The sequence below is a fragment of the Camelus bactrianus genome, chromosome 2 (genome assembly GCF_048773025.1).
Source record: "Camelus bactrianus isolate YW-2024 breed Bactrian camel chromosome 2, ASM4877302v1, whole genome shotgun sequence".
Lineage (NCBI taxonomy): Eukaryota > Metazoa > Chordata > Mammalia > Artiodactyla > Camelidae > Camelus > Camelus bactrianus.
In genome coordinates this window covers 119,357,431-119,934,146 of record NC_133540.1, presented here as the reverse complement: position 1 = coordinate 119,934,146, position 576,716 = coordinate 119,357,431, and the positions used below count along the sequence as shown (strand labels likewise).

General features: G+C 41.0%; 1 protein-coding gene and 1 long non-coding RNA gene across 7 annotated transcripts; one reads left to right on the top strand and one right to left on the bottom strand.

Annotated features, from left to right (window-relative positions):
• Positions 1-138,227: 138,227 nt before the first annotated feature.
• Positions 138,228-429,699, bottom strand: PPARGC1A (PPARG coactivator 1 alpha). Of its 6 annotated transcripts, none has more exons than XM_074349718.1 (13): positions 429,570-429,696; positions 231,837-232,016; positions 182,809-183,003; positions 180,709-180,831; positions 179,627-179,831; positions 175,669-175,714; positions 175,486-175,559; positions 163,202-164,117; positions 162,532-162,636; positions 162,269-162,389; positions 148,106-148,227; positions 147,623-147,774; positions 138,228-142,176 (listed from the first exon to the last, which is right to left on the bottom strand). In XM_074349718.1, exons 1-13 carry the CDS (start codon positions 429,636-429,638, stop codon positions 142,073-142,075), a joined length of 2,412 nt encoding a protein of 803 aa, XP_074205819.1. In that variant the 5' UTR covers positions 429,639-429,696; the 3' UTR covers positions 138,228-142,072. The 6 variants fall into 6 exon arrangements, with proteins under 6 accessions (XP_074205819.1, XP_074205832.1, XP_010961351.1 ...); XM_074349731.1 differs by lacking the exon at positions 429,570-429,696 and adding an exon at positions 250,005-250,120; XM_010963049.3 differs by lacking the exon at positions 429,570-429,696 and adding an exon at positions 236,969-237,229.
• On the top strand, positions 198,706-202,117 carry LOC123619167 (uncharacterized). The gene is made up of 3 exons (XR_006727710.2): positions 198,706-198,895; positions 200,375-200,536; positions 201,964-202,117. It is a non-coding gene; the product is annotated as an uncharacterized LOC123619167 (long non-coding RNA).
• Positions 429,700-576,716: the final 147,017 nt, after the last annotated feature.

Sequence of the window (576,716 nt, the reverse complement as noted above, 5' to 3'; positions counted from 1 at the left end):
CTCTTTGAAAACAGTCTTTTCATGCCTTAAGTGCAGTTTGAATCAGAAACACATATACTTGGTAGCTATTTGAATCACAAAAATGATTGAGTTTTTGTCAATTTAAGAGGGATTATCAACTCTGCATATCGTATCTTTGAAATGCCAATGGACTCCCATCTACAGGATTTTTACTGGAAGAAGCACACACTTTTTTGTCAGATACAACTTAGTTTGCCTCTCAGCTTTATCCTTGCATTACCTTTGCAAGTTTCCTATGTTCTCTTCAGTACATTTTACTTACCTGTAAAATGGGGATTACAGTGACTGGTTTGAAAGTATTGGATGGATTCAGATTTATAGAGCATCTATAACTGAATTTGGTTCATAACTGACATTTTTTTAAATGATTTCGTGTCTCTCTTTTTTTTTTGGTGGGGGGGGTAGATTCTATATGCCAGCTGGGAAAACTTAAAGATAACTGGCTTCGGTTGGGAAGTTAAATCTTTAAGAAGGAAGAGAGGAAGATTGAACTCTAGGTTTGGGGGCGATGGAGGAGGGTTGTCTTTTGTAGTGGCAGAGAATGTTAGACCTGCTTTAACTTTAAAACCAACTGTTATCCAAACTAGAACTCAAATTAGTCCACAGAACTGGCTGGAGATGAGGGAATTCGTAGTAATTAATAGGAGTCCCAGACAAATAGAACGGAGCAGAGACAATTTGAGATTCAGACCAACTGGGTGATCGAGTGTCATAATAAAGTCAGACAGAAAATGAGAACTTTAATTTGTCATTCACGTAGTCTGGAGTTGAAGACAAGGATTCTAGTCTTTCTCAAAGAAAGGTAGGGGCTCAAGACTGGTGATAAGTGATGTAATTTTAGGTGATACAACAATAATTTTTAATTAAGTTACTTTCTATGACTACAGAAAATGGTTTAATGAACAATGTAACATTTTCTTTCACAATAAATTGATATAATTTTTTTAAAATAAGTTGATCTTAGAAAAAAAGGTAAAAACAAATAACTGTACAGGAGCTACTCTGATATGACCGAAGTAGTGAAGGCACTGTCCCTAACTGTCTCAAGCTTGGGAACAACTATTCCAGACAAAGTCAAGAAAGAGGGCTTATCTTAGGCCATTTGGGTTGCTATGACAACATATCATAACTGGTTGGCTTCTAAACAACAAACATTTAATTCTCACAGTTCTGGAGCCTAGAAAGTCCAAGATTCAGGTGCCGACAGGCTCAGTGGCCAGGACCTCCTCCTTCGTGAACAGCTATCTTCTCCCCTGTGGTGGGAGGGGCAAGGATGCTTTCTCCAGTCACTGCTGTGAGGGCACAAACCCCATTCATGAGGGTGCCCTAATCACATTTCAAAGGCCACACCACCCAAAGACTATCATCCTCGGGGTTAAGTTTCAACAGATGAATTTCGAGGGGACACGAGCATTCAGAGCACAGCGGGTTTAAGAGGAAAGCTGTAGGATACTCCGAAGCCAGCGCTGTGTGCGAGCTGCCAGCCATGCGCTGCCCTGAGAACCACTTGGGTGCCCCCCGCCGAGCTCCCAGGGAAGGCCACGTACAGAATGCATACCTGGTGAATGTGAGTTCCTTCCTCAGCCTTTTGACCTTTGCCCTGCTCCTTGTCATTTTAAGCACTTCTCATTGGTGATTAGACCTTCTCTCTCACCAAGTCTGTCAAAAGGGCCGTGATGCAGAGGCTGATTTCCATGTCTCCCCCTGGTCCTGAGTGTCTGGGCCTTGACAATTCAGAGAAAAGTCAAGCTTGGTCAGAAACTTCCTCAAATTGCACACTTTACTGAACTTTCAGTAGGACAGGCAATTCTCTTCCTCAATCTCAGACTATCACTCTGCAAAATTTTAAAGCAAACCAGTGATAGCAAGACCTTTCCATGTGAAGAATGAGGAAGTCAAGCCAGCCTGAATATCTTCCATTTTAGTTGAGAGCACCATTAAGTCCTGGCCACCGAAATGATAACCGCCAAGAGAGACGCCGTTACAGGCTGGAGATCCGACAGTGGAAAGCAAATGCAGAGATGTAGTTTCTGCTAGCATTTGGAAAGCAAACATCCCAGATGTAATTGGACACATGAGCATATCCAGAACCCAAGAAATCAGCATGACTAATGACAGGGAAAGGGGCGTTTAAAAATGTTCTGTCCTCTTGTCAAGTGCAGGAGGGGCTGGGAGAGGAAAAAATAACACCCAGAACATGCGGTTCAGCAGAAGGAATCAGATTATTTAGGTCTTTATTGCCCAGAGGTCAGGGGTGTAGACAGTAGGGAAGGAACAAGGTATGTTTTACACATGTCTTCAGTGGTAACTATAACAATGAAAAAAACCACTTTGTAGAATAATTGAAAAAGGAAGGTGTTTTCCATCAAACAACTATTATGGGCTATTTTACACATGTTATGTCATTTTAGTTATTCATTCAACAAATATTTATTGAACATCTAATGCATTGTTCTAAGCCAGGGAATATCAAAGTGAAGAGGGCAACATCCTTCTCCTCAGGGAACTTGGATCTCAGTGAATGGGATAATGAGTAAAGTAATAAACATGCAATATAACTTCAGATGGAAATAAGTGCTATGGAGAAAAGTCAAGCAGGTAAAGTGACTGAGAAGGCAGGTTTTTGTACAAGAAAAGTGAAGCTTAAAACTTCAGGAAATCACAGAGCAAGTCAAATAAAAATGCAAGAACTCTTCCAGCCATGGGATGAGCAAATGCCCAGGCCTTAAGGCAGTACTGTGTTTGGTGCATCGAAGGGAGAGCAAAGACGCCAATATAGTTGGAGCTGAGTGAGCCAGGAAGGGAAGGTTAGACAGAAGCAAGGATGGGATGAGACCAGGGAGACAGCCAGACATCCCAGCGGGAACTTCTCATCCTCATGATCATCTCAGCCTCGCAAAAATCTGTTGAGGGGGGCCTTCTGATCCTGGATTCTATAATTCAGGAAGCTGGGAAGAGGGTCTCAAAGTTATTAACTGTCTTAGTATATGTGACTTTAATAAGACAGTATATATATTGTGTTACATATATAAGTATATGACATGTTTATATGTCATTATAATTATATAATAAAGTATACATAATTATATAATACACAATAGTATTATATAATCCATTTCTATATTATTGAATAAATATATTTATTATATAAGTGTCTTTTATAATATACTCATTATATATGTATATTGACATTTTTACTATACATATATTTATAAATACACATACTATACTATAAGAATGAATAAATATACATTATATACATATATAAATAATCTATAATTATATAAAATAGAGAGAGAATATTAGAACCCAGATTTTAAGTTTGCATATCCAATATTCACTTCACCGCACTCTATTACTTAAATTACATTCCAAGTGATTTGGAAGTCTAAATGACAGACCATTTAGCAAATCTTCTTTTACAGTTTTAAAATCGGTATTTAAGCAACTGGATTCCATTCAACACATAATTATTGAGGATATGTATGTATCCAGAAGAGTGCTGCTAAGGATGGGAAAAACTTCTCAGAGAGCCCTTGCAAATCCAAGAAATTTGCAGTCTTTGTGAAAAAATATTTCAACAGCAACTGGAAACCATTTCTGAAGTCTGGGCAACTGTAGAGATTAGAGGGGGATACTAGTATGGGATACAGGGTCTGGGGGCTAGTTGAAGAGCCTGGTTTGAGTGAACCCTAGAATAGAAAATGTTGTAACCCTGGTAACACCAACTCCTTTCTTCTGGAGTTAACAGTTTGTTAGTTTGCTCATTTGTCTGTTTGCTTATTTAAAAAAATTCCAAATGGAAAAATAAATAAGCAAGAGTATGGAGTAAACTGCAAGAAGAAAAAGAACAGAAGAGGGTGCCTCTACCAGATATGAAAATATTGTAGGCCATCAGTAATTAAAATATGGTGGCATTGAGATGTGAGTAGATAGATAATCCAAAAGGAGCAAAATGGAAAGTTCAGAAGTATACCCAAGTTGCAGGTGAATACAATATATGCTCAAGATGGCACCTCCAATCAGTGGGTGGTTTACATTCCCAGGTCTGCCATGAGAAGTTTCACAAATTAGGTGCTTTAGAACAATGGAAATGTGTTGTCTCACAGCTCTGGAGGCCAAAAGTTCAAAATCAAGGAGAAGGCAAAGTCACACTTTCTTTGACGGCTCCATGGAGGCACCCGTTCCCGGCCTCGCTGCCAGCTTCTGAGGCATCATGTGTTCCTTGGCTTTTAGATGCACTTCATCTCCTTGTGTCTCTTCATATAATCGTCCCTCTGTGAGTGTCCATCTCTGTGTCCGGATTTCCTTTTTATAAAAACACCAATCATATTGGGTTAGAGTCCACCTTAATGCCCTCATTTAAATATGATTATCTCTGTGGAGATTTTATTTCACATTCTGGAGTACTTAGGGTTAAGACTTCAACAGACCCTTTTAGGAGGACACAACTTAATGCATAAAAATAGGGAAAAAATATATTGTGGAAAATAGCCACTAAGAAATGATCAAATTATACCCATATTTCACATTGGATACCAGGATAAAATCTAACTAAACCAGAGACTCAAATCTAAAGACTAAACTCATAATGTTTTAGTAAGAAACATGAGTGAATACCTTTAGAGCAAGAAACACTTTCCTAACTGTATAGCAAAATCTTAAAGTAAAAGACATTGTTGATACATTCAACTATAGAAAATATTTTTTAAAAATTTGACTAGCAAAAAAAAAAAAAAAACCCACTAAAATTAAAAGCCAAATACAAAGGACAAAATGCAAGGATATTTTCAAATTCTACCATAAAAGAATATCTCTAAGAGAAAAGATGTCCTTAAAATTAGAGAGGAAAAAAGTCCAGAAAATATGCAGAATATAGAAAGCAGACCTTAAACATATGAAAAAAGATCAACCTCATATGTAATAATATAATGAAATACTGAAACTACCCTGAAATACTATTTCTTTCTTATCAGCCTAGCAAAATCCAGAAGTTAAACAGCACACTTTGTTGGCAGGACTGTGGGAAAAGGGGCTCTCTCCTGCACGGATGGCAGGAGTGGGAGGATTGTATCTCTATGAAAGTAAAATCCGGCAATAATTGGAACATTATTCTTGCATTTATACTTTGACTGAGATAAATGATTTCCAAAGTGTAACCCAAAATATACAAAAATACTTACTTGCCAAAAGACTGAGGCAGAAGATTATCCACTGTGATATTACTTACAATGGTGAAGGTTAATCGATAGGAAAAGGCCTGAATAAACCATGATACCTTCAAAGGAAGGAACACTAACAGCCATAAAAAAAAAATGACAGTAAAGATCTCTGTACATTGATATGGAGTGATCTCCAGGATATTTGTTCAGTGAAATAAATAAGGTCTAGATCATGATGTACATTGTGCTTCTTTAGTTTAATAAGTGGGAAGAAATAGGCATCTGCTGGTTTTTGCAAATAGTAAAGGGGGAGGGTGTAGCTCAGTGGTAGGGTGCATGCTTAGCATGCACAAGGTGCTGGGTTCAATCCTCAGCACCTCCATTAATAAGTAAGTAAGTAAATAAAATAAATAAACCTAATTCCTCCCACCCAAAAAATTAAAAAATAAAAATACTGTATTTAAAAAAAAGAAAAATAGTAAAGATAAACACAAAACCAATAGGATGGTTATCTCGAGGGAAAGATAAAAAAATAGGGAAGAGTCCAATTATTTCAGGAGAGAAGTTTGATTTTTTTTAAATACGGTCTCTATTTCTTATATACTTGTGTTTACATATTCAAAAATTAAATTATATTTTTTCATGAAAAAGTTAAGACACCAATTCCTTTCTCATTCCTTTATTTGACAACTAAAAGAAAAGAATTTAGTATGAATCCTGCCTTTTTTTGTAAACCATGTAATGCAATGTAACCAAATAGGAATAGATGAGGTGAAGAAATAGTTTAAACAGGAATTCCAGTTAATAAATGTGGGAAGAATGACAAAATTAGAAAATCAACATTTTGTAAAGTCCAGTGAAATCACTGATTCAGGCACTAATCATCAATGGATGAGACCATTAAATGAACATTTAATGGAAAATATATTATAGGGATCAACCTGCTATTACCGGAACCCACTGGTTAATCTTAGCATCCTAAAGGGAGGGGAAGCAGCCATTGTTAGCATCCGGGTGTGAAGTAATAGAAAGCAAAGCATGAAGTACCCTTGTCAAACCTGAATTTGACTAGAAACTACTCATGTTTCTATAGTTAACTTCCATATGTTAATACCCAGTACGAAAAGGGGACAAGTTAAATGACACAAAAAGAGGTAAAAAGACAAATAAAGAATATATTACACTCTGCCTGACAACTGGTGAAGTTGTTGCCTCGGGTCAACAGCATGAAAACTAAAGTGAGAAGCATACGCACTTGATGAAAAAAGTTAAGCGTTGCCGCAAACAAATGTTAATGGTACCTTGTTTGTCTCATAATTTAAATAAAACAATGATAAAAATATTTTATAGACAATTGGAGAAATCTGACTAGAGACTAACCATCAGATAATAGTAAGAAGTGATTAACTTTGTTGGAAATGATAGTAACTTGTTATCTGGCATTTCCTTCAAAATATATGTAAAAAAATTCAAAAGGAAATAGATCAATGAAGGAAATCTGAAGCAAAATTGGAGTAATCATCAAATCTCGATAATTGATACATGAGGGGTGATTGTATTTCTTTCCACTTACAAATATGTTAAAAGTATTTCATTAATTTAAAAACGAAAGCAAATAAAGAAAGGGAAACGTGCATCTAATGTTCAAGATTCCATTTCTAAAGGTCTTTCTCTTTTTTCCAGTTTCTATTGGAGGAGACACTTGCTCACAACACTGTCCTGCTACCTGCAACCAAGACCTCTGACAGTGGAGCTGGGGTGGCAGCAAAAGTGAAGGCAAAAGAATTTATATACGTAAAAGTTTTCAGACTGCATTTCTAGAAAGTCTGACTCTCTGGAAAATCACCAGAATGTATATCAAAGGTGTTTCTGCACATGATTGTATTTACTGATGAATCACTGAAGTACAAGTAAAAACCCACAGAAATAAAGCTCAAAACACTTTCTATCACAAAAGAGTAAATTTTAATGGATACAAGTTTTGTTTTTTTTTTAAATCTAGGATTCTGAAGAACCCAAAAATGGCATACAGATTGTGACAGAATAATTATCTAGTCATATTACTAAGTACAAAACAATCTCACTAAAGGAATGAGGGGGAAAGACATTAATCTGTTCTAAGTAACTTTGGAAATGCGTGGAGTCTGTAAGTCTTAAGGCAAAAAGAATTGTGCATAAGTGCTGTACTCTAGCTAACATTATTTCCCAAGGGGGAATGGGTTAACAGCTCTGATACCGCTATACATATACACTGTAATTGAACAATTAAATAAATGGATGGCAGATGGTGGGAGCCAGGTTTCTCACTGTTGGAGTGCGAGGTTATAGGTAAGAAAGCAGAAAAGACTAGAATGATCTATGTCATAAGGGATTCGAGTCAGAGACATCAGTACGAATGTGTGTTTACCTTAATATGGTTAGACATAGAAATATTTATAGATTGGTGTCTATACACAGGCTCATATACACAAACACACGTTTCCTCTTTCTGGCAGCTGAGCATGGCTAGAAGCAGCAGCATCCCAGCAGCGAGGGGAACATCCAGAGCCCGGACCTTGGATTCTACTACTGGTCTCCAATGAATGGAACCAGAATTCCTGGGGGAGAAGTGTTTGATTCTCCAAGGGCAAGAAATGTACAAGATAAGCCTGGAACAGAGGGTAGTGACAGCAATTAAATACACACAAAATGATCAGTGATGGGGGCGTGTGAAAGGGACCCGAGAGCCCACTGAAAGAACGCCTATTGGACAAAGATGGAATAATTTGAACAACAAAATAAAGTAATATTGGATTATAACTTAAAGTATAAAATAAATATCCAGGAGTCCAAACTGATATAAATAAATGATAAATAAATGGGGAAGAAGAGACAAATCTCCCTTACAGGGTTCCAAACAATTTATGTAGTTAGTCCATCTTCCAGGAGGTGGAGTCTAACTCCCAACTCCTTAAGGTGGGCTGTCCAGAGTGACTTCCTTTAAAAGAGCACAGAGAGTATGGGAAAGGGCAGGAAAGAGTGACTGTACAGGGGAGAAACTGACAAACATGACCTAAGGCAAGTGATCGAGGTCTATAGCTATAATGATAAGTCATGTTGGCAGTGTGCACCCTTGATATGATGTATTGGATAAGTCTCTTTGATCCTGTGATCTTCACTCAAAACTCATTAGCCCAGTCGAATCGTGAGAAAAAGATCAGACAAAACTGAGGAACATTTTACAAAATATCTGACTAGTCCACCTCTGAACTATCGAGATCATCAGAAACAAGGGCCATTTAAGAAAAGGTCACACACAAGAGAAGCCCAAGGAGATGTGATTCCTAAATGTAATACGTTACCTTGGGTGGGCTCCTGGAACAGAAAGAGAACATTAGGTCATAAATAAGGAAATCTGACTGAAGTATTGACTTCGGTTGATAACAGTTTACCGATACTTGTTCGTTAAGGATGACGCATGTACCATGCTCATGTAGTATGTTTATAATCTGTGAACTCTTTGTACTATCATCCCAATTTTTCTGTAAACCTAAAACTGTTATAAAAGAAAGTACATTTTTTTAAAAAAAGACCACAGGTGCATAAGTGTACATTGTTTTACATCTAGAAGCAATCTAGAGACCTCTCAGTGTAACTCTACCCTCTTACTATGCACTAAGGAACACCGATACCCAAAGACACTAAACCACTGACATGTGTGAGATCACATAGTGTCAAAACTTGCTCAGAGTTGTGACCGTTTCTCTTCATCCTGAATGATGACACAAGCTCAATGACTTGAACCCAGAAGGTTTCTTATGAAACTGTGTGAAATCATTTCTGGTCCAGCCATTCTTTTCAAAACATTAATCAAAATTAGTTGAATTCTAAAAAGAGTTGTCCAAAACTGTTACGTCTACTGAGACAACATTTAGCCCGCAAAATTAATAATAGTGTTTTCAATGAGCATCTCCAAACGAAAGCCAAAATTTCTCAGTCACATGGTGCGATGCTTCAGTTGGATTCTTGTGGTTTTTATCTGTCTACAGCCTTTAAACCCAAAGTTTTTACGGCCTCAGGACTGAGCAGTTTTTGGGAAATTAATTGTGCTAATCAATCTTAGAAGAGACTAAGAGCTCATTTAGGAAGCCGTTTTACTGATTCAGCTATAATGAAACATGCAAATGTCTCGTAAACCAAGACTGGTGTTAACATGATCAGCCCAAAATTCCTCAGTGGCACAACCAACACGAGAAGCCACGTTATATCCCAAAGTGTGCTCGGCACAGAACCAGAGCAAGGAAGCATGCCCCGTTCAGTTCCATTTGCCCCAGGAAACCACTTCCTTTGGCAATACCAGCAGTCCATCTCATCTCTGCCTCTTTGGTTCTGCTGTTGCAGGGTTTGTCAATCTGGCCGATGCGAGCATCATCTAGGGAACTCTGAAAAAACACAGATGCTGGGTTTCCCATCTCAGTGTGTCTCTGGAGGGAGGATTCAAACCTTGCCACATTAGCACTAGTAAATAGCTCCACAGGTTCATCTAAAAACCACAGCTGAAAAAATCACAGATCTATATTCTCTATTCCCTTTGATAACCCCCTCACATCACTTCTGAAAGCCAAATTATTTTGCTCTGGGACTTTTATTTCAAAGTACTATAAAAGCTAGAATGATAATGAGAACTTCTTATTTTAACAGACAAGTGCTACCAGCGTAACAACACACACACTGTATGCTGATGAATTGCAATGTTCAATTCCAATAAAATATATCTTTATTCATATACACTTTTATATCATCCTAGATAAGAAAAGGAATTATATTTCTGCCAGACATTTTCTTAACTTAGAAAAAACCCCGCCAGCTTCTCCCATTTCTACTGAAACTGCCACCTATGTCATGCCACTTATATGAGAGATGGGGGCAAGAGGTGGATTTCATATTTATTAGTTTGTAAAGTGTTACATTCTTATTTTGCAAAGTGTGATTCCTGGTTTTACATGGTTCTAAATGATCGATTTTCTATGTCGTTCCTTCCCTCCAAGTCCCAGCGCTAGGAGTGGGGTTTGGAGGCGACACAAGACATTGGCTATGACTCGTTCATGGGCTTGTTTATATAAATTACCTTCTTCTCTTCCTGCATTACTTACGGTGTCTGAAAAATTGATCAGATCTTCACTTCAGCAGAGAGAGGACAAGGACACAGACTAGGAGGGAAACTTGGTCCTAAGAAGTATTTTGCCTTGTTTTTTCTTGTTCTTAATGTTTTCTGTTTCAGTCTGAGAACAGATAGGTATTGTGTTTGAAAATCAAATGTTTAGTTTTGTAAATAGTTACAAAATGTTATTTCTTAAAATAATATAGTAAGTTAAACTAAACAAAGGAATTAAACATTTACAAACGTTTATCAGAGAGGCATACAAGAAGAATCTAAGACGTTAGAGTAAAAACATAAAAAGACAGTGGTCTGTGCTCCCAGTTTGCCTAATACTTACCAGTCTCTGTAAGCGGTTTTGTACAGTTCTCTTTTATCCACTATGTGTGGATTCTATGGTTTAATACAGAAAAGATAACTGAGTTTCCCCCGTGTCTAAATGCCTAAATGTTGGTGTCACCTTGGTCACCACCCACGTTTATATGTAGATTTAGTTTCACCTTTCTCTTCTTCCTTTCAAGTGAAAGGAAGATACACATGCATCTGACTGCTTTTATACATCTGGCTTCATCAAACCCATCTGCCATCCTTCAATACATCTGCCTGCACTAAATATATCTGCCTGAATCAAATGCACGTAGCGTTTTTCCACAAACACAGATTTCCGTGCAGCCCACACTTTACCAGGCCTCAGAAATAAGATGCAGAATCTGGTCTTGCTCTACCTTACGGCCTTGTTTTGCTTTCATCGTCGTCCCATGATTTACCTTTTATCCCAGGAATAGCGGCCTGGAAAGTGTGGCTGTCCATTTTCCAAAATTCATTGGGCGTGACTTTCAGTCCAGAACTGACTTCAGGAGCTCTGAAGTTCCCAGAGACGGAGCCTTAGCAGTATTTCAGGGCTGGCAAAAAAAAAAAAAAAAAAAAAAAAGCGAAGAAAGTGAGCCCGCAGTATTCTGGTGCTTGGCTCTCTTTGTTTGTGCAGCGTGTCTTCCACAAGCTAGAAAAACATCAAAGGAAAACAACCAAGAAACCCTCTAATTATCTGTAAACTCAATCTGCTTTAAAGATAAATGAAAAGGTCAAAGTTCAGCCCTGACTTGTTCCAGTCGACAACCATTAAGGGACCTTTTGCAATGCCTAGCCTAACCCCAATCACACCTGGCACCCCTCAATTTTCTTATAAATTTCATTCCGGTGTACAGTTCAGAGAGGCGATCTCAGAGCAAGCAGGTTGCGGATTCAGAGGAACGTTGCTACAGATTCATAATGTGTGACTGCATGTGTTGATCTTTATCTGATTTTCCTCCCCTTCAGTCTCCCTCCCGTTTACCTCTCCACCCACCACCTCCACCACTGCTCCATTTCCATTAGGTTGATTTATTTGTAAGAAGTAGCAAGACTTTCTGAAAACACAGCTAAAATAACTGAAGAAACTTGAACAATGTTAGGACTTGAATATGAAAGAATTTAAAAAGCAGTAATTAAGTGCTTTGACCAAACCCTCAGAGGCAATCTCCAGAAGTCTACACCCATAGTGGTTCCAGCAGAGTCATCCACTGGAGCAGCTAGGAGCAATTGAGCCACAGAATGCCCTGCCTCCTCATTTCCATCTCTTCTAATTCTCTGTGCAATATCCAAAATTTCAAGGGTTTTATAGGAGCTAAACATACCTGAAATATTACTATACTTACACCTGTTATCAGTCGGTTCAACCAAAGTTTGGTCCAGCTGAACACTTTCTATCCCCCAAGGCACACTTTCTGGCACTGGAAATGCAAAAGGGAAATTAGACACAGGTTCTGCCCTCAAAGTACCTATAGTCCAATAGATGAAGGCAGGCAGATATAAATACATGAATGATAGGTTAAGAACAAATGGAAGATGTATGTATATTATAGCACACTGTAGTCACACAAGAGGAACTCTTAGATACACCTACAAAGTCAGGCAAGGAGAAGAGATAAAATGCAGACGAGATGAGAGTTAGGGGAATAAACCTGGGAAGGCTTTTACAGAGGGGAAAATTGAATAAAGTAAGAAACAGAATGGTAAATGTGGTTAACTTCAAGAAGTTAAGGATTATCCACACACCAAACGTAAGAAGCTGAGGGCAGGAATTAAGGTAATAGGTTGGGGATGGTTCAGGGAAGCCTTGGGGAGACGAAGGAATACAGAATAATTCTGTAGATGATAAGGAGTCATTAAAAGGGTTTAAAGCTTGAAATAACCTCCCAGTTTTCTGACTTCAGTGTCTGAACGGAGAGGGCCACCATTCACTGGGCAAGAAAATACAGGGAGAGGGCAGGCTGATGAGTGAGGCTGGAATGGTGAGTGTAGTTCTCAATGTGCTGAGCTGGAGGAGGCTGCAAAACATTCAGACGCATATGTTCAGTAAGTTGTCTTCAGGTATGAATTCAAGATGAAGACAGAGACTTTGGCGTCATCAGCAAGTGGACGGTTGTAAAGCATCAGGGATAGATTACACTGGCCAATGAAGCATGTGGAAAGAAGTAAGGCAGTGAGGCCGGAATGGAACCTGGGAGAACCCTATCCTTGAGGAGAGCACAGGATCCCAGAAGGGACGGGGTTGGGCCAGCAGCACCTCCTCTGGAAGACTGCCCCGAGAACCACCTGTGTTACCTTCTCAAAATACATATGCTCACGATCCACTCTAGCCTCTCCGATCTGACTTAATTCCCCTTAGGAGGGCCTGGACGTGTGTATTTTGAGAGAGTTCCACATTAAGTCTGATGTGTGCTTTTAGTTCAACACTGAAGTAAAGAGTCTCAAAAGGTGTAGGTGGGAACGTCCCCGAGAGGGCCTGTGCTGTAAAGACCAAAAGGATCCGAATGATGCTGGTGATCCGGAGGGCGCTGGTGACTTCTGCTAGAATGAATCAGGAAGGCAAGGAGGAGAAGCCAGATTGCCCTCGAATGCTTTATTAGTTATCTATTGCTATGTAAAAATGGCTACAAACGTAGCAACTTAAAAGAACACACTCAATTATCTGCTAGTTTTTGTGGGAGCTTGAGGAATGGCCTACCTGGGTCTTCTGATGTACGGACTACATTCAAAGTGTGCCAAGTGGACTACTTTCTTAACTGGAGACTCGAATGAAAAGAATCCATTTCACTCTCAACTCAGGTTGTTCTCAGAATTTCTTTGAGGCTGTAAGCCTCAGGGCCCCAGCTTCTTGCTGGCTGAGGGCTGGAGGCCCCATCAACAACTAGAGGTTGCCCAGAGTTCTTTGCCTACACCAGGCCAGCCAATAAAGTCTCAGAAATGAGCATCCCAGCAGGATAGAATCTGTTATAAAGTAGCTTAATTATAAAAGTGACATCTCATCACCTTTGCCATATTCCACCGGCTGGAGAAAGTCACAGGTACACTTGCTCATGCCTAAGGGGAAGACCTTCTACGAGGCTATGCACCCCAGGAGATGGAGACCATGGGGGCACCTTAGAGTCTGTCTGCCACAAATATCTTACATTAAACATTATCTGTACCCAGATTGTAATTCTCAACGTGACTGCATGACAACACATAGAGGTCAAAGCATTGAAAGAAAGGTTTAATGTCACTCAAAGTCCCCCTAGTGAGGCGTGGCTCACCGCCGAGCTACAGAAGGGATATGAGGTTTCAGGAAACAGAAGCAGGAGCAAGGAATAGGTTCAGAGCCTTTACTGACAGGAAAGACAATTCAGGACAAGGTGAACAGTTTACGAAAGGATAGTTTGAATAGTTTTGACTGCCTTTGGGCAATAGGGGTCGCTTCTAGTTGCCTGGCCCCTGGCCCTGGGATTATTAAGTCAGGTGAATATTGCCTGCTGGGGCGAAGGAACCGGATAGAGGTGGTTTGGCTCTGGACTGGTGAGTTTGCATGTCCAAGTCAGCTCCACGCTGGGCCCCTTGCTATCTCCAAGAACCGGCCAGCCCTAGAAGGGCAGTCTCCCCTCCAGCCAGCTGGAAAAGTATTTTAAGATATCAAAACATCATAATATACAGAAACATGTTAAAATATGATTATTACAAGACATCTGTATGTTTTCTATCCTGTATTTGGTGTCAGGATAGAAGTGGGGGAAAGATGAACTAAAGAAGAGAAAGAGAAACATAAACAGAAATAAAAGTATGTGAATATAGTTCAAGAAATCCATTGGCAATCTGGCCATGTTATCACCAATCCAAGCTTAAAATACAGCAGCATGGACTTCTCTTTGACTCCAGAACTCAGTGAGGCTGGAGGAAAAACTATCAGGAAGACCTGTATTTAGGACAGAAAAGACAGCAACAAGTGTAAGAGTAATACTTGTAGGGAAATAGAAACCAGGACTGCAAATGAACATCATCTTCCTTTGCCATAAATGCCCTTGGGTTCTCAGTGCCAACATGAGCATTGGGCTTTCGCCTAACAGACTTTTTAAAGTAAGAAACAGAAAGTCTAGTGAGCGCTCTCAAATCTCCCTAAAGTGAAGATAGTTTCTATCTCTGCATCTCCCAATTTCCTTCTCTCTACCTTCTGACTCCACACAAACACACACACACACCCACACACCTTCTCTTATTCCTTCTTTCCTAAAATCACACACTCTGGAATCAGATAAATCTGGTTCAATCATTAACCCAGCCATTTATTTTTTTCTTAATTCTTGGAAGTAGGAATGCCAGTAACACTCACCTCAGGTGGTTATTTTGAAATTTCAATAATATAATACGAGTAACTCACTAAGCACAGTGACTGGCATACAGGGAGCAGACTATGAATGATGTCAACAATCATGATCATGTTGACTGTGGTGATAATCATAATGACAGGAGGGAATGCGGATATAATGATGGTGACTTCCGTGCATGGATTTCCAGAGCAGCTGCCAATGAACTCACTGTTTCAGCAAGGGAAGCCATCAATACCTGGCACCTGATGTCCTAAGCTCTTCCCTAACCTGGATTAAAGGGAAAGTTCCAGGACAAACGATGACTGGCAAAATCAATAACTCACAGTGTAAGGAACTGAGATGTTGCCCAATGAAAGGAGTCAGACAAGGTTCAGAGTAGATTTAGCCAAGGTGTGTTAGCTTGATTCGTGTTTATGTTCTAAAGGAATATCAATTGATAGATTCATCAGAAACACTTACTGACCACACGAGGAGGGGAGCCCCAGAGGCAGTGAAAGGTGATGCCTGGAATGCCCTGGGTTTAAGCACCTTTGATCTAACCATCTGGGGGCACCGGGTCTTTCTAAATTTCCGCAAACGATGGAGGTGACAAATGTGACCGATATGATCAATTCCAAGTGAGTGCTAAGAAGGCAAGTCTGATACAAGGGCATGAACAAGAGAGATGACTAGTGTGACCAGAGGAGTGAGAGAAACCAGGAGGGACTCATGTAGAAAAACCAAATGAGCCATTAAAATGGTGTTTTTGAAAGATTTAATGGAGTGAAACAAAGCTTATAGTACCATTTGAAGTGAAAAAAAAAGCAGCATTCAAAAATCGTATATACAGTAAATAATTTGATAAATACAAAACCGAGCTCATTTCTTCATTACTTCCTCATCCCCCAGCACACGCACACTCAGGATTAGAAGGCAAGGTGCCATGATGTTAATGGCTAATATTTGAATGATAAGGACTTAATTGTTTTTATTCTTCTTTATCATTTTCTATTTTCCCAAAATTTCATAATGTGTGTGAATTAACTACACAATTGACAAAAACAAGAAAAAAAAAACCAAAAACCTGTCTCCTTGGCTTGTTAAACTCACCTTACTGAATCCTACTTAATCTCCCTGCTCCTTTAGTTCTTACTTTATCGAGGAAGACAACTCTGATCACAGCTCTGGGGTTGGAGGACCCCTGCAGTTATCCCCAAAGCACTCAGTTTACCCCACCACTTACTGCATGCACTCTCATTAACTTTCTGTTTCTCTACTAGACGGTAAGCTCTGAAATCAGGGACCGTGTGTAATTTCAACCGTGGTTTATTCCAGTGCTTAAAATACCTGGTCCAGAGGAAGTGTAGAAAAAGCAAAGAAGTGATGTAAAATTGTACCTAAAAAAAAAAGGATAACATGAGAGAGGTATTACTTTAGTGGTGAGTAGAACCAGAAAGGGCATCTAAGCAAATGGGGTGTCTTGGAGGCAGAAGGCACGGGAACCAGGGCTAGGAAGAGAATTGTTTGCTGAAACAGTCATAAGAAGCTGAGAGCAAAGGGAGGTTGAGAAAGGCAGACTGAGCTCATATTATGGCCACTGAAGTTCAGTAATAAAGTCTTCAGCTGATTTAGGCGGATGAGAAAACGCTGCCCAGGGTTTGGGAGGAGAGAATCGGTATGGCGGGGAAGAAACAGGGCAGGCAGGTTTTATCTCTGGGACTAGACAGCGTGCAAAGTGGCAACACGCAGGGCATTACTTCGGCTCTAAAAAGAAAGCAGAGTCTCTGGGTTTTCTGGAGCCTAAAAATGCTGGCTCATCCTCCTGCTGTAACCTCTTCAAGAGACCTGCCAGCAGCTCCTGCCCATCTCACCCCAGGTGGGCTGGGAGCAAGGAGGAATGAGAGCAGGAGAGGAGTTAATAGTCAGTACAGGGGAGAACCAACGCCAGCTCCTTCCGTCCCCATCCCAACCTGGAGCCTCCAGCCCCACTGCTGTTTCTGAAGTTAGGGTAGCTTTCTTTGTATCCTTTTGAAGAAATTTATTTGCAAGTCAAACTTGTTATCCTGGTTAACCCACTTGCTAAGTAAATAGAACCAAAGCCAATTATGTCAGCGTCCTGTTTTAAAAGCTGCTTGGGTTTTTGGACCCTCTAAAAGAACGCTTGTCTCCTTGAGTTAAAACTGCTTTAAGAAGCTGAGTGTCTGTGGTGAGGAATGTTATTCTGTAAAAGACTACAGGAAAACAGGCTGATGACTTGGGTCCTCTGCTTGGCTTCGCTGTCATGAGAGAGTTATTACAAATCCAATGCACCACTCTGGGAAGATTTTAATTACAAAGGAATTGGAGCATTAGCAGGTTATCTTCAGAACACTGAAAGTAGCTTAAACTGGCCAAAGACTATGTCCTTCTCAACAAAGGTCTTGAAGAACAGCCAGAGTAACAACCAAAAAAAAAAAAAAAAAAAAAAAAAAAAAAATCCCGTGTCTAGGAGCACGACAATCAAGAACTCTGCAATGTACTGCAGTCTTCTGCTTCCAATGGGAAAATGGCATTTTAATCCCTGAGCATCCCCCCAGCTTCCTTCATGGCTACTATAAGAATTAGTTCTCAGATCATACTGAAGCCTAAAATGTGTTTATGACATTAAAACACTTTTAAAGCTTTGAATTGCCATATCATGACCTTTGGTGCTTTCACTAGGTCCTTCTGGATGAGGTGTTATGTTAACGGCAGTTAGCCTTTACTTTTAATTTTATTTGAATACTGACAGTGCTTCCTTGCTAATTTTTATGGACCTGAAGGAACGTATTTGCTGCTACTCACAATGGAGAATGGCCGTCAGGGGGTGTATTAGTCAGCGTTCTGGATTCAAAGCAATGGAACATGATTCTAGATTAATTCAATGGAAAGGAATCTCCTGGAAAGATAAGAGGTCACAGAACTGAAGGCAGGCTGGAGAAGCTAGGCTTACGAATGAACAGGCACTGGAAGAGCTCCAAACTGTTAGAAGGAAACATGGCAGTAGTTCCATAGCATAGAAATCAAATGATCTTCACCCAACACTATGTTCTAGAGCCACTAGGTCAAAATTCAAAGCCCGAGCTTACGGGTAGCCTAGAGGAGGAGAAAGAGTGGGAAGGCAGCCCTCCCTCACGCCCCGACTACACACAGTGAGGAGTTGCCTGGAAAGGACATCAGGGTGCTCTCAGGAAGGAAGAAGCCAAGAGATGGACACTGGTCATTCTGGTCCATAGTCATAGGAAACAGACGCAGAAAGATCCTTTAGAGACAAGTTAGCACCACCCACCAACTGAGCCCAGCCAGGCTCTCTGACTTCAGGGAAAAGCCCCAGCCAAAATGTCACACTAGTGCACCACACACTTTCATCTGATTTTTCAAAGTGCATTTTTTACCTTTTAAAATCATGTTTTTAAATTATAAAGAAAAAAAATTATCATTTTGGAAAACCATCCAAATGGATAGAAGCAGAAAAAAAGAATACATACATTATCACTCACAATCTTATCTTTACAATTACTGATGAGATTCCAGTTTTTTCCTTCTGTTTCTTTTGCATATATATTTCCTGAATATATACACTTGTATATTCTGCTTTCCTTTGTGTCTTCATAAAAAGAATTTTCCGTATTAACAAAAGCATCTCATAAACATTACTTTAATGGTTACATAATATTCCATCCCTTTTTCTACCATTAAATCAAAGTCTTTGGGAAATATTTACTTTATGTCATCGTTTAAAGCAAATACCAACAAACAACTTGGTACGTAAAACTTCTTTTTCCCACCTTAACTAAATGTGGGTTAATTGTAGTAGAAATATTAATTTAAAAAGATCTGAAACTTTTCAAACTCTGCTACATGCAAACATTGGATTTTCAACCCGCTAGGCAGATGTGAGAATAGCAAATCACATATCTTCCTTTGTATTTGAATATTATAATAAAAATACATATGATAATTTAATAGTCAGTCTGGACTCTCTATTGGTTTAAATCATGCTTCCATATTTGGTACTTCTTGAATGTTAGTGAGCTTTGGAGGGTTAATGGAAGGTACAGGAAAAGAAGTACCAGACCTAATTCTGAAGTCGAGCTCATCTGTTTATTACCTGTGTGACTTGGGCAAGTCATTAACCTTCTCTCAGCCTCATTCCTCATTCACAACAGAAAGAAATAATAGTAACCATCATAGAGTATGGTGAAGATTTAATGAAGTCTTCATACATAAAATTGCTTTGTAAAATAGAAAACTATCAATCAAAGGGTTTTCTTAGATGTCAATATATTTGGAGGCTTGGGTGAGGAGTGTCCAGAAAAAAAGCTGCTCTAAGTACATACGTCCTTTCCCATGAGTCCAGCACCACAACTTGAAGTCCAGAGCTCCCTGCTGTGTTTATAGATGCCCAATTTCATACTGCTGCCATCAGAGGGCGTCTGATCGAAATTAGGCCCGCTTTCCTCACCCGGCCATGGTGGGGCAAATTAGCTTTTTCTTACAGTTTAACAGAATGACGTTTACTTCTCAGATTTTACCAATATCAAAAATGGAGTGCAGTATAGTGAAAGAATAAAGAGAAATCTTAACATCAACCATTATCTCTCCCTCAGCTTGTTCTGCATCAAGAATGTTCTCTAGAAGATCCTCTCCCCCCAGATTTCTCCCACCGCCTATTTAGGAGCTCAGGATGAGTTCTGCCAGCTGTTACAGTGCCGTAGGATTACAAACGTCACAAAGCACGGATATCCAAAACGAGAAACCCCCTCAGAGCACCTTAGTTGCCCAGGACTAAGTACCAATTGAGTTAGGAAGTTTGTAACCATCCATAGCCCAGTGATGTTAATAAAGAATCAGGAAAATGCCAATGATGGGCATTTTTTGGAGATTCTAGTATGCTTTTATTCATTCAAGCCTGATCCTCAGAATTAAGGTGGTCCTGACTAGAGTGTGATCTAAAAGTGATCAGAGAACCTAGGAAGAATCCAAGTGTATTCTTGATTTTGTGTTGTAGTAAAGGTGTGTATAGCCCCCCCAAATTAATTTTCTTTTCCTTCCCCCCACCACGGAAATCAGAGTTTAATCAAAGAGTAAAGGAAACTCATGGGCAGTCTAGTCAGAGAATCACACATCTCAGTCCATCCTGACTCGTCCATTTGTTGGCTGTGTAACTTTAGAGAAGTCACTTCACCTTTCTCAGCCTTGGTGCCCTCACCTGCAACAGGCTACTTAGTGAAATTTCTTAGGAAATAAAAGGGAAAAAAAACAACTTTGGGCATAAGAAATGTTCCTCAAAATAAAAACAGAATATTTTAAGTGTGCTTCACTTAAGTTAGTAATGCTGCAGTGCAATCAAACATCTGAGTTTTACAGAAAACTACTTTGAGATTGTATTTGCACAATTGGCTTTGGTATTATGTTGTCCACATATGAATACACAGCTGGTTGCTTATATGTCTATATCCTTTCGTATATTAAATGGGGAAACTTTGAGAGTGCTGTTTATTCATTTCTGACATTTCATTTGTGAAAAGAGAGAATGTTGATAAAATAAGCAAAATTTTAGCTCATATTGATAAAAAAAAATGATGGCTTACTAGAATCTAGACGTCTTAGAAGGAACTCCCAATGTTCAATAAGACGTTCAAGAATGGCATTCTCATTAACCTTGAACATCCTCCAGATGCTTCTTTGATAACATTAACTATCTCAAAAACCATGTGGTTTCAGCCCACTGACCCATACAATACATGGCGTGAATGTACATGTGAAAGTTACAGTTGAAGTTTGAGAAAGGTGGTTTGTCTGATTCCGGATGAATCTCTCCAGGCTCAATATTTCTGTTAGCCCTTGTTGAATTCACTGTGTGTGTGTGTGTGTGTGTGTACGCACGTATGCATGTGCGTGTGCGCATGTGTGTGTGTATGTGCGTACGTGTGTCCACGTGTGCATGTGTGTGTTCAGTTACTTATCCAGATGATGAAATCATGTTTTCTATGTTGATTTTAATTTTAAAGGCAGCTGAAATGTCCACATAGCAGGAATCTAAAACCCCATATAGCTTCTGCAGCATTTTTCTGGCTTATGATGGTCTTAACTAAAATATTGTGAGGTTTTTAGCTCTAAAGTTAGAGTAATAATCTACTGTGAACTTTTACATTTCAAGATACAAAAAAGCAACAGGAGCTCCATGGAGACAGAAATCTTGTGTTTTGTTTCCTTCTATATAAAGATTCCTTTTTTTAAGAGAAGTTAATTACAGACCCATCCACCTCCCCCAGGTGAGGGACAACTGGAAAGCATAGCTAAGGTTCTCTATGATGTTGGTTTTTAAAAATAAATTGGTAAGTTTCCTTGTAGAAATATTGGTGGATTCAGCGAAAACATTACTCACTGTTGTGAATTCTATTAGACCAATGTAGGGATATCAGATGTTCTAAAACAGTATAACTCCAGGTGATAAAAGACCAATTCATATAGAAGGTGAGTATCGTTAAAGAGTTCTACATTCTTTGCCAGCTTTTCTTCATGCTAGAACTATGGGTGGCAATATCAGGTGGTTAACAGCAAAACTTCTGGAGTCAGACTGCTTTGGTTCAAATCAAGGCATCTCCATACACAAGCGTGAGTCTGGGGAAGTTGTTAAATACACAGATCCTTAGTTTTCCTCCCTGAAGGAGAGGAGTAATAGATTTTACATCTTTGACTTCTCGTGAGTGTTAAATAATTTGTGTAAACCAATTACTGTAGTTCCTGGCACATATTAAATGCTCAATTAGCATTAGTCACATTATTATAAGAATGAGTCCTTCAAGAATCTGGATAGAAAAATAAAAGATTCCTTTATTTAAGTGAACTTGGGGAAATCATGATTATAGTTCTGCTTCTTTACAGATTCATAACATAAATTAATGTATTAAAGGTTCTGCAAAGCCCTGGACGCATTTAGCAGAATTTTACTGACCATAATGAACCACACAGTCATTTGGGGCTTTTTCTGCATTATGTCTAACATCTCTCCTCATCGTCTCCTCAAAATTAGCATTTCATTTATTCATGGAGTAACAATTCAAAATCTCCCTTTACAAGCATAAACCTTAAGATAGCATTATAGATGGCAAGTCCCACTTCTTAAGAAGTATGAAGGTGGTCTGGCTATGACATCTGTCCCCTCTCCACTTTGTATTTGGGATAACCAAGCACATGTCCTCCTCACACACAGTCTGAGAAAATAGCCTTCTCAGAGAAATTTTCTCCAGATAAGGATTCTAAGAAGCTTGTGTTTCCTTCTAGAACTTCCACTTGTCCATCCAGACAACCTCAAAAGCCCCGGGAAAAAGAGTGCCCATCAGTAGGACTGTGCATGTGCCATGCCAGCTACTGTTGTTTGAATTACCAAAATTTCTGTGTCCTTTATGCCTTCTTTTGCTTTGATGCACTCTAGGATAGACCAATGCCTCTTTGGGCATTGTAAGTAAGTGAAGAAGGACAATTTTCTTTTTCTCTTTTTCTTTGAGTTCAGTGATGAAGTAGACTGAGCCAGTTTACAGGAAAATGCCAAGGCTTTTTGTATTGGTCATCCCAGCATGAAAAGTCTCCTCAAGGCTATTCCCAGGGATGTCGAGGTGCAGGTATGACCCACGGTATTCATACTTCCTGTCCCAGCGCCTGGGTCCAGAGATCCCCTGATATAGTCTTTGTTACTTACAAATATCAGATCTTTTCAACCCTCCTTTTGGCTAAACCATAAATATGCAGTGTGGTGTGAAGGTGAGTGGCATCTTTCCCCTGGACATTTTTGTCTACAATAAACACTAGTTGTTTCAGGCACATTCCAGACACAACAGCAAAGGTTCAGGAGATCCTGTATTGTTTTCTGCTCCAGTTGTTAGCAAAAAAAGTAAAATAGCACTTTGTGCAACTCATGGTGTGGGCTACCACACATCCTCTGGAATTGGAAATAAAGAAAAATGATCTAGGAACAAACTTACTGGAAAAAACACTTGACTCATATACTCTGGCCTGAAGCAAGGGGCACTCTGATTGGCCTAACTTGAAGCTGTGCGGATCCCTAAAACCAATCACCAGGAACCAGCATGTGTGATGAGGCTGGGAGCACCATGATAACCATGAGAACTGGGGAAGAGCAGTTCCTGAAAAATGAAGTAAATGGTAGAAAATTCCAGAGGTCCACTTAGGAGGAGAAACATAGTAAAGAAGAAACTTGGGAACTAGGTAGAGGCTAAATAACAGGATTGAAAGACCACGTTAGTAAATGTTTAGCATAATCGAAGACCTCAGTAAGAAATGATCATGGCCCAAGATGACCCTTGGTCTAAGTCTCTGCTTGAAACTTACCTTGTGCCAATCCCCTCTGTTCTGCTTGCTTCTGCAAAGCCCACCAAATCACTATGTCCAACCTTCTTTAAGAGATATTTTGAACATATTATTTCTACCACTTGGAGTGTTCATCTCATTTTTCCCAGATGATTCTTAAAATGTTTAAGCCTACTGGGGTGACTCTAGAATTCTCCTTCATAGCCCTTGTGACAATCTGTAATTATGTGTTGATTGAGCTGAGTGATTATTTGTCTCTTGTGTGTCTCCATCAGTAAACTTTAAGCCCTCTGAAGTCAGGACCCACATTCCTGCTGATCGCCCTTTTATTTCTGGGGCTCAGTGCAGCACCTAGCACTCTAGGTGTGCAATAAACACTTGTAGAATGGCTAGAGTAAGAAGCATGATTTATGTCTCAATCATTTTCTGAGTATATGATGTCCTCTCACGTTCCTGTGGTTGTGTATATGCTACATGTCCCTTCCCTGATGCTCAGCATGAAACACTTTTGCTCCTGTGTTAGGAAAACTCAATTTCTTCTCCTCTACTACACTGTTTCAGAGTTCCCATTCCCTCTCAGAAAAACAGATGCTTTCTGTAGGTGACCCTAATTACCCGCTGCATACTTCCATAATAGCAAGCCATTGCATTTCATTGTAAATTATGTTGCTATTACCTACTTTCACCGTACAGTGAGTTCCTTAAGAGCAAGTAACTTTGCATCAGCAACAACTAGCAAAATGCATGCAACGCTGTAGTCAGGTAGCAAATGTTTCTTAAGTTAATGAATGAGGTGAGAAAATAATATTTTACTACTGAAAGAGGCTATAGAGATTCCTTTATTTTATAAATGAGAAAGTAGCATTACATAATAATATTACATTTTCCAAATCAACCAGAAGATGAATTCTGTCTCTCTTGCCCATCATTATACCCTAAATGTCTAGTGTTTCACATAGTATATGTGTCCAATGAATAATGTTTAAATGTTAAAGTATAAAATCTTATAATTAATTAGTGATTATGCTAGTTTAAGAAGATATTCACAAGTCACTTTCTATTTTTCAATGTGTGCGCCACTAAAAAGTGCTGACTGCCCTCTTAGTGTTGTCAAAGGCGAAGAAAAGTACCCATGCATTTCCAACTTAATGAAATAATCCTCGTTTACTGTTTCCTACCTTTTTTTCCTCTATTTTAAGGTTGATCTTTCTCCTTTGTAAGACTGGCATAATCTAAACTCTCCAAAGATTCAGTTCAAATCCAAATCAAATAGTCAACCATGAGCACAGAGCAGTTACAGCTGTGGATCTTGGGAAGCAAACCAGGTCAGTGTGTATTGACACAGAGCTGGCATACAAGTTCTTGTGTTCCCTTGTCCATTTGTAAAATATCCCCACATCTTTCAAAATCCATTTCTATCATTCGCTGCTAAAACTGGTTAAATAAATGATAGTGGCTCTTTGCTACAAGATATTTTGCAGCCATTAGACATCTTTCAAAAACTCAAAGACTTTTCCAGGAATTGGTGGAATAGTCAGTATATAATACCAGCTGATGATTTGGGAGAGAAAATTGTGTCTATCATTTGATCTCAATTTTGAGATAAATGGATGAGAATAAAAAACACATCAAAATATTAAGAGTGGCTTTCAAGAACGGTCATTCTCTAGTAGATGTCTTCCTTCTATTTTTTATCTTTTTTCCAGATATTTTTTCAACAAGCATGTAAAAATTCTTATAACCAGCAAAAAATAATGTTGTAGTAATTCTCACGAAAGGATCTGCAATTAGTCATGTACAACATCAGTGTGGTTCTATTTTATTACTCTACCCCCTCCAGAGGCATTTTCCCCCAAGCTCCGTTCCTCCTTGTGAAATAAAAGGCTTTATCTCCAGTCCAAGGGCTTTCAAAAATAAGAGGAGCAGTAATAATACTGTGGAATACAGTGGTGTGGTTGGAAAGAGCATAGGTTTTGTGATCAGAAAAATCTGAGTTGAGCCTTTGGTCTGCCCTTTACTGAGAGTGTGAATGATCTTCTCTAAGTTGACTGAGCTCTCTGAAACCCAGTTTCTTCATTTGAAAACTGGAACTGTTAATAAGGAGAAAAAATGGACACAGTAAAGAGAGATTATATGGTATGTTGAAGATGAGATGGACTGGGTTAGTCAGATAAAGTGAGAGAGAAGAGGAGCAATGGCCTGAACACAAGGTAAGTGAGAAACTACGTACCTTTATTTAGCATCTATTATGTCCTAAAGTGGGCTTTGCTTTGACTCTACCCTTACTGGGTTAAATTACCCTAAGATGACAATTGTATAAGCGATGTGGTTCAAGTAGTTGACTTGGGGTAGGTAATCCAAAACTGAAATGCCAGGTGCCAGGTTATACAAACAGTGACTTAAATTAGGTCTCAGATGTATCAATAGTTTCTCTGCATTAGTTATCACTTGGATACTTTTAAAAACTACTGATGCCAGTGATCCTTCTCAAATCAATGAAGGTGAAGAGGTGAGATTCAGGCATTGATGATTTTTGAAAGACTTTTAAGGTGACTAATTCTAATGGGCAGAGAGGTTGGAGAGCCGTTGAGCCAGGCATATCTTCCTTACTATTTTCTAGTGTTTGTGGCTCCTTTCTAACTTTCCTTTCACTATGATTTAAAGAATGTTTACAACAAAAAGTTTCTCAATTGGAAGATAAACATCAGGGCTATTATTTCAACAACAACTGAGCCTACATCTTTACATCAAGGAGGCAATAGGGAGTGGTGGGGACTAGGGTAAAGTGGAGAGCAAATGCCCTGCCTTAAGGGGCAGCTACTACTCACTCAGCTCATGCTTGGCTGCCAAGTGGAACACCTACCCACTGTTGGAGATGGTCATCCTTTAACAAGAGAAACCAGAACTCAAGATTTTCTATAACATCTTTTGATTTTCAAATCTTGGCTCGATTTTTTATAACAATGTAGGAGGCAAACAAATTGTATCTGTGAGCCAATCCAACTTTTTGACCACTGATTTCTGACTTTAGAATTAATATATGGCATAAACATCTATCACAGGACTCTTGGAAGGACTGGAGGAGTGGACAATTTCAGTGAAAACTACCCCCCACGAAACTGAGTCTATCTTCAGGCTGTAGAGGAGGTGGATAATCTCTTTGCACAAGGGAAACAGCACCTGCACTGATGTTGGCAGTGTTGAGTCCTTAAGCCTGCTCACCTGGTTTGGGCCCATGCCCAGAGACAAGCCAATCCCTGCACGAGCCATAATGATAATTCCTAACACAGTGGAAGTAACATATGCAAAGTGCGTATCACAGCACCTGGACGTAGAAGACACAGAACAAATGTTTGCTTTTTCATCCCCTAATAATTTGCTGCCTTTCCTCCTCTCTCAGACTCCCCCTGCCTTGAAATCTAAACATCTGGCTTGCCATCTTCTTCTCCAGCATGGTCTTGGTCAATGCAATTGACTGCTGCTGTCATCATCTTTAGAGCTTTTGGATATCTGATTTAAACGTTTATTGAGCGTCCTCTTCCCCACCCAGAGATCAGCAAGTGATTCTGACAGAGTAGTTCTAAGGCAAAACGGGTATAAAAGAAGGGCAATTTGGCAATATCCATACAAACGTAAAATACGCATCCTCTTTGACATGCAAATTCATCTAGGAACTTATTCTAGAGATAGGCTTACACGTTTACTCAGAGACAGATTTGGAATGTTTGGTGCAGCATTTCAAAAGCTGGGAACAACCTAAATGTTTTTCAAAAGGGAGTACATATTTATACAATAGGATCCCTTAAAGCCACATTGCCCAACCAAGGGTGATTTTGCACACCAGGGAACATCTGGTAATTTCTGGAGATATTTTTGGTTTTCATAATAAGGGAGGTGCTACTGTCACTAGTGGGCCGAGGCCAGAGATGCTCTAAACACTCTATGATGCCCATGATCGCCCTCTGTGACAAAGAATTATCTGGCCCAAAACATCCATAGTGCCAGGATTGAGAAGCCCCTATACTGCAGGTACTAAAGAAAATAAGCTTGTCTGCATGGGCTGAGAGGAGTGTTCTTGAAGACACATTGTTGGGAGGAGTAAGGCACTTCCTACTTTCATCTGGGTAACTAAAGAGAATGAAGATGCACACACAACACCCATGACACACACATACGTATACACACATAGTGTATTATATATGCATATACGCTTGTATATCTGGGGAATATTTCAGGGGAAATGAACTTCAACATTTCCTGACAATAGTTCTTTCTGGAGAGAGGTCTAAGGACCTGGAGATCTTCAGTAGGGGTTAGCATGGCACTGTATACATTTTATACATTTTTGGGGTTGTTTGAATTTTCAGCAACTTATTTCACTTTCAGTCGAAATTTAAATTTTTGTGGTTGTTGTTGAGTACAATGGGTAAAGGTAAAATGAGATAGTGGTCGATATGTCTCCTTTTCTGTTCCTTTCCCTTGTCTGCAAAAAGGCATCCTCCCACTCAGGATAGTAGGGTAATTCTATCACAGTGGTCTCCCAGGAAAAGCTCAGCTATCAGTCATTTTAACTTTAATAAAAAATTTACATTGGAAATGCTAATTATCAGAGAAATGCAAATCAAAACTACAGTGAGGAATCACCCAACACTCATCAGAATGGCCGTCATTAAAAAGTCCACATATGATAAATGCTGAAGAGGGTGTGGAGAAAAGGGAACCCTCCTACACTGTTGGTGGGAATGCAGTTGGGTTCAGCCACTATGGAGAACAGTATGGAGATTCCTCAGAAAACTGAAAAGAGGCCTACCCCATGATCCAGCAGTCCCACTCCTGGGCATATATCTGGAGAAAACTGTAACTCAAAAAGATACATGCATCCTAATGTTCATAGCAGCACTATTTACAATAGCCAAGACATGGAAACAACCCAAATGTCTATCGACAAATGACTGGATAAAGAAGTTGTGGTTTTTATGTACAATGGAATACCACTCAGCCATTAAAAAGAATAAAATAATGCCATTTGCAGCAACATGGATGGACCTGGAGATCATCATACTAAGTGAGGTAAGCCAGAAAGAAAAAGAAAAATACCACATATCACTTATATGTGAAATCTAAAAAAAGGGGGGACACAACTAAACATATTTACAAAATAGAAACAGACTCACAGACATAGAAAACAAATTAATGATTACCTGGGGGCAGGAAAAGTGGGGAGGGATAAATTGGGAGCTTGGGATTTGTAGATACTAACTTCTATATATAAAATAGATAAACAACAAGGTCCCACTCTATAGCACAGTGGACTATATTCAATACCTTACAATGGCCGATAATGAAAAAGAATATGAAAAGAAAAAATATATATGTATAAATGAATCACTATGCTGTATACCAGAAATTAACTCAACATTGTAAATTTACTACAATTTTTAAAAATGTAAATTTGGTTAGGAAGATTTATGTATTCAACATTGTTTTTCCAAATTCTGTTGTGAAATAAAAGATTGTGTCACATGTAGTGGGATTTTGAGTATGGAGTATATTCTGGAGACAGGAAGATATTTTTGGAGCTGCTGAAATGATGCCAACTATGGAAGCATCTCCCGCTTAAATCTCTGAGCAATTTTCTTTGGGGACTGTATCTCTTTACTGGCATGCGCAGAGCACTCACAAAACTTTACAGCACATTAATTCAGTGATGTATACTACAAGCTCCAAGGTAGCATAAAACTTTCTGATTAGATTTTGGGGGTTCACTTCTGTTTCCAATAGTTTCCAATTAATCCAAAAATTAAAACCTCTGTCCCTAATTTCAAGAACCAATCATGGCATTTTCTAGTTAATGGGCAGTTATTCTATAGGACAAGAAACACTAAAATAGTTAAATCCTGTTGTAATTGAAAAATAAAAACCCCAGTATAGAAAGAAAGCTTCCCAGAGTATTCTATTTTTATCAGCAAACAAAGAAAACAACCTGAGACTGGTGTAGTTATGCAGTTTGTAAGAAAGAGAATCTGAAAAGGTGGTGGTGCAGGATGGGGGCTCATATTAGAGATATTAAATAAAGTTGACATATATAGGGCTGTATGATTCTATCAGCGTTTGTGTTGTGCATAGTTAGAGGCTTTCAAGGCAGTAAATACTTTTTTTTTAATATGCCACTTCTTTACTATGTAAAATAGTCTTTTATAGATTGGCCTCTTGGTTATATCAGCCCTTGCAATCAAGCATCCAATTGTAATCCTGGCTCCCTCCCTTGAATCAGTTTTCACTAGTTGTATATTAAATATACAGCCAACGCTATGTAGTTATGGTCTCCATCTGCAGACTCCGATATTTTCAATGGCCACAGGAAGATTTCCTTTGGGTACTTTGAACAGAGACAAAATAGGCAATCGACTATCCTGAAGCAATTATAAAGCTGGGTTGTTCAATTTTGTATGGCGAGAATTCATTTGCCTTACTCCTAACCTAACACCACTGCATATAAATGCAATAAAAACTATAGGCTCAGATCAATTCTGGCATCACACATCAGAACATTGTATCTTGTCAAAAACATTTCTCAGGTGAAATAAGCTGCATATAGTTACAGAAATGCTTCAGCCATCAATGCGATGGCCGTTAAAAAAAAAAAAAAGCACATTAGCGAAAGGTCTACCATTTCGAGAGTCAAAAGAGCCATCTAACATGTCCTCCAAAAAGATATTCTCAGCTTCTGCTGGTGAATCCCCAAATTAAAATACTTTTCAGTGAGCCAAATACTATGGGTAACATCAGTATAATTACTTTTCTCCGGTGACCACTACAATAGCCTCCTAATTGTTCTCCCTTAATGGAGCATAGCAAACTCCTCCAAACTCTCCTCCGGGCTTTTGCCAGAATAATCTTTCTGAATGACAATCTCATCTGGTCGCTCTCCAGTTTAAAACCATGACTCATCCCTGCCATCCTCAGGATACAGTCTTTGGAGATCTTCCTTAGAGAATAAGTAAGACTTTTCATCGTCTTTACCCCAGCCAGGTTTTCTAGCTTCCCTCCCTTCAGTTCTTCCACTCTGACCTTACACTTCAGCAATACCTTCAAAAATGGCAGTGCCCTGTATATTTCTGTTACCTGATGCTCAGGGCTAGGAGGAGGGTGAGGAGGGTAAGGCCTCTGCCTCAAATGTGAAATTTAAGAAGATGCTCTAAAAAATCAGGAATCAAGGTAAGTAATGTTTTAATGGATTACTTTTAAAAGTCAAAATAAATGTGAAAGTCTATCATGAATAAAACATCAAAATATTGTAAATATCTATATTATTATTATAGATGTCAAAGGTATTATCTATTGATAGTCATTACGCACTTTGTGTATCTGTTCTCTATTTATTAATCTCATTAATCTTATTCATCCTTTAAGAAATACCACTTCTAGGAAGTTCTCTCTGATTTTTCCCTTTCCAGAAAGAATTGGGGGCTCCTTCTGAACTACCATGGTACTTGACACATGCTTCTGCTTTTACACTTATCACCCCATATTTAACTGTAAGCATGTGTGTATGTTTGTTTGTTTATTTATTTATCTCTACACCAACTTGAAGTTACAACACTGTGGGTTCCTTTCACATGTTTCTTTCAAGTCTTTATGCTATTCTTCCCAACATCTCCTATAGACTATGATAAGCAGAGTTCAAAGGTGGCCCCATAATCATTGTCCCTGGTGTGGTGTTCATGATTAAGCTACATTATATGGCAAAGGTAATGGGTCTCACTCCCTTGAGTAGGTCACATTATAATGCAATTATAGAGGAGTTTTGTAATTGTAATTAAAACCCCAAATCAGTTGAATTTAATCAAAAGGGAGATTATCCTGGACAGCCCTGACTTAGTAAGTGGAAAGCCTTTTAAAAGAGGGCTCAGACCTTCCCGAAATCAGAGACTATCCAGCTGGCTTTCAGAAGCAAGTTGCCAGCTGTAAGATAAAAAGTTCAGCCCCCAAACTGGTTTTATTTATGTAAAAGCATGTGATTACAGTGTTCTCATTTATGCATATATGCACTGATCTGCATATATATTCATAGAAAGTTTCTAGAAGTATACTTAAGTAGTGGTCAATGGTAGTTATGCCCTGGAAAGCTGAATTAAAAGAAAAAAAATTTATTTTGTAAATTTTTACTATCATTAGAGAAATGCAAATCAAAACTACAATGAGATATCACCTCATGCCTGTTAGAATGGCTAGCATCAAAAAGAAAAATGATAAATACTGGTGAGGATGTGGAGAATAGAGGACCCTTGTTTACTGATGGTGGGATTGTAAACTGGTACAATCAGTATGGAAAACAGCATGGAGAGCCCTCAAAAAATTAAAAATAGAATCATCACATGATCTAGCAATTCTACTTCTGGGAATATATCCAGAGGAAACAAACACTATGTTGAAGAGAGAGATGTCTGCATCCCCAAGTTCAAAGCAGCATTATTTACAGTAGTCAGGACATGGAAACAACTTAAGTGTCCATCGATAGATGAATAGATAAAGAAATTATGGAATATTATTCAGTCATAAAAAAGGAAATCTTGTCATTTGCAACAAAATGGATGGAACTCGAGGGCAATATACTAAGTGAAATAAGCCAGAGAAAAATAAATACTGTATGATCTCATTTACTTGTGTAATCTCAACAAACAAACAAGCAAAGAGTCAAACTCAATCATAGAGAAAGAGATCAGAGTTAGGGAAGGAGGAATTGGATGAAGATGGTCAAAAGGTACTAATTTCCAGTTATTAGGTAAATAAGTACTAGGGGTGTAATGTCCAACATGATGACCACAGTTAACACTGCAGTATGACATATGTATGACAGTTGAAGAAAGTAAATTCCTAAAGTTCTTATCACAGGAAAAACAGTTTTTACTGTTTAGTTTCTTTTTTTGTACCTATAGGAGATGATGGATGTTAACTAACCTTCTTGCAGTAATTATTTCACAACATATGTAAGTCATTCATTATGTTGTACACCTTAAGCTTATACAATGAGGTAGATGAAATATATCTCTGTAAACCTGGACAAAAAATTTTTTAAATATCTTTATTTTGTAAGTTTTTAAATTTTTGATCTGTTTGACCATTTTACCATGTGCATTTATGACTTTAAAAAATTAATATACTATGTATACATTCATTATAAAATAAATTAATATAAGTTATATATAACTATATAAGATAATCTTTTATATCCATATATAATAATTATATGTATATGATATATGCACATCTTCAAAGAAGAAATATAATCACATGTTCAATATAATTACATTTCCTCTGTTTTGACAAAAAGGGAGAAAAAAATAAATGGACGTATAAATCTAAGATAATTACCTACATGTATTTTCCTTAAGTCTTTCCTCGTATGCATACTTTTCTCCTAGTTTTTATTGTATTTGACATAGAATTTTGCATAAACTAACCCATCTGTATAAATTAACATAACAAGCATCTATTGAGATTATTCCATAATAAAGCATAATTTCAGTGTCTGGAAAAAAATTCTTAAAGAATTGTGCCATATTTATTAAATCAATATATCATGAGTTAGCATTTAAGTTGATTTCAATTATTCACCATTGTAAACAATATTGCAATAATTATTTGTTTTGCAAAAAATATTACCCTTATTTAGCATATTTTATTAAGATAGATTCCCAGATGTGGAACTGTATCAAATATATCAGTTATCATAGACTTTCTTTACGCTATTCCCCACTGTCTAATATAATCCCTCTCTATGAAGACATTCAAGCATGCTAGTCTATTTTGACACGCTACTGTCTATGCTTTACAATGGACTGTATACATTTATAGCTCATAGGTAACTAATTTCCATCTCATACATGAATATATAAGTGGGTAGTAGTCAGTAGAAGATGTTCCAGCCAGGCTGTTATGACATGAGATTAATGGTAAGAAGCTACACTAAGGGCTCCTGTCTGCGGTATTTCTGCCTCATGTACCCACCGTGACATGAAGACTTTTCAAGAGTTTCTGAGTGCCCAAGCTCTTTCAGTGCTTTTTTATAAAATTAGTCTCCTTGAGAATGTTACAGACATCATGTGATTTTTTTTCCACCTCCTTTAACATCCTTAACATAAACCTCTTTTCTTCAACTTTAAGGTAGGAAGGCATAGCCCTCACCAACCTTGCAGTCTACCTCTGGTGAAGTGCCCTGGGGCGTATAAACCTCTACGACACCAAATGAAGGACACATATTGGTGGAGATGCCAAAAACCAGAATGACTCTAGTGACGAGGTGACAATTTTTTTTTCCTGAAAGTCAGGTGGTTTCTAATTCTCTATTTTCAGCAAAATTGAAGAGGACTTAATCAAGTTGTCAGCTAATAGATTAAAAATAATTTATGATGCTAGATGACCATATGAATTCTGTCATGTATCTCTGAAGGAGATCAAAGAATTGAGTGACATCACTGCTCCTTTCATTCCCATCCACTTATTTATGGGAATATGATTTCTCAGCACTTACATCTATAGAAGCCAAAAATAGGAGCAGAATTTGTGCAGTAACTATACGGTTCTAGCAATAAATAATATTCATTCATAGATACATGAGCCAATGAAAGAATAAAAAGACATCAATCTCATTAAGAGATGAATTTCCAAGAAAATGTTACTTTTATACCTAATGATTATCAATCAAATTCGAAATATAACATATTGTTTTGATCAATGGTGTACTTAAGACAATTGCCATAACTTAATGTGAAAGATAATTTTAACACGTAACAGTCTTCTGGTTACAGGGAACATTTTAAAAATTAAATCTCAATTTATACACATGGTTTATTGTGGAGAAGTATGTTCAGGTGATCAATAAATTCCTTCCAAGCATAAAATACATAAAATTAGGATAAAATTATTTGGAGAAAGTAGACTAAAAAACACTAGTTTGAAGAGCAAAAAAGAATTTTATTTTAAGTTGTTCACGTGTTTTAAATGAATGGTGATACGTATTTATTATTGTCTTTACATTTTGCTGGAAAAATTTAAAGTGTAATATGACAGTTTTATTTTAAAATTTCAATATTTCTACCAAATGGGAAAATGACATCTTTGAAAGTATTTAAATATATGATGACAAATGTCAGCTACCAAATGAAAAGTGAACAAGCGTGTGTATAGTTTCACTAAATTATTTTAGGAATACTCTGTAAGCTACAATTATTAAACTTTGTGCTTTATCATAATTATTATTGTCAAAGTTGACATATCAGTCAACCTCACCTCACCCTTGTCTTCACTCCATGCCTGTGATACAGCATATGACCAAGTCTTACCCCAAACCTTACCCCATAGTTGACACAAGTATTTGCTAAGTGAATAAGTTTAAAAATGAATATCTGATCGAATAAATGAATAAGGTATATTATTCAGGCTTCTAAACATTTGAGAAGTAGTCAAACAAAACTGTATCATTTTAGCTTACTTAAAAATAGAAATAAGAATAACTATCGTTCCTAAACTCCTAAAAATATAGTCAGTATCGTTAGAAAGAAGTGATGTGAAAGCCTGGAAAGTTAAAAGCATTAGATCATTGATTTTTTTATTATTCAACAATTATCATTTTATCACCTTATTATTGTCCTAGATGATATAAATTCTGATTACTAATAACTAGATGTCACCAAATGTTGAGGTTCCTTTTGAAGGTCATGCAACAATATTCTAGTACAAGTGCATATGTAGGAGTCGCTATGTTAACAAGAAAATTGACCCAGAAAGACTTCATGAACTAAAAAAATGAAAAACTGCCATGCCTACTTTCTGCTTACCTCTGACTTAATGTGGAGCTTCAGGGAAATTTCTCTGCCTCTGGGGCCCCAGTTTCCCCATCTGTAGAATGGAGACTGCCTCTTAGAAAAGGCTCTGAAAAATAACTAGTTAATGAGAGCAATCACTAATTGTTGAGAATGAGGGACTATCTGAATATTAAGGGCTAGTCATTCTAATAAATCACAAAGGTCACTCACTTATATCTGTCTCCACTGAGAGACTCAGTCAAATGGATTTGGAGCACTTTTGCAGAAGTTCCTATTAGGTCCTTGCATTGAGCTCACAATGTCCCTGGGGGTTGGGGAGGAAGAAATCAATGGTTCACAATAATAGGTGTCCTGCAAGGATAATAATATATTTCAATCTTCTTTTTATGTAGCCCTTTGATAATCCATAGAGGGTGCTTGGCATACAACAGTCAACCTAAAAAGTGCCCTAATTTGGTGATTTTCTTTTTTGATCACCAAAACTCAACATTATTGTGACACTGAGCTAGTGCTCCTGGTGTCCTGTGAATCAGCTGAACCGAGGCAGCCCTAGCGAGCTACCTTGTTTTCAGGTAGCTTCCTTCTCTCTGATCCCAGTTCATCCTCTGGAAATACTACTTTAAACAAATCACTCCCCATCAGTGCCAGTTACCCTTATGGATTTCCAGGCACATGAACAAAACAAGCAAACAAGCAAGCTCAGTGGGCATTCCAGGCTCTCCCTGACTTGATTTGGCTTCTTACCTGATTCCCTCCTTCAGATCCCCGACGCTGCAGCCAGACTGATCTGGAATTGTGTCCTCACGCCTCACTCCATGCTGTTGTTCATGCTGATGCTTCTGGTCATCCCATTTTCAGCTAAATAAAACCCTTCCTCTCAAACCCTCTCCACAGCCTCGCTGACTGCGCCTTTTGCCTGGAATCCTCTTCTGCCGTTCATTAATTCAATTCCTGTTTATTGAAAACCAACTATGTACAAGGTCTTGGGCACAGAGCAGTAGAGAAAACACATACATCTCTGAACTCAGGGAGCTTAAATAATGCCAAAACCAGACACTCAAAAAACAAACCAAAGAATAGTAGGTCCTGAGGTAATGAAGACTACGAAGATAAACGCTATAAAGTAAGGGGTGTAGCAGAGAGATGATTTGGGGGAAGTATGTGATGTATGGTGACCATGGAGGGCCTTTCTGTAAGAGCTGAGAACTAAGTAGAGACCGGAATAAAGTACGGAAAAAAATCCACATGCATATCCCTGCAGGGAGGTAGGGGCGTTTTGGGGAAGGGGTTCTAAGAAAAGGAAATGGGAAGGAAAAGAGCCTGGCTTGTTTGAGGAACAGCTTGAAGATGCAGGCACTCGAGGTACTTCAAGACTCATGAACCAAGAGGGAGTGAAACTTTTAGTGCCTAATAGGGTTTTTTTTGTTGTTCTTGTCTTTGGGTTTTTTGATTTTATTCCCCCCCTGAAATGGGAAGCCATTAGTGGCTGTTTGAAGAGAAGTCATATCTTTTGACCTAATATGCTAACAGGCCCTCTGATTTTTTTCCTCTCCACTCAGTGAGACCGCAGTGCTCTGCTGGCTGGGTGATAGGTGCCCGTTCCCTGCACTACAGTCTAGAAAGCACTTCCACATAGAAAACTCAGGCTATCGGGCAGCTCACAGCATTTCCTTCCCACCTCCATTCTACATTCCCTATTTTCCAATACTTCAAACATTTTGACCGGTATTCTTGTTATGTACAGCAGGAAGGCAGGTTTAGTACCAATTTAGAGGAAACTCCAAAATGATTTGCTTTACGATTTGAATGCTTGTAATTATTTTGTTGCCTGCTTTAAAAAGAACAGGAAGTGTTGGGAGGAAAATGTTTAAATTGCTCAAGTATCTGAAAAAACTATGCTCCCAAGAGAAGTCTGTAAAAAAAAATCCTACATTAAGGACTCATTTGTCCTTTCTCTCCAGAGTGGAGAGAGGTACAGCCGATCACTTATACATTTATACTTGATTTTATTGTGCGTGACATCTGTTCCAGGAAGAGTCTCCCTCAGCCTTCCTTACTTAGTGCTAACGCTAAAGTGACTTACAGATGGCACCCTCTCTGGGGGGCATGATGCCTTCTTCTTTTGCTGTTGTGGTCATCCTTGTCTTCCTTGTTGTCATTACTGGGTTTTGCCTTAGTCATAGATCTTGAATTAAATTTTGAGTGGAAAGGGATCACAATCTACTAGATGCTAAATCAAGTCATGTATCTAACGCTGCCAATAATCTCATTAGTGTCAGCATCAACTCATCTGCTAAAGGCACTAGCTCACAGATCTCACTCCTTCTACTCCCCACACACATGGATTCTGTCTTCAACCATTTGTTTTTAGATTGCCTCCCTCAAACTACACACTATTCTTCCTTTGAGGCTCAGCGCATGTCCCAAGTCAATCAAAAATACTGGCCAATTACTAGTATTTCCTGGCACATACACTTTCTGTCTACAATATGCACTTGGCCCTTAGTTGTATACGCTACCATGAATTGGGTTAAGTTATAAGATGACTCAACAGCTATCCACTAACCTTATGCGCCCCTTGAGATGTCATTTTTTTGGTGTCTATCACAAGTCTAAAAGTTAGAATCTCAGAAAATACTTAACAAGCTGCTTAGTAATTGTTATATGTAATTCCATGGATCAGTTGCTCATCATGAAAATACAGGAACATTCTTAAAAAGGAAGATCATTTTAAAAATCAAGGCATGAACCAACAGTTCACAGAAGATATATAAATGGCCAATAAACTCACAAAACTATTTAGCTTTAATAGTAATTAAAGAAATGCAAATTTAAGTGGTAATGAAATATGCATTTTCAGTTTTAAAAAGTGGAAAAGATATTTTTAAGTAATGTTCAATGCTGATAAAACTCTACTGCAAAAGGAACATTTTTTGACTACTAGAGGGAATGTAAATTAGCACAACCTTTCTGAAAGTCAATTAGCAATATGTATAAAGAGCTTGAAACAATCTATATCTTATTTTTTTTTCTATTCCTAGGAACCTACCCTATGGGAATAATCAGAGATTTGCCAAAGAGATGTGCGACAAAGGATGTTCTTCATAGAGTACTCATAACAGCTCATAAAAAAGCAAATATCAACCAATAAGGGAGAAGATAAATAATAGTACATATAATGAGATTTTTATGTAGCCATTAAAAATGATATTTCAAGGAATATTTAATGGCATACAATATAACATATAGTGAAAAGTCAGGCTGCGAATCAAATATATAGAAAAGTTAACACTTTTGTTAAGAATCTACCTATACACTCAGAGAAAATAAAAAGGAAAAAGGAATAAAATTAGATGGACTAAATTAAAAAAGTAATGAAGTGATTCTTTTAAGTCCAAATATGTCAGTGATGACATTAAACAGGAATGGATAAAATGCCTTTCTCTTTCTGGTCAGGAGTGTCAACTCTATTATGTTCTGTCATTCTATTAAGTTGTTATTTACTGTTCTTTAAGTGGCCACCTTAGAAATCACAACCTGCATTCTTGATCTTAAATTAATAACTTTTACTATCTCTCAGAAAATGCAAGCAATAAGACTTTAACTCTGTATTTTGGATAAATTTTGGGCCTCCTTCAGTACGTATCAGTAAATGTTTAGCAACTGGTTATCTGGGGGAAAAAATATATGCAGAGATACATATATGAATTGATTATACTTTTTCTTGGTGAAAAGCACATGTAGGACAAAGTTTACAAATAAAAATAATTAAATGTACAATTTTATCTATTATAAATTCCATGGAGCCAATTGATTCTCACAGAATGTGTACACTTAATTTTTTCAAACTCTTGGGTCCTTAGTCAAATTATGGTTGAATTTGATGAATACATAGAGTTACAGCACCAATGGGCTCAAATCTTGGTTAGATTAACATGAATGATGAAAATGAAACAAGGATTAAGTGTCAGAGCTTGACAAACTGATGTGATCAACTTCTTTGCTGAAGTGGTTGAATATTTTATTAACATTTTTGTCACTTTCTAGACAATCAACCAAAACAATAAATTAAGTCCTGATTTGTATTATTTGCCAATTTTCATGATAAGTATTCCCATGATAGCCAACTCCAAGTTATAGTGTGACAACTGAATGCATGTTAAAAACAGATGCATATACGCAATGTGGTATTTCCATCATACATATATAATAGACAAAAATAATCCCAGGAGCATAGATGAAATAAAATGTAGTAAGAGAAGAAATAGGAAGTTATGGAGTTTGGGGTATTTATTTTATTTGTTGTTACTATAAACTATTTTATTGTAATATTATACAATTTAATTTTTAATCATGGTGAAAATAGTGTGTTGAACAACCAACGTTCATAATTCCTGAAAATTTAGCAGCAAGTTTTACCTGCCAGTGCTAGCTGGTTTCAGCACATCACTGGACTCTCCATATGTCTCAGTTCCTCAAGATTTGAAACAGTTATGCTTATCCACATACTTAACCTTTTTGATGGTTTTTGTTCCTTCCTGAATTACCATGCTTATTATTATAATTATTTTCCCTCTTCTTGAATAACTCCCTTTAGTATTTACGTTAGTGAAGGGCCACTGGCAATAAATTTTTGAAGTTCTTGTTTTTCTGTATGGTAAGCAGAATAATGGCCCCCAAATGTGGTCACACCCTAATGCTCAGACCTGTGACTATGTTACAATATATTATCTTTCATGACAAAAGGGACTTTGCAAATGTGACTCAGTTATGCACCTTGAGATGAGATTATCCAGAGGTCTAATCTAATCACATACATCTTTAAGTGGATTCTCAAATTCAGGGAACCAAAAGGATGTCAGTGTAAAAAGACTTGGCCCACTGCTGCTGGTTTTAAAGACGGAGCAAGATTGCCACAGACAAAGAAGTATTAGTGGCCTTTAGAAGCTTGAAAAGGCAAGGAAATGTCTCCAGAGGGAACCCTGCCAATGGTTTGATTGTACTCAGTAAAGCTGGTATTCGACTTCTAATCTACAGAACTATAAGATGATCACAAATTTATATTGTTTATGGGACCAGATTTGTGGACCTTTGTGATGGCAGCAACAGAACACTAACACCATTAGAAACGCCTTTCCCTAACCGTCACTTTTGAGGGATGTTTTTGGTGGCAATTGTGTTCTAGGTTGGAGAGTATTTTCTTTCAGCAGTTGAAAAATCATTTCATTATCTTTTGGCTTCATCATTTCCATTTAAAAGTCAGCTTTATTGCTTATCTCTAGAGTTCCTCCTTTGAAAATCATGTGTCCTTTGTTCTCTTGCTCTTAGGTTTTCTGTTTGTCCCTGTTTTTTGACAATTTCACTATTATAGGCTTTCTTTATATTTATCCTGCTTTGGTTTCTCTAAGCTGTTTAAACCTGTGGCTTCCTATCCCATGTTGGTTTTGAGAACTGTTTTTCTTTTTTTTTAAACTCATTTTTGCATCTGTTAAAAATATTTTTCCCCATTCTCTCTCTTTCTCTTCTCTATTTTGGGACTTAAGTTACAAGTATATTATACACTATACATCTTTATTGTATTCTAGACGTTTGGTACGCTTCTTCTTGTATTTCACCTTTTTTTCTCCTGTGCCTAAAAATGGATATTTCCTACCCTTTTATCTTCCCATTTTCTAATCCTATGTTCTATTGTATTTAATCTTCTATTAAAATAAACAATTGACCTCTTAGTATCTGCTATTTTCTTTTTTATTGCTAGGATTTCCATTTGATTTTATTTATATACTTAAGTTTAATTTCAATATTATTCTTCTATGCATTTTAACACATTAATCTTAGTTATCTTAAATTTTCTGTTGGATGACTCTAATAATTGTTGCAACCAAGGTTTTGTTTGCTTGTTTGCTTTTCTATTTTCTGTGCTTTTTATCTTTCTCCTATTTTTGGTTATTTGATTGTTTTATGACATTTATTTAATTCAATCCTAGTAGTGTTTAATTAAATAAATGTCATAAAATAATTTTAAAGGTTCTGATGATGTTATACTACAGAGGATTTATTTTCCTTTAGGCCACTGGCTAGAATATGATCATATCATGTTGATCAGTCCAGGCTAGTATATTGTCATTTGCCCTTACTCCCAAGGCATAGACCTGTCCAGCTCCCAGGAAACTCTGGACTGTTTACCTAGACTTCTCTTCCTTCATTACCCTAAATTTCAATTTTGTCTCTCAATCATTATAAAACTGCTTAATATTTTACTTTGCTTTTCAGCCTCTTAGAAATATCTCCTTGAAATCTTGTCTCTCAAATTCTGATTGCCTTGGTTGTTCTCTATGTCTTCAAATAGCTGGGTTGGTTTTTTTTTTTTTCCTTTGTATTTTGTCCAGATTTTATAGTTGGTCTTGGTGAGACATTTAGCCTAATACCAACTATTCCATTAAATCCAGAAGTAGAATTGACTAAGAGACTATGCTTTATTTCCGTGTGTGACTAAGAAACTATGCTTTATAACCTAATGTTGGCAAATGCTAGATATTCATGTTAATTGTTAGAAACAGAATTAACAGAATACAGAATTTGTTATTTATAGTTCAAAAAAGAACTGGGTACTTTGGTCAATCTACACAATGTTCATTGGAACTGCATTTAATGAATTATGCTTTGATTTATGCCAACTGTTTACCCTGCTGAACATTAAAATAAATAGTCCTATAAAAGTATCATGATGTGTTTTATTTGACATGTTTGAGGAACGTGTTTATTATGATGATAATGTTCTCTCTAGCACAGCATTCAGAAAACATACTCCTTTGGCCACAGTACCAGCAATGGTTATTCTTTGCCATATTGGTTGGTCTTGTTTGTTTGTTTGTTTTTATTCTGAATTTAGAATACTGTGACATCTCAGGGTTTGGTTTTGGTTTTTTTTCCATTTGGTTAAGAGGAAACTTAGAGGAAAGTTTGTGGTCTATCCAAATTAAATCCACATGATACATGATTTAGCCTTCTCCCTCACTACATTTTGTGTTTCTGAATTTTTTTCCTACTGCACCTACTTTGAATATTTTAGTTTATTTTATATATTCTTGATTGCTGCCTCAGGTTGTTTTGGAACTAAATAGAGAGGACAAGTAAATTATTTTAATTCCTTACAAAGGGTTTTCTACAACATTTATTCCTTCTCAAAACTCCTTGGCTATATTTACATTGGTAAAAAACCTCTGATAAATATAACATATACATATATAATACATATTGTGTCATCTAAATGGATTGGCAAATCATTTTTAGTTATTTAATACATAATAAAAAAGGGTAAATATTACTTCTGCCACTTCTTTAGTAAATAAGGAAACCAAAGCACAGAATCAATTAGATAGCATGTGAGTAAGTTAGAATTCAGCCAAAATGTCTTGATTCCAAAAAAATACAAATAGAAAATAATAAATATGAGTGTTTTCCTTTAAAAAACACATCAAGATCTTAGATGCTTATTCCCATTGTCTTTCTACTTTGCATTTGTGAGTCTTCAATTAACAAGTACAAATATTTTCTTAAGTATGGTAATACAATTTTATTTTAGCTTAGTACTTACAAATCCTTTCTTTGCTTATCGCTACACTTTGTGTAAAATAAGAGCCCTTTAATTTGCCTTTCATACATTTCTGCTTGAAGGTACACCTTCAAATGGATCAAATTTAATTGCATTGTGGCCCTTAGCTAGCTCAAATTCCTCAATCAATTCACCTCAGACTCATCTTCTTTCAAGACTAAACAACCCCATTTTTCTTAATCTTTTCTCATATGTTCAGTAATCCCTTCCATTCCATTTATCATTTTTGTTGCCCTATGCTTTCTCCAATTTAGCTATAATGTTCTTCAAATAAGGTCCTCTATCAGATGGGCACATGCTTAAAACTTCCTCTCCTATGCTCACATTAGGCCAGCTAAAAAGCTGCCCCGGTAATTTCAGCTTGCACGGTTATTATGAGCCTCAAGTCTGTGGAATGTTAAATACAGTATTCTAAAGAGGTGGGAACAAATGACATTTCCTTGTGTTAATATTTTGAGGCAACATGGTAGTTTGCCTAAAAAATAAAAAGATGAGTCTTCAAATCCCAACAAAATAAATACTTTGCCTGTAATATAGGTTTTTGGATCTTCATATTAATGAGCTACTTTGCAATTTTAGGAGATTATGTCCTAATTGTAAATAATTAAATATGGTTCCCTTTCCCATAATACCCAGTGACTCTTTTCAAAAGGTTATCTATCATTATCAAGGCAATAAGTCTAATGTGAATTCAGGGTCTTTGTAATAATGGGCCAAATTCATCAAAAATGATATTTGCTTAAAAAATTTAAATAAGCCAAAAAAAAGCAAATGTTACCTACAAAAGGTAGTCTGCAGTTCTCTGAGGCATCTCTAAAAAAGAAAGAAACACGGTGTAAGAAACATCAATTACAAAAGCCCCTGAGTGATAAACAGCTACTTCCATGCAAGGAGTAATTACTGTCTCCCGGAGCTGACCCAGAGAATCTCTGTAGGGAGTGAATGTAATAGTGTAGTTGGAACCATATGCCATGGGCATCTCTATGCACTGATGGAAAGGACTCTTTTGGGAATGAGTTGGAAAAAGTCATGTGTGTTTATGCAAAACAATCTTGCCACTCTGTTATAAAGAGCTCAAATGCTAGATTCTTAAGGGAAAGGCAGAGTGGCAAGACCAGAAGTTGGGCAAAGCAGTTCACTAGTTAGATCTTGAGAGCAAGCACTCAACTGAAACAGGCATAGAGAGCATAGCTGAACAGTCTGAAAGGCTTGGAATATTTGTTACCAATAGTGCTGAGCATTTCAAGTGCATTTTGCAGTTCTAACCCTTGAAAGCCAAGACAGTAACTATCTTTATATAGTTTAGTGACAATGATATAGTACCAATGATATAGTACCAATTTTACTAGTTTAGGGGAGAAATGATTATCTGTTGGCTCTGGTAACTGAAAATTTTGGTCATATTCTGGCTTCAGATACAGATGGATCCACAGGAGATCGATGGTATCCTCAGGACTCAATCTTTATCCTTCTCTGTACTCTGCTTTCTTCTGTATTGTTTCCACTGTCAGGCAGGGTCTTCATTCTTGAAAGCCAGCAGCCCCAAGGTTAGATTCTTATCCTCTCCTCCCAGCCATGTCAGTAGAAAGAGTGTGTTTCTTTCCCAATAGTTTTCAAAGAAGTCCAGGATGAATCTTATTGACTCAGATTGGTCTGGTTTGGTTCATATGTTCATCTCTGGACCAATCGCCGTGTCCAGAGGAATGTGGTTCTTTGGTTGGTCAGACATAGGTCACCTCTAATGCCCCACTCAAATTGCTCCCCCATGGAGTTAAGAGCAAGTTTAGCCCACCTTCCCAATAACTGCATGTGCTGAGAGTGGCTGACTGGTGTTTCTCCAAAGGAAAATTATGTTCTTGGTATCAGAAGGAAAAATGGATTTTTTAAAAGCCTGGTGTTTAATTCACCATAGAATACAAAGGAACAGAGCTATTCTGGGAAACCTCATAGAACTATAAAAAGTAGACAGTGGAATTCCTCCCCACATTTAAATGCTTATGCATATTTCTGTCTACTACAACTGCCCCAGAGATGTTTAAAACATTACTGAGGACAGAAATTCCAACGGATGCCTTTGGTCAGGTAAGATTACTCTAACCCAGGAAATCACTCATTCTTCTCTCGTTGTTGCTGTTGTTGTTTGTTTGTTCCTTTGCTTGTTGGAAGGGATGAGTACATTCCGCATGGTGCTTTACAAATATTAACCCATTTAATCGTTAAAAATTCTCCTGAGAGCTCTTTGCACATGAGAAAACTTGGTCACATAAGGTTAAGTGATTTGCTTGTGGTTCCACAGCTATTGGTGGGAAGACTGGGATTGAAGTACCAATCTCTTAGACCTTTTTCCTACATAATGTTGATTCTACCACTCAAGGTTAGCAATATAATTTGAAAAGCAGAGAAAATAAACTCTAATTTTACTATCAAATAGAAAGCTCTTTTTGCAATCACCATATACACCACTTCAAATCCTGGTCTTCCAATAGTTTGTAACCCTTACATAACCCCTTGAAGAGAACTGAGAGTCACTCAGAGCTGCATGGATTTAGGTTGTGCCCGACTTGGCGGTCATTCCTGCACTACGGCATGTGATTGTGGGTATGTTCAAAGCAGCTCGATAGTGCGAGTTCAAAACACATTTCTACCATTTTCTAGTTGCAGCGATTTGAATAAAGTTTTTAAGCCCTGTGTTTTCAATTCTCCCCAATAATAAATAGGTGTGATATTTGTGTTTACTTTCAATATCTATTTTGAGGATTAAATAAATTATACATGAAAATTCCTTAGAACAGTCCCTTGTACACAAAATGCACTCTGCACATTTAGTTTTATTATTATTGTTGTTGCCCTTGTTACTGTTGTTCAGAGTAACCCCCTATAATGTAATTACCAAGAACCAAACAAATCAGGATTTTTTTTTATTCTGGTGAATACAAAGGTGACTATAAAGCAATTATTTTTCCGTGATTTTGAAAGCACTAGTGGAGCTTGAAATATACAAAGCCAAATTCATACGTGGGGAATTGATGACTACAATTTATTCTCCAGTCATCAAGGGTGAATTCTCAGCAGGAAAGGAAGATGAGCAACTAAATGAACAAAAGAGTCAGCCAGCCAAATGGTTTCAGCTCTGTGAATTCGTCTAGTCACCTCCTGAAACTTTGGATCCCACTTTTGTTCATTTGAGATCATCATATCTACGCCCAACCACTTAGAAGGTTTAAATAAAATCCTATGATAGTTAGTGGGTGCATAACACAACAGAGGTTAACTTGGATCCTCATGGCTGCAGGATTCTGTCTGACTTTAATGACCCTAAATCATATTCTTTCCACTAGCATTGTGGTTCAAAATTAATACTATTTTCCAAGTCTGTAAACTAAAATTCAGAAAGATTCTAATTTATTTTTTTAAGTTATCAAATGACTCTGAAGTACATCATCATTTATTTTCTCTACCACCTGATTCTAAATTTTTCTGTTTTGGCTAGGACCTTTAGCTGGTCTGGGCGGTTTACTGGGTGAAATGAGCCAATCCACATCCCTGAACTTTGCAATAAACTCCATCAGTATCTTTTACAAACATGAATAGAATACTCTTTAGTATTCAGAATCAGCCAAGTCATGCAATGCAAGCAGCAGGGCCACTTGCGTGGAGCCGGAACCTGCGCCAGAATTCTTTTTCCTTCTGGGCCCCATCGGTATGTTTGCCTTTTGGGTCATTCAGGGTCTGGGTTAAAGCAACAATCCCAAGTATGGTATTGGCTTTCTCCAGAACCTGAGAACATCTATGAGATATTGTGCTTCCTTCATCACTGAGTGAGGTAGAAAATACAAGCATCTGTCTTTTAGTTTGGGAGGTATGTCACAGCATGTCCCAGACCATCGGAATCCTACAATTTTTCACTGATATACCAATCTCCTGGATCTTCATCACGTCACCTGCTGTTTCCTCCAGGGCACCGTGTCTTACTGAGACTTCTAATCTACTTGCCATGTCTTGCTCATTTGTGTCAAATAGCATGATGTCATTATGGCGTGGACAAGTGGGATGCTCTGAGGTGTGTCAAGATCGTCCAGCTTTCTTCAACCTATATTTTGACAGAACATAGGAGAGTTTTCACATAGCTCTGGGGCACGACTGTAAATGCATACTGTTATGTCTTTTACTCGAACGTAAACTTCTTTTGATCCACTCTTTTGATAGCGATGGGAAAAACAAAAATTATTTACTAGATCAATGGCTGAATATCATGTACTTGAGGCTATTTTGATCTGTTCTAGCAAACATGCCACATCTGGGGCCATATTGGCAACCGGGATACTACTCAATTGTGTTGACAGTAACCTACTATTACCTTGCAGAATTCATCTGACTTTTATAAGGTAGGGACTGGTGAAATAAAGGGAGACATGATAAGATGCATACCCTATATTCTTTTCGTCTTCAGGTGGCACTAATTTCTGCCCTTTTCCTGATTTTTTTTGTGGGGGTAGCTGTCTGGGCAAGAGAGAGGTTCAGTTTCAGAGACTTTGCTTGGCCTTCTTTGCTACAATAGCTCCCATTCCACAACAAAGGAACTAAAATGAGTTTATCTGTTTTATTATTTATTCAGGGGCTGGGAGATAACCACTGGGTGTGTCTTTGGACACACTGGACACGCCGTGAGCCAGAACATTATTTATTACTTGGCCATATAGTTCCACTTTACCAGGGGAGTCATGAAACCTGGATAATAACTCACATGCTCTGTTCCTGAAACATTTGGGCAGTCCTCTTTCCCTGTTGTGGATGTCTGGCAGCCCCTTTGGGAAGCATTGGGGAAACGTTACTGTAGACTTGACCTAGTTTTCTAGGATCATTCCTCCTGATGATCTGGCCTCTCCTTCAGACAGTGGACTTCAGATGTGAAAATCGGCTTCTATTTAAAAGCTGAGGAAGAGCTCAGTACTTTCATCACCCAAACTTGATTTCTTCTGCTAGTAAAGACTGCGCAGTGCGCTTTGACTACTGTTCTTTTTACACTTTTCATAGCTCCCTATATGTCAGGCCTTCCTGGCTGCCTCTCCAACCCTGCTGTACATTATGATAATTCCACACCTTGGCTGAGAATTAAGCACTGCCACCTGGCATCTTTTATTCGAGACCCTATCAGTCCCAATGCTATAAAAGAGTCAATTTTGTATCACCTCCCAATGTCCAGGGATGATGTCATCTCAGAGGAAAACCATTACTGAGTTTCTTAGTGCTGCTGATACCCTTTTTACCAGTGAACTCCTCATTAATTTGGCAAACAAAGTGTCCTCTGGGCTTTCCTGTGAAGCATCGTCACCCAGTGAGGTTTTCAGTTTTACACCTGCTCTAACATGCCCACGTCTTGAAGCTCTCTGAGTTATGGCATTTCTACTTCACTTAATGTGCATCACAACTTTCTCCAAGCTCCAAGAGCCCTCCTAGCAGATGTGAGCTGAACCCTTATCAGGGTGTGAAATCCTGCCCCCCAGAAACATGCTCACATACAACACAGCGTTGACAGTCAGGTCAATCTGATTTCAGACTCAATGTTCTTCGATCCATCCCCTCTTTGTTAGAGAGATTTGCATTTTTCTATTTATATAGACTATAAGCAGCATATCATCCTTCTCTCAGAATTGACTCATGCTGTCTTTTAACAGAAAGTTCTAAAATACATGCCTATATTTTGCCCAATAACAATGAATATGAAAACTCACTTTCCTAACTGGTTTCTGTGAGCTTCCCTCATAGACAAACAGGAAAAGATAATTAAGAGAAATTTTAATTTTGTAAGATTCAAGAGATTCCTCCGAACAGAATATCTGAAACAGATTACGTGACCAGTTTATGGATTAATAAGAGATTAAATAATCATATTTATAAATAATAAATCAATCAATAAATTATTGCATTCAGAATCTATTTTGTTGGTTTTGCTCACTGGCTGATCTCAAGCGTCTAGAGTAGTGCCTGGCACGAACAACCTTCTCAACAAATATTTGGTAATAAATAACCATTAGGAAATAATACATTTGTGTGAACATATATAGTTTTAATGTTATTTTAATGCAATTAAATATATGTTTATTTAAAAATATATAAGCCACATAGATACCTATAGTAAAAAGTAAATGTTGTATTTCAATCCCAACTCAATTTATTTAATTCATCCGTTTAACAAATGGAGAACTTCCATGTGACAATGACTCTGCTATGGACAAGAGACAACACATTTAGCAAAAAATAGAACAACCCTCCTCAGAGTATCCCCTGTTATTATACTGAAGTTTATCTTTCCAGATATTTTCTTATCTGTTTTTAAACACACACACACCCCACACATACACACACATTCACATGGCAAACATATTATTTTAAGCATAAATAAAACTACCCTCTACGTATGATTACATAACAAGTTTTTCAGATGAAAGTAAGGTGTTTTAAACGTCTTTACATCCATGGCAAACACAGAAAATAATAGTATTTATACAGCATACTAGGATAAACTGTTTATAACTCAACATATGCTAGCCGTTTCCTTTGTTAAAATAACTCTGGTCACATAATGATAAATCATGACACATTCTTTTAATATGTTACTGAGTCTGGTTTGCAAAATTTCAATCAAAAGTTGTTTATGTATTTTATATATATTCAATCAAAAATTATTTACATATTATATATATATTCATATATATAAATGTGATTGCACAGTACTTTTATCTTCTTTAAAAATCTATATTTTTCCAGAGTTGCTAAAAGGACTATGGTAGGATTATAAAATAAGTTGAGAAGCTCTGCATTTTCTTCTAAGATTTGGGATAATTTTCACATAAATAAAGGATTTATTTGCTTATGTTGATGGTTCTCTCATGTAAAACTGTTTATCGCCTTTTGTTGAGGATGGAGGTTAGCATGAGACCCTGACTATTTTTCAATTTTTTCTATGATTTTTCAGTCATTAATATTTTTTCCAGAAAAATCAGCCATTTTATTTCAATTTGAAAATTCTATTTGCAAACTTTTTTCCTCTGGAGCTTATGTCAACTTTCCCATTTAAAGTGAGTTTATTTGTGACCTCCCTCTTTTATTCTCTCCCTTGAATGAGAGGACTGGCTGAGTGCAGCATTTAGCAGACCGGGTTTATGGACAAGCTGACTTCCCTTCCAGCTAGGGAACTTCTCAGAACAGGTGCAAAACCAGCCCCCTCCCTCCCTAATTGTCAGGGAAAAGATGCCTTTAATCTGGATGAGAAACTTATCAAAGCCTTTCACACTTTGAACACTGGGTAGGATAGTGCTGTCTTTCCTTTTTCCATTATTATTATTATTTTGAGTCTTTCAGGTCCACTATGAAAGTCTGAAATCACAACATGCTCTGATTGGCTTACCTTCATCAGGGAAATTCTCATCAAGAATACCTCTTGGTTTTAGCTAAGAGTCCTGTGCTGCAAGGGGCCACTGTTATACTCTGGGAGGAGCACAACTGGACCAACTCTTCCACAGTCACGCCTTAACACTTCCCTACATCATCACCCCACTGACTACTCATGCTCTCTCTGTACCTGAATTGTGAGCTAAGCTTTCTCTCGGTCCATATTGGCAAGAACTGCTCCTACTGCCATATTGATGATTATCTCTGTTCTAATTATCATGTCAGTCTGATTCTATGTGCTTTCTGGCTTCCAGAAATTTTCAAAATTTCTCTTTTGCTCCTGACATCACTTCCTCTGTTGCAGTCTGCTAGGAACGTGTACAAGTTTTATGGTATTTACCTCACCCTTGAAAACTGTAATTAATTGTCCTTTTGTCATTTTGATGGGTTGCAAAAAGCAAACCCTTTGGAAGCTAGAGAGCTGACATTTGTATCATATTTGTTTACTAAATATATCTATTCCTGTGGGAATTATAAGGAATTTTATAATTGTATTTACACAATGATATACCATAGAAATTAAGAATTACAAAATAATTATAAGTTGTCTATGAAGTGGTCCTTTCCCTTCTTTTTCGAAGAGTAATATTCAAAATCTTCTGTGTTCCAGCAAAATCTGCAACAGCCTGATGTGGACCTAGTTTTGAGACAGCGATTGAAAAGTGTTTCCACCAACATGCAAAGAATTTCCAGTATCTGTCAGCACCGTCTGATTTTAAAGTATATGCACCTTTCACCACTTAGATTCCTGCTCATGGTAAGTGACATGTGGACTTTCCATGCTTCCTGCACCAGGGACCATCTTTCCAGCTCAGATTGTAAAGTCCTTTCAGAATTCGGCAGCATTACTCATCTTGATTATGCCACCAGTCTCTTTGATGGGAGGTTCACCCACTTCCTTTAAGAATAAGGATGCAATTGAAGGTTTAACTTCAAACATTTAAGGCACTTAAGATGCCAGGTCCAATTTATTTACAGCTTCTGATCGATGTCTACTTTCTGTGTGAAGCGTGAATTTCGGATGGGGATTACCTCCATCAGTTCACTTGCCATCCCTAGGCACAGGTGAAGACAGCACCCTTTTCAAGAATCACCTGGCACCACAGTCATCTTTGGGCATCAGATCTAAGCAAGATTTTTGACTTTTGACTTTTTGGACTTCTAATAGTCTAACTGGAGAATTGTTTGGACAGCATATGCAGGAAAGATGTTAAAAATGGAGTCCCTTTAGAAAATTGAGTACATAATCACCAATATAAAATCCAGCTTTGACTAAGTTTTTAAAAAACTGTTACTTAATCTGCTTTGGAGCCAATGAAATACGTAAACTGAAGATGTTCGTTGGAGTGGAAGACTATCTCTCACTGAAGAATGTTGGTTGTATTTTTTTTATGATTCATGCTTGGTTTATATTTTAACATAATCTCCTTGGAGAGAAAGCATGGCCCTTTGTGGTGGGATGATGACTAGGCAGGGAGATATGAGACATGACTTTTAATCCTCAGTCTGTCACCAAGGATTGTCTGACCTTTGTCTTGTCGCCTATCTGGACATGTGCAGCCGTACCTCTGAAACAATCTTTCAGTTTCCTCTCATTTCTAAGAATCTGTTTTCTGTGCTACTGATTGTGTTTTTTGTTTTATGATTAGGCTCTGAGAAAGTTACGAAAATCCCCATACAAGTAAACAGACAATCATAATAATGACAAAAACAAAAATTAGAATCCACAACTTCATTTTTTTTCCCTCTAGCAAGTCTGTAGTTATTCCAGTATTGTCTACAGGTATCTGATTTTATGAGAGTGCCATATTTAAGCATTCATTATCAACTCATGCAATCAGACTTAAGTGCACCTAAGTACACCATCTGTCTTTTTCTTTCTTATATATTCCTCTGTAGTCACACACAGATATCTGCTATTCTAGTAGTGTCTGGAGCCTATTACAGCTGCACCAGTTACAGTGCAATCAGCAGAGGAGGCATCCCCTTTCCAAGTCCTGATTTTCAGAATTTAATAGCACCAACGTTTATAATGGCTTTACCCTTAATGTGATACATTCACGCTTTTCTACACAGGTGTGTGTGTGTGTGTGTGTGTGTGTTTCCCCAAATCTCCAAAGGCAAAGTCTGTCTTTGGGGGAACAGTTCAAAGCTTGCACCTATTATTAAAAAGGCAAAGCATGACATAAAATGTTTTGCAAATCCAGGAGTTTTCTGGTCAAGCTGTATAGTCATGCAAACCATTTCAAGACTACAATGCAGGCAGAGAATGGCTGGAAGGCAGCTGGCGGTTCCATCACTGTAGTCCCTGGGGCGAGAGCCTCGTCCTTTTGACTGGTTTCTACTGTCCTGTTACTCAAAGTGTGCCTGATCTTGGACCAAAGAGGCATCAGTTCATTCTCTGCAAAGCAAACTGGAACACACCTTTTCAACATATCAGTGATGCCTTGACGGCAATGGGACCAGCGGTACAGAGCAGGGGCGCTCAGGGGTAGGTCTTACATTTTGGCAACATAAGCATGTAAATGAATAGGACACAGGCTAAGGACTGAGGTCTCGTGGAAATCAAATAAGATCCTTAGGTTGCATTCTGGAAAAATCACCACACATTCCTGAAATAAAATTCCCCTAAGGATGCTGACTCTTGACTTTCATTCCTTGTACCATGTATGATCTGGTGAGATAGAAATAGCTGTAGTAAAACAGAAGAATTGGCTTTTGAAATCACTCAGCCTTCATTTTAGGTCCCACCCTTGCCACTGACTAATTGTGCAGTTTTAAGCTGGTTGTTTAACCCTCGTTAGCCTTGGCTGCTCTAGCTGGAATGAGAATAATAATACCATTGTCCATAGCTGTTGTGAAGATGGAGACAAAACAGAGTATGCCAAAAGTATGATGAGCACTGCGTAAACGAGAGAAGAAAAATAGTTCTATAAGGCATTACTATGTGCCAGACTCTACTCAAGTAACTCCCATTTCATTATCTCAGTGAAACTTCACAACAACCAAGAGGTAAATACTATTAGCAACTCCATGATAGATGGGAGATTTACAGAGAGGTTAAGTTACCTGAATACACATTCAGCTGGTTCTTGATAGAATCAATAACTGAACCCAAGAAGAACTGATTCCCTAGCCCACACTCTCACCTATTACTCTGTACTTCCTTGAAGAAAGCCAAGCAGCTAGCTAGCTGGCCACCCAGCTTGCCCAGTGCACAAGTATGCTGGAAAATATAGTTTACTACACCTACCTGTCTACAGCTCCACACTGCCTGTCTTGGTCACAACTGGTTGAGCTACTGAATGACCTGGCTTAAAAATTGTCCATCCAGAAATAGGCCAGCAAGGGATGACCTGGCCAAATGCAAAAAAATGGGACAAATAAGATTTTCTCGTTAAGGAATTTGAATGAAAAAAATGCAGAGAGAATTTATCCTTAAGTAATGAAAATAGGAGTTGAAACAAGAAAGAGGCCAGGGTAGCTGAAGTTTGTAATGGTAATATCAGTTTTAGTAGCCCACATTGGCTGCACCGTGATACTTTTAAGTACCAAAGCACTGGTGGTCTTTTTCTTCAAAGCTATCATTATGTCATGATTTTTTTTAAAAATCTGGAATCTGAATCATATAAAACTTTAGGAGGTGCACAAAGAGATTAATGGAACCAAGTGGACCCCTGAAAGTGTTCCAACAGTATTTCCCCCTTGTTTAAAATTCTTTACTGGTACTTTGTTGATGTTTTCAATTCTTCTTTCCAAGGTGATTATATCACAGGAGGACCAATTTGGGTTCATGGTTACTTTCAGAGCTCCTGATAGGATTGGCTGAAAGTGGTAGCAGGTACCTTAAGGAGAATAGTTGGAAGGTGAGTTAAGGGGATTGGGAGAGAAGAGGACAGTGAAAAGGTGGGGAGGGTCCCCCAGGCCCAGGTTCCAGCTGCCTACCCAGAGCCTGATTGTCTCCTCTTGCACGTAGGTCCCTCTTTTTCCTGTTCCTTTATCCTCATAAGACCAAATTCATTTCTTAAGATCTCATCACTGCCATCCCTCCAGCACCATGAATACTACTATTTCTCTTAACAGGGGCTGTATTTCCAAATCATCTGCCCTGGGCATGCTCTAGCCAAAAGGTCTGAATAACTCAGTCTTCTCTCAAGTGGAATGGAATCTGACATACAATATAGAGCCATATTCCTCAATACAATAGCTTCCAACTGCACATGGCTACTGAACACTTGAAATGTGGCTAGTCTAAATTGAGATCTACCATAAGTGTAGGTAGGACATGCTGGATTTCAAAAACTTATTACAAATGAAAGAATGCAAAATACCTCACTATCTTTGTATTGATTATCTGTTGAAAAAATATTTTGGAATATCTGTTTAAATAAAATACAATATTGATACTAATTTCATTAATTTCTTTTTATTTTTTATTGAAGTAGAGTTGATTTACAATGTTGTGTTAATTGCTGGTGTACAGCAAGGTGATTCTGTTATACACATATATATTCTTTTTCATTATAGGTTATTGCAAGCTATTGAATATAGATCTCTGTGCTATACGGTAGGACCCTGTTGTTTATCTATTTTGTATATAATAGCTTGTATCTGCTAATCGTAGACTTCTAATCTTTTTACTTTTTTAATGCAGCTCCTAGAAAATGTATAATTCTATATGTGGCTTGCATTATATTTATGTTGGGTTGGACTGGTGTAGAAGTTGACAGCAATCATATTTCACTTTAAAAAAATGGAAATAATACTGGTGTTAATACAGGTATTTTGAAATTACAGGGAATAAGTATCAAAATGCTATTGTGGCCATTTTGCTTTACAGCAATCTCTAACTGTGAGGTATTAGATGCCAATCAAAATTATGAGAAGTGAGTCAGCAGAAGCTCTGAAAAAGGGAAAATATATAGAACAAGCAGAGAGCCGGGAGCCCTACGCTGCATAAAGACTGGATGACAGAGTGGAAACGAACTGAGAAGAGGACCGTGACAGGTAATACTGCCTCCCAAGCAGAGGGAAGATGCCCCAACCCCAGTTCTTGAGGTCCTTACTGGCATCTGGACCATCCTTCAGTTTCCGTTCTTTCTGAGGCTATGTGTGGGTAGCTTCACTGAAAACCTCTGGGAAGCACACATTCCTTGCCTTTATTAAGTACCTTCAATATACAAAGTCCCTTTCTCTTGCTTGGGGACACAATAGAGAACAAACCAGGCATGTCTTTGCTTGCATTTTGAGGAAAAGAAACTCATATTATAGAAGTAGGCAGTATTTAATAACAGTGAAACAATAACTAAGCAAGAAACATTGAAGTAGTGAGAAGATAGCGAAAGACTAGAAAACAGGTTGATGCCACAGAAGGTTTGTGTCAGGAGATGGCTTCTCCTTATTCGGAAAGTGACAGTTGAGCTGAGACATGGAAAGTGAGAAAGAGCTAGTCATGCAAAAAGCTTAGAGAAGGGAGAGAAACGGGAGAACATTCCAGGCAGAAGGAGCAGCAGGTGCGATGTCCCAAAGGCAGAAAGATTTTTAGTTTGTTGGAGAAACTGTGGTTGTGATTGGAGGGAGAGTGGTATGAGATAAGACGAAAGAGTCAGACAAGGGACCAGTCCATGTGCACAATTTGGGTTTTATTCTGAATGCACTGGAAAGCCATGGAAGCGTTTCCAGCTGTGGAATGACATGGCCAACTAGGAACCCACTGCAGTGGTCCGAGACGCAATAGAAGCTTTGTTTTGAATCATCCCTGGTACTTGCGAATCAACAGAATGTAGGATTGTGTCATTTATATGAAACTTACTGAATTTGTCAAGAAATAATAATATTCAGCTAGTTTTTAAATGTTCAGTGCTATTTTCATCAATTGCAAAAGTTATATATGCTCTTTGAAATAAATTTTGAAAATATCAATAAGCACAAAAAAGTCATATTTCTGCCACCCTCTGGACATGATTGACATTTTACCATGTATTGTTCCATACATTTGTAACATTGAGGTGTTTATGTGTAGATACTTTTCAGAAACTTTTTTTTTTTACTTACACTGGAGATATATTTTTATACCATTAAATATTCTCCTACAGAATCATTGGCTGCATGGCAATTTATGTGTATGGATGTTAGAGAATTGATCTGATACACTACACTTAGGGATTTAATTAGCTTCAAATTTATTATTAGTGTTATTAGTATTTTAATTATATAATAAAATGTGATTATTGTCACCTTTATAAATAAATATTTGTGTTTACCCTTAATTATTTCCAAATGATGAATTCCAAATCACTTAATTACATCCTAATTTAAACTATTTCCCCATTTTCAATGTATAACATACCTGGTACTGTGTCCTTATACCAGTTTCCCAGAACTTTTAGGCATAATGGGTATGATAATTTTATAATTCTTTGACTATTTAAAAGACAGTTAATGATATATCACTGTTATTTAAAGTACATATTTTAAATTTATACTTCTGTCTAGTAAGGTTGAATTTTTTTTTTTTGAATTGGTCATTTACCTGTAGTCTCTTAAAATTATTTATTAATAATTTTGTTATGGAGGTCCTCATCCAGCATGGCCTTAAAATGAATAAAAGGATAGAGAAATTGTTGAGATGTTATTTCTGAAATGAAGTTAAATCAGGAAAAAGAGTCTATTGAGTAACAGCCCAGCTAATGCCAAGTAATCCCTGCCAAAGTGATAACACTAGACGCCGAAAAAATTCCAAGAGGCTCACCTACAAGAAAATCGCTCAACACAAATTTTCCTTCTATTCAATAATAGCTGCTGAGAATACGCTCAGAAGTTTCTGAGGATTCCGAAATACTATGTAGATCATGTTTTACATCTCTTTTTTTACAGGAGGATCCACTTATGGTCTACTCAACTTGTCCAAGGTTCTGATCTCCCTGGAAAACAGCTCAAAGTGAAATGTTGTTAAGTTGGAGAAAGAAAGTAACTAGTGAGAAGAAGATGTATACCCTACCAGCAGAAAAACCTGATCGGTGCTGTTTAGAGGTGAGAGTTTGATATTGATTATTTTCCTAACTAAACAAATGACCCCAAGAAACTTTCTAGAAATTTCTTTATGAGTCAGAGTTTGGAACCCTATCTTGTTTCTTGGCCACTTAGTATTTCTCACATAAAACGAATCATTTCATCTAAGAGGCCACATGTGGGAACTTTAAGCTCCAAAAAAAGGATGTTTCCTTCACCTGAGTGCACACATTACTCCACTGAAGAGTTTCACAACTGATCGCTGACAAGACTTCGCAGAGCTCAGCTGAAAGGTTAGGAGATCAAGGGTCTAAAGACCTGGATTCTTATCCTGGCTTCTTCAGATTCTGACTTGCCTCCTTGAGGGGAGACACTTAAACAAAGCCTCAGTTCATTTTTGCATAAATTATATTTATTATGTAAAGTAAGTTAAGATGCATTAATTTACTATCAAATGCTGAAGTTTTATACAAACACAGGAAGTTACTGGAGCTGGAGTCACAAATGCAAACACCTTCAAGGGGTGGGTTGTTGTCCGTGTGCAGTGGGTCCTTTGAGCCTGTGGGTTCTGTTCCAGTTCCTCAGGATTGCTGTCATCGTGCCAATAAGAACGTGGTGTTGTCTGATATTTCCTTTCTTCTTTTTTCAAAAGAAAAATTTTTAATCCCAATTTGTGTTGTGAAATGTCTCTAAGTATTGACAGCTGGTTAAAATATATTTCAAAAATAAATTTGTTGGCCAATCAAATCATACTGGCTACACATTCTACAGACTGTTTTATTGTCTCCAATTTTTGTGGTTGCTTACACCTCTCAAACTTCCATGTTAGCATCTTTAGTTAAGAGTATTTATTGTACTGAGTGTATCAAATGTAGTCCAATCTTGTAGTAACCAATTATTTGTAATTATTTCCACGATAAGGGTTTTTCTCTTCAGGTGGCCAATTACTTCCTATCAAATTATCACTGAAAACCATTATTTTCATTTCCATTTGTAGACATCTCAAGACTTTATTTTCCATTTGGTACAAGTAAATGAAAAGGAAATAATAACAGCCAATGCAATTATGACTGTGATCTTATCTGTCTGGATTGATTAGAAGTCCTTACTCTAATCATGCAAACTCTTTATTAATGTTAAGTTTATTAAAACCTAGGCTCAGATTTAGTTTTTTCTTGAAGGATTTCATTTATTTTATCTTCTTATTTTACAAGATGGCAGGGAGTGCAGGCTAGGGAAACCAAAGGAAAGCCTGGTTACCAGAGGGACCCAGTCTTTCCTGTCATTTGGCTTCACCACACTGATCTCCATTAAAACCCCTTCTCCATTTATCAAAACTCTGTCTCTGGTGAATTACAGTGAATTACAGTGGAGTGTTGCTAATTCATACTAATGACTGGAATACCCAGGGCAGATTATTGAATTCTGAATATTAGCAAGTGAGCAAAAAGGGGGGGGCGGGGGTGGATGACAATAATTTCAGGCTACTGCATCACAAAAGTGTCCTTTGTTCATTTGTTTTCTTAATTATAAACTAGTTTTTAATTAATTACCTTAATGTTTCAGTGATACTAGCACAAATTGTGCATAGAGCTTTCCAACATTAAATATTAGCTAAAAATTAGGTGCAAGTTTATTTGGCAGTGAGTTGAAATAAAGCATTGGCAGAAGAGTGAGGTGAAATTTAGATTGGTACTAAATTCACTAAATTTCCACTTAATGTAATATTCTTTTTTTTTTTCAGCCTTGGCATCAGTAGTTGGTATTAAATATGCTTTCTGACTCCACCAGTGCCCTAGGGAAGGGCTGTCCACTGTTGAACACGTACTTGCTGTAAAGAAATGGCAGCGGGACATTCACAAGGACTTGGCCTGGTTGCGGCTGCTCCTGCTTGGTATTCCCAGGAGCGGCCCAGGATGGAAGCCACTCCCTCCCTTCTCTGTTTTTCAAGAAGAAGAAAAATTGGGTAGAATGTAGCAAAAACTACAATTAATTTCTCTTTAAGGTTAAGCATCGGAGGGCTCCTTATGTTATAGGTGATGAAAATGCAGTTCAGAGAGAGACAGAGAACAAGGTCCCATTAGAGAGGATTCAGTTTTATGTTCTTTTCAATATACCTCCTTGGATGCTGGAAGATGCCTCACACTCCTTCTCACATTTTCTTATTTATTTGTTATGGATTCTTTTAATATATAGGCTGTAAGACAGCATAGACCAGGGCTTGAATTTGTTTTCTGCTCACACTGTGCCCACGCCACCTAGAAGAGCTCTCTAGCAAATTGTAATCACTCAGTACACATGCATTAAATGACTGAATGCCTACATTATACAGTATAGAGTCCTAGGATCTAAGGATACAGAGCTGGAGACCTTTCCTTTAGAGAGCTCACATTCTTGAGAGGGGAAAAAAAAAATATGCAAATCAATACAGTAGAATGTTAAACCCAGACGGCCATGAAAGCATAGAGTGGGTGAAACAAAGTAGGCTTAAGATAGTCAGGTCATGCAAGGCCTCCAGAGGGAAATGGCACTGGAGAATGAGGAAGAGTCAGTCAGATGGAGAAGGGTGGAAAACTGTTTAGGGTGCTTCACTCAGTTCATTGTTGAGAGGGGATAGAAAAGAAACAAGAAGGTAGACAGGAAAGAGTTTATAAAGAATGTTGTATGCCAGGTGAGCTGCCTAAATTCCTCTTGGTTGCCATCAGGAGCAGTTTCACAGACGGACCAACGGGGACAAGACTAGAAGCAAGAAGCCCAGTGCGGAGACTTGCAATAGCCCAGCTGAGAACCAAAAAATGCCGTATGGGATCAGTGGTTGCTACTCTGAACATATTTCTTCCCCTCCTCATATGTAGGATTTCTGGAAAACTACCCTTCCCCAAATCTGAGCCTGCGGTTTGCGTGAGATGACTTCATCCTCAGCTCCAAGGGTGACTTTTAATTAACTTCAGCTAAACAGCAAGACCCATTCACTTGGCCACAGCCATTGGACTGGGACGAGGCATGTGAGTCAAGTGAAGTAAATGGGGCCAGCAACTATCTGCACTGGGCTTTTGGAAGAGAATCACCTCTGCTTTTTGGGGAGAAATGGTTGAGAATATATTGTTCTGACTTACAATGGTTTGGCTTATAATTTTTTGACTTGAGATGGTGTGGAAGTGATATACATTCAATAGGAACCTGGAGAATTTTGAGTTTTGGGTTTTGATCTTTTCCCCACCTTGTGATGTGTGGTACAATCCTCTCTCATGATGCTGGGCAGTTGCAGCTCCCAGTTAGCCATGTGACCACGGGAACCACCAACCAATATACTTACAACCATTCTGTACCCAGACAACCATTCTATTTTCCACATCTAGTACAGCATTCAATAAATTACATGAGATATTGCACACTTTATTATGAAATGGGCTTTGTGCTACACAATTTTGCTCAACTGGAAGATAATGTAAGCACATTTAAGGTAGGTAGGCTAAGATACCATGCTTGCTAAGTTAGTTGTATTAAATGCATTTTCAATTTATGATATGGGGACATAACCCCACCGTAAGTCAAGGATGATCTGTGGTACTCTGTCTTCCAGAACTAGGAAATGCAGCCTGGACACCATTGGTCACCAAATTGTGAACAGAAAGAAAATTAACTTTTAGATTAAGCCAACACTACAGAAAACAAACATGGAGAAGCAAATGTACCAAACTTCACTTTAAGTCTACTCTAACTTGAGGTCATAGAGTTATAGAGAATTATGAATTTTTAAAATCATCTATAATCTTTAAATGGGTTTTCCTATAACTTGGACTTTCCTGTTCCTGGAAGTATCTTAACTGCTGAAAACCTGTCTGTGGCAGTGACAGTCTGGATAAAGGTAGATGACCTCTCCTAGTCTCTTGGTTTTTACAATTCCCTCTCACCCTTAGTTTATTAAGAAAATATCAAGCGTACAATCAGCCAGCTGACGACTGAAGAAAAATGACAAAAACATCACAAGAGTCAGTTGACTCCTCCACAGTGCCCTGACAGCTTTTCTCCCTTCCTCTCTGTTGCCTGCCTGTCTTTGGCTGCCAAGAATTTGCTGTTTGCTTCTCACTTCCCTCATCCAATCCACACTGAGAAGATAACGTGCCCAGCCAGCTCGAGAACGGAAAGCGACTGTCGGCACACATTTCTCCGTGAACGAAAATAACCTACGCGTGCGGAGTGGCCTCTGCTCTCCAGGGCTGAGACTGTGCTGGGTTGGGTGGGGAATTCTTCAGCCTTCTGGTCCTGGGATTTCAGCTAATGGCTTTGGGGTTTTGCACAAGCCACATGCTCCTGGCTTTAATGTTGCCACTGTGGATGAGAACTTGTCATGTTGTATAATATTACACAGTTACTCCAAAGCAGCTTTCTGGCTAAGTGACAGCCTTTGACATGTCTCTAATATTGACAGTAGTGGTGACTTTCAAGTTTTCTATTTATTTCAGGTAGAAATGGAGCAGAGAGTTTTAAACAAAATAAACACGTGCCAAGGAAACTTGTGGTTTAGTAAAAATACTGAGGGAGTCTGAATACTTGCTCTATTTCCTAGCCATGGACTGTTGCACAAGTTCAGAGACTGAGCATCTGCCTGAAGAATGGAAATGGTGATAATGTCCACCTTGAAGCATCAAAACCACGTTACCCAATGTGTCTAAGTGTCATGTGTGATGCCCAGTTCACCACAGACAGTAATGGTACAGCTTTTACTTGGGACTCCTGCTGTGCCCATAACCTTCTCTAAGTAAACAGCTACAGTCTAGCACTTAACTCTGAGAACCCCTAGGCAAGGTTGGTTTTGCCGTAAGGATGATTGGTTCTACCCGGACCACAGATGATTATACCATTTGTAGCCAAGCCCAACACAGGTGACCTATGAGGTGGCCAAGAAATTATAACCTGACAGATGCCTAAATATGAACCACATCTAAGAGTCTGATGGACTCTTGTTTGAATTATAAAAAAATCAGAGTGTTAGTAGCAAGGCTTGAAACTGAAAGGATTTACAGAGAGAAGCCATGATGTTAGGACAAAGGCATGAATCGTCACTGAGGTTATGACAAAGGAGAGAGTAAGCAAACTGGTGAAGTTCAGATAGGTACATAGACAGGCAGAATCAGTGAGTTTACTGTGAGGGAGACAACAGACCTAGAGAGAAGCAGACACATGAAGAGGAGCTAGGTTACATAAATGGCAAAGCATAAGTCAGATCAATGAACCTGTCTACTCGGGACCGGGCGACTTCCAGTAGATCATCTAGAGACAGGAAGGTCCCGGAGGAGACTGGATGGTGGAATTGTTAATGATACAGCTCTGGAGCCGGAAGAGCTAGGCTCAAGTCTTGTCTCTGTCACTTGCCAGCTGTGGGGATTTAAGCAAGTTACTCAACCTCTTTATTGTCTTGCTTCTTCATCTGTAAAATGGGGATACAGTGGGACCCACTATTAGAGCTATAATGCAAAATAAATAAGTGAAGGCATGTGAAGGCTTAGTACACTACTAGCATATAGTTATTTTCTGATAAGTAAATATTAGGCATTATTAGCTATTATCAACTATGTCTCAGCTGCTATAAAACTGACATATTTAGCAGCCCCTTAGTTCCAATATAACTCCTATTTCCCTATGTAAAAATGTGTCTTGTAATTAATAACACTGTCAATTAAAAGAGCCTACCTAAACATCTATTATCATTTTTATTTGAAGAATAAAGTTAAAAAAATAAGAGGCATAAAAAGGAGATAAAATGTTAAACACAACAGTAATGCTTGCCATTTTTTGTATCCTAACAATTTTTTGTGTGATTAATTCATTCATTTATACATTTGTTTATTCAATTTTCAAAGATGTGTAAAGCAAAGTGAGCCCATCTATCTGTGGAGATTTAAGATCTTGCAGCATTAAGCAAATATGGAAGAAGAATCATTTTTAAGCTGACATGTGAAGAGGAAAAATCTGTTTGCTCCCTCACATCATTCAGATAGTGACTCGAAGTCGTCTTTTGGGTGAGTTCTTGTCTGCCTAATGTTATTAGTCAGGATAAGGTAGGTAATATGCTGGTAAATCAAAAAATTAATACTCATGGCTTGACACAACAAATATATATTTCTTGCTCATATTATGTGTCCAAAGTGGGTTAGTCAGGCAACCTGTATTTCACACAATTGCTGAGGTGGATGAAGAACTCTGTCGTCTTTTATTGGCATTATCTGAAGCATGAGGCTTCACGGCCTCGGTGGCAGAGGAAGAATGGCCATAAAGAACATACAGCTCCTCTCTAGTTCCCTCCGTGGAAAAGACCACATCACTTTTACTACTAACCAATTGGCCCAAACTATGACATGACCCCATCCAACTGCAAGGGGCTCGAAAGTCTTCCCAGATACCAGGGAGCACAGAGAACTAGTAATCTGTACCTGAGACCATCTCATTTCAATTGTAGCTCTAACCTGAAGATAAAAAAAATTGGCCCAATGTTTATATGCTTGCAAGACCCTTCCAAGGTAAGAATTATTATATTCCTGGGAAACAAAAACTGAAGCTCAGGAAAGTAAGCTAACTTTCCTAAGGTCGCATAGTTAGCAAATTGAAGAGCTAAAAGTCAACCTGATATTAGACATTTCCCACTTTTCCAGAGAAGGGGTACTGGTCCAGATGATTCAAGCCAACTTACAGCTGTAGGGAAATAGACCCATGAGATCACTGTTACATGGCCAACTAAGAATAATATGGACATTGTCAGTTAGATGTCCATCAGTTTAGCCACCTCCCTATAGTAATGCCTGAGAGGTTCAACATGGCCAACATATGTTCCAAGTCTTACTGACTCATACATATATGCCTTGATACACCCTAAGTAGAGCTAAAAGCTTAAAATTGAAACTCAGAAGCCTGATACCATATTAGTTGTTTGAACTCAGTAAGATAAACCACTTTAAAAAATAGGGAAAAACTGAAAATCACCCACAATTGGCATGAATACTAAGGAGAGAAACACAAAGCTACAAAACAAAAGGGAGGCAATTTCACATTGGGACCATTCAACACTCAAAAGGAAATACTGGCATCCTTTTGTAAACTTTCCAGAAGTCATAATTCAGAGACAAAATCCAACATTGAGATCTGGAGACCACAGTGGGAATGACCTTTGATATTTTGGTCTGCCTCATATGTGAAACACTTCTCAATGTTTGAAGAGCTCCCTGTGAAACAGCTCTTGAAAGGAGACAACTTAACTGCAAAGAAATGATAAAAAGCAAAAGTCAAGTATCACTTTCCCAAGCCATTTTCATGGATGTGTGACCTATGCTCAGTCCATAGGTGGTACTTGCTAAGGACGTTTACCAGGAAGCAGTAAAACTAAAATACGCAACATAGGGGAGTTTATTCAAGTAGAGACTGTAAGGGGGAAGGAACATTCAGCTTCACGCATCCAGGGTCAGACATGGCATTCAGGGTTCAATGCTAGTGACAGCTATGTCCTTGTGAGTAATGCATGGTCTCAAAGTGAAATTTCCTGCTGCTATCCTGACCATTTCCTGAGTTTTATTTTGCAATATTTATTTTATTAAATGCCTCTTCTAATTCAATCCAACATTTCTGTTGCTTACAATTAGGAACATTGAGTATTATAACACTCAAACATTAATTACCAAGTGGGTCTAACAAGGAGGTGACACAGTAAAATCTATGAAAGATAATGATGGTAGACAGATGATAGATAGATAGATAGATAGATAGATAGATAGATAGATAGATAGATAGATAGATAGGGGCTAATATTTATTGAATGATTACTATGGACTATGAAATTTCCTAAACACTTTAAATATATTATACAATTTAATTATCATATCCACTTGTGCTGAGCACTTTTATTGCCCCGTCAGATGAGTAAAATAACAGAGTTTAAGCAAAATGCTGAAGGCCACAGAGCCAGTATGGTAGATTAGATTACTGTTCCTCAAAACTTCACTCCTCCGCAAACCATCTAGCCATCCCATTGGAGGATTGTGCATTTCTGCACCTCTGGTATTGAATCTGGCCATGTTACTTGATTTGGTCTCATGGAGGGTTGAATATATTGCCCACTGACCTAAGACCTAGTCTTGTGATTTGTTTCAGTTAGTCAATGGGGAAAGACTGGATATGACATAAACAAAATGTAAAATATGATTACATGAGATTGGAATTTCAGTTTGCACTTCTGTCTTCACTATTAACAGGAAAATTGCCCAAGTAGCCTGTCAGTTTCAGAAAAATTAAAAATAAATTGAGTATTGCTTGAACTAAACTAATGTTCTAATGCCAAGACCAGATGAGCCCAGACTAGATGCGCTAAGCCCTAGCTGTTTCACAGACACCTTAGTAAGTAGAAGATTCAAGTTTTTGTGTCCTTCAGAGTTTAGACATGATTTGTTACTCAGCATTATTGTGGCAAGAGCTGACTGATAAAGCTAATAAGCCATGCAGCCAGGATGCAGACCCAGACAATTTGATTCATAAGCCTATGTCTTAATTCCTTTGCTATACCATCTTCCCTGCTAGGTCTAGAAGTTTGCACTGAATGAGTACAAAATCAGGACAAAGCATTGGCCCACCTCCATTTCTAACACCTTCTAGGCATAAGAAAGTCCCTTAACTAGAAATGTGCATGGTGGTGTCTCTGCCTTTTTTTGACAACTGCCTCATTTTAGGCCACCCGCTTTGGACTCTATGTCTTACTTCTTTCTATGTGTGCTCTGTGTGTGTGTGTGTGTTCCATCCCAGTCTCTACAAGGTTTCAGTGCTAATGCATATAGTAGAAGATTCTCAACCTCTCAGACAGCAATCTCTTGCAGATCTATTCTTAACACGTGAGCTCAGCAACACAATCTGTGTTTCTTTTCCTGCTGCTTTTTCTGTTTCTGCCCTGAATTCTTAGTTCACAAAGCTAGGTAAACAAGAAGTACAGGAAGCGAGAGTATGTTGTGAATAACTTGAGGGGCTTTCTAAGTATCTTAGATGATTCCTTGCTCTACTAGTAATTGATAGTTTTGTCCTCTTTGGCTTAAGAATATTTTACCAAATAATTCCTAAAAAGGTTTTCCCATTTACTCATGCATACTTTTTTTTTTTAATTTCATCTGATTTTGTTCTTTCTTGTGTTTCCTGCTGGTTCCTTAGAGATTATTGCATGGTCAAAATGTTGCCTTTTCCTACCTGACCTTGGGTATAACTCTTTCATGCCAGTCAGCCACTGTCTAAAGATTCGTATTAGCACATTTGCTTCATGTCTCCTTATATTCCATTGACTTTGTGTAACCAAGGATGGGATGATTAGCTGAAGGCATCCAACCTTGCCTGATTGCCACCTGGAGTGGGAGAAGTAAGGCAGAGTAGATGATTTTTGAGCATCAGTGCTGATAATCACTGTCCATCCACTTAATAACTTGTCTTGGTTGCATGCATAGGAGAAGAGAGCCATAACTTATTTGTCTGCTATAAGAAAGAGCTTAGAAGCACAATATTAGCTATCCCTAAAGAAGAGACGGAGGTTCCATTTCCTGAGAATAGCACTTGAACGTGGTAAGAACTGATCCCTTCATGCTCCTATCTTTCAGGTAATGCATACAATTTATTGCTGCAGTGGTGAGCTGAGCCAGATGAGAGACACAAGCTGATCCTGGTCCTTTTAGCCTTAGAGAAACAAGCCAGAACTGAGTCCTTCCTGCTCTTGCTACTCAAAGAAAGTCCTTGCCAGAGAATTTCCTGTTCTGTGTCTTACTCTGTAGATGCTAAGGGTTGTAAGAATTAGGAAAAAACAACAACAACAACAACATACATATAGCCACCAGATAGTGGATCAGCAATATCAGGCCAGGCTGATCCTAAGCAAAAGAGAGAACTGGTCAACAAAATCCTGATCTTACTGAATATTAGAGGATGGATGCCTTGGGACCATGAATTGAAGATAAAAACTACTCAGTGGCCGGACACTGAGTCCTACTATGGGGACAATCTCTTTCAGACAGTGATTTGTAGAAACAAATGTCCTTTGTAGAGCACACACAAGGTTCTAAGTTTCTTGCATTACTACAACTCTCTTAAAGACTAGGCATGGTCTCTAGAAACAGAAGAAAGGAAGAGGTGCTATTATTTTTTAAAAACATCAGGTTCAGACATGCATAAAATGTTTGTAAACAATATCTTGTTTAATGGAGAAAAATAGATTGAAAGAATCCCTTATTCTTTCTACCCACAAATACCTTGGGACATCAGATATAAGATTCTACTAACTTCATATAACAGCAAAATCAAATGATTATATGAAGACCACTGAACTCGTCTGGTTGCTATTTGCAGTGTGGGAAGTGATCATTTGATGAGTAATTCTCAGAACTTAAGGATCTCAGTAGTTCCAGGTTTTATTTCTTCATCTAATCATGAGTCATACCATACCCTCCATCGTGTTGAGCAACATGAAAAGGAAGTATTGAGAAAGAAATTGAAACAAGGTGAAAATTCTGGGTTAGGCTAGGACCAGGACGTGAGTCTGCATACACTGTGGGTCTGCATTCCAAGGAAGGGACCATGTCCCACTTCTGATTCCCTATTTTTATAAGCAAGTTTGAGAAAGCAATCCTATCTATGGAAAATGCACAGGCTTCTTGGCACTAGAAGGTCTGGATGTAGGTCTCAACTATTTATAAGCATCTTCTGCCCTTGGAGTCTCTAGCACCATAAGAATTTGCAGTCCCCCTACTGGAAGGAAGGACGATGTAGCCATGAAATGTGAACTTGGGTGAAGTCACGCTCACCTGGAGAAAATCTTGGGGGAGGGGAAGCTAGGGTCACCAGCTCAGTGTCCAAGCATCCCACAGTGAGCACCGAGGGTCACTTTCCAACAGTTCAGCTCCTCTTGTGTCACCATGTCACTGGCCTGGGGTCCCCCAGTGTGTTGAAGAAAAAAGTTACTAAACAAAGAGAACCCTGCATGGCTGAGGCAACCTCATTAATATAGATCATTAATTACAATAAAACCTGACTCCGAGTTGTCTTCTTTTAAAAAATAAATTGAATGAGATGTAATTTATACTGATTTCGTTTTGTTTTGTTTCGTGGCTGCTTTTAAAAAATGATTCGAAGGCTGCATTCCGTAAGGGCATTTCATTAACTGGTTGAATTTAAGTGGCTTAACTGATGTAGTTAAAGCATTAAGTTTGCTGATAAAAAATAAAATGACTCAGGGCAAACACACTGTCATATTGTTATTATAGAACACAGACTGCAAAACGTTGGCACCGGAGATGCTGCAGAGCACACAGTTAGACACGGTCCGTGTCCCAGGGGCATGCAATCCCAGCAAGGTTGTTATATGGTATTCATTGCAATTTGATGAACTTCATTTATCTAGACAGCCACTTATTTAGGATGAATTGGAACCTACTGAATCATCTTAATTCAGAGGCTCCTACAGCACCATGGGTCTGCAGCAGCTATTAAACTGGGGAGGATTTGGCGGCCATGACACAATGAATGTATTAGTCTCACAAATTTGTCTGGGTCTGATGAATCATCAGCTTTATGGACAGGTGTTGGGCGATACCCACTATCGCCTTTCTTCTCCCTTAGGTTTTTAAGTATGATATCAGTGCTGCAGTCACCGTTACTCATCTTCCCCAATAAAGAAGTTATCTGTCACAGATATGCTATTTCCCCAATAGCACAATCATTCAATTCTTGGGGAAAAAAAATCACACAGTCTGAAACCCTGATACAAGACGAGGGTTCCCTTAGGCACTGAGTTCTCTGAAGCCATGAGTTAATGAGGAGAGAAGAGTTCTCTCTGTAGCAGACACAGCCACTTTATGGCATCCCATTACTAACTGAGAGTAGGAACTCCCATAAACTATACTTAGAGGATTTATTTGGATTATTTACAAGGCCAAGGGAGGAAACATGCAAATAGAGACTTGCGTTTAGAGTGAAGCCAATTGCTGAACAATTGTACATTCTATTTATAGACTAGAGGGCTTTTTCCAAGAGAGGTGCTATGTAAAATCTGGAAAAAAAATAATCCTAGGGTTGTCACTCTCAAAATTCTTGACTGCTTTCTAAATTCAGTCCTAAAGACTTTTACATCCTATGGACCAAGTCTATGTCGTTTTTTGATGATAAGGCTTAAAGCCTGGAAACTAAAAAGTGAATAGTAGAATCTTATTCCAAAAAGCCACTTTTAATCTTTTCAGGCTCAAAAAAACACCAAGGGCATTGTATCAGCCAGGGTTCTGCAAAGAAACAAATGGAATATATATATAAAATATATATGATTTATTATATATAATATGATTTATTCATATATGTGACTTATTTTAAGGAATTGGCTCACAATGGTGGGGACAGCAAATCTGAACTCTGAATCTGTAGGGCAAGCTGGCAAGCTGGAAACTCAGGCAGGATTTCTTAATGTCACCATCTTAAAGTAGAATTCCTTCTTGTCCAGGAAATTTGTTTTTTTCTCTATGGCCTTCAACTGATTGCATGCGACCCACCCACATTATTAGTCCCTCTGATTGCAGATGTTCATTATATCTGCAAAATACTACCAGAGCAACATCTGCATGAGTGATATATAAAATTTAACCATCACACATATCAACTCTATTTGTCAATATCTATGTTGTTAATTTCATCAAACAATATTTCTTAAACTGGTACATACAAAACCAGTAAGATCTGTGTTCAATTAAAAAAAAAAGATCAGCTAACTTTTTTCCATATTATAGCTTCAGTGAAAAGTTATTCGGATTCAGAATACATCATACTCTTTTGTGCTGGTATCAATTATTCTGCTAAAAAGAACATTTCTTTTGTTTTTATAAACTTGATGTTGGCAAATGAGGACCCACAGCTAACTCTGACCCACTGCTTGTTTTCATGTGGCCCATGAGCTAAGAATGCTTTACCTTTAAATGGTTACATTATAAATAGTTGTGTAAAGAATTATACACTCAAAAGTGGTTAAAATGGTAAACTTCATGTTATCTGTAATTACAACATATACACCCACACATACACCCACACATAAACACACACACACACACACACACGTATGTAAGAACCTACATAATACCCTGGATTTTGCCTCTTGGACATCAAACTCTAAAATATGTACCCTCTGACCCTTTAAAAAAAAGTTTGCCAGCCCTTGTTATAAACCAAATAGTTTCTCATTGAGGGAAGTTCTAAGTACCCCACCAAGTTACATGATGCATTATTGTAAAAATTTCCTTAGGTCTAATCATAATAACATAATTCCTCAAGAAGCATCAGAAATAATAGATTTTTGTTTGTTCTTTTACTTAAAATCCTATATTAAAAAAAATCAGGAACTCTGTTAATTAATGGATGAAACCTCATTTAAAGCTAATAAAAGCAATCAGGCAGCAGATTCCCAAGGTCCACCATGGTCTGGCCCTTTCCCATCCTCTCCAGCCTCACTTCCTATGGGATCCCATCCCTCATTCCACTCCAGCTACATGGACTTTGTCTTTGCTCCTTGAATACTTCCACCTTGTTCTCACCTCAGGCCTTTGCACTTGCTGTTCCCTCTGCCTGCAGTCCAGTCCCCGCAGGGCTTCACATGACTGTCCTCTTCTCATCAGGCTGGTGTCAACTCAACTGTGACCTCTTAAGGCAGGCTGTCCCTGACCACCCTCCTGACTCACACTCCCCATCCATCTCTCCATCTCACTATTCTAACTTAATTTTATATAGCGCTGTCTTGAATTATTTGTAAATGTGTTTCTCATCTTTCATCAGTAGAATGCTAGCTCTAAGACGGCAGGGATCTCATCTGTCTTGTTCATGGTTGTACGTAAGTATCTAGAACATTCCATGACTGTAGAAAGTGTTCAATTGATATTTACATAATAGGCAAGAGGGAAAACACAACACTGGCCAGACTGAGTCAGAAGGTAATTTTCCCTAGTGATTAGTCTCCCAAATAAGTCATCATTGGGTTAAGAATGGCCTGGAAACTATTTAATCTATTAGTTCATTTAACTAAAGGCATTGAGGACCCAGGTCAGGCAAAGTACTAGGTGCAGGTGGATCCAACAGTAAAGAAGAAAGACAAGGTCCCTGCATTCAGGGAAGTCACAAAATGATACATCAGGAAGAATAGAGAAGTTTGAGCTAATCCCATACTCCAGTTGCATTATAAAAGATATTTTGCATATGTCACTGCAAATGTTTCTTACCTCAAACAATTTCCAAACTACTTTGAATCAACATTTCCTAGCTTTAATATATCTTAGGATTCACAGTGGTTTCTTGAATCTTTAGGTCTTTGATGCCCTATCAATGTTAGCTATAAGGAATTATTATAAAGATTTAAGCTAAAAATTAAAAAGACAGAGAAATTATTTTGTGTGCTGCAAAACACAATATAGAGAGGAATTCATTTACAACACTCAAAAATATTGATCCTCTGACTTCACAACCACTGGATTGATGTCAGAGATGGAAATTTTTCACATAAAGATACCCATGATGCTTTTTCAGTTGCATGGATTTCTGACATTCAGACATAGCAGCTCATTTTTTAGCCAGAAAGGAGATATTTAACATGCCTGCCTTTACTTCCTCTTTTTTATGCTTTTTTTTTAATAAGACTTACTTTATAGTTTAAACATGGACAAGCCCAGTTTTGATTTTTAAAATTTCAGACGATATCTCAGGCACAGGGTCAATATTAAAACCTGGCAAAGACTCCAGTAACATCTCAGACCACGAATGAAAAGGAGGAGTAGGGACACTGGGTCCACATGTCGTGTTTCACATGTTGGTTTGCTTCATGGAGAATTTTGTTTTTTTAACTCGGTCAGCACAAGTTTATTAAATAGCAAAAAAAAAAAAAAAAAAAAAAAAATCAAGCAGTGCTACCTGATAAATCTTTCTTTATGCACCTGCCAATATCTGTGTGGGTGTCTCATGACCTTGCTTCTTGGAACATATCCTTCTAAACGCACACGCTCACACACACAGGCTGAAGAGGGATTTAAGGCTCCTCTTTTATTTACTTCTTAGTAAATTCAGTAAGAAAATTTGCTTTCCAATTACCCTTTAACATAAAATTGAGAAAATTTTTATATATAAATATTCCAAATATGGAATAGTCTATATATAGAAATAATATATTGTCATATACATAAACAAATATACATATATAAATATATATATATATATTTTTTCCCTACCCTCAAGTGTGAGAGTGACAGACAGGTATATATCACCGCCACAGAGTTAAAAACCAGAAGACCTGCCTGGGCTGTATCACAAATAATCTTTGACCTTGAATAAGAGGCTTTACTTCTTTGATTGTCAATTTCCTCATCTGTAAAATCAAAGTATCTTTTTACATCATCTCTAATCTGTTCGTTTCTAATTCTAGTTTCTATATAAAATTTAGTTTATATAAATAAATAGAGCCTTGTCTCACTGCAGTAGGCATAGTCAATTTTAAGTAAGGATAAACCAGAATTGTTTGCAATTTCAGGACTGACACAGAATACATATGTCAAAACATATAAAATTACACATTTTAAATGTACGTAGCTTAATGTATGTTAACTATACCTAGGGAAAGCTCCGATTTAAAAAAAAAGAATGACTGTAGCTCATTATGAAAGAAGAATTTAACAGCATTTTGGAGGGAAAGAAAACCAAAAATGACATATTTTTATATGGATATTATATTAAACCGCTGCTCAGACAAGTAAAAAAATAAATGCGCCCTTTAACAGCCACTCTTCTCACACAGCACTAAGTAGCCTTGTCTACACAAATAAATTCTTTGAGACAAAGGCACCAAAAGTTGAATTTACTTGGCCTGTTTGATTTTTTTTTAACAACCTTTTGAATTCAGCAGGCAAACAGTTATGCATCATTTTCAAAATAACCGGTTGTTTATTCCCCAGTTCCCACCCCCAGCCTGGGCGGGAGCTGGGGCGCAGAGAGTCTGCTCCCAGCTGGTGAGTGGAAGGCAGGTCAGTCAGTTTACCTGCCAAGAAAGGTCTGGAATGAGCTCACTCCTCACTCAGCTAAATCGCCACAAAGCAAAAACAACTCGTGAAAGAGAAAACAATTCAATCAAACTGAAACAAAACATACAGTTCTCTGAATTCAACTATATTTTGATAGACTAACTTCAAGGAAACCAATTAACAGAGGGTCAGGCAGCTTTAGGAATAATCAGGAGAAAAGAAAACCATGGGATGGAGAGAAAACACAGGGAGAAGAAGAGACAAACACAAAAGAGACACGGGAAATTGTAGTTCGCAGTTTCAGGATCAACATTTCATGTTTTCTTATGCTTAATTTTAAAAATCCCTTCTAGAATTCCTAGGCAGAAAACCGTGCCAACATGCCAACTCTGTGAACACAGAAGAGAAAGTGGAGAAATGAAGCAATGACAGAGACACTGTAAAACAGTCTTTACTGAACGTCAAGGAGATTAAAGCCAATTTTTTTTCTCTTTACCTTGTATTATTCAGAAAATCATCTCCACGCTTCACTTCTCATCATGTTGTAAACAGAGCTAAAGCCAAGTGGAAAATTGGTCCCCATTCTTTGTAATATTTTTCCCTGCCTGCGAAACTCAGGACCCCCCAAAAATCTAAATTAAACACGTATTTGCAAATATGTAGACCTTGTGTTAGAGAACTTCATGAAATAGAAGATGAAATAACAGAGCAGGTGTCTACCAAAAGCACAAAAATGTTTTGTGGCTTTTTCCTGTATCTGGCCTAAATGGCCAGGGATGTTTTCAATAAGGTTCTGTTTTCATGAGCACTTAGACACCGTCCCCCTCCTCAGCACTGAAATGACATTCTAAACGGCATGTCTGTGTGTTATAACCAGGTGCCAGTTTCTTCCTGTTTTTGCCTTCCACATCAACAGCAGGAAAGGCAAAAGATTGGCTTGGACATTGCCAAAGCAAGGGAGAAATGCCTTTAGTTATTATTACCAAAGTAAATGAAGAAACTGCAGACCAGATGGGTGTATATTATCTATCCAACTAAAAAAGTGTCTTGTTAACAGAGATAAATGGTCTGAAATGGCAGAACATTTTCTTGCAATCTTAAAAAATAATAGCAGCAATATTTCAGAGGATAATTCTGCAATTTTTTCAAGGTTTCCGCTCAAAACCACATTTGATATTGATAGATACATTCTTAAACTGCTCATTGACACATCCATAAATATGTGAAGTTGAAAGGAAATTAAAAAAAAAATCCCAACTGTAATACTCTCTCTTGGAAGCTTGAAGACAGGACAGCACCCAGTAGAGCTGAAGATGTTTCATTCATTCCTGAATCAAGTTTAGCAACACAAAATAGAAGTAGAGTGATGCAGAGAATATGCAGGTTAGAAGAATCAGACAGATCTGGGCCACTCTTATTACTATCTCCGTGACCTTGAGTGGGTCAAATAATGTTATGGAATCTCAGTTTTCGTATCTCTAGCATATAGATAAAATCTAGGATTTTAGGATTGCCATGAGAATTTTAAAAATGCCTTGTATATATCCTGTCTGGTGGATGCAAGGTGCCATCTAAATGTTAACTTCTCGACAAGCAAGATTGGTACAACACATTGGTTATTTTCATCTCCTAGAAAAGAGCTCCCGGTTTTATACGACTGGAATGTTTTGTTTTCTTTCCATGTTATGGGTCCATCGCTCCACTTTGGATAGAGAACAAAACAAGATCTTGGCAAAAATGTAAATATTATCCCCTTTTATAGTCCTTGGCCTGGTTACATTCATGTCACAGTTAAGTCTAAAATCCACTATGAATATGAAAACATTGCTTCATTTGCATTCAGCCATATCTGTAGGCAAAAAAAAAAAAAGGTTATTTACTAGAAGAAAAATACAATTAAGTTCTGAGGTGTTTTATTTTATTTGGAAAGCCTCCTTTCTCCAGGAACATAACAATGACTTACTGATTTATAAAGTGCTATACTTTAGAGGCAGTCAAAATACTTCCCTTATAACTATGATACCTTGTATTTCTAATCTTGGTAATACTCAGCTAGAATCTTACCCACTGCTTTTAAAGAGGCACTGGGACTTTTTTGTTTGTGTCATTTCAATTGCCCTTGTAGTCACCCAGGAGCCTCGGGTGGGTTTTAATATTTCCATTTTTAGCATTGAGTTAGTCGGTTTGTTTAATTACTAAGGGTACTGAAGACCACAGGTGACTTATTAGCTTGTCAAGCCCGGATGAAACTACAACTCTGCATGTGCCACCCCAGGAATGAAAAAAAGAAGATGAAGATGTCTTTCCTGGGACTTGCAGCCCAGCTTTGTAAAGCCTGTTGTGGTTGGCACAACCAGAGGAGTTCCATCTTTCTTGGAGATTCAAGTCCGAGCACTTGATGATGATCACGTCAAGACAAATGACCCTTGGGGGATAAAGAAGGCAGCACGTGTGAGACTCACGTGCCATCTTCATGATAGTGAGTCCAGAGCCAGCGACTCATGCTCCAGCCTCCCTCTGCTCTTCAGCAGAGCACCAGAGGAAGTATTCTGCTTGGATTAAGAAGACATAGCGTATAAAAATATATATACCTCAGCCCCGCATGGAAGCTGAGATGGATGGTGGCAACTTCAGAGTCATTGCTCTGAATTCATGATAGAAGAGAGAACTGTGTGGCTTTCAGTGGACCTGAGGCTGTACTGATGTGATTAGATATGGATTTTAAGTGACTCCATCACATCACCTTTCTTTCCAGAAAGCTCGTGTTCTGGAACCGGCTCCTTCCCTACTCCATCCATGTGCTCCTGACTGGAGCTGCCATGTTTATGTTAGCCTCTCCCTCTTCCCCAGTCTGGACCAATCCCTGCACTTCTTGAGATATTTGAAAATTCAGGACAACAGAAGGTGATACAGTCTCCCTCTTGTGGTCAAAGCTAAAAATGTGAATCTTGTTTTTCCATATGCCTCTTCAGAAACAGGACATACAATGAAAATAATAATAAAGTTGAAATACAGACAGTAGAGCAGTGAGACTTGGAGGGAGGGTCTAATCATTCACACCCCTGATTCTGATTGTTCCTGAGACTCACCTGGATCCGCAATTTGCTCTTGTTTGGTTGTTCAACTCCGCCACGGTTGTGTCAGTTGATAAATGACCCTCTTGCCAATAGCTTGCTAAGGTTAGGTTTCTGATTCTTGTAACCAAACTAATCCACTCATCAAAGTATTATTTACTTAGTGAAATTTTCTCCTAAGCAGGGACAGAACTAGCACCGTAATAAAACCCTCATTACTTGCTCACATGTACAGTGGTCTTACCTTGGTGGACAGAACACTTCCCTCTGGTTTCACCAGCTGTTTCAACTCTCTGTGCTTTAAGGTCACCCTCCATGGAATGACAGTGGTGACCTAGATCAGAGGAATTAAGGGCAGCACACACACCACCAACCAACCCCCTGTAGCAGTTATTAAGTGCCAACCTGGCATTCGTCCCCGGGACCGTCACTTCTGTTTCAGATTCTTTCCCAACACAGTATACAAGAGGAAATTTCTTTTTCTTTGTTGAACCTTAAATAATCTCACAATATCAGTATAAGCTTTCTGCTATCCCAGTGTATTGGAACATCAAGCATCTGATTCCCATTTCACAGGTAAGGAAACTGAAGCCCAGAGGGATCCATGGTTGACATAAAGCTGTTCAGCTTGCTTTTCACCCCTCTTTCCCATTCAGGACAGGGAGGAGGAAGGAGGATTAAAAACGGTGGCAGCCTTTACGTGCAGTGAGTTTATTCCCTTGGAAAGGGAGCCGAGCGAGGCGAATCACCCCAGGCCTTTGCGTGTTGCCTTGGAAATGATCTCCTTCTCTTCCCCGCCCCTTTCTCTCCCCTACCTTATCCCATCACATCAGTACCAGCTGGCTGTACCCCACATTAGAGGAAGAATGGGGCCCCGCCAATTATTGCTTCTCTGTACTAAGATGTACCCTGGTGAGCAGCGCTCCCAAAGGGGTTTAACTTCTGAGTAGGAAGTAACAGAGGAGCCAAGGGAAACTGGCTCAGGGACCCACTTTTGAACCCAAGCAGAGATGCAAATTTGGGGTCTAAGCATGCCATTTAGTCAACCATGCAAATTAGCACATGCTCACTTGCCCGGGGCCTGAAAGAAACCAGGAGGGGGGCCACCAGGAATTCCAAGCTGTTCTGTTTCTCCTTCAATTGACTTTTGGTCATGTTTTAGTTGGTATGTGCTTCTGTAGATTCCTGTGGCTGGAGGTGAATGCTTGTTTTTCTAACCCAGGCATCAGGAAGCAGATGTGAAGTTAAAGAAATGAGTTAAGATCGAAGGTTAGTAATGGTAAATTTTAGAAGTAAACCAGGAAGAAAAGGTTAAAAGAATAAGATATATAAAAATTATATCTATATCTATATAAAATTTTGCACACACACACACACATACATACATCTGAAAAACTGGTACAAAAATGCAATTCAACCTAGTCAACCCCACATCTAAGGATCTTTCTTTTTTTTTTTCTTTTAAAGGTTACCATTTACAATCATTGTTTATGGGTGCAGGGGTTAGGACGGCCGTGTTTAGTTGCAATTGTTCAAATATATGCTCTTCATAAAAGCGAGAGTCTCACTCTGACAAGGGTTGTAACCCTCATGCAATTCCTCGGGCTCTAGCTGAATGGGAACTATTAGGTCCCAGGCACTTAGACCTTTCAGCAAAGTTTCCATTTCCCAATTATTGGAAGAGTGAGTCAAATAAAAGCAAATGTTGCTAAAGAAAACAACATGAAAAGAGTCTTTCAATATCTAAAGAAAGCCAGGGATTGATTGAAAGTAAGTAGTTAGAAATGCATCTCCATCCACGTCTTCAACTACAAAGGTGGTGAAAATTGGGGGTGGGGTGAGGGCAAGAGAGGTGGGAGCTTGGCGCAGGGGCAAGGAGGGGAGAAAAATTCACTGAAGGAAAGAAAGAGCATTGGTATCTGGTGTTTCCTCTGCAATTGAATGCTGTCAGGCCAGCATCGCGCTCATCCACCCAGATTGAACACATTGCTATTATGGAAGCAGCGCTCTCTTCTAGGGTAGATTAAAGAGCTAATAGGTGAAGCCAGCTGCAAGGAGCATCTGTCTTTTCATTTCAGAGCAAGAGTCCTTGCAGAACTGGAAAAATACAGGTTCCAGAGTGTTCAGGAGGTTGTAGCTGAGGAGGGAGTTTCAGCAATTTTCCAATTTTTAAAGTGCCCTAGGCTTCATGAATCTCCATGAGTCCTTCCAGTGGGTGAATTGTCATAGCAGCTTCTCCGTCTAAATCATTACTGGCGTGCAGAGACCTGGAGAATCCCAGCTCCACTTTACCTAAGATATTTTCTATCAGCTGCCTTGTTCTTTGAGTAAAACCTGGGTGGGTCTATTTGCACATCCTGACTCCTGAATACCTGGGCTGCTTCCTCCACTACTTACTCCCTGAAAGAATTGATGACTTGCATCTTCTCAGTCATCATAAACTAAACAGATGATAGGGAATTAGAAGTCTGCCAAACACTTGGGGGTTCATACAGCCAACTCATGGAATCTGTAAGAATTTCTCTGAGCAGGGATTGAGAACTAGAGTAGAAATTATAAGGCTGTCAGAGAAAGAAAAGACACAGGATATTTGTTAAGAATCAGCAGTACGTCAAGCAATTGAAATGTGTTATCTCATGTAATCTTCACAATAATCCTGTGAATCAAATCTGATTATTCCTGTTTTCACTGGGGAAATGTAGGACTTGTCAAGACTTTCCAGCATCCTTGGCGCCAGTCTTGCGAGGTGAACTCAGCTGTCTTTGACTCCAAAAGCTCGTGGACCACAGAAAATGCATCCACTCTCCCCCTCAGCTTTATTGAGATATAATTGACAAATAAAATTGTGAGGTATTTAAAGAGAACAACATGATGATTTGATTTACGTACACATTGTGAAAGGATTCCTCCCATTGAGTTAATTAACACATCCATCACCTCATCTATTTACCCTCCTGTGTGTGTGTGAGAACATTTAAGTTCTTCTACTCTCTTAGCAAATTTCAATTATACAAGACAATGCTATCAACTACAGTCACTATGTTATGTATGAGATCCTCAGACCCTATTCATCTTACAGCTGAACATTTATACCCTTTTACAAACCTCTCCCTGCTTCCTCCACCTCCCAGCCCCAGCACAGCCACCTTTCAAGTTGTATTGCCCTCTCCTGAAATCCCATTTTAAGTCGTAGACACTTCTGGGGTGAAGAGTGGAGTCCTGTAGACCAATGTGCCCTGGGTTCCTACAGTTTAGTAGCAGTGCTTTTCAAGCTTTTTTGAGCACGGTGCACAAAAGAAATGAACATTACTTTGACTCTGCACTTATATAACTATTACATATGTGTATTATAACTAAAAACACTTCCCAAAATAATATTTTCTTTTATATATGCAATGGATTTTCATGTTTTAATGTATTTTAGACTAGTTGCTATGAACCCACTAACACAGTGGTTATGAATGGACACCATGGAGGAAGACCAGCTGGGATCAGATCTGAGTCTGGATACGTACCAGTTGTATGACCTTGGAAGCATTATTTAACCTATTATCATAGGTTAAATAATAATAATGGATTGTGATGGTTAAGTTTATGTGTCAATTTGATTGGGATCAAAGATGCCCAGACAGCTGGTAAAACATTATTTCTGGATATGTCTGTGAGGCTGTCTGCAGAAGAGATTATCATTTGAATCTAGAGACTGAGTGAAGCAGATCATTTGCACTGATGTGGGTGGGCATCAGTCAACTCACTGGGGGCTTGAATAGAACAGAAATGTGGGGAGAGTGTGAATTTGCTCTCTCTGCTTAAGCTGAGGCATCCATTTTTCTCCTGCCCTTGGACACTGGCACTCCTGGTTCTCTGGTCTTTGAACTTACAACATGACTTCAACCATCATCCCCTCAATTCTCAGGCCTTTGAACTTGGCCTGTATCACACCACTCACTTTCCTGGGTCTCCAGCTTGCAGATGGCAGATCAGGGGACTCCTCAGCCTCCATGATCATATAAACCAATTCCTATAATAAATCTCTCATGTATATCTTCATCTATATCATATGGGTTTTGTTTCTCTGCAGAACCCTGACCAACACAAGGACATTGTGAACATTAAATAAATAAATATTACGTGAAAATCACTGACACATTAGTAAATGTTGGCTCTTATTTTGTGAGGCCCTTAGCATAATGTGTCACATAGATGGGGCACATTAACAGTGACTGACATATAGAAAGTGCTCCACAAATATTAGCCACTGTGGTAGTAGATATTTATTATAATTACTAAGTATAGGACAATTGGCTAGGACTTTTGCATGACCCTGGAGTAAAGTAAAACAAAGTTCTGCAAGTAAAACAAAGGAATTTAGAAAATACTTAAATAAATGAGAAGAGATGAAATAGTAACTTAATATCAAAAAATGTCATGTAATTATTTGTTTATTCTCTTATTTTAGACTCTTTATCTCGCTAGACTGTCAAGTCTTTCAGGGCTGAGACCCTGTCCATTAATTCACCACTGTGTTTTCTTAGCCTGGAGTCATGACTTTTACATAGAAGTCCCTCTACAAATTACTACTTGTTGAATGAATAAAGAAATGAATGGACAAGCATTATTAGTTTATTTGTATCCATATGCTGCAGTAATTGTTCAATTTAGTAAAAGCTATAGTCTTGTGGATTAGTGGTTGTCAGTGAATAGAACTCTCCCCTAAAATTTACTCACTACCCACTTTTCAAAATCATGGAACCCATATGAAAGAGAGAGAGAGAGAAAACATACAATGTGCTTTTTTAAACCCTAAAAGAAAAGCTAGATTTGGAGAAATTTGACCTTTCTCTGTGAAGCACATCATTCCAGGCTTGGGACATCTCCTGAGAACTCTAAATGCTCTTGTGAGGTAGGACTCAAAGATGAAGTTGAGACTTGCAGTTACTTAAGGCTAGGAAGTTGGTAGCCCATGAATGCCCACTCCAACCACGAGCCCGGAGAAGGGAGAGAAGCTGAATGAAATGACATCACCTAAATCTTCTATCCGTATGTTTTTGCTTTTGACTTCCTCTATTGATCTGGGCAAAAGTACAGAAGAAACTGGCAGGAGAAGAAAAGTACCGAAATCCAAGAGGGAAAAGACCTATGAGATTATGACACATTGTTTCTTGCTTTTGTTTCCAGCTTCTTTTCATGCCCAGTTGGCATTCCATCCTCAACCACTCTCATTTTCATTTCTGTTAATAGAAGAGAATTCTGTTGATTCTGTTCATTGTGCTAATGTAAGGGAATTACAAAGTGGGAATTCTCCAAAGCATTGAGGGATCATGATTCAGGGTACAATGGCCCCGATTCACCTCTCTAAGTGGGAGATAATAGGATGAACAAGGTCTTGAGATAAATAAGCCAATTATATAGTTTTGTTGAATGCCTACTGCTTACCTAATATTGTACAGAGGAGGAAGAAGCAGACGATTCAGTCCTTTTCAAAGAGCTATGAAGCTTTCTCTCTAGGAGGAGAGGATTGACTAAAACATGAAAGACATAAGACACTGAGGGTCAGATTTGTTCCTTATTTATCCATGATTCCCCATACTTAGCACCGGCCTAGCACGCAATAGGTAAATGTTGGTGATTAACGGGTGAGTAGATTAAAGTGGTGCAAGCGTAACCCTTGGCATTGGGCAGACCTAGCCCTCAAATCTGGCGTTTGCTAGATACGTGATTCTACATAACTTGCTTGATCTAAGCGCTACCTTTCAAAACTTTCCTCATTTTATCCTAAACACAGAAATTATAACGATGAAGTGGATTAGAGCTTTATGTTTTATTACTGGACTATTTAATTACTTTATTTTGGTGCCAAGGAGGTAAGTACGTTCACTCATTTTTAGAGGAGGTACTGGGGGGTTGAACGCAGGACCTCATACATGCTAAGAATGCACTCTACCGCTTGAACTATACCCTCTCCCCTGAAGTGGGTTATAGATAAAACATCTAGTGCAGTGCCTGACAAGGACTGGCTGCTCAAACAGTTTTGCCTATGGTTGTGTTGAGATCATGCCTTTGTTCACACTCAGCATGGCTAGTTCCCAGTTCTAAACGTGAAGATGCCTGGACAAAGGGGGAGGCAGAGCATAATTCTTATGTTTATCTAGAAGTAGGGGTAAAGGCTGTCCCCAATTCAAATATGCTCCTCAAATATCTCCCCCACTCATGTTCTGCTCATCTCGGATCCAACCCTGAGCTTTTTCTTGGGTAATACTGATCCCTGGCAGAACACTAAAGGTTAGCCCAATTTGCACCCAGATAAAGACCAGACGGCCCAGTCCTATGAGGCTAACAGGTAGTGGGGTAATACCACAGGCTTGCAAGCCACAAGGCAGGCACCAAAATTTACATGGTTGAAAGAAAATACACTTTGCCGGCAAATCCTGAGTTCAAGTCCAAGTCATGCAGTATCCTAGATACATGCATTAAGACACGTTACTTAATCTTTCTGAACCACAGATGTTAAATGTAGATATTATCCCTAAGTTTGTTGTAAAAATTAAGTGACATGATGCATAACGCATTTAACACAGCTACTGGCATGGAATAACTACCCAATACCAGATTTCAGTATTTTTTTTCTCCTCTAGACTTGATATTAGAATCCTAACAGTGAGTGTGCCCATAACGCCCTCTTAGACTATCTCTAAAAATACTTTAATTTCACACTGCTTCATTGAGCACTAATATTTCTCAGCCTTCTAAATCAGAAGGCTTTTTAGTTTGTGAAAAATTGATCATTTCTGTCACTGGACCCCAGAAACTCTCAACTTGTGAAATAGTTAAACTTTCCTTCTTGAACTGAAGAAACTTCATCAACGGCCATTACCAGCTGTGGCAATGACTTCCTTCAAAGCCTCTAGAGGGCAATTTCCTCCTAAATTTCATCTGACTTGTGATTCCAATTTAGCCAGAATTATGAAATGTCCCTTCAAATTAAGTAAACCACAGCAGTCCCTGTGCTAGCTGCAGGATGACAATATATCCCATTAGCCTTGCTCTGCAGATTTCAGTGAAATCCAAACTCATCTGTGATCGTCCCATGACCGGCACAGTTGCCCTTGATCAGCACCTAAAGTCTATCAATAGAAAGGCGGCCCCAGCCAGCAATAGAGTGTTAACTTGCAAAAACAGAAACCTACAGTTCGGGATTATTTATTGAGATGTTGAAGTCTCTAGACACAAATCAAGATACAGAAAACAGAAAATTAGGGGACTCCACCATTGTTAGTGAACTATCTCAAGAGAGGGTAGAAATATTACATAAATATCATGTGATTCTGTGTTCATAAATGGAAAGAATTGTATTTGAGGACTGGAAAGTGAAACATTTGATATCGTTATCCAGGAAAAGAAGTTTTCAGACATGTTAGCTAAAGAAGTGGATAATGCCACATGGTATTACAGAGGAGAAGGTATCTCACACGTCTAATCTATGCCAATCTGCTGAGCGTTCTTTGTTTATGTCACATAATCCTTTCTACAACTCTATAAAAACTATTATCTCAATTTTAAAAATGAGTTGAATTGAGGTTAAGAAAAGTGGAATAGTCCATCCAAGGGCACAGAGGTAGAGGTGGAGGAATTAGGATGAGAATGTAGGTCCATTGTGCTGTAGAATCTACACCTCAGGTTGTCTATGATGCTAAAAGGCAGACACATAAAGCATCAGAAGCATTATTGCCTTGAGGACAAGAACTAAAGAAGGATAATTTTCAATTCAATGTCGAAGTTAATTCAACTCAATTCTTTAAGAATTTTTATTTTTTTTTATTGCAGTATAGTTGATTTACAATGCTGTGCTAGTTTCTGGTGCACAGCATAGTGATTTAGTTTTATACATATATATATCCTTTTTCATATCCTTTTCCATTATAGATTACTGCAAGATATTGAATATAGTTCCCTGCGCTATACAGTAGGACCTTGTTGTTTATCTATTTTATGTATAGTGGTTGTATCTGATAATCCCAAACTCCTAATTTATCCCTCCCCTATGCCACCAACCCCACCCCAGCTTATCCCCCTGATACCTATCAGTTTGTTTTCTCTGTCTGTGAGTCTGTTTTTGTTTTATAAAAAGTTTTAAGTAACTGCAATCACAGACTTCTATCAGTTGCCCCAGAGAAGCTATGTACCTTAAGGTTTATATCTGTGTGTTCTAGAGTCAGATTCTCTCTGTATTTGAATCTCTGATCTGTTTCCTACTAGCTGTGTAAACTCAAAGAAAGAAACTTAATTCCCAGTGTCTGTAAAATAAATATAAAAACAATTACCTTGCACATTTTCCATGCAGATTAAACAAGATGGTATGTAAAAGCAAAGAACATTGCCTGGCATAGTGTGCACTCAACACATGATGGCTGTTGTTATTCCATCTTTAATACAAAGCTACCTTACAAATTAACATAACGTAAATGAAATGGTTGAATTATTCAGTAGAAATATTATTTATTGTGAGAGGAGAACAGAGTAAGAGTGGACAAGCACTGCTTATTCAGGACAAGGAAAAAAGTTGAACCCAATCATCATTCCTCTTCCAGAGTTACAAGAGAACATTTTAGAACACAGGAGTATTAGGTGGACTCCCCCATGGTATGGCTGAGAGCCATAGAGCCAACATATGGGGAGGGGAAAGGCTCTTACCTGCCTGTGTTAAAATTTTCTATTATTATTTATTCAAAATATCAGAGGGCAAAGCTTTCACTAGAGCTTGTGGCAACGAACGTTGACTGGGGAAATCCAGTGGGCAGCAGCCATCCAAAGCTACTCTGAAGGTGTGGATCATCCCAAGAACTGTATTGCTCTCCTTCAGAATCTGATGCTCCTGTTCTTTAAGGACCCTGCTTAGCTGCCAGCTGAGGTGCAACACACGCTTTTTAAAGAAGTAGTTCATTCAGGACAGTTTCCTCAATTCTGATCAATAGTTTTGTTGGGAAATAGTTTGCCACTCATGGCCACAGAAATGCTTACAAGTGCCCCCAAACTCCTACAATCCATGCTGTCCCACATCCTCTGGGCCCCTAATCTGAATTAGCTGAATCTGGCCCTATTTAATCAGAGGCAAGAAACGGGATCCCAGTGGTAGAAACAAGGCCATGGAGAACCTCCAGAACACCGAGAAGGGGCCCCTGCCAGTCCTGCACAAATCCCAGCCTCATTTCATGTTAAAGATGATACATGCCCGGGACTCTTTTGGCCATTATCGCCCCGTGCCTTGCTGTCATTTCATTCCCTAAGCAGAAAGTAGCTATGTGGACCCCTACTAAGCCAATCTATCTCTGTATGAAGCAATCTCATGCAGGAAATGATCACCACCTTCAGCAGATTCCATATAAAGATGAGAGAGGTCATCTACTGTACAGCACAGGGAACTACATTCAATTTCTTGTAATAAGTGATAATGGAAAAGAATCTGAAAAAAAATCTGTATGTATATGTTTAACTGAATCACTTTGCTGTGCACCTGAACCCACTGTTGTAAATCAACTACACATCAATAAAAAAATTAAAAAAAATTTTAAAGGGGGTAAAAAGGGGAAAAAAAGATGAGCAAGGTCGACCTGAACTTGGATGCCAAAGAGCTTCTGTAGAAGGTCCCTGACACCCAAACCTGGAATCCCTGAGTACTCTTACTGCTCCCCAGGCTAAGAGATTACTCCCATAGCCAGTCCTTTCTCACCCTGTTTTGGGCTCTTTGCTTTTTTTCTCTCTCCTTTTCCTTCTCTCTCCCTCTTCTTTGCTGCAGGCTCCACATACCTCAGCAAATTATTAATACATTTCCCATTCTGTACTTTCTTTTTAATTTGCCTTCTTCCTACTGTGATCCTGAGCCCAATTGTAAATGTTTCATTCTCATTGGTGTCTTCTCCCCATGCAAACTTCTACTTGGCATCTCTTCCAAAGCTTATTTTCAGTTTTTTGAAATGCTCACAGGAAGCAAGGTAAGCTTGGAAGGCAAGCCCTGACATTCAAAGCATCCTGGAATATTTATCCCAACTGGGTTCTTATTCTCAAGATGTTTGCTTTGCTTTTGTTGTTAGCAGATGACTGGAGTGAAGAAAAGGAAGACTGTGATTGCTGAACTTGGTCTTCGGAGGCTGATACTTCCATGGGAACAGCTTATTTGTTTACAGACAGGGTCCTTGGGGTGGTTACCATTGGTGGTTGCTGTGGCAGCTTCAACACCATCAGCAGGGACTCATCTCCACCCTGTCTTTTCCCCACACTTCCCTCCTCTCTTTATCCAGACCCTAGTTACCAGGAAAAAAAATAGAAAACCAAAATGTTTAAGTAGACCTCTTTGTTAACAGAAGATCTCGTCTGCTGTGGTTAAGCCTGCACTTGTAGAATTAAACTCAGCTACTTGCCTCCATTTCTAAACACCCCACTCTATCAAAGCTGAGGACAAATGAATCTGCTTCAAGTTTAATCAGCCTTTATTCTGGCTGTGTACCTGACACCACACAGTCCCGTAGGAAATGCCAGCTTTCCTGATTGGCTATGGCTTAGACCTGCCTGTGGCTGATACCAAGGCAAGCTTAGCATCATAGGGCTTAGGATGAACAGAGCTGGCTGTCACTAGGTACTATGCCTAGTTTCTAGTGTTCCTGGGGATAAACTGAAGCCTGGATCCCCTGGTTTCATTACCTAACACCAAAGGCAGCACCAGCCCATCCGACTGGCTTTAGCCTTATTGTTTTCTTTCCTCAGTCCTAACAACCTAGCCCTTTTCAACCAGAGCGGACCCCTGTATCACGACAAACTGATCTCTTTCTTGCATTTAAAATGCTGGCACCAAAAATTGATCATGCCACACCTGAGTCTTTTTGTACTTGACTGCTGGAATATGGGCAGTAGTTGAATGAACCTGAAGATAGACCAAGTTGTATTAATATTAAAAGATAACCTGAATTAGATGCTTTGGATTCTGGATCTTCCTAGAATGGAAACTTTTCCAGAGGCATTTTTCCTAATATTTTTCAGTAGCTTAAGAAACTATAAGCAGAAATGTTTTAAAACAAGTCATCACTTTTGTAGGTCAAAGTCCTTGGAAGCTGTGCCTTTCACACTGTGTCCTGCTCACTGTTTCCCATGACACAGAGATTAGAAAAGGGGGGGATGGATACCATACCTTTACACCAGTGAAATATAATGACTAAACAATTTAAAGACAATCACAGATCCCAGGTGACCAGGCTTCTCGGTGTTAGATGACTATGGACTCATTTAAGTGTTTGCTCGGAGAAGGCCAGAAGTCTATAATGGATCATGCAAGTCAGAGTTAAGTAATGGTTCACCACAGCCTGGTTAATAGTTAGACAAGCTGTTCACATTTGATTAGAATTTTCTTTTCCATTGCTATAATTGTACGATAATTAACTCAACAGAATTACATCTCATTTGGGGAAAATATGTACATTTTGAAGTTTCAGGAGTAACAGATTCCACATGCCACAAAAAAGTCTGCAATTATACTATGGGTCTCCCACTCAGCCATAAAGTATGAACTGCTAGGTGTGCGCCTTGTGAGTTCTTGTCTCTAAAGGAGATGGTGAGTTTCGTCAGTTCTGACTTCTTCCGAAGGCTCTATGCACAAAAGTACCCTACCCAGACAGCTGTTGATAGATTAGAATTGTCAAGTGGCAAACAGCATGAACATCTAACATAATTTGACTTTGGAGTTCAACGTGAGATGGAGCACACGAGCACAAGGCTTCCCGAAAAGAAAAAGCATCTATTAAAAAAGGCACGAGGCCATGATCAGGTGTTTTACATAATGAAAGGAAATTCTTTTAAAACAGATGGCAAGGTATCGGAGTGGATGTCCAAATTAAGTTATTTGCAAATTGGCCATACTGATAGCCATGGAGATCTTGTCCCTCCACTGACTGTCTATAAACTTATGCCTATCACACGTCACAACTATAATCACTTACTGTCTCATGGTTATACCAATTTCTAGAGTTGCTTGTATCTTTAGAGAGTGACAAGACACTTTAAGAGCAGGAACTCATGTCTGTTTTCTCCCAAACTTGCTAGTTCAGTGCTAGTCCATGGTCTAGTGCCTAATACACATGTTGAGTCACCCTTCAGGTCTCCTGGTCGGTATCATTTTTTTTTCTAAGAAGCCATCCTTGACCACCACTGTTGGGTAAGTTGTCTGCTCTCTACTTCTAGAGCTTCCTGGACTTAAACTTAACAAAAATAGGACTCCTATATTAAAATTATTGTCTTGCTTGTCTACAGTTTGTTTTCAAAAAGGAGTTTTTAGTGAATAAATCATCAAAGCTTTCTCTTCTAGCCAACAGTAAGAATCCTAAGAGGATCCTTGATAAACAAAGTATATCTACCCATTGATCTCCTGGCTAAAACTTGGTATGCTTCTCCCACCAAGTTCCAGTAATCTTACCACATCAGGATTTAGAAAGCTAAACACACTCTTGTAGGATGTCAGTAATGAGCTGTTGAAATGGGAGGAAGGATGGACAGGGTGGGGAGAAGAGAAGTCTGAGATTTCTGAGAGGCCAGTGTAATCTTGCTTGATGAAGCAGATAGCAAACACTTACCACCCTTAACTGCTGTCGACTCTAACCGTGTCTCCTCTTCCAGGGACCTTTGGGTCCTAGACTCACTGATAGGCTTAATATACTTGTGTTGATATAGTACAGTCAAAACAGCATTGGTTTTCCTGTTCTTTGCCTATCAGAGAATTCTAGGGACTTTATAACCTCAACCAAAATCCTGAAGGTTTGAGTAGATGAATGCTCTGGAATCATTGATGGCATTCCCTGTTCTCCCTCCCACGCCATGAATTTGTACCTCTGTCATTGAAATTCTTCTCTCTCTCATCCATTTCTATCTCAGCACGGACTGGACTCTTCTCTTTGTCTCTCTGGTCCAAAGCTGGATACAAATCCCTTTCTTGATTTCTCTGTAGAATAATAGATTGGTATTTTGAACAAACACTTTATGGAAAAATGACCCAATCCAGTGCAGCTATAGAGTTCATTATATAGTTCATCCTACCAAGTGTATTTTTTCTGATTCTATACATCCTAGGAGATGCAGTGAAGAGTATTTACACCCCAAATTCCCTACTCCTAGCATAATTACATTCCTGAGAGTGTTTGGCACAGCTGTCACTGTGGTTCCTCCTTCCCAGCCTGGCTGTCAGCCATGGGGCCTGAGGACACCATCTTGCCTCTGCAGCACCCACATGTAGAACTACTTATTTATTATATCCTTCCAACAAAAAATGTCAATGCAGTAAATGACAACATTTGAGCGTTCAAACCTGGCAGACACCTAGGGCCTTCCCACCCAGCTGCTGTTTCCTGATGGAGGGTCCAGACTGGTGCATAAAAAATAATTTGCAAGGAGGTAGCCTACCTGTGATCCCCTTGAGCAAACCGATTCTTCCACTTCTGAATGATCATGCATCCTTCACACATCTAGAGAATTCTAAATAACTCACTGAAGGGGGCACCATCACCTACATACCTAGAGGCGTGATACTTCACTAAACCACCTAGCTGTGCTGTTACCAGGACATACTTATGATAAGCAGGTACACTACTATTTTTTAGGTATCTTAGGTTTAGGGACACTATGGCAGTGATACTTGCAATGTCCTACTGATCAGGCTATTAATTTAAAGAATTGTAACTATTAAACATACGAATGCCTATAATAGTAGCCATTATACTCTCTACACACTTGTTAATGTTTCTGTCTCCTTAAAACCAGGAGCCACTTGAAATTAGAAATTAGGTCTTTTTAAAAATTTTTCATTTCCCTCACCCAACATCGTGTCTGACACTCAGTTAGCTCTCAGTAAATGTTTGATTAATTAACAAATGAATACGTGAATTAATTAATTGTCGGATACAAAGCAACTTTGCTTTCTATAGTCAGTACTGTTTAAATTTAGATTAAGAAAAACATGAGCACACTCGGGCAAAGCTTAGTGATGGAATGTCCTAAACGCATGTGGGAAGGTGGTGTTGGTTTGGAAGCACAGGCAGAAGGATGAAAACCTGGGTTTGACCATTTTGGCAAGTTGATTTTTTTTTTTTTCTGTAAAATAGGGATAATAATTCTTATGTCATCAGGCTGTTAAATAAAATAATGCTTGTAAAGACCTTAACATGAGACTGGGCACACAGTCCGCATTCATAAAATGGAAGCCTCTGCTGTTGTCATCTGTGTGTCAGGGTAACAAGAGCAGGCAAGCGACAGATAAAGGGTCTCTTAGTTGAGAGATGCCTGTATCTAAGCAAAGCATCATCTGAGGCATCCATCTTTGGAGAGCTGGTCTCACCATTGACCAAAGTTAACCATTAAATATTTCATCTCTAGGGATATTGACAAGAGTCAAATGGAGTCCCTTAAGCAGAACTGAGGGTTTGGAATGGACAGAAGTGATCACATAAAAACTGGGCTCAGTACAAAGGCCTGTGATCCCATGGCCAGGAAGAGAGGTCTCACTCTCAGTAAGGAGCACCATGTCCCCACTTCCAGGGCAATGGGTTTATACTAAGCCCCAGTAGATAATAAGAAGTGTATGAAGTAGTAAGCACTCTCTGACTGAGGTGGTGAAAAATCCACTGGGGATGCATGAAAGGGGTCAGCCGTGGAATGAAATGGGAGGAGTTAAAGAGAACGGAGGCAAGTTGACAGATACCAAGACCGGCACAAAGCACTTCATGCCTCAGGGATGACCATAGCATCAGGGTGGTGGTTTGTGGCTGAAGCTGGACAGAGGAAAATCCTGCATGGCCAGGCCCTCTTCATATGACACTGGGCATCCATGACATTGAAATCAAGTTCAAGGTGAAATCACGTTTGCATGACCAACAACAGTGCACCAATCAAAATGTACATCCAAGCCCAGGATGTAGTGAGAAATCAGAAATACAAGACAACATCAAATGCCTATAGAAACATGGTGTAGAAGTTCCAAGAAAGAAGATTTGGAGAAAAATACCACAGAAAAAAAAAACTGTTAGGGGCACACATCATGCCTCAAGGTCAAGTTGTCCTAGAGACATGTCCCAAAATATGGTCTTCTTATAATTAAACTGTGAGAAGCTCCAGGAAAAAAAAAAAAAAAAAACACGTTTCTGTGTTCAAGTAACTGAGAAATGCTATACACTGCAGCCCTTTGAAGAGAGCTTTCATATAATGTTAGATATTAATGACATGAGAAATCCCACTCAAAAGTATGCTTATATTTGTTTAATCTAACATTTCCCAATCTTCTGAGGTCACCATTTTCTTTTCATAGTACTTAGTATTCTGTGAAATAACTTTGGGAAGTTCTGGCCCTGGACCACCCATACTCAAGCAACTACGTTTTTGATTTCCTCACTTAAATAACAGAGATACCAAAAATATGATAGCAAAGCACAAGGATCAAATAAGGTAATGTATGTTAAACATCAGGAAAAGCAACCAACCTGCTCCATGGTATTTGGAAACAATGGAAGTTAACAAGAAGAACAATTGAGAATCATGGTCGCTAAGAAGACTGTAATATTATGATAGCTAGTGTAGCATTGAAACATTAGAACTAGTACTCTTTAGATTATGTTAGCTGGTATATTTTGCATCTCTGTCCTCTATTCAAGAATGTGTTTAGCACGTCCTCCAGGGATCCCACACTGTAAAACAGTATGAACCATTCCTTGTTCCCTCCTCATATCAAACATGTCTGAGCACTGTCAACTCTCAGTTTAGAAGATCTCCCTCTCTGTGGTCATCCAAATCCCGTCTTGTTTTCAAAAGCAACACCACTTTGAGTGGAAAATGGAAAACAAAAACAAAATTAAACAAAAGGCTTATCCCTTTTCTTTCCTTCAGGTCCTCAATGGACGGGAAGAATCAGATCAAACAGAAAAATCTTGGAACAGAAACTTAGAGAAGAGTATGAAACAGGAAGGATTCTCTCCCATACACACCCCAACATACACATCTCAGTGACAGGGTCATTATAGACCTTGCACAAGGTTAAGTTCTAGGGATTCAAATGTTGAGTTTTCAATAGCCCCAGCCTTCTCCCTAGAACTTGAGACTCTTAGACCCATTGGCCTGTTTGACAGGTCCAACTGGATGTCCAAATCAAACTCTTGATTGACCCTCCTGCTGCCACCAGGCTACCAAACTGCTTCTCCCATGGTCATTGGGTAAGGACAGTAAGCAGCAACCCAAGTCTATCTCCGTTCAACCAGAAGCCTTGGTGTCGTCTTTGATGCCTCTTTCTCCCTCACACCACTTCCAATTCTTCAACCAAACCTGTCAGTCCTATTATCAAAATATAATAGGGAAGAACAAATCAGACTCCATAGTAGATCTGTTCCTTTGGCTCTATCCCTGTGCTCTGTTTCCTGGGCTGGTTCTGTACCTTTTATAAAAGAATGTTTCCTGTAGCCTGAAATATACAGGAGAGCCTATTCTCAAGGCTCTGACCTTTCAGAGTATTAACACTTCTCCATTCATATAAATATAAAAAGTTTCAGAATAGAGAATAATATTTGTTTTGTTGGAGGTTTACAGTGACACCATGGTCTGACCCATATGGACAGTTGCAAGAACAAAGGATTCTGACACCAAGAAGTTTGCAACAACCAACCACACCCCTTCCCCCATTTTATCAGTATAAAAGGAGCCTGAATTCTGACTTGAGGAAGGTGGTTCTCCAGGACATTAGTCTGCCATCTTCCTGGTCTGCCAGCTTTCCAGATAAAGTTGTTATTCCTTGCCCCAATACCTCGTCTCCCAACTTACTGGCCTGTCATGCAGCGAGCAGAATGAGTTTGGACTTGGTAACAAAACTATCTGCCCTCTACTCACATGTGAGCCACCACCATCTTTTACCCAGATTACAACACTGTGCTGTTAACTGACTTCCACCCCATGATCCTGCTAACATGTTAGTCTCCTAATGCTGGCCCACGGTAGCCTCTCAGATCACTCACCGTATGATCCAAAGTCCTCACCACGGCCCCCAAAGGCCTGCATTCTCTAACCTCTCACCCCATCTCATCACATCTCTGACTCTCCTCCCACTCCTATTCGTCTCCACTCACTTGTCTCTGGCCTTCCTGCTTTACCTGGAATGTTCAGGAATGTTCCCACTTCTAGAACTGTTTGAAGATTAAATGGTTGATGAATATAAAGCACTTGGAGTGCCATCATACTCATAGGAAGTCTGAGTTAATATTGTATCACCACTGTTTGAAGCCCCTATATCTTTTTGTTTTTAACTTTCTCTTTAGATTTTCACCACATCATGTGTCATGGGTAGTGTTTTATAGAGGCATTCAGAAATGTCACTGCCTCAGAGCATTTCCTCCAAATATTCCCTCTGCCTAAATATTCTTCCCTGAGAAAGCTACATGTCCTCAGAGTCACTGCCTTAAGAGCTCTACTAAAATCATCCTATCCATAAGTCCCTCCTGGTCACAATGTACAAAATAACACTCACAACACATGATGTGGTGAAACTATAAAGAGGAAAACCAGAAAGTCAAAGGGACTCCAAATAGTTATGACATAATGTTAATTGAGACATTATAAGACATGACCCTAAGAGCTTTACATGAACTGATCACTTAATCCTCAAAACAGTTTTGTGGGATAGACAACATCGTTAATCCCATTTTTAGAGAAGAAATTTAAGACACGTAAAATTCACTAACCTGCACGAGACCACACAGCTGAAAACTAGATGTTCAGGCTGGGATTTAAACCCAGGACTTCATTCTTGTAATAATCTTTAATGAAAAAGAAAATGAAAACAAATATATGTATGTATACAGATGACTGGGACATTAGGCTGTACACCAGAAATCGACACATTGTAACTGATTATACTTCAATTTAAAAAAAGTCATTAAGTGAATTTTGGAGAAAACCAAGAATAAATACATAAATTGACGGGCACTGTGTTTATCCACAGCATGGCCTTTGTGTCTTGCTGATCTTTCCATTTTAGTGCACATTGAGCCCATCTTTCACTGAGTCACAATGTTTTGTTGAGCACCTACTATGTGACATGGTATAGTCATGGGAAAAGATAAAGGCAAGAGATTAATTTGGAGAGGTAGCCAGGACTCAGATTGCATATGACTTAGTAGGTGCTATTCCAAGTGTGATGAGAAGACGTTGGAGTGATATGACCGCATTTGCATCTTACATGGATCACCCTGGTTGCCTAGTGGTTGATAAATAGTTCCTGGAACAAGGATGCCTATGGTGAAGTTGGTGAGAATTGGTCAGATTCACAGTATATTTTAGAGGAAAAACTAGGAGAATTTGCTGGTGGATTGAACATATGTCTCCCACGTTCTTTTCAGTTGCTCCATTATATTGCACAATATGAATCCTCCATTGTTATTTAACTCATATTTAATGCACTTCTCTGCCTTTTTTTTAAATTACAAAATGTGCTAGAATGTTTGTCCTTATTCGTGGTTCTTTACACACATGTGAGTATTTCTATAGGGCTGTGAAGTGAAATGGCTGGGTCATAGAGTACATGAAAGTTTAATCTTAACAGATCCTGACAAGAAAGTCTCTAAACCATGTGTACCGATCAGCCTGTGCCAATTGATATTCTTTCACTCCTCTCTTTAAAATGTGTTGACAATGTGATTTCAATGTGACATTGAAAACAGGCGCTCTCCCTGTTTTCCCAGTCTGTCTGCAGGTGATGCCGGGACCCAACCTCACCTACACACCAGTGATAAGATGGTCCTTATTGCATCACTGCCCCCACCTCGTTCAGTCATTTCAATGCCCAAGCAAACTCCCACTTTTATTTGCAACTGTCCTTTCTGGGCAAAGTTGAGAAATCAGAGAGAGAGAGAGGAGGTGTGATGACTTTCCAAGGAAATCGTAACTGCTGCGTTTAGCTACCCTTATAAATATCTGAACACACAAAGAGCCCTTGCAAGTCCAGTTATTTCCTTGTCAAGAAAGTGTCTTTTCACAGCATTGGTACAAGGTCAGGCACTGCCTTCAGGCGCAGTTAAGAGCAGGTTGTCCTGTAATTAACCGATTTTCTACAGAACACTAGTAAGGCACGTGTTTCCTCTAACCTTGAATATCACTCAGTACATAGGTGCTCATTGACCTGTAAGTTGAGGGCTTTCAAGGAAAAGAGATAACTGTGCCTAATAATCTTTCTTACCAAGATTTCATAACCCTCTACTATCTAGCACACTCACTCTAAGATTGCCTATCAACAACACACTGTAGACTTTCTGATAAATAGTGCTTTGGACACTTTCTAAACTTTCTCTCATTAACTCTTTCAAACTCACATGCCTGGGAGTCAGGCAGGCAGAGATATATTATTCTAAGTTTATTTAAGGTCAACCTGAGGAATGGAAAGGTTAATTGACTTGACCAAGGTCAGAAAATAAGCTTTAAAGAGAATCAAGAACAGAATTCACCTCTCTGGAAATGTTTCCAGTCTAGTGCGGAAAATGTTAAATAAGGTTTATTTCTCTAACTCTGCACTGATCTTTTCCAAAATCTTATCCCCCAGTAGCAATTTCGCCATTCTAATTATTCTCAACTATGTTTTCACATCATGACATACACAGAAAGTGGCAGCACTTGTGTGCGTCATGAGGGTAAATGAATGAAGATGTCTGTGGTCCCAGGCGACCAGCTTGGAACCCTAGTCATCCCACATCCTGCTAGACTGTCCTGAAGAGTGGAGGGATCAGAATTTCTGCCAACTATAATCCATTTGAGTCAAACCAATGAGGAAGCGTTCACTATTCCTATAAATTGAGCTTTATGCAAAGAACAACCTTCCTCTGCCTAGGGAAAGTTGTAAAAGTATGGCAGGGCCTGAAGAATCGAGATTGTGTGTGTGCTAGAGGATCTTGTAGGCCTGGGGGTCACAGTGGCTCCTTGTTGGAGCTGTAGGAGACTGGGGTTTGGCAGATGGAGCGGAGGACAAGGTCACCATCTCAGATACGGGAGAGGAGCTGTGGGACTACGGAAAGGAAATGCCAGTGGGACAGAAAGCAGACACCTAATATAAAAGAAATTCCTTAGGAATTGGTGACCATCCATGTGGAGTGTTGTAGGCAAGGAAGTCAAGGATGTCTTCAAGAAGGTTAGCCTTTAAAAGCTTCTCCCTAATGTTCCTTTCTCTATACTTCAACACATCATCCCAAATCTTACCTAGTTATCTTTCTAACATAAAAATGTGATCACACTTTCTGTGAAAGCTTTGATGGTTTATTGTTTGGCATAAGAAAACCTGGGCATACGAGATCCTTCAAAACTAGGGCCTGAGCTTTTCAATACCTTCTGGATGGTCTTTATTCTTCCTTTTAATTTGTTCTCTGCCTGATAAACTCCTCCTCAAGACTCTACTTGAATGTCACTTCCTCTGTAAAAATTTTCCCCTAGTCTACCAAGCACATGAATTTTCTCCCTTACTTTTCCTCCTACAGGACCTTGTACTTTTTGCATATTAACTAATAATTTGTGTAAGTTCTGTCTCTTCCACGGGACAATGGAATTTCCCCCCAAGGTCAATGCTAAGACTTAACACCCAGCATCTAACACAGTACCTGGAACATAATAGGTACTCCAGAGTGTTTATTGGAAGAATTAAGTAAATAGATCTTTCATGTTCAATAATGTTTGAGGACTAAGAAAAGTATGATTCCTTCCATTCTGTAACAACCTGCTAGAAGCTGACGTCAGTGGTGCTGTGGATTGGCTTCAAGTCATACATGATTTTGAATCTCATTTGTGACTAAGATTTTAGGTGAGTTTATATCTTGAAGCCTCCTTCCTCTCACCTGCAGAATGAACACAACGATACTAAGCTTACAAAGTTGAGGTGAGAACCAGTGTTTTCCTAATATTTGCCACATATCAGGATGTTCTGTAAATATTTCTTCTCTGCTTTTCTTCATTGAAGCCACTTTAAATGCAAATAAAAAATGCTTCTTTTACAATTCCAGTCTTTATTCACATCTCAATCTACTCTTTTATAAAGCTGACACATTTACTTTTGTAGTTATTTATCCATGAGAATATAGCATATTAAGGTACATATGTATAGTTGTACCTTTAAGTATATAAACCAATTTTTAAAAAATGGCATTCCCCAAGAAAGATATTATTGTTGCTAAATATTCATATAGGAATAATATATAAATGGTTAAAATGAGGTCTTATTATAGTAATAACCTGAGAGATAATAAAATATGGAATTTAAGAGCTTGGACTAGGAATAAAGAATAAACTTAGATTTGAATTCTGACACTATCCCTTTCAAGAAAAACTGACTTCCGATGCTTCAGTTTCCTCAACTGTATTCTGGACGTAATAAAATAGGTTTAACTCATAGACTCATTGTGGGGACTTAAAGAGCTACAGGATGTAATGCACGTGGCACAGAGCCCAGCACATGGTACACTCAATGGCTGTTATTTTTATGGTTCCAATTATTATTATTTCTCTGGCTTTCACCCACACTTATTACTGCAGACTTTCAGGCTCCTGATAATCCCACCCACATAGTCTGAGCATCCCACGGGACATCCCCAATGTGCCTAGGCACATGACAACCCATCTTCACCTTTCTGGGTGAAGAAAGGGTGTGACCACAGCAGATCATGCTGGAAGCCGTGTGACTTTTCCTTGTTAATTCCACCAGGGCCAGAAATACAGTCATCCTTCCTTGTGACCGTCTACCACCCTCCTACCCTCTGAGCACTGCCGCAGCGGACATAGCCATCGACAAGCACTGTCACCCCGTATCCCCCTGAGCCCTGGGTATTTCCAGTGCACAACCGCTCCAGATGTGTCAAAGTGGCACTGAGTTCTGTGCCAATGTGCAGAGAATACTTTGCCGCCATCTGTTGTGTTACTCTTGTGACATAGACATAAAGATGGTTTTGTCTCGTGGCTCAATATTTTGTAGGGCTTTTAGTGTGTGGGATGTCAAGGTTAAGGCTGTAGGTTGGGGGGAAAATCTGAATGACTGAAGGGCTCTTCTATTAGAATCACTCTTATTCCCTTTCCAATCACAGAGTCAGATTACTAGACAGAGCCAATTTGTTTATCTCTCTTTCCTCAGAAGAGACAGTCACTCTAGTTAGCATGCCTCAAACTTTCCCACCCAAGTTCTATACACAGTGAGCCTGAACCCCATGTGTCTGGGAACAGAGCCAAAAAATAGCCTGACATGAGAGCAAAATCTCTTTGATGTCTCATCTTTTATCTTAGGGAAAAAATTGTATGAAGTTGGCATCCTCTTCATGGTATTATGTTAATATAAAATAATGGCATTCTTCTCCAATTTTTTTAATCTATTTCACAGCTTTGGGTTCCCGCTGGAATACCACACCAACTTCAACAGGACTCATATCTCATGTTAGGATCCCTGATCAGCCTTGGAATAAGTGAGTTCTCTCCCGGGAGATGCCTCCTTTGTTAGCACTTGGTAGAAAATAGATTTCTGGCATGCTCTTTCCACTCATTTGTCAAAAATGCCCTGACATGGCTGAATCCCAGCCATAAACACAACTTAAGGTTAAACTTGACTCCCCCGTCCCCCAGCAGATTTAGGCCCTGCCTCAGAGACATCATGAGGAACCTCAATTTTTATCCTACCATCTGCCTGTGCATTTGCTGGGTAAGCGTGAGGCTCTGTTGGCTGCGGAGTCAAAAGCAGAAGGATTGCCGTGCATGATTACTGATGGAAACCACATTTCTTCAAAGCATGGGCATCCACAAGGGGAGCATTTGATAAATGTGTCTTAGAGATAATGACTTGCATGGAAGTCTAGCTTTTACAAAGAAAATTTGGGTTATCCAAAGACATTCAGGGCCTTCTAGAAAATAAAACCCATTCGATTAGTTCTCTCCATGGGCTTAAGCGTATAAAAGTAATGGATCCATATAAACTATTGCATTCCATATTCACACCAATTAAAAATTCCTCAGATGGTTCAGTCAATGGCCCATATGTATTATAGTTCTAGCGACTCCCATCGCTTTCATAGATGCAAGTCAACCATATGCAGAGACACAGGCTGTGCCAGAAGCACCAAAATAGTCCTTGGAAATGAATGCCTCTGCATCGTGGCTCATAAAAAATACCTGTTCATTATAAATGTAAGTCCACTCAGCCCAGGATTAGTTGAATGACATGAAGCTAATTTCTGAAATGCAGCTAGATTCCAGAGCTAAACGCACTGGGCGAAGACTTAATGGAAAACTAATAAGGTTACGTCCTGTTACCATTATCTGCAAATTCATGTGGTTTTCCACGAAATAAGTGGAGATTGCTGCAGTCCTCTGAGATGTTGAGGTTTATCGCTCTCTTGTTGGTTCTGCTTAGAAAGGCCAACCTCCACGAAAAGGAGTGAAACACTGATACAGGCTACAGCACACACATTGTGCCGAGTGAAAGAAGCCACTCACAAAAAGGCCACATAGGGTATGATTCCATTTATATGGAATCTCCAAAACAGGCAAATCCATGGAGACAGAAACTAGATTACTGGTTGCCAGGGGCCAGGAGAGAAGAAAGCAGGGAGTGGCTGCTAATGAGTGGGGCTTTCTCTTTGGAGTGATGAAAGGGTTACAAAATTATATAGTGGCAATCGTTGTGCAACTCTGTGAGTATCCTGGAAACCACTGGACTGCAGGTTTTAAAAGAGTGAATTTTATGGTAAGGGAATTATATCTCAATAAAGCTGTTATGAAGGAAAAGCAAAAGTCCAACCAGGGTGTGATATGAAGTGGAGCCTAGGAATGGGGAAGGATGAACCTTGGCCAAAAATAAAAACAAAAAACAAACAAACAAACAAAAAAACACCAAAAGGCCTGATCACAACCAAAATCCTCAGAAGAGCTACACCGGACCCATCCATTCTTGGACAAGCTTCCAGAATGAAGTTCATAATCATTCTGCAACTTCACAGATTTCATTCCTCATATCCAAAGGGTGACAGTCGTTAAGTTACTAAGATGTAAGATGTCATTTCCTTTCTTTCTTTGTTTCTTTTTTCCTCCCCCTTATTGAATTTTCTAGTAATTTTGAGTCAGGTGGAGAGGAGTCCGCTCTGCTTGCGCTGTTCATTATGGAAATTGATTTGACCCTCATTTGCATCTATTTGCACCGCCATCAAGCTGATTTAGAATCAGAGGGTGGTTGCAACCTCCTCGGAAGCTGGCAGATTTGCTCTAAAAACAGATTTGCCCTGGAACTTTCCAACCAGCTCTGAAGAACTTGTTCTCTTGCCCTTTTGATTTCTGCACAACATGGGCAGAGTTTCAGAGAAATACAACTCGTGGTAAAGGAAAGAAAGGAAACCTTTGTTGCCTTCTGCTATAAATAGCCTCCATTCCCTTGCCTTCCCTCCACGCTGTTAGTCAACCCTGCAATCCTGGGTTGCACATCAGAAATAAATACGTTGGTCTATGGAGCCATGGCCCCAGGCAAGCTTGCCAGCCCGCAACTGGCAGCAGAAGAGTTAAATCTGAAACAGTCTAATATGGCCAGAGCACAACAATGATCCCCGCTGGACCGATTCACACGTTCCCCACGAGCCGCAGGAAGGAACAAGGTGCAGCCCTGCAACCTGGACCAGTGTGCCAAGTGCAGTGATCAGAATCGAGGAGAATGCATACTCCACCTGCCTTTGCCATTCCTGCCTCTCCTCTTTCATCCCTGTTTCCTCCACAGCCCCAGGGCTGACTTCTTGTTTTCCACTCGACTCCTCCTCACCCCAGCCCTGTTTGGTTCCTTCATGCATCCCGTGACCGCCATCCTCACCTCCCCTGTGCAACCTGCACTCTCTTTTATTGTAAGGGAAGACCTTTATTACTGTGTATGATTGTAAAATACTGAATTCCCATTGGAAAAAAATTTGGTTTATATAAAAAGGGAAGTAAGCGGGTGTAAAAATTAACTGTATTCACCATGCAGAGAAACTCACTGGTACTTTGAATGCAGAGTCTTCAAATTCAAAGGGAATATATTTTCTTTAAATGAAACCTATGAGACATATCTATTTTTCACTTAGAAACCCATCTTGTGCATCTTTCCATTTCAATAAATATAGATCTACACTACCATTTTTAGCAATCTCTATAAATGTATCCATAATTTGCACACTTAGTCTGTTTCTTCTTGATTCATATATATATATATATATATATGTATTCATAGATAATGTACACATTCACAGTTTTTTTTTCCTTATCCCTAAATTTATCCATGAGGCCCTCGTTCTATCTGCAGTTATCCAAATTTCCCCAGTCACACCTGACATCTGGGCCTCCTGCTGCACCAAACAGTCTGCTCATCAGAAGTTACCCATCCTCGGCCTTATACTTCAAGACCCTATTCCATTTGATGCTAACTGGAAAACTGTGAGGAATAAAGTGAACTAATGGGTTAACTGGTACAGTGGCTTTTATTTGGTTTCAACAGATAATCGAAGCAGGATGGGCTTTAAAAATAACCTGATATAGCATTTCCCCAAGCTGTCAGTTCATAAGAAACTAAGGTGGGGTGCAGGGGTTTGGGTGAGTATTAAAAAATACAGAGAGTTCATTGTGATGAGTTCGGAATGGAGTCTGGAAAACTGTCAATTAACAAGCCCTCTATGTAATGATTTTGATCAGTCAAATTTTTGAAACCCTAATTTTATCCAATATCTTGACCTTTCATATGAGGTAACAGAGGATCAAAAAGATATAATTTGTCATGTCTACATGCACAATTAGGGTAGGAACTGGGGTATTGTCTCTATTTTCCTATCCCCAAACCTGTCATCTTTTCACTGTGCCAGAGCATCTTATTCCAAAAAAAAATATGTTAAACAAAGGACTTTTAAATAGAATATTATAACAGGAAGGATTTTTGCCTGGTACAGAGTGACAATTCTGGAACTCAAAGTGGGCTAAAGGGAGATTGACTTTGTGGCAAAAAGAGGTCTTTTATTGCCTTTGAAATCATATATAATGCAAATGGCTGTTCACATTTTGAGTGTGTATGTGTGTACGTAGGTATGTGTGTGCACATATGCTGGTCTTAGCAAAAAATATTTACAGTGAAACATGATTATAGAACCAACCGTATAAGAATAAAGGTTTTAAAGACCTATTCCTAGAATTACCTCCAATGAGGAAAAAAAATACCAGTGCTAATACAGAAAGGCGGAATCTAATCAAAAGCAAATTTTCCTTTCATTGGAGTCTATCTTCATCCACTCAGAGCTGTTTCAGCAGGATTTCCAGCTTTCACTAGAAACATGGAACACAGAACACGCACAGACAGAAAGAAGACTTCTTACAAGCCATGTATTCAATAGTGGGCTACTTATCTGCTCTGGTGGCCCGTTTGATTGTGGTGTTTATACATAAGTATCTGGCAGGATTCTTTAATTCAAGATTGTATAAAGGTAATGTAAGCAGTCATTTAAAATGTCCTAAGCTCACGGAGTTGGAGCTGTGATGGAAACCTTCCAGCTTCCCAAAAGACAGTGGTCCTGGCAGCAGGCACAACTTCAGGTGCTACACTCTGTTGTCTACCTGGTGTGGGAGGGAAAACAAACATATTAGTGTCCATGGTTCCTGTTATGGGTTGAATCCAGTCCCTCCAAAATTTATATGTTGAAATCTCAACCCTCAGTGCCTCAAAATTTGACCTTATTTGGAAATAGAGCCGTCACATATATAATTACTTAGGTCAAATGCGGTCATAGTAGAGTAAGCTGGGCCTTTAAGGCAATATGACCGGTGTCCTTATAAAAAGGGGAAATTTGAACACAGAGCTGGACACACACATGAAGAGTGCCATGTGGAGACTGGAGTTACACTGCCACAAGCCAGGAAACCCCCAGAAGCTAGAAGAGAGGCCCAGAATAGATCCTATCCTGGAGTTTTCACAGGGAATCTGGCCCTGCTGGCAACTCAGTCTTGAACTTCTAGCCTCCAAAACTGTGAGACAGTTAATCCCTGTTGTTTACTCAGTCTGTGCTTCTTTGTTACAGCATTGCTAAGAAGCTAATACCGCACCCTTCAGAACACAGCCTTCAACCAGACGACACTTTTTAAGCCAAGGACAATCCAACAAGAGTCTAAATTCACGGTGTTCACTGGTTTGACTGTACAAAAGCTTAATGGATTCGCGGATCCTAATGCCAAAAGAAAAACACTTGAAACAAGGTTTTGATCCTGATTCTCTTGAAATAAAAGCTGACTGTTCCCCTTCAGTCATTCCATGTTCCTTTTGCAGCTGCTCTAACAGGCAGAGGAGGGTCATTGTACCTGCAGGGATGGTTAATCCTGAGTCACTGGATTGTTGCGATCAAAGATTACAAGGAGGACCATGTGTGGAACATAGGATGTCACCTGGAATATTTCTTACTCCTCACTTTCCCAATAGTAATAATGAATGGAAAACTGAATCAACCCCTTCCTCACATTCTCCCTAAAAGGTAAGATCCCTAAGGATGCAAAACTACAGGATTGAAGGTCCAGGTCACCACCCATCCAGCCAAGGTGCTGCCCGAAGGCATGAGGATCCTGAAATATGAGGCAGGAGATGTGAGTGATGATTGCCAAACTGGACCTCAGGACCAGCTACTGAAGCAGGACTGAAGCAGCTGAACGTGATGATTACTTACTTTCTCTTTCTCTGCTACTTTATCTGATAACCAGTGGCTAATGTTTTCAGTTTCAAGTAGAAGAATGAACAAACCAACATCACCCCTACAATAATACAGTAGCAACTTTATCCATCTCCTGTGTTTGGGCCATACGTTTTTTAATGGATGAAGGACAAGAATAGTTGCCGGGAGGCCAGAGGCATTGACTGTGCAGCTGGTTATCTTTTTGTCTCTCCAGATGTGTTCACTGCTCTTCCCAGCCTGGCTCTGCACCCTGCTCTTTGCCTCGGGAGGCTGATCTGCAGGTGTTGCATTGATGGATTCTCATCTCTCTGGGTTCCTGTGGAGGTCACCCAACGGGGAGCACTGGCAAGAACCCAGATACAAAGAAGAGAAGGAATCACGCTATTTTCTTTACTCCTACATTCTCATCAGATGATCAGAGGGCCTATCCAGTGTCCCTCATTTCATGTTTCTTTCTTTTGAGTTCCAGCAACTATTCTATTTCCCTGCCTGTTTATGCCTAGAAATGGTCATGGTGCCCCTATAAGACCCACACTTTAATAGTCCCTGGTAAATGCTCCTTATTCTTTGTGGTTTCCCTGTATCTTTGAAAGCACTTTCTTTATTAAACAGTCTTCAAATCACTTGATTTGAATATGCTGTCACTTATTTGCCAGGACTCTGATGGAACAGAAACTCCAGCTTGTTTAACTACATGTATAATATCAACAAATTACATTTGGCAAACTCAAATTGCATCCAAAATGGAATTCTCATTTTAATTTCCAAATTTTCCTTCCCAAGAAATTGATGAAAACCTGTAGCTGGCTGTGGCTCAGTCCAGTAGAGGCTTGTGTTCTGCTGGGTGTGGCTGTGCTCCTCTGGCCCTCAGTGCTGAGACCTGGGCTGCCTCTGTTCGAATACTCAGACTATTTTTCTATTCAAGTTGATTTTTTGGAGTCAGTCTGCAGTCCTTTCAAGTTTTAGTCATTAGGTTTTATTTGGACTACTTATTTCTTTATCTATGGTGTTTCTAAAGTTTGTTCTGCCTCCAATGTATTTGAAAAAGTTCTGACCAGGTATTACTTTTACCCAGGTAATGGCTTTATTTCCACCTCTCTCCCTATGGTCTCCCTCCTCCTCCCTTTCCGTCCTCTTCCTCCTTCCCTTCTCCTCTCCTCTCGCCTCCACACTCTGGTTCTATAATTTCACAGAGCAGTGGTGGAAGAGCATCTCATTCTCTTTCTGTTAAGGAAAGAGTAACTTTTGCATCAAGAACTATGCTGGAAGGAGTCACACCCTCTTTAACAGTGGCTGTAGCTTCTGCGGGTGTTACTGTTAAATTATTATATGTATAGTTTCAGGGAAACTAACTACAACCTCCCTGCTGGTGAATTTATGTAAGAACCCTTCACAGAGTATATCAGCTGTTAAAGAGATATTGCTCTTGAAGCATTTGTCATAAATACGAGACATTTGAGGGTAAGAAGATGCATTTTGGTCTATGAGGCACTTCACCATCACCCTCATCAATGATACTTGAAGAGACAACATTTTTAGAAGATAATTGTTTGAATCACGTTTTGGGGCTAGAGACATGCTTGGGGTGGGTTCTTGAGTTTCCATGATAAGCAAAACATACTCTTCCAATGGCAATGACTCAGAACTTGTCCTCTCCTCTGGAAGCTGCTCAATTCAACTTCACTCTCATGCAACTCCTGGAGATACACGGAACACTTCGTACATGTACTTGGTATTGTGAAAGATTCAATAATGAGAGGTTTCTATCATTTTACTCTTAGCATGCTTCCATTCACAAATTCACCTCCTCTTGCTCATCATCCATATTCATTCCTCTCCCATGTGTCCAGGTCCTTCACAGTGTGACTCCACTGAGCAAAGCCTCATACAATGCTGTGTTTCATCTATGCTTGGACCTCAAGAAACAAAAGCTCTTCTCTCATTATTTTTAAGCAAACGCCCCTCCTTGGCATGCATTCCAAGAAAGACATGCACTGTTTGTTGTACAAAGATCTAATAAATTCATCTTCATTATTGTTCTCCAAGGTGAAATAGGAATGGTAATGATGAATTTGATTACACCTCCCTGGGGCAAAAGTTGCCTCTGAGTATAATGCTATAAGACAATGGAGTCCATTATTAATACCACGTAAAGTTTTACTAGAAAATAAGTTGGTAAAAACACTGGAAAGGGAGTGGCCCAGATGTTTTCCATTGATTTTCGTTTTGCCAGTAGGATGCTTTCTCCCACTCTTACCACCTGGAGGTCTCCTTCCAGACCTCTTTTTAGTAAAAACCTTGGAGGATTCTGTGCTTTGCATCCATAATTGAGGAAGTGGCTGGATCAAAGGGAATAAACGCTATGTGAAAAGTGATGCTGAGGAGCAGACAGTCCAAACCCATGTATACACCTGTGCCACTGAGCTTCTTCAAGAGCTTTATGCTCAATTTTTCCTACACGTATTGAGGTGTAATTTACATACAATAAAATTCTTTTAAGGTGACAGTTCTATGCATTTTGATAAACTTACATAGCCAAGTAACCACACAAAAATCCAGATGTAGAATATTTCTGTCACCCCAAAATGTTCCCTTGTGTCCCTTTGTAGAAAATCTTCTCTCCTTACTTCCAGCCCCTGGCAGCCTCTGATCTAATGTGTGTCCTTCTAGTTCTGCCTTTTCCAGAATGTTATATAAGGGGAAATATACAGAATTGTAGCCTTTTGAGTCTGGCTTCTTTTAATTAGCATAATGCTTTTGAGAGTTATCATTTCTGTTCAATGTTTTAGTACTTCATTCCTTTTTTTATTGCTGAATAAAATACTTATTACAGTGTTTCATTGTATGGTACATCACAATTTGTTTAACCGTTCACCAGCTGGTGGATATTTGAGTTGTTTCAAGTTTTGACATTTGTGAATAAAGCCACTGCATCTATTGGTATTTCTCTTTGGTAAATACCAAAGAATATATTCATGGGTTGTATGGTAATTATAGATTTAAATTCATAAGAAATTATCAAACTGTTTTATAAAAGGCTATACTATTTTGAACTTGCACCAGCAAAATACTGCAATTCTAGTTTCTCCACATCATCGCTGACATTTGGTATTGCCATTAAAAAAAAAATGAGCCATTCTAATAATTGTGCAGTAGTATTTCTTTGTAGTTCTGATTTGCATTTCCCTAATAATTGATGCTTTTAAATATCTTTTCATGTGTTTGTCATGTACATATCTTTTCAACTGAACTGTAGGATCAAATGTTTTGCCTCTTTTTTCATTGGGCTGTTTCCTTATTTTTGAGAGTCCTTTATTTATCCCAGATATTAGTAGTTTTTCAAATTATTCTTTTTTAAAAATGTAAGTAATTGCTTTACAAACATTGTAACCCAAAAGAATTATTACAGTCTCATTTTTCATTACCTTTTGAGGATCATTTATTCACAACTATTATACTTCTCCCTCAATCTTTCATTCTTAAAATTTTGATCACAAGTCACTTTGAAAGTTATATAAAAACTGTCCACTCTCTCTTTATAAAAATCTGTTTATCTACAAACTTTTGCATAGCCTTTTAGGAGTACACAAGATGCTGACTCCTGAAGTTGCATTTGGACCATGAATCATGGATCCCAGGTTAGAAACTCATGTGTGTACCCTGTTACTGCCAACTTGAATCACTAATAATTATCTTCCTTTATCTTAGATGGACACAAGCTATTGGATGATGTTGGCTAGATCACACAACTGTGCAAAGTATTACACTAAAGACATTCTTTCATCCATTTTAGCAAGGTCTGCTCAGCTACACAGTAATTTCTCGTCAGTCTCTGTAGTTGTGCGCTTAATTCCCGCAGAAACCAGTCCACAAATGTTCTTTATCACCTGTACATCCATCAGTCTCTGCAGATGGTCCTGTACCTCTTCCCAGAGAAACAGAAGAAATTAGGTGCGAACGAGTCCTCCTCACTTAATTTAAACTTACACATGTCACGTTCTTTCTTCCCTCTAGTCTCAGAGAGAGATGGGACTTTCTTCCAGCCAATGGAATCCTTTGTTTTGAGTTCTTGACCCCACTCTACCCTAGACCTTGTTCTTGCACACATCTCCTCCACCTATATTATGAATGCCTCCCTCTTAAATTTATTCTCAAGATTTCATTATGGTTTTTAACTCAAAAAAAGAAAGAAAGCTTCCTTGATTGTGTAGTTCATTTCTCACTCCTTCCCACACTCTACCCCAACCGTTGTTCTGTTTTCACAACCACACTTCTGAGAAGAATACGTTATGCTCACTGCCTCCAATGGTCCCACTTCTCAGATCACTGTAAACTCTGCAGCATCCCCATACGCCATTAAAATTGCTCTTCACAAGTAATGAAGAACTTTACATATGGCCTAATTACAATGAATTGGTTCTGAATATCCACAGTGCTCCTAGATGATGAAACTGTATGATATTTTCAACAACCAGCCACCTATAAATCAATGAATCACAACACTTGACCTCACACTAGATCGTACTAGTTCTCCTAAAAAAACCTTTCAGGCATTCCTTTCATAAGCCACTTGAATTCAACCCATCTCAAGCAAATGTAATTTCTGTCACTCTCCCCAGATTATTCCCCAGATTTATTTCTCCCTCTCTTAACCTATCTCCGTGATTATCCCCACCACGTCCCTGTTGCCCAAGAAGAAACCTGAGAGTCACACTAAGTTACTCTTTTTTTCTAAAGTTCCCATCTGGGCAATACTTACTGAGTGCATAGCGTGCTTCTCACACTCTGCTAGCCTTTTGCCAGGTTGAATTGGACACTGCCTTTGCTCCTTTGCTCTGTAACAGCTTACACTGTCATTTACACTTGCAGAGGCTGCACACTATATTCAGTGCGGCCTCAAAGATAGGGCTATCTTAATCAGAATGGAATGGGAGAGTCAGAGAAAATTTGCCAGAGGCCACCCTTGAATTGAATGGTAAAGGATAAATAGGAATTAGCTAAGAAAAGGAGAGAATAATCCGAGAAGGAACAGCTTCTTTCAAGGCACGGCAATACGGGTCTGCCTCCTAAGTCACTCATAACCTTTTCACTTCCTCTTCAGATATACGGCTAAAAACTAACATATGGCGGCCCATCATATTTTTCACTAGCACAACTTAGAAGTGTTCCAAACAGGTCTCCTTGGCCTCTAGTATTATCTTCCTCCAATCCATCTTCCACACTGCTGCTAGAGTGATCTTTCTAAAGTGTCACTCTGGGCATCTCTCTCTCATACTTAAAATCAGTTAATAGCCCCCAAGGTGTTAAACTGCATCAAAAGACATAATGACTCAGCTTCTCACTACCCTACAGGTTCACTATGCTCCCATCATTGGAGACTCCACTGACCAGTCAGCTCACTGAATATTCCAGCATTCTCCCCAACTTTTGATCCTTCGCAAGTGTTACTTCCTCCTCCAAAGATTTGCTTCTTTCCTCTTGTCTGCCATCTGCGAGTCAATGAGTCTACTCACAAATTTATTAAGACTCAGTGTAAGTGGTGTATGTTGAGATGCTCAGGTAGACCGAAATACTAGCTTTTCTACAGTCCAGGGCAATGTGTGCACAGGTTTGTTGGAGTATATATCACATCATGTCTACCTGTTCACTTGTCTATTTCCCTAATCAAACTTGGGATGCCTTGAGAAGCAGAAAAATATTTCAGCCGTCCTCATATCCTCAGCATTCAACATAGTCCCTGGCATATTCATAGATGCTAAAAATGCTTATTGAATGGCCTTCGAGTGAGCACAGATTAATTAATATTAGGCACTTCCATTGATTAATGAGAAAGATTTCTTTTGTGTAAATGGAAATATGACTTTCCTACAACCCTAAGCAATCAACAAACATTACCAAGCTCTTACTATAGAGTAGCCCCTATGGCAGGCACTGGGGATTTAAAGATGAAAAACACAGTCCTTACTTTCAAGGGGCGTGAAGTCTGTGCAGGAAGATAGAGATGATCTCAGGCAACTATCAAAGATAATCGTTAAGCAACATGACAAGGGAAATAAAGAGAACTAGGAGAAAGGGGGATAGAAGGGCATGCAGCCTGGATTCACAGAGCAAGTTTCCAGAGCCAACGAGGACTGAGCTGAGACCTGCAGGGTAAACAGGAGGATGAGATAACTATTCCAGGCAGTGATAATTTCATGTGAATGTCCTGGGAGAGAGGGAAAACACGGCCAACCTGCAGAATTTAAAGATCGGTCTGGGTGGACCATAGTAACCCAAGAGATGGAACGTAAGGTTGTGAAAGGCTCTAATAGTTCTCAGGGCTTAAAGACAGGACAGAAAAGATCACGTTATGTTTAAGAAAATTGCACTGGCTGCAGGAAAGTGATAGGCTTGGAGGAGAGCAAGAGTGAAGGCGGAGAGTCAGAAAACAGTCTATTCCAACCATCTGGGCAGGAGATGACGGTGGTATGGCCAGAACTCTGTCAGCTCCCCCAGGCTTTAAGACAGTGCTCTGTGACCACGGATTAAAAAAAGCAGCTGCTGTGCATCAAAGGACCTCGAACATCCTGCTTCCCTTCCCGGGAAGTGATGAGAAAACTACGGAGTGAGAGCAAGAAGGAGCTCCTGTAACTGAAGATCTCCTGCATTTTCATCTGGATGCCAGTTTAAACGTGTGAGGCAAAGCTTTACAAGACAAGGCGTGAAGGGCTGAAGCTCAGAAATGATGACAGATTGATGATTAGGCCTTGGCCAGCCACACCGCAGAAACAAGAGTAAGTTACAGAACACAGCCTGAAACAACAACAGTAAAGGTACATTCCACAGGCAAGAAAAAACTGCTCTCAGTGGGCTGCTGAATAGCTGCTGTGCTGGCTGGCAGGAAAATATGAGTCTATTCAATTGGACAAAAGTTAAATTCAATAAGGAAGCAAGAGAAAATCAAAAAGGGGCTTCTATTCATGTACTTCCCAGTTATGAAATGGATGAAAAATGAAGTTTCTCTAGCACGGGTATCCAGGCCGAGTCCAGATTCTTCCAAGTTGCTGCTGTCATTTTGTTTTCTTAGAATCTGGCTTCAAGTCCTTCTTCATTAAAAAAAAAAAAAAAAAAAAAAAGTAACTCGAAAGGGAGAGTCGGATCCCAGTGTGGTGAGACAGAATGTTTTCTACTCTTTCAAAATAAACAACTACTGTCAGGAAGAACGCCCCCAAATTTCCCCACTGAGCCCCATATTCCAATGCCTCACAGTAGAGCTTCTGCTTGGCTTCATAATTGCAGAAAGGAATCCAAGTGCACACCAAGCATCCTCATGTTCTAATACAACCCATCCTTTGCCATAAATACGGGGCTTATTTCATAAAAATGAGAGGTTCCCCTCTCCTATTTACTAACTATGTAAATATACATTTTGTTGGAGTAGGGCTCCCATAAGCTCTCAGTCACTCAATTAGATGTTAAAAATACGGCGTGAAATCTTATGTCATATTTACCCCAGAGGAAGAACAGTGTATCCATTGTATCACACATTCCATGTAGAAGACCCACGGCAAGTTCTGTCTAGCTCACCTTTTTAGATAGACATCTGTCCATCCCATTCACCTTCCTCTATCCCAGTGGCCACTGCCACAGTTCAGGTCACTGCTCTCTCACCCAGAGACCGTAGCTGACTTCATCCCAAATGACTCTGCCCACAGCCTTGCTCCATCCAGTCCATCCTCCACACTACAGCCAGAGTGATGCTTCTAGAATGCAAAATGAATGAATCATGTCACTCCCCTACTTAAAACACTCATCAAAGGTTTCCCAGGGTCATTAAGAAAAATCCAAGCCCTTTAAAATGCCCTTTGTAGCCTGGCATCCTGCCTTCCTTTTTTTTGCCTGTTCTCTCATCCTCTCGTCCTTCCCACTTTCTGTTCAAATTAGGAAATGAATCCTTTCCCTGTTCTTGAACATAATTTGATTCCTGCTTACTGAACTCTTAGCGTCCATTGGTTTTTCACTTTAAATATCTTTCAGCAAAGTTTTTCTGCCCCTTCCTAAACAACAGCAAGTGCCCCTTCTCTGCGTTCACACTGTATCTGGCATCTTATCGTTTTACCTGTCACACTTGATCACAGGTGACGTGTAACTAGCTGATTCTCCCGCAATATTGTAAACTTCCCAAGAAGTGAGCTTCTCAGTTTTGTTCATCATCGTATGCCCAACACCTAGCACAACTTGCATATCAGTTTGCGGAATGAATGAATGGTTGGTTGACTGGATAGATGGATGGGTGAATGAATGTGTGAGGATAAGCCTGGTGGAGAGCTTGGTAAAGAAAGTGAATTGAGTCTCTTTTATGCCCTCTATAAAGTGGAGATGATAAAAAGATCAACCTCATATCATTGTCATGAAGGGTAAATGACATATTTATTACATGTAATAAATGCACTGTGCCTGGCATCTTACAAGCACTCCTCCAAAGTGTACTAGTATTAATAGATGTAATGTTATGTTCTCAAGAAATATGACAAATAACTACATGGATACAAATTAAAAAGCTAAAAAAGACAATTCAGTAGTCGAGTCTAGATAAGTTCTCACCGACATTTCTGTCCTGCTCTTAATTACAAAAAGCCTTTGAGAGGTCTGTCAATGCCCAGCAGCTGTGGTCCCAACTCATCCACATTCAGCAGGTAGTCGCAGAGAACAACGGGGCACTTTGTGCCCTAGAACCCAAGTTCAACCCTTATTACTAGAGTTGTCTCTGCCAAATTCCTAACCTCTTAGACTCTGAACCCTGTCTGTGTTCTGAGATCTATGACATCTTCTTGTTCCCTCTTGTATTAGCTGACCTTTTGGTCTTTGGTCCCTTGACTGCCTACACCGGTGGTACCTGATTAATTGGGCTTCTGCTCCTGACCCTTTGTGTTTGGCTTGTATCCAGGATGGGTCAGTGGCTTTAAGGACATGCCCCTGGGCAGTGCACCATGCCAGGACACACAGCAACTGGGCTACATTAACAAAATTATCTCCTGAACCTACCTTCAACCAAGTCATTCTTTGTCTCAAACCAACCTATTTATGATCTTCTTTTTATTTTTATTACATCCTTCTCTGTTGCCCTTTCAACTTAGTATTGACCTTTTAAAGGTTTTGATTAGCATTCTCCTAATGTGTCATTTCCTTGGAAAATGTTTGGCATGGTCCCAGGACCCCCTACACCAGTGAATATATTTCCATCCTGCCCTAACTGGGTATAAGCCAGAGGTAATATACTAAAGATCTAACAGGGCAATAAGGAATCAAATTGAACGTTGGCAACAGGACTGGAGGAGGATCCTGGAAAGTCCTCATACCATGTCAAGCATTAATCTTTTGGTAGCTGGATCTGAGGCTTTAGACTCGGGATGTGGGAGACAGCGACTTACCAAGCTCTGAGAAAGCATCCCAATATTTAACAACCATAACAACTACGCCTCAGCAAAGATTTTATCTAGGATGGTGTTTTCCAACACAAATCGATTTTTTTCATATGCCCACAAAGCATTGCCCCTTAGACTAATCTCTAAACTGAGGCACTTGGACACGGGATTTCTCACAAAGATTATGTCTACACATATATTTGGCTTTAGTTTCTTCACATGGAAATTACTAGAAGCCAGGTCCCCCCCGAGGTTACCATGTTTTTGAGGAGATGATATTGCTCAGGAAACCTCAAACGTGTGGCTCTTTGATACTATAAGCCCCTGAAACTTCACGAGTGAGAAATGAACTAGGAAGTTTGTACATTTCTCAGGAAGCACATCTTCTCCAAGGTCTACTTCAGATACAGCCATGACGGATATCAGGGGTTCTCTTAGAAAAGGATCGGCAGATAGCCTAACAAAAACGTTTGCCCCACTGCCAGGCAAAGCCCTTGCCATCTGATGCGTGTTATGGACCAGCAATTTGTATGTAGCTCCCAGTCTTCATTTTCCCAAGATGGAGATTTCGTTGGCCTTCACCACCACTGTGTACTGGGTGAAGGGAACAGATTACTTGTCTTTGAGCTGATAGTCACTAGACCAGAAAATCCGCATCTGGATCTGATGGTGAGGACTGGTTGTCACTCAGAGATGAGGCACTTCAAGCTGGATTCTAAAATGCATGCTATTTGGGGTTATTACCTGAGGGAGAAGGATGAAATGTATCTATATGAAAAAGACTGTGTATGGAGACCAGAGTAAGGGGCAGACTGTGTTATAGAATATTGATTGGTTAATTAAATATTTAACCTCTAACCATCTTATCTTCTTCCTTGCCCCATCTACCTTAGAGGCCAGAAAACCTAAATATATGCTTTCCCAGCTTCCCTTACAACCAGGGTGAGCCACATGACACACTTCTAAACAAGAAGATATGTGAAGGTCAAAAGTAATGTGTAAAAGATTTTACTGATAAAATGAGCAGACGTTACTGATTGTTTATGTTACCTCATTTTTCCAAACTTTAGGGTAGACACGAGACTCAGCAATGTGGCATCTGTACGATAATCATGGGGGAAGAAACCCAAGAGAGTTAAAGTACAAACCCTGAAACTGTTATATTATTGAACAGGTCAGTGATAACCAACCTTCTGATTTTTGTTAAGTGGAAAACGATTATTCATATTAGTTTACATCCCTGTTGATTGGGTTTGTTGTTGTTTGCAGCTAAAAACCTCTTTCCTAACAGAGTCCTTTGTAATGTAATTGAAGTCTCTAACATCATTAAATCCAGTGAAAACAATGGTACATTTTGCACTGCACATCTTTATGCTTTCTTAAGTCGAAATCACTGTTTCTTCACAGTCCATGTGGGCTATCTGTTCTCTGCCATGAAATCTGTCAGGGTACCACTTTGTAATAATCCCAACTGGGCAAGCAATACAAGGGCCAGATGGCTATTAGGATCCATCAATCTTTCCAGAAGCAGATTTTATAATAGCACACGTAGAAACCTCCCACCAAAATTATCAGAAGGAAGCTAAACATAATTGAAGTAGTAATTAGGCATAAATCAACAATGAAAAATTCACATAACTCAAGCTAGCACTTTTGAGCATTATGCTCACTCTAGACATGGCTGATGATTACAGAACATTTTTTTCAGAGATACCCCTTCATATGAGAAGCCTTCATTCTTGAAAGTTCTAGACAACCCCTATCAAGTAATCATATAAGGGGAAACCCAACTATCATGTGAAAGCAAACAGTTTTAAAGCAATTTCATACACACTTATGTAGGTGTGGTTCAAGATACAAAAACACATCCATGCTCACTAGGAACTGATAAAAAAAAAATTTGATGGGCAGGGAGAGGGTACCAATTTAGTGCTTTAATTTTGTTTTCTACTCTTTTACTTCTCTTAAGTCCTAATTAAGCGCATCATCTTCCTGACTTCCAAGTCAGGAAGATACACATAATCTCATTGAATTTATTCAAAACTGCATTATAATGGCATTGAACTATCACTATAGCTACTAAACAATCCATACCCGTGGTGCTTTTATCTCTGTCCCTTTACTTTTGCATCTGAACAAATTAAAAACTTGATCAAAACTATTCTTACTGTTACGTATAAAAAGATGTTTCCACTACCTCTTTACAAATGATTATTTATCTGCCCTTTGGACAGACTACAGCTGTCAATGGAAGGAATTTGTTTCTTGATATGACTGTTTGAAGACAGTTTTTTCCCCACACAGGAAAATAGCTCCCTGCTTGAGTGACCTTCCATTTCCTACTTCAAATCTATCTGGCAACTTTACCTAAAAGATAGATGATAGATAGATAGATAGATAGATAGATAGATAGATAGATAGATAGAAGAAGTAGGGCTATTAGGAGTTAATACTTAACACTTCCTTGCCAAATGCATGGAATGTACTTCTTTGATCTGGGCTGTATTGAAAGAGCTAAAACCTACTGCAGAAGATACCAAAATAGAGATGTTATCAGGAAACTCAGGCAATTGTTCTTGGGTGACCTGAAAGAAAGAATTACATATGAGGAAAGCAAATGAGAAAGTGCAAAGAAAAGAAAATACAGTTTGGGGGAAACACAGTAGAACAGAAAATTTAAGTTTAATGACATTTTAGAAATAGGTATATGTGCATGACAAAATAATCTAAGAAAAATAGGCTTGTGCTAAAAGCAACTTCAGAAATACAGAGAGTGTGAAAAATATACAAAGGTTGACTTAAAATCAGCTGGTATCAGCAAGAAAGGATGAGTATGGAAATTCCAGGTCCCCATGATAAAATGGCATGATCTTGAAAACAACTGCAAGTTCTCTCCTAGTAGGTGACCCTGGGTGCCCTCACCAAGAGAGAAAACAAAAACCCACAAGAAGCGAAGACAGGGAACAAATGAAGGAAGGCATTTTGACTTTGAGTCAGTCATTTATTTCTTCAAATATTTAGTGAGTTTCTACTCGTGTGAGGCATCGTTCTATGAGACGAGTGTCCATCAGTTAACAGGAGCCTCAAAACCTTTGCCTTCATGGAGCTTACATTTCTAGTAAGGAAAACATACGTGATACAACAGTAGGAAACAGAGAATTTCATGTCATTCCTAGCTGCAAAATTATGTAAAATTAAACCGAACTATTTGACATCTCAGGTACCACAGACCCATTGTCTAATGAAATCACTTTAAGAGATAAATGATATATTTGTATATGGCTATTGCCTTGCCTTTTTCATGAGTCAGCATCCCTCCCCATAAGAAACCATGCTCACTTGGTGGAAGGTAGAAGCTCAATTTCCTGATCGGGAGATGTAAATTGGATGAGGAGGTCTGTTTTTTTACTTTGGCCTTAGGCCAAAGTGAGTTTAAATCCACAAAGAGAAGGGAGTAACACAAGGTGTAGCCACAGAAAAGTCTCAAAGAAATTGGTAACAATGATCAAAGTCAAAACATTCAGAGATAACAGCTTTCTTAAAGGTGAAGAAGAAAGTAAGTGTAATAACATGTTAAGGAGCTATATTTTCAGACAGGGGTTGCTATTCTAGGTCATCCATCCATCCATCCATCCATCCATGTATTCTACAGGGAATGAGGAACTATGTGAAGGCATCGGCAACTTTATGTTCCCAGGGAAAGAGATAAGTTGGCTTGCAAAATCACATTAAGTCCCATGGAGTTTATGCTGTAGGTTTTGTCATTAGAGCTGATAGTAGGGGGAAAATACTATGATATAAAGCACATCTTTTTTTAGCCCCGCCCCTTTTTCTCTTCCTGTGCATTGCCACATCTTCGCTTTTCCTGTTTAACATACAGGCTTGGGTGAGCAGTTACCCAAAGTTGTTAGATGTGTCTGTCTGTGAAAGGCAAAGTCAAACCAAAAATCCTAAAAAGAGAAATTTGCCTCCTGTCAGGGGTCTGGCAGACTTTTGCCATGAGTGATGTAGAGAGATTCCATAAAGCATTAAAGGAAGTCCTGGGAAATTTATGTTAAATGCAATCAGTCTTAGAATAGACATATATCTTGAAGTCCACTCTTGACATTTCCTCCTTAAGACAAAAATTAAATAATGACCCTCTGTAAAAACATTAACGGTCTCCTTTTACTGAAAAAAAGAAAAGAGCAAAATTACAGGGCACTTTTTAAGCTCAACTTCTGTTTAGCCCGCCTTGAATTCCTTTGACACACTTCCAGCTCTCCCTTACAGCAATAGGAAAGATTCCGTAAACTAGAGATTTATAACATATGACAACTCAACCCAGATCCTTATGAAACGAGAAGTGAGTCAGCAACATTAGGGCTGCTTGAAATTCAGGGCATTTCAGAGTGACGGGGAGAAATCTTCAAGAATTTCACAAAGAATGTTTTACTCTCTGAAAAATCGCTGAGAATTCTACAGAGGCAAAGCGATGCCTGAGATTTTATTTTCCATGGCTAGGTGGTCAATGACCCCAGGCTTTGTGAGCAGGGGGAACAGACAGCTGACAACAAGAGCCACATTCTCAGGATGTTTAGTTGCTACCATACACTTTTCCTAAAAAGCGATTAGCCTTCAAAGGCTCCCATTCCCTCAGGCAAATAATTTACACTACAGGGCCCTTAATGAATAGATTTCTGCCTGACTATCCATTGTGTCCCGACCCAGGCTTCCTACCCCTCTTTTCCACACCCATTGCCAATATCAGTCAAACTGACAGTCTTTCATTTCCTCAATAGACTGTGCCCCAGTTCTAATTATTATTGACTTAGGTGACCTGTGTAGTTTCCTAATATGAAACAAATAATTATCATACATAATAATAACAAAATAGAGTCTCCACATATTTAACTACTCAGTGTTGGACGTAAGACATGTTTATATTTCAGCAAACATGCTAATTTTCACCAAAATATCTCTTTTATAACTCAGGAACCTGCATTTTGAGAGGAAGGATAATTTGTCTAAGAGAACACTGAAAATGTGTGGCAGATGTGGAATTTTAGTCTAGGTCTGCTGGATGTCCAAGCACACTGTCTTCCTCTGCTCAGAACTCAGTACATTGCAACCATGCCTTGAAAGGCTTCCTTGGACGCCCTGTGCCCCTACTTGCCATTTGAAAGCAAGTAAGGACTCTTTGACTTCCTGGTTGGCTCATTTGTCTCCCACTCTTGGAGTGTGAGCAACAATCTGGTAGCTTTTCTTCTCAGTAACTACATTACCTTGCATGGGTTAGGGGCTCGAAAGATGTTTGTCACCCACAGCCCAGCATAAATGAATGGATGATTCAAAAGATGCTGCAGGATGATTCAGGGACCAGGTGAATCTCAGAAAGTAGCTCCTCTCAAGTCTTTACCAGTCAGCACTGTCTGGAGCTGAGACAGGAGGGAAGAGGGCAGGGCACAATCATTAAAAGAATGACACCACAACGAGCACCAAGATGGTGGAAGATCGGAAGATTCAACTCCCAGTAGATGTTGAGGCCCAAGATGGCAGGAGATTTGACTTCCAGAAGACCTTGAGCTTCATTATACACTCATTGTAATACATTAGCATGCTAAATAGCACTCCCACAGGTGCCATGACTATTCTGAGGCTGACCATAAAAGATCAAAAAGTGGGTGATGGCCCAATTCCTGGGATCCACCCCCCTTCCCCAAAGTAGTTGGAATAATCCCCATACTTGTTAGCATATGAAGTTACTGAGCCAATAAAAACCAACAACCCCGCACCTCCTAATCGCTCTCTCTTGCCTTCAGAGATGACCCTCATTCTGTCTATGGAGTGTGCAACTCCCTGAATAAATATATCTTCACTCGACTGTGGCTCATGCTTGAATTCTTTCCTACACAAAACCAAGGACCCTCGCTTGATGGGGCGCTTCCCAGGGACACGCCGGGGACATGGGACATGGCCATCTTCTCACGCCCCATTTTCCTGTATCAGAGCTACCCTTTCTTACTCTGGTAATTTCCCACAAGCACTAACTGGGATAACCAGATGTAGCTAAAAACCCAGGGCTTTGTTTTTTAAGCTCTCACCCTCACACTCACCCTTCCAGCCCAGTTCACCTCCACAAATGATCCAGGAAAATGAAAAGACAAAATTATCACCCTGCAAGGAGGTTCAAAAATGATCATGACAAGTGGCTGCTGTGGGGCCTGTGTGAAGGGAAGTCATGATAAAGAACTTTAGGGGGCTTTCTGGGATTGTAACCTGGGAGAAATGGGGCTAGATTCATCAGGTTTGGTTAGGGGACCTATGAGCACATTTTACTGGCTGACCTTCACAAGAGAAGTGATTTTTCTTTTCTCACAGATCCCATAATAAGAGTGGAACAGACAAAAGACCAGAGGCCAGCAGGATGGACAGAGAGACGGCAGAACTGACGAGATTCTCTCTTCCTTCTTCAAGATGAATGTGTTCTCTGCAGGCTGAGCCCTGCGATAGGAAGACCCAACCAGGACCCTGCCGAAGGTGATGGAACTATGTATCCCCTCACTGCTACAAGTCGGAAATTTCCAGACCAAAGTATAGAGCAAGTCACAGGATCAGGTCACAGGTGGGGACACAAATTTTCTGCTTCACTTGCAAGGGTACTGAATGATGCATATGGAATCTCTCTCCCTCTCTGTCTCTCCTTGTGTTTAACAAGGAGTCATTACAGCATATGAGCACGCCACACACTTGTCCACTGTGTAGGATATGCTTTCAGTCAACTAAATGTCTCACTGTCCTTCTGTCCTAAGGGGACTAAGTGGGAGTTGGAGGGAGCGCTCTTTACCTGAGTTCAGAGGCTCTTCCAAACTGTGCCATTTATTCAATGATGGAAACTCATCCTTGGCGGAGATGGTTATCACAGAAGTTGCACAGTCATTTAATTTTTAAAAAGATAACCATGATTTAAAAAAAAAAATGTTACCTGCAGTGATTTCTGAACTGTGCCCGTGACTTTTGATAATAATAGCTATTGATTGGTTTAAGCATATGTAACTCTTGGAGAATGAGCCTCCCATGAGGGGATGCATCTCCAGCTGTGTCTGGACAAAGAAATAATCATCTTATCAATGTTTGCCAGTATTATTAATCAAGATGAATATTATCCCCATTTTACAGACAAAGGAGCTGAGGCTTAGAGGGATTAAACCCTCATCCAGAGTCACAAAGCTAGTAACTGATGGAGCCAGGATTTGCTTCTTACTGGGCCATGTGAAGACTCTACCAAGGCTTCTGGACAAAGTAGACAGGAGAGAAGAATTCAAGGAGCAGAGAGAGTCTCTAGGGCTGTCTTTTTCTCTCCTATAACTCAGAGGAGAATGCCAAGAAGTGCTTTTCAGTAGCTTATGTAAGAGGAGGGTCCCACACTACGTGCAGAAGCAACCAGCAGCAGTTCCCTGGGCCAGTTTCACCAAAGACCTCCAACCTCATTGTCTCAGAACCAAGTCATCAAGCTGGGAAGTCTTGGCAACTTCTTGGAACTCAATTGCTTCCTGACATCCTATTCATCTTCCAGCTTACTTCCCATCACTGACCCTGATCTTATTAGAAAAACCTTGGAGAATGACAGTAATGGCATTTTTTTTTGACAAGTTTACTCCAGATTGGATTTAATATCTTAAAATTGTCATTGATTGAAACTGGTAATTCTAAATGAGCAGTTTAAAACTAATATTCCTCTGTTTTTTCTTAATCTTTTTTCTCCCTAGCCATTGGATGCTTGATCTTCTCGAAGGTATCTTCCTAAGCGTTCAACAGGCTATAAAAACGTTCACGGGAGAGGAAGATAGAAGTGTCCCATAGCATAGAACCTCTCCAGAGGCATGAGTTGCTCTCCCACTGAATTTCCTACCTAAACGGAGCTTAGCACATAGTAGTTGCTCACAAAGTACTTAACAAAATCAGGAAAGGTCTTTCTTAATGGATTCTTATCATTTAAAACATTGGAGGCTCAAATCTCAACACTCCGTGGTGGGTTCTCAGTGGGGTTTTCATAAGCAAGGACCTGCCAACATGTAGGTAGGATGGGCAGTGGTATTCAGTGAGACTGGAGAGGCAGTGAAGTTTTGTCTACTCCAGCCCTTTTTCTCTTCCAGTAATCTTTTACCAACTGAAATTTCCATCTTTGATTCTGCATTCAGTACCGAGGGAAGAGTAGTGACTTTGGGATTAAGAGCTATTAGCCCAGATAAGCTTATTTAATTAGCTAATTGAGACCTTGGGTCCCTCAAGGCCAAAGGAGTAGGGATGAGTGAGCCTCGGTTACAGGAGATAAACAAGAGTGTTTGACTGAAAGGGTGGCATGACTGGTTGGTGCTTCAGCCGAGGGAGGTGGGAGGGGCATGCCAAAGGGAGGGCTGCCCAGCCCAATTCACCAGCTTAACTAAGCCCTGGCCTGAGTGCTGACTGAGTGGACGTGGGTTTGCTGCAAGAAAGCCACGTTTGCATCATCCATGAGAGAGATGTAGCATTATTTCTTTAAAAAAATCATGAAGTCAGAGTCTGGAAAACTTAATGGGCATTCTAGCTGCATCACTGTAGCTCTTGAGGCAGTAACTCTGTGTTTGCTCAATTTCCGCATCTGTATAGTGGGCACAGTTGCCTCTCCCATTCTATGTTACAATGAGGCACAACTGAGATCATGAAAGTGCCTAATATATAGCCTGGGGGTAGAAGAGGTGTTCAGTAAATGGTAGCCTTTATCATTAACAATAATGATTCCCAGAGAATCTTTATCCTCTTTAACCAAACACAAATGAGGAGGGGCCAGGGAGAGAGGAAATGAAAAAGGGAGAGGGAGAAGCAAAGATAGGAGTATTTACTGAGCATCCATTATGTGCACACATTTCCTTAGTGACTTTGCTCTTACAAACACACCCTGAGAGAGAATAAAATCTGTAACATGAATTTTGCCTTCTCTAACGTCCTCCCCTAACTTAACTACATCCCCCAGACCCAGATTCTTCAGGCTCCTCCAAAACAGAAACAATCAGGAAAAGGGGGGAAAGAGAAATGGGAGAAAGCAGAAGGAAGTCCTCTAAAGCCTCAAAGCTTGACTGCCTGAGTACCACACCTTCCCTTTTATTTTAAAACTCTGAGCAGCCTGTAATCGGAGAGGGAGATTCCCAAGCTGCAAAAAAGAAGTGATTCCTTAAGAATAAAAACCCCCATTATCAAAGGAAACCGTGGTGTGCCCTGGTTCTAAACTTTCCATTCTAAAACCCCAGAGAAAGTGACCAAGGGGGCCAGATGAACAGCCACAGTCGCAGTCACAGAGGAAGGCAGTGTTACCTTGCAAGCTCAGGATATTCTGCAAGAGACAAGGTTCTGTCTCTCGTGCTAGTTTTTCATCACCTCTTCAGAAGTATTCAAATGAGCTGAGACAACTGCTTCACTTGGCATTTGGATCCGTCTATTAGCGACTCCAGGCCTCGAGTGCTTAGTCATTTCTTAGCTCATGTCACTGCCACTTTGTTCTCGCGTCTGATACTGACTCCAATAACCTTGTAGCATCTGCCCTCCCAATTCCCCCAAAACTCGGAACAACCTGCTCCGATGAATGCTCCTTTGAACGTCCTTCTCTCGCTCTCTTTCTCTCTCTTTGACAAGGAAAAGAGCTATCCGGTTTCTTGAACATTCTTGAATAGCTAATTCCTGGAGTCCTTGTCCTCACTTCTTCCCCTCTGTACCTCCCTGGCATTTGCTCCAAGATCTGCTGCTTTTCCAACAACGACCTGGCACAGAGCTGAGGTTTCCAAATGTTAACTCCCTGGCACCGGTCCTGTAGGTGCTGAAAGAATTCTTCCCTGATTTGCAGACAAACCTTTCATTTCGATGCATATCAGGGTCAGCTCGGCGTTTTGCCTGGCCTACAAGGTGGTTTGGAGGCCATGGCCCGGGGGGGAGTACAGAGGTCTGCTCTTCCTTTTCAGACCATCTCTCAGCCACTCTCACCTGAGCCTGTAGAAATGCATCACCCTTCCAGGCTCTTGTTTAAACCCCATGGGCAGAGTGGGAGGGTGGACTCTCACCTACACACCAGCCTTACAAACTTCCTTCGGGGAGGTCTGCACGGTCCCAGCTCGCCTGTGCTGTTCTCATGTCCTTGCTCAAGGGAAAGCTTTTTTTTTCTTTTTTTTTTTAATTGAATTATAGTTGGTTTGCAATGTTGTGTTAATTTCTGGTGTATAGCATAGTGTTTCAGTCATATATATACACACACATATCCCCTTTGATATTCTTTTTCATATAGGTTACTACAAGATATTGAATATAGTTCCCTGTGCTCTATCATAGGTCCTTGTTGTTTATCTATTTTGTATTTAGTAGTTAGTACCTGCAAATCTCGAACTCCCAATTTATCCCTTCTCATCCCCTTTCCTCCCTGGTAACTATAAGTTTGTTTTCTATGTCTGTGAGTCTGTTTCTGTTTTGTAAGTATGTTCATTTGTGTCATTATTTTTAGAGCCCACATATAAGTGATATCATATGGTATTTGTCTTTCTCTTTCTGGCTTACTTCACTTAGTATGATAATCATCAGGTCTATCCATGTTGCTGCAAATGTCACTATGTTATTTTTTTCTATGGCTGAGTAGAATTCTGTTATATATATGCCACAACTTCTTTATCCAATCATCTAGTGATGGACTTTTAGGCTGCTTCCATGTCTTGGCTATTGTAAATAGTGCTGCTATGAATATTGGGGTGCATGTGTCTTTTCAAGTTAGAGTTTCCTCTGGATATATGCCTAGGAGTGGGATTGCTGGATTATAATGGTAAGTCTATTTTAAGGTTTTTAAGGAATCTCATAATGTTTTCCATAATGGCTGCACCAAACTACATTCTCAAGGGAAAAGCTTTCCTAAAGCTCTTGTGATGGAAATGTGCCCACCCAGGTACCACTGTCACTATTTCATCAGAACGCAGGGGGCTGCCTGCGATGTCTGCTCCGGGAGAGGGAGTGGTCTCACCAACCCGACATCCATCAGTTCCCGTATTCTCTGCCTGATTCTTATAAACAGAATGTAAATGGAGCATGGTAAGGGGAAAACAAAGAAAGGAAGAGATAAATCATTCATCCATCCATTTATTCATTCAAAAAGCTTTTCTTGAGTGCTACTAGATTGATCTGGGAAAGGTGTTGGGGATTCAAATATATAAATGACACAGTCTTTGTCCTCCAGAAATTCAAGAATCTAGAGAAGAAAGGGAAACTGTGCCAACAACGTAAAAGCAGAGGTTATTACTTAAGAGAAGTACTTAACCGAAATTAAAGGTTTAACAAAAAATTCCTTGAAGAAACAGCATTTGAGTTGAATCTTGTCGGAACTGACTAATTTTATGGTGGGCTGGCCGTGGGTCAGATACAGTGATAATTACTAAATAAATGTGAACAAAACAGACTCTGTTCCTGACATTGTGGAGCTAAATCCTGAGCAGGGCGCAGAGAGGGGTCTGGCAGCACAGGAGGAGGAGCTCAGAATCAAGCTGTAAAGGACAAATATTAGTTAACAATTATTGAATGTTCTTATGTGCCAGATACCATACTAACCGCACCATCTTTAATCTTTACAACATCATTATATAGTGGATATTGTTACTTACATTTTAAAGGTGATCCAACTGAAATTTAGAGAGCATAAATAACCTGCCTACCTTTACAGAGCTTGTAAGTACGGGATCAGGGGTGTGATCTTAGGTGTGCCGTACCCCAAAGCATGGGCTCTCTACCACGCAGGAGAGGGCTAGGGCAGGAGAGGGAGGGCATTCTAAGCCGAGGGAAAAGATTTTGCCAAGTTCTGACAACATGATAGAGTTTATTCTAGAAGCTACAAAGGTGGAGGCAGAGTGGAGTTGAAGTATGGGGCAGGAATGGGGTTGAGAGCTTGGTAAAAAATAGTATTTAGGGAATGGTAGGTACCATTCGTAGATGAACTTACACTCAACCCAAATGCAGTTGTGTTTGGTTCCAGAGAGCCATGTGAAACTATCAGTGGGCTCTAAATCAAAACCGGTAGGATAAAATTCAAGTTTTAGAAGCACTGTTTTGCTAAATGGAAGGTACAGTGGAATTGGTTATAACTGGAATAAGGAAGATGAAAAAGTATCAAGTTGCGATCTTTAAAAGACGTAGAATAAACAAGACTTGGTGACCTTAGATTTGGTGAAATTAGACTCGGTGATGAAAGGGAGGGAGGATTTATGATAACTCCTGAGTTTTGCCGGAACAGTTTGAGTTGATGACCACCTCTGAAAAAGGGACTATCAGTCAGTTTTTAGGGAGCAAGATGATGTGTTCAGTTTGGGACATATTGTTCTTAAACTTCCAGGAGAAACTCAAAAGAATATGCCCAGTAGGTCTGTGAGTCTGAAGCTTGGGAGAGTGATTTGGGCGAGAGAAACTGATCTGGAAGTCGTCTTCCATGGTCTTCAGGAAGTCACTGACTGTAGTCAAGGATACATCTTAAGGAGAACATGCATCAAGAAGGGAAAGACGACCAAAGGAAAAAGCCAAGGGAATATCAACATGAAAGAGAAGGAGAAGGAAAACCCCACAGGGGTGGAAAGAGAAAGATGAGCGGCAACTGCACTATTTTTCTATGTCCATAGCGTGTTAGAACCGGAAGCCATCTGCCCCTTTCACTTTAGAGACATGAAAAGTGGTGCTTGGAGAGGTAAACCACACACTCAAAAAACATACAGTTGGTCGTGATTATAACCAGCTCTGCAGCCCTGAGCTGACCATAGGTTTTGTGTTGTTGTTTTCAGTTCCCTTAATCTGTCTAGAATAGTATATGGAATTGGAAAAAAAAAATATATATATATATATATATATATTTAAAAAGGTATCCTCTTGACATCAGATTTCATCACAGCTTTCCACTTTTTCGCAGGCATTTCAATTGCCCGTTTGGGCCACTAGGAAGAGAAGGGAGTGTGTTCATTGTTTCCCAGGTTCTTTTATATAGATTAGCCCAGGAAATGTCATAACCCTGCAAAACGGGCTTTATTTTCCCATTTTCTATGGAAGAAACTGAAGCTAAGAAATGTAAAGAAATAACTTTGCTAGGATCACACAGCTACAGTAGACGATTATTTCACTGTCAGGTGGTCCTAATCACCTCTTTTGGTCAACGTCTCAGGGGTCCAGTGCTGACTCCATATGCAAACTAGCCAGAAGGGACAATTTTAGGGGGTAATCTCAATAACAATACAAAGGAAGGTAGGTTCATTTAAAAGCTTTGTTCTCTGCATTGGGGGGTCTGAGGTGAATTCTGAAGTGGAGCCACAGCTTTGAGGAAATTAGCGATACCTTTCAAGAAATGCCAATAATTGAGAACTAGCTCCAGAGTTATGAATGGAGTCCGCACTTATTACTTTCAGAGCAAGTCTATCGTTGTGCAGGGGCCTCAGCCTCTCGTGTTGGAAAGGAGTTAATGTAGTCAAAATATGACATGCTATTTTTATTCCTCACCCAGATCAGCCGTAGTTTAACAATGCATTTCAAAGCGCTGCTGATGGAAGCTCCACCTGAAACCTGTTCTCCCAGATACATATCTCCATCCCATTCAGCGTTTCAAGAAAGGAAATCTTACTGCACGACAGCATTTTCATCTGCTTTGGTTTCAGCTAGAGATAAATTGCGCCGGCTGCAAACTAATTAATATCAGTCACCTGGAAAGTAGAACTTGGGAGACAACAGGCTTCTTTCTTGATAAACAGATTGCTGGGTAGGGGATGCACACGGATGTGACAATTCATTTGGCCGTAGACACAGCAGAATTGAGACTTTGGGGACAGGTATTTGGAAGGCATGAGCAAACCTTCCTGGCTTCAGCCATTTGAGCTCAGGTGGGGTTTTTGTGCTGAGTTACAAGCTTCCCCAAGTCCTTTGGATCAGCAGAAATCTCTGTGGCCCTGGAGAAGTTCCCCTAAAACTATAACCGGAATGTTAGATTAATGACCAGCTCCTGGGGAAGCTGGTTCTGCAGCTCAGTCATCAGCAACCGTCCCCCCCCCTTGCCTGACCCAACTCCCACTTGGTAAAAGAACCATAAACATTGGCCTGGGTGATGTGTACTTCAAGGAATCCAAAATCAAAACCATGCAGCTAGGAAAGAAAAGCAAAATATGTTTAGAAACCAGAAGCAGCAGACAGATTCCCCCAGAACTAGCCTGGGCGGGGCGAAGTCAGGAAGCTCTGAGGAAAGGCAGCCCGTGCTTCACGTGGACCAGGTGGAGGCAGCTTGTCTCGACCGCCCTCCAGTGAAGACATCACTGTCACAGCAAACTCTCGTTTCAGGGGGTGGTTCTTTGAATGAGCAGGAGAGGGAATGTGCCACCGTTTGAGTACCCCTTACACACAGTTTCTCAGAGAAGGCTTGAGCCATCATTTTCCCAGATCGAGAATCGTAAGTTGCCCTTCTTATAGGAGCTTGAGAAGAAGAATCTTCCAGAAATGATTCAAAGCCAGGGCATTTGGGGATTCATTTAGCAAAAACTGAAAATTCTGCCAATTTCTATTCACTTATCCAGTCAGTGGGACAACTCAAAGGGCCAAAGGTAAATTAATAAATTAGAATATGAAATTATGGTTGCTGTGATAGGTGTATATGAAGAAGACATAAAAATGAAGGAGCCAGACTCATAGACATAGAAAACAAACTTACAGTTATGGGGTGGGGGGAAGGGGTGGGGAGGGATTAATCGGGAGTCTGGGAATTGCAGATACTCCTACTATATACCAAATAGATAGACAGCAAGGTCCTACAGTCTAGCACAGGGAATATATGCAATACCTTGTAATGTCCTATAATGGAAAAGAACATATATATAACTAAATCACTATGCTGTGCACCAGAAATTTACACATTGTAAATCGACTACACTTCAATTAAAAAAAAATGGAGTCAGCTCTACAAATCTAGGGCAGAACATGGGGAGAGATAGGTCTGGGAAATTCTTCTGGAGAAGGTAACACTTAAACCAAGTCAATGAAAGATGGCAAGTGTTCATAAGCAGGCAGATTAGGGAGATCTTGAACACTCCCCGCTCAAGGAGAGATCTGGAGAAAGAGAAACTTACCACTTCTGAATTCTTCTGCTGCTTAGCTCCACACATCAAGGTGAGCTTTTGTAATAAAGGTCCATGAAGCTTTCACTGTCTCGTCTCCCTTATGAGTAACAGATTTGTTGCCATAGATCTTGGGACATTCCTGTATTATTTGCTCATTCTATTGTGTGCATTCATTCATTTGCAAATTGCCTGAGGACAGGGTCTCTCTTTCATTGATTTTGCTACTTTGGTGACTAAAACAGTGTCTGGGACATAGGCATTTTTCTAAAGCTTGTCAAGCACTGTGTAAACCTCCACACTTGCTTAGGAGTTTCTTAAATGGAAGAACTACACGATTCATCCCTTCCAGGTCCAGCTGAAGTGGGTATTAAATAAATATTTAATGAATGCCTATATAAGTGGGAAAGAAAGTCCCTTAAATATTGAGACTATAAAGGAACACTACATCTCCTTCCGGGAACCCACTCAAACTTCACCATGACTGTGAAGGCAGTGACACACTGACTATACATCCTTCTGACCGCCCAGTGTCATTGTCCCTTCAGCCTTCCTCCAGGTAGTGAGGGCCTTGGTATCCAGACTTCTCTCGCTTTTGATCAGACACAGCCACCTGTCATCTTGAAATGATCTGAGCAACAGTGAGCTGGAACTGGTAATGGCCAGAGTTTATCATCTTTCCCAAGAGAACTTTCAGTTTAATTCAAAAGTACAAGAATCACCAAGTGTTGAATTTCCATCTTCTATTGGTTAAGCCACAGAAGATATATTTTAGAGTAAGGAATCTGCCATGAACCTCTCAACTCTTACTATGGGTGCAGCTGCCTTATCTGTACTGAGGTGGAGTCTGCCTCCCTTCTTGGCCACACCTGACTGGTCAGTCAGTATCCCTGTTGTCCTTATGGACTCTGTTCTGCATGGGCTTGTTCTTGGCAGGGTGTTACTGGTTCATGGTCTGATATTTTACTGTGCCCAGCAACTTGTGGTGTCACTGAAACAACTATGACAGCCCATTTTCTAACACAAACTCTACCACTGTGTGACCTGAAGCCAGGGACTTACTCTCTGCGACCCTGAGCATCCTTGATTGTGTCCTCAAAGACCCTCATCGTGACATTCACTCTGTAATTCTTTCAGTTTTATTTATCTTCTCAAATAGAGTCCATGAAGTCAGTGGATATGATATTTCACTTCATCTTACTCTTAAGTTTCCTTTGGGAGGGGGAGGGGCAGCCTTGGAGAGGGTGTAAGAGTTGCCACAAATCTTGCGTAACTTGTTACTCATGATGATTCATTAACCTGCCAAGAGGTTCACAGCTCATCCAAGCTTCTTAAACAACCCATTCAGTCCCAGCCCTGGGCCTGATCTGTGTAGAGAGTTGGAAAACTCATAGCAACAGAGAGCTCTGGAAATGAAATAGCATCTCTATATTTGTTGGCTGATGGGGGAGACATGAAGGAGAAGGGACATACCCGATGGGGAAGTAGCATCTTCTGCCATCCAGACTGACCTTAGGGCCACCTCCTTCTTGAATTTAAATATTCACTGATTGTGTACAGTGGTTCTCAGTACAGAAAGGCCACCCCCCTCAAGGAGAACCATGCCTTCCAAACAGATCCACAAACCAAATTCTAACCAGATTCCCCCAGGAAAAAAAAAAATACTGCATTTCCTCTATGAAGCCCAACCTCCTTTCAACAATTCCTTTCTTACTTGGCCCATGAAATGAATCACAAAGAGATTATTTTCTGGGAAAATTGGTAGAAAAACCCTGATGCAGACAGTTCCCTTTCTGATTGCAGCCTGACTTCCACTTATTGAATATCGCATCAAGTAGTGGTTCAGGGATTTCAAAGGAGAGCTCAGCAAAAGACGAAAAAAAATTAGCCCGAAAAGTTTTTCAAGGTGCCTACTGCAGAGTTATCAGGTCAGAGATCTAAATGTCAGCGCTATATGCCTGATTTGCACATTTCAAACCAATTTGGTAATATTTTTTCATTTTTATCTGCACGCATGAAGTGCTTTGGAATACTGAAACAATTTAGAATCATATTTCGTTTGCAACAGTTCAATTAACTTAAGTGCTGAAACATGCTCCCCAGCTGGTAACTAGTTTAATCGGTTACTATTACAAGAAATAATTTCTTCAGTGCTGGGGCTCCCCAATGTCCTCTCTAGAGAGGGCATGACCACTCACAGGTATGTTGGGAATGGGAAGTTTAAGGATCTGGCAAATATCTCTGACTTAACAAAGAAGAAAAATCAGAATCCATTCTATCATTTAAAAAAAAAAACCAAAACCTACCTAGGTATGGGTTTCCAACTTCAGCTGTGATTTTATGACCTCCTATTCCCTTGGAACAACTTCATAACCACTCAGTAAGTAGGAGAAAGGTTTGGATCAAGGGTCAAAGACTTTTAAAGATATTGCATAAATGCACTTACCCATGAGCCAAAGTGATAAATAGGAAACCAAGATGAATGTCAGGAATGCTGTGAAGAATGATTAGCTGGGACAGTTGGAGCAGCTGCTATGGCAACTCCAAACACCTGGAAAGAAGGATTTCCTTCTGGCTTACAGCAAGGCTGAATTGTTCTAATTGCATTTGCATTAAAAGGCACCACTGGCAAATTGCTGAAAGGATACATACAGTAGAACATTATGTAAACTTTCAAAAGACACAAAATAATACCGCATCTTACTTTTGGATACACGGAAATGTAGTTAAGAGAAAAAGAAATGGATGGGAATAACAACACACTAACTGCAGGAGACAGGTCTACGGAGGAGGGAAGGGGAAGAAAAGAGATGGGGATGTGATTAGTTTTAAAAGCAATCTTAAGCATAGAGGGTAAAATGTTAAGATCTCATAAATCTAGGAAGTGAATATATAGGGTTTTACTCCATTATTTCATGCACTTACCTGTCTGTTTGAAATGTTTTCTAATTGAGGCTTAAAAACATTTTTAAAAGTCTGTGACAATGTCTATTTTGCAGCCATTGTTAAACCTTTGTTGGAATGTTTTCTCTCACCATGGAGACCGAAAGCCCTGGACTATTTTTTTAAGGTTCATAGAATTCCAAAGACCGAAGTCCGTGATCAACTACCCCTCTCTCCCTCTTTATAATTTTAGCTGATCTCGTGGAGCTCAGCTACTGGGTTGGAAATGAAGCCCAAATATTGCAGTGTTAGAAACCGGGCCCTCTTTTCTCTGCTACTGGTGCCAGACGCAACGTGAACACGACCCCACAAAGGCCACCCATGAACCCGACCTGTGAGTGTCTTGTGACTGATTACCTCAGCGATCTTACTGTAGAGGGGTTAGCGCTATAGAGAGAAAGCCAGACAAAGACCGCTGAGAAATGTTAAGAAGGTACTCTGTCATGACCAGCTGATATTCAAGGTAACAATGACTAAACAGGAAATAGGAGGTGTTCAGTCAAAAGATGGCCAGTCAAGATGCCTGTAGCTTGTCACAAATCCTAGCTTTAAACCAGAAACTTTTCAACAGAGCTTGGAAAACCATAAAGAGCTGTACAATATTGATGATTGTTGTCAGTGATGGAATACCTCAGTGGTAATGGTCAACCAGCTCTAAAGTCATTTGAATATAGAGAGGAGGTCTACTTTGCTGAAAGCTGATTGGCTTTTAAATCAAATTGTGTACCGCGGGATTACAGCACTTTGCCATTCCTGCCCATTAAGTATGAGAATCTCTGGCCTCAACCTCACAGACATTATACAGCAATATATTTCCCATAAAACACACACACACACACGTGCCCACACATAGACATATTTACATGTATATACACACACACACAAATACATATATACATGTATACATATACAGTTGACCCTTGGGCAACACAGATTTGAACTGCCAGTGTCCACCTGTACGTGGGTTTTTAAATATGGATTTTTAAATATGATGTGATGCAGAACCATGGATATGGAGGCTTGACTGCAAAGTTATTTTCAGATTTTTGACTGTGTATGTTGTAGGCACTCCTAACCCCCGTGTTATTCAAGGGTCAGGTGTATATATACACATATACACACATGTATATGTATACACACACACCCACATTCTCTCACCCCAGTGCCCTGCTGATGCTAACAGTGAATACACAGTTTATTTTTTCTTACTGTATTGCAACTAGCCCCTTCTGTTCCTAGTACCTGGTGAGGTTTCCAGCCCATATGAAGTGTTCAGTGAATGTGGATGGAATGAACGCGTTGTCTGCACAGTCTGGCTCTCACAAGGTGGTAACAGCAAAACCACACAAACTGTGCAATTGCTTCCAATGAAAAAATGCTTCCCTTTGGGCATCGGTATTTTATTGGTAGAGGCATTATCTATAGCACAATAGTCAATTAAGTAAATTTTGGGGTCAACGGGACTTCACCCAAATCTTGGCAGTTACTTCTCTGCACTTCCGCTTCCTCACCGACAGGATGAGAATAGCTGTACTCCTGCCCCATTCTTTAGTTAGGAGGGTTTGTTAAGAAAATTCACATAAAGGGTTAAGCAAAGTGACCCCAAGACTGCAAGCCCACAGTAAATATTAGTTGCTACCATCACGGTCATTAGCATCATCTTCATTGTTGTAGTCGCACCTTCAATTTGCTGGACTTTCAAATGGAGGCTAGAGTTTTCACATTAGCCTCCTTTTACTGCAACAAAAAAATTCATCTAACTTGAAAATTAAGATATTAGAAGAGAAGTGTCAGATCAAGTTGAAACTGCTGAGCAGCGAGAGAGCCAGGGGTGCCACTAAGACCTAATTCTAAGACAGGAAGCCTCCAAACTGATCAAGTTCCCAAATGGCGTTGGTTAAGGCTAAGTTTTTAAAAGTGTGGGAAAAAAGCAAAAAATGCCTTTAAATCACCCCAATGCCATGAATTCAAATGTCTGCATGGTATCTAACAGGTATGAATTTTGAAGGGGTTCAAGTTTAACCTTCAAAGTGCTGGAAGTCTGTGAAGCTGCCTTGCTGCAGATGGCTACTCTGGGGACAGAAAACCTGAAAGAATCAGAAGTAAGAAATGGGATCTTCTGCACCGCATCCTTGGGACGTGAAGAGCTCTGTTTATTGTACGCACACAGGGGAAGTTTTTTTTTTTTTTAATCGTTCCATGAAAATAAACTGAAAATTTCTATCCAAAAACATGGTTATGGACATCCCTAAAAGCCTCCCACCCATCTAGTAGCCCAGGCAATCAACAGAATTTTAATAACTCCTCCAAGCAAACGCCAGGTGGGTCAAGGCCAGCTGCTGTTGAGCTAACACTGAACCACACACACACACACCTATAGAACCAGCTTTGTAAGGGCAATCTCTCATTCACAGCTCCACAGGCTGAGCTGTACGATTGCCCCTTTTGTTTATATAATCCCATAGAATGAGTCGGCACAAAAGGCAAGTAAGAAACCATGGGGAATCTGTGTCCAAACCTTGCTTTGTACCTGAAGTTCAATTGTGTTTGGTTAACCTTCTATTTATTCCTTCTCTTTCCTTCAGCTGACCTTTCTAGTCTTGGTCTTTGCCATGGTGTGTCATGGCAGAACGTGGCTCAATGAGACTCCGGCCCCGTGTGACAAAGGAACTCTTATGAGCTCTCTGTGAATTATCTCATTCATCAGGCGTGTACGTGGACGCTCCCTTTGTACACCACCATTCCTGCCATGAAAAATGGGGAAATGTCAGCCCCGACACACAGGTACCTCCCCTCCTCAGACACAGAGGCCAGATGTGAGGCAGTGAGCTCCGATTCTTGCTTTCCCTCCAATCGTTCTCCTGCCGAATGGTCTGACCTGCAATTCAGATGTTGACCCTGGGAAAGACAGCTCACGGAATAGTACCAGGATGTTTTGTTCCACGTAGCCAGATAACTGGAGGAAAATCAGGCCATGCAATGCCCTTGATCATTAAGTCACCTCACATGAAAGTAACATGGCCGCATCACTCTGTGTGACCCGTTTACCAACTTTTCCTCCTCTAGGAAGTGGAGTAATTAATCATCATTCCGGGACAGTGCACACATAGTCCTACCAACAAACAGAGGGCGGTGCCTCTGAGCACTACGAAACGTGAGTCACTTGATTAGAGGGTAAAGCAATCAAGCTGCAGACTGCTAAATGGTTAAACTAGAAGCGAGCGCAGTCTCATTTTCTTTTAAGTCTTTTAAGTGCACTGTGAAGCTCTGGTTGGAATTAGCCAGAGACCTGGCTGGAAACGAAGTGTGAGAGCATTGATATGAATGATTTTCAACACCACCAAAGTCAATCAAAGGAAAGTACCTGCGAACTCCCTCAACGACTAGCTGGAGGGCGTTGTGCGTTAACTGTATTACTACAGCCCCTTCTTTCCCCATCACTTAGTATCGTTAGAGAGAAGCTCAACAATAGTCCTGAACAGCGGCAAAAATAAATTCTCTCCAATTAAGTAGTCTAATACGCTATTTAGGATTTTAGCACTTAACATTCTTTCCTTCCCATTTAATTTCGGCTTTCACTTGGATGTCATCTTGTTGGAAATCCATCACAGAAAACTATGTGGGGAAAAAAAAAAGATAATGTTGCCAAGTGCTCCCGATGTTCAAAACCGAGCAGAAGCATAATATTTTTTTCTAAATCACCCCAGGATTTTCCCTAATCGTTCAGCTTCTTCCTACTAAAGAAATTAATATATGAAAATATATGAAAATGGTCAATATGCAAATTCAAATATCACACTAGCTACTTGCCTTCAGTAAGGGCTATATGCATAAATTTGGAACAATATCATATTTTAAGGTGCTTGATTATAATAATGTCTTGGTGTGCATATGTGCATGTATAATGATGCTCATTTAATTTAATCATGAAAATATTATAGGGTCATTTGGCTTTCTCCTCCAAAAGTTCTCTCACTTTTGTCAATTAGTTCCACGTTGCCCCTTTTATAAGTCAGCCAATGGTAAGTAATGGTTTTAGGGTTAAAAGGAATATCACAATCTTATAGAATTATGGACAGGAAAGAGGCATATGGGAAGGCGGTGGCATCTGGTCCTCAGCATATATCCTAATCAAGAAACAGTGTTAGACTTTTCAGTAGAACCTGGTCCTAGAAATACCCGAATTTTAAAGTCATTTCTTCCTGCAAGTTTCCAGTGTCCCTGAATGCTGAGAATTTGCCCCCGGGGCAGTCACCTGATTACAATGGAAGCCTTGGAAACCAGTTCATGTGACCTGCACATTCCACATGCTTGACTGGAGTGGAGCTTTGGGGACTTTGCAGAATTACTGGAATCACAAGGGGGGCATGGAGGGGAGCAGGAGGGCGGAGGGCATTTAACTTCACCACACACTTAAAGAGTAGATAACATCATGGCAAGTGGCATAAAAAGGACCATCTTGAATGAGAGGGAAGAAACCTGACACAAAGGTCATTGCATATTATCCCTCCCCCACCCAGGAAATCTTATTTTCTTTCCCACAGAAAAACTTTGTTCCTCTTCCCCAACATGTTAACAGAGAGCAGTGAAAAGAAATAGGCTGCTTTGTGCCCATCAATAGAATCTATATAACATCTTTTCCCCCAGGGATTAATTCAGCGTTTGATTAAATCTTTCTGAGATTTAAATCATGATGTTACAAACCTCCAAGGAGCTCCTCTGTGAGCTGTGACCTTCTTTATTACTCTCTGCTGTTTGATAAAGCGCGAAGATTGATTTATAATAGTGTATCATGTGTTTGAAAACAAGGAATCGCAAGAAAGAATGGCAGAATGTAAGATTAATACAAGTAAATATTGCAAAAAGGGACGCCTTGGTTAAAATATTTTGTAATTAATACTGAGTTACAACTGTGTAGCTAGTAACACTAGTGTCAAATGAGTACACTAACGCTCTTAGAGCTGTAAAATACATCCAATGGTTAGCTAAATAATGCGACAGTGAAAACTGGCAACGCTGAAAAAGAATTTTGAATATCACATTGTATACTTTAAACAGATTTAGTGTGGAGGACTTCTGAATTGAAACAAGCTCCTTTTAAATAAACTGTTCATATCCAGTGTTCACTTATTTTGTCAGCCTAATTTTGGTTTCAATAATTATTTCACCATTAGTATCATCAAGGATGGAAGTGATTTAATGTTTGAGGACAACATCAAATGAATCCTTTGTCTCTAATCAGGATGTTCCTGTACAAGACTAGCGGCTACTACTTTTTTTTTTTTTCTTAAAAATCCCTCTTTACCCTCAAAAGACTTTTATTATTCTATTGCCCTTTCTAATTCCAGCCAGAAGACTAAAAATGTTCTATACGGTGGGGGATGGTATAGCTCAAATGGTAGAGTACAGGTTTAGCATGCATGAGGTCCTGGTTTCAATCCCCAGTACCTCCTCTAAGAATAAATAAATAAACCTGCTTACTTCCTCCCAAATTTAAATTAAATTAAATTAAATTAAAAAGTCCTATACAGTTTAAGCTCCAGTGGAAATAAGTTAGGATCTGAGGCTTATCCACTGAATCTCAGGAGTTCTTAGAACCCACAGCTGTAGATGAATGAAGTATTTGGGCAAGATAACGGTAGATTTTTTTTTTTTTTTTTGCTCTTAATCATTAATTTTTGTTTTGTTTTATTTTTTGTGCCTTTTTTATTGTAGTGTAGTCAGTTTACAATGTTGTCAATTTCTGATGTACAGCATAATGTTTCAGTCACACATATACATACATACATTTGTTTTCATATCCTTTTTCATTTTAGGTTACTGATAAATGGTAGGTTTTTCCTTTCTATTTTGATAAAGTTATTGGCAAGTCTCACAGCGGTATCAAATAGAAACGGAGTCATGGGAAGTGCCTCTTGCGTCCTTTAGCAGATTTCAGCGCACTATTCATTGCTCTTTCACGTTTCCAGTAATCACGAACATTTTTTTTTCTGTAGGAGAAAGGGGGCCAGGGGCTGGGATATATTTAGCCCCCTTTCCTATTGCTAGGTTTATGCTGAATCTTGCAGTGTAAGCGGTTGGGCATGGGGACTACTATCTGAAATCGGGGGAGGACAGAGCGCTAATAATGTATTCTCTGGCTTCTCGGTCACAAGGACCACCAGTCGCCTATGAGGCACAGGGGACATCCTGACAGTAAGTCATTATCAGCAGCTGTCTATCAGCTTCTCCCATATTTAACCTGATGACTTACATATGACGGAGGAGCGGGGAGGTGCATTCTGTTACAAGTCTTCAAAAAATATTCAGTCCATTATAGTCAAATTGCTTCCTAAGCTGAATATTTAGCAGGTTTCTCACTAGAGGCAATGGCTTGGACTTAAAATTCACACTTTCCAGGGTTAAGTACAAAAACAGAGCTCATCCATTTGATAAAGCCCCACGTCACTTCTTATTATAGAAATCACCACGTCCGCCTTTGCTGTTTGAAAGGAGACAAGCTAAAATACAGAAGGTGCACGTTACCTTAGAGCTGAAATCCATCCATGAATATGGAAAAGAGGGGGAGGGGGAGGGAGATCCAGAGAGGAAATAGAATAATAATAAGCCAGTAATGTGTACTGATCTGAGAAACATGCCAGGAGTTTGGTTACGATAAATAAGAAAAGCAGAAGTAGATTTGAAACATTCGTTTCCCTTTATTAGCTCAGTGAGGCTGATGTGTACTGCACATTTAAAAAAAAAAATCACAGGAATTTTCATACAATGAATAAAACCACAACAATACATGTAGAATTGGCAGGTGGAAAAAAAAAGCCCGGCAAGGGCTCAACTAATCGCTCACTTTCCCTCTTCAGCATAGTTCAACCAACAGTGTTACACTTTCACCTACAAATCTTAAATAGCTCCATCAAATCAGCAGTTCACATTATTGAAAATGTCTGTCACATAGGTACAAATTTAGAATCATCACATTATATTACATGGCTATTCTAGGTCATCTATAGATCAGGTCTTAGACTACAGTGATTGAAGTTCTCGTTACAGCCATCAAAAAAGGACACATAATCATTACCTACTGTAAGCTCACATCTAAAGGCATGAAAAGGTTTCCTTTTTTTTTTTTCCAACTGACCCAACCATCACACCCCAATAGTGCAAAGTTCCCTCTCTGCTGCTTTGAATGTTGACAGCCCAACCGTTGTTCTCGGAGTCGTTTAGCAAAAATTGGTTTTGCTACACTGGAAGAATTATTCTGCTACATCTCTTTAAAAAAAAAACAAAAAACCCACATTTCTAAAGCACCAGTTCAGTTACCAAAATTGAAGATGTGGTACTTACCACAGCATGAAGGCAATGGCCCGGGGTCATCTAAAAATCCTACAGATCTATGCTGAAATTTGCCTCCAGGGATGATGGGGTGCATGTATTCATTTGAAATATTCTCTCAGAAAAAAAAATTAAAAACAAAAATAAAAGAAACACAGTTTACATTTTGATGGGTTACCCACAGTGTCTGCATAAGATACAAAAGCTTTGTTCGGAGGGTTTATTGATTCTCCCTCTACACTGCTTTTAGATGTAATTTGAAGTCCATGGAGGAAAACTATCTTCATGGTAACAGTATTTGTCAGGCCAGAAGAGGGGATAAAGTCACCCCCATCATGAAATCTGTAGTGTTGTCTTTTGATAGGTAAGAAAAGAAACCAAATATTTCACTCATGTCAACAATCCAGGGCAAAAAGGAGAATGGATTTAAACTTGGATCACAAAAATTTAAAGGCAAAATAGAGAACACATCTGGTCCTTAAACACATAATATGATTTACTAAATATCAATTTCTTAAAAATAATTTATTGCTCTTAATAGTCTTTTTTTTATTCTTATTCTACAACAGAAGATACTCAAAATTCAGAAAGAAAGACTGTAAACTTTAGTTTGGCGTTCACACAGAGTTAAAATACCTGCATTTAACCTACAGAACGACAAGAATTAGGCGGGTTAAAGATGTGTTACTGTCGTAACGCAGAACCTGTGAACAAGTTCTTTTATTTCATAGTATCTTATTGCTTTCTATCTACTTAGAAAGAAGAAGCCAAAAAACCAAGCAAGCATCCGACAGGACAGACAGTGGATTCACTCAGAACACAATATGCTGGTGATAAATGAATGCAGCTGTCAAAATTAGCTGCATCGGCCGGGGTGGGGGGGTGGGTTAAATCCATTTGATAAGATCTTGTGGGTCGAGAGAAAGGAAAAGAAGGATTAAGGATTAAGAAGTAGGTATATCGTGTCTTCCAGAAAAGTCATGTTGGCCAAACTGTAATCGAATCTCAATTTAGAAACTTGAATACACACTCCAAACTTTAGCGACTTCCATTCCAGGGGCTCCACACTCAGAGGAAATCCTGATGCTCAAAAATGGAGGTTTTTCTGAAGTTTTTTATTGAATTTAGCAGAAGCAATGTCATCAAGAACAACATCATGGTCACGTCAGAGGCCATGCTAGTGCAAGTAGAAACACTGCTTCTGCAAAAGCTGAATTTCCCAAATGAAACACTTAAACCCCAACCTGACAATTGCCATGCATCCTAGGTAGAAAATTTCCACTGGCTTTATTATTTTCATCATCTCATAATTTATAATAAATAGGCTATCTGCAACTGATAAATATGTCTCTTTAGTAAACAAAGGAATGAAATATCAGTATTTATACAGGATGCATAACTATAAAAAATACAGATAAATACCATCATCATACTCTGCCAAGGGAAAGAGATACTGGCTTCAAAGATAGTCTTCAGACACACATTAATTATTGTAAAAATCATACTGTAATTATTACCTCAGCATTTTGTATCAAATTAAAATCACAAAAATTAAAACAAAACAGCATTTTAAAAAGATTTTTGACCTCTAGTTTCAAAACTACTGTTGATAGAGAAAATAAAAACATTTCTTAATGGTTACCCATTGAGAGACTTTACATAAAATCATGATATCTTCTAGAAAAATTTTAGATGAGAAAATTTCATTCCCCTAACAAATCCAGTGTATAAAACTTCAAAGAAAAACAAGCAACAAGAAAATGTGGAAAAATATCGCATAAGTGGTTAATACCTTTAGGGGACTAGGATATTTTTTGACAAGATGCTTAGATCAAAGCTCACCTAAGAAGGGATGGTTGTGCAAAAAGCATCAATTTGTTGTCGCTGCACTCAACGGACACACACACTGTCCTTTTTTTTTTAAACAATCAAATATATATAAGCGGTAAGTTCAGCTTCTAAATATGTTAGTGTACAGTAATTGTTTCACCTCATAAGTACATTTGAATACTCTTGATTAAGAAAAATTTAGCAGTTTGGAAAAGAAGGCTGCATTTACAGTGCATAGCTGTAACAAAAAAAGAACATCATTGTATAATAGTATGTACACAAAATAAAAATACTCCATTTAACATCTGCAAATACTTAACTACGTCAGAGAATGTAGCCATTACACTATCTGAACACATTCCAGAGAGTTCTACCCAACTCTCATTAGTAATGTAACACCGTGCTCGCTCCTCAGAAAGGACCGCTGAGCAAGCTGCAAGCTTGACCATTGACAAGGCTTTTGAAATTTGCAGTGGAAGATCAACATTTTGGACATTTACATGGGTGTCAGGATAAAGGACGAACTACAGGAACTTCAAAATGTTAGGAAAGTTTAGCATTCCGGTGCCTGCAGTATCCTCTCCCACCCAGATTCCATGGCAAAAGGAAAAAGGAAAAAAAGAAGAGGCAGAGAGAGAAAGAGAAAGAGAGAGAAAGAGAGAAAGGATATTAGTTCTACAGAACCTGCGGTTTCTTCGGGATTGTCATATAATTGTTATGTTACGAGAGAAAGCTTGCTTCAAGTTGATTCTGTACTTTCTTAAAAAAACAGAGTACGGAGGCTGATGCCCAGACGTCAGTGGCTGTCATTTTAGGGTGGCTTGTGGTTGGTTGGTTAGTTTTCTTTCCTTTTGAATTTACGCATTTTTTTTTCCTTTTGAATAGAATAGGAACATTTTGAAGTTCTAGGTTTTAAGTGTGTCTTCATGGAACTGCTGCCATTTGAAGTGGTTTGCCTTTGCAAGCTCTGGTCAGGTGCCCCCAGTCCCCACCTGTACATACAGACTTCCCCCAAACCAGGCAAACACACACACACACACACACACACACGCACACGCACACGCACAAACATACACTCCATCACCAAGAGACTCAGGGAAAGCGAAACTGACACCAGGAATAAACATGTGCTTACTGGACATCCATTCTGTCTCTTGCCTCTTCAGCAGCTGTGTTCATGTAAACCATTGTTGTTGTTCTTCTTGTATTGTTGTTGTTTTGTTTTGTTTTGTTTTGTTTTGTACAGAGAGTGTAAAGCAGGAGAAATTCCTAAGTCGGACTTGCAATAGTCTGTTAGGGAAAGACACGCTGTCCCGTGAGGTATTCACTGTCCCTCTGTCATCCTCAGCCAGGGAACATGTTACCTGCGCAAGCTTCTCTGAGCTTCCTTCAGTAAACTATCGAAATCCAGAGAGTCATACTTGCTCTTGGTGGAAGCAGGGTCAAAGTCATCTGAGTTTGAATCTGAAAGAAACCCAAGCCAGGTTAGATGTACCCTTGGCTGACGGTCATTAGCTCAGTCCTCTCCAACGGATACACTTTTAAAAATATGACCAACTTTTATTTGTATGTGGTATTGAAGTGCACATATATAATGCATATATATACAGATATACATTTGCAGAAAGTATTTATATGTATGCACATTAACATGTATAGACATTTGCGTAAGGTATTTATATGGCACTGGTATATATATCAATATTTTAAATAATTCGTTTATCAAATATTTATATTTATTTATTTATATATTTATACCAAATGTATATATTTGTAGAGGGTAAGGAGTGGTAAGCATTCAAAACACTCATCTATGGACTCATTTTAGACTTATATGCTCCTGGGAGGTAATCAGAACAGACTTTAATATTTCTTTTCTATAGTAACTTATGCAATCAATATGCTTTAAAAATAAGCCTCTTCCCCGTTCCTGGCCTGTTCAATGACCTACCCGAGGCCCCTCAGAAGCTTAGTTGGAGAGGCAAAAGTAGAAGCTAGGGCTGATTTTCCTATCCAATGGGACGGATTTCATTGAGCACAAAGGCCAGCTGAGTAGAAGAGAGAGAATCCTCAGAGCCTTAGCCACTCATCACACTGCTGCTCTCCTCTGAAGCAGGAGGGACAGCTGGTCCTGTCATGGACTCCAGTACCACGACAGACCCCAGCAACAGTGGCACAAGTTCTCCCCCAGTTACAAGGTTTAGGAAAATGCTTTATGTCGAGAGAGGGCAAATTCAGCCTCTTTACTCATTAATAGGAGAGGAAAAATATGCAAGTGTGATGAAACTAGTCCACGTAAGCTTTTGTGCAAAGCTCCACATGCTCCATCAAACAGCCTTTAACAAAGTTGGTGTATTGCAGCCATGTTGGAGGTAAAGTAAAATTCTGTTGAATATTTCTGATTTTTCTCCATTGACATCTTTGAAAAAAGTCAAATATTTCTGCCGGGCTTTTGGCTTGAGAAAGAGCATCTTAGAAATAGAATAGAAAGCCTCTTGCAGACACATTCATTCTTTTGAAAGCACGTACTTGAAGGGAAGACAAAACCTTTCCAAGAAACATTAACTCCTACTAAAATACGAATATTTCTATGTTTTACCCAGATTAAGTTACAAAATAGAAATGCTCAAAGTGACAGAAAAGTCTAATACTAGATAACATGGAGACTAGTCATTGACCTCACAAGTAGTTCTGCTGGAAAGGCTGCAAACCCCTCAAGCTCTCCAGAACCAGGCCGATTTCTCCCCCTCAGCTTCAATCTACTTTGGATTTAAAGACATCTTAGATTTAAAGACAAGGAAATTTCTTCACTTTTTTTTTTTTTTTTTATTTTCACCATCCCTTGTCTTTCCTGCCTTCCTTTTTTTAGGTAAGACAATTACAGTCTGCCTCAGACATTAAATAAAATAGGACAAAAATGGCCAATCTTTCCTCATTAAAATTTTAAATGGTCAATCTTAAATTACACTGACTTATCCCTTTCTCTTCATAGCCTAATGCATAGTTTCCTTATATAACTAAAGCTTCATGAACAGCTGTTGTTCAAATCAAATTTTTTTGTGTGTAGAGACAAAAAAAAAAAAAAACAACAAAAAAAAACAAACTCCTGCTCCTTGCTAGGGATTAGCCTGAAATCAGAATCCCACTTGCACTGTAGATGAAGACAGCAGAGTCTTCCACTGACAGGAGTCTGAGTCACATAAAGTCAGTACAGAACTTTCGAGAACATATATGTGTATCTTTGCTTGGAGGAAAATTTGAGAATATTTAAAATGTCTTAATTTTGGATTATTCTACATGAAAGCCAGAATTTTAGTGTTTTTGTATTCTCATTAGCAAATACGAAAAACCTTTTGATACAGTGGTTCTCCAGAGTTTGTTCACCATGAAGTAGTTTGGTTGATGCTTACAAATTTGCCAGCTCTCATGGGCATACTATGTCAGAAGGCACCCACAACATCTTTTTTGTTGCTTGAAGACAGAATGTGTTTATGTGCAACTCCTGAGGCAATAACCCCCTCCACTCCTTTCTCTCCACTAAAGGAACGATATTGCAAAACAACTAAGATATAATAAAAATGTTACAGGAATAATCTGAAAGGCACTCTAAGAATTGTTTAAAAATTATTATAAATAAGAATAATGCATTAAGAGAAACAAATCACATCATAACTGTCTTCCTAGCACCTAGAAAACCGTTGGCACAAAGTAGGTACTCAAATTAATATTTGTTGAATGAATGTATTTACCTTGAATGCCAGCATATTATAAAAACTGGGATTGAAAATATTTCTGTTGGGATCTGGGGTTGATTTACCAATGAATGGCAAGGGTTTACGTAAAGTTATGTATATATTCAACATGATGATAACGTAATACTTATCTTGGAGTTAATAAAGAATTTGTGACCAATATGTTATTTAATTTTTCTTATATGTTTAAGTTACACACCATAACTAGTTCGTGATCAAAATGATCATATTCAGAGTACTGACATATCCTTCTTTTCTGACCCCTATAGTCCTAATTTACTTTTACTCTTTCCTTTTTAAGATTTTTTGTCAAGCTCTTTCAAATGGAAAGATCCATCTGTTTATAAGACAGTGAATAAAAGACACACAGATTACAGATTCATAGAAGCCAGATTTAAATACTGGCTTCATCATGGTAAGCCTGGTCATCTCTTTGAATTCTGAGTCCCTTTTATAAATCTGGCTCATAAACAGTAACTGGAATCACTGCATTTTATATTAATAGTATTGTAGTAACTGCTAAGTGGCTGTACAAGCAGAGAAATGGGATGCATGAGCTCAATATGGGAAAGCAGATAAAAAGAAAAAAAATGGGTAAAATCTATCTAAGACAATAGGTCTCTTTACTTTTGGTAAAATTAATTGGTATCACATCATTTTCACTTTAGACATACATGTAAGCTCCCAGTCCCTCGAAGAGTCCAGTATATGCTCATGTGCACCTTATTCAATGTTCATAGCCCGAAGCACTAAAGTTGACCTCTTCAGGGAATAAAGACAAGACACATATGATGCTGTCCAGTTCCCAAGCTGGTCCCCTGGTATTGATTCTTCCATTTAAAATTAGCCTAACTTCTTCTCATTACCATCTTTTAAAAAAATTATTATTATTATAGCAACTATGTATTAAGAACCTATTTTATGTCAGACCCTGTGTAAGGGCTTCGCAAACATGCATTTAATCTTCACAACAACATAAGAAGGTATTTCACAAATGAAGAACCAGAAGCAGAGGGAGCTTAATTGCTCAAGGTCAGAAGCTAACTCAGGTTTCAAAACCAGGCCTGCAAGATTCCAAAGCCAAGGCACTTTCCAGTACACCATGCCTATGCTCAGATCGACTACCCTTCCTGCAACTGTAAGGCTGGAGGGAACTGGAAAAAAACCATGATAATACAATGCACATCAAACACACTTTTCAGAAAATACAGAGCTCGCCTGGCAATGGTAGAGTTTCCACTGCCACTGGTTAGGCAGAGAGATAATGAGGAAGGAAGCATTCTTCTTAGAAATGTTTCAGGAAGGCTCCAGTTCAATTTGGAAAGCCCATCCAGTCCTCCCTCTCCCGGTGATGAACTGTGATCTACAGGCCCCTCTAGGTAGCTCATTTTAAACTCTAGATGTTTTGAGAGACTAGGAAACACCCTGGCCTTCATCACTGAAGAAAATAAGTCAAATCAACTTAAGACTTCAATCTGTCTTGACTGTTTTTATCAGCCAACATTTGAACAAATGACTTGCCACCTTTTATATCTTCATCCCGAGGCCTCTGTCTCTCCAACAGTCAGCTGCCTCCCCCCTGCTCCACACTGTCTATTCAGCTTGTGAAGTGAATCACAGCATATTCCCCCTGAACAATGCACCACACTTGCATCAGTTACTCTAGGAAAAGACGTCACTTCGGTGGAAGGAAGAAAAATAAAAAAGTCCCTGTATTTGGTATTCATTTTATTTTCTTTAAACTAAGCCATAGCAAGTGTAGATAGACACATAATAGTACTTAGGAACAGATTCTTCTGTTAATTTCATGATTATTATTATAAATTGATCTAAAATAATTCTGTTATATGCACAAGACATTTGGCATTTTCCTTCCTTTCATTAAGAGATTTAAAGGTTTACAACACACACATTACATAGGGAATAACACACAGAGGAACAAAACTGAAATTGAAAAGGAAATCAAGATGTCCACTGTGGCCTTATTTATAACATCAAAAGTTGAAAACATGTTTAGCTGCAATGGAATGATTAAACATAGTGGTACTAACAGAATACCATACAGCCATTAAAATATATTGGTAAATTATCTTTAATCCTGTGAATCACAGTGGAAAATGAACTTATAGAATAATAATTGAGAAAAGTAAAGTTTTAAAGTATTCATGTATGTGTGTATGTGTGTGTGTATGTGTATATATATATATATAATATGACCCCAACTATAAGAAATTAGACATTCTGAGACAAAATACTGGACTGTAAATCACACATGAGGTAATTGAGGTTATCTCTAGGTGATAGGCTGACAGGTAACTTTACTATTTTTCTGGATATCTTTTTATATTTTCTAAATTTTACCTCTTGAGTCTATACAAATTTGATGACAGGAAAAAATGAATACTTATCTATGCTTTAGTTTCCTTATCTGTAAAATGGGATAATAATAATAATATCCACTTCTGAGGATAGTTCTGGTAATTAAATGAGAAAAATGCTGGCAAAGCTTTGGCACAGTGCCTAGCATATGGAAGCACTCAAAAAATAACAGGTTTTTTTTCTTTCCTTCTTTTGTTTTAAAGAAAGTATAATGTGATTTAGCATATGAAATTTTATTTTTTCCTCTCAGAGTGTAATTTGTAGAAAATGTTAATATTTCTAAGAGTTTGTGAGATAAGAAGGAAAAAAGGATTTTTGCATATTCTCTTCTGCAAAGCAGTGATGCCAATGCTGTAGTTTGTGCAAAAGGATTCAGGGCAGGCACAGAAAGCAACAGCAAATTACAAACAAACACAGAGATGTATACACATATACACACCATAAACATAGGCAGACACACCACACATACACACAGCATATGCACACACAAAACATAACACACCACACACACACACAAGCACACACACACACAAATAGTGCAGAAGTTCATCATTGGGCAGACAGTAGAAAGAATGTGCTTCTGCTCTTTGTTGCCAAAACTTAAGCATCCTGCTTCTGAAGCTGTCTTGTGGGTTAAAAAACAGGATAAAATCTGTGTTCAAATATTCTTGCTAGTAAAATTAAGTGATCATCCAACCCAGCGTGCCTCCGGTTTACACATGCTTCCATTTGAGCTCTGCATTATGGATTCCTCATCCCATGTACAGTGAAATCCATACCTAGGTCTGCATAGTTAGACTTGAAAAATTGCTTGCGTCCACAAAAGTACAGCTCGAAGTCAGTTTCATTCGACCTGCGCAAAGTGTATCCATTTTCAACAGCAGCAAAAGCATCACAGGTATAACGGTAGGTAATGAAACCATAGCTGTCTCTGCAATGGACAAAGAAGAGGAGTTCAGAGCTGGCGAGGCAGTATTAGCATAAACGACTGTAACCCCTTCTACTTTGAAGACTTCACCAGTGCCAGCGTCTGAACCACTGCATCCATTTATCAGTGTGATTGTCCTGTCAAGCAGTTAAATACTTATTTCTGGGACAGGAAATCTCAACTAGAAAGATTAATAAATAGGGATGAAAGAAAATAAATAAGGTTCTGAACTCAACATGTCATCTGTCAAAGCATTCCCATCCTAGTAATCTTATGGCCATAATTTTTTACATATGTCAGCTTCTAAACAAGAAATAATCTTGAAGATTCTCACCCATCATCCCGGAGATTTACTGTGCACTCCTCAATTTCACCAAAAACTTCAAAACGGTCCCTCAGTTCTGTCCGTGTTGTGTCAGGTCTGATTTTACCAACATAAATCACACGGCGTTCTTCCTAGGGGGGGGAAGTGAGGGGAGACTTGCTAGTTCTGGAGACAGGAAAGAAGTTGAATACTAGAAACGTTCACAAAGGTACAACGCATGCATAACAAGAACCCCCCAGAGCATGCCGATTAAAGCAAAACGCACACGCAAACTGAACGAAAGACTGCACTTGAGTCAAGTTTTACGTTCTATTTCTCTCTTTCTCACATGCACTCTCCTCTATTTTTCCTATCCATCCCTGTTCCCTTGTCACATGAAATTTAATGTATTATAGAAGAAATATGTGTAACACCATCTTTTTATCACTAAGTAGCTGAACCATACCTATTAAATATTTTTTAACACTTGTGACTTGATTATTCTTCAAAATTGGTAACAAACTGACCTGGCTTCCAAAACTGTTTACTTTCTCATTAACTCATAATTTTAATAATAAGATGTACAAATTTTTTCAGTTCCATTGACAAATAGTTGACATACATTGCTGTATAATTTTAAGGTGTACAGCATGATAGTTTGATGTACAAATTTTGACACCCCTCAAAACATTGATTCTTAAACTCTAGTATAAATACAGATTATTCAGGGTGCTTACTAAAAATGCAAATTATTGGGGTTTATTCCAGCTGTATTTAAAACATTTGGAAGATAGGGTTCAATGCTCTTTATTTTTAACAGGCACACCCCAGGGATTCTGATACAGGTGATCAAAAGACAACGTCTTTAAAAAGACTGTCTTAAAACGTAGGCCATTTTAAGCCATGGGTCTCTGAAGAATATGAACTATAAAAGAGGCTATAAATTTCACTTTGCCAAGGAATCTTTTAGGAACAGACTAATGGGTGGGGCCTAATTTTCACAAGTGGAGTCAAAATCATCACAATCTGAAAGTCAACAATAATTTATAACCTACAAAATATGGGAGGAATATTTTATAGCCTGAGGATGGATTCATTCTTTAAAGAATAAGAACACATTCTTAGTCTAAGAAGTAATCCTACATCCCTTGTTCCAAAAAGACAAGGCCAAAGGTGATGACGTCTCTCAAAACTGAGAAAAGGTTTTTCAAGAACATAAGAAGTTAATATAACAAATGTGCTTACCAACTAGTCTGTATGTCTTTCAAGGACAAACAGGAATAAAATGAACTTAAGGTTAGAGAGATTTAAATTAGATGGAAACAGAGACTAGGAAACACAGGACTAGGTATGCATTTAGTTTAGTTTGCCTAAGAGTTTTCTCTGACTGTGTCTTGGATGATATAAAAAGTAGGTTAGGCAAAGAGATATCCTATGTTATTTATTGAACGTATTTCCTTTTCCTTATGAGCTCAGTTTTTAGCAAAGGACCTGGCAAAGATTGGACACTCAGTGTTTCTGAAATGTAACTGAAGAATTCATAGGCTCTATAACACACAGAGAGATCCTCTCCTACGTGGACTATCCTCGTCTTCTTTTACCATATGCAACGCTCATCTTTCTATTTTCATCAGGGACATTCCCCTGAGCTTCAGATTCAAGTAGTCAATGGCCTATTTGACCTCTTGGGTTGGATGTCCCCTAGGTACTTCAAACTAAACCAACATTACCCAAACCAAACTCTCTAGTTGCACCCTTTCTCCAATGGGGCTTTCTGCACTGTATCAGTGAAACGGACACCATCCAGCGAGTTACTAAAGACAAAGACTTCAGTGCCTTCTTTGCTTCTTCCTTCTTAGTCCCCTCCGTATACCCTGTTATCACTCATTAAGTCCTGTTGCTTTTTACTTCCTAAATCTCTCTAATCTGTCTCCTTTACTACATCTCCCCTCAATCAAGCTGCCAGCATCTCTTTGTGGATGAGTGTAACGGCCTTGTAATTTGATCCTGTGTCTGGGTTCACCCTCTTCCAATCTATTCTTTCACTTGAGTCAGAATAGTCTTTGCTATGGAAACAGGAATCCGATCATGCCAATTACTAGCAAAACTATTTCAGTAGTTTCTCATAACATCTAAGGAAAGACCTAAATCATTAATGGGACCTACCGGGCCCTTCAGGGTCTGGACCTGTTGTCATCTCAGCTTCAGCTCCCACATCCTGTTCTTTCCTTTCCTCTATTTCCAGCCACATTGATTTTCTATCAGTCCCTAGTATACACTGCGATCCTTCCTTTCCTAAGGTTTTGGCACAAGCTGTTCCTCTGCTACTTGGAACATCCTTCCCACACTACCTCTCCTTCCCTCCACTGACATAGACAGGCTGTCTAGAATCACACTGGACACAACAGTCACTTCCTTTCTGAGACTTGAGATAAGGGCAGGATTCCTATTATAAGGTGCTCTTACAGAACACTCAACTTCTCTTTCGTAGTTCTGTGCCCAATTGTAATGAAGTAATTATTCATTGTTTTTCAATATTCTTTTTTATTGAAGTATAGTTGATTTACAATGTCGTGTCAGTTTCAGGTACATGGCAAAGTGATTCACCTATATGTGTATATATATATCTATATATATACACACACACACGTATATATTTCTTTTTTTTCAGATTCTTTTCCATTATAGGTTATTACAAGATATTGAATATAGTTCCCTGTGCTATACAGTAGGTCCTTGTTGGTTAGCTATTTTATATATAGTAGTGTGTATTTGTTAATCCCAAACTCCTAACTTATCCCTCCCCGCCTTTACCCTTTGGTAACCATAAATTTGTTTTCTATGTCTGTGAGTCTGTTTCTATTTTTAAATAATTTCATTTGTGTCATATTTTTAGATTCCACGTATAAGCAATATCATATATTTGTCTTTCTCTATCTGACTTAATTCACTTACTATGATAATCTCTATGTCCATCCATGTTGCTGCAATGGCATTATTTCATTCTTTTTGTATGGCTGAGTAACATTCTATTGTATATATATATATAACACATCTTCTTTATCCATTCATCTATTGATGGACATCTAGGCTACTTCCATGTCTTGGCTATTGTAAACAGTGCTGCCATGAACATTGGGGTGCATGTGTCTTTTTTGAATTATAGTTTTCTCAAGATATATGCCCAAGAGTGGGATTGCTGGATCATATGGTAACTATTTTTAGTTTTTAAGGAAACTCCATACTGTTCTCCATAGTGACTGCATCAATTTACATTCCCACTAACAGTGTATGAGGGTTCTCTTTTCTCCACACTCTCTCCAGCGTTTATTGTTTGTGAATTTTTTTAACAATGGCCATTCTGACTGGTGTAATGTGATAACTCATTGTGGTTTTGATTTGCATTTCTCGAATAATTTGTGATCTTACATTTAGGTCTTTAATCCATTTGAGTTTATTTTTGTATATGACATTAGAGAATGTTCTATCTTTTACATGTAGCTATCCAGTTTTCCCAGCCCCACTTATTAAAGAGACTCTTTTTCCTCTATTGTATATTCTTTCCCCCTTTGTCATAGATTAATTGACCACAAATGTGTAGATTTACTTCTGGGCTTTCTATCCTGTTCCATTGATCTGTATTTCTGTGTTTGTGCCAGTATCATACTGTTTTGATTACTGTAGCTTTGTAGTATAGTCTAAAGTCAGGGAGCATGATTCCTCCAGCTCCCTTCTTCTTTCTCAAGATTGTTTTGGTTATTTGGGGTGTTCTGTGTTTCCATACAAATTTTTAACATTTTTTGTTCTAGTTCTGTGAAAAATGCCTTTGGTAATTTGATAGAAATTGCACTGAATCTGTAGGATGCCTTAGGTAGTATGACCCTTTTAATAACATTGATTCTTCCAATCCAAGAACACAGTATATCTTTCTATCTGTTTGTGTCATCTCTAATTTCTTTCATCAGTGTCATCGTTTTCAGAATACAGGTCTGTTGTCTCTTTAGGTAGGTTTATTCCTAGGTATTTTATTCTTTTTGATGTGATGGTAAATGGGGTTGTTTACTTAACTTCTCTTTCTGATATTTCATTGTTAATGTATAGAAATGCAACAGATTTCTGTGTATTAATTTCGTGGCCTGCCACTTTACTGAGTTCACTGATGAGCTCTACCAGTTTTCTGGTAGTGTCTTTAGAATTTTCTATGTATAGTATCATGTCATCTGCAAACAGTGACAGTTTTACCATTTATTTTCCAATTTGGATTCCTTTTATTCCGTTTTCTTCTCTGATTTCTGTGGCTAGAACTCCCAAAACTATGTTGAATAAAAGTGGCAAGATTCCTTATCTTGTTCCTGATCTCAAAGGAAATACTTTCAGCTTTTTCCTATTGAGTATGATGTTAGCTGTGGATTTGTCATATATGGCCTTTATTATGGTGAGGTATGTTCCCTCTATGCTCACATTCTTGAGAGTTTTTTATCATAAATAGATGTTGAGTTTTATCAAAAGCATTCTCTGCATCTATTGAGATGATCATATAGTTTTTATTCCTCAGTTTGTTAATGTGGTGTGTCACCCTGACTGATTCATGGATATTGAAAAATCCTTGCATCCCTGGCAAAATAAATCCCACTTGATCGTGGTGTATGATCCCTTTAATGCACTGATGGAGTTGATTTGCTAGTATCTTGCTGAGGACTTTGCATCTGTGTCCATCAGTGATCCTGGTCTGTTCTTTTTTTGTGGTGTCCTTGGTTTTGGTATTGGGGTGATGGTGGCCTCATAAAATGAGTCAGAAGTGTTTCTTCCTCTGCACTGTTTTGGAACAGTTTCAGAAGGTTAAGTATTAACTCTTCTCTATATGTTTGGTAGGATTTGCCTGTGAAGCTATCTGATCCTGGGCTTTTGTTTGTTGGATGTTTTTTAATTACTGACTCAGTTTCAGTACTGGTAACTAGTCTGGTCATACTTTCTGTTTCTTCCTGGTTCAGTCTTGGGAGATTGTGCCTTTCTAAGAATTTGTCTCTCTCCTCTCGGTTGCGCGTTTTATTGGCATACAGTCGTTCATGGTAGTCTCCTACGGTCCTCTGCATTTCTGTAGTGTTGGTTGTAACTTCTACTTTTTTCATTTCTGATTTTCTTGATTTGGGGCCTCTCCCTTTTTTTCTTGGTGAGTCAGGCTAAAGGTTTATCAATTTGCTCATCTTTTCAAAAAAATCAGCTTTTAGTTTCATTGATTTTTTTCTATTATTTTTTGACTTTTTTGTTTGTTTTGGTCTCTTTTATTTGCTTCTGCTCTGATCTGTATGATTTATTTCCTTCTACTAACTTTGGGTTTCATTTGTTCTTCTTTCTCTAGTTGCTTTAGGTGTAAGGTGAGGTTGTTTATTTGAGGTTTTTTCTTGTTTCATCAGGTAAGCTTGTATCGCTATAAACTTCCCTCTTAGAACTGCTTTTCTGCATCCCATAGATTTTGGATCATCCTGTTCTTATTTTCATTTGTCTCTAAGTATTTTTTTATTTCCTCTTTGACTTCTTCAGTCATCCATTGGTTGTTTAATAGCATATTATTTAGCCTCATGTTTGTGCTTTTTGCAGTTTTTTTTCTTATTGATTTCTAATCTCATAGTGCTGTGATCAGAAAAGCTTGATATGATTTCAATTTTCTTAAATTTATCAGGGCTTGCTTTATGGTCCAGCACATGATCTATCCTGGATAATAATCCATGTGTACTTGAAAATAATGTCTATACTGCTGCTTTCAGATGGAATGCTTTTTTCCATCCTCTCATTTTCAATCTGTATGTGTCTCTAGATATGAAGTGGGTCTCTTGTAGACAGCATATATATGGGTCTTGTTTTTGTATCCATTTAGCCAGTCTATGTCTTTTGGTTGGAGCATTTAGTACATTTAAATTTAAGGTAATTGTCTATAGGTATGTTCTTATTGCCATTTTGTTAACTGTTTTGGATTTCTGTAGATCTTTTGCTCCCCATCCTTATTTTGGTCTCTTCTTTTGTGATTTGATGACTAGCTTTAGTGCTATGTTTGGATTCCTTTTTCTTTTCTGTGTGCATATCTATTATAGATTTTTGATTTGTGGTTCCCATGAGGTTTTGGTATAGCAACCTATATATATATATATATATATGTGATTGCTTTAAGTTGATGATCTCTTAATTTCAAATGCATTTTAAGTACCCTACATTTGTACTCTTCTCCCCTCACAATTATTGGTTTTGATATTATATTTTACATCTAATTGTATTATGTATCCCTTAACTGCTTATTGTGGATACAGATGATTTTACTACTTTTGTTTTTTAACCTCCTGATTAGTTTGTGTATGGATGATCCCCTACCTTTGCTGTATGTTTGCCTTTACTGATGAGCTTTTCCATTTCATAAGAGTCTTGTTTCTGGTTGTAGCCTTTTCTACCTAGACAAGTTCCTCTGGCATTTGTTATAAAGCTAGTTTGGTGGTGCTGAATTCTTTAAGCTTTTGCTTGTCTGAAAGCTCTTGATTTCTCCATCAAATCTGAATGACAGCCTTGTAGGGTAGAGAATTCTTGATTGTAGGTTTTTCCCTTCTATCACTTTAAATATATCATGCCACTCCCTTCTGGACTGCAGAGTTTCTGCTGAAAAAACAGCTGATATCCTTATGGGGGTTCCCTTGTATGTTACTTGTTGCTTTTCTCATGTTGCTTTTAATATTGTCTCTTTATCTTTAATTTTTGTCAGTTTGATTACTATGTGTCTTGGTGCATTCCTCTTTGGGTTAATCCTGTATAGGACTCTCTGTACTCACTGGACTTGGGAGACTGTTTCCTTTCCCAGGTTAGGAAAGTTTTCAGCTATTATCTCTTCAAATATTTCCTCAGGCCCTTTCTCTCTCTCTTCTCCTTCTGTGACACCTATAATGTGATTGTTAGTGCACTTGGTGTTGTCTCAGAAGTCTCTTAAACTGTCTTCATTTCTTTTCATTCTTTTTTCTTTATTCTGTTCTGCAACAGTGATTTCCACTACTCTGTCTTCCAGCTCACTGATCCATTCTTCTACCTCATTTATTCTACTGTCCTTCTAGTGTATTTTTCATTTCAGTTATTGTATTCTTCAACTCTGTTTGGTTGTTCTTTACATATTCTAACTCTTCATTAAAAACTTCTAACTTCTTACTCTGTGCATCTGTTCTCCTGAGTTCTTGGATCATCTTTACAATTACTCTGAACTCTTTCTCAGGTAGATTGCCTATCTGCACTTCACTCAGTTGTTCTTCTGGGGTTTCATCTTATCTCTCCATATTCATTACTTAATGTCTATCTCCCCCTACAATGAAAACTTCATGAAAGCAGAGACCATATAAGTCCTATTGGCTATTATATTTTAAGGGTCCCTGAAACACAGGAGTCTTCTTATTGAATATTTGTCAAAGTATCAATCAATTGCCAATCAAATACTTAATGTCACACCTTTCATCACATCAAAGATGCCTAAGTGTGGCCCTTACTCTCTGAGACTCTCTAAGACAATGGAGAATGAAAATCAGGTTTGGTCCTTTTTCACAGGAAAAATCTTGCCCCAGTAGCTCAGCTGACTGTACGAAAAAGTATCTATGATTTGGTTTTGCAGGTTTGGTTTTGTAAGAAGTGTGGGGTTACTACTTGTTTGCAGGACTCTCACTTTTCTTACTCTGCTGAAAGACTTGGTAAAACACAATACTTCTGAAAATGGCCACTGAGCCTAAATAACTGACCAGATGAAGTACAGTAAGCAGAGGAGGCTGCCTGATTCACTTCCATGTAGATTGTATATCTCAATTTAAGGTAGTAATTGTGCTGTTTCAGAGCACCCAGCACATCCTGGAGGTCAATAAATATAAATGGAGAGTGAGGCTTATCCTGGAGTACTGCTGTACACTTGAGCAAGGGAATCATAACACCGCATTCCATTCTATTTACGCAGTGTGCTCTAGCCAAACAGCCAAATGTGATGGGACTGTTATCTAAACTTCCTGGCGCCTGCTTGCATGACTGTTATGCATTTTCTTTTTTTAATGAGCATTTTTCAGAAGGTTACTACTGTATGAAGGCAAAGGAGGAGGAAATGCAGAAGGGAGAGAAAGAAACTGAACCATCACAAAGAAATCGTTCAACTACTGTTATGGGAACACACACAGCCTATGTTCGTATTCAAGGAAATTCAGAGTTAAAGCGAAATCGACCATATGCATGCCCATATGCAGACATATTGGGATAGTCTCTGAATTGCTTCTTTATACAAAATGGTATGCAACAATAATCCCACAAAGAAGATAAACCAGAGGACCTTTTATATCCAATACTGATACATTCTGCAGTAAAAAGAAGATACAACCTAGACAGGAAAGACAGAAATCCAAAGAGCTGGTCCATAATCACTTAAATTACCTATCTGACTATCATCTCCTTTTATGCAACATAGGACTGGGACCACGTCTTGCTACCTTACAAAGATCAGAGATTGAATACATGTAGAAATTCTCATTTAAGAAAATAATTATAGTGCCTGGTTTTCCTAGAGCTAAAAATGAAGCTAACAGGCATCTAAGGTCTAAAAAGCAAAGACAAAAATCTTTCCAAGACTGGCCAAAATGTCTAGCAAAGAACCGATTATTTTTAACATGTTGCAGTTTTATTAGGCAGATTAATAGATTCCATATCTTTAAAAAACCTTAACATTTGCAGCCAATTTTTCAAGACATTAATTTCTAAACAGGAGATGAAAGGAAAAGAAATCAAAATGCTTAATAACATTTCCAACTTCTTAAAGGCTTGGAGGAACTCTAAACCTTTGGAAAGGCTCCTTGAAAAATGATTTTCAGACCAGTTTTCACTATCGAGGAGGATGGAACATTTATCAAGTATCTTTTGGCTTTAATTTTCACAAAAGCTAGTTTGCTGATGGGGTGGATAATAAAATTGAAGATTTATGTTGCATTAACAGGTATGGTAACTCCTCATTATATCAAAACACAGGGGATTAAGAAAGGAAAAAAGAAAAAAAAAAAAAACCCTGACTGAATTAACTGAATTTGCATTATCAAAATCTTTATCAAAAGAGTACAGAGCCTTCCAGTTAGCTGGGGAAAACATACAATGGTTGTTTCTCATCAAGAAATAAGCTATGCCTGGTAAAAGGGGTTTGACTAAGAAGAAAAGGAAACTAGTAGGGAAATGAACATTTACTGAATTCTAATATACGCCAAGGACTGTGCTGGATGCTTTTTCGTGGGTTACCTCACTAAAACGCTCTGCAGTGCTAGGTAACAACAAGGAACAGCCTGAGATAATTTGGATTTTGGTTCTCAGAACTTTTAGTATACATTTCCCAAGTCAGGATAATGTAAAAATTTCTCTTCCTATGCTAAGGAAACTGCAATGAAAGATTTATGTTCATTTCCAGATTAATTGCAACCTAACTTCCTCAAAAATTCCAAGTATATGACATATAGTATAGATGAGATGAATGGATCAAAGCCAGGCTACTTCTAGAATGGGTGGTACAGCTAGGTTCTCTATCTAAAATGTAAAGTGAAAGGAGTGAATGGCCATGAAAAGGTGTGGATGGACAGAGAAACAAAGGCCAAAACACTGTCAAAATGCCAAAACAAAAGCTTTTTCTTTTTTCTCTTGTCTTTAATATTAAGGACACTCATCTGATGAAGGAGGTGTTCAATAAGTGCCTGCTACTAGGGGAGCACTCTCAGGGGAGAAACAAAACTACAGCATCCAGTTTACCAACATTACCTCCATCCAAGTTCTATCGAGAATACTCTTTACTGTCTAAAGTTGGATAAATGTGCATAAATCCAGGCTAGTCTACTTAAGAGCTAATACACAAATAAAAGCTAAGATGCAAGTAAACACAGTGATGTCAGAAAACATGAAAACTATAGGCTGAGTGTATGTGTAACCACTTTTCCTAAAACTGAAAAATTTCTAAGAAGTGAGTTTAGACTCCTAATATAACATATTCACCCATACGGAAGAGCTCTTGAAAAAGGCTTGAATAGAAAATTTTATTTTCTCTGAAAAGAATAACTGAGAAATTACACATTTATTTTTTTCATTTGGAAGAAGCTGATCATTATCAGTGACGATGCACTGTTTCTGGCTCCTGGGCTGCAGACTGACCCACGGAGAAGAGAAAAGAAATGGCGCAGTCATCGCCCAAGCACATCTGGTTTCGGTTTTAAGCACTGAGCCATTTCATAATGTCTAGATTTGCCCTTAAAATTAACATGCCATTATCATGTTTTCTGGCTGGAAACTGTAGAGATTGCAAATGAAGTTGGACTTAGAACTCCACGAGAAATTAGAACACTGACAGTTTAGACATTAAGCACTAAACTCTGGCTTGCAGAGTTCCAATATAACCTGAATTATTTCAGGCCTACAAGACTAAGATAAGCAGAGAGTGAACTGGTTTTTGAGAGTGTAGGGATGGAAATTGGAGGAAAGCAGCAACTTAAACAATGGCAAGATTCAACCACAACACATGAGTCTGTGTTAGTAATTACTAATGAGTATTCTCTTCTTAACTCTGATGTGACGCACTGAAGTTGGTCTGAATAAAGACTTTTAGAGGCATAAACAATAAAAAGTTTATAGATGGCCTAAACCATCTCCTTCTTATGGAATTAAAAAAATTATAATAAATAATAATACAATAATAAGAGCAAGGTGGCAAAGATGACAAATTTTGTAAAATATCATTACATGATTTTAACATTTTTTTTTCATTTCCTTTTGGAGACTTTCATTTCCTTTTGCTGGTCTTCTAATTATGGGATTGATTCGAATTAATGAATCATCCAGCCCCACACTCACAATATTCCATATGTAATTTGCTACCGATTCATGACTTTAAGGATGTCTCAGCAAACTGTATGGAAATCACCTTCCCGGCGACTTGGGCAAACTGTCCTAAGTTCTTCTAGCTGTTCCACGAATGACTTTTCAAGCCAATCTAGCCAAATAAGTCAAAAATCATTGCCTGACTCTCCTTGCCCAAGTCCATAAAAATATACTTCACAAACACATTATGGCACAAAAAAGCAGATCATTTTGAGGGAGATCAATCAGAAAAACTTCCCATGGGGAATCTCATTAAACAGTTCCACTATGCCTTTCAGATAGTCTTCAAAATATTATGACTTACAAGACCCTTCAAGGATCTGGAACCCTCCAGATTTATTTTCTGCCACTGCTGTAGCCCAGTGTTCTAATTAAATGACTAGCAGTTTCCCAACACACCTTGATCTTTTCCAGAGATTTAGTATGAGCTAAAGTCTCTGCCTAGAAGACTAATTCCCAATGAAAATATAAAACACCATATACAACTTTTAAATTTTCTGAGGCACATTTTAAAAAGTAAAAAGAAACAAATTTAATTTTAATAATATATTTTACTTGACTCAATATAGCCAAAATATTATTGTTTTAACTTGTCATTGATATAAAATATTAATGAAGTATTTTACATTCTTTTTTGGTACTGTCTTCAAAATCTAATCCTCTTAGAGTGCATCTAAATTTTGGACTGGCTGAACTAGCCTTGCAGCTAATGGCTACCGTACTGGATCGCACAGGTGTAGAAAACCTTTGTCCTTCCCTCCCTTTAGGTTTCAAATCGATCTCACCCTCTGCAGGGATGCCCTCCCTCATTCCCGGGGATGGGTTCCCACTCATATGCCACCTCAATACCTTAGATGGATCCATTACAATAGCAATTAACACATCCTATTGTTTCTTTGTGTATCTTTATTAGCCAGTAGACTTGAAGTTCCCTGGATGTGGGGACTAGGTCTTACCTAATTTTCTATCCCAAGCACCTAGCAAATGTTTGCACTTAAAGTCATGCGTTTTCATTTCTGTTAAGCAGAAATAGTATACAATTATCCAAGTGGAAGTTGGTTTAACAGGAAGTCCCAAATCTTTATATTATGCTCTTACTACCTATGAGTAAAGTAAACAATCTCTATGCCTAGTTTTCTTTTTTCAATCTGCTTTAAAAAAAAAAAAATAAAAATCTCAAAGCCAAAACTCTCACAAATATCTAGTTAATTTATAATAATTTAAAATAAAGCAAGTTGACATTTGCACTAAGCTATCTTTCAAAGGATAAAGACTGTCCTTGTCAAAGAATTAACTAAGGAACTGGTCAACATTTGTGACATAAAGGAAGGGCAAAGTGTATCTGCTTCTAAACCAGAGCAAGTGACCTCAAGAGTGCCTTTGGCTCAGGCATCAACTGTAGAATGTAGACCAATCTCACTATTTGATCTATTTGGAAAAAGCCTAACTAGCAAAAAGACCCCTCCTTTCTTCACTCTAGTAAGTATCTAGCACCAAATCATCTTTGGAAGGAATGGAATAAGGATATGTCATTTCTCTACATTTATCTACACAGCTTTGGTCATAGCTGTGTTATATTTTGTTCAAATGAGCAGATATGTGATAAATCAATTTCTCTCTTTAGTGTCACTCTTTTGAGAAGACACATGAAGATTTTTTTATCAAACATGAATTTGAAAACACTAAAATAACTGTCTTCTATATGCTTACTCAACACGATTCTCTTTTGTAAAGATTAATAGCAATGCGCCACATCACAAGGCTTTGTAAACTATGTGGCGTTCTATCAACGTGAGTTATTGTAATTACTGAATAGGCTATTAATTAAAAACAGCAACATTAGAAAAATTGAATTTTCAATTTTCATTAGTCTTTTTAAGTGTTAACTAATGATACTCTGGCAGACCTTAATATCACAGCTCATTTGAAAGTTGAGAAAAATGAGGAAAAGTGTTATAATTTGCACAAGGCCTTTGGTTCGGTCTTACATAGATTCAAAGTTAAACAGCAGCAAAACCTAGACCTTTAGCCTAAGTATTAAATTACTCCTCCCTTTCTTCTCCTTGAGTGCCTGAGTTACCAAGCCTCTCAGTTAACCTTTTTCCTCCAGCTGATAACTGTTGCCAATGCTTGATTTTGACTCCATTAGTCAGCTCTTCTATGTAGGTTTTTCAAGATTTTGTTGATGGTAATGGTTTGTCTTAAAGGTACCATGGAAATCTAAACTTTACAGTTAAAAATAATTTCCCTAAGCCCTGGTTAGCTTATAGGCAAGATGCATGAAAGGCTGATCTTCACTCAAATGACTCTGAGCAGCTAGCACAGACAGACAGCAGCTGCAATGTACAAAAACAGTGCCATTTCTGATGGATTGGTCATGGCTCCCTGGAGCACCATATTGGGAAAGTCCTTAAGGCTCTCTGGGGGCACAGTTGGAAAGAGTTCCCTAATTAATTAGGAATCTTTGCCTTGGACAAGTACTGGGCTAACATTTGGAGGGTCTCATTTTTATCTTCTAAGGTCTGACCAACAGAGAATAAACTAGATTCACCTAACCTGGAGCCTTACCCCAAAGGGTCAGTCCTCTTGAAATGTCAAGTTAATGCAATACCCTGCAGTAAGTGGTGCTGAAATCCATAATAGGTTACTTAAAAGTGATTCATAAGAAATGTGGGTGCTGGGTTGAACCAGCACAAGGAAGAAATGATGACATTCTTAGCAAATCTTTCTCTACCGCCTCCTTTAAATCTAACTTGAATCCAGTCTCCTCATGGACAATCCAATCTTTATGCCTGCCAGAAAGACAAAAACTGAAACCAAACAGAGATATCTACTCACAGAAAAAAATCAGCAGAGAATATTAAGAAAAACTCATCCTCTGGCCCCATGGGACCAGTTATCTGACTGAATAAATCTCCCCTCCCACCATTTTTAGAAACAAAAGTCAAAAAACAGTAATGAGCTTCAAGATGAATAAGAAATAGGTAGTATGAATGAGAAATACACTGACCTAACATTTTGTTTTCCAATAATCTGTATTAAGAGGGATTGAGGACTCACTGATGCTTTAAAGTCAAAAGGCCAAATATGGCATATTCTAATAGAGTCTTTATTTTAGTTTCTAATCTACCCCCCAAAAAAGACAGAAGGAAAAAGAAAAAGAAAAGAAAGAAGAAAAAAGAAAGAAAGAAAGAAAGAAAGAAAGAAAGAAAGAAAGAAAGAAAGAAAGAAAGAAAGAAAGAAAGAAAGAAAGAAACCCTCCCGTAAAATGAAAGTTAGCTCCAAGCTGCTTACAATTGCCTTCTGCCTCTGCCTCTCCCTTTGTTTGGCCCTTTCAGACTCCCGTTTCTCATACTCTTTGCGGTATTCTTCCCTCTTCAGCCTCTCGTGCTGATACTCCTCGTAGCTGTCATACCTGAGAAACATAACTTCATCATTAAGTCAACCACCTCCATTTGCACGAGCAAAACTTATCACAAACTGGGGAGGGGGTGGGGTTTTAGAAAACATCTGGTCATCCATGAGGAGGGGAGGGGCGGAGCAGGAGGCACCATTACCTGGGCCGCCGGCTGCAGGGTGATCTTGAACGTGATCTTGCGCACAGCGGAGAATTTCGGTGCGTTGGGTGTCTGCAGTGTCCTGCCTCATAGTAGTAGCCAGATCTGGGGGGGGGGGGGGGGGGGACAAAAAAAGGCATTTGCCACTGCCGGTTAACCCCAGTTTAAGGGCACGACGGAAAATCCCCTGGAACTTCTTGTTAAAGAAGCCGGCTTTGGCTTCCCAGCTACTAGGGAGATTTCCCAGTGACACTTAGCGATCACCTAGTCAGCTTAGAGGTCTGGGAGTGATGTGTTCTCTTCCAGCGTCTCTCGTTGACGTGAACGCCGAACGCCAGTCTGGTACACTGCCAGCTTTATCTTGCATGGACCTCAACTACCCTGGCCCGGGGCAGCTCTCCAGGTAATGGAAAAAGTTAGATGAGCAAGTTTCTTACAAATTGCTCTCTCTGATCTGACTGGCTCAAGGCACTGTGCTCAAGGATGACAGATTTAGGAGAAGATAGGGAGGAGTGAATGTGTAACAACAATCTTGTTAGATCCAGCTGCACCAAGAATGTGGTGGTCAGGGGCTGGGCTGCCTGTGGATTTTGAAAGCTTTTTTTTTTTTTTTTTTTTTTTGACTTCCTGGGGACTCCTTAGGCTTTGGGTGGGTTTTGACAAGGTTTACCTTGAAGAGGATCTACTGCCTGGGGACCTTGATCTTGACCTGGAATATGGTGATCGGGAACACGACCTGCGTCGAGAAAAGGACCTTGAAGGAGAGCGCATCCTTTGGGGTCTTTGAGAAAATAAGGATTTGGGTGGTGACACGGAATCTCTACACGGAGAGTTAAAAGAAGAGCAAGAAGGCGACACATCGAACAACGAATAGGGTTGCGCGCCATCCCATGGGGAGTTCAGTTTATCACTTTCATCTTCGCTGTCATCAAACAGGCCATCCATGGCTAGTCCTGAATTTATAAACATAGGTAGTTTGGAGAATTGTTCATTACTGAAATCACTGTCCCTCAGTTCACTGGTCTTGTCTGCTTCGTCGTCAAAAACAGCTCGACTGGGATGGCCGAAATGCTTGTTCAGCTCAGCTCGGATTTCCTGGTCTTGGAGCTGTTTTCTGGTGCTGCCGGGAGAGACCTGCCTGCTCGCCTCCGAAGTCTCTCTCAGGTAGCACTGGTCTGAATCTGTGGAAGGGCACATCTGCCCCTGCCAGTCGGAGGAAGCATCTTTGTATTCTAGTTGTCTAGAGTCTTGGAGCTCCTGTGATATATTAATAAGTATTTCCGTTTTGGAATTAATTGACTGACAATAGTCATGGTCACCAAACAGCCGCAGACTGGGCCGCCTGGCCTTCCTTTCCTCGTGTCCACTGGTGAGCACTGAGGTCTTGCTGAGCTGTGCGTACAACTCCGACTGCTCCGGCCCTTTCTTGGTGGGGTTATTGCCTTGGGTACCAGAAGACTCACTGTACCGGGGCTTCTTTGATGGCGGAGGTACCACAGTCTTGCAAGAGGGCTTCAGCTTTGGAGAAGCCCTAAAAGGGTTATCTTGGTTGGCTTTATGAGGAGGAGTTGTGGGTGGAGTTAGACCTGAGGTAAGAACAGGAAAAAAAAAAAAAAAAAAAAGGGAGAGAAAAAGAGAAAAGAGACAGGGATAATGCTGTTAAGCTCCAGAATCTGTTTTCCTAATTTTTCCAAGGTTTCAGACAATGATTAAAACTCAGGGAAAAGAGAAGGAAACTAAATTCACGACAATACCTGAAAAAGTGACTCTGTCCCCCAGAGCCTCTGGCACCAAGAAAAGATGGATCCACAATGCAAGGCAGCACTGGAAGCCGCGATATTTTGTATTTCAAGCGCCAATGCTAATAGACCCGGCTTCCCAGAGAACACGGATGTGTCACCACTGGCCTCCACAGCACCAAAGCTCAGATTTTCAAGGGCATTTTACAGTTTGTGTTATGGAAAATTAACGCGGCAGGACTCAGGGGAATCATAGAATAGCTTTGGTAGCATTTGTCTGCAAAGAACGCTGGGGAGGATGCATGTGGGTCAGGACTTTTTGTACCATCAAGGATATCTACCCACGCAGCCAAAGAATGAGGCGACTTTAAAAAAAAAAAAAAAAAAGGAAGGGATGACTGCAAATGCCAGCAGGGTGGGAATGACACGGGCAACTTCAAAGTAAGTTTGGTAAAATCCAGCAGGCGAGCGCAGGGCACCAGACAACTCTCCAACCTGACGGCAATGATTCTTTGTCTCCACAGTTCATTAACTTAGTAAACCGTGGCTAATGTAGGTATAATACATTCTTGTAAGCATAACTAATACATTCTGTCTAAAATATGATTCTGCAACAGAAACCTAAGAGAACAGTAACACTAAATACTGCAGTGCCAGCGGACCATTTTATTTGGAGCAGCACATCGGGATTAAAAGGAATCCAAGCTTTTCGCAAATAACTAATTAAAGAAATGAAAAACTAAAGGAAGAAGGGAAAAAACAAAACCAAGCAAAACCTGGCAGTTGTTGCCTTTCTACAGAAGGGCAGACAATTCCATCAGAAGTCACGATGGGGAAGCCTGTGAAGGCTGGTTGCCTCTGTTCAGTTTCATCCCCGAGTGAGTCCTTCTCATCCCTTTGTGCCGAGGAAGAAGAATTGTGGAATGACTCCAGAGTCAGGGAACTTTGAAGAAGGGCAGGCTGGAGTTCAAATAACTTTATGCTTACAAGGGAACATTTTAGTTTACAATACACTTTTTATTTAGGAGAATGGGTGAATGCTATTCAGCAAAAAAAAAGAACTTCAAGTCTGCTAACAAGCCTGGGGTTAGACTTAAGGCAACTGCATATTTCAAGGCGAGGCAGAGAAATCTTACCTTGCTGGGCGAAAAAAAAAAGTATATATATTTATCAAGAACCAAGTAGGTCACAGAAAGCCACAAGAAATTTTGGTATGAACACAAAGACACTGCCTCTCTCCCCCACTTTACAATAAAGAAATAGAAGAAATGAATATTTTCCTTAACTTGAAAGATTTTGCACCCGCATTTGGCAAAGTTTATTATGCACAGTTAATTCTCCCTAAATAAGGGAAGAAAATGTCCAAAAATGCAAAGCTTTTTTTGACTTTTAGAAATCTATCGCAGGAAAGTTTAGAATGACAGGGACATGCAAACACAAAGAGAAGAGGACACTGCTCTCCCTTAGTGCCACATCCGAGTCTCAGGAAAGCTTCCCTTTATTATCAGCCTACTGTTTGCCTACCCTCCACTCTTGGCTCGAAGATAACAGGGGCAGGGGGGTGGCTGGGAGGAGAGACATTACTGGATGAGTCATCGCTATCAACAAAGCCCACTCATCCTGTGCTCCATCGTTCACAGACAAGTGTAACTTCCACTCAACCTAAGAAATCCCTACATGGCCAATCTCCCCTCCCCCCTCCCCTTCCCCTCCGTCTGTCCCTCCTCCTCCTCCTCTCCCTCCTCCCCTCAACTCTGGCTCTTTCTCTTTCTTTCCCTTATTTCTCTCTCCTTGTTTCCTTCACTTTTTGCACTGCCCCGTGCATTCACACTGATTTCTACCACACGCTACCTTCAATGACCACTACACCAAATTCAAAGATACTAATTCTCAGCAAGCAAATGACAAGCTCTCAAACATTTCTCACAGGAAGCTAAGATGCTCGTAGAAACAATGATGAATAACCTCTCTTTAATGAGTAAATAAGTCAAATACTCCAAATGACATAGCCTCTGAGTTGGGGAAAATGACATTCAACCTCCTCAAATGCAACTCTGTGACTCTTTTCCTGATACTCTGAATTAGGGCAATTTTTACTTTTCCAATAATTTACTGCCAGGATCACTCACCTGATGCTCATCAGATATTGCTACGTTTTCCTGCTTATCTCTTTTTGAATGTGAATTATATCTTGTCTCTCCAAACAGATTAGAAACTCTTAGTGGAATGTTGCTTGGGCCACGCTTTTTGCAAAATTTTTCACTCCTTTTGATTTTTCTGGATCCTCCTTTACTTGTGAGTCTCCCATTTCGGTGGCCCAGGGGTCACTTGGGAAGGTGGTCAAATATTTTTAATGACAAAGTTCACAGACCACATACGGAGAGCCACTGTGCTGTCGTGTTATGAGGTCCCCTGCCTTGATCTCAGGTATATGTATTTTGACTGACATTCTAGACTTATAAAAAGAAACTCTAAACTTCAGAAACACCAAATTAGGCCACTATTAAAGAGAGACTAGTTCTAAAAATAGCTCAGCTATCTAGGGATTTTAAATATAGAAATTCTTTTTAGTCTTGAACATTCGAAACCCTTGTCCTTAGAACCTAAGCTCATTATCGCTTAAATAACTAGTTCTCAAGCTGCTCTTGGAAGCGCCGACACCCACTCTGATTGTAGTTTCTTGGAGTGAAAAACAAAGTCTTTCACTTCTTTCACTTATTAGATGGCCTGTGGCAATTAAACAGACATTTGCTGAGCAACTACTATGTGCTGAATATTCCACCGTACGCTGGCATTTCAGGGACTCAGCTCTCAGGACTCCCTCATTCTTTTCAATAAAGAGATAATTGTTTAAAATTTGCAGTAGGTACACTTTCTTGCCTATCTGCTTAAAATTTACAGGAACACTCTGAGATAACCAAGTACACCCGGTGAGTGAAACCATCAGGGCTGCACCTTTCTGTCGGCAAGGCTGGTGAAAACAACCAACAACACTCGCTTAGTAGAGGGAACTTATTCTAGGGTCCGAGAGTAGGTGGGTAGGGAAAACTGATTCAGATCTTTCCCTGAACTTTTTTACTGTTTACAGAAACTCCTTTTATCCAAGAATACCCTAGAGCAAGACTGAGAAATCTCAAGTATCCCAAAACTTCCTACCACCAGCGCCTAATTGAAAATCTATTTCCAGATTGAGTTGAGACTCAGAGCAAAATGAAGTACAAGAAGCACTTTTTTTTTTTTTCCTTTCAACACAATGTCCAACTTTCAGTTGCTGAGGCTGCAACAGGGAACCCCTGACTGCACAACTGAACTAAGTGGATTTCTCTCACCCCATCTCCCCGACCCAGAATCTCTTCCCCGGTGGGCAGAGGGCAGCCAGTACTCAACGCCTCAGCGCCACTACCCTGGCTCATCTTCCTACTAATCGCCAGACTCTCAATTTCATCCCACAAGCCTAAATCAACAGTGCTAATGCCTCCCATAACCTCCGGATTCTTTCCTGTGTGTTGATTTTCTGGGGAATGTGTACATTTTGGTGTTGACAGTACCAGGTATATTCCATGCTCTCTCTTGAACTTAGCAGGTTTTGACAGATTTATGTGAGGACAGATGGCCATTACAGGCTGAAGGCTGACAAGAGGCAGTTCAGAACATTGTTAACACACTTGCACAAACTCTCAGCAGTGCAGCACTGTGCAGAATGTAATTCAGACTATAGCTTTTTTATTGCTGCCTATTTTCTTTTGTCAAAAGAGCCTGCTGTGCAGAGCAACAAATGGCTGCTATTACCCAGAATGTAATGGGTGTCAGACAAATCACGTAACACAAACAATCAAGAGTATGTAGGTCATATTTCAACAGAGCACAACCTTAGCAATATTTATGATTACTGCATTGAAATGTGCTCTATAATAAACAAGTACCTCTACATCACTTACACTTACGCACTTCTGCACAGCAAATCTGGGGGAAGTGGGACACACTCCACAGTTATCTTTTTCAACAGCCCCTTTTTTTTTCCAAAAAAAAAAAAAAAAAAGTCAGAGACAAGTTTTGTTTTCTTTTGTTTTTCATTACGTGCTATAAAACGATTTCCTTTGAGGAGTTCTCTTGTTGGGTTTCTTTGCTTAATTGAATGACTCTGATAAATGGGGAGTCCTCTGCTCAGTGTTTTGTGTTCCGCTCTTCACCCAGTGATTTCAGCAAGGCTTTTTTCTTTTCAGTAGTTTACACAATTTTCCTGTTTACATTTGACAGAATCGACCGCTAAATCTGTGACTCGCTTTGGAGTTTGACAGTGGGATTCTTCTTGGTTCGCATGCCAATTCCAATATTTCTTAAGGAAAAATAATGAGAAGATGTGCTTCTGATTTGCTTTAAAAACCCACCAAAAAAGGAGGGACTGGGCAGACTTGGGAGACTGTGACTTGAGTTCCACGCACATATTTTAGTCCTCAAGAACTTGGAGTGGATGTCAAGAGAACACAGGAAGGGCTGATAGTCCATAGGAACTGTTACTGCTACATCAGTTGTTAAAATATTTTCTTGATAAAAGCTCCTCCAGGGCCCTCTCTTCACCCCTAACTTCCCCCAGACTCCCTGGATCTCCACAAGAGCTAGCAACCAAGGTGTTCACACCTGGTACAGAAGGGCCTCCCACCCCATTCTGGTACCCAAGCTGGCATGTCCAGTCTGACAGATGGAGACCCTGTCTTTACTCCCTTTTAAGTATGTCCTACATCACCCCGGATTACTGGGGAACACACTGGCCTTACAGAAAAGCTTCAGAACATTCCTATGACACATGTCTAATTCCCCAACTCTTGCTCATGGAAGCGGAAGATAATATAAACTGGCCCTCAGGCACTTTGCCACAGACCTGGGGCAGGAGAGGGGGTCCGGGTGGGAGAGGGAGGAGTCGGTCTTTGCAGGTGTCTCCCACCAAACCCCTGAGGCTGATGTGGGTAAGCGTATCACTTTACTATCTTTGGCTTAAAAGAAATTGGATAGTACCATTTCCAGAAAAGAAAACTGAAGAACTTTTCAGATGCTGGGGAGAGAAGAATGAGATTAAAAACTAAAAAAAAAATGAAGGAGATGCTTGAAATATGGAAGAAATTCCTGTCAGTATGAGTTGCCAAACATTGGAATGGGCTATAAAAGGAATTTGTCGGGCCTCCCTTTCTTGGCATCTTCAGGCACAGGAATGGATTATATGACCTGTCAAAATCACTTTCCAGTTCTCTGTCGCTGTGGTTTTCCTTTAAAACTACCAACTATTGCTTACATTTTGCTTTGGTCTATTTCTCTACAGATAAGTCACATCCAAAAGACGTCTATGGCAAAAGGGTACAGCAAATTTATGCTGTTTGTCAATATTCTAGCCAGCAAAATGAACTTTTAAATGGGAAGTCCAAAAAAGACAATCTAAAACTCCACATAAAAGAATAAGAAATTACTCATTGATTGGTTAATGAGTGGGTTTTTTTAAGTGCAAGTCTACTGAAGTGCACTTTGAGTGACTGCCAGTTTAAACCAAGGGAAGACATTGAGTGAAAGACAAATGACACCAAAAAATCAGAATTCTGCCATCATGATAATCAAGGGGAAACGTACATCTCAGTGGAGGAAAACACTGCTAAGGCAGGGTGTTAGGGTGAAGAGACTGCTGATTATTCCGTTTTTCTCATTTTCTTAACTAGCTGTAAAATAATTATATTGTTTCTTATTACCTTTATAGTAGTAACAATAAAACATTTATATAAAATACACATAAATATGTATACATATATACATACACACACATATGTAAATAAAATACGGCTGTCAGTCACTTTGGTCCCTAACTAAATCCCTCCATGTCCTGCAGTTAAAACCATCATGTTGTTGAGCTGACACTGCTTTGCCATTCCCATTTCAGTAACAAAAAGTCTAGCACTCTGCAACTCTCCATATGCAATAGATTTAAATGCCTTCTGCCAAAAGAGCATTCTCTTTCCTCTCATCTTGCTTTACTAACAGCTATTTTGAAATCAAATTAGTTTTTACACCTGTAAAAGAGAAGCGTTTTTTTTATCAGCCAAAATGAGCTAGTTTAGGACAATCACAAAGTCAGACCATCTGGTGATACCTAATAAAGCAAACTTCCTATCTCACCCCTCCTGTTTCCCAAAGACGCTGCAGATGGGGCAGAGGGCTGATTCTGGAGGTCTTAGAATTTTGTTGACTCTTTGCATTTTCACTTAAAGGTTTGGAAAAATCTCACTAAAATTTGTGAGAGTAAAGAAAAAGAAGACACCAGAAAGGCCTGGGAAATAGCTTGATCCATTTCCTCAGTCCCAACTAAACACATCAAGGGTGTACACCAAGGATCAACAAATCAACAACATGAATGCTGTCTCCACCCCATCTACCCTCCTGCTGCACCTGTGGCAGACATCACTAATCGATCATGACACTCCCACTGAGTACAGACTTGGCCTTAGAATCCTTCTCAACACAATGCTTCTGGCAGCCGATACCAATCAATGACACTTGGCAAGTGAAATCAAACCTAAAATTTAACATAACAGATGCCCACTACTATCTTTAAAATTCAGGCTTCAGGAAAAAGACATCATCTCTAGTCAGACAGACCAGCCTTGAACCCAGGGTCCACCACAGACCTAGAATCAACATATTGCTTTTTCCTCAACAATTAAATGGGCAGAGAGTCGAAAAAAATAATACATGTGAAGTGCCTACTAGGGAGTGTCTAACCTCCAGGATTTGCAGTGACAGCAGAAGTATCTGTTGTTAAGAGAATATCCAAGAGGAGATTTTCCTACTTTGATTTGGCAAATCCCACACCCACACCTAAAGCATGGGGTACCTGACCACAAAAAGAATACATAACTTCACATATGAGAGTGCCAAAGAGGAGAGAGCATGAAGGCCAATAAAAGGAAACAGGTAAAGGTAGTCAAAAATCAAACCGATGAGTAGCAAGGAACAATGACATCTGCAGGTGAATTTAACATAGGATTAGTAATCAACCAAATCGATTGAACACTTACATATGCTGGCACTGGACTCAGCTTTGTTCGTGTTTGAGCTCATTCAATTCTCACAGTGACTCAGTGAGATGTAGGTACTGTCATTAGCATCATTTGCTACATGGGCATCCTGAGTCTCACAGAATTTAATTAAATTGACCAAAGGTCATAAAGCTAAAGGAGAGTAGATCCAGACTTTGAACTTGGGTCTGTCCAACATCAGAGCCAAATTTTGTCCAGCTTCACTCAACTACGCTGTGTGATTTTTAGAAATCATAATTGACTGCTTTTATTTGGAGCTTTGCAGCTTACAAAATATACTGGTTCAGACTGAACCACATGAAATTGCCTTTTTTTTGGTATGTCAAAAATGTTGAATACTGGCAGTTTTATGTTTCCACATATACTTTAGTATCTTCTGTTCCACCGCTATCTTCTCCCCTTTCCACCTAAACGCTTGAAAATCTGATGCAAACACTTTTCTCCCTTAAGGCTCCCCAAGTCAGTGGAGAGCTCAATTTCCTCCAAACGCCTTTTCAGAAACCAGCTCTGTCATTCACTGCATAATGGTATCGCCTTAATGCTTCTCTCAGTCCTGAGCTGTCTTCACAATGCTTTTCAAACTTTTGCACACTCGAGGTATTTAATGTGAAGCTATGTTACAGTGTTCCCTTTGATAACTTCTTTTCTTCCCTTTGGTGATTTTCTTGAGGCACAGTGTTTGTCACATCCTCCAAACACGACTACATGAAAAATTTTACTAAAGATGTTTAGTGGAGATAGAGGTTGTGAACGTTACTCACTGTCTAGCATTTCAAACCCACAACACAGCTATCAAAGAAAACAAAACTAAACAAAACAAAACCCTGTCCTCCCCCCACCGCCCCCTGCAGGCAGGTTTCAAACTTGTCCCTCCAGCCCCCTTCTACAACCTCCAAGTCTTCTTCATCTCTTAAATCTCCTGCAGCTCTAAATTATTTTGTATGTAATGCAATTTGACCACACATCTGCTTGCCTAATTTGCATCTGCACTCTGAATACTACCGTGCTTAACAAATGAAAAAGCAACCTCTGGACCCACATTCCTTAGGAGGTAGCAAAACATGATAAATAATAAACAATATTTTCCTTTCATGTTACTTGTGTACAATACGTATGATTTTCCCAACTGACTATAAGCCCAAATCTTGAACACAAGAACATAAACAGCACCTACTGTGAGCCAAGTATGATACTCCATACTTTGCACACTTAGTCTCTATGTCTTACATTTGCTGTTACAATCCCAAGACCTATCACATTGCAAGCATAGAGCACGTATTAAAAATATGTTGGTAAACTGATTTCCACTGTACTCAACAATCTTTCAAAGCACTGAAAAAAAAGAGATTTGAATGAGTACGCTGAATTCTGGTTCACCGACAGAAAGAAATCCACTGCATATATTTTTAAGGATTTTAAGTGGTTTTTTAAAAAACTTCTTCATTAAACCTTTACTGGCCTTTCAAATTTATAACTAATTTATTTAAAATTAGGTGTCTATCAATAAAAGAAGTATTAAAACTTCTGACAAAAAGAAAATAAAAATAAGTGCTTTTTTGGTAACACAATAATTTCACCAATAGTAGAAATGCAAATTAAATGATATTTTAATAAATTAGCAGCACATTTTAAAAACAAAGATATTCAATGCTGGCAAGGATGTAATAAAGCAAATATATAGACATAGGGCTCACAGGGTGATAAATGGAAATGCCTCTTTTGGAAAGTAATGTGGCAATGTGTATCAGAAGCCCCCCAAGATATTTATATCCTTATAGTCAGTTTAAACAACTACTAGGAATTTATTTTGAGAAGTATAAAAATTCACCAACAAAGGTTCCCACTGCAGTGCTATTTCCAAATACTAACCCTTGAAAACAACCTAAATATATAACAGTAAAAGAATAATTCAATAAATGTTGATAAAGTTTGATGTACCTACTCAAACTACTGTTACACAGCAAGCTAAGAGCCTGATAATAAAAGGTCTGTGATGATGTAAAACTTCCTTATTAAAACATTAATTGAAAAATCAGGATGCAACGTTCCGTATATACAAAATGATCACAGATGTAAAAATATCCACAGAAAACAATGTAGAATGATGAACAATTTTTTCCTCTAGTTTGTATTTTTGATATTTTTAATAGTAAGTTTATATTATTTACAATCAGGGAAAAATTTAAAAAAATATATTTCTCTAATGGAAAGCTTGGTATTGGTATATACAGTGGAAGCTTTCTCAATCCTGTCTAAAATACAGTTACTCACACCCACCGGCATTCTGAATACTCGGAGTTAACAGATTCCTTTCAGCTGCGTTCTTATTGTGTGTCAAGGTAGTGTGTTTTCCCAAATCCATTAATGTCCATCATACTGGTGACTGAAATTATGTAAGATAATAAAATATGATGTGAATGAATGAGATATGAGTAAGAAAAGTTGTTTCTCTAAAAAGACCCAATAAAGGTATGTCATTAAAAGAAGGGCTATCAAATTACAGGGTGGTATCAGAAAATACTGGGAAAACATGGGGAATTATGATTATGATTTATGTAAAAAAAAATAAAAATCTAGAATGATTCTTCACTCAGCCTACCACACTAATATCCTTAATTCTTTTCCTTCAGAAAGCAAGAAAGGAGAAGTGGCTACCATCTCTGAAGCATTACTAGTGCAGGATGTGCCAGGAAGATGAACGGATTCCCAGTTAGCAAATTTAAGTTCACGGCAAAGGTCTCTGTCTTATGCCAAAAGTTTTATATTTGAAAGTATATTTATGTTTTAAGCAAAGGAAAAGGACAAAACTGTGTATACGTCAATCAACTTTTTAGATAAATCTAAGCACTCACTCACTGATCAGCTAAGAAAGCCTCTACTGCACCTAATAAATACACACAAAAGTTGCTTGTAATCACATATGCAATTGTAATTTATTTAAGAATGATACTATGTATATGCTTTATAAGTGAATACATGTGTGTCTATGTATAGAATAATATATTTATATATGTGCACACACACACAAAATATATATAAATACCATGAAATTAACTGCTCTGCTGCTTGACCAAATCATGCAATCAGGCAATAGACCTTTCATAAGGAGGTAATTTAGCAAACTCAAAGTGTGAAATTAAACTTAGTGACAATGACCACGGTGCGTGTAGGCACCACAGTTCTGGTTGAGAGCATCTTGTTTAACTTACTGTTCCTTTTCCCTTATCAGCAATGGCCAGAGCCAGGAAACTCCTTGTTCAGACATCCTCAGATTCACTTTCTGGTGGGGTTCAAGTACCGAAACCCGAGCACTTAGTGCAAAGGTGCCGTCTGCACTCAACTCAGAAGTCTACCCAGGAACTTTTTGGATTAGTAAGTTTCTTAGGGGTTAGTTCAAGTTTTAAAGCTTCTTCCTCTTCAGAACATGAAGGAAGACTGGCCAAATGAGTTCAGAGGTCCCAATGGTGAAGAAAATTGCTCTTGTTAAAAAAAAGTTAAGGACATTTTGTTTTGGTGAATGGGTACATTTTCATCTTTCTCCTTTTGCTGAAAAGGTATAAAAATAGTAACTTATATAGGAGGGCATTATACGGTTAAGTATAATGGAGAGAGAGGAAATACTTCATGTGAAGCATTGATCATTAGGAAACCTGGGTTCAAATCTTTGTTCCTTGCTTTCTAGCTCTGTGATCTTGGGCAAGTTAATTAATATCTCTGAACCTTATTTTCTCATCTTAAAAATTAAAAAAAAAACAAACTGCCACCATTCTCATGAAGTCGCTGTGAAATTAGCCAAAACCACTTATACACTTGGCCTGTTTATTGAATGGGAGACCAATAAATGTTCATTTCTTCTCCTTTTCAAGTTTTGGTGTCTTAATGTGAAATAGGTTTATTTGTGGATCGAAATCAGTAATATACATAAAGGGGCTGGCCCAGGCCTGACACACAATAAATGTCTCCTTTTTAAAAAAAATAAAAATAAACAACTGAAAATATTTATAGAAACTTCCTATCCAATGTTGTTTGCATTCTTTGTTAATTTCATTAATCACCTAGCGAATACACTCTATTGTTTAATATACAATTCACAGACATGCTCACCCACACAAAAGGTCCAGGTGAAATGTAAGGCTTACCTGCAGTTCCAGAGAGTTCCACACTTAAGGTTCGTTCAATAGTCTTGTTCTCAAATGGGGAACCCTTGGGGTCACTGGAAGATATGGCACATTTATAAAAACAAACTGAAATGGAGTTGCTGTAGCCAAATGTATTAGAACCCCCTTCCCTTTCTGAAAATGGTTACATTTCTTAATACTTACTTTGGTGACTCTGGGGTCAGAGGAAGAGATAAAGTTGTTGGTTTGGCTAAAGGGAAAAAAAGGAAACTAATTATGAGATATTGAGTGTTTCTCAGATTTGTTTTCTTTCTACAACAGTCATGGTGGAAACTGGAAACTGGAAAACTAAAATAAGGAAATCCCTGAATATTGGATCAAAGTCAGACAACAGTCCATTATGCTAAAACAAATTTCAAACAACATTTGCATTGGTAAACTATCATTTGAAAACACAGACGAAAACAGAATTTTCCCCCAAATGTAGCATCCCTGTTAAGGATACAAAATTTGCATCAGATCATCAGAGAGAAATAATGTTTTCTGTTTTAATTTGGAATAGAGTACACGGTTTGTTTAGACAAGAAAACAGCAGAGTAACTACAAGACGACAGAACGTTATGAATATTCAGTTGATTTTTCTCTTAAAATGTATAATTTGATGTCTAGCCCTGAGAATCAGTTATTTCTGTGAGGCCAAAGCTCACTCAGTAACCATTCTATTCACTGAAAATTAATTGAGAGATTATGGCAAATTGCGGACACTGACCCACACCGTTTAAAAGGGGTTCAGATTCCCAAGTCCAATAGACAGCTCGAGATGCTGTTTATCAGCTGAGAGACCTACAAACTTGCAGAGGGAGCACATCTACTTTCTTTTATGCTTCCTAAATCTTACCTCCAACAGGAGGCATTTCCCAATTATGAAGGGTGGAGTAAGAATCTTCTTCTCACTCCAAAATTTCAATTGCTTCTCCTTGGCAGTCTTGTATTTTGAACAGAAGGAGGGGAAAACATGATGAGAAACGTACTTGGGATATACATCCACATACTATGTGTATATATATATATATATATATACATATGCTTATCTACAAAGACATATTTATAATGTGTGTAGGTTTTGTCAATTTTTTTCTCATTAAAATAACTACTTTCAAAAAGTCAAGAGGTAGTCGTTTACGTAATGAAAATCACAGACTTGAAACCAAAAAGGTCTTTAGAATAAACTCTCTTATTTTATGGATGAAAAACCTGAGACCTAAGATGCTAACTGATATTTCCAAGGCCATAAAACTAGCTACCGGCAGAGTCGGGCCCAGAATATGTTTTCTTTCTCCTATTATCAAAAGGAATTGCATTCAGTAGATACTACAGCAAATTAATCAACCTGAGTAATTAAGGTCCTTTGAAATGTGAAAATATTATTTATGTCCAAATTAGGTTGGAATTAGGTACTTTACTCCGATAAATAGTATTTACATATTTAATTTGTAGATTTAGATTTAGTTTTTAAACAATTGAATGGTTTATCATCCAGAAATATGAAACTCATGCTGTCTTGTACAAATGAGGTACATTGATTGATTGGCTTTTTCATAAATACAGATAAATGAACTGGTTTGACATTAATTTTGTAGTATTTCTGGTATAATGAGCTTTTCAAAAAGAACACACTTCACACTTATGAAGGAACTTTACCAACTTTTATGGTACCCAACTAATAATTAAAATAGTGCATACAGGTGCAATAGAAAATATCACAGATATAAATTATGTGCTCTGTCATCCAATAACGTACACTGAAAATCAGTCACTGAAATTCCAGGTTGCAAGCAGAGGGTAGAACGCTTAAAGGAAGATTCCAGAAGTTCTGATAGTTGGGTACAAGGGAGGCCCATGGCAATAGAAGGAGAGGAACAGGCAGGGGTCAGATTTAATGGGACAAAATACCAACAGGAAAACAGAAAATGGGGGCCACAAGAAAGATACAGCTTCAAAAGCCCATGCTCACAAAAACTACCATTAGAGGAGCACTGATGTGGTTTACTCCATGCTATTCCAGCGACTAGTGGACCAGAGACGCTAAGATCCTTGCGGACAGAGATGTATCTTTTTCATGAAGATCGTGGTATTTTGATGAACGAATATATTAGCAAGCGAATGATAAATGAATAAATGGGACACCCACTATCACCAAAGTCCAGACCATTACCCTAGGGAGTTGAAAAGAACTTGTCCCCACAGTGTTACAGAGAGCACACATGAATTTTTCACAGTGTGAAAAAATTACAATACATTAAGTAAGACAACCTCAGTAAATCCTCACAGTTATGGTCTCTAATTGTTCACATATTTTTGGCATTAAAATTGAATAATCATTTAAATAATCCCTGAAACTCAGCATTTATTTCCTGTTAGTTATTGACAGTCAGCCATGTTTACATGTTTATTCTTTTTTAGACATTCAGGAACTACAAGAATTTTTTTTCTTGTCAACAAGGTTTGTTCTTTTCTGGGATAGCTTCTGATGCCTCACCACAGACAACATACCTTAAAAAAAAAAAAAAAACCTACATACAGCAGGGCTCATCTAAAGAATATGTCCTTCACAGGCTAACTTAATTCCTCACTGCCATGGTTTGTAACACTGTACAGTAATATTCAGTGACACGTGGATTTACAAAATTAAAAACCCCTCAAAATCCAAAAGGACCAACTAAAATTGGAAGAAAAAAAAAATCTTTAAAACGTGCTGCTGGGCTGGGTTCACTGACTACAGGGTTTCAACAAGTTTGGGGCTTTTAGCTCCAGAAAATGAGCTCATGACTAGGGCGAGGCGGAGGGCAGCCAGCGAGCTCTACAGTTCTCTGTCTCAGTCCTGCGGCTCCGCTGGGTCTGCGCTAAGAAAACTGCTCCAGCGCATGCGTCTGAGAGGCCAATCAGGGCGAAGCAAACGGAGAGAATCTGGCCCATTTCGATAAATACATTTCCTTGAACTGGCAGAAAAGGGTGGACGGTGATATCCACTGGGGAAAACCTAATCGAGACCTAATTAAAAATATTAAAAGAATATGAAAATCCCAGGCCTATGGTGAGGTAGGGATGAGAGAGGGAAAATCAAAACCCTGGGAAAGAAAAGACGTATTAAAAGCAGCGGCAACAGCATACCTGCACGAAATAATCATGGTTCAAAACAGGGATCAGGGGCTACCACTGCAGCTGGAAGGGGAATTGGGGAAACAAAAAAGGAAAAAAAAAAAAAAAAAAAAAAAGAGGTGGATGTTTACAATTGCTATTTTAGAATATGTTTATTTCCACTACAAAGTTAGAGGTAGAGATAAGGTGGAAGTTAAATATTTTAAAAGCAACAGCGACTTTCAACAAGCTCTCTTCGGGCCTCTATGACCGGAATATTTCAGATGCCAAAAGAAAAAAAAAAAAAAAAGAAATTTTCATTTTTGCCAGGAGAGGTTTTCCCCATATCACCCTGATCTGCCTCTGAAGCATCAACCTTCTAGTAATGTATGGGGGCAATAAAATCAACCCAGATGTTTAGTGTAATATAAGCAATACTTTTTTAAAAAATAGAAAGCAGTTTTTTTAAATAGCCAGCAATTTCCAAATCCTTACTTACAAAGTAAAACTTGTGAGTATACCATTTGGTCTAAAAAAAGAAGAATGCACATAATAATTGGGAAGGGTTGCATAAATACTATTTACTATTTCTTAAGGGATATACAGCAAATCTACTGTGCCTCGTTTTTTTTTCCTCATTAGTGGGAGGGAAAAAAATAAAGCTCTTTCATGAACTGGCTAGACCAGCTTGTTCAAAACTTCAGTTATATCAGCAATTCAAAGATTCGTTTCCATCACATCTGATGTGTCAGTTCCATCCTCCCCACCTCACTCCCGACCCGGCTAAAACAGTTCAGGTGCCTTTTGGTGATGGTGAATTAGGCTGCACATCAGCTGAATAGGATCTGTTCAAGTTGTGCCTCAGAAAGGATATTTTTTACCCCCAGCTAAATAAAGTGCTGAATTCTCTTTTAAGAGAGACACGGATGGAACAGAAGCCCAAAGTTCCCGTGCTCAGCCCCGCGCATGCTCACTTTGCCGTCAGCGCCCTCGCCGGCAGCGTGCGTTTTGGTCCCCAGCCTACCTTGTAAGTGGTGAGACTGAGCTTGTGTGTGGGCCTTCTTTCTGGAGGTGCATTTGTCTCTGCTGCTGTTCCTGGTCTCTGTGGGTTTGGTGTGAGGAGGGTCATCATTTGTGGTCAGATACTTGAGAAGCTCCGAGCAGGGACGTCTTTGTGGCTTTTGCTGTTGACAAATGCTCTTCGCTTTATTGCTCCATGAATTCTCGGTCTTAAAAACAAGGCATAAAGAAAAGCTAAAATTAGTGAACTGAACCTTATCAGAATGGATATAGGTTTTCTGAAGAGATGAGATTTTCAATGAAGTGTTCAGTCTAAGTGTACTAGATCTATGAGCTGTGAATAATTGTTTGCAGAACAAGGAAAGAAAATTACATTTAAAATTCCTAAATGACATTTATGCAGCTTTTTATTTCATTTCTCCTACATTTCAATGTTCCTACTCAGCAACATGTAACTAACAAGACCCTACAGCGCCTTTACTGTGAATAAAAAAAAGAAGAAGAAGAAGAAGCCGGTTTAAACCTTAATTTGCCACTGATTGCCAGAGCCCAGTATTCACAATTCTCTTAAGTACCCCTTAACGCTGCGTTTTCACTCACAGTGAATGGCAAGACAAACATTGTTTAATACAGCCCGCTAACCGAATTATGTCATTGCCAGCATTCCATCCAATTAATGGCAGAGATAGATCTTTTGCAGTGATTCCAGAGCAATCTTTCTCAGGTTAGACAGCTGGCAAAATGGCAATGCTGCATCTTAAAGTCACTCATAGATGATACCAGCCTATCAGCAAATTTTACTGTAGCCCACACTGCTGCATGTATTAATAAAGTAGGCAGAACGTAACAGACAGTGAAACTCGCATTTCAGTGGTCCAAAGACAAAGCCGAGACGAACTCTTCCTAGCTTTAAATAGCTGGAGTACCGCTTTGGAAACCCATTTCATAATCTGTTTCACTGTTAGGAAGCCCCTGCAGGATCCCAGCTGAATTAATATATAGAAACCTATTGTTTGTTTCATAGCTTTAAGCAAAAACTCCTTGTTACTTCCCCTCCTGTATGAAAAAGAAATGTTACATCTGTACCTTAACAACTGCAGGGTTTGTTCTGATCCTGTGATTATGGTTTGCATGGTTCTGGGTACTGAGACCACTGCACTCATTATAACTTAGCTGAGTGTTGGCTGGTGCCAGTAAGAGCTTCTTAAGCTAGAAACACATCAGGGAAGAAGAAAAGCAAAAGAAGTTATGCATCTTTTAAGCAACGGAATAAGGTATTGAAATTTTAAGCTTAAAATTAATTAATTCTCATTACAAAAATGAATTCAATCACTCTAATTATAGCACATCTTAACACAATAGCACTAAAGGAAATTTATTTTTTATTATTAGTTCTTTGGTTTTTTGATTTTTTTAAATGGACGTACTGGGGATTGAGCCCAGGACTTCTTGCGTGCTGGTCATGCGCTCTACCATTTGAGCTATACCCTCCCTCTCAGGAAACTTATTTTTTAAAAGTAAGAAAAAGTTTGGCATGACACTGCCAGCTGTGAAAGTGTTACCTTTTCCTACGCTGGAGACTTAGTAGTGTCTACTTAATTTTTTTTTTCTTTTAGATAAAATAAGGCAAAAGGATCTTTCTAAAAAGATTTCCAAATATCTACAAAGTAAGAAAAGGGGTTTTGCTAAATGAGGACTTGGGAGTGGGGAGGGAGTATGTGTACATTATCCTCTCAACAACCTAAATGAATCAAGTGACAATAAATGAAAAATTCTGTGATTCTTTGAATCGTATTTCACAATCAAGTGTTAAACACTACTGATTCAAAGAATATTTGGGATAAAAGAGTGACTGTCACTGAAAAGCATTTTTAAGTAGATAGAATCCTGGCCTGTGGATCAGGAGATGTGGGTTCTGACTCAGGCAAAGCATTTACTCTGTCTTGACCTCTGTCTCTTCTTTTGACCTGATGGCCTTCCCGGATCTCCCTGCTGGGACACGCAGTATGACTTTGAGTCAACAACCCCTCTGAGTTGAAACAACAGTGTGGATGAAAACCATTGGGTATCAATGTAAAGACATCAGAATACCTGCCAGCAAAGCCAATGACACTGACACATGGACAAATCGGGAAATACGGATGTTACAGCTGCTTATGAGATAGTCTCGTCTAGGCCAAGCAATCTCAAAATGCAAAGGAATACAAGTAAGCCTCCATAGGTTTACGTGAAATGCTTGTTAACATTTAAAGACTTAGAGATGAGAGAGAAATAACATCTAACTGGCAGGCCAGAGAGCATTATTAAAGTTCTCAGGATGGCATCTCATAATTTACATTGTGTGCTCTTACATCAGATTTATAGCAAATGACAAATAGCTACCATAGCTGAGAAGGTAAACTGTGTCTTAGAACTAATAAAATCCCGATCAAGCACTGCATTGAAAAGAAAATTCACTCTTCATTGCCAACGAATCCACTCTTCATTGCCTACCATAAATTTAGGTAACTTAGGTTGCAAATGTGCTATTATTTTTCAATCTTCCTAAGAATTATGGATCCAAAGCCTTAAAATATTGCATACTCTTTGATCTACCTTCTATTTCTAAAATAATATGCATGAGAATAAAACTATAAGTATGTCAATTATTATACAATTTATGATTGTGAAAAATAGAAAAAAAAAAGACTAAATACCCAACCATAAAAGATTGCTTAATAAATTAGCTCATCTCCAAACAATAAAATACCATGCGGCCATTAAAAATTATGCAAACATTTAAAATTCACAAACACATGTTCATGATCTATTTTAAAACAAGAGGGCATTTCCATCACTTTTGATATTAGAGGTTATTTGAAATTACAGGTGAATTTTTCATCTATTCTTTTTCATTGTATACATTTTCTAAGTTCCTAACCATGAAAATGAGTAATACTCAGATGTAAAAATACACATTAACAGCAGAAGATAGTTTTAAAAAACTGCAGTGAGACCACATGAAGACTGTATTATCAAGATTTTTAAACACAGAATCACAGAATTTGCAATGCTGGGTGTGCTTGGGGATTGTTTTGGCATCAGTCTAAACGAAAAATCTGAACCTTATTGTTACTACATCATACCCATGCAGCGGGTAGCCAGAGGCAACTCCAATTCCTGCTAAACAGTAGGAAGGGTTCTTACTAGGGACGGCTCTTCTGCCTCCTGAGGCGGAGGGGTGTCGTCAGGCATGGAGGAAGGACTAGCCTCATTCTCGGTGGTCACATCTCCATCTGTCAGTGCATCAAATGAGGGCAATCCGTCTTCATCCACAGGGAGACTGTCCAGTGTCTCTGTGAGGACTGCTAGCAAGTTTGCCTCATTCTCTTCATCTATCTTCTGCAAAAACAGAAAAACCGAAGAAGTTATGAGTGAGTTGACGTGGGCAGATGAGTAATACTATTAATCAGCAGCGACTGAACATGTTTAACCAAATGAGTAAGCTATACATGAAATTTGGAACGCCCCCACCAGAACACAGAAAAGCATGTCTTCTTCAAATTCCAAATTTACTTCTGGTCTGAATCACACAATTAATTAATACCTCATCTCTTCCAGTCTCTGATGGTTGAGCTGTCCCATTTAGCCATTTATCGTGTCAGTGTTAATAGTGCTAAATATGACCCTGTCTTGTTCATAGTCGTCTTCCACACATTTATGTCTTGTTTCCCTAACTCAAAGAGAAGATTTAAAGAATCTCAGGGCTTGAGAGAATTTTAACCATCATCTACTGCATCTTCAGATACAGTGTTTCAACCTCTCGTACCGCATGCCCACCGAAATGTTTAGATAACCCTCTGTTTTAACACCACCAGAAACTGAAACTAAACTGAGAGAAACTATACACTTTCATGGTTTCAATTATAATCTCATCACTGAACACTTTGCAGTCATTTATTTCTATCCTGACATCTCTCCCAACTTCAGTCATAAATCTCTAACTGCCTACTGTATGTTTCTACCTGCTAATAGCTCCTTATCTCAAAATCCAAACTTAGGAAATTTCATGAAAAAAAACCTGCTATTTCTCTTGATTTTCTGGGTTTGGATAACAATTCTTCATACCCTAAACTCTGGAACTACCTTGAGTCCTCTTTACCTGGTCGGTTACTAAGTGGAGTCTTACTTTGTAACACCTCTTACATGCATTCATTTATGGTGACCAGGGCTACTTTCTTGGGGTTGCCATTACTTCTAACGGGGGCTCTTGCAAACATGGTTGAACTCATTTTCCCCCCTCCCATGCTCATTCCCACCAACACATCCTCAGAAAGCTCATCTTCAGTTATTCATTCCACAAACGTTTTTGAACACCTGCTCTATGTCAGGGCCATGCTAGATGCTGGAGATACAAAGAGAAACAAGACAAAATTCTGCCCCTCTGAGAGCCCTCCAAGGGAAGGGAAGAACCTGTAAACAATTTATGATAGAAAAGAATATTTATCTGTACTCTGTAAAAAAAAAAAAAAAAAAATGCTTTCAGGATCTTCCAGACTGGAGCTTTTACATCTTGTCTGTAGGGCAGTGTGCTATATTCTTATGCACCTGAGCAACCAATGCCAATGTGGGCACACAGTGTAGACAGTCATTAATTACTTGCCAAAGAATCCATTGATCTGTATTTTTTTGCCTAAAATATACATTGTATAGATTACTCTCTTTTCCTTCTTTCAGCACTTCACATTGTTTGTCCAGTCTGACCTGTTTCATAAGTCTTTTTTTTTTACGTTCGGTATGCTATGACATGAAGAATATCAGCTAAATTATCCCACACAGATTCTATTACAAAATGCACGTAAGCTGCTGACATCTAATGAAGCCAGCAGTGCCCACACTTCCTTTCTCTCTAGCACTGAACTCCTGCTAATTGACCTGACAAAATTACAAGCATCAAAGTGTAAGACAGCTAATCAGAAAATCAAATTGTATTGCTAGAGAAATTAGGCAGGCCTTTATCACGTATACATTCTATTTTCACAAAAAAATTGTTTTCCCTCATTACTGATGAGTCTCCCTCCAGGAGTAAAACTAAGAACTTCTTTCTTGTTGGGATTCAAGAAGCCAGGAAGGGCCATTTGTACTCATGGTAGACTTCATTTTTATTTTATACCTATTTTTATAAATATATTTATATTTATTTTTAACATTTGTTTCCACCCTCCTAATGCCCCTGGACTTGACATTGTGAGTCAAGTGGTTTTGGGCACACATGGTGGAGAAACAGTTCTATGAGGTTTTAGACTCTAGGGAGGCCAACCCTAATTGGTAGGGGTGAAATGTTAACTTCAAAATGGCACCACTTCCTGCCATAACTGACCAGTTCTTTAAAATCCAAATTGCTCAATTCAATAATGAGGCTTTATTGAGCATCCCCTCTCCCCTTCAAGTGTTCTGGACCCTGTCCGTGTGACCTTGATAATAAGGAAACTGAAATTTACCCTTATTTGCTGCAGAGGATCATAATCTGGTATCCAAAGATTCCAATCTCTCCCTTTTTATTTTAACTTAGAATGCCCCACATACCAACAACCAAATTCAGGCTATTAAAGTGTTCTGAATAAAAGTTACATTTATGTGAAGTATATATTATTTCAAATCATCTCAAAATCATGAGATTTACATTAATATAAATATCTCCATATTATTACCAGATAAAAATAATCTGAAAATGTCTCAAGTGCACCACGCATGCACACATACAAGCACATGCTTTCAGTAAATTGGATGTTTCTCCAGGCATCGCAGTTTTCAAAAGCCTTATTTCACCGAAGTTCAAAAATAGCTCAAGAAGAAAATAGTTAAGAATGTTTACCAATAAATGAGTAATTTTGTTTACTCCGATTTAAATTTTGTGTTTGGCTTCCCAGCACTACTACAAGCTTCTGTTTGCTTTCAATCACATAATACAATAGCGCCTTAGTTCTATCCCTTGTGTAAACAAACTACCATAATTCCAATCAAGTCGAAGTGACAAAGAACACTTAAATGAACTAGTTTTCTCCAATTTCTTTAATAAGCCTGGGTGAATGTACACCAAATACAATGGCAGAAATATTGGAGCTTGATAATGTCATAATTAATTTACAAGACCCGATTAAACCACCAACCATTTAAATTCTCCTCTCAACTGGAACCACAATGGGAGGGGAGGGCTTGTGGGATGGAAGACGCATTGTGTGTATGGGGGTGGGGGGGTGGGAGGTATGTGGGGAGGGCAGGCTGGTATTAAATCAGTATGAAACAGTGGGACGCTAATCATTATTTTCAGTCAGTGTCCATCAGAAATAATTATTAAACCTTTTCATTATCATCTTTGTATGTATAAAGACATCTTTGTATACATACTCAGAGAGGTTCTCCAAGACCATTTGTTTTAATAAAGTTGTTCTTAAAGTGAGGAAGAAAAGAATGTCTCTCATTTCACCTTCTCTGTTTTCTTTAATCATAGAAGACTGGGGGAAAAGTTTGATATTTACTGATGACACTTTTGTCTTGTTGCTCAGCAGATATTCCCACATGTAAAGCTGAGTGGACATTGTCCCTCATTCTGGCCATTTCAACGAATTTGTCATGAGTTTCAACAATCCCACACCCCAGAGAAGGCAACACGTGTGACAAAAAGAACACTGTTAAACAATTAATGTCACTTCCCATTATTGCTTGGGTCCCAATTTACAGAGCAAATACATCAAAGTCGCTGCAAATGAAGCACACTGGCCTGCTAACACGTGTCTGTCCACAGGTGATGGGTAGGGAAACACATTAGTCAGGAGAGTGACACTGCAAGATACCCTTCCAAAGGCTGAGCTCTGATACCGCTTTCTGGTTGTTCAAAATGACTGCTTTTTATAAAAATATACTTAAGAGCTCCATGCAAGTTAAGAAGGGAAAAGCAGAGAGGTGAAAAAGAGAGGGCCGATCACCAACCGGGAAGGATCTACAGTTACACCAGCATCTCCTCCTGGCAGCCGGGGGCTGAGAGGCAGAGGAAAGGTAGGAGGCAGGCCCTCGGGCATTTCCACCCTGAGCTCTGCGGCTCTTAAGCAGCGTCTCCCAGGGTGGGTTTCAACCCTGGCCTCCCCTTACACAAAGGAGCTATTCTTCCCACCTAAACAAAGGTCTGGTGACTGTCACACTTCACTCCTAAGGGCTCTCCAGGAATAAAGAAGGCACATCTACAAAAACTCGCTCGAGGTGCAAAGAATTACCAGTGACAGATGATACACACACATGTATACTAACAACCCACAATTCAGAATGTGCAGCACATCCGAGGCATGTCATATCATTAACAAATGATCGTTCAGAACGATGGTAAAACCGGAAGATTCATTACTGCTCTCGGGGACTGTGGGGTGCCTGTGTGAACGGCACTAGGTGTGATGCAGCCCAAAAGGGACAGCTGGAGGGGCAGAATCTGCCCCTTCATGTGCCCCCAAGTCACACCAAGATTGAAATTCGGGATCCGGGATATAATATCTGGGCCTCGTTCCTTTGTGAGTGGTTGGCAAAAGATCCTCCAACCGGTTACACATGGTGGGTGGACAATGCATCGAACTCACCCAACTGCACAGAGTGAATAAATCCACTAAATTAAGGAAGAGATGAGGGACTCTGAGCTATTGACACCTGAAGGGAGAAACACAGAGTGAAAACTGCATGATGCTGCCCAAAGATTCTTCAGTGCAGGCTGTTATGGAAGGACCATGCCTTGCTTATGAGAGTAATTTTTTCCACATCTCGTAGAATTGCAATTAGACCTTGCATCCCCAGATTCTCACACTCGCTTGATCTCTGTTTGATAAAAATAGTTTAATAGCCATTTAATCACAGCTTCATTATCTTAGCTCTCTTAATGCGAATTAGGCCAGGAGAATTCTTACTTCCTCATTATTCAAATTGTCAATAAGAAGGAAACAGTGGGGTCTTCTTATCATTCATTAATCAGTTTCAGTACCTTAGGTACTGTTTACTCAGAGATCAGCCTGTGCGAGAGGTCACTTAGCCTCTCTCAGCCTGTATGTTTCACTATGTAAAGTTTTGGATTATTATCTGTGGAATTCCTGTGACAGAATTTTTCTACACTTGTAATAGGAAGAAAAGAAAGAGTTAATGACAGCCTGAGAATTCTTGAAGAAGGTGCTCAATAAACATCTCCGGTGTATATGCCCATCATCTTTTAAAACTTTTTTTAATTTTATTTATTTGGGCAGTGGGGGAGGAGATAATTAGGTTCATTTATTTATTTATTATTTTTGACCGAGGTACTGGGAACTGAACCAGGCCCGTGTGCATGCTAAGCACATGCTCCATCACCGAGCTATAGCTTCCTCCCCATGCCCGTCATCTTGATTACCCATATTTGAATTTCATTCCTGGAACACGACCTACCGCCGACTTTTAGCTCTGGGCCAGCTTCCTCCCAAATACCCAGCATGCCTTGGGCTTCCTTCTTGCCCCATCCTGCTGATTTGGAAGCAGCTAATGAAGACAAAATTAAGTCCTACTTTAAGTGAGGTCTAATTAAGAAGGGAAATCTGCTAGAGTAACATCTGGTAATGTATTCTGAAGCCAAATATAAATGACATTTTGGGATTATCCACTATTTTGGATTGTTTGTTCCACTAGACCCCACTGGGAGCTGACATAAATAAATGAGAAAGTGAATTTTATGATAGACTTAGGGGTTCAAATAAGGAAGACAACTGATCATAGAAGGCCGTTTCCTGAAGCACCATTAAAGGGCTATACCTTGGTTTCATGCACAAAAAGGCAAAAAATGTTTGCATGTATCAAGTTTGGTTTCGATGAAAAAGTTTCATCCAACTTTTCAAGAAGTTGAATTCAAAATAAAGACATTTTTTTCCTCACGTGAAATAGAAAATAACAATTCAGATTAGACCCCTGATATAGAATTTGAGGTTTTTAGTTTTGTTTTTTTTTTAACCACTTTAATGAGGACAGACCGCTTCACTAACTGTACATTGTACATGTCTGTTCTGAGTGGTCTCAGTCTTTGCTGAAAAGGTTGTTAAATATTTTGAGTACCCACTTTCAAACAACTCTTTCTTTCCCCCTTTCTTCTCTTTGTCTCCTTGTATGATCTACAATCCGCAGTGGGTTTTCCTTCTTGTCTTACACCCAGAAATGGGTACTAACAGCCTGTCTGCCCACCTTCTCACACTCCAAACTGGGCAGAACCCCGACATGGCACTTCTTACAGGTTGCTAACTCCTACATCATTCAATAGGAAGCATCTCTAAAATAATCCACGAGCTTTTTGTTTAGTGTATGGAACAAAGGGCTTTGAAAATGAGATGGTCACATGAAGGCAGGAAAAAAAAAAGACTCAAGAAATCTCAAGCCTATGTGGCCAACAGAAAAACAGTCAGGACAATAAGGATCACTTGACGTCACATCACGTATTTCTTATAAAAAATACTTCCGCATCTATTCATTTCTTACAAATGCCCTGAGAGTCAGCTTATTCCCGTTTTATTCCCAGGAGAGATAAACTCAGCACATCAGGCACCACTATATTTGCCCTGTCAGATGCCAAAGTTGCTGGCTGCACTGACACAGTGGCTAGTAAAAAGAGCACAAAATTTAATTTCACTATCTAGGCAGCTCCCCATGGCCATAGAGGCTACTTAAAATATCGTGTATGTACATGTGTCTAGACCCAGCACACACCCCCAACACACACAAGTTTGCATCTCAGGGACACATATTTAAAGCAGAATCTGTGTATAAGTGCACCGCAGTCTCTTGAGTGCTTTCTCCCATATTCAATTGTCATTGGCTATGAATGTGTATAATCAGTACAAGGAATCTTCCTCCAGTTAAGTACTCTAACTGAAGAAAGCAATGAACAAAAACTGAGGATGATTCTTGCAAAAATAAAATAAAATAAGAATCAAGCGGAAATAAATACAAGCAAAACTGAAGAATTCCCTCTGTAGATATATTTACACCTGTGGGAGTCCATTTAATTCCCGCTAATACTTACACTCCTATTTAAGCAGGCATAAAATGTAGGTTCCCATCTGTACTTAGGCTCCATTCTAACTTATTAGCTTATATCACACACTTATGAGTTAATAAGCATGTCCTGAACATATGGAGTTCATTATTCTGAAGAGGTCACATGAGCCAAAAGTGTAAATACAGAAGTTCAAGAGAAAGGCCTAAGAAACTCCTGGCTGATGCATTCAAAATGAGCTATTTCGGTTGGGGGGGGGGTTGGTGAGGGGAAGGGAGATGTTTCATGTCACAATACAAAGAGGAAGCAACTGGGTTGTGCAGTCAAAAAGGAGGCTTAACAGACCTGAAAAGAGCCTGTAAGGCATTCCATTTGTCCTCGAATTTAAACCAGGAGAGAACCTGGGCACGATTTAAAAGACCACCAGACTGGAAGTCTGGAGAAGTGCTCCTAGTGAGACAGGATGGGACCTGGGACCTGGGACTTGGGACCCTTTGCTGCAGTGCTTGCACTTGGCCAAATGTCTCGTCTCCCCATTTGAGCAACAAAATACAAAGAAACTATAAGGGATACAAAGGAATAAAAGGAGTACAAAGAAACTACATATATAAATACATATAAGTGTACATATATATATATATATATATATATATACATATATACACACACACACACACACACACACACACACATAGAATACAAAGAAACTATAAAATAACTGTGTACATGTGCAACAAGATACAAAAAGACCAGAATCCCAATTGCCACTTCTTTGGTGTCGGGAGAAAAAGCAGGGTACTTACTGTGCATGATCCCTGCACACAGAACCACCAAGGGGGTGGCCGACCACGTAAGCCACCCTCTGACCCAGCCCATGGATCCCCCCTACCTTCATGCCATTTAAGCGACCCCTACTCAGGGAGCGAGCGAGGGCACCTGTTACTTGCTTTCGCATCCTGGGGCTGCAGCATGAGACCCAACAAAGCCTTGCCTGAATTTCTCATCTGGCCTTTTACCAAATTCTGTTGATTAAGGAAACTAAGAACCCCGGTCGGTAACACTAGTCCCATTTGTACCACTAGCTACAACTATGTGGCTTCTGGTGAATCAACTCAATTCTGGCTGCCCTGCACATGCTAAAATGATAATTCTGTACACTCAAATGGCTTTCTTGTTTTCACACTTGCCACTTACCACCCCACCCCACCTCAATAGTCTACACAGAGGACAGTGATACTGATAAAACCTAAGTCTTATCCTGCCCCAATTTTGACCAAGCCCTCCATGATTTTCCATGTCTCCAAGAGTAAGAGTCAAAATTCTAAGAGTGACCTACTAGCTTAGGGTCACCACATAATTTATTATACAAGAACACTTTTGAGAATGAGAGTGAGTACTATAAATAATCAGCCACTGGGGGGTTAACCCAGACTATTGCAGGCTAACTGAGATGCATGGTCGGTTGTCCTATGTTAGACTACATCTTCTGATGCTCTTATTCATCAGGCTGAATCCTTTCCAAACACACTGACCTCCTTACTAGACCACAAAAATGCCAGGCATTCCGCTGCCCCAAGGCTTTGCACCTGCCATTTTCCCCTTACCAGAAGGCTCTTCTACCAGATGGACACATGGCTTGCCTCCTTTATCCCCTCGTTTACTCAAATGTCACCTTCTCAGTGAGACCCTCCCACTACTCCAGACCCAATCTATCCACCTTCCTGGTTTACTTTTCCATTTGACACTTACTTCTATAACTCAATATATTTTACTGACTATTCTTGTTCAATAAAACATTAGCACTGCAAGGTCTATCTGATCACGATTAAGACGTGGCATATAGTAGCTGCTTAGTAAAAATTAATGAGTAATAACTAAAAACATCTAACCAGTTCTAAGAATATAAGGTGACTCTTCACCTTCCTTTTGTTGTTGCTGTGGTTGTATCCTCTATAATTTCCATCTCTTCCCACCCCTAGCAGATTTGTCTTATTGATAATGTTTATCTTAGGCTATGATTTAAAATTAGTTTCCATTCATTTCTCACATAGCTTTTGTAAATCCATCTCTTGTAAAGGAAAGGGTTGAGATGGGTCTTGTAAATGTAGAAATTTAGTCTCACCAATTCTGGTGTTTGGAAGGATACTGGAATGCATTATTAAGCAGTTAATTTGCAAATATCTCAGAAAAGCCACGAGAAAATCATGCCAGACCAACTATATCTCCATGCAGGAACATCAGGCTCACTAACCAAGAGAAAACGATTGATATAATCTATCTGAACTAGAATGAGCTTTTTTATTCCATACCTTATACTCATCTACAAGCTGGGAATATGAGTTAGTCTTAGCCGGGGGGGTTTCAAACTGCATTCCATGGAACCCCAGACATCAGTACAGTTACTACAAGGACTGATTATAAATATTGTAGTATATATTTTATTTAATTGAATTCATATACAAATATAACTAACTTGCTTTTAGAAAGCAATTTGCACATTCAATTGTGTTATTTATCTTATCATAAACACAGCAGAGACCACCATGGCCTTAACCTGCCAAGCTGAATCATTTGGTGTTGGTCTCAAGATTTTAAAATATCTTTTGAGATGCGAATGTGAGCAGTTTACAACCTGGAGCCATTGACAAATACTCAGTTCTCTGAAGCAGGATTTTCTCAATCCTCTTCAATCAAAACAAAGTGCCATGTAATCAGTTGCTAAGATCCATATAAGATACCAAGCATTACCTTAAACCTCAAATTCACTTGTTTCTTCATTTAAATGATGTCAAAAATATTATAGCACACGAATGTTATTTTGATTTAAAAATAGTTAACAGCAGCTGACCTTTACTGAGTACTTCCCATGTGCTTGGTGCTGAGTTAATTTCTTTATGTATATTATTTCATTTAAACCACCATTAACCCTATTATAAGCCCCAAACTTATGGGGCTAATGAGAAGCAGAGTTATGTCCGATATATCAGAGTTTTATCAGATATATCTGATAAAAACTTGTCCTCACTCCCTTTCTTTATATATTGGAATTTTATGGAAGAGATTATTTGAACGAAAATGAGACTGGGCAGGGGCAAGTCTACCTGGATTCACACGAGGGGATACAAACTGAGCTGAAAAGACATCAGTTAATTATCAACAGGTAAAAACTAAGGTGGAGAAATGCAGTTACATCCCTTGAAGCAGAGCTGGGCTTCCATGTAGAAAGCGGTTTCTCTGAGATTGCTTCTGACTTTACTGCAGGCCCAGTGTCACGGGCTGTCTCTAGTGCTACTGGGTGTGATTTGCTCTTCTCTTAGAATGAGCTTCTCACCTCCCTTCATTTTTTCATAGCTCTGATTCCTCCTTCAAAGCCGACTGTTAGTGGTCCCTCTTTCATGAGTTTTTCAACAAATCCAGCTTATACTGGTATCTTCAAGCTTTTATAGGAATAACCTGGATCCCTGGATAGAAATATGGATCTCTGGGTCCCATCACATACCACTAAATCAAAACGTCTAAATCAGGATTTCTCACCTTCGGCACTGTTGACATATTGGGCCAGACAATTCTTTGCACTAGGAGGGCTGTCCTGTGCCTTGTAGGGTATTTCATAGCTTCCCTGACGGCTTCCCAGTAGATGCCAGTAGCACCTCTCCAATTATGGCAACCGAAATTATCTCCAAATATTGCCAAAATATTTGCCGGGAAGCCAAACTGCCCCCGGTCGAGAACAATTTCCCTGGAGGATCAGTTCAGGATTATGCAGTTTGGATAAGCACCCCGAGTGATTCTGATCATCATGCAAGTTTGGGTAAGTTGCTGTTTTGTGCCTGTTAAGAAGTGTATACATCAAGTTAGAACTGACGATTCCATGTTATCACCTCTAACACATGCAGTTCTAACCGAGCTTAATAGTTACTAACAAAATATTTTTAATTTATTCTATGTGAATTATTTCCAGTACCCTACATGAATGTGCCTAAACGTTTTACAGTGTGTGCTTCAATGCTGATTACAGCTTATCGGTTATTTACTCCCTGAATTTTTTTTTTTTTTTTTTGATTAGCCCTATGGCATTTTACTCTTTTAATTGCCAATCATTCTCCTCTTTCTTCAGCATTTTCTGACCATCATCATTATCATCAAGTTCATTTTCATTTTGTAGTGTATTTGATTACATAGGCTATATGCCAAAGGATTCTTGAGGATTTTGTTCTATATACTTTCATAGAGTTCTTAAACATTTCTAGACTTCTTAAGATTTTTTGAAAGATCAAAAGCGCATAAAAGCCTCATAAGATTTTCATGTTCTTAGGAAAGAGACAGTGAAGCAAAATATAGATTCTGAAGTTAGCTGCCTGAGTTTGGATCCTGAATTCATTCTTATAAGGCGTATGATGTTCAGTAAGTGACTTAACCTCTCCGGGTCTCAGATTTCGTGTGTAGTGTGTTATAATAATAAGACTTACCTTGTAGGGCTATTTTGAGACTTTGCGGTGCTAATCCCTGCATATCACATAGAACACTGCCTTGTACACAGTAAGGATCTAGGTTTGCTGTTATTAATGTTACCATTATTATTGCCCTCACTGAGTTCACAATAAGTGGGACAAAATCTAAATTTGTTGAAAAAATAATATAGAGGCAACATTTAAAGTAGACTTTGAGGTAGGGATAGGACATAAGCAAATGAAGAGGAAAGAGAAGAACATTCTACACAATAAACCAACACAGAATAGAGATTTTAAATGTGGTATCAAAACTATTAAATACATGAATGCTCAGAAATCCTTACAATTTACATAACGACCATGGTCTACCTGTCACTTGTTAAGACTGAATATGTCTGAATTAAAAGGCATGGTTTGACATAATCCCTGGATGCTTGTGTGTTTATTACGTGAAGTAATCACTTGAAGTCCAGAGCAAGCTAAGCTGATCTATACTGTACACAACCTCCACCCGTGCACACGTGCAGACCTACACCACATTCATGTGCTTGGTTATAAATATATGTACTTTATTACTTACACATATGTATTGAGTGACTACCACGTGCTCTACTCTGTTTTTTTCTAAAAACCTACATTTTAGCTTGGTGGAGAGAGGATGGCAGATAATAAACAAATGTAGCCCTTCCAAAGATATATATGTGTATATAGAGAGAGTATATACATATATCTATGTGTATATATGTATATGTATATATATATAAACATATAACGAACATATGATACAAATTCTATATAAAGAACATAGAGTATTATATTCATATATATACACAGAGAGATAATATATGTATGTATATATATAGAGAGAGAATACATTTGGTTTATTTATATATTTTATAAAATAGACATATACACAGAGAGAGACAATATATTTGGAATAGACAGATAAAGAATGGAGTATATACATATTTTTGATAGCGTAAATACATATATATTTGATAGTATGTATATTTTACTTGCATACTCATGTAAATATGTATGTATATGAGAGAGAAGTTGAGAGAGCATTTGAAACAGCAAGACATAATAGCTGAGAAAGAAATGTTCTAGGCAAAGAACAGAGTAAGTCCAAAGGTCCTGATGTGAGAGCACTTGCCATGAGTAAGACATTAATTTTCTTTCACAGTTTGCATATTGGTAGAAGAGGGAGGGAGGTAACATTGAAAATATTTAACAAACATTACACATGAGCATTGATCAATTAGAATTACAGCACCAGGACTTCAGAAAGGAGGCCTCCTGTAGATAACTCTAAGTTTCATTGTGGCGAATTAGCAGACTACATTAGCCCTGGGTATAAGCCATGTTCTTTAGACTGACTCTGTAAAACATCTAGAATCACTTTCCATTAAAGCTAATACATCCTCTGGAAGACAGCACGCTCTCTGCCCAAAAGAAGTGCTTAGAAGGCACCACTACAGCAGCCGATGCTCTTTGTTCCTCAGGACTTAGCACCACGAGCTGTGTGTGCAAACAGTGCAGCTGCAGAAGCCTGGCACCTGGACCTTTATGGTATATTAAGGTTGGGGACACCAAGTTGCGGGCGATGTCAAATGATCTGATTACTGCAATATTCTGGTAATAGCACTAAAGTGAGAGAAAATTGTCTCAGGGTGGTTAGAGGCTAATCAGAGGCAAGGCTGTCCTCTCTGTGGGGCCATCTAGGGTGAAGGAAATCCAAGTGTGCTTCTGACAATCCCCTGTGCCCACCCCCAAGAGAGTAGGAACCATTTCGAGCCTGGAACTGGGCCTTAGACTCCATAAGCATCTTTCCTTTTCCATTCAAGTGTTCCGTTGCAGAGTAGTGAGTTGTCGGTAAATACTTGCCGAATAAATACAGCCTGAGAAGTTCATCTTTTCAGTGACTTTGAAGCTAAGTAGTCCATGTGAGTTTGTGTTTCCAAAGCGTCTGAGGAATTCTGCAGTCTCCTAGGATTTAGAGACTGAGCTTCTTTTAATGCCAGACTGAGTACCATGCTCCTGAAAAATCTTTAAATACTTTATATTGAATTCTTTCTAGAAACAGAATCATTCACAACTGTCAGTGATTTATACACATACGTGGTGAGCGTGCACAGGAGGGCAGCCTGGTTCATCCTGTTAGACAAAGTGGCTAATGACACCAAAGGGAACATTTTCAAAAGTGAACTTGATAACTGGATTTTTAAAAGTGTATGTGCCTTTAACAACATGGGAAATGACAGGAGAAGTACAAACCAAAGGGATAAAAATGGTAGAGTTACAGAACAAAGAAAGAAGAAGACAAGTCATTTAATGATAGTCTCATATAACGGTAGAATGTAGTGACAGAAATACCAGACAGTAGGAGCTAAGAAGAGGCAACCCATCCAACTGCAGGATTGGAGGTGGGAAGACTGACCCCCTCAAAGGGTTAAACAGACTTCAGGGTCAGTCAGTGGCTGATCTAAATCTGTATTTGTCTGGGGCCTATGGTTTCCTTACTTTTTCTACCATGCTATGTTGCTAAAAGGAAGTAAAAGTGAAGAATTTTTTCATACCCTTGCTGTTTTATTCTTCAGCCCTCAATTGTTTACAGTGTTGCACATGGAAAGTTCCCAGTGCAGTCCGCTATGGAAACACTGGGCTGTAATTAAGTTCCATGTCTATGCTTTTCAATAGATCATAAGCTTCTTGGAAACAGGAATCATGAGGTGTGCATCAAACTGCGTGTCAAAAAAATGTTAATAAGTATCTGTTGAGTATCTACTATATGCCAGGCATTCTTGACACTGGGGATATGAACAAAATAATTCAAAATGAACAAAATAGTTAAATGTCCCTGCCCTCACAGAGCTTATTCTAGCAAAAGGACAGATGCTGAACAAAATAAATTGCTGTACATGAAATAAACCGTTGTGAGGAATAAATGAATAGATGAAGCAATAAGAATTCCACTTTTCTTAAAGGAAAGCCAAAATTTTTTTTAAAATCAGATTTATTTACAAAACAGGGCACGACTATTTCTCTTAGAACAGATTTCATTCTAGAATAATGTAGAAACACTTAAATCCCTAAAACTGTTGAAAATATACAATTCTTACTGTAAAGCTTTCTGTACTTGGGTTCCTATTCTCACTTTGATTTCCCACTCGGACTCGGGGCTGAAAGCTTTGACCGCTGAACCCCTGGGTTAGTTCCTGTTGGTATCTTTCCCCAGTGCTGGACCCTTCTGCAGTACTCGTAAGTCCACCGAATAGATCTCTTTGGCACATGGCAGGGACAGCCCCCAGCCAAGAGCCCCATCGCTATGACTGATGCCATCATATTGGACCCCTTCTTTAAAAACATCATGTTAGAGTGGCCTCTGACCACAGGTGGGCAGGCCATGAGAGCTTGGGCTTAAAGCAAAAAAATCTCCAGGAGAACCCACACAGTGACACGCTTCAACCAAGAAAATGATGATATTGACGTATATTGTTGAAATGGAACATACCCCTTAAATACTATTAAACCAACAAAGTTAGCAAATAGCACTTGTTCAGCACTGTACACTGGGAAACATCTAAAACACCAGACACCAAAAAACTGCAAGGAAGTATTAAATTACTTCAGATGACTTTCATTCAATTTGTCTTTTTTTCTAATCTTTCCGTAAGGAGTATTTTTTTGTATTTATAAAACAAAAATATAACAATACAAAGCATGTGTAGTAATGCAATAAAAGTGACAAGAGGAAAAGCTTAAGAGTGATTAAATAATTAATGAAGAACAGTCCAGCTCTGCTCAGCTTTGTGGCTCTGGCTTAGAATCTGCCTTCCTTGGACCTTAATTTTCTCCGCATTTTTGTAAAAGGGCAGCAGAAAAATATACCCTGGCTATCCCCTAACCCTGAGCATTATTGAAAGTGGAAACAGCATAATGCCTATGTGTTTTAAGGAAGAGTTAAGAAGCAATACGTAACAAGTGTAGTGCTAAAGGTACACACACGTCCAAAAAAATCATTCAAACCATACATACTGAATTTGCACCATACTTCCATAGTTGACTCCTTTACTTAAATTTAGTTTTTCATCACAGTATTAAGTGGACTGTAGCAACTTGTGTAAGAACAATGGCAGAACTGGCTGAACTAGGACAAAAATATCATTTAAAAAAATAAAGTACCTTAGAGTCATAGCGAATACAAACAGGGGACATACAGAAAAAGAGAAGCCCATTGTGTTGGGAGAGCCTATAGCAAAGCCATGGAAGAGGATGAGAAACCATGGGGGCGCCCGCCCCCTGGAGCCCTGGTTGCCCCAGCTGACATCAATGGTTGTAGACAAACTTTCCAGTTCTGTTTGTTGAGATGATGTCAGGCAGCTGTAATCTGTCCAGAGGTGAAAAATCTGGTGCTATCAGCTGCGGGTGGCCCTGGAGTAAATCCTTTCACCTCTGGGCACAAAATGAAAACATACGGCTTTAGCAATTGACAGCAGAATCGTTCTGTGCCATTACAGCACCAGTCGCTGTTCAATTTGTCCCTGGAAGCGCATTCAGTGGTTCAATATTCCTGAAACATTAACCCACGTTCCCTCATTTTGCTTCTGTTCCTATTGATATCATGTCCACTGTGAATATTTCCAAAGGAACAGTCAAAATCGTACGGGGATCAGAGGGATGGGGTGCGAGTTCTAATAACGTCACAGACTAGCCTATATCCTCAGAGAAGGCATTTGGGCCCAGTGACCTCAGTGATCTCAACTGTAAGTAAAGACAGCTGCTTCACCACCTGAAGGTAAGGATTAAATGAGATAGTGGCAAAAAGGGCACCAGGAAACACTGTGCAAGGATTTCCCACTATTTCTCTAACGATGTCCCTTTAAAAAAATCATTTCAAAATGTTACCCTGTCAAGAAAAGAGCAAAATTTTAGAGAATCTCCTAAGAAACCCTATATAATGAGAACTTAATTTATCACTAAGCCATTTCACAATCTGCCCCTGATTAAATAGCCTTTCTATGGACACGATAAATTGGGTTTAGTAACTGATAAAACCTTATAGGCATTGCCTTCAACTTGGAATAGCTGAACTAAGACAAAAAATATCATTTAAAAAATCAAGTCCCATTGAGTCATTGGAAATATAAACAGCAGATATCCAGGAAAAGAGAAGGCTATTGGGTTTGAAAATGATAAAAGGCAGAAATAATTGATTCATCTTATCTAAAAATAAGACTACGTAAAAAATCGTCTTCAGTAAATACGGCAGGTATTTTATTTTAATTTTTTAAAATATCTTTTAAAAAAGGAAAAAAGTTCTCAATACATAATTAAGTTTTTTTGAACTCCATGGCCATGTTTTATGTGGCTTTATTCATTCATTTCTCCTTTTATTCATTTGTATTGAGAAAATAGTTTTGGGACGGCAAGCGTCTCAGGCACACAGCAGTGGTTCTTACAGACACAGACCTGCCCTGGTGGTATTTCCAGCAACCCAGCTGCCCAGCAGTCATCGGTACAGAATCTAACATAATCATTTAAACAATAAATGAAGGGAAAAAAATGGACTAAAAAATGAACATATGGAGAAAAAGAAAATTGAAAATCAGAGAAAAGGGAATTAGAAGGAGAATGGGATAATCCGTAACTTCACCATCACTTTTAGTTAGAAATGAAACACTCCTTCTGTATGATACTCTTCGTCTGGGCTGTGGGCTTCAGAAAAATAATCAGTGTCTTTGAAATGTGAATTAAAGTCAGTCACCACACACGACTCTTCAATTGCTCCTTATTCTTAAATGTTGCCAAGATTTTCTTTGGGAGCAACAGCTATGATAAAACATTAGAGGAGAAACAAGATTTTTCTTTGGGTTTCTGTGACAGTGATCAAGGTATTATTGCCATAAAGGCCAAATAAAATCAAACCACAATCTACCAGGGAACTGAAAAGTAAACTCTTGTTTTGGCAGAAACTGTCCATTTCTGTAAAGTACAGCATGACAGCAAGATATGGCTTTCTTTCTAGTAGATAACACAATGGCTGCATGCTTTTTAATGATTACGATTTTAATCTTGAAAAAAAAAATAAGGTTGCTCTAAAATCAAACTGGTTTTAAGATAAAGGGCAAGTAAAGAGAAATATCTAGGTTGACAAATAAAAGAGAACAGTCTTCTTTGAGCTCTGGCTCTGTTCTAGGCGTGTTGTGTTGTACTGGCTGTTTCCTTTTATCTGCATAACAAGCCTTTGAAATCGCACGATTTCACCATTTTACAGATAAGGAGACTGAGGCTTGAGGAAGTTAAGAAACTTGCCTGATACATTGCAAACATGTGACCAAGTGGAAATTTGAACCCCTGTTCCCTCTCCCTTCAATGTCCCTAACTTTTCCAGAGCATTTTTCCAGTGGCAGAATTCACAACTCTCCTACCTTCATAGGTAAGAATTTAAACTTAATTGTTAATTTTATTTTCAAGATCTCTTTGGGGGAAAAAAAATACACAGCTCACTGAATATTCTTCTAGAAAAAAAAAAGTCACATGTTTCTTTGCTTCTAACGAGTTGCTGCAGCTCAGAAGTTTCCATTACATTCTGACAATTAAGTTGCCAATAAACTGAGGAACCACTAATTGACTTATCTATCTCACAAATTCAGGGTCCAGCTAGCACCCTAGCACACAGTTTCCATCACTGGACCAAAAATCACTCACATCTCGCAATCCACTGAGCGAGTAGATTTGATTTGGGTACATTGCGTATTGTTCCCGTACTTGACGTGAAGTTCTAATTGGGAACACACACACGCACGTTGTCACATATCAGTGACAACACGCTGCACCACTGTCGACTACATTATCAGAACTGATGATAAGATACTGTTATGCTGGGGTCAACGCCATGGCTATGGACCGAATATGAAAAAAAATGTATGGTAATTGAAACCACAAAATCTTAGGAAATGCAGTCAATTTCATACAGTATCAAAAGATCACCCAATTCAACTTCTACTTGAGGCTGAGCACAATATTGAAAAAACACGTGAAAGCCAATGATCTTATCAGTTGTCCAGAATTCAACATTTACTGACTATGTAAGGTAATTTACTGATTAATGAATAAATGTATTACCTGTGTGGCGCCTTGTATTTGGCTCCCCAAGTTCTTGTAAAGAACTTAGCACTGTGAACGCATTACTAAATATGTCAACGTTACCATATTAACTGCTTTGTTCAGGCTTCAGTAAGAGTGAACTTTTTTGGTTCCATGTTCCACTAGTAATATTAAAGGTTCTTGGAAATTTTGCTGTCTGCTCAAACTCTGGCTGTGGGATTTGCCTTACAGGGGCGATTTGAAAATGAGAACATTAGGTATACTAAATCAGGTGCTTCCCAAACAGCAACGTCCACACGCATCACTTGATGATGTGGGTAAGATGCAGACTCTGCTTCAGGCAGTCCGGGGTTCAGCCTGAGATTCTGAATCTCTAATAACTTCCTGGATGCTGTTGATGCTGCTGGCTTACGGACCACAGCTTGAGTAGCAAAACCTAAGTTTTCTTCATCAACTTAGCGAACTGTTTTTAGTACTTGCCTCCATCATGCAGGGCAGAAAAGTTGTATTTATTAAAACTAAATCCCCCCTAGAAAGGCATGCCAGAACACCTTGAGTAAAGACTTAGATTTTTATGTCACTTCACTCACTCTAGCTCAGGTTCCAAACTGCAGGTCTTCAGGCCAAAACTAGTCCAGACATAAGTTTTATTTGGATAACATAGTGTTTACCTACAAAGGGTGTTAAATGTTATTAGATTAGGTAACGATATTTACTAAACTTGGGATTTCATCTGAAATTTTTGTTTTTCTGAAGGAATCAGAAGATTTGAGGAGGAAGACCACTTAACACGAGGGATGTCCTCTCCAGTTCTCCGCTCTCTCCTCTCCCGCTTCTAGCTCTGACATGGCATTTCCCTGGCCTTTCTGATTGTATTTCCCATCGGCGTTAAAGTCACTCTCTCCTCTGAGCTTCCTTTTTTTTTTTTTTTCCGTTTTCCCACATCCTCATTATGGCATCTCTGATATAAAATGCTTTCCCCATTTTTTTTCCCTCATTGAAATCCTAAGTATGGCTTAAGATTCTGTTTGATTTTTTCTGTCCCATTGAGTATTACTTAAGCACACCAACATAACTCTTTTAAAGTGTTTTAGCACACCCTACTACACTTCAAGTGTATCGTGGAAAGCCCAGTTTTTATCTTTTCATAAGCACATTTTTATCAACCTTTATCTATGTAGTGAAACAGATAGATGGAAGATACATGACTCAGATAAGCATATGAGTGTGTGTGTGTGTGTGTGTGTGTGTGTGTATTGGCACACTTTTAACTTTTAACTAGACTGGAACTGTCCTCAAGGAATTAACAGTGTGCTGTGGTGTTGGCAGATTAACAGGATGATCCACAGGAAGTAATCACAAGCAAAATTATTTGTTAATTTTATTCTGGATCTATGATAGATCTCCATGTACAGGTTTTCCTTTTTGTATAAGGGATTCATAAAGATTATTTTTTTCATCGAAGTATTTATAACTTAGAGTATCAGTTTTCTATATTAAAAGAGGATTTTCATTATAGAAAGCAAAGACAAAGTCAAAACTTTTAACTACTTACAATGTCATCGCTTGATTAAAGGTAAGTACAGAAAGAGGGGATCAGTCATCTTTGGTGGAAGACATGCCCTAAAACATCTCTCAGGACGGGGAACATGAGAGGTGTGTAAGAAAGATGAGTGGCACAGAAAATTCAGCATAAAAGCAATATTTACATTAGGGTGGTGATGCCTTACAGGCTCTATTGCAATGGGCCAAAGAATTACTATTTATTAAACAGATGAAAAGAAAGAGCTCCCGTTAGATCTACAATGCCACCTCAGAAAAAAATGAGATAACATTTTGAGGAGGAAAAGTAACGAGATGAATCTCAAATCTGGGAGTCAGCCACGTGTCCCCAGCTGAACCTGATGAACACGCAGCCACCATGCATTTTCCATGGTGATCCTGAGGAGGGGTTTCTGCAGAAAATTATTGCGCTGTACCTGAAATGATCCCTGCTCCTTATTCAAACTCCCCAGGATATTAAGGTAAGACCTGCCTTATATCCTTTATCCAGAAGGATATATCAAACTTGATAAAATTATGAAAACATTTGGAAAACTATTTGATGAATCAATCATTTTGTTTTCTGGCCCCCCTTCTATGTATGAGCCATCATGCAGTAAAGCATGAGACAGCTAGAGATGTCATACAATGGAGTGGCTAAGGACGCAGGAGCTGGTGTCAGACAGCGCAGGCATGGACCCTAGCTCTGACACGTACCAGGGTCGGGGACCTGGGGCGAGCTGCTGAACTCCTCTGCAACTCAGTTCCCCATCTACGGTGGAGACAATTACAAAACAATCTGCCTCAAGGTTGTTGTAAAGCTGAAATGCATCAACACATGTAAAGTGCTTAGAATAATACCGCCTACCGCCGAGAGGCTTTCAGTAATTAAATGTTATCTTTGTTGTCCTCAGTGAGTGAGTTTATAATCTAGTCAAGGAACTCGGATGGGAACAATGAAAATACAACTAACTCCGCAAGGCCATGTATGCAGGACAAGTATCAGATAAGTCATTCGGATACTGAGGAGGGTTCGTTTTGAGAAGAGAGAATCAGTTTTAGTTTTACATAATGTTGCCAGGAATCCGGGCAAGGGATTGCTTATCAGAGTCATAGCATTTTTAGCATAGTTACATTCTTTTGGTCATGGAAAAGCCTTTGACAACTATTATAAAACAGACCCCTCCTAATGTCTGGGTGTATTAAGACAGCTAGGTTTTCCCTCTGACCTGTGAATGAAGGCTTCACAGTCAAATTGATTATGAACCTATCCAATTACCAGAAACACGAACACATTTCCAATGGCCTCACAACTTGTCTGGCCTGACAGACAGGACAGACAGAAAAATAACTCCCCAGGCTTAGCAAAGAAGCATAGTTTGAGGAAAAAAAAAAAAGGAAAAACTCTATGAATGAAGGTACTTTTGCTCTACAAAGTTGAGCTTTATTTTCATTTACTTTTTAAAAATCTATTTACCTTTCACTCAAATGTAGAAATATAGTTTTATTTTATTTACGTATTTTGCCATTATAAATCCAGTAAAGCCAGAAGAGCATGTATACAAGTTAGAATGATCTAGCATTAACACGGAGACCCACAATGGGGGGGGGGGGGAGTATGCGTCCTTTGATGTTAGTTATGTAACAGAAGCCTATCAACTCCATATAAAAGGTTTTGCAATCAATAAAAAAAGTTAAAAAAATAAATAAATAAAAGACTTCACATATTGGCATTTTCCATCAACAATAAAAAATAACCATACACATTTTTGCTGTCATTTACACCCTTTAGTTCATTATCTGAACGTCAGTCATAAAGTTGTGTTTTAATACCGATAATATTCATTGTACTAAAATGTTTAGCTCAAAAGCAGGGCTCGTCTTAGAAAATGTTTAAACGTGTGTATCTTCCGGGCAGGGGTGTGCCATTTATTTTTGTATTCGGAGTGTCTGATACAGCAGATATTGAATCAATCCCAGATGGATGAATGAGTGAAAGTGCGAAAAAGGGAAAGGAAGAGAAAAAGAAGGGCCTGATGTCAAGATAACATAGGTTTGAATATCTCACCGGTCTCTGTAAGTGATTCCCCCATGATGCCGGTCTTCAGTTCTCTTTGTCTTATTTGAACCTACTATTTAATACCCATCTTTACCTCCAAATAGTGACCTGGAACACAGTAGGCATTTAGAAAGCACTTGTCAAAAAACGAGAATGGATGAGTTAACTGTAAGCTCCTTTAGGACACGCAACTACCTACTCATGCTCGATGGTTCTCCAAAAACCTAGCATTTTACCTTTGCAGAATGTACTCCAAAAATAATTTCGGATTTTTTAATGCCTTCCTCATTTAACCTATGCGTAATAAGATCTCACTGCATTTCAGACACTGAGTTAGATAATGGCGCTGTGTTAGTTAAAATCACAGCTCAGACCCTGGAATAGCTTCCCATCTAGTGGGAGAGGCAGAATAGATTAGCAGCAGACAGACTGAGAAATCATGGGGGAAAGTGCAGCTGCTCTAAGGCACACAGCAGAGGTGCCTGGATGCCCTGGGTACCAGAGGGAGATGCTCTACGGAAGGTGATGTAGAAGGGAAAGTCTGGAGGATAATAAAAAATTGGGCAAGCAAAGAGATGGACAGAGAGATTTGCTAATCTAAACAAAACAGTACAACTTACACACAGAGAAACCCAAAGGGTCACCAGACCTGGCATCTAGTGTAACCACAATAAATAACCACTGAGCAAGTTATGTTATGTCATGAGCCTCATTCAACATCTAACTATGAACGGGTTCTCCCACCCTGAACCAAAATAAAGTGGTATCTGGAAATTTGTTAGGTAAGTATAATATAAGTGTCTTACATAGTTAGAATATAAAATAAAAAACATCTCTATCCGCCAACCCTCCCCAAATTGCTCAGACAACATATATTGGAGCTTTCTGCCCTTCCGGAATGTGCCACGAGAGACCTAAAGAAAATCGAACAGCTGTTGTTGAAAATGCCAAATATTGAACTTCTGCAACCGGTATTCTGAGAGAAGATTCTCTGTGTCGAAATTTGGGTGGCAGCAGAGGCCACTGCTTTTTGGTTTTCTCTCACCCTGGACTCATTAATCATCACCAACATCATTGACTAAACGTGGTTCACTTTAACATACAAAACGCCTTTGCTTGTTGGCTCTCCTCAGCCACATCAGAGAGCAGCCCAGGCCGTGCTCAAAGCTGAGAAGTCACACTGTGGTTGCCTGTCTTCCCTCCAAAGGTTACATTTCATAACTGAGATTAAACGTCTTGCCCGTTCTAGGACTGCTTTGGGAAATTATACACTAATGATGGCCACTCAAGCAAGGAGCTTAGTCATTTCCCTTTGGCCTCTGTGTAGAGCCTCCCAATTTGGTCATTTTTTTCAACAAATATTTCATAGGTGCCTACCGTGTACTATGATAGGTGCTAAGCACAGGGTCAGCGGTGAATAAAAGAGCGATGGCCCCTCCCTCGTGGAATTTACCTGGGATTAAAGATGCCCACTGGATGCACACGAGGAAGTCAGTAAGCAGAAATCTCACTTTGCCCCTCATCTCTCAGCAGCTGGCACAGAGCCCAGGGGCAGGCTGTTGGACACTCCCCCCCGAAATTTGAATCTTGCCCAGAATTCTCTTGCAGTTTTGTTCCCAAGGACACTCTGGGCTTTACAGCACTACCCAGGAGGTCTGGGGTATTGAGTGTTCCTACAAATGGCCACTGATTGACTACGAATTATGTACAAGCATGGAAATATGCACTTCCCTGACATTATTTCTACATGTATTATTTGAATTTTTTTTTTTTAATGAGAAGAGTAATGTTTCTTGGCAGAGACACATACATGATTCTCAGGGATAGCAAACATGTGTGAGTATGGAATGGAATATAACATCCCTCCGTGTGCCCAGAGCCAGCACCACTGGGTTCACAGAAGATGCTCATCACTGATGTTCTTTATGTGTTTATAGTTGGAACCACTATAAAAGGCAAAGAGCACAAACTGCCAAATGTCAATAAGATGTACAGACCACTAGACGGAGAGCTCACCTTTGGCAAATAATGTCAGAGCAAGGTTTCATAAAATACACATACACATAGTGCGTGTATATACGTATATATGAATATAGATTTATATTTTGAAGGCACAAATAGTTAAAATATTGGTATTATTTTTAATTCATTGGATTGCAGAGGAGAGCCATTGGGTGGGGGGATTCTTGCTGTGTTTTTTGGGAGCCAGCACCCCGTTCCTTTCCTTAACATCAAGCACTTCATGCTGACAAGATCCTCCAACCACCTTTGGGAGCCACAGCTAATCATGTGTTGTTTCTTGACTTCCCAGTACGTTTGTAGCAGCGCCACAATTTCCTTTACCAAAATGATCCCTTCTCCACCAGCTACCCCTTGAGAGCCAGAAGGCAAAAGCCCCACTTTCTGCTCGCCACCCAGGGGCTGGCACCAGAACCCAGGGGAAAACTATTAAAATGTGAATTGTGATCAGAATCCTCCTGTCGCTCTGTTCCAAGACTTGTAAGCTCAGTTCAACACCCTGTCATCAATTCCATCAGCCACTGACATCCTTAAGGTCTTCTGCTTGGCAGTTGACTCTTTCTGGTTTTTATTTTTTCTGTTGTTTACAACCAAAGAACCCAAATTATAAATCCCAACTTTACAGCTAAATTCTGAATGGTTTCCATGGAATAGATTGATTTCTTGGAAAAGTAAAGGTTCTATTCATATTATATTTATTATCTTCACAGTTGCCTTTACGGGTGAGACAAATATTATCACCTCCAGCCATGTATAAACTTTTTATATGTTAAAAATCATTTCTGGCATACCCTCTATGTTCTAGAAACTGTGCAAAGCACTTCCGTTGCATTATCCCATTTAATCCTAACCACAGCCCACTAGAACACAAGCTCCAGGAGGGCAGGACTTTTTATGCCCTCGTTCACTACTGACTCCCTAGCACCTGGCAGATTCTTCACATGTAAGAAGTTATCAGTAATTTTTGCCATCCATACGAGGCAGGCAGGATTACAGAAAAGGAGAAATTGAGACGTTATGCACACGTATCCATGGTCTCACTGCACGTAAGTGGTTAACTGGGATTTCAACCCAGGCCTGTCTGACTCCAGCCCCCAAAGCCCCCGATCATTCTGTTACGCCCGCAGGGTCTTGGGATACAGAGAAGAAGGAGGTTGCCGATATCAAGGAACGTAGGTGAGGCCTTCTCATTCCTGATTTCCTCTTGTGAAGAAGAGACAGGACCCTCATTCGTTTTTTTGTACGTTTTCCATAGTCCCTTTGTACATATGAAAAAATACCATTTTAGAGATAATATGTTAAAATCGAGAGAGAAGATTGAGAGTCCGATGTCACCGCTACTATTGCTAGCTTGTGGACTGGCAGCCTCTTCATCCTGAGACTGAGTCCCACACGACACAACACTTGCCTTCTAGTCCTTTCAGGAAGGAAGGAAGGCAGGAAGAATTAGTGAAAGTTGGATGGATGGACTGACTCTGTGAGTTGTAATATAAATATAAATTAAGGTATATAAATATGTAATTATAGAAGTATAAGTTATATAAATTTAAGGTACATATTTATATTTTTTAACATAACATAAATATAAATTAACATAGAAATATAAATTTATATAATATAAATTAATGTAGTTATAAATATAAATTAAGGTATTACTATAACTTTTAATACCAGCACACTCCAGTACACTCTTCAAACAAATTATCCCCTCTATGGTCTTCCCCGGAAACAAAGTCATACTAGGAGGCTGCTCAAGCATCATTTCATAAACCACTCTTCCTCCGGTTGCCTCTGTTAATTAGGGAAGAGTGACAGTGCTTGAAATGCCGGTCCCAATGTCAGAGCAGGCAAGGCTCAGCTCAGAGGTGATGCCAACACGATCAACAGAGCCACCTGTGAGCCAGTTCAGATGCGATCTTTGGCTTGAACAATTAGCTCTGGTCTGCCTGCATGTCAAAAGTGTAAGAGACAGGTGACTTCAGGATTTTCTAAGCAGAGGAAAGAGAAAAGATGTGTTTGGAGAAACAGGAAGATAATCAGGAGACTACAAATAGGAACAATAACAGCAACTAAGCCATTTAAAGTAAAATACCAAGGGAGCAAAGAGTTTTACTGCATCCCGGCCAATGGAGAATATTCAAACGCCACAGAAAATTCCAGAAGAGTGGGGATCTGATGAAGGACGTCCATGTTAGATAATTAAGAATTCCCTGATGATATCAGAGGAAGCGCCATTAAATTCAAGAGGGAGGAATTAGATGCAATGATATTGGCTCCTCATAAGCCTTCCAGAATGGATGAAAATACGAGTGTTAATACGAGAAGAAAAAAAGAAGTTGTGGGGAGCAACAGAAGAATTCTAAAAAGTCAAAGAATTCTAAATGAAGAATAACAAAGGTGCATGCAGGACAAAATGAGGGCCAGCATCCACATAGTGGTGCTGGGAGGGCGCTGCGCACCACTGGCTTGCACTCTGCCTGATGATGTTCACTGACTGACCACTCAGCCTTCCTGGGATGAGCAGGCTCCCAGGAATAACAGTGGCGCCTGGTAGTAATACCAGTTGCGTTCTTGGGTATTTATCTCCATCCAATCAGCAGTATAACTGTTACCATAATACCCTGATCAATAATTTGCTACCCAAACCAGAACACCATGACCTTTAAATACAACATATTTCAAATGAAGGGCAAGTCCACATGACAGTCCTTCCTCGGTGAGCTGCAGTCGGAGTGGCTGCGAGCACTCTCGTGTTTAGGCAGCAATAAAACACTGTTTTGTAAACGTAACCAGAAATGCAAAATGGGCACCACTTTATCCTAAACATCAGTGCACAAAAACCTGTATTATTCAAAACAAAGAATAAACTAGCTGAGAGGGAATCACTGGCCTAACCAAAGATTTTGATCCTGTCTCTAGACCCAGCTTGGCGGCTCCTCAAGAGATCCTGTTCCCCAGGTAATTCTACCAGTCCCCTAAAAATATTCCCAAGATGGTTCAGAAGAGCACAAGCAAAATGTCATTAATTCGTTCACTAGACAGTCCCGAGTACCTCTTGTGTACAGAATTTTGAACTAAGAGCTGAAGAACTTCTAAGAGAACACAGGAACCAAAAGAAATAAAAATCATCATCTCTACTTAAAAATTAAGCTGAGGGAATAACAGTCTTATGACATGTATTTACTGAGCTCCTATCATGTGTGAGGCATTATATATAAGAAAAAAGACGAATAAGGTACAGTTTTACTCCTTAACCCAGGAGCACAAAAAGCCAAACTATTAAGGAAAAAAGCGCACAGCCACAAATGCAAAATGATTTGATGCCCACGAAGGGAAGGAGAATGATCAGAGCTCACTGCAATTGTAAGAAATAGTTTATTTGGGGGAACACGCCAGTTTTCAATTGCATTTTAAAAGAGTTATATTCCCCACTAAACTTGTCTTTCAGGAGACTTATAGGCATATTCTACCAAATCTAGTTTACGAAGACATGCCCAAGAGTTCAATAAAGAACTTTAAAGTCAAGTTTAGGATGCATTATCAATACTTGGTAATTGCCTTCCTCTCAGCCAAATGCCAACAAAAATATTGGTCCATCAGTCAACAAGTATCAGGAATATACACAGTGGGGACAAGGACTATCACAGATAGTCCCTGGCCTCACAATTTTAATATATGCTTTCGAGTACAGTCCTCTGCGAATGAAAACATCTTCGGATCCACAGGCAGTAGGACAGAAACTCTAGTCTGCTGACCAGGCTGTGGCAGGATGGATTCCTGTTGATCTCTCCATAACTAACATGAAATCTACTCGAACAAGACTCGATCTGGGCTCTGGAAGCTGTTGAGGTAGAGGTGGAATTAATCAGGGAACACTTCCTGAAGTTGAGAGGTTCTTGCGATTTTAAAATTCAGGAGCATTGCAAACAAGGGGACAGAAATAATCCCAGGCATTTGGAAAATTTGAAAAAGGCTGGGAGTAGGAGGGGATGAGGAGCTTAGAGCCTAGCAGTAGAGGTATTAAGCAAGAGGCAGTAGAAGGGAGCGGTGAAAAATGCAAGTTTTGGAGTTAGGCAATCTTAGTTCTTTGGGCCACTTTTTGTAACTTGGTCCTCGGCAAGTTACTCATCTCAACCTCACTTTCTGAAAAGTAAAATGAAGTAATACTTCCAACCCATCAGGGAGATTAGGGGAATTAGACGAGCCCATTTATTTATATATAGTAAGTTAAATATATAGAATTAAACTCTTTTTTTTACATTAAAACATGTTTAGCGCCAATGTCTAGCACATAAAAATACCCATCATTACTATCGCTATTGGCAAGAGAAAGCCTGGCAAATTATTGACCTCTAAGCAAAAGCGAAAAGTCTTCAGTAAGTCGAAGGGGAATCTTGATACCCCTCCCCCACCGTGTCTGCTGAACAAATCTCTCCTTGAAGACACCCATCCTCATGAAGACTTCCACGACTGCTTCCAAGCTCAGCTATTAGGAGAGCTTTTTTGCAGACTTCCAAGAGCAGCCGCCCCACGTGCTTTGCCGTCTACACACATTACCTTCTAGATCCTTCCTCTTGGCTCCCTTCCCGAACCACACCCTCCCCTAAGTCTCTTATTTTCCAAAGTCCCCCAAATCACCCAGGCTTGAAACCACAGCCATTTTTACTCCTTTTTCTCTCACCACAGCATTGAACCTATCACCTGTTGTGATAAAGATCTTCATCGATTCTTTCTTCACAAAGTCTCCCACATCCACCCTTTCCTTTCATTGTCACCATCATTTCCTAATTCAAGCCCTCTTACCTCAAGCCTGAAAAACCACAGCAGCCTCCTCCCCGGGGTCCTGCCTGCAAGCTCTGTGCAAGATAACACTTCTTCCACGCTAACAAGCCCTGTCATTCGTCTCCCCGCTGCTTGTCCTGACCCACGGCTCTTACGCATTACACACGTCCGTTAACTACATCCACTACTGTGCTGGGGCCTCAGTTTCCCTACTGCTAGACTAAGGTCTCCTCATATTAATTTAGTACAATTCTAAGATTCTATTCACTTGTACCTGCTTTCTCATCTACCCAATTAGATTAGTTCTTATTTCCCAGTCGTTCCTTGGGCCCTCCTCGCATATGACTTTCCTCTTACCTTGGGTCTCTGTTCTATCCAGTTTGTTATGCCAACAGTTAGCATAAATCCTGGCACATAGTAGGTGGTAAAGAAACATGGGGTAAGTAAACAATGAGATGAAAACTGATGTCTGAAATACTTCCCTTTCCTCTCTGCCAAAGGAAATCTCTCACCATCTTGAAGATCTATTTCAGAAGGCTGCCTCCATGAGCCTGGCATCTCTCTACCCCCACAGGTCCTATGGATGTCTTCCCAATCCTAGAACTGTTAGAGCTTGCTAACCTCATGTCAATGGTCACATATTCCCTCGTGGGACAATTAGTTTCTGACGGAAACTGAACACAGGGGCTAGATCACTGATTCATATTTTTTACATGGTGCCTGGAATAGGGCTTTGTTGAATGACCGTCCACTTTGCACCCATTGTCAATTGTGTCCTACGCATAGGTCTTGTTTCCTCATAAATCTCTGTATTCCCAAAGCAAGATAATCCCTAAAGTCCATATACTTCTTTTATATGCATCGTAGTTTCTGGGAAAGTTCTAGGCATGCAGAAGAGTCTAAAACACAATTGTGGGTTTCATAATCAAATAGGGCATATGCAGCATACGATGCCTTCAGAAGTAGCTGGGAATGACCCTGCCAGAGGGGAGAGGGAGGTAGTAAAGGAGGCTCTGACCACTAAGGACAAGTTGATGAGAGTTAAAAAGAAATGATGGAGGAAGACATGAACATTCGCCTAAGAACAGTTTTTAGCCACAGACTGAACATGGACAGCAGAGGACAGGGAGACAGAGGCAGTGACCCCAAGGCTCGTGGTTTGGGGGAAAAACAGCAAACTGGTTTCTGATCCCTGGGAGCACACAAACAAGAAGTTAGGCAACCTGGTGTGCGCCGTGTTGCAGAGTCAGCCTGTGCTAAAGATTAACAGCCGGTCTTAAAGGGGACTAAAGATCAGGGGCGAGCTTGCCAAGCACAAAACAGCAGACCTCGTTGGCAGCAGACCGCAATTGCAGGGCAAAGAATACCCAGATCCCACCAGTGCTCTGCAGAAACAGGCACAGTGTGGTCATTTAACAGTCAATAGAGCATCTCAAGAAAGCAAGTATATCCTGGAGATGGTCACGCAACTGGCCAGTGTTTCTGACTCTTCCTGCTTGAAAATGGCAATTCCATCCTACTGACACTGAGGAGAAGTGATGGGAACCAGGGAGTTTGAGTTCTGGTTAAATACTAACTCCTAAATCCATAATCTGAAGGAAGACACAAACCATGCATAACCAAGAAGAGCGGCGGGGCACTTATCAGGGGCCTGATGAAATGTTTATGAGAAGACTGGTAATTGAGGTAGAATCCCTCTGGAAGAGAGGAAACCTAGACATGGTATCTGGGACATAGAAGGATCTCTATAAATGTCCTTAACATTTCCAACTGCCACTGCGTGGGCGTGGTTATCTATTTCTGCAACTCAGTGACAAGTCACCTTGAGAACTGAGGTCCTGCCTTAAACACCTTTCTACCTGCCACCACACTTGGCATAACACCTTCGTACACTATGAACTCCATAAGTATCCAGCTATCCATTGTCTGACGGTAACATCTGTGGCTAAAATCAACCACATACTGAATTGGCAAAATCAGTCTTCTGAATTTTCAGTAAACTGGTCCATCTGGGTACAAGCTTGAACTTTGATGGTTAGCAGCATTCTTTTGGATGAACTGGGTAAAAGATAATCCATTGTTAAGGGTTGGAATCCACACCTGTGGTCCTGTGGTTATATGATTTAAACAGATATCTTACACCCATGCCTCCAGACACACACACACACACACACACACACACACACACACACACAAACACACATACGATTGTGAACAATAGAAAGCTGATAAAGCTGTACGTACTTTATAGAGACAGACAGACAAGAATCGCCAGAGCAACAGTCTCACAAAGAGTTGTTAATATCTAAGAAACAAAGATACCAGAAACAGCCAGCCTCGTGTTTTAAAACTGCATTTTCTTTGCTTTCTGCTTTTAAATTACACACTGCAAAGTCACTGAGGAGAAAGCTTTAAGAAAACTTTCATTTGCTATGGTACAGCTCGCTGGTCTTTCTTTGCCTAAAAAAAAAATAAATAAAATAAATAAATAAACCCCCCTGGAAACGTTTCTTGCTTCTCATAGACATTAATAACGATAGCTTGAACTGTTAAGATTTGGTTTTACTGAAGGTAATGGAGTAATGTTTATTTCCATTAGACTGGCCTATAAAATCCTCTTTTTATAACCATGAGCCTACAATTTCAAAACAGCAAAGTTTGACATTTTGGTCTCTGACCAGCAACACTTAATATTGGGATATTTTAAAACTCTATATGAAAAAAGCTCTTAATACAAGATAGGCTGAACATTTTCCCCGAAAATGGTTTGTTTTAGCTATCTTTCTTCCTCCCGGACGGACGAGGAAAATCAGACAGCTTATTGGCTTAGTTTGTTAGGCCAGGTTAAAGGGATGCAATGCCAAAAGACTCTTAAAGGAGCTTACCCTTGGTCTAAAAATAGCAGGCACTAGAGAATTATCTTAAAGACGAACAAACTTGCTCTGTACTGGGAATGCAGATAACTGTAATATGTTTCCATTTTTGGTCTTTTCAAGGTTTTTTTTTTTTTAAGTTTGGCTTGTGGTCGCTATTTAAGTCATTTCTGATTCTATTTGTCACATTTGCTCTCAGAGATACCGCTGAGGGTGCTTGACTGAGGAATTCTTCCTTAATTCTGCTGCTTTTGTTAAAATCTCACGAGCTAGCGGACTGCCACGCGTGACGTAGCAAGGCCTGGTTAGAAGGCAGATTCATTTTTTAAATGTTATCAAGAGCCTACTGTGTGCATCCTTTTTCTTGATCATTCTGCTTTCCTCCTAAGAGATGAGCGATGCACTTTGATACATTTTATAAATAGATAAGGGCATGTTTACCGTCTGAAGTCTTGCAAGTAAGTAACCTACCAGCACTCGTAAACTTTCCTCCCTTTTCATCCTTTCAGCAGACATTTTTACTCTTCTGTTTGTGTCTTCATGGCACTTCATTTCCCACTTTGCCACAAAATCCACCCCATTACCTTATAATTTGTTGTTTAAGTGTCTTTTCACAAGACAACCAAGTCTTGTGTCTTATTAAGTACATAATGCACCCTTGTACTCTGAGCACCCAGCTTAGTGCCTTGCACATAGTTGATGCACTTTAAATGGTCAAGAAATGGGTCAACTTAAGAAAGAATACAATAAATTCCTGTATTAGGGCATTTTGCATAAGGGCAGACTGAATTTTAACACACGCGCCAGCCTAAACGGTTACCTACATGGGCTGGGTAAACCGTTGCCTTTTAAACCCTTTTAAACCAAGACAGCTCACTGAGGTCTTTGCTAAAATAGCAAAGATGACCATGAATTCAATAGCTGTACAGAAACTAGTAAGAAATTCAGGTTGAGGGGGTCCTTTTTTCTTTGCTATTTTTGTACCCAGGTTTCCGTGATCCCAGCCTCTAAACAAAAGCAAGGCCCAAACATTCACAACTTCCGGAAAGCCTGACTGCCTTGGGAAATTAGCCTTCCTTCACCACCCCACCACTTCCTTCTAGCCCCTGGGCTTGATTCTTCCAAGAAGTCAGGTAACTGCCATAGAACTATGGTACCGTAAACCTGTGCAACAGGGCAATCACTTTTCCACATCAGGTGAATTCTTTCATTGCAATTTTTGATAAAAATACTACAACAAAAACAAAATATCTGCAGGAGTTTGAAGGCTGGGGACCTGTGGCCATGCGTTTCTGTGCGCTCCCAGGTCCCTCGGACAGAGGCAGAGTTACACTGATGCTCTGGAACCTCCATAGAGGTACCAATTCTTTAGCTCTTCATCAAGTGTGAGAAATATTCCCTCTTCAGCCGGATGGAGGAAGACACCCATGGCAGATGTACAATGGGTTCTTTATGTGGCAACACTCACTGGCTTAACACAGCCACGTGGCTCCCGACTGCCACTATAACCCCCACATATCTTAGTTTGTGGAGCAAATCCCGGTGAAGTAGAAGGTGAGTTCACAGCCATTCTGGCAGGTGCACACATACTGCTGTCACGGTTGGCTCTGTTTACAAACCATCTCTTGCTCTCAGATCTTTGAGAAGTCTTATTTTTAGCATGATTGGTCTGAATGGCTGGGAAGGTCATTTTATTCTCTCTCCCTCTTCCCCTCTCCCAGGATATGACAGAACCACTGTAAATCTATTAACAGACATCAGAGATGGAATTCCTAATATGCATGGCTTTGCGCTGGGCACTGAGAAGGTGATGAGACAACGACTTAAGGTGTACACATCCATTCCCTTGTGCAGTTTGTAATCTAGCTTGAGAGACACTATGGCCACCCTGCAAAGACCTCCACAAGGAGGAAAAGATGCTCTTTTGTATACCTGAAAAAAATACTCATTTCTGTGCCTAAGAGGGGCCACTGATACCTTCTTAAATTTAGGGATTTAATAGTTTATCCTTTGCCCAGTAAAGGCTCCAAGTGAACACAGACCCAAACAGCCATCAGCCTTTAGTCTAGCACATTGTTATAACACAGTTTATGGAAATTGTGTCTATGGAAAATTTCCTTCTGACTCACTTCTTAAGACTTACTTCCACTAGCCCTCAAAGGAGGATAGATTTAATTTCTGAGAACCACCCCCAACTGCACACCTTTTCCTCTCAGTGCTTCGCACTTTATTTGCATTGATACTCTCCTGTCCCCTGCCTGGCCCCATGGAGGACATGGAGACGGCCGGGCAGCCAGCTTGCACACAGCCTGGAATCGGCTTTTATGCTACTGGATGAAAGGTCGTGTGGAAAGGCCCAACACAGGCACAATTAATCTGGTCACTCAGGGACCATCCACTGGTTCAAGAATAGTGTGCAGGTGAGTGATGGACAGGGTCACCGCTGCCTGACTGTATCGGGGGTTATTATGACAGCCATAAAGAGAAAGGGAAAAATTGAACAAGGGAAGAATTACTCCTGAAAGGGACATGAAGAGAGGCGCAAATGCCTTCATACAAAGGAGAAGTGTGGGAAGGTACCTGGGGAGCCAGGCTGCTTACGGCTGTCAGGATGGACAGCATTCTTTGAAATTGCCAAAGTTTGAATATGAAATGAGGGGTCACGGCCTAACCAAGGCGCAGGGTTCCACACAGAGAAACCCAAGCTCTCCATTCTCTCCCCTCCGGTGAAATGTGACAGAGCTGGGTGAGAGAGTTTGGATAAAGAAGACACCATTACAGCTTCCCTTGGGTTTTGAAGCAGAAATTAGATTTAGGGAACTCAGTCCTGCACACGATCCAAAATCCTTTTTCCAAAACCAAGCAGCACATTTTAGCGATTGTCTTGCAAGCCTTGCGGTTGGTGATTTATTTATAAGGATCTCCAAACAAAATGGGAAAAAAAGGGAGGGAAATTACTCATGGTGCTGGTCATACAATTGAGTGTGTTCTCAACGAATATATACACATGAATTATGCATTGCTGGGGTGGCGGTTTATTTGGGGACTGAGCAGGGAAGCAATGAAGGGGAAAAGTATAGGTAATTTCATTCTAAGTTAATGTGGGAAATACTTACTTAAGGATAACTCTGCTGAGCTGTATTTGTCTTGTCCAATGACTCTATAGCTAAAGAGCTTTACAATTGACAAGGGGGAAAAAATCAGTGGTCTTATTTTATCGGAGGAAAATTTAACAGTTGTAATTTTTAAGGGAGGACGTGATCTGATGGATTATATGACGAAGTTTAACATTTCTTGGAGTGTTCTCCTATCGGGTACCACTACATGGGAAAGACAGGATGATACCCAGACCCTGTGAAAATCTTTTAGCTGTAAAAATATGTATGTGTGTTTGTATATATGCCTCATTTTTCTCTGATCAGGAATTGATCCACACTGGCACTTGTGCAGATGGATCAAGGAGTTACATCACTTAAGCACAACATTTTTTATTAAAGCATTTAATGGGAAGATTTTGAAGTCATTTACATATTTCCCTCATCTTAAAAAATGATGAGAGTTGATTTTTGTAGCATTGTGGAATATTGTAAAATGACGATAGGAAGGAATTTAGAAATACAGCCCTAAGAAATATAGGACATTTGGCCCACAACTGAAACGGCCCCAGACAGTTATATTTTGAGTGACTGTCTACTTTGTGTAGTTTTCAGTCTCATCTCTTTTGGTTAGGTCCTGCTTCCCACTCCTAGCCCCTACAAGCTCATTCACTTTCTAAATCATTTCTTCTAATCTCTCATGTGCTCAGAACACAGATAACTAGATTGGTTTAAATTGCAGGTAAAACCAAAGGAAGCAAGTGGTAAGTGAGAGCTGGAGAAGCTTATCTGGGGAGAAAATGCATTGAGTTGGAGGGTCTGATTTTTTTTTTCCGCATCTAGTTTGGCTTCTCAGAGACATTTTTACAAATGGTGTATTTCTCAGCTGTGCTTCAGACAATTAATAATACGAAGTTAATAATGGCCAGAGAAATGAGGTCTCATAATATGAATTATAAAAATAACCACCGTGATCAAGGAGAAATGCATCCCCTCTATGGAACATACATCTTCTCTTTCAGCTATGAAGCGTGCCACTGGAAATAAAAATGAACCAGCAACTAACGGGAAAATGTGGGCCCACGTTTTGTTTTTCAGTGTCACAAAAGTGGCAGGGAGGTCACACAGTACTGTGGGAGGGTATCATGCCTTTTGCTGACTCAGGGAAGAAACACATTTGCCATTCAAAGACAAATTAAACAGGGCATGGGTCACGCTAGGTGGATCGTCAGATGCAGTTATCTGCCGAGACCAGACAACAGTCAGTTACCTCCAAATGCATCTAAACGCAGAATTCTTTGGCTCTGTGTGGACAGAACATCTTTGTCAGAATTTTCAGTTGGAACAAATATTGCAAAGCAGTCCAGATGAGATCTGTCCCAGGAGAAACTGACACAAATTCCTTCAGGACGGGGGCAGCCACCTTAGCCACATTGCTGGGATTGCCGGGTGATAGGACTAAAGGAGCTAGAAAGCGGCATCGTGACCTAATGTAACTCTCAAATCTACTGCACGCAGAGTCCTGGAAGTGGGGACGTGGGGCGGGGAGAAGTCACTTATCCCAGACAGCATGGCAGCGGCATGCGAACGCTCAGGTATTTGCTCAGACTCTTTTCTGGTGGGAACTGGAGACGAGCCTGCCCATTGGGCAGCACTGCCTACAAGAAAAAGGCAGGCTGATAGATGCAGCTTAGAGGAGAGCAGGGTGTCCCCACTAAGCATGAGCTGGCAAGACACAAGAGGATTCTGACATGAGAACATTTCTGGACAGGATCTGAGTTGGCGGGGATCCCTGGACACTGGGAGAACTACGTCTGGAATACAGAAGCTCCAACTCCACATCGAACGAAGGAGATGGCTAGTGTCCTGAGGCCAAAGATCTGTGGAATAACCAAGGGCATTCTGATAATAGAGGCACTTGTTTCCCTAAAAGCAGCATTCAAAAGCAAAAATAAACTTCTCAGAAAAGGACTGGGGAGAAGAGATTGAAGCCTGAGCTTTACCAGAAAGTGAGAGAGCTACCCGAATCAGGTGCAGGAGAGATGTAATGCCTGGCACCTCCAGAGAGGAGAGGAGGAGGGATGGGCAGGTAGCGATCTTCCTGTGCCCGCCTCATCCACGGACGCAGGGAGCAGGACGGTCCCTGGGTCGGACCATCCATGAGACGACGTAAAGACAGTTTGAAGGGATGGAAAAGCTGCCTGTTCAGGATGTCACCTCGAGGCAAAAAGTGTGTCAGCCCTTCTAGCTGGACTGAAATATCACTCTCACAGAGAAAGGTAAAGAGGCCTAAATTGGTACAAAATGGTTTTCATCCAAAAGAGCCCCACAGAACGCTGCCAGGGCTCAGCGTGCCACTCACGTCAACCTGGCATGCTGGCTGGAGAACTTTCTGCCGACAGGCTTGCTCTCTTCCCTGGGGTGGGCTACCTCTCATCTCCCCTCAGCAATTCTGATGAGCAAACTGCTGTGCTTCTCAATACACAGTGCATAGGACTCCATAAATCCTAGGGTCCCCCCTGCCCTTTTCAAATAGTCTGTCCCACTGCCCTGCACTTATTGGACCCTACGCCTGGGCTCTTGGTTTGGAACAGAAGTTCCCACTAGCTAGGAGAAATGCAATCTAGCCAAATTCCACTCCAAGGGGAAGGCATTTCTGCAGATGGTAAGTGCAGCAACCCAGAGGGGGGCAGAGCTGATCGGTTCACAATGACCAGGATACACAGACAGGTGGAGAAAGTCCTCGCTTTGCTTTCTTTATCAGAGGGCTTATCTCGCTTGATATCAAAGCCCTGTCCTCATCACTAACCCTGAACTTCACGGCACCATGGACTTCGTCCACACTTGACCACTGTATCCCTGGGAAGTAGCAAGGAGACAGGCATGCTAAGGATTGACAGTAGTTATTTTTTATGAGTAGGTAAATAAATCAGTCAGAGAATAGAGCCACTTAAAAAAATCCAGAAGCAGGGAGACTTGTGAAAATACGCAAACGGTGGAGACTGGAAGCTTTGGCCAGTAAGTGGTTTCTTCTATGAGATACGGTGATCACCCACACCACAAGTGATGTGGGACCAAAGGCCGGTGTTAGTCGTACTCCTCGGTACAATATGCATTTGAAAGCACTGCCCTGAGGTTTGAAAGTTAGCAACTTAACCGGGGAAATCCATACGATTGCAGAGACAGCCAGCTCCGTCTTCTGTCTCCGGGCCATTTGAAGGAAGATGGGGAGGACTGAACACATCTAAGAATTTCTCCAAAGTGAAAAAGGACTTGGCATCAGTTTGTCCTCAGGGCCAAAATATCAGTCGCTGTGGAAATCGGTCTCTGTGGTTCCTCCCCGGCGACTGATGAGTATGTTTCCTTTGTCCCTTTTTTCTCCTTTCAGTAAATTGCACATTTAGTACAGTCATTTCTTTGCTGCCCCTCTCTAAATTCTCTGTCGTGGGAAAATTTGATCAAAACATCCAGCCTTCGCTGGACTCTGATAATGAATTAAGAGTCAACTGGAGGGAAGAGAGAGCTTGCCAGAGGATAGTTAGAGAATTTCATGACAATTAGCACTGATGCGCGCACTACAAGAATAGAAAAAAAAATTGCTTTAAAGGAGAACAAAAAAAGCTACTCACACATACGCAACCCCAAAAAAGCCTGCAAGCACTGGCTGAAAATGATACCATTGGATGACAGAACAAACACACCAGATTAGCCAATTAGCATTCACCCAGGAAAAGCAAGCACTTTGGAGCGAGGGGAGAAAGGAATCCATCAACAGTAATACCAACTTTACAATAGCCCTGACTGTTTATCTGCCCAAAGGAAGTGCTACCACCCCACTTTCTTGTGACCCTCTCGACAATTCTGGGGGAAAAGAATGTTAGTTCAACGTTATCGCAAGCCGGAATATGACTCTATTTATGTGACAAGTTGACAACATACAATTTCATGCTTGTTGAACTGATCGGTGTTATATATTCACTGTGAATATTTTGAAGCCTCACCATTATAAATATGAAACAGTATACACTTATTCAAAATAACTCCAGCAGTGGCAATTTATAGCTGGGTGGTTTGTGCTCTTACGAAGTCCAATGCCGCCTTAAGGGGCCGCGGCGTCCAGAAACAGATGTGAAGTGTGACAACGACCAGAAGGGCCTGATGATGACCTGAGTGAGGCAGGCTATTCCATTCTGGTCTGCAGGGCAGCTGACACCGGTTTGTATTTAGATATGTGACTGGTGAGAACACTGTGTCCTTAAAGCGCTGTTTAAACACGGGCCAAGCCATTTGTCTCCCGGACTAATTATTTTACCACCCTGAGATGGCAAGTAGCACTTTTTTTTTTTCTCCTTTTAAAAGAAAAAAAGAATGTGAACGTGCATGCACACACACAGGAGCACATTTCCACTGTGCTGTGTAAAGTTACACACAGTGCTTTAAACCTTGGTCATGTCAGGTGAATGTTGGCAAGGGATCCGGAACGCGCACATAACAGGATTGTACCACTTTTTCGATCAGGTGCTTGGGGACAGGACGAGGCCACAGACCATCAAATCCTAAGCTGTTCCAGCCGCTGTTTTTGGTCAAGGTGTTTCCTCCTTTCTCTCCTCCCCTTCTTTCTTTCTCTGAGCAAGTTTCAACCAATTTGCAAGTGTTCGCTTCCGCAAGGACAAATTTGGAAGAGTGAAGAACAACACAATTTATCCAAATGTGGAAGAAAATGAGGGAACCGGGCGCCTTGCTAAGGCTAGATATCAAAAATTTGCATAAGTAGTTTCCCAACGACAGAGGTGCTATTTGGAACAAAATAAATTGCTTGTATTGTATGCAGGGCACAAACCTTGACCAAGTTTGTGGTTGCTTCCCAGCTCCTATGTTTGAGGACACACAGACAGTCCCGCTGAGAAGCCCGATCTGGTTGCCCTCTGTAGGTAGAGCTAAAAGGATAATAGTTTATTTATTATTTCATTTAATTATTTGTTTCTGGGTAGACCTAAAAGGGTTATTGTTTACATAGAAATCTGTATTTGACTAAGAGAAATAAATTAAAAATATTTGAAATATGAATTACGCTGCTCCAGGATTTTCTAGTAATTCTTGTTTCCTTTCCGTTTGTTTGTTTGCTTAAGATTAGGTAATGCCCTCAGCTCTTGTTTGGAGATCTAGCAAAGGATTCACTGACCAGAATCCTGGATCCCTTTTGAAAGATTTTAATCAGAGTGTTTTAGAACTTCCCCACGCCAGTGAAGTTTGCTCTTCAACGTCGACATCTCTTTCTACTCTTCCTGTTGGACTGAAGTGACGGTCTGTCTAGTAAATCCAACCCACAAGATAATATAATCACATACATTCATTTCTCAGAGACCTTGGCGGTTCTTATCTCCTTGCTTTTATGATCTCTCATGAACAGCCAGGAATAGCAATTTGCAGCCTGTGTGTACAGCCATCTTCGTCTGAACTTAGCCTTCTCCTCTTTTATCACATGGCAATATTCTGCAGCTCAGTCCCATTTGCCACAGCAAAATTCGCGCTGAGCTCCATTTTGGAATAATGTTAAGTGCTCTCCGTGCGTATGGCACGTATCAAACATGCAATGGAAGGCGATTATCATTTCAATGAGCTTTTTATTAATAGAAGGTGGTGTGTGTGCTTTGCTTAGATTGACTGATGTGCGGCCCACTGTACATTGTCGCCGGAAGCTATTTAGTTTGTGGCCGTCAGTGTCTCAGACAAGCAGCTCTGCGCCTCTCACCGTCCTGGTTTCTTCCAGGTGCTTCGCTCAACTTCACTTTAGCACAATATCACCCAGAACATTAAACACCAGGCTCGAGTTCCGCGTTAAATCACAATCATTTCCTATTAAGTGTTCTAAGCTACCCATTTTTATTAACAGTTACTTTATTAAATCCTTAATAACATAGATAGACTAGTTAGTTAATTTGTGTGTTGAGCCATGGATGTTAATTTGTAAACATAATAACATACTGCAATCATTTGCATAATAGCATTTTAATCTTTTTAGTAAAAGCTGTAATTCCCTACAAAGTACACTGCAGTAGAAACTAAGTGACTATTGGTAATAATACAAAAGGCCTTAAAATTCTGATCCTATTATAGTGTTGGAACAGACCCAAACTGCTTCCATAATCTTTGAAATGTTACTGTTCTCTGATTTAGGTGTCTGTGTCAGGAATAAAAATGAAGTAACCCTGGTAGCAGCAGACGATTTCCTACGTGTAATTTAGTATTCACTAAGCACCCGCACTTCGCAAATAGCTCTGAGGCTTTCCTTCAAAGTTCAGAGCTCCAATTCTGCACACTGTGCGAGAAACGCCAAGGAATTCACTCGGAACTTGGACGTGCTGCGGACCAGGCTCCGAGAACCCGCGCTGGTGCAGCACAGGGAGCGCCATCGGCCACCAAGGGTTTGGTTTCGGCGTTGCCTTGCTCCTCCCTAATCAGCCTGCAGTTACCTCCTTGAACTGACTGCTTCTGAGCAGAAGTTTGGAAGAGAATGAAAAAGGGGGGGAAATAGTTTAACAAAGCTACTTCTGAGAAAGAAAAAACAAATATGAACTCTAGAGGGGGCTTGATGTCTAGAGCCCATTGACACCAATCACAAGACTGGCCAAAAAGAAGAGAGAGAGAGAGAGAAAAAAAAAGGGGGGGGGGTAGTTGTTTAAAAGTCAGGCCAAGTCATTTTACGCAAGATCTGGTAATTCATTAATCTATCTGGCTGCAAACCATGAATGAATAACCTGCCCTAGTAATGGAGATGGGCAGGTCTACAAAGTATCAGTGTTTAGAATCTGAAACTATGCAAATGATTCTATCCTTTTGGAACAGAAAAGGCACAAAAGTACCTCCTATCATCACTTTAGGACAAATGGCATAATGGATAAGAAGTCATTTATCTTCGTAAAATTTTGCCTGAGCCAAGAGTAAGAGTGTGTATTTCCTTGTGTCTCTCTCTCCCCTTTTCTCTTGCTCTCACTTGAGCACTTCAGCATCTTCAACAGGCTACAGTAAAACCCAGAATCCTGCTTTGCCTTCAAACTCTACCTCAGGGTACACAGTCCTGAAAGTAACCTGAGAGGTTAGAGAAGGGAAAAAAATGGCCCTTACAGAATTGTTTTACATCACAGGTGATTCCTTTTATAAAACCCATGATAAAAGTTTTCATTGCGAAAAGAACAGGCACATAATTATAGGAACAGATTAATCTTGTTAAAGATGTGAAGTCTGGGCTGGAGAACAGGAGAAGAACAGTTTGGCTTCGGGTCTCTAATGTTCGTCTTTTTATCTGCTCTGTGTGTTGATCTCACTCAGAGGTGAGCCATCTGCTGGGCTGTGTTTCCACGACATTGCAATGCAGATGGGGACGTGGACAAACAGACACGGCGTAGGTATGAGGTTCCTACGCAAGCACACACAGTTGTTATACAAATAGACAGTTTGTCCCATGCAGCATCCTGAATCTTGATCACTTTAACCACGACTAATACCTCTGAAGTCAACCTAAGGGGCAATGAGCCACTGTTTTCGTGATTCCTCTCCAATTTTTCCTCCTTGTCAATGTGGGTCTCCACTTTTTGGCTCCAAAGATATCCAGGCAGAGCATTTTCTAGTTAAATGACCCACCTGTGGGTCCAGGAGGTGAGGCAAGCCTGTGATAGGCTCACAAAATGACGCACCTCCTTCTTGGAGTGGCCGGAGTATCAGACGTGAAAGAGCTGGTCCCCACGCCACAAAAACACAAACTAGCGCGTCCTGCAATGACAGCGCCTCACGAACTGCCTGGATTCTCACTTTCCAAACTGCACATGGCTGAGAACTAGACTGACTTCCACGAAACCCAGCAGCCGACCTCATCTTTTGTAACCACAGCTTATGCTAATAAAAGCCAATCATCAGGAAAGTTAGTAATGGTAAGTATCAGGTAACCGGCACACTGCGACTTACTCTTTATTAGGAGGGGTTAATGCCCAGAAACATGGCCCGGTGGGGTCAGAACTCCTGAGCCGTATTTTTCCAGTGGTCAGCATGATGGCAGGGCAGAAACAGGGTGATAAACCAGATGTTCCCAAGATAAGGCAGATGTTATCGGAGCCTAAAACGGTCTTTCAGTGAGGTGTGTGGATGAACACACACCCAAACAGAAAACACACGCAAGAACACTATTGAGTCTCCCTGCCAGATAAGCCAGCAGAAGTACAGCAGCACAGGCTGGGTCAGATTGTTGCTTCCTGATTTGTGACTCTCCAAGATGAACATCGAACTGATTTATACCCAGACTTTGGAATTTTGTGGTAGACTACAAATGCAAAGATAAGTACAACATAAATTTTTAAAATACACCATAAGTCTCCATGAGTTTCAACATTCTTCAATGTTCTCACGTTACAGCCAATTATCTCCCCACTTAAATGGCTATTATTTTCTTACTTGAAGTCTATGTTCTCCTTAAGTGTCATTACCGAGTGTGGCAAAAAATCTGGTGGTGGGCCGTAAATTTAATTTAAATGACAAACATTTATTGATTGCAAATCGGAAATTCCAGAAATCTTCAAGCAGTGATTATTGTAAATTAATTTGGTCTCCCCGCCTAACAAAGGAGAATTTATTCTCCTGATGATTAAATTAAGGTGAGGTTGTTTTGACACGCATTTTTTTCTCTGTTTGTTTTGTGAAAATTCCAAGAGGTTTGCCATTCATAGAAAAGTCTGCCTGACCACGGGCACAGTCCGAAGCAGGAATTCATGACCATGGAAGGCTACAGAATTTCCTCCAAGGAGACAAGTGAGCAAAAGCAGACACCATGTAAATCTGTGGATGGGGTTAAATATGTTCTGCCCCTGAGGCAGCAGGCAGATGGAGAGCCCCTCCGTAAAATGACTCACAAGTCCAAGAAAGTCCTCCTTAAGGTGGGCAGAAACGTCAGCGGGGGGAGAGAGCACCATGCGGCTCTGATTCTCTTTGGAGTATTTTTGACTTTGCATGCTTTGCCACCTCCCTCTCTAACCTAACTCATATTTATCAGGGCTCATGGAATTTTCCTCCAAGGCGCTTCGAGTTTTGTTCCCTGGATGCCATCCCCTCTGCTGTCACCTTGTCCCTTCCCTGCACCTGCATCGCATGGGGTTTGGAAGACAGCAGAGCCCGCTGTCAGATTTCCTCTACTTCCTGCTTGTCCTGAGCTCGTACGACTATCAGAAGGATCTCTCTTAAATACCAGCTCCATCAGATTGCCCTCCTGCTAAAAATCCCCAGTGCTACCCTAATTGCTGTTGTGGGAACTCTGAACACTTCCAACCGGGTTCTCGCGGTTTGCTGTAATTTTGGACCCACCCTAAATCCAAACATACTTCCCTTACTCCTACATCGCCATTAATATATATTGTACTTTGAGTAAGCCAAGTTCCTCCGCTTCATTCTCCCTCTGTGAAAGCACTTCTCTCTTATTCTCTTATCAGCCTTGGCGACATTTACATGTATATGTGCATACACACAGTCCTGCAATATTTGCCAATTGCTTATATATATATATAAAACCCTATGTTTATAAATATACCTGTGCACATATACATGAATATATAGTCTTCCATTGTTCTCCAGTCGCCGAAATATATGAACATATACATATATATGTATATTTGTATACGCAGTCTTCCATTATTTGCTAATTGTTTTTCATTTCACCATTTGCTCTCCTAAACGAGATTAAAAGTTCTTTAGGAAATAGGTCTTCTGCACTTTATATGTAATCTTCACATGACCTAACGCAGTTTGCACCATCAATAAATATGTGGTGGTCAACTCACCCGTTAGGTTGCAATTATTTATCGAGTAGGTATTTTCCCCTGTTTTCTAAGGAAACATCTAGAAAAATTTCAGTGAACAAGACAAGCTGGTTCCCTAATCCCAAAATGCTCACAGTCTTTTGAATAGCCAAGATTTGTTTTTTTAACTTTTTCATAAGTATATACTATATGCCCATTTTAGGAAAAAAAAATAGAATATAACTGAAAGTCAAAGGGAAAAATGTAAAATCATCTATATTCCCACCAGAATGATCAAATACTCTTGAGAGCTTCCACCCATCATTCCCTTGGTGGTATAGAACAGGACACCTTACAGACAGGTAACAGGAAACCACCCTTCTTCTTTTGCAAAAGTTTGCAATATCAGACCTTCCTGAGAGTTCCAGCAATTACCCGACGTGAAAGCTGGCCACAGTTGAGAGCCCTTCTCTCGCCATTAGCAAAGGCACGCTTCAGGACGTATTATGAATAATGACCTAGAGACAGCTACATTCTCACTCACCGTGTTCTAAAGAACCCCAAGTAGCTGCATGCAGAAGTAACAGACCAATGAATGAAAGATGCCCATTCAGTGGAATCAAGGAGGCACTAAAGCAGAGGTTAAAATAAAGCAGAGACAAGGTGGCCCACAGGGTCCCAGCAGAGCCAATGTGCTATTTAACAGAGCCCCCTGCCACCCAGCTTTACATGCTGCCGTGCTGTAAAAGTAGCTCTTTATTCTCCTCTTTCAAACAATGCACAAAGCAACAGAGAGAAGGAAGTTGTGTTGCAATATTCTGAAACATAAATCTTGCTACCAGCCGGTCCAGGGACAGCATCCTGTTTTCCTGACACATGGCTCGGATTCACTGGAAGCTGTACCTATAGGCCTCATGTCCTGTTTTGCTAAGTGGCTTCTGAATCATACCTGGTCACCTGCATTTACACATCCAAACACAGGTTGTGCAAGCAGAGATCGCTGTTTGCGTGCCCAGTTACACAACCAGCATGTACAACTGCTCCCACTCAGGGAGACACCGGTTCCCAAATTGTGACATTCAATCTCATCCTTTCTTCTTCTTAAGTTTAATAAAAATTAAACTTAGATTCCAATGTGTGGAAGAGGCCACAGGAAGAAATTCCTACTTATTCCCAGCATCTCAACATTCTGCAATCCTATCTGTAACTCTAAGTACCCCTTTCTTCCTGCTTTGATTAGAATTCAGAAATCCTGTGGCCAGTTTCCAGCGGTGTCATCAATGTGCTCCTTAACTCAGGGAAAAGGGTTTAACTCCTCGGTGCCTTATTTTATTCTGGGAACCGGAGGGAGATAATGCTTGTTATTGGCAGATCAGAGGTGGCAGAGACCGTGACTGTTGGGCTTGCTCAAGTACAAGGCCTTCGCAAATGCGATGAGGCAGGAAGAAAGTGAGGGAGCACAGGTGAAAGTCCACTGTGAGAGGTTTAAAGTCACAGGCACTGGGAAAAGCAAAAAAAAAAAAAAAAAAAAAAAGCCTTCCGGGAAAGGCAGCTTTGGTAGGAGCAAAAAGCCGTCGCCATTCAAGGGTTATGCTGGTGCATACGGAGCTTTCACAGGGGAAGAGGGGAAGATACAATTTTAGAATTCTACCTATGCTCAAAACACACTTTTTTTTTCCCCTGTTAGAGAAAAGATGTCTGAGTTTAACGCTGGAGGCCACAGGGCAGCGGCAGCCCTGCTGTATGCAAATGCTGAGAAAGCTCTCTGCTGCCGTGTGTACGACGAGAATTGCCACATATGGCCTCACCCTTTGCATAGACAAAGAGGAATAGGTTTGGTGACATCAGAGAAAACTGTCACGGGGATTTATCTACACAGTCACTTTTGCTCTCCGCCACTGAGAGAATTCCGGACGTATCAGTCCCGAGACCCTGGCCATCTCGATAATTTTACACAGCTTCTAATTCTTCATATCCTGTATCCTAACTCTATGCTCTCTCTCGGGAATCTGACCAATGCATCTTTAGTGTTTTCTAAAAAGGAATTTCAGTGACTTTTTTTTTTTTTAAAAAAAAAAAACAGGGTTTCTTCACTTCAGCCCTGTTATCATTTGGGGCCAAATAATTCGTTGTTGTGGGGAGTTATCCTGTGCGATGTAGGATTTTTAGCAGCATCTCTGGTCTCTACCCACTAAATGCCAGGAGCATCTCCCGGCCCCGAGTCCTAACAATCAAATATACCTCCAGACGGTGCTGAGCGTCCCCGGGCAGGCAAAACTGCCTTTGGTTGAGAATCTCTGGTTTAAAGACCTAGTGAAAGATTGAATGACATAAACCTTGCGTTTTAGAGTGTTGCAAACAATTCTGTCAGGGGTCGAAAGTTAAATTAGAAAACAAAAGGGGGTGTCTTTCTGTAGCCTGGGCACCTAGAGATACCTAACTAGTTGCTGGACTAAGTCTCCCAAAGGTGTAAATGAGAAGTACCTCAGGCAGGTGCCACAACACGAAATATGGGGACATAAAGACACGGAAAAAGTTGTATTTTTTGCAACCAGCCCACCAGGGAGGCACTGACTGCCATGCCACCCCTGCCCCCACCTTTTAGTTATTCCCTAACCATCTTCTACAAAATACATGGCACTCACCCAATACGAAATAGCCGATTTTGAGATTTTTAGATAAGAGGTCTATAGAGATGGACATTTTTTTCAAGTACTGTTTATTTAATGCAGCATGACTTAAAATGGGCCTGTAACCTGACAAGTGTACTGAATGAGGAATGTTCAATTTACCAGTTCGAACCAGCCAAGTCCTCGCATGAACTTTCCAGGACCCGGCTGAGAAGCCTGGGAAAGTATAACTAACCACAAACCCTCAGTGTTTCCTGCATCTGATTCCTCCTCCCCAGCCTTAACTCCATTGCCTTAAGCACTCTTCTAAGACCCACTTAATGCTCCAGACGTATTATAAATCTTGGCCGTCGACAGAACCTAGAGCCACCTCGGCTCACCAGCTATATACCTGCTCCCATGTCAAGCAACACTGAAAGAAAAGATTCTGTTCTATTTTTAAATATATTGAGCAAAGAAGCAGCTTGATATGTCTTTGTAAAGGATGGCTGTCACCCAAATTCAGCGTTATTCTATTTTTATCAATGATAATAGACTGTGAAGTCAGATAACTTTGGGGTTCAAAGCCCTCATCTTTATCAACTGTGTGATTTTGGGAAAATCACTTAGCCTCTCTGAGACTCGTTGTCTGCATATGTAAAATGGGAATAATAAGAATAGTACTTAAACTACAGGTTGCTTTGAGGGATGAGTGCAGCGGCATCCATAAAGCCAAGAGTGTCCCAAAATGTTGGCCATTCTCTTATTATTATTACTGTTACGAACACACTATATCCATCATTCACTCATTATTCAAGAAACACTTATTCCACACCTTCTGTGTGCTGGAAAAACTCAGTTAAATACTGTAAAATTGGTTTTCTTAATGACTCAATAAACATTTATTCAGTGCCTTTTATGTGCCGGGTGCTGGAAAAACTCAATAAATATTGTAAAATTGGCTTTCTTAATGACTCGAGATTTCAACCAAATAACACTGAAGTATAAGAAATGTCTCTGCTGGTGGATAAAAAACACATTTAAAGTGCTTTGTATGGACTCTGGCACATGGTAGGTAGAAAATGTTAGATGGTGATGGAGGGGCTGGTGGTTGTCGTATTGAAAACAAGTTGACTGGACAATCGTTATTCAGTTCACTTGCCAGAGGACCCACTTAATGTCTGTCCCATAGGAAACTATTTATCTCCAAGTAAATGAGAACTGATCTTGTGAGAAAGAACTTCTTTTCTCAAAGTAACCCTTTAGCAGGTGCAGATTAGCATTCTTTCTTATAGGGTAGGCTTATGATGAAGAGTCTAGAGTCTGGGAGGGAATTCTCACTGCCAAAAGGTAAATTAATTTTGACTCACTTGTAAGTAAATATTAGAGTAGCTGGGTTTCGAAGGTTCCATAGCATAGAGAAATCGGAGTTATAATCAAAAATGCGACCGTAATAATACGAGTTGCTCACCTACTTCACAAGATAGACCTTGGTTAAACAGAATGCATTCTTTTATATTTTGTATGAATTTACATGAGGTGCCATTTTCTGTGGGAAACAGACAGGAATAAAGAGGTTTAGACACGTGTTCTTCTTTGTCACTCATTCTTCCATAGTCCCTTTGTCTTTCAACAGAGTTTGGTGTACTCTACTGTGGGTCCTTAGGGCCTTGGTTCTCAAAAATAAATAAATAAAAGGTCCATTTGTTTTCCAAATATTATTTTTCCACAAAACAGGAAGTGCCTAAGTCTGGGAAAAAGTGTTTTGGTGACAGCAAAGTAAGAACTCGTTACGCTTCCAGGCCAAGGATGTTAGTGTGGCCCAAGTCAAGTTCAACGAGAACTGAATTTTCACCAAGGGCTATCCTTACCTCAAATATGTTCGAAGGCTCATTGTTGTACTGATTGGATATGATTTCTGATTGGTCACTGCACCACTTGAGTCCACCCAGAAAGCTGTCTGTATCCAAGTCGTTCACGTCTAGTTCAGAAAGGTCAAGTTCAGGAAGATCTGGGCAAAGAGGCTGGTCTTCACCAACCAGAGCAGCACACTGCAGGAGGTAGGAGGGGGGAAAAAGGCTTTCGTTAACTGCAGGAATTTATTAAACTGCAATAGCATGTGATAGGAATTAAGCCTGGTTAATTCAACGGCACCACCAAAGCTGGTTTCCAGGGTTTTAGTCACCAGAAAAACACCCTAAATTCTTTAACTTACTTTGCTCCCAAAGGGTACTTTGCCCGAACCACTCCATCCAAAATTCTACCTCTAAATCCCTGGTCAATGTTACGCTTCCATGAAGCCTTCTCGGATTCACCCGGTTAGAAATCAACTAGATTTGCTTGCACCTCTTTGATAGTTAACACTTTACCAAGTTTCAAATTATTTTTTGATTAACAAATGCAAAATTTCACTCTATCCTCAGAGTATAACTCCTTTGAGAGACGGATACAAATTTGATTTCACCTTGGAATTGTCATCACACATAATAAAGACAAAATAAATGATTACTAAATGAAAAATAGGATATAAGAACTATACTAGGAAAACTTTCTCCATTCATTCTCCCTTTAACCATTATAATCCGTGTAATTCATTTAGCAACTAATGATGCAAAGTCCTTTAACTTGTCTATGGTTCTGTTGAATTGTTATTTAAATCTTTTTTCATGAGCCTCTGAACTTCATTTCAAACAGGTCAAAAGCAAGATCCTTGAGAGGAAGAACAAAAATCTTTTTTTTATGCCCTTTGTATTTTTCACTATGTGTAACTTGCAAGTCTTGTGTGTTGGTGTGTGGGTGTGTGTATGTATGTAAATGATTGGCATCATCTGACGTCTGAAAAGAAAAACCAGTAGGGCACACCACAACTACGTTTTTTGTTCATCATTTATATATGCCTCAACTGTGCTCTAAGTGAATTCACAAAAACTATTTTTTTTCCCCTTTGGAGTTTTAAAAATGATTTCAATATATTTGAGAGGCTTAAAATATCCTTGATGGTGACTGGACTGCTTGTCACCTTCTTGCCTAGAGTAGGTGGTCTTTTAAGTGTTTCATACTGTGGCTTTTTTAAGGAAAGTGGACCCCCTTCCCAATGAGGTAGATTTCTAACCTCAGACCAGCTATCTGACTGCTGATTCATCACTGCAAACTGTGAAGAACCCTGCGGAAACTTCCGATTGCAGGGGTCTGATGATGCCAGAGCCCCAGGGACTTCGTCCACCTGCGAGCTGAGGGGTCTAAATCGGCAGGTGCACACTCTGAGGTGATGCCCTCTCGGCCCTCCCTTCCAAGGTCGGGATTGCTGCTGGGAACTTGTTCACATCCAGGCAGCAGTGGGGCCTGAAGCTGAAGACGCTGCTTGACATTTAGATTTTGAATAAAATAAGTTTTATGCGGATTTTTTTTTCCAGGCACCCCTGTCATCCCTGGCAGGCTACATTACACGGGTCATATGCAGCAGTGTGATCGTCAGCGCCACGCTGAGAAGTAGGTACTGGGTAATGGAGTCAGCAATTCGTAAGGGGAGGATGGGAGGAGCCTGAAAATTCCTGCAGTTCCTCCCTAAGACTACGGGCCCCAGTGGGATCCCAGGTTGCAGGCACAGAGGTACTGCAAAGACAGGGCCATCTCCTTCCTTATCATTGTATTGGACTTTCCTTTTCAATTATCGGAGTTAGCCTAAAGTTACAGATTGGTATACTTGACAAGGTTTCTAAGGAAGTGGCGGCTGGGCTGAAGGGACTTCGTCTGGTACAATGTTCGTGTTTTGTTGTGGGTGTAACACTTCCCAGCCTCCGCACTTGCCCACTGCTTGTCCTCCAATCACAAACGCGCAGCGTTAACTCCTCCACTGCAAAAGACGAGGTGACTCAGAGACCAGGCGCTAACTTTTTCAGTGGTGCCAAAACCACTAGGATTGGAGGGACAGTCCTTAAAATACAAAGCACAAGCAACAGGAACAGCAACAAAAATTAAAAATAAGTTAGAAAACGTAGGATCTCTATGTCTGGCTTAAATTCCTCGGGTGGAGAACCTCGTTTAGAGCCCATGTCCTGGAATGCTGAGAGCGCCCTACCGATTGGTGAGCGACTTCTGTCTCTGTAACAACCCTCTCGGGGCATGGCTTCTTCAAAACCCTTCAACCTTTCAGAAAGATGTATTTTTCAGTAACTTTTGAAAACTACTGAAAAGATCAGATCCATTTTGTGTATTCCACTCTGCTGTAATTCACAGATTTCTTTCCTTTCCTTTGCTCTCACTCTCTGTCTCTCTCATTTTTGCTTTTATGTTATAGTTGAAAAATGTGCCTTTGCTCCTGCCAATGTTGACGTGCTAATAAAATCAGGGCTTCTGAATGTGGCATTATCCTGATAATCTAAAACACATTAGTGGTAGCAAGTGTTCCTGTTATTAATTTATATTTGGCCTTTGGATGATGCCAGACTTAACCGTCCAAGCCCTGTAACTGTCCTCAGCTGACATCTTGATATTTACTGCTTCCCTATACATCTGTAACAGGTGTGCTTTATTGCAATTACAGAGACACATTCTACTGCTTCTTTGCAACTATGACAGCTTTTTCGCCACCATAGCCTTAATTTTATAATAAGATTTAAGAGGATAAAGCAGTCACTAAACACAAAAGGCTAATTATTGTACGTTATTTCACCCCAACAGATTTTTCTCTTAGTTAAGGAGCCGACAATAAATTAGCTTCACTGCACGGATGATAATGAATCATTATAATTAAGTATAATTCTCCATTAACCTTTTGGAGGTTTTTGTGCCATTGATGGTAAATTTTAAAGAGAGAGAGAAGAAAGAGTGGACTTGGCCACATTCATTACATTAATGAAGAAAAGAATCTTACTTCTTAAAAAAAAATTAGTCAAGACAGGGTTAGGGGGTAGGGCGGGGGTCAGTAAAGAGTGACAGTCTTAGTGGAGTTTGTGTCATGTGAACTGCCTATCAATCTTAGTAACCTTACTGGACACCACCTTCATTAAACTGAAGCACTGGAGACCCTGAGTAGCCATAGGGATACAGGCCTTTATTAACCAATGTGCTGTCCTGTCATTATGTGCAAAAGGGCAGAATACGTTTTAGGATGACAGCAAACATTAATGATTCAAAAAATGAAAGCGGCCTGCGCTACCTGCTGCTCGTAATATTTTAGCTGGCGGAGGTGATTCCCAGGGCTGCTGCCGGGAAGGCAGGGCTGCTAGCAGTTTGCTGCCTCCGGTGCAACAGAAAAGCGACTGGCCGGTCTCAGCCGGCCGGACAACTCAATCCACGGCTGGACAATTAGCCGGAGACCTCACCTCTTGAAGAGCAAAATTAAAGGGTCACTGTTCTCAATGCTTCTGACGCGTATTTGAAAATGACTGCAGGAACTCCGATGATTAAAATAAATCTGCCATATTTCCATAGGACCTAGTTCCTCAATCAACTCCTAGCGGCATCAGGAATAATACATGATGGAAAAATGAAACTACAGCAGCTGAGCCCCACAGCCCCAGCCAGGCAAGCGACCCACAGGACACTCCAGCTCCTCGAAGACAATGAGGACTTTGAAGCCACTTGGAACCCTGACTCATAATAGCTGCAGGCCATATGAATTATCCATATCTAGTCCCCCTTACCGAGAAATCACAAGAAGATAAGAACAATTACAATCCGCAAAGAGGCATCTGCCAAGGCGAGAGAGGGTAAACGGAGCCAGCGTTTGCAGACCCAGCGAAGAGTTAAGAATCCAGGGCATGCCTCGCTAGATAGGAAAAATGCACTCGCCGACGGCCTCGGCCAAATTATTTTCACTTTAGATGTGTATCGCCACACCACATGGACATCTTATTTAATCAAATCACGTGTAGCCCTTGATCCTCCCCTTACCCTACGTGCCCCCAGCTTCCCAGAGGACGCACTCCCAGCCCTGTGCCAGATTCATTGTTAGCCGCCCAGATCCTCCCTGCAATTCAATTCGGGTCCATCTCACCAGAGTCCACAGAAAGTTTCGCTTGTTTCCCAAGTTGGCCAAACTTTCCGAGAACATTCCATTGTGTTGAATGCAAACACGCCGCGGTCCTCCGTCCCCCCCGCTAGTCACTCTAGACTCCAGAGATTACGAGGAAACCAGCTCGCTTTTTTTCCCCCTGTATGAATTGTAGCCAGCAGAGGCTGGAATTGATGTATTGCCGTCTATTTTTACACAAGCAGCGAGCAGCTCCACACACCGTCCTGCATAAACTCTATTCTCTCTCCGGCTTCAGGCAGCTCTCCGTGGTACAGAGAGATTTAACCATTGGCTTCCCTGCCACCGAGGCGAATGGAAAACCTTGCACTGTAAGGCATACATATATATATATATATATATTTTTATCTGCCGGCCAAAGCTTTCAACCACATACAGGAGTTTTAAAGGAATCAGCTTTGTTGTTTTTTGTTCTGTGGGAAAAGCAATCTAAAATAGCCCAGCAGGATTATTTAGGATTTTGTGAGTTCTCTGTCTGATGAACAGAGAGAGAAGAAAAAAAAAAAAAATCCAGACTAGAGTCAAAACTGACTATATCTGAGCACATCCATTTTAATATTTTTATCTTTATCTTATTATAAATAGAAATGGCATTTTTCCAACCAGGCCACTAAACACCACTGGAAAGACTTTAGCCTCTGATTCATATCAATATCTTGGAGCATAAATATTGCATATGGGTAGAAACAGAGCCAAAGGCACATGGAAAGAGTTTCTAACTGCAACAGATACTGATGACAGCAGCTAAGCTTTGATTTGCTCAAGGTATCTCAGAGCCACCTTAAAATAGCAAACTTATTGGAGTTGAGATAAGATAGAGATTCCCTTCCAAAAGCTGCTGCCCGGGCTACTTTTCTGCCTCCTCTCCTCTCCTCGCCCAAGCCCAAGCCCTTCCCCCATTACAGGAATAATTGCATCGCGAGGGAAGCTTCGGTCCTGGCTGCAGTGCCGAGCCCAGCCCCAGCTCACCTCGATGTCACTCCATACAGAGTCCTGGTTGCACATGTCCCACGCCATCCAGCTCCTGAATGACGCCAGTCAAGCTGTTTCAACTCCAATCCACAGTGACACAGAGCACACACTCATGCAGGCAACCAGCCCCTTACTGAGAGTGAACTGAAGGCACCTGTCTTACTACAGTCCCCAGTCACATGACAAAGCTATTAAAAAGTAGGCTGGGCTGTCACTCACCCAGCCTCCCTTCTCCTGTGCTGCCTGCTGCTGAAGCTCGTGACGTCACTCAAAGGCAGCCCTCTGCCTCAGTGAAGTAACGCTTAAAAAAAAAAAGAAAAAAAAAAACAGAAAGAGGAAAGAAAGAAAGGAAACACTTGGACTTTTGGAGGCTTCGAGCATCATGCTGTGACTAAAGCCAGCTTTGAATGCCACTGACTCTAAACGGAGCCCTGGCCATATAATAACTAAAATCCCCTGCAATCTTTTTTTAATTTATTTTCCTTCCAAAACAAGCAAGTGGCAAAGCTCCCTGTTTCATGACAGAGTAACTCCAGTCTCAGCTAAAATGTGTACTCCCTAAGGACTCAAATTCTAAGACATCCAAATGGACTCGGTTTGGGACTAAAGCAGGATCTTATCACATGATGCATTTTTATGAGATATTTTCTAATTGGGGGAAGTGTTTGAAAGCAGAGAAGGGGGCATACTTTTTTCTTTCTTTTCTTTTTGCTTTGCTTATTTAATCAACAAAACAGCCCATATTTGTTACGGTCTAAACAAACTCCTCCACCCAGAAATCGGCTGTGCCCGTGGCAGTAGGGAATACCAGCTCCCGAAGTCTTACTGCAGTTTGCTGTGCTCCATATAAGGAGAACAAGCAAGAAAATCCCATCCTTTAAGATTCCTTCTGATTATTTCCATTTCTCTCATAGGCTCTCAGAGAACAAGTGTTAGCAAATACAGTCAGTGCTGCTCTGCCTAGATCAGCGTAGTTTCCCGGCTGCCTTTTTTTCCGCCCCCCCATACATGTAGCATTTCCTCTAACTGCCTTAGGGTGCCTTTTTGAATAAACACTGGATTCCAACCCTAGTGCCCTGGGTTGTACAGTTTGCGTTTGAGACCAAGAATGTCCGTGGAGTAAGGGAAAAATACCGACATGCCATTAGCAGAAATATTCATTTCTTGAGCTTTTTCATTTTTAAAATTTTTCAGCTTGTAGCCTGAGACAATGAGGGCTAATGCAGGCACAACTGTTTTATGATGACACTACGTATTGAATACATAACAAACTCAAGGTACTAGACAACGCCGAAAGACACTTCCCATTACACCACCGTGGTCTGATTTAACCCTTCCAAGATCCAGAGTGATGTACGCATGTATGTATATTTGTGAATATACATGTTTTTATAAAATTTTTACCCACTACACTTTGGATATCAGCTCTATTCTTTTACCTGATTATAAATTATCTGAAAAAAAAATTCCCCAGGTATCAAAAAGTAATTCTAAAGCACTATTAATTTAATCTCCTCTTCCACTAAAGTTAAGTTAATGAATTCTCTATTGTCCATCTCTTTAAAAGGAAAAAAATAGTGATTTGCTCTAACTATAAAGTTGCTCAAATATTAAAGTGAAAGAAAGAAAAACAAACAGAAAAACCAAAAAACACCAGACTGTTTCCTCTTTCAGACCACACATATCTTAGATTTGTCTACTCTGATATCTGCAACAAGTTGCTAGTATATTCCTGAATAATGTGATGAAATTGACAGTTTGTCATTACTGGACATAAAAAGGTGGCCAAAAGCTTTGACATTTTAAGTTAGCTGAATACATTTCACTGGTACATTTTCCCTCTTACAAATAGCGGAAAATTACCGTAGTTTAATTTTCTAAATCAAGAAAGAACAGGAAAATACAACCTCGGGAAGGCTTTTATACATGCAATTAGCGGCATTACTCTGCACTCCCCACAAAGAAACACTAATTTTCTTCCCAATTATATTCTGATTTAATGTAAAACTACAGTAAATTATTAAATTCAGGGCAAAGGTCATTGGCTCAACCCTCCACACAGTCAACTGTGAAATAATATTGGTCACTTGACCAAGGAGACTTGATGTTTATTATCAGGTGATCCCTGGGTCGTGTTATTCTCTGATACTTTTGTGTTCATTGAATGCTAGGTATCCATTATATACATATATACACACACACACACACACACACACACACACACACACACACACACACACACACACATCCTATTCACATCTTTTAGAGATGTTCTTTACACTGGAACATTTTGCATTATTGTTTTTGATACCTTAACCCACTCATCTTATGTTGTTGGGGTTTTCCTGTTTGTCTTTTTACCACCTCATTTCACTTTTTCTTGATCAAATCAGTACATCCATTGAAACCAGAGGTGTTTTTCTTATATATATATATATATATATATATATATATATATATATGCTTGCTTTTTTTTCCTTACCATTACAAAGAGGGTTAGTTAGGGGTCAAAACATTGAAATGATTTATAAACTACAGCATACTGCAAATTTCCCCTCAAGTTTCTATTACTGTTCAAATAAAAATATAAATAGATTATTGGGACAAATTAGAGTAGATTCCACTTTTTTTTTTAATCTCAAAATTACAACTCTAAAGAGAGGGATATTTTAGAGGTCTTATAACTTGGTTAGTTAGCTCTTCAGATTAAAATTTCTCTTCTGTCCAGTTTTCTTCTCTCAGGAGAACTTAAATTGTTTGTTGCTCACCAACCTCGGTCTTCTCTGGCTTCCCAGGAGGTTTCCACACTTAATACCCACTCTGCCTTGACTGTTCCTCTTCCTTCCTCCCTGCAGCCCTCTTTTGACCCCTTCGTCAACTCTGCTTCCAGGAGTTCCAAATGTTTTGTTTCAATTGACAAGGATCTATTGAAACCTTATTGTGTCCCCAGTAACGTACTGCAAGGACTGCCAAGGAGGCATATGTCATGGACACAAGGAGGCTTACAATTTGGGGAGATGACAGACCTTAAAAACGGAGAAAAATTTGATATAAAATAAACAAGGCTAATTTGCTCAATATCCAGATTCCTGTGCTCTTTAAAACACACCCTTTCTAGGTAAAAGGTCCTTTCACTAACCATTAAATTCACACCCAAGTCAACCCCATTTTGTCCTAACAATAGAAGAAGGTATTTATTAACATCTGTGGAGTGTCCATAATGTTCCATATCTACACAGGGCCTAGATTCCACCCCAGTGGAATTTCTTCCCTCAGTAGTTCTGTTAACGTTTCCCAAGACTCCAGCATTGGTGGAGACAAGAGAGTCTATCCTTAAAGCTGATAACAGGGGAGAAAATAAACCTTCAAGAGAATAATTCAATTCTATTAAAAAAAAATTGACAAAGTCCCTAACTTCTGGGTTTCCTTCCCTACTCCTGCCCCAGATCACAGGCTTTTCCCACTATCCATATTTCAGACAATGGCCACTTCTAAAAAATAAACACAATCAAACTCAAATACCCAAGTAGACAACAGCAGAGAGAATTGGTTTTGGCCTCATTCTTGTATATAGGTGAGAACTCAGAAGTAAAGAGCGACTAGTATAAATATCTTTGCTCATTTGTTTTCATAAGCTTTCAATAAGCTACATGCGAATATATTTAAGGCTGAAACTTCTCAAGAGAGAAAAATGGAGAAGAAAACAGACAGCAGACTTACACGGGCCAGACACTGAGATTAGCATTTTACATACTACATTTTAAATAATTTAGTCCTAAAAACTACCCAGTAAAGATTACCTGTGTCCCTACTTTATAACAGAGAAAAATAAGGCAGAGCAAGGATTTAGATAGCAGCTGAAAAGAGCATACAGGGAAGAGATGTCTGCAAACCCTTCTAGGGAGAACTGAAGTTTCATACATAAGAATAATATTCATTTCCAAATCAAAAGCACAGCAAAGTACCCCCAGGCAACTTTATAACCAAGAGACTTGTCTACTAAACTGGAAACCAACATTCCTGGGAATGCTGCCTGCCTAGAAAGGAAAAGGATCTGCCCAGAATGGCTAATATTTTTAAAGTTAATCATTGCTAACAGGCATTCAATTGCTTGCTTTTAATTCCTAGAGGGGCTAATTGATCCTGATACCCCATGTCAGGGTCTGAGCACATGCTCTGAGCCTCCAGGACATGTTTGAAGCTGTGACTGTGCAGGGCACAAAAGTTGGTAGCAGGGCAGGGTATAACAAAGGCCTCTGGCTTATAAACACTCTAAAATGAAGTCTTATTTTACAAAACAGCCATGGTCATGTCATTGTGCACAAAGCACCTTTGGGAAAAAAATTGAAGAAAATTAGTAGACAGCTTTAGTGCCTCCTAACATTCATTTATTTATTTTATTTTTACTTTTTAAAAATAAGCAAGCAGTGATGTCTTAAGCAACACATCTCTCATCTCCCATAAAACCTTCTGTAGACCAGCTCTATGCAACTGAGTCAGCCTTTATTTTACCACGGACCTCAAAAGCTGCTGTTGGCATTTTTCACATTAAAACAGAAAAAATAATATGAAAATTAATCCTAATTGCAGTCAATTGGACCCATCTAAACATAAAACAAGAAGAATGCTTATTAGGCCCACAGATAAAAGATAATAAAAGGATGGTTAAAACCTGATTTTGTCTGGTGCTTAACTCTGCTGTAGTTGTATATCTACAGACATTTTCATTTCCTTTATTATTTCAGGTTAATTCATCTATAATGCAGTGAGTTACTGATTATTTAAACAAGAAATGTACAATAGGATTATTTAGCAATTTTTTTTTTACTGAAACTGAAAATAAAGCACATCATATTTTATTAAATTTGGTAGTATATACAAATTTAATCTGCTATTGAACTTCAATAACATAATAATTCACTTAGAAGAAAGATATTTTTATCACCTAATGAAGTTGGTGAGGGTCAGAGAAAACTGGGTACACAAATTATTAAATTAAAAAAAAAATTGTTGATAAAATAGTTCTCCCTGGTACTTCTAGAACTTGGGTCCTAATAAGCTTAAGTTTTTTTGATTTTAGAGAACAAACTTGTATTTTCAAGAATTCTCAAAATGGAAGAGTTAAATAAGTGATGTTTTTTTCTTTTTCTCCTTCTTTCTTTCTTTTTTTTTTTTTTTTTAATCCCACCAGATAAGACTTGGAAGCATTTTGGTTATTTTGCTTTTGTTTCTGTAACAGATTTTTCCAGTGCTTAGGTATTTGAATTTTACTCTAGAAAAGTTAATATATATCTAAAAATGAGGGGATGTAGAAAGAAAATAAGTTCTCATCTTAGGAAGAAATTAGCTTAACGTCTAAGCTAAATTTTGTGATGTCTTATATAAAAGTTAACTTTATATTTGCTAGCCCAACTAGACACAGGCTTTTTGAGGAAATATTTTTAATCAAGAAGACCACTTCTAAGATTGACCTCCACATTTAGCAGCTCCAAAATAGATGTCAAATACTACTGGTAGGATTACAAGTGAGTAAAAATTTTTCTAGAGGACAAGCAGGCAGTATGTATCAAAAATTAAAACTGGGCATCCCTGTAGATCCAGAAATTCTACTTCCAGAAGTTCATCTTAAGGAAATAACAGGGGTGTGTGTGCAAAGATTTTTGGTATAAGGATAGTCGATACTACATAATTTACTTTATTAAAAACTTAAAGCTGTTGTAAATGCTCAACTATAATGGCCTAGTTAAATAAATTATAGAGCACTATATATATAAAACCTCATATATATTCATACACATATATTCATTATGTATGTATATTCAATGCTATCATTAAAAACCTGTTGTAAGACACATTTAATGGCATAATGAGAAAATGTTCAAAATATATTAAGGTTTAAAATTATGTTGAAAAAACTATAATCACAACAAATTTTCTTATAAATATATATATATACACTCAGAAGGAAAGACGAGGAAGAAGAACAAGGAGAAATTATAACCAGGTGTTAATAGTGGCCAGTGACATTGTGTTCCTTTTAATTTGGGTACGTATGTGAGTATATGTGTCTGTCTGTAATTTTTTAAAATTTTCTGTGATAAACATGTATAACTTTTGTATTCAGAAGAAGAAGAAAAACTATTCACTTTTTACAGAAATACAGAGATTCAGACTTGTGACTGAGCCTTCTTAACATACAAGGAACGTAGCAAATAGAAATAGCCCCTGACATCCCATATAAGTCTCAATATTCATCATATATTTAAAAGGAAGCCATTTCTGTCTATCACATCGAGTCTAACAGCCACTCCACTCAGGATACAAGGCTGGGAGAAGTTACTCCCTGGCACTGAGGAATCCTCTCAGCCCTGAATTATAGGGAGAGGAAAGCTATCAACTACGAGCTTGCCTCAGAGGTGGGCCCAAACCATGGACCCCCCCAGATGCCACTACTGTCTTCACTTTGTTTCTCAACTGGAAATTTCACCAATTAAGTTAAACCAACGTTCCATTCAAAGATGCAGTTATCCTTGGTAGGGTTAAGGGGGCTTCGTTTATTTATACCAAAAGCATCTACTTGTTCATCATATTTTTTTTCTTACCCTTCCAGCATCTAACAGAGTTCAGAAGCATACACCAAGAAAATTAAAAATGAGTAAATGCTTTCAGAATGGTATGATGAAACTATTAAGAAAGTTTCTCAAGAAGGGATTTTTACTGACTGGGGAATCGGAAGGGGCAGTTCTGGAAGGAAGAAGGGAAGGGCTGTTGGAGGTGTGTCTTTGACTGGAGACAATGAAACTGACTGGAAGAGGAAAATGCAGTCCAAGTTGCAAACCAGTGACTTGCAAGGTAACTTCTGGAATACAGTCTGTTCCTAAATGTGGAGCCACCCGGGTGAATGCTGTCACATTGCAGCCCTGTTCTTAGGCAGGAAGCTCATTCTGGGTTGTCCAAATATCACATCAGAGCCTGGACCACCCCCTCTCCCCAGGAAGGCTGACTATCTCCACAGGAATGAAAGCTGTGCTATTGGCCTCTTGGAGTTAAAATTTCTCGCAGTTTCATGAGTCTTTCCTGCAAATCACTCTTCATACACTTGAGTGAACATTATTTTGACCATCAAGAATTTTCGTAAGAAGAGGGTTCATGGGGCTGGAAGCAAGGCCAAGTCTGTGAGCTTTAAAGGGATTGCATGAGGCTCAAGTCTTCCCAATAAGTAGAGTGACTTTATGGATCTTGATTTAGTCCAAAATGGAAGAGGAAGGATGGGAAGAAAGACATGGGTCCTCACTCAGCTGTGTCATTGGCCTGCAGTTCAACTTTGGGCAATTCACTTAATGATTTTAAGCCTCAGTTTCCTTATCTGTCAACGGAGATGGCTGGATTCAATTAGATCTAAGATCCCTGCCACCTCTCAAATGAAATGAAGTGTCTTCCTTGACAGAGACAGGCAACCTGAGAAGACTTCTTTGCACAGGGTGAATCCAAATGTTTCATTGTACAAAGCCACTAGAAGCCAGGGAGGACATGCAAGAAAGGTGTTCGGTGCTCAGCTTTGCTGAAAGACCATAGCTTCATCACTTTCCTTGCAAGATGGATATTTAACTTCCTAACGATTTCAGAAAAAGAACACAAGAGAACTTGGGAAATGTAATCATTTGATGCACGTTGGCTGTAAGAAGACTGGCTTCTATAGACCTAGGGTTCTTACAAAGCTTAGCTCATTGCCCCAGAGAAATAGCAAGCTTTCATCTTGTTTATCGTTTATTCTATTAAGTAGTACAAGTCATGTAGAAGATCAAGTCCTTGCTTGCATAGTAAGGATGGAAAACACAAAGCTGGTCTGATAGTGACTATTCACTCATGCCTGCATATAGAAGCAACTGAACATACTAATATGTGATTTGGTTTTACAGCAGGTATGAAACGATGTTAACCCAGAGAGAGAAGATTTAGGAAAGAGGATGGATCCTAAAATTAAGGTTCTGTAAAAAGAAATAAGGCTTAGAGTATCTAGGGAAATAAGAGCTTAAAGGAACACTTTTGCCCCCTAATACCAGAGCATCTCCCCACCTCCCTTAAATAAAAAGTTCATTGTACTTGGTAAAAGGAGACCTTACCTCTTTTTAATTTGAGAAGAATCATCTGAGATATTACTGTAGGGTGTGGAGAGAGAAAAGAAAGTCAGATGCCTAAAATATTTCATCCTGGAATTATCAGCAACTGTATGAAACCAACGCTGAATCACAAGATGTATAGTTGATGTATTATTGGGAGTTAGCAAGTTTTCCTATTTGGCTGTTTCCTTTGTACATACAACCTGATTTAGAAGGAGGTAGATCTGTGCTTCAGAACCAAGTAATCTATGAACCAAGTCAACGTGGAGAGATTTTCCTTTAGGGCTGAATTAATAGCCATAGGCACATTAACTTCCCTAATAGAAATTTTGAAGAAGGATCCCTGGTGACCACGGAGTAAGCAAAGTAAGACCAGGTAAATGATAGACTCGGGCAGGACAAAGCCTGTGTAAACCTCCAGCCATCCTCAGACAACGCTGGCCATTCATGCAGTATCCTCTACCATGACAAATGTAACTTCCCATTGTCCTGCTCCCAGAGAGAAGCAACAATAAGGAAACGAACATAAGAAATCTTGATTTCTGGGCCTGTGAAACAATCTCCAAAAGGCAGTTTACAAGAGTCTCCCTTTTCAACAGTCCAAAAACTTTATTTTTCTCTAAAGAGTCCAGATTGTACTTTGCCCCAAGCGGATGGTCAGAAAGGATTCTTTTCCTCTCTCTTTTCAAAACAAAAATCTCTGACAACTCCTGCGCTGTAACTTTCTACCATCCATCTCAGGACGTCCATTTCCATGTAGGGTACCTAAAAATAGGCCACACCTAACCTTTTGCACAGCCATACAAAGCTACTTAGTGGGAACTCCAGCTCGGCGCTCTCCCGCGGGTATTTTCAGACTGTGCCCTCTTTGTCTTCCCTATTATATTACCCTATGTTGAATATTGCGTAAAAACACAGGATAAGACGGGTTGGCTGGGAGGTACCTTGCATTGCAACCGCTAAGCTCCATATTTGAGCTTTGTTATTTGCTGTACACTGAATCAAAGGAAACTATGATTATAACGTTCTAAAAAGAGCAACTTAAATCAAATTAATGTTCGATAAACTTATTAATTCCACTCATAATACGATAGTCATTGAGGCTCTCATACACTTCAAAAGTATAGCCAAAGGCGCCAATGGGAATGAATACACTTCTATTAGCTCAAAATTTGGATAAACCCCACAAACATAATGTGAAGCAAAAGAAGCCAGACACCAAAAAAGTGCACACCTGATTATTCTAGTCTTTATATAAACAATGACAGACACAGCTATGCCTAATTTATGCGCCTGGAACTCAGGATAGAGGTTGCCTTTGGTGGTGGTTGGAGGCTGGAAGCGTGGTGTGGGGGAGGGGCTCCAGAAAGCTAGTTACGGTTTATTTCCTGCTGTCAGTGCTGGTTACCTGGGCATGTTTAGTGAGTGAAAGTTCATGGAGCTAAACCCTTATGATACATGCACTTCTCAGCGTTCACAGTATACGTCAATAGAAAGTTTAAAGAGCACAAAGGACAAAGAGAAAAGAGTGTGCCTACATTACCAAGTTTTAAATTTTGCTTCCTTTCAGTTAAAAAAAAAAAATTCAGAACGTTCAATTCATCTGAAAGAAGCCAGTTAAACCACACAGACAGTCAGAAGAGGAGTAGGAATCAAGGGACCTGATGCGTAGATTTGTTTGTTGACCTTGGACAAAGCCATTTCAACTTTCTAGATCTACTTTCTATCAAAAGATGCGATAGGATTAGGCATCTCTGAATGTATTTCTTCAGTGAATGAAGCGAAGGAGACTTCCAACTCTAAAACATGGTATTTTGCCCTGGGTTTAAAATTCGTTATGAAAGGGAGTCTTTGACTTGGTTTGAAAACATTGTCTCGTTCTCTGAGAACATAAACTTTGGGATCAGATCTGCCACTTGGTATCTGTGTGATCCTGAGTGAGTTACCTAAACTATCTGACCTTTCATTCTCATCTGTGAAAACGACAATAAAAACACCTTTTTTGCAGGATTTGTGTTAGGGTTAAATGAGATATATATGAGCCTGGTGCTTGGTGTATAAGAAGTACTCCGTAAGGATACCTGTTATTCACATATGGATACTTAAAAGGCATTTAACATCAAGCACCATTAAAGTAGATGAATAAGTTTGCTCTTTACCTGGCTTCCTCATCTAAAAAAGTTCTAGAAACATAGCAGAGCTGACTTTCTTTTGAAGTCTTACATTAAGCTGACTTTCTGTGAGGGTGCACGCAGAATCATCACCAAGGCTGTCGGTCTGCCAAGTGTCTGTACCTGAAGGAAAGTAAAACCAGCCTCATACCAGTCCTGACCTGGCTCTGCCTCTACAGAGACCAGAAGCAGCAAGTGCAGAAAACAGTTTTTGTTTCCATGATGCTGGCCACAGAATTGATTTGAGCCAAAAGTCTTTCAAGAGTCTCTCTGTTAAGAAACAAGACATCCATATGGTGCCTGAAAACTGACAAGATCCCATGAGTTCGCAAATTCGAGAAGATTTGCAAAGTAGCAGATAGTGTTTTAAAATGATGAGATCTGTGAGGCAAGAATGGAAAAGAAAGCCACAGGAGCAAAACAATCCAACATCAAGTCAATTTTGCCACCACTGGCCCATCAACTAAATCGTCTCAGCATTTACGCTCTTCTCGAATTTGTGATCAATCAGACAATCACTTTTTAAATTGATAGCATGATATAAAGGATATGTGATATTTTGTCTAAGATATTTAAGGGTTTTTTTTCTTTCAAGTAATTTTTCTGTGTAAGGATGTCCTGCCAAGTTGGCATATAAGTTGACAACCGTGGCATCCAACGCAGCAGCCACTACTCACGTATGAGCATCTGAAATGTGTCCGGTCAAAACTGTGGTGTGCTGTCCATGCAAAATATACAGAGGATCTCAAAGTCTTAAGCATGAACAATTGAATGGAAGATACCTCATCAATAATTTACAGTGATGACATATGGATATAATATTTTGGACATACTAGAAAAAATATTTTATTAAAATTAAATTTACCTTGTCCAAATGCAGTGACTAGAAAATTCAAAATTACATATACAATGTGTATAATCTTCCTGTTTGACAATGGTGGCCTGAAGTTTTGCACTCAAGTAAGTAATATCATAGATGCCAATAAAATGAATGAATGACAAGATGAGGAAATTTCAGAATAAAAGGGGGTATTAGAGCAGGGCCCCCGCAGCACACAGCTCTGGGGAGCATCACTCCCATCCCAGCCAGTCAAGAGTGGTCCTTGGATTTTTAACCCTCTTCCCGCACAGCCCTGTGTTAAATGCTGTAAAACCATCCACCGTGTAGAATCAGGAATCCCTTACAGAACATCCCTGAGGCAATCCCATATATCTTTTCAACACCTTTCCACAACTTTTCAAAACATATACATAATAATGAGATGGAAATTTAGAAAGTGAGTCCCCCAAACCAGGACTCCAGATTGGGAGAGTAGAAAATAGCGCTGATCATATAAAACTCTACTAGGCTGTGGGAGAAGGCCAGGGCCGCACAAAGTATGCAAAGTCCGAGGGAAGCAATGTTCTCAAGAAGACTGTTTTCCTCCTGGAGACCAGAAGCATTTTTCAGAGGGTAACATTCACTTTAATTACAAAATGCACCCGCCTCTCTCTTCCAAGGGAGAAAAGTCTGTTGTTGCATCTATAATGTAGCTTTAGTTTCTGATGCCAAAAATGATTCAGTAAACACAGTTATGTTATGGTATACTATTTCTTATTCAGTACTCAGATTAATCTCAAGGCAGTGCTGGCATTAATTCAATTTGACGCCTGCTCTTAGGATTTCACATAGGTGCCTTCACCCAATTTTTCACAACTAATAAAATTTTTAATTCATGGTAATATATTTATTTCTAGTTCAGTTCATGTTAAGGAGTGCAATACTTTCCAGAAAACTAATTAATATCAATCATATATTATAACGCTTTTAATGGTTCAGAGGAAAATCTTACACGAGGGGAAAGATTAGATGAACCAGGGGGTCTTAACCCATCCTATTTACTCTATTTTTGGGATTTGAGAGAAAGATACCAAGCATGCTTTAAAATATCAGTTTAATGGGAGGTGTGCAGCATGGGAAGTCTGGGAATTAAGAACCCTGGTTCTGATCTCTAATAGGACATTGATTTGATGTGGCCCAAGAATGTAATTTGCACTCTTAGAAACTCTGTTTCCTACCTATTTTGTGTAACAACCATATAATTTGCAAGTTGGTAAAGATATTCAAATTCAGATACATGGCACTATTAAAGTAATGAACAACTTCACTAATAGCATGCCTTCTGCAATTGTCGGTAACAATTCTATTTTTATGTAATGTTTGAGCAATGCTAATAGCACCATATTTCCTGGGATTGGGCCTATAGTCAGCAAGACAGTACAAGTGTGAATCCTTCAGTACGACCAAAGCAGTGCCCCCTGGCGTTGTGCAATGCAGCGGCCCTCAGATTGCCTTAAGGAACTACCTTTAAAAGGCCTAATTCTCTCCTAGGTACAAAAGACAGTGTTTATACAATTCTTTGAACATCTTAAAAAATAATAATACTCATGCAATAGGTCCCTTGAAGTTGCAAGGTCATCCTATTCAGCCTTTCCAAATTAGGCATTAGGCATTCATCCATTCTATAACAACTTTCCCACACTGACATGCTACCAAGCAAAAAATAAAGTTTAATAAATAAATAAAAATAAAAGGAGAGGCACATCCTATTCCTTTTTTGCCTCTTTTAACAATCTGCAAATAAAACCTCTAAATCCGGTAGATAAAGTTTTTTCCCTTAAATCTTGATAATTAGAAAGAAAACTAAAAGCCAAAACACCAGCAGGATACTGGGTGCACAGAACATGCCTCTTCATACTCACTTGCAAAGCTGAATCCATAAATGATAACCCCCAAGACGCGTGCCATTCATTTCACTGCAGTGAAAATAGGTGCGTGGCAGGTTGAGGGAACACTCAGGACAGGGGCTCACACGGGCTACTTTTTAATTCACAAGGGCATGATGACGTGGGAGGGCACCTGGGAGTCACTGCTCAATGAACTCCACAATAGGGCACAAATCTGAAACCCAATCTTAGCCAGATATGGACATAAGAGCAAATATATACAGTATCATGTGCTTTCCAACAGCCCTGTGTCTCGAGGGAGCTCTCTGACATCAGCGGGTGAGACAGGTGGTTCCCCTTCCAACTGTGGAAAATAAAACCCCACTGCAGCAGCACTAAGTAAATATAGCTGTACTGTAATTTTTCCTTGGTGCACGCTCCCTGTGATTTCTGTCGTGTGATGATACTTTATCCAAGGAACTCATGCAGGGCATCCTTCCATGCTGATAACTGATTAAACATTTGCAAACTGGCTGAAACCGGCATTCAAGACACGGGTCGAGGACTCTGTTCTGCTGCTCCTGTTAGTAGAACCAGTATTTCTCCTCTCGTTGTCAAGTGTCTGCCCTAACCTCTGCTGGGATATGTCACCCTTTGTCCCGGGGACTAATACAACTCAACAAAATGACAGAGGAGAGTCAGACCACCTGAAAATCACATGCACAGAGCAGGTCAATACCAGTCACATCCAGTTCGAGTCTGAGAACTAAAATCAGCTGAGATGTATTAAGCCCTTTGTGGCCACAACTATTTGCTTTTGCATTTAAGAACTGTTAGCAGAAGAGCACCCTGTAACTTGGGTACAAAATTACTTAATTCAACTTCTATTTCCCTTTCTGAACATAGATACTTTTACACTCTGACAGCCGCTGGCTCTCGGAGCGTTCTCCTTTTTGTTGTATCTCCTTAGAAACACAAATCTTGTTCCCTGGCAGCGGCGGCTCTAAGTGCTGTACCACAAGCCCAAACGAGCTTCCCCTCGCAGCTTTAATTCACAGTAAGTGGCATGAAAGGAGGTCAACCCTTCTCAAAAAACACTCCGAGTTCTTCTCCACTTCGGAATCTATTTTGGAAGCCACACTCCCTGGGACGTAAAGAGCAGCCTCCCAGTTCGAAATTCAGGCTGTAACTCCTGACAACTTTAGGGAATGGCCCTCCAAGGGGCCAGAGCAGGGTGATGATCACAGTTTCAACTCCCGATCATAATTCTCTCAGGAAACTCCTCGAGATGAGAAAGTCAGTGACTGCCACCCCCTCCTTGCCCCCAAATAACCCTCTCATTTGAAAACTACTTACGGTATGCATACATGTCATAGCTTTTCTCTCCTGAGGTGTTTATTGAATGCTTAACCCAATAATACCGTCCTAATCCCGGAAGTTTCCATGGTAACCTACCGCGGTAATAAACAAGTCTGGAGAAAAGGAAAGAGCCTGGTACTCCTGGTCCCCCCTCCCCTTCAACTTTCAAAGAACAGGGTTTTCTCTACTTCCCTAATGTTCAGAGTTCAGAGTTTTATGAGCTAGAATAAAAATAATAGCAATGACAAAATGAGATCCAACATGCAGTGAATATTTGCTACGTGCCAAGCGCCGTGCTGAGTACTTGGGTGGATGATCCCACTTGCTTCTCGCGCTAATGCTGGGAGCAAGTACTATCATTAAGGCCATTCTAGGAATGTTTGCTGAATCTTAGGGAGGTTAAGGAACTTTACTAAAGACTAAAAGCTTAGGTACGTGGGAGACCCAGGACCTGAAGTCAGTGTTGTCTGATTCCAGACATTTTGCCGACTGTGTGGAAAAATGGCATTTTGGCTTGTGCCCCCAAGTCCCATAACTGAGACACCTGGGAGTCTCTCCATGAGTCAGAAGGGAACCGCAGCTTCACATCCAGAAGGAAAGTAAAAACACCGCACACATCTAGCTACAACTGTCAGGGATATTTAAGAAAAGGCAGAACTCACACAGGAACTCAGCCAACATGTGGCACCCTGCTCCGGTCAAAAGAAGTCATACCACGAATCTCTTTGAATGTGATCTTTTCAATCATTTAAAAGAAGGCCCTTTCTCTGTGGGTCAACCTTTAAAGCCGACTTGGGGCGTCTGACTCAGATCACTGAGAACACCCCCAGAGAAAAAGAAGCCCTTATTATAATGCCACTCTTCTCCCTAAATGAAATTATGACTCCTTTTGAAGATGACAGTTGCAAATAAAGGCCTGATTAGAACATGTTTTGATACCACACGGCAAATGATATTACAATACTCTTCCATGTTCCAATTCTGCTTCCATGCAAGTCTACACTACGAAGCACAATGTGTGTATCTCACTCCAGAACAGAACTCAGCAGGTAGACCTTACGCTTGACTCTTAATATCAATAACTGAACAAACTTACAATATATATTTTATAGCCTTTGCTTGGAAATGTGGTCAAATATGAAAAGGGGGCCATTTAAAACTCATTGTAGGGAGACCTCAAGCAGTAAAGCACATGCTTAGCAAGCACAAGATCCCAGGTTCAATCCTCAGTACCTCCTCTAAAATAAATGAATAAATAAATCTAATTACCTACCTCCCCCTCCCCGCAAAATGAAATAAAATAAATTAATTTAAAAACCATATTATAAAAAAAAAACTCACTGTGGTACAAGTCTTCAGAAAAGGAGGCTAAAATATGCGGTTTTCTAATCTCTGATTTATGAAATAAAGAAAGCAAACTCCACTGAATGTATTTCCTCCCCAAGAAATGTAGGCTTGGAGAACTTTGTGGCTCTGGTCTTGAAACAGTTACAACTGAGATCTGAAGTACCTGGGTCACCTGGCGGACTACAGGGCCATCATTCAATGGGGCAGGTTCCAAAGTCAATGGCCAAGAATTCAAAGCCAGAATAGGCTGTGTCCTCTGATACCCTCACACCTCCTGGAGCCTAGAAGAACAAAGGCAAACTGGATGGCCTATGGCCATGTGGGGAGATAGGCACGTGTTATTAATTCTGAATTCCTCATGGCCACTATCACTACCACGCCTTAAAAAAAAAAAAAATCAAAGCCACACTGATTGTAACTGAAAAGAAATTAAAGTTGGATACTTCGGTTTTGTAATATTTTGAGATCTGCTCTGAAGGTAATGATTTAAAAAAGAGAAACTGACTTTCTAAAAGAGCATGAAGCCAAGTTCACATTCATGGTCCCTTTCTAGGTATGCAAATTATGCTGCTAGGAACAAACACTTCGAAGCAGAATCTAGTTCAGATGGACGCGGAATACACTCGTCGTGAAGGCTGTGCCCTCAGCAAGGAGAACCGGATGCAAACATGAGGACGAAGCCACTTCAGTGCACTCCATCTCAGTCCCACCAGCTGAACTGCTTACTTTCTGTGTCTCCATTTTTCTAGATGTTTCTAAAAAAACATAATATCCACCTCGCAGGCTTGTTGTGGGGGTTCCACAGGATAAGCTGAGGGGATGAAGGTAAGGGGTGTGCAGAATTAACGCTTCACCTGCAGTGGGAGCTACACAAATGCTCGCTTCCTTCCTTTTCCTTTCCTTTTTCAAGTTTCTCAGATCCAACTATTTCTCTGTCCCTCCCAGTCTTTCTTCTCCCTCCTTTTCTAAGGTGTTTTTAAATGAAACATATGCAATAAAGTTTCTGTGCCGTTTACCCCGTGGAGTAGACACGGAGATTTATGAATACATACACGCACATGAGGAGAGGGCTCACGCTTCCCTCTCCGGGGGTGCCCTGCCCACTTACAGAGGGGAGAGAAGAAGTGACAGCTCTGCTTGGAGCATAAAGTGAGTCTTAGCTCAGTGTGTAAGAGAGGCATTTTTAAAGATCAGAGACTAGTGTGAAAGAAAAACCTGGAAAACTTTTAAGTGGAAAAAAAATACTGATATTTGGGTTTATTGCCCATGCTTTAGTCATTGCAAGTTTGGGCAAATGTATGAGGAAAGAGATAGTATAAACTGCCAGCAAATGTCACTTGCTTCAAAAGAATGAGTGACAGACAATGTCTACATTTTCCAAATGTAAGCATCTCTTTAGGTATTTACAGGCAAAATTATTAAGGACTAAATACAAAATAAGTCAAAATTTGGGAAATGCAGAAATAGGTGAGATGCAGTAATTTCCCACTCAGGAAAAAACAAAAAACAAACAAATAAATAAACAAGGAAAACCTGAAAGTTGGTTTACTCATACGCGCCAAAGCTCTCTTTGAATCGCTGCATCATAAAACTACTGTAGAAACACCCAGAGTTCAAAATAAGTAAAAGAAATTAAACTGGTGACCGGGGAGAGAAAAAGATGTATTCGCAGAATCCATTTCTTGTTTTTCTAATTATTATGAAGAGCCACCACCACTTGAAAGGGGAACAGGGAAGAGGAAAGAAAACACCTTACTGCTTGGAAAATTATCCACAAAGAATCCGTCTCTGCAATTCATGTCTACAGTCGTTATTTATAGCCTCAGACGGTAACTCGAGACTTGTCAAAGGGTGCGAAGTGGACTTCCTTCTCCTCTGCATGGGCTCTGCCTCCTAAATGCTAACTGTTCACGATCTTCCCACTTTGTAAAGGTAGATAAAGTCGCCCCCAAAGATTACAGTCGACAATGAAAGTCCTTGCTAAAAGACTTGGGCCAAAGAACCACTGCAGAACTACACATCACTTATCTGTCCACACCTAGCCATCTGGCTGGGAAAATACGTATCTGCCAATGTGTAGATAAAATGGAAAACAGCCAACTGGTGCGAGCTGAGAAATCAATAAGAATCCACTATGCTCCAAAAGACGGTCTAGCAACATGCCAGGTGCTTAACCTCTGTAAGGCTGTGTAACTTTCTGCCCAGAAAGTGCTTACAGTCTAAGAGTGAATAGGTTGGACTCACCGCCGATCAACACACTCACACGTGGACAGAACGACAGCAGGTGTGTTGAAGCAGAAGAGATGGGGCTCAGTCAAGGGCCTGAAAATAGATCTCATTTACCTTATAAACAGCCTAGAATAAGAATGCCAGCCAGACCCTGTGAAGACGTTAGCGGCCCTGCTCCACATGTCATTCAAACGAAAAGCCAGACTGACTCATTATTAAATTATGTGCATAAGGAGAAGCCCAGAAGAGTTCAGTCCTTCATCACAGTGGCTGTTTCCAATGATTGCTTTAAACAAATGTAACAGTCTTTCAAAGGAAAAACTCTGGTGCCCCTGCATGGGTGCCCTGCTTTGCTGAGTGCCCTCCTCACTAGTTTAGGGTAGTGTTGGGTAATTCCGTGTGGATGCCAACATGCAAATATAGGAAAACAGAGACGTCGTTTGCCAGGACATTGTCCATCCATTCATGGGCCCTCTGGTCGAAGTTCTGGGATCCAGAAGAAATGATTGTAAGAGACATATGTGGCTGGAAAAGAGCATGTGGATTCCTCTAGCTTTGGGGGAAGCCTGCTGGGACCCCAGAAGGATAAGGGACAGAAAGAGGAATTGAAGAGGAGACAGCATTTCCTTTAAAATAACACCTACTTGAAGGCAGAATGAGGCTCTGAAACTTCCTGACTCTTTGAAATGAATGAAGATACTTATCTCCCTGGGCCTCTACGAAATCGGGACGACACCACTGTCCTGGTGGAGAACATCAGGATCGGGTTCCCAGCTTGGCACCTGCAGGTATTTGGTTAAATGTTAGCTTTCCTCAATACTAAGGGGACTAGAAAATAAAAAGTCCTGGTGATAAATGATGAATCATACAAGGCCCAGTGTTAGCTGCGAAGGGAAATACAAAGAAACATGAAAAAGTAGTGAGAGCCAAGATCTGGCCCTCGACCAGGCTGTGGGATGCAGCTGCTAATGTGGTATCACTGAAAATCAGTCTTTAACCCACAGAATTCCAGGGCGTCACTGGAAGACCAGAGATAAAACATCAATAGTAGTTCAAAATGGAAATAGGCGGTTTTTAAAAAACACAATCCAATGTATGATATCCATCATGCATCCACGACTCTTCTAAGTGTTTGTACATATCATCCTACAGAACGGGAACTATTATTATCTTTCATTTTCAGATGGAGAAAGAAACACAGAGAGAAATTCATGTTCCTGAGGCTACACATCTCATAAGTGGTAAGGTTTGAACTTGAACCTGGGCAGCCTGGTTCCAGAGTGCATGCCCTTATAACCTTTGCCCTAAACTGTCTCCCCCTGCTGCCTGACAAAGTGTTTAATCTTTTCTAACTAAATCTGTGTGATGTGTGATGCTGCACAGTCAAATCGGATCAGGCTCCTGGCCTGGCAGAGCCCACAGTGTAACAGGGATAACAGGACCTGTGAGTCTGGAGCAGCTGTGCAAGAGGAATCTGCTGGACAAAGAGCAGAGAAATCCAGGCTGCCTGGAAGAGCACAGGGAAGGAGAACAGGCGTCAGCTGAACAGTGCCCTTCTCCCCTCGTCCCTCCTTTGAAACCATCCTCTGTGTGCCCAGCACAGTGTGGGGCTCACCCCATGGAAATAATTGCCTTTGCCACCTTTTCATTATCAAGATATTTCTTGATAATAGTATTTTCTACCAATTTAACACACAAATAGGAATAAAATACAATCTCTCCTTTCTCAAGGAGTTGACGATTTTGTGGGGACAGACATATGAACTTAAATAATTCTACTATGAGTTTACATGGTTTGGGGTGATGACCTGAGATGTTGAGGTGACAGACGTGATATGCAATTAGAGTCCTGATCTAATGACACCAACAAGTTCTGATAGTTACCTGACGAGCTTCTTAATGGGCCATCGGTCTGACAGTATCTGTTGTTCACTACTGATAAACCGGGGTAAATGACCATGAATTAACCAAGAAACACATGTTAAACTATAATTAGTTGATGCCTTTCCAATTCAACAAAAAATTGACAGTGCCAACCAATGGACTAGAGAAACTATGATATATGAATATGAATTATCTCATCAGGAAATACAAACTAAAACGCACATCAGGAGGTTCTGGAAAGCACCCATTCTTAAACAAATGCCATTCTCAAGGCTGTTCAGGATCTGAATGCCCCCAAATATTAACAATCACAAACTGATTCATCACAGAATGGAAAGACCAAACCACAAAGAAACCATCAGGATTATTTTAAAAAGATATACAGCATGCGAAACTACTTTTTAAGTAGAAAAAATGTCTTAGGAAAGGTTTAAAAAAAGAAAGAGAGAATTCCAGGTGAAGAGATGGCTTTTTCAAAAGCAGGTTCTCAGTTGCTAGGCCAGGCTGAGCTGAGCGGCAACATGGCACACACAGACAGAGCCTCGCGCCCGTGACTCTGATGGTGAGCTTGGCTCAGAGCCACATGACCTGAGGAAAGGTAGAAGGCTCCCTGTGCCTTATTTCCCTACCTGTAAAATAGGGCTCGCTGTGTCTACCACTTAGGGTCTCAGGAGGACTCTATAAGAATCATAAAAGATAGTAACCTGATTATTTATGGGTCAGTTCGGCTAGGCTATGGTGCCCAGTTGTCCAAACACTGATCTAGGTGTTGCCGTGAAGGTCTTTTGTAGGTGTAACTGACATCTACAATCAGTTGACCTTAAGTTAAGCAGATGACCTTCCATAATGTGGGTGGACCTCATCCAATCAATTTAAAGCTGTAAGACCAAAAATTGAGGTTGCCCTAAGAAGAGGGAATTGTACATCAAGGCTGTAACCTAGAAATCCTGCCTGAGTTTCCAGCCTGCTAGCCTGTCCAATAGATCGATAGATTTTAGGCTTGCCAGCCTTCCCAATCATGTGAAGCAATTTTTTCAAATTTCTCTCTCTCTCTCTCTCTCTCCCCGCCTCCTTTTCCCTCTCCCCTTCCCTTCCCCCATCTCCCTCTATCTCTCTCTCCCCACCATGTAATAAATAACCATATAGAACGCAGGCCCTTTATCAGCAGTAGATCAACTAGTGAAATGTCTAAAAGCCCAGGAATATAATTTTAATGTAATTTCAAAAGTAAATTAGGATTCTCAGAAGAGAGGAAATGCAAAAAAAAAAAAAAAAAAGAAAAGAAAGAAAAAGAAATTTAATATTTAAAGCTATTTAGGACATAATCTCCATGAAAACAAAGACATTGCCTTGTTCACAGTTATGTCCATAGGTCTAAAATGGTAACTGAACAAGTTAATAAACTTGTGGAAAATGAATGGATGCTAGAATTCTATAGCGCCATAGAGCAGATAGGAAATTTTTTCCTATTACTTGGTATCAGCCCAAACCATCTGACTTCTGAGCTAACAGAGCATCATGGAGGAGGCACGTATTGATTCATCTCTCTTTACATCCATCCATTCACAGAACATGGCACTGAGAACCTGGCACTTTCTATGGGCTGTGCTAGCCTTCAGACTATGAAGATGAAGAAGGCAAGTCTTCCCTTTGGAGCCCCACAGGCTGCTGAGCGAGCAGATGAGTAACCAAGTATAATTGCATTAATAGGTTATGTTGGAGTAAAGCAATGCAGGAGGTGCTGGGCAAGCTCAGAGAGTGGACACCTAACTTCCTCTGGAAGGGATTCGTTCATTCATCCACCCATTTCTCTGTTTTTACTGATATATAGTTGATTTACAATGTGTTAGTTTCTGGTGAATAGCATTGTGATTAAGTTATACATATATATTCTTTTTCATTATAGATTATTACAAGCTATTGAATATAGTTCCCTGTGTTATACAGTAGGACCTTGTTGTTTATCTATTTTATATATAGTAGTTTGTATATACTAATCCCAAACTCCTAATGTATCCCTCCCCCTCCTTCCCCTTTGGTAACCATAAGTTTTTCTATCTCTGAGTCCATTTCTGTTTCATAAATAAGTTCATGTGTGTCATTTTTTTAGATTCTACATATAAGTGATATCATATAATATTTGTCTTTGTCTAACTTACTTAGTATAATAATCTCTAGGTCCATCTATGTTGCCGCAAATGGCACCATTTCATTCCTTTTTTATGGCTGAGTAGTATTCCACTGTGTGTGTGGAATACTTCTTTATCCAATCAACTGTTGATGGACATTTAGGTTGCTTCTATGTACTGGCTATTGTAAATAGTGCTGCTATGAACACTGGAGTGCATGTACCTTTTCAAATTAGAGTTTTCTCCAAATATATACCCAGAGTGGGACTGCTAGATCATTTGGTAATTCTATTTTTAGCTTTTCAAGAAATCTCAATACCATTTTCCATAGTGGCTGACGCAAATTACACTCCCAACAAATGTGTAAGAGAGTTCCCATTTCTTCACACCCTCTCCAGCATTTATTTTTTGTAGACTTTTTAATGAGGGCCATTCTTAGCAGCATGAGATGGTACCTCATTGTAGTTTTGATTTGCATTTCTTTGATAATTACATGCATTCATTTCTTAAGTGAATCTTTAAGGTAAACTCTGTGTCAAATATTCTTCTATGCCCTAGGAGTACTCAAATAGCACAATAAATAATAGTTAAATTGTTAATAATAGTTAAATATTAAATTAGAGTGCTTACTATGTTTCAGACATGTTCTAAGGCTTTTACTTTACTTACAGATTCTCTTCATATCACTAGGGAATCAGGCATGTGTTTTCCATACTGTTTCCTATAAGACAATCATATTGGCACAAATTCTCATGTTTACTCTTCAAAGAGTTGTTGACCGCCAACTACTTAGAAGGCACACTGTTAGGCACCAACTTGATTAACACACAATCTCTGCCCTTAAATTTAGTGGAAGAAACTAACATATACACAAATGACTACAATATTGGATATATGATGCCAACAGCCTTGCAAAGGCCTTATCATAAGCATAGGGATGCCATCTCCAAAACTTCCCCCAAACTGGAGAATATGATTATGAACATAACCAACAGAAATGCATTGAGAGTGTTTTGTCCTACTCCATGCAAGAAGAATAAACAGAGAAATATTGTTAACAACATGCATTATGGATAGACCTTCCAAACAATATTTAAGAACAAAGCCCTCTCCTTTCTGTGACTAAGGACTAGACTGTATGTTAACTGCAGGTTAACATGGCCCAGACCTAACACAGTGGCTTGGGATGTCAGTCAACACCAGTGTTTGCACTTACCTTCCAGACACTAACACTAACATAAAATACTATTTCTCGAGATCTCAAAGTTAAATGTTTGAACATCGTAACAGAAGGTGTTGATATGAATATCTTGCATTATTGATAAGTAGCTTGAATTTGTCATCAATTAGCATCAACTATGTATTGCAACAGTTTCTAAATGCCTTATAAATAACTGTAGTTTTAATTACACGGGGAAACTACAACATCCATCAACATTCATGACTCCTGCTAGGTATCGCCATGGTCCCAGAAAGATTCACAGTCACTTAAAAGGTTACAGCAAGGAAAGAGTTAAAGTTTTTGTATCTTAAAAGAAAAACACCAATTTCCAGGAAACAGAAGTCTAAACTTTCTTGGAAAGAGAGGGGGAGACAGAGATAGAGACGGAGCCAGAAAGGAAGAAAAAGAAAGAGAGAGAGAGAGAATAGTGAGCACTGGGGAGACAGCAGTACAAGAAAAGGAAGAGTCCCCAGCCAAATCAGAGATGAGATTATTCAACAGTCAATATGGGTAAAAAGAAGGGGAGATTCCTTTGAACAAAAGGAAAATGGGCTATTTAATTTCTCTTGTACTTTTCACTGAACCCATTCATTTTTTCAAAGAATATTTAAGATGTATATCTTATCTATTTCCAAGTTAGACACATACAAGACAATAAAAATGAAAACCAGATCAAATCAGGTTAAAAGGAGCAAGGAAATAATCACTAGGTATGTACTTGGAATGCACTGCATTTTTTGTAGCTGAGTTCTGAGTTTCCTGGCTATTTGGACAAAAATCAAAATGTGTTGGGTTAAATAAATATTCAGTATTCAACAAAAGGAGACGGGACTTCCCTGACCTCTCTAAAACAATGATCACCCCATCCCTACTCCCAGTCATGACTATCTCTATTCCTTCTACTTTTTTCTTCAGTGTTTATCAATATTCTAAATTTTGTATCTTTTGCATATTTTCTGTCCCCTTCCACTAGAATGTAAGGTTCATGAGGACAAGAGTCTTGTTCTTTGTTCACTATTTTATCTTAGTTCCTAGAATAATGCCTAGCACCTGGTAGATTATAGGTATATAAATGTTGTCATGTAGTCAAGAGTGATTTTATTGTCAATACTAAATTCCAGAAGAAATGTATCATGGGGTCCCCTAAATAAATTATACCCATAGACTATGAGGTCATGTTGGGGTGGGGAAATAGCAGGCTGACAATCCATGACAAGCATCAAATAAGAGGCACATGCAACTGTGTAGTGACAAGGGAAGGGAATTTGGAGCCAGAGGAACTAAGTTTGGCTACCAAGGCCACCTCCTCCCACTCTGTGCCTTCTACCAGGCAGCATGGCATCCTTGTGAAGCATGTGGACTCTAGAGTCAAGCAAACTAGTTTTAAATCCTGGCTCCAGAAACTTAGAAGCTGTGTGACCTTTGGCAATTTACTCAACCTCTCTGTGCCTCAGTTTTTTCATCTATAAAATACAGATAATAATAGGACTCACCTCAAAGGATTACTGTGATAATTAAATGAGCTTATATGTGTAAATCAATCAGAACATTGCCTAGCACATAGTAAAACTAAGTACTGGAAATTAATTTGAACTTGTGCCCCTTATTTGTAAAGCATGGATAATAACTACCTTTGGAGTGGTCATAAGAGTCAAATGAACTTAATATATGTTAATGTGCTTAAGGTTTTGAGTGGATGACTTAGTTTTTATCTTCATGAGTGCAGCACATGTTCATCATTAAGTTTTTCAGAAAAGATGGAAAGGAGACAGTAAAAGTCTTCTACATTCCACTAAAGAGTAACAACCACTGTTAGCATTTTCTTGTATAAGTTTCCAGATTGCTTTCAATGCCATATCTATATACAGATACAGATGTGTTTGTGAAAATATAATTTTTAAATAGCATTAGACACATACAATATACTGCTCTGAAACCTGCTTTTTAAAAACTTATTAGGGGTGTTATCTCACATCAGCAAATAGAGATCTGCATCATTCTCTGTAATAGCTGCCTAGTATTCCACTGTATGAAAGTGCCTTGATTTATTTAGCCAATACTCCATTCACAGACAGTTATGGAGTTTCCAATTTGTGAAACTGTTTGGTAAACTATAAAGTAATATGCAAATATTAGCGATCATCACCATTATTTTTAAAATAAATATCTAAACATCACCATTAAATTTTTGAAAGGTCTTCTTTCACTATTTCTTCAAACCCCTGGAAATGATGCTTTGATCTAATTGTATTTATACCATCATTCAAAAAGCATGGCATTTTGAGGATCCTACTTCTGAACAGGAAAACAACTATCAACTACTAAATCAGAACTAGGGGAAGGCATTAAGGACTATTCCTAAGAGCCCATTTCTCAGTACAAAGACTCTGTCCTTTTCGGGCACGTGCTGCCTCACTCACTCGCCTCTGCTCATACACTGACCTCTCTCACTGATTGCCACCCTTTTCAGAATCTGACCATGGTTTCAGAATCTTCTTTGACAATGAATTCCAAGTAACCATTGTCAAACAACTGGAAGAGGCTAGAGAGATGAAATGTATTTGCTCATCCCAAGTTCAGGATAGAAAGAATGAAGAGGTGACATCCACAAGCACTTACTGAGTAGCTACCACGTAAGGTACACATGCTGGAAGTGGCAGATTTTGCAGCTATATTATTTACATCATTGCCCCTCCTATATTCTGAGTTTCTTGAGATTAGGAACCACATCCTGACCTCCTATGCAGACTCACCTTTGTCTAACAATGCCTCGTAAGAGTAGGTGCTTAATAAATGTTGCTCACTTGTGGATGAGCAGTTGAAATAATGTTTGAAGTCCTTGATATCATGTATTTTACAACCTCATTGATTAATAACTGAAATTATAATGAAAGTGCCAGCGTATTTTCTGAAAATAAACCCTGCCAAATTATTTCTGGTAGAATGGAGTTAGATGGAGCATCCAAATGCATGAAAACAAGTCACTGAGAATTGCTACCCTTTTTTTTTTAACAATAAATTTTCTCCCTTAATTAATGTTGTGACTTAAAGCAAATGTGCATGGCAGGAAACAGAGGGCCCTGCTGATACCAATTTTACAGAAGAAGGTGGCTGTGCATTGAGATATACTGTAGATATACTACTTCCTAACTCGGGTCCCAGCATGAGCTGGATGGAGTCAGCTTATAAAACTCTGGCCTTTCACCTCTTCAAGGCTACCATTAACTTCTCTTTGAGTTGCATTCATTCAACAAATATTTACTGCACACCCATTATCCTCTAGGCACAACAGTAAGCACTAGATGTGGGGAGGTCTGATGACAAAAAATTATTTAAATTCGAATATACATAAGCATCCCAGGTCTCTTAATAATGGGTCATCATGACGTATTGTTCGTGACTTTCAAAGATAGGGCTTATATATTTTTATCTCCTAATATTAAAATAGGAAATCATCACTCTAACCAGGAAGATATTCCTATCCTAACATGGAAGTTAACAAATAGATTTCATTGTCTCCAGCCTATTCCAACTATCTCATAATGGCTGCCAGAAATTCATTGTTTAAAAAAATTCAACCATGTCTAAACACTGGGGAAAGTTCTGCAATCGATAAGTGATGTCTGTCATGAATAAAGAATGTGGCAAGTGGCCTGTGTGTCAAGTATTTGCCATCCCTCTTCCATATATTTCATGCTGACCCTGCTTTTCTGTTCTGCACTGTTCTCTCTGGATAACCTTATTCTACTGGTTCTTTGTGAGTTATTTGAGAGCTTATCTACTTCATAATCCACGACCCAAGCTGGTTAATAACGAGTGTTGCCAACATCCACAGTGAATCATGTAGCATTTGACTATATCTAAGCTTCACCCTTCTCCAATTTTCTTCATTTGAATATATCTAATTTTTAGGAAATAAAATCACAAAGCTCCCTGAGGGCAGTAACCTTTTATCTTCATTCTTTTTAGCCCCTACAGCACTAAAAACCCTGCTAGCTATATCAAAAGTACTCAACAAACCTTTTGTTCGCATGAGTGCATGGGGGAGGGTCAGTCTCAGAGCCCGAAAACCTGGCTTCCCATTACTAGTTCTCTACCTCCCACATACATGACTTTGTACAAATTCCTGTAACTATTTTGGACCTCAGTTTTTCCATCTCCAAAATAGAGAGGGGGCAGTAGAAAATCTCTAAGTTTCCAAATCAACCTAGCATTCAATGATTCGACATACCTTAGAGGATATTTTAAGGAAAACTTTTGCTGTTTGAAATATCTCTTTTCATCTAATAAAAGGAGAGTTTTTTTTTTCTTTGAAAAAGAAGTGAATTGCAAATCCTCTTGAGAGGTGGCTCAGCCCTCACACCCTCTTCTCTTCTAAGTTCCCAATAAATGAACAGCGATTCGCTCCTCTTGCTTCAGTCCTGAAAAGAAGTCCACCCTCTTACTAATAGAAAACAGGATTTGAGTGATGGCTTTTACACTAATTGGTCAGGAGCCTTAGATAAAATATTGTTATTGACAGAATGTTCTCTTTTTTCATGCACTGATAAAGTAGCTTAGCAGAGCGAATAGAGAGTAAACGGAGGACAAAGAAAAAGTGCCTGAAACTTGAGTCAGATTGAAAGAATCAAGTCAGCAGTGTAAGGTTCTTGCTAATAAGAGACCCTGTTAAGGGAATATAACGGAAGCCAACATATCCAACAAGACAACGGGAACTGGAGAGCAGGATTCGCCAGTGAGGGGATGAGAAGTTAAGAGCAAAGATCCAAAAGTCTGATTCGTTCTGTTTGACCCTTGAGGTCCACAGAGGATCAAATGTAAATGGAATCATTTTAGAGACCATCATTTTTAACTCAGCCAGAAGAGCCGTATGCATAAAGAAATCCCCTCTCAGTCTGTCAAACACCATATATTGATTTTAAAAGATAAAACATAAAATGTTCAAAGGAGCATCGTAAATGTAATGGTATAGGTTACGATCAAGTGCAGGGAAGCTTCCACCGGGGGCACTGTACTCTTCTCTGGCAGGTGATGAACTAACTCAGTGATCTGCCAGGTCTTTTACCCAGAAAGGAGCTCTGGCTCCTCTGACTTGATCTATGTAAATTTTTAAAAGTTGGAAATGGAACCAAGGTTAATATTGATATGGGTCCTCATAATGGTAGTTGGTTTATACTGGGGTCAAGCCTTCAATTTGACATCCCTTAACTACAAAAATGCAGCAAACACTACTCGGCCATCAGCTTGGCAATGCATAGAGGGAAACATAACCCAAAACAGGGCAAGCGGTGCCTCCTGCCCCCAGGTAATTTGATTCAGGCATACACAGCATAATCCTTTTGTTTTCAGTAGTCCTTGGACAAACCAAAGCTTCATTTTCCCCAAAACCCTAAACTTGTCTATGAAGAACTCTGAAATTCTTATCTTTTCTTCTTATACCCAAGTTTCCTCTTCCCATCTCCGCGATCCCCACCCTCCCGCAACTTCAGAAAAGGGAACATCGGGGTCAATTTTGCTAGAATTCTTTTATGTGTATCCTACAACGCCATCACTCAGCTCTAGAATCCTCCCTCCTGCTCGCCCTGCGATTGAAATGACCAGAGTCAGACCAGACTCAGGTTGCTGTTTGGCAAAAAAAACAAAGAGCTCCCTCCTGTTCTTCAAACCGGTCCCAGCAATGGGGAGCCTGTCCCAGCCAGAGCACACTCTCTGCTGAGGACTTACCTGCCACACTGCCCAGCCTGGGCCTGCCCACCAAGCAAACAGCCAGGAGCCAGGAGGGCACAAAAAGGACAATTGAGCCCCCATGCCACCCACCACTTCCCTCCTACCACCCGTCTCAGCGGGAAAGGAGTGGGATCCTCCACTTTGAGCTTCGGGCAGAGGAACAATTCCTCTCTCCCACTCGCCACATTCTTCCCAGGAATGGGGTTGGCTTTGATTCTTCAGATTACATTCACAATTAAACTCTTCAAGACTTTGTACTCTGGGAAACCGATCAACAACCCAAGGTTTGTCCTCAGATAACCAACTCTGTGTGTGTGTGTGTGTGTGTGTGTGTGTGTGCGCGCGCTGGGGAGATGGGGGTAGGGAGTGTAAGGAATGGCACTGGATGAATGAGAAGGGGCTCTTCGACTCCTGAGAAAGTCTCCACGCAGAGAAGTGCATGGGAGTGAAACACCTTGTCATTTCAGACTACCTTTCTCTCGGCGTCTCCAGTTCTCAGCCCGAGCCAGGCCAGGCGTGGGATCTGACTTGGCTGCCCTTTCGTTAAATAAACCACCGCACTACATGGCAGGCTCCCGGATGCCAGGCAGCAACTCGTGCAAAGCCCCCCCGGGGCACACTGAACACCATTTTGTTTGACATTTCACTGACGACAATAGAACTGTCTGAAAGCGCTCAGATGCCATCAAGCAGGCAGGTGGGAGGGGAGGGGTTAAGCAGATAAGCACTCTGTGTGGAGGACTCCTCTGGAATTTATTGTAAAAGACACGCAGAGCCAAGTGAATGCAAGGACGGTTTTACAGGTGCACATTTTGTGCATTCGTGGCATGGGGTGGAGGGAATGTTACTTGGACTCAGCTTCCAAAAGGAACTTAAATCCCGAAAGGAATAATAACACTGATTCCGTGGTTTTGAGGAAAATACGCCATTCACCTAAATAGAATGCCTCTGCCGGTCCTAAAATTATAATGTGGTTCTAGAAATGTTAGAAGGCACTTTCTAAGTGTGTGAACCTTGCTTATTACCCATCGACTGGGAATAACATCATTCACTCATTCCACAAATATTTATTGAATATCCACAATGTTCATGCAAGGTCCCTATCATACTAGAAGGTAGGCAGAGCAGGGAAGGATGCCCAGATAATCAGATCTGGATTCTGACCTTATGGAATTTGCAGTCTGATCGGAGAAATAACACACAAACACTAAAGATCCTTCGGTGGAAGGGAGAAATGTTAGGCATGTGAGAAATTGGCCCCTGATGGACCGGGTGTTTGGCACTCGAAGAGAAATTGATTCCAGCTGGGGCACAGTATATTTCTCAGCTTTGGTATGCAGCGGAAGACAGGGAGCCCTCAACATCCCATCACAGCAAGAAAGGAGCATCTCTACGACGACTTCACTTTCTGGCCAAGATACGCAGGCACACATTCCTGTGTGGTCTGAGTGTCTGTAGCCATCCAGGGGTTTTCCTCCTTTCTCGCCCCCAGGAACAGCAGGGCGTAGATGTGTTCACACAATGGCTCAGCTCCTGTCATGTTTTAAGAGGATTAGCTTTATTAGTTCAGTTAGTCCACTTTCCTTTGATTTTTTTTTTTTTAATGTTAAAAGCAAACCGAGACTAGAAGGAGGAGTTGACTTCAGTGGTCCTCGGTAAGGCACTGACTCTCTGGGTCTGAGATGAAGGCTTCTGCCAGCATTTTTGCTCTCTGTGTGTTTGGTTTACTCCTGACAGATACAATGGAATGCTTCAATGAAAAACGCCCAACTCATTTTCCATCTATGAATGAACAGAAGGCACCCTGTGGCTCAGGAGGGATAAATATTCACCCCGACTGGGGGCCTGCTGGCTCGCCCGTGCTACGTACACCGTGGTTGCAGCCCCTCTGGCTTCCACATGTAATTTTCCAAAGTTTGTGCTGTTTCCTGGCAGGGCGATTTATCACCGACACCTCTTTGCCACTTCAACCGGAGGCCCCGGCAATGGGGCAAGGTTCAAGGAAGTTGGCCAAAACTGAAGCAGACATTTTATCAGCTAACTATTGCATTTTCTAGCTCTTGACTTTTCCCCAGGAGCTTTTGGTTTTCATTTTGTTGGCTGCCATTAACTCCTCTGGTGCTGTACAACTCCAGGTTACTTTTTCTGAAAATAACAGAGCTTCCAGTAGAGCGAGGTTTGTGGGGTTTTTTTTTTTTTTTTGGCAAAAGGATACTGAAGCTCCTTGCCCTTAACAAGTGAGTCTCCACCCTGATTTAGTGTGTTGGAGAAGTATTTTTGAAGACAATGGAGAGATGGGCAGACTGAGCTATGGAATTGAGTCGAAAGCCTTTGTTTTTTCTTTTGGATTTTTTTTTTAACTTATACATATGTTTTTATTGACATATAGTCAGTTTACAATGTTGTGTCAATTTCTGGTGTACAGCACAATATTTCAGTCATATGTGAACATACATGTATTTGCTTTCATATTCTTTTTCACCATAAGTTACAAGAGCCTTAAATTATACACAGATCAAAAGAGGCGGGTGAGGGACGTGGCCGTATGCCTGACTCACCCCCTTGAAAACAATTCTATTCTAATATCTGTTACTTTTATAACTTCTTCACTGGCTCCATCATTAATTTATTTACTCACTTATTCATTCATTCAACAAATGAGCTTAATGAACTTAATATGAGAACGATTACTGTGTAATGACTAAATGCTAGTGATGGAAACAAAAAAAGTGAGTAAGACATGGACTCTCCTCTCAAGGAATTCACAGTCCTGCAGGGAAAATGCATCATCAACAAACACTTTAGATGCAAAAAGAAGGATGAAGTGACTGCTTGAAAAGAAGTACATCAAAGAGCTGTCAGAATAAAGACAGAAATGAGTATAACCTGATCAGCATATATTGAGAAACAGATTCTAAACATGCTCCAATTATACTGAAGTAAAACTTTAACTTGACTGCCTCCTGAGATGAGAGAGAGAGAAGCATCTTATCCATGCCGACCTTTCCCCTGAAGTAAAGTGTTTCCAAAAAAGTTCACTTTCAAAATAATTTCTCCACTCTCATCCTCAGCTCCTTCTTCATATTTTCATTCATTTTGCCCTTGTTGAAGCCACACAGTTTTCTCTGAAAGGACCACAGCCCAGAACGCAAGGAGAAATCGTGAGCTCTCCTTCCAGGGCTGGTCTGCATTCCCGCTCTTGGCTAAGGGGGGTGCCGTTCCTGAGTCTGGGAAGCAAGGGTAACTCAGTTTCAGGCTTGGTCTTGCCTCTCCTGGGCACAGGTAGAAGTGCCACGATACTGTGATGAATCACACAGTGGTTTTACGATGAAGATGATCAGTCATAGAAGAGTGACTACACCATCAGCTTCATTTTGTATTGCAAAACAGTCTGGACACCAAATGGCCAGTCTTCAGCCTGTTGGCCTCCCTCTCTGTGTAGACAAGTGTGTTGCCCTCCCCCTCCTAGGAGGCTCCCTACTCCACTTTTAGGGACACTCAGTGCATCGGAAGGAAAGATTGCTCCATTAGTGTCCACAGGAGACATGTCCAAATTTCTAAGGCCAAAGGTAAGGGTTTTTTATTCCATTTGTTTTCTCAGGCAGGACCCCAATCACAAGGCTCTGGGACAATCTGCCTTTTGCAGATACAAACTTCCATGCAGCACCAAGCCCGGGTAGGACCAACTTCCTCACCACAGATGTTCACTGAATTCTGTCCCCATTCACATCATCAAAGGGCACAAGGGATGTGGTCACCTGTCCTAGCACTTCAGAGTTTTCATTTAAGCCTCTCCTGCTCCATCCTCCTTCAAACAGATGGACGGTTTTCTCCCTCTTCCCTCTCTTTTATAGAAACATGACAGGTTCGTGGTCATGAGATCAGACCACACTGGTGTCGAGCAAAACACATTTTGTTTTGAAAAGTATGAACTACTTGAACAATTAAATAGCTTAAAAGACAAACCTGCAAGTGTCCTCAGGAGAGATGTGTAAGCACAATTTTCTCCTAAAACGCAAACCCAGGGAACTAGATATGGTCCTGAAAGCATTTTGTTTTTAATTAACTTTTCTAAAAATCCCCTCAATAAAAGTGATCTTTCACCGACCCATTGTCAACTGGAAGAAACAATTATTTTGGTCATCAAAAGAGTCATTTTTACCAATGAACTGTCATTATCAATCAATCTAAGGCTCTCTGCATAGCCCTGCACTAAATACAAAAATGAACAGGAGAATAAATCTGTAAGCGAATAAATTTTCTGCACACCGATCCCCGCAGGCCATGTGTTTATAAGTCAACAGCTTAAAATGAAAGCATCTGATGAAGGTAATACACCTGTTAAAGGAGCATAAAATTCCAAACCCAAAGGTAAAATATAAAGATTATAAAGCCTCTTAAAGGAGCCATCAAAGCAAACTATTAAATGAGCGCATCTGCTCTGTGCTGGAGTCTCGTGTATAAGTGCCACTCAAAGTAAAAGATTTAGGACAAACATCTCATGAAAGAATGTGGAAAGCAGTGAAGGGACCCTCTTTTGAGGACGATGAGAGAAAATGGAATGGATTCAGTTAAAAAGAACGATTGACCTAAACTCAATCCCGGCCTCAAACATAAGATTTTACGAGTCTAGTTTTCACTGGGCGGGGTGAGACACAAGGGGACCTACGAAGATCGTTTTTATGTCCCACTTTATACTTCGATTTTAGTCTACAGGCAAAAAGAAAGAAAAATGCTTAAGGTTACCTGTCCTGAAATATGATATTTTTAAAAAATACTAAACAAACTATATATATATACACACATATAGTCAAAGAAGTTAAGGCAATTCCTATGAAACTTTGAACTTGACGCGTTACCAAAGAAGTATAATAGAGGAGTATGAATTGCACAAGACTGTCTGCCTACCTGACCCCCTGGAATTTGATTTTAGTCATGCTGTATTTTCTAGGGTTTCTGCCTTTCCAAACGCTATTTCTCAGTGTTCCATCCCCATAATGTTGGTGTTCCTTATAATTCTGTTCTCGGTTCACTCTGCTTGTTCTTTCCTTGCAGGATGGCATTGCCTCTCAAGGTTTTACCCACCATCACTACCATAACCATCCCCCTATCTGTGTCTCCAGCCCAGAAGGCCCCCTCTGCTCTGAGTCCGTGGGCTGCCGACCACCAGCATCCCTCAAGTCCAGGGAAACGCCGAGTATCCAAACTGTATCTTCACATCCTCCCCGAACCCAGCCGCTGCTCCGTCTGTGGTGTTGGTATCAGTTGGAAAGTAGCAGCAAGATCCACAAATATCCACAAACCAGAAATAGAATCATCACTTTTAGTTCCTCACCACTCCTAAATCAGTTCCTTCTTTTCCATTTCACTCCCACTGCCCTAGTTCAGGCCCATGTCAGCTTCACTCCAGGGATCTTTCTTTAAACACAACTCTGGCCACACCCACCTTGTTGTACATCATTTCAGGGTCTCTACATTGACCTAGAGGATGCCCTTGAACATGGCAGGGAGGCCCTGCCCATGCCTCCAGTCTGACTTCCGATCACCCCCGTCTCCCCCTCCACCACCGCCCACCACTTCCAGCTTCCAAAAGAAAGCTCTTTCTCACTCATCCTTTGCTCAAGCTCCACCTGACGTCTCTTTCTGGGCCTTTTCCCTTATCTAACATCTCTTCCTTTAAGAATCAGCTAAGATGTCAGCTTGTCCAGGAGGTCTCATTGACCCCTTGAGGTCCTGCTGCTCAAGGCTCCAGAAGGCATAGTGCACCCACCCTACTGTGGCACCCAGCACATTATAATCATTGGTCTATACACCTGTTAATGGTCTGGTTGATGGCAGGGCCACTCTGATCCATCTCTACATCTACCACACACAAAACAACAATTATTGAATGCAGGATCTCTCACCAAAAGGCATATACACATCTATCCTACACATAGATATTTTAAAGTTGCTACCATCTTATCATGCCAGAAAAACAAGAATTTCATATACATTTCTTTCTTCACATCCCTCAACAAAAGGTTTATGGTCTTTTTCTCGGTTTTGTTTGGCAGTGAGGGAAGAGAGTAATCGAAGCTGGTTCACGTTTTCTTGAAATTAATTAAATTGGAACATGAGTTTTGCCAAATGATCTAATAACAATAAGAATAAATAATAATCTCTGCTGTGCACTCGCCATGTTGCAGCGCTGTTCCAGGTGCTTTAGACCTGCATTTAGGCATCCTCGCCGTGGCCCTAGGCAGCCTGGGCTCTAGGTGTTCCTATCCTCCCCATGTCCAAAAAGGAAAACGAAAGAATTGAGAATAACTCATCCAAAGCCACACCAATCCGGAGGGATGGAATCTTGATGCAGCTCAGGATCTTCCACCGTGGACTCCACCGCCCTCGACCAAAATTCAGCTCATGATGATTGACTTCTACATCATGCAAATAAATTGGGCCATGAGTCAAAAATGTTCAGAGGCTTAATAGCCAAAATGGAAATGGACACCAACCAATCAGAACCTATTCTAGATGGCCCTGCTATAACAACGAATCCTTTGGCTCCCAGGTCATGAGGCGACCAAGGGATTCCAAGAACAAAAGCCAGGGTGACGGGGGGATGGCACTCCCAGGGCTCAGGCAACAGCTCCTTACCCACGAGCACTTCAGCATTTTGACAGCTGATACTGCCATGATATCAGCTGACTGTCAACCCTGATTGGATTCATCAGCATAGAGGTATCAGGGGAAAGAGTCTGGCCTAAGTCTCAGAATTTGATGGGTTACCCTCCCAAGGGTCATTGTCCTTATATGCAGCCATCATTGAGTAGAATGTCCTTAGAGGGAAAAATCCAGTTTTTGTTGGAAGAATAGAGGCAGCAGAATTATTCTGGGCTTTCAGGTTCCCTGTTTGGCATCTCCAGGCCCTAGAAGAGGGCCTGGCATCAAATAGGCACACAACCAGTATTGTGAAATAAATGAATAAGTAACTCACCAAAACTGGATTAAGTGTCAGGTCAAGGGGGAGACACAGAGAGCTAATCTATAAAGGATGTAAAGCCCTCCCTGCTGGGGAGAAAGTTAGACAGAGGGCGCTAGATGTGGAAGAAGGACAACTGTGCTAAGTTGCTCCAGGTGGAAGAATGAAACCCCCCAGCCTGCGCTCACATCGTAACAGATGCTCCGTAAACCACCATCTAAGGATGTGGGCCCAGCTAACCACAGGCCTGCTGTACGGCTGAGTGGCACATGTGAGCTTGGAGCTAGAGCTGACCTGTCTGGGGCAACAGGGGCGAGGCTGACGCTGCCTCCCCAGGGCCTCCCACTCACTCCATCATTTTGCTGGAAGTGGTCCTGGTGCCTCTGCAGTGACAAAGTGGAGACATTGATGGATGTCAGAGACAAAGGCAGTAGCAGGCACTTTACTGAGGGGAGGAAGTGTGGCACTGAGGATGTGGGGGGAGGATTTAGGAATGGCTTGACCCCCAGTAGGAAAAGAATGAAACGGCCCCAAGGTTGAAATCATCCTGGAAATGTCAACACTTCAAGCCTGTGTTCAGAGTTTTCCACCTTCTGCTGCCGAGCATGCAAACAGTGACAACCAGAAGAATAATGCCTGGACTAACACCTGCCACCTTTCGCTGAGCACTCATTCTGCCCTAGGCTAAGCCTGTCTAAGCCTTTCCTCATTAAATCTTTTTAACAACCCAATAAGGAAGGTACTATTATTATTCCATTTTATAGCTGAATGTTAACAAGGAAACTCACTAAGGAAATCCTCAGAGCATGGCTGTTTTCCAACACCTCCTAAGGGTTTGAGATCCCAGGGTACCCCACTGAGTGTGGTTAGCACCCAGGACATTTTTTTAGATGATGTCATCGGAATTTGGATCCAAACCCTCTGTTTTATTTAAGTCCCCAAATAAGGTTTGAAATTTCTTTTCAGAGGACCATAAAGATCATTTACACTGCTTCCCGTGGCCGCAAGCAGGACCAAATCCCTCTCGGCCACACGAGTGGCTGTGAATTTGCTGTTTGGCGTGGCAGCCCTCAGGCACCTGGCATCCATTGTGCCAGTCCATGTACACTCAGGGCAGCATATAAATAATAAATCATAGCATTTCTTATGTTTGCTCTGCACCATCCTAGACGCCAATCATATGGTGGGGAGGAATGCCTTCTCACTGTTGACATTTAGGTGCGGCGCTGGAAAGCACTGTTTCTCCAGCTCAGCCTTCAATGTGGTTCTTTAATATCTTAAAGATCACCCTTAGCAATGACATCAACAAAGGCATAGAATTTTATCAGTACAAGCTGTAAGAAAAGAGTTCTGAAATATGAACAACCATCATCATTGATTTTTTTTTTTAAGCCTAAAGAGCATATACCACTCAAGCTATGGGGACAAAAATAAATTGCTACAGAGGGGTCATCCAAAAGAGGACTGGGGGACTCTTCCAGGTCCAACGGACGTTTTGATTTCTTTCCCCCCTCCCTTGCCTACCCAGATTCTCCAGGGAACAAACTCATGTGGGAAAGTGATTCGGGCAAGAAGGGGTTAATACGAGCTGCCCAGTGCCCTCCATGATGCCTTAAATAATTGTCACATGGCCCCGATAATCTGTCCCATGCTGTCAGCACCGGGTTAGTCATAATAATATCAGATAAGAGCTGTTCAAAGTGACACACTAACCAACATGAGAGCCACATGACTTTCTGGCTTGGCTCCTGCCCTTCAGCTGAACTTTGGCTTAGAACGAAAGGCTCCCAGAGGCCGCCCCGCACATGCCGCCGCCCGGAGTGTCCGGTGGCATTTTCCGTTGCTAGGGCCTCTGTTGCTTCACAGCCCGGTGGGGGCAGCTGGGGCTCGGTGACAGGGAGGCACTGGCTCACCCCACCTCTGCTGGGGCGGCCGCTGCTGCCTTTCCCGGCCTGTGCTGGGACTCCCTGTCCCTGCCACACTTGATTAGTTTTGCAAATGCATGTGTCGCACGTTGCGCCAAGTGCCCCAGCGGGGCAACTCGGACCCCCAAAGGGAGTCTGTGCTGGAAGGGGCAGAGGAGGAATGTGATTCCTGGCTAAGAGGACGCAAAGGTAAGGGCAGGAAGGAGGGGGGAGATAAGAAGGAACGTGGTCACCTCTGGGTGGAAGGTTACTGTGGACTGGCTCCGGTTTCTCTGTGCTTTTCTGCCGCCCTCCCCCCTCTTTTTTTTTCCCTCTAGCATGTTTTAGATTTTTAATTTGAAAAGTTGTCATTTCTTTTTTTTTTTCTTTTCCCAAGGAAAATAAAGGAAGCAAAGAATAGTGGAAAAGAGGAAGAAAGGAAGGTGACGCATTCACTCCCTGATTCATTCACAAAGAGACAGCAGAAAGGAAGGGAGAGGGGAGGTCACCTGACACTGGACTTGAGAACAGTTATTGGCTGTGTGCCTCTGGCGTATGGACCTCTCTCTAAGCTATACTGTCCACAGTAGTAAAATGGAATAATAATGCCTAATATACAATATTTCTGCTGTGAGGGTAAAAAGAGGTGATACGTGCTAAGTGGCTGACATGTGGAGGGCGCTAGATGAATAGGAGCCACTGGAACGTCATCAGAAATACCCAGTCCACATTCCGGCTCCACCACTTAATCACGTGTGACCTCAGTCAAATTATTTCAACTCGAGGAGCTTCAGTCTTCTCATCTATAAAATGGGGATAATAACACCCAACTGTCAGGGTTGTTCACAGGAATTATGGGGGTCATGTTCAATGCTCAGCCAGGCACGTAGTAGGTATTCAGCAGATAGGAATGGTAGTGGTGGTGGTGGTGGTGGTGGTGGTGATAGGTAAGCAGGTAGAAAGCAAGCAAATCCATCCATTCATTCAGCAAATGGAAATCACAAGAAGTACAAGTAAAAGAAAAATTATACAAAAGTATAGGGACTGCATAACTCAAAATCAAAGGTGAGGGTCAATAAAGATGGAAAGGCTTCTAAAAAGACGCAAATCCATGAGAAGACAGAGAACATCAGAGAATGTTCTGAGTAGCACTAATCATACTTTCTTTAGTTGAAAATTACCTCGCCCACCTTCCTTCTGCCTTCAGGGAAGTCATATGTTATTCTTCCCATTTTACAGATTGAAGCTCAGAGATATGTAATGACTTTTCCAGGATCACACAGATAGTAAGTAGCATAAGGGGGCCTAACTTGGAGCAAGTGCCCGACTGTGCTCTTTTAGGAAAGACAACTGGGTAAGAAAAAGCGTAACAAACATCCCATGTAATTAAAGAAACATTAGCAACTAAATGAAAGGCAATAAATGGCAGTGGACAAAAATTCCTATTTACAGCAGGGAAAATGGAACAGAAAATAGTTTTTTTTTTTTAAATAAATACAAACAGTATTTTGACAAAGTGAACATTTTAACAATGAGAAATAAAAATTGTATTTAGTAGAAAGATATCTATTGGAGGTAAATCAAGGAAGCTAGAATTTCATGGAGAAACCTACGTAGGAAGGATTCCTATGTGAAAGGGGAAAGCTAGACTTCGCCTGCTGATGTGCCACATCTGACTACTCAGGGGCTGCACATGCTAAGATCTCCCTGACAAAGGCTATATAGTAACTTGTTCTGCAGAAGGGAAAGCGACCAGCATGTGAGGTCTAGGAATCCAAGTCTTGCTGGTTCTAGGCTAACATTAGGTGCTTCCACAAGAGAGAACACTTGTGTGGGCACACTCTTCCCTACCAGTGGTGGCTCTAAGGGAATAAAATCAGAAAACCCCAAAGCTAAAGCAAAGCTCAACAGGAAGGAATGGAGCCATTACCTGGAGTTTCTTCCCAATTATTCTGATGCCAAAATGTCTGAGAGCTCTGGGAGTTATTTTTTAAGTGGGGGCCATTCCCTTTCCAGAAGCCAGGGGGTGCACTAGAGCAGAAAACAATCAGATGAGGAAGTCGGCCTCTTGCTTTTGCCACTCAAGAGCCACGTGGACTTGGGCCTGTCCCTGCAGCTCACCACCTCCATCTTTCTTTCCCCAGAGGTGAAAAGGAAGTTTTCAGGGTTGTTTCAAGGATTAAATGAGATAGTATAGAAGCGCCTGGCACATTGTAAATTATCAATACTGTAATTTTCCCTCTGTTTCCAGGAGCATGTGTTTGCAGCTTCGCCGTCACACAAAAGTGCCATAGGGTGGGCTGACTCTCACCGGCCCATCCCACACTGGTTGGTAGCTTATGACGCTTAAGCAAGAGAAATTAATATGAAAATAGATGACAGAGCATGGGCAGAAAGGGAAGAAACATGATTCAGTATTAAGGAGAACAGCCTCCTGGCTGGCACACTCTGAGGCAGAAAGCATTTTATTACAGCTCCCTGGCTGTAGTTCACGAGTACTAGTCTTGCCTACACCATGCGTATAAATCATCCCTGCCCACTCCATAATAAGCATAAGGACTGACTTGCGTAGGGCTTTACTGAGAAGGCATTTTCATAGCCATTATTTAATCATTCATGTGACACTGGGTGCCAGCAGCTTGTGACCACTCATCCACCAGTGGTGGGCAAAGCAAGTCTTTCTTTAGTCATGTCGAGAGATGAGCACCAACTGTATTTGGAGAAGATGTGATGTGCCCTGTGTGGTCTGACAAAGATACCCCCCAACATCCCTAGCTATGTAGACCCCTCCTCTGGAGACAGGTGAACAAATTGTCATGGAGATAAGGCGACTCCTGGAAAAAGAAATGGGAAGGTCTCCCTTAATGTTCAGTGTTATTGGAATCTCGCTATTAGAATGATGCAATCTCAATTAAGTTCCCAGAGACGACCCATATGAAGGGGAGGGAGCCTAGCTGGGTGACACTGGGAAGGGTGGATTGGGTTGAGACTGGACATCCACCCAGAGTCTGCTCCCCTGTCCTGGTGTGATGCTATGAGGATCACCAGCTCAGCACACGAGTGTGGTGAGAGAATGGGGCAAGCTGGAGCCCAAGCCAGGGGACACCACTGGGGCTGCATGGAGCTCTGCAGCAACAAAGGCCCCTGCAGAGCAAAGAACTGGCCTCCGCTGTGCCATGCAGGGTCATCATCTAACAGTGACACTGTGTGGCAGCAGGAGAAGTGGCAGTGCTAGCAGAAAGCATGGCGTCCACTTGTCCCGCTAGCCTGGTGTTTAAAAAAAAAAAGGCTAGATCCTCTAGACTAAATAAAACCTAGTTATCTGGAACAATTAGGGTTGGGATCTGTGGGATGGTGGGGAGACTTCAGGAAGACAGTTTCAATTTCCTGCAACACTGGCACCTGAGACACTCTGTTGATAAATAACAACAAGAAACATAACTATGTGGACCTTGCTGCTGAAGCCGGTCACCCTGTTTATGTTCACAACTACTGGTCGAGCAGCAACTCTGGGCGAGACGCTATAATACAGGCAGGAAAGTTATTATTAGTCCCAATTTATAGATGAAGAAACTGAGGCTTATTTAGGTTAGTGGCTTGCCAACAACCCCAGTTCCAGGAAATGAATGAGCAGGTTCCTTTTCCAAAGGAAGTGATTCTAGGTAAACAAGAAACACTTTCTTTCCTTTGGGACAAAGGTGGAATCTCCCACCAGACATTGTGGAGTTGTCTCTGCATGTGAGGCTGCATCATTGTCACAAAGATTCCCTGTCTTTTCTGCTCCCCTACATGTACTTTGGCAGAAACCAAGCTCGAGGTTCTGCTCACATGCTTGTGGTTTGGCTCCCAGCTACGGATCACATTCTCTGCTCTACAAGCAAAGCCAAGGATCTTTCTTGCAACATACTACTGGTGTCCTGGTACCACCCCCTGAGAGAGCTGTCTACAATACCCACGTGCCCAGGAGGTGGGGTGGGCGGGATCAGGCACTGGCAACCAGAACATCCAGCAGGAAGAGATTATGCCTACTCTTTCCCCCACTGCGTTTTCTGAGAGTCACAGATTCACAGATTTGACCATTGATCCATTGATAAATACAGCACACATTCAGGAACTCTCCCAGGTGAAATTAAAGAGAAACAACATAGGTAGTTTCTACTATATCAATTTTGGCTTTTTTTTTTTCTTTTTTTTTTTGCTTACACATTTTGGCAGAGAAAGAGCAGATAATCCTGCATCTCTGGCTCACAGGTACTCTTCCCAGCTTTATCATCGTAATGAAAATGTTAGTCAATAGCAAATTTTGTATCAGGGCCACTTATCACACAACTCAAAGTAATGCCATTTACATAGAAAACAATGTTGAATGATGCCCCCCAGAGGTGTGCAATATGGCTGTTTCTACAGAATACTTTCCTTAAGCCAGGCACCAAAATGATTTACATGAGTATCTTATTGTAATATAATGACAAACCATGTGGTAGGCGCTAGTACCTGTCTTACAGACAAGGAAACAAATGGGTATTGAGAGTTTAAATGATTTGCCTATGATAACACAGCTAGTAAATCTAGCTAAGTTACAAAAGCAGGATTCAAACTCACGACTGTCTGAGTCCAAAGCCCATGGTGTTAGGTGTTTCACTGCCCTAGCTGATGCCGTGACATAACAGTTAGACATGAACCTTTAAGAAAGAATTACAAAGCTGGTTAGTATATAAATGTTAACCCTATATGTAAGCTGATCTTTAACTCTCTTTTCAGAACGGTGAAGGGGCAAATGGATTAAGCTTTCTTGCCTTCTTAACATGTAAGACCTTTTTAGAGCATCTGTTTAATTTAGTGAATATTAAGTATTGATATTACTGCGTATTAATTCATGCCCACATCCAGAAAAAAATTTAATTGATTTTATTTAATTTAAAGTGATAAGGCAATATCATCACAAAGCCTTTAGATACAACTGATCCATCAATAATTCAAGAGTTAATAACAAAAGCTAGTACACACTGAGTACCTACTACATATTTGGTACAGTTCTAAGTCATTTCCATAGCATGTCTCATCCCCAAGACACCCTTATAATGTAAGTACTATAGTTAGTCCTACTTACACAAATATTTTAGGGAGCCAAGATCTGAACTGGGCAATCTGGCTCTGGGGTCTACTCTACTGACTCAAAGATCTGAAGGATAGAGATCTTAAGACATGGAAGGCAGCAAAAGGAGACAACAGGGGTAATCATATAGAAACAAGAAAGAAACAGGATCCCAGAACAGGATAAAGCAGCAGCTTTTGCATGCACTAGACATCAAAAGCATAGACTTCTTGATAATGCCCAAGAATGAGGAGGCACTTTCTGTGCTAAGTCACTAAGACCAGAGACCAAGGACAGCACCATAAAGCGCAGTCGTCACAGCAACAAACCACAAGCTTCATGATCCCCAGCAGGACGCAGCTCTTTCAATCACACCTCAGTTTTACATAGAAGAGAGAGGAGAGAGGGCAGGAGAAACCATAAGATTGTAATATCCCCAATGTAGCTTCCACTGATTTATCCTACTTTTGCTTGCCTCTATGGTGACATTCATCTTTCATCCACTGGGGTGGTCTTTATCTCACCAACACAGGGAGCTCATGCAATGTATGCTGCTGTATTCAAAAGTGCTGTTGATCCCATCTGAACCAGGAAACTGAGTCAGAAAGTTCCACCATCTTCTGCCCAAAGTTAAAACTTGGCACTAAGCCAGAGGTAAAATCATGGGTTATACCTGACTCCCAGTTCCCAGCCCGCAGCTTCCCTGTGCTTTTCACTGGAGAAAAATATAGTTAACCCCAATGTAAATTCTACTGACTCCCTTCAACATATTTTTTTTCTACTAAAATAAGTTAATTTCAATAGTTGTACTTCTTCCAGAAAGTTGAGATGGTATTGCCAACTGTCCAACCATGGAGCATACCCTTACTCATTGGATGCTCATTATCCCATTACCCTGCAAGCCTGAACTGGCTAGTAGATCTCTACCAGAGACAGAAATGATCTCACTGTCTCTCTCTCCCCAGGAGGAAGAACAGAGCTGTTTGTGGTAGTATTTTCTGCCCCATCATCACAGTCCACTCAATTATACAACTCATCATTTAGGATCAGTCCCTTTTCACAGTGTCCCAAAGGGCTGTGCCTTGACAAACATCCCATTCATCTCAATAGAACTTAGAAAAGTCAGAATAATACACATAAGCACAACTGAGCTTGATGGCAGGTCCAAAAGAAACTATCTAATGTTGTGGCCTGTGGGAGGTTTGGAATGGTCACCACATATCCCATGAGACTGAGGTTATGAAAATAAGGAAAGTGGAAGAGTTGCACAGAGACAGGAAAATCACAAAAAAAAAAAAAAAAAAAAAAAGGCTAAATACAGTTTCTGGTTCTTGCCAAGGGTTTCATTTCAGCACCTCTAGTATCCTGAGTAAGAACTGTTACAGAGAAAGTCTCAGGCACCATGAAAAGTCCCTCTTTGGAAGGTAGAGTCACCAAGTGACACTTCTTCACTTAAAAAGAAAAATGCACATCTTTTCCTGGTCCAGCCACTCTCCAGGTCATTCATTTATTCATTCTTTCATTAAATCATTGTGCACTTAGTACATGTCGTATGTTATGCTAGGTAGTCACTGGAGGATACAATGACAAATAAGACATGCCTTCGAGGAGCTTGCAGTAGAGTCAGAAAAACAGACTCTAAAAAACTGATAAAGATGCAGGATGCTAAGGGAGCAGAGAGAGGACTACTACTAAAAATGACAAGGAAGGCGTCCTTGAAGATATGATGTAAAGCATCATGAACAATGAAGACGAGTGCAATGAACTCAGAGAAAGACACTCAGGGAGTGGTAATATCATGACCCCTTTCATTAGGTAGGGATCACTAGGAGGGAAAAAAACGAGGTTTGAGGATGAAGGTTAAAAGCAAAAACCAGAAAAGTGATGAGAGACAATGTGAGGGAAGTGAACCTTCCTCCCAGCCCTCTAGGACATCACTTCCATGTAGAAGAAGTCAGAGCTGCGAGGAGACAGTGTGTCTGCTGCCCAGCAAAGGTCGGCCTTTGGCAGTGAGAAGGCATCCTGTGGCTGCCCCGGCGGGTGCCCCCTTGGAGTCAGGGAGAAGCCTCCACAGCTGCTCTTGCTCAGAGGCTCATCAAGGCTATTTTGGGCTGGATGGGGTCCATGGTGATGATTGCCTGGCCAGGGCAGCTTACCCAGTGTTACTTTTCAGCATCTCTGCTTTCCTTGCCATTTAGCTCTGTACCATACAATTACTCAGATAAGGAAAAAAAAATCAAAAAGGAAGAAGAACATGACTACATCTTATTTTTAGTCCTCAAATCAATGGTGGCAATGTCCTCTGCATTTCAATAGAAATTTTGCATCTCAAAATCCTCCAAAATAAAGCATAGTAAACATATTAAAATCCATAATGACATTTTTTTCTGTGCTGTTTCAAAATACATTTGTTTGTTTTGAAATACCAAAATGGCTCAGCCCAAATTAAAGACTAATTCATTGACAGATGGGCAAAAATAATGTATAAAAGCAATAAGCATCCTCAGAAATGTGTGCCTCACCTGACTGCTCTCTAGGTCAAAGAATAATTTAAAAATAACAACTTTTTTTAAAAAAATTTCAATACAATCTCCTTCTAAAAAATCCAAACCACATTTCAAAGATGATCTTGGTCACAGGATTCTACTGTTGTTGGGACTCCCAGAGATTTTTCTATTTTTGCCCTGTGTGAACATTCTCTGGGAAATGAATTTCTAGCCCATTTGAATATGAGAGAAGGAAAGGACCAGCAGGTAACTCACTAATAAATGCCACAAGCCCAGAAGTTAGCGACAGCCTCGCTTCAACACTAATGATGTCTACTATTTAACCAATTATGTGCAGACACTAATGCTGAGAACCTTACATGCAACATAATTTAACTCTCACAATTACTCTAGAGAAGTTGATAAGACCCTAGGTTTACCTATGAGAACACTGAGGCTAAAGGAAACATAACTTGTAAGGGAGGAACATAGTAAGAACCTTTAGAGTCTGATCTTTAAAAAAAAAAAAATCACGCTACCTCTTAACAAGGAAAAAAATCACTCTCATTAATTTAAGCTATCTCTTCTCATCTTCCTCATTTGGAAGTGGTCAGAATCTGCAATGAACATGTTTATGGATTTGAAAATATATCTTAATTCTTTTGCCTGCCTAAAATCTTCCCTAGAACTCCAAGTTGGTCTCAGTTTCTAAAATGTAATTAGTGATATAGTGATTTACCAGAACCTGTAAAAATGGTCTCTCTTCATTCAGTAATTAATTTACAAAACATGTTATCAAGTGCCTCTTTGTGCCATGCACTCCTCTGTTTATCCACAGAGGTGAAAGAATACTATTCCTGTCTTGAGGAACTGAAGAGACATGTAATAAATGTTGCAGCAATGTAACAAATTCCATCTAATAACAGAGAACTAAGGAAGGGACTACACGGAACATGATAGAGAAAGTGCCAACTCTTCCATTAGCTTTGGGGAAACTTCCAGAAGGAGGTGACATTTCATTTAAGTCTAAAAGCAGAGTTGAAATTTCTCAGATGATCTCAATAGGCAATTGTCAAAGGAGGGAGGACAGGTTGAAGCACATTGTAGATTTCCATCTGAGAACATGCTTTGGTTCCCGCTGTCATGTGAATAACAAATAAACGAAAGAGAAACATCTAATTTTCACTGACTCTACCTGCTCATGATAATACCAAATGAATAGTAACTGTATGGGAGCAGCATATGCAGTATCAGTAGCCTGAAACCAGATGACAGCAGAATTAATCCATGAGATGTTTTCATCTCATTAGTTCAAGTGCATGTGTGTGTACTGTTATTACTATTTTTGCTTTGTTTTTGTTTCGTAATTAATTCATGGAATTGTCTTGTTTTGTGGGCGTTCTGACAAATTAGACACGGACCTCACAAAGAGTCACCCTGTAAGATCTAATTCTAATTTACCAGGATCTTTCTTGGTTAAAGCCCCAGCATAAGATTATTCCCCTCCAGACTCTAGAACACAACTTAGCTCAGTATGACAGGGATGAACTTTAAAGCCTAGACATAAAGTACTGTCCCCAAACCGTAGGCTAAAATGTAGAATGACTTATGAAATTAATGTTCGTTAAACAAAGACTTTGACAGACATAGAAATCTGAATCACTGAAAATAATTTTTAATGCCTTATGTCTAAAATGGATTAACCAATCCATATAGCTTTGTAAGAGAGAAAGTAAAAAATCTAACTTATAGGTTAGAATTAGATAGCCATCAGACTGGATCACACGGGCCACTGATATAAATAAAGAATTTCAGGATTACCTTCTAAAATGGAAATAATGACCCACCTTTAACTGGTCCCTGAAGAGACTCCTGAACTCCACAGACAGAATATATATTCCATTTCACACATACCCATTTTAGAAAGGAGAATGGCTCTCATGATGGATTCCCATGTCAGAGGGCACCTAGTGCTGCCTTTTGGAGCAGGAATTCTGATGCAAGGCTTTTCTAGCTTTATGGGGGCCATGTACAGTCTTAGGGCACAGTGTTGCCACTAAGTGGGCTTCATATCCATCGATCCTTCCAGGTATTATTTCCCTGGACACATGTTGGGCGTCATCACTAAAAAAAATCCTTGCATGAACCCAAGCCACAACTCTGACCACCGCTACTATTACATTATAAACAATGACTATAATATCATTCCTTTTCCTGTTTACCTGTACTTCTAAGAATGATTTTAATTGGATCTGGAGACTAAAACACTGCCATTGTTTCAGAGAATGGCCAGAGTTCTTTGTCCTCTGTTCTTTAAGCTGGGCAAAGCTTTTAGCTCTAAAATCAACAATCCAAGAATACGATGTAATATGAGCAGATGGAGTCTTTTCTACTGCAGAAGACAATGTATTGCCAAAAAGCAAAAGCAAAGAAGAAGGGGGGAGGGGAAGGAGGAGGAAGAGGAAAAGGCAGGAAGAAGAAGAGGAGGGGAACTTCATGAATTTCTGACCTTAACAAAATAATTTTCAAATTTCACCTCTTGCCATATTGATCCAAGTGTGTTCCAAAACAGTACCATCAACAGCGCAGCTCTCCTTGGGGTACACAAGGAACTGGTGAGTAGTGATGGAAGTAAGTAATTGAATTCACTGAAGAACAGCTGAAAATGTCCCTCTGAGAAGGGAATTGGTATCCATATTTAAATTTTGATTGTATCTAAATGATTCCCAATTTCTTACCCATTCTGCACAGTCAGATTTCACAGAACCAGTGGATTTTGCTGTTAATAATCACAGAATTTTTATCTGTTCTCCTCCGGTCTCCATTCTAAATATAGCACATTAAGATCATCCCAAATAAGAATAGGGTTTAGGACAAAAATCTCAGTCCTTTGAAACACCCACATTACTGTTATTTATTTAAAATTCATTTCCACACTTACTGAATCTGTGCGGCTCTGTTTCACCAGATCCCACTTAATGCTCATACATTTAGTATTAGTAAATTGGTCCCTTTGGGAATCTGAACTTAGGCGCACATAACGCTGCATCTTGGAATTCATAATTCTTTCATAATCACCCTCCACTTGGCATCTGTGAACTCACAAAGGCAGGTTTCCTCAGTGAGGATCTGTTCAGAGTCCAATATTTACATAAACAATTTCTGTTTGGAGTGTAGGTTCCTTCATGCACCAATAACTGCTCTATCTATGTAGGTCTCTAAATTTCATGTTAAATAAATTTTAGCACTACAGAAATATTTCAAGCCATCTTCACCATTGTTTTCAGCATGAAAAGTCATACAGATAGTCTAAAGAGGTATTCTGTGAATTTTTAATGGAATAAATGTAAGTACAATTTGAATCGTAAGTATTATTTGAGTTGCAGGAATAATTTCGGCATTTTTATGTTACCTTTATCCCCAGATAAAAATATCTTTGGGAGTAGGAACTATTTACCTATCCAGAACATAGTCCAGCAAATACCCACTGAATTAACATTTTAGTCAACCTGAGTTTGTCCCCTTATAAAATAAAAAACATGATTATGATTTTTTCAGGCAAAATAGAACATTGACTTTATGTCCTTCTTTTAATTGTGCACTCACTATATGCTTAAAATTTCTGCTTATCAAATCATCAGTGAGCAAAAGGAATTATATGCAACCTTGCTGTGGTTTGGTAAAGACAGCAGCCATCAGTGTAAGTAGGTATTACCTCTCTATAAAATAATTTACCACCATAAATGTAAAGTCTTTTAAAAATAATAGATACACATTACTATATATGAAGTAGATAAACAACAAGGACCTGATATATAGGACAGAGAACTATATTCAGTTTCTTGCAATGAGCTGTAATGGAAAAGAATCTGAAAAAAAAATACATATATATATATATATATACACATATATATGTATGTATGTGTATAACTGAATCACTTTGTTGTACATCTGAAACTATATTGTAAACTGACTACACTTTAATAAAAAATAAGAATAATAAAATAAAATAAAATAAAAAACAAAAAGGCCTAATCTTTGACCCAAATTTATGTAGAAAAGTGTTTTTTCTAAAGAAAATAATTTGAGGTTTCAAGGATACTAGGAAAGGATATTCACGTGGCATTGCTTTAAAAGTTGATACAAATGGGAAAACCTCCATGTCTGTCGATAGGGGGTTGGAGAAGGCAGTTATGGAACATTCACACCGTGTAAAAATGCAACCGTGCTCTTGGCCCGAGAAAGCAGAACATGACTCCCTGTCCCTGAAGGGTGGGCTATACATAGTGACTCGTGTCTGAAGAGTACAATCTGGAGTTCAGGGTAGGGAGTGACTTCACAGCGGAGAAACTGGACACACGGACCTTGGTCAGGATCAAGGTTAACACCGCAGTTCATGTTGATAGCATGTACTCTTGACATGAAGCGTTGAAGATGGCTCTTCACCTTTGTGGGCTCCCCCCCCAGAAACCCATCACCCCAGTCTAAGCATGAGAGAGGCATCAGACAAATCCCAGCTGAGGCACATTCAATAAAATTCCTGACTAGGACTCCTCAACACTGTCAAGGTCGTCAAAAACAAGGAGAGTCTGAGAAATCGTCCCAGCCTACAGAAACCAAGGGACACAAGACCACTTTTAGGAATTTAGTAATGTGGGATCCTGCGTGAGATCCCGGAACAGGAAAAGGGCAGAATGGAAAAACTAGTCAAATCGGATTAAAGAATGGAATTTAGTTAATAGCAATGTATCAGTATTGGTTCACTAGTTGTGACCAGCATGCTATAGTGCTATGATATTAAATTAGGTGAAACTGGTTACAAGGTATATGGGAATTCTCTGTACTGGATTTACAATTTTCCCACAAATTTAGAACTATTCTAAATTAAAAAGATGATTTGAAATAATACAGTCATGAAAAAAGATGATAAATAAACGTGTGCCCCACTTCCAGATTAAATTCGGTGTTGCCATGTGCCCTCACGGTGCCCTGAACTTCTATCGTAGGGCACAGATCACACGTATTTGATTTTTCAATTGTCTCTTTCCTGCTTCATGAGAGTAGAGGCTAATTCTACTCTGCAGAATTCTCCTAACACTGTGCATGACACATACAAGGTGCTTGGTAAATACCTATTAAATAAATGAATGGATTACCATGCTGTCAAGTAAAAATGAAAAAAAAATAAATAAATTACAAAACACTGTGTAAAGCATGCTGTATCACATGGTAACTAGCCAACCTTGGGCAACTCAGTCCACAGCTCTGAGCCTCAGTTCCTCCATCTTTCAAACAAAGATGATCATTGCCCATATCCCATAGGTTTGTTCTGAGGATTCAAGGGTTAACACACATAAAATACATTGTTCTTTCCCCCCTCCACTCTTTGTCGCTCCATCATCCAAATGGAGTGGTTAAAACTATACATACATCTTAGAAGCTACATACCTAAAGTGAACAATGTTTGCCACTTCCAGATATGTATTTTTAACCATTTTCAATTTACTTTTGTTTATCTCTGTTCATTATTTTTAGATATGAAAATATATTACACTTGCTAAAAATATCAATAAAAAGAAAAATAAGTAAACATACATATGCATGCACCGAGAGACATAGCAAAAATACACAGGATATTATTCTGGCCTCCAAATAATTTATAACTAGCTGAAGAAACAAGAGACAAAACTGTTGCTGGAAAGTTGAAGAACCACTCAGTAAAGCAATACAAAGGATGCCTTACAATAATCTCTGATGAGCAGGCAAGTGACCAGAAGAAGCAACCATTAGGACAGTACATGAGACAAAGGATGAGGCTATGAGATGACAGCTGGGGACAGAGTGGCAGTTCAGGTGGTCCTACAGGAGGGACAGCGTCAGGGAAAGCACAGTTAATGGAAGCTCAGGTGTGAGAGGCACAAAGTATATCCTCACATCAGTCTGGATTCTTTAAGTCCCCAAGTCCCCAAGTCCATGTTTTTAAAAACTCCTGATTAATAAAACACTCATCAAGCCTTCCTAATCCACTCCCATTGCATAGAAAGAGGAACAAAAGATCAAAAGAAGCCTAACCTGATTTCTGAATTTACATTTCCAACGCGAGTGACGCACATGTCCGGATGGTCACCCTCATGTGACCTGCAGATGTGAGTCACAAACGGCTGGAGATGCAGAGCTGGCACCACCCAGAGCAGCTGGAAGCAGACCCAGAATGACAGGCCAGCCGCTCCCCCTCCTGGGGCAGAAACAGCTCCCTCCACATCAGAGGGCAGCCCAGGGTATCTTTAGGATGCCAGGCTCCCAGACAGCAGGGGAGTGAAAAGCAGCGGGCCGCTAATCTCGCTTCATGACTTGACAGCACATCGTGGGGTACATGCTGTCTCCCATTCCCCCAGAAAAGAGTACCCGTTTTGTCTACGAGGAGAATTTATGGACTTTTAAAAATAGATTTTGCCAAACAATCGTGTGGGCAAATGCTGACTTGCAGTCTGGGAGCGATCTCTTCGTCAGGCCCAGCAAGATGAAAGCAGGTTCTATTTTTATCGTGAGAGAGCTGCACGCGGGCGTGGAAGCAACAAAGGCGAAATTCACCTTTCCTCTCCATCGAGCCGAGCCCCTCACCAGCCTAAGCGGGGCTGGCTCCAACAATCACCAAAATACCGTGCGCGGGGGGCGCAGCGGCTTCTGCTTGAAGAATGGCACCGTGGGGCTCTGAATCCAGGACAGGAGGATTTCCCAGTGCCCAGCTCCGGCTCAAAGGACAGAAAAATTCTTTCCTACTCTGATGTGCCAGGAACTTGACAGTAGAATAGTATTAGCAGCAAGAGCCGCAAAAGTACAGTGCATCCCAGACAGGCAAGAATGAAAAGAGGACACGGATAAAGCCTGCTCCGAGAGTGTCAGGGATTGGTTCTTTTTTTGATCTCTTTGGTTTTACCCCCAGGGCAGATTGTGCCCTGCAAGCCTGGAGTCTAAGAGTAGTTTCAGTATATTTCTTTCCTGGTGGGGAGGTTTAAAAAATGTTTTTTAACACGTGTAGGTATGTTATGTATTTTGCTCTGTTATGAACTGCTACAGGATAGTATTTTTGAATGTTCACATGGTACCTCTCATGTAAATATCTCCTTACAACAATGAAGCTGAACCCAAGGAGCCCAGTGGTGCGCTCCGCCTCTGGCAGGTTAGTGCAAAATTCGATTTGTACCAATCAGCCTCTGGCTACTGAAGCATGTAATATACTACATGTGACAATTCCCTGTCTCACGACATCCACTTTTCCCCCCCGGAGGTTCCCTGGTGCCAGCTAACTGGGAGCAATCACCACGGTGAGAGAATTCAGTATAATGAAGGGTCAAGTTCAAAACCCATTAATAATGAAGCTGACGGTGAGGATCCTACCAGTACTAATACGAAAAACGGCAGCTAATAATTATTGCATGCCTACTATGTGCCAAGCACAGTACTACATGCTTTACATAGATGATTTCGCTTTACCTCCAAAACAATCCCATAAGGTAGATATAATTATTATTGCTGTTTAACGGATGGGGAAATGGAGACAAGGAACTGGATCAGTCTGCACAAGGTCACACTGTGGTATCAGTGGAGCTGGAATTTGAACTTGGGCAGTGTCAGCCCAGAGGCCACACTCTGGTCCACCGCTCAGATCACACCCATATCCTCCCCAAGGCTTTGTTTACAACCCTTCAGTGCAGACAGGAAACAGAAGCCCCTAAGTGGAGACAGGGCCCATCGGATTTCACAGGCAGTACATGTGGACACCAGGCTCCCCTCAGGTCCAGCAGAAGAGCCACTATTCTGCAGCTGCTGGGTCCGTCCATCGCACAGCGGGCGTGCAGCAGCCTGTGAGGGCAGCCTGGTGGAGAGAGGTACCGTAATTGCCGGTGTGGGAGGCAGAGAGCGGGCACGAGGGAAATGACGTGTGTTCTCCCTCCCTGCTGTGCGGAGCTCCACATTTGCTTCCTCTCCATCTCAGAAGCTCAGCAGGACCTGGGGAGCCAAGCCGAGGCAGGAGGGACAGTCCTTCCCTGGCTATGACAAGCCCTCTGTCAAGAGCCTTCTTATTTGGCCACTCAGCTTAAGTTTCCGTTTGGGAAAGACCACTCTGTGTCCTCGTGCTTCCCGAATCCTTATCAGCCAGGAATGTAGTCACACGCCTCTCTGTCTGAAAACCCTCTGCTGTGGATCACGATTCTTTGATTCTTTAATGCATTCGTCCATTCAACAAATGTTTACCGAGTACCACTCTGTCTCAGGCACCATGTAGCTGGAATAAACGATGAATGAAAAACGCCATGGCTAACTTCAAAGGGTTCAGCAATGATTAAGGAATACAAAACTCTGGTCCCTCTACAGATGTGTATTGATACATCCTACAGAGCACAGATGTCTCCGTGGGGAAGGAAGGAGGGGGAGGAAGGGGGCAGGGGGATAAGACGAATTTCCTAGGGAGCAGCGTCTGTGTGACAGTCCCTGTCCTAGATGCTTTCCACACATCCAATTTAATCCTTCCTCCAGTTCTGAGAGGCAAGTACTGCAGCCCCTTTTTCACAGCCACCTGAGGGACAGAGGTTCAACACCATCTGCTCCCGATGCAATGAAGGCTTCACAATTCCTACCTGGGAGCCCCTGGGGGGCTGAAGCCCAGCTGGACTAGGAAGCTCTCGGGGGCTTGTCTTGAAGCTGTATTTGCAGAGAGAATATTTCTATTTACTTAGGGACACCACACATCCCAGTGTCTTCAGGGCAGACCTGGTTCATGCCAGTGGTCCCTCAGTAATGATTATGAACTCCTCTTTTCACTTTTAAGTGTTCCATTTTGATGCTAAATTACATGGGCATCCTATTTTGGCTTCAGTTTTACTCTTATTTGAATTGGCTTGGTGAAGACTGGTGGACATTGTCAGAGCTAAACCTTCTGTTTCCCAAGCCAGAACTTTGGAGTTCCCAGAGCCAAAAGGGTGGGATTCTTCCCCAAATTATGCAACTCCAGATCCAGTGCTCTCTCCCCCCAGCACATCTGCTTCTTCTGAGAATCGCAGCTAGAGAGGGACTTAGAATCTGACTCCCAAACCACATCACTCTATTGGCCTAAACTAGTTCTTCTCTGTGTATTTCAAGTCACAAGGCAGTTAGAGAGCTGAATGGCACAGTACTGGTTCAACGAAGATCATTTCTGAATTAGCTGCCCATTATTAGGAAGTCAGAATAAAGATCAATTAACAGACCCATCAGAAACTCAAGGAGCCCACATACAGACATGGATCAAGTACAGCTTCGCTCATCCGCCAAAAAGTCAACACAATTTCTAATTTATCCAACCACACGTGGGATGATGTGCACAAAAGAAACAAAGGAAAACATCATGAAGCTTGCAACTGTCGGCTCTCTCTGTGCTGGGCCGTTCCATTACGGAAGTCCCAAAGCACTGAGCAAAGCACTAAATTACGTACAGGTAGTGGCTGCATATAGGCTGCCAGCCGGCTTTCCGCAACATCCCCCATATGGCTAGGAACACTTGTGCCAGTTAATTAGCACTGGCATTAATCGAGAGAAGGAACATTGACCAGGACATCGAGGTTATCCTTAGACTATTTCAGTGTGTCATGTGATCATTCCTTCCATCTGTTATCAACATACCTCACACTTAATCCAGTAAATAAACTCCCTACCATTTTAAGCAAATGGATTCCATTTTGCCAGGTCTCTTTAGACTTTGCAAATCTCATTGCTTTTTTTTCCCCCTTCAATCTATATTCTGAAGTGTCACAGTGTCCTGATGTGAATTCAAGGACAGGAGCCACCCCTTCCCCCATCCATGGAACCCTGGGGAAGGAGCCATTAGAGGCTGGAGGAATGAAAACAACCACATGCCATCGCTCACTCAAATGCATATTTTTCACTTTGCAGCTACCCTACAAATCTGCCTTGTTTTCTTTCCATGCTCACAATTCTGCTGAAAGCACGCAGAAAATAAAGCCCATTATTCAAATGAATTTCACCGGGCACTAAAAATGTGACTGAGTTTAGACGGAAACCCATTTCAAAAGGGCTCTCCTCTGAAATGGATGATGCCTCGCTAGGTATAAAACACTCGGGTACTTAGAAAAGCAGATAGGAAATAGTCCAACCCCCAAACACTTCATTGGCAAATTGACTCATCATAGATTTAGACCCAAAGTAGATTTCCAATTCACTTGCTAGAAGGATAGAGAGCCCATGCATTTTTAGCAACACTGATAAAAATCTTCCCTGAGAAACTTGTCTTCAAGAGTCTGTTTTCTTACCCTAAGAAAAGCTCTATATTCAATATATGATCAATCTCTAACATTTCTCTATCGACCTCTTCCATAGACTTCTTTCCTCTCCAACACTACCTCCAAGGCCAACTCTCATTAAATTGAGGAATATGTACATCGTTTGCCCAGTACACGAGATGGCCTTTAGGAAGAGACCAAAACCACTTGAAAGCTACATGAGGTCATCGCGTGTTGGTCAGATGAAAGGAAAAATAATGCCTGATCATGGTGGAACTTCTCTCAGTGCTGAGACATCTTAGAATAATGAGTAGAAAGCACTGGACCTGACTCAGGAAGATCAGGGTTCAAATCCTGCTACCTCCAAAATGGCGACCTTGGGAAAATGGCTTGATCTCTTGTGGCTAAAAGAAAAAAAATGACAATAAGATCTCTATTCTCTCCAAATGACAGAGTAGGCTTGAGAATCCAGTGTGATAACGGGCACTTTTATCACCACCTGACTCACTGGGGATGTGGCTTGTAGTGATAATCAAGGTTGGTTCCCTTCTCTGTTACTTCATATAAAAGGTATTACCTAACCCTGCAATTTAGTTTTAACAAAAAGTACAACTTAGTCCTTCGGGTAGCTTAGTGTGATGAAGCGGACACTTACTGGTCTAATTTTACCCCAAGCACAGGGAAAATCCAAAAGTCATCTCAGGAGCCAATTAATCAGAGAGAGATAATTAAATTTTACACATTGGACTAAGTTTTAACTAGGACACTAGAGCTACCTTGAGGATTACATAGCGTTTCTTGCTCTGGGGAAAATGAAATTCGTACGATTATACAATTGGCCAGTTCAACAAATGCTTATTGATGATCTGCTTCGTGCCAGGTCCTGCACACTCTGGATACGGATGGGACTTTAGACTTTCCCTGACTTGGAAAGCCACGTGGTCCAGGAGGCAAAGTCAAACACACAGACATGATGTGATACATGACCAGTAAATGATGAGATAGAGGTCCACAGAGAACTGGGGGATGGTTTCCTATAAGGGATGCCAGGTTTGAGTCAAGATGAGGGACTAGGAAACAGGAAGGGGATGCCAGGCAGAGGGAGCAGCACTAACAAGACCCTACACGGAACCCTTCCAGAGAGCGAGACGCCGTTCCTTTTTACTGGAAAATAAACGTGAAAGCAAAGTCTGGGACATGAGGCTAGGGAGTATGACAAACAGATAACCTAAGAATAGGAGAAATGGTGCCACGAACTATCCGAGGATTCTTTACTTTACCATCAATACATCACACAGTTTTTTCTTAAAATGAAGATCAAAACAGACAAGCAAAATGCATTCCCATTTGTAAAGCCCAGGCTTACGGTAGTTTCCGAAGAAAGCATCTATTACCCAAATAAGGAACAGCGGGATACACACAAAGATGGAGACAACAGCCTCAGGGATGCTGAAAAGCATCCTTTGACTGAAACTCACAAAACACTACTTTAGAGTTTAGAAGGAAAAACCTGGAGTGTAGCAATCCTGCTCTCACCTCCTCAGTTTATTGATTGGAGTAATTTGCAGTCTCTCAATCTAGAACCCATTCATGAAAAAGTAAATCCTCTCCCTTCTGCCCTACCAGGAAAGCCACTGCCTTCACCTCCAGGATGACGCTTCAGAAGTCTAACATTCCTACCCTATTCATCAGTGATATGTGTAAATATTTGAACAGTTATTAACGAAAGCTCAGGCTGAAAGGTAGTTGTTCATCTGGAAAGTGTCTGTAGATTGAATAATTCTGTTTATAACTCATGGTCATTTCCTTCCACTTTCTCATCACAATTTACCACGTGGGACACACTGGCCCATGGTTGTCCTGTGTGTTCTGGTTTAACCAAGGCTCTTGTACAAACTAAAGTCTACAGCACAACTTTAAACATTATATTGCATATTATTCTTCTCACAATCTTCCCTAAGAACACCCTCCCCCATTCACAGGCTCACAGGGGTCTCCAGAAGAGAATCTAAAACATGAAATTGTATATTTCAAATACCTGAATTGGAAAGCAGGATACAATGTTCATTTTATTTTTCACTATTTTGCGGGTTAGTCTTCTGCCTCCCCTCCCTCCTCAACCCCTCCAATGCGTTCCTCATCCTTGTCTGCTTGACTCTACACCTGAGGATGCCCGTGTGCATACAGCCTCACCTGGGCTTTTTGCCTGGGAGCTCCATGTAGGATTCAGCCAAAAGAAAGAGTCATCAGGAAACCAAAGGGGTGATGAGAGAGATTCAAGGCATTTCTCTCCCACTCCCTCCCTGTTTCTGGGCTGCCTTCTTAGCCGCAGCTGTGTCCCTCTACAACGTCACCTCTGATTAAGTGGCTCCCCACTCCCTCCCTTAACCCCATGACATCACCTCTCTTGGGGTAACACTGTGTCCTCTCCTTTTCCTGTGGTCCTAGGCTTAGCTAGGTTTTATGGAGCCCAAAACTTGCAAAATTCAATTTTTAAATTTTATTTAAAAATATATGACCATGGGAACATATCACAGACCTCTCTCAGGACCTTGGAAACAGTCTGTATAATGAGGAACCCTGAATCCTACACATGTTTCGCTGGTAAGTCCCCTCTCTGCTGAAGACTTCCAGTTTGGGCTAGCTTCTTGATGCACTAACATGCCTGTTTCTTCTCTTTACAAGCTCACTCCTCTATAAGGAGACCCTTCATTAAAGTTTCTTCATTCAAACAATCTGTGTCGATTCTGAGTCCCACAGAAATCCTTGCCCATGAGCCAATTCTAACATATTATGTGATGATTTGATGGACAAACTTGCTTTCTTTCCCTTCTGCCTACCTCCCTGGGAGACATGAAATTTTCCTATAACTGAGTCTAAACATTGAGTCTTTCTTTCCAAAAGCAGAAATAAAAAAAATAAACTAGGCAGGACTAGAAGGAAATAGCATTCTCTCTGATGAGCTTTTCCAAGCAGGTCATAAGCTAAATGTATTGGGTCTATCCTCACGAAACACGTAAAAGAAACATGACAGCACCTTTCCAAAGACATGTTTGGTCAACTATGAGTTTTAGCAGCTGTAATTGCAAAGCAGCTATCCAGCATTTTTATTGCTATTCCTTTTGAATAAACATCTTAGTAACCACCCAAAACAAAGCATTATTGTGTTACAGAAGCAGAGAGAAGAACTTTATTATAAAGCCACGTTGGTTTGGCTCGAACCATACTAAGTATACAATCCTGCAGGTGTTTAATGCAGACGTTTGAATGATTAGCCCCTCCCTTTTACTGTAATGTCCAGGGTCTGCATCATTAGACTATAGAGCAAAATCCCCAGTGAAGTGGCCAGAACTTTATTTCCCTGAACATCCAAAGCCCACTCAGATGTTTGTTCCTTTTTAATTATCTGAACCATGGCATTTCTTATGTCCACAGACGGAAAACTGGGTAGCAAAAGAAATGGTGGCCATTTTACAATGGATTCAAGTTGTCAAACGACTTCACCTTCCAAAGTTAGAAACTCTAAGAGCTACGTGCCAAGAAGAAAACACAAGGCTACATTGTCACATGTGGAAATATACAATAGTATTCCAGTAACCTCATATGATAAAAGTGCTTCAAATTAGAACAGTGCATTCATTGTTTCAAAGAGTTTTCATAAGACTACGCTGCCCAGTAAGAAATATTCAGTCAAATTTCCTTTGAAATATGTTTTTTTTCCTCTATATCATCAGTTATCCACCTAACCCCCTACAGTTTTGTTTTTATTTTTTTAACTCTTCATAGCAACTTCACAACTAAGAATTTAAATTGCTTATGGATGCTGGCTATCTTGCTTGGCCAAGTTGAAATTTACATTATCAAATTTTGACTACATTAGTGTTTCTAGGATGGAAAAGAAAGGAATGAGAAGATGAGGTCTTCATAGCAAATTCAGCATACTAAATGTGGTGCAGAAAATCAGCATACTTATTTTTTTTTCACTCTGGTAGTTTAGTGATGCTAACTGTGGTAATATCCAGCTTTTATATATTGCATATTCACTACTTAATTGCACATTTATTAATATGTTAGTAAACAAAAACATATGTGTTAAGTATGGTCATTTTAAAGGCTTTTTTTGGACAATTTTGTACTATTTGTAATTTAAATGTAATATATATTCTTTTATATTTTAAAGAATTCTAGAAGTTTCTTTCATACTGTTTACATTTAAGATCTTCTAGAACGAGCTCACAATTAAATGTTTAATTTGAAGAGGTTTAAATAAAAGCTTGAAATATTCTCAATAATTACATAACATAATTTTTGGCATAATTCTAATAGACGCCAATAAGAAATATAAATGCTCATTAACAAAGCAAATTAAGATGGAGAATAAGAATAGAAATAGAAAGCATGTATGTATTTATCTCTACAATGTTGTGAAGAAATAGACTGTTTCCTATGAAGAGGCAATATTCTGTTCTTTTTCCTTTGTAATAATTATAACATGTTAGAAAGCTGAGTCTGGTTTCTCTATTTCCTAACTCCTAAGAGGCGGTTCTAAGAAAAGATATTTACAATAATTGAAGATCCACGGAAATTATCTGATACTTAACACCAGAGCCTAGTATTATATTCACTACCAGGAAACAGCTGCACATAAATTCTCAGTTCTGCTGTTGTCTTGCTCTTTGCATCAAGCGTCCCTGGATATCAGTATTTGCTAGAAGAGATATCAGAGTGTAGCTAATAAGAAAAAGCAGAGGTAAAAAGGCAGGAACATTTCATTTTTCTTGAAACAGCATCTTTCTTTTGAGGAAAAGTTATACTTCAATTGAGGAGATAACCAAAATGTTTATCTACATTCAATTTAAGTTCAAATCAAGGTCCAAGGATTAAATACCAGTGTGGTTATTTGCAGCATTCCCTCAAAATGGGAAAACTAGCCAAGATGGTGATTTTCTTTTATTGATGCTTTTAAAACGTATTCAAAACACCCCATACTTGTGTTACTACTAATAAATGTTAATTCTTTACCCTAGAAAACCTCTGGAAATACACACAGCATCTGCCCAGAATATAAAACAACGTTGATTTATGCCTTGAATGTAGAGTTACAATGAATAACAAAGAAATTCATTATGATGGCATAAAAATATCAAAATAAATTTCTCCCTAGTATCTATACCACATTGTAGGTTATTAATATCATTATTCATGACAGGCTTAACTACTGATGTAAAGGAACAATTTTCTTTATTACTATGCATTCCTCTAAAATTGGTTAGTTGGGCAAGGGCAGAAATCTTGGTAAGTTAGAGTGAATATTCAGGTAAACACAGCAGTGTTAGATGTACCTGAAAGGAACTCTGCATTGGTGAGAAACATACAGGAGTAAAGTAAAAGGCCTGGGATGTACCTCATTTATTAATATTTTTATTGAGTAATAAGAATAATCGCTGATATGTACTGAGCACTTACTGTGTGCTAGTCTTCGGGGTACATAGAATAGGTGCCTTATTCCCCTTTACTCACATGATTCCATGGGCTGGAAATTGTATCTTCATTTTATAAGTGAAAAAAAATCAAAACAGAGAGATTTTAGGCAACTGCATGTGGACAAAGAGCAGCAGTAGGACCAGAACTTAGGTCTTCCTAACTCCCAAGTCCTTTCTCTAAATCAGAAGTCAGGAAACTTTGTTAAGAGCCACGTATTTTTTTGGCTAATATTTTGGTAAATATTTTTGGCTTGGTGGGTTGTATGTTTTCTGTGGCAACTAGCTACTGAACACAACGATCGTAGAGCAAAAACAGCCTTTGACAATGTGTCCAGGAATGAGTAGGTCTGTGTTCCAGTAAAATTTCATTTAAGGACTCTGAAATTTGAATTTCATATAATTTTAATATTTTTAAATTGTATTCTTCCTTTTTCAATCATTTTAAAAATATAAAAATTATTCAACAGATGAATGATAAAAAAGATGTGAAACATATACACACGTATATATACATATATACAATGGAATACTATTCAGCCATAAAAAAGAATGGAATCATGCCATTTGCAGCAACATGGATGGACCTAGGAATTATTATACTAAGTGAAGAAAGCCAGACAAAGACAAATACTATATGATATCACTTATATGTGGAATATAAAAAATAGTTTAATTGAACTTATTTACAAAACAGAAATAGGCTCACCAACATAGAAAACAAACTTATGGTTACCAAAGGGGAATGGGGGAGAGATAAATTGGGAGTATGAGATTAACAGATGTACACTACCATATATAAAATCCATAAACAAGGATTTACTGTATAGCACCAGAGAGTATATGCAATATCTTGTAATAAACTATAACAGGAAATAATTTTTTAAAAAGAATATAGAGACATGCATATATATCTATAACCGACTCACTTTGCTGTACATCTGAAATTAACAGAATATTGTAAATCAACTATATTTCAAAAAAAATAGCATTCTTAGCTCTCAGGCTAAAACAAAAACAGACAGTGGGCTAGATCTGGTCAGGGGGGAGGTAGGGGGCAAAACCGCTCTGGACTAGTACTCTTCTAATTTTAATGTACATACACATCACCTGGGGATCTGGTTAAATGCAATTTTGATCCAGGAGGTCTGAGGTGAGCTCTGGAACTTCTGAGTTTCAATCAAACTCCTAGGTGATGTTGATGCTGCTGATCCCTGGACCAGCACACTCTGCAGAGCAAAGCTCTACACTACAATGCTCTCCTAAGCAACCTCTAAAGATGCTAATTTTCCTGTATCCAGGGCTTTGGTTAGTGACCTCACTGAAGCACACGGTCAAAGCTGGGAAGCTTCGAGTCCCCTCCCCCGTCCTTATTGCACCATCTCTGAATTCTCCTTCTAGAGCTTCCTCTCCACCTCTTCTCTGCCTCCTCTCCATCCTCAATGTCATTGCCCAGTAACATCTTCCAAACATCTTCTAGTCTTCAGTTCCTTCTCTCTGAAGTCTTTCCTCTATTTGGCAATCTAGGACTTTTCTCTTTAAATTAAAATAAAATCCAAATATCTCCCTCCCTAACTCACCCTCGTCTCAGTGGTGGCCCGGGGCACACAGAATAAGATTCAAATGCTAAATTCTTTGGCTTCCCCATACCCACCTTACCAATTTCTTCTTGCACCATTTCCTAATGATAATCCTGATAAGAACAGCCCCAAACTTTTGTTAAGTTCTTATCAACTAGAAGGTGCAAATGTATTTCTTTTCATCTTGGCTCCAGATTACTGTATGAGGTTAAGTTCTCTTATTTCTATTTTACAGATAAGGAAACTGAGACATAAAGAGCTTCAGGTGCCCAGAGTTACAGAGCTCACAAACAATAGATGTGAAGCTTGGATTTGAACCAGGTGTTTTGACTCCAGAGCCCACAGCCTACCAACTAAGGTATACTCCCTCCCAGAGCCGCTTCATGCACTCATCACACTGAGCCACTTGAGTCCCTGATGTGAGCTGTGGCTTTGCAGTCGCTCATCTCTGCCTACAACCTCCTTTACTGTCATCGTCACTGGCCTCCTCCTCTCTCAGCGCTCAGCCCCCCCAGTCACCATCTCTCACAGTTTCCTTTGTTTCTCTCTCTCTCCTCATGGCACAATGATGCCCACAGAGTCATTATTTTTCCTGTGTCTGTTTCCCCCACCAACGCTGACCTCCCTTAAGGCAGGGTCTCTGTTTTATTTTCCTCTAGTAGTGACATCAGTTAACACCATGCACGGTAGGTAGTAGGTGTTCAATAAATATGTGATAGATGAACAAGAGATTTGAGGAATAAATAAATGGAAAGGAAATCAATTTAACAAATCATCTTTAGCCTGATTTCCACATCTGTATAAAGGAGGGATCAAATCAGATAAATTCTAAGTTGTTTTCATCAGAACCCATCACATATTTATTCATTCATTCACGCCCATGTGTATTAAGTGTCTACAACTGGCTGGGCATGATTCTAGATCCTGAGGGTACAACAGCAGAGGGAGAAAAGACCCTGCCCTTGTGCCCTTTGCAGTCTGATGGGAGAGAGGGAACATTGTGGGGCAGTGATAAATGTCATAGAGAAAAAAACAAAACAAAACAAAAATGACTAAAAGAGCACTCTTTTAGACAGATATGCAGATAACAAAAAGGACACCTATTTAGAGATGACATTTATAGTTGCATTAATCAAATTCTATGTGTGCAAGAAAGAATCAGCACCTTCTGGTCTTTAGAGAATGTGGATTGCCAATATGGCGGGAATATGGAATGATGACAAAAGGAGAGAGGGACGTTGAGTTTAGGTTGATTACACTGTCCAGTCAGGGTCTCAAAATTGTAGTAGTTTTGCAATTGATGTATTTGGTTGCTGGCAACCCATTCCTGGGTGTGCATTTAAATAAAGACACTGCAAATAAGAGAAGTAAAGAGCTGTGAAACAACTTTCTATGGTTTAAGAAACAGTTATCTTATGGAGGAATGGAGAGTTATACTTGTTGAATTACATGTGAAAAGCACAAAGGATTTAAGCTCATTCGATTCAAATTTAAATTAAGTTCCAAGTATTGGATTATTTTAACAACAATCATCATTCTGCTTACTTTTCATTTTACCTACTGATCATTTTTACTGTACAGAAGATTGTAGTTACAATAAAAATAGAAGCATTTTTATAGGAGGAAAAAATATATATAATCTGAAATCCTTATGAAATTTTCATAAAACCCCAGTAAGATAAACTTGTAAATTAGTGTATGGAGATTTAAAACAGCTGAGAACTTGACTTCAGACCAACCACATATTTATAGCAAAAACAGATATGAACCCAGGGGCCTAAACATAGTTTTCAAGTTTATAACTCAGAATTTTCTTTCCCTTGTTTAAAATTCTGCTTTGCTTTAAGTAAATGTATCTGTATCAGCTGTAATCTACTCTGACAATTCATTTAACCTTCATGGGATCAATTTTGCTCAAGTGCAGTGCAGTTTTCAAATAAATGGTCTTATGTGGATATCAGTACCTATGTTTGTGAGTGTGACTCATTGCCCTTTCTATAAAAAAATAGAAATACAGAAATATAAATTATTTTTTCTTATAGAAATATGTTTGCTAATAGAAAATAAAGCTAATGGAAAATAGGTAATAGAAAATATAGTTTTTGTACTTGCAATATTTATAGTAAAATCACTTCTAAAAAGTGCTTAAATTTATAAAATGGAATTGTCTTTAGAAGAGACTCACGCATAAAATAAAAGTAGATTAACAGATAGATTAAAAGTAAAATAGATTAATAGATTTAATATGCCCTTCCCACCAAGGGAGGCTAGAAAAATGTTAGTAGAGATACACCCAAACAGAATCCTAGCTGCCTTAATTTCTTGAAGACTATGTTTGTTAGTATGCTTTATACCCAAAGGGTTTATTAATATTGACAGAAGGAGCAGAATTTGGGACATATCCTAGAACTCCAGTATGCAAATAAATGACTTTAGCTAGTACCCTTCACTTAGGAAAAAAATTTTAAAAATGAAGCCTTTATCACTCTGTGTTCCATTCTGCTCCAAGCACAAGGTTCTCGGCATTGGAGAGGATCCCCCACCCCTTACTATCTCATCGGGGAATGAATGCAAATGTGACTGCACTGATTGAGGGTAGGCATGGCCCACCATATGGCCTTCTTCAATGGAGTCAACCTGAGGAGGGGCTCTTTGCTGACAGAGAACGAAGCCGGGAACAGAGTGAACACCTGGTCAGATAAAAATCCATCAGGATATTTGAGTCGGCTGCCCAGCATCCAAATTATTTGCAGGCATCAAGTCCAAGGTAAAATGAAATGTGCCCTTCTTGCATATTTCAGTAATGATGCTGGTGTTTGAATGTGTCCAACATACCCCTGAATGGAAAAACCTTCTCCACTGGCCGGTAGGATTATTAACTCCACAGACGGCGGTGATAAGACACAGGGAAGTTTAAGAGATTAGACATTGAGAATCCTCCCGGTCTCCTCAGTGGGGGTAAACCAGCCCAGCATGGCTTTGGGGAAAATTAGCCTCTGTCACTTCGTCTTGGCTGTTTGGTGATGCCCGTTGCCCTGTGAAGCCCTCGGGTGGCTGGGAGGTGTTGGACTCTCCTGTGAAGGTAGGAGAAGAGTGTATGTGACAGGTCAGTCTTTCTCCTTCTTTGCTCTCCAGTCAGCACTCCTTTGTCCTTCTCATTTATAGAGCAGAACTTCTGTATCAGCCAGGAAGGTGACGGCAGCGGAAGATTTCAAATCGTTGGATGCACAAGTTAAAAAGCTACTTATCAGTAAGTGCACCGGGCCATGGTAAGCTCAGCGAGCTCCTGTAATGAGTGCCCAAGAGCAGAGGGGAAACCTTGAGTCTGTAAAAAAGCAACTCAGCCTATAAGCTTGGTCAGCCTGGGCAAATGCTCGAAATGGCGATTTCAAGGCCAGACTAATGAGCTAATAAATTATAGTCACTTCACACGCAACGTGGTATGATTTTTCCTGCTGAGTTGAATCAGGTAGCAATCTAGGCTAACCTTTAAAAACTGATTTGAAATCTCCCAATAAGGTGGCCCGATAGATTCAGCCTCTATTTTAGATATTTGAAGCCTAAATTCTCATCCTTTTGTGTCAGAAATATCTCTAGAGCAGTAGCGATTCTGTCCCCCAGGGGACAGTCGGCAGTGTCGGGAGACACTTTTACTTGTGACTACGTGGTGGCGGGGGATGCTTTTGGCATCCAGTAAATAGAGATCAGGGATGCTGATAAGCCTCCCACAGTGCACGTGACAGCATCCTTCCCCCCGTGAAAAGAATTACACAGCCTAAAACTTCAATAGTTCTAAGGCATTGTTAAGAAATCCTTCTCTGGAGCATACAAACAATAGGTAAACCACAGCTAGTTTGAGTCAAAAGATGAACTGGCAAAATCAGCTCCTAATTTGAAAGGCAGAAATGAGCAAAACCTGTAAGTCCACTTGAGTTCCACTGGGCAGGCCTTGGTCAAATGAATCCTCTACAAAGTCCTGGGCACAATGCACTTGTCCTATAAAAGTGACCAAATGGAAAAAGGAGTAAAATCATCCTGATTTCCAGCAGAGAGCAACATCACCTTGAACTGTGATGTGTCCTGCAGGTGGGTAGGATTTAACGAGCCTGCCCAATTAGCTCTATCACTTCCACCTAGGGTGAAAGTCATCACATTGTTTCAGTGCCTAAGGCTTCAAGCGCCTCTTAATCTGCCCCAATTCATAACAAAATTAAGCATCACTAAAGGAAGTCTTTGCAGTTTCTCTGGGAACCCGATGGACTAGTGGGCTTAGAAGCACATGACAGAACAAGGGTAGTTAGATTAACTACCAGCGCTGATCACTGAGTGCTCTCACTTTGAGATATCAAGGAAAGAATCTATGAATAGTTGCTTTAATTGTTTCTATGTTTTAATTTAGCTAAGTTGACATGTTGGTAGAAAAAGCAAAAAGATGGCTAAAAGGATGTGTGTATGCAGTTTTTCTAGACAGTTTTATTAGAAAAGAAATCACACGTCTGGGCAGGTAATAATGTCAGGAATGGGGCAGTTACACCACTTTGCTGTTTTCATCTCATAACAATACTATTTCTTCAACAAAGATCTGCCATCATAACAGAAGATCTGATGCCAATAACCGTTTGGATTTAATTTCCCTCTGATCAAAATTCCATCAAACTAAAAAGAAGGGCAGAATCTCCTAACTCAAGGCCCAAGGCATGGCAGTTCCCCTTGTGCAGGATTCCAGGGACGTAGCTAAAGCATATGACATGATTTATCCTTATGTTTCTATAGAAACCTGTATGGTACCTGGAAGTTCTTAGCATGCTCAATTGTATCTTCAGGATCTACTGGAGAGACCAACCATCTCCCTTGCTGACCCCCATGTTATCCTTCCTATGGATGGTTGGGACACTGGTAGGTAATTTCAGCATGAATCTAATTTCTAGAGCAACACATGACAATCAGGATGGCTGACAAGGACACATGGTCCCCCACCCTCCCATGTCACCTGTTACTGTGTTATAACCACGTGGTACAAGACCTGGCAATCAGGACAGGCATTGAGTGGCCACATCCTCTGCCCATCCCAAGGATCACAGAGGACTCTCCCACAATCATCCTTCTCCCCACACAGTGACACCAGCCCTAAAGGTGTCCGAGCGAATACTTTAACTAATAGACTGTTTTGAGGGCAGTGGACAAAGAAATGGGTGCAAGGATCATGACCAAAAAAGATAATGAGCATTTGCACTGTTAGATGCCAATTCCAACTAAATCAAATCCCCCCCCACCCCTCCAGCCTGTAAGAAAAGTGCTAGGAAAAGAAATATATCAAACAGTAAATCTGCTGAGAAGGCCAAATGGATCCATCCTCCACAACTCCTTTTCCTTTTTGAAAAACAGCACCAAGAAGAAGTCAGAAGTAGCAAGGGGGCAATTTTCCTTCTAGATAAAATATAGTGGGATGGAAAATCTGGAATATCTGTTTGGCAACAATTGTCAAATTCTGTTGTACACTGTGGGTGAAGGCAAAGCGTGACTGAAAGGGACTGAATCTCGGTCTGGCACCTAAGCCTGGTATGCTCGGACCATGAGGTCACTCGGCCTAAAACCTTCATTTCAAAGAGGAGAAAACGGAAGCTCAGAGAGGGCGAATGATTCATTCAAACATTTCTCCAGTAAGAGCACCACGAAGCCAAACTTCCAACTTCATCAAGCCACCTCCCCTCACTGCTCCACTGTTTCAGGTCCAGTTGCTTAGAAGGTCTCTCTAGAGTCCCCCATGTCTGAGTTCAAGGCTGTCGGGGACAATTTTGACAGCTAAAGCAATCAGTGCGTCCCAGCTTCCAAATCCAAACTGGGTGGTGGAACATGGGGCTGGCTCTTCCTAGCCAGGAAGATATTTGTCTGGCTCCGAGCAATCCCAAATGTCAATACAAGACTCCTATTTGCCCAGGGCTTCCTGCATGAACTTGGTCCACTGAGAGTGTGGAGCCTGCTGGGCACCTGCATGTATAGATTATAGCCTTGCCTGGAGCCCAGGCAGAGGAGGTGATCAACACAATTGCCACGAGTCTGTGCCTTTCTCCTCCTCCATTTCCATTGTCTCCTGCTCTTACCTGAACCCACAGGAAAGCTGCACAGCAAGAAACACTCAAAAGGGGAGGCCTCTTAAGTTCCAGGGACTTGAGCCCCTAGCTGCAAATTTCCTTTCATTCAAAAGAACACTCTCCAGCTTTTTTCTCAGCACAACACTTAGTGTACCCGTGAGGAGGGGAAAGTGTTTCTCGCCAGGAATAAGCTGTAAGTTATATTTGAAAATTGAGATTTCTGAATTGCAATTGGCATCTCTCGCTGCCTTGCGGATGGGGGCCCTCTGACTGCAAAGTGACATTTTGTGATCGGGATTTGGTGGAAACCCCGTGAAAAACCACAGTCAATCAGTTTCTAAAACACAGGCTCCAGAAACTGGGACCCAGCTTTAAATCTAGACGATCTTTTATGATTGTCCATCAGAGGAAAATAGCAAGAAACGTTCATTTTTCAAATTATTCTCCCTCGCCAGTCTCTCTTACTGCTATTACCATGAGCAATATCATTCTTTACCCACTGCAGGAACCTTTTGTCAGCAAAATACCATTGAAAATCTTTACTTTCAAATCTATTCACTCCTGGCAAGAGACAGTCCTGCGTGAACTTTGGGAGTGCCCAGCTCAGTAAACAAGTGACCTTTGGTTGATCGAATCTTCTTGCCTCTTTCATCCACATATGATTTATATTACATGTGTATTTATGTAATGGCTTTGTCTTCTAGCACCTGTAAGCCTTCATAATCATTATTTAAGCCTCACAGTCCATTTGAAATAAGAGATATCTTCCCTTTGTCGAGGTGGAGAAACTCTGAAAAGATTCCGGGTCCACGTGGAGGCAGTCTTGACTCAAGCCCTGGAGAGAGATCAATACATTTCCCAAGCCTCTCCAGGCAGCTTAACTGTCCATAAATGTGTGGCCATAATATTAAGTCCCTACTAACCACATAATTGCATTTATGAACCCTGGCAGTCCTATATTCACTCCCGGGTGCTCTTGGAAAGTTGGCCAAAGGGATGGAAAATGAGGCTGTTGGAGCATGGCTAGAGTGAGGCAGGGCAATCCCGGGAGGAAATATTGAAGTTTTTGATGCCTTAATCTTCCTAAAACAAATATCCCTCGTAACACGGTCCAGCAGCTGTGAAGAAGCCATCAGGGGGAGGTAGAGCTGGAGGCCAGGGGGCCGGTTAGGATGTCTTTATAGGGTGAATCTAGAAAGCACAGTGTCTAAGGGCACAAGTTTTGGCATCAGTCGGTTATGGGTTGGAATATTGGCTTTGTTACTCGCCAGATGTGTGGGCGGTTTATTTCCCTTCTTGAACACTCAGTTTTCTCCTCTGTAGAATGGAACTAATAAAAATCCCCTGTTGTGCTGTGGAGATTCTTTAAGATAAATGTAAATCACTAAGCACAATATTCAGTGCAAAAAATGTTCCATTATAATCGCAAAAAATTTAAATAATGCTTACATTGGCCAGGCACCATTCTGTTACTTGTAAAATCCTCACAACAACTCAAGAGGTAGGTGTTGTATTTTGCCTCCATTTTACAGAGAAGGGAAGGAAGGACCCAAAGGATTTGCAGTTTAAGTTACGATGCCAGGCTTTGAACCCACATGCTCTGTCTCCAGAATCTGTGGTCATTATTACTCTTCTAACAACAGCAGCTAGTACTGATTACTAAGGCCAGTTGGGATGGAGACAGACTGAAGATATATAAGGACTGGATGCCTGGAAGGATGTAGGGATGACAAGAGAAGGGATGACCCAGACTGGCTCCCTGGGGTTTTGACTTAAGCAATGGTCAGTGGTACCGCTCAGGCTGATGGGGAATACAGAAAGAGAAGCATACTTGGGACACGTTGAGCAAGTCTGGTGTATCTGTAGAATATTCAGGTATTAATGGTTAACAGGCAGGTGTATACACAGATCCGGAGCTCAAGAAAGAAATTAGAGTGGGTCTTATAAATTTGGGAGTCATCAGAAAATACTTGGGAACCGGAGTCTCATGAGTGGATGAGATCATACACACGGTATATGGAGTGAAAAGGGAAGATAACTAAAGAGGATGCCCTATAGGGGGCATCAACATTTAAGGGTTCAGGAAAGGTCCTTAAAGAGAGCAAGAGGGAGTGAGTGGAGGAGAAACGTGCTTGATGAAAGCCAAGAGGGAAGAGGGTTTCAACAGTCTTTCTCATTTAAAACTATATTTTTTAATTAAGGAAAATATTTTATCTTGCTCCGCCTGTCTCTTTAGGATACACTCCCCAACCAAATACAAGGAATTTAGATCACAGTGGAGATGGATTAGTGCCATGCGAGCCCATTTCCTGGGGAAATAAAAGAATTCACATCACAGGCTAAGGATAGATCGGCTGGTCCATCTTTCTCTCCATCTCTGACTGTTAAGGACTATTCTGCTCTTCATCTCAAAGACTACCACCTCCACAAAGCTCTCTCGTGCACTCTAGTTGAAATTTAAACCACGTTCCCTTGTAGTTCTAGAGAATTCCAGTCATATCTATACCACATCATTATTTCTTTTTGGTCTAAAAATATCACAGTTGTTTGTGCAACAGTTCAATCACTTGCTCAATCAAGGATTCACTGACGGCAGGACCACATCTTATCCTTCTGTGTCACCAGTGCTTGGTGTGCTGTCTGGCATCGAGGGGATGAGAAATAAGTGCTTGTGAGCTACGAATAAATTTAAATCTTTAGGGAAAGCCTAAGAGGGACACTCAAGTCAGGCTCCACCTTTCTTCTGGCGTCACCTTTTGTTGGCTGTACCTCAGTGCAGAAATACAGCACTAAGTTATTACATCTGTAAAATTAATAAAATAGAGTGAATGGGAATTAAATGAGATTATAAGTGGAAGATGCTTAAAACAAGCAAGCAGCTGATACTCATTAGCTATGAAGTGAGAGCTTCTCAGCTGGATGACTGGCCGAGCCCCTCTGTGGAGGGTTGTAGAAATCCCTTGCTCTGTCTAGACTTCCCGTGGGCCCCTTGTAGACCCAGGGGTCCTGGTTCCCGGCCCATTCCTTTAACTCCTGTCCCGTAGGATTTATAGCCCGACTGTGACAACTAATTTTGGAACTGTAATGCCTCCTGTCATATTCCATAAATTTGGCATAAATAAATCACAAAATACCCTTTTTATATCGCTTTTTATCTTGCCACGCTTCTTGTTTCTTTTGGAAACAGTTTTTATGGCAAATGCACAGTGTAAATCCACCCGGCAATAAAGCATGCCAAACAAGCGTGTAGAACAGGCACCTGAGAGGAAATTACCCGCCATTCGCAGTGCTCCACACAATTACCAGCAGGGTGTTCTGGAGTGGGCCTGCTCAGGGCGCCGCACTGCCTTCCTCCCGCACGATCTACACAGCCCCGGTGTGAACAACGCCGTCGCACGGCAGGAAGGGGACCCACTGGTCCACGTCTTCGTGCAGCCTCCTCCTGCAGCAACGTGAAGTCTTGACTTTGCATGGTATCTCCCTCACCTGTTTCCCGGAAGAGGTTCTTTCTTCTACAGCAGCGACATTCAACAGCGCTTTCTGCAGTGACGGTAATGTTCTGTACCGATACTCTCGCTACCCAATATGGTAGCCACTAGCCCCATGTGGCTACTGGACACTTGGCATAGGGGTAGTGAGACAGGAACTAGAGTTTTCCATTTACGTATAATCAGTGTCAACGTAAGTAGCCACAATGAGGCCAGCAGCTACCATAGGACGGCACAAACAAGATCGTTTGATGTACCTTCCATTTCACATCCCTCGTTCCACCTTTCAACTTCAAATGCCAGGAATCACAGTAAGTACCTACTGAGTACTTTCTCCAGTATCCTCTCTGCTTTCATTCTAATGGTGACCCTAGGGGGTAGTTATTATGATCTCCACCGTTTAAATGAGGCCCCTGAAGTTTAGAGAGTTTAAGTGACAAGTCTGAAGTCTCTCAACTAACACGTGACAGAATAGAGATCTGAACCCAGGCCTGTCTGTCAAAGCTTCGCTGCTCCCAGGGTGGTGTTTAGACCACGCAATCTGGTTTAAGGTTATCATAGCTGAATCATTAGGGCAGCCTTTGTATGAATTTGTTAGCATTGCAGTTGCCTAGCTCTGCAAAGCTCTCTATCCAGGGATGGAGAGAGCTAGCGTCTCAACACGACTTACCGCCCACCGGCTGTTGGTGTGAGGCCACGCACTTCTGGACACAGCTCTTCATGTGTCTCCAGGCTTGTTGCTGCCTCCTAGGCTTGTTGGGAGCACATGGGAGATCCACTTGAGAATCTACTAAAGGGTAGAAGTGCTGCTTGGGTGTAAGGTCTTGTGACTGAAGGAGATTCTGATGAATCCTACCACACCCTATTTATTTCCTGCCTAAGTTGCCACTAAATCCACGTGCAATATCACCACCCACATGGATATGTACCGAACACCCCTAAAAGCTTACACTCTGTGCAGCCAAATTAAAGGACTGCATCCCGTGGCCTTTTGGTTACACCAAATGAAAGCAATGCCGATCCACGGCAGAAAACCCACCCACCGTGCACCGATTATTAACATGTTAATTTCTACGTCCCAGCTTTTGAAAATGATTCTGGGAACTACTTATTGAATTTTTAATTTGCAGATTATCGAGCAAATTGGCTGCAATGGCTCTGAGTGATGGGGCCCACGTGTCGGCCAGGCAGGTAAAGCGATGCATGCAGACAACCATGGTTCAAGTTCTGATGAGATGAGTATGCCCACCCAGGGCTCCTTATTGGCGCTGGAGAGCTTCAGGTTCAAGGGAAATAATAATTTATTTCCCATATGTGTGTACAAGGAGGGGAGGAGATACAAGAATTCTTTCCTAAAGAGGCTGCTAAAAATCATTCCACAGTCTGAACCCCCAAAGCCTTTACCAAGTTTATCTTTTATTACCTAAAGCCTCCCTCTTTCTTTCCCTTCCTTCCTTCATTTTTCCCTTCTCCCCACCCTGCCCCCTTCCTCACACTGGGAGCACCAGATGGAATAAGGCAGCCCCGTCTCTGGTCACAGAACTCCCAGCGGCTAAGGGCCATGGACCCAGAAACAGTACGTGACGCAGTAGTGAGCCAAGATCTGCGTGTGACAGTGTACAGGGACCCCCAGCCCAGAGACGGGGAGGGATCACACCGAAGAAGCCTTCCAGGAGAAAGCAAATTAAAGGGGGAGCGGGCGAGTGTCAAATGGGTGAAGGGAGAGGATGTCTCAGGCCATGGGAACAGCAGAAGAACCGGAGGTGGACGTTAGAAAGCCTCTGGCGCTGTCCCCGCTGGGGCAGCAGGTCCCAGTTCCACCCCCTGTCCGGGGGAGGCAGGAGAGCCCCAGTGGCTGGAAGCGCCCACTTCCAACTCACGCAGGAGGCAGAATGGTCCCTGAAGCCCCGAAGCCCACTTGTTAGCCATGTGTCCTCCAGCAAGTGTCCTAGCCTCTCTAAGCGTCATCGCCACATCTGTAAAATGGGAGTCAGGATGGGATTCTTTGTGAGCATTAGAGAACAGGTTGAGTATGCCAGGAATGGCTATTTTGTTACCAGCATCACAACCATCATTCTCACTGAATTGGCCACTAGGCAGTTGTCTCCTATAAGATCTCGTGCCTTCCCTTCCTTCCGGTCCCAGCGCTGATCCCACCACACCCAGCCAGCCCTCTCAGGTGGCTGGCGACCCCGCCTTCCCCTAGAGGACCCACAGCACTCCTCTTTCCTGCCCATTCTCTACGCCTACTCTCTTGTATACACCATCATCCTTTCCTTCTATATACCTAATTTCAGTAACCTAGATCATAACAGCTTATCCCTAATAATAAATACCTCATCAAAGTAAAAACTACGGAGAATTTGCATTTGCCCAGAACTCTGTAGCTTGCAAAGGGCTTTCACCAAGGGGATATTTGCAGAGATCGGCAGAATAATCCCCTTGGTCAGTAGGGCAAGTATGAAGGTCCTCGAATTACTGAGGAGACCGTGTGCCCCAGAGAAGCACAGATGCTACGTGGTGTGTCTGAAGCAACCCAGCTGCATTGTGTGGAGCTGATACCAGGAGAGAGTGTTGATTAAAAGGCTGATATTTCTTGAGTGCTTACTGTGTATGTTGTTCTAAAAGTGTTATATGTCCGAGTACATTAACCTTCAAATAATCATATGAAGCAAGGGCTCCCACTATGTGCTTTATTACTAACAAGGAAACTGAGTCACCGGGCTGTTCAGCAGTTTGCCTGGGCCCTTCGACCGGTGAGCAATGCAGCTGTGATCCGCACCGAAGCCCACCGTGCGCAGCACAGCCAGAGCCGCTGCACACTCTGCCTGTCTTGAGGACAGAATTTCTTCTATACTTATTAGGAATCCTCCAGTGCTGGGAAGAACACAATGAATATTGAAGAGGCTCAATATGTATTTATTTATTTATATTTAAAACAGTTTACTCTCCTGGAGGAAGAACAAGTTTCTTGGCACGTTGGAAGGCTTTGATTGTTTATTTTCTTCCCAAGTTCCCGTAATGATCACGGCTGCCCACGGATCAGCTTTCTCTCATGTCTCTTTACATGCAGCTCCAGCCCTAGACCTGTGGACATTCCGTTATTTTGTATTTCTTTCGGCCACTGGGTCACCCATCGGACCCACCCATGTTGCTCTCCCAGGCATCCGGCTTTGAGAGCAGCCTCTGAGCATAAATTGCACACTCTCAGCAGGAGGCACCTTCAATACTACTAGCTCAAAATAGCCATTATGTCCCTTAATCTTTTCTCCTGGGGTGGGTAAGGACTTTCCTTGTTTCCCTTTTTCTTTTCCCACTGAGATGAGGAAACAGTTCTCCTTAACCTTTCGAAAGCGAACAAAAGACAGCAAAGCAGTGACACCAGATATGGATACAGACATGTGAGTTACGGTGACTAGTCTGACTGTTCTCTGCGACTGTTTAGTATGTGACGGTCCCACTTCTCATTTACCAAAAGCAACGCGGACTTACTAACCCTGACAGACTTCTTATTTCACTAGATCTACTCTTTCCTCTGGGTCTAAGAATTCCTATGTCAGTCTGCAAGCAGACTCGAGAAAAAGCTGGGGTACAGCACATTCTAACTCACCACAGCAGCATCCATTCAATAGGAGAGGGAACCGAACGACACTCAGCCCTTTTCCTGCCACTGCCAGGGCTGGGTGCTCCTGCTGCAAACTCCTCAGGCTTCGCAGCTGGAGCTGAGGCCGAATGAAGTCAGATGAGCCTGGCCACTTTAAGCACAGCCCCGCTGTTTTGCAACTTAGCAGAAAACAAGCTGTTAGCCACATGTCCCAGCATAGCCCCTTCAATTTTCCAAATCATGATGTGTACACTTGGCTGTTTATGTCTGGGGTGGCCACCATCATATGTGGTTATACCAGGGGGTAGGTTGCCTTTAGGAAGCACTGCCTGGAGGTTTCATGCAATTACGCTTGAATTTGACCCTCAGAGAATGGCAGATACAATCCATGGAGTCATATGCTATGTTCTTCACCTTGATAAATTTCTTTCTGTGAGTGCTTACCGACCATACAAAATGCGTTACCTGTAGCTAAGGGACCTCGGGTCACTACTCTTTGTACGGCCTTTCTTCCCGCCTCCACGGAAAAAATACCAGATCAGTATCTATTTGGAAGAGTGTCAGTGACTATGATTTTGGCTAAAGGTCAAAAGGCTTTTATACCCCAGATTTTTTTTTCCTTTGTAATTTTTCTAAAATGAGAAAAATGGTACCACTTCTGTCTATTTCTTAGTATCCTTATCATGATATATGCCATTTGGACATTCGGCAAGTACAGCTGCATTGGCTGTTAAAATATTAAAACACATCCGTGCAGGCTAGTTGGGTACACCAGTGCTCACCCTAGGATGCAACCTCTCTTGGAGGCAACAACTAAGGGGGAGAGCCTAGCACAGCAGAGCAGGAGGCTCCACCAGCCCTCTCTGGGCTGGATCTGGGTCCATTAGTATTGGCCACCGTACCTCTGGTTATATATTCCAAATAGCGTCCCTGGATATATGGGATAATAAATGCAAGACTACTTAAAGATTCTTGGAAGTATAGTCCCAAGGTTCCATGTATATTTAAGATAATATTACAGTAATAACTCACGTAATCAATATGGTTGGGGCATAGTATGTTCAGAATTACCTGATTTGCCATTTACTCGAGGTTAATCCATTTCTGCAGGGAAACTGACCGAAGCAAAGGACCTCCCTACAAACAATAGAGAGAGGGTATCTTGGACCTGTTTTTCAGACATTTGACTTTAGTGATTGAGCTTGTCTCTAATTCATATTTTTAGCAGAAAAGAGCACTTTTTCACCAAATACAAATACGACATCTGTCATCTGGACCATCACACATACATAGAAACAGCACACGATGCCTGCTGAGTTGCTGATCTCCGATGATGTTGGTTAAGCAGGATGGAAGAGAGAAAATTCATCCTCCCCAAATGATACAGGAATAAAGGCACAGACATTTAAAGAAATAAAGTAAAATTTGAAATGTAAAACGTCAGAGGTGGTGCTTAGGAATAATGAAACTGTAAGAAGTTAAACACAATCAGGTTTAAAGAGATAATGATAAAAATGAAAATCTGAAATCTCTTGCCAGTAGAGTAAACCTAGTCTAGGAAGAGGAATTCAATATTTCTTGCAAATAAACAGCAGTTTCTAAAAATAGAAAGCACAGATGTGCAAAGCAGAAAGTTTCAGGTAGTGATGGTCAAAGTATGACTTTTTGTGACTCTCTGAAATTACAGAAGAGGGATTGTAAGCCGGCAGGTAACTGAGATTTTATTAAACTGACAGACTGTATTTTAACACATTCCTGATGAAATATACATGTGCTCACTTTTCAGATGTAATCTGTATGAAAGCACTTTGTGAAGCACTAAACCAGTATACGTTCAAGTAGATTCCAAAGAATCAAATACCTGTGAGAGACTTAGTGAAAAATCAAACTATGATTTCACATTGTTTCTCTGTTAGATATTCACAACCCTCATGAATCTATTAAAGGCTCTGAAAAGTCCTGCAATTATGGTTTTTTCTTTCTTTAACTTTTTTTTTTTCTTTCTTTAATCAGTATTTCCCAAATTTACCTGAGCAGAGAAACCTTTTTCATTTGTCACAATTTGGGGAATGTTCCATTAGCATAATAGAAGGAGTTAGTTATCATTTTGCTCTTGGAAGATTTTTGAAACACAAATTTTCTGTGCATATCTTCAGGTGTCCGACCCTCAAGATTCTCAGTTACCCTCACAGGCTTCACCTGTGACTCCCTAGCTGTACCAGTGATGTTGGTTTGAGGGTCTTTCAGCTGCTGGTTAAGCAAAGATTAACTGTATTATTATTTGATTTCAGCGATTCTACCTACTGTCAACCCTCCACAGGATCAGATAAGTCCTACCACTGTGGTCTTCCTGGGCTCAGGATGCTGGCTTGCAAGCTTCCCTGATTGCTGCACCCCCCTTCACTTCCGACCCTGCATTTTTATCACTGGCAAGTGTTAGCAGGAAGGGCAGTCCTGTGGCTGAAGAAAGAAAGAAAATTTAGAGCAAGTGCCTTCTTTTAAGGAGAGCAGCCTTAGCAAAAATGTTACAAATTAGCTACAATATCAGGTTCTCATTCTTTCCTGATTTCCTCAGGTGCCTGTACTTGGCTCTCCAACGGCTTTCAAATTTTATTTTCCTTTCTTTGATTGTGCCTGTAGAAAGATGGAATTCTAAAGGAAATGCATCATAAAATTTATATTTGGGCAGTCTTATCAGCATTGGACATACATAATCTTTCCTTGCAAAGTTTTTGCTATGAAATTGCACACAAATTTGTTTCTAAAAAGAGGGAGACAGAGAGAGGAAACCCTCTATGTTTTTATGGTGTTTGATGTCTATTTATATGTTTCTTAAAGATAAAGCATTTATTCTATGCATGATTTGAATTTTAAGCATCTCTTCTCTTTGCCTTAACGGAAGTGAATTCTTATGGCATAGCCAAATTTTACACTCAATTTATTCTGTAGAGTAACTCCCTTTCTCCAGATGGGACTATAAACCAGTAGAAAAAAAAAAAGTTTTTTTAAGTGTTCCTAATTGAAAATATGGGATCTACTTCTGAAATAAAATCAAAAGCTCAGGGAAAAGCACAGAACATTATTGGTAGAGGATACTGATACCCATAAAACAAAATAAATTTATTGGAGCCAGTCTGGCTTGGTAACTAGGATGGGTCGGTAACTCTCAAGGCACTGTCTGGCCGAGTCATGGAAAGGGCAGTGTATGGCAGGATGCCGAAGAGGAAAGACTAACTTATAGGGTAAAAAAGATTCCTCCAGCTTCTTTGAAAGCTATAGAAAATCAAAGAGAATGGCTTCTAATGGCCTCGAAGATGAAAGGGAGAAGAATTAACTACAGAGCCATGGAGAGCAGGCCAAGTACTGGACAGATTGACAGGGACCACTGTTTACGGAGGATCCAGTAATGATAACATGGGAAAAAAAACTTCTTTGCTTAAGAATTGTGTGTGTGTGTGTGTGTGTGTATTTCCCCACAAAACACCTGTAATAATGCTCTGTGCAAGCAGAACAGACCTCCACCAGGAACCCAAAATTATATCATAATAGCACCACCTCATAATAGTTGTTGAGTGCTTACTGTGTTCCAGGAAACTGTGCTAAGCTCTATGCAGGTATGATTAAATTCTCACAGAAACCTTTGAGGCTGAAATCCTGTCCCTAGTGGTCACCGTCACATGAAAGGTCCTAAGCAAATATTCATTGAATTAATAAATGTTGCCTTGATGTAGTTACCACTATTCTTCTTCTACATACCAGAAAAATGGAGTCTGGGAGAGCCTTGCAGAGGTGAGGGAAGCGTATGGCTAGTAGTTGCAGAGGCTGGCTGGCACCCAGGACTGTCTGCGTCTATGTTTTATTTAGGCAATACTAACTAAATTAAGACAGAGATGCGAATGATCTTTCCTCATAAAGGCTACAAGGGATGGGGTCTCGGGACCTGGAGCCATGGCTGGAGGGACAGCACAAAAGCCAGGAGAGAGTTAAGAGCATGGGTATAGGACAAAGGGCCACCTAGTTTGATTTGGGAGTCCGTTAGAACTAACTGTGTGATTAATTATCCTCTTTGCTGATCTCAGTTTCTTTATCTGCAAAATGGGGGAGTCGAAATCCATCTTATTCAATTGCGAAAGCTTCAGGCCGTGTAGACAAAGTGGTATTGAAGTGTTCAAAACTGGTAAATATTATTTTTATTGTGTGTAAGAAAAATAGCAACCCTAGCTGCCCTGAGTTTGTCGAGTGGCATTTCATCGTATGACCACGTGAAACTAAGAACCACTTGGGACCTTGGTTTCTTCATCAGCACAAATACGGAGTTGAACTATGAAGGGGTTCTAGGGTCACCTCCTGCTTTCAAGCTCAGCTGTGCTAGTCACTCCTGACAGCATAACAGTGACGAGTGCAGGTGCGATGAGGGCCAGGCCTGCCGGAGTCAGATTCTTGCTCAGCCACTTCAAAGTTGTGCGGTCCTGAGCACAGTGCTTAACCCCTTAAGGGCCTTAATTTCTAATTTCTAATATACAAAATAGTAACGTCATAGTCTCAGCTTCCACCTTTGTAACAAATGAAATGATAGTAACTACTGGATACAGTTGTTGCGAGGATCAAAGAAATGTTCGATGCTGAGGCCAGCTGTCACAAAGAGGACAAATGGCCCTCTATCAGACAGCTTTTGGAGTTTGAAATTCTCACCATACACCTAAGTCAGGTGTGGTGAGGCAGATACGAGACAAACAAAAAAATGAAGGACGGAATTCAGAAGGAATGAACACGATGGTAGTTCCAGCTTTGATGTGGAGCAGGAAAGGGAAACCATGGAGCTTTTATTTAGTCATTAAATAAAGAGGGTTCCTAAAATGTAATAGCTCTGCTAACAACACCCCAACAACAATGTGCGCTTGGGACCCTGAAGAGGAGGATGGTTGGTCTTCAGGGGAAGAGATGCTCTCATAGAGAAGTGGGGCATTAAAAGAGTGGGAGTGAAGGTTGGGGTGTTAACTCCTTCACACACAGTTCTCTCCCAGATGTGAGATACACAACTGTCACTCACCAAGGAAAGATCTAAGGTCTATTTCAAATAATGGTCTCAATGGACCATTTACTCAGACAGCCTTTAGGGTAGCTATCATAGGCTAAATTGTGTCTCCCCAAAATTGACATGTTCACATCCTAACCCCCTCAGTGTGACTATCTGGAGCCAGATCCTTTAGGAAGTAATTAAGGTTAAATGAGATCATAAGGGTGGGGCCCTGATCTGATAGTACTGACACCCTTATAAGAGGAGGAAGAAACACCAGAAATAGGTACGCACAAGGGGAAGGAACATGTGAGGGTACAGGGAGAAGGCGGCCACCTGCAAGCCAGGAAGAGACACCTCAGAAGAAACTCACCCAGCTGGCACTTTGACCTTGGACTTCCAGCCATCGCTAGAACCATCACTGCTGAACACCTTTCCCACAACCCTCCCCTGAGGATGGAGTCTGCCCCTCTGCCGAGCTCAGCCCTACGGGCGGTGCTGCCCGGACCCTGCCCACTTCTGCACATGCACTAAAACCGTGAGGATCGGTCATCCAGCAGCTTCCCTGAGAATGCGCACAAAGCAAAATGGTACTTTACATACGACCACCCGTCCCCTAAAAAGAAGAACAGAATGGAAGCTTAGGTATCTGTAAACGTGTCCTTGTTTAAAAAAATAAGCAAAATCTCACAGAAACTGTTCACCTCATAAGGGGCTAAAATGAGTGAAAAATTAAAGAAATGGATAGTTCTAAGACGAATACAAATATGAAAAAGAAAAACATTTTCACTCTCATTCAGCTTCTACCATCATCACCCCTTCTCTTCTGACTTTGAAGGCTAACATGGTACCTGTCTGTCAATAATGAAAGTAAGAAGTAAATGTATTTTGAGGCATCTATATTATAAGCCTCCTGACATATTTTTATCACAATTTATATTAAATTGCCTTCTCTTTTCACATACTATGGGTGCCAAACTAACTTTAAAAAGCTGCTAGTAGATTGCATAGAAGGACAGAGAATCACACAGAAATGGTAGTATGTCCAGTTGGCATTTACAGAAGGTCTCCATTCAGACATGAGTGGCCATAGTTAGAACCCCACTCCCAGCCTCTGAGCATCCAATTTCCATCCAGTTTTGCTCACTACCAGTTAAAAGGCTCCAGCATTACTTTGAACCCACTCCAACCTGACCATTTGAAAGAAAATTATGTATTCCATAGTGAAATGCTTGCCAGTTAAGGTCACCCAAACATTCCACTCCATTCTGTTTGAATTTGCTGGCTGGAGACACTTTAATTCATTTTATAGCCGAACTGTTAGATTATGCTCCGTTTATTATAAACATTTGGTTTGCATAGAAGATTTGCTATGTTTTATTAATCCATCACATAGTCTTTCTAAAAATATGATGAACGAGGTAGCATCCAATGTCATTCTTTACACACTCATAGGTGGTTTGGCAATTAACGCGTTGAGCCTCGGCAGCTCTTCTGAATCAAAGGCTGTTTTCTGATACGGATCCATCTTGCCCACCTCATCTACGGAATTACAAAACATATGATAAATCCTGGCATTGGACAGAGTTATTTCCATCAGGTTATAACCCTATTTGATAAACTCAAATCAGCAGCAAAACTACACCAGATTAATGAAAAGCCATCAGAAAGTGCACCATGCCATTTCGTTTCTGGGGAATTACAGCTAAGATACATTCTAAAACATTCAGAACAAATGGGGCAGGCTTTTTAGAAGTATATTTTATTTAAAGTGACTGGGAAAAAAAAAAAAAAACACCCGCAGGATTGTATGTTCACCACATCATGTCCAAGAAGCTGAAACAGGAACAAAATAAAATGGAATGTGTTTTTGCCAATGAACAAAAGCTTCTTCAATTATAAAACAGTAAACTGATAATAGAATCCCAGAGACAAAGAAGTAATATAAACACATGGCTCACCGCTTACCGTATATACAGCATGGAAACAAGTTACACCTTATTGCACACAGAGACAAGGAAAGAGCAAAAAAAAAAAAAAAAAAGAAAAAAGACAGAAAATAGAGGAAGAAATAAAAGCTGCACACTTAGCCCGCGCTATATTCAAAGAATAACTTCACGTCTAAAAATGGTTTAACCCAATAACATAGCAAAAATTCTAGCTTATGTGTAATTTTTGAAGACTCCCAGCACCATCTTCTTTTTAAGAAGATAAAATTGTCATATTCAGATGCTGACCTTTCACCATGCAATATGAAGCCATTAATAAAAATTTACTTTAACACCAAGCCCAAAATGCTTTAAAATATCAATTTTAAAGGATACTTTCTCTTGTATCCTTTATTATAAATGTTACACAGACAAAGGCAGAAACCAAAAATCAATTTTTAATATATTTCTTCCTACCACAGGGCATGAGAAACATTAATGGTTTCTGCATCTACATGGTTACAATTATTAGCTTTGCCTTTCTAACACAGTGCTCATAAAGTATGCTGGGCTTACGATCTGGGGAGTGGGGGTGGGGGGCTATTCTTAAGGTTTTTCTGGATGTAAGTTAATAAGCAATAATCCAAGATCTTGAGAGTCATGCCATTACTTGCTTCCCCCATCCAGCATCCTGATATTTACATGATCACTTACACGGAAGCGGCAGAACAACTTAAAACTTAATGATCCCAATTCACAACCCCGCAGGGGGGAGAAGAAGCTGCTGGAAACCTATTGAGGGATGTTACAGTGGCTCTTGCTGTACACGGAGGGGAAATAACCACTTCCATGGTTTTGCTTCTCCTCTGCTCAAAGGGACTCAGATGTGCTTCGTGCCTCTTCACTTCGTGTCCAGTGTCGTTACGGCTATTGCTGAGGACAGGTGCAGTGGACATTTCTTCTTCCATCTGCTCCTAGTGCCTGATCTCTCTGGAGAACCACTTCTGTCTCTCTGGGTGTCTTACAGGGACTGTTCATCAGGGTACGTGGCTCGCTCCTAGCCATGGGTACGCACAGGCATCAGCCCGCTGAAAAGACTGCTTTACAGGTCCTCAGGAATGCTCTGGCCCCGACGGTACCGAAACCTGGTTCTTCAGGCCTTCCTCTAATTCTGTTAGCTTCCCCATAGCCTTTCCTCTCTGCTTTAACGAACATAACCAGCATCACTTTCCGTGGCTTGAATTCAAACTACCTGCCAGCAGAAAAGGGGAGACAAGCAGCTTGCTCTTCACTGTCCTCCAGACTCATAGTCAGTGATGCCACTTATCTGCTTAAGTATTTTCTGTAGCTCCCGTCCTTCTCTGTGGTTTGAAATCCTTACTCCTCTGCCAGGCCCTCAAGGCTCTTGTGCACTGGTTTCACACTGTCCATCCAAACTCACCTCCCACTTCCTACAACAAGGAATCCACAGAAACTGAGCAAATTTACTTTCCTTGCTTAACATTCTATTCTGGGCAGAGCCATGTTCTTTTGGTCCTGCCACTTCATACATCTCCCCGTCTTTATCAACCGTGATTCTTAGTTGGAAACAACAGAACCCATTTGTGCCAGTTTAAGCTGAAGGAAAAATTATCAAACGATGTAAACTTCATCTGAGAAACTCCAAGAGCATTATTAGGCCAGAGGCTCAGCAACCAAGCGAGAGCAATGCTCCAGTTACATCCCAGGCCTGCTCAGGGGGGCACAAGGCAGTTGAGGCAGGACTGCCCACTGCCCAGAAAGAGGCTGGCACAGGAGGCTTCCCCGCAGTTCTCTCCCCGTCACTGCCTCTGAAAGCAGGTTCTGAGTGGAGCCTACTCCTTCCCGTATTTTGTTTCCAAACTAAAATGAATATGGGTGCAGAATGTAGACCACATGCCTGCACCTTAGAAAGGACCCTGGGAAGAAGATTCTGTCTTCTGCCTTTAGGGAGGACAAATGCATATGGTGCTGGGTGTCCCTGAACTTGACAAGCCTCCACTATCCTAGCTCCTCTGGCCCTACCTCCTCCATAAGACCGTCTTCAAGCTTTTACTATGTAACGTTCTCCCTTGTCTCTGAATTCCTTTTAACTTACTATCAACATCTCCAGTGTTCAGCTGGATTAAACACATTTAAACCACATTATGATTGGGGGCTGGATGTAGCTCAGTGGTAGAACACATGTTTAGCATGCATGAGGTCCTGGGTTCAATTCCCAGCACCCTCATTAAAAATAAAGTAAGATTTATTTTTAAAAAAAGAATATAAAAATCTTATTAAAAATAAACTACCTTATGATGTGCAGAGCATTTCCATACATATCATCTCTTTTGATCTTCCCAACACTCTGTCAGTTGGGTTTCTACTTTTGTAGGTGAGGCAGTGGAGTTTTGGTAAAGTTGAATGACTTGCCCAACTTCTTACTTAAAACACACTCTCCACATTACCCTCAGTAAACACGCTATGAGGGCAGAAGTTTCCTTGGGTGTCTGTTTTCTCAAATGGCTAACCTCATATCTAGAAAAGTATAACAGACTTGGCATGTATGCTGTCTTTTCTGAACTCACAGAACAATGTTAAACAGCACGCCCACCAAGGGACATCACATTTCCAAGGACAACGAGGAGGAAATGTTTCCAGGATACCATTGCTGCAGAAATTCGCCTTTAGGTCCCTTACAGCCACTCAAGCCAGCTGGGCAGCTTGAGAGAAATTAGGTGTGGGCTGGAAAAACAGCATTTCTGGAAAAAGGGATCAGCATCACCTATTAAAGAGAAGGAGTCAGGAGGAGGAAGTTTCCCTGCACAGAAACCGAGAGGACAGCCCCACACCTTCAGAGGGGAGCCAAGAACAGACATCAAGGACCTAAAAGCAGGAACGTCAAAAGCTTTTTAAGCTCTGTAATTTCTCCATGTGTATGTGTTTTTAAAAAATTATTCTTCTTCCTTGTTTGGTTTTGGTTTTGGTTTTGTATTTCTTTTTTTTATTTCTTGTTCTTGAATTTCCTTTTTTTTTTTTTTTTTTTGCCCTGATTTGTTTGACCACAAAGTGCTCAGCCATGGTACTTTTCTTTGAGACCACAAGGAATGGGAAAGCTAAGGAGATGCTGGTCTTTGTGGGAAGAGAGAGCTCAGGGATGGGATGAGGGTGACTGCATTAAAGAAAAGGGAAGCAGAAGAGCTTGTATGACAAACGGGCCCTGAGGCAGAAACAAAATGCAAGACCAAAATTGAGGCGCAGAATTAATCAGACAAAGAACAAGAAGTTTTGACTCGGCTGCATCAAGAAAGTGATACTTTTCATCTCATTTCTCCTCAAACACTAAAAGTATATCCACCCTCACCCATAAGCAAGAGATTTCTGAGAAACTCCTTGGTATATGCCTTCTCTCCCCAGTATGGGTTTTTTATCTGTCAGGAGATAGATGTTTTACCATAACAAAGATGCTCAAAATAACAGTGGGTTAAAAAGAAAAAAAGTTTCTCATGGTAGTTCAAATAACATGCAGTCCTAGTCTGAAATGCTAGGACTGTTTCAAGTATTTAGCCTGAATGGTAGGTACCTGACCATCCTCAACACACTGACCTAGAGGGCTGCCCCAGCTCCTGCTATCATGACAACATTCCAGCCATTGGGAAGAGGAACATGACATTCTACTAGGCATGCTCCTGCTCTTTATGGGTGGGGCCTGGAAGTTGAAAACATGCTCACTCACATCCCATTGGCTACAACACTACACTGCCCCACTACAAGAAAGTCAAAGAAATGGAGTCTGTAACTGGGCAGTCAGGTGCTCCGCCAGAACTCAGAGCTGCTACACTACAGTAAAGAAGAAATGAGAGATATGGAGGGACAGCCATCAGTGTTTGCCAAAAAGGCTAGAAATAAAAAAGACCTAGGATAAAATACTGGTACCATCACTGACCAGCTCCTTAACTTTAAATAGGTTACTATCCTGGTTAAGTTTTGATTTTCACATCTATAAAGTGAGCGTAAAAATACCCATCATATAGAAGAGTTACGAAGAATCAGTGGGATAAATGCACATAAAGAACCTGGCCCACAGAACTGGCAATTGATAAATGACAGTTATTAGTCTTTTACTGTTATTATTTTTAACTCAAGTTGGTAAGCTACAGCCCGAGGGCCAAGTCCAGCCCACCATCTGTGTTAGGGAACAAAAGTTTTATTGGACCACAGTCATGCCCAGTTGCTTGTAGATCACCTACGGCTGCTTTCACACTACAAGGGCAGAGGTGGGTGGTTGAGACAGAAACTGGATGGCCTGCAAAATTAACATATTTACTCTCTGGTCCTTTTAAGAAAAAGTTTGCTAACCTCTGATCTATAAAGTCAAACAAATCTTACTTTTTCTGAGTCATATATGCTCTGTTTCTTCAGTTGCAAATAAGTCGTATTTCATCACATCATTTCAAAAATGAAAGAACTAGATTATGTGAAGCACCTATAGCACAATGCCAAGCACGTAGTGAACACTCAAAAACCTTTAGTCCGATTTTATTTTCCTTGACATATGGTCACCCCTGGTCCTGCAAGAACACTACTAAATGTGTGCAAGATATCATGTGACAAAAACAAATGTCTCACTTTGGGGTGCTCACATCTCAAAGCCAGGTACTTTTAAAACAGCGGCACCACCACCCCGGGCAGCAACTCCTCACACTAGGCACGCCAGGGAGAGCTGTGTGCACCCTTCACGATTATCCAAAGTGCAAGCGGGAAAAACAGGGTCCACATACACATAAAAGGGAAGTCTGATCTATATGTGGACAAAGTATGTAAAGCTTTGAATGGGGAGACGCAAAATCTAAGTCAAAAATTTCTAAATAAAAAAGATGTGAAACAATATCTGACCCATAGAAATATTTATTAAATGCAGCAAAGGAAGGGAGAAGGGAGGGAGGAGGGGAGAGCCATTAGTGATTTTCCAGTGTTCTTACAATAAAGAAGATTCTTAACTGGCCAGTCTCATCTCCCTCTATGGCTCCTCACACACCACCAGTGCCTCAAATTTTCTGCTCTCCAACCGCACTGCTCTCTTTGAAGTTCCTTAAATTTGTCCATATTCCTTCTTCCTTTATCCGAACTTCCGTGCATCCTGTTCTGTCTGGCTAAAACAGTATTATTCTATGTTTTTTGATTGCCTGTTCTTACTAGCAAAAATGTCTTAGCACCCACTTGAATGCACGAATAGTCATTTACAAATTACATATACATATTTGTATGTAAAGCCACACAAATGGATGTATACATATAGGAATATGCATATACATATACAAATTATATATGTCGGTTCCTCTCTAAATTAACAAAACATGGGGGAGGGCGTAGCTCAGGGGTAGAGCATGTGCTTAGCATGCACGAGGTCCTGGGTTCAATCCCCAGCACCTTCATTAAAATAAATAAACCTAATTACCCCCGCCCCCTAAAAAAGTTTAAAATAAAAAATGAAATGACAAAACTAGAAATGTTAAGGCGAGATAAAAAGTTATTACGGACCTAATGTTTAATATTTCCCCACATCTTCAGGACAGGGATTTCTGTCCCCAGCCTCTGCCCTGGCGCACTTACTTCACTTCAGGTCTCATCGGAGAACTCTGCACACCACGAGGTATTGTTCTTCTTCACTCTTTCTTGTGACTCTTTTAACTTCTCCTTCAGGGTACTTAGCACAGCTTAAACACCATGCTCACCTGTAATTATTCAGTTAACATCTTTCTCCCTCTCTCCCTGCCAGCCCCACCCCATCACCAATTCTAATGTCTATTCAAATGTCTATTCTGTCCTCTCGCGAGAGTAGAGATAGTGTTACCACGTGTTCTCCTCACTTGTGCCTTGACACCTTGAAGATCTGACAAGATATTGATTAAACAAATACAATCATCCCGTGAAAGAAATGGAGGCTTTTAAAAAAGACTTAGAAAGGATAAATTTAGAAAATGAGAAATGTCTTATCAAGAAGGTAGCTGAGAAACACAGAGCCAGGTGAATAATCACATAGCACTCTCCAGGGCGTCTTCTTTTTTCAAACAGCCTTTTCTATCTGTAAAAGTATCAGATTCTCCCAACACTTCTTCAGGTAGCTGAGACCAGGGATTTTTACTCCCATTTTACAGATGAGAGAGCTGAAACTCGAAGAGTTAGGATGATTTTCCTACAGCCACGCAGCTAGTTGGTAACAGAATGAGAACTTGAACCTACATCTTCCCACTCCTCCCCCACACAGCCCACTGTCAGGCAGGGCATGGGGAGAGCCTAGGCAGTGGGAAACTCCTGATGCCCTCGGGAAGATACGACAGAAAACGCCACTATGTGCAATGCTATGTAACACCGACGAACATTGCAGAGAGGCTGGAAGAGAAAAATGGAAATAATGAAAACCCTGGGAATTAAAACAGAAAGATGCAGGGCTACGGTGAAAGTCTGGAGCATAAGAACTGAGAGATGAGAGACTCACAGCCTTTACATCTGTCAACTTTTGATACGTTGAGGGTGGGGAGCCAGCTGCTCTTAGTTCCAAAGACAACCAAAGGAATAGGAAATTGTTTTAAATTCAGTGGGGACCCACTCTCCATTCACTCTAGAGATGATTGGATGAGCAAAATGGTTGTTAGACAGCAGAATTCCCGCCGGGGATGGTGTCTCATTCCCTGATGATGAGAGGAGAGAGGGCTCACCACCTAACAGGGTGTCCCAGGACGGAAAGTCAGTGGAAGAGACTAGTTGTGCTGGTTCCTGCTGACCAGCACCATTCAACATTCAGAGGGGGCTGTTATGCACAAAGCAGGAAAGAGCAGGAAAATTAGATACAACTCTAACTTTTCCCACTGATCGCTCCTGAACAGCAGACACTGATGGGTTTTTAAAATATATATTTTGGCTAAACAGGTAGAAAGCAGACATACATGCACATCTAGTTAGTATGGTGACTTTGACCAACCACCTGTGTAAGAGGTGTTTTCAAATTTGAGAATAAATTAAAAAAAAAAGAAACTAAATATAAAATCACACACCAATCACAAAGCTCAAGGGATTACAGAGAGAACGGAGGAAATTTAAATGTCTTACTTTTGCTTCAAGTTAATGAACAACAATCAACAAATAGAATGGCTCTTACTGTGACTATTTCTTACGAAGGCAAATCATGCCAAATGTACGTTATATATCACACCTCAACCCAATCTTTAATGAGGAAACGGTAGAAAATGGAAAACTAACTTGAAAGGAGCTGATCAAGAAATCAGAAGACCTGACTCCAGCCTCAGCTCTGAAACTAAATCTCAAGGAAATACTAAAGTGTCCACCCCTGAGACCTTGGGTGGTAACACTTGGTCTCTCTGGCCCTCAGTTTCCTTGTCTGTAAAATGAGAAGACTTGATGTGGCACCACTCAAGGCCTTTCCCGGTTCTGAAACAACCCGACTCTTTGGTTTTAAATCTCTAAAGAGTTATTAGAAGTAAGCTATGTATTAAAGATCTCCTTTGTGTCAATCTGAAAATTAGAGACTTTATAGTAAACATTTAGAAAGTAAAGCGTTCACTGGGCTGCATCTCCATATTAATTGAAATGCCTTAAGGCAGAGTTAAAAAGTCTAAAATATTTACATACACTTAATCGAGATTAGCTGGGGAAAAATAGAAAGAAGATTTTCCCTTACTTTGGTTCATGGCATCCTTCATCAATTAAATGTAATGATATTTTGACTCAGGTTCTCAAATTAAAATGATTTGTATGTGACTCCAGGTAACATTCAGTTAAAAGTAATAGTAAGGCTCTACTTGCAAGGGTAGTGGAGGGGTGGGCAGTATTTACCAAGTGGACACTTCCTGGCTCCTCAACAAGTTCAGAGCAACTGAATTTCCCTTCAGGTTTCAGGGACAACTCTTGCAGGAAAGGATATAGAAACCTGGACTACATTAGGTACTTGATAACCATGATCGCATTTCATTACTTCAGTCTCACGATAACAGTTGGTAGTGTCATCTACATTTCACAGATGATGAAACTGAGGCTGAGAAAAGTCACATTTGCTCTGGGTCACATACTCCAGCATCCGGCAAAAGCAAATTCAAACTCAGGCATGCCAGGTCCCTCCATCATACGGTATCACCTCTCCAGAGTATATTTATAATGAGACATTGTTGAGCCTCTATGTTAAATAAATAACATGTTCAAGGAGGGAATCAAAAAAGAAATGCACAAAATGTATAGCAAACATCATCAAGAATATTATCTCTCATTCTTATCTTCAAATTCTCCAATCTAACTTGGCAATTACAGGCTGTTAAGGAGTACTTCATTAGTAATTTTATTACCAAGAACATAGAACTGGTTGTAAAAGTAAACCCCAAGGTATCTAGGCTACTTTCGACTCTCAAGTCCCATAGCATTTCTTGTGGGTAATTCTATCACAAGTATCTGATGGATGCAAAATGGAATCTCCCTTACTGGCCCATCAGGCAGAAATAGCAAACCAAAGGCACAGAATCACAAAATCACTTGCGGAAAGCAATATTAAGAACGTTGAGTTTGTCCACCTCCCTCCTTTTCAGGAAAGTCTATGTTAAGCCACAGAAAATGCACGCACACACACGCGCGCACGCGTGTGCAATTCCCTCCACACCTATAGGACTTCAGTGAGTGATTTCATTGTAGCAGGATTTCTTTCACTATAGGCTCTAAGCTTTGCCTGCTTGTTAACACTCACATTATTAACGCTCATTCCTTACCGTTCTGCCCTCCCAAATACACTGCAAGCTTCATGAGCTACTGGTCTCCTAAGCCCATCATGGTATCCTTGCCTCTGAGCCTTCACAGATAATGCGTGCTCACTCCGCCCAGGCTGCTCCTCGCTCCTCTCCCACCGCCCACCTAACTCTCTTCCTTCAGGTGGCAGTGTGGCACTCCTTCCTGGAAGCACTTCCTAACTCCCACCTCCCCTACCTTGTCCATGAGAGATGTCTCTTCTATACAGTCCCAGAGCATCACACTTCTTAGTTACAACCACTTGTTCTTTGATTTCCTCATTCCCCAACTATCCACCCCTGAGAGTACCCAGAATCTTACTTTGTTTATCACAGTGTCCATAGCTCCCAGGTCAACACTAGCACATTGTGGCTTATCTATAAATACTTGTTAAAAGAATGAGAATGAATAGCTCGGATGTTCAACAGTGTTAGGAATAATAAATGCAAAAATCATCCTCAAATAAACAAACCTTTGAAAGACAAATTTTGTTAAAAATTTAGTGTCCTGAAGATTAATAACTTTTCTTGCTCTCTTAAGTTTTTAGAATATATTTTGTATTAGTAGAAATCTTCCCAAGAGTATCTATGTGTTTACTGCTCTTTATAGAGAAAATCATACACAGTATGTCCATATAAATACATATATACATACATATTCTATATATATATACACACAGATATTATATATAACAGAGTTCTAACCATAAAAATAATGTGCACCACAAGTTTATGTATTTATGTTTGTATATGTATATTAAATTAGTATATAAAATATATATACTAATTCCTTGCTCTCTAGGGAACGAATCTCACATTTAAAAACATTTCCTGATGCAGACACAGTTACACAGAAAAGCAAGGTTGGAAAGGTTGCCTGCAAGTATGTATTTATCAAAGTGTTTCTAATGGCCCCGTCATTACAAGATCTAATAACTTCTAAACTTTCAGATTAATGGCTTTAGAATTTGGGGTGGAGTTTTCTTTTAATAATGCACATTTCAATCCTCGGTTAACAAGAGGTCATGTCAATAATTAATGGTTTCTGTAGCAGTTCAACACTGCATCACTTCCTTGACAGATTTTTTCAAATGTAGGCTTTGTCTTCATAACTAAGTACAAGTGGAGAAGGGAACAGAAAAGTGTGGCACAAGGCCACACTGTAGGATTTACATGCTTAACTCATGCTCTAAAGTGTTCTTAGATATTATCCTATTTGATGGGTACAATCATGCAAGGAAATTGGGGTAAGAGAAGAGGGACAGGTAAAAAAAAAAAGTGGAAGATACTATTCTCTCTTTTTTAAACTTGTTTCTACTTTATTATTTCTTAAAATTTTATTTATTAAACTATAGTTGACTCACAATATTGTGTTAGTTTTAGGTATACAGCTTCAGATTTTTTCTATTATACATTATCACAAGATACTGAATACAGTTCCCTGTGCTGTACAGTAGGTCCCTGTTGTTTATCTATTTTATATATAGTAGTTTGTATCTGTTAATCTGAAACTCCTAATTTATCCTCATCTTCCCCTTTGGTAATCGTAAGTTTGTTTTCTATGTCTGTGAGCCTGTTTCTGTTTTGTAAATAAGTTGTTTGTATATTTTTTTAGATTCCACATATACGTGTTATCTTATAATATTTGTATTTCTCTGACTTACTTCACTTAGTATGATAATCTTTAGGTCCATCCATGTTGCTACAAATGGCAAAATTCCACTCTTTTTATGGTTGAGTAATATTCCATTATATGTATACATATATACATCACATCTTCTTTATCCATTCCTCTGACAATGGACACTTAGGTTGTGGAAGACATGATTCTTTATGCTTTATAGAACTGTAGAAACCAGAATGTAAAAAAAGTTATGTAACTTACCTAAGAACATAAACTCTACAAGAATAGGAACATTTATCTACTTTCTTTTTCATGGCTGGCTTTACCCCTTGCATGGTAGTTCCTCAATAAATACTTAGTGAATTAAATATTGAATGAATGAATGAATGAATGAGCAAATGAATGCTAAAATCTGCTGTAAGAAAAGGACCTCAGCACTATCATCCTGACTCTGAGTCTTAGGAACTCCCAAATATACGAACTCTTCTGTTCTCAGACTATCTCTTGAAAAGATTAAAAATGATTTAAAGGAAAATAATTGCATATATTCCAAAAGACAATTAATAAGTTTTATCCCCACTTCAAAAGGCAAAACACTGTTGAAGATTTTTTTAAATTAGCTTCCTTACATAATTTTTCCCTACTATTAATGTTCACTTCTAACATATATATATTCCAAGTATAATAATAATAAAAAAGAATTGAGCCTCTTTGCTGATAATTTACCAGGTACTCTGAATGCACAGAATAACAATACTAACAACAGTAAATTATGCTACATAACTGCCGCACTCGCTATGCTATGTGCCACGTAGGTATTAAGGCAGCAGTGACACTGCCTCACTTTACCACAGCATTCATGCCCCAGAGATAGTTGTAAGCAGTATCTTACTGCTACACGTAGGATACATCGTTCTCCTACACTAATTACTAGGATTACTACATTATGCATAAGAAAACAGCCACATGCTTTCAAGAACCATAAGGAACAACGTGCATCTCCTGTTTTATCGAAGGCAGAACTCAGCTGGCCTCTCTGAAGAGTAGGTTCTCGCTGAGAAACATGCTCAACCTTTCCTGATCCCTGGAGAAGTGAGTTATCGCACTCAGGTCCATCTCAGAGGTGAAATCGGCTGCACTGACACGCGGGGCTTCTGCAGGCATCTCTAACTCACTGGCGATCAACCGAAAGGCAAGAGCACAGAAGACCTAGGTACAATTTTAATCAATTCCTGTAATTGAGGGGAATAAAGCATGACCACCTGACAAAGTCAAAATCAAGTCAAACAGGACAGAGGAAGAAGCATCACCATCTGATACAGAAATTGGCATCTGTTGTTAAAACTGCTCCCAGAAATGCTAAAATAAAATAAAAGTAGCTAGTGGTCTCACCCGGAGAGAGTTTGGCAGCTATAATCAAAGCATCCTTATGAGCTGGAGACTTCTTTAAATTTAGTTTTCCACCCAGTTAAAATGTGACATAAAGAGCTCTCCAGAATCTTACTGTTGACCTGGAGGCACAGCCCTTCCCAAGCCCAATTCCCTAAGGTCAGTCACAAAGCGTAGGGCCATCTCACTTTCTGGAAATCAAGGCCATTTCTTCAGAGTCCAGGCCGATTAAGGGACGTGGGCAGGCAGATAGGACTATAAGACAATGACCATTTTATGAAATTGGGAACTAGGTCTTCTTCTCCACCCTGGTCACCCCCCAGCGCCGAGCACAATGCTGCTTAATAAATATTTGTTGAACGAATCAAACAACTGATTAACCTAGAACTAACAAAAATTAACCAGCGGAGAGCAGCATCTGACCCTGAGAAAGTGCTCACACAAAGGGCAGGCGAAGCTGCTTTTCCCTGGGGCCTGGGGCCTCCTCCACTCTGACCCCATCTACGGAGCATGCCCTTTCCTCGGAAAGAACTCCAAAGAGCGTGTGAAAGGCAAAACTGGGTGACAGGAGCCTACAGGTGAGTCAGATCCTGCTCCGGGAGCCAAACCACATCACCTGAGCTTATTCCCCAGCAACGCTGCAAAGGCCTTTTTAAGCGCCTCCTTTGGCCAATGAGAAAACTGGAAGCAGAGGAGCTTAAATTAGTTGCTCAAAACATCCCATTAAAAAAAAAAAAAAAAAAAAAAAAAAAAACAGAGCCGAAATATGAGCAAATATTTCTGTAACCCACTGTCACCTTCTCTCCTCTACACCCCGGGCGTTTCAGCAACTAGACTGAAAACTTAACATGTGATGAAGGTCAAAAGCCAAGACCTAGAGAAACAGGAATGGAAAAAAACCATAGCAAGAAATCCCAGCCGAGGAATGCTACAACCACGGGGCGCAAAATCGCTGGCGCAGAGTCTCCTCGAATTGAGCAGGTTTTCTCTGTCTTGTACTAGGCAAGATCTTGGTTCAACAGAATAAAAAAGTTTTCCTGGCACTGCATCTTTGAAGGAATTTACCGTGGTGTTCTTTTTATAACGTGCATTGAGCAACATAACAAATGATTCTTGCATCAGTGACTGCTTGGTGATTTCTTCCCCCTCCTTTCAAGTCCTTGGGGAAGAAAGCTTCAATCATATTTCCTTGTGTCTGTCGCACAGAAAGTAGAACACTCTTAGTTCTATTTGTGCCAGCGTGCTTACGCAGAGGGCAGGAGCACTCCTGATGGGGCTACTGTTAATATTACGATTACTGTCAGGTAATACGATTACGATTATGTTTCATTCTTATTGTTTGCCAGGCATTATTCTAAGCATTGCTTTGCATTCATTACTTCATTTAATCCACATAACAACCCTATAAAGTGCGTATTATATGCCTCTGGTTAAAATAATCAGGAAACTGGGAGCCGTGAGGTTATATAACTTGCTTACCAAGTTGCACCCAGAAAACAGCAGAGTTGGAATTTGAACTCAAGTCAGTTTGACACCAAACCCACCTTCTTAACCACAGCTAGATGGAGGATGCCTGGCTTTGTGACTGCTAATCGCACCTTTTGACAAGATGCATGCTCCTATTTTAAAAAGAGTGATTGAAAGGCTCGATCTAGCCCATTAATTTTATGCCCACTTGTATCAAAACCTCTTCAAGTCCCTTTGCAGCCTTTCTCCTTCCATTTTAAGCTCTTCTCCTTCTGTCCACAGCACCTGCCCTCTATGTGCTCCTCGAAATGAAATCCGGAGACTCCTTCCAGCCCAAGTCTTTCAACGTTTGAAGAGCCAATGAAAGCACAACCTCCACTTTCAATTAAACAATATTTAATTCGCACAGCACTTTTCTTCCAAAACAGTCAAAGAAGCCTTGGGTTCTTTTACTGAGTCTCTTGGTACCTAAATGATTGCTGAAGTTTAATTGTGTCCCCTTTAGGTGACAGATTAGCCTCATCCCCTAATCCTAGAATCTGAAAGGAGGCTGGTCCTACTCTGTCCTCCCTTAAAAAACAAGGGTCATGAAAACAAGCAAATAAACAAAGCAAGACAAAACACAAAAGCAAACTCTGTGTACATCGCAATAAAAAGCAATTAAGGAAAAGCTCTACTCTATAGAAGCTCACATGAATAATAATGGTATTTAATAATTATTGACTGCATCTTCTGTGCCAGCTACCTCTCCAAGTGCCTTCCACCAGCTTGTTTCTTCCTTCAGCACTGAATCATGTCAGACCCCAAGTCACTGCAAAAGCAGTAGACTTAACCCCTGCGGTATATAGAGAAGGTAACAAATGGGGACAGAGGAGCAAGTTCATTGGACCAACAAAGCAGGAATGAAACACTGACAGCTAATGATCCCCAGTCAGAGAATGTTTGCCGACTTCCTCCATGAAGGAGTGATGGTCAAAATACAAATCCACATTTGCAGTAGCATGTTTGAAATCAGCCATGTTCTGCCTGTTTTAGCTCCTTATATATTCTCTTCATAATCCCCTCTGTGAGCCAGGGACTATTGTCAACAGCCTCATTTTACAGGTGTTTAAAGTGAGGCTTGAAAAGAGCGAGTAACTTGCCCAAGGACACACAGCTTTTCAGGGCTAGAGACAGGGTTTAGACTAAGCTCCCAACTCTAAGATCTTGACTACGAAGCAAAAAGTATCTAAGTATGTTGTCTCCAGGTTATTGAAAAGTCAGCAAGCATTTAGAGGATAGAAGGAAGGAAATGGATTTTTTTTCTAAACAGCACAGCAAAGGAATAATAATTTCTTGAATGACTAGGATGTCATTCAGTACCTGAGGACCCAAAATTCAGCACCTAGCATTACTGAAGAGTGATTTTCTCAGTGGTATCCTAGGGGCTTAAAACAATCCATTGGACACTTATTCCTTCTGAAAGGGACTTCAAAATGTAAAAGATTGTCACCTGTGTTTGACACTTTGTCCTGAGAGTAAAAGTTTGCAGGTAATGTGAATTGAAGGTAAAATATCCCAGTCCGCTCTGATACCCAGGCCATGAGCTAGTCGTAAGCTAAGGATTAGAACCCTGGTCATCTCATTTCCAGACAAATACTCTTCATACTGGCCATTTTCCCTCCCTCTCGGCTTAAACCCATCCCGCCCCTGTCTATGTAATCCCTGTGATCGGCAGTCACCAGTTAAAGGCTCCTGAGCAGATTTAAAATGTTCTGAAGCTCCAGGAGTCCAGAGTTCTTTTGATCCTGCCTGGAAGATTCAGCAGAAAGACTTTAAAGTACACCAGTCAGAAAGTACTGTAGAAACGAGCTGTTTTGTTTCCTGGGGCGAAAGTCTTCCAGGGGGTTGAGGAGAGAAGTGATCTGTAGGGAAGTCGGTCTTCTCGCTAATGAAATAGACTTTCCCGACGGAAATAAACATTCTCCCAGATTGGGTAGAGAAGGGAAGTGAGAAAAACCGCACTACTAATAAAGCCCTATAGCCATCATTTTCTAGGCATGAAAATTGCAGCAAGCACAGTGTTAGGCACGTTTCTCAGATCCAATCTAAACCTGACCATCTGTGAGGTAGGTACTAGTAATTTTATTTTTACAGATGAAGGAAAGGAAGATGAGCGAGCTTAAGCAAACTCTTTCCAAGGTCACAAAGATGCCAAGCAGCACCTCCAGGTTCCCACTTCTAGTGTGTCAGATTTCAAAGTCTGCACTCCTTCCAGCATTCCCCAGTCCCTTGAGAGCAGGGAACTGCAATCCAGAAGGAAGGAGGCAAGAGGAAGACACACACATGTAAGAATGCGTTTAATATAATAAAGAAAGAAAACTGTCGCGTAAGAAAGGAAGTTGGTCAGGCTTGGCAAGAAGGGCAGGCACAAATGAGTGCTGTCAAAAATGACAGTAACCAGACACTGTCAAGGAACGGGTTTGGTCACTGCAACATACAAAAGCAGATGACCAACAGAAGCAACAATCCACAGAACAGGAACAAGACCAGCCCAGACTTAAAATGTTTACCAGTTCCCTCCATGAAGGATTGTGGGCCTAAAGGAAACTCACATTTACAACAGTCTGTTTGAAATTGATCGTGCCCTACCTAAATTAGCAGTTTGATATAATTTAGTGTGAGTCTAACTCATTGTTATATAATCAATCTCTTTTTGTGACAGGTTCCAGCTTAAAACCCCCAATGGTATTGATTATATCAGAACTCCTCAGGTCTGAGCAGAGCCTGCAGAGTTGTAGGGTACCCATGCAAGGACCAGCCGGTTCTCACTGGTCCTATTCACATCCTGGGCTTCCACAGCAGAAAGTAACATGGGAAAGTCATGTAGATTGACTCCATGAAAAAGGGAAATAATACACACAAACCCTTTGCTTAAATTTTTCCATCTTGCCGTGGGCTCATTCTCCTTGCCAATGTCGTATTTCAGTTTACTTGCTTCTCTGACCTCCAAAGCACTATACTTCTCTGAAGACCTGTTCACCATTTGATCACGTCCTGCTTAGTGTCCCTCAGTGGTATGGCAGATAGAATTCAATTTCCCTTAGCTTTACTGCCTCCCACTACTCTCCAGCAGAACCCAAATACATGTACCACCTCTCAGTTTGATTTTGACTTTTTCCACCTCCTTACTGTACACTGGCCTCCTCTGGAATCCTCACCCCAACCCTGCTCTGCATTCTAAAAAGTCTACGTATCTCTCAAGATTTGGCTAAAGAGTTCCTTCTGTGGGGAAGTGACTTTTCAGGGAAGGGGCTGGACGCTCCTAGAGCATCACTGTGGTCCCACCTCTTCCCTCCTCATCCTAGTTATCACTCACTTGCTTATTCTTCTGGCAGACTGTGGGGAGGAAATTGGTCATTTTCACTTTTCGATGCTCACTGAGTAGCTGAGTGTAACAACAAACAACACTTTTCAGCAACAGAGCACACTTTAAACAGTGGGGTAAACTCTAGTTAGCCTTCCAAAGGAAGCCTGACTTTGGGCCAAATCCAATAGACCCTCAAAGGCAAGAAAGACTGTAAATCTAGAAGCTCCTAGAGATGCTAAGGAGCAAGCATGTGCTTCTCCTCTTCAGCAGGACTGATGTCTGCATGACACAAGCAAGAGGACTTCGCACTGGTGCTGAGACGTCGCATTTATAAGCACTTTCACAGCTGTGATAGAATTGTCTACTTTGATGAAATGGAGGCATTGGAGGCTAACAATGATTGAACACGCACCTCTTACCAGTACTTTTCATGTGTTATATCGCTTAACGACCTGAAGCGGTAAGTGTCATCCCCATTTATTATGCAAAGTCCAAAGTCATCCAGAAAGTGAGCAGCAATCATGACTCCAACTCAGGTACGAGATGGGAAAAGATCTTTCCACCAGAGTGCGGCTTCCACAGAAGAGAAAAACCTGTCTATTTGTTGGTCTTAACCTGTATCAATCAAAAAGATTTCCCACTTGGAACTGCAGAATAGGCTTCCCCATGAAGCAAGTTCACTGCTTCTCATTCTCAGTGCTAAGTAGATCTGCTCAGTACCTAGAGATCAGCTCACAAAGCTTGCGTGGACAGTAAGCTACCCTCTCTGCTCCATTCTTCCCGTCTTCTGTCTCCCCCTCTCTCCCACTGCATTTCCCCTGAGAAAGCCTCTTAATATGTTCTGTGTCTGCAAAACAAGGAGTGCCTAGACACAGGAAACCTATAAAGACCTGGGCCAAGAGTCAACAACATTTTTCTGTCAGGAGCCAAAGAGTCAATACTTTTAGGATCTGAAAGCCATATGATCTCTATCCCAACTATTCAACTCTGCCATTGTAGCACGAAAACAGCCACAGACAACATGTAAATAAATGAATATGGCTGTATCCCAATAAAACTTTCTTTTCCAAAACAGGTGGCCAGCCACATTTGGCCCAAGAGCTGTAATTTGCCAACACCTGGTCTAGTCCAAGGGCAGTAAATATATTTCATCCCTCGTGCCAGCTTTGATCAATTCGTGGTAGTTGGCTTCCTGGAGCTCTGTGTTTACAAAGATTCTAAGGCTACCTATGGGCTTAACAGGAAAGATGCTATGATCGGTTAGTGATGTCTGCTGTAGGTATCAGAAAGATCATGGGGGGACACGTGCCACATCTGCATCTTTGGTTAAGCTTTGAGTACACAAATGAGTTTACAAAGAGACCATGAAACAATGTATAGTTTTCAAATAGCCAGAGACCCATCAAAACTGAGTGGTCACCCAGCTACCACGCTGCCACCATCTCCATCCATAGTCAATTTCAGCTAGCTTCTATTCTAAATGGGTCACAACACAGGAGCCTATGATTTGGAAAAAGAAGAAAGTCAGAAAATCTCTCCCTAGATCAAATCTAAAAGTAAATCACACTTTGAGAAGTTGGATTAGACAAAAGACCTTTTTTTATCTAAGGTTTGTACGCCAGATTACCTAGGATTAGGCAAGCATCCTGCTCTCTCTGTAGCAAAAGCAACTGTAGCAGGTGGGAACTGTTTTTCTTTTTTAAAGACTCACCATTAATAACTGCCAAGAAAGCCCTTTCTACAAGCAATGTTGTCGACAACAGAGACAGTTCAAGAATCATATTTTGAGTTAATATTGAACTTGCAAGTAAATACATAAAGCTTCAGCGCCATAAAGCTAATTTAAAAGGGACATTTCTCTTTATAGTTCCCTGGAGTGTTATAGACTCGATGATATTCTTCTGCTATAATGTGGGATTCATTAAAGAACTGAAGTTATAATTGTCTCCATCAGTACATATGAGCCGACTGGATAAATCGTCCAGAGGAATTGGTTAATACAACCTCAAGTCCTCAGTATGAAGTTCTCCACCTGACCCCTGGCAGGTGGGCAGAAAACCCAAGGTTGAATTTCCACTTGTGAGAATATCAGAGAAGGGAATTCGAAGGGAATTTCCAAAGCATGACAATCTTTGCACCCACAAGACAATTTCCACTTCACAATTTTATCTCTAGAAATGGAAAATGATATAGTAACTAAATGCATACGTGTATATTTTTAAGATTTAGGTAATAATTGTGTAATTATTTATTGAATCAATATTATCTTTCTCATCATGTCAATAATGGGAAATTCACATTTAACTGGAAAATACATATCATATGATGGCATTTCTTTTTATCCATCGTGTTTCGATATTGTTTCTGTATAACGGCAGGGTAAAGACACAAAGTAGCAAAGAGAAAGTAAAGTAGAAAACTATGCAAAATGGTATCTTCTCAGTTAATCAATGGGAAGGCCATGTGACAACAGGAGACTTGGAATAACACAACTTTTGCACTAAACTCACTACCGATTTTACTGACAGCAGTTTTGGAAGAGTAAGAAAATGCGGAGTACATTGGCCAGATATAGATATAATTTTGTCTGTTTAAGGTTTCTGTGCATTATCATTCATAAAATATGTATGGCTTTATTGACTTCCGAGTGAGAACACGAGGTTGCTTTCCTTTTAGAACAGAGAAAGTCAGGGAGCAGCCTGGCAGTCGGTAGCTCTCATGCGCAAGGCTGCGGTAGCTGGGTGAGTGGCCTCTGTTGGAATGTTTTGATCCCCCTTAGTTGTTGTCAGGTTTAAGGACTATTTCAATGATTAAAATTCCAAATGAAATGCGGTGACTAAAATCAGAAATGAAGATGCTTGATTTACTATGTATCGTGAACCTATGAATACATATTTATTTATTACAGACAAAAGAGGCAGCGATGGTAACAGGGAACCCTGGAGATTCTTTTGCCCGTGTTTTGTTTGGGCTGCTTACAGACAACAAAGGAAACAGCACATGCAGCATTTCTAGCCGGTGCAGATCTGCTAGAACACCAAGGACTTCTTCCTGAGTGCCTTTACAAGCCACGCTATTCCCTACCCTCTTCTGTGGAAGTTATCGCTGTATTAGATGTTGTTGAACATATTTGATATGAAAGCATTGTCTGTTTGCTACCAGTATCTAACGAGTCTCTCCCCCAGAGTTGCCAGCAAGGTGCTGATTAATTAACTGAAGTAGTGAAGCTGAATCGCACAACAGCTGCTTAGAGAATTGTCATTAACTTGGTCTCCTTTCCTGTCTGTTAGCTTTCTTGCAGCGATTCCACTAAAATGCAAATCTGGGAAGCTCAGCATCTCCACCTACCTTAACCTCTGTGCCCTCTTTGCTGCAAAAAAAAAAAAAAAAAAAAAAAAAAGAGTGAATGGTCAGGGCTGATTTACTTTTAAGAGAAATCAGATGAGGAAACAGCAATGAAAAGAAGCCATATGAAGGTAAAGAAGGGATTTTGGAAACTTCCTAGAAGTGCCCGTTTGTCTTGTCACTTGTCATTGGCAGCTGACAAAGAGGACAGGCCTTTGGGCTGAATGTCACAAGGGGAACTGCAGCTACCTTGAGTTTATTGACCAGTTCAGCTATCTGACCATCTCTCCCCGGGACGTCCTCCTCGTGCTGGAGGGGAAAAGGCAGTCTGCAAGGGAGAAAGAGCGCAGAGACGAGCCGTGCGGCCAGGCCGAAGTAGCTGGTCCTCGGGAGTGACGGCAGTTGGCGAAGGATGACAACCTGTAGACCTCAGCTGCCCCAAGAACAAGGATGATTATTCAGAGGACCAGATCCATATTAAGTGGCAGATGGGAGGGAGGGTTGAGTTGATGAGACACAAGCACATCATTAAAATGTTCTGTGGTAAGGTGTAGTGACTCAGATCAGATAAAAATAATGCTTTTTTGTAAAAAAAAAAAAAAAAATCAGTCCTTCCTTCCCTCCCTCCCTTTCTCCTTCCTTCTTTCCTTCCTTCCTTCTTTCTTTTCCTTCCCTCTTCCCGTCTTGTCCTCTTCTTTTTTCTTTTACATATATTTTTAAGTCTACCTGGCACATTTTGTAAAAGGCAGCGTCTTCCACATGCAGTTCAGCAAAATTAATTCATAACAGAGGCTGTCACCGTTTCATCCCAGGTATCGCCTGATAACCCCAGTAAGCTCTCCTTATTCCCTCTGACATGAATATCAGAGACTTGGTACCAGAGAGCTCAGATGTTAACACCTTCTGTCGCTGTAATGGTTACCCCGTGCAATTTCATTTGCCGCGGCACCCCTTCACATCAGACTCACTTGACAAAATAGCTAAGGAATTTTTCAAATCTTAGAAAAGGAGACATTAAAGATGTGATTAAATAGCACATCATCGGGTCATCAGGGTGTATAATAAAGAAGCTAAATACATCCCCCCAAATGCAGCAGGTGCTTTTTTTTTAATGAAGGAGATAAATGTAGAAACGAATACATTGATACAGACAGAGCATCTGCCTCATGATAAAATTAAGTCTTGTGACAGAAATAAATCACTGTGGGGGAGAAGGAACCCATTCTCCAGTGGGATTTTTTCTTTTCTTCTTATGTGACAGGACTTATTGGATTCCCTGACGCTCAGCAGCTAAGTGCATCCACAATTTGATGATAAATCAGAAAGACTGCAGGATTTGAAATTTAACAACTACTTATTTTTCTGTGATGTAGAGATAAGGGGGAAATTTTGGTGAGTAACTATTAAATGGGGAATCTCCTTCTCTTCTGATAATCTGATCTCTTGGTACTGTGTCACAGCATCACGCAATGCCAACAACCAGCGGTGAGCAAAATAGATTTTGGACAAAGATGAATAAGGGAACTACTTATCTTTCGCCTTCTTTCCCAATATTCAGTTTTATCTAAAGAGTACCATAGAAAGGTTACTTTTGACACAAAAATATACTGCTTTTATTACACTTTCCTTTTTATCCCCTTCAATACTTTTAAAAATGGCAATAAAAGCATGTTTTTCTTTTTAAAACATTTTCACATTGGAACAATAGAAAAGAAAAATCCATATATCATGTGAAAAATACACAGGAACTAACAGAGCTCAGGATTACTCTACCGTGTTTGACAAATGTGACTTGAAAATACACACCTTCGTGTTTTAATGATTCCCTTTGTTATACCACGCTATTAATTACTAGGAGTGGGAGGGGGGAAGGTACATCTCCAAGCTGTACCTTTCTTTTCCCCAGTGCTGAATCTTGGCAGTACCTTGAGGGCCTGGTTAATGCTTGCACCAATCACAAACTCTCATACTGAACTATACACATTGCCCTTCCGAGCAGTGGAGAGGGAGAAATCAAACGATTTTTGGCTCCAGATAATTTTTTTAAGTGAGAACATGGTAGCTCTTCAAGAGGAACCTGATCCATCGTGTGAAAATACAGTTACAATCTAACAACTGACATCCCAGAGAACACTCAGAAACAGTGCACTGTTGAGCCCAGGTATATTTCACAAGCCAGACCAAAATCTGTTTTCTTGTAAACTAAATCAAGCCCACTGTCAAGCTGTGATCTGATTTTTTTTTCCTTCTACATAGTGCCTTGTAAAGGGCCAAAGGTGAGGTTGGATGGAGAGGCATTAAATGTTGATCATGGGTAATTACGACAATCTCCTTCAAAAGCATTAACTACTGCAAACTCAACCTGTCTTCAAAGAGAGCTAACTCCTTGTGACAACACGAGAAGAGCTGTTGAAGAACTGTAGACCCCTACAGCTGGGTACCAGCCTTAATTAGAGTGCGGCACCGAAACAGACGTTCTTCAAGTATCCGAAGAGGTATAATGAATCTATGAGCTCAAGAAGTAAAATGTATCATCGGCCAAATCCTCCATCACAAAACATGCCAAGAAGTGAAAGAGGGGGGCACACAATCCAACCAAACGTCATGACCATCGGGAAGTGAATCATTCAATGTGGTTTGGTACTTAGTTGCTCAGTTTCACACAAACTGGATGGTAAAAACAACAACAACAAAGAGAGAGTCAGACATTTCTGAGAGTGTCTGGAAATCTGGAACATTTTTCTATGCTTGATAAATTTGGTTTGACCTAATTTGTCATTTCCAGGGAGCAGAAGTCACTGATCTCCTTGCAATTTGCTTTTGAGACAGTGGAAAGGGTTTTACAACAATCAAGCAAGAATTCTAGCATCATCCCCACATTAATTATGGTTCTCAAAAGTGCTTGCTGCTTTTTTTTTCTTTTAACAATCATGACAATACTTTCCTAGCTTTGTTTTCCACAAAAACACAAACAAACAAACAAAAACTAGACACAATATTGAACTGGCAAGTTTTCCATAGAAACCTCAAGATAAAGGACTGGAAAATGTACCTCTCAGTGTCCTTCGTTATGTGCGACCCTCTCACGGCTTGGATCCAGCTACATGTCACACATATCCACAAACGTCCCATTTTTTGTTGCCGTGATTTATTGCAGCCAGACAGCTAAACATAATCACAGGAAGAATATGGACCTTTATTATATGGGACTGGGTCCATCTTTTCCAAAACATAGAAACAATCTGAAATGGAAAGCTGTCTTCATTTCAATCTCTTTGGGTTTATTTCCTCTGATCCTCTCTTGATTACCACAGAGAAATCCATTTATACGATCACACAAGGAATCCTAGTCATGTTTGAAAACTCTGTCCATGAATAAAAAGAATGCGATGGAGTCAAAAGCATCTCATTTTCCAGAAGGAAACTATGAGACCCAGAGAGGTAGATATGTTACCTCACCCACACAGCTGGTTATCAGGTGGGCCAATCCAGAGCACATATCCCCAATTCAGAGTCCAGTATTCTTCCCACTGCACTGTCAAACCTCTTATCTTCTGACCCTCCAAGAGAATAGCACTAAAGGGGGAAATTGCCGAAAAATCAAAGGTATGCTACTTCAGCCTCTGGGAACTTAGTTGAATATATTTTCAATAGTACATGAGACTTAAAAACAGATGTCCAGTAGATGAAAAATTAAAACAGAAAAATTAGAATTAAAAAAGAAAAAAAACTATGCAGTCAAAGATCTGAGTGAGGAAGAGGGTGACAAGGTGGACTCTGAAATAGTAAACATCTATGAGAATCGCCCAGGCCATGAGGATTAATTCAGTTGACACCTATTTCAGGTGCCAAGGAACCAGCCCCACAGGCATCTTCACAAAAAGCGTTCTAGGCACAGGGAACAGCAAGGGCAAAGACCCTGAAGAAGAAATGAATCAGGAAAAAGAAAAAGACCAGAGAGGCTACAATTGAGTCAGCAGGAGATGGAGTAGAGAGGTAGGCAGAAGTCAGCTCCTGTAGGAACCTCTAAACCCTGGAAAGGAAATTGGCATTTGTTTTGATGGCAACAGGAAGTGAATGGAGGGTTTTAAGTAAGGATGTGATATGATCAGATTGATTTTTTTTAAAGATGACTTAGGCTGCAGTGTGAAGAATAGATTGCAGGATTGAGATAATATACATCAATTCCTTTTAAAAAATGTTAAGATGAAATCTAAATGGAAGCCGTGGCTGGCATTATATAAATGGCATTGCAATCTTCAAAAATAATAATGCAGTGATATTTTTCAGAGACTGTCTTAACTGCTGGCACTGGCCAAAGGCATAGGGTTTGTCCATATTCTAAAACCCTGAGTAATTGAGCTTTGAAACAGGCAAAGATGAAACTGCTGTTGGGCCTCATTGGGTTGGGTTGTCATTGGAATTCAAGTCATCTGTGTTGCCACTGCAGACTGAGAAAGCCCAAACCTCAACACGAGCAAGTCTCTGGTGCTCAGAATTTCAGAATTCTGTTACCTAAACTTTCCAAACTGCATAGATGGGAAATTATATTTTTTCACAAAGAAGAACCCAAAGGAGTGGAATGAGTGATCTGAGGGACAGAAATGAAGTCTCTGCATTGAGAAGGGTCAACAGCCTGTGACTTTGGGGATCAAGGACCGATCACTTGGGGTGATTTAAATACAACCGGTGATTTCGCACAATGAAGAAGTAATCAAGTCCTGCCCCACAGCTAAGTTCAAACCAATTAATTTCATCCTGCCAATCTCCCTTCAGTTTTGGTAGTAGCTATGCACAATTAACCCAAAGTAGAGTTCACCTCTAAAGTGCTGCCTGTTGATGACAAATTCCCAGGGATGTCCAGATAAGACAAAAACCAAAAAGGGATGGTTTATAAGTCTCTTTAGGGAAATCGCTGATTGTGTTACTGGTCTTCAACAAAAGATAAAAATTGAATCAATGGCTCAAGAATCACACTAGCCACACATTATGAAAAATTCAAGTTCTCCAATCTGAAAAGGCAAACTATGAGAAGAACACCAGGCTTCATAAAGAGACAGATTTGAGTTTGAATCCTGCTTCCATCTCTAGTACTATGTGAGTGACTTGCCAATCCATTATTTTTATCCCTCTGAGCTTCAGTGTCTTTATCTGTAAAATGAAAGTCATATTGATGACTGGTTGTTGGGAGGGTTAAAAAGAGGTCATTTTGATAAGGTACATAGTAGGTAAGGCACATAGCAGGTACACAAGAAATGTTCACCCCAGACCAGCTTGCCCACCCTCACCTCCCTTGAGGGCTTTCCAACACCATTCATGACTTAGAAATACTCCATATGTGCTACTGACTGAATGCTTGTGTCCCCCCAAATTTATATGCTGAAGTCTAACCCCCAATGTGATACTATTTGAAGGTGGGGCCTTTGGGAGGTGATTAGGTCATGAGGATGGAGCCCTCATGAATGGGATTAGTGCCCTTGTGCTGAAGACCCCAGACAGTTCCCTTGCCCCTTCTACCGTGAACCAGGAGGCAGGCCCTCATCAGACACCAAACTTGCCAGTACCTTGACTTGAACTTCCAAGCCTCCAAAACCATAAGAAATAAGTGCTTTTTGTTTTAGTCACCTAGTCTATGGTATTTTTGTTATAGCACCCCAAGCTAAGAAATCTAGTTATAAACAGAGATGAATTCTTCAGGGAGGTGAGAAGCCTTAAGACAGGATCCTGAAGAAATATCCTGGGTCCCCAGGTTTTTCCTAAGAAAGGATTTAAATCCAAAAAACAGCAAAAAAGCATCTGGAAGCTGGTTATTTAAAGATAATTATAAGCACTAAACTTGTAAGGGAATTCATATTCATATTTTTAAAATGTGAAATAAAAGAAGAGCTTTTGAGGAAAAGAAAGATATGATTCTTCTTCAAAACAGGTTTGCAAAACTCAGAAGGTAAAGTAAATAGAAACTTAAAATAGGATATAGGAAATTATTATGCTGGATACTGTTAAGAATTAAGTCAGCTTGAGAACTCATGTGACAGCAACCTGGAGAGTCCTGTCCTGAGTCTATCAGTACCAACTGGGTAACCTTTGGTAATTCATCCCTCCTCCTCATCCCCTTGAGAGTCTATTCTTCTATTAAATGAGCTAATTAGCTAAGACAATCCCTGCAGATCCTGTCAGATCCAGCCTTTTCATACATCTACGCTGTGGCCCTGAGATCACAGGGACTGAGAAAGCAGTGTTAAGTGTCATGTTATTCACATTTTCATTTCTAGACACAACTGGAGGTTTCGAGATTTGAGGTGCTATGCCTAAGCTGGTAGGAAGGACACAGGGTTGGACCTATGAAAAGAACAAACACTGGAAGTGGAGGGGGGGCAACAGAAGGGGAGAAAGGCAGAAGTCATGACTATGGCATAATAACTGGCACTGAAACGTGCTGACTGGTTAAAGAGAAAGGTGGAGGGGAATCAACGGAGGAGTGCAGGGAAGCGAGGGCATATCTACACAAGCCCCAGAGATCTTACCATGTCATTATCATATGGGAACAGGGGCTCAGATTAAGAGTGGGGATTGGAAAAGTCTCGGGGACATGTAATCCCAGTGAGGCTCACAGGGATGACATAACCTGCCAAGGTCCTCCAGCTAGTTATAGACTCAGGATCAGAATGAAGACTCTTGACCACTGACCAGTTAGTCTTACTTCTCCAGCTGGAGAGCAAGAATGATGCTTTGCAACTTACAGGTTTACCTCTAAATATTGGTTGAAACCAATGTTAATCCATTACTCCTCTTCAGAGTAGCACAGTGTTAAAACAATTTCAGAAGGATGCATAACTTTGCTCCTCTTTAGGAGCCGAGGGAAAAGACATGCTCGGGCACCTCTTTGGACTACATTCCGTACCATTTATAACTTGCTAGTCCATTGCTCCATCCGTTAATAGCCCTGATGCCTTCCTCCTGCCATACTGCAGACTGCCCTTCATAACTCCAACCACCCGAAACTCAAATGCTACTTCTCACTAGATGATCAAGGCATACCTGTGTGACTAGATGTACCCCAACCCATGTCACATTACAGGAAAAAAAAAAAAAAACACACCGCTGAGATCAGCACTGGCATTCTGACATTCAAAAATCGGTGCGCAGTAGCGTTCATCCTCAAGGCCATCATTCTTCAATCCACATCCATCTGACTATTGATTGAGCTCATTTTTCCTAGATTTAATGTAATCCAACTCTAATGTGCATCAATTCTAAGACGCACATCTTTTCACATTCTGCCATCTGAAATGTTGAGGTCTAAAATTGGGAGTCATTTTACAATAAATAGTATGTCATAGTTTAATTGGCAGTGTTTGTTCCTTCTTCGTGATAAAGAAAGCAATCGTGTTTCATACCAGTACATATCTTAGACTCAATAAAATGCAGTATTCAAAGCAGAAATGGATGGCCATTTCCTTACCAAAGCTCCAGGAGAGTGAACTGCCCATTTTCCTCTTTGTCTCTCTCTCTGTGTCTCCCTCTATGTCTCTCTCCTTCTCTTCTTCCCTTCCTCCTGCCTCTTCCCTCCCTCCCTCCCTCCCTCTCTCCTTCCTTTTCATGTGTGTGCACATGCTCTATCTCTACTACTCCCTCTCGTTCTCTTGTCCTTCCCTCATTTTAATTCCCTCTGGGGCAGGCACTATGCTAAGCACTGGGGAAGAAATAATGAGCCAAAACGGAAGTGCTCCCTCCCCACGTGGTCCCACCTACTAGGGAGAGGCAGACGCTGATCAAATAGTACAAGAACCAGTGTAAAGCTACAAGCAGAGTAAATTTTTACAGGGAGAGGTGCATCGTGCTACGAAGGAGTACAGAACAGAGTAGCGACCTAGCTGGGAAGACTTCCCGGAGAAGGGAAGAGTGAGCGGGATATCCTGCTTGGGAAGAAGTGAAGATGAAGGTTACAGGCAGAGCCTTTTGTGTGGAGGGACTTTCGTATCACAACGTCTTTTGGTAGACAGATGGAAGTAAAGCTTTGAGAAAACTATGCTGCTGGAGCCCAGAGAATAAGAGGGAGCATGGACGGGGGGTGAGATGGGTCAGGAGTCAGACTATGGCTGGGCTCTGTCTTTATCTTCAGAGAATTTGAAGGCTTTGAAGAGATAAAACCAAGGGGGAGAGCAGGGGAGGCAGGATGCTCAGATCAAAAGCAGCGTTCTAGGTGCCAGGTGGGGTCGCAGTGGAGGGTGCGAGCTGGGAGACCATTCTCGTGGCCCAGGTGAGAAGTGATGGAGAAATACGGGCTCAGGGCTACTCTTTTCACCAGCTCAGCCATGCAGACTTCAGTTCTGCAGTGCAGCCTTCTCGTCCCCTCTTCTGTGCACAGACCTTGCAGTGACATCCTGGGAACAATATCCAGAGAATGAGGTCAGAATATTCAATAGAGGTTCCTGCCGCAGATGGAAGAGAACCATGAACAGAGCACGCCCGAGGAGGGGGCCTGGAGGGGAAGGAAGCACAACCCGCCCAGTCTCCTGGGTCCCTCCAGCTGGGACGTTACATGACCAGCCTGGACCCTCCCCTGAACTTTCCGTGCCAACCTACTGTATCACTAGCTCGGTCCTCAGCAGATGCACCGAAGATCTCACAACCACCTTGGGGAAGATAAAAGTTTATTTGAAGCCTGGAGAAAAAAGAGCTCTTTATTTAAGGGGAACACAAAGGGTCCTTAGGAGCTTTTTTCTTCTTGGCAGATATTGACTTACAAACCCATCCTACTCCACAGGCTGGAATATATCTATTTCCAGTCCTGGTACCTCTACCCTATGAATTGCGATTTGATGAAGCCATATGAACAACTAATAATGTCTCAGTGTAAAAGTGCTAGATGTTCTTAGGAAGAGAAAACATAAAACCTCAACCCATGGTTTATTAAAATCCCTAGGTAAGCGCAGTTTACAAAGCTAAACACCAATGCCTATAATTCACCCCATGATAATGTTAGCCACAGAGCATCTGCTATCCCTAGCTGCATTCAGGTCTGGTTGCCCTTCAGAAGTACTGAAGACCCAACTCCTAATGGCTTTTTATATAAAAACAGTCTTTGATTGACAGAATCTAATCACTGGAAGGGCAGCAAACAAAAGCTGGGCAAAGCACAGTTCCCTGTTAGTTTTTTTTTTTCCCTTGCAACATCTATAAGCATCTGATCACACAGTTGTGCAATTATTTGCTAACTGAAGATGTTATTATTTGGTTACTGTCTTAGAAAAATAGTAACCTTTCTTGGCAAAGATAAAAATATGTGGGTTCTTTTCCTGCAGTTTATATATCTTAAATCTTAGGCCATTTTTACGGCATCTTTCTTAACTCTCTCATCATTTATCTTCCCATTTTCAGCAAAGGCTAGTTTACTTAATACAGGAAGACCTTCACATAACTTTCTGGCATTAATTATTTTGGTGGCACAAACTCCCGTGTGAAATATTTGCTGCAATGTGTCCCGCAGCCTATTAAAAAAAAAAAAATACAGTGAAGGAAAAAAAAAAGTAAGGCAACACACTTCTGATGATTATTCACTATGTTGTAAGAATTTTACATAATTGAGTTTGATCGTAAAGCACAGAGCCTCCCTGGTACAACCTTGCTTTAGTAAACTAAGATAAACATTTTGAAACTGTGTCTGCAAGTAAAGGAAACCAGAAAGGAAGGTGATGGAGTTTCTAACACCACCTTCATTCTCGGGACAGGGTCTGAGCCTGCTCTTGCTAGAGGTGTCTTCTGGCGACGGTGAGAGGATTATGAAGCAGAGTGAGTGACATTAAAATAGCAGAGCCCTAAATGAAAACTAAAAGCGGTCCTGAAGAGCCAGTCAGCCTGTTAGGATGACCAGCAGTGAGCCCTGCACGTTTCAGGGCTGACAGTGTATTGCAAGCTTTTTCCTTCTTGCTCTCTCCTTCTTGTAACTACAAACAACTCTCGGGAAACTTCCATCTTGAGAAGAGGTGAAGTGGGTAAAACACACACTGAGTCAATATTTTTAAGGGCTAGCTCTGGGTTGAACCTGACTGGAGAGAAACTGACAAGATCTGGGCTTCGGGACACAACACTCGAGTCTGTTTTGGAAGCAGCAGCAACCTCCTGCAAACAGACTGTCACTCTGGTCCAGCTGTGGGGCATTTGTCTGTTCATCACCCCTCTGGCGGGAATATGCTTGAAGTAAAGTGGCTGCAACTTGTCAATTTACCTTGCTGGTGCGTACAAACCCACCTCCACCTCCTCCCTCAATGCCTGCCCTGCCCCTTCTCCTCCTTAGCAGGTAGAAAAGGCAGGGACCACGCAGATAGACACCCGCCACAGTGACTGACATATAGTCAGCCCTCAGTAAGAGTCGGGTAGTTGATTGGCTGGTGGAATAAGCAAGTCAAAGAAGACACTGGAAGTCTCTGATGGTTCAGGGGTGGCTGTGGAGCTCTCCAGACTTGAACTCAAATCGTGGTCCCTCACCTATCACTCCTGTGTTCTTGCACAAGGCTTTAACCTCTGGAAGTTGTAGTACCTTCACTTACAAAATGGGTATACTCATAATACACACCTCATAAAACTGTAGATGAAAAACTCACTCATATGTCAACAAGCTATTTATCCTAGTACCTGCAACTCAGTGAATATTAACTTTCAAGGCAGTTTTGTGTAGGCTATAAGATTTAAAGGTGGGAGGAACACAGAAACACCCTGAAAAACGGAATTTAACAATGCTGCCACCATCTGTTCACTGACTCAGTCCCCATGGCTGATCCATCCATTTAACAAGCATTTATTAAATGCCTGTCATATCCTTCTTCTGAGAAAGCTACATGGACCCAAACACGATTCCTGCCTTCAGAGAACTTATATTCTAGGAGGAAGACAGATTTAGAGAAACACATCAGGAAATTTGTAATGTGTCAGAAAATACCAATGCCCAATAATTATTCATTCATTCATTTAATGTATATGTAATGCAATGTCTATGATTGCTTTCTATAAGTCACCGAGTGTATATAAAAGTTTTTCTGATCACAGGATAATAATTTTTGATAAATTTTAACCTAAAATATCAACAAATGGAGAGAGAAAAGAAATGAGAGCTGTCCACACAGCCTCCTCAGGGCAGAACATTTCCCTAAGAAGCAGAGAAGTGATGAAAATTGTGACTAAGGAACATTCCAGGTTGGGGCAGTGCCCCCAGATACCAAAGTTAAGATCTTGGTTTTAGAATAATAGAGAGTCCCCATGAGTGTTCATTTTCACTTGGCATCATACAGAAATCCAGAGAACTGCTCAGAACCATCTGTTCCACTGTGATAATGAGGGGGAGTGGGTTTCTTTGGGGGCACATGCAGGGATGGATGAAGAGCTGGTGGCAGAAGCAAGACTGCATAGTTTTAAGAGCAAACGAAAGTGGCCACCATCACCCTGTCTACTATGCCTAAAACTCCAGGCAGCCACCCGTTCTTCCTCCTTTCGACTGTGCAATAAGGCGGCTGGATAATAATAGACTTTAAAGTCGGGTCATCTCCTTTTTCAGAAAGGTCGAAACTTATTCCTCCTCTCTGGAGCTTTTGGGCACATGTATCCAGTGTGGGGACTTTACCATCCGCCATCAGGACATTGGCTTCCCGTGTTAGAGTCTTCATGGAAACAATACAGCACCAATTATACACCCGTGGACTCAGGAGCACGTGACTCACACATACACTCACACAGGCAAATGCATCCTGGGGACCCTCATTCAGGGAGTTAACAGAGCATTTCATTCCCAGGCTGGGAGAGTAAATGAGGCAGTTTAAGGGAAACTGCCAAAGTCCCGTGGCTTTCTAGTCCGTGGGCTCTGGGACAGTCACCTAGGATCATCTGAAGGCTGCACAGAAACCGCTCGCTGGTGTCCACAAGGTCCTGGATTTTCCTTCTCCTCAAACTTCTCTGACCCACAGTCACTACAACCAAAGGTAACAACTCCAGCTCTTTCGTGTTCAGGACCTGAAGACAATCAGCTCAGAGCCTACAAGGGAACAGCAGGAAGAGGACCAGCTACCACAAGCTGTGGCAGCAGCTTCCAGTGGAACCTGTGGCAACCTTTTCCGTGTGTGCACAAGCGTTGCTGCTTTAAGGACAACTGGTATCAGGGGCAACGTCTAATTTATTCTGGAGGTTACTGGTTTGCGAAGGTACGGGAAAGCTGCCAACTTACCTGAACTGCAGTGATGAGTAATAACAAGGGTTATAATTTACATCCACATTCCGTTTTTAAGTTAATGAAGTATCTAACATGCAATCCAGGCAAAGGCTTTTTTTGTGCACACAACCTCCTGCTCCCTAAAATAGGAATCTGCGTTTCAATCACACCTTTCACACTCAGAGGAACACTTACAATATTCACAAGAAAATAGTGATTGAGCAACTCTTCCTGAGACGGAGCTGTCATCATGTGCTTTGAGGCTTAGAAAGCAGGGACTATTTTCGTGAGGAGAGTCCAGAGTGGTTAAAGCTAAAATTGCTCATATATGGAAAAGTGAGCCTTTGGAGGGGACAAAAGTCTGTTGTGAACCAGCCAATCTCATCAGGCAACCAGAGAGGTGGTCATTTCTAGGTGAGGATGATGCTTTGAGGAACCTATTTAGTCAAGAAGGATAGCTCAGTTCCAAATGGTTGACCTGAACTTATTACACTCTTGACCCATTAATCGGACTAAACATCGGATTTCTGCTGTTCACTCTTAGCACTCCCTCCACAGAAAGCATCTCCCTGGACTTCTACCTTGGGAAAATTCTATGGCCATTGTCAGCCCATCTGGATTGGACTCTCCTCCCTGCCCCAGGTTCTTGTGGTGATGATGAATTTATTGATTTTTCAGCCTGCCTGGTGCTGCCCAGCTCTTCTGCTCTGAAGCTGTGCTTCGTGACTCTTTCAAGGTCTAGATCACTTGTCTTGAACTTAGGCTTCGCTGACTGCTTCAACTCCAAAGCCCACTATTGTCCCTAAATCTGGTAAAATATCCAAAAGGAGAGCCTACCAAAACCTTATGAAATCTTTACTCATTCAGAAGGCCAGATGGCAAGGAAGACTAATGAATGGGACACTATTTTGGAAAATACGTATGTTTTTGGTATCTTCAAAATACCCAGGGAGTCCCACTGGACTATCCATGAATTCATTTGCAGCCTTCCTTTGGAACCTTGTTTTAATGAATGGGAAACAATGTTCTGTGATTAAACAGTTTGTTCTTCCCACGTTTTTGTTTTCACAGATGCAATCACACAATTAATCTTATTAGGAAACCCTTTTGATGGGTTGCTCATTGGTGAGAGTCACTCACTCAGGCTGCAACTGTATTTGAGCATCAAATACAGGCAAAACTCTGAGTGAGGGACTGTGCATGCAACAGAGAAGACAGTGATGGCTTCTGCTCCAGCAGAATTTACATTCCAAACTCTCACCAATTCTAAATTGGCAGAGTATTAGTTAATTTTTATTCTGCCATGCATTGGGTAGTATAAAATTTTCCTGAAAGTATACCCAGTTTCAGTCCAAGTTCAAGGTGTGCTGAAAAATCAATAAATTCATCATCACCACATACTCTTTTTCTTCTCCCAAATTCCATCATCTAAGTCTAGTTCAAACACCACTTTTCAGATGTCTTCCTTCGCCCTAGACACAGTTTGTCTCCTATCCTCTTCTCTTCCATCAATTTGTACTCATGGTTGCACTGTCTATCAAAAGTTCATGAATGATCATCTTTGCATGCTTGCTGTTCTAATAGACTGTAATCTCCCTGAGGCACAGTTCAACCTCCTAGGATGGTCCTCTCCAGAGCTCCAGAGCATAAAACTGCAGACAGTGACTTAAGAGAGCAGAGTCAATGTTCTCAAGGATCCCCTCACTGTCCTGTGAATTCTGTCCTCACCCTTCCACACATGTAGTAGTCATTCTCATTCCTGCTAGAACAAGTTCAATAAACGATTAATTTTTGGCAAAAGGAAATGCAATCATTGAACATGTCCCATGCCTGGACATTTAGTCAGTCAATTCGTACCTAAGAAAGTCACAGTTGTGAAGCACTGCTAGGGTGCCAAGAATTAATTACTCCCAAATAAGTTCTTGGGGAGGAACCAAGTTTCCCTCATCAACATTCAAGGCAGATGCTACCACACAAAGGGAAAGAGGAAGGGAGAGCCCAGAAGTCTGAACAGGAAAGAGCACTTAAAAAGAGAGTAGGGAAATAAAAGAAATATACTATAGTAGCCACACGCCTTTTTCTACACACGATGCTGTAGGATGACGTTTCTGCAGGGGAATGTTCCAAGACTCCATTCCTAGTATCAAGTGTCTGATGTTTCTTAATCTGGACAAGCTAAATATTTTTTTTTCCTGAAAAGAGAATTTCTCCCTGCTGCAGTAGCAGAATGAACAAATAAGAATAAAGCCAAGTTCACAGCCATGGGTGCAAAATCACCAGCTGAAGCCAGAGGGAACATGAAGGTCTCTCTGAGCCGAGACCCCTTCTTTGGTTTCATTCATGGAAGGAGGTGGACGAAGCAAGATGCTGAAGGCACAGGTGGCAGCAGGCACAGATGTGGTCAGACCCACGATCTGAGCATGAAGATCTCTTTATGTTTGTATTCATTTTCTATCGTTGCATAACCAATTACTAAAACTTCAGTGGCTTAAAAATAGCACACATCGGGCACATCTTAGCTGGGTGCTCTGCTCAGGGTCTTACAAGGCTACAGCCAAGGTGTTGACCAGGCTATGTCCTCATCTGGAGCTCAACGTCCTCTTCCAAACTCAATCAGCTTGTTGGCAGCCTTCATTTCCTTAGGGATTATAAGACTGGAACTCTGAGTTCCTAGCGGGTCATTCCCCTCCATAGGCAGTTCATAATATGGCTGGTTGCCTCCTCACAGCCATGACGGGGGTGTCTGTCTCTTTAGGAAGGACCCAGCCTTCTTTTAAAGTCTCTCACTAACTAAGTCAGACCCACCCAGAATGATCCCTTTTTTGATTCATTCAAAATCAACTTATTTGTGACCTTAATTACAACTGGAAAATCCTTTCACCTTTGCCTTGTAATGTAACCTAATCACAAAAGTGACATAGCATATGCACAAGTCCTGACCACACTCGAGGGGATGGGATTATACAGGGCATGTACACCAGGGAGCAGAAATCTTGGGGCCATCATGAAATTCTGACTACCACAGTGTTGCAATTCTCTTTCGACATGTCCAGTCCCTGGTCATTTCTCAAGCCTGGAAGGAAACAGGAGAAAAGTGATAAGGAAGGGAGGCAGGGATCTATTCTGTGGTCAGAATTACTGGACTGAACCATACAAAGTCACCAATAGCTCATCATTGTTTTGGCCAACAGAAATAGTCTACAGCAGACATGAGACACATACGTGTGTATGTATATGCATATATGTGCATATACACACATAGGCATAATCAGATCTAGGTATAGATGCTCTAGACACAGAGAGATCGAGACAGAGATGGAATCAGTCTTTTTTCACAAAGGGGAGTCTCCCAAACCACTCAGTCTCTGGGTTACCCATGAAAACTCTTTCCAGTCTGGTGCATATTATGTGTATTCAAGATTTCAGTGGTTTTATGGGTAGAATAGTTATTATTTACTCTCCATTTTAACAGATTTTCTCCATTGTCTTCACATTCATTTTTGCAGCCACCATGGAGTCTCAAGGAAAGAAGAAACAAGAGACAAGTCATTCCAAATCAGGCTCTCGCTTCTAGATAAAGCTTTCTTCATGATTGCCTAGATCTTCAACGAGGCAGAGCTGTTCTCAGTGCAGGGTGGCAGACATGTGTCTGTGTGTGCGTGAATGTGGTGTCCGCATGTGTGCATACACTCGGGAGACTCTGGAAGGAAATGCCTCCGAAGTACTTGTCGCTTCTGACAGATGAACTAAGTCAGGTCCAACAGGCAAGCCATACGACTCATACAAAGCTGCGATGAGAAAGCCTTGCTCAAAGCAGGAAAACAAAGCACAACTAAACTCATGCTCATTTCGTAAGACATCATAAATGAACTCAGAGTAAATATCTTGGGTTCAACGCCAAGAGTTCCTGAAAAAGGTGAGATGCGCGTCTGTGGACAAGCCCGGTGGCATGAACTGTTTGCAGGCTGGTAAGACCCGCAAGAACGTGTGATTGTGTATACTTCTGGTGGATAAAACCACTGTCAACAGAGTGGTACCACAGACTGTGATGTTTGCAGTACGAATAGGACATTATGAACCCCAAATATCAGAATTCCATCACTCATTTAAGCAGGAAGACAGTTTGTAAATGTTCTGAAAAATCAGAGACCATTATTGGAGGTCAGTGCTGTTGGAAGCATGACTTAGACTAAAAATCACCAATACCTGGGACCATTTCAGGGGCTCATGGTAAGTGAAAACTGAACCTTTACCAAAAAGCTGGGTTACTGTGTCACGTGATGGGAATTGGGAAGAAATAGAGAAAGGCAATACTTTACTTAAATAAATGTTTGAACTAAACAACTAAATCTAACTCCAGTTTTCTTGTGATTTTACGTATGACCAAAAGCAAGTTGTTTCTCTCCTCTCTGTCTCAACTTCACAAACATATAACAAGTCTTCATTCATTTAACAAACATCTACTGAATGTTAAGCATAGGCTGGACATTGGTGTACTCCTGGTATATTCAGGGAGATCAGCCATGCCAGAAGGGGCAACACCAGGGAAAGTTATCAGACATTTGTGGGGGAAAAGGAAAACACAGATATGACCCCAGGACAGACCCCTTCCAAATCCCAGAAGAACCATGAATATATTGTGTTATTGAATGCTAGACATGCACCAATAGAATTTTAAAGTCCTTTCAACTTTTGTTACTGTTCAAATTATGATAAAATATATTTAAGTTCATTGTATGATGCCTAAATTTAAAAAAAAAGAATAACAATATGAAAAATACCAGAGAACAAATGATACTAATAAATCTAAATGGTGATTGACTCAGCTATCAGTGGCCTCAAACAACATTACAAGCTGTCCCTAACTGTCTTCTTATCAACTTCTCTGTCTTGAGTCCAGCCTATACAGAAGCTGAGGAGTCATCTGAGGGATAACTAAAGTTAGCCCCTTTTATTGGTCCAGCCATTGCAACTAGAATTCCCAACGTTCACATTTCTTTCAGGAGAAGAGAAAGGGACGTTCTGAGAGAGGAGAGTATGGGAACAGGAAGGAAGAGAACAGGAGTGGCAAAGTCACACGACTCCAGAGATCAGGGCAGGCACAGAGATGAACGAAGACCCCAAAGGATGGGGAAAGACTGTGATGTATTGGAGAATGTGAGCTGCTCCCTCTCCACCTCAGCTCACTGGTGCCATGTGGGAGGTACCCAAGGTGGTCAAAGCTTCCGATGTTGTTTAAGAAGATAGAAATTTTCATATAAAATCTTAAAGCCCTGGCAACCAAACAAAAAAATTTTGAACAGCTTTTGGATCAAAGAAAACAAGCAGGTAGCCCGTTGTGCCATCTGCTAGTAGGCCATGAAACACTGACACCTGCATCTCCTAATACTACGCACAAAATTACAATAACATACAATTCCTGACGGCTAAGAGGCCTCGGAGGAAATGAATGACAAGGGTAAGTTCTGTTGGGGAAACTAAGATCTCCATGGTCGGAGATGGGGTCAGAAGAGTGGAGAGGGTTTTGTACACAAAAAAATAAAAATGGTGGTCACCAGAATGCAGAAAAGAAAGGCAGATAAGCAGAGATAGAAAGAGACAGCTAGCACAGAAAGAGAGGGAGAGAGAGGATGGGGATGTGGCGGAAGAGGGAGGAAGGAGCTGGGGGATGGGAGGAGAGGCAGAGAGAGAGAACGCACCAGCACACAGGAACCAGGGAAGAAAGGAAAGAAGGCAGAAGTGGCCATTTCAGGAAAATAAATATAATTCCTCTAAATTTTCACGTAGAACTGCCTTGCCAGCAAATTAAGTGATAGAAATTTTTACTGACAATGCTATAATTTTTTATAACATTCAGCAGACATTATGATGTTCAAATTTTGGGTTGTCTTAAAGTTGAGTGGGACCCCCCCCCCAGAAGAAAACTCATTATTCCTGGAATTAAATGCTGAACAGATAGAAACAATATTTGAGATATGATGATTTTGAGAAAAACGTAATTTTTCCCTTGCAAAAAACTCAGAGTTAAATGGATAAAATATTCATAAATACGCTTTAACCCTTTGGAGAAAAAAAAGGAGGGTAATAAGCATCAGGGTTCAATCTTATATGTGAACACATATGTTCCCATCTCAAAAAACAGACATTCAGCTGGAGCCCTGAACTCTAAGGGTCAAGTTGTAACATCATAAAAATGATAAACCTCCATTCATGAAAATAATTTTTGATTTATGAGGAAAATTAAGAACTTGGCCCACCCCTGAGGTATGAATATAAACAGATATTTATAGCAATCATGCACTCCTTCCAAACATTATTTCAATTTTTACAAAATCCATTGGGATTTAGATCCAACTATTTCAATAAAGACTTGATATGAAACTCTTCTCAGTTCTCCTTTTTTTCTCTCTGAACAAGTAACATTTTCTTTCCTCTTTATTTTTTTCTTTTTTAACAAGAGTCAGTAAAAGTGTTTAAAATGTCACAAGTTACTTTTTCAAATCTCTATCCAGATAAGTCATATTTTGAAAACGACAACTAGTCTCTCCGTACGTAGCAATTTTAGAAAGTTTTATAGCTTATCCAATTTAGTTCAGAGGCTGGATGGGTGAGGGTTTGGATGGGGGGTGCAAATAATGCCTTATACTACCCATAAATGCCAATCAACCCCAGTCAGTAGCACAGGTCTCCATCTTTCAAATGTCAGTAAGTCTTCTATTAAAAAAAATATGTGGGGCTGGGTGACTGTGTAGTTCTCATACTCGTGATCTCATTTTCAAATGTTCCTGATCTTTCATCCCTTGCTTATGTTTTCTGATGGAGTGACATAACCACCAGCCCACGCAAGCTCACAGCCTGAAATCTCTGAGAAAGTCACACTGACACTGTGACTTTTTTTTTAACCACTAAAGAACAGAGTCCCCAATGGGGAGCCTTACTCCATTTTTATGTTTTCTTTTTTCCAATCAAAACTAGACTTAAATCAAGAATAGCATGTGAATATTATTTTAAAAAACTCAGATAAGCAAAAAATAATTAACTCATTAAAACAAAAAATTCTATTCCATCACCCAGAGATACACTTTAGGCATATTTTTGGTGTGTGAAGCTATATTTATGTTTTTACTGTTTGAACAAACAACAGGATGATACTAGTTTACAACCTAACGTTTTACTTAAATTATTGAGACTACTGTTCTATCAATAAATATCAACCACATGGCTCTTAACAGCCAAGTAATAAAAACAGCTACTGTATTTATTTGCCATAATATATTCAGTCAACCTCATTTTTCACTATTATAAACAATGCTGTGAGGAACATCTTTCCAACTAAACCTTTGTACACGTTCCTACTTACGTCTTAGGCTAGATTCCTAACAAGAACAGCCACAACAATAAAAAATGATAATATATACGAGGACTTACTTCATACCAGGCTCTAACTAAACACTTTTCATGCATCATCTCATTTAATCTTTGTACCAATCCTGTGCTTTATAGGTTAGCAAACTGAGTTATGATGAGGATAAGCAATTTGTCTCAGGAAATGGTGTTACCAGATCTCCCAGGTCTGGTTGAACCCCAATCCCTTTTTATTACCCTCCCACAGCAACCCTAAGCGTGAAGTTTTCAGCTCAAACAATATTCATGGTTCAAAGCACTTTGATGAGGCTTTCCAAATAGCTCTCCAGTTATACCAATGTCAGTTGTCTGTACAGAGTCAAGAGAAAGGTCTTCCTGGCTCCCCAAGCCTCTCCAGAAACACCACCAACACAGCCACTTAAACACTGCTTGCAAGTTAGCTTTAGCACCTTAGAAAATGGTGCTATAAAAGTAAGCAAAAGACGTGGGACTCAAATTGCACATAAAAGTGGTTGCAGATATTGTTTCTTGACAAACAGCCTCTCCAAACCACATAAATTGTCCAAAACGTCTTAAACCTTTGCTCCACATCACCCCCATAGGACTGCAATGGGAATACCGCCAAGGAACTACAGGCTAATTGAAAAATCATTCACTTGAGATGCAGTAAGGATCATGCTCCATTTCTATGGACGTATATAGAAACTAGAAACACGTGGAGTCCTCCCTGAATGGAGCAACTGGCTAATCAGCAAACTCAGAGGGAAATGATCCGCTTTTTCCTCCCCTGCCTTGCTGGACTTGCATTTAATAATTCATGAGAGATGCCAAAAACAACAACAACAACAACAAAAAAAAAAAAAACCAGAACAACAACAACAAAACTCCTCGCAGGGGAGATCCGGTATCCAAACTCGGCATCCAAACTCCTTCTACCCCTGAGTCCTGGCTGCTCCTCTTTTAAAGAAAAACTGAAAAAACGTAACATTGATGGGGTGGGAAGCCAGTCTACCACCCAAGAGCTGAAGTTTCTAAAACCCATTGTTCAGAGATCATTTTCATGGTTTTCCATTAACAGGACTAAGTAAACGCTTTCCTAAATAATCCTGTCAATTGTTTAAAAAAAAATACATTTATTTTTGGAAGAAAGGCTCAATACACGGTACTGGCAGGGGATTATATCGATCCTCATTTTGGAGGCTTCTTTTCCCCCTGCTTTTTTGGAGGGACAATTAATATTGACTGTACCTATCATTAATTTTCCTCAGTCAGCAGGGGCTTTTAGGTTTTATAAGTATAATATCAATACAGACTGTCTCAGAAGCCCTTATTTATTTTAGGTTTTCCTCCTGCATTCGATGCTCTCTCTACCCCCACAAGACAATACTTCACAGGGCTAAGGCAACTGGCTACTGGAGAAAGTCACTCCGATGCTTGTAAGGAGACGGGTTCTCATCATCTTTCCTGAGGGATTGGGCTGCGGGAGTGAAACGCTGTGATTTCACAGTTTCCTGGCCCTAGGGGGTGGGGAGCCGTGCTGAGAGTAGAGATAGGACAGGCGGGGGTGGGAGAGGAGGGGTGTCAGCACCCCCTTTCTCTTCTGCGTCCCAGAGCTCAATTTCTGACATCCCTTATCTCCTCCAAGCCCCCCGGGAGCACGTGGGCACCTAGACAGGTATGTCCCCGTGGGGACCGTAAACACTTTAGGTGGAGTTTGATTCTGCGTTCCCTCTCTGTTCTTTCAGAAATGCTCTTTCAAGAATCCCTATGGAAACACCCACAAAGTGTTGACTGACAAAAGCTAAACTGTGGTCTCCATGGCTCCGCTTGGGCCATATCGCCAGGTCACCGTTCCTGCCATCAGTGGTCAGTCTAAGAGCTCTGAGTCTGCAAGAACATGAATGACTCCCAGTCAAGAACCCAGGCTTCCCTGCAAAGACCTGCATTGTTATTTAGGCATCAGAGCCCTTCATAATCTTTGAGATGCCACCTGGGAGGGTTGGCTTAGACAGGCTCCTAGGCCGTAGGAGGTGGGCAGGGTTCCCCTCATCTGTCCCTCTGGCGCCTTTCAGGCACACAAGAAATTGCAGAGTCTGCCGGCAGGGCAGCTCCCTCCCGAGGGACACAGATCATCCACTTCCAAAGGCCTCCCTCCTCACCCAGGAACACCCCTCGTCTGGCATCCTGTGCTCTCTCAGACAGGCTTACACTGGATGAGGTCACACAGGTCTTCCAAAGCCATGGCTTGGAAGCACACAGGTCCCTTGCCAGCCCTTCTCCTGTATGGATATTCTAACTATGAGGCTTTCCTTCCTTCCTCAGGGACGTATTGAGAGCTGACTTCTTTCCAGGTGCTAAGCTGCACAGCAGAGATGCCTGTTCTGTCTTCCAGCAGCTCATCGTCCAGGAGGAAGTATGTAATGGGGGCTGGGAGGGATGGGGAGGTGGGGAAACATCACAAAATTGGTGATAAATCTAGTGTTAGGAATGAGAGCAACGTGTACATACTTGTTTCCATTAGAAGAGCAGGCTGCTCTGCTATTTACAAGCTGGGTTACCTTGGGAAAGTTTCTAAACTTCTCTGTGCCACAGCTTCATCACCTCAAAAGTGAAGGTACTAATAGTATTTACCTTCAAGGATGGTTCGGAGGATTAAACCAGCTAACCCATGAGAGTGCTGGGCTCAGTGCCTGGTCCTTGGTCAGCATCTTGAGTGTTAGCTGCCATTAGAATTAAAACTTCCTGATTCAGTTCACAGAAGACTGAGACCAGAAGGTAGGAGCCCATGAAAATGGGGCCCCCATCCCAGAATGGAGAGGAGTGATCAGAGAAGACTTTACAGGGTAGATGATGGTGAGAGCTGCGACTGGAGCGGTAGGGAGTGGCCAGCGCTAGGGGTGAACATAACCTCGGGGCAACAGGGAGAGACTAGACCACTTTCAGGCAGGATAGGGATGGGGAAATGATGGGCTGTGCAGACGTGTGAGAAGGCACCTGGAGGAGAGGGCAGGGTGGAGGGGAGAGAGAAGACCAAGATGCAGGTGGGCTGGTGAGCGCTGAGGAGGTGGAAACATGGCTCTCTGGCGTGACCACTCTTTCCTCTCTGTCGTCTGTCCAACTCCTCGCTGCCCCTCGCGGCTTCTCTCTCCTCTTTCTGTCTCGTCTCTGGTTGTCTCTCTGCCACTGTGTCTCTGACTCTCCCAACCCCCTCCATCGCCAATCCATCTCTCCCTTTGTGTCTCCCCGTCGTCCTGCTCTCCCTTTCCCTATCTGCCTCCCAACATATCTGTCATTTTCCAATTGTCTTTATTTTGTTGGATGCCTGCCCCTGCCCATTAAGATGTAAGTGCCACAGGACTGAGATTTGCCACCTGTTTGCTCACTGACGTATTCCAGGAACCCAGAAAAGTGCTTGGCATTAGGTAGATACCCCACAGTATCGGGCACTTGTTACGGTGAACGTGAGTAACCGGCGCAGGAGGGGAGGGTGAGACAGGAGGGGAGGGTGAGACAGGAGCACAAGATGCTTCCCTAAGTAGGAATCTGAACACTGAATTCGAATTTGGCACCACTGTCTGCCTCAGACTGGAGAGCAGCCTGAGCCTCTGGGGCGCCAGAAGGCAGGGATGGATCACTTCCCACTCAACCACTCAACTCTGCTGTGGCTCAGATCAAGTGTCCCTTTTTCATAGCTTCTGAAGTCTAGGTTAACAAAGGAAAAACAGATTCAGAAAAGAACAGATAGGGCCAAGTGGGACCCTCACTAATAAGTGGAGAAAGACAGAGCCCAGTGCCCTTTGGTACTGCATGTGTGGCTTCTGCTTTAATGTTCAGGGCACTCTTGTCTCTGGACTCCAGAATTTTCTAGCCACAGTATCTCAAAGATATGAGAGCTGATAGCACAGGAAGTATATACTCTTGGGGCCATTGACTTAAGTCTTAGTTCCCTTGGACACTGAAAGTGCAGATGATATAAGAGAAACTAAGATCAATAAAATCATCCTCCAGTCTCTTAGCAAACTGTTTATATTCATTCAACAAACATTTGTTGAGTTCCTGTTATACCCAGGGATTGTAGAGGATGTTCTGGCTGCATCAAATCCGGACCACACAGTGATTTTGCGTAGAAGAGATTTTAAAAGCCCCAAACACTATAATACAAGATAGAAATCCTACATGACATAAGAAAAACAAGAATAAATCATGTGGGGTGGTCAGAGCAGGGGCATCTCTGACTATAGAGGGCTGAGTTTGCTTTGTGACAAACCCTCAAAGCAGGTAGAACCTAGCTTTTCTTGGGAGAGCATTCCAAAGTGCAGTCAGCTTAAGTGGAAGTTTATAGCTGAAATGCTATCCTGGGATGCCCATGCTGCAAACAGTGGCATAATTCACTTATTTCTGCCTTCTCCATGGGTATAATCAACACCTGGGGACCACAGGCTGCTGGCAGCCACCAATAGACTAGAATAAGAAAGGACAAACATCCTATGTTTGGATCAGTATTCAAGCTTAACTCACTAACGGACACCTTTCTAAGTGGACGGTCAGACTTCTGCCAGGACCAACATGTACAATGCATGTTCTATGTTCTAAGCACTGACCCAGGTACCTTACAGACAAGGAAACTGAGGCCGAGAGGTTAAGTCACATACAGGTGAGCGATGGAACCAAGTTTCCCAACCACGTGTGTCTGATTCCAGAGACCGTAGTCTTCCCGCTACATCAACGGCCAGCTCTTCCCTGGCTTAGTTCACAAGAAGCAGCTCCTGCCTCCACCCTTGCTGTCCACCCACATCGTCCTACTTAACTTGATTTCTGGTTTTGGCTTTTCTCAACAGCCTTGTCACATTGCTGCTCACAACCCAGCGCGACAGTCCCCAAATTCCAATGGGTAGCAATTTAGATCCACTTCTTCCTGTCCAGCTCCTTCTCAGAGATCAACTTCAGGGCTTCCTTGGAAATGAAAAGCACTAAGCATTCTCGTGTTTGATGGCAATTTCAACAGACCAGCCAGTGGTCATGCTCTCCCATTGCCTAAGAGTATCAAGTTATCCCCAAATAAGCGATTCCTAGAATCCTGCCGTAGCACGGCGCGAGGATGGAGAGGCCCTGCCAAATATCTGCTGTGCTGCACAGTTCTGCACCATTTATCTAATAGCTAATATAATATCAAGTGACAGTTTAAACAGGCTACTTTCACCTAATCTGTGCAGGTTGTATGCAAAACAGCTCTGACCCTGGCTTGATTCCTTAAAGCATGTAGGATTTAATTATCTCCCACTGTTATAGAAGTAATGACAAGTTACTTAGTACTTTTAAGACTGATAAATAAAGTCCTTTTGACAAGTGAGCTGAAAACCTACCCCGCTCCCCTGTTACCAAGCTGCAATACAAATGTCCCGTCTCCAAACTCGGGATTTCCTTTCTTAAGTGAGAATGATCTCTAGTCCCTGAGCACTTTTAAATACACCCAGAGTCATCAGTGCCTTTTCTGGAAAGGGGGAGTCTTCAGGTGCTACATGGGATAAATTAAGAGAGGGAGAGCGTGAGGGCAGGAGAAATAAAGAGAAGCCTCTATGTATTTTATTAAGACTGAACCTCAAATAAACATCTGTGGGAGTTTCAATACACTTGACTACACACCATCGTCTTTATTTCATAGCCAAGGCCCTGGATTTGGAGAGTGCAGTAGAGATTTATCTGCAGTGATAAAATTTCCAGTTTCTCTCAATTCACATCCGTTTCTTGAAGGAATATTCTCCTCCCTCCCCAAGAATCACAACTCTGTTTCCTCTCCCCAGGCCCCTACTTGCAATCTGTCTTATTTAACTGAGTTTGACGTGTCTCTAATACTTAGTTAGAGCTGCCAGTCACCTCTGTCCAGTGCCTCGCCCCCTCACAGATAGGTATTTGTCACCAGGAAAGAAGGTATGGATATTAACACAGAAATCAGCCAGGTCTCAAGTGTAACCGACAGGGGGAGATAAAATGAAACATTGTCGTAAATACATGTAACGTTCAATAAAAGAGAAGTTGCTCTCAACTGACTTAAATGCAACTTCAGGTTTAGAGGATTGTTTTTTTTTTTAATCATCACATCATCTGATGGGATAAAACCTGTCACTTAGTGCCGTATCTGTCATTAGCAAGGCTGGTGTTTCCCCAGGTTTTTTGCACCATGGTTTCTCTCTAGAATCTGATGAGATCTCTAAATTTGTGTTTACAAATGGGTGGCCCTGTAGTTAATACCTAAGCCAACATCATGTGTTTGGCCTGCACTACCTTAAAAATCTTTGAATGAATCGACAATATAAAACTGAAATATTTTACAGAAAGTCCAGAAAATTTACTTCTCTTGAGAAGTCTAAAGGACTGACAATTTAGGTCAGCATGACCCCATGGTAATAACTGGCTGATGCCAAGTAGCAACTTTTCCTTACAACGGGGCATGTCCTGTCCCCAAGTCCCAACTGCCCTTCACCCGACAGCATCATTCACGCGCACGATCTGTGGAACCACGAGGAACCGTGAGGAACCATGTGGAACCATGCCATAAACCTTCTCTTCCAAGAAATGTTTGTACACACAAAATGTAGAGTAAAGTTTCAGGGATGGATAGAAACCTGGGTATAAATGATTCACTATCCAGGGCCAAGACTGGCCAAGTCACAGTGCTGACCATCAGCTTCCTTGTCTGTAGAAGAGGGTGCGTGGTCAACTTTTAGGCCCCTCTCTCCCATTAAGTTAAAGGGAATGGCAAAACCATTTTTTAAATGAAACCTTGAGATTAGTGTGGAAAGCTCAAAGTTTCAAAAACCTTTTTTTTTTTTTTTTTTATTCTGTGGACCAACAAATGAGCCGCTATCAACAGAAAACTCAAAGACTCCATGGGGAAAATTGGCAACTCTTGAGACATGCACTTCCACCAAATAATTGTCCGTCCTTCACTCTGCATCGTGGAGCGGCCACTTTGCACAACAAGCAATCACCTGACGTCTCTCTGAGGAGCAGGGTGTATAAGAAAGCTGCGGGATGAGAGACCCAACCTGAGAAATCTCTCGGCCCACAATGCCATTGTACAGGTTTAGGAAGAGAACCGGCACGCCAGGCCTCGCTCCCGAGTGAGAAGCTGATGACATGCTTCAGATTGCTCTGTTGGGCCTCCATCCTTGCTCCTTTCCCCAGAATTGTATAAATAAGGCCTAGGGATAAATTAAGCCGTTCACGTGACGGCCACTTTCCAGCGGGTCAGTAACATGGCGGAGACGTACTAGGAAAGCTGTATTTTCCCTCTTACCTCTAGAGTCACAGGCTTTTAGTGGCAGAAAGGACTTTAAAGGGGGCCTGATGCAAGCCTCTAGTTTTACAGGGAAGGGAAAACATTCAACTCAAGAAACAGGGACATGCACCCCCGTCCCAGGCTGCTGTCTGCGGGTGTGTGTTTCTCGCCATTTGTTGCACATCATGGCCTCTGAGCAGCCGGCCTGCACTCTAAGTGGGGTCACATTCTCACTACCTGAGTCCCTGCTCCCCTTGACTCTGTTTTTTCACCTATAACAATGGGGATAATGGTGGTACTTATAGGATTTTGTGAGGATAAAATGATATGATTCTTGTAAAGCACTTGGAACAGGGCCCAACCATAGAACTAAGCAAATGCCAACTCATTATTTGTTATCAGTTTTGCTTCTGAGTCAAATGAAGTGAAAAACAGTGTCGGGTGCAGCCAGGTGGATCACAGGCTCAACCTGGGGAAGCTCCATGCACTCACTCTGGAATATTGAGCAAGTAATTTGACCATCCTGAGACTTAATGACCGGTCGGTAAAATGCTGAGAGAATTACATGAATAATGTGTTAGAAATGAACTAGAACTAGGTCCTGCATGTATAGGTGCTACAGAGAAATAGTTAACCATTAATGTTAGCATTAATTTTTGCAAACTTTTCAGTTAGGGGCCACATATGGTGAACTGTGGAAACCATCCCTTCTCCCACAAATCAGCACCAATAATAATGACTAATATCTGCTAAGTCCTTTTATCTACAAGGTCTTGTGCCAAGTGCATTGCATGTATTGATTTATTGAATCCTCATAGTGATGCTCTGAAATAGGTTATAGTGTCATCATGTCACCCATTTTACAGATGAGGAGGCTGAGGCTTGGGAAAATAAACTTAATCAAGAGCACACAGCTAATAATAGGAAAAGCCGGAATTTAAAACCAGGCATTAGACTCCACAGTTGTTTGACTGGTTCCCCAGGGAAATAAAATCTCTTCTATTAAGTTTCATAGCTGGCCATTTCTGCCACAGGATTTAGTAATAAATGGGAGGAAATATAAAGATGATAAAGTTAAACTTAATTCCTTTCATGGAATAAAAAAAAAAATACTGACAAAGTGCTTTCTGACAAACGTGACAATTGAGAAACACTGGCGTGTGGAACAGTCACCACACCGAATCAAATAATTTACCCGGAATCATCATCAAAGTGCCATCTGGAATTCTGTCCTTGTCAGAATGAAGGCCTTCTCTTTGTTGAGCACCTACATCATGCCAGGGGCCATCTATGAGCCTTGGAGATGTCATTTAATCCTAATGTCAGACAGGTACTAAATGATCGAGTCAGGACTTGCCTGGAGTCCATCTCGTTCTAAGCCCAACCCCTGTGCACTGTGTGTCAAGACAGGATGCAGAGAGGTTTACACAGAAGGTCTTGGAACCAGATGCCTGCCTCCCAATGTGGGCTTCTCATCTCACTAGCTCTGTAGCCTTGGGAAGTTAGTCCCTGTGCCTCCATCCCTTCTCCTGCAACATGAGGAAAATAGTCCTCCCAAGAATGACTACACGTAGGTTGCTTAGAGAAGGGCCACTCAAAGTGTGGTCCCTGGACCCCGCTGGTTTCATCCTGTATTCCATCAGTTCATGATCAGAGAAGCACTGAAAGTAACCTTCTAAGAGAATAATTTTATGTCTGCAAACTCCAATAATAATAAAACAATGGGGCTTGTATTTTTTAATGCCATTTTAAAAATTAGTTTTTCTATTAATTACTTTTTAGCACATGTTAATAGGGCCACAGTCCATGACAGGTTGGAGTTTCTTTAAGGAAAAAAAAAAAGGAAGTTTTGGTGGCAGTGGAGGTGGGGGTAGGGGGTGTCTTCCCCACAAGCAGTTTAAGAAGCACTAGATTAGATGCTTCCCTGTTGTGCAGAAAGTTCCAAATAAATGTTAGCTATTAATGTAATTATTTGCTACACTGTTCCTCCACTTCCTAAAAGGGACCCAAAAATTCAAGCAGCATCAAGAAGATAGATAAATTCCAAGACCTAGAATGTTGGTAACTTTATTGACCAGAGGTTGATTCTTTCCAAGTCCTGGTTCATGATCTATGAGGAGAAACTATGAGAAAGTTCTGAGAATTTTTCTGGATCAGCTCAATGAACATCCAAGATATTCATTAGTAGAAATGGTAAGAAATAATTTAATCCCTCAACTTTCCCCTGCATTCCATGTCCAATGTTCTCCTATTTTCCAGATATAATGTCCTTTGCTTTCACTTCCTCAGTCTTCTCCTTTTGTTTGCAGATAGTATTTGATGGGATTTACTGGAATGTTGGAGCGAAAATAAATCTGGATTGGAAATCCCAGTTTTCCACTTACTGGCTCTGTGACCTCAGGTGCACTACCTATTGTTGGGGACCCTTGATTCCCCATCTGAATAACTGGAATGCCAATGCCTACCTTAGAGAAAGGTTAAAGGGGATGCCATATTGAAAGCCCCCAATAGAGTCCATTGGCCTCCACTCTCCGCTGCAAATCAGGTGATACAGCAGTTGGTAGAGGCAGGTGGGGAGAGGGAAATGAGAAAGTGTGAGAATGACATCGATATCGTTGCTTCACTCATCCTTTATTTAGAGTCAAGACTCCAAAATGTCTGTTAGACCACAGGAAAAACAAACAATAAGCATGGAAGCCAGCACTTTCATACCATTGCCAGAAAAAAGAAAGTCTCAGTGAACAAGGCCATTTGACTGAAGACCTGAGAGAAAAGTCCTGTATCAAAAAATTGCTGGGGGAAGTACAAGCTGCCCAGGGCTCTCTGTATAAAGGAGGTGTGTTGGTCTGGAAGGGGGTTACAGGAGGAAACCGAGATGAGGAAGAGGCTCCCCATTCAACAATCAGTCCCCTACAACGCAGAGAGAGTGTTTCTGCTGGTAAAGTGTGAGGGAGGAACTGAACGATAAATTAACACTAATAACCTATTGATGAGGACAACAGACCATTGACCGACTTAAATGACTCTAATAGAACTGAATTAACTGCTACACAACAGTGTTTAACAAACACAGTCACTGTCTGATCGGTTGCCAAGTGTCTGTGTTGGGTTCGAATTATTGGTTTCAATGAGGGTTGTGGGTAACAGATGAAGTCACCTGTGAAAAAAGTATCCAAGGCATCCAAAAGCTGGCCTCCCCACCCCCATGCCCTACAACAAAAATACGGTCTCTACCAGAAAACACAGTTCACACTGGGGATGTCATTTATGATGGCTGATGCCACTAGTCTGAGAGAGGTTTACGTTTGGTGTAAATAAGGTAGATTTGAGCAGTTAATGAGTTCCACTACCCAAGCTGCTCCTTATTAATTCATACAACTCGAAGACATCTACTAAAAATAATACCTTTTGAGTCATATACCATCTTTATGGAGATCGTTAATATTTCCCCAAAATAGAGCAGTTACCAGCCCCATTATTTTCCTTGATCACCTTCATGCTCCTGACCCACAACACTGGCTCATCCACACTTCTCGTTTGTGTTCAAATTGCTCTCAGTTCCCCGTAGCCTCCTTTCCTGCAAGTGGCAGTCACCTCTGTGCACCCCAGGGAGACCTCAGCTGGAAAGCTGTCCTCCTCACCTCTCTCTTCTCTCTTTCAAATCTGGGATTCACAGAGTAGACTGGGAAGGTGAAAAGGAGGAGGAGTCTTAAAACTGCATGAAGACTGGCCCCTGAAGCTCTGCCCGTTTCATTCATTCATTCATTCATTCATTCATTCATTCATTCATTCATTTCTTCTGTCACACATTCTTTCAACAAGCAGTTTTTGAGTGCCTGCTCAGTGCCGGGCATGAGGCAAGATGCTCAGGGTATAGAGAAGAAAGAGATCTGTTCTCTGCAAGGAAGCAGACAGATAAACAGCTGAGTAGGAAGGTAAGTGCAGGGTTTAATGGGAAGAGACAGGAGAGTACCCAACTCACCCCGAGAGAGTGAGAGAAGGAAGATGCTCTGAGCTGGGTCTGGAAGAATGAGGAGGGCTTGTCTGTGGATGAAAAGGGGGAAGGCACAGGAAAGCTCCTATACAAGAGCAGAGGCTTGCTCCGTGCTGTCCTGTGCTCTATACCCTCAGCAACAGCACACAGCCTGGCACGCACAGTGAGCCAGCACATTTAACGGCACAAAGGTTTCCCACAAGAATCTAACCACTCACTGCCCATCAGTCCCTTAGCAAGACAGATGCTGACCCACTTCCTTTCTCTTTATGGCCCTTTAATACAGAAGTTGCTTCACAATCTTCTCTCTAAGGGGTCCCTGATTCTATTTCTTATGTCGCATGACACCTCATCTTGGTTCCCTACTGCCAGTCACAAAGAGACAGAAGAGAATAGGAAGAAACGGCTCCCAAACAACAACAGTTGCCTGTGGCCCCTTCAAATGAGCAAGTGAAATAGCCGTGAATGGGGGCGTGGATGCCTGTGCAGTCGTGGCTCAGGCCCCATGTTCTGAAAACACAAGGTGAATAACGAGCAGGGAGTTTTCAACCTTCATACTGTTAACACTTCAGCGCAGATTGCTCTCTGTTGTAGAGGTCTGACCAGCGTACTGTTAGATGCTTAGCAGAATCCCAGGCTACAATCCACTAGACGCCAGCAGCACCAGCCCTGCCCTCCCTACACCGCCCCAAGCCACTGAGACATCAGAAATGTCCCTGGGTGGGGGGACAGTCAAAGTCACTACAGATGATAACTTTCTTGATAATCTTCCCATCTGGGGGTCTCCAGTGGTCAAATGTACAATCTCAGAAGACCACGAGAGAATCTCAGTATAAAAAAAATGACCTTGCAGCTCACCCCGCTCAACACAGATTTTGCCTACAGAGAGACTGAAGCCAAAGAGGGGAAGTGACTATTAGGAGGTTCCACCATGCCCCTGGTGGGAGACTTAAGCCCCAGACGAGAATCTTCCTTGTCACTCAATCTTTCCACCACACCACGATTCCCTATGACATTCTTTTTTGAGGCAGCTAAAAGGAAAGGAAACTAACAATGATTTAGCAGCAATACAGACACTCTCTTACAAGAATGAAGTTATAATAACAATCATGAACAATAATCATAAAAACTAATATTCACTAAACAATTAAAATGCACCAGATATATTTCTAAGAATCCTTTTGCATTTTTTCATAACCTTCTGACATGACAGTTACAGAAATCTTGCAAGGTACATATGACCAGCTCTGCTTTTATAAATAAGGGGCAGAGGCTGGAGGCCAGGAATCTTTAAGAGCTAAAAACCTTGCCCATGGTCCCAGAGCAGACCTATGGCAGAGACAGGGCTCACATGGGGGCGCCCAGCTTATGACACCTCTTGTCTTTCCATTTTGCCATCTGTCCATAGTGCTCACTCTGCTCCTGGGGGGACATCTCCCAGCTGACCACTGCCCTATCTGTCTTCTCGGCTTGTACTGGCTGCAGTTCCGTCCGAGTCAGCCCTGCTCCACCCTCTGCTTCTTCAGATCACACCTTCATCTGACATTGACATGTTTAAGCCACACTTGTTGACAGTCTTCAGCAGTTGGGGTGGTCCATCTAATCTAGCAGGTATTTACTGAGCTCCTCCTATGGGGCCAAGCTCAAGGCTCATCATGTGGAGGGAAGTCAACAGTAACTTCTTTCCTTTTCAGCACTTGTCAAGATTGGTTATTGTTTGTCGATTTTGTCCACCTCTCTACTGGATAGGAGGCTCTGAGAAGGCATGGGACATGTCTGTCCTAACCATTCTTGTGTCCTCTGTGCCTCGCACTGCACACACGCTCAAATGATGCTTGTGAAATCAAACTGAACTGATGGAGCATCTACCCCAGGACAGGCGCACTTCAATATTTAATAGTCTCTTATTTGATCTCACAAAAACCTTTCATAAGATACATCACCAATTTAATGATAAAAACCTAGCAGCAGAGGTTTTTAAGGGATTTGTTCAAAGCCACACAGCTGGTATGTTGCATCACCCCAGCAACAGTCCAGAAGTGAATATATACACAACTCCAAAGAGGCTGAGCAGAGCAGTGGTTAAAACACAGGCTCAGAAGCCAGACTTCCTGGGTTCACATCCCTGCTGCATTACTGTGTGATCCAGGACTAGTAACTTATCTCTGCCTCAGTTTCCTCATCTGCATAATGCAGGTAATTAGAATACCTACCTTGAAATGTGATTGTGAGAATTGAATGTGTCAATATACACAGAGTGCTTTAAACATTGCCTGGCACATAATAGTTAATTCTTATACACTACTTACTATTTTCACAATAAAAGAGAGAAGGAATAAAAAAATGTACACACACACACCAATTAGAGAATGGTACAAGAGTGAATCAAGAATAGTACCATGAAGAAGTGTCACAGGGGGAAATAATCTTTCTCTGCCCCACAGGAAATAACACCTTGAGTTCAGGTTTTTGTGATCCCATTTAGAGCTGAAAGAACACATCCTTGTCTCTAACATAAGCCACTTTTTTTTTTTTAACTAACATTGAATTCAATTTAGGTTTATCTGCTGCTTACCAAAAAAAAAAACAACTATTCCAAAATGCCTTCAAGTGGATGATAGAGGGGAAAAGTCACATATACAGACACACAAAAGCCATTACTCCTGTGTCATGCTGCTACCCTGTGTGAAACTGGCAAAGCAGAGTTCTGCAGAAATGGCTTCAGATGACTGGGAGAGATGGGGGCGGTGCAGAGCCAGGAAGCTTAACTCCAACTCACATTCATTTACTGCTACATTTAGGCTGCTTTCAGGTCGATTTTCTCTCAGAAATACCTTTCCTATCAAAATGGCAAAGCTCTGAAGCCTTAGGATGCTGAGTGATCCATTTGCCTTCATGTTCCTAAACACGTGGGTGAGCAGAGTCTTAGGTTAGTGATGCCGTAACATCATAAATAAATAATTACGTAGATATCTGCTGGACATGCAGAAAATTTATTTCTGAACAACAACAACAAAAAAGCAGCCTCATTATTTCTCCCGAGGAGTAACTCAGAAGTCAGTCCAAAGGACTCTTTCTTTCAAGATATTGAAGATGGAGAGAAAAGAAACTTCAATATCCATATTCCATTTTCTTACTTTAAACTCAGAAGTTGGAAGTGATTGGTCTTCAATAAATACATTAAAAGGTAAAACAAAAGAGATGGGGGGATATATAGAGTAAATGAAGCTTAAAAGACAAATCAACCAATAGCAACACATGGAACTTATCTAGATTCTTATTCAAACAAAACTGTTAAAACATGGTGTTTATAAAATAATTAGAAATTTTAACATTGACTGTATATTTGATAATAAGAATTCTTATTAAATTTTTTGATTTGCTAATGGCATTATGATTGTTTTTCTTTAAGCATACCCAATGAAACACAGGAGAAATAACATCTTGGATTTGCTTCAAAGTTATGTGAGAGGAGGAAGTGGTATTAAAGAAACAAAACTGGCCATGAATTGCTCATACTAGCTGAAGCTGGTATCAGGCACAGAGTGGTTCATTATACCATTTTGTCTCGTTTTTCTATGTTTGTGATAAAAAGTGAAATAGATTAATTTTTAAACAATGAGAAAAATATTTCAAAAAGAAACTGATTGAGGATAAAGGTGGCATGAGTTTTTCTCCCTTTGATCAAAAAGCAGAGCATAGAATCATCAACTGCTGTTTCAGGAAGGTATTGGGAAGCACCGGGGGGACACGGCAGAGCTGTCTGAAAGACAGTGACATGAAGACTCTGAACAGCTCAGCAGGATGTGGCGCATTTTGCCCTTCAGCACTATAACTTGTAGCTATACCTAATTCCCCCTCCTCTTCCCTCAGATGGCAATCTCTGTGGCTAAGGCTGGGTCTTGCTTATCACTCTGCCTCTGGAGAGCTGTGCGTTACCTCTGGGACATAGTGAATGTGGGAGAAAACCTTGCTGAAGCTGTTGAGGCAGTGTTTGTGTCTCTACAGGGCCAATAAATTGAATTAATGTTCATTTTTTTCATCGTTATATATAGCAACAAAAGTTTTAAAAACTGGGAAATGGGTGATTTGGGTAGGTGGATCATCTCATGGCTTAAATCAGTGTTTCCCAAAGTATGAGTACCACAATGCTATGTATGTGCGGTCATTTTATATGTTTCACAAACAACTCTTCTTTAGGAGTTACGCATTTACTTTTAATATTCATTAAGATGAAAGTAGTTGATGTTTACACAGATGCAATATTTTAGGAAGGGGCTACAATGATTTGTATTTTAAATAAAATTAAGTAAATATCCATACTATTGGTAAAGAGCCACAGCAAAAATGTTTGAAGGTACTGTTCATAGGCTTAAATAGCAGAATCCCAAAGAACAGCTACCTATTTACTTCTCATAAGTGCTCCAAGGTGTAGCAAAATGTTTTAGAATGTGGACTCTGGAATGAGACTGCCCATGTTTGATTACCACTGACTAGCTGTGTGACCTTGGGCAAGTTACTTAACCTCTCTGCGTCCCAGTTTCTTCATCTGTGAAATGGGGATAATGATAGTGCCTATCTCCAGGCATTATTTTGTGGATTAAATGTAAAGCATGGAGAACAAAAAAAAAAAAAAAAAGAAAGAAAGAAAAAAAAAAAAAGAAAGAAAGAAAAGATATTACTGTATGTCCACCAGGATGGGTAAAATTAAAAAGACTGACAATACCAAGTGTTAGCATAGATGTAAAGTTACTAGAATTCTCATATATTGCTGATGAGGGTGTGAGTCGGTCCAACTGCTTTGGAAAACTATTTGGAAGTCTCTCCTAAAGCCAAACACATGCCTACTTTATGGCCCTGAAACTCCACTCCTAGGTTCATGTCCAATAGGATTGAGCATATATGCCCACCAAAAGTCATGTATGAAAATGTTTCTAGCATTTTGAATTATATTAGCCCCAAGCTGAAAACAACTCAAACTGTCCGTCAACAGGAGAAGGACTAAATTGTGGTAAGTTAATAAAATGAAATACTGCACAGCAGTAAAATAATTACTAACATGTGTAACAGCATGAGTAAATCTCGTAGGCATTTTGTTGAGCAAAAGAAGGACACAAAACAATAAATAATGTATGATTTCATTTACATGAAGTACAAGAACTGACATGACTGATAATGACAGAAGGAACCTCTGGGAGTAGTTACCCTTTGGGTAAGGTAGTGCCCTAAAAAGGGCACAAGGGAACCTTCTGGAGTGTTGGAAATATGGCATACACATATAAAGATTCATTCAGCTGTACACTTAAGATTAAAGCACTTAGATACTTTACTGTATGCTTTGTACATGGATCAAAAGTAAATTGTACTATAAAGTACTTAGAACCATGTCAGGTACATAGTAAGTACAGAGTACTTAGGTACATAGTAGGTACTATGGAAGTGTTTGCTATTATCTTGTATTCTGACCCTCTAGTTATCTGTCCATTTCAGAGTTTACAGCATTTCTTGAGAATTTAAATATGCTACGATGTTACAAAAGTTATCAAACACAGTCCCCAACTTCACAAGTAGACACGTTATTTGAGGAGACCTGTTACCCAGTTCCAGTTCCTACTCAGGAAGCATCGTCCTGGCTTAGCCATTCAGCATACAGGCTCTGAAGTCAAAAAAGCCTGTCTTTGATTCTTGGTCCTGCCATTTACAAGCCTTGGCAATATTTCTAAACATCCCAGAGTCTTGACTTATCTTTAATCTACAGTTGATAATAGAAGTTGCTTTATAATTTTGTTGTGAGATGCTTTTAAGAAGTTAACTACTATTACTATTTTTAGATTGACTTAATCTTTAATTTTAGAGGCATTAATTACAACTGAGTTATAGCTGTGTTCTCAGGTCCACCTTCATTGGAACCATTTCTGAATATTTATGTAGACATCACGTAAGGAAGGCTAAATGATCTTTCAAGATCACACGGGAGTATCAATTCCAATTTATTTACAGACATGTTTGTGAAAACTTGTCAATATAGTGGTCAATTATGATTTTATTTTTAAGTATTAGCTCTATCACCAGCAGAGAAAGCAGGCCATCCCTAACCTTATGTTTGCATTTGTCTCTTGATGACTGACAGATTTTCCAATGACCTAAAAGAAAAAAAATCAGTGTAGGCTTCTGCATTTGTGAGCGTGGATTGTACCGGTGTTTGGGTATGTTCCCTTCCTCAACCTTGCCAAACCACCTAAGCCTCTCTCCTCTTTGTATCTGTGACATGCTGTGTGTATGTACTTTATCACTGCATATATATTGCCCAATCACGCCTTTATCCATGTACCTGGCTGCCAGCCCTGTGAGACCACGAACTACTAAAAAGCAGAAGCCAGGGCTTGCTCGTCCCCTACCTGCCAAAGCTTAGCATGGTGCCTGGTACAAAGTAAGTACTCAACAATTTTGTGTTGACCTAAATGTCTAGAATGATCCAGGCTGTTGCTAGCCTAAATGGTGGCTTTTTAAAAATCAAAGACACCCTTTTCTTCTAGCACAAGCGTCCCACACCAAGACACACAGCTCAGCAAGCTGAGAATGGACTGGATTTCATACCCTGACTTGGCCTCTCAAACCAAGTCCCCTTGTGAAGTAAATATCCTGCCCAAACATGAGTGAATGACCAAGAGAACACCATGACCTTGTAGAACAAAACAACATAAAGGGCCTATGGCTTCACCGGGTATAATTCCCCAGTTCAGGATTATCTGCGGCCCCCTCTATAAACCGAATCTGAACGTCTTTGCCACTTCTAGACATGATGCCTGCAATTCTAGGGGGACCCAGAGTAGGGAGGTTGACCTTGGTGCAGGAGAGGTGGCCCAAACTTTCCTTTAATGGGAGAATCAGGAGCACCCAGTTGCCTACCGAGCCAATGCAGTTAACTCAAGGTTAGAAAAAGTCTGTAAGTGACATTTATAATTCAGGGACCAGGTACCAGGGTAATTGCCTCTCCCGATACTGACCTTCCAAAGTTATTTGGACCCAGCCTGTTCTTCTAATTGTCTTCTCCCAGGTTGTCCAGAGCAAGAACATTCCAAATCGGGGCCCCAGCACTCCCCAGCTGCTCTCCCTGAGGGCAGTATTCCCTCTGGGACCCTCGAAGTAGGAGAAGAATCTTTCTTTTTGATTTACAATGTCGTGTTAGTTTCTGGAGTACAGCATAGTGATTCTGTTATACATATGTATATATATATATATGTACATTTTCTTTTTCATATTCTTTTTCATTAGAGGTTACTATAAGTCACTGAATATAGTTCTCTGTGCTGTACAATAACGTGCAAAAATAAAATAAAGTAATTTAAAAACAGAAACAGAAGAGTCTTTCTATATGCGCTGCTGGCTTGGATTTTTCCTTTCAGTTCTTTTTTTTTCCTCCCTCTGGTTGTGTTTATGAAAGCAAATGGCTATATTCGGCAGTGGACCCATCTCCAGTTTAATTTCTATTTAAACCTTGTAAGTGCACCCCAGACACTGCACTGAGATGGGCATTCCAGAATCCAAATAGAGCAAGTGATATACAGCAGACACTGGCAAATCCTCCCTCGTAACTCCTCAGGCTTGGTAATTCCCCACAGAACACTGACAGCCTCACCTCACATCACCACAGAGATTTAATAGCTAAGAGCCACAGTGAGGTCTTGTCTTACACAATTTAATTACACTCACGAAATAGACAACAGTGCATTTACTGGCCCACCATTAAATATTATCATAAGTAATTTAAACTCAACTTCACTTGTCCAAATATATGGACAAAATACATTCTGTCATCCCAAAGCTTTAATGTTCCCTCCATAACTGTGAATCATCGACAAACCCTCAGTAATTTATTCTGCTTTCCAATTGGAAGCATATCTTAAAGGAAGAAAAGTCAGAATGTGCAACACTTCTGATAGTAAACTTGTCCACCTGCTATCCAACGTAAATTAAGGAGCCATACTTTAGTGATTCAATTACACCGCTGAGTAATTGAAAATACGCAATTACAAGGAGTTGAGGTTCTTATGAGAAATATAATGTCTGCATTCCAGATTCCCTAGTATTTGATTTATAATTGGAATAGTGGCATAATATTCCACATTTGAGAGGAATTGCTCCCTACTGGATAGTTCTAGAATCAGAATATTTAGGGCTACAAAGACCCTAAGAGCTCATTGTGCTTAACCCCTTGTTTTATGTATGAGGAAATGGAGGTTCAAAGACCAGCAGCTTATAAAATGCAAAGAGAGGCCTTCTGACTCCAATTCAGAAAGTTTAGCATCATGGTCAAACTCATAGTCTTTGGAGTTGGACAAAATTCAACCCTGATGATATACAAGCCACTCAGTCATTCTACGCCTTTGTTGCTTCTTCTTAAATATGGTAAATCCTAGAGCAACCAGATACTAGTATCTAGTTCAATAAAGATGTCTGTGTTTCTTCATCGGTTACACACAGATAACTCCTAAAGCGATTTGCAACAAATAGAGAACAACACTTAGAGTTACTGACAGAGTATGTTTTCTAAAACAGTATAATGTTCAGCACACAGTAAGTACTCAATAAAAATTAGCCACCACTGCTGCCACCACCATCATCACCATCATCATGTCCAGTGCCCGTCACTGTATTACTTCATAGGCTTTTACTTAAATCCCATTAACACTCTCAATATCTAACCAACAGTTTGGCCACAACGTATCATGGTTACTGTTCCACAAATAGCCAGAGTATCTTTACATTCTAATCCAAAGACAACACACCTTACCGCACACTTCTCCAATTTGAAAAACTGGATCCCTGTTTGTTTTAAGGACAACACACTAACCAACCACTAAGCCTCCAACGCTTGATTCATTTCTTGGATTAAATGCTGGCTAGGTATGTCTGCATCCGGTGCAACACTTCGTCTGATCAGTCTTCCTATGTTAGCCGTCCCAACTCAAACACAAGCACAGACTTGCCATTTTAGCTCTGTAACTAACAGTTGCATCTTAATATGCAAATATTTTTTAAATTACAAATGATTATTCCCATCATTGACCTCCATTCTTTCTCTTGACAGAGGAAACCATAGCTTCTTCGAAACCCAAAATAAGCACATGTGATCAAATGCTAATTTAGCAATAAACAGAAAATTGACTTCAAATCATCTCTTTGTCACTCTAATTGATTAACAGTCACATGAAAATTGATAACATGATTTTCAGCAACAGAGCGTGTGGCACAAGCTCGTCGGTTCTATTGGCTTTGGATATTGACTTCCTTCCAAATAAAGCTTTTTAAGAGTACATTAGTGAGTCCACTAATAATCTTAAAAAGCAGTCTAATTACAATAATGAACTCTGTACAATGAGTTAATGCAGTACTAAAGCTTACAGATCTGAGTCTCTCACTGAAATAAAAACAAAGTACAAATTCTGCTGAATGTAGGACAATCATAGTTTTATTTCACTGGGAATAAATAAATGACTATTGTCTTCTTTGCTTCTCTAGCATTCTAGTGAGATATACTCACATGATATCAACCTGCCTTAAAATTGTCCCAACATTCCTAAAATTTATCTTAACATAAAATTAATTTTAAGCCACTGTTCACATGGCTCAATCAGAAACCATCCTTAAGAAGTAGAAGGTTGAAAAAAAAATAACCAAAATAAAGCTACACTGGTCTAGGTTGTGATATGTCTAAACTGGGTAAGTTATTATAGCAGAACTTGACTTCAGTTCTTGTTGGCAGGAGGAAAACAGAAATTGGGATTATGGTAAGGCAAGCTAAATATCACTGTGCTGAACATTCCCTATTTGTTCCTCCAGATCTATGCTTCACACTTCTCTATTACCTGTGCCCCTGGAGGCTGAATATTAAAGTTTGTGTCCATGGGTTTCCTGGCCTTCCCCTTCTGACTAGATGTTAATATTACAAAGCACTAACAGTAGATCCAAGGCCAGAAGAAAAACGAAGTGTGTATGTTCCCTCCAATGCCCTCCCTGCTGGGCACAGGTTGAAAAGCACCTCATTCCTCCCACAAAGTCTGCACTGCTGTGATGGACCCTATCCACCAGCTACAGGTACAGCTCTCTGGGTTCCTGGACAAGCTCTCTTTCCTGCCACCTTCACGTTTAAAGGTTGTCAGGCCCTTCCACTATTGCTAGCCCTTGGGATTCATCATTTGTTGATTTCCTTTAACCCTTCCCACATCCTTGAAAATAGTCTCTGCATTAAAACCTAATCCCATTTGAGTGTGCCATCTGTTATCTTCCCCAGAACTCTGACTGATACGTCTACCTTCCATTAACACAGTGGTTCTCGGCCTGTTGGGAATTACAAATCTCTTTGAGAGCCTAAATGGAAAAAAAGAAGAAGAAGAAGAAGAGGAAGGAGGAGGAGGAGAAGAGAAAAAAGCTATGGAGACCTCTCTCTGCCAAAATTCACATAGTTACATGCATGTGAATTTCCTGATACAATTTCTAAGAGCTGACAGACACCTTGAAGCATATCCATGGATACCTAACTGTGAACCCCTACTATGTTTAAGAAAATAGTTTTTATTTTCAGAAGAGAATTATATAGATACCATGTTGTTCTTTAAAGAGTCCTACTTTGGATATCAGATTGTTAAATATGAAGTTATAAAAAAGCACCTCACCCCTAATAGATCCAAATAAAGAATAAATATAAAAGATATTACTTGATAATGCATCTTTAATTTTATTACCTTCCTTGCTTGCCATATCATGTAAGTATTTACCGCATATACCCTTAGAATGTTTTTTCCATTGGCCAGTGTTTTACCTGTAAAGCTTATTATTCATCATTTCAAGTGCCATCTGGACTATTGATAAGTAAATGTCTTAAAAAAATTCTCTGAAAGAGATTTCTTAAAGTTTTACCATCTACCAGACCCACTCAACATTCGAAAGCCTGCTCTCCAAGGATGCCAATATGCATTCAGCTTTTTTTTTTTTTTATTAACACTGGTGGCTTCACAGTGTTAAAAATGTATACACCAAGTTACCCCAATAGAAAGCAAGCACGGATTGTGATGAAAAATAAATTCCACTTCAAATAGTCACCCCTCTGCCTATATGCCTTCTTCATGGTCCAGGATGTGCATCTTTCTAAGAAAGAAAGAAAGCTAAAGTCCAACACTCCAGCGCACTTGAATTTCTTAAGGTCTCTATCAGTGGCTACTAAAATGTAAAATGCACTGCATAATCCTTGACTCCAGAAAACAAATGCTACTTATATTCCTTAAGTTACTGGCAGCTTAAGTTATTCTGCATGGTTCAGAGGAAAACAAAAGAACCAATACAACAGACGCTGGACCATATAAATGTCAACTGAAGACTACGTGAAAAAAAACCTTGGCTGATGGTTTCTTCTTATGTCAGTCATCTTAATGACCCTGTATTTAAAACTCATCTTTTTTTTTATAAACTTGTTTAAATATCATGATATAGTATATATAAACTTGTATGTGTCCTATGGGCATATAAATTATTCTTTTTTTAGCCTCCCAAAATAAGACTAGCATAAAAGATACCATTGCTGTTCACAATTTTAAAGAACACATGGATATGTAAACTCTACAATTCGCATAGTTTATAGTAGCAGAGTGCCTCTCTTTATCACTCTATTATTTTATTTGTTAACAAAGATCGCCTTGACTATTCTGGTGATGATCTTTGCCATCTGTCATCAGCAGTACTGAGAGAGTGGTCTTAGCCTAAAATGTTATTTTTGTCCCTGCCATGAAGTTACCAATCTTAGGCACTCTCTGGGGTCAGCAAACTGATGTCTTCCCTTCATACTTTCTCCACACCGATCCTCTCCTAGAAGAAGTAACTTCTGTCTAATCTTAAAAAGAATAAACATGCAACTGAATTCAGAAGTCCCAAAAAGAGCTTTCTCCCTGCTGTCTGTGCTCACCTAGGGAACCCAACCCTGACTCCATCAAACGCACTGCTGCCAAATTAATCTTCCTAAAAGCACAGCCCTGGTTGTACCCCACCCCCAAACCCATCCTGTACAAAACCTTTCAAGGGCTCTTCCTGTCCTTCTGAAGGAAGAAACTGTTTGAACTCTATAGCCTGGGATTCGGAGCCCTTAACAATCAGGCACTAGTTTTATTCTGACTTTCCACTTCTCTGTTCTGTGTTACTCTAGGTTCCAAATGAATTACATCATCATTCCCTGGAGGTGCCATATACTTTATAACCATGCCTTCGCTCTTCTCTTCCTCCTCCCAATACAGAATGGCTATTTCAAAGCAATTCACATGTTACCTCATTGATAACATGTATGACATCTTTTCTATACCTTCCTGTCCACTGCTCTCCAGTCTGACTCCAGTGATTTATCTAGTAATAGTTTATCTATCTGTAAACTACTAGATCCAGTTTACCTATTTGTAAAACAGGGTTAATAGTGCTAAGTAATTCTGAGGATTCAATATGTAGAATACTTAAAGCACCATTATGCGTTTTTGTGGTGGTTGTGGTGGTTATTGCTTTTCTCTTAAAACAGTTACTATGTAGTAAGGAATTTGAAAATGGAATGTGATTTTGTTTGTTTTTGTATCTTCCACTGCCCCTACCACAGTATAAATAACTTAGAAATAGAGGAAGGACCTCGGAAAGAAACCACATGTCCTCAATTTGGGGGCAAAGAAAGAAGCAGATTCTGAGTATAACATCTATGTAGATCAATTTGGCCTGGAAATGCCGTATGTGTACACTGGCTTTTGCTTAACGAAGAGTGTTAAATTGGGTCACTGCACTATCACTAATTGAATTCTAAAGGATGTCAACCATACTGCCTAGGCTGGGGCTCTTTTGTGCAAGATGGCAGTTGCTTGTAACGAAGACTCCTGCTGTTTTTACCAAAGGAACTGAGTCTGTCTTTGAGGAGGGCCCATTTCTTCCTTTTCAGCTTTCCTGAGCTCTCACTTACATAGAAAGCAAATTAGATGCCACTTTGTCATCTTGGTCTGCTGTTTCTCACAAAACCTTCCTCTTTTAAAAGACCTTGAGGGTCAGATTCTAATCTGACTTGTACTGTGATGAGTCTCTTAAAAGAACCACTCTGATGCCTGCAAGCACAGCAGAAAGTATTAGGGAATACAACCTCATTAGTCAAAATCATGGCCACCTCCCAGAAACCTCACATAGGATTGGGGCAGCCATGTTGGATTTCTTTCAGTAAGGAGTACTACCAAGCATTAACAGGTTTCTTTCTGTCTAAAGATTGCTTCTTTAATCCAGAGCGTGGGGTTAAAAATCTGAGCTGAGGCACATTCAACTGCTCCGAAACATTTTAGGCATCTTATACACTCAGCTTGCAAAATCTCTGAGCCAAGAGAGCACTGGGTGCATCTCAAAATGACACATGGTGACATGGAGCTCCATCAGAGCACAGGGCATGTAGTTAATTGGCAAAGCTGGTCACCAGAAAGTCTGCTTCACTCTGCAGAAGCTGGAAGGCCACTTGAGCAACACCCAGAGAAACATTTTAAGTGGACAAGAGTCACAAAACTCCTTGCACTGAGCTCACATGACACCCAAGAAGGCCTCCTTATTTGCCCTTGTCTTTTACACTCCTCAGTCAGTGCTCTGGAGGGGAAAAGGCAAGGCTTTCCACACAGGCAAGTATTTTAAGCCCTACTGAGCACGAAGTTCTCAGAGGACCTACCCACAGCCTGCAGGATCACTGCTTCCTAATTTCCCTGGGTGGTTCCTGATGACTCAGCAAGAGCCTACATCTTAATTCTTGCACGAACGGTATCACTCGAGTTCCAGGAGTGAGTATTAAGGCCGGAGGACCTCAATACCACTGACTAGTTATGTGACCTGGGGCAATTTTCTTAACTCACTAAGCCTTTTTGTTTTTAATTGAATTATAGTCGATTTATAATTTTGTGTTAATTTCAGGTGTACAGCATAGTGATTCATTTATACATATATATACCTTTTCATATTCTTTTTCATTATAGGCCATTAAAAGGTACTGAATGCAGTTTCCTGTGCTATCCAGTAGGACCTTGTCATTTATCTATTTTACACACAGTAGTTAGTATCTGCAAATCCCAAACTACTTCTCTACAGTAGGAATTGTGTTATATGAGAATGAGCATATGTATGTAAATTATTTTATAATTTGGTAATATAAAATATTTTAAAACTAATGACTAATTTAGATGCTGAACAAAGATATACCATCCCTCTCTGTCAAAATATCTCTTTGTGCTCAATGCCCTTACATCGCACATTCCACACCGGGTCCCTAGGGTTGCTGTGACCGAGTACTGCAAAGTGGGTGGCTGAAAGACAACAGGAATTTATTCTGTCATAATTACAGGAGGCTTAAAGTCTAACATCAAGGTGTCAGCAGGGCCACGCCCTCTCGCGGCTCTAGAAGAGGAATTCTGTGATGGTAAATTGTATGAGACAACTTGACCAAACCACAAGGTATCCACATAATTGGTTAAATATTATTTCTGGGTGTGTCTGCGAGGGTGCTTCTGGCTGGGACTGGCACTTGAATTGGTAGACAGTGAAGTGGATTGCCCTCCCCACTGTGGGTGAGCATCATCCAGTCCACTGAGGGTTTGGATAAAGCAAAAATACAGAGGAAAGAATACTTGCTCTCTCTGCCTGTTTGAGTGCAGACATCAGTCTTCTCCTGCCTCGGGTTGGGGTTTACACCATCAGCTCTCCTGGTCCTCAGACTGGAACTTACACCATCGGTTCTTTTGGTTCTCAGCCTTTGGACTCGGATTGGAACTACACCACCAGCTTTCCTGGGTCGCCAGTTTGTAGACAGCAAATTGTGGGACTTTCCAGCCTCCGAAGTCACGAGAGTCACTTCCTTCTTCTCTCTCTCTCTCCATATACATATATGTATATTATTACACCCTAGATACTCTAAGATAATCCTGATTACAAATATGTTGGCCCCACAGCTTCACTTGTGCATGTCAAAATACATGTCCCAATCCTGGTTTCAGAAACAGGCTCACTATAAAATATAGGAATCAAAAGAAAAGAAAATGGGGTGTTTTGTTCTTCAAACTCTTCACTTTGCTTCATAAAATCTTTCTCCCACTCTGTTTCCTCTCTCAGTGAATGACAGTTGGGTGTTCTTAATCCTTTTATCCTCTCTCTCTTCTGCACTCCCAGCCACTAATTCGTAACCCTGTCCATTCAAACTCTTCCACATTTCTCAAATCAGCCTCCTCTTCCCCATCCCTCATACCACTCCCTTGGTTGGGACTCACTGTGTTTCACATTATTCAGATTACTTGTTAACTTGAATGTTTGGCCCCATCAATTCTTCTTCTGCCAGATTCATCTTTCTAAAATGCAAACTTGGTCATTCATTAGCTTCATTTACCTCAGCGACTATCTAGTGCCTTCAAGACTAAATCCAAGATTCTCAGCATGCCATATGTGGCCAATACTGCTGGCTGTGGGTTCATCAAAACTCATTTTCTCTTCTCCTGGGTGTACAGCTGGTGGTCATTGACTAGCTATCCTTGCAGTTAGTTGTGACCATGTGAGTGTGTTTTTAGACAATGCAACATAAAACAAAATGACATTTGCTATATCCAATATGGTCCATAAAAGTCTCCCAAGCCATCCGCCATGCTCTCACTTCCCCAGTCTGCCTCTGGATGCAGAGGGGCTGCTCCAGGGCTCTGGGGAGGGGACCCTAAGAAATGGTAGAGCCATGAGATGGAGGAAACCTAGGCTTCTTACATGATATTGAAAGCTACCTGCTACTTGAGTGACGTATTCATTTCTATTATGTTAAGTTGCTACGATGTGATAATTATTACAGCCATGTGTGTACTCTGACCAATATAACATTTGAGGCTCTCATTTTTCTAGCCCCTACCTACCTCTCCTATCTCATCATTCATCCATTATTCCTTTGCATCCTATACCATCTTTTTGCTTCAGTGAACTACTATGGTCCTCCAAACTCATTATTTCCCTCTTGACTTTGGTTTCATTAGAGTAATGCTCTCTCTACTTAAAAGAACCCTATAAGATAGACTGGTATTTATACTTTTTTTTACATATAAGGAAACTTAAGTCTTAGAAAAGTTAAGTTCCTTGTCAGATTGCCAACTAGTATGTAGCTGAGTCACGATCTGAACCCAAGTAGATGAATACAGGATCCCTGCACTTAACCATTAGTTCATGAATCAATAAATGCTTTGTAATGAGTCCTTCTTGGCCAACAGCAGAAAAGTCCTCAAGGTCTAGCGATCGCCAGGCCCATCCCAGGCCACTCTGAAGGCTCAGACATCATTCAGAAATTCTATTCATGAACACACAGAGAAGCTATATAATCTCCCATGCTTAATGTCACTCTTAATCTTACAGGGCAGAAAGTTAATAACATCATTCCTTGGAGGTAACATAAACACTTAAAATGTGTTCTTTCCAACTCTTCAGCCTTTACGCTTCACTTCCTGCCTTTTCTGGTTCAGTGTCATTGAACGTAGTGGGTAAATGGGCAAATATATATCTCCAGACCATACTAAGCATGTCTTTTGATGTGCTCAAGTTCCAAAATGAATGTCACTCATGTTACAACCTCTCAGGTGCTTAGAAGTATTAGCAATTTCCCTTTTCCTTTGCTATTTTTTTCTCTAGGCTATCTATGCTATATTACTTCAATCTCTCTTCATACAGTAAGTCATGCCCTCTAATCCATTTATCATTCTCGTCATCCTTGCTGGCAGTATTTCCTTTTCATCTTTTTTTGAAAGCAAAATGGTGCCTTAACAAATGCACACATATACAAACACGCACTTCACAATCTCAGGCGTTCCAGAACCGGTCTTTCCATCAGAAACCTCCCTTGACAACAGCTGACATAATTTGGGGCCCGCCTCTTCCTCAGCTCTGCTCTTTGGTCAACGTTTCACTTTTCTACCTAGATCTGTCCTCATTTTTGCCTGATTATCTTCAATAATCAGAAGTGGCTCTTTGATCTGCTATAATATACATAAGTAAACACATTTTATGGCTCATTTTTTTTTAACTCAAGAATTCCAAAGAGTGATGAATATAAGCAAGGACAAATGGACCCTTGCAGCACCCTGTGAAAGTCAGAGTTCAGACAGGGTTCAAGCCAGTCTTTCCAATACTGATGAAATGTAGCTCATCCCAAATGGTGCCTTTGAGAACTTTGTCTACACCCAACCTGAGCCTAGAGAATTTATGAAGGACAGAAAATTTTTTGCATAGCCATTTATCTTTTTATAACTTCCTCCAAGCTGTCCACAGATCTTATTTTGCACCCAGTGTTACACTCCAATCTTAGACACCAACTTCTTCCAATCTATCAGGCAATTAATTTGACAAACTAATGGAAATTAAAGAAAAAACTTCCTATCTTTAGTCAACATATGACATCTCTGAACCTCAGTTTGTTCATATGTAAAATGGAGATGGTATTCTGCTTTCTGTATCTCTGCATGTAGGGAACTCTCAGTTATTATATTTGCTTGTTATAGGGACAATACATTAATTTTCACAGTCTCTTCCCTTAATCTTTCTATCCCCAAGGAAAATTCTAGTATTGGTATGTTCTCCTCCTATGAGGTCCTAGGCCATAAGATAGATAGATAGATAGATAGATAGATAGATAGATAGATAGATAGATAATTAGAATAATGAGTGAAGGAAAAACCCTGAGAAGGCCTGAAGAAAGGATTTACTCTGGAACAGAAGAAAGCTAATAGGCCCAGGAATAGGGTAGAGGAATAAGGCAGTAGTTTCCTGGTGTGGACTTGGGGGAAATTCTAGGGAAGGATGGAGAGAGGAGTATTTGAGGGGAATGGCTAATGTTTATCTGAAAGACAAGACAGGAAGAGAGGAAAGAAGCTGTGGATATTAAGCGTGTCCTACTTCCTGAGCATCTGTTGGATAGATAACAATGAAAACGTAAATCAATGTCAACGACTAGTTTCCTTTGACGTGAGCCTTGCCACGGCTGCTCTTTGAGAGGTTTTTGGCTTTATGAAGATTGTATGTAGATTATTCACTTTTCCATTATCCAAGGCCACGGTTGGTTCCATCTTCCCCAATCCAGAACTGCCCACTTCAACTTCTGCAGGCCCTTTCAAGACACTGGCTCCCAACCTTAGTCAATGTCCACCCAGGGATTTCAGAAGGACATTAGCAAATATAATTAGAAGTTCTGTTCTCCCACTGTGAAGGGGACGGGACAAGCACAGAAGCACTTCAAAAGCAAACCCATAGTTTGAGGATTATCCCCAAATTTGATTCATCTGAACTCTCCTCCATAAGCGTGTTTAATCAAGGACTGACTGTGTGGAGAATTGCATATTTCCATGGTTTCTAATGTTCATTCTCTGGTTTTTCTGAAGCTTTTTTTTTTCTCATGAATTACTCTCTTGTTAGCTATTTAAGAACCCTTGGAATAGACAATATGACCTTACTGATTTGTATGGTATAGTTTAGTGACTAGAGTATTCTTTTATTTAGCCTCTTATGTAGCTTCCTGACTCTCCCACCAAAAATCTCCTTGACTCTGCCTCCTCTAAGCTTCTCCTCTGTGTAATTTAGTTAAAGGGATAGGCCAATTAATTGCAAATTCATCCCTCACATCACAGTTCTCTAGTAGCCTGGCTTCCCTCTTTACATGAAGTGGCCTGTCTGGCCTCTTGTTCTCCTTCACATTCTAATTCTACAGCATAGGAGAAATATTTGAGTTGTGGTTGTTCTTGGCATTGTGGAATCTATTTCTGCAAAATGCAAATTGTCCGAGGCAAGTCTGATCCTTAAACACTCATTAACAAAAGCAATTTTATCAGTCTTTTTACCAAATCCAATAAACATTTCATTTAGAACCTAGTCTTCTTACAGAACTCTATTCATTCATTCAAATGTTTTACTGAATTCCAGGTAGTGTACTAAGAACAAGGAATACGACAAAAGATATGGCTCCTGTTCCCTGGAAAGGGGTTTCAAAGGATATATATTCATGTTTGAAAAAAGATGGAACACATTTTTTAAAGGCTATCTTCCATCATAAGTGATACAACAGTAATGATGGCTTTTTATTGTGCACTCACTCTACCCGGCTCTCTCTGAGCTAAAGGCTGTTATCTTCAATTTTTTTTTTTGATACTCACTACATCTTATAAGTTAAGTGCTATTATTACCCCCTCCCCATTCTACAGATAAGAAATAGAGGATCAAAGGAAATGAAGGCACTAGCTTAAATTAAATAGCTCACCAGTGGTAGAACTAGAATTCATGTATTCAGTGTCTGCATTCTTAAGTTCTAAAAATGTAGCTTGAGCATGAGTCTGTCTAGCGAGTTGTAGGCACACAATCAATGCTTGGTTAACTGTTAGTAAGAAGAGGGGCTGGGAAGACAACAATGTGGCTTAGACAGCAAGTGCGAGCCAAGAAGCAATGGGGACGTGCAAGCCGAGGGAGTGGCTGTGGCCGCCTCTGGAGGCCAGGGGATAGAATGAGCTCTGATACCTGCAGAGAAGGGGGAAAGTCACTGAAGGCTTCTGAGCAGGGGAGAAACTTGGCGAGTGTGTCAGCCTGGGACAGCCATTCTCAGCAGTGATGGGCACAAAGTATTGAAAACTGGAAGTCTCGAGATTAATTACAAGAAAAGAACAGTAGTCCCTGGGTGGGATAATAGGAGCTGAACAAAGAAGATGGGCATCACGGAAAAACAATGGTCAAGGTTTGGATACTGGGCATTGTTGGAGGGCGTCCACAGCGATTCTGAGGTTCTGAAGCTCATGACTATTGCTGTCATCACAGAAAATCATCTAAGTCAGGGAGAGGTGTCAGTTTGGGCTTGACAAAATGGGTGGTTCACAATAGGCACTCAGATGCTCTTACATTGAATGAAAGGATGAATGAATGGATGAGTGAACGGATGAGTGAATGACACGTTTTTGAGAAACTGAGGTGGAGGGAACAGCAGAGCCTCTCAAGTAGAATCAGACGCCACAGAATTGTCCCTGGAAACAGCCTACATTCTCTGTGTGCGTCCTTTTTTTTTTTTTTAATTTGCCATTGTCGTAGCCAAGCAGAACTACTGTCCCTCCGTTTTTCCACATTATCTTTATAACTCTCCTTCTGAGCTATAATAATTAATATAATAAGAATAATAGGAAAAGATAATGTGGTAAATAAATATTCAGATACATAAATGTATGGAAGTAATTCCCAAGACACCTCCCTGCTGTGCAGCCAGATATAAATCTATTTTTTAAATCCAGCACGATTTCTCATTCTCTGAGAATAAGAAGTTCTCTGGTAACAAGTGGCCCAACCTACACCTCTATCCAGTCAATGCGAGGTTTTGTAACGCTCCTTCAGAATATAAGTCAAATATAGGACCCAAAGGGTTATGCGAATAATCTAAGGAATTAGTCTTATGTTGTGGCCTGGCCATGAGGCACATGTGCAAAGGGCAAAATAGAAGAGGAAATGGAATAAAGTGGCTGAAAAGTCACATTCATACAAGTCTAGGCACCAGCTTTGACAACCACCAGCACTGTGCCTTAGGAGTGTAGCCTAAATGAAAGGTAAAAGGTGAGGAACAACGGGAAAAAATAACACAGGGTCCATCAATCGTAAATCCCTGACACCATTAAAAATGGAATTCCAGGTGGACCCACCCATCCATCCAAACACTATCTTTACAGTGAATAAGAATGAAGGTTTTAAAGTCAGATGGAGCTGAGCTTCAACCTCAGCCACTATTGCCGTTAACCGAGAGTCGGCACAGGGGATGCTTTGCTCCCCTGCACCTCAGTTTCCTCCTTTGTAATGTGGAGATAAAGCCTCGGGTTCTTTGTGAGGATTAAATAAGATAATGTGCTCAAACTCAGCATCTGCCTGGGGCGCAGTGAATTGCTCAATAAACTGCAGCTGCTTTTTACACCGTGATCGGACTGTGCCTGGTACCCAGGAGAACCCAAAAAAGTCCAGGTCTTGCTCATTCAATCCCCCGACTCCCCACCAGCTGCAGCCAACCAACCCGCTAGCTGTGACGCTGCCTCAATCAACAGAACACCACGCAGATATAAAGGGGATGAGAAAATGTGTGGAGTAAATGAGAAAAATATACCCTAGTTCCTGGTCTAGCATCACGGCTGCTCTGGATTAAGGAGATTTGGGTCATCAGCTCACCAGTGTTGCTCAAAGCAGTGTCGACTTCTCTAATGGAGAAGGGATTAGAGGACAGAACCAGCTGTTGGAGGTACTGGAATTATAAGAATCTGAACGTGATTTTTAAGAAGAGATATCCTAAGGAGAAAAAAAAAATGCTCATTTTTAGATACAGCGTTATTTGCTCCTGGAGATAGGTGGTCTCTGGGAGGGAATGTAACAGATTCCTTCTTAATATCTTTTCTCGAAAAAAAAATTATGTGGGCACTTAAAACATATGTTTGTTTGAGGAAGTAACCCATCTGAGATGACAACCTAACACTGATGTCCTGGAAAAAAAGGAGAGGTTTGGGGAGATGTTTATTCTATTTGAATTTTCAACTTTATGTTCTACGTATGTCTATTTCGGGTTTTTAAATACTGCTCTCTTCTCCCTGCCACTAATCTTATTTGTACTCTGGAATAAGTTACACTGTAGATGGGTGCTTGAAAATATCTTTTCAACTGAGTAAAAAAAAATTACATAATTTACATTTTACATACATATTTAACCCTCTTGGTAAAAACATAATCTCACTCAACTGGCAAATGAATTACTATTAACATACTTTATTAATAGGAGAAAGCTTATTTAAATTAAGAAATGCTCTCTCTTTAGAACTTGAAGTCAGTGCATAGCACCTAGCAGTTGTGCTATAAGGTATATTTCACAAGCTGTCTGAATCCAAGAAACGGTCATGAAATGAGTGATGCTTTTAAGCAGGAGGATGACTCTGCCGTAGCGGGAGTCGTTACTGCAGAAGTAACAATAGGAACTGTCACAGCAGCAGCAGTAATAGTAGAGTCACAGTATTACTAACTCACCACAGGCATTGTCCTAAACGTGTCATACATGTCATCACATTTAAACCTCGCGACCCCCTGAATTTTTATTACTATCCCATTTTACAGATGAAGAAGTTGGGGCACAACAAGGAGGTTAAGTATTGCCCCAGATCACACAGCTATTAAGTGGCCGAGGTGGAATTTAAAGTGAAAAAGACTTAAGAACCCAGGATGTTTAACACTTCTCTGGACCGCACCTCGTTGACATGACTGCAGGAAGGTGAGCTCGGATTCCAGCCCGTGCCTGTGTGATTCTAGAATGCACACTCTAAGATTTCAGTTGCTTTTGAGGAGGCCCCCATGTCCTGTGGGCAAATATTGTCCTGACAGACCAGTCTCATGATTTCAGAGTACATAACCAGCCATCTTTATCCAAGAAGTAGCTATCAATTAGGTCTGGGTAGTAATGGAAAGTAAAATAAATGTGCATCCGGAAAGGGGTTCCATAGGCCTCAGTTGAGAACCTCGCTCCTTTCCAGAGTGAAAGTGGGAGGGAAGAAAGGAAGGAGAGAGAGAAAAGAGAAAGGAACGAGAAAATGTTTACTACACAGCCATTAAATGCCAGGAAAAGTACTGAGCACTTTATATATAAGAACTCATTGCACTGAAGCACAGTGTTCAGAAAAAGAAACACAAACGTGATCAAAAGACCGTATTAACACACAGAAAGATTAAGAAAACTAGTTTGACTTGTTACTAACAAGTCAGCCATGTATTTTGCAGATTAGAGAGCTTTAGTTGGGAGAGCTTCAATGCAATGCCACAAGTTAACACTAAATCCGAGACCGGACCAGTCCACTGGTTTTCCCTCTGCCCCAGTCTCCATGTTTACATTCAATTCAGGAGAGGCATCTTTGCTGCGTTCTCCGCTGGTGCCTGGCACCAGATCACATCTCAGCTGAGATATGCCATCCCCAGGATTGATCAGTGACAGAGTCGTCAGTCTGAATCAGAGACACCCCTTGTCTGACTGGACCAAAGGTAGTCATGGTGGGTACCAAGCTTGACTTTCTAATGTACATAAAAGATTTCACTTGCTCTCACTCTTTCTTTCGGGAGAAGAGGACGGATATTATGAGCCAAACATTTGTATTCCCATTTTATCGACAAGAAAACTGAGTCTCAAAGAAGTGAATATATTTACTTAAGGTTATTTAGCTAGGAAGTGGCAAACTTGGGGCTCAGCTACAGGACTGCTATCACTGGTGGCAATGAAATGCGTATGTTTATGTGTAAGCCTTTTACCTTGGCTCTAAGGTAATACTCTCTGGGCTACCAATTTTTCTTTATAAAGACATGTTCTGCTTAGGCTGACAGAAAACAGCCACTCTCCCCCTGACCCTAGGAGGGTCACCAGGTCGGCTCCTACTTGCCCAGTTAGGGAAATATTACGGTGCAGAGAATAAAGTGTCCCATTTTTGTTTAGCTTAGTTCTCCTTTGTTTTCCTCAGAATACTAAAAGGAGAATATCTTCTTTGCGCTCATATACAATATGCAGAGCTGTTTCCTTGAGAAAGTATGTGGCAATTTTAGCCATTAAATGAAAACTTAAAAGCCTCCAATTCTCTGTTGATACACTGTCAATATAGCCAGAACAGGGAAACATAGAACAGGGACCTTACTTTTCCTAGAATGACTCTAATGGCAGCTAGATTTGAGTTAACCAGCTGTGTAGCCTTGAACAATTTCTTTGACATCCCCAAGCCTAAATGTCCTGGTCTTTTCCCCCCTAATTGTATTGAAATATAATTGGCAGATAAATTTGTAAGATATTTAAAGTGTACCACATGATGACTTGATTTTTGTTTACATTGTGAGAGGATTTCCCCTCCGTTGAGTTAATAAACACATCCATCGCCTCACATATTCACCTCTTTTTTTGCATGAGAATATTTAAGTTCAATTTTCTGATCTTTAAAATGAGGAAAATAATACTTCCCCCTGCCCAGGGTGGTTGTGAGGCATCCAAAGTTCTTAGGATAGTACCTTGCACCTGATAGGATGGCTACTACCAAAAAGGCAGAAAACAACACATGTTAGACAGCATGTGGAGAAATTGGAACCCTTGTGCTCTGTTGGTGAAAATGTAAAATGGTGTCACGGCTGTGGAACACTATATGGAAGTTTCTCAAAAAATTAAAAATAGAATTACCATATGATCCAGTAACTCCACTTCTGCGTATCTATCCAAATGAATTGAAAGAAGGACCTCAAAGAGAGATTTGATATCCGTGCTCATGGCAGCGTTATTCACAACAGCCAAAAAGTAGAAGCAACTGAAGTGTCCATCAACGGATGAAAGGAAAGGCAAAGTGTGGTATACGCATCTAGGAGAATATGATTTGGTCTTAAAAAGAAAGGAGATTCTGACACATGCTACAATATAGCGGAACCTCAAAGGCATCATGCTAAGTGAAATAAGCCAGTCACAAAAATACTGTAAGATTCCACTTACATGAGAAACCTAGAAAAGTCAAATTCATAGAAAGTAGAATGGTGGTTTCCAGGAGCTGGAGGAACAAAGAATGGGGAATTATAGTTTAATGGGTTCAGAGTTTCAGTTTTGCAAGCTGAAAAGAGTTCTGGAGATGGACGGTGGTGATGGTTGCACAAAGAAGGTGAATATACTTAATACCACTTAAAAATATACTTAAAAATGGTTAAGATAACCATTTTTTTAAAGCTGTGGGGACAGCCAACTTGGGGAAAGAGATGCACTGACATAAATCAAAATGCCTGCAATAAAAAAAGACAAAGTACTCAGCATAGAGCTGGCCCATTGCAATTGTCCAATGAATGCTGAACTGCTGCTTAAGATGGCCCGAAAGGTGGTGGTGAGGTGGGGGCAGAAGTGGTGGAGGGAGTGATGCGATAGTAACACAGCATGTGCACATCTCTCTTCTTTAGATGAAGTTGGCTTCCTAAGAGAAAAACGCATGCTTTCAATCTCAGAATGCAAAGCAACACCCAATGAACTGACTTTTGCACAAGATGAGCCTGTGTGGGAGCCGAAGACAGGTAGGAACTGAGCAGGCCCAGCGTGGTGGTGGCAAGGCACAGCACTGGGGGAATTGCTCCAGCAATTGGAAAAACGTGTTTTAATTAGGTTGGTTGATTGGTGGTTCCCAAAGCAATGGGCTCTGAGCAGAAGGCAGGAGGTGTGTATGCACGTACATGAGAGAGAGAGACTGCAAGAAAGAGGGAAATGACTAATTGGAGAGAAGGGAAACAATCTGCTATAAACAGTCCATTAGGTTCAGGGCATGTGACTCGAAACACAGAGTGAACCCCTGCACTTGGGATCTTCGGGGCCAGTGGCATTTTCCAGTGGCACACCCAGTGGGAAGCCCTACCCTGGAGGGATGGCTGGGGGCTGTCCCATCACTCCCACACTTCCCCAGCTGGCTCTGCCTGTGTTTTGATGACTAGGAAGGCCAGTGATGTGAGTGTCTCATAGTCCAAGGCTAATAACGATAATAGACCTGCAAGAACAAAATTGACTCTAAAGGATAAAATTTTTAAAGTGAGACAATTCACTACAGTTCTCTGTCATTTCTGACTCGGATTATTTTGGGGAAGGTTGAACTCAATTTTATGGAGAAATCAATTGAAATTGGTACTCTGCATGATCTTTGGCAGAGGACACTGAAAACAGGCTCTCCTGAAATCGGCAAGCCAATAATTCACTTCTGCTGCCTGTACCCTCACAAACAAGTCTCAATTAGGGGCCCGTCTTCCCACATGGGAAGACATTGATTTTGCAGCCCTTTCCTCCTATTGATGAGATAAACAATAAATTTGGAAAAGGAAACACGGGGATGAGTTCAGGGCAACTAGAAGAAGACGAAAGTGAAGCTGCAGATGAGGCTATGGGCCAAGGACTGGGAACTTCTAGGACACAGTTGACCAGAGAGAAGGGATGATAACTCTAGGTGTGCGGGATGGGACAGTGGCATTGGAAGTGGTTTTGGTTGTGTTTTACCAATTTAAAAAAGCCAACAAAAGATCTCTTTCTAGGCTCTTCTCCATGTTTATTTCAATCAAGCTGCCCAACTTTAAAAAGAGAACATGTCAATACTGGGCTATCCGAGGAGGGAAATCAGAACAAAATGCATAATGAGTTACTAGGAGTAAAAAATAAAACCGTGCTTGTTAATGCAATGCTATCCTGACCTTTTCAAGGGGAACAACAGCTGGCTTCACCAGACTTACGGATTACAGGACTTTCCTCAGAATTTAGCCAACGTATCGACGCAAATCCACCCAAAGTATCATTCATTTAGGCGGGAATTGCGATGCTGCGGGCTTAAGGCTCACCCAAGCGTACTTCGGAATGCACTGTCCCCAGGACAAGGCCAAGCGAACTGCTTTCCAACAGGAAAGAGCCAGCAGTTTTCAAACTTCATGCTTAGCAATTCATCTCACTGACAAGCACCCTGGGTCTCTCACGAGGTGTTCTTTGGTGCAGGAGAGAGAGAGGGAGGAAAAGCCACAGCTGTCTCTCCTCTTCCAAAGGGCCAGCTGCCTTTGACTCTGGACCCACGCTCCTCCCTCCCCAGTCCCCTGTCTTGGGCACAGCTGTGGCTGCCACACATTCTTCAGAGGGGTCACTTCCCTGAAAAGCGCAACGGCATCCTCAAGACAACTTTCAATGCAGAACGACAGCCAAATGTCGCCAGCTTCCCAGCTGCATTCACAGTCTGGGTTCAGCCCCCTGCAGGAGGACTATCCTCCCATCCTCTCCGGTACGGTCCCCTGCTTTTTTCAACTCCTACAACAATGAGTGCTTTTCTCCAGGTTACTCCCAACAGCCACCAAAACCTAGGGTAACATGGCCCTAAAACGATGGCCCCTTCCAAGTCCCAGCAATGCCAAAGCCACCCAGGTCCCCGTGTCTCACTACCCTACTCTAGAAGGCATGAACTTGGAGGCTGCTTCCCACACCTCCCCCTCCCCCTCCACCACACACAAGCTCACCTGAGACCCTGCCTTCCAGAAAGGTTCACCACAGAGCTACTTTTTCCAGACTCTTGAGCTTACCTGCAGCACGTGGCTTTGAGCTCTGAAGATCCAAATGGAGAAAGACTGAGCTCCATCTAACGCCCGGGAAGGTTAAAAATAAACAAACAAAAATATGGTACAATAAACCAGCCCCAGAGTTGAAAGTACCTGCTGGTTACGTGTAGCGCCGCACAAGCAGACCTTGGAAAAGGGCTTCCTTTCATTTTGCAAGCAAACCGCTCCGGAACACAATTTCAGGAAATATATGCCGTTAAAGAATATTACAAGCAGCTTACTGCAGTAACACCTATAATTTTTCATTCATTTTAATATGCCTGTTTTTCACGTTGAGAATTTCTAGTAACTCTACCTTATTATGTTCCCCTGGTTGACGTGTCTATCTACACAGCCGGATAAACATTCCCCTAATACTGGGTTGAGCTATTTTTAAAAATACTTTCGTGGAACAACAAAAACACACACACACAAAAATCACTATTAAAAACAAAAGCACCCAAGCGCTGCATTTTAATATTTTAGTCTGTCTAAGGTTGGGTGGGGAAAGATGTTATTTTTAAAAAAGGGATTTTTAAGGAAATGCTTTGGGGTTGTCAACTGACCACAATGTCCTGGTGACTTGGACTTCTCACATCAAATCTTTCTTTTGGCCAGGTGAGGGGGGAAGGGCAGTGTTTCATGAGGTCTTCCTTAGAAATCTTTACATAAATATATAAAAATAATAGTAAATGTTAGTACAAACAGCATTTACTGAGTGATCACTACATGCCAGGGGTTTAGAAGATCTAACCCAATCATCCTAACGAACTCCTGTGAGGTCCAGATAACCTTTAGCCCCACTTTACAGATGAGGAGGTGAAGCAGCTCCCACACGCCAGGCACAGCACTACCTATTTCACGTGCGTTGTTGCTTTAATCCTTGCAACTCTCATCGTTATCCTCACGGCACAAGCATCTTTATTTGTTCTAAAAAATGAAGAGAGGAGCAAAGAGTTAGAGCAAGCGCCCAACATCACACGGAGAATCCGCCCAGAGCCACCTCCATCTAGAATCCACATCCTTAACCACCATGCTGTTACTGCTGATGAATTTTCTCTACACACTGATCTAGTGTCCACTACTCCAGTCTCCAATGGGAGAGGGTGGTTGGGTTCATGATGCTGAAGAACAGCCACCTGGGCCAGGCTCCAGGTTTGGCCCGATGACTTGATTCCATGCACGCAGGCAACTCAGCAGAGGCTACGCTGAGCTAGGCAAGTCTGGCCAGAGGGAAGGCTGGACAAGTGTCTTAGAAACTGCATAAACCTTATGGCCACCACCATCCTGCTGTTACTTCCTTGGGGCTCATACCAACCACTAGAAGAAGATAAAGATCCTCTTTCCCTCCAAGCACCGAGAAATGTCCTCAACATGATGAACATCTGCAGACCAACCTACTTGCTTTTCCTTCATGAAGAGAAGCCAGGATTGAGAGAAGGATCATATACCGGGTCATGCAGTGCGCCGGGACAAGAGAAGATGGCTGAGGACACTACTCACACTGGGGAGACCTAGATGGCCTCCTTTCTTTGGCTTTATTTCAGCCCTAAGCCTGTCCTAGATGCCATGTGTCAGCACCAATTTAAAGCAACAGTTCCGAGAGAAAGGCCACAGAGACCAGGATGCCCAAGAGCTTGGATCCAAAGGGACCACAACAAGCTGACTCAATAGCTTAAAGACTGTTTCTTCATCGTACTTTCATGTGGTGCCGTGACAGTCTGGGGGAGGGGACCTCAATTATTAATTGAATGTGGTACTTCACACTGTCATCTATGTAATCTTCTCCAGGCACTTCGTGGAAAGAACTGATCACAGCTCCAGCAGGTCTGGTCAAGGCTTTGGTACACAGAACCCTGAACTCTACCAAAGACACCACGCCACAAAACATAGCCTGCCATCTGCTTAAACTCTGAGCAATAAACAAAGCCCTTTGCAAACTCCATCCTAGGATGTGGCAACGAGACACTGAGACAAGCATGATCTGGCCTGAAGAGAGCAACACTGATGTCCTTCCCTGATGGTACTGGGGATGTGCTACAGGCGACAAAGATGCTATTCTCATGCCTGCAGGAGGCTTTGACACTTTCTAGACTTCCACAGGACATGCCTCGCGTTCAACTAGATCAAGTATTTCAGAGCAGCTTTTGTTTACCCATAAAATGGACCAAGTGGTCGCTATCCAATTCCTAATGGCAAAACATGACGGCCTCATCAAGGCTGGCTTGGGAAGAATTTAACATGCAAGTAGAATTTCTCACACACAAATCACCTCTTTCTCTGTGCTCCCACAGCACAGGGTGCCAGTCTCTGTGGCAGCTCATCTCACAACTCCGTAATTATTCATCTGCACGTCTGCCTCCCCCAGCCAGCCTAGCCAACCCCCACCGGCAGGGCAGAAACTCCATCCCACGCAGCTCCATATCCCTGGTGCCACACCGTCTATGGCCCGTTGTCAAACCTTTACAAATGGTTAGCAAATGCTTAGCAAAGCACCATCCCACCCACTTTTCCAGTTTTCTTCCGTAGCCAGATGCTAAGTGCTGGAAAATAAAACTGCAGCATTGTCTCCTGGTATCCACCCAAATAGTCAGATATGCATCTCCAAAATAAATGCCTCATTTAGAAATGTCTTTAAACCATTTTTTTAAATCCATTTATTTTTTCCAGACATAGACATTCTCCCATTTATGCAGAAAAACATGGAACCACCCTTAATTTCCCCTGATCAATTCCAAGGTCGAGAAGAAAACATACCCATAGTTCTAGAATTCTGAACCTTATAATCGATGCTCCACCCTCTCCAGAATCCTCAAGACCCCTTCAATTTGGAGGATGGTCTCCTCTTGGCCGCCATCTTTGCAGACTGAGAGAGATTTTGTTGCCTTCATGGGAGAGGTCCCTTCTTCTTGACCAGGATAATCTTCTCTCAGGTGGGCCCTTTTCATACTTTATGAAAGTTCTGTAACTGAAACTGTTCACTATTCTCCAACCATGCATTCTGAGCTGATAGATTTAATTGGCCAGGTTGGCAGAGAAGAGAAAAACCAAACTGGCCATGAGAGTCAACTCCCTCAAGCCCAACATGACAGGAACCAAAGTCAGAGAGAGGAGAGGAGACTGCTTGTCTTGCCTCCCTCCAGCTTGTTCAGGGCACATCGTGTTTTCTTTTGTTTAAACAAAGGCCATTCTCCCATTCTGCCAAGGGCTACAAATACTTTTCTGGGATCTGGCCCAGGGCACGGCCCCACCACTCGGTAGGTAGGGAGTGACTTCTGCCAAGTCATTTCACCGCCCAGTCTCAAGTTCCTCATCTGTAAAATTGGGATAATATTTCTCCACCGACATCCCAGGTTCCTAGCGATAAATATTAATGTCCGTAGAGGGCTTTGAGATCCTGGGGTGAAGGATGCAGCAGAGTGTTATTTTTATGACGTTGCAGCTTCCATAAAGCATCAAATTCAATGAGAAAGAGGAGAGAGGGGGCACTGGGCTGGAACCAAGAATAATGCAGGCAGATGCTGGTGGAGCTTCCCCCTACTGCTAATGCATGCCGACAGTCACCTGCAAGTCTGCTGCTATTCCAGTCCCGGGGCTCTCATTTTTACTGGTGACCTCGTTCACTGCTTCCCCACCCCCTCCTCTTGCAAGCGTCAGAATCCCTATTTAGCATCATATTAATATGGAACTTCATAACGCTGATATGGATCTGTGTATTACAAACATCAGGGGGCCCGCCTGGCAGTCTGCTGGCATCAACCTGCTACTCAGCAGGGAATGTGTGTTCGAGACTCTGGAGTGGGCCAGTCTTCCGGAGCTGGCCAGACGCCCGCATCCGAACTGCCCATGCAGCACCTCCCCTCCCCGCTTTCCCTCCCAGGAGACACTTTCCAGGCCCCCAGGCACCAAAGATGAGTGAAGACTGCTGTGCACAGACCACTGTGACCAGAAAAGAAGCTGATTTTATTTGGCGATAAAAACTTAGAAAAGGAATCCAATAAGGACAAAGAACTCGAAGATAAGTCAATGGTCATAAGAAAGGAAGGGAGGGGTGTTGTTACAATGTGATGCTCTGGCTGGTCAGTGACCATTCATTCTTGACACGACTGGAGGGTCTCTGGAGACTCGGTTTGGGGGAAAGGGACTGGGGCCTGCTGCAGTGTAGGGTCAGGGGCAATGAGTCTGTGGATGGTTGCAGTGGTTCCACTGCATGGGACGCGGACTACAGGCTGAGAGAGAAGGAGTCCAGGAGAGAAGCAAATGGGAGTAACTCTTCCCTCATCCTCCTGATGTTGGCACGGGAGTCAGAGCTGTCCCAAGGGTTGGCAAGCTAGGACCATCAGATCGGGTTAGACCTGTCAGGGGGCAGGGGGCAGGGGGCAGGCAGAAGCAGAGATTTGGAAAAGATGGTATGGAACTAGACTCTGCCAGAATTCCCATATACATACACACCAGGCAGCTGTCCTCCCTTCCCTGCCCTTCTGCTGCACCTTGTAAGACTTGCCTTCTGCACCTTCCTTTTTTCCAATTTCATCTACATAAAACCTTGTCCTCTCGGGATTTTTTGAGTGCCCATGTGTACATCTCTCTTGCTATAAAATGACTCCTCATCCTGCCTTTTCCTTTCATAACGATCTTTCATGGGTCTCACGTACAGTCCAGGTTAGTGGATGTTGGTGTTCAAAAAATTATGGAAAAACAAAGATGGTCGCTCTAGAACATAAAGGTTTAGGGGACTTTGTCCTCCTAACACATCGTTAAGAAAGTTGTGCTTCAAGCCCCTTAAAGAGTGGATTCAGGAACACCTTATGATCTGTTGAGGGAGAATGGTTATTCCTCACTTATTTTATTTCCATGGGAGAAGTTGTCATTTAAACACTATTGGCCTCCATCCTCTCCAGGATGGGAGAAGGGACTTACTTAACAGGTTTGGAAGAAGGAAGCCAACCTGGGTAGGTCAGTCCCTTCTGGGTCCTCTCATGAGGTCCTGCCTCTACCTTCACCTGCTCCCCCATGCAGGATTCTTGCTCTGCCAGTGGCTGGGTGGGTAGTTTAATTCTGGTGTGCAGACTTTAGAAAGACCCTCCCCCACAGAGCTACATCCTGTCCTTTGTTCAAGATTTTATCTACAGTAGCACTGACATTTTGATCTTTAGCTCCCTGACCACCATGCCTACCTAACTCAGGTGGAGAACAGATCCCCTCAAAACCCAGTGCAGCCCAGCTCCTTTTCTGTTTTGCCATGCCCAGTATGGCTAAGGAAAGGGTGCATTTCTAGTTATCAGAGAAATGAAAATCAAAACTACATGAGGTTATCACCTCACACTGGTCAGAATGATCATCACTAAAAAGTCCACAAACAATAAATGCTGGAGAAGGTGTGGAAAAAAGAGAACCTTCCTGCACTGTTGATGGGAATGTAATTTGGTGCAGCCAATATGGAAAACTGTATGGAGATTCCTTAAAAAACTAAAAATAGACTTTCCATATGATCCAGCAATCCCAGTCCTTGGCGTGTATCTGGAGAAAACTCTGATTTGAAAAGACACCTGCACCCCAATGTTCACTGAAGCACTATTTACAATAGCCAAGACATAGAAGCAACCTAAATCTCCACAGATGATTGGATAAAGAAGATGTGGTATATATATAATGGAATACTACTCAGCCATAGAAAGAATAAAATAATATCATTTGCAGCAACATAGATGGACTGGAGATTGTCATTCTAAGTGAAGAAGTAAGCCAGAAAAAGAAAGAAAAATACTATATATCACTTATATGTGGAATCTCAAAAAAAGATTTAAATGAGCTTATTTACAAAACAGAAACAGACTCACAGACATAGAAAACAAATTTATGGTTACCAGCGGGGAAAGGGGGTGGGAAGGGATAAATTAGGAGTTCAAGACTTGCAGATACTAACTAATATATATAAAATAGATAAACAGCAAGGACCTACTATATAGCACATGGAATTGTATTCAATATCTTGTAGTAACCTATAATGAAAAAGAATATGAAAATGAATATATGTATGCATATGTATGACTGAAACGTTGTGCTGTACACCAGAAATTGACACGTTATAAACTGACTATACTTCAATTAAAAAATAATGCAAATTAAAAAATTAAAAAAATTTTAAAAGGTGTAGTATATATATATACACAGTATATATACAATGGAATACTACTCAACCGTAAAAAAGAATGAAATAATGCCATTTGCAGCAACATGGATGGACCTAGAGATTATCATACTGAGTGAGGTAAGTCAGACAGACAAAGACAAATATCATATGATACCACTTATATGTGGAATCTAAAAAAAAAATGATAAAAATGAACTTATTTACCAAAAAAAAAGGGAGAGACTCACAGACATAGAAAATAAACTTATGGTTACCAGGGGGAAAGGAGGGAAGGGATAACTTAGGAGTTTGGGATTAGCAGATACAAACTACTATATATAAAATAAACAACAAGGTCATACTGTATAGTACAGGGGACTACATTCAATAGCTTGTAATAACCTATAATGAAAAAGAATATTATATATATATATATAACTGAATCACTAGGCTGTACACCAGAAACCAACACAACATTGTAAATCAACTAAACTTCAATTTAAAAAAAAAGAAAGGTGTGTTTAACAGAAAGCATCTCTTGCTTCTGTTGGGCTGCTAGTGGGCCAGCTTAGTGCTACAGTGTGTCCCTGCTGAGAACAGCCCTCGGTCTGAGGAAGGAGTTCCAGAAGGAAGAGCAGCTCCCGCAGGTGCTGACTCTAGGCCTGAAGCCTTCATGCACTCCCTGACTCTTCAGGAAGGCACTACGAGGTCTGAGCACATCCCCTTCCCTAGCTTACAGGTGAGGAAACCGAGACCTGACAAGGTTATGAAGCCGGTAAGAGAAAAGGACCAAAGCCAGTATCAATCTAACGTGTCCTTTCGTACATCTGTTGATTCAGTCCACGTTCACTGAGAAACCGCTGTCTGCAAGACCATGGGGGCCCAGGAGGAAACCAGTGCCCCCCACCCCTTCTCAGAAGCTCTGGGGGAACCTGCCTAAGGGATTCCCACCAACCCTGGGAATCAGAAATCAGATTTCCAATGCAAATGGGTTTCAGCCTCCAGTTTCCACAACATCTCAAGCTACTACTTCACCGCTCTTTGCCTTGGTCTCCTCGGGTGCCAACCAGAGCTTTCCATCGAGCACTGCCCTCCCGGGGGTCCTTAAGATGATGGGCTGGCAAAGCCATGTGAGGGAGGATGACTGAACTGAGCCCTGAGCTCAGGGCACGGCAAGTGGAAGGAAGTCAGGAAAACAAGCCGAGTGAAAATCGCCTTCCACAAACTACTGCCGAGTGAGTAAGTCAGCCATTTATTTTGTGTGTGCTGGTGGCGATCGTGCTGGTTCGTTTGTAGACATTAATAATAATAACAATAACAATAATAATAATAATAATAATAATAATAATTTTATTTCAGCTGAAAGAGAGTTTTAAAAGTAGAATTATGACCCTCTCAAAAAAGAGCTGACACAAATCTCTATTAGCATAATGGCCCCAGAATGCTATCAAAACCCTGTGAACGCAGCCCTGCGTCCGTCTCCCAACACCAGATAAATGGAGCTAGAATACTGTGCAGGGGTCTGTTCCTCCATCAGTGAGAGCACAGTCTGCAGGCGGGGAGCACCCGTTCATGCTAATGGGAGCTACGGATGTAAATCCCCAGGCACTGGGAGGGAGAAAGGCCCCCTGGGATTTTCCGCCAAGAACCCATCCACCATGATAGGTACTTGGGAGCCAGAAAGCCCTTCCTCATTAGCACGGCCCGACTCCGGAGTGACTTGCAACCTCACGCCACGTATGAGAGACTGAATCCGACTTTCTTTGCCGTGACATCTATAGCTTCCTGTGGGTTTTGTTTTTTTTTTTTTTTTTTTTGCTTTTAGCTATTGTGCCACTGAAGCCTAGTCTCAGACAAATGCCATTTTAATCTGCTTTAGGCGGTGAAGGCCAATACACATTTCAGTGGAGAAAGTTATGTGTTTTAATTGCTTTATGAAGACATAGCATATGCCTTGACACAGTTAAATGATTAACAGATTACTCCAAATGCCTTTGGCATAGAATATCTATATGTTCATTAGCCAGGACAATTTATCTTCTTGATAAAACTAAAATTACTTATACAGCAGGTTTACTTTCCATGATTAATAAATGATAAAAATCTAAATTATCCATCTGAAATGTCTCTTTTTGGCCATTAATCTCACATTTATCAGCTTCTATAATATATATTAGTAATACAAAAAATTCAATTTTCCAAGTATTTTATTTACTCTGCTGAGAAAAACAAAACACATTTAATACAAAGAAGTCTCTCAATCTAGGAAAATCTCCAGTGATTCCAAAATAGTCAGGGAGTGAAAAGACAGAGTTAGCTTTAAATATGCTTTATGAAAACAGATAAACAAAATCTGTGGTGTAGACAGGCATCAAAATGTTCCCAAAGCAATCCCTCGCTCGAATGTCCTTCCAGTAGCAAGACATCAGAATGAATGGAGAGTTTCACAGCATTTTGCGTGGGTTCCAAAGGACAAAATTGAGAGCAAGCTCAGAAACGGAGCCGGGCACAGAGTGATCTAGAAATCCACTAAAGGTCAACATGCAGGCATCGCACATGTCCAAGAAAGGGAGCTTCAGAGAACAGGTTTTGCTGGAGGGGAAGCCTTGGGAATTAGATCCTTCTGTCAGCTTTTTTAAATGTTTAAGACCGCCTGTCCTCCAATTAAACTGATCAAGGGAGTCCAGGGTGGCTTGTTGGTGACCGTGCTCTGGAGAACGCTCATTAAAAGGCTGACTCCCAACCTCCATCTCAGGCCCTTCGCGTCTGCTGTCAGCGGCTGATTTCTCTGAATTCCAATTGCCAGGGGAACTGTGGAGGCTGAGCCGAGCTGCCCCTGCTGCCAGGAGAGGTGGAGAGAGACACCTGCCACTGTCCCGAGTCACCTGTTACTTACCATGGTGACTCACTCCCCAAGGAGCCTGAACAGAACGGCTCCTGAAAGGATGAGTGTGCGTGAGTGTATGTGTGTGCATGCACGTGTGTTCACAGACAGTGCCTGGGCCCTTCTGGGGGTCTGACACCCAGCTGGGCACAGGGCTGCAATGCTGAGGAAGAAAACCTCTGTCTTGCCCTTCAGGGAGCCTCCATTTAATGATGTAGAAAGACATCAGGAAGAGGATGGCAGCACAGTGATAAATGCTGAGGGAGGGGTGACGTGGGGTTCCATGCACGTCTGACTCAGGTCTTAAGAAAGGGGGGAGGGAAGAAGAGGACATGCCTTCTGGAAGAAGTGACTAGCAAAACGAAGTGAACAGAAGGTGGGAAGGCTGTTCCAGTCAGAGGGAAAAGGATTTACAAAAGTCCAGAGGCAGAGGAGAATCCTCATTTACTCATCCCTTCACATTTTCACCCATCATTCACAGAGCATCCACTCTACACTGGGCACGACCCAGGTGGCTGGGGTACGGTGGGGTGTGACAGACGTAGCCCTGCCTCCACGGGGCTTCCATTCCAATGGTCTTCAGGAATTGCCAGTTAATCTGCGTGACTGGAGCACAGTGCGGGGGAGGGGGCGGGGATGAGGGCTGAGAGTTGAGGCTGTAAGCATGCACAGCTTAGCCCAGGTCACATTTAGAATTTGAACTTGATGTCCAGCACCACTACTACTGTGTGGGTATGTGTGCACATGCGTGTGCATTGTGGGAGGAGTGTGGTGTCAGAACAGGACGCACACAGACCTGGCTGGAACGAAAGTCAAAGCGAAAGGCATGGAGCCGTAAGTGAGTGGGGTATCCTGCCCCAAAGGGGAGCACTTGCATTTCTCCCTCCACACCCAACTTTCTCTCGTGCTGCTCATCCCTCCAGTCCTCTAGTTCAGCACTGCACTCTCCCCATGGACCCTTACGGTACCCGCATGGTACCTCATCCTGCAGTCCAGCCTTCTGCTGGTGCTGGATGCATCAGACCACCTTCCACAACAGGGCTCGAGTAAAATGAGCACAGGGGTAGGGTCTGACCGGCGCTCCCATCTCAGCCCTGCCACTGGGCCAGGTGCCTGGTCGTGAGAGTAATAAGTGTACTGGAGTCCATGGGGCACTTCATGCGTGCCACGCCCCTAACACACATTAACTCCATGGGTTCATTCAAACTTCACAATGATGCTACCAAGGTAGGTCCTATTATGGTCTTCATTTTACAAAGGTGAAAACTAAGGCCAAGAAAGGCTCAGTGTCTTGCATGTGGTCACACAGCTGGTAAGATGGTAGTGCCAAGAGCCAACCCTAGGAAATTTGTTTCCAGGGTGTATGCTCTTAACCACTGAGCCATCCTACCTCTCTTGGGTGCCTTGATTTCCTCAACTTCAAGGTGGAAATAGTAAGACTGGTGTTTGGTGAGGATTAAATGAGTAAAACTTCAGTGCCCAGCACAGTACACACTGAAAAAAATACTGACTTCCGCGGTCTGTCTCAGTCTTGCTCATTTCCAGAGCCCAGGTCAAATCTGTGCTTTTTTCACGACGTCTTTCCCGAACATTGAGTCTTTATTGACATGTTCTTTCTTTGAAATCTCCTCCAGCTTAGCATGTCTGCCATCATTGTTGGCACTGGTCATACTGTTATGGATTGTTATTAAATTATTTCAAGGTTTTTTTGGTTTTTCCAACATCACACATTTCTTGGACCAATAATCAGATCTTATCTTCTCTGGTACCTTCCGCAGGAACCAGGGCATTGATAAAGACATGGGTTTTCAAAATGGGTTGGTAGAGTAAAGAATAAGTAAATACTACAGGCATCCACATGTGGAATAAATACTTGTTAGAAAAAAAAACAAGTCATTTATAAATTAGTTGAGATAGGAGGTTTTGTATATATCTCCATCCATCCTACAGATGCCAAGGCACTTAATCTTCAAGTTGCATTCTAATCCTTTACTTAAATTCTCTTGATTCCTTAAGTATCTTTTTTCTTCTAATATCCAAAGGCAAAAATTCCCAGGTCAACAGAGGGAAAGAGGGGCTAACTGTTCAACAAATTCAAATGTGGGTATTTATTTTTCACCCTCTAAAGCATGAGATGCCCTCCTACACTCAAGTCAATGGCTTTCACTTAGCAGGAAGCAAACACATTAATAAAATACACAAATACTCTCTACTGGCAATAAATATTAAGAATAATTGACCTCACTGAATCAAAGTTTACAAGTGGCTTTAGATCCTAAGTCCTATAAACTCCAAACTCGACGCAAGGTTGCGTGTCTGGAAAAAAGGAAAAGTGCCTCGGGAGTCTAGTTTGGCTTTGAGCTGTGCTTCCACAACTTTCTACCTGAGTGTCAGTTTGCCATCTGCATCCGAGTTTTACGTGGTAAAAACATGTCACGTTGAAAGCACACCATTAATAGGTGGTATTACTGTCAGAAAAAGTGCCAGGCGATAAGGAGGAATGAATAAAGTCCCCTAGTACCTGATCAGCTGTGTTTCCCTAAGTATAAAAGTATATTACCAAAAAAGAAAGAAAGAAAAAGGGTCAGGAACCAATCCAAAGTGTAGGGATTGGAAATATGATCAGACTCAGTACCAAGGAGGGGTGTCAGTGACCTGGGAGGGATGGAGCCAGGCACTCTGCTCTGAGAGTGCTTCTGGGGGCTGTTAGCAAAGGAGAGCCCTCCTGAAACACGGGAGGAAGTTAGAACCACAGGACATGTGGAGAGGCTTTCCCACACATACACCCCACACAGAACCACATCAGACTGCAGAATGCATTTCAGAGCAACAGACGTTTTTAGAAGTGCTACACCGAACGTAGTCGCACTGGCAAACACGTTCAGCAAATGGTCTGTATAAAGCAGTAAAGAATCCCCTTTGTTTTGTCCACTGGAGTGTTTTCTGGATCAGGAAGTGAGGTATTAGAGTGAAAAGATCACACACAGACCTTACTCTGTCTTCTGTCAAGACTGCTGGTCTACGGAAAACAAAGCAAAACAGGGAGTACTTAGATTCCGGAAACCACAGAGTTAGAGAAAAAGAAAGTGGCACCTCCTCTCTCCTTGTTTGCTGGGACAGCAGAGTCACTCCTGAAATGCTAACCTAACCCTTTGTTATTCCAGCCTAGCGTTCCCCAAACTATGTTCCATCAGCCAAATCCAGTGAACACCCTATTTCTGTACGGCCCTAAGAATGGTTGCATTTAAATAGTTGAAGACAATATGGAAAGAAGAAGATAGTGTGACACATGAAAATTATATGAAATTCAAACTTCTGTGACCATAAATCAAGTTTTATTGGCCCACAGCCACGCTCGTTTGTCTACCTCTTGTCTGCGGCCACTTTTGTGCTTCAACGGCAGAGTTGAGTAATGGCAACAGAGACGTTAATGGCTGGCAGAGCCCAAAATATTTACTCTCTGGTCCTTTACAGAAAAATTTTGCCAACCCTTTGTCTAGGCCCATTATGTTTTCTTTCAGTTGGCAAAACTAACCTACCTCGCCTAGCTGCTACCTGATCAAACTCTTTCTGGCCTTAAGGTTGGATTTCAGATCTGTCAGCCTCTGTTCCAGATGGTTCCTAGAACCCCAGAACACTCTCTTGGCTCTTGCTTCTAATTTACCATCACCACTTCCATACACAGAGATAGCACCCCCCCATGTACACATGCACCCCAAATTCTGATTTCTATTTCCCCACTCTTTCTACTCTCAGATTTCCTCTATTACACTGTCTTCCGCAATGTCTGAACCATCAATGCTCTGTTTCCTCATCAAATGACAACCTGCAGGAACCATCAAGTATGGAGAGATGTTACTGGAACTCAATATTAACATGAGAAAGCTCCTACCAATTATACTTTCTAATATTACATAATTTCCTGTACCAATAATGCTTTATTTTTCCAGTGCCAAACTGCCCGTTTCTTTCTTTTTCTCCTGCCAAACTGAGTCAATTTTAGAAGTACATTATAATTTTACAGGTATGTTATAATTTGCACTAGTCTCTAAATGACAAATGCTTCACTCCCATTGCATTCATGGTAAGTAGCATTTTAACATAGTCTAACCATCTAAAGACAAGACCTAGTTTATCTGAACACGACTCAGGATGTACCTGAATTGTATCAAAACACATCCTGAGAAGCAGTATAGTAGAGGGGAAAGGGCATCGGACCCAAGTTTTATTTCATAAAGTGTCATCAGCTAAATGTTTGACCTTAGACTAGTCACAGTCTAGATGCTGTTTTCTTCATTTATAAGTGAATTCACTGAGAAAATGACAGGCTTCCCCATTCTCACACTCCCTGATTCTAGGAAGATAACTGACCCATGGATCCTAATTCATCATTTAGCCTTGTATAAGAATTTGAAATATTAAATGGCAATCTGAAGCAGGGTATTGAAGGTTTGGTTCTGTTTCGTTAGAGCCTGAAAAGCAGGAAGGGGTAACGGTATTTGCCACTAAGGAACAGGGCTCAAAGCGGAGAGAGGTGGACCAGTTGTTTTTCATTATAAGTTCTTTTAAGCCATTTGATTTTTTAAGAAAATATAATAAGTACATATTATTTTGATTTAAAAATTTTTAATGAAAGGCAAAAGGAACTTTATATTACTTATAATTGATGGGTGGGACTAGATGTACTATTGAATTTTAGACATGAATGTGGGTTTTACTGCGGGTTTTCCCAAGGGTCCCTGAGAGGACCAAGTGGGGCTGAATGACCCTAAAGTCCCTTCCAATGCTGGATTCTATACTTCAGCCTCCCCTCAATGCTCTCATTCTCTCTCCGAATAATTCATTCCATGAGCAATCTTCTCCCTGGGAGCTAGGCAGGTGGAAAGTTTCAAGTTTTAAAGTTCATTCATGTTTGAGTCCTCCCAGAGCAACAACAAAAAAATTAATGAGATTAAAATAAAAATATTTTGTTTCTTCAAAACCTCAGAAAATCATTTAAAACAGATCTTGTATGAGATTTATCCCTTTAGGCTAAAATAAAGCATTAGAGTTTTTTGTTAAGAGAAACATTTCCTCAAATTGAAAGAAAACAGAGCTGTAATGGAAATATGAATGCAGGCTTTGCAGTTGAAACCATCTAATGTAACATTAGAATTCTGCATTTGTGAATTGCTCTAATTTTATGTACATATATTTTGCAACAAGAATAGTGTTTCTTTAGTTTTATAGATTTTTTTCACTCATTTAATTGGTGATATAATTACTTGTTCTTATAAATCTGAAAATTAGGAATTCAAACACACACAAAAATAAAAACTTGATTCTTAATGGCTTAGCCATTTTCCCCAGTGCACTATCGTCCTTTCAGTGGGAATCTGCAGACCCTGTGTACCCAATGATCAAAGATTTCTAAGCTACTCTTCTTGAAACACACATACAAATTTTTCCAGGCAACCTCACACAGCCTCAACATTTTGGATCAGGACTGTCTGAAAGGCCTGTGGTATTTTAAAGGGCTGAGGGTGACTCAGCCTTACTCAAAGGTGCTACAACAATTCAGTGACTCCTAGAAAGGCCCACTGGCACCAGGGAGACAAAACCAGGTGGAAACATTGGTGCAACACAACTGCATGAAGATTGCTAGCCAAGGAAAGTCATTGGGTGGAAGCTCCCTGAAGCACTCAATCACAATGACTAACCTGCATTTAGTTGCAAATTTCAGTTTATCTAGAGTTACACTAAAGAAATATAGAGCTCCCAAGAGCTCCCAGAATAGCATGGAGGCCAAGATGTCTTAAAATGTTCCCTAATGTCTTCTTTCATTTATTTCAGGAAGGTGATCCAGAAAACTTAATTTACCTGAGAGACAGTCTTCAGAGCATTCTGATGATTGGTGGACTTTACCCATGATAAAAATGGAGAGGGGTGTGTGTGTGTGTGTGTGTGTGTGTGTGAGAGAGAGAGAGAGAGAGAGAGAGAGAGAGTGAGAAATGGGTAGAATGTTCGTAAGAGTCAAGAGGAGAAACATCAGGCGTAAGAGAGATCTAATGTTCATTTCTTATTTCTACTTTTCTTTCTCTTGAACTTGACCTTTCCCTCAACTCACCCCTATTCCTGCAAATGCAAAGTTCAAATAGCTGAAACCAATCTCAGATGAAGAGAACCAAGTGCCCTAAGCACCTACTATGTGCAGGCCCTTTGGGAGTGGTAGTGAGATGATGATGATGGTGATGGTGGTGTAATTTTCTTATTTAATCCTCATGGCAGCCCTATGAGGTGGCAACTGTTACTATCAATCATCATTTTACAGATGGTGAAACACGGAAGTTAGCACAGATTAGGAAACTGTCAAATTCTCACACCTTGTAAGAGGTACAGCTAGGATTTGGACCATTTAATGCAACTGACCAGCATTACACTTGGCCTCTTCTCTTTACAGGCAATCACGAGGAATTGTTAGTCAACTGTGCGTCTCAGTTTGTGTTGAGAGTGTTGGGATGGAGCAGAGAGGGCAGGGAAGAGCTGTGATGTCTTTGGACCCCTTGCCGGCTCCTGGTGAGTGTCCAGAACCACACCCAAATGTTAGGCATGAAAACAGCACTCAGTCTGAAAGCCCAGATCCTCCTCCTCACCCATGTAGAGCAAAGCAAATCATCACCAGAAGGAAAAGGGGATTGGCTCAGCAAACACTGGGAAGGGAGGACCCCAGCGAAGAGGATTTCCAGTAACAATAAAAAATACCTGGGGGAAAAAGGAATTAACAATCTTCTCACGTCGGAGAAGGAAAATGCTAGCCTTTGGGGCCAGAAAGACTGAATAAGACTCTACCAACTACTACCTGTGTGAGCTTGGCCGCCCCACAGAAAGCAAACATCCCCATCCTTCAGTTTCCTCATCTAAGAATGGAAATCATTATATAATTGTATCTGCAAGTTTACAGTGAGAATTAAACATAAACTGCCACACACATCAACAGCATGTTACCTAAGCTGTCTTCCTCCCTTCGCCACAGAAGTCATTTCTTCCCCATGATCCTTTTCCTAGCCTTATGTGCTCTGATCTTTCTATTGTAAAATCAGCCGCACCCTTTCATCCCTTCATAGAATTCTCTGAAATTTCGGATAAAGTAATCTCCCTGTGATAACATCCACTGACTGAAAACATTTGCCCAGTGCAGTGAGATGCAAATAACTGGAAGCATCTACCTGATCAAGTGTTTCCTACATCCTTAACTCTGCACAGAGAGATGTTTAGGTTTTTTGAACTACAAGCATAAACAGAGGACAACGGATGGGAAGCTCCCACCTTCCCTAAGTGGCAGAGAATGCTTTCCCTAAAAGCAGAGGGAAGGAAGATTCTCCTGGTACCCCTCACACATTCCAGCTCTTTGCTCCAGAGAGCTCTAGGGGAGCCCTAAGCACCCCCTCCCTTCCCTTCAAGCCCCAGAAGTTAAGTGGCGGTCTCAGGTGAGAGAGAGAAATGCATCATTTTCCTGGAGGGGAACACAAGTACTCTCCCCTCTGCAGAAACCTTCAGGTTTATATGAGCCCATCTTCACCTCATATATCAGAGAACAGGGCTTGTCATCTAATCATACATCATGTTTTGAAAATACTCTGTACCACAGCTGGTGTGTTTCTTAAGAACAAGAAACTGCCATATGGATTTCACACTGTAGACCAAGCAACATAGTGGTCCATTTTGCTTCCTTGTGAAAATGTGTGCTTGGTAGTGGTCTCCACCAGGGCTAAGGTCTAAAGGCAGGGATCACAGCCAAGCATCCTCCTTTCGCTTAGCAACTTCTCGAAACCATTACCCATGAACTTTTCAAATAATTCTCGAACTCATTTTCATATACAGAAATGTTCCATGGAGAAGAATTTTGTGAATAACTGGGAGAAATAACAAACTTTGTAATATATTATCACCACCAGCTCTGTTCCAATTGTTAAATACCACTACCAAAGGTCGGACCAGACTCTAACCCATGCCAGTGGTTGGTGAAGGCATGAGACCTAAAATTGGTTCCACACCACTTTGGTTAGATACCCTAAAATCTCCATGTTTCTCCCACATTTTTATGTCATAGTTCCCAGTAGCCATGTAATGTATTTTTAACAATATAAATATGTTGAAAAGGTATAATATTTGGAGTGGATTGCCGGGATCAGCTGATCCCCTGCTCCCTATCCCACAACTATGCCTCTGCTGTTAACCACAATCATTTACATGCCAAGCTCTTCTATGAGTTCATCCCTTTAAACTCATAATCTGATTTAATCCTATGAGATGCCTACTATTGTTATTCTCTTTGTACAGATGAGAAAACCAAAGCTTGGATAGATGAAGTAGCTTGTCCAAGATCAGTTAATCAGGAGAAGATTCAGCCCTCAAATGCAGACCAAGAGCAATGACAAAGGCAGCCCACCCAAATCACAATTTATATATAAATTCTGCCTATTCACACAAAAAAGTTTCCTTGACAGCACAATTCCTACATCTTAGAATAAAATTCACGAGATGCATAGTAAAAATCACTGGTTACTTATTTTAATTCAATACAAGTGTATGGAGAGAGGAATTTCTGTTGAGTCATCCAACTTGGAAGTATGGGAGGGGCCAGAGAAAGGCAGAGGATGTATTTTGAGACCTTTCTGCCATTGTTCAGGACCAAGACTTGGGGGACCAGACAGCTAGGTTCTAGTTCCATCTCTCCCACAGACTTGCTGTGAAACCTTGAACAAATCATCCAAACCCTAGTTCATTTCCTTGTTTATAAATTACACTAGTCCTTCTAACCCAGTTGTTGCATCAGATATTACCTACTGACTTTCAAATACGGAAGGGGAGGATTAGGTCTTACACCACCTCTACTGACACATTCGACACATGACACATATGCTTCTTCTCCTTGTATCCACCCGATATAGTTATTTCATAGTATTTTGTAAAATAAATTACATTTATGTTATTATAGCTATTTAAGTTTTTGTTCACTGCTATATAGCATCTTATATTTAAATTTTCTTCTTACATATGTTTTTGTTTTCCCTGGAGTTAATAATTGTCTTCATTTTTTAATTTCCTTTTTTGACCCAATGACACATTCTTTGTCAGAGCTGAAAAAAACTTCTCAATATGTTCAATGTGTTCACATCAGACAGATGTGCAGTTCCATTTTTTCCAGAAGGCATTGCTCCAGGATGTCCTTAATCCTACTGTTCTGATCTGAACTGGCTTCTCTTCAGGCATTCACCAAAGCTGACATCCTAGAGCTCCCTTATGCCATTTTACCAGGAATATCCTTTGCCTCTCTTTGGGTTTGGACCTCTTATTTCCTGAATTCCATATCATCTTCCTTCTTGATTCACTCTCTTGTTTTTATGGTACATATCCTTCAGTAGCTTTCTGAGAAATTTGTAAAGATCTTGCAATCTGAAAATAGATCCTTTGACCAACTTTACATTCATTATCTTATGTAATCCTATGAGATGCCTACGATTTTTATTCCCACAGCAGTCAGAAGTAGTGGCAAGATATTGACTTCTAGGTTGAAAATCAGTTAAACTTTGAATATAATACTCTATTCTCTTCTAGCTTCTAGTGGTATTTTCCAGTGTGATTCTCAGTCTCTTGTATGTGACCTGTTCTTTTTTTTCCTGGAATTATTTAGTAAGTTTTCTTTATTCTAAACATTCTGAAATTTTTCAGTGATATGTCTAGGGGGTTGTGTATGTGTGTGCATGTGTGTGTGTGTGTGTGTGTGTGTGTGTGTGATTTGTTATGTTGGCATTAAGTGAATGGACCCTTATATCTGTAAACTCATGTCTTTCAGTTCAAAGCAATTCTCTTGTCCTGTTTCTTTAATAGTTCCCCTCCCTCCATTTTAACTGGTATTGTTTTCTGAATCTCCTCTGGATTTTAGACTTCTTGAGCCACTCTTCAAATTTTCTTGCTCTTTTGTTCTTTCTTTTTCTTTCTTATTTTCCATCTCTTTGTCTTTTTTACCTAATTTTTCAGAGATTTTTTTTTCAAACTTGTTTCCCAATTCTTCTATTAAGTTTAGTTTCTGGTTCCATATTTTTATTTCTAAGAGCTTGTTCTGGTTTTCTGAATGTTCCCTCCCATATTAGCCTGTTTTTATATCTTGAATGCAATATATTCTCTTAACTCTCATAATAAATATAAGATTTTTAAAAATGTTTTCCTCTAAACTGCATTGCCTCTGTTTGCTCCAATTATTGTTCATTTGTTTGTTTCTGTTTTAGTTTCTCTCTTTCATATTAGAATGCCTCCCAGTAATGTCTGATCATTCAAGAGTAAAACATTCAATGCTGACTGGAAGTTCCAGGAACACGGAAAGAAGTTACATGTGGTGGGCTTTACTGCAGTGTGGCCTGAAGAATTAATCTTTTCACAGGAGTCACTGTCTTCTATTGAACTGGTCGGTTTCTGCAGAAAGGAATCCTTCACGTTCCTCTCCAGCAGACAATGAGGCAAGCCATAAATACTTTGGAAGAGAAGAGAGAACTGGGATCTCACTCTTCAGTATGCAGACTTTCACTTGAAACCTGCTTATTTTCATAAGGCATATTACCTGCCCCTCTGAGATGCTAGATTGGTCCTCAAGCCCGGATCTTTTCTGGTTCAACTCCATTAGGATATGAACTACCTGTTTTCTGCTTTGGTCCAGTGAGAGAAGGGATCTGATCTCTCTGCTATTTTTGTATATCTTCAACCTGTTCACTGCTTTTCCATTCTACTTCTCAGCCTCACCTTCTAAGATACTTGGCCCATCCAATTCCTGAGCATTTTCAGAATTTGGCAGTACCAAACAGCTGCTTTTTGTTGATTTCTCCCCCTTGAAAGCTTAGAATTCACTATTATTTTAATGCTGTGCCAAATCAGTATTTGTTTATTCTCTTTTTAAATTCACTTTTGAGCTTTCAAAATCCAGTAGACATTTCTTTCCCAATATCATCTCCTCTTTCATTTTCTTTGTCTTTGGGGTTTAAACCTTTTTTTTTATGTCTTTATTTTCTTTTGTTGGGTTTCAGTTTCCATATTTAACCCAAAAAGTATACTGTCCATGGTTTTCACTTAATATTATATCAAAAGCATCCCCCCATGCTTAATATGGGAAACACAGTTTTTGATGATTATATCATAGTATGCTTGACCATCCTATAATTAGAATTTTAGGATGAGTCAAACTTTTATATAAGCAACAACAAAATAAGCATCCTTTTACATGAAGTTTTATCTTTGTCTCAGATAACTTCCTTAATACCTATTTCTAGAATAGGATTAAGTCAAGCTTTTTTATCATTTTAAAGTGATTTACACATATTCTCTAGTTGATTTCCAGAAAAGCGGCAAGAATTTACACCCTCCCCTGAGAGTCAGAGGCTGTCGGTACATTGGATTCATCCTGTCATCACCAGTATCATCACCAACATCATCACCAACATCACTGCTTTTCAAAATCTTTGTGTTTCCACTATTGTTTTAATTTGAATAACTCTGCTGACAAACGTGATTACAATTTTTTTCATGTACTTATTGATAACATGTATCTATTGTTAATTGTTCATGGGCCAAACTCATTTTTTTCAAGCGGAGTATTACATCATTTCTTATTTATAAATTTCTCAATTTGTTACAAACAGCAAGCCTTTTAGATCAGACTTGTCAAAAATATTTTTCCATTTTATTATTTGTTGCATTTTTGTTTGTTTGTTTATTACATTTCTGACATGGAGAATTTTTAGATTTTTACATAATCAAAATTGTCACTCTCTTTCTTTATGCTCTGAAAGCCTACCCATTCCAAGGTCAGATGAATATTAGCCTATACATTCTCCTTTTATTTATATGTTTTGAATGTTTTACATTTTACTCTTTCTCCCTGGAATTTAATTTGTTGTCTTTTCTCCCAGTCAGTTAACCAGGTGACTCAACACCATTTATTGCATAATTGTCAATTCTTCAACTAATATGTAATCTAATCTTGACCAAATCCACATCATAAACTCCTATTTTTCTTAGAGTCTGTTTCTGGCGTATTTCAACCCCACTGTCTGTTGATTCTTTCTCCAGAACATCCTGTTTTAATTACCATAACTTTATAGTACATTACAACACCTACTAGAGAAAAGCCTGCTTTGCTGCTCTTCTTCTTAAGTATTTTTAGCTTTTTCATCCTTTTTATTACTCAAGATAAACTTTACAATACCTGGTCAGGTTTCCAGAAAACAACAGCAGCAATGTGATTTCAACTAGAATTCCATGACACATATACATTCATTTGAGAAGAATTAAGGGTTTTTTTAGTGTACCAAGTGTATATTTCAATTTACTATATGCAATTTAACAAAAATTTGGTCATAATTAAGCTGTTGAGAGGATTTGTTCCTCCTTTCTAGGAAGATGACACCTTTTCCATTTATTCAAGTCTTCCTTATGTCTCCTGCTAAAGTTTTACAGTTTTCTTCATACAGAGTCTGTGTTATTACTCAGTGAGTTTATTTTTACATAGTTTATATTTTAGTGCTATTTTGAATGACTTCAGTACTCATCTTGTCTAACTAGTTATCACTACTATACCAGAAAGTTATTAATTTTTATATATTTATTTTATATTGAATCAACTAACTCAACTCTCATTTTTTTAAAATAATTTTTCAGTTTTTCTAAATATCTTTGCTTTCCTATATAGACAATAATTTTACCTGATCATATACTTTTTTGTCTCCTCTATGTCTTAGTTCTGTTCCATGTATGAGTAGGTTGGCATAAATGGGATTGTGAACAACATTGTCATTATCCTGGCCTTGATGGAAACACCTTTACAATAAGAATAATAATTCCGAATTTTTACTGAGTGCCTTCTAGATGCTAGTCATTTTGCCATGGGATTTAGGTATATTATTTCCTTTAATCTTCATAATTATCTTAGAATAAAGTTACTATCATCGTCTCATTTTAAAGGTAGTGAAACTGAGGACTTAAAGCAGAAATATATCCAAGGTGTCCAACTAGTCGATGGCAAAGCAGAATTCAATTTTACATTGGTCCGACTCCAGAGTTTATGCTTGGAGTATAACTAATATTATATTTTAGAATTTCAAGCACGTATGAGTTGGTGATAGGAGTTTTTAAAGATGACTAGGAGGTATTTTAATTTTTTTTTTTTTTTTTTGGTTGAGAAAGGAGATGGGAGAGAGAAGAGTCAATTGATTTTAGGCAGATGAAACACAGACATAAAAAGTGCAACATAGGATGCTTCCCCACGGATCCTCAAGTTACATGTGAACACCAAGACTATCAACAAACAGTATATTTCAGAGATCAGTGTACTTAAGAGTTTATTATTATTCCCACAAAAATAAAAAAGCTGTACTACGTGACCTCTTGACCATTTTAGTCTCCTAATATTTCTAAAGAAAACATTTGGTCTTATTCGTTCAGAAGCTTGATTCACCAAAACTGCTTCATCCAGAAGGTGGGGCTGAGGTGATTCGTGCTGTTTAAGTCACATCCTGGCAAGGAGCTGAGTTGTGGGAGAAGATGTGCCTCCTTTTCCAATGTGGGAAAAAAAAAAAAAGGAATCCAGCAATGCTAAAAATAAAGTCTTTTAGAGTGTTACGCAAAATTATGTATTTCTGCAGCGTTTCCCTGGATTACTGACTGTGTAATAGCCCTGCTGGACTCCCACCACCGCACGGAGCCCATGCCTCAAGCACCACGATCAGCACGGAGGAACATGCACATCCTGCTTCTCCACCAGGCAGTTTCGTTGTTGGCGCTGGGGGGAGAAGCTCTTCCTCAGAAATGATTACATACAGGTTTTTAGCTTTAAGTGTCACCCTTTTTTAGGAAGGGGACAACTGATTGGGGCTAATTAAGTATGCATTCAGGAACACCCTTTTTTTCACAAGCTTTAGGAAAGCTGGCCCTGGACCAGTGAACAGAGAGGCAGCTGGATCTGAGCACACAAGCGCAGGATGGCACCTAAGTCTCAGATCCTAGTCTTGGTCCTGCTGGGCAAGGCTCTTAACCTGTCAGTCCTTGGTTTATGCATCGGACGACTGATAATAAAAACACAGTTGCCATTTCCTTCGCCGGGCTTCTATGAGATTGAAAAAGGAGTGCAAACGGGTATGTGCTTTTGAAAACTGAAATACACTTGACACGTGTAAGGAAAGATCCAGCTGTTTTCAGGACACGCTCCCTCAAGAGCAGTCATATTTATTGCTCACTCGAACTCCTCTGAAAAAGACAAATAGTCATCAACAGTAATGGAGTTCTGCAGAGAGCCAGTCCGTTTCCATTTCAATTCAAAGCCTGGGAGGCAGTGAACTTTCAATCCAGGCACTACCCACTGAGTCTCCAGGAAATTTGTCTGTTTCCCCATATATATGTGGTGAGCATTTGAACAGAAGCATCAGGCTGTGTCTGATCATCTTAGCCTATCTGGCGAAGGTCCTTACAATTTAAAGGCTAGAGGAGAAATGACCTATTTTACATGGCCTTTGTGAGAGGCGCTGGGGAGAGATGCCACGTGAATCCCAGGGCTACTCCGTAACTCAAGCTTTGGTCACCACACGGCTCCATCTTCCCCTTGGTCCCTCTGGTCGGTCATTTCTTCATACACTGTACAGTGGCTCTGTGTACTGGGGACTGAGCTGAAATTGAGCTTGAGACAGGGGCCGTGGAATGACTGAGGAGTGAATTAGATAGAAAATTGCGGCTTTTGCTCCCTAAGTGAGAGAATCGCTGCATTCAACCCACTGCTATGACCAGAGTATTTCTCACTTCTTCGGACATTTTTTCAACAGGGGAACTTGATGTAAAACATATATGTCTCTTTAGCGAGTCAAGAGCTTGCCTTCTCCTCAACTTTCTTTTAAAATCTGCCCTCCACATCTCGAATCTTCTGCAGCCACGAGCAGTGTGGACTGTGACCTACAGAAGTCAATGCTCAAGAGAGAGTTCGAGAAGGGAAGCGTCTCAGTCTTAAACTCATTCAGTGTTCATCGGGTGTCTGTCAGAATAACCAGCCGGGAACGTGGCACACGGGAGCACAGGGAGCTGAACAGAAAAGGCGGACACACCACGGGGTGAATTGGTCTCTCGTGTTGGCTTTTTGGGTTTTACACAACACTGTTCTCTTCCCAAGAGGTGCTCGAAACTGAGTCAAATTTGAGAACTGTAAAAGCCTTGGATTCATTTATTAGCACATGTTCATCCATGCAGGAGCACAACTTGCTGTCCTAGAACAGGCGGATGAGGGCACTGGTTACACCCGGCAAACCTGATTTCAACACACATGACTTAAGCCTACCCTGTGCCTGGTACTACGCTAGGCTCTGAGAGAAACAGGAAAATGAAGAAGATCAGATTCTGGCCTCCAGGGGTTGATACATAACTCTGATCCAAGACAGAGTAAGAAAACTACTAGAAGAGAAACAGCAAATGCTGCAGCAGCTGCCCTAACACATCTGTTTAAAGTAAAGGCCCAGGAGCATGGATTAGGTTAAGGATACGGCAGAGGCCTCAGCAAGGCCCCCAGCTCCACTCACATCCTGATGCCACCCAGATGGAAGAGCCCCCTTCAGCCTCACTGCCCACCACACCCTGTGACATGACCAGCCGCTCACCATCTTCCAAACATGAGCCAGATGTCTACTCATCTAGTTCTTTGTTCACAAGGCTCCCTCTGCCTGGAATGCCTTTTCACCCTCTTCATCACCTGGAAAGCCCTCACTCTTCCCCTAAGACCCAACTTGGTCGTCTGTCAAGTGAGCATGAACAAGGAGATGTCACCCCAACGTCTCTCCCAGCCTTTTATGTCAATGATATGTGATTTTAAGGCATGCATCAAACAGTCCAACTTCCTTGAACCACAAAGCCACTCCTGATAGATTCCTGGGGCACAATTCCTCTCACTCCCCTGAACTTCCATCCCATGTGCTCAGACTGCTACCAGAGCACTGAACATACCGACCTGTAATTAGCTGTTTATTTATTAGTTCATCCTTCCACATAGAGTGGGTGTAACTAGAGGGCAGGATCTGTGTCCTTATTAATTTTTACTTTATATAACAAGAGTTATGTGCCCACAACTATGCATCGACCACTATTCTAAGTGTATTACAGGTACTTATCCACTTAATCCTCACAGCAACCCAATGAAGTGGATACTGTCATTATCTCATCTTGCCCACAAAAGAATTGAGAGAGTTTATGTAACGTGCTCAAGGTCATACAGCTGGTAAGAGTGATCCATGGTATGAACCAGGCTCTTAAGTGCTACCTTATGCTATTTTCACTGATCTTTGTACCCTCAGGACTTTGCCCAGAGGTCTATTTAAAATGTAGAGCTCAGTACACGTGTCTTAGCTAATTGCATAAATGAACAGCGCACAACTACTGGCTCGCCCGAGCTAGACCCTCTTGGAGAGTTTTGGGCTATAGAATCTAAAGGTAGTGAACAGATTTGGAAAAGGTTCAGAGAAACTCAAGAAGATGGAAATGAAGAATTATTCCTAAGGATTTAGGTTGCTTAGCCTTGAGGAGCAAAAGCTGAAGGCTGCTTTCATAATGATCTTCAAGGCCAGGAAGGCTGATTCCTGAAGACAGTGACTGAGCTGTTTTTCTCCACCTCCATGGAGGATGAAGGGGCAGGACTGGTCCTAGGCTGCAACGGGTGCGGTTTAAATCCGCCACAAGGAAGCATTTCTTTAACCTAAGAATCATTTGTTAGACCCAGGAAAGAGTTATGGAGAGAAGCTACAGAAGGTCATCAGTCTTCAGCCTTTTGGACTTGCTTCTGCTCAGAGTGAGGAGCATGGAGGGTGAAAACCAACAGTGACATGGCATCCCAAGGTCTCTTCTAGCTTCATAAATCGATGGTGTGTGAATCTCAGAAGAACATCAAACACTTCATCTTCCTGGACCCAATGAAGGGATGAATGAATGAGTCCCAGATACTTCAGAAGGCAATAAAAAATTACAATCAGCAAAAAAGCAGGGGACTTCTCAAACATACCATTGTGCCAGAAATGTAACAACAGAAGAAAAATGGAGCCTGTATTCTGATTAACCTAAACTCTTAAGGTTTCTACATTCAAAACATTTCTTACTAGATCCATCATACTCCTGCCATCAAGTTAGAACCGGTCAGTCTCTATCCTCAGGTGCTGATTTTATCCCATCATCACAATTTGCTCATTTGATAGATGACATTAGTATCTTGAAGCAGAGATTTCTCTAAACATCAAGTAAACTCAAAATACAAACCACAATTCCATCGATTTCAATGTGGGGGTGTATCAAACACAAAGAAACATATTCTTTCCTGACAGCAGGAAACAACCTCAAACATACTTTTTTTCCTTCCTGCATGGAAACAGAAATGCAAAGTAACCATGGAATTGGAAGGCAAGGTGGAGAGTAACACGAAACTATGTGTGCATTTGGTATTATTTCAATGATACAGTTCTGTTTTATTTTCAGTTATTTAGAGATAAAAATCATACCCTTATAGAATGCTTTACATCAGACACAATGTTTTCAAACACACATTATTTCACTAAATTTTTACCTGGGAAGTGGTGTTTCCCATCTTACAGAGGAGGAAACATATGAGAGAAAGAGAAAAGGGACTTGCCTGAGGCCACACATCTGAGTCCAATAGGCCTTCCCCAGTCAGGCCCTCTAGTTTCCAGGCCTACCGTTTCCCACAGACCTGCTGGGCACTGGGCCCGCCTGGTCTAGGCTCCATGGACTAGTTAGGTGATCCTCACCTCTCTGAAACTTCCTTATCTACAAATTGAGGCTCTCTGGCTGCAAGCTCTTGGTCATATCCCTGATATTCTCACCTTCTCTGGGTTTTCTGAGTCCTCACAGGGTTTTGTTTAGCCTGCTGGTATAAAATACTATAGGATTCATATTCATATTTCTCTAACTTTCCTCCACTGTTAAGTTAGTTATTGCCCCCACCATCATGAGCCCAAAAACCATCTTCCTCTCCAGCGATCTCTTTTCAGATGATGTCACTGATAACCACCTAGCCACCCTAAAGAGCCATTCGAGTCTCCACACCCTCACTCCCTGCATCAATCAATCACCAAATCCAGAGGCTGGTGTCTTCTAGATATTTTGGAATCTAACCTTCCATCTCCATCTTATTTCCACGGTCCAGCCAGCCCTCACTGAAGCAGCTTCTTAGCTGGGTTTCTGGCCTCTAGTCTGATTACAGTCTAATTTATCTTCCACACTGAAGCCAGAATGATATGTCTTTTTAAAAAAATGTTGATTTCTATGTCATGCCTCTGCTTAAAACCCATCTGTGGCTGTCCACTGCCATTTGAAGCTGTTTGGTCTGACCACACAGGAACTTTCTCCTTCCTGCTCCTTCAGACTCATCACCACTCCTGCCTCACCCTGAAAGGCCAGCACCAAAGGACACTGGCTGCTCGACACATACTTTGGAGACTCTGTCCTTCCTGTCCCTGACGTGTTCTCTCTCTTGGCCTAAACACTCTTCCTAGCTCTTTGTCTGGCTTAAGTCCTTCTCTTTGTTTAGTTAGCGCCAGGTTACCTCCCCCATGCAACCCCTTAGGCAGATGGAAGGCCGCTCCTCTGTGCGTCCGTGACACATGGAACATTCTGTGGCTAGGACATCCTATAAGGACCTGCTGTGCTCTCTCCACCATGACCCCTCAAGTTCAAAGGCAATGTCTCTGGTCACCTTCTCATTCACTTAAGTGTGGATGTGCTCTGCACATGATACCCATTCAAGAAAACATTGAATGGCTGATCTCACTAAACAGAGGATGGATACAGAGCAGCTGACATGTATAGTGAGCACTGTGGGTCACTAAACGGTACTTACTGATGGGTTCTTCTAAGTTCTTTTCATAACTCGATTCATTTAATCCTCACAACAACTTATAGGGTAGCTAGGATAATTATCTCCATTTTGTAGGTGAGGAAACTGAAGCACAGAGAGGTTAGAAACTGTACCAGTGTTACACAGTTAGAAATGGGCAACACCAAGGTTAGAACCCAGAAGTCTGGCCCTAGATCCCATGTTCTCAACCCTTATGCTATTGCTCGTGCCCAGACAGGGATACTGTGATAAACAGAGGCATCTAAACAGACACAGGTAATATATTCTAGCTCCGATTTTACAGATGGGAGAGTTGAGACCTAGGAAGTTTATGGGGAAGCAATCCAGGGAAAAGGAAGAAAGCTAAACAGGGGGTGCACACTTTTTGCTCCTCACTAACCAGCAGTCGAGCTCAGGGCAGTCACTTAGCCTTCCTCAGCCTTGGTTCTTCAAGTGTAAAATCAGGGCGTTGGGGCCACATTACATCTTAGCTTTCTTCCAGATCAAATTGGCAATTCCCTACAGTTAGGCAAACATCACCAGGGTTAAGCACGTGACAGGCTCAGTGCTAAGGGCAGAGACACAGGCAAACAAGATGCATCTCTGCCCTTTAGGAATTCATCTTCTGGTGGGGGAGACAGGTACAGGCAGACAGTATTGATAGATGAATTCACAATGGCCACACTGCAATCTTAAAGGGGACCATCCCAAGATAAAACATTACCTCATTAGAAGAAATGAGTCCTTTGCCCCTCTATAATGTCTTACAACTGACCATTGCCCAGAACAATGAAGCATCAGTGCCTCCTCCCACCTTCTCTCCAACGCCCCATTCAAGCATGATCAGCTCGGTTTAAGAAGCAGCCTTTAGTAACTTTGCCAGGAGTCAGATGGTTACCTGGTGGCCTAAGTCACTGCCATCTTGGTTCCCAACTTCTCCCAGAGATGAAATGGGCTATGTGAGACCAGAGATTAACTCTGCTCTTGGTTTTTCAGTACAGGTTATATTCTTAAATGGATTCTTAGGTTTATAGTTGATTCTAGAAATTGCATCCAGTTCATTTCCAACTCCATGGGTAAGCTGGTTCATTTAAGGCAAACAGCATCCAATTAAAATACATTCTGGAAAAATGAGGGAGCAAGGCATTTTTGCCCAAATCTTAACTTATTAAAAAAAAAAAAAACTATCAGGGGAGTTCTCAAGGACCAGATGTCATCACATCATGGTGAGATGAGATAGTTAAAATATGTATGATCAATCTGTAATCTGAAAATAAACTCTGAGAGGCAGCCTTGTATAGGGTACAGGCTTTGGGGCCAGTCTGAGTGGGTCCACATCCCTTTTTATCATCTCAGATGATAATGTAGCTGTATGACCTTGGACATGTTCCTTAACACTGCTGAGCCTCAGTTTCCCCATCTGTATAATAGGATTAAATAATATCTGTCTGTCAGAGTACTTGTAAGAATTAAAAATGTAGCTTAGAGCCTGGAAGAGAGTAAGGGTTAAAAAATAAACTACAAAAAACATTTTATTAAAATCTTAATGATTCAGAAATTGATTATTCCATTAGAAGATCGTCATGCTTTTTTGTTTTCTTCCTCTTTCTTCCTGCCTGCCCACATCACAGCTGCTCATAAGCTATTATTCCACGAGATAAAAAATGAGATAAAATTCAGTTCAGACGGTAAAGCAGTCAAAGTGGGAAGAGCACCACCACTGGAGCCAAACAGGAATGGATTTGAATACTGGATGGCTTTGGACGGGTTATGTAACCTCCTTGAGTCTTAATTTCTTTATCTATAAAATGCGGGTAGTCATATCCACCTTTTAGGCTTCTTAGGAAGATTGGAGTGTGTATGTATGTTTGTTTACACACACACACACAAACACACACAAACTCTAGCACTGCTTGGTAAATAGTAGCTAGGTAAAAAAGTATTGGATCAAGACGTAGTACTTGGTTAAATTGAAGCTTCAGTTTCAGTCATGATTTGTTTTTAATATGTCCCCAACTCCATCACTACCATGAATAACCAAAAGAAGTCACTCTCACGACAAAGGTCTTACAACAAATGCCATCAGATTTCATTTCCTCCTTTAGGGACAGCTTGAGCGTTGGCTGAAATGGGGTGACTCTGTGGATGTGAGGACCCAGCACGGTGACACAGATGGCTGGAGAGTGCGGGCAGAGCACCAGAAGCAGTGAAGCAGGGACTGACACACTGTGACCCACAGTGCCAGGCATGACCCAGAGTCAGGGAGGATGCCCTTTCCAAAACCAGTACCTCTACCAGCTACAGGGAGAGCTTCAGTTACCATAACATCAATGGCAAGAGTCAACTGGTAGAGGATCACATCTTTGGAGGCCAGGAGCCTGGAGAACACTTTCACTGTCTGCCTTTTGGGAAATCACTAAGCCAAAGGTTCCTGGGATGCTAACCCTTATAGGACACATGCTTTTTCTCAAGAACATTTGGATTTCATGTTCCTAGTTTAAATATTTTGTCCACAGAGATCTCTGAGTCATCTCCTCACATCCTTCCTCCCTTCATCCTCCCTTGAAAGGAAGACTGTGTAAAAGATGCCAACTTTCTAAAGGAAAACATAAACAAAAGACAAAAAATCGAAAAGTCACATCAACATGCCATAAAATATCTGAATATCTCTTTAGACCCCCTGGGGACCTACCATGTGACGTTCTCAAAGAAGCATGCCAAGATTCATGTGTATGCTTTCCTGCTTCCTAAATAACACTCCCACTCAAAGTGGAAGGACTCCAATTCCCTGACAGGCTGGAGGATGTTTTTCCGAAGCACCTTACTTAACATCACATTGCTTAGAACAGAATATACCTGTCAATATCAGTACTACATTTCAATAAAATCTCTATGGCAAAGGAGAAATCTTCTGAAAAGAGTTTCTCCATTTATAAAAAAAAAATGGAGAATTATTTTTTAAAAATGAGGCTGAAAATCAACTCATCTTGAATCACCATTTTTATAGGAAACTTTCTGCTCTAGACGAAATGGAAAATCACAGTTTCACTTTATCCAACACCACCCATAAGAAATGCTTCATGCACAGAAGTGTTCTTTTTTCCATAAGGCAGCAGCATGAGAAAAAAAAAAAAAAAGCTCTGGCATCGCTCTTCAATATTGTTGTCTAATTAAATGGCAATGGAGTGGATGCGTAAAAATATGCATTAGAGGTGTGTAATGTATAATGTGAAGAAGAGTAATCAAAGCCATTCAGCAGGATTTAGGAAGGGATTTCAGTTGGCAGCTTACGAGGCAGGAGCATATAATTTTGCTAATTTGAAATAGGTATTGTAACATATAAACATTACTGCTTTGCATATTTTAATGAAAACTGCCTCTACACCAAAATGAATCCTTTAGCTCGAACTTTCTGCATACCACCAAGCTTCTACCTATTATGGGTTCGGCATAAATAAGAAAGGCATGCAAGCTGCATTAAAAGAATGGTCACCTCATTAAAATAGGTTAAAACCAAGCCCCTTATTCCAAGCTCCTATAACACCATAGTGTATGTCTGATGACAGGTGTTGTATTAAATTTTTATCTCGCAATGAACTTATACTCACACAAACCAAATCTCCACATTTCCTTTGATATACACCTGCAACTTGTTAATTCAAGGGCCTTTATTAAGAAAGTATAAATTTAGCAACCTCTATAGATTTGTAAAACTCCATTAGCTTGCTCAAGAATCTAGAGGAATTCACTTGGAGTCTTATTTGCATGGTTTACAAAGAAACGGAAATTAATGATGACTTTTTCCCAAATGGACGTGCCTGCAGAGAATGCATTTGTGCAAACAGACTGATGTGAATTACCCAGACTTGGGCTAAGAGTTGAGAGAGAGATTTGGGTCCGTCTGGAGCTGAGGACATCACTTACCTGCCAGCTCGCTTCTCGCTGAAGTCCTTTTTTCCAGTCTTCTTCCAGTCTGGGGGAGGTCTCATCCATTGCTGATGCTGCTTACACAAACTGGATTCGCCAGTGGCTGTTACTCTTTCGGTGCAAGCCTTTACCAAAGCGGCAGCGAGGGCAGTTCAGGGGCAGACTGTCATGGAGAAAATGCCATGCCAGAGGATGAGGGATCAGGCAGGAAGAAGCCACGCGGGAACAAATTTGGGATACACGGGGCTACCCTGACAGCTGCCAACTGGCCAGGCAGGAGGCCAGCTCAGCCACTGAGCGTCCAGAGATTAGGAACAACCGAGCTCCAGGGCCAGTGGACAATGGGTCATTCTTATGCTTCTGGCATAAAGGTCAGACGAGGGAAGTGTGAAGGCATGCTCTATGACCTAGAAATGTGCATTTCTATGTGCGTTCCCGTCTTTCCTCATCCCAAAACACACACGCACGCGCGCACACACACACACACACAGTCACAGCAGAATTTGCATTATTCTGCAGGGCTGCATCAGTGGGCTAGAGTATCCTGGAAGAAATAAGCTACTTTACATAGAAGCAACACATTTCATTTGAGCACATCTCCCCCAGTGCCGTATGAATCACTCAGCAGCCAGTAAACATGAACAGCAAGTTCCTTTGGGAGAAAATGGACTCATTCCTATAGTTGAATCCTGAGCATCTATAGTCCCTGGGTCCCCCGCATAGGGAGTTCTGTGGCAGGCACTTCAGCTGACCGTGGACCTCAACCCTTTCCCCAAACTATTAGCCAAAATGACAAGAGACATCAGCTTGGATGAACTCCTCAATCCTGGGGGCTCAACAAAGCCAAGCCCAACCAAACTCTGTCCTGTTTCATTACTATTTCTCACACAGAATGATACTCTCTCCTGCTGCTCAGAATTGATTACCTGTAGTTTTGAGACATGCAGCTGGGGCTAGTGCCAACTGCATCTACTTCCTTTCCGTTAAAACAGTGGTCATCGAATTTGGTGGCACAATAGAATCAGCTGGGAAGATCTGTGAAAACACTGTCACAGGAGCCTCCTCCCTAGGGATTCTGATTTAATTGGTAGGAATGGGGCCCGAGACACTGTTACAGCTGGTAAAAATCCCACTGGATGATTCCATTGAGTGCCCAGAATTAGAATCACAAAACTGAGGATTGAGTATCAATTAAGGTTTCTCTAATCTAATCACTTAGCTGATGCCGGAATCCCCAACATCCTGCCAATACCCATACGAACAGTGCTCCTACCGCCAATGACAGCCAACGCGCTACCTCCCAAGCCAGTCCTGGTCCATGGTTGATTGTTTTCTCCCAAAATGAACTGACATCCTTCTCCCTGCAACTTCCCTCACTGTACTATTTCTTAATTTCATAAAGAATTCTAAAGCCTATTCTGTAGGACAACCCTTCAGCGATCCAAACACAGCAGCAGCCCATGCTCTCAAGCCTCTGCTTAAGTGTCTCTTAGCCAAGTTAGAACTTGCTAGTTTCTTCAGCACATCATGGAAAGATAAGTTTCAGGTAATTTCTCCATCCTGGCATGCCAGCCTCAAAATAGATTCCACTATCCCTAGTGATAGTGATTCTCATATTCCAGAAGTGATTGTAAGATTCCCCACTACGATCTACCATTGCACATAGAGCCTCATAACCCCATGTCTTATTTTTTAAATCCCCGCAGTAACCACCACCATAATAATACGATCAGCCAGTATTTACTGAGTATGGACCTACATACCTGGTACTTTGAATGCTTTATTAACCTCACCTCATTTATCCTTTAAGAACATACCCTGAAGTCATCATTTTGCTCCTGCTTTACAGATGAAAAACCCAAGGGAGACAAAGCTGTTTGCCTAGGTGATGGGCCAGGAGGTAGCCCAGATCTGACCCCAAGGCCCGTGTTCCCAATCCCTGCTTCATGCCAGTCAGTCTCTTTCACTGATGCTGCCCCAGGTCTCATTTGACCATCGCACCTCACTGATAGGGCATCAGTGTCAATTAGTACATTTAGGTTTGCTGTCATTTTCAGTTTATATATACATGAATGTGTTTTGTCGGCTACAAATTGCCACACAAGCATAACTCGCTATTGTTATCCTTTTAATAATTACAAGACTATATACCTTCTACCTCACTTCTAGCAAAGCAAAGAAATGCAAAATCTTTCCTTTACTGGCTTGGCGCCTCTCTTTTATTGGGAATATTCAGATGCTTCTTCAGAGGTTACCCCGAAGGGTAAGAGAGAAAGCACAGAGGAGAAAGGGTCCAGAAAATTTCCCCAGAGACTAGACTCAAAGGAAGCCTCACCTGGTTCTTCCCCATTTCCTCTAAATCCTTACCGACAGGACTCCATAAGGAAAACTGGGGCAATTAGTTTTAACATTTGAATCACACCATCTTCAAGGTAGTTGAATCTGTTCTTATGAAAGGCCGTACACAAAGTGGTTGAACTTAGTCTTTGAAATCAGACAGAGGTTTCAGTAGCAGCTGCATCACTATCTAGTTCTGTATCCCTGGGCAGTTCCCCTAACCTTTCTGGACCCTGGTTTCCACATTTGGAAAAGGGAGGTGGTATTGTTTCAAGCATATTATTGTCCATGAGTATCTGATTCCCATCTGTTGCAGGCACATAGTAAGATTGCATTTCCTTAAATTCCTTAAAATTAGCCATAACCACATGTCTTGTTTTGGCCGATAAAATGTAAGAAAAGTGATGGGTATCACTTCTCAGGGGGAGGCCTTAATCATCAGCACTTGACTTTAAGCCAACTCTCCCCTACTGCAGTGGCTGCATGTGTTGATAAGAGCACCTTAACATCAAAACAGACTAGAAGGCTGAACCAACTCATGGAGAACAATTGTCCTGGAGAGTCACATGGACCAACCACAGGCATTATGGGAACAAGAAATAAGCTTCCGGGATTGTTTGTTTTCACAGCATAACCTAACCTACCCTGACCAAAACACTGTCCTTACCATAGAGTTGTTGTAAGCATCAAATGAAATAATCTTGCTAGAGCACTGTCACAAGCATCGAGTAAGTCACAATATTATTTTAAATAAATCCTGTTACAAGCCAGTCTGTTCTACCCACATCCCACATATTCCACTGTTTCCTCCTTCTTTTACAGCCTGGGTTTTTCCTGCTCATAAAATAGTAGCATTAAGTGTGGCAATTTCCCTAGATGATGTAGAAATAGGAATTTTAAAAAGAAAGGATAAAAGTGTTCAATAATGCAGCGTCACTCTGTCTCAGAAAGCAAACTCAGAATAGCATGACTTTAATGCCACTTATCATTTAGCAAGGAAATTAATGAAAACAAAATGAAGCATCAAATACTAAATGTAGTTCAAGGATGAATTCACTACTGATAAAATAAAGTACACGTCTTCAAAATGTAAACACATGAATATAGAAGCTTATTAAATAGCATAGCTTTTATTCCCTATTCTTAAATCAAGCAATCAAAAAATATTTCATTTTGTTTCTTTCTTTGTAAATATTTCCATTAAAGGAAGGTTCAACTATAAAAACTAAAGTGTAAGGAAAGCAGATTGCAACACTGACATTTCAAGACACAAACTCAAACCTGCTTTGAAACACTGTTGGGAGAGTCTTTTTTAAAAAAATATTTTGCAAATGCAAATGCTAAAAACTATGCCCTATGTTATGAGTTGAATTGTGTCCTCCCCCTAAAATAGACTGGAATCCTACCCCTAATACTTCAGAAGGGGATCTTACTTGGATATAGGGTCTTTACATAGGTATCCAAGCCAAAATAAATTTGGGATGGGTCTTAATCCAAAATGACTGGCTTTCTTATCAAAAAGGGGAAATGTGGACATAGGACAAAAGCACACAGAGAGAATGCCACGTGAAGATGAAGGCAGAGATTGGGGTGATGCATCTACAAGCCAAGGGTTGCCAGCAAATCATTATTTTTCCCTCAAGATAAGCAGCTTGTTAAGAATATGCTGACTAATATGGAACAGTTTTAGAATTTGTAACATTTTCCTTAAGGAAAAGTTACATGAAAAAATAGAAAAGGAAATACCTATACAAAATGCATCAATTCTCTCTTGATTTTAAGGAAAATTCCTCTAATTTATAGACTAACAATGGGTTACTTCATTTTAAGAATCAAAGAACTAAAAATTAAGGGGTTTCCCAGTCACTTACGCTATGCATTCCACAGTGGTCTATGATGGTAAAATAGGGCACTTTAACCTGCTCTCCAGGATGCAGATATTTGGTCTAGAAGAGAAAATGAAAGAAAGCTTGGGGTGGGGAGAGCAGGGGGACATTGATGAATATAAGTACAGAGCCAAGGAGTCCCCAGGCATGGGAGAAACTGATGGTCCTTCACCCACCAACAGGGCTTTGTACACACTGCCACTGTCAAACACCTGGGCTAGAATTTTTATGAGTTCCTACCAGCCACTTTATTCTACATTCTCCATTTCCATCCATTCCCAATGAAATTTTCCAAGACATTTTCCCAAAAACTTTTACTTCTGTTTTTGCTCATTTTTTATTAGAAGCTAAGAGTAAGGTGTTTACCTTTAGAAATTTGCTTCACAAAAAATCTATAATAAATGTATCAAATGTGCAACGGCAGAGGTGTCTGTACATTAACCCTCACAAAACAAAGTAAAAACAAAGAAACAAATGAAAACAGGTGTCATAAAAGTGAGAAATCTGAAAAAGATGAACTCTGGCAACGTAGTCTTATTTTGGAAAGGAAAAAAATAGAATGTTGGTTTCCATTCCACTGTTTCACTGGAATAATTAATGCTTACCATTCCCTTTGTAAAATATCTAAACCAAACTACAGTGATGCCCACAGAACTGTGGCCAATAGAACACTGTAGCTAGGAGAATATTTTCTTGTACATCTATGTACTTTGGCTCCCATGTAGCTGAACTGTATGCTTACCAAGATTCACTTGTGTTTGTTCCCAATCCTGTTTATACCAGTGGTGCCCATTAATGCAATTACATAATTTAATTAAATAGTATATCTATAAAATATGAGTTTCAATGGAAAGGCAGTTGCTGCTTTCATGAAACTAGTCAAATGCTTTGGAAAGAAAAATCGCTTTAAAAATTTTGCTGTTGTGGGGGCAGGGATTATAAAAATCTACACAGATACGCTACTCAGGTGACTGGTCACTGCCTTAAAACTCTTAATTCACTTTGAAGAAATTGAAACTGGAATTTACAGAGGTTCCTCTAGGGATATAACTTAAACAAACAAACAAACAAAAAAGCCCCCAGAACTCCACTCTGTGGACTGCTAACCTAGAGAAAAGGCCTTGGCCCCACAGCAATATACTAGTGGATAAATGTGTATTTATGGATTTTAAGCAAAAGTCAAATTTTTGGGTATGTACATGATTTATGATCCCCCAACTTAATCAGTTTATATGATTAATCAGTCAACAACCATTTTCAATTGTATGCAATAAGAAGGCTTCCATGATTTAAAAAAGAAAATAAAATGGTAAACCAGAAAGGACTTTCTCTTAACTTGCTCCTAATGAACAGAGATAGAAACCAATTGACTCAAATATTCAAACCAAGAAACAGAATCCATTTCAATACCTAAATCTACTTATATCACTTAAGTAAGAAACAGCCTGGCTGTAACTGTGAACATTAAACATTGTATAAATCTGAGCCACACAGAGGCCAATTAATTACTGCATGGCATTACCATGTCTTCCTATAACTGTGTGATAATACCCACTGCCTATAATCGAAAGGATTTAGCAGACATATATTGATGGAAATCAGATGATTTCATCCACAGTGTCTGAGTTACTTTGATATGTTTGAGCCTGAAGCAAAATAATGTAATAAAAAACAACATACAGATGAGAACCACAATTTTTCTCTACATATGAATCTGTCGCTGATTTGAGAAGAATCAAATCTAAGTCCGACCAGGTAAAGACATTCCATACATCATCCTTCCCAATTTAATATAAAAATAATATTTCCCCTTCCAGTATGTTTATATACTGTTCCTGACTCTGAGATCTTGGATATTGAGAGACCGAGAGACACAGAGTGTTGCCTTAGCAAAAGTTACACACAACAGAGATGAATTATGAAATACTTTCTTAAAAGAGATTACTTTAAAAGACTATCTGAAAATTATAAGCCCTCAGAAGTAATAACCAATGGACTAATGAGTAGAGTGGGAAGGTAGATCTTATGAGTAGGATGAATGAATGAGAAATAGACTATATGGTAGACTGGAAATATTGTTCCCACTTCCTCCTCAACCCCCAGTAGATTGCCATGGGGCTAAAATTCCACCAGTCATATCTTTTGGTTTTAAAAACTTTTCTGTCACTGTCTATGAAATTGCAAATACTCTTAGGAAAGGTAGCCTAAAGCTTTATCTTCTAACACTTTGTCACAAGTTATTTTTCAGTTCAGCTTAGAGAGTATTAAGACTCTTTTTGACCAGGCAAGGAATCACAATGGGGGCCAAAGTCACCTCAGAGGAGGAGAAAGGCTTAGAACAGAGGAGAGGAGAGATTTCCAGAGACCCCTCAGGCACAAATAAATATAAATTCGAAGACTCATGAAAATTGACTTTACCAACCACCAGATTCTTTGAAGATTATTAAAAGCTATCCAATTGGTTTATATATTTGTAACATGCATCTAGGTTTTCATTGCTGTTATAAAACGTACGTTGGTGGAGACAGGAGCGAGGATGCATTTCTTCCATCTTCATTTACCCCCAATACTAACATCCTTATGTCAGGGGAACCTCAGATACAGTTCAAGAATTTCCAAATAGGAGGGAATTAGAATGGGAATGTGGTTGGTAGGTGGGCTAAGTACTTGTTACTCAAAGTGTACTGACCAGCATCACCTAGAAGCTTGTTAGAAATGCAGAATCTCAGGCCCCATTCCAGATCTACAAAATCCATTTGCATCTTATCAAGGCTGTCATTAAATTTGAGGAACGATGGGCTAGAAAGACTTACCTTGAAGGTCTATTTGCATAGCAAGCTTTATTTTATTTTATTTTATTTTATTTTATTTTATTTTATTTTATTTTATTTTTCTTAGCTTAGAGTGTAGGTTTAGAGTGGCTTAGGAACAGAATGACTGATGAATGTTACGAGGAAGAATTGAGCCCCCCACTAAGCAACTGCTTGGTGCTACCTCTGGAGAATCTTCTCAGTGATCACACTTCCAACATGATGTAAGGATTTTTCTAAACATGATCCAGCAGGTATGACAGGCAGGACCCCCACCCTTAAATCACCCAGCAACCTCAACATACATGACTAGTCCACTTACTAGTTCAGAAAAACAGCTGATGACAAGTGAATGACGACTTCTCTGAACATTTAGATGACTGATTTTGTATAAATCAATAATTGAGTGCCACAAAATGTCAGAAAATACCAAATGAGGAGAAGAGAATCAATAGATAACCTTGGAATTAAATGAGTGATGAATAATCTTTACCAACTAAAATAAATTAAAACATGAAAACCAAGTTAAAGTAACATCAAGGACCTGGCTTAAAACCACAAAAAACAATATAATTTAGAGGGAGGCCTGCTCATGACACTGTTCTTTTTTTTTTTTTTTTTTTTTTTTTCAGAAAAGCGTTATGACAGGAGCTACAAAATAAGGGCTAAATTCATACTTTCTAGCTTCTGTCTGAACAGCCATAATTGTTTAAGGTTCTACAACAAGTAAACTCCAATTTGCAGATGCAGACCATGCATTAACCTAGCAACCATGAAACTGAGCACCCATTTGATGAACACTCTCAGGGTTTATGGGGTAGGGGTAAGAAGACAAATTCTACAATTTATTTAATTCATTTTAGAGTGTAAATGTGCCTATTAGAGCTATCAAATAAATCAAACATGTATAGGCAGACCAAATGTCAGAATTCAAATCCAAATGTTTTTCTTAGTCCTAAACTGGCATCAGAGATAAATCCAGTCCTGTAACAGAAATCAAGTTAAGTGTCTTCCTTCGTAAGTAAACAGACGTGAAGCCGCATTTTTTTTTAATCATTTTAGAGCTCGTGGATTCAAAAAGCATGAACTAAATGCCTAATATGTGCTAGGAATGGTGCTGGGTACCAGTGATGAGAGGTGAAGAACACACATCCATGCCCTCCTCGTCCTGTGAGGGAAGCAGCCAGGTAAGCAGATCATCTCAGCAGCAGTAGTATCTGCGGTATGGGGGAGGGAGGATGGTGGCGCAACCCCACGGACCCATCCATCCCAACCCCCCGCGCCGACATAGCTCAACGCCAGGAGTTCCACTCCTGTTGCAGTGTCCTTGAAGAAGGACAACATGGAGACTCTGCCCCAAACCTCAGTATATAATCTAGGCTGCAGGGTTTTGGTGGTAGTGCTTTTAAATAAAATAGTTTCTGAAATGTTTCTACGGGAATAAAGACCACAGCACCAACGAGACTTCACGGCACTCTGACCTATGAATTCTTTTTTCTTTTTAGATTTATTTTCAAATCCAAATATCCATGGATGCCTACAAGACACTAATGCCCACACAAACTCTCCTCAGCTAGATTCCAGTCAACGATTTGTATAAACAGAGAAATCTGGGGGCAAGGGTTCTTCTGACCTAATAGCCCTGAGGGGTTCCCCCAAAGGTCCCAAGGCTGACCAACCAGAGATCGGCAGAGACATTAAGTTTTTCGAACGGCATTTAACAAAAGGTGCTCCTTTGGAGAGCTGCCTTTCTTAAAGACCGAAGGACAGGAGCACACCCAAGAAAAGAGATTTAAAAATGCAGCTTCCTCTGGAAGATTTAAGGAGTAAATGGGGACTGTATTTCTTGGGCTTGGGCAGAAAGAGGGCTATTCAACACCTTTTGATTCCTACCTTACTGGAAGAAATCATCCAGTGTTTCCAGCTGTAGCTCCATCTCTCAGGCAGAGGCATGGGCTGCTCTTACTTACTGAGGAACAGAGAAGAGGCAGAAAGTGGAAGACCTCAAGAAGCAGCCCACATGAAGTGCAGATACAACGCTTATTGTATACACAACTTGCCATCTGAAATTAAGGCTGCCACTCTACCTAAAACAACACTTGGAATGGGGACCATGAACAGATTTAGAAACCAAATTAAGCCAAGACCATCCTGTAGATGGTAAACATATCAAACCAGGGGTTTGGATCATGTCACTGCTCTAGAAGTTCACTGGTCCCACCCTCTGTGACAACAGCAGACTTAGAAGCTAAAGGATGTCGAGTGTTCACCACGTGCCAGGCGCATGCATCTTTAAAACAATTCTGTTAAGATACCATCGTTATCTCTCTTTTATGGATGAGGAAACAGAAGCATGAAAAAGTTGAATAATTTTCTAAAGTTCTCATGGCTTTACCAGAGGGGAGCCAGGACTGAGCGGGTGATTCCAGAGCCCATCCTGTGAGCCACCCTCCCAACGGCCTTCCCTTCTTTGTCCACCTCCCTCCTCAACCACTATCAGCAGTGATGCGCTGCACTGGACTGAAGACTCACCCCAGGGACTTTTCCAAGCCACATCCCCAGATGCTGAAAATACAGGGATCCACCCAAAACAGATGGAAATGAGGGATCCTGAAGGTGTGTGGGAAACACACAGGCACGAAAGAATACAGAAGACAGAGAGCACAGACCCTCGGGCTTACGGCTGCAGCAGGACGCCCTAGCTTCTCCTTCTGGTCCAATGGATGCACACAAAGTTGTTTGCTTTTAACATGCACTTAATGCCTTCTTAAAAAAAAAAAAAAAAAAAGGAGAAGAAGGCTCGTAAGCAAATAATAAACCGGAATTATAGCCGCTGTGCTGATGCCATGTGTTATTTTGGGCTGAGGGTCCTGCTCTTTCGGATTTCTGGATCCTGATGGTAGGATGCTGAAGTCTGCTCCAGTAACACCGGCTGACTGCTGTCCCCAAAGGACCCTGAGGAAAACAAGAGGGACTCTCTCGCCGTCTTCAGCCAACAGGGGAGGCTGAACATAAATAAACTCCCACTTAACATTTTCTCCAAAAAGAATCCATTCATTATCTTTATTTCCGACACAGTATTTATGAATTTCCTTTCAGCGAGGCCCATCAGGGCAAACGTCACAACTCTGTGGTGAAATCTCATGTGCATTTCCTTCTCCTCCTAGGAAGATTAAGGCCAATGAATAAAAGAAAGGGGGACGTGGCCCCTATATTTAGCTCTCCTTACAACATCATGTCTCACGGGTATTAAAAATAGACCCAGATCACTTGAAGACATTCTGAAAAATCAAAGGCAGAATAGCTTTCCAAGAGGAAGTTTTAAATGTTTTCTGCTTTCCTTCTCGTTGACATTTTTAAGGACCAAAAGCAGTGGTGTGGGCCCCCCTCTTCCTAGGAGGCCAAGTTCATCATCCCCTCAGCTTCGGTTCTTTGTGGACTGGATTTTAAGAGAAGTCTAGGCTGGCCCTTGGCAAAAAGTGTGAAATAGTCTGTGTAGAGAAATTTTCCTCTGTTAACAACCTTTCCTCTGCCCGGAGTCCTGACACTCCCAAGGTCCCTGTCAGAGAGAAATCAGCTCAGGTCCAATTCACTGAACAAATATGTGTCATTTGTGATGTGCCAGGCAGGGCAAAGTGGACAGAGGGGAGCGGAGGATGGAACGTCCTTGTTAGAGAAAGTGCCAGGTAATTCCACGAGTAAGGAGAGCTTCCAGAGGACCACAGGCCACACCCTTCAAAGAAGAGAGGGTTGCATTCTAGTCGGAAGGTATCGGAATGGATGTCATGCTGGAGGCAGCATTCAAAACAGACAACGAGGACAGAGTAGGGATGTGGTACTCAAAAGACATGAGCCCAAGTGTGGAAGAAGATCAAGAATTAGCTTAGTGTAACGCCTCTTCTCAAAAATATATGCCGAGTAAACTCCAAGGAAAAAAAGCTTTTTAGAACCGAAGGAATTTCCAGCCGGAGAAATCATACAGAACTGAAGAATGCAGCCTCTTTCAAATCTTGCAGTTCACCAGCTGTGTAACTTTGGGCAATTCCTTCCCTTCCCTGAGACTCACTTTCCTATCTGTAAAGTGGGGCTCATACACCACTGGGCTGACGGGCTGATGAAATCATAACATGAATATGTAACGCTTGGCTCAGGGTTTGACACGTGGTTCATGGAAAAGACTCAATGAATGGATGCAGTTCACTCAAGTAGCAGCTATTTAAATTGGGTCATACTCTAATAGGCCTCTGATCACATGCAGTGCCCACTCTCTCAGCAGGAAGCCTTGATTAACATTAGATTACGGGAAGAGTACGATAGTGTGTCCGTTGATTTTGTAAATGTCTAGTTTTCAGATGACTCTGTGGCTCATACCAGTTTACAAAGGGAAGAGACCCTACAGCCACCACCAGTTTCCAATGATCAAAACAAATAAGCAACCTTGGGGGGAAAAAAATCTTTCAATGGACGTTTATGTCAATCCATGGCAGTGACACTCATCACACTTTGGAATCATTCATAGAGAGTTTAGTAAAAAGTTGATGGGCATTCTCTGAGCCAAGGTAAAGGAGAAAAGAGCCTTGGAGAGGTTAGCAGTGAGGAAACAGACAAAGCAGGGGTGAAAAATCAATGTCTGTGGAATAGTGCAGTGTTTCTCAAACTCTGCTGTGCCCACAGATCCCCTGGGGCTCTGTTCAGGTGAAGACTCTGATTCAGCTGGGCTGAATCATAGCTTCCTGGGGCTATCTATGCTCTGGGTCCGTGGACCACACTTTGAATGCCAAGGGTATGATGTTTCCTCTGGGCTTAAGAAAGGACTGAGTAGGGGAACCAGGAGAGCCCCAGTGAAAGAAGGGCAACTTGGAAAAGAGTAATGTCCAAACAAGATGGCAAGAGGACCAGATGATCTGAGAGGCAGCCAAGCCAGAGATGTAAATACCGAGATGTGATGTCCAAGGGGAAGATTTTCAGAAGAGAAGAGGCCCCAGCTCGTGAAGCTCTAGTGCATTACTCACATTGGCTGTGAGTCACTCACAGCCTTTTAGAATTGTTGATGGCAAACGTTTTGGAGAGCGCCGCGATAAAGGAATGTGCTCACAGCCATTAACTACGAAGCACTAACTCATTTCAGCAGCCTGACACAAATGATGCTCCGCACTTGAGAAACAGCTATTGATCTGCGCCTTCTCTCTCATGCCTTCCAATACTCCAGATCAGCACTTCTACTCACTCCCCGCCCCACAGATGCCTCCACACACCTAGTTAGATCCTTCCCAAACCCAAAACTGTCCCCCGAGACCTCACTCTACTTTCTTCTAGATTTTTGCCTTTGAAAAAACAAGCCAAGAAAGAGGCAAACCAAAGAGAGCTCTTTGCATTTCTCCACCTACCTGCCTCCTAGGAACTTCCCAACATCTTTTATTTTCTCTACTCATTATAGACACAAAGGCAACAAATCAACTGACCCATCACTTCCCGTGTTAGAAGATAAGAAACGAAGAGGGCATGAAAAGGACAGAATATAGAATTAGCCTTTAAAGAATTAAATCAGCTTCAGGGGCAGATTGAGTAGTAATACTCTGAATACCTTCCAGTAGCAGCTTGAGTATCAAGAAGGCAAAAAGAAGCTCGTGGTCTCTCAAGTTAAGAGTAATGTGCAACTTCCCTTGTCTCCTTAATCTCAAGAAAAACTGACGAAGCATGTAGATCTTCTGTGGCAGACTGATTGCAAAGACGGATGTCCCCAGTCCTCCCTGCTCCCTGGATCCACACCCTTTACCATATGACTCTGCAGCTTCTCCCACTGAGAAGAGGAGTCTGCCTCCCTATTTTATGAGGCTAGGCTGCCTTGTCTCTTGCTCTAGGCACGATTTAATGGAAATAACAGTGTGGGTGTGTGATCTGAGCCTAGTGGCCCTTGCACACTTCTACTCACTCTCTTTTTCATCTGCCTTCACCAAGAGAACAAGCTTGGGCTAGCCTGCGACCACTTAGAGCAGAGTCAAGGTGATCCTCCGACTTGCCAGCCCCCAGCTGACCCACCAGCTGTCCCAACCATAAGAGTGAGCCCAGCTGAGAACATCTGAGCCTGCCTTAGACCAGCAGAACTACAGAGATAATCCAAAGACTTAAGAGAAGTAATAAATAGTGGTTGTCTCAAGCCACCAAATTTTGGCATGCTTTGTGATGCAGCATTAGTTGGCAAAAAAAAAAAAAAAACCAACCCTGATGGAGCTCCCTTTGGAAAAGCCATGATAAAAAGTCTAGGTATACAAACAGTTCCAACAGGACACTGGCTTTCCTCTGACAAAAATTATTCATGAACGTAAATACATTGTAATAACATAATTGCATCATTTATAAAACAAAAAGCACACTAGGGAATTAGATAATAAAAACACATTTCCATATTAGTTTTCATTTTTCAAAGGGTTTAATCTATTCATTAACAGACTATATTAACTTGTGCAAATTTTTTTAGTTCACTAGACTTCTAATCCAGTTGGTCATTCCTTTTTTGTGTGCATTTGTCTGTGAAGGATTATGGTGAGCAGAGTTGCGAGTTGGGTACTGTGGGGGCTTTGAAGATGAATAACACATTAGTCCCTGATCAAATCACTCCTACCTAGTCGGGGTGACAAAACCACATACTCACCCTTAACACGCTGCAGGGAACATGTTACGCTCTTGATGCCATTTCTACTGCTTTAAATCTTACCCATCTTACCACATCCAGACGAGGGGGCCCTTTCTCTTTTTTATCTTCCCTAATCCCACCCTTATTTTTTTTCCTTCCCCAACTATAAGTAACTTTCTCAACTTTCAAAACACATTCTGGGAGGTCTAGAGCAGGTTCAGGCAATAATTCAAGGAAGCCATTAAAATTTAAGGTTAAAAGGGAAGCTTTATATCAGATTGATCATGAAAAGCCTTAAATATTGGTTGCAGAGTGTGTAACTGATTCTACAGGCAATAGGGAGCCATGGAGAGCTTCTGAGAAAGGCAGTGACATAAAGAAAAGCTGTCATTCAGCAAGCAGTGTTGAGATGTCTCAGGCCCTTACTGAAGGATCATGGAAGTCCCAGGGTAATGAAGTTTCAGAAAAGATGAGATGGTCAGTTGCAGATCCTATGTAGAGGTAAACAGGATGAGAAACCCATGGGGTGTGCCAAGGAGATAGCCTGGTGACCTTGGAAAGGAAAAATTCAATAGCATACAAAAAGGGGACAGGATGGAGTAGGTAGGTGAGAAATCCAAAGTGCCAGGTCCCATCCCAGATTATTCTCGAGAAGAGGCAAGGTTGACTGATTGAGAGAATTTAAGGATGCAGGGCATTTGGGGGAAGATTACAGTCAGCCTCCCTCTGATAAATTGCTTTGGCTGGTCTAAAAGACCTAAGAAACCCTAGTCTCTCAGAAGTGCCTTATAGGCTGTTGTGGGGAGAGAGGGGAAGGGTGAGGTCCAGGGGAACACACTGAGCCAGCAGGATTCAAATTTCTTGTTCTCATTTCAACAGGCTTAATCCCATTTATCTTCCTTATGTACTGAGGTTCTGTACCAGATTTCATTTGGGAAAAATAAAAAAGGGTCCCTACTATTGATTTTAAAATAATAATAATTTGGAAACCATTAAACCAGATGATTTCCATGATCCATTCTAGCTCTAAGGTAAAAATCTATACTAATTACCTTCCAAAACTTAGAATAAAGAAAAATCAGGAGGTTAGCACCTAACACCTGTAGGTCAGGCAACAGGCCGTACACGTTCCTTAGGTCCTCTGATTTAATTCACGCCACAGATCTCTGAATGAGGAATCATTAGTTTTGCTCTGCAGAAGATGAACTGAAGCCCAGAAAGATCCAATAGCTTGCCCAAGATCTCAGTGCTAACTACAGGGCCTGGGCTCTTGACCACAGCTTTACACATTTCCATGCGCACCCAGAAGCTCCTGGGCCTCATCCTTGAATTCTCAAGAGCCCTCAGATTTGAATTTCCAGGAACACATACAGGGTGACTTTGGGCAGAAGATGCTACTAAACTTAGGGAACAGAAGGGATATATTGAGAGAAAGAGATAGGAAGCGGAAGATTGAAAGGACTGGAAAGACTTAAAAAAATAGATTAGAGCTTAGTAGAGCTGGAAGTATTGGTGAAAACAGAAATCTTGACTCTGGGGCTACAAAAAATGACACACATACACACACCACACACACACACACACACACCCCTATCTGCAACCATAATGCCATTTCTAGAAAGGATATTTACATATCAGAAAAGTCATTCTTTACTCTAGGTTGAGATAAATACTAATTTGGAAAATCTAAACCCCTTGGTAATAATTAATTGTTAAAATACTATATCCCCAAATGAGGCCTTGGCCACCCCACTTAAAACCGCACCCCTCCCCACTCCTTATGCCCCTCTCTGCTTTATTTTTTCTCCAGGGCATCTAACAGCATTTTGTAATACTATACATCTTATTCCTTTGCTTATCACCTATCTCTCTACATCAGGATATGGGTTCCTTGGGCAGGAGTGGAGAGGAGGTTTATTGTTGTTTCTGTGGTTGTTCACTCTGTATCTCTGGCACCTACCATAAAGTCTGGCTCCTAGGAGGCAGTCAGGCACTTGATAAATATTTGTCGAACAAATGAATGTGTTACTTTGTCATGATATTTATGGAATAAGCCTTTCTATCTATTCATTCCCAACCCACCTTATGGTATCTGAAACGTTAGAGTCCCCATCAATTACAAGTCTATTTAGCATTTATATGACACTTCATATTTAAAACTCACTGTTCAATTATTGATCCCTACAATCGACCTTGAAAATAGACACTAAGAAGTGGTGTAGCCCACACCTCTTTTCTTTCCTAGGCCTGCACAACAGGTGCAAGCAGTGGGGTGGGAAGGAGGAGCAAGTTCAAGGATATGGGGGAGGAGGGGAGGGGCAGGGATGTGAGGCGCGTGGAGCCCGTTGTTGAAACTCCATTCCCTGGTCTCCTTTTGCCTCCTTAGAAGTGTTGGCACAGAGCCAGAGATCCTCCCCTCCAGCTGCTGCAGGTGAGTTCAGCATCCCCACAGAGGAGGAGGAGAAGGAAGAGGCTCCAGATGCCTAGAGAGGAGGTGAGGCGTGAGGGGAGGAGGGCCTCCCAGCAACCTTCTCCCTGCAGGGATCTCCGACTCTGCCCTCTAAACGCTCCATCCTTTCCACAGGTGGCAGTCAGACTGCATGTCTTTCCACATCACTTCTTTCCTTGCCTGGTGCTCTGCTATCTCCTGGGTCTGAATGCCAATGCCCTCACCCAGCCGTCTGGTCTACCTTACCTATCTCAACCACATGACTTAGCCTTAGGTGGGAAGCTTGATGGGCCACTTTGTGTGTGGAGATGACCCAAGTGGTAAACAAAGCACCAGTTTTAACCTAAGAGCTCAGCTCAATAAGCCCTGCTTCATTTCCCAGTATCTCAATTGCTTGGCTTTCCAGAAGAGGTTGATTTGAATATGGAATCAGATGGATGCTATTATATTTCCTGAAATGCACACACTAAACAAACTCCTGTCTAAATCATTTAACTTAAAGCCTCAGCTCCTAACCTACCAAACCCTTCCCCAGCTCAGCAACAAGCGTCACCAACTCATCAGTAAAATACTCAATAGTTAAGAAGGACCAGGTGTTTGTAGTCAGATAGGTATTTTCTGATGAGGCAAGAAACCCAGGCAGGAACAGAACAGCCAGATCATTCTCATAAGCTTGGTACAATAACATTGGCCATTTCTGTAAAATGTCTAACATGCAAGGTGTATAAAACTTTCCTTCACATAAAAGGAGAGGGAATTAACACTTGACCAGCACACTGAGTATATCCAATGTGTCCAGCACTATGCCAGCTCGACACAGAAACCACCTTACTTCAACTTCTCAAGAACCCTATGCTATATGCTAAACATCTCATGAAGATATGTCTTCATTTGAAAAGGGGAAATTTCAAATGAATCCTAAATGTCTAATAACTCGCTTAAGGTGCCACCGTTAAAAAGTGGAAGAGTCAAGTCTGAAAACCAGGCCTAATTTTCAAGCCCATCACTTGGTCTAGCCATTATACATAAACAATTTCAATATTGCTTTATTTTCCATTGACTTTGACTTTTTGATCATTTCTTGTTTTAGGAGCTTAAGGAAGAGAACATTTAAGGCATTTAATCTTTCTTTGGTGTTACCCTGACATCACACCTCTTGCATTGCCCGAGGGAGATTACTGCAAACATTGTTTGTTACAAAACTGTTTGATCTCTGGTTATTTATCGAACACTTATTGATTGTGAATAGAGATTCCTAATTGACAGAAAGAACGGGCAAGCCAGCCCTCTTTTTTCATTGTTTTGTATATTGACTGTGTTACTGAAGCCTTCGTCTTATCCTCATGAACATTCTCTAGACATACTTGATTCAAAGACATGTTCACTGCACTGATGTTTCTAATCTTCAGTAGCTCATACATTATACACACAGCAGCTAGTAAATACATTTAAAAAATATTTTTGACACACATAAATTCACACTGCATGATACTTCATGAAAGAAACATCCAAACACCTAACTTGCTACTAGACGATTAATAAAAATGTTGTGGAAACTGCTTCCAAAGGATGGCAATTAGCTGCGATGATTAGACAAAACATGGTTTCACGTTAAATTAAACTGATATTTAAATGTAATTTTTAGCTCTGTGGTGCCAAGGTACTACATAATTCCATCACTCCTACTATTTAACAGTAATAGTAACAACCACAATAACTCAACCAAATTTTCCAAGATTATGATTTGCAATGCCCCAAAGAAGTTAATTGCGTACTTGGAAAGTGGGTTAACTTTTTCAAGCCACTTGAGATCGTTTAATGACAGCTTTTGGAAAAGTTAACTGCTTTCCAAAATGCCTCCCAGTGGAGAGAGTTCATTCATATGTATACATATATTAATACTATATATACATATATATGAAAAGTATATATGAATATATATTACATATACATATATAGTATATGTTATATATTGACATTAAATATAATCTATCGATATTATATACATATGTATGAATATTATATATACATATGTAATACATATGTATCACAAATATCATAGCTCTGAAAAAGTGTATTAATTTACACTTAGCTAGATTAACTCTGCCCAAATAGTTTTCCTCTGTTTCTAAAACGAGCTGAAATGTCAACTCATTATAAGGAAGACTATTAGCAATTCAAATATGAAGTTATTCATTACTTTAGACAAAATAAACAAACAAAACAATAAAAACCTTTAAAGATAATGGTGAGCTTTCTCTGAGGACTTTGAAAGTTCAGAAAAGTCAGTAATTTCTTCATGGGCAGAGTATATCTGCTCTGTGTGGCCTAAGTTGAACTAAAATCTCTGACTAAGGGAGACCCAATTCCAAAGTGTTCACTGTCCACCAGGGGCTACAAGCAAATCCAGCAGAACTAGCGTAAGGCAAAGGAGAAGGGGAGGGACTGTGGCGGAAGGAAGAGGGCCTGCCCTGTTTAAAGCAGTTGCAACTTCATAGATCTAGGCAAATACTGCCATGGAGGAAATGTGGACCCAGAATTTATACATCTTTCCATTTTTTGGGGAGGCCCAAAATCTGAGTTTTTTTTTATTTTTGGAAATTTCATGATTTTTTAAAACACAATGTGCACCCAACAAAATATGACCACAGGCTGGATTTGACCTGTAAGCCTCAAGGTTGCCCTTCTGCCCTAAGTGGTTTCTGACTTCAAGTCTAGGTTAGCAGGTAGGCCATTTATAGACATACCCCTGGAAGCTATTTATGTCATTATGTCTTGGAAATGTAGCCAGGTACAGGGCTATCTGCTTCCAAGGTGGGGGGGGTGGGAGGAAGAGACCACATCAGTGCCATGACCATTCATCCCTGTGAATGTGGCGGATGGTTTCTGTTTCTTCTCTAGGTTTTTGCTGTACTGATCCTGCCTTGGATGCATCCCTTGGAGTCATCGCAACATAATTTCAATAGCAATCTCATCAAAACCAGCCACCCAATTCATCCACAAGTTTAGACGCACTCATTACCAAGTGAGGCGAAAGAACACCCAGACCCCTCTCTTGCCCCATCACCGCCCCGTCCTTAACCAGAGACCACTCACCCAGACGTGTGTCCCTGGCGGCCACAGGAAGCTGGGGCAAGAGAAGCTGTCAAAAATAACTCCTGAGAGAATCATGGACTTTTTTTCCAATGAGAAAGTTGCAGAATGGGCCATTATGTTTAATATGGGTGTTAATAATATATAAAATGCTCAAATCCCATCTTATTTCAGAAAGCTTTTCTTGCTCTCCCACTTCTGAACTGCCAGGCCAATTCCTATTTTCTACCTTGAGTTACAGTTATTTAAGTATGTGTTTAATTTCCAAAATACAGCAGGGTTCCTTTTAGAGCAGAATCCATCTCTGGCTTAGTCCTCTGCCCCACAAAGCAGTTAATACGTACCTAGTATGTAGTAGCTATTCCTCTAATATTTGGTAGATCAGTAGGTGGGCAGATGGATGGATGAATGGAAGGAAAGAGGAAGGATAGATGAGAAAATCTCTGCCGTGGCCTTGGGAGCAAGATCACAAATGTCACTTGTAGAAATATTTACTGAGCAAAACCAACAGACAAGATCTTATAGATTGTTTTGTGGCTAAAAAGGCAGATAACAAAAACTGGGTATTCATTATCCAATAGCCATATCCCCACTTTTTCCTTGCCAAGAGTACCCTTTGTCTTAGGGGGCAGGGATCCCTTCCATGCCATAGTCCAACCCTAGTAGTTTTATTGCTCATCAGTCATTTGTTTGGGGGAAGAGAGGGACAAGTGGACCAGTTCTGATCAATTAAACTTAAGAAGAACCCTGCAGAGTTTGAGGGAGGAGATTCCTCTCTATGGGAAAAAGGAAAAGATACAATTTATAAGACTTTTGCCACTGCCTTTCCCTTTCTGCTTGCAACACAGCATAAGGATGTGATACTTTGAGCTGTGGCAGCTATCTTGAGACCATGTGGCAATAGGCATAGAGAGAAAAAGCTAAGAACATCAGAGAAGAGGGATGGAAAGAACCTGGATTCTTAATAACACTGCTGAGCTAATAAACAAACCTGAGACTACCTAGCTCTCCTGTAAAGTAAATAATAGATGTACTTAATGTCGTAAACAACTATTAGTTGGATTTTCTGAATCTTACAGTGGAAATTATTCCTAACTGATACAGCCTTTCACTCAAAGACAGATGACTATAAACAACCACAGCCAGGATGATAATGGAGGAGAGAAATTAGTGGCTGGGTCTGAATGACTTCCACTACCCCCACCCTGCAGCAAGGTGAAGTCTTGGGGGGGAAAAGCAGAATTTTAACTGCAGTCATCCAGCGCCTCCGTGCTCCATCTCATCAGGCAACCACACGCTCCAAATGAGTTTCATTCCTGAGACTGACAACTCAGGGACTCATTCCTTTGTTCCCATTTGCCTCAAATCACAGTCCTCCCGCATCCCTCCTGGACAATATTTACGCAGGCTTGAATAGATGGCTCACATTAGAACAAACGGAACTTCCTAAATTGGGCAATTTGTGACTCTGCACCTCAAGTTTCACTCATCCCTGATTTGAAATGCACTAAAAGCACATTATTACTGTTTAAGATGCAAACTACTGCCCTGAAAAATACCGCTTTTTACCTGAGGTGAAACTAGTTATAAATTAATGGCTGGGCGAGGGTGAGGTTCGTGGGGAAATAGAAATTCCTTAGAACCATGGGTAGGCCATTCTGCTAATATGATGAGGCTATCCTTGCTAGCGGATTAATTACTCTTTTCCTCTAACTTAATTTATTTCATACTTTAAGAAACCAAAATGTCCAGTAGCCACTATGCTTGTGACAAAGAAACACAATAAAAGCAATTTCTCCAGTACAAAAAATAAAGCGTTCCCGGTAATGCATTTTTGAATCCAGCATACCTTCCCCTAATGAGGTTTCAGCATGCTATAAATAACGCTAATGAGACTTTGTCTTGCCCATGTAATATATTTCCTTGATATAGCCTTAGATTCTCCGTGTTGCATGGAAAACTAACAGCCTCAGAAAGAAATGTCGTCCAATAGCACATTAAAACCAAAAGCACAATTAAATATAAATGAATTCAGTAATTTAATTGCACAATTGTCGCTTTAAAAAATTCAGGAGAAAAGTAATGATGTCATTTTTTTAAATCGGTAAATAATAAAAGTGCTTGTGGGGATGGTACAATATTTAAATAAACATTTTTCTGGTAAAGGGTAGGTAGCAAAGACAGTCACACATGCTTAGGAAAATCCTGTGCCTTGCAAAAAAACAAAAATGGAGTATCTTGACAGATATAATTCTGCCCATGTGATTTGTGGAGACAAACATCTCAGTTTCAGTCTTTTTTGCAAGTGTATCCCATATTTGGAGGGCCTTCTGGTTCTGAACAATAGCAACCAGGATTCATATTATTTCAGTGAAAACAGAACGCCAAGTGCCAGTGTACCGAAGAGGCTCTTTAACCAGCTCCCGGTGAAATTAGAACCCTGAGCTACCAGAAGCGCGATCGTTTTCATACACCAACCACGGAGCACTTTCATGCTGACCAAGTGTTAGGAAATCATTAAGGGCTATTCTTGAGTTTCTTTTTATCCAAAGACTGACCCAACACATAATCCCTTTGATTGTCCTCCCTGGTAAGATCAGAGACATGAAACTCTGTCGACAGGAAGATCTAAGGGAAGGCTTAGGGCTTCACTTTGCATTGATTTTTATTCAATTCCAATCAAGAACATATCCAAGAAATTGACTAACTCGATTCCAGCATTATGATAAGCACAGGGCTGGGGGAAGAGGCTTTTTAATTTTAAGTTAGCTATTATCTTGCATTCCAGTTACCAGAACCAACACAAGCAGATGAGAGAAAAGTCTTTATGCAGCCACCTGGGCGCATCTTCTGATGGAGCACCTGGCTGTGTCCAAATGTCCTACGCAGATCTCGTGTTGTCATTGTATTTGTGCTTGATATTTACATTAATTTGTATATATGATATCTGTGTACTTTATCACAAATAATTCTTCAACAAGTAACTAATTTAGTCATTTGCTCCTTTCTTCTTTCAACAAATATTTATCAAGTGCCCTCTCTGCTCCAGGCACAGTTCTCAACACTGGAATTAGTCATTAACAAGATAGTCACGTCCCTGCTTTCAGGAGCTGACACTAGGGCATTTGGGGTCACAGATGATCAACAAGTAAGCAAAAGATCGTTTCTAAAAGCAGTAGGTCTAGTAAGAATCGAATAAACAGAAATATGAAGGAAAATAATGCAATAAAAGCTCAAGAGTAGAGGACGGCCACTTTAGTCATGTGGTCAAGGAAGATTTTTCTGGTAGCTGATGTGTGAGTCTGATGAGGGACAGCCAGGCCATGCCAAGATCTGGGAAGGGCACTCCTGGCAGAGGGAACAGCCCAGGCAAAAGTTCAGAGGAGTGAAAAATTCCAGCAGGTCCAGAAACGTGATGAGACAGGCAAGTCGAGTATGATGGTTCCAATTTTACAAGGGGTGAAGCTACAGCCCAGAAAGGATTTTGTGAAACTCACTGGAGTCTCCAACTCAGACCTCAGATTCCCTTTCCACCTCTCCCCTATGCCACAGCCCCGCACTCTTCAGATTAAACGATTCCGTCTCCTGCTTTGGTACAGAGCTCCGAGTGGCCCTTGGGAAGCCCAGCCTTAGAACTGTACTGAATTTCCCACTGGGCTCTCTGCTGGTCTTTACAAATTAAAACAAATAAGTAACTACACAGTAAAGTTGGTAAATTGTCATCGGAAAGAAATCGTTCTAGATCCTGAAAGGATGGCGTCTGTACTGAGCAGGGGAATTACCAGAAAGCTTTTTGGAACCATAAGGTAGTAACATCCCCGTCAGTAGAGAGCTTTATACTTTTCCAAGACCAAATGGCCTGGATTTGGGTTCTGCCAATGCCTTTTCCAGCTGCGTGGCCTTGGGCTCATTCTGTGCTGCAGTTTCCTCTTTGGTAAAACAGAACGAAGAGTCAAACCAACGCTGCCAGGTTGCTGTGAGCATTAAGTGAGGGAATGCATGCGAGGTGCCAGCTAGGACAGGGCCAAATGTGGACTAATGTCCTTGGATGTTTTGTTGTTTATCAACGTTCTTTCTCTAGGAGCAAGTCCACCAAGATGAACAACAGCAACCCCTCCCCGCCAAAAAAAACCTTTTACCCTTTTTTTTTTTAACTTGTAAAGGGCCTTTTGGAAGACAGTTATTACAGGTTTAGCAACTGAGGTTGTCTCATCTCTTTGGCCTGGAAGCACCTAGTGCGCAGAGAATGCGTCTTTTTAATTAACTTCCAACAGCTCCTGGCATGCAACGGTACTGCAAAAGGAGTCCGGTGGCTCCCCTGAAAAGGACACCACCCCCTCTATAAATATCTGCCACTTGGTATGAGGATAAAATGAGATAAAAGATAAGAGCACGCAGTGGAACTAAAGTCCCTGTAGGAACAAGACCTAATTGCTATTAATAATAAATAGGCATAATAAGGAAGATCAATACGTGTTGGCTGAATTAGCCTCACGTCCGCTGCCGTTCTGGAACAGTAACCTAAAAGTTCTCAGCACTTCTTATGGCGTCATCACAAAAGTCCCCGCTCTGTGACACAAGTCGGACCTCGCGTCGAATCCTCACATCTCCCAGCACAATCTCTTTTTATGCGTCCTCTGGAATCCCTCACCGTGCGAGCAACAGCTGTGTTAGACCGACCCATCATTCATCTCGGGGCCCCTCGCCGTAACTCAAAAAGCCTGTGATCACTTGGAAACCACCTCTGATGGGAGGAGGCGGCGCGGCAGACGGAATTTACAACAAAGTCCTGCCTGCAGAAATCTTCCTGTCACCGGCAGGCCACATAAACCATTAGCATCCCAGCCATCGCGCGCGGTCAATGAGCTACACAGGCATTTCAAAACCAAGCACTTTGCCGCTATTTATGGGCCAAGTCAGGGATCCCAGCAGCTCTCTGATTCTCTTGTCATCCTGCCAGGAGAGAAGCTACAAAGAACAGCTGCGTTACCCACCCTCCTACAGTTTGAACGTTTGAAGAAAATTAAAAAGAAAAAAATCCCAAACGTTAAAAGGTGCTTCTCCCCGACGTTGGCTTCTCCTTGTGGCGTTTCTCTGGCCCTGCAAACACTTTTAGCTCCACTGCCGGCCACTGCCTTCTGCTAAAGAGGAAATTGACAACCGAATATCATTTCTGTCTAATTGTCCTACGCAGAGCTCTCACCAAAGGCAAGCCACAGTGGAATATTATTATTTTTAGAACACTCCCCGGTTTTATCATTTTAGCAACCACGTGATCTCTTAGAACCACAATGGTCCTAAATGAACCATTTTACCCCATTCCCAGAAACAGATAAATATAGACACACACACACACACACATATATATATATATTTTAAATAAGCCTTTTACCCTTAAACAAGCTGATAAAAATACACTCAAAAGCCATATCCACATCTATTTATAAGTACCGCATATACACATGGGATGTTTAAAGTGTTGATTGGTCCTCCATAATAGTTTTTTTCATTTTTGCATAGAAAATTAAGTAAAGGTCAACACAATGAAACGTTTCTAAGTCAGTCCTGTTTATTAGGAAGTTCAGGATAATAGGCTCCAACCTGGGGGGAAAAAATGTCAATGCAATCTAAAAATAACAAAAGGCGCATGACAAATTTGTCCCCATTTTGTTCTTAATAGAAGGTATTTCTAGTGCATCGGCGAGAATGACCTAGCAGACGCATCACCTTGTACAGTCAATTTATTCCTTTATCAGGCAGTCATCGGGGAGGGATTTTGTTTTGCATTGTCTCAACATAAAATGGAATGCCAAGCCTGCTTTCCCTGATGCCATGAGGGAGGCTCTTTGTCAGAAAACCTTTCTAAAAGACGATTGACCAAAACCAAGAAGATGAGACACGGATGTGTTCCTCCTGCCGCCCCCAAGTGCGACCACCGCTGCCCCCACTGCTGGGTAACAGAACCTCTCAGTCGAAGAGCTAAGAGTCAGGTCCAAAGTAGGACCCTTTTTGGCTCTCAATTCCACGTCTTCACCAGAAACACTCAGAATGTTTACCCCCAATTAACTGTTGCACGAAACCTGAAAGCCCTGGGTTGAGAAGAAAAGAATGTGCCCTGTCAATTTTTTCATTTGTAAAACTAAAGGGAGGAGAGATACAGGGGCTGCTCTGTGGCCACTGAAGAAACTGTCAGGGAATCAAAGGGATATGTAGGAGGGACCCACAACGACCACCTTTTCATTTGCACTTCATTATTTTAACAAACATAAGGAAAGGCTGAAGACTGGCCCAACTTTATAACATACACACTTGGCCAAAAGCAAGCAAGCAAGCGACCGAGCGAGCGAGAAAGAGATTGATTATAAATAGCAACTGAAATTTTTGGAGGACTTTAATTTGGGTAATAGGGTGCATGTTTTCACAGGGAGAGAAAGAAAGGAAAAAATGGATGATTTTACCCATTTTTATGTATCTAGAACCAGTTCAGGAGATGTGAATCCTGCCTGAGCCATCTCTGGCCCCTCCGCCTTCACTCACTATTAAACACATCCAAAATCATTCTTACACTTGTGAAAGGGCCCTGAACTTCCTCCATCGGAAACATATTCCTTGAGTCTTAAACACTTTCCTGGTCCTAAGAGTCCCCTTCTTAGGTTACAAGAATACCCAGGACAGATGCCACTGTAAGAGGCCTGAGAGCCATGTAAGTACCAGAGGAAGGCAGCTGAGAGTAGGAGAGGGGAAAAAAATCTCTCAGGCACAGAAGACCTGCTATGCACCAGAAACATTGCCTCATTTCATCTTTGCAAGAAACTCTTCCGAAGTAGACATTTAACACTACCATCTGGTCCCCCCCAACCAGGCCGGCCGGCAGGGATGTAGGTAGGGGTAGCTCAGAGACAGCAGAGTCACTTCACAGACCCCGGCAGACGCAACAGAATGACATTCATAATCAAGACATAAGGATACCTGATTCCTGTCCATTAAGTGCAATCTCTCATTTAATCTCATAAGAATTTTGAGATAAGCATTGTTCCCATTTTAAAGATGAGAAAATCAAGACCGAGAGCGTATGTAACTTGCTCAAGGACTTCTAGCTTTTAAATGGCAAAGCCAGGATTCTAACCGGGTCTGTTAGACTCGTCTGCTTTTCTGTCTCCAGCAGTAACAAGCATGAAATAATTCAGGTTGCTGGCCGTCATTTCGGCAAGCTGCCTAACCTCTCTGGTCCTCAGTTCCCTTACCTCAGTTTTTTAAAACAGAGGTAGTAATTGCTGCCAGTCAGAGTTACTGTGAGGATTCAGGGTTCCACATCTGGGCCCTCCTGTGTGCTGCGTCAGAGCCCAAGCCCCTGGGTGGCTGACGCTCACTGTCACGGGACAATGGTCAGCCCCTGCAGAGAGCCAGCTTTGGCGAAAGAACACGGGCTTCTGGCTATTGGAATGAAATCTTCTTTCTCCATCCCTGTGTTTCAAACAAGTTAGAATACCAACTAACTCCCCCCTCGGGAACCTCTGAGCCTGATTGTGAGTCTCAGGGGTCACACCCACCGGAGTTCACCTCCAGTCGCTCCCTGCTCCTTCTCCTGATTATAATAGCTGCTTCAACGCAACTGCTAGCAACCAGGAAGACATCACTAAGGACTCAGACAGCTGCCACTGAATGAGACCAGCCGATCAAGCCAGGGACCCCGCGGGCACCACCGCAGGCACAGGAGCCATCCCTGGCAGGCCTGGGCACCCCTGATCTGCCCCCTACTCTTTCCGGACAACTCACAGGGTGACCAGAGGCGAGGAATACAGAGAAAACCACAAGCCTCATCCACAGCTCTGTATTTTAAACAGCATCTCCTCTCTGCAGCCCTACGTGGGAGGGAAACATATGGTCCTACATTCATTATACTCCTGAGTTTAGGTTTGAAACATCATATTTTCATTACAAATAAGCTTTGATGACACTGCCTATTGCAATAATTTCAACGCATGGTTAATTTTATCTGCGGCAGTGGTGACAGTGGCATACCAATTTACTGCCAGAGGAGAACAATCTGATTTTAGCATCTTAACCCTGAACTTGAGTTCCCTTTGTTCCTGAGAACCTCGTTTTAGCAAGACTCAAGACTCCAAGTGACTGGGAAGAGCACGTCACTGACGGTGACTCAAAGTGAGTGGAAAAGTTGAGGGGGGAGGAAGTGCACTGAGGAACTTTAATTCTCACGTTGGAGGGGGAGGGGAGGGGAAGGGGATGGCAGGAAGCTTGGGGCCGGTGTGTCATGTGCTTAGAACTTCAACGAGCGTGTCAAGTCTTCACAATTTGGCTGGCGACCTGGCAAGAGCAGGCCTATTTGTGAGGTTTCTTTCTGCTGCATCTGACTTTGGGCCAAGCCAGGAAGCAGCAAGAAAGGCCTCACTCATGGAGACCCTCATTCTGGGCCAGGAAGTTCAGGACAAAACTAAAATGCAGAATAATGTTGCTGATGGACGGGGTGAAGAGGAAGGTATGCTCACTTCTTAACTCCTCTTTAGGAGCCAGAATATATATATATTATATAATTTATAATTTTACATCTATAATATATATAATGACTATAACATTGATATATAATTACTAACTATATATGATAATTATATATAATTTTACATATTACATAATTACATACTATATAAAATTATACATTATACTACTATATATTATATTATACACGGTATATGTCATTATATAAAATATATACTCATATATATTATAAATATATTTTTTCAACCAGATTGCTTCATTCTTACTTTTAGCAAGCTTCTCTGCAGCCATTTAGCTACATTTCACTTCCATTCTTCTGTCATTCAACAAACACTTACTGAGGACTTGCTAGGTACCCCAAGGCATTGAGAAAAGACAAGAGTACCAAGAATATGGTCCCTGTCCCTGAGCAACTTAGAGCTAACCTGGGACGCAGAGTGGAAGGAACCAATTACAGAGATGTGATAAGTTGTTCAGATGTACCAAGAATCCTGAAGAGGAAGTAAATGACTCCTCCTAGGGACTCGGAGAGGTCTTCAAAGAGGTGGTTAAATAGAAACTGAATCCTAAAAAATTAAGAGGAGTTAAGCAGAGTGATGCCACCAGACAGAGCAGCCCTTACAAAGGCCCAGAGGCTAAACACAGCTTAGTGCTGACATTTGAGGAACTGCAGGGACAGGAAAATCCCAGGATAACATGTCGTGCAATAATGTGAATTTGAACATAATTAAGAATCAGATCCTCCCCTCTCTCCAGACCCAGTTCTCAAGTGGAGACAGCTGAAGTTCTCTGCTCTGTGTGTGTGTGTGTGTGTGTGTCTTTGTGTCTGCCTGTATATGTGTGCATGCAAACGGCATTCACACACATAAAGAGAGGCTGACACTGGATCCCATATGCCAAGTATTCTCCCATCCCAATTTCTCCAGAGAGGGCCAAAGTAATAGCTGACAACCAGCTAAGATTCCTGGAATCACTGCTGTTATCCTGAAAGTCCCAGCCAACCAGCATGGTTCCCATCAAGAGCTAGCCGGAGTAGACCTCTGCTACCAGGTGGTACCAAACTGCAGGTAGGACTGGGGTGGATTTGGATCTTGCAGAAAACTCCCTGAAACCTATGTGCCTCACTGCACTGGCTCTCCTCGTCAATTTATCCACCTCCGAGCCAAAGCCTCTACCCGCCTCATTCTGCACAGTTGACTTTTTGGAACCCACTGATTGCACTATTGAAGGTTTTTACTGTACTTGGTTCAGTGTGAATAGCATCGGGACTGATGGGAATGGAGTGCAGGCTAGGAGATAAGCAAGGAAACAAAGCCCCGATTATTAAGAGTTGCATATTCCATGCTGAAGAGTTTGGACATTATCTTGAGGTCCAATGGGGGCCAGCAAGTGACGATAAGCCTGGGATTCAAAGGCTATGCACAGATGCAGTTTGGCCCATGCGTGGTTTTCAGAATCAAGACATTTTGCATAAAGAGGGATCTCTGATTTCCTTAAGAAGCTGGGCTGACTTTCCCATTAGCCAGAAGAGCACCGCTCTTCTCAGATGGGGTATGCTCTCCTCATCATCATAAATGCCATCATACCTAATCGGATTCATGCCTTTGGTACACTTGATTCCTGAAGAAACCTGAGTTTGCTTTAAAAAATAAAGAAAGAAAAGAAAAAGAAGCAGGGGAGGGAATAGCTCAGCGGTAGACTGCATGCTTAGCACACACGAGGTCCTGGGTTCCATCCCCAGTACCTCCATTTTAAAAAAAACCCTAATTACGTCCCCCCTCCCCCAAAAAAGAAGCAGCTTTGAAAGAATCAAATTTGCACGTTAGAAAAATCACTCAAGCAGCAGTGTCCAGAATGGGTGACAGGAATGCAGAGAGATTGGAGGCAGAAGAACCTGTCAGAGGGTTACAATAATCTTCAAGGCTCCACGTGCAGAACCCAAGGAAAGATGTCAGAAATGGCTCTGAGTACACCCTCAAGAACCGCATCGCAGCTGGACAGACTATCTTACAATGCTAACCCACAGCCCCATAATCTAAATGCAAATGTCGAGGTGTCATAGCAGCACCACAGTTTGACAATACTGATGGAGAAACACAATAAATACTGAGGCAAATACACCAGTCAGAAGTAAAGTAAATTAATAGTACAGCTTAGCTGGGATCACAAATGAATCATTCTAAAAGCAATTTTGTCCTGTTGTAAAATGAGATTAACACCTACTTGCCAGTTATTTTAGGAAGAACACAAATCAGCCCATCTGTCTTAATTCAGTGGTACTCATCATACATTTTTTAAAGTGATCACTTCCTGAAGAGTCATCCTATTGATGCCAACAAACACCTCACATTGACAGTCTATGGCATGACCTACAATCTAGGTGTCACTTCAAAGCAGCATTGAAACCCCAAATTACACATCTTCACCGGAAGTGACTTGTTCTCTAGAAAGCCACGGAGGGGGCACCCTCAGTAGCTTGCCAGATACTGTCTTTAAATGACATTGGAGAGGGAGCTGAAGGTAGAAACACGTTTTTTTTTTTTTTTAGGAAGGAGATGCAAATGCTAGTACAGACAACAATTTACTGCAAACTAAATTACTAATCAATATCTGATAGTGGGACAGACTGTCCACAGAGGTTGTAAGAGTCATATTCAGCCTATAATGGGAGATGCTAGAAAAGGAGGCTGCTCGGTTTAAATTGTATTCGTGTTTTGTACTCAGATATAAATAAGCTTGCTGATCGTATCACTGTCTCAGATTTATGGTAAACACAGGAAAGCGCAAGAATTTCAGAAAACCTCCCTGGGTCTTGCAATTTCTCAGAGCAAATACTTTCCACTCTCTCCTTGAATGAAAGAAGACATGGGATGAGAGTGAGTCCAGAACAAACTCCTAAAATTCACAGTTAGGAACGTAAGGCTCCATAGAAAATATTGGATGAGACAGCCCGAGGTTCAGGCAGCACTCTGGAAAGGTCTCAAAATATGTTTTATGACCGACACAAACTGCATACAGAATAATGATCTCCTGCTATAGAGAGCCTAACAATGGTATTTTACACATCTTAAGTTAATTATGATGGGGATCATATAATTAACTCCCACTTATCATTATCATTCTGGGCTCTCGAGAAACTTGCCAGGCCCTCCCTCCATGAGAGTGCCAACAAAATGCCTATAAATTCATTTTCTTGTTACAGACGGCAAGCATGCAGAAAGGCTTCCTCCCCATCCCCTTTCCTATGGTGGTCTCCAAGAGAATATTCACTGCCTTTCTGATTATATCATACAGAGCTCTGGGCTCCCGGTCTTCCAGAGGAGCCCCCGCAACACCCCAGAGCATCTGCCATTAGTTCGGAAGATAACAGAAGGCTGGCCACCCTCTCTTCTCATAGAAGCAGTTCTGTAAGTCCAGCGACTGGTCTACTCTGGGGATGCTACTAGGCTTCATGGAAAATTCCATTCCTGCCCTCCTTCTTTCTCCTTCCTTACTCCCTAAAATGCTTCATTTGTAATTATCTCTACAGGAGAGATCAGCAATGGACAAATCATGGCATCAAACCCGCAAAGCTGCCAAAAAGTTTCATAGAATATTAGAAGTTTCTGTAAGAAGAATTGAGAGAGGAAGACCTCAGTCCCCACATTTATTCAATGTGACTTATTTCTACAGTCGGGCAACTGGCTCCTTGGTTTCTTGAGGTGAGGTGAAGGGTTGTGTCTCCTGTATCTGACCTGCCCACCTCCCTCAAGGGGTGGCACAGGGCTCCTTGAACAAATCAGTGAGTAGCTTTCCTGGCCTCTAGGAGACTGAAACCAAACCAAGAAGGGGGTAAGCTCAGAAGTGTAATCTTTTTAAGCCCTTGGCTGTGAAATGAAGGTTGCTCCTTAATCTTCACTATGATCTTATGAGGGAACCATCATTATCCCCTTTTCACAGATAAGGAAAGGAAAGTCAAATATCAGAGATGAAGTGACGTGCCCAGTGTAGCGACTGCCCATTGTAAGTGGCAGAATCAGACTCCAACCCAGATTTCACTGGCGCTCCAACACAGTTTAGAGGCCAACAGTGCATCATTTGACAATGACTAACTTCTTTGGTAAATGTTGTCACAGTAATTTAAATCATTGACTGGGCTTGGCTTCTCAACGCACACAGACACAATCATTTTTAACATGGATAAATTGACCCAAAAGGTCTTCTAAGTTAACTAATCAGTAATGCCCTTTGCAGTCTGAAGTTACATGAGGGACAGAAACATTTCTCTAGGTCCTTGGATGAAACATACTTTAAAGGGGCCAAGAGATGGTGACTGGCTTAACTGGGATGTGTAACTTCAAGAGGACTGAGTAGAAGCCCAGTAGCTGGATGAGATGAGTACTTTCCTTAGTCATCCTAGGACAAGTGCATCTCAGAGAGGCTGGGGCCAGAACTGAGTCAGTTTTCCTGGGTTTTCTCCCCTGCCCAAAGATGGTGTCCAGAGGCTGCCCAGTCACCATGGCAGGAAGCCCCAAAGGTTACCCCACGTAGATCAAGTCATCTGCAGAGGCGGGGAAAAAGGTAAGGGGGCACGCAGGCGGCTGACAACGGTGTTGATGTTCATTATGACTTCCCAAGGGCTGCGCTCCAGGCACATTACCTGTCGCTTTCAATCCTGCAGCTCTCTCGGCTCAAGTGAATGAGCCGTCACAAAAGCTGGCTGACCAGCCAATTCCTCGGATACAATTACACTTTTATGATGACGTTCAAGAAATCTGAGGGCATCAAGAGGACTTCTCGACACCACATATCACCCGAGCCCCTCTCTCCAGGTTCCATTTGGAGAAGGACGAGTCAGCCTGAGTGGCCACTTTCCCTGCCGGAACCAACGGTGGGTCAGTAGCAGCCATGCCTTCCCTCACACTGCGGGTGACCTCCCGAAGTCCTGGGTCACAGCGGACTAAATGAGCTGGATAATTATAAAAGGGGATGAGCCATGCCGGAGGCTTTGCCTGCCTCAAGAACACCATGCCCTTCTATCAATCTACTTGGTTTTTTGTTTTTATTTTTCCCCCTCTGAAATATGATTAGCCTTGAGAAACTTCCTAACCACAGTGTCCTCCACCACGAGCTGTCATGGCCGGAGTACTAGAAAAGTTTTGAGTGTGCCCTACACTTAGAAAATTCAACTAATAAAAATTGAGGTGGGGGTGAGGAATCGGGGACCTTTCCTGTTTAAAAAAAAACAAAAACAAAAAACAAGGCCCCAAAGTGTTCTTCCAAATTTGAAGATTTTCTACCACATCAAAGTCTTTTATTTAGAAGCATTTTTACCAGGTAAGGAAAAGGATGGAGTTAGGGGTGAACCATTCTTTGGCAATTAAAATTTCAATACAATAATTTTCAAGAATCATATGAGACATATTTAAATATATATATATATATAAAATATTACATATATACATACACACAGTGCATGTATATAGCTATGCATATAACATCATATAATATATACAGATGAAAATGAAGATTCAACTTCATAAAAACTTGAGTTCTATGACAACTTTCCATTTCTCTCAGGAGAGAGTTCCCATAACCAGGAGAACTAATTGTGCCGCACATACATTGGTATGTGTAGAGGGAGTTCCAGCAAAGCAACTAGTACCTCAGTACACCAGTAAGGGTGCCATTGTAGACAAAATAAATAAAGGAAATACATAAAAACTCAGCCACAAAGGACTGATAAGATGCCATGAAGGACCAAATGAGTTCCCCCCAAATAAAATCAGACGAAGACTAGTTTCCAAGGTTTTTTCCCCATGCTCTGTAACTAATGTTTATACTAAACACAATTTCTAAATACTGTTTCTGAACTTTTTCTCACCCAAATCTTTATGGGTCCCATCTCATGGAAATGGGACAGCATCTCACAGAATCCTCCATACAGATCTGTAGAAAGGAGGGGCAGGTGATGGAGAGAGTCCAGGCCACTGTCTTCTATGACGATGCTCAGATCCCCACACCTGGCCAGCTATGGTGCTGCTTGAGAACCTCGTCCAAATCCTGGCTGTACCACTCACCAGCTCTAGGCCAATTTCTTAGCTTCACAGCAACTCAGGTTTTCTTCTTTATAATGGAGATGACAATAATCGGACGTATCTCATCTGGGTGTTGTGAAAATTAAATGAATTGATATATGTATAAAGCCCTTGGAACAGTGCCTCAAAAGTACTAAGCACTAAATAAGTGACTTTTTATTATTATTATTATTATTATTATTATTATTATTATTATTATTATTATTATTATTATTATTATTATTTGGTTGAAAAAGTGAACTGTGGATTAAATCCTGAGAAGCTGAATGACAGCAACAGAAGGAACTAAAGGTGATCTCAGCTGTCAGAGCCAAAATCAACGTCCAAGCCTATCACACTGTATGAATGTTTATGTGTGTGGATAATGGTAGAAAGGAAATAAGCAAAACCAAAACCAATATGTGTGTAGGCGTGTAGGTGTGGAGTTACGGTTGATTTCTATTTTTATTTTCAATTTTTTTATTATTTTATATTTTTTAATGTTTTATTAAAGTTCAGTTGATTTACAATGTGGTGTTAGTTTCTCGTGTACAGCAAAGTAATTCAGCTATACATACAAACATTCTTCTTCATACTCTTTTCCATTATAGTTTATTACAGGATTATGTTAGATTTATAGCAACTAGAAAAACAAAAACAATTCTCTCCCTGATCTCTTGAAACCACCTCAGCCTGGTGAGATGAGGGCCTAGATGATTTCCCTCTGCCCCACACAGGACTCTACTCACTCATTATAAGAGAAGGATCTGAAGTTTGGGATAAAATAGAGTAGTGTCTCCTTTAACAACTGATGAAGCAGATGACTGCAGAAAGCAACCCACACCCTGGACCCTCTAAGAAGGTGGACAGCCCAGAGCACTTCACCAGGAAGAGCAGAATTCTTCAGTGAGGAGTCACAGTACGTGGAATGACAAATACATATCGTGTAAGCGGCAACCATTTTCAAGGCGACTCCACATTTAAAGGACTTCTCTATTTTGTACTGGGTTAAAATGAACTCATGGAGGTGTTCTTATCACTGGAAGCATAAACAGAAATGACAAGATTGCATCTAATAAATAGTCATGCTAATGGGGATGGTAGGTGAACGATTTAATCTTCCATGTTTCAATTCTTCATTTAACCACTGAGACCCAAAAGCGCCTAGGTGATGAGGGTAGCTTCAGATAACCCTCTAGTTAGAACCAAAGCCTCCAGGAACTATTTGGTGGAGATGTATAGCTACCCCACAATGTCCCGCGGGGTTAGGACTGGACAGCCAAAGTCTACATTCATCAGTTAGCAAACAGCTCATCACTGTAATGTCTAAAACACACATCTGATCAATTCCAAGATCTCGGTGGCCTGAAACCTATCTTAGGGAGGATCACAGAAAAACAGCAGGGTATCTTAGAAAGAATAATAGACTAATAATAGTCAAAATAACAAATTAATCCTGCGTAGCATTTATTAAGGCTTACCATGTGCAGAGGACTGTGTTTTACATGTATTATTAATGAATGCCCAGAACAGCCAATGAGGTAGGTACTATTATTATCCCCATGTATAACTGAGAACAGAGAGGTTAAGCTGCTTGCTCAGCATTGCCCAGTTAGGAAGTGGAGGGGCCAAAGTTCAAACTCAGGCAACCTGACCATGCTTTTAACAAATAGCATTCATATTTCTCCAACACATTGTGCTCTCAAAGGCTTTCATATACATTGACTCATCTGCGCCCCACAACAATACCTGCCTCCCCACCTGCATGGCAGGCGAAATTACTCTCTCCAGGTTAAAGATGGAAGAACTGAGGTTCAAAGAAACTAAGTGACTTGTTTGATAAAATGCAATGAGTAAGATGGCCAGACCCAACTTTGACCACAAACCCCACCAGCTAGAAATCTCCCCCACCGTCCTACCATGTACCATCACCTCCAAATTTCCAGGCCTGAATTTCCTCATTTGTAAATATTTTAAATATTTATTCTAAATCCACTCCTAGCCCTAACCTTTGATGCTTCTGTAAATGAAAGTCAACTAATGCCACAAGCTACTCAAGACTCTTCAGCAGCCACTCACCACCTACAAGAGATGGTCCAGCCTCCTTTGTGCCGGCTCACCTCTCGTCCCACCCTATCCCTAAGCCCAGAGCCAGCCTGCTGAGCCCTGGGGGCTGCACTTTCTCCCCTCAGACTAGACCGCTCTCCCCGCAGCTCTCTCTTCCCAGCAAATCTGCTGGAATTTCCCCAACCACTTCTGCAAGAAATGCTTCGTGTCTTTCGGATAGGACTGACCACCTGCTCATCTCGGGCCCCTTACCACCCTGCTGCCTCAACCCCTCTCCCACTTTACCGCACTTCTTTACTGATACTCCACCTCCCTTGACTGCACCCAGGAGCCATGTCTATCTTTAGTAGCCAGCGTGGTGTCAGGCACACAGAGCTCTGTGGAGAAATGTATGTTGCATGAGCAGAGAAAAAAATTGTAGTCTGAAGAAGTGTTGAAAATGGTTTTAATCTGAGCGCCAAGGTTCTATCTAGCACCCAAAACATAATCTGCTGGTTGCTGGTTGCACTAAAAGCATTAAGAATTGGCTTCACTAATTCTGTTTCCACCCTATTATTACAACTATAATCAGTCAACAAAAGATAAATGAGTGTCTACGAAGTGCCAAGCATTGTTCTGAGAGTATATACCATACCAATAAGTAAGGCAGAGTCCCTGCCCGGGGAGAGATCAAGTGCCAGCTGGGGAGTCAGGGCTGTAATGTCAGTTACTATACTGCAACAGCACACGTGGTATGGGAGGGAAATTTTATACTGGCCACAAAAAAAGGGAATGTTAAGCATCCTCCTGAATGTTTCCCCTACTAATTAGATTGGACAAATGGAAAAGAAACCACTTACTTTGATTCTATATGTTTTCTCTTTTGCAATTTAAATGATTAGCCAAACAAAATAAAACCACATTCATTAAAATACCGCCATTTAAAATGATAACCAGAATGTGAGGTATTCTAAAAGTGACCGTGGTTCCATTGTTTAAAAAGGAGTTTTAAAAGCCAATTAATGTTGAAAACAAGATCAGAAAGGAAGCCCACTCTTCTAAGCACTTGAGAAGGAACCACTCTGTATACACACACTCCTCTCACAATACAAGCAGAGGCCAGAAGCCCTGATAGGTAAATTCTGAATCATGCCACCAAATCATTAAGGTGGAACTCTCTAGACAGCACAGCATAATTCTTATACACACCTGAAAATAACAAACACACATGTATGTTAAAACACAGCATAGTTTAGGCTTTTCACTAATTCACACTGGCCTTCCTCTGAATCTGAATTCACTGTGCTGAGAAAGGCATTTCACGTACATTATCTTATTGAATCCATCCAACAACCCGACAAGGGTAGTGTTAGTATCATCCTCATTTTGAAAAAGAAGAAACCAAGGCAGAGACACTAATCATTAAGCTTGTCCAACGTTGAACCCTTGCAAGGGGTGGAACCAAAATTCATTTTCAATTCTTCCTGACTCCTACAAGCTCCAGTCATCAATAAGCTCTTTTACCTCCATGGGGCTTTACTATACCAGAAAAAAACAAATCCAGTATCAAAATCAATTACCAAACCTCTTTTTTTTTTTTTTTTTTTTTGGAAGAAAGTGAAAACTGCTGTCAAGCTCATTTTGAAGACTGCTTGGAGTCCCTGTGACTTTGCTGGGACAAAATGCAGTGTTTTCCCTCTAAGTAGTTAAACAGCACAGAATTCTCAAGTAATACAGCGGCTGCTAACAACGCTGTCACCATTACATTGTTTAGTCAGCGATTGTACCTCAACGACTTTCTTCTCTTGATATGTGCTTAGGTTACCAAAAGAAATCTGAGAGCCTGCTAATGCAAAACACATCTAATGCAAAATGTTTTGCCTCCACCTCTGCCCTCCCAAAACTGACCTCAGCCTTGAGGTCTTGATAAACGTTCCTTGATTTAAAGCTTGATTCCAAATCGGGTGGAGGGGGTTTCCCAGGTATTCACATATCAACATTTGCAATTCAGATTTATTTTTTTTTTTTAACCCAGACAAACAACAGCCTTTCAAAGGGTTCCTCTGGTACTTTCTTCACTTGACCTACCTAATTTAGAACTATCCCTGGTGCCATCTTGGTGATGACACTGCTCTGTGATAGCTAATACACACGCATACATTACTGCTGACATTTAAAAACGCTCCTAACAGTTTGTGTGAGTACATGGTAAACAGATGCTATGGGAATTTTTCCCCATTATCAGTCATCTCTGAAGACTGCAGTCAAGTGACAGGTTTTTGAGACTTTTCGGTCTAACAGCAAGAGATTTATTTTTAATAGAATATTGATATTATGGTACTAAATGGCATTTGGTGTTTATCCCCCACCCCCCATCCTTTTAGCAATGCGGTTCAGCTTAGTGGGTTATTTTGACCCACCCTCTATTCTGTCTGTTACTCTGTTCTTTTTTTCCTTGAGTTGGGGTAGGGGGGAGTTGCAGACTTTTATGAACTCTCTGATTAAAGTACCTCCATCTGAATGCAGATTAAAAGTTCCAACACCTGAGAGCTCAAAACCAATGAATATTTATACCGAAAACCAGCAGATGAATATACTCTAAATCTTCAAATGCAAGTCTAGTCATGGGTTTTATCTTATTTTAGGACTTACTTTTTATTAAAATGAACTCTTGCATATTTACACTACAGAAATAAATGTTATTTGCAAGCACAATACAGTGGAGACCTTACAAATGCATTGCCTCTGGGGAAGGCAACTTCACTCCTCAAGCGGATTTTATTTCTTTATTAGGTCTTCGTTGAAGAGGGGTTTCATTGTAGATGATTGGCATAACTTGGGGACCTGAAAACATGTTCATTTGGGAGAGATTATTCATTTAGTGGCCAAGATCATTGTGAGTCCCTCCATACATGGGGGATTTGATCAATTTAACCATTCTCCCCCTTTCATTGGAAACTTCATTCTGGATGACTCCTCTAAAAAGTAGAGATGGTATAAAGCAAGCACAAAGGAACATTAATTTCAGCATCAAGCTGACTTGCCTTCTCTGGGAGGTGGCTTAACCCATTTTTTTGTCTTGAGTTATAGCCTTAAATCATGATCTGTCTCTTCGGAATACAACTGGAGTAAACAAACGCTGGTCCTCAGAACAACGAGCTCTAAGAGGTGGTCGGGGATGCACAGTCAGACCGAAGTTTGATGATTCCAGTTCCCAACCAGAGACTCCCAAGGAAGCTTATGCAATAACACAAGTGAAAGTAAACACTGTCACCTACCAGCATCCCAGGATAAGTCAATAACTCCAAAACACATTCAGAAGTGATTATTTCAACGATAAAGAAATCTTCCATCTTAAAATAACTAAACTGGAGGTGAAAAGTAAACCTCTTTCTTCCCTAATCCCCTGGCAACCTCTTGCTCTTCATTAGACTGCAATAAACCCCACATAAAAAGTCAGGTGCGGTTACCAGAATTGGGGGAAATACAAATTCTGATTGAACCCACCACACACCGGGAGACTTCTACACACTCACGATCCTGAGGACTTAGAATGTGCAAATTTGCCATCATGTTCCTAAACTTACTCCTTCTTTTTCATAAAGTAAGCTTAGAAATAAATGTTTACAAATCAACCCAGTCATCATTTCTTCATTTTAATGCTCAAACGCTTCATTTTGATTGCTGCCTTTTTGACATTTCACCAAGGAAATATGTTTGTGTGTTCGCAATGCCATTGAATCAGCAATTAGATCTCCATATTCCAGATGTCATGAGAGTTTTCAATGCATCTCCCAATAAAATTTATTTCTGAACTTTAGGGGAGAAAAAAACCACAAACAAATGTACTTTGTATAAATTAAACACATTATCCTTATTTTTCTAATTCTGTTCTAATTTTTCTAATTTAACACAGTGAGGGCTTCTGAATTTATATTTCAAGGATTTCACATCATTCTACATAATGTTTTTCCTTGCAATGAATACAATTTTGGATTATTTATGGGCATTTTGGTTCACTAATTTTTCCCCCCGTTGAACAAGAGATATGGAGACAAATTTGTGCTATTAGCGATGTGCCTCACTCTCCATCCTGTAAGTCTCTCTTGAGCCTTGGCACTCTGGCCGGCACAGGAAATTTATTGTCGAAAGTGGACAAAGAAAAATGTAATTCTGGTCTCATTCATTTCTTCATTAAGATTTTTATCTTCTTAACTCCCTCCTGTAGACCTCACATTTCTGTGATTTTCCTTCAGCTCCCAAGGCTAGCTCAGAAGTACTGTTTCTTTGACTCCTTGGCTATCTTGTGTCACTCCAGAGCAATCCAACACCCAACTTTTCCTCTTTCACTCCTGGGTGAACGGAATATACAGCTTCCCAGCTCTTTGCCACAAGCTCTGACTCTTTAAAAAAAAAAATACAGTAAACTAAAATGGCTCTACAACATGCAGCTTGGCACCACCAGAACACTTAAACGGCAGGGCAGAGGTGCCACTCGAAGGAGCTGTCGTGGGTGACTTTAGGCATAGTTGTGGCCGGTAGAAATGAGTTCACCCCAGGGATCTGTTCACCTGAATTGGAAATGCACACCAGATTTTCATGTTCATGAATGTGGAGCATGGCTGCGTAGAGAAATTCTTCCCCAGGGCCCTCCTTGCAGGGCATGCCCATCACCACAGAGGGCCCTGGCAGACAGCAGAGGTTCTACTCCCTCCATTATTCTCGAGACAACTGGTTGGCATTTTCTCCTTTAATAAGAAAAATGACACAATCCAGTGCTCCTTCTGATGGAAGGATTTTGCTCGGTATTTACCCTGTTTCAAAGGGTAACACTAGAAGAGCTTGACTCCCTGTTCTCCTCCCATCCGTAAAATGTTTTGCAGATGTCTCCGTCTAGCCCATCCCACCTCCTGAAAAATGCGCCCGAGCAAAAACTCATCTGTTAGTAATAGAACTGAAAAATGCCTCATTCTGGCTAGAAGTGGTACGAGAGCTGCTCCTGCTCCAGCAAATTTATTTTGCCTTTCAAGGGTTTAATTGCACACAACATGGTGCAGTTTTGATTAATCCTTCAGAATTTAATATATACTCTGGGGGGGTCAATATGTTGATTCTTCATGCATCACTATCATGGGAGTCACTGGAATGCATTTAAACACCACAGGAGGTACACCTCTCCAACTTACCTGGTCCTGCCAAGGGTAAAAAGTGCTCATTAATGACTCAGTCCAGGAGGGGAGCCAGCAGACGGGGTGCTTCCTCTCTGACACTATTTCTGGTTTGCTTGGCAGGCACGTTTCCCTTGGGGAGGTCCCAGGTGGGGCACACACTGGAATCTTCCAGGCTTATGCCCTGATCATTTTAATGAGAAAGCAACCTCGAAATATTGGCACCTTGCATCCAGCCAACATATGGAGCCACCGTACAGGCACTTAATTGAACTCATTCAAGATTATGAAGGGTAGAGTCAATCGGGTCGATGAGTGTTTATTCCGTGAACTCGGGCTCTGAAGAGGTGATGCAAAGGTAATAACAAGTCCATTTGCTATTTTCACAAAGAATGATCTTTTAAATTCTAGATTCCATGTCCCTGTGTTTGAATTTCTGGTTGAAGCACATGGGAAGACTGCGAGTTCCTGTGCATTACTAAACACGTGGACAGGTGACATAGGATTTCATGGTTTGAGGGTAAAACAAGACTCCAAGTTACTAACCCTCCTGGTAAAGTCAGAATCAGAGGTGAAGAACCACAAGAACGGTGCTATGGAAACGCTGCACTTGTAAAGTCATCGGAGCGACTGTCTCCAGGAGGGAGGTCTGTTTCAGCAGATGCAGAGAGATAAAATAGGGCACAGAGCATAGAACCAGAGGAGGACTCAAGACTCGGTTCTGCTCCTCTCGGTGTAAGGTTTAACAGCCTTTTCCAGCCTGTTTTCTCACCTAAAAATTGCAATATTAGATCAGACACACCAGAGCCATGTTGCAGGCTGCACTGTGTCCCACCCCAAAGTGCATTTGTTGAAGTCCTCACCCCCAGGACCTCGGAATGTGATGGAGTTTGGAGATAAAGCCTACAGAGTGGCTACTAAGGTAAAATGAGGACGTATAGGTGGGCCTTAATGCAATATGACTGGTGTCCTTATAAGAAGAGGAGAATCTGACGCAGAGCCAAACAGGAAAGACCACAAGAAGAAGGCAAAGGGAGAAGAGATCACCTGCAAGGCCTCAGAATGAACCCTGCTGACACTATGACCTCAGACTTCTAACCTCCCGAACTGTGAGAAAATAAATTTCTGTGCTTTAAGCCAGCCAGCCTGTTACAGGAGCCCAAGCACGCCAACACGGGCTGCTCAGCGCAGTCAGATACATAGACGCTCAGCATGGCACAGGCCTTCAGAGAATGCTAGTTCCCATCCCAGTCTCCCCAACCCCATTACACAGATGGGTAAGTAGAAACAGATCAATCAAGATGAGTTGCCTTAATGTGATTTAGTAAGTGAGAAAGGAGGAAGTCAGCTTCCAAAATTCAGAGGCTCAGACTCGCCGTCCATGCCTGGTCTACTGGGCCATACTGCCTCTCGCAAGAAACGGAAGCACATCAAACAAAAGCCCTAGATGACACTCCTGGCTTCTAGCCGAGGGCAGATTCATATCTCAATGTAGCTTCAATATCCCTAAGCCACAAACAAGGGTCAGCGGGAGATGACTGTGTGCAAGCAAACAGCTTTTTCAAAAAGCCCTTCTCCAAAGTGCTGTGCAAACAATCAAGGCAACGCCTGACCCATTTTCCCCCCTCCTACGCAGACAAAATCACCTGACAAGCCTAGGATGAAACCAACCCAGTTCTTAACTACCGCCCCCTAAAAAAGCCATCTCACGTGACTGTGAAAACCGTTCCAGACTGTCATGCACACATCTGAAGAGCTTCATGCCAAAGAGAAAACCAGGGCCCCAGAAGGCCAAGGTTGCTGCGGAACCCAGGACTCTGAGTATATGACTCCCCACACCCATGGTCTGTGTGCTCACCAGATTAAACCAGCTATGAGACATTTAAAAGTTAGAACAACAAACACCCTGCCAGGTTTGCAGTTAAACTGCAGCCAGACAGGGCCACCTAGTCATGTGCGCCCCTCTTAATCCCCGCTGAGGGTCAGGTAACTCACCCAGCACCTGAGAAACGTGCGTATCCACCCACAGCCTGTTCCTCTTTGGTTTCTCTAGTTAAGTCAGGTTTCCCTCCACCTCCAATTCTTGGCAGTTTTAAGAACCAGAACCAAAGGGACAACTGGATGCAGTCCAGTTGCAGTGAAATTAGAAGCTGCCTTAGATACACCAGGGTATACAGGACTAGGACTTGTTTACTCAACATATAAGTTAAGGTCAACAAGGGAAGAAACGTTTCCTGTTCACAAACCCTTTAGGGCTGTTTGTTTTGGGGCCTCTGGTTGTTCCTGGTGAAATCCCAAAGTGTGTGCCTGGGAATAACCAACCCGGTCACATGAAATGCATTCTTTTTTGCAAATCACTGAAGTCTTACCAGGCCTAGCAGGATTCAGTTCCTGTTTGTTCTTGTTAAGAAGCAAAAGAGTAGAACTGTCTCTCTTCTCAGAGCAGCAAAGGCCTTTGACCATTAAAATGGTCAGGTCCCCCTTTAGTCTGTTGACTCAATTCAGCTGGAAACATTAGGAGAAATCAGTGTGAATGCATGGATCCTAGTGTGTGCATGTGAGTACAATTTGCCCTGCCTGGAAACACAGCAGGGACTGTCTATTAAGCAAGAGTATTGATTTTGAGACTTGCTCCTTTAGCCTACAAGACACTCCGTGGCCTCTATCCAGCACCTCTTTTAACTCCTGTGTTTTGGGCCCTATATTGTGATCTACCAAGGGAGGCATGTTTCCATTAGCAATATCTCCTTGTAAACTCCATGGGGTTCTCCCGGACAGTTTTTCTTCGTTTGAATCAATGGTAAATGCAAAGTGGGTTAAGCTATTTCAAAAGAACCAAGTTACTAAATTGGTTTTCTCCACCACCAGAAACCTGTAATTACATATGTTTACTAGTGAATTTTTGCTAGATGTTTTTTTTTTTTTTAAATCAACTGACATTAATGACACTAAGTGTGAAATACAGATTGCTTGAGTAAACATTGCTTTCTTTTTTTACCAGTATAAGTGAAGAGAAAAACAGACTTCTGCTATTAGTTAATGCACTATCATGCAAATGATCCTGTTTAGTGAGAAATAAACACAATCCCAACATGAAGATCATTGTTTGCTGTTGTCCCAACTTGTTTCCCTAGCTCACAGCCCTGAGGATGCCTGAAGATTCTTGATGGTGCATAAAAAGCTCCTGTGTGTGCCCCACATGAGGGTACCCATCATTCTTTCCCACATATTAATAAGCATTTGAGCAAAAGCATCAGGCAAACTGCACACTCAGTAACTCACAAGGGAAGTATTCGTTTGTAAGCGTAAATGTTGGAAATGAAATGCGCCAAAAAGGAGGTGTGTAAAACTCTGGTCCATTATAGTGCAATTATCCACAGGATTAAACCTGAAAGAGGCAGCATCTCTGAAACAAGTGCATCTGAAAGCCCAACTGACAGCCTCTCCAAAAAATAAACAAACAAAAACAGGCTGGCTCCTTCCCAGTGGAGAATGGAGAAGATCTGGGGTGTCTCTAGGTACCAAGCAGAGGTGGACCGATCTTCCACCCCATCGTTCCAGAGGTCACGAGGAGAGCATCACTGAGCCAGGAGCCAAGAACTGCCCAAGACGCCTGCCTGCCGGCTGGCTGTGTGAGACATTAGACCAGAAAGGCATGAGTGAGAGAACAATCCCCCCCTCAGCACAGCACCGAGGGTAAACACCAGGCTTGGTGGAGGACAGGACTGGAAATAAATCTAACAGGCATGTCATCTTCAAATGCAAAGGACGCGCTCAGAGATAAAGGTGGGGACAGGTACAGATAAACCTGAGTCACATTCAGGAAGGCATCCATCTTGGGTCACCTATCTGATCACAGGCCCTGTAATCACATTGCCTGGAGACAGGAGCAAGGAATTTCTTTTGTTCACAACAATGCCAAGGATCTGTGATTTTGCGGCCTGATCGCTGGACAATGCGACACTGGAAACTTTCTGAAAATAGCACGCAACTCAAATGTATGTGTCGCCAGGGGAGGACTGAGATAATACCCCCTCCCCTCGACTCAGTCACATACCGTGACTGGCTCTAGAAATTCCTAAAAGGAATGCCAGGACTTGGTTGCAAGGGAAGCAAAATTATATGCCAATGACCTAAAAATAGGACTCGGCTGACAAAAAGGGAGACAAAGAGAGGCGAGCCTCTTTCTTTGTGCTCACATACCTGCGAGGCGTGACTTAGGAGGGTTCTTTCAAACCACACAATTCCTGATGAACATACTTATCTTCAAAATCCACCAAGTGACACCATCTTTTTCAGACAAGCAGGGGACATTGTCCCCATCCCACCCAGATCGGCCCTCAAAAGAAAGCAAAGACGGTCCCATCCAAAAATGATGGAGGGTGTTCTCGGCAATGCAGATTTATCTGTTTTTCTTTTCCTCTGAACCATAGCGAATGATTCTTCAGATGACAAAAGAACTAACAGGAGTTGGGAGAAGTCTAGGGGAGGCTAGTCACCAAACACAGGCTTCAAACAGCCAATAGAGGTACCAGCAGGTGCTGAGCTAGGGTCCTTAAAGCAGTGAGTTAGGGAGAGGGGTGGTGAAATGGGGAGCGGGCAAAATCCCTCACTCCAGAAGAATTTCAACACAACTTAGACAAAACGCCTTTTACGGTTCACAAAATGGCGGGCGCATTGAAGAGGCACAAAAAGCAAGATGGCAGCCAACCGGCCTCAGAGTCCATGCAGTCAGTCCCCTGCCTGTCCTGAGCTTGCCCACCCCTCGGGCAGTGCATTGCTGTAAGCATTCACACAGCTGTCACAGGCAGCTGTGAAGTCCCTCCACCACCTTCGGGGTTGTCCCTGTGCTGAAGTATTGCAGGGCTTGTATAGTTTGACCCCAGTTCTCAGTTCTGCTAACCAGCTATGTCAAATTATGCATTTCTCAAAGGAGCCAGCAGGGACTCCAAGAAAAGAGGATAGAGGCAGAGAATACAGATTCCAAGGAATTACTTTATTAGGCCAAAGTAGGAGGCCCTGGGGAAATGTGTATGCTGCCTCCCTTCCACTGCAGAGGCTTTCTTACAACCAGCTATCAACTGACCACTGAGGCATCAAAAATTCAAATGAGAGATGAGCTAGTAAGGAAAGTTGCTTGTTTTACGGCATCACTTGCTTGCTTAGAGGCAAAATCTGTTGCCGTATTTGGACTCCTGAGAGAATGGGCTGTAGCTCTTGCTTCAGGATCTAAAGATGTGACCATCTGAACCAAAGAAAGAAACACTCAGTTTCCTTCAGTGAAAATAAATACTCTGCCAGTTGATAGGTTCTAGAACAGTTACCAGGAAGAGAGCCCCACTTCTAATCTGGGCACAAAATCTGCTACCAAACCGTGGCATTACGCTAAAAATGATCACCCATAAAACTAATTTATGACTTTTTCCTGAGGAGCTCAAAGAACTATTTAACTCTCATAATATTATTCTATTATAAGAGAGTAGGCACGTAGTATTACATTCACTCAAAAATTAAATCATCATGGCCCACACAGTCCAACCACCAAAAATAATGGTGTTGAGGAGTAATTCCTTAAGCACAGGTTTACTGAGACCAACCTCAATGAAGTATTCCAGGCACTGTTGTAGGTACTGGGGATGCAGCAAAAAAAGAAAACCCAAAATTTCCTGCTCTCATGGAGCTTACATTTTAAGAAAGGTGAAAATGGAGCACTAATAAATAAAATTTATATGATCAGTGATAAATACTACAGAGAAAAACAAAGCAGGGAAAAGATAAAGAAGAGTGTTGGGGTTAGAATTTAAAAGGGGGTGGTGTGGTCAGGGGCGATCTCACAGAGGAGGTGGTGGTTGAACAAGACCTAAAGGAGGTGAGGGTATTGGTCATGTAGATATTTAAAATAAGAGCATCCTAGACAGATGAGATGGGATATGCAAAGGCCCTGAGGCAGGAAAGAGGCCTGTTTGAGGAACTAAAGCTATAGTAAAGGTACAGCAAATGAGCAAATGCAAATTAGAATAGCATGAGATGGTGTGAACATGAATAGTTTATATACGTATTTATAAAATATATGTATATTATAATATATATTAGTATAATGCTTATATATGTGTACATGTACAATGTATACGTATGTGTGTATACATATAGTCTTGTATGGTTATATATTTTGATCACTCATTTATTCAACAAGCATTTATTGAACATCTATTATATGCAAGCAACTGTGCTAGGAATAAGGTTGTAAATAACACAGACACTGGCCCCTGCTCTCAGGAAGGCATAAGTCAAATCAGAAGCAAAACCAGGATTTCAGAACTCCCACTTGGCACTGCAGCAAATTGGGGAAGAGCCAGCAATGAATTTCAGGAACCTGGCAGTCTTGCCCCAAGTTTGCTGCAAGCTTCAAGCAAAAATAGCAGGTAAACTGGTTTTCTTTAGCACGCTCTTCCCTGAACAAAGAGTGTATGTGCTTTTCTCTTATTACACATTCATATTCACAGTCAGCAAGAGCCCATTGACCACACATTCTGTGCTGACCCAGTACTAAGAGGTAAATATATAGATAGACATGGAAGAACGTTTTCCCGAAGAACCTGCAGCCTGTTTAATGAGACAGACTGCAAACAATTACAGCTTACAGAATGTCCGGAGTAAGTGCCTGCACAATTAGTCATGTGATGATTAACATATAGCAAACAGGGTGGACAGATGTTAACTGTTTTGATCACCTTAAAGTCACAAATATTCAAAGCCCTCATGAGTGCCAGTGTATACAATTTATGATGTTAACTTCAGAAAGGTGTGTATGGCCCAAGAAACACTCTTGTGTAGGTATATGCAGGTCTGTGATTAAGAAATAGGGAAACATCTGTTTGGTAACTTTAAGGATAACTTCCCAGGGGAATTAATTCCCGGGGTGACTTTTAAAAGAAAGTGGGAGTGAACTGGAGCCTTGCAATTTCCATAAACAGTCGTCCCTGGGTGTCCTCAGGATATTGGTTCTAGGAACACACACACACCGCAGATAGTAAAATCCAGTTGGTCAAGTCACATATGAAAAAGTGTAGTTCAGCCAGGCCTCCGTATTCGCGGATTCCACATTCGCAGAATTTCATCCTCGGTTTCTTGAATCTCTGCACGTGGAACCCGGGGATAGGAAGGGCTGGCTGTAGAAATCTGCAAGCTTCTTGCAGCCACTCAAGAACCCTCTCCATACTGTTGCTGGCCTTAGGTGTAGACCCAGGGAAGCCTGCTCCTTGTTTTAGAGAAATGCATAGGGGGGAAACCTGAGCTCCAGGCAGACGGTGAGACCAAGGCAGAACGAGAGCTCCTGGGAAAGGGTGCCACTCGTCCTCCCGTTGCCCCTCTGGTCTGTCTCCTCTCCCTCCACCTTCTGCCTGTTTATCTGTCCTCCCTTGAACCTTCATCGTCACCTCATCCAGTCATTAGAAGCACAGAATCAGCCTCCCTACAAAATAGATGCACTGTTGGAATAAATGTTAGCCCTCCTCTGATGTTGACATTTGGCAAAATAACCGAAGTGTTATTTTGTATCTCAGCCAGGGGCACGCGTGCTTTCATGCTCAAGTGCTGCAAGGCCAGTAAACAGGTTTCAGGGTGTTTTTTTATTTTTGGTCTCTGGATCCTTGCCAGCCAAGAATAATTAATATCTTGCATGATGCCCACTTTCCCACCCATCCAAGTGCATCTGCTTTATGTAAAAACTAGTGTTTATTGAATGTATGTATTTCATACATATATTTATATATTATATTGTACCAATACATATTTAGATATGTATATATTAATCATACAATATTATATATCATAATATAAACAATTACATTAGTGCCTAATAATATATTATATAAATATATTTATATATTATTATATTTATACATTTATATTTTATAATACATTATAAATTATTATAAAAATTATACAATGTATAGATATTATACTATATAGTATACAGTGTATATATTTTATATACACAATATATATTATATACATAAAATATAAATTATACAATTGATATATATTAAATATATATTATGCAATGTATATATTATACACATATATACAATGTATATGTTATACAATATAAACTATGTTATAAATTATATAAAATTATAAATTATTTATAATGTATTATAAATAATATACTTATAAAAATGTATCATTATATAAATACATGTATATATTATATAGTTAGAGTTTGTGGGAGATATAGATATACTTGTATATGCCAAGCACTCTGGAAGCATTTACACATTTAATATTCCCATTCCCGCCATCATCCCCACGTTTAGAGGAAAGAGATGAAATACCTTGCCCGAGTCCCTCAGCCATTACCGGCAGCCACAACCAGCCAAACCCATCCTGCACTTGCGAAAGCAGGGTGCCTCGTGCCACCCTCCCTGGGAGATCATGCTGCTCTTACCATCGCTACCTACAGACAATGGCACAAGGATTCAGCAGGTCTAAGTGTCTTGCCAAGGCCACACCATCAGACCCTTCACTTCCCTGAATCTCCTGCTGTATTTTTCTGTGAAATCAAGGTACTCTGAAAAGCCTTATGCCCAGAATGGCAGACACCGCCTTGGAAAAGCCAAAAACTGCCCTTCCTGGTCTTGGTCATCCCCTGTGTAGGAGAGGAGATGTTAAAAAAAAACATATCAACTCACTCACAGAAAAACAAGATAATACCACATTCTGCTTAGGTTTATAAACACCCGTGTGAGACAGGCAGAGACAGGAGGGTAATTCCAGATGCATAATGAACAAACAGCAAATTCCACAGTGTGGGCCTTGTTAAAACCTCTGCCATCAACTTTAATGATGAGCTTATTTATGCTAAACTTCACTACATTATCGGAGTCACTAGTGCCTGTAAGTGAGGGATAATGTGCCTGAAACTTCCATGAGGTCATGGGGCCTTCCCCAAGCTGACATTTCAGCGCTGGGAGACACAGGACCAGTGAGTACTTGCAGATGTACACCTAGGACAACTGTTTGGTATTCTGCCCTAGAAAGCCAGCCCACTGGCCAAACAAGTTTGGGGATGTTCAAAGAGAGCTAAACAGACTTGTTTTACCTCCAAATCTCTAACATGGCGTAAAATGTTAATGCGTCCTCCGAATCTCCAAGATGGAATACATCATGTCAGATTTTCTGAATGTTGACCAAAGAAATTTGCTTCAAAAGAGGACCTATCTGACTATTAGTCTGTTAAAACACTAGTGTGATGGACATTAAATCAAAAAACTGCAGCAAAAGCAATGCTTAGGTATAACAAGGTGCAAACAGAAGATGCCTCAGTTCATCACTCAGCGTCAGCGATGTGGAATCTGGGCTGGCAAAGTTGTCCTCATGTGCAGGTATCCTGAAGGATGTGCATGTTACTGAGAATGTACATTTCTAAGTCCTAATGGGAAAGGATTCAATCAAATTGAAATCAAAGCTTCTACACAGGACCTCAAAACCCTGCATGAGTGTTTCCCCTCTGTCACCGTGAGCCGGAAGTTTCACGTATCCTCAAATATCCCTACGCTTGGGACCACAGGTGCCTTAACGCCCTGTCTAGGGAAGCACAGCATCATTAGATCCTAAAAGGAGACACATATTAAAGATTCCAGTCACATCAGCATTTTCCCCAAAGATGAACCACGTTATTAGCAGACAAGCTGCGTGCTGGCTTAACGAGGTCTGAAAGGTAATCAATACAACGGCCAACGCTGGACCTTAACAGCAGCTCAGAATGGGGCTAGTTGGATTGGGGCACTGGGGCATTCTCATGCAACTGACGCTGGCACCTTCTGACAGTGTCCCCACCTCAGAGAGGTCCTCCCCAACCGTCTTATGTGAGGATGCGCTCCCAGCCCATTTCCCTGCTGTTTTCTACAGCACTTACAGTCCAATATTATCTCACCCTTTTTATTTTTTATAACCTGTCTCCTCCCACGAGACTGTAAGTTCCATGAGGTCGGGGACATACCTGTCACTTTCATCACCACAGCCCCAAGTCTGGAACACACTTGCCACAGAGAAATCAGTCTGTAAACACCTGTTGCACATTGAATGAATGTTCTGCTTTCCGGAAACCTTGATTTAGGCAAGCAGATCCTCTACTTTGGAGAGTGACAGTCCTGGGTTTTAATTTCCTGTCCTACGTTGACACAACTGTCACTCCTCCTTATACCTCTGTCAGCCCCAACCTAACCCAGGGCAAAAGAAATAAAGAAAAAGAGGGCAGGATGAAGGAGAAAGAGCTCTGGTGTAGAGACAGACATTGCACGTGTCTTTGGGCTCATACTCTGTTCGGAAGGGCAGGAGCTCCAAGAAGGACTCAGTGGTAACATGCCCCATGAGAAAGGAGCACTTTCCCAGTCTCCTGCATCAGAGCAGACAATGCCTGGCACCTGTACCAGCCCCCGGCCACAGGGAGCATGTCAAAGCCTTTAAACATTGGACAGGATTCCTCTCTGTGCTTTTCCTTGCATGGGGCATATTTTATTGCCAGTCCTGCCTGCAGCCCCTTCTAAAGAACCTGAATCATTCAAACACCCTGTAAAGTCTGCCTGCCCCCTTATTCAATCTTGGCCAGCTGAATAAAACAATGGCCACAAGGTCCCAGACAGCCAACCCACTGACTGACCAGTGGCTGATGAGCTCAGATTCCCCTGAGAGTTTACCTAAGAGCCACAGAGATCATCATCCATTGGTCATGGGCAATAGAATGGTGAGGTCTTAGCATACAGCCATATTGGCTCATAAACAAGCAGAAGGAAATCAATCAAAATACAGTGGAGACAAAGAGAAGCAGGAAGGAGATACTGTGTGTGGCTTCTGTAGGAAAGAAACTTGAAAAGCCAGGTCCCACCCTTGTAGACATGGCAAGAGATGCTGTCCACTCCTACCAGATGCCTAACTCCAGTCCACCGGAGAACTGAGCAGTTTTCATTTCCTGTGTCTGTGAGCGTGCCCTCTACCCTACCATAGACACCCTCTTTACTTCAACCAGCCCACGTGGCTTTTCCTACCCAGAGATCAAATACACTCTTGGCTGGAACAGCTGCTTCGGGTCTCAAAGGCATTGGCATTTATGTTGGACACCTTATTCCTTTACCTGTGTTCTCAGGGCTATCCTCATAAATTCTGTTTTCCACACCCCCTTCAGGGCCCGGCTATAATCCTACCTCCCTTTCAAGTCTTCTTTGAGCCCTACTAGAATGAGCACCACCCCTTACAAACTCAGGCATGATCTCCATGTGGCGCCCCTGAAATCCCTCCCTCTAAGTGTTGAGTGCCCACTGTAGGCTTTGTTGGGTTCTGGGAATATGAAGAGGAGGGAAACCCAGTCCCAACCCCGAGCTGGGTGAAAAGGAACTAGCACATCAGCATAAACGGCAGCATACAGCGTGGAGAGCAAAACAGAGCAACAACAGGGCTGAGAGCTGTGTGGGTTCAGGGTCAGAGCTGGTGCCTGTGTCTGTAGCGAATCCCACGTTCAAGCAGGCCAAGTGTGGGGAAAGGATGGATTGCTCATCATATCAAAGCTAAAGGTATACGTACAACACCGAAAAAAAAACACACACTTAAAAATGCTGCTGTCATGTAGACATGGACATGATACGTGTTTGTCAAGGCAGATGAAAAATACTTCCTCTCCGTAAGTAAGGACATTCACAAACAGGAGCTGAGACAACCCCATTAATGACACAAGACTAAATGCCGCTCTAAACGCAGTGTAAACATGCACTGGATTCATCAGTCAAAACTCTAACGTGCTCAGTAGCATTGAAGGCTGCATTCAGATCACTCTGTGCTCAAATACGGGTCTCTCCGTTCACCATGCCCATGACAATGATTATTGCACTTAGCTTTAAATGGGGAAGCACATTTAAGTGAACGACAAAGGTAACATTGGCAAAATACAAAGAAAATGCTCACACCTGTATGGAATTAAAGGATAAACTAGTTCTGATCAAGTGTTGTCTCTATGAGTACAGTTATTATTAGCGCTACCTCATGTGGTAAATCAAGAATAATGAAGATGTGTCTCCTGCACATAGTTCCATCATTCATTATTTGCTCCTAAAGCCAATATTCCTAGAAGGAAAAACCTAGGTAAGCAGTATTAATGAGTTGTTGGATTTAGAAGTTTTAAAAAGATTTTAGTATCTAGCATCTTTTATGACAATCTTCTAATAAAAAAAAATCAGTTGGTAGTGAAAAGACAGAACCTGGGTCTGGAGAATCAGGCTGGGGTTAAAGCAAAAAGTCCGATCAGGTTACCATTTTTATTACTAATTTGCTCTGTTCATTTAGGGAATCAATTTGTTGCCATTAAAGGCTTGGGTTTCATATATTTTACAATTTACACACATTTCCTGATGTGAAAGAGCTGTGGAGCTTGTAGGAGCTCAGACAAGCTGTCTTCTAATGGTCTGATAGATGCACGTGTTCTTAAAATGTGCCTGCAAATAAACTGTAAATGCCACGAAGCCTACCAGTCTCCATAAACAGGAAAAAATCCTGAGCAGCGTGGAAGGTTGGTTTAGCAGTTATATGTGTGTGTGTGTGTGTGTGTGTGTGTGTGTGTGTATATATATTTATATATATATATATTTATATATATATATATTTATATATATATATATATATATATTTATATATATATAAAACACCCCTACAGTTATATCCTCCTCCTGCAATAAACCAGTTGTGAAATAATAGAAATTAAGAGGGGCCTTCCTAGCCTGGACCACTTTCATCTAAATCTAAATCTAATTTTTCCTTAACTTACAGCAAAACCCATGGGAGAAGCTGAAATTCATTGATTTGGAATAGGATGGATGACTATCCTTCCAAAACCCTTCAGGGAGGTGCAGTGTCCCCAACTTTGGGGACAAAAGAGTTTTTACAGATCATAGTAAATCAATAACTCATAGACAGTATGACAGATACAGAATATCCTTACTTAAGATGAAAAACAAATTGTGCATTTCGATCTTTAATCAATAAAGAGCTAACAAATCAGCAGTGCAAACAAGATGAGAGAATCTTATTTCATCCTCAGTCACGAACTGAAGAGATGTACCGGGCTGTGTTCTGTGGTTAAAAATCGCTCCCAGGATGGCGTGCTTGCGAACTATTGAGTACGAAGGTCAATGGAGACCAGCTCACTGTGGGATTTGCAATGCAGAAAGGACAAATGGGCAGAACATAAAAGGGCACTCGACACAAATGTCAATTAATGTATTATTCTTCTACAAACTTCCTTTAGCAAGTATTTTGGTGGCTTTAAAGCCTCTGTTCTTCTCGTGGGAGCAAGAGTGAGACTTCTTGCTTTTAGCTTTTCATCAAATGATGTTCAGAAGAAAACCTATAAAGGCTTCACATGAAAACTAGGAGTCTTGACCCACCTTAATTAGCCCAAGTCCTTTGAAATTTTCCAACCCAGAGGTCCTTTCTTTTCTGTTGCCAGTTAATGCTAAAAGATTGTTGTTGGAGAGTAACTCCTCAATTCCAAGAACTCCTGTGTACCGCACACAGGAGATATGCTAACGGGAGCCACCCTTTAAGTACCTGGGGCATTAGGACTGGTGTCAATTATGCTCACTTTATAGATGAGGCCTCTGACCTTCAGATAGGTCCCCGGACATGCCCAAGGTCATACAGTTGAAAGAGGCAAAGCTGGGACTCACATCAAGGCAGTCTGAATCCAATGTCCATTCACTTATGCATTGCACTGCTAGCCACAATTTGCCCAATCCAATTTTCCACTGCCTCCCCACACACCCCCCTCTTCTCTCTTCTCACATATCCCCTCCAAACATGCCTTGTACTTTGCCACTTTCACAGTTTTCCACATGGAAGTCCCCAGTTCTTTGGTCCCCTCCAAAAGTCTACCATTCCTCAAGGTTCTGCTATGAGCACTGTCCCCCTGAAATCCTATTGCCTCTGGTTGCTACCAACAAGGCATTTCTACTGCCACCTAACTGCCATTTCCCTACATCACCTCTCCTCCTCGCCCCCAAAATGTGTTGCCTGAGGGCAGAAACTGTGCACCTCGTGTCTTAAATCAGCTCAACTGCTATAACAAAATGCCACAGACTGGGTGGCTTAAACAACAGAAGTGTTCTCACAATTCTGGAGGCTGGGAGGGCCAAGATCAAGGTGCTGGCAGACTCAGTTCTTGGCGGGGCTCCTCATCCTGGTTTGCAGATGGCAGTTTCTTGCCATGTCCTCACATGGTGGAGAGAGAGGGCTCTGGTCTCTTCCTCTTTTTTTAAGGACACTAACCCCATCATGGGGATTCAACCTTCATGGCTTTGTCTAAGCCTAATCACCTCCCAAAGTTCTCACCTCCAAATACTGTGTCACTTTGGAGATTAGGATTTCAATATATGTATTTTGGAAGAGCACAAACATTCAAATCCAGAGCACCTACCTGATACTTATCGAATGCACATTTTTTTTCATTTTCATATTTTTATTCATTAAAGGGTATTACAAGATATTGAACATAGTTCCCTGTGCTACAGAGAAGAAACTTTTTAAAATCTATTTTATGTAGAGTGGCTAACATTTGTAAATCTCGAACTCCCATATTTATCCCTTCCCACCCCCTTTCCCCGATAACCGTAAGACTCTTTACTATGTCTGTGAGTCTGTTTCTGTTTTGTAGACAAATGCACATATTTTTGTGCCAAGCACAGTTCCAAGCTTTTAATTTTAATCAGGTGTGTTAATTCATTTATTCACCACGATAACCGCACGAATAGGTTCTGTCACTACCCCTGTCCTGCAGATGGGAAGACAAAGGCACAGAGTGTTTAGTAACACGGCCCATACACTATGGGGCTAAAGAATGAACGCAAGACTTTGTGGTTCCAGAGGTCACACTCTCAACTCTGACACTGTAGCATCTCCATATATGTCTCTGCTAAAAGAACACCCAGCGAAGTGCCACAGGCGTAGGTAAAAACACATCATTGAAGAGTGGTTGGAATAATCAAACTCAGAGTTTGTGGTCTCAGGAAGCGCCTCGTTCATTTGTTTAAACAATAAGGCAGAGGGTGGGGAAATGCAGGGCTTGGTGCCAGAGTGGTCTTTTGTTGAGGAAACCGTAGAAGAAAAGCATTGCTCAACGGAGGGAACTGCTGGCTACTTCGTGGTTTTTCTTTCTTCTTTTTAAGCTACGTCCATTCAAAACATAAAGGTAAATTTTAAAAGAAGCCTTTTCTTAAGTACAAAGGCCTGGTAACTGTCCCACTTTTCCATCTGTACTTACATATTTAAAAACAAGCAGCTCTAAGGGCAGACTCTTTCCTTGACTGGTATTAAAATCAATGAAACTCTGAAAATCAGCCTTCCATTCATGCAAACATTTATGGAGCCCCTGAAACGTGTGCAACACAGTCAGTGATCACGGGAGACCAAGATGTAAGTCAACACCCACAGAGAGGGAGGGCAGCTTTTCACACAAGGCAAAGTGTACCACTATTTGAAAAATACAAATAAGGAGTTATGGGAGCACACAACAGAATCAGAGACAGAGTTGGGGCTTTGAGGATGAGAATAATCTGCAGCTACTTTCATCCAATACTACAGCATGAAATGTGATGGAGCCTTTGTTGAAATATTTCAATAGTTTGCCATTTGTTATTATTATTGTTGTTGTATATAGCTATGAAGTACTTTCCAATGACTGCAATAGGCATTAGCTAAGTTCATTCATTAACTCTTTATCAAGCATTCCCAAACTGAACTGTTGAGATGAAAGCACTCCTAAGCTAACGCTAGGTCTTCAATGAATAAATGTCTATTTACATATCACAAGTTAAGTTGGAGTTTCTCAAATCCCACCTTGTTTGCCACTCAGTAACACTTGCATGTGCTAACACTTCCGTTCAAGACAGAAGACATTAATTAAATAATTAGCCTTGAGCTCAGACATGTAAACAAACACAATTCATGAATTTGCTAATTGTTCTTCCCTGCTGTGGACATGAGCTATTGTTAGCAATAGTAATAATAGCACTGACCTCTGATTTCAGAGAGACACTTTGGATACAGGAAGCAAAACGAACTCAGACGTGGAGAAGGTATGGAAGAGAAGCACAGAGTGTTCTCTGAGGACACCAATTGTACAATTGCTCTGTTTATACAGTCACATGGAACACTGGTAAACCAAAAATAACCTAGTCAATGGATATTAGAATTTGCACCAAACACTGACAATTCAATTATTTTTGCCAGGCTCCCAGCACTCAGAAATAAAATAATTTTGATACTATCTCAAAAAAAAAAAAAGGGTCATGCTTTGAAAAACAAAAAGAAAAAAAACAAGCATTAGCCCCTCTCCTCCCTTCTGCAACAGGAAGATTTGATCTGAATAAAAATGAAACTAGATGGTGCAGACTGGTGTTCCAATGTTCCCCCAGGATTTCTTTATAAATGAACTATAAATAGCAATTATCAGCAGACGTGTACACTGGGCATGGAAGACATACATCAGTTGACAACAGGTTTCCAATAGGAAATACGAGGATAACTAGAAAGCAAGCCAAAATATTTTTTCTGCTGTTTATTAACGTGTCAATCACTGCTTAGTCCATAAAAATTTCATCAAATGCTGTAAACATTTCCCCATGTTCTTCATTCACATGAAAACCTAATGATATTATTTCCTGTGCCATGTTAACAGGGGCTGATGGTGACTCTGTTGATGGATGAAGTGGTGTAATCTGATTTTTATGGGCTTGACTACAGGGTTTCTATGCCTATAAGTCTGGAAGTCAGATCAAATACGGGGAAGGGTGTGGCTCGAGTGGTAGAGCGATTGCTAAGCACGCAAGAGGTCCTGGGTTCAATCTCCAGCACCTCCTCCAAGCAGAAATCAATGAATAAACCTAATTACCTCCCTCTCATAAAAAACAAACAATACGAGCAAATCAAACTGAAATCAAACTGGGCCATTGGCCCTAAAAAGGAATATTCTCTGCCAAGCAAAAACAGACTCCTCCAAGTGACCAATGAGTTTAGGGGTGGGGTTGGGGAGAATAGTAGGGAACACATATACTTGGAAGGGAAGGAAGGGAGAAGTGAGTACAGGACAGAAAAGCCAGATCTTCTCATAAAGAAATATCAAGGACCATGGGGACGAAGAAAAGGAACCCACAAACCCAAACTCAGGAGCCACCTTTCCCATTAAGACACTTGAGATTGATAACCACCAGTTATTTTTAATTTTCTTCAAACTTCAAGGCCCAGTTTGAATCCCACCTCCTCTAGAACGCTGTCCAGCATCACCGCCTGCATGCTGTGTTTCCCATCATCCTGCAGACTCACAAGCTGAATTCTCCCACAGTGATGCATATGTCTGTCCTGGCTCTCTAGCTGGACCAACAGCTTCCTGAGGGCAGAGGCTGCAGTTCTCACCCTTCAAAGTCCCCACAGGACCTGGACATGGCACCCCACACACCACAGATGTCAAAAAACGCACATCAAGGAAACTAATCAAGCAAATGATTTTCTTCTAATATTCACAGAATCTGAACATTTTCATTGTCTGAAGGCTAGGGCTTTAAAAATTGCCAGAAAACCTGGGGGGAATGCTACAGGAAGCATCTCCTGCAAGTCTAGGTGGTCTGGCATTTGAATTAAACTGAAAATACATGGTCAGCCAACCCGATTAAAGAACATCTTCTCTGTTTCTAGTATCACATTTTCTTACTGACATCAAACCAAGTGACATGCATGTCCCTCTCCCTTCACAATCAAACTGTTGCTAAACACAGTCATCAAACCTTGAATGAATGAGTGAATGATGAGGAAGTAGGCACTTGGGAGCTGGGAATTCAAAAATGAGTGACTCTAATCTCTGTCCTCACAAAGCACACCATCACCCAAGTAATATAAATCAAGACATAAATATGAAAATCAATATTATGAAAGGCAGGGTAAGATTAAGTCCTAATGCAAAAAAAAGAACGATGTTGACCCAAATAAAAGGGAGATTCTGACAGGTGAGGGCATGAAGGAAAATCCCTTGGAAGTCTTTGCTAAGTCTTGAGACATGTATCAGATTCCACCCATCATGTGAGGGGCAAAAGTGTGTTCCAGCACAATGTAGTGAAAAAGTCTGCGCTTTGCCCAGTGAAGATCTGGGTACTAGTCTGATGTCAGCCTCTGACAAGCTGGATGGCCTTGTGTGAATCACTCTCTTCTTTGGATCCCAGATTATTTTCCTTGAGGTAGGACGGTTCACTGCCAACAACAATGGACTCCTGTATTAAGTGTGATGATGTGAAATTGCCTGGCAAAATATTTTGCAGAAGGCAGAGGCTAAAGATTTTAGGGTGTATTTGGGAAACAAATCAATCAATGAAGAATTTACTTCATACTACAGACCCAAGAATCACTGTCAAAAATACAAGAGGACATGTGAATCAGTATATCTCACTTCCTGTGCCTCCGTGAAGATCGCAGTCTAGTTGCAAACACACAGACATCAAGGCAAGTGTGACCCAGGGCTCAGGGGAAACTAAGGTGACCAGTCACCCAGGTCTGACCCAAACAGAGCAAGCTCCCAGAACCCGAGACTTCTCAAGAAAAAACTGGAAACTTTTCGGCAAAGCATCATGAGTGGGTGAGCCTAGTGGAGAGGTGCCAGTTACAAGTTCCACAAGTGCTCCAAGAAGGGAGCTAGTTGTAAGATCTGTGTATTTGGATGGTTTGTGAAATAAGGACTTTTTAGACCCCTACATTCAGTTATTTCTCTTTCTGTTCTCAGAATTCCGAGTATTTTTTGGAAAGAAGATCCACTCACCTTAAAGCTCAAATTTAAACAGGACCCTGAGCTTTGAATATGAAGCCTGGCTCTCAGGTTCTGTTGGGTATAGGCAAACGCTGTTTTTCTCATTTTGAAGATGGATAAACTGAGCTCCACAGACAGGTTAAACAACCTGTTCAAATCAACGACACAGCTGGAAACAAAACCCAGTTTCTTTCCCTCCTGGTTCAGTATGTATTTTGGGATATATAACATAAGCTTCAAACAGTGTTTAAGTTCTATTTAACCTTAGTGGGGAATATTCCAATTAACATATCTGCCCCCAGGGTGTTTCTCCCAGTTGAAATTTTCTTCCTTTTTCGTAAAGTGGAGACACTCTCCCACACCCCATGTCTATTTTTTTTTTTTTCTTACAAAAGCGGGCAAGTGTTAGTGGCTTTTTGGCTTTCTGTGCAATTCAACTCAAGATAAGCTTGAAATGTATTCCATTTTTTGTAACAGTTAGGAAAGGACTGTTCAGGGGTGGGGAAGATCAATCACTTGTGAAAAATGCTAGGTGTCCCATTATGGTGTGATAAGTTCGGCAGCATAGCATATGCATTTTTTTGGCTCTCTGAATAAATGGCAGAAGTCAGTTCCCCATAAATTCAAAATGTATATTAGAACACGAAATCATATTTTAAGTGGATTTCACATATTGCTTCTCTTCATCATTCTAAATACCAAAGATTAAGCTTGCCACTTGCTCTTGCAGTCTTTTCTCTGCCTTTTTTTTTTTTTTTTTAACTTTCGTTTAATCAGATATGAATAGTGGTTGGTGGCCTTTATTGCTCAGAACTACCTGAAAAGGAAAGGGAGAAAATAAACTCTGCTTGCTCTCTCCGTCCCAAACAACATTTATTTTCATTATGACTGTTTCTGGCCTCTTTCAAAACGGCACTGTCACCCAAACGGTGGAGCCGACCAAAATATCTTTTCACTAAGCCAATCCCGCAGTACCCATCCAACTGCTCCTTCGATACAGAACATTCTTTTTTTTTTTTTTTTTTAATTCATGTATTGTAAACTCTTTGAGGATCCTGCCTAGAGGCAGTGTAGTACGGTGGTTAAGAATCCAAATGCTGAAGCCAAGATCTTTAAGTTTAAACCCCAGCTCTGTCCCTTCTTAGCTGTGTTACCTTGGCCAAGACACTTAACCTTTCTGTGTCTCAGTTTCTGTAAAATGAAAGGTAGCTGCTTCTTTGACCTTCATCAGTATTGTTCCCAGGAAAAGTCTCTCTCTACCAGACCCCAATCTGAAGTGGGTCCATTTCTCTGCAGTTGTGATCCAGCCCTCAATGTCTTTAATCCTGTGTTAATTTTTCTCCTCTTAACTGATCTGCAAAGCACATTATCTTCTCATAGCAACACCCGCCATGGGCTCCTTCTCCTCTTCCTCTAAACATCTTCTCAACGCTATCTCCTTTCTCTCCTAGAAAATCTCACCTGAGCTTTAAATAAAATCCTAAGTGTATACCTTCAGCAGTGACTTTTCCCTCTGAACTCCTGTCTCACATACCTGCCTCCTATCCCCCCCTGTATTTGAATGACTAATAGACAGCAGAGTGGCAACCTGACCTCAGATGGCTCCCAGCATGTGCTCCTCCAGGCTCTTTCCTACATCAGTAAGTGGCACGACCATCCATTCTGTGGCTCAGTTCCAAAGCCTAAGAGTCAGTTTTGATTTTCCTCTTTCCTCCCGGTCCCAAATCCACACCCCAAAACCTCAGCCTCCCAAATCTGTCCTGATCTGACCACATGTCTCCATTTTCATCCCTGTCATTTGAGATTTAGCCTGGATCTCTGTGGCATCTTCCTGCTTCAATTCCTGCCCGTCCTCCACCCCACAGTTCTCTCTCTACTATGCAGCCACGGAATTAAAAAAAAAAAAATTAAAAGCAGATCAGATCTTATCTCTCCCTAGTTTAATGACCGGCCCTTCTCCACTGGTTTCTTCCTACATTTAGAATAAATTCCTATCTCTTCACCATGACCTTGTCAATGACCACCATGATCTCGCCCCTGCCTATCTCCCCACTTTCATTCCCCTGCTCCCCCAACATTTACACTCTCCACTTCTTTCTGTTTTGTAAATAGTCCAAGCCCATTTCTATTTGAAGAGGTCCTTGCCTTAGCTGCCTCTGACCAGAATATTCTCCCCCACCCCCATCATTCAGGTCTCCATGCAACAGCAACATCTCCAAAGACATCTCCCTGCTCTTCTACCTACCGGAGCCTCAGCATCAGTCACTTTCTATGTCGTTATCCAGCTTTATTTGTGTAATGAACTTCACCACATCTGAAATAGCATCTCTCTGTTACTTGTGTATTACCTGTCTCCCCCCCAGTTACATAAGAGCAGGCACCTTGTCTAGTTCACAATCCTATTTCCAATATTTTAAAAAGACCACACACATGTTATGCTCTCCATAATATGTGTTGGATCAATGAATTAATGAATGAATAGCAAACTTTTTAAATCCCTTAATTCCTTGAATTCATCCACATTACACTGGTGAGATGTTTTGCAGATGTAGAGAATTATACTGTAATTAGATTGAAAGAAAAGCATTTTTAAGTTGTAAGTTAACAAGCAGATGGATGAGTGTTCTGGGGACTCTGACCACTTGTTTATTGTCTGCAAAGTGGAATAAACAAGGAGAATCTGGCTGAATTTGTGGTCGGACAGCTTGACTTGATAGAAGAAAAATCTTTTTGATTTTGAAGGTCATGAATAATTGAGAGAGGCTGTAAAGAAAGGTGCTGGTACTCAATTCTTAAAGCACTTGACAAACAGTAGTCCATGATTTGCCTTAATTGCTTCAGTAATTTGTTAACATATTGTCATTATTAGTGGATTACGCAACCTATAACATACACATATCTCATCCGTTCCAAGATGCACATTTTCCCCATCTCTGATACCAGAGTGTATCCTACAATTGATAGTGCCTGATAGTTAAATTGATAGCATCTTTTCTTAGTAGTATATAATGACGATGGTACTTAATATACGGTATCTTAGACTCAATAAAGTACAGCAATTTATTATAAGATACAGTCACTGGATGCTGGCTTTGGGCTGGCTTTCATGTTATCTTATTAATCTTCACAAGAAGGCTGAATGGGTAACATCAGACCTTTGTTATAACTAACAAACTGAGGAACATGAGATTAAGTAACTTTTCCAAAGTCATACAGCTTCTAAGTGCTACAGCCCAGAATTTAATCCAGATCTACACAAACTTCAAGGCAATTCTCATCACCATTCTATTATAGTAATTACTCATTGTCAAATTAGGTTCTGTACATAAAATACAAAATCGCAAATGAGTCACATAGCAGGTATTTAATTCACGGTGCTTCCCTTCCTCTCTTTTTACATTTGCCCAAATGTGAGTGTGTAAACTGTGCTCTGATTTTGTGGTTTATGGAAAACCTCTTGGAGGGCAAGCTTTGACAGTCAGAGTTCGAGGTCTGGTGTTTGAAAAGATCTGAGCCCGTATCAAAGGCAGCGAGTTAGCTTGGAAATCAGTGGGACCGTATGATGACTGGGCTGTCGAAGGACCACTTCCTAATGAACAGGGGTGAGCAGAACAGCCAAATTAACTCCTAGTCTCAGTCTTGACTCAGAGGGATGCTGACAAGACTAGAGTTTGGAAGCAGCTGGGTCAGATGCACTAGAACAAGCATTGGAGGTGGACACAGTGGGAAATGCATCGGTTTTCGAGTCTGACAGCCTCAGGCTCAAGTCCCAGCTCTTCTTCATGCCTTTGGGCCTTAGTCTTCTCATCTAAACGAGAGGGGGTGCTACGTCTGCCATAGGGGTGCAAGAAGTACTTATTTAGATCACAAATATTTATTGAGCACTTTCTATGTGAATGTGAGATACATCATGGAACAAAACAGACAAATATCCGGGCCTTCATCTGGCTTACATTTCAGCAACTAGTGCTGGTGGATGTAGAGCATCTAGCATGTTACTTGGTGATTCATAAACTATAGTTATTGTTAAAACTATTATGTAGAAATATTCACATCCAATATGATGATTGGAACTGGTGTCCACTCGGAATTCACCCAGCAACTCTCAGTAAAGCACCACGCTGATCCCACCTCAGGTCCTCGTACCTAGGGCTCCTCTGTCAAGAACTTCCTTCCTCAGGATCACCACCTGTCTGCCTCCTCATCGTGCCCTATCCAGTCCAATGTCATCTCTCAAAGAGGAGGTGCTCTCCAGCCCCTCTTGCTCCCTGCCTCACCCCATGTCTCTATCACCTCACCTTAGTTATTGGCTTCACAGCACTCACCACAATCTGAAATTCTCATTTTTAAATGTGTTTGCTTGTTCACTTATTGAATGTCCTATCTTCTACTAGAATGTAAGTTCCCCAACATGGTGACCCATGCTCTTTGCATCTAGAACAATCCCTGCGACTTAATATTTGCACAAATGAGCATCGACGATACACCTTACATTGCCAGAAAATAGCTGCAATGTATAAACACGTTGAGTCAAGGATAAAGTTGGGGACCTCCTGGGCAAATGCTCGAACTTTGCTACCAGTAGCCAGAGCAATGCAGAGTTGGCAGAAGGCTACAGAGGCTGGCTTCCAGACCCTGGAAAGACAAATCACTTCATTGCATTCTGAGACCTGCAAACTTAGAATCAAAGTTTTCAGATCAGTGAACACTGAAGACAACAAAATCAATGGGAGAGCAGGAATAGGACTGAGGTAGGAGAAATGAATTCAGGTCTCTTTGATCATGGAACTTCCCTGAGAAGGCAACTGGGAGGAACAAATTCACATGGCTTATTTAGCCTCAGTAAAACTTCTGACAATATTTCGAATCCAGGGCCATTAAAACACTGAGACATCCTGGGATTGTGGGAACTGGCCTGACAAGGAAAAAGCATCAATGAATCAACAAGAAATTTATTGAGCATATACTATATACCTAACCTGTGTCAAGTGATTGGCTTAAAAATAAGAGAGAAAGCAGCAAGAGAGAGTCCCAGAGGCTACGCTTAGTTTGGCTTTCTTTAGTATTTTTGTAAAGATCTAATACAGAAGCATGCACCCGATTCTCCACTCTCTGCTGAACAAAACAAACTCTTCATGTTAATAAAATACTGAGTTGATTGAATAAAGGGCAGAAAGAGGTCACCACAACGCTACCCGAAGCACAGAAGAATAGCAACGGAGGAACTCTGTGAGCATAGAAAACTGTCTAAGCTAAGATACGCCTTTCATTGGATTTCAAGACACAGGCGGGGTGGAGGCATTGGAAAGGAGGGGGAGGAGCCAAAATTGTGCTCAGAGCCAGCCTTGTTTCTTTATTCCTGAGACCTGAGCAGACAACGGGTTGACTGAGCAACAGTCAAGACCTCTGATTCTCATGACTATAGGGAAGAAATGGGGTGGAGAGAAGAAGGTGGGAAACTTTCAGCCTGAACAAAACGGCCAACACAGACCTTTGTCCAATGAGAACATTTGGAAAATCCAGGCTCTCTTGCTTCCCTCCGTCTAGCAGTGCAAGACTTGAGCACCTAAGGATTTTCCTTTGTTGCACGATCTAAAATAAACACTTGACAAGCTTGCTGCTACTGGACTTTCATATTATACCACTTTGTCACGGGAGCTCAGCGGTGACACTGTTTGCGGTCTAATTTCTTGACTTCAAGAGGCTCCCCAGACGGAAACCTGAAACTTAAACAACAGCACGAGAGGAGAAAGAGCAAAACCATTTCATCAGGAATGGGCTTTTGAGAATCTCTGGCTTTGTCAAATGTTCTTCGTCCTAATGTCAAAAACCAGGTGTTCTCTGGGAGGAGTAACTGCGGAAGATGGGGTATGAGACAGCAGAGATGTGTTAACCAGTGCACCTCGCTGTGCCTTTGGAGTGAACACTCGGAGTGGGGACTGAGCCAAATCTCCTTCCATGCCTGGAGGAAGGCAGTAAGAGGAAAGGTGTGGGTATGGATCCCTCAAAACGTGAGGGAGGCCACTGCTGGCTGTAGGATGAGTGATCAGAAAAGGAGGTTGTCAAAGAGCTAGAGCTACCCTCCAACCAAATGGTTCCCAAGTCCTGCAGGCTGGTCCTAAACAAGCAAGAGCATCACCGAGGGTTGCAATGGTCAGGAAGGAAGAACACAGCATTGTTAAATGGCTCAGATCCTCCCTTGGCAAACAAATCTAAAACACCAGAATCCCGATGACTTTATTCAGTGGTCCCTCTTCTCAGGACCAGCCGCGTGCTCTCACACTTCTGAGCTTTCACTCGCACTTTCTAATTCTAGCCTGCTCCCACCTAGAGTGTCCACCTCAACACAAGACCCAACTCAGTTTCCATGCCAAAGGAGCCCAGGCTTTGAAGCAGAGCACAATTGGAATCTGATACCAGGTCCATCCCACAGGAGATGTGTGCCTATGGGAAGCCACTTAACTCCCCCGAACCATTCTCTTCACCTGGCAAGTGGAACTGACAAAATCTTTTTCATTCATGGGTTACAGATACCATAAGAGGACTAGGTAGGAGAACAGAGGCCAGACAGCTAGCAGGTTGTAAGTCAGCACTGCAAGGGGGTTTTGGTTTAGCTGGGAGTAAAATACAAAGGAGCAGAGAAGGGAAAGAGGCAGTTTGCAGAGGTTCTGATGGTAAATTTGGAGGTCAGGGAAGAGATGGGCAGGGAACTCTCGTGTCACTGAGTACCAGCCACTGCATAGGACACTGGGAGACGCAGAGGTGACCAAAAATGAGATGACCCCTTCGCTCGTGAGCGTCCACTTTAATGCACAGAAGTGGCCTTTGGAGTCAGGCCCACCTGGGAATGAATCCCAGCTCAGACATCTTGTAACAATCGGTCTTGAGCAAGTGATTCAAGCTCACCAAAGCTATTTCCTTAGCTGTAAAATGAGGTTAATGTTACCTACCTCACAGCGTTCTTAGATTAAACAAGATAGCTAGGTAGAGTCAGTCCTATAGGAGAAGGCATTCATGGAACAGACTTTCCTTATATCCTCCTTACTGGAGTTTTCGACCATGCCAGGAATGTCCATGTGTTTTGTTTCCATCTACAAGTAATAGATTTGTGGAAAACAAACACCAAGTTTATTTTTTTCCATCTCCCTTTCTAAAAAAAAATATTAGTATATAAACTATCACTGTATGTGTATTGGTTTCGATGAGCATCACGGCCTTCCTACCATAGTCTTTATTTCTTCCTGAAAAATAAAGGATCTAATGATTTGAATGCTTCCCCCGCCCTCATGATCAACAGCAATGACGATTTGTGTATGTTTCCACTAAATTATGTGCCATCCTAGATAAAAGATTTGTTTTGAAAAACAGCCACTTCCAAAAATAAGAGAGTTTATCAATTCCAATCATTCTTATCCAAAATTAGTTGTCAAGTTTCAATGGCTGAAATGAATTTAACAACATAAATTCGGTACCGCTGCTGAATGACTAATGAACCCTCACAGAGCAGTCCTGAATACGTAGCCCTGTTGGGGTTCACCAGCGACATTTAAAATTATCAGCACTTTTGTGTTATCATAGAGCCTATTAGCAGCAGTTGACTGACATTAGATGTGGTCGAGTTAAGCATCAATTAAAAAAATGTGCTGACCTCCCCCAAAATTAAGGAACGGTTGTCCCACTCTCACCGAAGGGAAATCGGAATAATTACTGTGGGGTTATGGAACCAAGTTATTTGACTAATAGACAGCAATATTTTTTTCACTGCCACAAAAAGCCAGCAAATACATTATGATGCTCTAGCAATATTGATATTCATAAAATCTCATTAGGCCCAGTGGAAGTCAAACATTAGCCAATCACGCTCCTGACTCCTACTTACAGATCAAAGTTAAAGACACACGTTAGCCAGTTAGAAGCCAAATTGAATTTGAGATCCGTACCGTTCTCATTAAGTAGCTCTCCGTTAGGCTGTGTTTAAGATGAACAGCCCATAGGGAGCTTTTCCCAAACCAACGAGAAGTTCTCCTTCCCACATCAGACTAGAAACACCGTAACTGTTCATTTAAATAAACACATTTTCAAGCAGGCTGGATTTCCACTGCCCTGCCCTCTCTTTCCTCAGTCATTTCACCTTAAGCTGGTTTATTTACAGCAAAATGAAAGTCTTGTTTGAACCAAATAATTCCCATTTTCCAAATGAGCATCTCTATATTGCATCCTTAGCACAATAGACAACTACCTTCCTCGCATGTTTCTTTCTTTCCTCTCTGTAACGTCAGCGCTTGATGAAAAGAAAAGGCAAATAATCTGATTTAAACAGGCGTTGGAAGTGAGCTGAGCTCCCCGCAGAGGAGAACGAAGTTGAGTCAGGCAGGAGTGGAGTCAAGCTGGCACCCGGTGCAGAAGCAAAAGCTCAGAATCCTTGGTTGTGAGGAGAGAGCCGGGGCTTCTTTTTCTAGATGAGACCATGTTTTAAAATTCCAACAAGCAACACAAACACAGCCATGCCAGCGAAATGCATCTCCCCTCATGCTGAGATGGTTCACTGCCTCTTCTACGTCACTTATAGCCCACAGCTGGGGGTTATTCCACAGGGTCACCAGGCCAGGAGCAATACCCAGAGACTGACAGCTTTGAGCTGAGCCTCCCGTCCTCAGTCTCTGTATCTCCACGGTGCCATTGTGTGTGTGTGTCTGTGTGTGTGTGTGTATACATATGTCTCCCATCTAGCTGGTTTACACAAGGGACATCAAACAGAAGGAGGCTGATGTGATTTTCTTGGACCCTTTCAAATGAGTTGCCTTGGAGAATCTGTTTTAAAATTACCAAGAGCCCCACCACATTACCTATAAGGCATAGATTTCAGAGCTTGCAATAGATGGTGAAAGCATGACCTAGTCTATACCTTGTTCCTAGTGCACAAGATCAGAAGATAAAGAAACGTTCTGGCTATAGTGGCAAATCCAGAATTTCTATGGTAGGGAAATGGGGAGCAAGTAGGTTGGAATGGAGGCTGAGGGGACCTGTCTCAGTGTGACATTCTGCACTGCAAACGTACTGTTTTGACGTAGCACATTCACTTGGTGTGGGAGGGGAGCCTGGTGAGACGGAAGTTTCCAAGTCCCCCCAAGCTACTCTAACACAAATACTAGGAGTAACACAAAGCTCTCCTGGTTAATATCTGACTTGACTCTTTTTTAAATTTCTTAAGCATTTAAGGAAAGGAAAATAATTAAAGCAAAATATTAGAAATTTCTTTTCATAACAGAAATTTCTGAAGGATATATTAACAAATAAATTCTAAGATTAAAAATTATAATTTCTTTTTCATTTAAAAAATAGCTGAATGCTGATGTTTACGATCCTTACTTGAAAATGCATGCAATTTGGTCAAACTAAAATTACGACAGCAACAGGCACAGTGTATGCCAAAGTACTTTCGATCTTCAATGAAGCCCTGTAAATGAGGTGCGCAAGATATCACCTTCCCCACGTTGTGTGTCACAGAGGAAATGGGCTCACAAGTGAAGTGGTTTGCTTGCATTCACACAGTTACATAGATGGGTGCATGCTAGCAGCAGCTTCAAGTTCAGAACCCCTTCTACCATATTACAACTTTGTCTCCTCAAAAAAAAAAAAAAAAGGTTTGTGTTAAAGATAACCCCTCTGAGTGTAGAACAGTAACATCTCAGTGACGATGAGCACTCCTGAAGCCTAGTTTTTGGTTTCTAATACCATTCTCCAGTAAAAGAAACCCAGGAGCCTTGCAGAAATGGCTGATTCTTGGACGGGGGTAAGAAATAAACAAAATAACCTTAGAGTATCTTGCAGTGCCAGAAAGTAAGGAAGTGCTCAAACAGGTGTACACACACACACACACACACACACACACACACAATGATAGGAGCATGTCAAAGGGACCCAAAAGCCAACTAAAAGATTTCCCAACTGCCAAAGCTGTGACAAAATAAATAACATAGTATTGGATTGTAAGTCAAGAGTACAAAAGTAAATATCCACGAGTCCATACTGATATAAGTAAATAATTCAGATAAATAAGTAAATGAAAGCAAGGAGACAAATTTCCCATGCAGCAAAATTCCAAATAATTTCTGTACACATGCCACCCTCAAAGAGGTACAGAGTGTAACTCCAAATTTTTAAGTGTGGGCAATGCATTGCAAATTCCTTCCAAAGAGTACAGTATGAAAGAAAGGAAAACTAAAAAATAACCTGACAGCGGAGAAACCTGACAAACATGACTTCAGCCAGATGATCAAGTTCAATAGCAACAGTGATAAGACAGTATGCACCTGCAAAACGATGCGATTTACCTCTGTCATCTTCCCCACAGAAACCCACGAGGCTACTCTAATCCTAAGAAAAACATCGGACAAATCTCGATTGAGGGGTATCCTGCAAAATGCCTGACCAGTCCTCTTCAAGACTGTCAAGGTCATCAAAAACAAGGAAAGTCAAAGAATGGTCACAGCCAGGAGGAACCAAAGGAGACATGACAACTAAATCTAATGTGGTGTCCTGGATGGAATCCTGGTGCAGAAAAAGGACATTAGGAAAAAATTCAAGACATATGAATACAGCAAGGCCTTTACTTAATAGTAAAGTATCAATACTGGTGCATTCATTGTAACAAATGCACCATATTAACGTCAGATGTTAATATTAGGAGAAACTCCGTGCAGAGTATATGGGAACTCTGTATTACCTGTGCAATGTTTCTGTAATTCTAAAACTATTCTAAAATTAAATGATAATTTAAAAAAAAAGATAACCTATTTGCGACAAAGCCACATACATGCCACATAAACCATTTTACATGATCTAAGGATGGGATTTAATTCAGGGTAAAATAAGGAAACTTAACTATGACTTGTATACACTGGCCTTCATGGCAGCCCAAAGGCTTCAATCACCAAATGTTTTATAATGAATATTTTAAAACTATAAGATCACCCATGGTCTGTGGGTCATCCTTCCTTACCATTGAGCAAACTAGTAAAAGACCAGAGGCAGCAGCTGCTAAGGAAACAAAGGAAGCTTTAAAAAAACAGTGTGGCACGTGGTTCCACCTGTGCTGTCTGATACCAGCCCCAACAATCCTCTACTGAGTGGTGGTGAAGGGTGAAAAATCAGCGAGTCACTCTCAGCTCAGGCACTAAGAGGTAACACCTTCAGCTTGAGTGTGTGTGTACCTGGTGTGAAAGAGATCTGAAAATTGCAACTTTAAATGCCTTGGGTATTGACAGAGCAATCTATGTGGCAGCTAAGTGGACATTAATGTACTACAAAGTACCTGTTGGAACCTCACAAACTAAGTTATTTTCCCTCCTACGTATACACCAAGAGGGTATAATCTACTGAGGGGAAAAAAAAGAATTCTTGATTTTTAAATTGAGCTAAAGTGCAAGGCCAGGGGAGGGAGGGGGCCCAAGTAAGACTCTAGTCAGTGAAATGAGATGTGCTGACCTTCTCCGAGCTCGAGCACTTCACATCGCCCACCTGTAGCAAATACCTGGCAATACCCCAGCAGCTCGCTGACAGAGTGGAGGCCCTCTGATATGCATTATGATATCCCACCTGTTTGGCACAGAACAGCCCTTTTCCATCTCCAAGAATCACGATGCTGTCCCAAAGTTACAAGGGACCTGAAAAGCTATTGTATCCAGCTGATCATTTGACACCTGATCCATCACCACAGGATATCTGCCAAGGGATCCTTCAGCCTCTCTTTGGGACCAGAACTCCACTACCTTTCAAGGCATGTTCCAAGGGTGTCATTGTCCCTGCTTGATCCCATTTCTCTGATATCCTCTCTTACTACCTCCACTCCAGCCATCTCTGATTTCTTCATTGTTGCTTGTGCACTCCATGCACACTCCTGCCACAGGGTCTTTGCACTTGCCTTTTCCTCTACCGGAAATGCTATTCTGCCATATACTCACATGTCTTGCTCCCTCGCCTTCTTCATGTCTTTGTCCAAGTGTCACCTTCTCAATGAAGCTTTCCCTGACCACCTTATTTTAAATTGTCCCATTTCTACCTTCATTCCCAATATTCTATCCTCCTTAATGGCTTAATTTTTCTCTACAGCATGTATCACCATCTGACATAGTGTGTATTTTACTACTTATTTCTTCATTGTCTTAGTCTCCCCTCTAGAATATAAGCTCCCTCAGGTCAGGGTTCTCTATTCATTACTCTACCCCCAGCACTCAGAAATCTGGTTTGCCTATGTCACTAAATTCATATAAATTCAAGAATGAATGAACACTGAACTCCTAAGCAAAACTTTGTTTGATTGGGTCATATTTATAGAAACTTTATACACCACCCTATAAAAAAGTTAATCCACAATATGTGTACATTCCAGTTTATGACATTCCAGTTTATAGTATTATAAACTTTTTGTCAAAATGCCTTTTAAGACTGACTTTCAGTGTAGAAAATACAATCACCTTATGTATTAAAAGTGATGATTATGACATAGGTTTTCTTTTGTTCTTACTTAGGTAGTGAGTGGGGAAATTCACACATACATTTGAAATTCATTTGTCATTCATCTCTGCCCTCCTATCTTCTACACGGAGCCTAGCATGTTGCTTTCAATGTACGTCCACACTAAAACTTGCACACGAACGTTCATAGCAGCATAAGAATCAAAAATCAAGAGAGAAAAGAAAAAAATACAAATATCCATCAACAAGTAAATGGATAAACAAAGTGTTATATGTCCATACAATGGAAAACTATTAAGCAATAAAAAGAAATGATCTACTGATACACACTGCAACATGGATGAGCCTTCAAAACATTACGCCACATGAAAGCAGCAAAATTCACATGTATATGATTCTCTTCTATATAAACTACAAAAAAAAGCAAATCTATAGAGTCTTAAAGTAAAGTAGTGGTTGCCTGGGGCTGGAGGTGGAATTGAAGATTGACAGCAAATGGGTGTGAAGAATCTCTCTGGAGTGATGGACATATTCTAAATTTGGATGGTGGTGATGGTTGCACAATAACATAATTTGCTGAAAATCATTGAATTATACAGTGAAAACAGGTGAATTTTATTGAGTGTTAAATATACTTCAATAAAGATATTTTTAAAAGAAAAACAAAGTGGGAACCAGCCAGGCACTATCTCACATGAGCACTGTGTTCCGAGTCAATGCCTTGAACAGAGGCAGGGAAGAGCCTCCAACAGTGGTTCCCTACAAGGGCAAAAACGACCTCTGTCTAGTCTTAGCAGAAGGAGAAAAGGCTGATGATACCAAACCCCAAGATATAGCCCAGTGTCACAGCAGAGCACTGAAAAAGAAGTTTGAGGGTTGTCTCTGCCCTTCTGGGTTTCTTCCAACTGGAAGGAATGAAATGTGCAGATAAACTCCCAACTTAAGAATAGTTTCATGCCCAAGCCCCCAAAGAGAGAGAAAGCAACTCATCAAGCATTCCTTCATTCAGTTTTCAAGACATTTATTGAACTTCTACTTTGCACAATCACCTGGTAGGGGTTGGGGACGCACAGATGCATCAGATCCAATGAAGCTCAGAATCGTTCTCATACTATCACTCAAGGCTCAGGAAGCTCCAAAAGAGATCCCCTAGTTCTCTCTCCTGACAGCTGAGATTTCCTGGGAGGCCAGGGGAGAAGGCTCTGGCAAGCTCACAAATCTCTCCCGCCAGGATCCCAAGAGAAGGATTAAAGCCCTGGACTGTGCTCCCGGGTTGACCATGAAAGAAGTAGGTGCCTGGGGTGTTTTATATGTAATTCCCTCCCTCCCTTGAAGGTCCAGCCTTCTGGGTTTCTGCTTCCCTGTCAGTCTCTTTTTCTCAGGCAGACAGTTCATCCGTTGAAATCAATAGGAAATCAATAAAATGCAAACACGGCCCTTCACCCTTGCTGGTTTAGACTCTCTCCTTTCAAACCTGAAAACACCACAGTGTTTCCTTCACAGCAGCCCCCTTGGTGACTTAAAAGCCTCTTCAGTTTTTGCCATCTTACGGTTCTCCTCCGCTCTGATGCGAAGTCACTTTGTTGTTCATCCAAGGAAGGTGACTCTTCCAAAACCCAGGGATCCTGTGTCCTGGATTCAGTCAGCCACCACTTCCCACACGTTGTATTTTAGTCCCTTGGTGCTTTTCCATCAGCCCAACAGAAGACTGTGCATGGAAGTCAACGTGGGCAGGTGTGTCGCCTGCCCAGAGATGTCAGAGATGGCTTATGAGGGTAGCAAGTTCCCCATCCCTGGAGGCATTCAGACAGAGGGCTCACGATTCATTAGAGATCCTGGATTCAACACTCTGACATTGTTTGAGGTTGGGCTAAATGACCACGAATGTTCTTCTGATTCTGAGATTTTGTCAAAGTGGGAACAACAGATCCCTAAGATATTATAAAAGCCAAACAGCCTTGGTCAGTACTGGCCTGGACGAATCAGCCCCCTCCCCACAGAAATTTTCAGAAACACCTGGAGAGAAGCAGACTGTCAAAGACCAGACAAACTGATGCCAAGGCGGTAGAGTCAGGGTGCATTAATGTCAGTGGGGCTACAGCCGTTCAGAACAGCTGGAAGGGTCAGAAATATGGGGGAACATTACAATGGAGACCATGACAACATGACAGCTGAAGGTGTGAGATTGAACTGGGTTCCAGTATCACTTCTGCCATTCACCATGGTAGCTCAGCAACCTCACACAAGTTATATGACCTCTGTCCAGACATCAGTTTCCTCATCTGTGAAATGGGAATACGAACTCAGAGAGCTTTTATGAAGATTCAATGGGATAACATTTGAAAAGGGGCGCCGTCCCAGGAACATAGGAAGCTTCCCAGATGTTGAGGTTCATTGTTACGAATTCTTACTCCACTGAAGTGTCTAATTTGCTTGGCTGTCAGCATGGAAAGGAATTATTAGACACCTCACAGACTGTAGTAAGAGGTGCAGCCCCAGATAAAATGCCAGCCTGGATAGACCCTAGATCTAACTCATGGGGTGCCTCTTAGGCATCCTGTGAAGATGCCTGAATCCTTGGAAGGTTCATCCCCACTCCAGGGGGAGAACTTTCATGATAGCTCCACCCATCAGACAACCAGCATGGAGACCGCGTGGAGCAGGCTGGGTCAGCTCTGAGACAGCTATGCAGACATGTCACTTTGATGTCTGTCTCTCTGGAGAATCCTGCTTCTTGGACTGATACTCATTTTAAGTTTAGAATAATTTTGTGTACCCGGCAATGTGGACTGATACCAAAAGAAAAAAGTTCATTTTGTCAGAGAAATGTAGGCAAGCCACCCAGAGATGGTCATGAGAGAGTCCCAGGCCACATCTGCACACACACACACCTGGATCAGCAGATACCTGACCATGATGGTTGGTTATATTGCTAACTGTAGAAAAGGAGAGCCAAGCAGAAGGGAGGAATAACCAAACCATGTGCCTGATTTAGTCCTATGGATGACAAAGGAAAAACAGATAACAAAACATCAAATGAGTCCTTTGCAGCTTCTTTGTCTTCACTCCTGTGTTTCAACCTAATCTGACCATAAGACTAGACCAGGATGCTTATTAAATTCAGGTTCTGGGGCCTCTCAGTCAATCCGTCAGTTAGAAGGCTTGGAAATCTGTATTTTAATAAGCATCCCAGGTGATTCATGGAGGCAGGTAAGTTTGGAGAACAACTGTCTTAGTGCCAAATCATCGATTATTGGTTTGGTTCCTTAACAAGCACTCATCATATATGCCAGAACCTTCCTCTTGTAACACACGTGAAACATGCCTCCCAGTCCTCCCAGTTTCCCCATGATGCCGTGACGGTTATCCCCATTTTCAAAGACAGAGACTGAAGCTCAGTGAGGTAAGTGACTTGCCCCGTTAAGGGCCAGAGCTGGGGCTCCAGCCCACATCTTCTGACTGCCGCCCAGGGCCTTTTTCCATGATCTCACGGTTGCCTCAGTAATCTGAATCACTCCTCTATCAACAACTCCAAGACCGATGATCCAGGCAGCCATATGGGACTAGTCATGGGATCCTCCCAGACTAATTCTGACATGTCTTTCATAGCAACAAAGAGCAGCTGCATTTCAAATGGGATGTCGCTGGCTGGAAATGGCACCCTGCCCGATGCATGGCCTCTTTAGACATCCTGTGAAAATGCCCAAAGAATGCTCTTGCAAAGTGTTTATTTTCTCTCGTAATACTAAATACAAATGCTGTCCCCCTGGAATCTGGTAGCTTGGGGCCCACGTATAACTTTATCAGAGTAACTGCCGCCCCGACACAGTTCCCTACAGAGGCTGCGCTGTATCTGTCATTAGTTCACAAGCTGCGCTATTGGGTAAAGATGCTTTTAGAAAACATATCATTTACCCAATGGACTGAAATGGATCGCAAGAAGCTCTTCCAGTCTATCAGGTAATTACGGGGGAAGCCCTGTATTATTTACTGGAGAAAATGGAATGCCACCCTGGGAGGCACAGAGGTCCATCCCTGCTCTTCGTAATAAATAGATGATCCCATTTTGTGATAACAACCATCGAGCTGACTCTGATTTCTGAGGCTTTTTTTCAAAAATCCTTTTGTTGCTTTTCTTTATATGTATATAGCTAATGGCTCCAAGCCAACCATAAATTATAAAATACCTAAAAAATTCATTGTAATCCCATCCACAGCTTTATTTAGCAGAAGGGAGTGCAAAATCCTCCGAAATCTCATTTATTTCACGACTGCAGTAATGACCACTTAAACAGGCAGCATATGGCAGCGTCTCATCTCATAGGGCTTTCGGAAGCGTAGAAGCCACAGGCCTACAGTCAACTGACCCACCTTCAAATGCAGCCACTCTGGGGACCCCAGCTATAGCGAAGCACAGTGAGCAACAAGGACTTAACCTTGACTCTCGTCATCTCCAGTCTGGAGGCTCGCTGGCCTGGGCCTCTGCTTCCTCCCCGAAAAGCCACTCTTCAGAGCCTGAGACTGGAGGAGGGCTGTGTCCCCAGGACCTACCAGGGCCCCTGGCATTCTGAGGCTACACGATAAACATGTGTCCCCCTGAGAAGGTCCCTTCTTCTGGCTCTCACTTCCTGTAACTCAGTCACTATATTCACCGCTTTGTCCCAGCACCTGGAACAGTGCTGACACAGAACAGAGCTACCTTTGCAGCTGGTGATTTTTTTTTCCTTTTGCAACAGGCCTCAGCTACTTTATTACACCGCCTTTATTTCTTCTTTTGTTTTTTAATGGAGATACTGTGGTTTGAACCCAGGACCTTGTACATGCTAAGCGTGCGCTCAGCCACTGAGCTACACCGCCCCCCCCACCCCCTCACCTTTATTTCTTGAGCCTCCATCGTCTCCCCCAGTGAAAAAACTGTAATGGGAGGAGGGGAATGAGGGACACAACACAAGAATCATCCTTGAAGGCAGACTGGGGTCAAGGAGAGCAAAGAGATGCTCAAAGCCAGAAGAGGATCAGGAAGATTACAAGTGAGGAGCTAGAAAACAGCTATGAATCTGTTTAGTCATTAAAAAATATATTTCCTGAACACACAGAGCATGCAAAGCTCTGTGCTAGACACACCTCCTCTCCGAGGCATGGAGAAGAGCAATGATTACTTCTTAGCCAAAGACCCATAGCACTCATCAGAGAAGGGTCAGCTTCCTCAGAGAAGCATAACCCAAATGAAATAATAAAAATAATAACAATAATAATAATACCAACTCAGAGAACCACATGGAAAAGACAGAACTAGGGACCAGAAGGCAGAGCTGAGGAGGAAAGGTCAAAGGTGAGGAGTGCAAGCAACACAGCTCACACCACGAGGATAGTGCCAATTTGCTCTATTTTACGCATTCTGCACAAAAGTCAGTCAAAAGTCCTCATGATTTTTGGAAAGAAGTCTTAAAACCCAATCTTTAAGACTCTGCTCTCTCAATACTGGATGGGAAGCTTCTTGAGAGCAGGGTTTGGACAGTGTCTTCAAGGCATGGAAGATTTCTTGGGCTTCTAAGTGCCTCGTAGGCACCAGGCATTCTGAGAGGTGACAGGCATTCAAGTGACAAAACACAGTTGCTCTGTCTTCGAGGAGTTTACCATTTAAAGAAGGGAACCAAGAGGAAACAGATCACTTTCATTACACCTGGGATATCTTAGGATAGACGTAGGTAATGAGTCAACCACCACTTATATGCGATGATGCAGATTTCATTTCCAGGAAATTGTCTGCAATCTTGAAGGTTAACTTCTAAGGGCATAAGTTACTCTGTATGCCATATACAGGTCATCTTACAGAGCACACTCCTGCAAACAGCATGGGGGAAAACAGCACAACTGAAGACATCTTTAGTGGGATGTCGCTTGTGTCTTTAATCAATTATACGAGATTCCAGTTAAAAGATGGCCTTCAAGAATATTACATAAATGAAAAAGAACACCACAAGCCATCATCATTCGTCCATTCATTACTCTTTTCTTGAACTGAAATGCATCTCTTTATTCATTAGGCTGTCTCGTTGGAAGCCAAAGTCAGATTGGATCAAAATATTTGGAGAAATGTGAAAGAACACCTTCATAATAGCCCCAGAATAATTCATTTTAATGCATAACTATTTAGCACCTAGTATTTGCAACTCGCTGAAATTTAAGTAAATTCCAGCCTAGCCTTCCAGAGACATACAATCTAGTGCCAAAAACAGCAAGCAAAGAAGCACTTTTGCTAGAAGAGGATACCTGCTATCATGATATCTAGGTGTTTATACTTTAAAACAATGCCTGTAATGAGTAAGGGCCACAAGTTCTAAAAGGCAAGTCACCATCAGTGGTTTTTTTAGTAGCATTACTCAAATGACATCATAAACACATGGGAGGCTGCCCAGCAGAAGAAAAGAAACAGCAAATGTACCAAGTCCTTTCTTGGAAGAGCTACCAGTTTTGAGATCTTTATGATTTGTTTTTTAATCTGCCTTTGTACTAAATCACAGCATGCTCTACAACTTACTTGAAGCTGTTGACTGTGGGGGGAAAAAAGTTGAATATTCCTTGGGAAAGATTGTCCATTTCCACCTGCTAATGCACCATCTAAAATGACCATTTATATGCACAGTCATTTACCTGATGCATAATACTTAACTCGAAAATTATCACTAAGAGGTATTCCCGGTGCCAGCGTTTGAACACAGGGTTTTGGTGCAAACGCTGAAGCATTTCTACAGATAATGAAGCTCTCAACAAAGTCCCCTTTGTTAGACAATAAAAATAAATGATTTCAAAAGCCATCAACTGGTGATAAACAAATATATTTTATAGTAAAGCAGTTGGAGATTTGGGGGTAAGCTCATATTTCACTACCACGGGTTTGTTTTATCTTTTGTTTTTGTTTCTTTTTTAATCACAACCTACTCGGTATTCTCCACCTACAGCTTATCTTCTTTTTTTTTGTTAATAATAAAAAGAGCTGCTTCCATTTATGGAATACTTCTTTGTGCCAGGACTGGGCTAAGCAGCTTGCAGTCACTATCTTATTGAGTCTGTGCATCTCTTTACGAGACAAATTCTATTACAACATCCTGTTCTACAGAGGGGTTTGTGCAAAGTGAGCACAAATGCATACCTTTTTAAGAAACTTTGTAACTTTCAAAGTGTTTTGACATAGCTGGTCTGTTTTTTGTGGTCTAGTTGCAACTTCAAGCACTGAGGAGTGAATATATGTATATGAATATATATGACATTTATGAATATATATGACAAGGATCTCAACCTACAGAAGTGAATGGACCTGCCCAAGTTGACATGATTACAAGTGGTTGTAACAGACAGCAGAAAAATGGCCACAACGCTTCACTTCCCTGTAACCACTCCCCTTTGTAATGTAATTTTGCAGTTCCTCCCACCAAGAGGTGGAGCCTCTTTCCCCTTGAATCTGAACTAGCCTTTGGATTTGCTTTGAACAATCCATTGTGTTAGAAGCAGGCTCGAGAGGTCTGGCATTTTCTGTGCTCTCTCTGCCAAGAGAACGAGCTGTGCTAGCCTGATGGATGGTGAGAGACATATGGCCCAGCCACCCCCATCACTTCAAGTGACAGCCTGCAAGCCCCAAGTCAAAGTGCCTAGCTAACAGTCAGATCACTGCAAATGTGGACATAAACCTAGGTGAGACAAAGTCAAATTAAAGAACCACAGAACTGTGAGCCAAAGAAAAAAGATTGCTATTTATAACCATTAAATTTTGGGGTGGTTTGTTACACAGCAAGAGCTGACTGATGCAGCAGCACTGCTGAAAACAGAGTTCAGAAATCAAGGCTGTCTCAACTTGCGTGTTTTTTATTTGTTACAGAAAAACTAGATTACTTTGCAAGTAAAACATAAATATTGAGGGCAAGAGGCTTAAAGTAACATTAAAAGATGAATTATTTGACTTAAACAATAGGTAGGGGTTAATTATTCCTGCATGAGTGTGTTTTACTACTGGATCCTACCCACCATTCTACCAGGGAGTGATGTCTGACTAGGATTTTCTATGGTTATTGCCCTACTTCTCCAATCTATCAATGCTTCCTCCTACCATGAAAGACTGCATCCACTGTGACTACATGTCCAATTTGAGTTCTGAAAATACAATGAGCATGAAAAACTTTTAACGGCATTTACATACATAACATTAAATTTTTAATTAACATTGCATTAGCTCAATATTCTCCAACTCTTATTCATTTACACATCCCTTTCACAATCTTTGCTCAACTGCAAACTACCAATATTGTTATTTACTGAGTATTTTTCTTTAAACAAGATTCAAAATGACTCACGCTTTTTAACTTTGCCTAATCCTAAGGGATAATAACCATGTGATCACTTGTTTCATTAACTAATAATATATTTTTCTACACAGTTGTTAAAATAAAAATGCATACATTCAGGGGGAGGGTATAGCCCAACTAGTAGAGTGCATGCATAGCATGCACGAGGTCCTGGGTTCAATCCCCAGAACCTCCATTAAGTAAACAAACAAACAAGCAAACAAACTTAATTATCTCCCCTGTTTAAAAAAAAAAAAAGTAAACTAAATGCATACATTCATCTGTGTATCACCTACAATCATCCTGCTCGCTATACTCTGAAAAATACTACATGACCCATATTTGATTGACTTCAACTCTTTACCTTTGACTATTAGCTACAGGGGAAGGGCATCTACAAGGCTTTTATATGCCAAAGGGAAAGCTGATGCAGATGACAATTCCATTGGTCACTTAGTTGACCAACACCATGCCATCTGAAGAAGTCTGCACAGTGTTCTAGCCCTGGGCCCAACAACCAAATGCTATTTCATTGGCTCAGCTGAGTTTTTGACTCTTTTCAGGACTCTTGATCTGAATAAGCAACTTGATGTAGAGCGGGGTAAATCTCACTCAGCCCTCAGATGGCCTTGAGACCATGAAACTGTTCATTCCCACCCATGAGGACCAGAAGATGGATGTGCAAAAGTATCAATATTCCCGATGTCCCACAACATTTTTTTTCATACTTTTGATCCTCAATGTAATTCTTTAAGTAGAAGCATTTAAAGCCATGATTCCTGCATTATTTACAAAATCAACTCAAAAAATGACCACTCTGGGACAAAACCAGTTGCTTCTGATTTATCCAAGTAGGTCTCTGACAGTCCACAATAAACCAGCTTCAGCCTTGGGAACATATTTTTGCCCCTTTGATTATTGCCCACAAACAGTATCAAGGAAATGCTATAAAACAGAGTGACTCTTCATCAAAACAGTAATTAAACTGTTCCATGATTTCTCTAAGACAGTAGACTTAAGAGAAATTCTAATAGCTAAAAATCACTGTAACCAGGAAGTCTTGACTAATGGATTAGTATCTACAGAAGTGATCATAGGGAAGCGTGTTAAGAGTGAAAAATACAGGTTCAGATCTTTTCTGGGTTGAATACCGACTCTAAGTATATTGGGTAAATTATTTAGTTTCTCTTATTAGTTGTTTATTTCCTCCATGTACACATGGTGATAATAATGGTCATTAACTCATGGGGTTCTTGTGAGGATTATGAGCTAATTCATTCAAAACCTAAGGGTTCTAAGGAACAACATCTCACATGTGCTAAATACTTAACACTAGCTATTGCTGTAGGTCATTCTGGTAAGTTCTTTTTTATGTCAATATGGGATGTCTACTTTGGGTGCCAAGGCTCTATCTGGCTCCACGTGTTTGCCAGCTCCTTGAAAGAATATGTACAAATCATGCTGATTAACTATGTACGGGTACCTGAAGATAAGAGAGAGAGAACATACAACAGATGTCAGAATGAAAGTTCTAAGATACCTTGACAAACAGGACCTTGGGCACAGAGCCAAGAAAACTTAATTGAACAAGGATAAAAGTAAAGTCCCACATGGTCAACTACAATTGTTGAAGCAGTTGTGAGGAAAACCTTGCTTCATAAAGTCCGGTTGGCCAGTAGCCGATACGTGCTACCTGGCTGAGACAGAAATGAAGAAACCTCTTGAGATCTCCGGTAGACAGTATGGAGGCCATTTTCCTGAGAAGGAATGTTTGTTTCCATGGCCCTCGGGCTGACAAGATCACTGCTGGTATGTGGTGCTCAGTTCTTGGTCCCACATTTTAAAAGGAATAAGATGAATAGCAGGCTGGAGAAAGTGTAGAAATCAAGTCACCTGAGAAATAGCTAAGGGTCTTAGGGATATTTCCACTTGAGCAAGAGAATCAAATCAATAAGTCAGCATTTATAAGCACCAATGAGGTGCCAGGCCAGGGCACCAGGAGTCACACGGTGAACAAGACAGACAGCATCTCTGCCCTCAAAAAGCTTACATCCTAGTGCAGAGAGTGACACAACAAACAAATAATCAAAGAAAGAGCAAAAATGACCTCGGGCGAAAAGCGCTGCAAGGAAAATAGCTTATGTGATGCCTTTCTATGGAAATAAGGAGAAAATATGTTAGATGTAAAGCATTTCTCAAAGTGCCTGGCACATAGTGAATGCTGGTAGTACCATCAACAATAACACGGGCACATATTTCTGCAGCACTCACTGAGTGCTAGACACTGCTCTAAGCACCTTGCATGCATTAAGTCATCTCTGTCGGGTAGGCATCCTTATCAACCCCATTTCATAGGTAAAGACACCGAGGCACAGGGCACTTAGTAAGATGCCTACAATCACACTGGGTACACGCTAGTGAGATCCAGGCTCTGGAGCAGGCAGCCTGGCTCCAAAGCCTAGGCTCTTGGCTGCTATGCCTTCCAGGTACTGAAGGATCATCTCATCATCTCATTGAAAGGAAGTGTCTACGTTCTGAGGTGGACCAGGGCACAGAAATAGAACCATAGTCAGGGAGTTCCTTTAAGGTTTTGAAAAAGAGCCTTGTGAATATCAATCAACAAATGGTCCTCGGATATGGGTATATTTCCTGCATCCTGGTAGGCACGAGACTGGTGAAAACAACACGTTTATATTCAGAACAGACTTGCAGCAAGTGGAGCAGCGTTCCTGTGATATAAAATAATCTTGTGGACGCTGGTTTTCCCTCCTCTCTCAGCTCGTTCATCCTCCCTTCAATGACCTTGTTACCTATATCAGGAACATCTGATCTTGAAAAGGATCTGCTTGTGATAAAAGGAAAAATGCAAGATGCAACTTAGTGCCTTGCCCAGCAGAGATTTTTTTTAATGAATCTTACAGAAGTCTAGTTTCTGGGAAATGATCAGTTTGCAAGTTGAAGAAAAGGTATAAAACTCGGTGTTTGCAAGGCCTGGTGTGAAAAATACTTACTTACAAAAAAAAAAAAAAAAATACCTGCTGAATCTTTCTTTGCTGCATTCCTAAAATAATGCACTTCCTCGACATCTTGTGTCCGACTTTCTTAGTTGCACATCTGTCCTTGCCATCATTAGAGGAAGTGTGGAGTTGTAAAAGTATTGCTAAGTTACCTGGAATTGGTGATGCAAATTCTAGGAAGCCAATGGACAATAACAACAACAATAATAGTAGCGAACAGTTATTGAACATAACAACGTGTTTGGCACTGTTCTATGTCTATCACTTGGAGTTTGGTACTTTCATTATCCCCAATTTGGAAATTAGGAAACTGATTTAAGGAGAATATGTAAATTTACCAGAAAAAAAAAAAGAATATTCTATTTTCTGGTGAGAAAACAGATGGTCCAGAGGTGAGCACCGAACTATATTTTTCCTCCTAACCTCCCAGGGGTCTTTAAAGACCTCTGAAACTAACACTGAAGATAAGTTGGAGAAATTAATCTGCTATTTTTACCAGGTGTTTAGTCCATACCAAGTGTAGGAGATCTCTTCATTTTGCAACACCCAATCCCATCAGGTTGCCAGAGGCAGATGGGATACCTCCCCAGGACCTAGCTTGCACACAGTAGGTGCTCAGGAAATACCTGCTGGTTGATTAGTTCCCTCCTCTGGGCCCAGCCTCAGCCTGGGGCAGATGATAGCGGGGATGCTGTCCTTGGTGCTGGTGATAAATTTCTTTCCTTATTCACCATCTCTTTCTTTTTCTTTTCTGTCCTTCAGAGCCCATTTGAAATTCCACATGGCTCAGGAAACACAGAAGGAGGTACTGAATCCCAGTCTGACTCCCAGCTAAAATACTTTTCTAGGGTCAAGAAACAGCTTTTCCCCAGGAAAAAAAGTGATGAGGAAGGAGAGAGTGATGAGAAGAGGCAGAAGGAAAAGGAAAACGAATAGAGAAAAGAAAGAAAAAGAATGGGATGGGAAAAGGTGAATTAGAGACAAGAGAGCTATGTTCCTCTCCATCCTGTCTCGGTGATACTATGAGCTTCTTGAAAGGCACTGTTTTCTGAGAAGAGGATTTTTTTCACAGTCTAACAGGTGTGGAGGCTTAATTATTATTTTAACAGTGTGTTCAAGAAAAGTACAGACACTGATCTATACAATTACTCTCCTCAAATACAGACATTTGCCTTTGTTTTCACACATATAAAATGAAATCATCAGATGTACCAAATGTTGACATTTTCCCTCATGAAATACCAGATATTTCCTGAAACTTGGGTAATTATGTCCTTCACCATCCTCCACACACATGCACACACACACAAAAACCCCTCAGCCTGTCACAATATAATTCCCAAGTCGTTAAAATTCTTAAGTCATATACTTGAGAAACCGAGAGAAATTGAGAAAAACCAAGAAGTAGGTGATTTTTCTCATCTTAAAACTGAAGACCAGATCAGGCTCATATTTACAAAGCAAACCTTGGAATTCTCCAAAAGAACTAGGATAAGTATGTCTCCAGAACTCCAGAAACACTCATCGATGAAAATGCAGTCTTCTGAACGTACACAATCACATGTAACCCCCGTCCTCTCAAAGGCAGTGACATCAGCATAGTATTTCTTTCCTCACCAGCCCAAGAAGCAAGGGAAAGCAGCCGCCAACTTTCAGTTCAAAGATTAGTTCTTTGTATGGGTGATTTATTACATGCTTATAGCTGGAGAGAACAGACTTTTTTTTTTTTCAGTTGAGAATATTGCTTTCTTTCAGGGCTTTGGAATTTTTACCTTCCCCCTCTCCTTTAAAGCAGCAAAAGCATTAAATGTATGAGGAATCATCCCTGGGCCAGATTCTGTTTACAGATATTTGGGGGATGGGGAGAAATGGAAACATTTCCTAAACCAGTCGTTGTTTACTCAGCCAGTTCAATCTGAATGTTCATGAATTTGCAGTGTGTTGATACTTCTGCCAAACGTGTCGATTATCAGACTGTGGGCAGATTGGGACCTTCAGCCCCACATGAGGCAGAGAGAAGGCAGGAGAAAGAGGAGGGAGAGAGGGAGAGACGGTGAGGGAAAGCAAGAGAGAGATAAGAGAGACACATGAATAGAGACACACAGGCAGATGGAGTGGAGGCACACATGGTGCCAAATGCCTCAGAATGCAAAGAGGACCCTTCTGTGCAACCATTAAGTTAGAGTCAAAACACCTCAGAATGAGTACTTGGGCTTCAAATAACCCCACCTGTCGCCCCCTATATCCGTGCTTCATGAGAAAGATCGCCCAGTTATCAAGGCTATTGAATCAGACACCTGGGTGGAGACCCGCCATTTTCCACAGGCTCATGCCACATGTGACCTTGGGTAGTTTATTCACACTCTCTGTGTCCTCGGTGTCTGCAAATAGAGCCCATATAGTAGAGCTGTTGGAATGATTACATGAGCATAAATGCTGACAAAGGACCTAGAACAGTGCCTGGCACACGGGAAGGAAGGACTCAATATATTAACATTCACTGCCGTTACTCACACCTTATCATTATATTATCGTGTTTGAAGGCAGGTTGCAAAGACGTTGCTACCCAATGGGACCCCCTTGGAGCAGGTGCTCCTTTGGGTGGGTGCATGATGGCTCTTCTAATCCATTCAGCATCACTGGTCACCAAAACCACGGGCGGGACTGCCAAGGAAAGACAGCCGCTAATTGCCAGAAAAAACTTGTGCAGCTGCTATGACCACTGAAGTTGCTTCTGCATGTGCAGCTAGAGGTGATTTCCAGATGAGCATCTATTTGTAGAAAACTTATTGTGCCTTTTCTTTAAATACACCTGTTTTTTCATTGCCAAACATTGCACCACCTAGAGTGCAGACAGTGCAACTGCAGCTCCCATTGCCTCAAAGGACTTTGCTGTTTTAGGGCAGTAAGATCCCATGAATACTAGTCCTCTTTGCCTATGCAACTTCAGATGATGTCACTTGTCAACTGCAAATACCATCGTTGAGTCAACATGATGATGGTGATGGTGGTAGTGGTGATGATGATGGTGGTGGTGGTGGTGTACTGATGATGGTTAACATTTATTGAGCACGCTCCGTCAGCTGGCACTTCTCTACATGCTTTACCTAGATTATCCCATTTACTTCTCATGACCACCCTAGGAGATGAGTAGCCTTGTTTATACCCATTTAAATAGACAGGGAAACTGTGGTGCTGAAGAGTTAGAAATCTTGGCCATGGTCATACAGCAGGTAACTCCAGAATCTTCATTCTTCATGATACCTCTAAAATTATCTAATAGAAAAATCACTAGTTTGGGATTCAGGAAATCCAGTTGCTGGTTCTGGTTCTGCCCAGCTACCTTTGCATCTGTTTAACTAACCTGGCTTAAGTCACTTTGCCCCTTTGTTTTCAGTATCTTCTTCTAAGAAAGAGAAGCTTTTCCACTAAATGTCTGCTAAGGTCTCTTTCAGATCAACAGCTGTGTGATTTATTCTTTCATCTGGTAAATAATCATTGGGGACTAGGCATCTACTACATTATAGGCACTGGATTGGTCCTTATGCAACAGAGATTAAAAAAAAAACAGATATGCTTCCTACCTTTCTGGAGCTCATAGTCTAGAAGAGGATAATGGTAAGTAAGCATACAAGTAAATATATAATCACAAATTTTTATCAGTGCCCTAAGGGACAAGTACCAGGGTCCCGTGAAAGAGAGTAATGTGAAGAACCAGATTTAGACTGAGGGATCTTTTGCGGATGTGATATTTAAAATAAGGACTGCAAGATAGCAGAGGTTGGTTAGGTTAAGTGTGCAAGAAGATATTCCAGGTTGAGGAAACAGTACACGCAAAGGCCTGACATGGGAGAAAATACACTGTATTTCGGGAACTGAGAAAAGGCAACCATAGCTAAGACATAGTGAGTAGGGGAGAACAGTGGTACCAGATAGGTCTGGTGAGGCAGGCAAGGGGCAGACCACTGGGGTCTTTGTCCATCCATGGGGGAAATAGAGAAAAGAAGGGAAAAAAATGGACAACTACCCGCATAATTCAAGTTTCTAATACTGCCTCAAAAATTGACCTGAGTGATCCAAATAGCTACTTGGATTCTCCATTTCACTCTGCACATGTAGACAGAACAGCGAACCCACGAAGTTCCTCTGTACCCTGAGAAAGCCCTAGCTAAGTGTGTTAGCCTACCCTCTGGCAAGACTATGAAATAGGAAGCATTTAGTAATTGTCCTCTTTAGACTTCCAGGTCATTCTCATGTCACCTCTTCCAGGAAGCCTTCTCCAATTGTCTCTCTTACAAGTAAGCACTCACTCCTTTGACAACTTATGGTTCCTGCATCCTCCCTGCATTGATGGTTAGCTTACTCTGACTTGCATTCACAATCTGTTTGCTAGGTGGTAAGCACCTTGAGAACAGGGGCTGACTTAGTCAAAGGTCTCCTTGCTGGCACCTGGCACAGTGGCTGCACAGAAGAGACCCTCACGTTTCATGCATTTAGTTTAACAGATTTAATCATCTGTATCCCTAACTCTTCCACTGCCTCCTATACTCAATCCCTACCACAGCCCGCCCTGAGCGCCCATCAAATGATTTCACCTGACAGTGCTGGTCTTCCACCATTTCTCAGCAGCCTCGTCCCAAGCACACCTGCTCTGTATCCCATTTCTGCAAGGCTCTGCTACTCCTGCTAGGTTACAAGGGAAGGAAATTTGTTGATCCAATAAACAAATCCTTGCTAACACAGTACCTAGCTGAGGAGGTTTCCTCCCAGGTAACCTCACATCATAATCCAATCAAAACGCCCAGAGTTACAGAGACTTGTAAGAATTGTGAACCTCTGGCCAGTATGGGGTCCTCTACTGCAGGGCCAGTCTTTGGTAAATTCACAACAGATGAATTGTTACCAACTCCACTCATGGATACAACTGGCCTGTAATTAATCTCAGGAAAATTAAAAAAATAATAATAATTATCTTCATTATTTTCCTGAACCTCTACTAACTCCCAGGTTCTAATCCCTTCCAAGCCCTGTAAGTTGGGTTTTATTAGCCCCACTTTACAAAGGGGGAGATAGTCTCAAAGAGATGAAGTGACTTCTGCATGCCATGCCGTGGAAATCCCAAGGCAGGATTCAGCTGCTCGTCTCTGTAACCTGGGCTTGTTCTACTCTGCCTCTTCATGCCTCTAGAAATAAAGGAAGACTATGGCCAGTGGCCAACCCCTATTCTCTTCTCCAGCTCAGCATATTTCCCACTGCTGGTGGAAAGTGATGAACAGCTGCACATCCTCAAGAGGAAGATCAGCCTGTCTTTCATTGGAAAAAGAGCTTCCCAATGAAAATTCAAGAGGAGCCTACATGGCTCCCAACACTGCCCCCTTCTGTGAAACAGGGCAGCGCAGGGATCCCCCAGATGCCATGAGATGAGCAGATCCCACCGCTGCTGGGTGAAGAAAGCTCGGTGTGTTTAGAGTGGACAAGAGGCAGGTCTCCACAGTTTTCAACCCCAACCCATGACATTAACAAATGCTGAGTCACATGACCCGATGACCATGAACAAAGAATTGAGCTGCCTGTGTTCTCTGAGCAGCAGTTACAACTCATCTAAATGGGGTCAACTTCAGCCTGAACATGAATGAGGGAAGGGAAATAGCACCCCAGAGGAACCTGGTACTGGGCTAGGCATTTTACATACCCGCTGTTTGAACTGCCTTCAGAGAAGAAGCATTAACTAGAGTCTGACTGGGCAGAAAAGTAAACTGAGGCTCAGGGAGGTGATTTTCAAGGGATGACACAGCCAGCAAGTGGCAGATTTTGGATCCACAGCCAGGTCTGTCTCACTCCCAGGCTGATGCTTTTTCCATTATACCACAATGTCTCGCCTTTGCATGCTTTCTGAACTCCGTTTGTTGTGATTTTCAGCTGCTTGGATGGATCGCATACTTGGAAATCCACCAAAAGCAGATCCTACATCTTTAGCAATCCACGTAAACACTAGGCCAAAATCCAACCATCTTTTAAAACAAGAGAACTCTCCGGCCAGAGTAATGGGGCTTTAGAAAAAAAAAAAAAAAGAAAAGGAGAAAGGCAAAAAGTAATTTGCAGAGGAGGCCCGTGTGATTCGGATGGGTGTGGGTGGCCGAAGCTCGCACAGATATTATCACAGCTCATCAAGAGAACAATGAAGACATAACTCCAACTTCTGAAGAATGCTATTCATCCCCTCAACAACGACTTCTGAGTGTCTCGTCTGAACATAGCACAGCACTGTGGGAGGGACAGAGGAGCAAAAAGCTTGGGTCCAACCCTTAGGGAGTACACAACACTCCCATTCAGGTTCCCTGAGACACAGGAAAATGTGCAATGGGACTGCGGAATATTACATCTCTCAGACACACTTAGAAAGATACTTCCTCCCCTGTCTCTAAGCTTTGATGTTTGGTCCACGTCTCCACTAGGACTTCTTCCTTATTCCCCCTTATTTCTTTCATACTCCTCTAGTCCTATGTCCTTACCTCTCTGGTGGAGTGTGCAGGGCAGTGGAAAAAACGCTGTCCTGGAGATAAAAAACTGTGTCCATCCAGGGCTGCCGTCTTCGAGCTATGTGACCTTGGACCAGTCTTCATGTCTCCCAAACCTCTACTTCCTCATCAGTAAAAGAAATGCAACAATCCCTACGTCACGGGTTATGTGAGGATTAACTGAGCTAATAATAGGTGAAAGTCCTTTGAAAATAGCAAACTGCTAAGGAAAAAAGATTCGTTTTACCACCAATGCTAAGATTTATTCGATTATTATGTTAATGGTTAATATTCAGCTGAATAGAATACCCTGCCAATTGGCTGTCATTCTTTCTGGTTTTCCTTGGGCAAAGGCTGGCTAAGCAAAAAAGAAAAGCCAAACAAAGAACACTACTTTGTGAATTCTTCCCCAAAAGGACAGCATTGTAAGTCTGCCGTGAATAAAGAGTGTAAATTATATTCAGCATGATATAAGTAATGACATATCAATTAACTGTGTCAACAAGGTCTAAAAATATGCAAATTACTGTACTTCAATTAGAAAAATCTACATCCTTAGAGAATATTGTAAATCAGGAAATTTGGGAGACATTAAGAGTAATCAGCGAGGGAAAGCATGTACTTTTTGCTGTATCCTATTTTTATACATACATAATGAAATAATTATAGCTACACTGTATTTATGCCTCTGCAAAAATATTAAAATCTTAAGATCTTTACAATGATAAGTTAAATCTGTATTATGTTTTCAGACAACATTAATTATAAGAAAAAGAAATCTATTATCATTCAATATAAGTAAGTTGAAACTAATTTGGACATGCAAATTAGAAATGCTGATTTTTCTCAGCACCAGAACGTTAGAAAAGAGAAAGCAAGAAGAGACAGCTAGATCAGTTACTGAGTCTAGAAATGCCAAAGCTTTAGTGTATTTAAGTCGTAATGCAAATTTAAGAGTGTTTAGTAACTTTTCTCAAAAATATCAAACTACTCGATGTTTCCATTTTTAGAGGACTTCCTGGTTTGCTTTGTTTAAAATGCATTAATCTCTCTGTTTGGGATGTATTTCCCCTTACCTGAGCCTTCCTCTAGCTGTAACTCCCAAACAGACTGCGAGAGGCAAGGCTGGGAATGTATAAAGTCATGCCAGTTTTCAATGACTGGGATATTCACCACAGTTAACAGAGGAGTGCTGCCTTTGCTTTGAAATTCAATTAGCATCAATTCCAGAGATGGCCAGGAATGCAAGGGAAAAGGAAATAGAACTCAGTCAGCAGCCCCTCACCTCTCCCTGGCCTTCCAGAGAAGCGCATCCCCGTGGGCACATCCTGCAATGAGACTCCTTGGAGACTGATGGGTTTTACCCTAATTGCAAACTGTATGAGGTTTCATCAGGACCTGAAAATTCTGACTCCATGATTCTTTCTTTTGAAGTTTCCACACCCTGACTCCTTTCCACATGGAAGGATGCCATTCATGTTTTAGGACACAGAGTTCAATATCATCTTTTATAAAATCTATCCCAACAATTCCAGGCTGAGTCACTCCCCGCCCTAGCTTCATGAAGCCTGGGTCATGCTGACTCTTCGTGTTGTCACCCAGGCTAGGAGCTCCACGAGGGCAGCTATCGGTTTGCTCTGTTCGTGCTCCAGGAGGCACGGGGACTCCTGCAAAGCAGTGGCTCAAGAGCACACTGACAAACAAAGGGAAGGAAGAAGACTGGGCAACTCTACTAAGAAGAATATATTTTCTCAGTGCTAAGTACAGAAGCTTTCATTAAAGCACCCAGCACTGATTTCAACTCTTTCCTTGGTTAAACCAACCAAATAACCAGAGTTCGAGCTGGTTTAATGAAAAAAATAGGGAAGAAGGTGAAGTTTGCTTTCACCCTTAGCATTTCTTTTTCTATTCTCCAACCTCACTTCTCCCATCAACTGCCACGAGATTTCCACTTTTCTCATGCTTTTTTTCCCCTGCCCTCATCTAAGTCTGCTTCCCTAGAAAACATCTAAAATTGCTTACAGGAAGTGGCAAAGTTTCCTCCAGCACCCCTTCCAGGAGTTTTGTCTTGAACATTGAATAAAATGTTATGTCAAAAGAACCAAGATCTAACAGAGGAATTCCAGACACCGGTGGACTAGGGAGTAAGGTACATTTCTAGTCTTCCCCTAGCAAATGCAAACGTGCACACACGCACACACACGCATGCACACAAGTACAGTCAGGAAGCTACACAGTTCGCCTGTTTGAATATCAGCTCTGATGGGTACAGACTTTTCTTAAAATGGTGCTACATGAAATGCTTTTAAAATGATTGCTTAATTGGTGGTGGGAATGGAGCAAGAGAAAGGATGCTATTTCAACTGGGGAGAAGCTAATTTTCAGTCTAACAAATACCAACCCATCAAAATCTTTTCCAGTGTATTTTCTCCACTAGAGTGGAGAATATGACTAGCCGTTGAGATTTAAAAACGAGCATCCTTCCAGGTTTGCCCAGTATAAATCCTGGCTTTTAACAGGTGAGTTTAGGGGACTGATGGTATTTTACAAGCTGGTACTTACCCCCAATTTTGTGGGCAAATGGTACCTACTCCTTGAATCCACATAGCTCAAAGTAATTCATCTGCCTTGCTTGTTTAAGAATTTAGGAAGGTAAATATTTGGGCCAGATTTGCTTCATTAAATGAATTTCCAGAAAAAAATGGGAATGCCAAACAGCAAACAGGATTTAAAATGGCAATTGAATTTAAAATTCAGTACTGTTCCTTATGCAAACCACCACGATATTATCACGCTTTTCTTCTCTGCTTTATCAATCCATATTTCTCTCCCCATTTTCTTCATTTTCCCCATTCTCTGCTTTTCATGCCTCACCATCCATTGTTTTGTGTCTTAGATACTCTAGGATTTACAGCAAAAGTTCCAGGTCCACATGCAGCTAAGGTTGTGCAGATTGATCATGCTAATAAAGAAATACACTCGAGGTTTTATCACCAACTGTAGCCCAAACTTCAGAGCATCAAGGATCACAAAGAAAGAAGTTCCAATCTTTTATTTGAAAGTGGAGGAGTCAGGATGAGACGACACCAGATCTGCCTGACTGATCCCAGTGAGGCAGGGGACTTCTTGTCTCTAATTCGTCTCATCTGCTCTGTCACTTTCGGGACTCAGGAACATTGAAAGAATTTACCCATCGTAACTTCTGATTCTCGAAAATTAACTTTATTGAATGCCACAATCCACATCCGGCTGGTTGTGTAGGACAGGTATCAGATTGGAGTAAGGATAAATTCTACAACATTGACCGAGTCATCAGTCTGTGTGAAAAGAAAGAGAGAGCTAGGGAGGAAAATCAGTCACCCCTCTACTGCTCCCAGAGAAAGAAGAAAAAAAAAAAAACACAGGAGAGAGAAGCACATGCTGTAAACATAGCCCACCTTTTATTGCAGAGCGCCTGCTCTGTATCCAAAGGCTTTGCAATTATTTGGCTATTACTTATCTTTAAACATCAGCTAAAGAGATCTAGCATTTTCGAAAGGTAATTATACCGTAATGCAGATGGTAGTAATAACAATTACCCAAGATAAGCCCTTGCAATGATCTTTACAAAGCAAAGCAGAGCAGAAGTAGGACTGACTCATGAAGGACCTCCAGTGGAGAAGGCTGCATGCAGTAGCCAGATCGTCCCCTGGAAAAGTGACAGGCAGGTGCTACCACTCTCATCCCTGGAAGCCTGGCGACATGGAGGATAAGCACTTTGTAAGTTTAAAAAATTCCTGTTGTAGGGACAATTCCTGAGAGTCCTTATTTGCTGTGAAGCCTACCCACCTCAAATGGAAAAGATTTCTTCCCCTGCCTCATGCAAGCCAACTTTGGCCTCGATTCTCATATCTGAAACTGCCTACCACACACATTTCTGTGGGGAAGGATTTAGCCTACAACATGATAGTTGTTGAAACAGGGGGATCTAATTGCTTAGAAATCATTAATTGCTATAAATAGATGACTTCTGGGAGTCAATGAACTATAAGCAGAAGAGACAGTGTGTTTGAATGTCACGCTTGTGCTCTGGATATTTTTATGACTTGTCAGTGGTTCCGTAAAGAACTCACACAGCACAAGGTGCCTAGTCAACCTGGACTGATTGAAATTGCCAGTTAGAAATAGATCGTTCTTCTTTTAAACCTTGACCACCCTTCTAACAAATCAGGAGGTGCATTGATGATGCATTGCTAAGGAAAGCTAGTCTCAGCCATCCAAGGGGAAAAAAAAAAAAGGAGAACACAGAGAAGGTACTATCTGATCTTTGCTATTTTCTGGGGCATAAAATAACAACCTGTCATCTACCTTTTGCAGGTCATTTTTATCGCGTTGCAGGCCAAAATGAAATTTGACCTCCATTTTCCAGCTACGCCGGTGATGATAAATTTTATGCACGCAGAGCAAATGAACAGGAGGCCAGAGAGAGAGTCAGATTAGGGTGGGATTATTCATCCTGGAGTTTCCCCAAGGGAAGGGGGCACTTCTCTCCTTAGAACTTCTGTCATCTTCCTTCCTCTGGGTCCTCGCTTGGTGCCCACATCTTGACCACTTGGCCTGAGTAATTCCACACTCAGCCTTGCTGCCTTCCTACACCGCTAGCCCCTTCGCTCTTATGACTTAAAGAGGAAGAGAGATCGTTTCTCTGAGTTATCTCATTCCGAGATCCGAGCGGGGTGCTCATTTTTTCAACAAAGCAGTAAATAAATTCCATAAACACCTCTGTCAAAGATCCCAGCATTGCAGCAGGAAGGTGCCACCTTGCAGAGGAGAAACTGCCATAGACCCCAGCTACCAGGCACGGCTTTGCCATGGGAAACGCAGAAGTAAGCAAGCTGCCAGGGAGCAGTTTCTCACAAACCTGATGAATCAGCTAACTTCTCCCTGGCGGTGGAGCTGGGCTTTGTGAAGGAAGCTTACCTTTACTTGGAGCTCACCTGCTAGAAAACGTTGCTAAGCAGCGGACATTCTGACTTAAACCCACCCCCATCACAAAGCAACAAGGAGTCTGCAACCTTTGTGCAGCCTCAAACATCATGTTCAAAAATCCCTTCAGTGCTCAGGGAAATAAACAGCCTCAGATTCCTTTTTCCTCCCTCCCTACTGTCTCCCTCCTGCACGGGTTTACCAAGGCCAAGCAACTTTTGACAGCAGCTCATTTCGGGACTCTCTAAGCGTGGAATCCAATTGGTCCCCACTAGAATAGCTGGTTGTGATTCAACGCTGTCTTATGAAATACAGTTGCCCCTCAGACCTGCATGAGTTGGGATCTCTAAACAATAAAATTACTTACTAGGTCTGTTTCAGTAGGAAGTACACATGCATACACACATTCATTCATTTAAAGCCTCAGCTGCATCCAGCCTCTCCTCTGATCAAAGCCATCCAATTCATTCATCTGGAATGAATTATAAATCCCTTCCCTTGGCCCACAGGGTCCCCACTCCTACTCTGATATCATCTCCTGCTCCTCCCTCACTCACTTCTGCTCCAGCCATTTCTCTTAGCTGTTCCTCAGTGACGCCAAGCACATGCTCACTGCAAGGTTAGGGCTGGGGTTAGATGTGCCGTTCCTTCTGCTAAGACACCCTTCCTCCAGGAGTCCAAGCATAGTCTCTTTACACACAGGTCCCCCATTCAGAGACCTCTCCTTTCTTGACTGGCAGCTCCTCTAGAATCCTCTTAGTTGGGTTCTGTGAGCAGAATGTTTATTTGAACAGTGATTTCAGGGAGCTGGTGTGAGGTGGGGCGGGAGAGAAAGCCAACGGCAGACGAAGATGGAGCTGGTGACCACTGCAGGTAACTGGAACTCAGTCCTGCCAGAGAGAAGGCTGCTCCCTGCCCAGGATGAGCCAGCTCCTCAGCTTTGGAGGAAGTGCCGCAGGTGGGCAGTTGCTGTAGGCAAAGGCACCTTCCCCACCGGCAGCCAAGGTCAGAGAGGGGCTGAAGGGGCGTGATGCGGGACCACTTCGGCCTCCGCTCCGCCCCTCTCGCCTTCTTAGGATGCCTCTTCCTGTTTACCCCTGACGTAGTATACGGTGACTGGCTGACTCATTGATCATCTCTCCCTTTTCCGTCTCCACTCCCATCCCCAAAAACACACGCACGTAAGCTCTAGGAGAACAGAGAGCTGGCAGGTTGGTTCTCTGCTACGTCTTCAACACCTAGACAAGGGCTGGGCAGGCTTGATTAGATAAATTCCTTTATTAATGTATTTGTTCAGATATTTTTGTAATAACCATGGACTGGGCTGTACCTGGGCTAAGTGTTAGGGTGTCAGAAGTGACAGGAGCTCAGTTATACACAGCTGGTCACTGTTTCCCAGCTGCTTCCTAAATCTCTGCCTGGGGTCCCCATGTGATTCAAACCACACTCAGGAAGGAGAGACTGTACCATGTTGTTGTTGTGGTTCTGCAGAACCTAGCAGAGGCCAGGGTTCTCAAGATATGCTCATGAACGGAGCTGCCCACCTGGAAAATCCCTGGCCTGGAAAATCTCACAATCCACGGGTGGAAATAGCCACAGAAAGTAGTAATAATATAACATCACAAGGGCGACAAGTGAGGTCTATACAGAGAGCCATGAGCACAAGGAAAAGGAACAACAAATGATCCGGGGGAATCAGAGAAAGTGCCACCGAGGCAGGGACATTTCCACTGGGACTTGAAGAATGAGTAAGAGTTTGCCACTCAAGGGCAATAAATGCATTCCTGGCAAAGGGGGTGGCTTTTGCCACGATCAGATAGCGTGTGACGTTACACCCATCTGGAGCACGGAGCACGTTGGCGGGGGCTGAACTCTGCAGCGTAGCCTTCATCAGCCAATAAATTCCCTTAAAAAAATCTAAAGTGAAAGACTCTGATACCAGGTGTGGGTGGAAAGGTACAGAAGCAGGCATTCTCTGACGCTGCTGGTGGGGCTGCCAGTCAGTACCACCTTTTTGAAGGATAATTTATTGATATCTAGTAAAGCTAAAAATGTAATTCCCCCACAGTTGAACCATTTCACTCCTGGGTACGTGCCCGAGAGAGACGCTCTCACAAGCAAAGGGAAAGACATCCTTGAGGATGTCATGAACAGCCCTTTTGATAATTGTGAAAAAATGGGGGGGACATCTAGGTCTCCACCCATCGGGGAAGTGATACCTATGCATAAGCAATAAATAAATCATGAAATTTATGTCTAGAGGAGTTTAAATGAATGAAGGAGACCTACATCATTCACACAGAGAAATCTCTGCTGTAATATTGAGAAAAGAAAGCAAGTCACAGAAGGGTACTTGCATCATGATACTATTATGTAAATCTTACAACTCAGGGAACCCTGACTGTGTGTGGACCATATGATTATATAATAAAGGTAAAACCAGGTACAGATTCCATGGACTAGTGGGGACCCGTGAGATGCGAGAGAGGCTAATGGGACTAGAAAGCGGGCAAAGGGAGATTTAAAGTATCTGAAATGTGTTATTTTTTAAGCAAAAAAAAAAAAAAAAAAAATTGCTGTAAGTGTGCCAAACTGTGAGTATTTGTTAAATATGGATGTTGGACACACGGGTGTTTTTAGGCATTTGTTATATTCGTCTCTGCGCTTTTCTTACTCTTCAGAAAGATTTTGTATTTTCTTAAATGGCCAAAGGAAATTCACTTGAAAGATAGACTCATACAGTTTTCAGTCCATGGCTTCACTGCTATTGAGTTGACTCTGTTTTCTACATTCAAACAAAAAGTCAGGGACTGTTTGCTCTACTCATTCATTCAATCATTCAATCCATCAACAAGCATTTATTAAGTGTCCATTATTTTAAAAGCTACCATTCTGCATAACTGGAGAGGATTCCTATGTGCGCAAAAGTCAAAATCCCCAACTTCAATGCACATACAAGCTATCAAGGGTCAAAGGACATATACGTTCAAATAGCTCCCAAACACATAAGTATATAGAAATTGTATGTTAGAAAACCACATCCCCATAATGCACTTTAATTTTTTTATTAGTATATGGCTGGTATCAGTGTGAAATACAGTTGGAGCATCCTATCTTGGCAGTTGTCAAGATCTAAAAAAGCAATGACAGGAAAGGACCTTACACACTCAGTTTATGACTTTTCTTAGGACAAGGAGTCAAAAGTTACATTCCTAACCCTCACCCCCATCAACACAAACACACTGGCCAGGAGAAAATGAAGACAAATGGTAGCTCCTTCCACCTGCATGTCGTTCACAAGCAGACTCAGCCATTTTTAAAGTCATATTGATTATTGCAGCTACTCCCCAGGCCTGGGACAGAAAAAGCAACTCTAGCCAGGCCCCCGGTCTTTTGCTCAACTAAGACAGTGGCTTAAAATCCAGAGTCAGGAAGGAGAGAGTACTCACTCTGTCCCTGCTCCCTTCTGATCTCGTATAATCCAGCACTTACTTCCTTATTGACTTTTTAAATTATAAAAGTAATACATAAATACATTATCCTTCTGAAACAGAAAAACAGAAGTCCACATGTAAATAGTATGGAAGTCTCTCTTCAATGCATTTATCCACGTTCACAAACGTATATGTTTGTAACATAATGGCTTATCATGCAAGGAAAATGCTTTTTTTTTTCACTTGACAATAGTCTTGGCAATTGTTCAATGTCATTGCTAATAGTTTTATTTGTAGCCTTCATTTAAACAGGTACAGCATATTCTACAGTATGGTTACAAAATCATTTTTGGTAAGCATTCCTGTCCCGATGGACATCACAAGTGTTTCTAATTTCATTGCAATTTTAAAGAATGCTGCAATTAATTTCCTTGTGAAGCTCAATTCTGCACAACCAGGCACTGTTTTCTAGCTGCTTCATATATCTCTGTCTCAGGCCCCGGTATGATTCAAAGAACAGTCGGGAGCGAGAGTAAGTCATGTATTTTTGTTGTTGTGGTTCCAGTGACCATAACACAGAGCCAGGCATGTGCAGGTACTCAAGAGACGCTCATAAACTGAGAACATTTGTGACCCTGGTGCTCCCACTGTCTCTAGCCTTCTGATGAGTGGAGTGTGCGGGGTGAAAGCTGACAACTGGCATCTCGTGCATTTCAGACACTTTAATAAATATTCAGTGATTCCAACAACTTGAATAAACCAAAGCACTGTGCCAGAAAGTTGGAAAACTGTCCCTGTGAGTCAACTCTCTTCCTCCTTGGCCTTCTAGGGGCAGAGAGGACACATGCCCCATCCTCAACCCCAGCAGAGGGTCAGCCTATTCATCCTTCCACCAGGCCCCTCCAAACAAGACGCCTGCCAGGCTCCTCTCTCAAGTGGGTCCAGGCAAGGTCATTACCTGGCAACATGAACTCTCCTTATCTCCCTGGTCCTGTTTCAGAAAAGAGTCATTGACAACAGGGATTCAATCTCCCTTCGAAAGCCCTTTCCCAGATAAACAAGCTTTACAGAATCCACCGTGTGCATGACCTTTTGAGAGGCCAAGTCATCAAATCAGCAGGGAGGAGGCCGAGGAGGTGTCTGCCCTCGTCGCCAGGAAAAAGTTCTCTCTCCAAACAAGGTTTGTGGCCCTAGAAAGCACTTACAAGAGAGACTGGGGATCCGTAACCACAGAGGCAGCTCTGAAAACGAACAATTACCAGTTGAACAGGGCACGGCTTTGAGAATCCAACCTGAGGTCCACGCACGAGAAGGCTTCATGATGGAAGGTGACACATCTCCAGCCGTCTGGAAGCACAGAAACCCCTCCTGTGGCTGTTTTCCACTAAGACTAGACTGTACTGGAGAGTCATCCTTTCAATACAGAAATAATGAACTGTTCAAAGAAAGTGACAGAGGGAGTAACTAAAGAGAAAGATAGACGAGAAAAAAGAAAAGAGAAAAGAGAGAGAGAATAAAGAAGTATTTACAAGCTTGGCACAAAGCATAAAACATCTTTGAATATGAAAATCTTTTGGCCTGCAGACTCCCAGGGGGCGAAGCCATGACGAAGCCCCGATGTGAACGTCTGATGGACAAAGTGAGGACCAAGGAGATAGAGAGGGCAAGTAGCTCTGAGCTCTTTGAAGGAAAAGGAATGAGCCAAAGTACTGATTTAGGAGAGGGTTAAATTCTGGATGACTTGAACTCAATGAACTTGACTCTACGCCTACAGGCGCTTTGAAGTGTTCTTTGGAAAAATGTATTGTTCGTTGTTACTGTGAAATTAAGTGGCTGGAGCAGAGCAGAGCATGAGCTCTAAAAATAAATGTTTTAGGGATCTGCTTACTCTAGATGTAGGATTGAAACCCTCACTGAGTCAACTCTCGTGGAGACTCTGCCTGAAAATAAGTCAAAGAGGTAGAAAACCAAATTTTAAAGGGAAAAAAAGTGGAATATGATTAGGAAACTGGCAGAATCAGCCACATCCTGATCAACAAGTATTTAATGAGGACCTTCCATGAGCACAGTGTGATGTCAGTAAAACCCACACAGGGCCAGCAAAGAGTTAAAGGACTAACGGAGCCAAAAGGAGCTTTTCTGCTAAGACAGCCTGGTTTGACAGCAGCGAATACATCTGTCTACTGAGCACTGGAATCTGGTCCTCTAATCAGTGCCGTAGGCTGACCCACTGCAATCCAAGCTTTTAGAGGGTGAGAATCTTGTCTATATTCCTCATCCTGGTAAACAGAGGCTGCTTAAGAAATGTTTGTTGAATAAATTAAATAATAAATGACAGGAGGGATGGAAGGGAGGGAAGGAGGAAGGCAGGACTGAAGGGCAAGAGGACAGAGAAGGCTATATTCCTCAGTGAACCCCCTTCCTAGGATAATTTTCCGGGAAACTATTCCTTCCCACCTCCACAGACCCCTCAGCATCCTGAAAGATGACAGTGGAGAATGAGAGCTGGCAGGAGAGCTGTGAACGTCAGGGTGTGAGCACCAAACTCATCGCCCCTCTTTTCCAGAATAGCGCTTTTATTCCCAACTCCTTTCCAGCACTTAACCCCACGCGCCCTTATTAGTTGCTTACGAGCTTGTTACCTGATCCTGTCCATGGAGAAACTGGGTCTGGCAGAGACATACACAGGGGCCTCTCAAGTTCAACACTGAGTATTAACAGCAGAAAGCTCCATGAAATAAATGTCATGTTTTCCTCTTATTTTTTGATGGTGTTAGACCATGGGTCCACCTAGTGATGGGATCCAGAGCATCTCAAGTCACCACCCATCATCGTATCTCATACTAAGTTATCCTCCTCACATTTCTAGTACCTTAGAATGTAGGGAGAGCTCGAGATGTACCTTTTAAGTGCATGAAAACTTCCTTTGGGACCAGACACCAGGGCGATCAAAAACCAACAAGATTTGCAAATCTCAAACTCCCAAATTTATCCCTTCCCACCTCCTTTCCCCCGGTTACCATAAAACTTTTTACTATGTGTATCAGTCTGTTTCTGTTTTGTAGATGAGTTTGAGATTTGCAAATGTTAACCACTATATATAAAAATAAATAAAAAACAAATTTCTTCTGTATAGCTCAGGGAGCTATATTCAGTATCTTGTAATAACCTTTAATGAAAAAGAGTATGAAAATGAATATATGCGTGACTGGGACATTATGCTGTACACCAGAAACTGACACATTGTAACCGACTATACTTCAATTAAAAAAAAAAAAAAAAAAACAACAAGACCAGAAGGAAGACTACCAACCAAAAGGAGAGATGTCAAGAGTACAGATAGAGACTTCATATAACCTACAGACATTTAGCAAGTGACACCTGTCATAAAAATTATGATGTGAAATTAGCAAAAGGTAACTTGAAAGTGATGTTCAAAATGTCCACCCTTGACCTCTCTACACAGTAGATCTGCACCCACATGTCTTGACTCTACGCTTCCAACCTGGATAAGAACTATCAGGGCTCTTCTTCACAGAAACGTCATCAGTGTGTGGCACAGTTTTTGCTCTAAACACAGTCCCCATGTAGAAAACATTGATGTCAGAGTCAGGATATTTGGGACTCCTGCCGCACGTCATATTAAAAAGTCCGTTGCTACGGTTAAGAAACCATGCATTTTCGGTGTAAAGTAACCCATGTTCAATAAGAGCAACATATAGCTGAACATCAGAAACTTTTGACAATTGGAGATTTAAAGCAGGTCTGGGGGGCATGAAATCTTGAATGATTAAAACTCAAGCTTTCCAAGAGGCAAGGCCAAGTTCAGCCAAGTCTCTCTCTTGGCTCAGGGCAACTCCAGCTCCATTCTTTGGGCTCAGGGCAATAACGTTTCCGTACTGGAGTCAAAACTTGGAGGTCAATTGCAGTAAACTACCTGGGTCCTTTATGCCTGAACTCATCCCCTGGTAAAGATGTAGAAATTTTATTTAAAAAAGACAGACGGCTATTTGGCCAAGTGAAAAAGCCAAGTTAAGATACCACAGGAGGTATAAGCAAATCACAAAACCATAAGAATAGGAATAAATATCTGGGCCAGACCGCTTTCCCCTAATTAAGAAGTCCACAATTTTGTGTGGAAAAAAAAAATATATATATATATATATACACAATACACATGACTCTAAGTCACATGAAAGAAAAATTAGGCTACCAAAGTGTATGCGCAATATTACTTCAAATCTTTTATTTGAACATTTCTATAGGCAAAAGCCTGAGAACAGATTAAAAACTGCTAACAGTAGTTGCAATGAGGTGACAGAAATTTATGTAACTTTTAAATATTTTCTTTTGACTTTTAAAAAATGTTTCTGCATTTTTCACATACTTTCATAAAGCAGGGGGGAGGGAAGGAGGTGATGGGGGAGGGGGGAGAACACTGAAACCTCCCGTCTCTCAGTTGTTTATCTCCTTTGAATCTCAACGGCCTTTCCTAGACACAGTGGGTAGAAAGAGGCTGGTTACTCTTGCTTTCACTTTTTTTTTCTAATATTTTGCTGTGGCTAGGCAATTACATATAATTTAACATAAAATCAGCTTTTGAGTGATACCAGACAAGGCAAAATGGAAGCTTCTATTCACTCATTCCATTAATACCTAAAGAGAGGTTACTCAATGAAGTTGAGAGGCAATACGTTTTTTGAATACATGCTTTTTGAACGAAAAAAAAAAAAACATTCCAATTGCATATCTCATTTAGGTTAAACGACAAAAGCCACACAAGTACTTACAGACACATCTCTCTAACACACTCCCCAGACCCATACAAACACAAAACACAAGCCTATACTGCTAATTCTGCTTTTACAAAGCATATTCCGAAAATTACAGGTTTGAGGTGCTGAAAACTTGAAGAACAGACAACATCAGTGAGTCAGAAAATGGTGGAAATTTTTCCTTTTTTAATGTTAAGATACAGATCATCAACAGTTATTTACTGAAAAGAAACTTGTTCATTTTTAAACAAGACAGAAATTAAAACTGATGTAGCTCCTGTGTTTGTTTGAGTAATGACACAACCAGGCATTAGTTTAAATCAGCTATTGCTGCTGTAATCAATTTTCTCCCAAATTTACCATATCATTGTTATGCCTGGTTTATTGATGATTTTTGATGTATTCCCAATAAAAAAAATGTTTTTCAACCTCGTAAGTTATTTTTTTTTTTGCAAAGCCACAAAAGAGTTCTAATTTTTCTACAACTAGCCAGAGGAAACAAAGAATAAATCAAAACCTGAAACCAGATAAGCAAACTTGCATTATGAAATGGAATTTCTGGAAAATATCGTTGACAGCAAACATCTCGGTCAATTCCAAGGGAACGGTTAGACAATTCCGATGATTAAGTTTCTGCATTTCCATTGACTAGATAAAATTATGAAGAGTTCCTTCTTCTTAAACTTCAGGTCATAAGAAAAGTTTGAGCTGCCTTCCTTCTTTTCCTTCCATGATTGAGCCAAATATATTCACTCACACTGAGCTGTACACAGTGAAGCAGGCAGGAGAATTTCTGGGAGTGCTGGGTATTAAGCAGACCAGCAAAGAGAATGGTCACACATGTTGGATGGCTTACAAGGAAGAATGCACACATTCATAGATTCACAGCAAACAACTATTGACCACCTATTATAAGCCAGGCTGAATGAAGATCAGGTGATAAGTAAGACAGATCTTGTCCCTATTTCATGGAATGTCTAGTCAAACTCACCAAACTCAGAAACATTGGATCATTCATTGAGTGCTTACTATATGCCAGGCAAGAGTCCAAGCATTTTACACAATCATCGTCATAATCAAAATAACAGCTACTATGTTTATTAAGAGCCAGTAATCATTACTGTGCTAAATACTGTAGCCCTATGATACAAGTGTTCCCCTCCCTTATTCGTCTTACCATGATGAGGAAAGACGGGCTTAGGGAGGTCAAGGGAATTGTTCAAGACCATAGATACTAATAGCAGAAGACAGATTTGAACACAGGTCTACCTGATTCTGCCCCACGCTGGACCACTATGGTCTTCCACACTGGGCTTTGTCAAAGTCCATTGGCAGTGAAGCGCAAGACGTTAAAATTAGATGTGATATGCATGGAGACAGGAGCCATCCCGAGGCTGACAGCGTCACTGAACAGCTGGACCTCCGTTCTGGCTGGCCAGTCTCAGGAGCTGCTGGATACAGGCTGGAACCGAGCCTGAGGGTCCTCCGGATGAACTTCAATGGGCAAGAAAAAGTTTCTTCCAAACTGGGCTGCCTGACGCCTTCGTCTTGGGCATTAGCAAGGAAGAGAACATTCCTACTGATCACCCTAAAATGGTGGTTCTCAACTGGGGATGAGTTTGCTCCCCCACCCCCAACAGGAGACATCTGGCAGTGCCTGGAGACATTTTTCTCTGTGACTTGGTAAGGGTATGCTACTGGCATCTGGTGCTTAAAAGCCAGGGATGCCCCTGTAAACATCCTACAATGCAGAGCCCCTCACAACAAAGAGTTCTCTGGTCCAAAATGTCAATACTGTTCACTGTTGAGAATCCCTGCCTTAAAATAGCCCTATGCTGCCTAGTGGATTTTTCTAAGAGAATGAGCCATAGAATGAACTTTATGCTTCTAAATTGCCAAGAAAGAAGCATAGCCTACCTAGATGGTAGTCTCCAAAGTGAAGAGCAGGAAGAAAATGGTATGTCTTCTGTTCATCTGCCTGCCCCTTGATGTTTCCATTTCTTGTGTATGTTTTGTGATCCTAAAGTAGTAGCACACTAGTGCATGCAAGTAATTTGTGTATGAACAAGTACACATTAACCGAAGGCAAACGCTCAGAACAGTAAAAATACGTAAGTTGGAAATGTAGAGAAAGAGCTATAGATTTGGAATTAAGGAGATCTGGGATCCAATTCCCAACTCAGCCTCTAAATATTAAATGTATGACCTTGGTTTAAGTGTCTGTAAAATAGGAATAAGAATAGTCAGCCCCCCAGGACTGTGTGGTGAATTAAATTCAAATGCGTATTAAACACCTAAGCACATGGTAGCTACTCACTGAATATTCATGGCCTTTACCCTCTTCCCTTTCCCCTCTGTTTTAGGCGTAAGGGCCTGGGACAGGTCACAAATTCTCTGTCCTGACTGTCTTCATCTATAATCGAATGATGAATATTCCATCTACTTTACAGAGTTGGAATGAAGGATTAAATTAGAAAATGGATATTAAAGTGCTACCAAAAATACAAAGGAATTATAAATACAAAGTTGTTTTCCAAAATTGTGACTGTACAACCTTTTATCAAAGGTATTCCTGATAATTACTCCTTTGCCCATTTTGGAAACTCAGAGGTCAACATTCAAAAAGGAAAGGGCTTGATTCTAATGACGCCATGTGGCTTTTTATTTTCTGCTTACCCTATTTCACCATCTTAGCTGAGAAAGTGCTTAAATATTGCAAAATCAGGAATTTCAACAGTGGTATAGCCAGTTCATCAGCATGGTGTTCGTTGGGTTTTTTTTTTTTTTTTTTCTTTTCCTGGAGGTAATTGATTCACAGGCCGTGAAAGCACATTGCATCACAGACTAACCACGCAGAGGGGCCCAGACACTGTGTGCCTCCCGGACGGTGCTGACGTCAAACTGCAGGGCACATGGCCCTGTGCATGCCCAGATCAGCACAATTCTCCCACGCTTACGGCCAGGGATTCATGCTTGATCATCTACAATTCCAAGTGCGTATTTCTAAACTTTTGAAAGTGAAGTGTGTTCATGCAAGCACTCTTCACAAAGGTCAAAAGCAGGCGGGGGGCATGGCACCCTCCTTGGAGGGCCCACACTCTTGTAACTTCTCCCAGTGGGAGCCTTGGAGATCTGGGGAACTCAGCCCCAACCTGGGTGTCTCTGGCATTTTCTGATTTTCTCCTCTCACGCTCCCTAATAGAGTTAATAACAGTAATAGCACACCATTTTAAAGCACTTTTGATTTTTAAAAACTGTAATGAATATTATCTCCTTGATTCTTTGAATTGCAACTGCTTATTTACTTCCTTAGATCAGCCACCAGACACTGAACTCCTGAGAGCACGTCCTGTGACTTGCTCATGTCTTGGTATCCCCAGCGCCCCTCTAGCACGTGCACGGCTCATAGTAGGTGCTCACTCTCCATTCTTTTTTATTTATTTTTTTTGGAGGGGGAGAGGCAATTAGGTTTATTTATTTATTTTTAGAGGAGATACTAGGGATCGAACCCAGGACCTCATGCACGCTAAGCATGCGCTCTGCCACTTGAGCTACACCCTCCCTGTTACTCTCCATTCTTTCAAAGCATAATTAGATGAATACATATTCTCATCCTCACCTTCACCATGAGAAACCTGAAACTCACAGACCTTAAGTCATGTGCCCAAAAACATGCTTTTATGTTACAGAGACAATCCTAAACCCAAGTCTTCTGATCTCCATTTCACCAGAGACTCCAATATAGAAGGTAATTCCTACCTAAGGGAGGTAAATAGAAAGAAATCTGGATGTTGAACGAGCTGCCAGGATCCAAGAGGGGGCAAACAGAATCATCTTACTCACTGATGCCAATTCTCTCCCCGTGTGCCAGACATGCACTTTGTCCTAGGGAGAGAGGGGTACATGTCCCTGTAGCATGCGTGGCTGGCATGTCTAGGAAAAGGTGAGTGGGACCCTAACACCCCACCTTGGTCCAGGGTCTGATACCCTGTTAGCCAGATCTCAAGCTCTGGAGTGATAGGGGCTGAGACTGAATTCAGGCACAGCCCCTTATACATGGTATCACCTTGGGCACTCTTTGCCTCTCTGCATCCTCATCTGTAAAGTAGGGGAAATCATACAACATACTTCATAGGGGTATTGTAAGGATTAAATGAGCTCATACATTTTTTAAAAATGCTTAATACAGTGCCAGACAGCTGCTCATAGGATGATAAGAGTCAGCTACTGTCACTCTTGCACTGGCATATTCTACCTCTGTGATGCTCTCTCCTACTGTTTCCATCACCCATGCCATCCGGCACCTTAGCACCACTCATCTGCATTGTTCCAAAGTCTTCCTAACTAGACTGCCTGCCTACGGCCCCACCTTTCCCTGAAACATCTTCTTTCTAAACTCTTTCTGAAAAATCTCCTCTGATCATGAGACTCACTTGCGTGAACTCCTGTGGCTTCCTCACAGCCTACAGGATGCTGTGCAGATTCCTTCATCTGACTGTCAAGATCTTTCCCAATCTGACTCCAACCTTCCGGTCAAGCCACATCTTCCATGCCTTTCCCATAGTCTTTGTTTCCTTGATCCCTGAGCATAACCAATGTAAAATCAAGAATGTGCATTGTTTGACGATCCAGGCACCTTTGATACCTGCATGGAACTATAAAAAATAATCTAGGTAATTTTAATTACATTCATTGAATTAACTTCATAAAATAACCGAATACTGAGGAATGTCACAATTAAGAGGCTGGATTTGGTGGCAGGCAGATGAGAGATTCAATCGCAACTCTGGCACTTTTTAGCTCTGTGACCTTGAACCAGTTACCTAACCTCTCTGAAACCTACCTATTTCTTCTTTGGTGAAATACAGCTATTGTATGTTCTATAGAATATTGCGAGAATTACATGGAATGATGCATTCAAAGCAGTCCTCACACTGCCTGGTACAGGGTACTCTCACAAAAAATGGCAGCTAAAACAAAAAGTTTCTAGTGTACATCAACAGTAAAAAAGGCTTCTGGTGATAATTGGGCAACTTGTTGGGAATCCTGGAGCCTACTTGCATATTGAACTAAGCCCCCTAATGTGTAAGCCCCCAGCGAGAACTACAAGGCCTGCTTCTAGAAAAGCCAGTGAACATATGCTCTGAGACAGCTTTAAATAAGCACAAAGCACTCAGTGGCCCACACACAGTCTCCTAGCCCGTTCTCACCCACGGAGAGCAGAGAAAACACTGGTCACCATCCTTTCCTTTTCTCTTAGCAGGCCTGACCATGGACTTGGGCAAGTAAGAGCATGGTCATTCCAGGTTTATTGTGATGGCCTGGGCAGAGCCTCTCCAGGCCAACAGTGATTCAAAGGTGACAGCAACTGAAGGTAGAGGCCTTGCTGGTGGCCCACTGCTAGCCTGACCTGGAGCAAAGATCTGTCCGTGGTCCCCAAAAGGCTCCACATCACACTGGCTGAGCTACAGGCTCTTCTCCACGGCTCAACGGTCTTCAGCTGACCAGAGCACGAATGCACATTTGACTTGAACTCCCATGACCTATTGCATATATAACCTTGTCTACATAACGGTTATGTAACTCCAGCCTACTTAAGAAGGACAACTCCTGATGCATAGATGTACAGATTTTGCAGCCTTTCTCCCGAGAACTGGAAGCTGAAAAATGATCCTTTTTTATCAAGTAGCTCGATAAAATATGATGCTAACTAGACATGAGTGTGTGTGTGTGTGTGTGTGTCTGCACACTCGCACGTGTGCGTGCCTGAGTATGTGTGTTTGACACAGAAAGAGAAAGAAAAAGGCAGAGAGTCTTCCGCACCCAAAAATTCTTCATTGATTATATAACATGGCATGTTGGTTCAGGTAATTTAGGAAATAGAAATTATATGTTTGTACGGAATAACCTACACTTAAAAATATCTGGCATGGTAGAAGGAACACTGACGAAGAGTTTAAAAACTTGCTTCGTGCAGCCTTAATAATGGGGCTAATTCAGAATTGCAGAGTTGGAGAGTTATGGGACTCAACGTAAAATGTCCCAGTTCACTGAGCACTGGAGCGATGAAGAAAACACACATAAAAATTCCGATAAGAACGGAATGTGAGGCAAAAAGCACAATTTCCTCCCAATCTGGAATATCAGCAGGATTTGCGCTTGTTGTGGTGGTTTTCTGGGGTAGACGGTACATTACGGTGGAGCGTCAGCAGTAATGCTACATGGCAGCTCCTCAGAATACCATCTGCTTCCCCGGGAACTGTTAATATACTTGTAATTATCTACTTCTAAGCACTTTATTGGGAATATCATTTGCAAATTAATCAACTACAGACCGGTAAAACAAATGACATGCTTCCTTGAAAACAACAGCATTCTTTCACATTATTTTCCAAAGGATTTAGGAAAGCCAAAGAGGGTGGAGGGGTTTTACTAAAACACGCCTTGACAACCTTGCCCAGTGTATACAAGTGGGGCAGAAAGAATTACAGCATCGAGTGTTCGAGAAAGGCCTTTGGAGGATTTGGACCATGGAGAAGGGGAGGAGAGCATATGAACCTAAGAGGTGGGTAATGTTACCCTGTGAGATGGACTCCAACTGACAGCTACACAATGGTGAAGACAGGGGTTTCCAGACTCTCCTGCAATCCTCCCTTGGCTAGATGGTGCCGCCTTCTCCGTCTTACCCTCCGAACATTCCAGCTGTCTGTAGCGTGTGATGGCCCCTCCAGCAGAGGCCACTTGGGTCCATCTGCCGCAGGACAAGCAGCAGGGGTGCTAAGGGGAGACAGCCTCGGCCCTGGAACGCTCATCCTTAATTCTCCTGCCATAGTTGAAATGCTCTCCCCAAAACAGGTAAAGCTTTGAAAGCAGAAAAGCAAACCATTTCCCTGAGAGCAAAGAGGGGGAAAGGCAAAGTATCTAAACGGCAGAAATTACCCAGGGGAGTCAGGCGACTCGGAATCCAGACACACTCCATGTAGGCTGCCCCTTACTCTTGGTAAGCAGCATCCTTGAATGGCTCTGAGCCAGGGGTCTTCAAGTCTGTGGCTTCAACCCAGAGGTCCAGAGGAGGAAAAGAATGCCCATCACTATGATAGAGAACTCTAAGTGCACCTGCTGGGGGCACCGAATCTCAGAGCAGAAGAAGGAAATACTCACTGCCCTGCTCCTCCTCCCCAGAGACGCTGAGTGTAGTCTGGGGAGAGAGCGGGCCTGTCTCCCCATTATATGCCCAGGCTATCAATGAACACATGGCTTCAGCCCCTCCTGTGATTTCCCCACTACCTTGTCAGCTCCCATGTCACACAGAGAGTCAGAGCCACACCCAGAGAGAACGGCTTGTCCGCACTGCCATGGGACGTGGAGGATGCTGGTATCTGGTCAGTTTAGGAAGACCCAAGCTGAATTCTACGGATCGAAATAATGGTGTGTGGGCCTCATTAAATGATTTCTACAAGAATGTACTAGGGTCCTTCTTGAGAGAGAGAGGAAAAAAAAAGTGCTTAGAATCAGACAATCCTGGTAGTGAATATTGCCTTTGCTAATGACCTTCATCTCATCATCTTTTGAATTTACTTTTTTATCAAGGGGGGTTTAATATCTTCTTAAAGGAGTTTATGTGCAATTTTAAAAATAATGCTGTACTTACTATGGAAGAAAAAGGAGACAAAAATGAAGAGTTTTCAAAGAAACTTAGCAAGGTTTGTCAGGGAAGAGGTGGGAGGGAAAATGAAATAACATTGTGTGAACATCCAGGGTTCTCCTCACTCCTGTGGGTCCAGAGGGAGTGGCCAAGACGGCCATAGTAGGGAAGTGCCCACGTGGGGTTAATGTAAGAAACATGCATTGAGCATTTACCGTACGAAGCAGATCAGACTGTCACACACTGGATATCTTTGTGAGAAACTGCTTTCCTACAGAAAGGACAAAGCCCACGTCGCATTTGTTCTCGTAGCCCACCCCAGGCTGCACAGAGTGAGATAAACGAAATGTCACAGGCATGGGGCTAGGTGCAGTGGAGAATGCAACTCAATCAACTTTTTCCAGCTCCTGTTACAATGTGTGTGCAGACCTCTGAGGCACGTAGTTTCACCCAGTGTATCTCAGGTGGGTATCATTTATCCAGTCTGACCAGACCTCTCTACTGTGTGAAGGCACCTCACACCAAAGGCCTATCGTTTTGCTGCTGACTTCCCAGAAGATGGTACCTCATGGAGCTGACTTACTCAAAATCAGCTCTTTTGATTTTTCTGAGGAGATAATGAGGTTCTTCAATAATTGAAAAAAATCCACTGAGAATTTTTTTGCCCTTCAGTGTTTTGTTTTGTGTTGTTTTTTCTGGCCCAAATTGTTTCTTCCATGAAACATAAAAACAAAAAAATCACAGACCCTGGCCTCTTTTTACTCAAATGTTCAAGTGGATTTAAAGGGACAATTTCCAGAATCTACAAACAAAACTTACTACCAGAAAAAGGGTAGGAAGAAAATCTTACCCAGGAAGTGATTAAGTGAGGAGCGCCCCTTGCATTTTCTGATCATCCAAGATTCTCCCCAACTGAGAGAGCTCACCAGGCATCAAGACCTGGTTTCGAGCCTGGGACCCTGAGCACATTATTTGTGCCTACCCCTCATCTTAAAACAGAACTAAGTAATATATCTACCTCTGTCGTAAAGACTGCATAAGAGGTAGCATGTGCAACGTGCCCAACACATAGCAGGTCCTCTATATTACATCTCCATCCCACAGAGTCCGGGGCAGCCCTCGGCCGACTCTGGAATGGAGGTAATGTGTGGATGCCTGCGTGTGATGTGCTGAAGCAGGGAGAAGCATCAGTGAAGAACTTTTTTGTCCCCTCGGTATTTTCTTCCAGAATCTCAAGCAAAACTTCAACTGGCATGTGGCACATCTGTCTTCATAAGAAACAGTAGATAATTAAATTGAGTCAAGAACTGTAACGCCGCCTTAACTACCAGAGAGACAAGGGTAGTATTAACAGTTTGTTGAGAAAATGTAGAGATCTAACTTCCATTCTTGATCCTAGGGTCCTCTCTAGACCATTCCACACCTTCACAGAAGTGGCCACGGGGACACTAGAGTGCAGGGAGCTGGTGATACGTAGGTAGAGGCTGCTGTCACTGTTCAAGTGTGAGGATGTGAGCAATGGAGGGTGTTGGATGATACCATGGGGACAAGAAAAGGGACTAATAGAAGAGAACAGGGAAAGACAGACCCAACAGAGCTTGGCAACTGATTTGAAATGGCAAGGAATCTTCTTCCCATTTTTAGCTAACATGTGCTCTTCTAATGTTTTTACAAGAAATGTGTAACGTTTGTATAAAGACAAGTTTTTTAAAAATTGTTAAAGTCAATGACATACTCAAAAAAGGAAAGCATTCGTGACTACTCTAAGGCCTTAATCTTGAGTGACTGGGAGAAAGTGCTGGTGCCACTGATACAAACATGGACAATCAACAGAAACAAGTTTTCCAGTGTATAGATGGGAGAATGATAAATGATAAATTTATCCAGAGACATCTTGAATCTAAAATGTTGGGAGGGCACACAGAAGCAACTGACATACAGCAAATGTCCAAGAAATGCTTTTCTAAAGAATAAAAACCTAAATGTCCATCGACAGATGATTGGATAAAGAAGTTGTGATATATATATACACACACACACACACACACACACACACAATGGAATACTACTCAGCCATAAAAAGAATGAAATAATGCCATTTGCAGCCACATGGATGGACCTAGAGGTTATCATATTAAGTGAAATGAGTCAGAGAAAGACAAATATCACATGATATCATTTATATGTGGAACCTTAAAAAATGACACAAATGAATTTATTTACAAAATAGCAACAGACTCACAGATATAGAAAACAAATTTATGGTTACCAAAAGGAAAGGGGGAAGAAGGGATATACTGGGAGTTTGGGATTAGCAGATACAAACTACCATATACAGAATAGATAAACAAGGTCCTAATGTATAGCACAGGGAGCTATATTCAATAACTTATAGTGACCTATAATGAAAAAGAATATATATATATATATTCAACTATATATATATAGTTGAATCATTATGCTGTACACCAGAGACTAACACAACATTGTAAATCAACTATGCTTCAGTCAATCAGTCAGTCAATGTCACAGACCACCTGCTCTGGGAATTAACAAACAGCTTGACCAGATTCTTAGCAAGCCTGGTACACAAAAGACTGAGTGGTAATAGTTGTCATAGGAAAAAGAGATTCCATGATGAGTGTGGAAAACCCTGGTCATGACCATTCACACCAGTTCCCTCACACTCCGGAGGGCATGGGGAAGATGGCAGGTGCATGGTAGTGCCTCAAGGAGGGAGCCAGAAAGGGAAGAAGGAGGTGGCTTCTGTCACCTCTGCCAGGATGCAGAGCTGAACCAAGTCATTTGGGTTCCCCAAACAGTGGACAATTTGTCATCTTCTGCAAAAGGCATTGAAACGTTGGTTAAATACTTATTTAGAAGAGTGACAGAGAGCTTCAGACAGGAAGCACACAAGACATAGCAGTACTCAGTCTTTTCTACCACGTCTCCAGCAACTGCGCTCTGGCCCGACCTTCCACATCCTGTTCAGCAAACCAGTTAACTGCTTCCATCCTCCGCAGAAGGCAGTTTAGGAAACACCCACTGTTACTCAATGCGCCTCTTGAGATGACAGGCTCTCCCCACCAAGCTGCACAATGATGGCGCTCTTTCCAACCACAGTTTAGTCTTTGTCCTGAGTGGAGTTCTGGTAAACCAGACATCAGCTTCCTTTCACCCCCAGTGCTGTTGAAATGTCCCTTTGAGATTGGTGTCCCGAGGACCTGCCTTGCTGCCCACCTTTGACCCCGCCTGGACTGAGACGCGCATGCATAAGGTCAGCCTTTTCTAGTGCCATCACCAAGTCCAAGATGGGGAGCCTATAGTCCTCCTCCAATTAAAACAACTGTAGTGCTGTCTGGGTGGAGTAAGAGGGGTACTTATTTTCTCCTGAGATTTCGAATTTTGACTGAATCAGAAATAGTGATGTGATGGCAGAAACGTGAGCAGACGGGGGCCTGGTACCAGTCCAAACGTCCTGGAGATGTTTCACGGTCCCATGCCCCTTGGAAATGGAGCCAGGGAGACGGCTATGCTTTCTTGCAAGTGCCAGCGCGTGCCTGGGGGTGGCCACACCTGGGCTGGCATGCTCTGAGCTCTTGTCGTCTGGCAGCAACCGTCCAGAATCTCTCTCCAACATTGAGAGCGGCTGTCAGACGGATGCCTGCAGGCTGGGATTGCCACTTCCCCAGGCAGAATCTCACAAACGACAGCAACCAGGTTATCTGCTCCATCATACTGGGCTCTTGCTTCCCCTGAACTGTTTAGTGATGGAGTCAGTTTCCTGTCACCATTTGCATCGCTGCCTCCACCCCATGAGAGCCACCATCAAGATAAAGTCTCAGGGGAGGGGTCCTGCTCAGTTCACAGTCAATCAGTCACTGCGGTGTCGCCATTATTCCCTTAATGCTTATCCACCATCACTGAACACCTGCAGCCGCTGGCTGGACTCCAGAGGCCCATCTCCCCTCCCCCAGATGTGGACAGTTTAGAGGCTAGTTAAAAATGTGGGGGGAGGAATGATGTCTGAATATTTGATGCTCTGTGAGTGGTGCCTTGGGCCTGGAATTGGAGGCCACTCAGACGTGAACCATAAAGCCATTGCCATGCTCTGGGGCTCTACCATCCGCCATCCCACCCCTCCTGCTGAGAAGCCCCTTGGAGGGGCCCTTCCCAATGACAACATCCAGGAAGAGGGTCCCACCTTTAAGAAGAAGAGATTTCTCTCTTTGGGCTGATTTTAGACACGAAGTTTAAAACTTTCACTTCTTAAGAAATAAGCCCCCTTGTTTTACAATTCCTTTGTACAACTCCAGAAACTACTAAAAGAAATAACACATCCTACTCCAGATGGGGAAAAGAAAATGAGGCTGTCTCCAACATTTACTCAAAAACTGCAACAGTCTTTTTTTTAAATCCACAGACAAATTAAATCTTGGTTCATTCCACTTTCTAGATGAAATTTTTAAAGAGGAGAGATCACAAAATTAAACAGTGAGAGAGGCTGGGAGTCATAGATTTAAAGAGAGACAGGAAAAAGAAGCAGCAATTCCCCAAAAGAGTTCTTAGTTTGGACTTTATCTAAATGTCTGTTATATTTTATTATAATTTTATTTTACATATAATAGGAGTAGCTAATTTATTGAACACTTGGTACGTATCATGTACTATCTGTGCATTTTGTAAGCATTAGCTCATTAATTTTATTGACTCTTTATAGCGATCTATGTGGTAGAATGGTGTTATCCTCATTTCTTACCTGAGGTAACTGGATAACCTGTCTAAGTGATGGCAGAGCTAGGATTTTATCCAGGTCTTTCTGACTCTGAAACCTGTTAATCACTGGGCAAAATTATCTTCCAAACAAGAATAAAATTTCATATAAATAAAATATACTACTAGTTTTTGACAACCAAACACAGAGGAGATATTTGCCTGGACATAAAAGCACAAAGGAAATACATAAAATGGTAAGCTTTGAGAAACAATGGAACAACCATAATTAAATTAGCTAGTTGAAATGATTTGTTTGTTCCAATAACAGTAAGACCTTTCTTCACTCAAAGTTTACTGTTCTGTCCGGCAGAGAGACAAAATGTTCTAGAAACATCCCAGATGCTGCAGCAGTTGGAACATTTGCATTAATTTTAGCAAGTCCCAGGGTTTCAAACACCTGCCTCACTGAGAGACACCCATTGATAACACCAGGGGGACGGTAAAGGGTACCATCTCCAAGGGCAAAAGATGTCATCGGGGTGTTTGGCTCAGGACTTGAGTCAAAAGGCAGAGACGGCTGGAAAATGTGCTTTCGGCTGGCAAGACAGTAAATCTCATCCTCCCATCCTAGACAGGGAAAGTGAGCTCATTAGCACAGAGCAGAACGTCCTCCAGGATCTAACATCTCCATCAACCTCTCCAGCCTCCTGCCTACACTGCAGTGTGTTACACCCATAGAAGGAAGTAACTTGAGGTGGTTAACAGAATAGGCTGTAAGCCAGACTGCGTGGCTTGATATCCCAGTGTTTCTACTTTCTCTATGCATCAACTTCTCTGTGCCTCAACTTCCTCTTCCTCATCCATCCATGAGAATAATAATAATACCTAGTTCCTGGGGTCACCGTGGGGATTCAATGAGTATACAAAGTGACTGGATCTTTGTCCAGCAGGTGGAAAATGCCATATACGAATGTTTGTTGCTACGATTGTCATGTGTGCAAGATGGTTAAACCAAATCCTTCCTTCTGTAGTCTGTAATAGAAACAAGCAGCGTCAAAGATCCCAAGAGAAATTCTTGAAAATTCCAAGGTTAGACTGCAATACCTTTTTTTAAAGATTCTCAGGGAATGGCAAAAGTCTAATTAGATGTATTCTTGGAAACAAAACTGATTTTTTCAATAATTCTGTTAATTGAATCTCCATCCCAACCAAAGACCAGAACTTTGAAGAACAAATTCCAGTCTCTGTCACCTAATAAGATAATCTTATACCACTTCCTCAATAGCAACACATTTTCCTAGCAGCTTAGACACATCACTCAATTTGCTGCTAATGGAACTTATACTACCTTCCAAATAATCAGAACAATGCAAATATAAACTGGTTATACATATAAAATTAGCAAGAAACAAAACCAAACAAAAACTGATAAAACTTAATGCTGGCAGAGTTGTACAGATACTCAAGCACATATTTTGGGTAACAGGCTAAAATGTATTAACCCTTTTGAAAAACATCACAACAATATGTTTCAAAAGCTTTAAAATGTCTGTGTATGTCCCAATGAATTTATACCAAGGAAACAACTCAAAAGGTAAAAGCTACAGGCACAAAGACTTTCACAGCAGGGTTACTTGTAGTAAATTATGTAAATATGAATATAAAGTAAATGTAAATGTAAAAGAAATATACGTACTTCCAACTATTTTATTTTTCTCAATTTTAAGATCCTTTTTGGTAAATTTTCAACATTTCTGAAATTAGACTGCATCTTACATCTATTATATACATTTAAAGTGGGAATATTTCTTTTCTTCTTTGAGAAGCTGTTATGAAAGCAATGGTGCATCTTAAAATCAGTAGCATCTTATGATCAAGAAAATGCAGTAGTCTGCAGTCATTAAAAATAGTAACTACAGAGGTGGTGTAAAAACATGACAATATCAAATACAACCCCATTAAATTTTGTCTGATTGGGAGCTGGAGTAGAATGCAAGTAGACAAATGCAGGTGGATATACCAGAATACTACTGTATTTTTCTTTCTTTCACTTAGAGTTGCATTAATGTTACAGTGATATTATGCATGTGTTAACATTTCTTCTTTATTTTTTAAGAAAGAAATATGCCTTCACTGACATTCACTTTCTATGAAATTCTGAGCAGAAATATCATAAATAAGGCAGGAGTAACAGCCACCTAAATGCCCTGTTCACTGTAGAAACAGAAACTTAAAGGGTTTTTCATCCTTATCTCCTCCTTCTATTCTAGCAGAAGTTGTGCAGGGGCAGGTTGAGGAGAAGAACACTGGTGTGATCCCTGAGGATTTCCACCCGTGCAAGCTGCAGTGGGTTGGCAGGAAGCCTGAAACCAAACCCCTGAGGTAGATTATGGAACCTGTTCAGACTGCACACCCACCACCACATCGGACCAGAGAGAGTTGGATTCCATAGAAAGAGGCAGAGAATGAAGATCAGGCAGTAGGGAACAGAACTCATGCTGGAAAATGAAAAAGATGTTGGTAGGTTGATGTGGAGGCAGGAAAAAGAGAGCCCTGGAAGGAGAAGTAAGTTAGCAAGAAAAAAAGAGAGGGTACTAGAACATCCTTCAAGACATGTCATGTAAGTCCTCACCAAGCCTTTATTAAAGGGATTTAGTAAGTGAGTGAATGGCTTATATATGCCTCAGTGCTAACACCGTGCCTGGCCCATAGTAGTTGATCAATAATTCACTAAATCACTTATTCACTCATTCATTTAACAAATATTTATGAAGCATCTGTTAGGCAGCAATTATCTAGGCAAGGGAGACCAAGCATTGAACAAAACAGACAAACATTCATGCCCTCAAGGAGCTGACTTTCTGGTGGGGATGGGGCAAGGTGGAAGGGTGGGTCGACAAGACTGACTGTAATAAACAAATCTGTAAAGAACACAAAACATTAGGTCATGATGCGGACTATGGAGGAAAGGCAAGAGTCCAGGTGGATGACAGTGGAGTGTTCAGGGAAGACTTCACTGAGATGGTAACATTGGAGAAAAGCCTTGAAGGAGCTATAAGTGTGAGCCATATGGATATCTAAGGAAGGGAGAAGAAATGGCACAAGCAAAGGCCCTGAGGTGGGGTGTATAAAACATGTTCAATGATTATCAAAGGTGGTCAGTGTGGATGGAGCAGTGATGAGCTCAGAGAGGGAAGTGAAGAGGTTTTGGGGCCTCAGAGACCATCTGACAACCAAAGCTTTTACCCTGAGTGAAGGACGGAGTCCATGAAGAGTCTGGAGCAGAAGGAGGGCATGATCTGGCCAAGTTTAACAGGATTGCTGTGTTGAGAATAGTCCATAGGAGAAAAGAAAGAAGGAGAGAGGTGAGTTTGAAGCCTATTTTAATAACCCAGCTAAGAGACTTGGACCAAGATAATGACTGAAATACACTAAAAAGTGATTGGATTCTGGGAATATTTTAAAGACGGGTCCCACAAGGTTGGCAAATGGATTGAATATGGTGTGTGACAGAAAGAGAGAGGTCAAGGGTGACCCCAGGCTTTTGGGTCAGAACAAATGGAAACTGGGGCTTCCATGCACTAAGAAGGGACAAGCAGAGAGAGGAGTAGGTTTGGATGGAGAAGGTCAAGAGTCCACTCCAGGCACATCTTAAGTTCACAAAATGATGAGATATGAGTGGTCCAGTCAATGGGTGTTTAGGGTGAACCAACAGCTGAACAGCTGCTCAAAGAACAGAAAAATGAAAACTGAGAAAAGGACAAAAAGAAAAAAGAGAGAAAGGTAAAAATAATAATGCTAATAATAAAATGAAAGAGAGGAAGGTGAAGAGATGGAAACAGCCTCTAAAACAGGGCAGAGAAAGAGGGAGGGAGGGGAGCGCTGGTTCTGAGCTGGTGCTGACGGGGGTCTCTCACCCGTCTCCTCCTGTCTGTGGGGGTCCGAGATTCCCCCCCAGCCCCACTCTCATCACGCCTGCGGAACAGAGAGCCTGTGTCCTCTCTGCCATTGTCTGACACTGTAAATACCAGTGACAAGATGATTTTCTGCACGTTTGTCTAAAATGTGCTCATTCCGTCCGGGCTGTGGGATGGTCGGAAATTGGAAATTCGGCAGCAGGGCCGCCGAGGCACTCAGCCTCTTCTGCGTCACACGCTGTCAACCCAGCCTGGGTCTCCTTAATACTCGTTTGCTGTGGAATAGGAATTGTTCCAGGTCCTTCCTCTGCACTCCAGACTTAGGCAGGCTGCGGAAGGTGGTTCACCGTGAATAAGGAGGATTAGGATGACGTGGACAGAGGGAGGGTAGACCAGGCGGGGAGCGCCCCAGACAGCAGCTTTCCCCACCCTTGCCCTCAGAGGTAGGGAGAAAGGCTGATGCAAAGCAAAGAATTAGCTCCACTGGACTCATTCCAGGAAAACTGTCTCCCAGCCTTTCCCTCTGAGTTGATTTCCTTGCCTCTGTGTTTGGAGAGAGCTGAAGTCACCCCTGGAAGTCCCGGGGCCCTGGCCTGAGCTATCACTTACGTGCTGTGTCATCTTGGGCAAGTCACACAACCTCCCAGTGCTCAGCAACTCATTTGGAAAAATAAAGATAATTAGCGGTTGCCTGCCAGAAGGCAGGATGCCGGGCCAGATGATCTGGCTCAGGCCCTTCCAGCTCTAAGGTCTATGACTGTGTGATGTTTATCGACAGTGAAATGCACAAGGGCAGGAGTTTAGAGATGTGCGCAGGGAACAGATGTGCTCGGTCACCCTCCCATACCTTCTCAGAGTGGAACTTCTTATGGCATCTTTCGCAAAAAGAGAAAATCCCTATCTTGGCTCTTTATTCAGCGCAGGGAGTGGAACATGAAACAATGGGAAAACCACATTTTTGTATCCAATCAGTACTGGATTTAAATTTTTGGTTCCCGCACTTCTAGAATTATAACCTTGGGAAAATTATTTAACTTTACCACATCTCTTTGGACTCATCTGTAAAATGGATATAAGATAAGGCAAAGATTTCTGGGTGGCTGGGAAGATTAAATAAGGTGATAAATGTAGAACTCTATCAGCCATGGTCCAGTCATCAGAACAGAGATCACTAGGTACTTAAAGGCTTTTAATGTTACTCCAGTGATGGAAGAGAACTCAGCATCACCTCCCTTTCAACCTCAGCTCAGGCTCCAGACCTCTAAACCCCAGCCCGGTTCTAACACTCCAGGATCCTCTGTACCTGGGAGAGAAAATTGGACATGAACAAAACATCTGAGGGCTGATTCCAGAGAGAACAGTGAGCATCTAAACCATGGAAGCACAAATGGTGAGGGAGGCAAAAAATAGTTTATAGATTGCCTAATGAGAGATAAACACCTTTTCTTTTCTCCCAGTTTCCATGCAGGAAAGATTTCCCTAGGAAACAGCTGCCTTCCTCCATCCCACCACAATGGGACAGTGGAATAAGCCACTGACTTGAATTTGGGAAGAGGAGGTGAGTACGTTGAGCTCAGCTCCTTGCTTCTTATCCTGGCCATGAGCTACCCTTGGGAAGCTGGCATTCCTGGGTATTCCAGCAGGTGCTAGAGGGGTGGGGACCAGATGGATAAATCCACCTCATCCCGGGTTATAGTGACGGGCCATTTGCCTCTCTCAGCCAAGCCTAGTACCAGCTCCAGAGGAAATAAAGATGGTCTCCATTGTGACCGCTTTATGTTTCAGTTTATTTAAAACCCCGAGAAGGAATAAAGATATGACTGCTCAAAAGTCCCCAACAAGGAAGATCAGCCCCGGTCTTTGATTTCATGCTTAAGCTGCACATGACACTATTATCACTAACCAATTAGGATCATAATTATTCATGTCATCAAAAGTAGAAATTTATCGGCAAAGTTCATTTGTTTGCTAGCAGATTCCCCTTTCAACTCCCGCTGTCGTGAGGGTCACCTGGGGAATTGGCTTAAAATGCAGATGCCCAGGCTCCAGCCTCTGGGATTCTGAGTCAGTAACTGTCTTTTATAAGCACCCCAAGGTATTCATTCCCACTCCTGGAGGAGCAAGGTCTATCACTAGTGGTTCTCAATCTTGGCTGCACGTTGAAATAATCTGAAAAGCTTTTAAAAATAATGACAACCTAAATCCCACGCCCAGAAAATCAGACTTAATTGGTTAGGGATGGCACCTGGCTCTGTGGACTTTTAAAAGTTCTCTAGGTGATTCTAATGTGCAGCCTGGGTAAGACCCACTGGTATAGCCCCTCAGGAGAAATCTTCCTTTAAACATTTGATGTGGATGATGGGAAGAAAGGCTTTCTGTTCACTGGATGCCTCCTGGGCTTTGGAGCTCCTCTTCCTTCGCAGGGCACAACATGGTCGCTGAAGGTATTTTGGGAAATGCAGACCAGAATCCCAGAGTCCCAGCACCAGCATCAAAGTGCATTCCCACTCTTTGGTACCCAGGCTGGGCTCCTCATCCCAGCTTGCTCCATTGTGGTTCTAACTTGCTTTCAAATGAAGCGCAATTTACATCTCTTTAACTATGTATTGGTGTTATTACCATTGCAATCCTATTGATTGCAGTGCTGCTCTGAGCAACACATTCCAATCTTATCATCCTTAGTCATTCTTGCCTGAGCACATGTGTATAACCAAGCGCTGGTATTTAAACTAGCACACATTTGGGAGGTGAAAAGGATCATCTTCAAATCTCCAACTTGCCTGTGAAATGAACCCAAAACAATAAAAGTCCCCACTTCAGGGACTTCTCTCTTGGTCCTCTAACTTTTCCTTCTGGGGAGAAGTATGGGCGGGACAAGGATCTGAGACCAAGTCTAAGGGGAGTCAGCTCCCATTTTATAGGCTGCTTCATTTTAAAGACAAAGGATGCAAGGACAAAAGATATAAATTCATTTACCTAAGGTTGTCAGCTGGTTACTAGTGGAGCAGTGAACAGAACACACTCTTTCTTAATCTTTATCTGGTACCCTGGGACCCACTTCATACAGCACCTCTCTTTGTCCCAGGATTTGATCTCTAATTTGAACTATGAGGAACCCAAGAGAACACAGAACAGGAGAATGGGTTTGTGAAAAATACTGCAAACCTTATCAGTAAACAAAGAATGCTGAAGCCATCAGTCATCAGCTGCTGCCGCCACCCCCCAGTGAAGACAAGCCTGCAGCCCGGCCTCTGCAGCCACTCACAATGGTGCATCCTGAGGGGACTCAGAATAAGAAAGACAGGATACTGGCCCTAGTTAGCTAGGGGCTTGTCAAAGGAATGAATTCAATGAGCCCAAATGTTTGCTTCCACTCATGCATAGAAAAGCACTAAAGTCTTTAACTTGAGATGCCTGGTTTTCTTTAGATAACAAGTAATCTTTTATTGTTCCAACTACCTGGTCTTTGTTGTAAAATTCCTATAATCCTAGCTCTTCCCCTACCTCTTCGGAGCAGTCCCTCAGAGCAATCTGAGAGGCTGTCATCCTGGGCTCAAAGGGGTTCGAGTCCTCAGAAATGTCCACCAAATAAAACATAACTCTCAACTTTTAGGCTGGGCATTTATTTCAGTCAGCAGGTTCCAGAGTAGAACGACTCTGGGTAGTGTGAGAAGAGAGAGGGAACTCAAGGTAGAAGTTAGGAAAGATCTAAAAGTAGAAGAAAGCAAAGAGGACCACTTACATCTCACTGTCTTGACATAAATGTGGTTAAACTGACAAAGAAAATTGCCAAACTGCACTTGTCAAGTAAAATTAGCTCAGGACAGATTTCAAAATATGGTATAGAAATGTGGGGAAGGAGCGATGAGAAAGGACTATACCTCTTGGGGAGAGAGGCACAGGAGGCTAAGGAACCAGGCAGATGATCAAATTTATAGAAAAGAAGAAAAGGTTTTATTGTTTGGCCAGGAATGATGTCACTGCAACTTTATAATTAGAAGGTTCTCATCAGATATGGAAAAGGAACACAGAACAAACAGCAAATGATCCAAAGTAAGACATAGGCGAGCAGTTGTAGGGGAAAAAAGGCTCCATGGTGCATCCAAGAGAAAGTCCAAAGTCCACAGCCCAAATCCCGAGTGCCCATCTGACTCAGCATGTGCCTGTGTCCTTAGTCTCTGGTTCTGACACTCCACAACCAAAACCCCCTCTGCAGCTATGGGCTGTGCTAATGAAATGAGGCAGGTGCCAGGTGGTCTGGATCCAAGCCTCGGGCTGAAAAGCCAGTTCTGCCATTCACTCATTTTGTGACACCAGGGTGGCAACTTTATTTTCCTACCCGTCATATCTCTTGGAATCTTGACCTATAAATTCCACTGAAAATTCCGGGCCATCCAGAACCCTGATAATCAACATTTCAAAGAGATGTAAGGCCTTCTCCAGTCCAGTCGGGTCTCTTTCTTAAGGGTTCTCAGTACAGAGGATTTGCCACACCTCCCAGAGTGGCACATCCCAAAGGGTTCAATTCCAGAAATCTTAGGAGGGAGCTCACGTTGGAGGACTTTAGCCAGGCTCAAAGGCCTCCGGGGAGGGAACTGTAATCCTCCCCCAATTAGCTGCCAAGCAGCAACTTGTAGGGGAGGTCAAATGCCTATTTCCAGAAACTTCCACCCAGGAAGAAATCATATTTCTGGGAACACAAAGAATGAGGGTGCCACTGAACATTATTTGGGTATTTGGGACATGTGCTTTTTGTTTTTTTATTTTTTGCCAACTCAAAATCCAGTCCTTTTCTTGTCAAATATAATACTGCCAGAGTGAAACTGACAAGACATACAATAAAGTTGAGGAAGAGAAACACAAAGACCTAGATAGTAACCTATTTATTTTCTAGAGGGGAAAAAAAAAGTAACAACTATTCTGGCAAGGAAAATAGCCCTGCATTTGGTCATTTTTTTCCCCCCGTTTTCCCCTCAATTTAAGAGAAAAACTTTTCAAATTCACACAAAATGGTATACCCTGTCTGCTTTTCTGTGGCCATCTTCAAATACATAACCTTTCAGGTCACCACAAAACACTTTTTTGAAATATGTCTCAATCTGTCTTTCAGTGTGACAATGAAATTATCAGACAGTTCAACATGTGACATGACTGAATTAGGCTGTAGCTGACCAACTGCTACCATTATCATAGTCCGTTCTTTACTTCCTGGAGAGGAGGAGGGGAATCACAAAAAAAAATCCTGGAACAGAATCACAGCCGACGATTTGTACAAGTGAGGTGACCTAGTAGAATTATACTGTTCCTGTCTCTGAGAGATCTCGGGTCAGAAGAACTACTGATGCAGAACCAGGTTTGCTTAAATTCTTCTGTCACTACTTTGCCAGCCTCCAATTTGTGACTCCATTAGTTATACACACCTGTCCGACTCCCTTTGGACTGGCAGGGAACATCTTGGGATGTCTGTGGATTAAAGCTATCTGGAAGTATTTGACCTTTTTAAGAAACACTGATCAAATGTGCCTTGAATATTTCACTATATCACAGGAACAATCATAAATGGCATATAAAAATTCAGCAGCTGCTGGGATCAATGAACTATTCACTCAGGAAAAAAACTGTATGTGTATACATCACACACACACACATAATACAGAAATACACTTTCTTTAAAAATTCACAAAGACTTGCTGCTACTTCAAGTAGAATTGGTTTCGTTCTCACGTGAGGACAGAGAAGGTGGCTTTCAGCTGGGCTTGACTAGGGAACCCCCACAGGAACAAATGAAATTCCTACCACACACATCATCTTTTTGACTTAGGACCTTGTCTCTAGAAGGATTCTGTTAAAATACAAATATTTTATCTAGAAGGGATAATAGAGTGAGTGATTAGTCGGATCTGATTTTACATGGATGTGTTTATGAACATAGTTGGCAGAAAGCAGATCTTCAAGGACAGTGGTCAAAGACAGGTAAGTGTGATGCAGAGATGGGGCGGCAGGGGTCCAGGGCAGGAGGGCAGGCAGAAGTTCACTGAGAATGGCCAGGGGTGGCTAGCATGCCCACAAACTGTGCCTCAAGGCTGCACAGATGTGCCCTGGGGCTGAAGAATCCCACATTGTCAGCTTTTTCATAGTGCCTTGAGGCCAGCCTGGAAACAACATGTCTCCACTCCAGTGTATCTTTGGGTGTATCTTTGGAATTTTGTAGCAACAGCCCAAAGAGTCTCACTCAGAGGCACAAATAAGATGAGACTGGAGAATTCCTCTCCAATACAAAACAAACAAACAAATATTCTGACAAGTCATCTAATAACCAAGCAGATATGATGTGAAATGTTGTCCTATTCCTGTATCGTAAGTCTTTCACATACACACTGTACAAAAGAGCACCTCCTCTCTCTCTCTCCATCCCCCATGCCCCCCCCATCCTTCTTTCTCTCTGCTGGATTCAGAGGAACCACACACATTGTCCCAATAGTCCCAGTGAAACTGCAACCAAACACCCAAAGAAGTGACTGGAGGAAATGCATAGATCATGTGCCAAACTCAACAGGCTCTGATAGGTGGAGACTCCCTCGGTGACCTGCAGTGAGGACACACACTCACACTCTCTCACACACACACACACACACAAGGTTTGGCAAATACTCCCATTTGAAGACCTTCCAAATATTTCTCTCCTCTCTCCCGAATGAAGCCACCTCATTGTCAGTGAGATTTTCCATAAATTTGCTTCAATGGTCACACAGGTTAAAAAAAAAAAAATTAATAGCCTAAGAAGCTGGGGCAAAAGACCAAAAAGTTAAAGCGCTTACAAGGCAAATAATTTGAAGAGGCAGGATAAAATCAAAAACAGAATTTCAATGGCCCCAGCCTCAGAATTTATAAAAGACCAAGTCCTGACCTATGACAGAAATGAGAACTTTATTGGGCACGTAATTCAGAAAGGCAGGAAAGGCTGATACACAGAACACAATGAATGTCAGGTTAAGGATTTAAATCTCAGCCTGACAGGGTCGGGAAAACCAATACAATAATGCCAATGAGAGGAAGAGGGGAAGGAGAGACGTGCTGTGCAAACCTAGTGCGATTTAGAACTCGGGCTGCATAACTAGCCCACATGGTAATTAAGACTCTAGAGGGCTTATTGAAATGAAAGTACAAGGGGCAGATGTGGATTTTGCTGCATGGAGCCAGGATACTTAACACAGTAAGAGTTTTCCCTGATTTTGGCTGGATCCTTTGGTAGCTGACAGCCAGACAGGCTTATAAACATCTTTGCGCTACCTGTTTTATAACAGTCGTGACTGACAGAAGGGAAACATTTTCAAAGTCCTTACGTGATGGTTTCATCTTCAGGTTTTCTATCTTGCTTCAGGAAAATACTTTTTGGGGTTATGATTTCACCATCCGATTGTAGGAAACTGAGTTCATTACAGGCATGAGGTCAAGGCTGAGTTGATCTCCAAGCCAATGATAAACTGGCATTACAGGCTTGTTTTATTTATAGAGACCCATGATATCAAATTAGGTGGAAAGGAGTAGAGAGAAGAATTCAGCTTTATTTAGAATAAGTGTCTCTGGAAGGCATCCACAAACAGTTTTCTAAAGATGTAAGACAATGCCACGGGTTTTGTCTTTGCCTTTAGGAAAATCAGAGAAGAAAGTAAAACGCTCACACACTCCTGTGGTTATGAGCTCATTCAAAGGGTCCATCTTCATATGAAAGTAAAGTAACCTGAGGAAAATAATGCATTCTGTTCATTTCCACTGCTTTTTCATATAATCCAATAAATAGACCCTGGGGGTCACTGACGCAGTTTGCCATACTAATTGGAGAAAATGAAACAAAGAAAGATTAGGGTTTTTTTCTTTTTTCTTTTTCTGTTTTTTAAGGACAGGCCTTTATTATAACTAGTTGCAACATGAAAATAAAACATCACATGCTAGAGGAATCATGAAAAAATGTAAGCCTACACAGAACAAATTCTTGGTTCCCGGGGTTTCTGCAATGCTCACTTACGGGAGATTTTTTAAGGCAATCCAAGAGCCCATCAATAACCTCATTATGATCCATCAAGAAAAACTCCCCTGGCCACTTGACATCCACCAAGTACCCAGAATAAAAAGAAAGGATGTCAGAGAAGCATCCACTTTCGGCTTCAGAATTCTTAATCCAAAGGAGGCGGTGACTTTAAGAAACTCTTCGGTGAAACTAACATTTATAAGAATCGAGAAGGGAAACCTTCAGTAAAAATGTGGTGAGCAGAAGCTCTTGGGCCCTTAATATAGTTTATCTTTCACATAAAGGTATCTTGAAAACCTTTACACAAGTCCTTTATGGGGGAATAATTTCTGAGCCAGGGCAGACAATGGTCTTTCAAATCCATTCTCAGTTTAGAAAGCATTTGTAAGGAGGATTTTTTTTCCCCAGCCACCGCATGAGAGGTGTGTGATGCCCTTGGAAATCTCTGTAATTAACAATAAGCCTCTTTCACAATTGAAAGTGGACCCTCATACCCTAAAGTAGCACCGATGCTTCTATCTCTGACCTACACCCTTCATTTTATGCAATGTCTTTGTAAATACCAAGGGCAAGAACAACCTGGAGAGAAATTTTCAAATTTTGGACCAGAGCCACCAAATCAATAATGGCGGAACAAAATGAATTATCAACCTCCACTGCTTCAATCACAGGGAGAGGCAAGGAGTTCGCCAAAAGAGAAACTGCGGTCAATGTTAAGAAACAGAATGAATTGACTTTGAGGTAAGCTTATATCTAATTAAATGAGACTGGGGGCAAAGTCAAGGTAGACTCATCCGCAGCTGATAAGGAAGTGATCAGAGGCAGGTGACTCAGCTCAATCTAACTGCGTTTTCCAAACCAGAAGGGAAAGCAGAAAGGGTTATGGGAGGAGGTGGGGGACACAGGGAGGAAACAGTGAAGTTTTTCAGAGGGAGTTTTCCCTCATCCTGGTACTGTATGTAGTAAGTACCTCAAACTCTCACCGCTAGCAATGAAGTTACCATCAACATTTAAAGGTTCAGTCTTAGCAGAAAGGAACAAAGCCCAGGCTGTGTCAGGGGCCTATGGCTGAATACAGCAGGAGAAGAGAACCATGAGGTATACCTACCACTGGTTTCTCGTAGTTAACCTAGGTTTCTGGGGGGTGAAGCCTCTGTCATGCATATGGAAGCTTATCACGAGGCTGTGGTTCCCAGACTCCTGGATCATACCGTCAGCAGCCCCCCACGGGGTGCCGTGTGAGTCTGGGGGAGGTAAACAAGATACATCTAAAGGACGAAGGCATCCTGATGGGTTTCACCACGTATTCCCTGTGGATTTGGCACTAGTATAGTCATAAAATGGGGTACAACTGCCCACCGATGATAACACCCTTTTTTTTTTAAGAGGAAGGGGGGTTTCCAAGAACCACATGCAGTACCCTGAGTTGTACATGGAAATGCGGTGTGCGAAGCCCAGTTAACATCTGCTTTTAGCCTAGAGGCCTCGTCAGGACCAAAAGCCTAAGCAAAGAAATGAAATCCCACTCTCTTATCCGACTTACCAGGTCCACACTGACCTCTAGTTACAGTGGTAACTTGCACTAGGGAAATTTACATGAAACTTTCAGGGCAGGCACTCAGATCAAAGAAACATCTTTCCTCCACTGTGCCCCAAGCCTAACAGATAGTAACATTTCAGCTCCCTTTTGCAAATACACAGTGTTCTTTAAATGTATATAAGTGATACCCAGGGCTTTTGAAACATTCTTAAATAGCTCAGGGTGACTCACCATTTTCTGGTCCTGTACAGCTAATTATATGTTCAAAAATCCCTTTAAAAGTCACAAAATCTCAGTACTTTCAATGCTTTTAAATGGCAAAAGGGTTTGCCACGACAGAGCGGGCCTGACAAGGCCAGTGAGAAATTAACGTGAACACTGAGACAGATTTTGGCCCTTCTATAGACCTAAATTCACAAGAGCTGTGCACACCTTTATCAGGAAATTATAGATCTTATTATTGGGGAACTGGGTGGCAGGTGCCAGAAACATTTAAATTCGCTCCATTTCCAATTCATGAGGCCCATTGTAGCTTGGTATTCCAGTTTTATTAGATTTGTGCATTTAGCCGGGAGCCTATTATTATAATAAAATACAAAATACAATTACTGTTTTCTTGCAGTGAGAACCTCAGAATTATCTAACACTTTATTGTTTCCCCATCAAAAGAAATCCCAAGTTTAGAATTTTTTTTAGACTTAAAGAAATGTTGCTTCCTCTTTCTACTTTCGATAATGGTTCTTGCTTTATGCTACTTAACAGGAAAAGAAAAAGGAATTGAGCTGGAGGCCATAAGTCACATCGGTTTTCCTTTAATTACAGTATTATACTTATATTTCTCATATTTTCTACCGTTATCTCTGTCGAGCCAAATCTCCATTCCTCATCCAGTGCTCATTAATTGAGATGGTTTTTGGGGAAAGCTGATATATAGATGTGAGTTTCATCCAGCCAAGTGCTCACCTACTATTACACACCAAATGGAGTTCAATACCCGTAATGGTCAATTTAGCTACTTGTCATATGATACCCACTCCTTCATCCATTCCTAACTGATGCTCTTAAAATTCCTCTTTTCTCCTCTCTCTATCCACTTCATGTTACTATTTTCTCTATTCGTCAGAGAATGAAAATGTTTTAAAAATACGGAGGGGGAGTCACATCAGATATGAAACACCACAAAATTATGCTCAGATCACTGATTTCAGAGTTGGAAGGGGCCTGATAGATTGTGTCATCCAGGCTATCATTTTCCAGAGGAGGACAGCATGACCCAGGAAGATCATTCAGTTAAGGGTAGAAGTCAGGACCTGTCACCAGTGAGCCCTAACTCTGTGCCCAGCAGCCAGTGGCATCACCTCCCATAATCTTGAAGACATCCTCACGAGGTAGGTGTTAATACTTCTTCCATTTTGGAGATGAAGGACACTGATGCACAGAGAGGTTAGCTAATTGCTCAAAGAGACACACACAGATAATACATGGCAGAAGCAAGATTCAAACCCAAATTTTTCTGATTACAGAGCCTTACCTCTAACCACTACACATTACTACAAAGACATCACTAGTGGTGCTATTTTACAGTAAATAAAATAAAGCATAGACTCGGGTATGAAAAGCTATGGGTTTGACTCCTGGCTCTGTCACTGATTGGCTAGGGAACTTCCATGAAGATCACCAACTGCCCTGAGAGGACCTCACTGGCCAAACAGAGATAATAACAACCACTTGGAAGGGTTATGGGGAAAGCCAAATAAGATCATTCAGCCATTCATCAAACATGTACGAGCACTTACCATGCATCAGGTATTATTAAAGAGCTAAGGATGCAGTGTCACAGCTCCGGTGCCCCATCCTCAAACCCAAACCCAAAGCAACACAATAGGGGCCTGGTGGCAACGGAGGGGTAGAGAGGAGCTGACTGTGGCTCTGTGTTAGCTGGAGAGAGAGGTGGGCTCTGTCTGGCTGGCTTTTTTCTCTCCGACTCTCCACGTCTCTGTTTCTCTGCATGTATGTGAAATACAAGAGCTCATTTTGGTCACTGGAGTGACCATATATAGTATAAGAAAGTTTCCATTTCTTAGGAGACTTTTACCCATCCCTCACCGGGCATTTTTTTCCTCTCCAGAAGACCCCTTAAGGGAATCTAATCAAACCAAGGTTTTATGCGTGTGTGTCTGCATGTGTCTGTGATTACTGTGTCCCCATATTTTTATTAATGTAGATATTCTTGGGAAATTTTTACCTTGTATTCTCCATAGATACATTCTCTCTAATTTACTAAAGCTGAGAAAATACTGATAGTTTACATTTGAGCCCTTACTGTGTTGCAGGCTCTGTACCAACACAGCCCATGTAGTATTTTCAGACACAGCTACTAGTAAAAGGACTGGAATATCAAGCACTTAATCAGAAATTTCGACTCCTTACTCTAAAGAAGCCTGCACTGGAAAGTCAGGTTTCACTTACTCTGATTTTTTTTAGCCACACAGTAATTTTTTATTGAGCATCTACTGTGGACCAAGCACCAAGCTCGCAGAGATTCTGCTCTCACAGAGCTCAGAGTTTGGTGAGGGGAAAAAACATGCCAAGGAATTGTGATCAACAAATTGGGATTGTGCTATAATTGAGATGAGATGTGGTGGTGCACAGAGAAAAGGTCGGTGAGTACTCTCTCTCTTAGAAAATGAGGTGAGGCTTCCGAAGCCTCCTCTGTGAAAACAGACCACAGATGTTTAGGGGCTTGTGATCCTAGTTACCGCTCTACCACTGACTTTCTGTGTGATCCTGGGCAAGTCACTTGACTTTCCTAAGCCCCTAGAGTCCCATACCCTAAAATAAGGTTAGGGATAGGAAATAAGGGTAAGGCTACCCACCCTCAATGCAGTCATGAGGATGACACTCCTCTGCAGGAGTTAGAATCTGAGACCTACACATGTCAGGGGAAAGAGTTGTGTAGGCAGAATTCAGCCTCCACAGTAAGTCGTTAGCTGGCCTTTGGGAGTAAAAAAACATGGTGCCAAAGCCAAATCACTTTTCTTTGCACTCTGGAATCTCACTTAAGGTGGCCAGTGGGTGCACACCCTGAAATGGGGTACAAGGGAGACACTTGAGGCTGCTGGTCCCCTGGGGCATCTCCATTTCCACCATCCTCTCCATGTGCCGCCTTCTCACGGCTCCTGTGCCCCATTCCCTAACTCAAACCCAAGCAGCAAGATGGATGCCAGGTGATGGTGGAGGCATGGAAGGGAGCGGACTGTGTGGGTCTGTGTTAGATGTCGAGAGAGATGTTGTCTGTCTGTCTTGCTCTCTCTCCTGACTCTCCATGCCTTTGTTTCTCTGCATCAACTTCTCCAACTCTCTCCCCCACCCTCTGCACCCCGAGTCTCTCCCCAATTTTATCCTTGAATCTCAGTAAATTAAACAAAGAGAAGGTGGACTTCACTCTGTGTTAAGATGCTTTGCGTCGACGGAAAGTGGAGTACAAATACCGGTGACTGCTACTAGTTCAGGTTAATGCCGTTCAAAGCCTCCCCGTAATTTTCCAGAAAGGTATGTCTTAGGCTGAAGCCCACAAGGACTATATAATAGACTCTGGAAGAACTAGAAGCCAAGGAGAAGGAGTCTTAAATCAGAGGCTTAGAGGCACAGAAGTTCTGTGTGTCAGGTGAGAGGAGGACTTGAATGCTTACTTCTCTTTTAATTATCTGATGCTCACACTACCCTCCTTTGTTGCCTTCAGCTAGAGCTGATATGGAAAGACACCAATAAATATCTTGGCGGTCTGAAGGGAGAAGCCATGTTTCATGGGACTCCCTGCTTCTACAGCTGTTGTTAAAATATTACTGCTAATTAGCTGGCTAGTTATATATAAACCCTTACAAAGGAGTATTTTTACACAATCATAAAATAAATTAAACTACCAAAAATTCACGCTGTTAATTAAAATAACCCCTGTAGGAGGGGGAAAAAATCGCTACAAGGCTGAGGTAAACAGGAGGCAATTTCACCAGCACAAACTGATTAATTTTATTTCCCATTACATGTATTTGCTAATATCATCAAAATTAGGAAATAAAGCAATTTTGCCTTGACAGGAGTTCCAACGGAGGTGGTCCCTAGCAGAGGAATGCAGGTAGTCAGACATACCCTTGGCCTGAGGGCAGCTCTCAAAGACACCTCTCCGGAGGGCCACACACCAGGTGGGCTGAGAGAGAAAGGGGCATCTCCCCAGGCCACCGAGCTCTGGGACCATCCGTGACATGACCCGTCCCAGCCCCCTCCCAAGCAAAGATAAAAACATTTATGGATACAGGGAAAACTATAATGCTGAGGGGTGGCTGGAGGGTGTAGAAAATGAACAAATCCACCCCCAGGTCCAGGAAGGGCCAAGATAATTTACTCTTAATTTATGAACATGCTTTGCATACCCTCTCCTGCACGTTTCTCCTGCCCCAGATATTACAGTGGGCTTGTACTATTCTGAAGTCTGTGTATAATTCCTCCACTTTAAATAATTACCCAAACCCTTTGTGGATCATTCTTTTATAAAAGATCACAAGGGGTTAATCAAAAAGCCTAGAAAAGACTTTTGTAACAAAAACAAACCAAAAAAAAAAAGGCTATTTAGGAAAGAATGAACTCAACCTTCAAGTTCTTTCCTCGTTGTCTGCCAGCCAAGTTAAATGATAGACTTTGATTCAGCAGGAGAACCCCTCTAGACACATAACATTTTAATCACCCCTGATCTCCCCGCCCCAAATTGTTCAAAGCAAGTATTCACCTGAAAGTATATCCCTAAGAAGCCTAAATAGGCTACCTCGTACCCCTTTTGGTCAACCAGAAATACTCCCCATTGTTTTGGATCCATCATCTGTTTGGTTATTTTCTAGCACCTTTAGGTGGCGTTCATTCACGCCTCTACCCCTTAAAATTCATCTACAGACACAAATCTCATGTGGCACCTCGTTTTACGAGATGGCTCTTCACGAAGACTCACAGGCTTTGTCAACAGGACACCAAACATCTGGAAGAAGAGGCAAAACTTGGGGCCTCACTCCAGATGTTTTATCTTTGCAACTCCAAACATCCAGATGTTCAGAGGGGGAAAAATACCAGCGTTTTATAAATAATGCTCTGCCTTTGACAAAGAAAATGAACAGGTGCAGGAACGATCCAAAAGAGCAGATAAAATGGAAAATACTCATTGTGGCTTCTGTGCGGGTTGGGGTATTTTAGTCCTGTCATTGTGCTCTGCTGTAAAGGTTTCTTCCAAGCAGCATTTGGGACAGATTCATGATAACATTAGTCCCCAGCTATTAGGGAGGCGATCGTCAGGGTGTCTGCGGCATGCCAGAGCCCCAGCACAAAGTCCTGTGGATTCTCTCTCTTTAAAAGCTCCAGCCTGCTACTGCTGCCCGGGTGAAAGATCTCTTTCCTCCTCATCCTGACCGCGGCCCAGCCCTTACATCGGATGTTCCTGCTTCCGCCCTTCACCTCCACACGGCAGCCAACTGACTGTGCTCAAGCTGCAGCTGAGGATCTCAGGCTCCCTCAAAGCCTCCTCCTCTTCAGGACGAAGCCCAACATCTCTGCACAGTCTGCCAGGCTCTTGGCCAGCGCGTGATGCTCACTGTGGACACCGGCCCCGTGCTCCAGCCTGTGGAGGATAACTTGCTGTGTTCTCGAATATCCCTGTAAATCCTCATGCCTGCCTGTCTGTGTAGTTGCAGTTTCCCAAGCCAGGACACCAGCTTGGAAAAGGCCACTCTTTTTTCACGAGGATTCAGGAGTTACCTTCTCCAGAAAGCTTGCTCTGGCCTCCCAGCAGGATCACTTGCTCCATCCTTGATGCTCTCGGTGAGTGTATCTCAGGGTGTTCTCTCTGTCCACTGATCCGATCTGGTCCACAGCTAACCACGACCAAGTCTGTCCTGTCACCCACTAACTAGCTCTTAAATTCCCTACAACAGCCTGTATCTTAAAACAAAGACGGAAATCAATAGCCCCCAAAGCCCTGCTGATCTCACCCACCTCTGCAGTCTGGACTCCAGTCCTGCTGGGCTCCATCACCCCATTTCAGCAGTTATCATCCCCTCTGATTGGGATGCTACCCCGACCCCTCCCCTTCCAACCTCAGAACCTTTCATTCCCACTCATCCCTCACAGCTCAGAGAAAACAGTCTGTTAGCTATAGAAACATTTCCCAATCCCTCTTTTCCACCCAATTTGAGTCAGCTTTTGTGGTTATGGACACACAAAACCATGTCCCTTTCCTTCATTACACTTAAGTCAGTGCAGTCTTATTATATATTTATTAAGGTGAAATTTTGATTGTCTTTCCCTTCCATTAGACTACAAGCTCCACTGAGAGCAGAGATGCTGCTCTGGCTCCATTGTATCCCCAGCTCCTAGCAAGGTACCTGGTTCATCATAACTGCTTATAAATGTTTGTTGAATGAATAAATGCATGTTTATATCCATGAAACATATCACTGTGACCATAATTCGCTCCCTGAGGGCAGAAGCTGTATTTTATTCATAGGTGGGTGCTGCCACAGGTGGGTTCTCAGGATGTGCTTGTTGAAGGAATATTGAGTGTGGATTCAGAGAGGCAAATTTTAACAATTCGAGAGAGTGGTTCAACAGTTAAGCATCCTCTTTCCCATAACCATGAGCTCCTCATCTCTGGAATCATTCAAGGATAGGACAGATTGACCATGCCAGAAATACAGCAATTCAACCAGTGGACTTGATCATCTCCCATATCCTTTCCAGCCCTTGTGTTCTATGGTGCAACTAGAAAGGACTAGAAAGAGAGTGGATGTAAGGAAGAGAGATCTGCAAAACATGAGTGAAATTGCAACCCTCCCACCCCTCAGATAGGAGAGTTTCAGAACAAATGGGAAGAGGAGGATTTTGCCAAGGTTCTCTTAATTGCTAGCAGGTAGCAGACTTGAGATGCTCTGTAAAATATGCGTGTGATGGCTGAAAGGGAGATGTCAAAGATTACAGTCTTAACTCCCTGTCTGATGTCTACGCCTTCATTCTTAGCCTGGCCCTTATTTCTAGATTTAGATACAGCTCAAAAGAGACTCAGACTTTGAAGACCCAGGCAGAAAATTGTGCTAGTCACATGGAATCATTTTGACTGTTTTCTCAGCTGTTTCCTAAGAAAACAGATTTAACATTTGTCACCTTCATTTCCCAAGAAGGAGAGCGATTTCACTTTCTCCTGAAGCAAAAACCACAAGGTGGATTTGGCAGGGGCTGAGTGCAGAGCAGGGTTCAGAGGAATGGTGTGTTGAGGGTTTCTGTGTTTTTATAGTCTTTCTAGATTTTCACATTCAAGAAGCTGGATGGACTGCCCACACCTCTACAGAGGGCTTCCTGATAGTGAGCCCACCCGGAAACTTCTCCTCCATCCCCCTCACCCTTTCTCTTTCCCTGCTCCCTGTTCCACATCTTTGGCCATAATTAGTCAGCTTCTGGAATATAAGAATGGCTGGGGGATGGAAGTGGAGGGGAAGAGAAGGATGAACCAGAATTAAGCAACACATGATGAAACGGGCCCACAGGACTGCCTTTTGTTTCTCTGCAGACTAAATTGACAGGTCATATATCAGGTCATATCATCAAATCATCAATTTTTGACTATGTATCCTACACTGTATTTTTACATATATATTAGTCCACTGATTTTCAATTGCTTTACAAGTTAAGGAGTATTATTTTTATTTACCAGGTGAAAAATTTAAGGTTTAGACAAACCAAAAATCTTGCCCAGAGTCACATCAACGAGTGACCATTAGTGTTGTAGCCCAGACTCAAACCCAGGTTTCCTGCCTCCAAATTCAGGTCTGCTAACTACATCTGAACAATCTCAGAGAGACTCAGTGAAGTTCTTCATTAACAAACACTCAGTTCGCTGTCACACTAGATCAACCAAGTCTGCTACCTGCCAGCGATTTTGCTCCCAAGGGGACATTCAGGAATGCCTGGAGACATTTTTGTTGGTCACAAGGGGGAGGTGCTACCATCACTGAGCAAATAGAGGCTAGAAAAGCTGCAAACATCCTGCAATCCACAGGACAGCCCTCACGACAAAAAATGATCAGGTCTTAAATATTAATAGTGCCGAAGTTTGGAAACTTTGTACTGGACGCCCCCATTCTTATGTAAATGAGTTCTCTGCCGCCAGCTTTTGACCTTCTATGTTTAACAGGGAATTGTAACTTCTGGATAGACAGTTATGTGTTTAACAATGTCTGGAATTGGCCAAGGTTCTTTGTAAGGATGAAAAAAAAAAAAGAGGGAGAAGAAAAAGAAAGAGAAAAAAGAAAATGAACAAGAAAGAGAGAAGGAGAAAACTAACATTAGAAACCTAGACCGCAGCACTCACAGCACTCAACATGCTGGATGGCATCGTGGAAGTCCACCCCAGTGACAGCTCAACAGGCTGCTTTTGTGTCTTCATGAATAACACAATGTGCTGGGCAAATGCTTTTCCCCATTTAGAAACAGGTAGTTAATGGGAATTGAAGTGATCCAATGCCGTGTACCCCAAGGTTACTTACATCACAGGCATGGGTGGCCTGGAGCTCATAAATAAAGCATCGGAGCGTCTTATTTTAGGCCCCGGTCAGATAAGCAAAAGCTTGCATCATGTGAACGGAGCCCACAGCGCGATATGACACTGAGCCTGCTAATTTCAGGACCTCTTGGAATGTGACATTTCAAGCGCAGGACACTGAGTTCGTGCCCTGTGGAAGCTCCGTGGCCCACCATGCCTTAATTTTCCATCATCGCCTTGATTCAGCTGCCATGAGAGAGGCTGTCACCAAGCTGGACTTTAACTGATGCCAAGCTCGTTCCCTACTATACGGAAGTTAATTTGAGGCACATTTGCAACTTATAACTCTGATTTACTCATTTGCTGGTACGAGGACCACACACAGCTTGTCAGCCCGCCAGCTCATACAGACTATTATCCTCGGAAAAGGTTTGGCCCAACTCATGACCCAGCTTGGCAGCTCAAAAAACAGCTGCTGGACAATGGCGGAATGTGGAGTTGAGTACAAGAAAAGAAAAATGTCTATTCTTTCCCGCACATTTTTACATATAATTATGTAATCATATCCCTATTCAGATACTTTGACATAAATTGGGCTTAATTAAATTGTTGCTAATTTGTTGTTTTATTATTAGTTCATGGCTTGTTTGCTGATATCCACCCACAAGCCGTGTGCAACACACACACAAACACACACACACTGATGCTCAGTCATACTAGTGTTGTTGTTTTGAAAGTAATGAAAATGTTCTCTGTGAATAATTTATCTATTTGACAGAACCACGCAATTTTTCCAAGAGTGCTTATTCACGTGCTATACAAATGACTGGATGAATAACGCTAAGGTGATCATTTGCCAGTGTTACTGTCTCTTTTCTCATAAGACTTCTATACGCTGATCATATCAATCAAACAATGTACGTTCTGCATGAAATAAATTCTCCCTATTATAAAAAAAAACTCCCATAATAAATACATTTCCCAATGATCAGTATGACACTTTTCCTCATTCAGACCCTGGGGCCCCATGAAAACATCTTCAATATACATTTGTAAACTTGAATCTGGGATAAGACATATGGTCTGAATTATCCTATAGGGTTCTATAATTAGTTGGTCGTTGACTAAAAGCCACACCAAATCACCCATGAAACCATCTTCCGGGGGAAGGGCACATACCACCCCTCCCAGTCCACTTGGAATCTGTTCGGGTACCAACTCCTCTGCCTCTAACACAGTTTCTCAAAGTGTGGGCCTCAGAATGCCTGCCTGTTAGAAATAAAGATGATAATGAGCTCATTGGGGTGCTTATTAGAAATGGAGATTCCAATGCTGGAGAGGGTGTGGAAAAAAGGGAACCTTCCTACGCTGTTGGTGGGAATGTAGTTTGGTGCAGCCACTATGGAAGACAGTATAGAGATTCCTCAAAAAGCTAAAAATAGACTTACTATATGATCCAGCAGTCCCACTCCTGGGCATATATCTGGAGGGAACTCTAATTCAAAAAGACACATGCACCCCAATATTCATAGCAGCACTATATACAATAGTCAAGACATGAAAACAACTTAAATGTACATCAACAGATGGCTGGATAAAGAAGCTGTGGTATATTTATACAATGGAATACTACTCAGCCATAAAAAAGAATAAAATGATGTCATTTGCAGCAACATAGATGGACTTGGAGATCATCATTCTAAGTGAAGTAAGCCAGAAAGAGAAAGAAAAATACTATATGATATCATTCATTTGTGGAATCTAAACAAAGAAAAAAGAAGACACTAATGAACTCATCTACAAAACAGAAACAGACTCACAGATATAGTAAACAATCTTATGGTTACCGGGGCAGGAAGGAGGTGGGAAGGGATAAACTGGGAGGTCAAGACTTGCAAATATTAACTACTACACAAAAAATAGATTTAAAAAAAAAATAATTTCTTCTGTATAGCACAGGGAACTACATCCAATATCTTGTAGTAACCTATAATGAAAAAGAATATGAAAATGAATATATGTATGCATATGTATGACTGAAACGTTATGCTGTACACCAGAAATTGACACATTGCAACTGACTATACTTCAATTTAAAAAAAAAGAAAGAAAGAAAGAAATGAAGATTTCGAGATGCCATGCCAAATCGATTAGATCAGAATCTCTGGGGGAATCCACACTTCCAACAATATATACAGGTGAAATTGACTTTCTTCTTTGAGTCCTGAGGAATATGGATTGAGGGGTAGAGGAGAGAAGGCAAAAACATACTATTAGACAAATTTTCCCGGAAGAAGGGATGCAAATGAGACTGTAGAAAATGTGCTCATTAACTCTCTGCATTTGAAGTAAACTAATGTTAAAAATTTCATGCTAAAAATCATCAGTTGGCTAACATCCTACACCCTCTAAACCTACCAAAAAAAAAAATCTAGTCTTCAGAACAATAACCCTGAGGCTTCACAAAAAGAAAAAGGCATGAAAAACAGATATAAGCATGTTTCCATGATATATCTTAGAATGAACTTTCAACCAAAAAGGTTTAAAAAAAAAGTTTTCCAAGAAAAAACTCCATTTACCTCCCAAATGTTCTAGTTCTATATTTTTCCAGATAATAATCTCTGGTTTCCTATCCCAGCCCATCATCATTGTGATGACAGAGAAAAGTGACTAATTCAAAGTTCCAGAAGAGGCTCAAACAGTAAAACAGTAACATAATTTACACCCAAGTGATCAGCCCTATCCTCAGAATTAGATTTGAATCCGTACAGCACACCCAGGGGTTGCCAATTTCATATAGCTTTGTTAACCTCATTCCCGGTCGTTGCCAGAACTGGCTGAGAAAGTGTACGCAGTGTGTTCATGCAGCAAAAGTGAGATCATTTATTAACGTCGTGCTGTGGCTATGGGGATGGGAATGGAGTCACAGGGCCTGTTTCACCTACCAAAGATTTCTACCAGCCCACAGATGAAGAGATTTGGGGATACAGACTAGCATTCCATAATGCCCATCAACTCAAATGAAAGCTCTTGCAGGGAAGAACTTCATGTCTTCTGTTCCTCTCTTCCCCTGTTCCACCTAACATCTGGTTAGGAATATTGCTGCCCCCTGAAAGATACATGTGGCTTGATAAGAAACATCCCAGGAGGGTTGTAAGCCAACCTTGATTTGTGGCTACAAAGACCAAATAAAGCACATTCAGAACCTTCTGTTTCCAACACAGGGACCTGGATTTCTTTCCCGGAAGACTCAGAGAGAAGGTGGCAGCCTCCCCACTCCTGGGGAGAAAGTGTATCAACCACAAGCTCCTTGCAGATTCAGATTCTTTTGCTTTGGAACCAGAGAGAAGGAAATTGACCTACCCTCACCCAGGAACCATGACACCTCTGCCTGGACCCCAGCTGTATTCGAGATTTACCGTGTGGCCTTGGGCAGCTCGTTCAACCTCTCACAACCTCTCAGTGTCTTAATTTCTTCATCTGGAAAATGAAGATGCTACCTACACCACGGGCACAACGTTTCAAGGTTAATGCATGAGGTGGATATTGAAATGCACCATTGCAGGGGAACGTCTAATTCGGGGGAGGCAGTCAGGCACAGCAGCGCACTTCTGGGTGGTTATAACATATGCGGGATCGCAAAACGGGGCCCTAAGGTTAGTAGCACACATGACGAGTGCAATTTGCAGTACACCACCTGGCGTCTTTTATTGTTATTGCCAAGTGCAGTTGATAAAGCAAACAAAGGAAAGGGGCAGGAGCCCTCATTTATCAAACATATTGATACAAATCTGATATTGACAGGCAACAGGCCGCTTTTAGATTCAGATCAATAAATCCATTTCATGATACAGTACAATCCCAACACTTTGGCCCCAAATCCATCCATCTAGATATTAGAAATCCATCCTGCTTTGCCTGCAGTCTGTCAAATGTCACCATGGAGTGCAGAAGCCACCCTGCCAAGTCTATATCCTGAACTAAATCCCAATGGAAACTTCCCAGATATAAATAACCACTAAGAACATACAGGGAAGAAAAATAGCTATGAAGTTTCACTCGTACTTTTTTTTTCCTTTTCGCCTATGACAAGTAAAAAAAAAATCATAGAGTTACTCACTCCAAAAACAATCTAAAACCAGAAGGTTTAACCAATTCAATTTTCTAGTCACTGTGACAACTGTTTTCATCCGTGGAACAGCATTTGGGGCACGTATACAGGCCTAATCCCGTGGTGCCCTCACGGGCAGGCTCCGCTGGAAACTCTGAGAGAAGCTTCCGTTCCCGTGGGCAGTGGCATTTGATGACACTCAGAATCTCATGCCATGAAGGCAGGTTCTTTATTTACAGTCTGAGAGGGAGAACCTTTCCTTCTACTTCTGAGTTGATTATTGTGATCCCGGGGAATCAGTGGCAAGGAAAGTCCAGTTTAACAGGGAGTGGGGAAACCCACTCGGTGTCTGCAAGGCCCTAGAGAGTAGCAGAAAGAAAACGGAACGCTGAGCTTGAAAACTGGCATAGCCAGACTTAAATCAGGCAGAACCAAAAGCACATGGTCTCAGTTAAATCATTTTGCCTCCTGGAGCCTCAATTTCCCCACTGCCCATGGTGAAGAGAGCTGTGTGAGAATGAAATCGCATGAAACCCCTGGCACAATGCCTATCGCATAGTAAGTGCTCAGTAAATATTTGTTGAAACACAATCTGAAACGAGAAATACTGAATTATTGATAGCTCTTGTTAACCAATGGGCAAAAGTTTATGTATTCAATGCATACCTTTTCCCAAGCACTATATGGGGGGGATGAAGAGGTAAGAAGAACAGATTACAATGTTGATCTCAGGTGAAGACAGAGAAAATGCACAGGACTGGATAAGCAGACCAGTGGTCTCTCCATATGAGACCCAGATCTGGGCAGGCATCCCACCCACATCCAGGACTGGGAGCCGGGTAACTGTCCAAACACATGCCTTGCCCCATAGTAGCTGGTTACACTCCAGTTTCTTACAACTTACAGAATAACACCTGTGCTCCTTTCCCCAGGAAATGCAAATTCATTGTAGTATTAGCCTCAAACACGTTGTTAGGAAGATAAATCTGCTGCAAATATAAACACCTAAGCATGGATTGGTTTAGGATTATCTAAACATCCAAAAGAAAGATTCCAGGGCAGACACAAGTGCCATCCTGAAAGCTGAAGGTAAATGAAAATGCCACATAGAGTGTTCAACTCTTTTTCCTATTGACTTGAACTAGGCATCTGCATTCTTGGGGCATGGCCTTTTTGATATCTGGCCTCAGGGCACAATGAAAGAAGATGGGGGAAAAGAGAAGAGGAAGGAGGAGGGAAGGAGGAAGAAGAGGAGGAGAAACTAAAAATCTCCCCAAAAGCCTAGACCTCAGTCCGGCCACTCAAGAGACATTCAGAGCCAAGGGGGTGGAAGGTCAGGGAGTGGAAGGAGGATTTTTTTTCCCCTTCCCAGTGGAATTACTAGAAATGGGAGAGCACTCAATAAGCTACAAGGACTTCCCTTCTCCTGGCTTCTCTTCCAAGGGGAAACTGACTTGCTTCTTTCCCAGAACTTAAAGGATCTGTTGTTGCTTTACACAGAATGAATATTTAAAGGCAACAGTGGTAGCTCCAGTCTCTCCTTGCCCCTGGAATTTCCCAGGCCAAAATCATCTGGGGACCGTCCACAGGATCTTTGTCATATTAGATGTCACCCTTACTATTATTTGTTTTATATGACTCATTTAAATCAAGTCTTTTTTTTTTATTATTGTTCTAGGCAGTAAGATCTATAAAACCATGGTTTTTATTGTGCTAGTTATATTTTCCTAATACACACTAAGATAAATCATTATTATTAAAATAGCATAACGTAGAGGTTAGAAGTGCAGATGCTGACTGCATTCAAATCCTGGCCCTGTCATTACTAGCTCTGTGATCTTGGGCAAGTTACTTAACCTCTCTGTGCCTCAGCTTTATGATCTGCTAAATAAGAATACCTGCTTCATAGAGTCACTCTGAGGATTAAATTAGTTAATAGTTGCAAAATACTGGTAGGAAACTTCTAGTTTCATCTAGAACCTTCCACATGAACACCACTATTGGGAGCACTGAAGGCACACCAGCCTACACCCTCTCTTAACTCAGGATCTGCTTGTGTTTTTGCTCTTCTCAGGGATGCTGTATTGGTCCCCCTCCAGCACCCCATCCAAAAACCAAAACCAGACCCAGTAGACAAGATGCTCTCATTCCTGCCCTCTTGAAAGCCTCCCCATTTTACAGTCCATGTCAAATAGAATAGTAATTACAACCACTTACTGACCATCTATTACTTGGCAGGCCCTGTGTTCAGGCCTTCAAATACATCATCTAATATAATCTCCATTTTTACCCTATGAGGAGAGCCCAAGCTTAAAGAGATTCGGTGACTTTCCTAAGGTCCTCACCTAGTTAAGCAGAAGAGTCAGGATTCAAATCCAGGTCCATCTGACTCTGCAGCCTGTGCTTATCCTGCTGGGCCGTGAGGCCCCACCACAGAGGTCCCTCTTCCAAGAACCCATCACAGCATCCGGAGAGACATGAACTTTCCTCCTTCTCCCACTGGACCTAGAAAAGCCTACTTTATAATTATTTACCTGTGTGTCTTTCCCCTTCTGTTAATCAAGACAATCTTTCCTATTTTAAGCATTTTGGAAAGAAATCATCCCTAAAATTTCCTTGAATTTAAAAAAGGATCACATCCTCGGTTGAATGTAACTTTTTTTTACAACTCCAGTCATGGCAATATTCTATACTACAGACATGACTTTAGGACAATTCCTGTGACTGTTAAAAACATCAGACACCTGAGTCCCTCCCTGGATCTACTGAATCAAAATCTCTGGGTTAAGGACCAGGAGTCACTCAAATTTCAGAATCACCGCCTCAGGCTGTGTATGCGCATTTGACCCTGCTTGATCCTCCTAAACAACGCCTGTGTTTTAGATCCTGTGTCTACTTTTCATGGTTTTTCTGACCTCTCCCACCTGCAAGTTGACAGCTATCGTTTCTCACTGCCAACCAACATTTCCGCATGGCATTTTCCCTACTTTTATCTTCCAGCCACCAGGGCTATGATTTCCAAACTCCGTCTTTTCAGTTTTAGCACACTTTCCTGAAAACGGATTCTCAGGCAGAGGCCAAGGTAAAGCACATAATATCAGAGCTATCCTGACTGAACAGGAGTGAGTGCCTGGATTCCAGTGCTGGCTTCACTCCCTTCCCTCAGCCCCAGTGCCACCCACGGTGGTCCTGAGGCCCTTCCCCAGACTCCCTACGCTTCACAGAGAGTGTTTTCAAAACCACTGAAATAACATAATCTTCTGGCAGATTTTGCCACACATTTACAGTGACAGCTCATTTTTTTTTTTTTACAAATATTGAAGATTATCAGAAAAGGGTTTTTTTCATGAAAGTTTATCAGTATAATCCAAAGTCAAGCATGTATTCCTTTTTATTTGAGAGCATATCACCAAATTTATAAATAGCCCCTATATTATACTTGCAAAGTCACTCCTTACAGTGACTATTCTTAACATGGAAAACGGTGATCTCATTGTATGAGTACTTGGACCACCATCTACTTTTAAAAGGTTCTCAGAAAAATAATGGTCAAGGAAATTTGCCTTTTAAAAAAAACTCTCTCTTCTGTGAAAGCATCCAGAAAATATCAGAGTATCCAGGAAAACTTTCTAACCTTTTAAAATTTGGGGCATCTTACATTGGCCGTGTTCTAAATACGTTAGTAGTATACTGTCTAAAAATAAGTTTCAAGCAGCAGTTTTTAAACTTGAAAAAAATTTAAGCAAAGTTCTCTTATGCCCTTTTTGGCTTTTTCTTCCAAAATGTTTAATGTTGAGATGTACAATTTAGGAAGCAAATTTAACATTACATGCAGTAAAGGTGGGCAGATGTGGAGGGTACTTGATTTCTCTGGTGAATTAGCACAAAGTTCAAAGTCACATCTACAGAGAGAGATACTGTCACTGTGGCCAGAGTGTGACAATTAATGAATGTAAGTAAAAGGTGTGCAGTGTCCTTTTTACTGTTCTTTCAACTTTTCTGTAGCTTTGAAATTTTTCAAAATAAAATCAGAGGGAAACATTCAAACATGCATACAAATAAAGCACAGCGATCAGGGCCTGGACTAAGGTGAGGAAACTGAGGCATCTAAGGTGCAAAATTTAAGGAAGCAGCTGTAGGACCCTGAGGGTGAGTGCCTTCAGGGCACTGGCACAACTGTGAGAGTAAGCACCTCCTTAAATTTTGCACTGGCGGTGTCTCATTTGCTTCACCCTAGCCAGGCCCTCATACTCCACATTAGCAAACTGCAGTAATCCTAAAGAGAGGAAGCTCAAAGTCAATGTTATCCATGCATTTATTCACCAGTCAAGTACTGAGTCCCAGGTACATGCTAAGTGCCTACGCAGCTAGGAACCTATTCTGTGCTAATAAACCACTTTGACTCTCAGACAAAATAATCTTAAACCAAATTCCTGTCATTCCAGTATTCATCTCTGTGTTAGGTGCCAGGGACACTATGAGGACAGACCAGTCCCTGCTAAAATACTTCACCATCTGCCAGACAGACACTGCTTTAATGCTATGATTTTTATCATCATCATCATCATCATCATCATCATCATCATCATCATCATCATCATATCTATCGGCACGTCTATTCTCTCAGTTCAATTGAACCATTTCAGGGCAGGGAATGAATATTATTCATCTTTGCTTTTTTGACACCCAGGATGGTGATAGATAAAGTATTTAATAAATATTCCTGGAATGGATGAAACCATAAATCTACTTATTTGTTCCCCCTCAAAGATTTGCCACATTCAGATGACTATGAGATTTCCACCCGGATTGCCTAATAACACTAGCTAACATGTACCGGGTGCTTACAACCCCCTGATATTTCCAGAGCTCTTTCTGTCTATTAACTCAATTAAGCCTTGCAACCAGGCTCAGAAGCTCCTTTTACAGATAAGCACACAGGAGAGATTGAATATCTTTCCCAGGGCCGCACAGCAGGTAAGAGGCCACACCAGGGTCTGAACCCAGGAGCTCAGCTCTGGAACCTGCCCTCTCAGTGACTCCTCTAAGCCGTCTCACACTTGTGACTCAGGAGTGTGACCCATCCCCAGACAGCACTCATCTCCAGCTTGCTTTTCACCCATTATTACCTAGAAAGATCGAGAGGGCACCAGGGATGCTTTTAGCAAAGTGATCCTCAACTCCCACAGCCAAGTCCGACTTTGGGGGACTTCCTGCTTAATTTCACCTTGCCTAAATATAACCACCTAAAAATAACCTGAAAGGGAA

What these genes read in the sequence shown, in the direction of transcription:
- PPARGC1A (XM_074349718.1), bottom strand. Translation starts at nt 429,638, where the DNA reads ATGGATGAGACCTCCCCCAGACTGGAAGAAGACTGGAAAAAAGGACTT. An exon ending in CTGACCCCAGAGTCACCAAA is followed by an intron (nt 175,560 to 175,668) that starts GTAAGTATTAAG and finishes CATATCTTCCAG; the next exon opens with TGACCCCAAGGGTTCCCCAT. An exon ending in GGCAGTAGATCCTCTTCAAG is followed by an intron (nt 162,637 to 163,201) that starts GTAAACCTTGTC and finishes CCCCCCCCCCAG; the next exon opens with ATCTGGCTACTACTATGAGG.